The sequence below is a fragment of the Nyctereutes procyonoides genome, unplaced genomic scaffold, assembly GCF_905146905.1.
Source record: "Nyctereutes procyonoides isolate TBG_1078 unplaced genomic scaffold, NYPRO_anot_genome, whole genome shotgun sequence".
In the NCBI taxonomy this organism is placed as follows: domain Eukaryota; kingdom Metazoa; phylum Chordata; class Mammalia; order Carnivora; family Canidae; genus Nyctereutes; species Nyctereutes procyonoides.
The window spans coordinates 10,483,587-11,058,537 of record NW_026575031.1 but is presented as its reverse complement, the minus strand read 5'-3'; the positions used below and the strand labels follow the sequence as shown (position 1 = coordinate 11,058,537).

At 38.5% G+C, this 574,951-nt stretch overlaps 9 protein-coding genes, 1 long non-coding RNA gene and 4 pseudogenes across 22 annotated transcripts in view; 5 read left to right on the top strand and 9 right to left on the bottom strand.

The window, feature by feature from the left end:
- Positions 1–23,258: 23,258 nt before the first annotated feature.
- On the bottom strand, positions 23,259–45,016 carry TERB2 (telomere repeat binding bouquet formation protein 2). Its single transcript, XM_055316626.1, has 7 exons — positions 44,953–45,016; positions 44,770–44,851; positions 43,859–43,998; positions 40,849–40,910; positions 37,032–37,117; positions 29,605–29,693; positions 23,259–23,401 (listed from the first exon to the last, which is right to left on the bottom strand). Exons 1-7 carry the CDS (start codon positions 45,014–45,016, stop codon positions 23,259–23,261), a joined length of 666 nt encoding a protein of 221 aa, XP_055172601.1.
- A 6,320-nt stretch (positions 45,017–51,336) lies between these two features.
- On the bottom strand, positions 51,337–73,651 carry TRIM69 (tripartite motif containing 69). The gene is made up of 5 exons (XM_055316855.1): positions 73,590–73,651; positions 72,662–72,757; positions 68,846–68,868; positions 68,645–68,769; positions 51,337–51,878 (listed from the first exon to the last, which is right to left on the bottom strand). Exons 1-5 carry the CDS (start codon positions 73,590–73,592, stop codon positions 51,337–51,339), a joined length of 789 nt encoding a protein of 262 aa, XP_055172830.1. The 5' UTR covers positions 73,593–73,651.
- A 28,987-nt stretch (positions 73,652–102,638) lies between these two features.
- LOC129504196 (uncharacterized) lies at positions 102,639–107,078 on the bottom strand. Its single transcript, XR_008663315.1, has 3 exons — positions 106,960–107,078; positions 106,515–106,602; positions 102,639–103,890 (listed from the first exon to the last, which is right to left on the bottom strand). It is a non-coding gene; the product is annotated as an uncharacterized LOC129504196 (long non-coding RNA).
- A 9,355-nt stretch (positions 107,079–116,433) lies between these two features.
- B2M (beta-2-microglobulin) lies at positions 116,434–123,136 on the bottom strand. Its single transcript, XM_055316575.1, has 4 exons — positions 122,979–123,136; positions 118,711–118,986; positions 117,945–117,970; positions 116,434–116,942 (listed from the first exon to the last, which is right to left on the bottom strand). The coding sequence occupies exons 1-3, from the start codon at positions 123,064–123,066 to the stop codon at positions 117,957–117,959; spliced, it is 378 nt and encodes a 125-aa protein (XP_055172550.1). The 5' UTR covers positions 123,067–123,136; the 3' UTR covers positions 116,434–116,942; positions 117,945–117,956.
- Positions 123,137–140,060: 16,924 nt separating this feature from the next.
- PATL2 (PAT1 homolog 2) lies at positions 140,061–148,548 on the top strand. Its single transcript, XM_055316625.1, has 14 exons — positions 140,061–140,190; positions 140,698–140,915; positions 141,778–141,858; positions 142,555–142,697; positions 143,202–143,270; positions 143,502–143,643; positions 145,103–145,223; positions 145,326–145,423; positions 145,640–145,693; positions 145,792–145,925; positions 146,058–146,217; positions 146,717–146,857; positions 147,682–147,779; positions 148,395–148,548. Exons 1-14 carry the CDS (start codon positions 140,061–140,063, stop codon positions 148,546–148,548), a joined length of 1,743 nt encoding a protein of 580 aa, XP_055172600.1.
- Positions 148,549–150,947: 2,399 nt separating this feature from the next.
- On the top strand, positions 150,948–223,146 carry SPG11 (SPG11 vesicle trafficking associated, spatacsin). 5 transcript variants are annotated; one of them, XM_055316864.1, is made up of 40 exons: positions 150,951–151,296; positions 153,969–154,153; positions 155,590–155,814; positions 157,238–157,439; positions 161,859–161,996; positions 162,167–162,615; positions 163,658–163,803; positions 167,470–167,602; positions 172,945–173,100; positions 173,520–173,695; positions 175,902–176,078; positions 176,925–176,996; positions 177,477–177,604; positions 177,941–178,116; positions 178,852–179,065; positions 182,252–182,455; positions 183,809–183,915; positions 186,841–186,986; positions 187,977–188,138; positions 190,313–190,379; positions 194,432–194,597; positions 196,763–196,968; positions 197,226–197,334; positions 198,725–198,884; positions 199,283–199,555; positions 200,165–200,365; positions 201,237–201,344; positions 203,832–203,994; positions 206,361–206,575; positions 207,018–207,759; positions 214,843–214,982; positions 215,905–216,103; positions 216,513–216,650; positions 217,745–217,878; positions 218,592–218,699; positions 220,170–220,338; positions 220,784–220,872; positions 221,065–221,220; positions 221,939–222,090; positions 222,574–223,146. In XM_055316864.1, exons 1-40 carry the CDS (start codon positions 150,992–150,994, stop codon positions 222,752–222,754), a joined length of 7,377 nt encoding a protein of 2,458 aa, XP_055172839.1. In that variant the 5' UTR covers positions 150,951–150,991; the 3' UTR covers positions 222,755–223,146. The 5 variants fall into 5 exon arrangements, with proteins under 5 accessions (XP_055172841.1, XP_055172842.1, XP_055172839.1 ...); XM_055316863.1 differs by having other exon boundaries at positions 214,825–214,982; XM_055316865.1 differs by lacking the exons at positions 150,951–151,296; positions 153,969–154,153; positions 155,590–155,814; positions 157,238–157,439 and adding an exon at positions 159,647–159,684 and having other exon boundaries at positions 214,825–214,982.
- LOC129504096 (F-actin-capping protein subunit alpha-1-like) lies at positions 170,041–171,004 on the top strand (annotated as a pseudogene).
- Positions 223,147–223,758: 612 nt separating the features above from the next.
- EIF3J (eukaryotic translation initiation factor 3 subunit J) lies at positions 223,759–247,884 on the bottom strand. Its single transcript, XM_055316868.1, has 8 exons — positions 247,733–247,884; positions 247,542–247,645; positions 236,049–236,103; positions 235,486–235,577; positions 229,415–229,529; positions 226,926–227,087; positions 225,144–225,217; positions 223,759–224,844 (listed from the first exon to the last, which is right to left on the bottom strand). Exons 1-8 carry the CDS (start codon positions 247,782–247,784, stop codon positions 224,713–224,715), a joined length of 786 nt encoding a protein of 261 aa, XP_055172843.1. The 5' UTR covers positions 247,785–247,884; the 3' UTR covers positions 223,759–224,712.
- Positions 247,885–258,890: 11,006 nt separating this feature from the next.
- On the bottom strand, positions 258,891–345,123 carry CTDSPL2 (CTD small phosphatase like 2). 5 transcript variants are annotated; one of them, XM_055316808.1, is made up of 14 exons: positions 344,949–345,122; positions 332,187–332,243; positions 316,382–316,591; positions 295,049–295,187; positions 293,390–293,539; positions 286,987–287,202; positions 282,659–282,737; positions 281,908–282,019; positions 279,641–279,727; positions 268,253–268,315; positions 268,069–268,148; positions 264,957–265,083; positions 262,768–262,863; positions 258,891–262,128 (listed from the first exon to the last, which is right to left on the bottom strand). In XM_055316808.1, the coding sequence occupies exons 3-14, from the start codon at positions 316,565–316,567 to the stop codon at positions 262,063–262,065; spliced, it is 1,401 nt and encodes a 466-aa protein (XP_055172783.1). In that variant the 5' UTR covers positions 316,568–316,591; positions 332,187–332,243; positions 344,949–345,122; the 3' UTR covers positions 258,891–262,062. The 5 variants fall into 5 exon arrangements, with proteins under 5 accessions (XP_055172783.1, XP_055172784.1, XP_055172786.1 ...); XM_055316809.1 differs by having other exon boundaries at positions 344,954–345,122; XM_055316811.1 differs by lacking the exon at positions 332,187–332,243 and having other exon boundaries at positions 293,390–293,536; positions 344,949–345,123.
- LOC129504119 (protein JTB-like) lies at positions 319,329–320,037 on the top strand (annotated as a pseudogene).
- A 10,241-nt stretch (positions 345,124–355,364) lies between the features above and the next one.
- On the bottom strand, positions 355,365–455,424 carry GOLM2 (golgi membrane protein 2). 3 transcript variants are annotated; one of them, XM_055316785.1, is made up of 10 exons: positions 454,798–455,424; positions 421,845–421,899; positions 416,710–416,812; positions 415,048–415,138; positions 411,253–411,397; positions 410,632–410,712; positions 397,186–397,284; positions 392,534–392,704; positions 364,930–365,097; positions 355,365–357,429 (listed from the first exon to the last, which is right to left on the bottom strand). In XM_055316785.1, exons 1-10 carry the CDS (start codon positions 455,122–455,124, stop codon positions 357,359–357,361), a joined length of 1,311 nt encoding a protein of 436 aa, XP_055172760.1. In that variant the 5' UTR covers positions 455,125–455,424; the 3' UTR covers positions 355,365–357,358. The 3 variants fall into 3 exon arrangements, with proteins under 3 accessions (XP_055172760.1, XP_055172762.1, XP_055172761.1); XM_055316786.1 differs by lacking the exon at positions 355,365–357,429 and adding an exon at positions 364,415–364,555; XM_055316787.1 differs by lacking the exon at positions 364,930–365,097.
- A 77,267-nt stretch (positions 455,425–532,691) lies between these two features.
- Positions 532,692–574,951, top strand: part of FRMD5 (FERM domain containing 5) — a 312,961-nt gene continuing 270,701 nt past the window's right edge. For all 3 annotated transcript variants that reach the window (XM_055316881.1, XM_055316880.1, XM_055316879.1), the window contains exon 1: positions 532,692–532,811. In XM_055316881.1, coding sequence (XP_055172856.1) covers positions 532,710–532,811 — 102 coding nt within the window. In that variant the 5' untranslated portion in view covers positions 532,692–532,709. The remainder of the gene's footprint in view (positions 532,812–574,951) is intronic.
- On the bottom strand, positions 566,729–567,276 carry LOC129504262 (60S ribosomal protein L17-like; annotated as a pseudogene).
- Positions 572,334–572,759, bottom strand: LOC129504233 (proteasome maturation protein-like; annotated as a pseudogene).

The following is a 574,951-nucleotide window of genomic DNA, read 5'->3' as shown; positions in this document are numbered from 1 at the left end:
TATATCTAGTACTCAAATCTTGGTTTCCATTCTCCACTAAAAGGCACCAGGGCTTCTTAATGAAATGACTTAATCTAGGGCTGGAACAAGAAAAGTACAAGATGAACCTGGAACATCTTGTGCCAGAGAGTAAGGGAGTATTCCATGAATGATGGATGATGGGACACATCAAAGGACACAGAAGCCAGCTTGAAGAAGTTCTACTGGCCAAATCACAGGCAACATGAGTATAAAAATAAATTATAATAATAAAGATCATAACCCATTGAATAAAATAGAAATCATAAGTCCATAATGATAAAAGTCAATAAATTGAAAGTTTGACAAAGAATGTGTAGTTACATAACCCAAAGCACCTCCCCACAAAATACTTAGTAATTACCTACAGGAAAAGAGTAACCTTATAGTGGAAAGCCTGGTATATACCACCTTAATCAAGTGATCAGGGTTACTATCATCAGCAATAGGATATACTGAAATTATATACCACTTGATAGGATGCAGTGAGAAGAAAACAATTGGGATATTCATGCCAAAAAAATGCATAAGCTGAATGAGAAAACATTAGATAAGCTCTAATTGAGGGACATCCGGCAATAATTTTTCTGTAACCTTTAAATGTGTCAGTGCCTTGGGAGTTAAAGAAAGCCTGAAGAAATGTATCGGATTGAAGGAAATTTAAAAGACAAGGCAAATAAATGCAGCATGTGATTCTGAATTGGATCCACTTGTGTAAAGGACATTCCTGGGGCAATTGCTTAAACTTGAATAGGGTTGGAGGATTATCTGATAGTAATACTATATATCAATGTTAATTTCCTGGGTTTGCTGAGGCCTAATGTTGACAACTGGGTTAGGAAATAAAGTCCTTTGTATTTTACTTGTAACTTTTCTATAAATAAAATTTACAGGGCAGCCCAAGTGGCTCAGCAGTTTAGCGCCTGCCTTTGGCCCAGGGCGTGATCCTGGAGTCCTGGGATCAAGTCCCATGTCAGGCTCCCTGCATGGAGCCTGCTTCTCCCTCTGCCTGTGTCTCTGCCTCTCTCTCTCTCTCTCTCTCTCAAGAATAAATTTTAAAAATCTTTAAAAAAATAAGTTTACAAAATTAATATGCTTGAAAAAATTCAATAATGTATTTGCCTTTGTGAGAAAATAGCATAAAGTAGAGATGAAAAAGAGGAGCAAGAGTGAAAATTAGAAAGAAATGAAATGTGAGCGAGAAGACCTCAGGAAGGAAAGTGGGAAAAAAAACAAAATCATCCAAAAAAAATAAAAAGAAAGAGAAAGAAAGCAAAACTGGAAGTATCACAAAGGAATAAGCACTGCTAAAAACAGTGAAAGACATAGAGGACAGAATTGAGGAAAATGAACAAAATGAAATAGAAATGAACAAGTTAGATGATTAGAGAGAAAATGATAGATATGGAAGATAAGTAAAAGAGATCCAATATTTGCATAATGGATATCCTGATAAAGATACCCAAAATAATAGAATAGAAAACAATTTCAATATATAATTTGAGAGAATTTTCCAAAAACAAAAGAATATTTGAATCTACAAACTGAAAGTTCACACCACATCCAAGAAATGTTATTGTGGAAACTGAGAAAAGCTTGATTTTCGAGATAAATAAAGAATCCTTTGGGCAGCTAGGCAAATAATCTAGTCACTTATATGGGTGAAGAAAAATTAGACTTAGTTTAGACTTCTCCATGGCAACTTTCATTGCTAGAAGCAATACCTAAGAAGTCCTCAAGAAAGTGTTGCCCATACATTTTGTACCCAGCCAAATATACAAAAAAGGCATAGTGAAACATATTTGAACATAAAAGAACTAAATATTGTTTCCATGAGCCTCCTTTGAATAACTACTAGAAGATGAAGTTAAATCAATCATGTGATGAACAAGAAAACTATGACTAAAAGAGAAGGGCTATTGAGGGAAGGAGAAGGAGAAGAAAATAGATTTATTTCATTATTTGTATTAGGGGATTGATAAGTAATGCTTAAGCAAAGAGAATTAGGTGTATGAATTATACACTAAAACAAAAATATAAGCCAAGTTTTCAGAAAAAATAAAAAATAAATACATGTCATATTTTGAGACTTTTTAAAGAATCTGTAAAGAAATAAAAGATATCATATAAAATAATATGAGAACTAAGACCAGATATATATCAATTTGATAAATATAAGTGGGCCAAACTAATTTATTAATGTAAGAGAAATTCAGATTGAATCATAAAGCAAAATCCAACTCTGTTCTGTATACACAGGACCCAAAACAAAATAATTCAGAAATCTTCACAATTGCAAACAAGAAGAGGGTTGTGATTGAAATTAGGCAGAATTAATACCAGGACAAACCAGTGTTTAAGGTGACAAAGTAGTCATTTATAGTGATAAAGAATGCATTTCACAATTAATTTACAAAGTTAGGAGTATCTATGTACCAAACTACAGAGCATCAATATGAATATTAATTAATATTAATAAATAAAACCACAAGACACACAAAGAAAAATAGAAACATAGTAGTAGGAGCTTTAAAGACATAGAAGGCCTAAATTGCATTCTAAAAAGAGAATACGCATTCTTTTAAGTATCCATGGATAATTCACAGAAACTTACCATATTGTAGGCCAAAAAGAAAATCTTGGTAAAGTACAAATGGTACAAATATACAGATAACATTTTCACAATGTAAAACAATAAAGAAAACAGACAAGATTTCTAACTGGTTTTATGACACAGGCATAACCCTAATGCCAAAACCAGACAAGGACATTACAAGAAAGAAATACACACACACACCCCAAATCAATCTGTCTCATTATAGATGCAAAAATCCTAAACAACATATTGTCAAATCTAATTGCAGTAATATGTTAAAAGCATGTGTGGTTTTTAAGAATGATTAGATATGGGGGATCCCTGGGTGGCGCAGCGGTTTGGCACCTGCCTTTGGCTCAGGGCGCGATCCTGGAGACCCGGGATCGAGTCCCATATCGGGCTCCCGGTGCATGGAGCCTGCTTGTCCCTCTGCCTGTGTCTCTGCCTCTCTCTCTCTCTCTCTCTGTGACTATCATAAATAAATAAATTAAAAAAAAAATTAAAAAAAAAAAAAAAAAAGAATGATTAGATATGAAGTCAAATTTGAACCACTATTGTGCATAGTATAAGTTGTCATCAGCAGGGAATAGAATAATAAATTACAGGTTGAAATACCAGTTTGGAAGCTTGATCTTTCATAGTCACTTCAGTGTTATGGGAGATGAGGCTGAACTTTGAAATCAGACTGATCTGAGATGAAGTCATTAATCTACAATTTATCAAGGTGTGTGATTTCAGACATGTTTGGGCAATTCTTAAGGTCAGTTTTTTAAGCTTTAAAATGAAAATAATACTAGTTACTCTATAATGTTAATTTATGGAATTAATGAGACCATATTTATATGGACAATATGTTGGACTGACACCCCAAAGTATCTTCTAACTTAGAATAAAATCAGGAAGACCCAAAGGAAAGGAATGAGATCAGACTAGCAGAAATGATATAGTCAAAGGGATTATTTGTAAATGTGTAACAGATGAATCGCAGAGACACCCAGATCAGATTAAAGTGTTGTGAGTATATTGTCATCTCAGGAAAATGTGGACTGGATGGAACTAGATTAGGTTAGGTTTAAACCTAATCAATTACATAATAATGTGGGAAGAAAAAGTGTGCTTACAGAAGGGGTTTTTGGTCTTTAAAACCATCCTGAAGAGACAGTTCTCCGTCTGACCTAAGGATATGAAGAGCCAATCCTCACTGTGGAGATTTCCCAATAACAGCTATAGAGGCATCAGGCCACAGAAGCAGGGGGGTATTGGCCATTGCAAACATCCAGCACATCCCCTGCCCCATCCCCTGGTTTCATGCTTACTTTGCAATCTTCCTAGTGACTTTTTGATTTCCATGCAGATTTGCTTATAGGAAAGGGAACTGAACCGAACCAATAGCATATTCATTCAGTCCCCTTAGTGCTATTTGGGTAGAAATCTAAAATCTCTAAGATGTAGGCCACTGTTTAATTCTCCTGTGTAATGCCTTGGAGATGCTAGTAAGGATACTTTGTTATTTATTGTAGTTCCCATCTTTTCTCCCATCCCGGTCTATTCAGGTCATGTGTCAATAAGGAGGGTAAATGGAGGCTTTGGTGATTCAGGTTTTTGGGGTGGCTGCTACAGAATTCATCAAAGACAATGCTGTGATGATGATTTCTTAGCTGTACTAAATATTGGCTGGCGCTTACTCTTTCTGAAGAAAAACAGGTCTATTAGGAGGTGACTCAATTTTTATATGGCCACTTCTGGTTTTTTTCTGTCATGTTTTAGAGACAGGCTTAATCAAACTGCCTCCCCTTCCTCTTGCCTAATTCTAAACCCTTTTGTTTTCTTTCATCATGTTTCATTATCTCTCAGAAATACATACCTTCATCACAAGCTTTTTTTAAATAAAGATTTTATATATTTATTTGGGGGAAGTTCAGAGGGGGAGGAAGAGGGACAAGCAGACTTTGTGCTAAGCTTGGTACCTGAAGGTCAGAAGTGGGGGTGCTGGGACTTAGTCTTACGACCCTGAGAGTCAGGTGCTCAGCCATCCTGAGAGTCAGACACTCAATAGACTGAGCCACCCAGGTCCCCCACCTCCGTCACATACTTCTATCGCTCTTCCTTCACATTGTGCTTTTTTCCACCATCATCCAAATGCTTATCACTTTGACCTTGTAGATACCTCTTTCTTCATAGTTTATTTGCTGATTTGACTTTCTCCTGTTGAATGATGTCCATCTCCTACCCATCCCATAATATGCTGAATTTAACCACAGTCTCATCGTGCAAGGATGATTAGAACATTCTGCATTAACAAAACACTATTCTTTATGGAACAAAATGAGATGTTTTCCCAAAGAGTAGTTATAATCTTTACATATCCCAGACCAATAGGCTGGCTGACGTTCTCACTATGTCAGCCTCTAAGGGTTGGCAAAATACGGATGTGGATTTTGTTCTGTTTGATCAGTATTGTTTGCACTTAATTGACTTTATAGTCTCCAGCTTTGACAGTTAAATCAACAACATTGATTTCATTTCAGTATGTAGAGAACACCAAGCCACAAGGGAAAGTGCACAGCAGACTCCCTGTCCTGAAACACAGGCCAGTCAGTGGGGAGGGACCTCTCCTCCCCAAGAAAACATGCATCCATTCAAATGGCTGAAATAGAAAAGTAGGATGGCGCCCCAGCGTTACTGTAAGAGGAGAGTAATAGGTGTGCTCCCCAAAGCCACACTGGGATTGTGGCTAAGAGCAGCAGCTCTGGGTTGAGTCTTTTGAGTTAGAATTCCACCTGCCATCTGATTTTAGGCAACTACCAAAGCTTTCAAACCTCTTTTCTGTAAGGTAGGGATACAGTCTCTACCTCATAGGATTGTACTGAGGATTAAATGAGGTGATACATATGATGTACTTAGTATAGTCATAATAATAGCTAACATTTCTTAAGCATTTTCTTTATGCCAATGTGGCAGGCTGAATAATGGTCCCCAAAGATAACCAAGTGCTAATCCCTGGAACCTTATGTGGCAAAAGGGACTTTGCAGGTGTAATTAAATTAAGAGTTTTGAGATGGAGAAATTATTCTAGATGAAGTTGGTGGATTCTAAATGTAACCAAAAGTGTCCTTTTATAAGAGCGGGTCAAAGGAATACTTTACTATAGAAGAAGGCAATGTGATGCCTAAAGCAAGGGCCTACACTGCTGGCTTTCAAATAGAAGGCACCACCAAAGAACGCAACTCTACATCCTGGAAAAGACAAGGAAACAAGTTTTTCACTATACCATAGAAGGGTAGTGGCCTTGCAGATATCTTGATTTTAGCCTACTGAAACAGATTTCAGACTTCTGACCTCCAGAAGGATAATAAATTGGTGGTGTTTTTTCAAGCTTTGTGGAGATATAATTGACATATAACATTGTGTAGGTTTAAGGTGTACAATGTGATGATTTGATACACAATATATATTGGGAGATGTTTACTGCAGTAGAGTTAGTTACCTCCTTCAGCTCACATGACTACCATTTTGTCCTTGTTATGGAGAGAATATTAAAGCTCTATTCTCATAGCAACTTTCAATACAGTATTGTTAACTGTAGTCACCATGCTGTACGTTAGATCCCCTGAACTTACTCATTTTATAACTGAAAGTTTTACCCTTTGGCCTTCTATGCCCCCTTAACTCCCACTCTTTAGCCTCTGGCAACCACCATTCTCTGTTTCTGTTAGTCCAGTTTTTTAGATTCCACATATGAGTGATGTCAGACGGTTTTTGTCTTTCTGTGCCTCACTTATTTCACTCAGCATAATCTTCCTAAGGTTCATTTGTGTTATCACGAATGGCAGAATTTTATTCTTTCTCATGATTGAATAACATATATTCCTTCTATTTTCCAATTTGTCAAGTGTTTTTATCATGAAAAGATGTTGAATCTGGTCAAATTCTTTTTCTGCGTCTATTGAGACAGTCATATGATTATTGTCTTTCATTCTATTGAGGCGGTGTATCATATTTATTGATTTGCATGTGTTGAACCATTCTTGCATTCAGGCATAAATCTCACTTAATCATGGTATGTGATCCTTTTAATGTGCTATTGAATTTGGTTTGCTAGTATTTTGTTGAGAAATTTTGTGTCTATATTCATCAGGGATCTTGGCCTATAGTTTTCATTTCATGAAGTATTCTCTTTTTTTTTAGGATTTTTTTCTTAACCTTTTAAAAAAATTAATTCCAGTGTAGTTAACATACAGTGTTACCTTAGTCTCAGGTGTACAATACAATGATTCAGCAACTCCATATATTAGTGTGCATAAAGATACGTGTGTTCTCATTTCATGTTCTTATTTCTTACTTAGCTTTAGAATCAGGGTAATGCAGGCCTCATGAAATGGGTTTGGGAGTGTTTTCTCTCCAAATTTTTGGAAGAGTTTGAGAAAAATTGGCATCAATTCTTTAAATGTTGGGTAGAATTCACCAGTGAAACCATCCTGTCCAGAGGGCTTTCCTTTGTTGGGAGGTTTTTGATTACTGATTCAATCTTCTTACCTGCTATTGGTCTACTCAGATTTCTTTATGATTCAGGCTTGGTAGGTTGTATGTTTCTAAGAATTTGTCTATTTCTTCTATGTTGTCCAATTTGTTGGTGTGTAACTACTCATAGAAATCTTTTATGATCCTTTGGATTTCTGTGACATCAGTTGTAATGTCTCCATTTTCACTTACAATTTTATTTATTTGAGTCTTCTCTCTTTTTCTTGGTAAATCGAGCCAAAGATTTGTCAATTTTGTTTATCTTTTCAAAAAACCAACTCTTGCTGTTGTTGTTGATCTTTTCTACTGTTTTTCCATTCTCTATTTCATTTATTTCTGCTCTAATTTTTGTTATCTCCTTCCTTCTGATGACTTTGGGCTTAGTTTATTCTTATTCTAGTTCCTTGACATGTGAAGTTAGGCTATTTACTTGAGATCTTTTTTTATTTTTTCTTAATGTAGGCATGTATGGCTATAAACTTCCTCTTAGCTGCTTTTGCTGTATCTTGTAAGTTTGGTATGTTAGTAAGTATAGCTACCTCTGCTGTCTTTTCATTTCTACTTGTGTGAAATACCCCTTTCCACCCTTCACTTTGAGTCTATGTGTGTTCCTGAAGCTGAAGTGAATCTCTTGTTGGCAGCATACACTTGAGTCTTGTTTTTTATTTTTTTTTATTTTTTTTTTTGAGTCTTGTTTTTTAATCCACACAGCCACTCTGTGCCTTTTGATTGGAACATTTAATCCATTTGCATTTAAAGTAATTGTTGATAAATAAGGACTTACTATTGCCATCCTGTTCATTATTTTCTGGATGTTTTGTAGTTCCTTTGTTCCTTCTTTTCTCTCTTGCTGTTTTCCTTTGTGAACTGATAATTTTCCATAGTGGTCTACTTCTTTTGTTTCCTTCTTTTTGTCTTGTACGTATCTCCTATAGGTTTTTGTTTTGTGGTTACCGGAAGGCTCACTTGAAATGTCTTATAGATACTATAGTCTGTTTATTTCAAACTGATAACATTTCAACTGTATACCAAAAAATCTACCTTTTATTCTACCCCCTACTGCATTTTGTTTCATACTTTACATCTTTTTATATTGTGTATCCATTTGTAAGTTATTGTAATTATAGCTATTTTTAATACTTTTGTTCCTCAAGCTTTATATTAAAATTAAGTGGCACACATACCACTATATTACAGTATTAGAGTATTCTCAATTTGACTATATACTTGCCTTTACCAGTATGTTGTTTATTTTCACATGTTTTTACATTACTAGTTAGCACTTTTTTGTTTCGGCTTGAAGGACTCTTTCAGCATTTCTTATAAGGCAAGTCTAATGGTGGCACCAGGTCTAGGGGTCATGGTGATTTGTCAGCTCAGGCCATTGGGGTCTCCTCCATCAACAACTACATGGTCCTTATCAAGTGCCAATTGCTCACCCCCGCACTTCCTTTCCTTTTGAGGCAAACTCTTTCTAACTTGGGAGTTCCCTCCTGGTGCTAAGCAATGCTGGCTGTGGGGGGATGGGTTGATGCAGCAAAATGAAGCTATTCTTCCTTCCCTTTTTGTGTGATTGTTCTAAAGTTTTTAGTTTAGCTGCATTGGTAGAATTTATAAAGTGGACTCCAGGGCTGTTTTTATTTGTGAATAACTGTCTAATTGTTGATATTTATGGAGAACTGGAGGGGTCTCCTACCCCACCGTCTTGGTAATGTCCCTCCCAAATGTGTGTTGTTTTAAACTACCGAGTTTGAGTTAATTTATATAGTAAATGAATAAGCTAGTCGTTATTCCAAATGCTCCCCATATATTACTTCATCCAACTCTCACTTTTCTCATCTCTTCATTAATCATGGAGAGGTGTGTTAGTAAGTTGGCCGCACTACACACACCCTATGCCCTGACCTATTTTATGTTGGGACAGAGATGACCCTGAAGAGCTCAAGCCTAGTGGTTTCCCTCAAACCACTCCCACACTCCCACACTCAAACCTTGTTTAAAAAGGAACGGAGGGGCCAGCAGAGGGAGCTCTAACACTCTACTACTCCTTGTGAATTGCAGACCTTATGGGAAGAGACAGATCTTGCCGGTGGGTATTTCTTTACATCCCAGAAGGAGGGAGGAAGTTTTTCCTCCTTGCCTGGCAACATCCTAGCCAGTGAGACTGTCACAGCTTCTACCAACGAAAAGCCACTTTGAACTCCAGTGTACTCCAATGGACTTTTTGCTTATAATGGTCCTTCCGGGGATCCCTGAGGGCTCAGCGGTTTAGCGCCTGCCTTCGGCCCGGGGCGTGATCCTGGAGTCCTGGGATTGAGTCCCGCGTCGGGCTCCCTGCGTGGAGCCTGCTTCTCCCTCTGCCTATGTCTCTGCCTCTGTGTGTGTGTGTGTGTGTGTCTCATGAATAAATAAATAAAATCTTGAATATATATATGTGTATATGTATATATGTGTATATATATGTGTGTATATAATGGCCCTTCCAAATTCCTCCTTTCCTCTTTAAAAACATGCTCTTTGTTGTCTGGACTTGCCTATGGTTTTGCTATAGTTCGTTGGTCCTGAATTGCAATTTTCTGCTATTCCCGACTAAACCCGTTTTTTTGCTGATAAAATAACTGGAGTTTTAGTCTTTTTTTTTTTTTTTTAATGACAGTCAGAGAGAGAGAGAGAGAGAGAGGCAGAGACATAGGGAGAAGCAGGCTCTATGCACCGGGAGCCCGACGTGGGATTCGATCCTGGGTCTCCAGGATCATGCCCTGAGCCAAAGGCAGGCGCCAAACCGCTGCACCACCCAGGGATCCCCTGGAGTTTTAGTCTTAAGGCTAATGTAGTTCTTGAGTAGGGCTAAGTTACTGAGGAAACAGAAACTATGGTTATGCAAAAGCAGTGAGGTCAAGAACAACAATCTATATAGAATGGATGCTGAGAAAGACAGAAGTGGGAATTACCCCAATAAGCAAAGTCTCAGTAGCTGAGTCACATAAATGGCAAAGAAGACCTATTAGCTTCTGCCACTGAGATTCCTAGTGCCATCCTGGATCAGAAGAGTTCCAATCTTGGATTTCCTTGTTGCATATGCCATTTTAAAATGAATTCTTATTACTTGAGTTTGTCTATTGATTATTATTTCTTGCAAAAGAGTTTAATTAAAACAAAAGGAATCCAAGTGGTAGTTCTGTCTCATTTTTTAAATGGATCTTGAAACAGTGAGGCATAAGAGAGGCAGAAGAATATAACTGGCAAACACTGGGAATAACTGGGAATATCAGGAGTCAGGGCTTGGATGTGAGAGAACATTAAAGATATTGGTGACTGGGAAGAGTCTTAGAGCAAGGGACACCTGGGTGGCTCAGTCAATGAAACATCTGACTCTTGATTTTGGCTCAGGTCATGATCTCAGGGTCCTGGGATTGAGCCCCACATAGTGTTCAACAGGGAGTCTGCTTGAGGATTCTTTCTCTCCCCCTTTCCCTTTGCCCTGCCCCCCCTCACATGCTCACTCTCTCTCTCTGTCTCTCTCTTTCTCAAATAAATACATAAATACATAAAGATTTTATTTATTGATTCATGAGAGACACAGATAGAGGCAGAAACATAGGCAGAGGGAGAAGCAGGCTCCATGCGGGCCCAGTGTGGGACTCGATCCCTGGACTCCCAGATCATGCCCTGAGCCAAAGGCAGACGCTCAACTGCTGAGCCACACAGGCGTCCCTAAATCTTTTTTTTTTTTTTTTTTAAAGAATCTCAGAGCCATAGTCAGAGGGTTGTGATCTCTCACAAAGGGTAAAGGCAGTAGGGTAGAGTAGGGTAGTTGGGAACCTTGATGCCCAAGATGGACAGCTTTACTGTTATTAGAAGCTGGAGATTTTCCACTGAGGCTTTGTTATTCTCATAGCATCAGGGTTTTATTTTAGTAATACATATAATTTTTAACATCTTAAAGAGCAATCAACAATTTGTTCTAAATCCTCTCAGGCAAGAAGTAGACTAACTTGATTAATGATCAAAAACCTAGTTGTTATTATGGGAGACTACTGGATATGTCACTTATCTTTGTTATTCAAGAGCGTTTCTGTCTTCAAGAAAGCTACTTGTAAGAAACACAGAAAACAAACCAGCTCCCTGTCACATATGTCCCTGTGGCCTGAGTCATAAGGAAATGCAGACAGGATAGTACCAGGCTTCCTATCCATGGGGTAACTCTGCCCCAGCCCAGACTCAAGTGATGACTGAAGCCCCTGGGAGTTTGGATACAGGTCAGGACTGGTAAATTCCACTGGGCCTGGGTCCTTATTCAGTATCAGAATCTGTTTCTGTGAGGTGTTTTCCAAATTTTCTGGGCTCTCTGAACCTGAGGAATAGCCTAATGGTGGTATCCAATAGAAGTATAATGTAAGCCCTGTATCTTTTTATTTATTTATTTATCTATCTATCTATTTATTTATTTATTTTAAAAGATTTCATTCACTTATTCATGAGAAAGAGAGAGAGAGAGAAGCAGGCTGCATGCAAGGAGCCCGAAGACACCCTGGACCAAAGACAGGCGCCAAACCACTGAGCCACCCAGGGATCCCCACGCTATATCTAATTTAAACTTTGCAGTAGTCATGTGATAAAAGTAGAAATACATGGGTGAAGTTAATTTTATTTTATTTTTTAAAGATTTTATTTATTTATTCACGAGAGATACAGAGAGAGAGAAAGAGGCAGAGACACAGGCAGAGGGAGAAGCAGGCTCCATGCAGGGAGCCCGACATGGGATTCCATCCCATGGATCCCAGGATCCCAGGATCCCACCCTGGTCTGAAGGCGGCGCCAAACCGCTGAGCCACCTGGGCTGCCCCTGAAGTTAATTTTAATAATATATTTTATTTAATCCTGTATATCCAAAACATATTTTTAACATGTAAGCAATCTTTTGTGCTGTCCTCACAATCCAGTGCATTTTTTATACATAGGTACATCTCAATTCAGACTAGCCACATTTCTTTTTAAAGATGTTATTTATTTATTTATTTATTTACTTACTTACTTACTTACTTATTTATTTATTTATTTGAGAGAGAGAGAGAGAGAGAGAGAGCGCACATGAATGGGGTGGGAGGGATGGGCCGAGGGAGAGGAGAGAATCCCTAAGCAGACTCCCCTCTGAACACAAAGCCCAATGCAGCTCTTGATCCCACAACCCTGAGATCATGACCTGAGGTGAAATCAAGAGTCGGATGCTTAGGAATGCCTGGGTGGCTCAGCATTTGAGGGTCTGCTTTCAGCTCAGGGCATGATCCCAGAGTTCCAGGATTGAATCCCACATCAGGCTCTCTGCATGGCTTCTCCCTCTGCATGTGTCTCTGCCTTCTCTCTGTGTCTCTCGTGAATAAATAAATAAAATCTTTAAAAAAAAGAGTAGGATGCTTAACCAACTAAGCTACCCAGGTGCCCCCAGACTAGCCACATTTCAAGTGCTCAGTAGCACCATTTGGCTGGTGGCTGCATATTAGACAGCATAGGTCTAGAAGAACTTGCTTCCCCCTTCCCATCAGAGGCAGGGATTTGAGGGGTCGGTGGGCCAGAAGTTCAGGGGCTTTGTCATACCAATGCTATAAGTCCACTGGAAAAAACAAAGTCGTTCTTCTGAATCATCCTCATCTATTTCAATATGCCTCTTCTTTTCCCTCCTGAAATCAAGGGCTGGTGCTCTCAGATAATTTGATCTATGTTATAGCATTTTATTTCACTTTGCCTTACACTCAGTTGTTATGTTTTGGACTCCCTGACTGGATTACAAAGGCCTTGATGGTAATTGTCATACTCCTAGTCATCTCTTTTTGCAACATGTTTAAGCCTCTAGTCATCAGGGGATCCCTGGGTGGCGCAGCGGTTTGGCGCCTGCCTTTGGCCCAGGGCGCGATCCTGGAGAACCGGGATCGAATCCCACATCGGGCTTCCGGTGCATGGAGCCTGCTTCTCCCTCTGCCTGTGTCTCTGCCTCTCTCTCTCTCTGTGACTATCATAAATAAATAAAAATTAAAAAAAATTAAAAAAAAAGCCTCTAGTCATCAATAAAATGTTTGCTGAATAAATGAATGAATCCTTACAGAACTGATGAAGATGTATTATGGAACCCTTTGTTTTATCTGACACCACTAGGTCCATACAGCCCTTTTCCTCATTTCCTAAAGCCCATCAGGGCACTGTTGATCCCACCCTAGAAACTGGGGGAAATATTTACCTTTGTCCTCTGGGGTCTCCCGCTCTGGACTCAGTTCAACAGTTAGTTCCTGAACAACTCCCATGCCCCAGGCATCGTGCTGGGTGCTATGGGAACTACACAGATGAGTAAGAAATATCCTTGCCCTCAAGTCCCTAACTATCCAGTTGGGGGCCTTTAATAGGTATACACAAATAATTATAACTTTAGGTTGAGTAACCTCAGTGCTATAAGTGGAATAAAGAGTCCTGAAGGGAGGGGACTGGACTCACAAAAGAGGTTTCATTCAGACTTGTCCTTGAGACGATGCTTGAGGTTAGGGCAGGATTTGAACAAGTGGGAAGGGAAGGAGGGAAACAAACAGCTTTTAAAAATCTGACAAATGAGGAAGAAACACAATACAGAGGAGGTGTGGTAAAGAGACTAATTAGGACAAGGAAATGAAATCCAAAGATAAGAGCAGGGTGGAAGAAATCACAACAGGGTGGCAGAGGAGCAAATCCCATGAGAGGGGTGAGCACTCCACAGGCACCTTTGTTTAAGAAGGCAATGCTAGGGGATCCCTGGGTGGCGCAGCGGTTTAGCGCCTGCCTTTGGCCCAGGGCGCGATCCTGGAGACCCTGGATCGAATCCCACATCGGGCTCCCGGTGTATGGAGCCTGCTTCTCCCTCTGCCTATGTTTCTGCCTCTCTCTCTCTCTCTCTCTGTGTGACTATCATAAATTAAAAAAAAAAAAAAAAAGAAGGCAATGCCAGGAACAAGAGCTTGCCAAGTGAAGCTGGGAATTCCAAAAGGAAGTGAGATAGGTCTGGGTCACACACTCAGGGTGGCAGAGGCAGGGTCTGGAGGAATGAAGAACTCTCTGATCAAGGAAAGTAGAATCTCCTAAAGAATGTTATACAACCAGATTTGAGCAGAGCCCCAGAGTGACAGGGAAAGGATGAAATGAGATCAGAGAAGCTGGAAAGAAGAAGATGTGGAGACGAGAGCAATGCTCTATCTAGCCAGTACTGCATGCCCTGGAGATCACAGGAACAGTCAGATCAGGAAATCAAGACACCAGCCTGGGAAGTTAGCCCCCAGTGGGAGGATAGAAGGAAAATGGAAACAGCAATTGACTAGGTGTAGTATAAATTACAAGTCATGATAGCCTTTCCCAATCCCTGAAGTCGGGATTCATGCCTAGAGGAGTGTAGGTAGTTATGTACACTACAAAAGTTGCACCAACAGTAGTGGGAAGAATTCCAAGACTGGGATTGAAGCAGGTGTACAAAAGAAAAGCAAAGAGAATCTAATATAAGGAGAAGACTGGGGATGCCTGGGTGGCTCAGCAGTTGAGCACCTGCCTTTGGCTCAGGGCATGATCCCAGAGTCCCTGGATCGAGTCCCACATCTGGCTTCCTGCTTGGAACCTGCTTCTCCCTCTGCCTGGGTCTCTGCCTGTCCCTCTCTGTATCTCTCAAGAATAAATAAACAAAATCTTTAAAAAAAAAAAAGAAGACTGATTTACTTTCAGTTTTATTTTTAAATTTCAGATAACTCTATTGCCTCTAAGCACTTTTATTTCAGAGAAAAAGGCAGACCAGACCATGCTCTGCCTTTCAGGGTGCCTGAAAAACACACGTTTTTGTACTCAGTGACGCACACCCAAAGCTGTAATGGAGACTAATAATGGCTAGTGTACATTGAGCATGCAGCAACTGCTAGGCCATCTGCAAAGCACTTTTACAGGCATTATCTCATTAAATTTTCGATATTACCTATGACGGGCACCTGGGTGGTGCAGTCAGTTGGGCATCAGACTCTTGGTTTTAGCTCAGGTCGTCAGGTCGTGATCTAGGCAGGGAGGGGTGCAGGATCCTGAGATCAAGCCCTGTGTCGGGCTTAGCACAGAGTCCACCTGGAACTCTCTCCTCTCTTCTGCCCCTCCCCCACTCATTTCTCAAATAAATCTTTTTTTTAAAGTCAATATTACCTATAACATTATGTTACTATCTTAATTTCTCAGATAGAGAAACAGGTTACATGACTTGTTAAAATCACAATGCTAGTAACTTGTGGGAGGAAGCTTTTTATAAATTCATTGTTTTTTATAGTTATTGGGTTATCCAGATGTCCCTTTTTTGTATCAGTTTTAGTAAGATATATTTCCTAGGAAGTTAGTTCATTTAAACCTTCAAAATTAATGGCATGAATCTGGTCAAAACCTTAATTTTTAATAATTTAGGATCTTTGATGTATTCCTGTTTTCATTTCTGATATTCATTTTAAGCACTTGTTTCTCTTTTCCATGACCAGTCTTGTCAGAGATGTATCCATTATAATAGTCTTTTCAAAGAAACATTTCTTGATTTGTTGTTCCTATTATAAATTTGTTTCCTATTTCATGAATTTCTCCTCTTATCTACATTATTTCCACTATTGGGTTTTTTTTTTTTTTTGTCAATTTCCCCCCTAGTTTCTTGAAATGGATGCTTAGCTCATTGATCTTTAGTCTTTATTCTTATCTCAAGTGTCTACTTAAGACTTTTATCATTTCCTAAAGCATGGCTTTGGCAGCATCCCACAACTTTTGTATTTTATTATCATTCTGTTTAAAATATTTTATAGGGATCCCTGGGTGGCGCAGCGGTGCCTTTGGCCCAGGGCGCTATCCTGGAGACCTGGGATTGAATCCCACGTCGGGCTCCCTGTGCATGGAGCCTGCTTCTCCCTCTGCCTGTGTCTCTGCCTCTCTCTCCCTCTCTGTGTGACTATCATAAATAAATAAAAAATAATAATAATAAAATAAAATAAAATATTTTATAATTTCCATTGTGGTTTTTTTGATGCATGGGTTTTCTTAGAGTGTATTTCTTACTATTTAAATATGAAGACTTTCTAGTTATTATTTTTTATTGGTTTCTTGCTCTATTGCACTGTGGTTAGAGAACACACTTTGGATATTTCAGTTCTTTCAAATTTGTTGAGACTTGCTTTATGGCCCAGTATCTGGTCTGTAGCAGATTATAGTTTCCAAAGAGAGCCACAAAAATAATCTCCAATGCCACATGCTCTTTTGCTATGTGACTATGCAACCTTCCCATCAAGGGGGAAATCTAAGTTTCCATCCCCTGGAATCTAGGCAGGCTCTGTAACTAACCAAGAAAAAATATCCTTGCAGCTTTAGCTCCCAGCTTCATGGAAGATGGCTGCCATGGAAGAAGTGTGACTAGCTGATATAACCATGCTGTGAAAGATTCAAGCCATGTGAAAAGACCCTGGAGGATAAGAGATCTTGAGAAAGAAAAGCCAAGGAGCACCCAGGTGCCAGGACATGTGACTAAAGAAGTCATCTTGGATATCTAGTCAAGACTTCAGGTGACTTTAGTGTCAGCTGTTTCTGACTGCAGTCACATTGGAAACTCCAAGTGAAAACTACCCATCTGAGTCCAGTGAATCTATGGAACCTTGAGAGATAGTAATAAATTGCTATGTTTAAGCTCTACATTTATGGGTAATTTGTAATGCAGGAATAGTTCTCCAGAACATGGTCAATTTATTTAAATATTCTGTGCATATTTTTAAGATTTACAATTCTAATTGTGGGGTGTGGTGTTCTGTATGCATCAATTAAGTCAAGTTCATTAGTTTGTGTATCTAAATCTATATTCTTAATGATTTGGTTTGTCTTCTGTGAATTACTGAGAGAAGCATATTAAAAATCTTTCACTATAATTCTGTATTTGCCTTTCTCCTCTCATTTGAGGCTAAGTTTTAGGTCTTTGTGTCTTACAGGAGAGAATACAGAGCTCCCTAAATATACTTAATTCTTCTATATCCACTAACCCTAATTGAGTTTAGAAAGTACTAAATATGCTAGTAGTAATATTTGATATGCTAGTATAATACTAGAATATGCTAGTAATAATAGTAATGAAACTGAATAACTTTTTCATTGAGCACTTACTAAGTGCCAGGTGTTGTCCTAAGTACTTTACATGTAGTACCTCCTTAATCCTCACAATTTCCCTATAATTTTGGCATTATGATCCCCATTTACCACAGACAGGTTAAGTAACTGGTCTAAGATCACTCAACTAGATAAGCACTACATTGGAATTTAAAACAAGACAGTCTGACTCTGCTCTTAGCCACTTTTTTTTTTACTGCTATTGAGATGTGATGCTCTCTCTAGGGCAGAAGATGTGAGTCCAGGTGTAATTTATGAGCATGTTTGCTTTGACATACTGCAGTATGCAAAGTAAATAGAAAAAAAGATAAAGTACTCCAGGAAAGGGCTCTATATGTTTATAAATTATTAATAGCTTTAGGAGGGTTCTTCTGGTATATAGTAGTAATAGGATGATAGATATGTCAGTGGGCTACTAGGCCTTTTATTTGAGTACTTCATGGAATCACTCATACTAAATAGGAATTTGTGCAAAATAGCATTTCTGGGAATAATTTGTACCTAGTAAAATATTGTAGACTCATAGGTCTGGAAGGTCCCTTAGAGATCAGTTATTTCAGACCACTTATTTATAGTATTAACAATCATTATCTTTGAAGGTGGCATTTTAAGGGACTTTTACTTTTTGTATTATTTATTTGTATGTTAATTTTGTATAAGAACACATCACACATAATCAGAAAAATGAAATAGTTATTCCTCTAAAACAACTCAGTGGGGGAAAAGATTAGTCTTTTCAACAAATGATATTGTAAAACCAGATATCCACATGAAGAAGAATGAATTTTTACTCTTACTTCATACCATATACAAAAATTAACTCAAAATGAATTGCAGACCTAAATGTAAAAACTAAAACTATTAAAGTCTTAGAAAATATAGCCTAAATCTTCGTGATCTTGAGTTAGGCAAATACTTTTTAGATACAAAACCAAAAGAAAAATATAAAAACTGGACTTCATCAAAATTAAAAACTTGTCTGCTACAAACAATGCCATCAAGGTAGTGAAAGACAACCCATAGAGTAGGAGAAAATATTTATAAATCATATAGATATAAGGGACTTATATCCAGAATATGATAAAAAAACTATTTCAACTCAATAATAAAAGGGCAACCCAAACTAAAAATGGGCAAAGAACTTGAATAGATGTTGATTTGCAAATTCAGGAGCTTTGCAAGTGAAATCTGTAACTGGCCCTACACACAGAGGGCAAGGAAAGGCTGAAGAAAGAGGCAGATCGCTCCAGACTGATAGGTGACAGGTTATAAGCAAGAGAACTTACATACAAGGCTTGTCTTAGGCAGTTGCAGGATAAGTAGATATCTGCATCCACCCACCAGAATCTTAAAAATTTATATAGAGGCTTTAACTGAGTTCAGTACATATATCAACCAGATGGTCTAAATGCCATATTGCTCTCTCAAGTCTGCATCCTTGAAAATGGTTCTCACTGTGGGAAACAGTGAGCAGAACACACATTTTAGGGACAGGGAAAGGGATCAGGAGCCTCCAATTGCCTGGGTCCATGTTGCAGGTCAATCAGTAGTCACATCCTCTTGATGACTTCCTCTGACAATTAGACATTCCCCCAAAGAAGTTATAAAAATAGACAGTAAGCATGTGAAAAAATGTTCAACGTCATTAGCCATCAGAGAAATGCAAATCAAAAGCACAATGAGGTATGTCACACACACTAGGATGGCTATATTGAAAAAACAACAACAAACCAGATAATAAGTGTTGGTGAGGATGTGGACAATTTGAAACCCTCATACATTGCTGGTGGATAAATGATGCAGCCACTTTGGAAAGCAGTTTGGCAGTCTTCAAAATGTTAAACATAGTTACCATGTGATCGAGCAATTCCAGTTTTATATACCAAAGAGAAACGGAAACACATATTCACACAAAAACTTATACACAAAATGTTCATAACACCATTATTCATAATAGTCAAAAAGCAGAAACAATTTAAATGTCAATCAATTAATGAATAGATAAATAAAATGTAGTATTATCCAAACAATGGAATACTATTGGCAATAAAAAGAAATGAAATGCTGGTACATGATATAACACAGATGAACTCTAGAATATGTTATGCTAAGTCAAAGAAGCCTGTCACAAAAGAGAGTGTTATATGATTCCATGAATATAATGTGTCCAGAATGGCAAATCTATGGAGACAGAAAGTAGATGAGTAGTTGCCTAGGGCTGAGGCAGGGGTGAGAGGGCATAGGCAATGACTACTAGTGGGTAAGGAGTTTCTTTTTAGGGTGGTGAAATGTTCTAAATCAGATTTTGGTGGTAGTTGCACAACTCTGTCATGATACTAAAAACCATTGAATTATACCATTTAAATTGGTGAATTGTGTGGTATGAGATTATAAATAAAGCTGTTAAAAGGAAAAAATGGCTATTCCATTAAATTGATGCAATGTGACTTAAGATGAATGCCTTGGCGGCTCAGCTGGTTAAGCATCTGCTTTCAGTTCAGATCATGATCTTGGGGTCCTGGGATTAAGCCCTGTATCAGGCTCCCTGCTCCTGGGGAAGAGGGCTGCTTCTCAACCTCTTCCTCTGTCCCCCTTTGCCCCACTCGTGCTCTCTCGTGTGCTCTCTCTCTCCTTCTTATGAATAAATAAAATCTTTTATAAATAATTAAATAAAATGATCTAAAGTGTCCTTCTGTTCACTCATTATTAAACAATGAAGTTATTTTTAGGTTTTCATATTGCTTAGTGTAACCAAACACTCCATTTGAAAGAACTATTTTTTACTAAAACTAGTATAAATCTAATAGATATGTGATGTCCCTAAGGTCATCTATATATTTTCAGCATCACAAATCTGTCAATATTTTTCAGGTGTAAAGAATTAGTACCTTCCATACGGTTCTCCCATATAGAATAAGGTCAGTGGCCTGTCCTCAAGCCTCACTTACGAGTAGTTTAGCAGTAAGAGACATGAAAATACAGTGCCATAAGAAAAGCAGAAGCTTATTTTTCAATCACATAAAAGTCTAGAGGTAGGCAACCCAGGGCTGAGATGGCAGATATCTCCACAATGACCTCAGGATCCCAGGCTCCTGCTATAGGCCCCAGGCTCAATCTACTGCTCTGTCAACTACAGGAGATAGGTCCTGCTATTATGGTTCAAATGATAGCTACCACATCCAAGCAACAAGATGAAAAAAACAGAAAGAGTATGGGTGGAAGGAAAAGGGACAAAGTGTATGTGCCAAAGGTCTTTAAGTTCCCAAATGCCCTTTCTGCTGTGCATCGATTGACCAAAACATTGTGACGTGAGACTGAAAATATGGCCTTTATTCCAGGTAGCATGTGTCCATATAGAAATCAGGGGTTCTATCATCATGAAAGAAAGGTAAACACACATTCAGAAATAACTAGCAGACTTTGCCAATAACTCACAATTTATCTAATGTCACAAAACCCTACCGAAAGCTAGAGAGAAAAATAATCTGGTCACAAAGGATGAAAGAAGTAAGATGAACTGAGAACTATACACTAAATTAAGCATTATGAGGAATGACTATGCCTAATAGTGAAAAGCATCAGAGGAGACATGTTTGCAAAAGGGTAGAGAAATAACCAAAAGTTCTAAAGTGGGGAGAACATTTTTATAAGATGGGAGCCAGAGGCAATATCCATCGGATATACTAGGCAAATAAAAATAAATGTTTAAATGGGCAATAAAATCATACTTCCTTTACTTCCCATTAAGACCATCAACTTTTAACAAAACAGTTTGTCTTTGCCTATTTGTTCATGTTTCCAATTCCTGAAAGCTTATGTTATCAACTGATTTTTTGCTTCTGGTAGTATTTCAAGGATATACATTGCTTCTGGCCTTTTCTATACTTCTAAAGATATAATTACTTTTGTTTGGAAACACTTTGGTTGTAGTTTTTCATTTACTATGTTAACACATGCATATGATATATATCAGAAAAACACTTGAACATTTCCAGAAAATCCCAATGTAAATTTACCTAATGTAAATTTACTTAATCCTTGTAATAATTTTTTTTAAAAGATTTTATTTATTCATGAGAAACACACACAGAGAGAGGCAGAGACATAGGCAGAGGGAAAAGCAGGCTCCATGCAGGGAGCCCAATGTGGGGCTCAATCCCAGGACTCCAGGATCACACCCTGGATGGAAAGCAGGTGCTAAACCACTGATCCACCCAGGGATCCTGATCCTTTTAATAATTACTTTAAGTCCAGAATAGGCTTAATTTCTATGTAAGAAACAATTTAATGTGACTGAGACAAAGTGTTCAAAGGAGATAATATTTAATATGTTCCAGGAAAAGGTCATTAACATTTAGTTGGGTTTTTTTAATTTACAAGTACAAATAAAGGAAAAGTCACCATATGGGGAAATAGAACCTTTAAATGATGATGCTGAGACTGTTCTAATGTTGCATTATGAAATCTGAGTCATGGAAGAAAAGCCAGGGATCATACATTTTTAAAAAGTATATTTTTAAAAATATTTTATTATTTGACACAGAAAGAGAGCACAAGCGGCAGGCAGTGAGGGATAAGCAGACTCCTACTAAGCAGGAAGCCCAATGTGGGACTTGATCCCAGGACTCTGAGATCATGACCTGAACCGAAGGCAGATGCTTAATGGACTGAGCTACCCAAGTTCCAAAAAAGTGCATTTTCTTTAGATAATTCTACAGCTGGTATTCTAAACTTCCTAGGAGAAAGTAGTTTTTAAAATATGATAGCCTTGGGACATCTGGGTGGCTCAGCGGTTAAGTGTTTGCCTTCCGCTGAAGGCAAGATCCTGGGGTCCATGGATCAGGGGATCGAGTCCCACATGGGGCTCCCTGCGAGGGCCTGCTTCTTGCTCTGCCTCTCTCTCAGTGTCTCTCATGAATGAATACATAAAATCTTAAAAAAAATATGATAGCCTCACAAAAATTATATAAAAGATATATCATGCACAAATTCTCCTCTCAAAGATTGTTGATAAGTATCTGCCAGTTTGTTTGGGATGATGAGGTAGTTTCTGCACTGGGTGAGTTACTAATTTATTCTTTGTGGATTGATTTTCTTATAGATCCTAAAAACCTTCATGCCACGTATAAATATTATTTCACTGTAGATTTTATATATTTCACTGGGGCTCATAAATCTGCCCTAAAGTTCTTTTTTCTTCAGTGTTCTGGTTCTCCTCTGTCTTTCCTATTTCCCATAGCCCTTCTGACCCCTAAATTAAACTATATTTGCAAACATCACTCATACATTTCATAATGTTATTTCCTGATTTGGCCTCCAATTAGTCACCCTAGGCAAAACACCCTCTCAAGGCCTTCATTTCCTCATTGTTCTCTAAGGTTATTTCGAGCACTGTGATTCTAAGGTGATTTGAGGGCTCATTTCAGTTGATAAAGTGCTTGTTACATTAAATCACTTCTGGTACATGCTTTCAGGAACTGTCCACACATGAAGACTGAATCATTAAAATGTTTTACTCCATATTTTTCAAGTCAGAATCAATAATTCAGAACTCAACGATAACATTCTAATTTTTTAAAATCAAAATAAGATGATCAGAATCATAAACTTAGCATTTACAACACTGAGCCTAGAAAAACATATATAATAGAATGTTAAAGCCAAAAGAGCATCTGACAGAGAGAGAGACTGAGACTTCTTATGAAGTGTTTCAATTACAGTTACTCCATAACAACTGTGTAATCAGAATCTGTGTACATAGCCTTATAAGGTGGGGAAAAAATCCAGCCGAAATGTCAAATCATGGAGCCAGAATGATTCTGAATTACCTAAAGATACATTTTGAGAAACGGAACTCTCCCTTATATCCCCCTCCCCCTGTATGAAAGGAGAGAATGTAAAATTATGCACATCTTTAGTAATATTTTATAAAAAATAAATGCCTAGATATAAAGACAATTTAACATTTTCTCTTCAATTTGTTTTTTATAGCAGACATGTTAATTTCATTTTGAACATGGTATGCCAAATATCCTGAGCTTCCAGGAATAAAGTCATGTAGCTCCCCAAGGAATTTCTTCATGGCATCAATTGATATATAACCTACAAAATAAAAATATATATTTATATTTGAAATCCTATCATACTATCATACTGTTTTTCAGTGTGTTTAAGATTTCTAAAGAATATTTTTAGAAATAAGTAAAAAGAAGAAATAATACCAGTGAGAAAATCTTCCATAAAAACTTTCCTTTCCAACTCCCCACTCCCTGCAACCTTCTACCTCCTTTTATTTATTTATTTTAAAGGGTTTATTTATTTATTTTAGAGAGAAAGAGTGTATGAAGCAGGGGAGAAGCAGAGAGATAAGGAGAGGGAGACAATCTCCAGCAGATTCCAAGCTGAGTGCAGAGACTGTTCTGAGATCATGACCTGAGCTGAAACCAAGAATTGGACCCTTAGCCAACTGAGCCATTCAGGAACCCCTTCTCCCTCCTTTTAAAACACAAATATTTGATTATCCACTTTGACTACTGAGGTCCTTGCTGTCTCTCTCTCTCTCTCTCTCAAACAAGTAAATAAAATCTAAAAAAAAAAAAAAAAAAAAAAGCTAGGGAAAATCAGTATTACTGCTTAATCAACAAAGATTATAGATATGAGTAATTTTGATGTTGTTAATAATCTGAAATTGATAAGAGTATCAAAAAGAACACCTGGAATGTAGAGAGCTTAAGGAATCAATGACTTTAAGCAATATTACCTTGATAGCAACTGCTTATGTGAATGATTATATTTTATGTGTAATGTTTGTAGTTTATATTAAAACTGAAACTAATTTAAAAGTAAATACTATGAGAAAAATTCTGATAAATCTCAAAGGTTATTGATTTTAGAACACTACCTCTGGGGATGCCTGAGTGGCTCAGCGGTTGAGCGTCTGCCTTCATGTTCAGGGCATGATCCTGGAGTCTCAGGATCAAGTCCTGCATCAGGACCACATGGAGCCTGCTTCTCCCTCTGCCTCTGTCTCTGCCTCTCTCTCTGTTTCTCTCATGAATAAATAAATAAAATCTTTAAAATAATTTTAAAAAACGAACATCTTTCCTCGGAACTATCTTTTCTTCCCTCCAATTCATCTGATTTTTTTTTTTTTAATGATAGTCACACAGAGAGAGAGAGAGAGGCAGAGACACAGGCAGAGGGAGAAGCAGGCTCCATGCACCCGGGAGCCTGACGTGGGATTCTATCCCAGGTCTCCAGGATCACGCCCTAGGCCAAAGGCAGGCGCTAAACCGCTGCGCCACCCAGGGATCCCCAATTCATCTGATTTATATAGAAATAGTCATTTTCTCCATGAACTTGCTCCTCGCCCCCAACAGTTGCTTTGGGAATGATTTGAGTTGGGCTAATCACAGCTCTTTCTCTAGATTTTTATACATATAATGCAGCCAGTCAAATCATTATCATTCAGGTGACCATAGCTCTAAGATCTAAAACTTGGGAGTCATGGGGGTCCATGTTTACTACCATGTAAAGAAAGCCAACTTGCTTCAAGAGAGAAAAATAAAATGAAAATAACATGCAGGGGGCAGCCAGGGTGGCTCAGCGTTTTAGCACCGCCTTCAGCCCAGGGCCTGATCCTGGAGCCTCTGGATCGAGTCCTGCATTGGGCTCCCTGCATGGAGCCTGCTTCTCCCTCTGCCTATGTCTCTCTCTCTCTCTGTGTGTGTGTCTCATGAATAAATAAATAAAATCTTATAAAAAAAAGAAATTAACATGCAGAGAAAAACTGGGTATCAGTGAGAGATAGCCATGAGTCCTAGTTACTTCTGAGGCCGAGCCATACGTCTGTCTTCCTCAGTTTGGTTGATGTGGCGATTTTTCAAATAGACTCCCTTTTGTTTAAGCTAGTTTAAATCAAGTGTCAGTTGACTGCAGCCTAAAGTCCTAACTACTTCAAAGCTGCTAGAATAATTCATTTCTGATGCATAAATGTACTATCTTTCTTATAATTACAGGAATATTTTTATTAATGTAATAATTATTTTTAAAATTCCTATCCTCACATATATCTTCAGAAACTTCACACAGTGTATATGTGCAATTAACTAAATGTTAATATTTTTCTGTACTAGTTTATTTTACACAGAAACCTTGTCATTAGGCAAAGATCATGAGCCATATGGAGTATAGTAAGGGATTTTCTGAAGTGAATGATAACGATTAAAATATCTTTAAAAACACTGATCAGTGTTATATTATTGGATTCATAGTTAATTTATTAGCTGTCACTTTATATTAGAGGCAATTAAGCAATATGCTTATGTACTATATGTTGATGGAGGTAGTGTTTTTTTTTTTTTTTTTAAGATTTTGTTTAAATCTTTAAACAAAAATCTGGGGAACCTGATGCAGGACTCAATCCCAGGACCCTGGGATCACGACCTGAACCAAAGGCAGACACTCAATCACTGAGCCACCCAGGTGCCTCAGGAAAATGTTCTTGGTGGAGGATTCCACATGTGTCTGTGGTAATTAGCCTCTCATATGGTCCCAAATGATTCTTATCTCTTGGTATTCACTAATTTGTGTAATCTCTGGAAGGAGACTGTACTTGGGTTGGCCTAGTTGACCAATGGCAAGTGGCAGAAGTGACTGTATCCCACTTCTAAGAATAGGATATAAAAAAGACCGTGGCTTCTGTTTTGGGTATGCTCTTTTTCCCTCTTGCATTTCTCACTCTAAGGAAAGCAAGCTGCCACGTGTGAACAGCCTTATGGAGAGGCCCACTTGGTGAGAAGTTTGGCCTTTGGCCAAAAATCAGCAAGGACCCAAGGCTTGCCAACAACCACATGAGTGAACTTTGAAATGGATATTCCAGTCCCAGTTGTGCCTTGGAGTAACTGCAGGCTTGCTGACAACTTGATTGCAACCTTATGAGAGACTTTGAGACAGAAGTATCTAACTAAGATGCTCCTGGATTCCTGGCCCTCAAAAACTATCAAGTAATAAATGTTCATTGTTTCAAGCTGCTAACTTTTAGAGCAGTTTGTTACACAGTAATAGATAACTAATACAGTATCCATGATAGGTTCCTAAGCTTTTAATTATTAGAACTTTTTGGTGTGAAAATTTTTGCCTGGGGATCCCTGGGTGGCGCAGCGGTTTGGTGCCTGCCTTTGGCCCAGGGCGCGGTTTTGGAGCCCTGTGATTGAATCCCATGTCGGGCTCCCGGTGCAAGGAGCCTGCTTCTCCCTCTGCCTATGTCTCTGCCTCTCTCTCTCTCTCTGTGTGTGACTATCATAAAAAAAAAAAAAAAGAAAGAAAATTTTTGCCTGCAAGATAATTTATAGTTATTAATTTTAAAAAATTAATCACATATGTAGCTATCAATCAGAACTTATTATCATGGGTGATAACTAGTGATATCAGACTAAAAGAATTTAATTCCAAGGATGCCTGAGTGGCTCAGTGATTGAGTGTCTACCTTCAGTGCAGGGCATGATTCCGAGGTCCTGGGAAGCCTGCTTCTCCCTCTACCTGTCTCTCCCTCTCTCTGTGTCTCTCATGAATAATAAATAGAATCTTAAAAAACAAAAAAAGAATTTAATTCTAGTCAAAAGCAAAACACACCCACACACACAAATCCTTTGATATTTTATGCGACATTTGGCACTATCTGAAGATATTTTTGGTTGTCACAACTTAGGGCCTCAGGTCCTAGGGCATAGTTCCAACTTGTATTTTCTGCACCTAAAATCTAATTAGTTTTAAGAGATTTAATATTCATTAAGCTGAACCCAACCATTTTGAGAGACAGTCAAGTTATAGTCACAGAAATTGCTACCACTGCCTAAATTAGAACTGTCAATCACTATATTCCAACAAGAAGTTATTCCTTCCTGTATAAGCAGATGGGCATGATAAAAAAAAAAAAAAAAAGGAAGTACTTGTCATTCCACGCAAAATTATAGCCAAAGATCATCTCTAAAGATTAAAACTTTCTTCTAAGAAAGTGTTATTTAAAATTTTAATGTAGGGGCACCTGGCTGGCTGAGTCAGAAGAGCATGTGACTCTTGATCTCAGGGTCATGAGTTTGAACCCAATGTTGGGTATGGAGATCACTTAAAATAAATAAATAAACTTTAAAAAAATAAAATAAAATTTTCATGTAGAAATATAAAGAAAGAAAATAATCAAGCAAATAAAAATACCAGAAAATTTTACTATGGTTCTATCAATAAAATTAACAAAAGATTATCAGAGGCTGAAATTTTACTTTTAAAATTCTAATGATTATTTTTATAGTTCTTTTTCAGTTTGTTCTTAATACAACATTGTCTTGTCTTTTGAATAGTCAGACAACAATGAAACACAGCAGCATTGTTACATGTCCAAATCCAAGCATTTGTCTTTTTACATGGCTGATTTTAATATTTATCATTGATTTTTTAAATAAGTTATCAAACATTTGGTAAGTCCAAATAAACATGAGACATTTAGAATCTGGTGATATAGTTCCCTGAAACAAAACCAATACCAGTAGTATGCCACAACCATGGTTTAAGGGATACCTACATTTTTTAAAAAGATTTTTTATTTATTCACGAAAGACACAGAGGAGAGAGAGAGGCAGAGACACACGCAGGGGAGAAGCAGGCTCCATGCAGGGAGCCCGATGTGGGACTTGATCCTGGGACTCCAGGATCATGCCCTGGGCCAAAGGCAAGCACCAAACCACTAAGCGACCCAGAGATTCCCAGATACCTCCATTTTATCTGAATGTTTAGGCCTAAGGGATAAGTCAGGGTACAAGTGCTCCTCCCAATATTAGAACTTAAGTACTTCTACTTAGTTCATTGCCCTTTACAGCCATGATTTTTCCTAAGAGCCCCAGAACTGACTTGGTTGTCAAAGCTGGGTAACAGTTTTCTTTGATGTCTCCAAGACTCATCCTCAAACGACATATTAAAAGTTTTTTTAAAGTGCTTTTCTAAAGACTATGAACAGAAAAAAAAGTAATATAACAAATGGCTAGGGTAGCCCCGGTGGCGCAGTGGTTTGGCGCCGCCTGCAGCCTGGGGTGTGATCCTGGAGAACCAGGAATCGAGTCCCACATCTGGCTCCCCGCATGGAGCCTGCTTCTCCCTCTCCCTCTGCCTGTGTCTCTGCCTCTCTCTGTGTGTCTATGAATAAATAAATAAAATCTTAAAAAAAAAAAACAAATGGCTAGACCAAATGGTAAGAGTGAATAGTACTATGAGAGAAATCATCTAGGAATTTGTGGACTAATTGTAAGAGTTTTCACACTGATAAAAAGAATGCACTCTAAAATGATTTTTAAAATGAAATTTCAAAAACCTATACTTTTCAAGTTGCTGTGTTTTAAACAGAATTTTTTTTAAAACTTATATTTTAGGATCCCTGGGTGGCTCAGCAGTTTGGCGCATGTCTTTGGCCCAGGGTGTGATCCTGGAGTCCCAGGATCGAGTCCCACATCGGGCTCCCTGCATGGAGCCTGCTTCTCCCTCTGTCTGTGTCTCTGCCTCTCTCTCTCTCTCTCTCCTCTCTCTCTCTCTCTCTCTCTTTCTCTCTGTGTGTGTGTCTCTCATGAATAAATAAAATATTTTTAAAATAAATAAATAAAACTTCTATTTTAAAAATGACCCTACTGAATATTACCCAGATCAAAATATCTAAATATCCACCTCACTCACCATTATCTAAATCCCAGTGGCCACTTTTCACCTGGTTCCCTTGGTTCCATCCTCTCATGTCAGCCTTAGTAAGCTGTCTTTTCTTTATGTCAGGCACTAGAAAAGCTAAATATGGAGTCCATGGACACCTGTGAATCTCTTTAATTATAGTAAAGTTGGTGTGTTATGTTTGTGTGTGTGTGTATACTAGGGAAAGGAGTCTAATTCATCAGATTCTCAAAGGAAACTATGATTAGAGTTGTCCATATAATTTGTCTCTCAAATTGGGACACCTGAGAGTAAAAAACTGAGTTTGAGCCCAATGTTGGGTATGGAGATTACTGATGCCAGGACAACAGACATAAACCGGAACTGTCTTGTGTAAACAGGAATGTGTATTCACACTACCAATAGACCAGCTTTTTAACAGAAAATATAGGACCTAACTCTGGGTCAATTCAGCAGATTTATTTAATGCAAATGATATCTCCTCTTTTAGCATCTCTGAGTGGTCTCTACTTGCTAGTCTAGGACAACTGCATTATTGTACAAGATATTCTTTTGTTTCTTCCCTACTTGGGTGTTCTCTAAATTTTATTTTAAATTACCTGTTACCATGTTGTTTACTGGATAATTCTGAAGAGGGAAGTACATCTGCTTTTCTGTAACTGGAGTCCTTATAAAATGTTTTTCTGTGCTATAAAATGAAGCATACAGAAAGTCATATTTATACTTGTTTTTTCCTGAGAAATTATTCCAGGCAATATATATAGTAAGCTGTTTGCACTTGAGCAGACTTGAGTCTTATTGGATGAAAACATTCAGTGTGAACTTCTTTTATGCTTCTAAGTAATACTAGTTCCCATACAGATATTTTCAGTTTTCTTGGCCACTTCACAAAACATATTTTTTGTGTATGTAGAAGCCTAGGTCTTCCTCAATATTCTTAAAAGCATAATAATTCAATAATACTTTATAATTAGGGATGCCTGGATGGCTCAGAGGTTGAGCATCTGCCTTTGGCTCAGGTCCTGATCCCACGATCCGGGATCAAGTCCCACATCGGGCTCCTTGTGGGGAGCCTGCTTCTCCTTCTGCCTATGTCTCTGCCTCTCTCTCTCTGTCTCTCATGAAGAAATAAAATCTTAAAAATTATAATAACACTTTATAATTAGATTAAAAATATACACATGTAATCTTAAATATGCCAAAAGAAGGCACAGTGGGCTCTATTTAAAATAATCACAGCATTTTTTGTTACTCAGTGTTTAATAATTGGAACTCTGTTAACTAGTACTTCAAAACTTCAAAATAAATAAAAAGTGAAATCTGAGAAAATCATGCAATACACTAAAATTCTGAAGTGACTTCTGAGTTAAAAAGAAAAACGGCTAAATTATTCTGAGTGTGGTTGTGTATAATTATTTATATTCTAACTTTTAAGAGCTAAGTAGTTTTCAACTAAAGTATTCTGTTTTCTAACTGTGCCAAATAACAATGTTTATTATATTTAGACTACATATAACCAATAGATAATACAATTGCATGAAAATAAAAGTCTCAATAATTAAAAGTTGGGGTCATCCTTAATTTATTTTCCTTAAAAAAATCTAAAATTACATTTAGTGATAGTAAAAGCTTTATTTTTAATTTATCTAAAAATTAGATTTCATCTGAACTTTTTCTTTTTTTAAGATTTTATTTATTTATTCATGAGAGACACACACAGAGAGAGAGAGGCAGAGACACAAGCAGAGGGCAAAGCAAGCTCCATGCAGGGAACCTGATGTGGGACTTGATCCCAGGTCTTTAGAATCAGGCCCTGGACTGAAGTCAGCGCTAAACCACTGAGCCACCTAGGCTGCCCTCATCTGAACTCTTATAAAAGAAACTGTAGCTCAGTTAGGGTAAGATCCTTCAAATAAGCAAAATAGTGTTCCCAGAAGAGTCAAGGACTAAAAAAAAGATAAACCATTATTATTATCTATTATGGCTCTGAAATTTCTGGCTAAGCAATGAGATGGGGGAGGGTAAAGAAAGAAATGAAAAAGAGATAACTAGTAAAAAGGAAGAAGCAATCTTTCATATTAACAAATGATATGATTGTACACTCTGAAAAGCCAAGAGAATCACTGAAATGTTTCTAGAATCTTAAAGATTCCAAGTGGGTAGTTATAAAACAAATATCCCCAAATCAATAAATTTCCTATATAACAGCAATAACTAATAAAAAATAAAATAAAAATGATCCAATCTGCAACAGCAACAAAATTCATAAAAATCTAGAAATAACTATAACAAGAAATTTGTGATTCTATATGTAGAAAAATAAGAAATTTTACTGAGATATAAAAAAGGAAAATTAAAACAAAAAATAAGAGATATTCTCCTGGATTGGAATATTGAAAATTATAAAGTCATCAATTCTTCTCAATTTTAACATAATTCCCAATAGGGATTTTAGAGGTTAAGAAAAAAATAATTCTAAAATTTACTTGAACAACATGTTAGAAGATCTAATAGGAGGCAGATCAAATTTATAATAGAATGAAAAAAAATATCTAGCAATAATCTTAAAAGACAAATGTAATTCATATGAAGAAAATATGAAAAATGTTCCTTAAGGGCCACAAAAGAAAATTTGAACAAGTGGGGGAAAAATACCATTTCTCAGATGGGAAGATTCAGTATCAGAGATAGTCTCCCTAAGTTAATCTATAAATTTCTTCTAATGTTACCAGAAATAACAGTAATTTTTAAAAAAACATATGAACAAGATGGCTCTAAAATTCAGACAGAAAAATAAACTAGAAAGAACAGCTAAGAAAATTTGAAAAAGACTAAAGAAGAAAACCTAGCACCAGATATTAAGTCCTATTATAAATAACTAAAACAGAATGGTGCTGTTGCATGACAAATGAATGGAATATAAAAATATAAAATGCAGAAATAGACCCAAATACTTACAGGGATCTAACCTATGATAAAGGTGGCATTTTAAGATGGTGGTGAGGGGATAAATTATTTAATCAATAGCCACAAGTAATTAGCTATCTGGAGGAAAAAAGAAAAAAAGTAGGTTCCCACCTTACACCAAAATATATTCCAAATGTGTCACAGATTTAAATTGAAAAAAAAAGAAATCATTAAGAAGAAACCATAGCAAAAAATGATAATAATCTTAAGAGTAGGAAGACTTCCCTAAGTACAACATAAAACCAGAGAACCATCAAAGAAAATGTTAATAAGCATGAATGCATACAGGAAAACATATTTGCATGACAAAACCCAACATTTTTTAAAGTCAAAAGACAACAGGCTAAAAATTAATTGTAATTTGTTTCAAATGAAGTAACTCTCCTAAAATGTAAAGAGTTCTTATCAAAAAATAAAAAAGCAAAACACAATAGAAAAATATGCAAAGGATATGAACAAATATTCACAGAAAAAGAGATATAAGTGGTTCTCAAACATCTGAAGACAACTCAACCTCATTCATAATAATAGTAATTCAAACAAAACTAGACTGAGATACCATTTTATACCTATCAGATTAGCAAGGACCAAAATATATGATAAGTACTCTGTGTTAGAGAAGGCATAGGGGAAACCAGATGACTAACCATTCCAGTTTACGGCAGATTGAGGGATTTCTCAGGACATGGGGCTTTTCAGGATTAAAACCAGGACATTTCTTTTTTTTTTCTTTCTTTTTTTTTTAATTTTTATTTATTTATGATAGTCACACACAGAGAGAGAGAGAAGCAGAGGGAGAAGCAGGCTCCATGCACCAGGAGCCCAACGTGGGATTCGATCCCAGGTCTCCAGGATCATGCCCTGGGCCAAAGGCAGGCGCCAAACCGCTGTGCCACCCAGGGATCCCAACCAGGACATTTCTAAGCAAACCTGAATGTTTGGTTACCATAGCTAGAAAAGGCACATTTATACATAACCAGTAGGAGTGTAAATTGATTTAAACTGTATGGAGAGCAATTTGATAAGACCTATTAAGGATACAAATCTACATGCCTTTCGATCTCCTAAGAATTACCCTACAGATACTCCCATACATACAAAATGACATAAGAGGGGATCCCTGGGTGGTGCAGAGGTTTGGCGCCTGCCTTTGGCCCAGGGCGCAATCCTGGAGACCTGGGATCGAATCCCATGTTGGGCCTGGAGACCCGGAATCGAGTCCCACGTCAGGCTCCTGGTGCATGGAGCCTGCTTCTCCTCTGCCTGTGTCTCTGCCTCTCTCTCTCTCTTTCTCTGTGTGTGACTATCATGAATAAATAAATAAAATCTTTAAAAAAAAACAAAATGACATAAGATAATCATTCACTGAAGCACTGCTTTTTTTTTTTTTTTAAGATCCATTTATTTATTTGAGAGAGAGCAAGCAAGAGAGAGAGAATGAGCCAGGGGAAGGGGCAAAGGGAGAAGCAGACTCCTTGCCCCGCTGAGGAGGGAGCCCAAAGAGGTGCTCTATCCCAGAACCCCAAGATCATGACCCCAGCAGAAGGCAGACACTTAACCGACTGAGCCACCCCAGGTTCCCCTGAAGCACTGTTTTTAATAGCAAATTAGAAATTACTTAAAAGTCCATTAAAATAAGCAACTAGTTAAGTAAGTTATGGTACATCCATATAGTAGAACACTATATAGATAAAAACATGAAAAACTGTTTATGTAATAATATGGAATGATCTCCAAGGTAAATTATTGAGTGAAAAAAGGCAAGGAAACTGATAATATTGGTTGCTTCTGGGAGGGAAATTGACTTACTAGGGACCAGTATTTTCATAGTATCCTTTTTTGTACATGTTGGGTTTTCATAATTAAAATTTGAAAATAGGAAAGTAACATGTAGGCATGAAGACCTAAGGAAAATATTTTTTAAAAGGAGAGTAATAAGACTGGGACTTCCCTTGTAGGTATTAAAATACATAAATGAAGTTATATAACTTAAAAGAATATTGTATTGATACAGAAATAGATCCACAGATTAATGGAATAAAACAAATAGCCTAAAAATAGATCTTCATATACACAAAAACAACGTACGACAAAGGAAAATTACACATCAGTTTGAAATAGATTATTCAAAAAACCAGTGGAAATCTCTTATTTGCAAAACAAAATCAATTTAGATCTTCACCTATTACCATACACCAAAATAAATATCTGCAGAGTTTAAAACTAATTTGATCTCTGAATGGGAAATAACTTCTCTGAACATAAAAGCGGTAGAAGAAATTATAAAGGAAAAGTGATTAATGATGGAAAATTTAAAACTTATACCTCTAAAAAAGTATATGCCAGACAACAAATTGTGAATACAATGTGGCAAATTGGCAAAAGGATAATATAGCTTCTATATAAAGATGCCAGACAAGTTGATAAGAAAAACAATAAGGCTTCCAATAAAATAGGGAGAAAGCAGGTCACCTGGGTGGCTCAGTCCATTAAACATCTGCTTTTGGCTCAGGTCATGATCCCTGATCCCCCAGGGTCCTGGGATTGGCTCCCACATCAGGCTCCCTGCTCTGTGGGGGCCTGCTTCTCCCTCTCCCTCTGCCTGCCACTCCCCCAACTTGTGTGCTCTCTCTCTGTCAAATAAATAAAATCTTTTTTAAGAAGTGGGTGGGTGGGGGGAATAAAGGATAAAAACCACAGAAAAGAAATATAAAACGCTAAAAAATTCAAAAAAGTTCAAAGCCATTAGTATTCAAAGAAAAATGCAAATTAAAGCAAGACTTATTTGTATAAAACTAGGAAGAAATGTCCTAATGTTGGTGGTGGTTATCTCTAAGTGGCAGGGTTGCTTATTATTTAAAATTTTCTTTATTTTATTTTCTATTTTGAAAAATTATATGCATTAGGTTTATAGTAGAGTAAGTTCATGCAATTTTTAGAGATTTGGGGAACATACTGAGAAGCAAAAATAGTATAGTGATTAAGAGTTTGGATTCTGGATCAGCTAAACTTAGCTTCAAATTCAGCTTAAGCAATTTTGGGTGACAATTAGCTCTCTGAACTCTTTTCCTCAATTGTGAAATGGGTCTAATAATATTTATCTATCTTATAAGGTTACAAGAATCAAATGAACTGATAAGCTTGCAAGTGTCTTATATTCAGCAAGTGTTTAATAACTAGTTCATCACTTACTGTTCAATATCACCAGTAGTACACCAACAAAAATGCTTCCTGAGTTAAGGACAAAGTATATTTTATCTATGTTCACACTGCACCCTCTGGTGGTTCCATAAAGAAAAGGCTCTAGATTAAATACCTACCTAAGGTATCCATTCATATCCTTTGTCTATTGTCATTGCTATTGTTATTGGACATATTTTCTTCAGATTTGTAAGTCCCCTTTGTATCTTAAACTAGTTTTTGTCAGATGTTTTTCCAAGTGTATATTTTTCTTTTGACCTAGTTCATGGTATTTTTATTGCCACATACAAGATTAAAATATTTTTTGGTAGTTATACTTCTCAATCTTTTTCCTTTATGGCTTCCATGTTTTACAGGCAACCATGAGTTAAAGAACTTATGTATCTAATATCTTTCCTAGTCAAGTGAATTACTGGGAGTTACTTTTTATTTTCTATTTCCCAGCCTTCTCTTACAAGATCACTTAGGATAATTATCCTTTCCTCTATTAATCCCTTCAGAATATCTTCACGGTCTTACCTCCTCTATTCTTATTTTTCTTCCTCTATTTATCTTATCTCAAAAAAGTGTAACAAGTAAGTTCAAAGGAGTACTAGAGATAGAGATCCCAAGACTTAAAATATGAATTCTCGGGACACCTGGGTAGTTCAGCAGTTGAGTGTCTGCCTTTGGCTCGGGACGTTGTCCTGGGATCGAGTCCCACATCCGGCTTCCTGCATGGAGCCTGCTTCTCCCTCTGCCTATGGCTCTGCCTCTCTCTGTGTGTGTCTCTCATGAATAAATAAATAAAATCTTTAAAAAATGAATTCTCAAACTTAAGTAGTAGAATATCTAGAAGTCACAGGACCATGAAACAATAGTTTACTAAACTTACTTAAATACACAACTTTGTGTAAATTAGGTAACAACTAACTTCAAATTATAACAAACCAAATAGTTGGTACAAACTATGGAAGAAAAACTTAAAATTGAAAAAACTATATAAAATAAATCCATTAATTTTAATATTGAAGAGAGATAGCTACTATTTGATCATTTTTATTTCAGCAGCAAAATACCAGACCTTCGAATAGCCAATATTCCCTACGAGCATTTGAAAACTATGGAACTGGAAAATATGGAATTAGGACTAGATTATGAATAAGGCTGAAACAAAGGTGGCCTCTCATAGATTGTTTCTAACATAATGGTAAGTCCAGGAGTGTGTCTTTTTAAATTTCATTTCTTAAACCAAAGGAACCACGTTACAAACAATTTGGAAAATAGAGGAGGAAATCACTTAGAACTTCCAATCCTAATAAAATTACTGCTAATATTTCATATATTTTCTTATTTAAAAAATAATGTAACATAAATAATAAACAAATTCTTGTTTCTTTTGTGCAAGGATAGTCTAGCATACTGGTTGGCTCTGGAATTAGACTGACCCAGTTAAATCCAACGTCTCCACACCTAATAATAAAAGTTTGGGGCACCTGGGTGGCTGAGTTGGTTAAGCACCTGCCTTTAGTTCAGGTCATGATCCCAGAATTCTGGGATAGAGCCCTCCATTGGACTCCCTGCTCAGTGAAGAGTCTGCTTTTTCCCTCTCCATCACCCTCTGTTCCTCCCCCTACTCATGCTCTCTCTCTTTCTCTCTGAAATAAATAAAATATTTTTAAAAAATAATAAAAGTTTGTATAACTTTGGGCAAATTAATGTACCTAATCCTAGATCTTTTTTGCTATAAAGTGGCAATGGTGATAATGATAATATTAATAGTGTAAGAAGACCATGAAAATTAAATGAGATAAACACAGTCGGTGCTCAAAGATGCCTACATTAAATTGAATATCAATGAAGTATATGAATTCAATACCTTTTGGATAATTCCTTTTTGCGATCTGTTTCTAGTTCACTGTTTTCCCTAAGGGCTTTTATTTCATTTGGTGTTACTTCATAATGCTGTGGATAGCAAAAAGAAAAAAAAAATCACATTTTTAAAAGTCAGCACATCAATGATCTAATCAAATGTTTTTTTAAAAAGCAAAAAAAGGGGATCCCTGGGTGGCGCAGCGGTTTGGCGCCTGCCTTTGGCCCAGGGCGTGATCCTGGAGACCCGGGATCGAATCCCACGTCGGGCTCCCGGTGCATGGAGCCTGCTTCTCCCTCTGCCTGTGTCTCTGCCTCTCTCCCTCTCTCTCTGGTGTGACTATCATAAAAAAAAAACAAAAAAACAAAAAAACAAAAAAAAAACAGCTTTGTTAAAAAAAATAAAATAAAATAAATAAAATTATATAAAAAAAAGCAAAAAAAGTAAATTGGCAATATATATCAAGAGTCATAAAAATATTTAGACACTTAGGTCTATTCAATCTAGTTTGGTGGCAAAAACTTGGAAAATTTTGCACACACACACACAATTATACTATTTGTTTTTAGGGCTATGTAATGAAGACTATGTATTTTTAAAATATCAACTGTGGTTGTATTAGATTGTAAAGTTTTGACTAATTTTTTTTTAATTTTTATTTATTTATGATAGTCACACAGTGAGAGAGAGAGAGGCAGAGACACAGGCAGAGGGAGAAGCAGGTTCCATGCACCGGGAGCCTGACGTGGGACTCAATCCCGGGTCTCCAGGATCGCGCCCTGGGCCAAAGGCAAGCGCCAAACCGCTGCGCCACCCAGGGACCCCAGTTTTGACTAATTTTATTCTCTTTTCAATTTTTCAAATTTTCCCTAATGTGGTCATAGTACTTTTTAGTTTTTAAAAGGAAACAAAAAATAAATAAATAAAATAAATAAAAGGAAACAAAAAAGTTATTAATTTAAACTTTCTTAAAATCTTCGACTTGAGAATTCCTAGGCTTCTGTTGAGTTACAAATCAAAAATATTAAGTAAGCTGAACAAATTATATTTCCACTTCAAAATTAAAATGGAATATATAGCTATAGAGTTATGAAAGAACTAAATGTGTATTAAGCTTTTCAAAAAGATTATGTGAAAGTGATTCAGATATTGGCACCTGTCACATAATTATAATTACTTAATACACCATTAGGAAATTTCTGTTTAAATCACAAATCCACTCCAAACAATATTAATGTTCCCCCAAATTACTTTCCAGATTTATCCTTGCTGTTGCCATTCAAAGAAGTACTTTCTAGTTATATATTCTATGGTTACATTATTATAATTGGCTAATATTAATCAATATTTTGAAAGAACTAACAAAATCATTTATCACAAAATCATATAATTTCTAGAGTTAGTCACCACTACAGACATGTTCTACTAATTTTTTCATAGAAAAAATACTGGATCTGGTTGGAGCTGAGAAAATTTGGTTCCATTTTGCTGATGTCTAGTATATAAACTAAAACAGGTTTTTACCTTTTCTTTACCTCAGTTCTCATTTCTAAAACTGAATAATTAATTTTTTTTTTATTTATGATAGGCACACAGTGAGAGAGAGAGAGGCAGAGACACAGGCAGAGGGAGAAGCAGGCTCCATACACCGGGAGCCCGATGTGGGATTCGATCCCGGGTCTCCAGGATCGCGCCCTGGGCCAAAGGCAGGCGCCAAACCGCTGCGCCACCCAGGGATCCCTGAATAATTAAATTAATGAGCTTTAAGGAGCTTTTTTAGCTTTGAAGTTCTAGCATACTCAATAATTATTGTCAAATAACAACTGTTCTACAACATAGTGAAAACACTATGACAAGCCAAGGATTAGATATTTTGGCCCTTACTATAACATAGCCAAAGATACTTAAATAACTATGATTTTCAGATGATGAAAACTTGGGAAGAAAAAACAAACTAATGAAATGAATACAAACTGTATAATTGCTTGGCTTTAGGCATATAAAGATTTTCTTCCTAAGTGTTTACTTCGAAAATTTTCAAACTCTGAATTGTCAGAGAATAATACAGTAAGTACTGTACACTTTTCACCTAGACTCATAACATGTTAACATTTTTTAATCACTCTGCATGCCTTCTCTCATTTTTTATTTTTGCTGGACCATTTGAAAAGATTTGCAGATATCATGACATCTTACTCCTTAATCTTTAGGTTGCATTTTCTTTATCTTTTTAATTTTTAAAAAAGATTTTTTTTTTTTTTTTTGACAGAGAGAGCACAAGCAGGGGGAGCAGCAGAGGGAGAGGGAGAAGCAGGCTCTCTGCTGAGCAGGGAGGCTGATGTAGGGCTCAATTCCAGGACCCTGGGATCTTGAGCTGAGCTGAAGGCAGATGTTTAATGGACTGAGTCACCTAGGCACCCCTGCATTTTCCTTAAAAAGCATTCTTTCATCTTTACAATACCGCCATTACAATTAAGAAAATTACCATTAATTCAATATCACCTAATAGTCCACATTTATATTTTCCCAATTGTTCTCAAAATGTCTTTTTTACTTTTTATTTAGAAAACATCCAGAATAAAAAAAAAAAAGAAAAGAAAAGAAAACATCCAGAATCCAATCAAGGTTTATACATCACATTTGCTTGTCATGTCTCTTGATCTAAAACAGTATTTCTGCCTTTTTGTTTTGTTTTTTATGACATTGTTTTAAAGAGACTAAGCTAGATAGCTGTTTTGTGATATGTCTCACATTCTGGAATTGTCTGTTTACTCATAATTAAATTAAGGTTAATTAGATTAAGCATTTTGAACAAGAACGCTATATAAATAACATTGTGTACCTTTAATATATCACATCAAGCTGAACATAATGAGAGGTTATTCCAATTTCGGTGATGCTAAATTTGACCAGTTGGTTATGTGGTGTCTGCCAGATATCTCTACTGGGAAGGCACATCCTTTATCTTTGTAACTAATAAGTAATCTAAGGGGTGATAATTTAAGATCATGGGTTTAACATCCACTAATGATCCTGCCTAAATCAATTACTTTATTAGGGGTGGTAAATTAGGGCTTTGCATTCTACCATCTTTTCTATATTTATTAGTTGCTATTTTATAAGGAAATTTTCCCTTAAATTTAAATTTAATTTTTTTTCTTAAATTTCATCTTTCCTTTCCTTCCTTCCAACCCTCCTTCCTGCCTTCCTTTCTTTCCTCTTCTTACCTCCTCTCCCTCCTTCTGTTCTTTTTTTTCTTTCTTTACGCTTTCAGAGTAGCACTACTGAATCATGGATTCTTTTAAATTTAATGTACTATAATTCATTACTGTCATTCTTTTTGACACTCAAATTATCCCAAATTGGCTACTGTGTAAAGATTTTGAAGTAAGTCAAAAGTACTAACAAGTTTGAGGCAGAATAGTAAAAGCTATAAAACAGTTTTCAATATTGTACACATTTATTGAGGGATGTTATTCAAAACATTTAACAAATAACACAACATAGGAATTAGTAAATCAGAATCTATGCTGGCAATAAAAAACTGGTAAATTCTGTGCACCTATTACTTCTCCAATTAATGATAGATTTTCAAGTTTTTTACATGAATAATTTTATTCATATAAAAATATCTCAGCATTATCAGTGTACTAGTGTGAAAATAGTATTAGACTAGATAATGTTCTCTAAAAGCATGTCCTTTAAATTCCATAACCTGGATCACTGATGTTAGCATGTCACAAGTAAACATTTTTAAGATTACATTGCTTTAAAATTTTTTTGCAACTGTATATTCTAACCAAGTACTTTAATTTACTCTTACCTTTTCTATCTGAAAATGTTGGTCTTGTTCCCAAATGAAATTGCCAAGTTTTCTTCTTATTTCTGTGGCAAGAAAAAGAAATTCAATACTATTTTTTAAGTAATTTTGTAGAGTTTTCTGAAGTTTACTTGAAGACTGAAATTTCTAGGTCGCAGTTATTCCACTTGCATCAAACTCACCTAAGATACTTATTTAAAATGCAGATTCTTATTGAATCAGATGATTGAGGAGGAGCTCAGGAATTGCATTTTTAACAGCCTCCCCAGATGATTCCATAGCATCATGAGAATCATTGTTGTAAATTTTTTCTGCTGGAGTATATGCCTTCATTAGATGTCTGTGTCTTTAGGCCAACCGTTAATATAAAGAAGACAATTGTCCAGTCAAAACAAAAGGTGTAAACTTCCTAAATTTGTACACTAGAGGTCCTAAAGAATTTAATGGTTGGTAAAAGAAGAGTGGAAGAGAAACATGTCTAGTGGGCATAATAGTATAGGAATTCTAACAATGCTCAGCATGTTAAAGGACTATGTCATTCTTTAATGATCTCAAAAGCTTCCACAGTAGCCCAATTGAAGACAAAAAGGTAACATTCCTCTAGACCTATGCAGTCCACTATAGTAGCCACTGGAGCAGCTACATATTGGCGTCATATTGAAATGTGGCTAGTCCAAAGTGAGATGTTTTGAGTATAAAATAAACACTGTATTTCAAAGATTTAGCATCAAAAAAGGAATGTAAATATCTTGATAATTTTTATGTTAGTTATATATTCAAAGGATAATATTTTAGTTATATCTGGTTAAATAAAATATATTCTTAAAATTAATTTACCTAGGGGCACCTGGGTGGCTCAATCAGTTAAGCATTTGATTTTTGATTTCGGCTCAGGTCATGATCTCAGGGTCATGAGACTGAGTGGAAAGTCTGCTTGAGATTCTCTCCCTCTCCCTCTGCCTCTGCCCCTCCTCTCACTTGCACTCTCTCTAAAAGTAAATAAATTAATCTATTTTTTGTTTATAAATAAAAATCTTATTTTTATTCATTGATTTCTTATTTATACTAGAAAATTTTAAATTAGCATTGGTTCACATTTGCATTTCACCCTTCTACTAGACAATACTGGTCTAGGTAGATAATAATGTATACTTTTTATTCTTAAAAAGGAGCATCATTTCATTTAAAACAGATTTTTAAAATTTTTTATTTATTTATTTTAGAGAGAGGGAACACATGCAGGGATTGGGGGAGGGACAGAGGGGGAGAGAAAGGGAGGGTCTTAAACAGACTCTGCACTGAGCATGGAGCCCCCCATGCTGGGCTCTATCTCACCACCCTGAGATCATGACCTGAACCAAAACCAAGAGTTGGATTCTTAACCAATTGTACCACCCAGGCTCCCCATTATTTATATGAGAGAGAGAGAGAATGCATACAAGTGGGAGCTTGGGGGGCAGAAGGAAAAGATCTCAGGCCGACTCTGTGCTGAGAATCGAGCCCCATGTGGGGCTTGATCTCATGACTCTGAGATCATGACCTGAGTATGACAATGAATAAAAAATCAAGAGTTGGATGCTTAACCAACAGAGTCACCCAGGAGCCTCAAAACAGATTTTTTTTAAAATTTAACTACATTTTAATATAAGATGCTAAATTCAAAGACAGAAATAATAACTTAATATTAGAGAAGATATTAATTCTATAATATAAGCTCTTTAAAAGTGGGTATTCACTGATTGGCACAGGTTTTTTTTAATAAAGCAGTTTTCCTATCCAATCCCCAATCCTTAATTTATTTGTATAATCATTTAGAACAATTTATTGTTATAACTAGCTCTTACCAGGACATCAATTGTGGAAGGAATCCAATCTTTGGAGTTTCTAAAGCTCTCCTATAGAAATCTTTTTCAAACTCTTTTTGTTTTTTTTGTTTTAAATAGCCTACTCACTGGGAATTTGTTCTAGCTTCAGTCTGTCTTTCTAAGGATAGACACACATATATCATTAATTGGTATAATGTAAGACCTAAAATGAGATATTTAAAAATAGGCCACAAAAGTCAGGGAAATCGTATTCTAAGGAGGGAAAACTAAAAGAACCAATCTCAGAAGCAGTTTATTCACTTGCCCTTTATCTTATAGGGTTGCTGAAATAATTAAACAAGTTATGGGAAAGTACTTTTTTTTTGAGAGAGAGAGAGAGAGGGAAGGGTGGGAGAGGGAGAGGAAATCTTTCCTTTTTTTTTTTAAATTTTATTTATTCATTCATGAGACACAGGCAGAGGGAGAAGCAGGCTCCATGCAGGGGGCCTGATGCAGGACTCGATCCCAGGTCTCCAGGATCACACCCTGGGCCAAAGGCAAGCACTAAATTACTGAGCCACCCAGGCTGCCCCTGGGAGAGGAAATCTTAAACTGACTCCAGGTTCAGGCCAGAACTTGACTCAGCTTGATCTCACAACCCTGAGATCATGACCTGTGCCAAAATCAAGAGTCGGCTACTTAACTTATTGAGCCACACACATGCCCCAATGTATAAAGAACAATACAAATAAGTATATGGGCTCATTATTACAATGAATCTTAAATTTTCATTATAATAATGAAGAGATTCAAAACTAGCAAACATTTATTAAATGCTCACATGTCAGACTACTTGATATATTATATTTTATCCTCAAAACAACTTGCTAAAGTTTACAAAACTGGTAAGTATTGGATCCTAGACAGCGAGCACTGTGAGGGCAAGATCTGCTTTTTGTCTTATTCACCACTGACTCACCACCACCTTGGTTGAAACCTGACACAGTAGTTTAGTGAATGTGTGAATGAGCAATAAACAAACAAAGCCAGACTATATACTCAAGGTAATCTGATCCCAAGCTCATGCTTTTCCACTTATATTAAATGATATGAAACACAAAAATCTCTTATTGAGAACAAAGATCAGTAAAGTTGGGAGAACTAGCTGGATTCCACTAACAGAGATTGGATAAATGATCTTTGCTAACCTTTTTGCAAGCACTCAGGGGGAAGAATGAAATGACCTAAAGTCACCGAGTTTTTTATTTCAGCATTAGCGACTGCAGAGAGATAGTGGGCGTGAAAAACTGTAGCATTGTCTTCTATGTAATCAAGGCTCTGATATATTCTAGGAGAAAGAAAGGAAATATTTTAGGTTATAAAATAAACAAGAATGTATTCAACCTTTCAAAAGAAAGAAAAAGTGAGAGGAAGCAGGGACAATTATCTATAGGTACTCAAGCCACTGGGGAATTAAGGGAGTGGGGAGGGGGCAGCCAGGGTGGTGATTACACCTCTGGCTTGTAATCATAAATGGGACAGCAGTGTGAAGGGGGATCGCAGGTGGGCAGATTGGAGGCAGAGTAACCTCTCAGAAAGCTACTGTTAGAGCCGGGCGAGCGATAATGAGGGTGTGTAGGAAGATAGCGAGTAGGAGGAACATTTACAGGCGTACACCGAACACGTACCCTGGTGTTTGGCCACCGACTGATTAACGGGGGTGGAGTTGTTTATTCACGAGAAACTAGTACGGTTGTAAGTTTGAGAACACAGGACCTGGTGCAGGTGTGAAGGAGCAACCAGGAGGTTTGGCTGAAACATACTGAATGTGATGGGCCTTCAGGGCACCATACAGAGTTGTGGGGCAGACAGCTAGAATCACAAGGCTGGAACTCGGGAAGCCTCGCAGACCAGGTGGGAGGCCATACGGTTGTGGCGAGAAGTTACTTACATACCCCCTCCCTGCCCCCGCCCACCCCCCCACCCCCCATCTAGGGCTGAAAACTTGCTCCTTTCCAGTCTATTCCTATCATCAATATTTCTCAGGGCACCGCGACTTCCATCTCCAACTCCTGGCTCATCAGGACCGAAGAGGCACTGCCCGGTGGCCTTCAGGTACCTCAGCGTGTCTGGGTGGGAGGCATCACAGCTGAACAAGAAGTCGGCAGCCCTTGGGTCACTGATGGAGCCCCCTTCGTCCACTGCGGAGGCAAGAGCACAAGGTGAGCCTAGCAAGTATCCTGGCACCAAAGCACCATAGAGAAGAGGGGTGCTCACCCGCCCCTTCCACCCACCTGCCTACCCCAGAACTGCCTCAGTTCCTCGCCGACGCTGCCGCAGAACCAGCCCCGCTGCCCTTGAAACATGGCGTCGGCCGGCACACGAGGGTGTGGGGGAGGGGGGAGCCTAGCGGGGATCGCTGATTGGTCTGAGGTGCGAAGCCAAGCTCGGTGATTGGTTCTCAGAGTAATGGGCGGGAAGAGACTGAGGGGAGAGGAACAGGAATCCCGTCACCACCAGAGAGCTGACCGGCTCGTGGGACTGTGGCCGAGGAGCCTCTCAGCTTTCCCCTGACATGGCGGAGAAGGGTCAGTCAAGCTTGTGAGTGTTAAACCCTCAGTATCAAAGTTATTGTGCTGCTGTTACAGGCGTGGTCGCAGGTTCTGTGGCATCAAGTATTATTTTGAAGCAAGACTCATTTTATCGTTTAATTTATAAATGTCTCCATTAGAATATCTAAAAGTTGAGGACTTGTAGAAAAATAAATCCACAATACCATTATCACCATTGAAAATAATAATTCTTTAATATACTCAAATTTCACTAGTGTTGACATTTCTTGCTTTTTCAGAATTATGCTTTTCTTTTACAATTTCCACCCCCACCCTCACCATAACCCACCACCACCCACCCCCTTACATCAGTTTTGATAAGCTATATTTTTCTGGTGTTGGAGCCCTCTAATCTAAAATTTCTAAAATATTGATATAAATTTCGTAAAACATTTTATTATCTTTTTTAATGTCTGCAGGCTTTATAGCAATACCATTTTCATTTTTGTTATTAGCAATTTGTGCTGTTTTATTTCTTAGTCTCACCAGGGGTTTGTCAATTTTATTAGTCTTTTCAAAGAACAAACATCTGACTTTGTTGATACTCTTTTTTGTATTTCTTTTCTGTATTACTAATTTCTGTTCGTATAATTTCCTTAGCTTTAACTTGCTTTCATTAATTTCTTGAAAGAGGAGTGATTTTCATTGTTTTCTAATATGTGCATATAAGGCTATAAATTTCCTTAAAACTGTGTTTACTTTAAAATTTCCAAACACATGAATATTTAGTTACTCTGCCATTAATGATTGCTGGCTTAAATGCATTGGAGTCAAAGGATATGGCCTGTATGATTATAATCCTTTAAAATTTGTTGAAATTTCCCTTATGATTGAGGTATATGGTCAGTGTTATGTATGTGTTTCCAAAGAATATTCTGTGAGTGTTGGATATTCCGAGTGTTGGGTACAGTATTCTGCATATACTGACCCATTCATTGGGACAAGTTTGCTAATCATGCTGTCAGATTTTTCAATTACTGAAAGAACCATAGTAAAATCCCTTTGTGGATATTTATTGATTTCTTGTTAATTTTTGCTTTATTGAAATTAAGTTGTTAGGTGCATGCTAATGTATGCTTGTTACTTTCAAGTTGACTGGATATTAAGCACTTAAATTTGAAAGGCAAAATTTTAAAACATATGAATAAGATGGGGGGGAATACCTCTCAGGCCTCTGAGTGGAGAATAATTTTTAACAGAGGCAAGTATTAACCAATAGGAGAAGATATTTGCAGGATGAATAACCAACAAAGAATTGGTATCTAGAACACCTAAGTAACCTTTTTTTTTTTTTTAAGATTTTATTTATTTATTTTTGAGAGACACAGAGAGAGGAGCAGAGACACAGGCTGAGGGAGAAGCAAGCTCCATGCAGGGAGCCCGACGTAGATTTTGGTCTGGGGACTCCAGGATCACACCCTAGGCTGAAGGTAGCACTAAACTGCTGAGCCACCCAGGCGTCCCACACACAAAAGTAACCTTATGAATCAATAAGAGAAAAAAAAACACAATAGAAAATATGGGCAAGCACCTAAATAGACATTTCATGGATGAAGAAATTTAAATGGCTGATAAACTTATAAAAAGATGCTCAACCACAGGGGTAATTAGGAAAATGCAAACTAAAACCATGAAATACCATTATGTACTCACTTTACTGGACATAATGGAGTTGCTAGAGACATAGATTAATGGGAACACCAATTAGTGGGGATGTAAATTGGCATAGACACTTTGACCAACAATTCAGCATAACTTAGTTGAAGATGTACCCTATGTGCCAGCATTTGTTAGATATATACCTAGAGAGACTCTTGCTCCAGTTTACCAGTACATCTTGTACAGTAATGTTTATGGCAACATTGTTGCTAAAGCAACAACCAAAAACAAAACTAGAATCAACCTCTTATTATCAACAGTAGTTTGGGTATTTAAACTGTTGTATTTTCAGAGAATGGAATACAATATAATTTTTAATTTCAAAAAAGCTAGGAAGACATAGAACAAGATTCCATTCATTTAAACTTCAAAAACCAAGTGGGGGTGGGGGTTGGCTGGTTCAGTTGGAGAGTGTGTGACTTAAACTTGAGGTCGTGAGTTTAAACCTCACATTGGGTGTAGAGATTATTTATATAAATTAATATTTTTTAAAAATTAAAACAGGCATAATGAAACTTTCTTTTTAGGGATATATATGTGTGTGTGTGTGTGTGTGTGTGTGTGTGTGTGTGTGTAGTAGAGAAAAAACTAAACAGTACAGTTGGAAAAATATACCTTTGAATTGTTTTCAGAAAGGAAAGAACTAGATACAAAATGTAGAATGATTACCTCAGGGCCTAGAAAGATGCACAGGGGACCTTTAAAGGTTTTAATACTAATCTATTTGCAAAACTAGATGGTCAATTAATGAGTGTTTTTTATATCACTCTAAACTGTGTATATATATATTACATACATTTTTGTGTGTGTATATTACAGTTTAATTCTTAAAAATAATCAACTAGGTCAATTGAAGAGGATTTTATTTAAAGTAGTTAAACAAATATTTGACCTTGAATAAATCACCTTTACTCATCTGAAAAATTAATTTATCCAAAGCATCTTTTTCCTTGGAAATACTTGGTAATCCAGAGTTACTTTTTTTTCTCCTGTATCTCAGCTATGTTATACAACTGTGCAATGATGTTGCCACTGCTAGTCTAAAAGCCAGTTTAGGCACAGAAAAGTGCAAGGCCTTCTCTTTTTAAGGTTCTCACCTCAGTGAAGGGTTACTGCCTTTAAAAAAAAAAAAAAGATTTTATTTATTTATTCATGAGAGACACAGAGGGAGAGACAGAGACACAGGCAGAGGGAGAAGCAGGGAGCCCGACGTGGGACTCGATCCCGGGTCTCCAGGATCAGGCCCTGGGCTGAAGGCAGATGTGCTTAGCCGCTGAGCCACCCAGGCATCCCTGGAAAATATACTTCTTAAAAATGAGTGTTGGGGGGGGGGTGGTTTGTGTGTGTGGTGATGGTTGCATACTTACATAAATATACTAGAAGTTAGTGAAGGGTATACTTATAATGGGCAGATTTTATTGGGTACAAATTATACCACAATAAAGTTGTTCTTTAAAAAAGGCAAAGAAAAAAAACTAAATTTTTTTTTCAATCACTAGGGGGAAAAGGACAGACCACAGGTGTATATGTATTTCCCACTATCTGTAGGTATCCAACTTAATACTTTCTCTAACATGCTACCTCAACTTTCCAGCACTTGTCTTAACATAGATGACACAAATTTATTTTTACATAGTTCTCCCAGATAACTGGTTACTCTATACCGAATAATTTGAACAATCCTTCTATGTAGAACTCAGATAATAATTAAAGGCAGGAATCCAGGCAGCCCAGGTGTCTCAGTGGTTTAGTGCCACTGAATTTTCCAAATTCAGACTAGAATGTTTATTTCTACTCATCTTTCACTATCTCCAACTTAAACCAATTTTTCTTTAGAATTTTCTCTTTCTATTCTGGTGAATATTGACCTCCTCTTTCTCTGAACTCTGTAGTAAACTTGTCTATCCCTGAGGACAAACTTTAGGTATCAGTTATCTAGAACTCTGTATATGATTTAATAGGTAGGAGCTAGGCCCTATTCTATTCCCCAAACTCTGTCATACTACATGAAATTATCTAGCACAGTGCCTAAAACCCTATCATTAGAAATATTTACTTTTTTTCATATGGACTATATGTTAGTAACTATTACCAGGTTGATGTTAATTTTTCTGAATTTGATAATTTAGTACTGTGATTATGTAAGAGAGTATCTTGGGGGTGCCTGCCTGGCTCAGTCAACAGAGCATGTGACTATTGATCTTGGGGTGGTTAGTTCAAGCCCTATGTTGGACATAAAGCTTACTTAAAAAAAAGAAGGAGCATCTTGGTTCTTAGGAGATACTCACTGAAGTACTTAGGAATAAGAATCATAATGCCTGTAACTTAATCTGAAGTGGTTCAGCAAAAATAACATTAGCCATAGCTATGCATTACACACAAAATCATATGGGGTGGATGTGGGGGAGAGAGAATAAGAAAATGTAGCAAAATGTTAATAATTGATAAATCTGTGTGGAGAGTACAGAAGAGCTTATCATACAAATACATAATTTTTCTGTAAGTTTGAATTTTCTCGCAAAACGTTAAAAAAACAGTTCCTTGAGTTCAGTGGATTTCTGCCCTACCTGCACATTAAAATCACCTGAGTGCTTTTAGAACTACAAATGCCCAGGCCCCACCGGCTAGAGATTTTTATGTAATTGGTCTTGGGTGAGGTCCAAGAAATTGAAGTTAAGTCTCCCCAGATGAGGGGCACCTGGGTGGCTCAGTGGTTGAGCATCTACCTTTAAAAAAAAAAAAAAAAAAAAGATTTATTTGTTTATGATAGACATAGAGGCAGAGACACAGGCAGAAAGGGAAAAGGAGGCTCCATGCAGGCAGCTTGACGTTGGACTCAATCCTGGGACTCCAGGATGGCATCCTGGGCCAAAGGCAGGTGCCAAACTGCTGAGCCACCCAGGGAGCATCTGCCTTTGACTCAGGTCGTGATCCTGGTTTCCTGGGATAGAGTTCCGCATCAGGCTCCCTGCAGGGAGGCTGCTTCTCTCTCTGCCTGTATCTCTGCCTCTCTGTGTGTGTCTCGAATGAATGAATGAATGAATGAATCTTTAATTTAAAAAAAAAATCTCTCCAAATGAGCCCTTTTTTCTTTTTATGCTTCTTCTATATCCTTCAAAATATCTAACAAGGTTTCAGGCATAAAACAAGTCTTATTACATTCCGATTGAAGTGAATTTATTTATTTATTTAAAGATACACAACTTATTTATTATTTTTTTTAAAGTAGCCTCCATGCCCAATGTGGGGCTCAAAATCACAACCTCGAGATCAAGAGTTACATGTTCTACCAGCTGAACCAGCCAGGCGCCCCAAATTTATTTTTTTTAAGTAATTCCTTAAAAGTAACTATAATCTGTCATCACTGTTACCCAAATCAGCAGCTATAATAAATATTTGTATATTCTATATGCCAACACTACAGGAATATTCCCCATCATATGTGTGCATCTTTCCCATTATGATAGATCAGCTAGTAGGCTTTTCACCTACCAATGAGCCATGCTGATTATAATTTTAAACGGCTAGTGCTGCAGGTCCTAAATAATTACCCTCTCCCTCCAAAAACCCTATTAGATATAAAGAATAAAGCTCAGTTAGATGGGACTTCGAAGGAAAAGAAGGGATGGTTCATCAAGGGTACTGCTGAGATAAATGATACTAAGAACTTTAGACTTAGAAGGAACATGCTGGAGGATAATTATACCAGAGAGGACAAGATGAAAAATACTGAGAGTTAAATTATAGGCAGGAAGAAAGAAAAGGACATAGTGAAAAGTAGACTGAAATACTTAAGTATATTTGAATACAGAAAAACAAGTACCTCCGTAGACAAATAAAGCAAGAGAAAGAGACTGAGAGAGTTAGATTTGCTGGACTAAAAAGTATCTTGAGAGAATTTAAGACAAAATTATAAACTAGCCCAGATGATTTCCTTTTTTTTTTTTCTGTAAATCTCTGAACAATTTTTTTAAATTACAGCAACACATTCTAGAAAAGAAATGTGGCGCAAAATTTTTGAAAGGTAAATAGGAAGAAGAGTACACATCTGAAAATTTATCTGTTACGAGTCTTGTGCTGAGAATAGTGACAGCATAATGAAATTTCTGGCTACATTTAAAAAGGGTTTTCAAGCATTACAAACTGAAGTTGCAGTTTGCTCCGGTAACAATAGCATAATGATCATTCTTGTGAAGAGTGGATCCTGTGTCATAGAAGACCCAGAGAATTGGAAGGACATCTTAAAAAGTTCCAGTGAAATCCACTTATGACATTGAAAGTGGAATTTAATTTGTGAATCCTGGAATTCATTATTCCAGAGTTCCCCATAAACTGGGAAGAGAAACCAGTGAGATTGGTAAACTATTTCAATACCTCTTTAATAATGCTCTGAATTTATACAACAGTATGACTAATTACTGTGGATGTAAGATATGCAAGGGTTCTTTATTCTCTCCACCATCATTAAGGCAAGGGCAGAAATAGGGATAAAGTTTCTCCATGAAAGTGCTACTAAAGGTGTAAATGTGGGTCATGGTTTTAGCATTATAGAAGGACACCTGCCCTCCTTCATAATCCAGGTATATGCCCACCTTGTTGAGATTGTTAGTCAATTTCAGACTGTAAGAAGGCAAATCCAGAGCCTTTAGGTCAGTTTGGTTCCTTAGTCTTAAAAGCCAGAATCCTTGCTCAGGAGTTAGAGGACAGCTGCCCTTTCGAATGATAGATTCTCTGACGACTCCAACTGTCCATTTTGTCTTCTTTGCTACTTCTACTTCCCAGTACCATTTTCCAGATGTGAAGCCCTTTGAGCCGAGCACAGCCACACTTGAGTCAAATCTCTCTGGATCATCAGGCATTACCTGCTTAATGTCACCATGCCACACACTGGTTCGATTTTTGGAGAGCATCAGATTTGGGTGAGCTGTTTTAGGGTCCAGAGTTAATGAAGATAAGCCTAGTAGGAAAAGAAAGCAGGGTATGGGAGAAAAGGGATGACTGCAAATTTCCATAGTAAAAGACAGCATTTACATAGACATCAGGACTTTATCTTCACATGCACACATGCTCTTAGACAAGTAATTGCTTACATAGTTTTTATTGTGTTATATCTATTTGGCTATATTCAAGACATTTTTAAATTTGTGATAAAAATCTGACTTTACTCTGAAGCAACTTATGCTCCAACAAAGAAAACAATGTAAATAATATTAATTTGTAACAATTTAAGAAAATACAAATGCGGAAGGCATAAAGATTCGGTAAATTTGTCCTTGGAAAACTTTCTAAGGACAATAACTGTGAGACCTATTCAGGATGCACTGGGTAAACAAAGGCAAAAAGGAATGAGTTAAAAAGCAGTAGCTTACACATAGATCAATGGAACAGAATAGAGAACCCAGAAATGAGCCCTCAACTCTATGGTCAACTAATATTCAACAAAGCAGGAAAGACTATCCACTGAAAAAAGGACAGTCTCTTCAATAAATGGTGCTGGGAAATTGGACAGCCACGTGCAGAAGAATGAAACTAGACCATTTTCTTACACCATACACAAAGATAAACTCAAAATGGATGTAAGATCTAAATGTGAGACAAGAATCCATCAACATCCTAGAGGAGAACACAGGCAACACACCCTTTTTGAACTTGGCCACAGCAACTTCTTGCAAGATACATCTGTGAAGGCAAGGGACACAAATGCAAAAATGAACTATTGGGAATTAATCAAGATAAAAAGCTTCTGCACAGCAAAAGAAACAGTCAACAAAACTAAAAGACAACCTACAGAATGGGAGAAGATATTTGCAAATGACCTATCAGATAAAGGGCTAGTATCCAAGATCTATAAAGAACCTATTAAACTCAACAGCAAAGAAACAAACAATCCAATCATGAAATGGGCAAAAGGCATGAACAGAAATTTCACCAAAGAAGACATAGACATGGCCAACAAGCACATGAGAAAATGCTCCGCATCCCTTGCCATCAGGGAAACACAAATCAAAACCACAATGCGATACCACCTCACACCAGTGAGAATGGTGAAAATTAACAAGACAGGAAACAACAAATGTTGGAGAGGATGTGGAGAAAGGGGAACCCTCTTGCACTGTTGGTGGGAATGTGAACTGGTATAGCCACTCTGGAAAACTGTGGAGGTTCCTCAAAGAGTTAAAATAGAACTGCCCTATGACCCAGCAACTGCACTGCTGGGGATTTACCCCAAAAATACAGATGCAGTGAAATGCCAAGACACCTGCACCCCAATGTTTATAGCAGCAATGTCACCAACAGCCAAACTGTGGAAGGAGCCTCGGTGTCCATCGGAAGACGAATGGATAAAGAAGATGTGATCTATGGATACAATGGAATATTACTCAGCCATTAGAAACGACGAATACCCACCATTTGCTTCAACGTGGTTGGAACTGGAGGGTATTATGCTGAGTGAAGTGAGTCAATCGGAGAAGGACAAACATATGTTCTCATTCATTTGGGGAATATAAAAAATAGTGAAAGGGAATAAAGGGGAAAGGAGAGAAAATGAGTGGGAAATATCAGTGAGTGTGACAGAACATGAGAGACTCCTAACTCTAGGAAACGAACAAGGGGTGGTGGAAAGGGAGGTGGGCAGGGGGTTGGGGTGACTGGTTGATGGGCACTGAGGGGGGCACTTGACAGGATGCGCACTGGGTGTTATGCTATATGTTGGCAAATTGAACTCCAATAAAAAATATACAAAAAAAAAAAAAAAAACAAACCCCAGTAGCTTATGTGGGAGGGAAGGGAAGGTAGATAGGCTAGAGACAGGTAAGTCTAAAAAAACTGGGAGGGTTTAGAGGACAATGGTGAGAAGTTTATATTTGGCTTAAGAGATAATGGGACTTTTGAGATGAGAGTGGTTTATGCCACTGCTAATCAGAAGGTGTGGTTACCAATCTGGGGCAAAATAGTACAGAAATTAAGAGTAAGCTCTTAGGAACTTTATTTTTTTTAAAGATTTATTTACTTATTTGAGAGAAATAATGGGAAGAGGAAGGGCAGAGGGAGAGGGAGAAAATCTCCATCAGACTCCCCGCTGAGCAAGGAGCCCAACATGGGACTGGATCCTATAACCCTGAGATCATGACCTGAGCTGAAATCAAGAGTCAGACACTTAACCAACTAAGCCACTCAGGTCCCTTGTTCTTAGAAATGTTTACAGCAATCTGACAGTAATTTTATGTCAGTAGATCTAATAATTAAACAACTGGGCTTGTACTTTGTAATGCTTTTTTAAATTCCACTCTTTTTTAAAATTTTTTTATTCATGAGAGACACAGAGAGAGAGAGGCAGAGAGAGACACAGGCAGAGGGAGAAGCAGGCTCCATGCAGGGAGCCTGATGTGGGACTCAATCCAGGGACTCCAGGATCACGCCCTGAGCCAAAGGCAGATGCTCAACCACTGAGCCACCCAGGTGTCCCTAATTCCACTTTTTTGGGTAACTATGTTGTCTTCCACAAATATATCAGGCCACGACAGGGTAAGACTTTAGAAACTGGTCCTTCATCATGGTTATTTGACAAGCACTGGTTTAGACAAGTAAGTGGGCAGCAGTGTAAAGAATTTCTAAATGAAGAGATGTTGGAAGCATATCAGCAAGGAGATGACACAAATTTTAGATGTAAGGTAATCAAGCCTCGGCACAAAATTAGATAAAGGAAACTAAAAAACTATGTGTTCACATAAGGGACACAGATACATCTTTGCATACATTTGTTGTTAATGGATTTAGCTATCCTTGGAAGTGAGATCAATCCAGTCCAAACTCTCTCTTCCCAGAGAAGCCAGTCTTTTTCTATCATCCCAAGGAATTCTCTTCCAACAAGAGATTTTGTAGACTCCTGACTTTTTCCATCCAGGCTGAATCTTGCCCCCCTCTGCACCCTCCCACGTATTCCCATTTGCCTTGGGTTTTTGCTCTTTCTGATGTGAGGATTGGAATTGCTTTGGAGGAAGTTTTAGAACCTTTTTAGAACCCCGCTCTGCTATTGTCACCAAGCCTCTCACACCAGCTAATCCAGCCTGCTCTAGCCAAAGATTCCCAGAGGTCAGCTTTGCCTCCCTCTTTTCTTCTCGTACCATATTCAGCCCAAAAGGAAATTCTGTCAGCTCCACCTTTAAAGTATATTCTGAGCCTACTCAGAATTCAGAGACAGACAACTTCCACAGATACCGCTGGCCTGAAACTATTGCAATAGCTTTTAGACTGTTCTGTTTCCAGTCTTGCCCATCTGCACCCTATTCTGTCATATGAGTGAGACCATCCATTTCTCCTATTCAGCACCCTCTTATGCTTTCCGTCACACCCAAGATAAAATCTGGAGTCCTTACAGAGCAAATTGTACCTACATCATTTACCTACCTCTGTGGCTTCATCTCCTCACGCACGCCTCCCTTATTTACTTTGATCCAATCACCTTTGCTTTTTGGCTGTTCCTTGAATACACCAAACTCATTCAGTCTTTAGGGCCTTTACACTATCTTTCTGCATCCTTGAACACTCTTTCCCCATATGGTTCACTACTTTACATTATTCCAGCCTTTTTGTTCATGCAAGTTCAGTGAGATGTTAATGATAGAACTTAGGTGGGTATAGCAGTGTTCAGTCTAAAATTCTTTAAACTTCTCTATGTTTGGAAATGTCCATAGTAGAACATAGGGAGGGGGAAGTTAACTCCTCAAAGACTTTTTTTTCTGGCTAATATCTAAACTAGCATGTTCATCTATCGCTGCTTGTACCCTTATCCTACTGTATTTTTTCTCATGAATAATTACTTGCTTGATTTGCTTGACCATGGTTATCATTATATGAGATTATTTACTGTTTCATTTCCTCCACAAGAAAGTAATCTCACGGGAGGGGGGGGCACTTTATCTGTTTTGTTTCCTCACGTGTCTTCAAAATTTAGAACTGTTCCTAGGTAGTCAGGTAACTATTTGTTAAATGAACTTCAGAGTTCCATTTGAATCTTTGACACCCAACTAATTCCACTGTGCCTCATATTCCTGTTATCCTTGGCCAAAACTCATAATGTAGATCCCTCTAATGATTTATCCTCTAATGTACTTTTATCCCCCATAATTCTGTTCCTTGCTTCCTCTACCTTCACCCATCTTCCCACTGTTCCCACCCATCCCTTTCCACTCTGTCCTTTAGAACTCTCTCCCTAAATAACTCTCCTGCATCCTCACTTTACAGAATTCTCTCATCACCTCATTACTTTAACAGAAACCTGACTGGTTCTTTGTCAAAAATATAACTTGAAAAGTTCATGAGACTATTTATTTTCTAAATTCAGAGCCAGAGATCCAAGAACCACCATTGCCACTTCTAGACCCCTAATCTAATCCTTATCCTCATGTAAAAATCACTTTTGAGGCTCTTGTCATTCTGTCTCATTACCCCTTATCTCTATATGATGTTACTATGTACAGACTTCCTGATTATACTCTCTGCACTTTGGGTTAACTTTACTCCACTACCCCAACTCCAGCCCATCATCCTAAGTGATTTCACCATTCTTTGGATATAACCATTTTTCCATTCTTGCAGGTTCTTGACTTTACTGCTACTGACTTTTGACTCTATTACATTTCAGCAGTCCATGTTAATGACCACATTCTAGACCTTGTAATCATTGGGAACTGTTCATTCTCTAAAATCTTAAACTCAGATATCCCATTCTCTTATATTTATTTTCTCAATCTCATCTCCCCTACAACCTTTACTTCACTGAACAACTCTAGTCCCTCATTTTTCCCTATTATCCTATTCTGTTTCCTGGCTTTGAATCTTTCCCTGAACCACTTGGCATTGGCAGCTTTACTGCCAATAACCTTATCACCTTTATCTTATATCTGCAGCATCTGCCATGCAACTCACTGACCCTGGTTCTACACAGCTATCAAAATTTACACGCCAATTCCTGACCATTGCAAGAGGACTATCACAAAATTGTACATGTAGATATTACTACAGATTCATTATTTCTACTCTGTGCTTGACCATCAACACTGCCTAGAATTCCTGTATTTCCCAGATCAAACCCTCTCTAGTTCCTCACAACAACAATTTCAGACCTCCAGCTCCCTCCTCAAACCCCTGTTCCATCACTTTCTTACTGCCAGGCAGATGACTTCATCCCCTGCTTCACAGAGAAACCACAGTACATCTTAAAGGAATTCCTCAATTCTTCTCACTCATACTTCAGGTTCCATTTGATAAAATTGTTTGCCTCTACCATTTTATTTCCTATTTTCAGAGAAAACTGAAGAACATCAATACTTCTCTCTGCTAGAACTCACTCTTCCCTATTTCTACTAGTTATCCCCTGTCTTATACCATTGGTTTCTGCCTTTCTATAGGCTGTTTTTCTTCAGTATGTTTTAAAAAGTCTTTTTTGGGGGTGGCTGGCTGACTCAGTTGGAAGAGCATTTGAATCTTGATCTAGAGGTCATGGGTTTGAGCCCCACATTGGGTGTAGAGATTACTTGAAATAAATTTTTAAAAAAAACTTCCAAAAGTTCTTTTTTGATTCTGCTGCCACATTCACATCTTCCCTTCTTAGTGAAGCTTCTCAAGTGAATGATCTGTTCACTTCACTACTGTCTCATTCCAAATCACTCCTGAATGCTTCACAATGTAACTTTTATCTATTCCACATTTTAAAAATTGCCCTTACTGGGAGATAACCACGCACACCAATACACTCACAGTCCTAGCAGCCAAACCTTAAAACTGGCAGTGCAGAGAGTGCTCTGCCAATCAATGCATCTGCAGCCCCAGAAGACATCTGGCCTGACTGCAGGCCCCACCCACCAACAAAAGCCTCTCAGGGGACAAGGCAGGGAAAGCACCCTAAAGTTTCATGCTACCACAGCCCTGGCAAAGAGGCTAAAGACAGGCATCTGGTTTGACTTCTGACACTGCTCAACTACAGAAATCATTCACCACAATCAAGTGATATTTATTCCAGGGATGCAAAAGTGTTTCAATATTTGTAAATAAATCAATGTGATATGTCATATTAATAAGAGAAAGATAAAACCATATGATCATCTCAATAGAAGCAGAAAAAGCAATTGACAAAGTACATCCAGTCATGATAAAAACTCAATTAAGTAGGGTCAGGGGGGAACATACCTCAACATAATAAAGGCTATATATGAAAAATCCACAACATCATACTCATTGATGAAAAACTGAGAGCTTTTCCTCTAAGATTAGGAGCAAGACAATGATGTCACTCTCACCACTTTTCTTCAACATAGTACTAGAAGTCCTAGTAAAAATTAATCAGACAAGGAAAAGAAATAAACACATCTAAATTGGTAAGGAAGAAATAAAATTTTCACTATTTGCAGTTGACATGATACTATATATTTAAAAACCTAAAGACTCCACCAAAAAACTACTAGAGCCAGTAAATGAGTTCATTTAAGCCTCAGGATATCAAATTAATATACAGAAATCTTTTGCATTTCTATGTACTACTAATAAAGTATCACAAAGAGAAATTAAGAAAACAATCCTATTTACAACTATACCAAAAAGGATGAAGTATTTAGGAATAAACTTAACGAAGGAGATAAAAGATCTGTACTTGAATCTTTAAAACATTGATGAAAGAGATGGAAGATGACACAAATGAATGAAAAGATATTCCATGCTCATGGAAGGACCAATATTGTTAAAATGTCCATACTACAAAAGCAATCTACAGATTTAGCGCAATCCTTATCAAAATACCAACAGCATTTTTCACATGTAGAACAAACAATCCTAAAATTTGAATGAACCACAAAAGACCTGGAATAGCCAAAGCAGTCTTGAAAAAGAACAAACCTGGAGGTATCACAGTCCTAGATTTCAAGATCTACTACAAAGCTGTAGTAATCAAAACAGTATGGTACTGGCACAAAACTAGACACATAGATGACTGGAACTGAATATAGAGTCCAGAAATAGACCCACGCATTTGTGGTCATTTAGTCTACAACAAAGGAAGCAAGAATCTACAATGGGAAAAATCTCTTCAATAAGTGATGTTGGGAAAACTGGACCACTTTCTCACACCATACACAAAAATAAAATCAAAATGTTTTAAGACCTTGAAACCATAAATGTCCTAGAAGAAAACAGTCAAGAGAAAAGAAAAAAATTTTTCTTTGAAATCAGCTATTTTTTTCTAGATATGTCTCCTCTAGTAAGGGAAATAAAAGCAAAAAGTAAACTATGGGACCACATCCAACTAAAAAGCTTTTGCATAGTGAAAGAAACCATCAACAAAACAAAAAAGCAACCTAGTGAATGGGAGAAGATATTTGCAAATGATATATCTTATAAGGGGTTAATGTCCAAAGTATATAAAGAACTTAGACAACAACAGAAAACCAAATAATCCAATTAAAAATGGGCAGAAGACCTGCATAAACATTTTTCCAAAGAAGACATATAGATGGCCAACAGACATGTGAAAAGTTACTCAACATCATTAAGCCTTAGGGAAATGCAAATTAAGACCACCTAATACCTGTCAGAATGGCTAGAATTAATAACATGAGAAATAACAAGTGTTGGAGGTTGTGGAGAAAAAGGAACCCTCATGTACTATTGGTGGGAATGCAAATTGGTGCAGCAATTGTAGAAAACAGTATGGAGTTTCCTCAAAAAATTGAAAATAGAATTACCATTTGATCTAGTAATTCCATGACTAGGTATTTATTTGTTTGTTTGTTTTTTATTTGAGAGAGAGAAAGTGAGAGAGCACGAGATGGGGGGGAGGAGAGAGAGAGAGAGGGAGAAGCAGACTAACTGCTTAGCAGGGAGCCTAACATGGGGCTCAATCCCAGGACCCCAAGACCGTGACCTGAGCTGAAGGCAGACGTTTCACTGAGCCACTCAGGTGCCCCTCTGCTACTATTTACCCAAATAATATGAAAAGGCTAATTTGAAAAGATACATACACTCCTATGTTTATTGCAGCATTATTTACAATAGCCAAGATGTGGAGCCAAGCAGTGTCTATTAATAGATAAATGGATAAAGAAGAGGTGGTATATATACAATGGAATATTACTCAACCATAAAAAGGAATTAAACCTTGACATTTGTGACAACATGGATGGATCTGGAGGATGTAATGCTAAGTGAAATAAGTCAGAGAAAAACACATACCATCTGATTTCACCCGTATGGGGAATTTAAAAAACAAAACAAAAGAGCAAAGAAAAAAAACAGAAAAAAGAGACCAAAAAAACCTTTTTTCTATTTTTTTTTTTATTTATGATAGTCACAGAGAGAGAGAGAGAGAGGCAGAGACACAGGCAGAGGGAGAAGCAGGCTCCATGCACCGGGAGCCCGATGTGGGATTCGATCCTGGGTCTCCAGGATCGCGCCTTGGGCCAAAGGCAGGCGCCAAACCGCTGCGCCACCCAGGGATCCCAAAAAAACCTTTTTTAAGAGACAAAACAAACCCCTCTTTAAAATTTTTTTTTTTTTATTTTTAAGTAATCTCTACACCCAGCATGGAGGGCTTGAACTCACAACCCTGAGATCAAGAGTTGCGTGCTCCAAAACTGAGCCAGCGAGATGTCTCAAAGTAGACTCCTAAATATAGAAACAGACTGGTGGTTGCCAGAGGGGAGAAGGGTGAGGAGGATGAATGAAATAGATAAAAGGGTTTAAGAGTACACTTCTCTTGATGAGCACTGGAGAAATGTGTGGATGGTTGGATCATTTTATTGTACATCTGAAACCAATACAACACACGTTGTTAATTATACTTGAATAAAAAAAATTGCCCTTACCACAGTCACCAATTCCTGTTAAAAAAATCTTTCTAATCATTTTCTTTTTTCTTTTCTTCTTTTTTTTTAAAGAGCAAGAGAGATGGTAGGTGGGCAGGTGAAAGGGCAAAGGGAAAGGGAAAGAGAGAATCTTAAGCACCTTCACAACCCTAAGATCGTGACCTGAGCCAAAATCAAGAGTCAGATGCTTAACCAACTGAAGCACCCCCCCCCAATCATTTTCAAGTTGATTTTTATGTTTGGCATGAGTGACCACTTCCTCCTTCTTGACACTCTTTTTTCCTCAGATTCTATGTCACTTCGTTTCTGGTTTTCCTCTTAATCTCTTTTGCCAAAATTTCTCAATCTTTTTGGGTGGCTTCATTGCCCTTTATTTATTTTTATATAAGGTGCTCCCACCTTACCTGTATGTTCTCACTTTTCTTGGGAAATCTCATTTACATCAATAGCTTCAGCCACCCCACTCTATAGTGATTATTCAGCCCTGGCCTCTCTTCTAAGTTCTAATTAGAATAGTTATCCATTTGAATATATTCACTTAGTTTTCCTATAGGTTCTTCAACATAACATGGCCAAAGTTGAACTCACCAACACCCTCCCCCCAAAATCTGTATCTCCTATAGTTCTATCCTTGATAATCACCTTTCTCTATTCCCTACCACCAATTACTGTCCAGTATATCTCAGCTCCTGGAATTCTGTCTCTAGAATCTACCTTTATTTTCCATCCCCATTCCCATGGCTTTGGCTTAGCTCTTAATAATTTTTTACCTAAGTGTGCTGGTACAGACTCCACCTTGGTCTTTTAGCCTATCCTTCCTGGGAACAGAAACTATGTTTTTTATTTCTGTATCTATAGAGTCTAACTTAGTACTCAGTACATAGTAGGCCCTCTATAAGAGTGTGTTGAATGAATGAATGAACTTTAGTAATGTTTTATTAATTTATACAAAACTAGAAGAAATACATTAAGATGTTTTAAATTGTATTATTCCCTACAGTGGAATTTATAAAACTACATCCAGCAGGCCAAATGTAGCCTGCTGCCTGTTTTGTAAATAAATGTGTATTGAAAACATTAATTGAAAATTGAACAAATTAACAGCCATTCATTTACGTATTGTATATGGTTGCCATTTCAGTGCAACGTAGTTAAGTTTTGTGGAAACATACAACCCACAAAACTAAAATATTTGCTATCTGACCATTTATAGAGAAAGTACCAGCCTCTGCCCTAAAATAATAGTTTCTATTATAAGGCAGGAATGGAGAAAATATGAACCTGAAGGATAAGCAAAGGCCTAGAAATAAAAAGTATGAAGTATATTTTACTATGATTTGACCACAGTTACATATTAGAAATAGCCATAGAGTAAATGAATTTCTTTTCTTTTCCTTTTTTTTTTAAGATTTTATTTACTTATTCATGAGAGACAGAGAGAGAGAGAGAGAGAGAGAGAGAGAGAGAGAGAGAGAGAGAGGCAGTGACACAGGCAGAGGGAGAAGCAGGGTCCATGCAGGAAGCCCGACATGGGACTCGATCCCAGGTCTCCAGGATCACACCCCAGGCCGAAGGCAGGGGCTAAACCCACTGAACCACCCAGGCATCCTGATTAAATTAATTTCATTTGATTTTCTTAGATGTAGACTTAGGCCAAAAATGAAAAATCAGTTTGTGCTTTAAATGATTGCTAGAAGTGAAGTTTGATTTTGCAGGGCAAAGGGTACAAGAAGAAAAACATAATGTGTTCTGAACACTGCTAGAATTTGCAGAGTAGAGTAACACAGAAGAAGGAGCTACACAGAGAATTTCAAATATCTACAAAGGGATTCCCTCGAAGCTATGTCTGAGTACTGATGTGCAAAGAAACTAATTAGGGCCAGTGAAAGAATCTCTAGAAAACAGTAGGCTGAACGATTTCCAGAGCCCACACAAGCCTGGTAGTAGTTTTCAATCCTGCCATCCATAATGAGAAAAATGTCATAATATGTAGAATGTCAGGCAGAGTACTCAAAAGGATATTACCTTAGAAAATGGGCTGTTAGCCCTAGATTAGAGGCTGCTCTTGAACTACTCTAGCAAAGCTTAGAAACTTCAACAAAGTTTAAAGTGTCAAAAGGAACAAAATTATGTCAAATAACTACATGCCAAAGTTAAATCCAGGAGAGCTTAAAGGATTATAACAAAATCCAGCAAACAACAATGTAAAATTGATCATGTTTGTCATTCAATAAAAAATTACCAGCCGGAAGAAACAAAACTTCCATGCAGAAGAATTCCAAATAAATTATGTAGATACTCCACACTCAAGGAAGGGAAGCATAACTCCCCTTAAGTGTGGGCTGTGCATAGTCATTTCCTTCCAAAGTGTAAAGGGGTGGGGAGTAACTTAATAGTGGGGAAACCTGATGAATACTACCTCAGCTAGGACTGGTGGTATGGTAAAAACAAATACCAAAATGCTACATTTAAACCCAGGCATATTGATAATAACATTGTCAGTGGTTACAATGCCTCCATTAAAAGAGATTGTCAGAATGGATAAAAAACACAAGGCTTTAGATGCTAGCTACATAAAACGCACTTAAAATATAAAAACACTAATAAGTTAAAAATAAGATGATAGAAAAAGATTGACTATGGATGTAGCCATAAAACATGATTACTTTTACAACATAATTAAATCTCAAAAAGCATTATGCTAAGTGAAAAAAGCCAGACACAAAAGATCACAAAACGTATGATTCCATTTATTTGAGAGTTTAGAAAAGACACAACTAAAGTGAAATAAAGAGAATGAAGGAACTGACTGCAAAGGGATATGCAGGAGTTTGGGGGGTGATAGAAACTTTTTATATCTTGATTTAGAGATGTTTACAGAAGTTTAAACATTTGTCAAAACTCATCACATTGGAAGAGTTAGCAACCAGGAGGGCAGGGCAGAGGGCTTGGGTTTAGCTGTGGGGAAGAAGTGGCCAGTTTAGGACCTCAGGGCACAGATGGGATAGATAGCAAAGTTAGATGAGACTCCAGGGGTTGAGGAACAAGGATAAGGAAGGTTAAAGAGGAAACTAGATCTTGGGGAAACTATGGTGAGGAGAGTTGTGTTGATAGTTCCTGCAGTGACCCAGGGGGAGACAGCCTTTCAGGCCAGGCTGTCATGCCTTCTGGAGAAGGGGAACTGGACCTCTAGGCGGGCACTGCTCCTGCATGGCCCAAGCAAGCACCAGTGCCCTGGTTTGTATGAGAGAAAGAAGGCAGTTAGAAGCCCTAAAAGATGGGATCTTGCCACCCTTGCTGGAGAGGAGGCGGAATTGAGATAGTTGATGCCTGGAGAATGATCAGGAAGGAAGGCAGTGGCATACAGGTCTGCAGGTGGATTGAGAGGGCAGACCTTGAACTTGTCAATGCCAGCAGCCCCCCTTTTTTTTCAGAGGGTTGCAAACCCATGTGGGGATGAGGCCTGGTCTTGTGGAAACTGAACTTAGCTTCACGGGTATATATAATTATGGTTCAGCCTGAGACAAGGTCCAGGGCATGCCCAGCCTGGACCAGGTCTGAGTGTGAGGCCAGGCCCCTTGTTGGAGGTGAGTGAGGGTGGTCTCAGGAGTGATTGAGGAGGTAAGGTGCCATGTAAGCGGTTATTGATATGGCTCCTGATGTCTGACAGGCTGGGGCTGCTGAGGCAGGATGTGTGTGTGTCTGTAGACAAAACCAAACCACACTTTATTTCCCAGGTGACAGTGCTCCCCCACTTTGGATTTTTCCTCTAGGTTCGGTGCTAACTTCTATGAGCTCATGCCCCTCCTCCTCCCTTTAACTTTCTTGAAGTTGTCCATTCACTTAAAACATTGCTTCTGGGGGGCAGCCCGGGTGACTCAGGGGTTTAGCGCCGCCTTCAGCCCAGGGTGTGATCCTGGAGACCCGGGAACCAGCCCCACATCAGGCTTGCAGCGGGGAGCCTGCTTCTCCCTCTGCCTGTGTCTCTGCCTCTTTCTCTCTCTCTGTGTCTCTCATAAATAAATAAAATCTTTTTTAAAAATTGCTTCTGGTAACTTGGGAAGCCTGGGAAAGTTGCTGAAGGCCCTGAGAAAATCGGTTGTATGGGTTATCATAGAGGAGGAAAGGCCTTCCCTGCTGATACTCTGGGTGATGTGGGGTGGTGGTGCTTGCCTGCAGAGTGGGCAGGGATTGAATGTATACCTTGGGTGGGCCTGCAGCAATGACCCCAGCTGACAGTTACAGAATGCTTCATGGACTATGGTTTGTTACTGTAGTTTTCATTGTGATCAGATGATACCAGGAAGAACGGAGCCCCTGACCAGTGTGAGTCATAGCAGTGCAGGAGAAGAGACACTCAAGGAGAGAGCCCACCTAAGTTTATGTCTGCAGACTGAATTTCCAGAGGCTTAGGATATGGAAGTTCTTCAGTGTCCTATTTCCAGGCCTTGCTCAGGAAGCACTGTATTCAGAAAGCCACTTATGGTTTTCAGATGAGCTTATGAGGGGGCAAGCATTAAAAGTCGAAAGCAGATGCATCAGGCCATCAGCAGATGTGTTGCTTTATTGTTTGATCCAGGAGCACCAACCTCCAGGCAGTGTGAATGGCAGCAGGCACCCTTCCTTTTCTGGGGTGGAGGTTTTCAGATGCTACATCTTCTAAATTGAGACTCCGGTAACTCCGGTAATAACTAGTTCTGGGCTATGAATCTTGCTACAAGAAGATTCTTAAGGTTTAGGACATTCTGACATGCTACAATGCAGAGTGATGCCTTCTAGATGAATCCTGCAGATGGAGCCCAGTCCATCTCACCTACCTGCCTGTCTGCCTGCTTGCACTTTGGTTGGAGGAAACAGTGTGATGGTCTAACCTGTATTTTGGGAAAGTGTTCACATTTGAAATGCCTTAGGCAATACTTAAATAAAGCATACTAGCAAATTGGAGGGAGGGGTCACTGTGTTTTGCTACAGTCTTGGGTACAAGTTGGTTGTGGCCAAATTCTGTCAGAAAGGGCATGTCTAGTTCGGGCATTCCGATTGCATTGCAGATAATTAAGTGAAAGGTTGGGGTACTGTTAGTGATCTTTGATTCTTCAATGTATTTTTTTAAAGATTTTATGTATTTATTCACGAGAAACACACAGAGAGAGGCAGAGACGAGGCAGAGGGAGAAGCAGGCTCCCTGCAGGCAGCCTAATGTGGGACTCGATCCCAGGACCGCAGGATCACACCCTGAGCCAAAGACAGATGCTCAACTGCTGAGCCACCCAGGCGTCCCACTTCTATGTATTTTTTTAAAAATATGAATTTTGCATGATTTAATTTCAAAGTAGCAATCTTCAAATGGGAGTACCCTGAGGTGTGAAGGTTGGGGGTGGAGCACACCTTGGCATTGGTACTGGGAGGGGTGGGGGTGAGGAAAGGGAGAAAGTTGAGTTGGTTAGGTACATGTTGCAGAGGTTGAGGGTGGTAGAGAATTGGGTTAAAGGGAATTCTGGCACAAAAGCAAGTACAGCTCTAGAGCATGTAATATATATACAACTGGGCAAAGAAAATACTAGTTAAATTGTCTCTTGGAAGCATAAAAATTGCTTAGGAACTTAAAAGTCCTTTAGAAATCTAAATGCAGGGAAAGAAGCAAAACAGTTTTGCTTTGGTGCAAGGTGGGGGAAGACTGAAAAGATGTAACTGAATAGGAATACCAGTCACACAGAAGTCTGGGGTTCAGAAGCAGGTGGGTGCAGAAATTTACATCAGTGGAATAAATAGCTTTCACTGCTTTGCTAGCTTCATAGTAGTTTATGTGAAGGTGTATAGTACTGGAGAGCTAGAAGTCTTAGGAAAGACTTTAAATGCTCAAATTGTGAGCTTTTAAAGTATTTAGATTTTAAGAAGTAAGTTTAAAATTTTGGTGTATACATGAGATTAGAGTTCTCTTATGGATTTGTAATGTTTCTACTTACTGAGATTTTGTGATTGAAAATTCTAAGTGAAAATGCAATGACTTTTAAAGGAATTTTATGTCTTAAAAACGTATCTCTCATCTTTGTGATCTCTGTTATCTTTGTTAAGAATTTTTGCTATTACCTTAGTTATTGTAACAAAAAATAACCTTTTGGGGGGGCACCTGGGTGGCTCAGGGGTTGAGTGGCTGCCTTTGGCTCAGGTTGTGATCCCAGGGTCCTGGGATTGAGTTCCACATCCAGCTCCCTGCAGGGGAGAAGGCTCCCTGATTCTCCTTCTGCCTATGTCTCTGCCTCTCTCTGTCTTTCAGAAAGAAAGAAGGAAAGAAAGAGAGGGAAGGAAGGAAGGAAGGAAGGAAGGAAGGAAGGAAGGAAGGAAGGAAGGAAGGAAAAGAGAAAAGAAAAAGAGAAAGCAAGCAAGTCTTTTTGTGGTCCCTGTAAAATTACTGTAATATTTGGTACCAAACAATCCATGTGCCCTTGTGAAGGTTAATCAGTTCTTTAATTTGAATGTGTGTGGTTTTTAAATTGATCCAGTACTTGAGGGGCAACTATCAGTCAAAATCAGTTTGGGGAATAAGCAAAATGAGGGGGCAGGTATCTATACTAGATGTGTTCTGTTTTTAAATATTCAGAGAAAGATATGAAGACTATTTATGATGATTCTTGTTTCTGAGATGCATCTATTGAATTGGTAAAGTTTTATCAGTGGCCTTTGATCCTGTGCCTCTTCCCCTTAAATTTCACTTAAAATCCCCAATGCTTGTTGCCTCTGGGATTTCTGTCTTCTGGGTTCTTTTTTAATGTTTAAAAATATGCTGGTATTGTTTGGTTTTTAATCAGTGACTTGAGTACGATAGAATTACTGCAATAGGAATTTAAAGAGTATTAGTCCTACATATGTTGGGAAATGTGTTGGAGTGTGCTGTTGTGAAACTGAAGCTGTGGTTAAAGTACTCTGTGTTGCTCTGTCATAAAAACTAGTCCTGTTGCATGATGTATGTGATTGCTAATCATTTTTCCCCCTCTTTACAGCACAAATAAGGGTTTGGGTTCTAAATTCGTTAAAAAAAAACTCATCAAATTGTACACTTAAAATTTGTGAATTTTATTCTGTGTTAATTAAACCTCAGGCTATGTAAATAGTAAAGCTGTGTTTTCAATGTCAATTGCTTGGAAAATTTGTTAACAGGAATAAATTTGTGATTTTCATTAAATCAGTAACTACAAACAATAATAATAATGAATCTATATGAATTAAAGAACATATTTTAAGAAACTTTATTTAGAATTTTATTTCTATAAATATTATTTAGAACTTTATGTTCTTGAATTGCCATGTGTGTTCTTTTTCCTGCTCAGTCCCTTGGTATCTGCAGGATGACAAAAACTTGTGTCCTTATTAGGCACATCTATAGAAATTATTGATTTTCTTTTGAAGTACTAAAGATCTCTAAACAGTTTCCTAAAATGTTATATTCTACGTTATGAACATCAAAAACAAGAAGATCTATAAGGACTCTATTACATGCAAAAGGTATATATAGTAACCTCCTCATTCAGGGCAGAGAAGCCCCAGGGATTTATAGAACTGATTTAGAAAAACAGGATAAAATAATTGGTTGTCACATTTGATAGAACAATGAAACAAAATCAAAGGCTGAGAAGTAATTCTCACATAAGACTCTATTTACCAGTGAAAAGTCATAAATCCTTGGGTCATAGTACCAGAAGAAATTCAGTCATACTGACTGAAGTCATACCACAGTCTTCTTTTGGTTAAACTCTACCCTTCCCCTATCCCAGACTCTAAAGTATTAATTAGGGCCACAGAAGAGGTCCCATAGAGGGAACATAGATTAGGAGCCCCAGGAACCAATAACTAAACTACTGCCCACTGATACCTGGAGAGAGAGAGGATTGCATTTCCCTCCACATCATGTATTGGATGGGACCTTTGTATAGGCCTGGGTTCAGCTTTCTGGAGATAAGCTCTCTGGGCATCAGTACCCTCGTTCCTTGCTCCAAGCTGCAGGGAACATAAATCATTCTAGACATCCTCCACAGACAAAGGAAAGGTATTAATACCATACAGAAACACTTACCTATCCAAGAGAGATGTGATATCCTAGAAGAGGAAAGGAGTAATAAAGAAGTTAGATGCCTATTTATCAACACCAGAAATTTCTTTGGTGATACTGGCCACCACCAGAATTTGATCATCAATACTGGGATCCTGTGCGGAAGTCCCCATTCCATCACCACCAACTCCTCCCACTGTCCATATGCCTTTCTGATCAGTATCCTTCATCTAACCTGAGATAAACTGGCTTTATCTTATTTTGGTTTTCTAGAGTTCCCTTTTACATGGAATAAGAGAAATTAATAGGTGGACTATTTCTAGCTATACTGCTACATGGTTTCAAGAAAAACACCATAGGTCTTTCAGCCCAAAGCCACTTTTCCTTAGTTTGGCTAAGTAAACTTCTGAGTGCTGAGCTGATAATTAATGACACTTTAGAGGTCAGGCTTCCAGTAGTAACAAACACCTTTCAAACAAGTCAATTTTTCAAAAGGTGGCAAACACCTTTCAAACAGGTCAATTAAGGGATTCCTGGGTGGCTCAGAGGTTGAACGGCTGCCTTAGGCTAAGGGCGTGATCCTGGAATCCCAAGATCCAGTCCCACATCAGGCTCCCTGCATGGAGCCTACTTCTCCCTCTGCCTGTGTCTCTGCCTCTCTCTGTGTGTCTCTCATGGATAAATAAATAAAATATTAAAAAAAAAAACAAACAAGTCAATTAAAAGCCAGTCTAAGGTACAACTCAGGTTGCAACATTCTTATTTTTGAGAAATAAACCCTCAAAATTCTTTTTGAAGAAAGATTAAAATATTAATAGATGCCATTATTAATGGCATTTATTATCCTTTTTATGAGAGTGAAAACAAAGCTTCCTATTGACTGTAAGGCAAAAGTAGCCTTCTGCTCTTCTCCCAGAGAGTCTTAAAAGCACTAAAGTAGGTTTCTTCCCCCTTCCCAATGGATAAAGCTGCTTCTACATCTTTCCAACCTTCTTCCCCTGCTAGTGTACCCATAATTATGTGATATGGAGTCTCACTTTGAGAAAGTCGAAGGGATTCTGCTGTTCCATTCGTGCCTGGATGCTCACCAACATCTCCTTGGCTAGGAGACACTGTTCTTGAAACTGGTTCAGATTCAGCTCCATCTCCTCATTCAAGGCTTTCCCCTCTTCTCGGAGATCATTTAAAATGTTCTTTTCTTTGCTGTGCAGGAACTGATGTAGCTTTAGAAACTCCAAGGAGATGTGTTGCTGCAGATGTAGCTTGTTTTCCTGGAAACCTCCATGATCATCACCATGGTAATTACTGAGACTAGCACTTGGGGATGGGGACCCACACCACTACTCATATACCATAACGGAAAATGCATTAAAATGGTTCAACCATACTAAGCAGAGTTCTTTGGGAGACTTATTTTGTTTTTCTCAGTTTAATAGTTCAGGAATGAAATAGTCAAAAGTGATCTCTAGGTACCTATTGCAGTACCAAGGTGGTAACCAATCCCATAATAAATAAGGTTGTGGGGTTAGTTAATTAATTAAACATCCTGGAATGAGTAATAGTATCCTCCTACCAGAGGTACAAACTAATGTCTGCCAAGTGATGCTGTTAGACTGGGGCCATCAGGAGGCTGAAGGAACTATTCTTACCTAGAAGACAGAGCTAGGGGTATGTCACTTCTGCTGCCAGGACACTATAGAAGAAGCAGGAGACGGGCAACGTCTGAAGCACTGAAATTAATAACTGTTCTATCCTTTCCTAAGGTAACCACAATGTCCTGAGGGATGAACCATCTGACACCTGAGCTTCTCAGAACTTTATCCTCCTGATTTCTAGTGATCTCCACCTTTATCTACTCATTCTCTCAATCACACAGGATTTTATCATTCCTAGCAATTTCACTATCTCCAAAATTAACTTCTTATGCTCACTTAGGTACCTCTACTGTAACAATTATTGGTCTCATTGAAACCTCTTATTCATTGACCCCCTCCATTTCTGTTTATCATCTTCTTCTGTCTCCATGTCCCCTCTTATCCAGCTTGGATTCTGTGGTCCATCATTATAATGGCACTTTTAAAATTCACTCTATCCTCTAGCTCACACTTTTCCAATTTTCCTTTTACTATTTCATCACTATTTCATGTATTGGTTGGTTCTGTCTTTTTTAACCAAGCTCTAAATATTGGAGTTATTTGATATTCTGTCCTAGGCTCTTTCCCCTTCTCATTCAATATTCTCTTTCTAGGTAATATCCTCTCCTCACACAGATTTAAATCAGTCTCTTTGCTGACTTCTTATTCCCAGTCTAGATCAACTTCTGAGCTCTAGATTCCTGTATCCAACTGTCTATGATGTCTCTACTCACCCTTCTCACATCTAATCAGTCACGACATCCAGGTCATTTTTTTTTAAATCTCCAAAGCTTATGCTGAAGCTGTTTATTTCTCTCTTTCTCTGTGCCTCCCTTGTCTAAGCTACCATCATCACTCTCTGGGATCACTGCAATAGCCTTCTAACCATTATCCTTATCATTGTCTCTCTTCTCATAGCCACTAGACTCATATTTTCAAAATGAGATGAAATCATGTCCTATTTAAACCTCTTTAATGGCTTCTTACCATAGGAAGAAGTTCAAAATTCCTAATGTTATCTACAAGGGCCTACGTAACTGGGCCCATATCTACCTCTTCAAGCTCATCTTGCCTCCCATGATCTAATTTTATTGGCCTTGTCTCTGTTTAACATAGCAACCAACTTCCTATCTCAGGATTTCTCCATATACTCTTTGCTCTTCACAGAACATTATTCTCTAGGCCACTCTCTTCATATTCCCTTCAGTCAGTTCACTTGGCTAAGTTACTTGTCCTTTAATTCTTAATTTTTAATGGGTGATTTTTTTCAGAGAATACCCCTCCCCTAGCCTAGATTAATTCTTCACATATATTTATTATAGTACCCTTTATTTTCATTTATAGTAATTATCACAGTTGTCATTTTATTGCTATTAATGGGATTACTTAATTCCATTAGTCTATCTCCCACCCTAGTGTAATACAGTATTTAGTGTAATGCCTTACTCACTCAATAAATATTTTTTGAATGAATGAATGTTGACTGTAGTAGCTAAACTAGGAACTCTTAGAAACAACATTCTCTGGAGACATTATTTCCATCTATCCTTCTTTCCTTCATTGTACATATTTCTTATTCCAGATGCCAAAAGCCAGAGAAGACTCTCCCATAGAGTAATTATGAAAAAACAGAACTACCAATTTAGCCCCAAAACCTAGGGACTGCTTTGCCAAGTTTCTAACTAGGAATGTTCTCCTAGAGCTCCTGTGAAGTTGACAGTATAGGCAATGGTTTATTTAGTTTGGAGGAAGCTAGAAAAGATCAAATTGGATGGTGAAAACCAGCAATCCGAGACACCTTAAATCAGAGGTAGCCTGGTTATAAACTCAAAGAAAAGAAAGGTATTTCTTTGGGCATAATAATCTTTAGCGGATTTTTCTGATAAATCCCTTATTTTGCCATATGTAAAGGGAAATATCAGACAGATCACAACCTCAAAACAATCACCTAGTGATTGACCCATCAGAAGGATCAGCATGTAACAGAAAAGGTCAGTCTGCTCTCTCTGTTGATCATCCATTGAGAACTTATTTCACTGCTATGTTTCTTTCCACCTTACAGTGTCCCCTTTCTAATTCTATAGCCCAGGTGTCATTTAGTGTATTGATAATATATGTACAAGCACCTTTCTACCCATGTAGCTGAAGTTACAAGGAAGGTATTCCAGTTCTATCTTATAACTAACCCCTCTACCCTGTTTCTCACCTTGTAAGCAGCAATAGCATCTTTCTGCATATCCTTCAGGGACTGAAGTTCCTTCAGGGTTGCCTCCAGTTGACCCTTATGGATGGTGAGCTCCTCCTGGGAATACCATATAGAATTATGGTCTACCATATAGAATTAACCACACTAACTTGGGAGATGAAGGGCCATAGGGACATCTCTCCTAAAGCCCCAGGGTATCAGGGAAAACAAAACAAAACAAAAAGCTCTTGCTGCAAACCTTTCCTTAACCCCTGAATTCCTGTCTCTTCCAAGAATTGTAAAGAAAATAACAAACAGCAGAAAAACTTAGTTTTATGCTATTAGCTTACTACAGAGGTTTGAAGAAGCTGACTCTACATTTTCTGCTGTAGTTGTACTGTTCTCACTATCTATACTTTTATTTATGTTGTTATCACTTAGAATATTCATTTCTCCCCTCTGCCCATTCAAATGCAAATGATTTCCCATCTCAAGCTTTCATTCACCATACATCCCTTATTTCAGTATTCTCTAATCTTCTCTGAAATACTAAATATTTACAAATTACAAATGTGACAACATTTAACTCTCAATAGTACACTATCTTGATTCTGTTGTTTTATTAATTTTAAATTTGACTAAATTTCAAGACTTTTGTTAACAAGAGTAATATCTTGTACATCCATATTCTACAGAGTGTCTAGCAGAGTCTTGTCGTGGCAGGGTATAGGTAAATACTTGATTGATTGAGGGAGTAGCCGGAGCTATTCCACTACTCCTTTCCTATAATCAGCAACTCGAGAGAAAGAACTTTGCAGGATACGTTGTATTTTCTGAGCTTACTAATAATCATCTGAATAAAGGGGTGGGGTTGAAAGAGAGAAGAAACCCTACAAAAGATTTCTCTCAGCTTTCCTAAGGCATTATTCAAGGCTCAGGCCTCACCTACCATGAAGAAACAGACAGCATCAGAGATCTGCAGGAAATCTTTAGACTGCTCCACAGACAGCCGAGCATCTTTGCATTGAAAGCAGATCAGTTTCCCATCTGGCTTACTGAATAGTTTCAGGTTCTCTCCATGCTCTGGGCACTGTGGATGGCCCTTGAGTAAGGGTAGCTTCTTAATCTTCTCTACCAGCTTCTCCAGTACAAGATTGAATGTACAGTTGCTATATTGACATAGCATCTTACACTCAGGACAGAATGTTTCCTTTGCTTGCTGCTTCCAAAAGTTTTGGATACAGGCCTGGCAGAAGTTGTGGCCACAGCTTAGCATCAATGGATCACGGAACCAGTCATTACACAGTGGGCAGTGTAGCTCCTTAGTAATGTCTTGTATCTGCACTTTAGAGGGTATTTGGGTGATCAGATCATGTACTTCACCATAGTTGCCTGGGTCGATGTTGGAGGAAGGTCTGGAAGATACCTTTGGAAAAGAACAACTAAAATGAGTTTCTCTTTCTTGCTGCCCATTTCCCCATTCCAAGATAGTGGGCTCCATTATTAAAGGAGCTGAGAATAGGTGCAGCCAGAATAAAAGCACCAGTCTCCTTTTTGAAAGTTACCTGATAAATTCATTGTTGTCTTTCTCTCTCTCTCTCTCTCTCTCTCTCTCTCTCTCTCTCTCTCTCTCTCTTTCTTTCAGATTTTATTTACTTATTCGTGAGAGACACAGAGAGAGGCAGAGACAGGAGAAGCAGGCTCCATGCAAGGAGCCTGATACAGGACTCAATCCCGGGACTCCAGGATCATGCCCTGAGCCAAAGGCAAATGCTCAACCACTGAGCCACCCAGGTGTCCCAAATTCATTGTTTTCTAACATTATCTCTACTCTCAACACTATTTAAACTTTAATAGAGGGGATCCCTGGGTGGCTCAGCGGTTTCGCGCCTGTCTTTGGCCCAGGGCGTGATCCTGGAGTCCCGGGATGGAGTCCCACATCAGGCTCCTGGCATGGAGCCTGCTTCTCCCTCTGCCTGTGTCTCTGCGCCTCTCTCTATGTCTATCATAAATAAATCTTTAAAAAAAATAAAATAAACTTTAATAGAGAACTAAGGCAGAAGAAAGAGTACTCAAGAATGTTTTTTGTTGTACATCCATACCTCCACCCACTTTCTTCATGTATCAGTTAAAAGTTTACTTTCAGCTTCTACTAGTTATTACCTTTTTATTTTGTTTTGTTTTCTAGATATCATGTACAAAGAATTGGAATCAGTGGCAATCAGATTCCTCAGTGGCATAATATCACCAATCATAATATCATCCAGGCTTTTCTCTCCCCCTTTTTAAGAACACATTACAGAAATAACACATATACAGAAAAATACAGATTCATGCATATAACTCAATGACTTTACACAAAATGAACACATCTGTGTAATCATCCCCTGATCAGAAAACAGAGAACTACCACCATTCGGGAAGTCCCCCGTATGCATGCTTCAAGTCACTATCCCTCATCAAAGTTGGACACTGTCTTGACTTCCAGCACTATATACTGGTTTTACCTGTTTTTGAGTTTTATATAAATGTAACCATGTACTGTGTATTTTTTGTTGCTGACTTCTTTTATCAGTCTTACATTTGTGAGATTTTTATATATTATTCTATGCAATTGTAGTGCATTTATCCTCATTCCTGTATATAATATTACATTGTGTGAATATACCATAGTTTTTTTCTCCATTCTACTGTTGAAAGACTTTTGGGTAGTTACCAGTTTGAGGCTATTATAGTGTTGCTGAGAACATTCATTATTTGGTGCAAGTCTAAGGATTGTTAAATCTGAGTTTTCCTGAGTCTCAATAACTGTAACCTACCTCCATGCTTTTCAATTCTTTATTCTTTTCTTTGACCTTGGAATTTCTCTTTACTTTCTTGTACACTCCAGTATGCATCTCAAAGGATATCTGTCACATTTTAACTGGCATTTCTGGGTCTTTTATAGTAGTGGGTTTTCCAGGATAAATGGTTCACAGCAATGGTACCTGGCTGGCTCAGTCTAAAGAGCATGCAACTCTTGATCTGAGGGTTGTGAGTTTGAGTCCCATGTTGGTGTAGAGATTACTTAAAAATAAAACCTTAAAAAAGGGTTGCTTGCTCCCTTCCCTTATGAATTGATGACTATTTTTTTTAGTGTTTTGCTTGGATTCATTTCACTTTATTTTTTTGTATATCCATATCCATTATAGGTTTTTGATTTGTGATTACCATGAGGTTCATATATAATACCCTATGTGCACAACACTCTATTTTAAGTTGGTGGTCACTTAAGTTTGAACACATTTTCTAAAATGACTACATTTTTACTCTGCCCCCTCCATGTTTTATATGTTTAATGTCATATTTGACATCTTTTTATTTTGGGTATCCCTTAACTAATTATTGTAGATATAGTTGATTTTATACTTTTGTCTTTTAATCTTCATACTAGCTTTGTCAGTGAATGATTTACTACCTTTATGTCTGCTTTTACCAGTGAAATTTTTTCTTTTTCTTTCATAATTTTCTTACCTCTAGTTATCGTCTATTCTTTTCTCTTTAAAGAAGTCCCTTTAACATTTTTTGTAAGGTGAGTTTAGTGGTGCCCTGAATTCCTTTAATATTTATTTGCCTAGGAAATGTCTTTTTTCTTCTTCAAATCTTAATAATAGCCTTGCTGAGATACTGTTTTTGGTTGTAGGGGTTTTTTCCTTTCAGCACTTTGAATATATCATGACACTACCTTCTGACCTGCAAAGTTTCTGTGAAAAATCAGTCAGTAGTCTTATGGGTATTTCTTTGCATGTACCTAACTGCTTTTCTCTTGCTTTCTAAGAGTCTCTCTTTATATTTAATTTTTGACATTTTAATTATTGTGTGTCTATGTGTGGACTTCTTTTGGTTCATCGTGTTTGGGACTCTGTGATTCCTAGATCTAGGTGTCTGTGTCCTTCCCTAGGTTAGGAAGTTTTCAGCAATTGTTTCTTTAAGTAAGTTATCTGCCCCTTACTCTCTCTCCTCCTTCTTCTGGGACTCCTATAATGTGACTCCTAGTATACTTGGTGTTGTTCCAGAGGTCCCTTAACCTATCCTCATTTTTTAAAAGATTTATTTATTTAAGAGAGAAAGAGCACATACACACAAGCAGAGGGAGGGGCAGAGGGAGAGGAAGAGAGAGACTCCTCAAGCAGACTCCCACTGAACATGGAGCCTGATGTGGGGCTCAATCCCAGGTCCCTGAGATCATGACCTGAGCCAAAATCAAGAGTCAGCCAGTTAACCAACTATGCCACCTAGCCAGCCATCCTCATCTTTTAAAATCTTTTTTTTTAAAAGATTTCAGTCTGGGCACTTTCCATTAATCACTTTGTTCTTTCTTTTTTTTTTAAATTTTATTTATTTATTCATGAAAGACACACAAAGAGAGAGAGCGTCAGAGACCCAGGCAGAGAGAGAAGCAAGCTCTATGCAGGGAGCCTGATGTGGGACTCAATCCCAGGACCACAGGATCACTCCCTGAGCCAAAGGCAGATGCCCGACCGCTGAGCCACGCAGGCATCCCAAAATTCCTAAGTTTTAATATCTAATAAGATATATTGATAGAGGGACACCTGGGTGGCTCAGCGGTTGAGCGCCTGCCTTTGGCCCAGGGTGTGATCCTGGAGTCCTGGGATCAAGTCCCACATCGGGCTCCCTGCATGGAGCCTGCCTCTCTCTTTCTCTGTGTCTCTCATGAATAAATAAAAAATATTTTTTAAAAAAGATATATTGATAGATACAACCCACACTGTTCTTTCTGATCACTGATTCATTTTGTATCCTCTGATTTGCTATTGCTTCTCTCTCATGTATTTTTTATTTCAGTTATTGTATTCTTTAGCTCTGATTGGTTCTTTTTATATTTTTTGTATCTTTGTTCAAGTTCTTACTGAGTTCATTCACTTTTCTTCCAAGTTCATTGAACATCTTTATGACCATTACTTTGAACTCTTAATCAGGTAGATCGCTTATCTCCATTTTGTTTAGTTCTCTTTCTGAGTTTTTTTTTTCTTGTTCTTTCATTGGAACGTATTTCATTGTCTTCTTATTTTGTCTGATTCTCTATGGTCAGCTACATTTCCTGTTCCTGAAGGTAGTGATCTTATCTGGCAGGCATCCTGTGGGGCTCAGAAGTGCAATCCCTCCTGGTCACCAGAACCAGGAACTCCAGGAGTGTCTCCTGTGTGAGCCACATGTGCCGTCCCATTGTGCCTGGGCTGCAACTGTTGTGAGCATACTGGTGAGTGAGGCTGGCCCCGGCTATAGCTGCAGGGTTTGGCTATGACCATTACAGGTGTGCCAGTGGGTGGGACTGGCCCCCTTGCCTCCTAGGACAGAATTCATCCTGGCTGAGGCTACTGTTTGGTGTGGTGGTTGAGGGGCAGCCACTTTGGCGGAACATTTAATGAGGCAGATTGGGTATGGTGGGCCTGCAGGGGAATGCTGGAGCAGGGTGGTCAATGCTAGCAATGTAGATGGAGAGTGTTAGAACTGGCACCTGCCAATATCAGGCCAACTTGGCTGAAGGAGGGCAAGAAAAATGGTGCCTAGTGCACTTCCTGGAGTAAATTCCTACAGATCCTTGCCCTGTGAGCACACCCTAAACTTAGTAAGTATCCTTCACATATATTCCAGATGCTTTTCATATGTGCTGGGCCTGGGAGCAAGAGAGATTATGTTTGGGCCCTTTAAGAGTAGAGTTTTAGCCTCTTTCTTTCTTTCTTTCTTTCTTTCTTTCTTTCTTTCTTTCTTTCTTTCTGATTTTATTTATTTATTTATTTATTTGACAGATTGAGAGCAAGAGTACAAACAAGAGGAGCAGCAGGCAAAGAGAGAGAGGGAGAAGCAGACTCCCCACTGTGCAAGAAACCTGATGTGGGACTAGATCTCAGGACCCTGGGATCATGACCTGAGCTGAAGGCAAATGCTTAACCAACTGAACCACCCAGGTGCACCCTGAGTTTTGGTTTCCTAAAGCCCTTCAGCTCTCCCAGAGTTAGGCTCCACTGATTTTCAAAGCAAGATTTTATAGAGACTTATCTCCTCAGGGCAGATCCCCAGGCAGAGCGTGCGTGATGTGAGGCTTGACCCTCTCACTTCTCAAGGAAGACCTTGGTATCTGTGATATCCTTCTTCCTTGTGGGTCACTGCACCAAGGTTTGGTTTCCAACCAGACTGCATCACTGCCACTTCTGCCTTTCTCAGTGTGGCTTTTTCCTTATGTCTTTGGCTGTGGAAGAACTGTTCTGCTAGTCTCCAGGTCATTCTCTGATAGTTGCTGTATATGTGCTTGCAGACTTGGTGTGTCCATGGAAAGAGGTGAGCTCAAGATCTTCCTACTCTATGATCTTACCCTCTAATCCCAAAGTAATACATTTTAAATCACAGAATTTCAGGCTTGAGTATATGAAATTTCTTTTAAGTGTTTCTTTCCTTTTTTTTTTTTTTAAGATTTTATGTATTTATCCATGATAGACACACAGAGAGAGAAAGAGAGAAAGAGAGGCAGAGACAAAGGCAGAGGAAGAAGCAGGCTCCATGCAGGGAGCCCGACTCAGGACTCAATCCCAGGTCTCCAGGATTATGCTCTGGGCCAAAGGCAGGAGCTAAACCGCTGAGCCACCCAGGGATCCCCATAAGTGTTGCTTTCCTGACTCTATTCTAATCATATCAATTACATGACCACCTTTGTCTATGTATAAGGCTACTTAAGAGGAAGTTGTAAAAAAACAAACAGGAAAAGAAGAGAAAAGGTTAGGCAAGATTCCTTTCCAGTGGGCCAGTTAGGACCCAGATTCTGACTGATTTCCACAATCCAGTCTTCTTACTGACAAGCAGATGTCTCAAGCTAGCAAATCTACTCTTATTTATTCTAGATAGACACAGGCTTCCAACTCCAAATTCAGTGAACCAAGCAGGTGGTATAATTACCTAGTATTTCCCACCCCTCATTTTGAGAAGAGTACTCAGGAGAAAAATTCTTTCTCTGTAGTTCTGAACATTTTGGGGATTTGGGTTTTGGAAGCCAACAGAAGCTCCAGATGGGACTTTAAGAACATCAATCAATGAAACAGCAGTAGTCAGGAAAAGGATTAAATTGAAAAAGGATCCCAGCCCTTCTTATTGATTGAAATGGTAACCATTGCATACAAAATTTTAATTTTAAGTACTAAATATAGAAGATTTAAAAAATTGAATCTAGGACTGACATCACTAAAAAAGGCAGAATAGGGAACTCCAGGGAGATCTCCACAAAAACATATTAAACTTGCAAAACCTGTCAGAATCAACTTTTATAGAACTTTGGGATTTAGGGACACCTGGGTGGCTCAGTGGTTGGGCATCTGCCTTTGGCTCACGGCCTGATCCAAGCCTGCTCCCTCTGCCTGTGTCTCTGCCTCTCTGTGTCTCTTATAAATAAATAAAAAATCTTAAAAAAAAAAAAAGAACTTTGGGATCTAGTCATAAACTTGTAACTACGGGAAAACTTAAGGAAGAAACTGCCATATGGCAGTAAGCATGTACTTACTACCATTTTAAATCATTTTAAATCATTCACCTACCATTCTTCACTCCCCAAATTGTTGACAGCCATGAGAATGGTAGCTGAATTCTTGATGCAGGTTGCTAGTGCCGAGAGGGAGTATGAACCTTATTCTCAACTGTGGTTGTGTGTTCTGTTCTGCCTGCTAGCTATCTTGAGGACCAGAACAAGGGTTCGCCTTTATTTTGCCTACCGCAGAGTTCCCAGGGCTGAGGCAGCTTCCTGGATTGCCTTTAATGAAGATATTTAAAGGCAAAAGAATTGGACACGGCAGTCTATGCGAAGAGAGGATAGTCAGTATAAGAAATAAACCAAAAAGCCTAGGAAGGAAGAAATTAGAAAGTAAGATACATGGGGAATAAGGGCTTTTAAAAGCTCCCATGTAGGGGTACCCGGGTGGCACAGTTGGTTAAACATCTGCCTTCAGCTCAGGTCATGATCTCGGGGTCCTGGGATTAAGTCCTGTATCAGGGTCTCTGCAGAGAGTGCCTGTCTCTCTCCCTCTGCCCCCTCCCCTCATTTGTATGCTTGTGCGCGCGCTCTCTCTCTCTCTCTTATATAAATAAATAAAATCTTTAAATAATAATAAAATAAAAGCTCCCATGTATGGTAGGGAATTGAGAAGCGCCTGTGCATACCCAGGTCTGGATACCTGCTTTAAAAAAGGCCTGAGAAGACTCTAAGTTTTAACCTCTTACTGTCCTTCAGGCTTCAAGTGAAGAGGAAGTAAAGACCAAGACAGAGTTGTAAATGGCCTGGCTCAGGGTTCAAGAAGTGCCCCAACACAGAACCAATTAGAAAAGACTAGAAGAATACTTTTACTTTTTAAAAAGTCTCTTCTTGGCTCCAGGCCTTTAAGGAAACTCTGTCAAACCACTAGCTGATCACTAATCTAATGGAACACAGGTTTCAGTGGCCACACAAGACAACATACATAAAAAAATAGTTCAGAAAAGTTACTAAGCAGAAAACAACCCCCAACAAGCAGCAACAACAAATAGCAGGAAGGGGGAAATGAACCTGTCAAGGAATAGAGTTTCTCTATACTATTCAAACTAAGTTGGTATCAAATCACACTTGATTGTTAGAAAGTTCAGATATTAAATATAACCCCCTGGGTAACCTTTAAGGGAGAATAATAAATAATGTATAGAAAAAGAAATGAGGGACACCTGGATGGCTCAGCGGTTGAGTGACTGCCTTCGGCTCAGGGCATGATCCTGGAGTCCTGGGATGGAGTCCTGGGATGGAGTCCTGGGATGGAGTCCCACATCAGGCTCCCTGCACGGAGCCTGCTTCTCCCTCTGCCTGTGTCTCTGCCTCTCTCTCTGTGTGTCACTCATGAATAAATAAATAAAACCTTAAAAAAAAAAGAAATGAAAAGGGAACCAAAATGGTGCACTAGGAAAAAATCAGTTTGAATGCAGTAATAGAGGAGTTTAGAAACAAAAAGATATCATGTGTGGAAATTAAATAGCAAAATGGTAAAATGAGTCTTTCCATATCAGTATTGACTTTATATGCAAATATCTTAAACTCTGATTAAGAGACAGAACTTGGGAGAATGAACAAAAGAAACATGATTGAACTATATGCTGTCTACAGGAGACTCACTTTATGTGCAAGGATACAAATAGGCTAAAAGTATAAAGGATAGGAAAGTATATTTCATACAAACATTTACCAAAAGATAGATGGGAATAGTATGGCAAATATTAAGACAAAAACTTATGGCATGTGGTAAAATGCAGTACTCACAGCTAAATTTATAGTGATAAACACGTACATTAAGAAAAAGACCACAAATCAATGACCTAATTTTCTACCTTAAAAAACTAAAAAGAAGAAGAAGGAAGAGGAGGAAGGGAGAAGGAGGAGGAGGAGGATTAATGATTTTAGAAAGGAGAAAGAAGACTGAAATAACTAAAATCAGAAATATAAGTGGGGGCATTACTATAGAACCTTAGAACTAAAAAAGAATTATAAGAGAATACTATAAACACTTGTATACCAACAAATTGGATAACCTAGATGAAATGAAAAAATTCCTAAAAACATATAAACTACCAAAACTGACTCAAGAAAAAATAGTAAACCTAAATAGACCTACAACAAAAGATTAAATTAATAATAAAGAACCTACTAATAGGGATCCCTGGGTGGCTCAGCGGTTTGGCGCCTGCCTTTGGCCCAGGGTGCGATCCTGGAGTCCTAGGATCGAGTCCCACGTCAAGCTCCCGGCATGGAGCCTGCTTCTCCCTCCTCCTGTGTCTCTGCCTCTCTTTCTCTCTCTAATGTCTATCATAAATAAATAAATAATTTTTTTAAAAAAAAGAACCTACTAATAAAGAAAAGCCTAGGACCAGATGACTTTACTGGTGAATTCTACAAAACATTAAAAGAATTATCATCAGTCCTCCGACTCTTTCAGAAAGTAATATAGGAGGGAACACTTCCTAACTCATTCTGTGAGGCCAGCATTATCCTGATACTGAAGCCAGATAAAGATATCACAAGAAAATAAGCTAATTTTAGTTTTCTTCGCAAAACAATGAAAAGACAACTCAAAGACTGAGGGAAAAAATTTGTAAAGCCTATACCTGATAAAGATCTAGTATCCAGGATATATAAAGAACTCTAACAAACTCAAGAGCAAAAAGACAAACAATTTAAAAATGAACAAAAAACTTGAATAGACATTTCTCCAAAGAAGATAGACAGATGGCCAACAAGCACATGAAAGATGCTCAGCATCATTAAGGAAATGCACATAAAAACCATAATGGTTAGTAAACACCAACTAGGATTGTTACAATTTTTTAAATAGAAAGTAACAAGTATTTGGTGGAGATGTGGAGAAATTGGAACCCTCATTCATTCCTATTGAGAGTATAAGATGGTACAGCCTCTGTAGAAAAGAGGTTGGCAGTTCCTCAAAAGGTTAAACAGAATTAACATATGGCCAACTATTCCACAAGTAGGCATATACCCAAAAGAATTATTTTAAAGATTTTATTTATTCATGAGAGAGACAGGGAGGGGCAGAGACATAGGCAGAGGGAGAAGCAGACTCCCTGCGGGGAGCCCAATGAGAAACTTGATCCCAGGACCCCAGGATTAGGACCTGAACCAAAGACAGACGCTCAACCACTGAGCCACCCAGGTGCCCCTACCCAAAAGAATTAAAAACAGGTATTCAAACAAAAACTTTTCACAAATATTAATAGCAGCACTATTCACATTAGTCTCAGGTGGAAACAACCCAAATGTTCATCAAATGAATGGATAAACAAATTGTGGCATATCCATGAAATAAAAGATTATTCCATTACAGAAAGGAATGAATTACTGATACATGCCACAACATGGACAAACCTCAAAAACAGTATGCTAAGTAAGGAAGCCAGGCACAAAGGTCACATATTATATTATTTCGTTTGTATGAATATCCAGAAAAGGTAAATACATAGAGACAAAAAGCAAATTAGTTGTTGCCAAAGGCTGGGAGGAAGGGACAAATGGGGAGTGACTGATCAACCAGTATGAGGTTTCTTTTGGGGATCATAAAAATATTTTGGAATTAAATAAAGGCAATAGTTACACAATATTGTGAATGTGCTAAATATCACTCATTGAATTATACACTTTAAATTGGTTAATTTGAGGAGTGCCTGGGTGGCTCAGATAGTTAAGCATCTGCCTTCAGCTCAGGTCATGATCCCAGAGTCCTGGGTCTAAGCCCTGTATCAACAAGCCCCACATCAGGCTCCTGGCTCAGCAGGGAACTTGCTTCTCCCTCTCCCTCTTTCTCTCCCCCTGCTCATATTCTCTCTCTTCCTCTCCCTCTGTATCTCTCTGTCTCAAATACATAAGTAAAAATCTTAATAAAATAAAATGGTTAATTTTATGTAAATTTTACCACAATTCAAAAAATTGAAGCTATATCTGACTCCAGAGCCAAAATTTTTATACTGAACATATCCTGCTTTGAATGCTGTATTATAGCTACTATTTGATGTGTAGCCACCAGAAGTGGCTACAATCAATATCTAAGAGTCTGATGAAGTAAGCATTCAATAATGCCAGCTCTGTTCTAATGTCCATACTTGCTGGGGCATTAAAATGAGTGAAATAATGAGAGGCTGTGCCCATAAACTGCTCACATCTGGGTCTCCACTAATATTTGTGAGTCAGTATAAAGTACAACTAGAAGCACCTCACCCATTCTTGTTTTCACCTCCGAGACTGCTTACCATGTCCCATACACCTCATAATCGTGTGTGGAAAACCGAGTCCAAACAACCAAGCTTCACACACACACACACACACACACAATCTAACACAGCTACCTTTTGGGCACACAGCTGGGAGCTATAGAGGCCCTAGCAGTGGGCTAAGAATCTTTTGGGCAGAGAATTTTAGAGTCCTGGATACATGGCATGTGATTCAAAGTAAGAGAGAGTAATAGGCTCTTTAGTCTCATGGACTCCTTGTCTTGTAAAGAAGAACATAACTAGAGGAGGAGTCTAGGAGCCTCAAAGCACAGGCCCAGGAAAGAACTCCTCCCCTACCACTCATTGCCCAAGTCTAGGGGTAGTATTACCTTTCTGTCCCATTCCACTTACCTTTATCTTATATCATCTGAGCACTAGCTATGGGTTGGGCCTGTCTGTGCCCTGGAATCAGCAAGGAGGGGCTATAGTTCCATCTCACAGGCCACACCCTTACCAGAATTGAATTTCTGGAGTCTCAGGGGCTTGTCTGTCTTAACCATGTGGAAGACCTGGTTATAACTATTGGCTGCTCAGATTTCAGGATTCTAGGCTCTGCTTTCTACAAAGTTTTCTACCACAGTTCCTAAAATGACCTTGCCCATCTCAAAGTTTCAAATGCAAGTACTCCTTGCTCCCAGTATATACCATAGGCAGCTCTGAGTATTCTTACCCTTTCTTAAATAAATGCTAAAGCTGAAAGGCTGTGATCTAGGAGCATAAAATGGGAACTGAGATGAGACCTCCTCAAAGTAGGAGGTAATTTGTGTGACAGATACAAGAATTTTTAGGGGAGCATAATTGACAGGTCCCTGACACTTGAGTAGGAGGTATGGCCACGAGAAACATCTAGGATCTCTAATATGGGACTTGACAGGTCATATCTTAGGCAGACAAAAAGTGAGGAAGATTATTATGGGGGAAAAAGAAATATTAAATGGACATATACTATTTCTCAACTTGTAGATTATGTTTTCCAAAGGATGAAAAACTTAAATATGAATAGAAGATATATTCTGAGGCAGAATCCCTGAGGATTGGTCCATGGATTACATCTCATGCCCTTGAAAGGGAAACTAGAACTCAAAACTTGTTCTAATACTCATGTGATAGAATCAAGAGAATCCAAAGAATTCTTTTTTTGTTTTGTTTTGTTTTTAGATTTTATTTATTTATTCATGAGAGACAGGCAGGGATATAGGCAGAGGGAGATACAGGCTCCTCACAGGGAGCCTGATGTGGGACTCAATCCCCGGAGCAGGATCATGCCCTGAGCCAAAGGCAGATGCCCAATCACTAAGCCACCTAGGCGTCCACCAGAGCTCTCTCCTGCTGTATATCCCCTTGAAAATTTGAGTACCCAGAACTGCTTTATTTCTAAAGCTGAAAATTTTTTAACTCATCATCAAATTCTTTTTTTTAAATTTTTTTAAAGATTTTATTTATTCATAGAGACGCAGAGAGAGAGAGAGGCAGAGACAGAAGCAGGCACCATGCAGAGAGCCTGACGTGGGACTCGATCCAGGGTCTCCAGGATCACACCCTGGGCTACAGGCGGTGCTAAACCACTGCGCCACCGGGGCTGCCCCATCATCAAATTCCATTCTCATTGATGACTATTTCTGTTGCTCCTTCCCATACCTAGATTTTCATGTCTTGGGCTTGTGTCCCTAGACCTTGACTGCCTAGTTTTGTATACCACCTGTGTTCACTATCCCTGACACCCGATTTCCCCAAACCTGAATCTTGCCTGCTTGGATCAAATATAGGCATTTTCTCTTTGAATATTACCTCTCCACCATTCTCTCCAGTCTCTTTTTCTGAAACTCCTATCAGAAAAACATAGGAGTTTCTTACTCAGCCTTCATTCTTCTTAATCTCCTTTTCTTATTTTCTTTTTTAAAGATTTATTTATTATTCATAGAGACACAGGGGCAGGGGGAGAGAGGCAGTGACACAGGCAGAGGGAGAAGCAGGCTCCATGCAGGGAGCCCAACGCGGGACTCGATCCCGGGTCTCCAGGATCACACCCTGGGCTGAAGGCAGGCGCCAAACCACTGAGCCACCCAGGGATCCCCTCCTTTTCTTATTTTTTTTTCTTTTCTTATTTTCTAACTACATTTGGTAGCTGTCTGTGCTTTGCTCTCCCATTTTTTTTTTAAGATTTTCTTTATTTATTCAAGGAACAGATAGAAAGGCAGAGACACAGGCAGAAGGAGAAGCAGGCAGAGGGAGAAGCAGGCTCCATGCAGGGAGCCTGACCTGGGACTTGATTCCAGGTCTCCAGGATCATGTCCTGGGCTGAAGGCGGGGCTAAACCACTGAGCCACCCAGGCTGCCTTTCTCCCATTCTTTTTTATAGATACTGTTTATTTTTTTGTTTCCTTAAACATCTTTGAATGAAGTGTTCTTCCTGAATAAGCTATTTATAAGAAATTGGCAAAAGGGTAGAGACAAGCCATATTTGAGACTATTTTCTTAATGAAACATTGTATCTATGAGCTCTTATAGCCCTTACTTTTCCTCATGGTTAGCATTGCAGAGTTGCTTACAATGCAGTCTGTTTCCTCCACTATTCTAGACCAACCGACTGCTTTCCACAAATATGGCTTATTTGTCCTTGTTCAACTTCACTTTCCCTATATCTCAAATCTTGGTGACAAACGGGTCTATGAAAGCTCCTGCTTTAGCCAGCTTGCCTGTTTTTATTGTTCTGTACAAGTGCTTACAGGTCTTGGGGCACTTTCTCTGGAGAGCTATATCATTCTTGCTTTGCATAAAATCTACATCCCTAAGCATCCATGATCTCATTCCTATTTGACTTTCACTGTATTGGGCAGTCCTTCTTCATAGGGTTGTAATCCAGGGTTACAGATGTCTCTAGTTATATTGAAAATAGAGTTTGTCTGATTTTCATTCTCCTTGTAGTTTTGGGTTAAAGAAGGGTAAGTTTCTGAGAAAATAAGAAATAAAACTACTATTTTTATTCTACCATTTGAAAACTAAAGCTTAAGTTGTTTTTGACACTTTATCCAATATTTCTATGTGTCTAGGGGAGCAATTTATAGAGATATTTCAGTATGTCCTTCATATACCATCTTGACCAGATTCGGTAATGTACTTTCAGCAGTAAACAGTGTGGATGCCTCTCCTCAAAGATTACAAGGTAAATTTCTCTCCAGCCCCTACAAATGGGTACTTAAAGTCAGTACTAAGCAGTGCTACAGAAAAGGCTATGTGTTGTTCTCTGAACACCTGGATTTTTTAAAACCAAGATTCATCCCCAGTACCTACTAGATGTGTTAATCAAAGTTGCTGTCATTTGCACAGTCTATGCTAAAGGTCAGGGCTACATTCATGGGGTGCTTGGGTAGCACAGTCAATTAAGCATCTGACTCTTGCTTTCAGTTCAGGTTGTGATCTCAGTATAGTGAGATTGAGCTCTCTGGTCAGCATGGAGGCTGCCTCAGATTCTCTCTCCTTCTCTCTCTGCTCTTCCTGCTTGTGCTCATGTTTGTGCTTTCTGTCTCTCTCAAAATAAATAAACAGACCTTTCTTTTAAAAAAAAAAAAAAAAAGGAAGACTGCATTCATCATGTGGCCTTCCCATTCTGTCTCAGGCCACAGGTGAATAAAATATAGGTGGGCTTCTGACTCATTCCATAGGCTGTTTAACAACCCAAGGTGTGACCTAATGCAAAAAAAAAATGATCTGGGCAAAGTAGAACCTCTTGCGAATTTAACTTTGGAAATAGAATCAGAAAACTGACAGATGAAGCAAATCAAATAGATAGCCATGAGGTAGACTTTGGAACATGAAAGGTCATGACATGAAGAATCATAAAGGAAACAGAATCTAGAAGTGAAATTTTAAACATAAGACAGAAGAAATGCAGAAATGTATGATGGAGTCAGTTAATTGGTAAAGACAAGAATTATATAGAGAAAAAAATGTGGAAAGTGGCTATGTTACATTAACCACAGCACTGTCCTATGACTCTTCCTGGATTCCTATGCCTAGCACAATTCCTAGCCATAGTAGGGGGTTCAACAAATAAGTTGGAGGAATGCATTTTTATCCTCATGGTAAGTGTGGTTACCTCTTACAATAACTTGTCTGAATCTCTGCTCTTGTAACAGACCTTCTACCTCAGCACACTTTAATAACTGTTTTCTGGAATCTTGTCATGGAGTTTGCTAAACACTCATTTAATGACTTACTCTCAATCTTCATCCTTCTTGACTTACTGAATTTCTCCTTTGGCTTTTGTGATATTATACTGTTCTAGTTCTCCTGTCTCTGACACTCCTCTGCTTTGGTTGGTTTCTTTTCCTCTTTTCACTTTCTTAAGTGTAAACAATCACCATTGTCTATCTTCAGCTCTCTTCTAGCTCCATACTCTTCTTCCCAAGTAAGCCATTCATTTCCAACTTTGTGTACAACCTCTATGAGGTGAGTCCCAAATCTGTATCTCTAAGCTCACATCTCTGAGCTCACAACTGGGTCCTTGAAACTCAACAAGCCTGAAACATAATTCATCTTTCTCCCTAAGTCAGTTCCTTCTCTTGACTTCCTATTTCTATTTATTATACCACCCATATCCCAGTTTTGAAATATGAGTTATCTTTGGGTGTTCTCTTTTTCCTTTCCCATCATCTAGTCAGTTACAAAGTGTAGTCAGTAATAGTAGAAATAATAATTGCTAACATTTCTCTGCCTCAGAAATCTTCTTTTGCTTTCCATAGCCTAACAAAATAAGTTAGGTGGGTTTGGTTTTGTTTTTTAATTAAAAAGGCCCTAGATTTCAGAATTCTCTACGTTTTGCAAACTCCTATTTCTAGTCTTATCTCCCATGGTTCTGTTGTACAGTGAAAATTTTTAATTTACCATCCTTTCATATATTAATGATTCATTTTAGTTTCATTAACCAATAGATAACAAAAAAAATTTCTTAAGATTCTTTAATTTTTTTGCATTAGGCTGAGTGGGCAATTCAAAGAGAAAAAAATCTAATTATTCTCCACCCTCTCAATGTGCTTAGAAGACCAAACTCAGAAAAATATGTCCCTCTGGAAATATGTAAGTACAAAAAACATCGCATTTTAAACCCATCAATCTGTCTGGAAAGCTTTAAAATTAGGTGCATTCTGAATAAGATAAAACTTGTGGGAGAACCTGGCCAATTGGTGATTTAAGAGAAAAGTTGCCTGCCAAAGCCAGTTGTTACTCCTAGCCATGGAAATGGATGATATTTAGGAATTTTATTCAATGTGTTTTTAAAATACATTTTTTTAAAGATTTTATTTATTTATTCATGAGGATGGGGGATGGGGGGCAGAGACAGGCAGAGGGAGAAGCAGGCTTCTTGCAGGGAGCCTGATGTGGGGACTCCATCCCCAGACCCCAGAATCACACCATGAGCCGAAGGCAGACACTCAACCGCTGAGCCACCCAGGTGTCCCTAAAATATATTTAAAGTAGACCAGTAGTTTCCAGGACTGAGGAAAGGGGGGAATGAGGAGCAATTGCTAATGGGTATGGAATTTTTTTTTTTGTGGTGATGAGAATGCTCTAGAATTAGATAGTAGTGATGATGGTATAACTTTGTAGTTGTGAAAAACCACTGACTCATACACTTTGTATATAAAAATATATATTTAATGTTATTGTTGATATTAAATGAGTTTTTGTTATTTGATTGTAAATTTATCTTGCCAGTTGAAGTTTTGCCAATTACCCTGACTTTCAAGAATATGGACTCTTCTACAAAACATTAATCATATTAACTAATATTGACCATTTACTGTGCAAAATGCTTTAAATGCATTATTTCATTTAATCCTCTTAAAAGCCTTATGACATAGATATTATTCCACCATTTTTAAGGAAATTGAAGCTTAGAGAGGTTAAATAACTTGCCAGGATCCCACAGTAATGAAGTGGTAGAGCCTGGATTGGAACTGGTTATCTAACCCAAAAGCCCATTTTCCTAATCATTGAGTCAGCAGAGATCCAATCAATGTTTTGTGCAGTTGAATTTATAAAATGGATCAAACTTGTGAGGCAAAATTGCTGGAACAATTTCCCAGTACGCTAGAGGGAAAAATAGGAGATTCTGAAAATTGGAAAACAAGGGAGATTCTGAAATTTTTCTATCTGGAAATCTTAGGAAATCATACCCACTGCCAACTCCAACTCCTTAGGGAATGTCTAACCTTAAGGCAGAAGGAGAGAAATTCAAGTCAAGGATAGGAATTCATCCTTAGAAAGTAACTGGCTGGCAGCATTCACTTCTTTTTTAAGATTTGATTTATTCATGAGAGACACACAGACAGAGAGGCAGAGACATAGGCAGAGGGAGAAGCAGGCTCCCTGCAAGGAGCCTGATGTGGGACTCAATCCCAGGACCCCATGATTATGTGAGCCGAAGGCAGATGCTCAACCACTGAGCCACCAAGACATCCCAGCAATCACTTTTTACAAAAGCACATCCGCTTCCTTCCACTTACCTTGCATATTCTCATAAAGCAGAAAAAAGGCAAGGATGGAGTAGAGCTATGAAGTCATTAGAAACATGCAGAAAAAAATGCTTGATTTTTTTTCCCAGGCTTTTTTTTTTCCTGAGAAGTTTTGGATTGTGAACTTTTGAAATCATGGCAGTAAAATGTTTAAAGGGATTTGTTGCTTTTTTAAAGCGCATTTATTACTTTTCAAAAAGCTTTTATTTCTTCAAAGTAATTTTTAAAAACTCTAATAGGCAAATTTCTGAAGAATTAACCATAAAAGCAGAGATACACAATTCATCTATAGAAGACAAGTTGTGTGGTACACCTGGTCCAAACACAAGAGTAAGATATAGTCATGCTTCATGTGCTCCATCACCTTCACTCTTATAAAAAAAGAAAGATTATGAACTTGTTAACTAAATCTGAGCTTCTCAGAGTTAAAAGAGATCATAAGTCATTTAATTCACTCCTTTCTAGCCACTGCCTGAACATTTCAAATAATGGAAAGCTCATTATTACACAAATAATTTTTTTCTACTATTATGGAAAAGTGTCTACTTTTACTAACTTCACCTTAGTAAGAGTGTGGTAGGAATAGACAATAGTAGTAAGAGTATAGTAGGAATAGACAATAGTGCCTATTTTCCCCTCTAGAAATTATAAACAAAATACATATAACTGTTTCATTAAGGACAGAGAAGAGTAAGAGCAAATCTAAAGTTTCCATAACTGGGGATCCCTGGGTGGCGCAGCGGTTTGGCGCCTGCCTTTGGCCCAGGGTGCGATCCTGGAGACCCGGGATCGAATCCCACGTCGGACTCTCGGTGCATGGAGCCTGCTTCTCCCTCTGCCTGTGTCTCTGCCTCTCTCTCTCTCTCTCACTGTGTGCCTATCATAAATAAATAAATAAAATTTTTTTTTAAAAAAAGAACCTAATATTTAAAAAAAATAAAGTTTCCATAACTGAAGAAATTAGAACCTTACCTTAATGATTAATATATGCTTAATTAATTTATAAGAAGTGGAAGCTGACAAGGGTGCCTGGGTGGCTCAGTTGGTTAAGCATCTACCTTCAGCTCAGATCATAATCCCAGTGTCCTGGGATCAAGCCTCACATTGGGCTCCCTGCTCAGAGGGGAGCCTGTTTCTCCCTCTCCTCCTTGGCTCATGGTCTGTTACTATCTCTGTCTCCCTCTCTCAAATAAATAAAGTCTTAAAAAACAAAGTGGTAACTGATGGAAATAATGATAAATCAGAACATAAGAACTTGTGTCAAAATTTATTGTTCATGAATTTTAGTTTTTTCAGCTTTCTTTTTTTAAATATACATTTTCTTTTGATGTCTATCAAGAAAACACTTATTTAGTTCAGACAAATATAACTTTCTTTGTTTTAGCTCTGAAGAGATCTTAAGGGAATTCTATTAAAAATGTTTAACTCCTCAACAAAACTAAAACACAACCTACTGAAGGGGAGAAGATATTTACAAATGACTTATCAGATAAAGAACTAGTATCCAAAATATAAAAAGAACATATATAACTCATATAATTGTATAACAAAAACAAATAATCCAGTTAAAAATGGGCAGAAGACATGAACAGACATTTCTCCAAAAAAGACATACAGATGGCTGACAGATATAGGAAAAGATGCTCAACATCACTCATCATCAGGGAAATGTAAATTAAAGCCACAATGAGGTACCACCTTACACCTGTCAAAATGACTAATATCAAAAATGCAAGAAACAACAAGTGTTGTTGAGGATGTGGAGAAAAAGGAGCCCTTGTGCACTATTGATAGGAATGCAAACTGGTGGAGCCACTGTGGAAAACTATGGAGGTTCCTCAAAAAATTAAACATAGAACTACCATATGATCCAATAATTTCATTACTGTGTATTTACCCAAAGAATACAAAAACACTAATTTGAAGGGATACATGCACCCCTATGTTTTTTTTTAAGATTTTATTTATTTATTTATTCATGAGAGACACAGAAAGAGAGAGAGGCAGACACAGGCAGAGGGAGAAGCAGGCTCCATGCAGGGAGCCTGACATGGGACTCAATCCCGGGTCTCCAGGATCACACCCTGGGCCAAAGGTGGCGCTAAACCGCTGAACCACCTGGGCTGCCCCACCCCTATGTTTTTTGCAGCATTATTTACAATAGCCAAATTATGGAAACAGCCCAAGTATCCATCGATAGATGATAAAGAAGAGGTGGTATATACACACAATAGAATATTACTCAGCCATAAAAAGGAATGAAATCAGGCAGCCCGAGGGTGTGGTCCTGAGATCGAGTCCCACGTTGGGCTCCCCACATGGAGCCTGCTTCTCCCTCTGCCTGTGTCTCTGCCTTTCTCTCTCTCTGTGTCTCTCCTGAATAAATAAATAAAATCTTAAAAAAAAAAAGAATGAAATCTTGCCATTTGCAACAACATGGATGGCTCTAGAGTATAATGCTAAGCAAAATAAGCCAGAGAAAGAAAAATACCATATGATTTCACTCATATGTGGAATTTAAGAAACAAAACAAATGAACAAAGGAAAAAAAGACAAAACAAACAACTATAGAGAATGAATTGGTGGTTACTGCAGGAGTGGTAGGTGGGTGGATGGGTGCAATAGGCAAAGGGGATTGATTGTACACTTATGGTGAGCACTAAATAATGTGTAGAATTATCATATCACTATATTGTATACCTGAAACTAATATAATAACACTGTATGTTAACTATACTGGAATTAAAATTTTTTAAAAAGTATATCTTAGTGGGATCCCTGGGTGGCTCAGCGGTTTAGCACCTGCCTTTGGCCCAGGGCGTGATCCTGGAGTCTCAGGATCTAGTCCCACATCGGGTTCCCTGCCTATGTTGCTGTCTCTCTCTGTGTGTCTCTCGCGAATAAATAAATAAAATCTTAAAAAAAAAAAGTATATCTTAGCTAATGCCAGTTCTAACTTTTTAGAATTTATAACTTTTTTAGAATTTATAATTTTTTATAACTTTTTAGAATTCTAACAGGTATAAATAACCCCAGACTTCACTGTAGTGAAAAAAAATGATTAGTTCTTCAGTTAATTTTGAAAGATGCAACTAAAGATAAAAATAAGTAGCTGGAAGACCAAAAAATGTTTAATTCCTGTGAGTATGAGCTCTATTATAAATATAAAATATCAAATGTTATGGTATAACTGGCAAACAGTTATACATAATAAATTTTTTCAACCTAAAATAAAGTGATTAAGATGGGTGAAATATGTGAAGAGGGGGCAACTGGGTGGCTCAATGGTTGAGCATCTGCCTTTGGCTCAGGTCATGATCCTGGGGTCCTGGGATTGAGTCCCACATCCAGCTCCCTGCAGGGAGCCTGCTTCTCCTGCTGCTGTCTCTGCCTCTCTCTGTGTGTCCCTCATGAATAAATAAATAAAATCTTAAAAAAAAAATAGGTGAAGGTGGATTAAGAGTTCACTTATCTTGATGAGCACTGAGTAATATATAGGATTGTTGAATCACCATATTATACACTTAAACTAATATAACACTGTATGTTAACTATACTAGAATTAAAATGTGAAAAGGATGAAACAGATCCATGCATACTGAAACAACAAAACAATCTTTAGAATAGAAAAAATAAAGTGATTAGTTAATAAAGAAAGTAAATTTTTATATAGCATTTAGTTTAATTGTTCTCAAAAGTTTACGGTGGGCATCACTACTACCTACCAAACTCTCTTATCTAAATTCTCAGTTATTCCAGGGACATCTAGGTGACTCAGTTAAGCAGCCAGCTCTTGATTTCCACTCAGGTCGTGATCTCAGCATTGTGGGATCTAGCCCCATGTCCAGCTCTGTGCCCAGCAGGGAGTCTGCTTGAAATTCTCACTCCCTCTGTCCCTCCTTGCCCCCCCCACTAAAATAAATAAATCTTTAAAATAAATAAATAAATCCTTAGTTATTCCAATACCCAAAGAAAGTATAGCAGCTGTAAGCTGCCACAAATATTTCCCTAAATTTCCTTTCTTACTCTGAAATCCATACCCCCTTCTGTGACCCAGTTTCCCACACTATGCCTAGAAAATCAGGTGAGTTAGAGAAGGGTCACTCACCTCCATTAAGCTCTATCATCAGGCCACCAGGGAGCAGATGCAGGCACTTGAATCCTAGCACAACAGGCTCAGGATAGCTGCAGACCAGGAGTCCGGGACCTGGTAGTTTGCTAAAAATGGGCTAAGATCATGACGGAAGGAAGAAAAGTTCAGGAGCTGGGGAGATAGGGCAAGGCCAGAGAGAGGTCTGGAGGATTCCGTGGCAGTTTGTCAGTTTTGATCATCATTAGCTTAAGAGTAAGAGAAACCCTGATTGGAATGGCCTACCCACCCACCCTTTTTTGTGGGGGAGGGGAAAGGCATCTCCTTTAGATTCAAGGTGGGTCTAATCCTGAGATTGATCTATCCCAAATTCTGAACTGAGATTCTCTAGGAAAGAGCAAATAAGCATCTGCCTGTAAGCCTAATGCATGAGAAATAATCACTTATCTCTGCTTGTGATGCCACCTCAATGGCTTTAATAGAGAGCTATTCCACCTCTCAGATCTCATGTTCCATTTGAATAGCCCTGACTCTATTTCTGAGAAAGAAACAAATGCCTGGAAAACCCTAGGCCCTAAGGAAGCAAGATGAGGAAAGCTTCATTTCTTTTTTGAGCAGTTTTAGTTCACAGAGATCTGTCCTTAGACTGTGCTGAGTGACCCACATATAAACAGCCATCATGGAACCAGATTTTCTTTTTTTTTATTATTTATTTATGATAGTCACAGAGAGAGAGAGAGGCAGAGACACAGGCAGAGGGAGAAGCAGGCTCCATGCACCGGGAGCCCGACGTGGGATTCGATCCCGGGTCTCCAGGATCGCGCCCTGGGCCAAAGGCAGGTGCCAAACCGCTGCGCCACCCAGGGATCCCGAACCAGATTTTCTTACAGTAATTCCTCTAATGCAAAAGATTTTATAGAATATCTAGCTCCTACTAAATGCCTCATTGTCCAGTCTTAATGCCCACAACTATTCCTCTGGTGTTTAGGATTGCCCAAATATGTCAGGGTCTGTAGCTTTGCACATGTTGTCCCCCTCCCCCAATCATTATTTCTTTAGTAAACTCTTCCATAACCAGCCCCACCAAGCTTTACTCCCCTCCCCCATCCTTTGTAGAAAATATTTTGCTGGTTCTATATCAGAGTTTCTCAACTTCAGTCCTGTTGACATTTTGAGCTAGCTAGTTTTTGTTGTGGGGACTGTCCTGTGAATTTTAGGATGTTTAGCCATGTCTCTGGCTTCTGCTCACTAGATGCTAGTAGCTCACCGCCCCCTCTTGTTATGATAGTCAAATATCTCCAGACATTGCCAAATATCTACTAGGTGTATGGGAGTAGGACTCATTCCCAGTTGAGAATCAGTGCTTTATACATTTCTGTAGCACCCTAGATTTTTCTGCATACCTGTACATAATTAGTTTGTTAGATTTCATGTCTAGCCCTTCACTAAATTGTGAACAGCTACTGAGTAGTGCTGTAACTTGCTCACCATAGCAAGTATGATATGTATGGTAAATTTCATCTTGACCTTCACAGCAAAAAAATTAAAATTAAAAAATTAAATATATAACTTCATATTTCCTTTCAGCAGCACTTCCTTCCATTAGTGCCACTCAGTTACAAATTGCTCTTTATTATAATACCAATGGTACCAAAAGAAAAAAAAGAAAAAAAAAGCAGAGCATGTCATTTGTTGGATAAAACTCCTTATCAAACAAATGGCTATGAAATTTTGATGATCAGCTAGGAACTATGTTCCTAAGTTTAAAAAAATAATAATTTTGTTTCATCTTGAAAATTTATGTTGTTGGCTGAAACTGTTAAAAATATTTTCTTTGGGCAGCCCCGATGGCGCAGCAGTTTAGCGCTGCCTACAGCCCGGGGTGTGATCCTGGAGTCCTGGGATCCAATCACACATCGGGCTACCTGCATGGAGCCTGCTTCTCCCTCTGCCTGTGTCTCTGCCTCTCTCTCTCTCTCTCTCTCTGTCTCAATAAATAAATAAAATCTAAATATATATATATATATATATATATATATATATATATATATATATATATATTTTCTTATTTATTTGAGAGAAACAGCACAAAAAGGGGAGAGGGGCAGAGGGAGAGGGAGTCGCAAGTTCCCTGACATGGGGCTTGATCCCAGGATCCCAAGATCATGAACTGAGCCACTCAGCTGCTGCTTGGCTGAAATGTTTAACAGCATTCAATAAAGATGATTGTACTAAATCCTAGAGTCTGTAGCCCTGGGGCAAAAATACTGGCCTTCTTAGAAGACAGAAGACTTCTCTCCCACTGAAGAACCCAGAACATTGAATATGTTGGCTAAAATATGTAACTCCTCTGAGAATCAGTTCCTCCTATAAAATGTGATTTCCTAAGACTCCCTTCCACCTCTAAAGTTTGTGATGCCAAAACCTATATAGCATGAGGTCCCAGATTTCATAAAGGGACACTTCCACTTTTTATTTCACTGTTTAAAAACAAAGTTGAGGGTAAGCAGTGGACGGTGATGTCTAAGAAACTACACTACTAGATTTTACCATGCTATTTGTAGGGGGGGAAAAAACCAAAAACAAAGTCATAAATTTACTTTTCTTTTTCCAAGCCTCAGTCTTAACATATACAAAATATAGATGACAATACTTACCTCATAGGATTGTGGTGAGGATTAAATGAGATGCTGTATGTAACGGACTTAGCAGCACCTGGCACATAATGAGCTGACACTGGTATAGCAGATTGTTTACGAATCTTCTCCTTCAGAGAAGAAGAAATATAACAAGAGATATACATAGGTATTAATCTTCAAGAACTCCAACAGAGCTGAATATAACCCAAAAGTTCAATTTTCCATCTTCTAGTCTCCAAGGAAGTTACAGTTATTTCCTCTTTTGTGCTTCAGCGAGGACCTGGCAGATATTTCTACTGTAGCTTTTATTACACTGCATTATTTCTTTCATTGTATTACATTGTATTACAACTATTTTTCACATTTCACATTTCTTCTCCACTAGCTGTGAACATCTTGGAGGAAAGGCCTGTCTTATACAACTTTTTGACTACATAGTCCTACCACACTATGAAATTTAATAAATACCAGGTAAATGAGCAGATGAATGAGTGAACTAATGAATGGCCCATGCCTAGCAATGCACTGCACCTTCTCTCTTCTGGTTGGAGACTAGAACAGCTGTTTTCTCTGTGGCTTGGGCTTGTTCAGAGGAAAGGCAGAAGCTCATTCTCTAAAGGCTCTTTTTTCAGCAGAGAAGCCAACTAGTGCGAGTAGCTACTTCCTCTATCCTGTCACACCAGGCAGCCCCTCTGCTGTACTTTTACAGGGTCGGTGATACTGGCAGAGCCACACCTGGGACCAAATGCCTTCTATGTGCCACTACAGAAGGTAAACAGAATATGCCCTATAGGATATTTTTGCCTGGTGACAGCTAAGGGGGTCAGGGAAGGTCCCATATCAAATGCTAACCTGATTAATGTCTCCCATATAGTGAGGGTTAGGATGTTAGAGCTGTCTGTAAATAGACCCCTGGATAGTGAAACAGAAAAAGATTGTCTCAAAATCAGAAGCCCACCTGCTTAATACTGTGAAATGCAGCTATGAAACTGGAAATGGAAGAAGAAAACTACATGTTTAACTTCTAAAATACTGTGTATTAACAAATGTCTAAAATGGTTTATAAATAAGTCTGGCAGAAAAGCCGGCTGTCCCTAACTGTGAATAGACCGTAGGGCTCAACTTTGCTTACTAGCCTAGGACCCGAACCCATTCAGGGAGTACTGGATAGGGCTAGATAGGATACCAGAACCTACAGACAAAAAAGGCCTGTGCTGCCTTGAGACTTTTGCCAGTTCTAGATATCCATGAGGCTGTCAGGAAAGCCAAAGGAAGCCAGTAGGTAAGAAACACTGGGAGTTCATGTGCATTTTTACAGGTGTTGGCTGCTGCTGTTCCCTGCTCTTGCTGCAGGGAAACTACTATTTTAGAGACAGACACTGAGCTGACGATGTCACTGAAACCTATTTTATTAAAACTCCCTGGGACAATCATCCCAGTACACAGATTTTAATATCAAATCAGTGGGACCTAATTGGTGTAGCTAAGGAAAGGACGGAAATTTTATCCTTTGTAACAATTTTAGGTTCTTGGAGAGTAATTTGTTTTCTCCTGGCAGGTGTAGTTAATATTTACAGTATGCATAAATTCATTCTGGACTAGACAATAGAAAAGACCAGTCCTTGCTGAAACTTGGGCCTGACTTCTCTACTCTTGTCTCTCTTAACCCCTTTCTTGAATAGTTCAATTTCAATCTGTGGTTGATGAAATCCAGATATATTACAGCTCAAGAAATTTGGCTTTCATTCTCTGCTGTAACCTCAGCGAACATCAGAAAATGATAAATGCACATTGCCAGATTAAATTGGTCTAAAGCTAGATCGGGCTTCAAGTAAATTCATTTGAATGTCTACATCTCCTAATCCCGTATCCACTCTGGTCAAATGAGCTTCTACTTTTCTAAAAAGGACTGGAAGCTAAATCCAACTTCCACAGCTGTCCCCCCTGGAGTCCTGCCATTGCTGCTTCAGAAGAAACACCATCTCCTAGGAGCTGCCACAGTTTAGAGGGCTTGCACAGCTCTGCTGGCATAAAAATGAAACTGTTAGACATCTGAAGGCAGGAGAGTACCAGTGGACTAACAAATTCCCAGACCAAGGTTACTTCATCCTATTTCTTATACACTTCATTAAATTCACTTCTATTTTGAGAGGAAAGTCAACAGCAGAATTTTCCCTTCTTAATTCCACCTCCATATTTTTTCCTCAACTTTCAAACAGCATCTTTGACCTTCACTGAGATCATGCTGAATCCTTAAGAATCTTTCTCTGGGGGCTCTCCTCCAGAGCCTTTAAGGGCTCTTTAGCACCTATAGAATACGCTCTATAACTCAGCACACAATGCTCCCTATTCATGATGTGGCCTTAATCTTCTTTTCTTTACTTCACTTCTTCCCACAGCCATGCACAATAGTCAGCCAAATTATTCATGTTAATATGCTTTGTGGCAACTCACTTCAACTTCTGCTCTGACATCCTGTTGGTTTCCTGTTCTTGCCTAGGTGTATACCTTGACTGGCTAGGAGTATGAAGTACCTAGTACTGTGCCTGGAATATAACTATTACTTAATAAATGGTAGTTATTATTATTGACACTTTCTTGCTTCAATTCTCTTTTTTTGCATTAAATTAATATTTATTAATAGTTATTGTACCCCTGTCCACACAAAAGGCTTTTAGGGGTTTTTTTCTGTTTCATTTTGTTTTAAAGTATCATTTTATTTTCTTCAAGTTATTTTTTTTTAAGATTGTATTTATTTATTCATGAGAGACACACAGAGAGAGAGGCAGAGACATAGGCAGAGGGAGAAGCAGGCTCCATGCAGGGAGCCTGATGCGGGACTTGATCCCAGGACCCCAGGATCACACCCTGAGCCGAAGGCAGATACTGAACCACTGAGCCACCCAGGCATCCCCAAGTTCTTTTTTTTAAAAAAAAAGATTTTATTTATTTATTTATGAAAGACACAGAGAGAGACGAAGACATAGGCAGAGGGAGAAGCAGGTTCCCTGTGGGGATCCCAGTGTGGGAGTTGATCCTAGGATCCCAGGATCACTATCTGAGCCAAAGGCAGATGCTCAACCACTGAGCCACCCAGGGATTACTTCAAAGTCTTATTTAAATTTAAGTTAATTAATATATCAATTTCAGGTGTAGAATTTAGTGATTCATCACTTATATACAACACCCAATGCTCATCACTACAAGTGCCCTCCTTAATCCATCACCCATTAAACCCATCCTCCCACCCACCTCCCCTCTGGTAACCCTCAGTTTGATCTCTATAGTAAGAGTCTGTTTCCTAGTTTGTCTCTCTCTTTTTTCTCCCATATGTTCATCGTTTTGTCTTTTAAATTCCACATATGAGTGAAATCATATGGTATTTGTCTTTTATTTTTTGCTTCAATTCTTAAAAGAGGTAGTATTAATTGTGCTGCCACTAAAACATTTGATCCCTGCCTAGTACTTATACTCCAAATCTAAATCTCTATCAAATTTTCCTTCCCAATGAGCTAGCTGGGCTAGACAATGAAGTAATAAAAGTTAGTGTTCCCAAGCATGTGTATGGTGACAGTAATCAGAATAGTGGTTGCTTGTGGGTGGTCGGGATTTACTAGAAGGGGGCATAAGGGAACTTTCTGGAATGATGGAACTGTTCTATGTTTTGATTGGGGTGTTGGTCATTATGACTATATATATTTGCCCAAATTCATCTAATTATACACTTGAAATCAGTGCATCTTGCTGTCTATAAAACTAATCTTGATTTTTTTGAAAAAGTCAGAATCACTTCTATTTTTTTTCCCCTAAAGCAGAGTCAAAAACTCAAATGTCTGTATGAGCTTTGCAGGTAAGGGAAATGTGTAGTGGGTTAAGTAGACTGCAATAGGGAGGGTTGAGGGCTGCTGACAAACTGGAGAGTCTGCTTTTTATCCTAATCACAGAGACAGTATGTGCAAAAGCAGAATCTGTATTTAAGAGGCACCTCAAAAAAAAAAAAGAGTCACCTCAGATGTTTCCATCATTAGTCAGTTTTCTGATACACTGTGCTGTGTCACAGAGCATTTAATAGTCTCCAAAGTGGGATGCATAAGATGATCTATTGAAATGTAGGAAGATAATATTTAGAAATTGTTCATTTTTTTTTCATTTTCGTGTTTTCTTCTCCTTTTCATCTTAGAATGTACAAAGGAACCCACAGAAGGGAGCATACCACATTTATCTTGCATATCCTGTGCCAAGTCAAGCAACCAAAGCCTGGAGTATGGAACATTTCAGAGGGTGCAGTGTGTGAACAGATACGACACAGGGCCTTGGAGAACAACACTGCTATGGCCTTAGAAATAAGGAACAAACTTTACTATTTAATTCTAAGAGAAAAGGAAAGGGCACTGAAGTTCTCTAGTTCTAAAGTGCAGGCTGAACTGTGAGTGCTATATGATCCTCTGCAAAAAAAGAAAGAGTATGTGTTTAGCTGAAGGTGTGGCATGAGTGGCAAGGAGGTCTTCTCAAGACCTGTGACCCTGGAGCAGCTGGAATGGTGATACGGCGATGTGTTTGTTCATAGAGAAGCATGCCAATTTGTTGATTAGCTGCCCAGTGTGGTAAAGGCAGGCACACCTGTAAAGCCAGGGTGATGGCATCTCTTCTCTGGCCTGGCAGAGCACAGAGGAGAGCACGGAACCACAATTCTAGATTTCAATGTGCCTACACTAGTCCTCATACTAGTCCCAGGGGACATGGTATCTGCCCACATACCAATCTGTACCCTGCTGGTTGGAGAGGTGGTCAGAAGGAACTGACTTCCTTCCATTCCACTGGAATCAGGAAATCCAAAGAAACCCAGAGACAGCACACTGCCTGGCCCCTTAATTAATATACGGTTTCCATTGTTCTAAAGAAGACCTCATATAGGGTTGCTTTAACAGAATAAAGTTTATTTATCTCTCAAGTAAAAGTCCAAATTTGTATGGTGGTGCTGACTCACAAAATTGTTAGTCTCCCAGGTTCCTTCCATCCACTTGCTCCACCATCTCTAGGATGTTGCCCTTGTTTACATGATCCAAAATGCCCATGTGTAGTCAGTTAAAAATTGGAATACTATGAAGAAAAAAAAAGGAAAAATTGCTTTGAGGTCAACCACCAGTCTGTGGCACACTGAGTACCAAAGCCCAGCCCTGAAGCGTGAAACCAAAGGGAATCAAAAAGAGTCTCATATTGTGTGAGAAATGAACGAGTTTTTCACATACTCCAGAGAGCAATTTTTTAAAGCAGACTTTTGAGTCCAGTGTATTGGATGGCAAGAATCCATATTTTCTGCACGAGGACATGTTTCCATCCCAAGGGTTCTGTCCTGAATAACACAACACACCTCATACAAAAATGCGGTGGTACTGATAGCAGTTGATTTTCCTCAAACAAACTGGGCAATTTTTATTATATTTAAGGGACATGCAGAGGCACCGACTACAGAAGATATGGCCACATTCTGTAGAGTAAATGTGTCGCCTACTTAGTTCAATCTCCGAGTACCCATCCATACAAATTCGGCACCGAATATAACCAGGTAGTGTGCAACTTACAGCTTCTTCTTCCAGGGCATTATGGCAGGTACTGTCGGTCACATATACATCCCTGTTTCTCATCAACTCCTCCTTATCACTGCTCACCACAGAGCTGCCAGTTTGGCCTTGGAATGACCTTGTGTTCCCCCCTCGTCGCCTCCTTTCTTCAGTAATCACAACAGAGTCGTGGCAAGTTAGGTCAATCACTGTAGGTTCTAGCGATTCGCAGGTGAGGTCAACTATTTCATCACTTTCCCTGAGATCTATCAGTTCTGCTTCTAAGACCGTCTCAGGACTTAGGCCTCCTTCCCCAGCTGTACCGAATTCTCGGGTTTGTCTGGAACTCACCATGCTACCATAGCACATTCTTGTATTCATCGTGATTGTTGGATCCAGTCTTCAGAGAATTAAGTGATCTGTGTCAAAGTTTATAGTCCCCAGTGAATGTTAAAGTCCCCAGTGTGTCACAGCTGTTGGTCAGGTATATTTGAACTCTAATTCTGGTTGCTCCTCTCTCCACCTCTACAACTGCTGTGTTCCTATGTAGGTGGGTTTATGAGGCTTCTGGATGTCACTTTTAAGACTACACAACCTGAATTTTTAACTGTAAAAAAAAGAGAAAAAGTAAGTTTTGGTAATATCTAAAGTAAAATTGATAGTAGTATAAAATGAATAGATATCTAGAGAAAAATGTGTACTCAAAATATTTGGATAATTATGCATTTAAACAAAGTTTAAGCTTTTGTCTTTCCACATTCCATGTCCTGATGACAGTGGGAAGGAGAAGTCCAAAGGGCACTGACATGAAGAAAAGCACAAAATCACTTCATGCTGGGGCATCTGGGTGGTGCAGTCGATTGAGCGTCTGGCTATTGGTTTTGGCTGGGTCATGGTCTCAAGCCCCATATGGGGCTCTGAGCTCTATGTGGAGTCTGCTTGGGACTCTCACCCTCTGCCCCACCCACGCTCACACTCTCTAAAACAGTGGATGAATACATCTTTAAAAGAGAGAGAAAAAAAGTACTGCATACCAAGAAAGTGTCACTACTTCATCTAAGATCCAGTGTGAGGATGTCAAGGAAACACTTTTTTTTTTTTTTTTTTTTTTTTTTTGAGAGAGAGAGAGAAGGAGAAGGAGCAGAGGAAGAGGTTGAGAGAGAATCTTAAGCAGACTCTATACCCAGTACAAAGCCCAACTGGGGGCTTGTTTTCACAACCCTGAGACCTAAGCTGAAATCAAGTCAGATCAATCAAATCAAGTCAGACACTTAACTGACTAAGCCACCCAGGTGCTCTGGAAACACTTATTTTTTACAAAGAAAAATTAAGAGACCAAAAAGTTATTTGCACATTTGGGTTTCTAATAGCAAATAAGAAATGAACCATTTAGTCCATGCAGAGATTCATCTTGTGCAGCGGTTCCCTTTCTAACAGAGATATCAAGAGAAATTTTCTTGAAGAGTTTTATCACAGATTCTCTTTTAGGAAAGAGGGGATGGAGTTCAAGCATTTGCCTTAGAGAGACTTGTTTTGAGTCTAGGCTCTGTGACTTTGGACATGTGATGTAGACAGTTAAAGTTCTCAAAACCTCAGCATGTAAATTCTTTCTAAAAATAATTTTGTAGAGACACTTGGGTGGCTCACTGGTTGAGCATCTGCCTTCAGCTCAGGGCATGATCCCGGGTCCTGGGATCGAGTCCACATCAGGCTCCCTGCAGGGAGCCTGCTTCTCCCTCTGCCTATGTCTCTGCCTCTCTCTCTCTCTCTTTCTGTGTGTGTGTGTGTGTGTGTGTGTGTGTGTCTCATGAATAAATAAAATATTTTAAAAATAATAATAAAGAAAAATTTTAATTTTGTAATTTAAAAAAATGCATCCTCAGTCATCATTAGAGAAATGCATATTATAGCCATTATGAGATACCACTTCACACTCACTATGATGACTATAATTTAAGAAATAGAAAATATCAAGTGTTGGCGAGGATGTAGAAAAATTGAGATTCTCATATAGTGCTGGTGGGAATGTAAAATGGTGCAGCAGCTTTGGAAAACAGTCTGGCAGTTCCTCAAAAGGTTAAACATAGAGTTACCATATGACCCCGCAACTCCACTCCTAGGTATATACCCAAGAGAATTGAAAACTTCTGTCCAATCTGAAAACTTGTACAAGAATGTTAATAACAGGGCAGCCCCAGTGGTGCAGCGGTTTAGCGCCGCCTGCAGCCCAGGGCGTGATCCTGGAGACCCGGGATCGAGTCCCATGTCAGGCTCTCTGTATGATGCCCGCTTCTCCCTCTGCCTGTGTCTCTACCTCTCTCTCTCTGTCTCTATGAATAAATAAATAAATAAATAAATAAATAAATAAATAAATAAATAAATAAATAAATAAAAAAAAATCTTAAAAAAAAAAGAATGTTGATAACAATATCATTCTTAATACCACAAAAAGTAGAAACAACCCGAGTACCTACTGAATAATGAATGGATAAACAAAATGTGATATATCAATACAATGGAGTATTATTCAGCAGTAAAAAAAAAAAATAAGGACAGCTACTTGCTATAATATGGATGACCTTTGAAAACATCATATAAAGTCATAGAAGCCAATCACCAAAGACCATAAATGGTTTGATTCCTTGAATATAAAATGTCAAGAACAGGCAACTCCTTAGAGACAGAAAGGTGAGTGGTTCCTTAGGCCTGAGGTGTTGAGGAGAAATAGGAAATGACTGCTAATGGGTACAGGGTTTCTTTTGGGATCAGGAAAATGTCCTAAAATTGAAGTGATGTCTGCACATCTCTGTGAATACACTCACTGAGTGGTGTTACGTTGGACACGAATAGTATGGTCTGTGAATTATATCTCAATAAAGCTTTTTTTATTATTTTAAAGATTTTCATTTATTTATTTATTAATGATAGAGAGGCAGAGACAGAGGCAAGGGAGAAGCCGACTCCAAGCAGGGAGCCCGATGTAGGACTTGATCCCGGGACCCTAGTGCGATGCCCTGAGCCAAAGGCAGATAGATGCCCAACCTCTGAGCCACCCAGACGTCCCTCAATAAAGCTTTTACAAAAACAAACACATAAGCTGCCATAGAAATGTCACACAAAACAGTGTGACACAATCTGGATTTAGACACAAGCCCTAGAACCCTAAAGGAAAATGGAGAGGAGGGCACCCAAGGAAGGCCCAGCGCTCCGCCGGACGCGCCCCCCACTCACCGAGGCAGGTCTTGTCCTAGGCCCCGTGGACAGCTGCTTTCGGCCGGTCGCCGCCCTTCAGTGACCGGCTCGCTCCTCCTCCTCCGCGCTGTTCGCAGGGAAAGAACCTTCAGGCGGAGGCTGGGAAGCCCGGAACAGAAGCGCCCGCCACCACCCACCCCACCCACGCACCCCATCGATGACTTAGCTATTCCGTCGGTCCAGCCCAGTCCCGCGCGGGGAGCTAGCCATCCAGCCAGGGCGCCCCGGAGGGTGCTGCCCGCCGCGCGCCGCGCTTCAGCCTCCGCGCCGCTCCCCGGCGGGTCTGCGCCGAGCGCGGGGGCGGCGAACCCAGGCGCCCCGCTACCCGCCGGGCCGGAGCGAGGACCGGGGAGCCGCAGGCCGCGGGAGCCGGCGGTCGGGACCGCGGAGGGGAGGCGCGGCCCGGGGGTGGGGGGGGACTCACCGCGAGCGCGCTCCGGCGCGGCGGCGCCCAGCCAGGAGCCCGGCCACGGTCACCGAGGGGTCTCGGCCCAGGCTAGCGACAGGACTGCGGAGAGCGTTGGGGGTTTCCCTCCTTTTAATCCGCTAGTTTCATTTCTCAGCTGCCCAATCAAAACCCGAGGCCATGGCGCCGCGTCATCAGTCTCTGGGCGGAACGCCGCGGACCGGGTTAGAAAAGGGTTAGCTTCGTCTTCCTCGGAAGAAAGAGGCGCCAGAATGTTGTTCTTTGGATCAAGCAACTCCCCACTCTCAAGAAAAAGTGGTTCTCATTCAACAGAGGCAGTATTGCCTCTCTAAAAGTTTTGAAAATTAACAGGGCTATTTTTGGTTGTTCCAGTGATGTGGTCACTGGGGGTACTAGGGGCTGAGGGCCAGGGCCCCAGTGTCCCCCGCCCCCCGCCCCCATTCTTTCTCTCCCTCCCTCTCTCTCTCTTTCTCATTCAGTGTATGAAAAACCTGCTCATAATCTGGTCTTTACAATCAGATGTAAAAATGTGTTTTATTTTTCAATTATTTTGTTATTCTTAAAAGATTTTATTTATTGATTCATGAGAGACACGGAGAGGCAGAGACACAGGCAGAGAAAGAAGCAGGCTTCCTGCAGGAAACCCGATGCGGGACTGGATCCCTGGACCCTTGGATCAGAACTTGAGCCAAAGGCAGAGGCTCAACCCCTGAGCCACTAGGTGGCCTTCGTTTCTTGATTATGTATTGACTATTTACTATGCCAGGACTGTTAGTTACCAAACCAAAGTGGGCCCGCTCCTTGATGAGTTATAGACAGGGACTACACCAAAGGGAGGTGCCTTACAAAGTCAACTTTATTTGTACAAACAAGGCGATCATGGGAAATCATTTCCAAAGGTGTGTCTCCCTGAACAAGGGGAATTTTGCAGGCTCTTTTTACTAAAAAGATATTGGGATATTCCGAGGGAGATTTTAACATTACAATGAGCTGAGGTAACTGCTGAGCACTTTCTGAATCCTCTGGGCAGGCAACTTTCTCAACCGTTCGAATAAATGAATGAACTTTATGATGTAGGAATAATTGTTCCATTTTATGGATATGGTAACAAAGAGTCAAACCAGTAATAATGATTTTTCTAATTTCTTTTGTGAATTAGGATCCAAGCTCAGGTCTGAGTTCGTGGGCATTCACACTTTAATTCTAGCCCCTAGAAATTTTGAACTTTTATTTTTTTTAATCTTTCTATTTTTTAAAGATTTTATTTATTTATTCATGAGACACACACACACACACACACACACACAGAGAGAGAGAGAGAGAGGGGCAGAGACAGAAGCAGGCTCCATGCAAGGAGCCCAATGTGAGACTCGATCCTAGGTCTCCAGGATCACTCCCTGAGCTGAAGGCAGGGCTAAACCGCTAAGCCACCAAGCTGCCCAATTTTGAATTTTTAATAGAAGTTTGGGACTTCAAGTGTTGTGAGCCCCACAGAGGAAGTTAACAGGAAACTCTCAGTAGCAAACTGAATCTCCACCCAGGTTCTATGAGCTCATACCCAGCTTTTTTTCACATTTTGCTGTTAACAACTAGCACCTACACATTACCACAGCCCTGCAGACTACCCTACCGCACTGTAGTGAGCTGGAAGTACCTTGGAATTTTATGTTTCATCCCACACAATGCATTCTGCAGCTTATAGCCAAAGATAGGCTGATGTGAGGTCCCAAAGCTCAGCTCCTTTGCTTCAAGGCAAAGCTAATGTTGAGGGGTGTTCCCTTGTTCTTCCCATTCTCTCTTCTTCATTTCCCCCACTCCCTTATTGGTTTCTCCTGGAAGCTCTGTCTTTATAAGCCACATATATCCAAATTCTGGATTCATGGACTGCTTCTGCAAGAGCTTAACCTAATGTGCTCCCTGACTCTTCAGATGATGAAAATGGCATGCACACTTCCAAACAGTAAGGATGACTAGAAAACCCCTTCAAACAGCGCTATGACATTTTGGGGCAGCAAGAGTACTCTCTGTTTTTTCTAAGAGAAAACAGTAAAGAGGAAGTGGCCCAGGGGGGTGGGGAAGCCTCACACTTCTGTGGTCTTCAGTTAGGCCTGTGTGCTAAAAAATAGAAGTAGCTTCTTTGTTTCATAGACTTTTTAATCATAGTAAGTGCTTGATACATAGCTAAACTTTTTTTTCTCAATTCTATTTACCAAAGTTTTTTTCCTAACCAAGTTTCCCTTCCTTTTTATTGTTCTCCAAAGTATCAGAATTTTTTTTAATGCATGAAGTTTCCAGTCAAACTACTCAGATATTTAGGACCCAAATTGGTTAGTCTTTGATTGTTTTCTAAAAGCCTAGAATCCAAGGAGACAATTTCCTGCCAAGCTGGGCTGTCTGTGTTTGTCTGCTAAGCTGCATCCTTGCTGTGTCCCAGAACATAGGCATCAATAAGAATGGGGACCTGCCGTGGCCCTCCCTCAGGAATGAATTCAAGTATTTCCAGAGAATGACCACATCCTCAGTTAGGAGGTAAACAGAATTTGATGATTATGGGAAGGAAGATATGGTTCTCTATTCTGGAGAAGACTCAACCTTTAAAGGAAGGAATTAATTTAATGCTCAGTAGAGATCTCAAGGAACCTCCACAAGAAGGTCATTTTCTTGCCAAAAGTCTGTATGATCCCTTAAAATTTATTGAGCAGGGGCACCTGGGTGGCTCAGTGGTTGAGCGTCTGTCTGTCTTTGGCTCAGGTCATGATCCCCAGGTCCTGGGATGAGTCCTGCATTGGGTCCGCATGGAGCCTGCTTCTCCCTCTGCCTTCTTGCTCTGTTGGTGAGAATGTGAACTGGTATGGCCACTCTGGAAAACTGTGTGGAGGTTCCTCAAAGAGTTAAAATAGAGCTACCCTATGACCCAGCAATTGCACTGCTGAGGATTTACCCCAAAGATACAGATGCAGTGAAAAACCGAGACCCTTGCACCCCAGTGTTTATAGCAGCAATGTCCACAATAGCCAAACTGTAGAAAGAGCCTTGGTGTCCATCGAAAAATGAATGGATAAAGAAGCTGTGGTCTATGTATACAATGGAATATTACTCAGCCACTAGAAACGACAAATACCCACCATTTGTTTCAACGTGAATAGAACTGGAGGGTATTATGCTGAGTGAAGTAAGTCAATCGGAGAAGGACAAACATTATATGGTCTCATTCATTCAGGGAATATAAAAATAGTTAAAGGGATTAAAGGGGAAAGGAGAGAAAATGAGTGGGAAATATCAGTAAGGATGACAGAACATGAGAGACTCCTAACTCTGGGAAATGAACAAGGGGTGGTGGAAGGGGAGGTGGGCAGGGGGATGCAGTGGCTGGGTGACAGGAACTGAGGGGGGCACTTGGTGGGATGAGCACTGGGTTATATGGTATATGTTGGCAAATTGAACTCCAATAAAAAAAATATACAAAAAAAAAAAAAGAAACAGCAATTGGAAAAATGCCTGGGGCATATGGGAGGGAGAATTATTTGTAAATCTTAGAGTTTGCTGAAGGACTTCTTCAGGAACAAATGAGCTGGCAAATGTCATTTCTCTCCCCAGTGCCCTAGCACAAACACAGGGCCACCTGCAGAAACCAGCACAGTATTGGCATTTGCTACCTAACTGCTTATACCACACCCTGCCCCTTCTAGCTTGGCCTGATCCCATCCAAGCACTGTAGGTCCCGTCCCCTAAAAGACTAGTGTAACCTTGTCAACATTGCGTATCTGGACTGCACATTTTGCAGGACCTCAGTCCTGTCAGTGAGCTGGCAGGTCACCTCCCATGAGGATGCACACATCTTATTGAAACTGCCTGCCCCATCTTAGCAGCTGTGTATCCTCTGTGGAAAAGAACCAGCTTGTACAACTTGTGGGCTACAAGGCCCCTGCCTGCATATGCTTTGTGAAGCAGCCCCCTCCAGCCCTAGTCTCTGTGGCAGCTGCTCATCCCCTATGGAAAAGGATTGGCACCACCTTGCTAAAAATGTGTACCCTGCCCACTACTTTTAAAAGCAAGAGACATAGTTGACTTTCCTACCAAACAGAAACAGACACAGAGAGTTAGACAAAATGAGACAGATGAATAAGTAACAAATGAAAGAACAGGACAAAATTACAGCAAAAGACCTAAGCAAAATGTAGATAAGTAATATGCCTGACAGAGAATTTAAAGTACTGATCATAAAAATACTCACTAGACTTGAGAAAAGAGTGGAAGACAACAGTGAGGCCTTTAACAAAAAGAAAAAAGAACCAATCAGAGATAAAGAACACAATAATTGAAATTAAAAAATACACTAGATGGAACAAATAACAGGTTAGAAGAAGCATAAGAACATATCAGCAATCAGGAAGACAGAGCAATGGAAACTAATTAAGCTGAGCAGGTGAGAGAAAAAAGTTTTGCAAAATTAGAATGGACTTGGGGAACTTAGTGACTCCATCAAGTGTAATAACATTTGAATTATAGAGATCCCAGAAGAGAGAGAAAAGGGATCAGAAAATTTATTGGAAGAAATAATACCTGAAAACTCCCAAATTAGGGAAAGGAAACAGAAATTCAGATCCAGGAGGCACAGAGATCTCCCAACAAAATCAACCCAAAGAGGTCTACACAAAACACATAGTAATTAAAATAGCAAAAAGCAGTGATAAAGAAGGAATTGTAAAAGCAGGAGGAGAAAAGAAAACACTTGATGTAAATACAAGGGAAACCTCAGAAGGCCAGATTGTTCAACAGAAACTATGCAGGCCAGAATAAAGTGGCAAAATATATTCCAAATGCTGAAAGGGAAAAAAAATCTGTGTCCATTGATAGATGAATGGATAAATAAGAGTGTCATAGACACACACACTGGAATATTATTTTGCCATAAAAAAGAAGAATGAAATATTGCCATTTGCAACAACATGGATAGTTCTAGAAGAGTATAATGCTAAGCAAAATAAGCCAGAGAAATACAAATACCATATGATTTCACTCATGTGAAATTTAAGAAACAAAACAAATGAACAAAGGAAAAAAAAGAGAGAGATAAACTAAGAAACAGACTCAAGTAGAGAACAAACTGATGGTTACCAGAAGGGAGGTGGATCGGGGTGGGTGGGTGAAATAGGTGATGGGGATTAAGGAATGCACTTGTCATGGTGAGCATTGACTAATATATAGAATTATTGAATCACTATATTGTATACCTGAAATGAATATAACACTGTATGTTAACTACACTGGACTTAAATTTTTTAAAAAATAAAAGTAAAATTAAAAGCCTATTTTTTTTAAAAATTTATTTATTTATGATAGTCACAGAGAGAGAGGCAGAGACATAGGCAGAGGGGGAAGCAGGCTCCATGTACCGGGAACCCGATATGGGATTCGATCCCGGGTCTCCAGGATCGTGCCCTGAGCCAAAGGCAGGCGCCAAACCGCTGTGCCACCCAGGGATCCCTAAAAGCCTATTTTTATCTTACTCCTGCCATTTTAGTCTCTGCCCTTAGGTAAACATAGTTTAAAAAATTATTGTATATATTTCTGGACCTTTTCCTCTGAGTGTATCTGCTTAAAGGGGTTGCAAAAAAAATGTAAGAGGCTAATATAGTTTGTTTAAAAATGTATAAAATCGAATCAGAAGTAGCACCTCAGCTTGGAATGCCTGAAAACAGGCAAATGCTGGTGTTCTCAATGAGGGGTGAACATAATTGCCACCACAGCTGCCAAGATGGATGAACAATACTTTTTCTTTATTTTCACTATTTGATGATGAAGAGGACAATTTTAGAACAATTCTAAAATCAAAAATTTAAAAATTTATATTTTTATTGGGGCACTTGAGTGATACAGTCATTTGGGTGCCTCTTGGTTTTGGTTCAGATCATGATCTCGGGGTCTTGAGATTAAGCCCTACTAAGGTCAGCACAGAGTCTGCTTGAGATTTTTCTCTCCCTCTCCCCCAGCCCTTCCCCTGCCCCCACCTCACACTTTCTCTCTCTCTCTCAAATAAATAAATCCTTTATTTAAAAAAGATCTGAAAAGGCTACATACATGATTACAACTTTATGATATTCTGGATAAGGCAAAACTACAAAGATAGTAAAAAAGATCAGTTGGTTGTCAGCAATTGGAGAGCAAAAGGAAGTTGGTGGGAGGAATGAATAGGCAGCACACGGGATTTTTAGAGCAGTGAAATACTCTGATAACGATGGATACATGTCATTATATATTTGTGCAAACCCACAGAACATACAACATCAAGAGGGAACTGTAAGGTAAAATATGGATTTTGGTGATAATACTATGTCAATGTAGATGGGTTGTTTTTTTTTTTTTTTTTTATGATAGTCACACACAGAGAGAGAGAGAGAGAGGCAGAGACACAGGCAGATGGAGAAGCAGGCTCCATGCACCGGGAGCCCGATGTGGGATTCGATCCCGGGCCTCCAGGATCGCGCCCCGGGCCAAAGGCAGGCGCTAAACCGCTGCGCCACCCAGGGATCCCAGATGGGGGTTTTGATAATAGAGGAGGCTTTGCATGTGTGGGGCTAGGGGATATATGGGAAATCTCTGTAACTTCCCTTCAATTTTGCTATGAATCCAAACTACTCTAAAAACATAAGGTTTTTCTTAATTGAAATATAGTTGATATACAATGTTGTATTAGTTTCAGGTGTAGAACATGATTCAATAATTCTATACATTATACAATCCTCACCACAGTAAGTGTAGTTACCATCACCATACAAAAGTATTATATTATTATTGACTATATTCTCTATGGTATATTTTTCATCCCCATGGCTTATTAATTTTATAGCTGGAAGTTTGTACCTCTTAATCACCTTCACCTATTTTGTCCAACCTTTCTCTTCCCCCTTCCCTCTGGCAACTGCCAGTTTATTCTGTTTTAGTCTGTTTCTGGTTTTTTTTTATTTCCAAATATAAATGAAATCATATGGTATTTGTCTTTCTCTGAATTATTTCACTTAGCATAATACCCTTTAAGTCCATTCATTTTGTTGCAAGTGGCAATCTTTTTTATGGCTGAGTAATATTCTAATATATATATATTATATATATCATACACACATACACACACAAAGAGACACCCCGTATCTTCTTTATCCATTCATCTAGGGACTATGGGTGGACACTTAGGTTGTTTCCATAGCTTGACTGTTATAAATAATACTGCAATAAACATAAGGGTTCATATAACTTTTCAAAGTACTGTTTTCCTATTCTTTGGGCAAATGCCCAGCAGTGCTATTACTGGATTGTATGGTATTTCTATTTTTAACTTTTTTTTTATGATAGTCACAGAGAGAGAGAGAGAGAGAGAGAGAGAGAGAGAGAGGCAGAAACACAGGCAAAGGGAGAAGCAGGCTCCATGCACCAGGAGCCTGACGTGGGATTTGATCCCGGGTCTCAAGGATCGCGCCCTGGGCCAAAGGCAGGCGCCAAACCGCTGCGCCACCCAGGGATCCCTATTTTTAACTTTTTGAAGAACCTCCATACTGTTTTCCAAAGTGCTGCACTAATTTTTATCCTACCAACAGTGCACAAGGGTTTCCTTTTCTCCACATCCTCACCAATGCTTGTTGTTTCTTGTCTTTTTGAGAATAGCCATTCTGACTGGAATGAGGTGACATCTCATTGTAGTTTTTATCTGCATTCCCCTGCTGGGTGATGTTGATCATTTTCTCATGTGTTTGTCATCTCTACGTTTTTTTTGGAAAAAAATGTCTATTTAGGTATTTTGGCCATTTTTTAATCAGGTTTTTTTTTTTTTTTTTAGTTGTATGAATGCTTTATTTATTTTGGATATTAACCCCTGACCAGATATATCATTTGCAAATATCTTCTGCCATCTAGAAGGTTGCCTTTTGTTTTGTTGATGGTTTCCTTCATTGTGCAAAATCCTTTTAAGTTGGATATAATCCCAATTGCTTATTTTTACTTTTGTTTTCCTTGCCTCAGGAAAGATATCCAGAAAAATATAGCCAAGGTCAATGTCCAAGAAATTATTGCCTATGTTTTCTTTTAGGAGTTTTATGGTTTCAGGTCTTACACTTAAGTCTTTAATCCATTTTGAGTTTACTCTTGTGTACAGTGTAAGAAAGTGATCCAGTTTTCCCAACACCATTTATTGAAGAGACTGTTTTCCCCATTGTATATCACTTCCTTGTCATAGATTAATTGACCATATAATCATGGGTTTATTTCTGGCCTCTCTCTTCTGTTCCATTGGTCTTTGTGCCTATTTTTGTGCCAGTACCATACTGTTTTGATTACTGTAGTTTTGTAGTATATCTTAAAATCTGGAATTGTGATATCTTCAGTTTTGTTCTTTCTTAAGGCTGCTTTGGCTATTTGGAGACTTTTGTAGTTCCATACATATTTGAGGATTTTTGTTCTAGTTCTATGAAAAATGCTATTGATATTTTGATAGGGATTCCTTTTGAATCTGTAAGTTGCTTTGTGTAATATGGGCACTTTAACAATGTCAATTCTTCTAATTCATGAGCATGCCGTATCTTCTATTTGTTTGTGTCATCTTCAATTTCTTTCATCAATGTCTCATAGTTTTCAGAATACAGGTCTTTTACTTCCTTGATGAAATTCATTCTTAGTAGCTTACTCTTTTTAATGCAATTATAAATGGGATTGTTTTAATTTTTCTTTCTCCTACTTCATTATTAATGTATAGAGCATAAGGTCTTAATTTTGCTTTATTTTTTTATTTTTTTAAATTTTGCTTTAAAGATTTTATTTATTTTAGAAATAGAGAGCACGCATGTGCACAAGTAGAGGCAGAGTGGTGGTGTGGCTAAATAAACAAATGCACAAAGCTGGTCATCATGTATAAACTATATTTTAAAACTGAAAAATCCAGTATTTTTCATTCAAAGTTTATCTATTGCTTGCTAAAATATGAGATCCTCCAGATACTTTTGTTGTGCACATTCCTTGTGTCTTGGCCAGGAACAGAAAGAACACTGGCTAAAAGACAGAGGCATGGGGGGATCCCTGGATGGCTCAGCGGTTTAGCGCCTACCTTCAACCTAAGGCGTGATCCTGGGATCCCGGGGTCGAGTCCCACGTCGGGCTCCCTGCATGAGCCTGCTTCTCCCTCTGCCTATGTCTCTGCCTCTGTGTCTCTCATGAATTAATAAATAAAATCTTTAAAAAAAGAAAAGAAAAGAAAAAGACAGAAGCATGGTCACACAGTGGACCACTGTTGTCACCCTAAGCCACTTAATTTCCCTGGGATCCTATTATTCATCTGTAAAATGCAGATCGCTAAGGCCCTTTTCACTGTGAGTCAAGCCCTGTATAACAGGGGTTTACACTCTTTTCCAAAGGATGTTTGAAGACTGTTTCCTGTTTGAAAACAAAGGGGTAAGAGAGGGACTGATATACAAGAAACTGAACATGTCAAGTTTTACCATGGTTTTAATTATTGAAACAAAATTAACATAAGTAGAATCATGTGCAACAGTGTCTCTAACATATGGAAGAGGTAAATATGAATTTTATACAATAAGGTATATTATCCACTGTAACAAATTTCCAATAATTTGGCATTTATCTTTCAAAAAATGTCTCCCAAATTCTAAGCAAAGTATGCAAATTGGAGATTAACTCTAAGCAGGCATAATTATCTTCTTATCCAGTTTTTCTGAAGAGACTGAAGAGTTCAGGTCTGACCAAGATATTGATGGTGAGTATGAGAATTCTCTCCTCCGTATCTCTAAGCTTCCAGCTCCACAACTATAGCTACTGGCCCAGATAGGTCAAGCATAGTGACACAGTGCCCAATGTAGAATTAACAACTAGATTGTATTTGTTTCAATATAACTTTATGATTAAAGCATAAAAACCTATCAGCATGAAGAAGAACCAAAGCATTTGGGATTAGTTCAATAAATGCATCATCTTCAAAGCTGAAAAAAAGAAAATAGATTTGTTAGCAATACATTTATTTAGATTATAGATTGCACCACCAAATTTGTCTAACTTCTGCTGTGTAAATCACTGTTTGTAAAAGAAATAGCTACAGACAATTTTCCAAACCCATTATAAAGAGCATATCCCATTAATTTATTCCCTTGGCTCTCTCACAACCTTAGAGGAAAAAATGCTGGTATTAGAGTTCAGACCCTGGCCCTCCCATTTAGTAACTGTGTGATTCCAGGGAGGTCACCCAAACTCTCTGATGCTCTGTCAAGTTAATTTCCCTATGCTAGAATGTAACAGGAAATTTGAATAGGTTTTTAGTACCATGGTACCCAGTAGAGATGAATTTCACTGAAAAGCTGGATTTTTTACCTCTGGACTCCAACCAACAATGCAGAGAAGTACAATTCCTCCCCCTTTCACACTGCTTGAAGTTTCTATAGATACATGTATTATAGTATCCTTACATTGCATTATAACAGTCCGTTTCCATTTCTCTACTTTGTTGGACTAGGAGCCTCTAGAAGGCAAACAGTGCCCACACACTGAAGCTAAACAAGAGATTGAAGGAATGGGGTATCTGTAAAAACCATGTCACTCCTGTCTTGGGGCTGAATAATAAAGCAACTGCTATGCAAAGGAAGAGAACAATTCATTTCTGAAGGCCCAGAGATGCCCACCATAGAAATGGATGAAGAAAGATCAAATCCTCACAACTAGTGTGGGTAACTGGCTGCCTCTACCACATTACAGTGCCCCAACAGCTCCTCTGACTATGTGGAGGGCTAGTGACACTGGCAGCATTAGACCGTTCTCATGCCACTCCCCAGGAAAAGAAAATGTATTCCCTGGAGGATTCTCGCTTATCTGCTGAAATGCCACCCTAATTAATGTCTTCCCTATAATGAGGGTTATCCTACAAGGTTGTCTATAAATAGTCCCCAGGACAGTCAAACAAGGAAAGTATTTTCTTAAGGTTAGAAACCTACCTGTGATGCTAGTTAGTTGTCTCGGTCTACAAAAAAGAAAACCAAGAAAGACAGTAAGTTTTACTTTTAAGATATTATGTATCAACAAATGTCTAAAACTTATAAATGAGGCTGTTAGAATAGCCTGCTGTCCCTAACTATGAATACCCAGTAAGTCCCAACCTTGCCTTCTGGTCTCAGATCCCAACCCAGCTGCGAGTACCAAACAAGATACAAGGATAGCAGATCATACAAAGGCCTGTGGCTCCCTGAGACTTTTGATGGTTGTAAGTATCCATGAGGCTGTCAGGAAAGCGCAAGGCAGCCAGTTAGGTAAGAAACACTGGGAGTTTGGGACATCTGGGTGGCTCAGTGGTTGAGCACCTGCCTTCAGCCCAGAGCATGATCCTGGAGTTCCGGGATCAAGTCCCACATCGGGCTCCCTGTATGGAGCTGTTTTCTCTCTGTGTGTCTCATGAATTAATAAATAAAATCTTTAAAAAAAAAAAAAGAAAGAAAGAAAGAAATATTGGGAGTTCATGTGCATTTGTGCAGGTGCTGGCTGCCTGCTGCTACTTCTCCCTGCTTTTGCTGCAGGAAAACTGTTTCAGGCATCATGCTGTGCTGAGGTCTCTCAGCAGGTCCCACTTAAGCAGAGCTTTATAGTTAGTGTTCCCTGCCAATCCCAGCATGCGTTTTTTTTTTAAAAAAACATCAAAGCATCTTTAAGCTGTGCCTGTGCTCAGATACAATTGTTAGTAGCTGAGGAAAGAACATAGAAACTTACCCCACTTAACGATCTGGGGCTCACTGAGAGTAACATGCTTCACACGGCAGCTAAACTCATCCTGCTCATTGGGAGTGAATTCAGTGTGGACCAGAAGATAGAAGGTCCAGTCCTTGCTGAAAGACAGGTCTGTCTGTTCTGCTTTCATCTCCTTTCCGTTCTTCAACAAATCAATTTCAATCTCTGGTGGATGGAACCCTGACACGTAGCAGTTCAGGAAATTTGGCTTTCCATTCTCTGCTGGGTGTCGTGAGTACACTTGAATCTTTGGGGAATCTGTGGGACATGAGGGAAAGACAAATGAAAATTGCAGAGTATTTCACCTGGGGCTACCTTGGTCTAAAGTTAGATCAGGCAAGGAATGTTTAAATTTGATCATTGGGATCCCTGGGTGGCGCAGCGGTTTGGCGCCTGCCTTTGGCCCAGGGCGCGATCCTTGAGACCCGGGATCAAATCCCACGTCAGGCTCCCGGTGCATGGAGCCTGCTGTGTCTCTGCCTCTCTCTCTCTCTCACTGTGTGCCTATCATAAATAAAAATTTTAAAAAAAATTATTTAAAAAAAAATAAAAATAAATTTGATCATTGAGGGATGTCTGGGTGGCTCAGGAGTTGAGCGCCTGCCTTCGGCCCAGGGTGTGATCCTGAAATCCTAGGATCGAGTCCCACGTCAGGCTCCCTGCATGCCGCCTGCTTCTCTCTCTGCCTGTGTCTCTGCCTCTCTCTCTGTGTGTCTCTCATGAATAAATAAATACAATCTTTAAAAAAAAATTTGATCATTGATTTGTCCTAATTCCATTTCCACTCTGGCCAAATGAGGTTCCACTTTTCCAAAAGGCTACCTCCATTTTGAGGGATAAACCATGCCTTAGTATCTTTTTCACATAATTGTTCTACTCATGGCTTTTTGTTTGTTTCTAGCAGGTTTCTAGTAGCATCATCTTCTATCTCTGGATTTTGTGCCAAAGAATTTTAAAGATTCATAAATCTTTAAGAACTTTTCTGTAGAGACTCTCAAGAACTTTTGATGGATTCTTAGCACCCATATAATTCCTCTACACATCTCACAAGAGTTCTCATGATTTGGCCCCAATCTCTTTTTTAAACTTCACTTCTGGGATCCCTGGGTGGCGCAGCAGTTTGGCGCCTGCCTTTGGCCCAGGGCGCGATCCTGGAGACCCGGGATCGAATCCCACATCGGGCTCCCGGTGCATGGAGTTTGCTTCTCCCTCTCCCTATGTCTCTGCCTCTCTCTCTCTCTCTCTCTCTGTGACTATCATAAATAAATAAAAAAAAACTTAAACTTCACTTCTCACTTCACACACTCTCCAAATATTTTTTTTCTTTTTAATGTTTACTCCTTTCCTTTTTAGTTCATGATCCTGCCTAGATCCCCGCCCATCTGACTTCTCAATATGTATTAAGTGTCTGGCACACAGCAATTGCTCTGTAAATGGCAGATTATTATTATTATTACTTCAAACAAAATGCCTACAGAAGCCAGAAATACCATAAATGAGTGAATTGGGCTGGGTAAGAACAATAGGGAAGGGTGATGACTGTGCAAATGAGAAAGAACATACTCTCTGTTGTGACCAAAGTAAAGTGTGCAAGACTGGGATCTGCACTTTTTTTTATATTATTTTATTTATTTATTCATGATAGTCACAGAGAGAGAGAGAGAGAGAGAGAGAGAGAGAGAGGCAGAGACACAGGCAGAGGGAGAAGCAGGCTCCATGCACCGGGAGCCCGACGTGGGACTCGATCCCGGGTCTCCAGGATCGCGCCCTGGGCCAAAGGCAGGCGCCAAACCGCTGTGCCACCCAGGGATCCCAGGATCTGGATTTTTAACTAGCACCCTTAAGTGATGGCTATAACTAGCCATATTGGGAATACATTGCTGTAGAACAATAGTTTCCAAAATGGAATGCATAACTAGACCATCCCTGGGGATAAGGAAAGAAGCTATCATAAACTCCATTTCTATATTTTTCATCCAGTGAAGAGAAGTGTTACTGTTACTAAATGAAGATTGACACTAAAGTGTCTAATTCACTTTTAAATACACATACATGCAGTGTATATGCAGTGTATATGGTTACTAAAGGGCAGCAACTCTGTGTCCAGCAGGTGGTGGGGAAGAGGAGTACTAGGCTACTCTGACCAGGTCTATCTGTCTAGAAACACCCTATCATAAAAGGAAAGGTCACCAGCCCCACTAGGAACTAGACTGGTGATCCCAAAGAAGCCCTGATTTTTTTTTCCCATAAAGTTAAAAGTGAAGACAAATCAGATCGCTCTTTGTATCAGAACTTCTAATAATTAGAACACAATAAATGCCACAAGAGTCAGAGTACAGGTTCATCAGGCGTAGAATTCTCTCTTTGAGGGAGGCAGGCAGGGTTCTGCAAAAATATCACAATAATCTCTTCTAAGAGGAGGACACCTATCAGACAAGACCTGGGTTTGAATTTGAATTCTGTTTCTGTTTCTGTGACTTTGGGACAGTTAGTTGAGCTTCTGAAGTTTAACTGAAAAGTCAATTTATGTCTACAGTGAAACAAAACTCACACATGGGACAGAGCAAAAAACAGACCCCCAGAGGCAATCATCACTACCCTTTTCTTGTGTATCTTCTAGAAGTGATTTATTCATGGCATGTATTACTTTGGAAATTTTCAAATTCAGATTTTTCTTTTAATATCAGCTTGTTATTTTTAAAAAGATTTCTATGATTTCTATGAAAAAAATAAATAAAATAAATTTTAAAAAATAAAAAGATTTCTATGGTCACCCGCAAATATCAATAATGGCATCTGTGCTTTATTTTGTAAATAGATTATAAATTAAATACCTTTTTTTTTCATGAGCAAAACACCCCCGCTTCACAGAGGCTTTTGTGAGGGGAAAATGTGAGGCTTCTGGTATATTGCAGGATATTTTAGAACGTGCTCAAGATCTACAGCGTCCCTGACGGGCGACCTGGGTAACCAAGTTGATGGCCATTATCACTGGCAAGGTTTTACAATCCTTGCCTGATAAACCTTTGCTTTTTTCAAAACAGAAAGTAGAAGCTTAGTTCATCCTGGAAAGAACCAGGCAAAGAGCCAAAGAGGAAGCCCTCTGCGAAGAAAAGGCAACAAGGGCTCCTGGCTCTCTAGCCTCCTGGCAAAAACCTAACACCCAAACGCGAGGAGGAGATACTGAAAAACCGCAAAGATCGCAGCCAAAGGGCGCCCACGCCCACAAAAAGCCCAGGTCCCGCTCGACTCTCTGCCGTTTCCCCCCGCCCCCCGTTTTCCCCCCGGTGTTGTGTGATGAAGTTGCTTAAACTTTTGGTGTCTCGGGATGCCCGGGGGGCTCAGCGGCTGAGCGCCTGCCTTCAGCTCAGGGCGTGATCCCGGGGTCCGGGGATCGAGTCCCGCATCAGGCTCCCTGCGTGGAGCCTGCTTCTCCCTCTGCTGTGCTGTGTCTCTGCCTCTCGCTCTCTCTCTCTGTCTCTCAAGAATAAAAAAATAAAAACAAACAAACAAACAAAAAAAAAAAACAAAAAAACCTCTTGGTGTCTCAGTTTCCTTATCCTGGAAATGCCGGTGATCGTAAGCATTGTATGGACATCGTAGTCTCGGAATCAAATGGCATAAAGCACAAAACGTCCCCAGCAGGCTCCCTATCAATAACGACGTGCTCTTAGGATTCTTAAAAGCGACAAGTAACAGGAACAAGTGAATTAATGATGTCAAGGCGCTTTGTAGCCCCTCAAGACGGTTTACGAAATCCACGGCGGTGCCGCCGCGCTTGTGTGGGGGTATTTGTGGGGCGGCGGGAGGCGGGCGCGGGGGGAAGCCCGAAGCGGCGGGTCCGAGCCGAGCGGCTGCAGCGCTGCCCCGGGGCCCGCGCCGCGCCGCCCGCGAAGCCCAGACTGACGTCCCGGCCCTTTGACCGCGCTGGACTCCGCGTCTGTAGGACCCGCCCTCCGAGGCAGCTGCCCCCGGGGAGCGAGCCCCCACCTCGGTCGCCCCGAAATCTGTCATCACCCGGAAACTTTGTTCCGACCCGCCCGGGGCCTCGCGCGCCCCCCTGTCCCCAAGAAGAAGAGAAGAGGCGCGCACGCCCTGCCGACCCCACTCCCCGGCCGCGGCGAGCCCCGGGTCGGAAGGAGACCAGCGAGGAGGCGGGGAGGGGTTACAGAGCTAGTGCCGCGAGCGCCAGAGAGGCCGGGGCCCAGGGGCCGGGCTGGGGCCGGGCTGGGGCCGGAGGGGACACTCACGCTGCACGGCATCCAGGCGGCACACATAGATGAGGATGAGGAGCAAGGCCAGGAAACCAGCCATCACCAGCCCGGGGCGAGGAGCCATCGCCGCAGAGCGCCGGCACCGCGGGACGGGAGACTGGCCCGCCCGCCCGCCCGCGCCGCCGCTATATAGTCGGGGCGCGCGCCGCCAATCAGAGCCCTGCTGGCGGGCGCTGTCACTCGTCTCCGGGCGCGCGAGGCCCAGCCAGGTTAGAAAGACGGACTCTCCCGTTTTCAGTTTCATTTCCCATAAAGTCTCGTGATTCTAAGAAGGCCTGGTTTGGACCGGGTGGGTGGTTTTGCTGCCTATCAACCCGCGCGCTCCTACTTGGCAGCACGGCAGAGCTTGGGGAGAGGGCCCCCTGCCCTAGAACTCTGGGCTGGACCGCCCGCGGCCCCGCATCCGGGCCTGGAGGACCCTCCAGCCTCAGAACGACTTCTTACCACGTCCCGGACGGGTCCCACCCGAGGACCTGTGCTTTCCGTTCGAGAAAACTCAAGCCCAGAAAGCTGAAGGGAGTGGACAAAGGATGAACGGTGCAGGGCAGAATAAGAACTTCAGTGAAGGGCAGCCCGGGTGGCTCAGCGGTTTAGCACCGCCTTCAGCCCGGGGCGGGATCGAGTCCCGTGTCCGGGCTCCCTGCGTGGAACCTGCTTCTCCCTCTGCCTGTGTCTCTCTGTCTCTCATGGATAAATAAATAAAATCTTAAAAAAAGAGAGAGGGAGAGAGAGAGGGAGGGAGAGAGAGAGAGAGATTGAGAGAGAGAACTTTGATTAATAACTACGGCCCAGGAATTTAATGTAGGGTTTCTGGATTCTTTGGGCGAGAAAAGTAGTCCAGGAACCCCGAAGCCTTCTGAGGACAGCTCAGAGACCGTCCAGAGTGGACAAGGACCTCCTTACTTACTGAATTCCTTCAGGCGAAAGATTCTGTTTGTAAATAAGGCCCCTTGCCAAGCAATTATTCTCTGTATCTTCCTGCCATTGTTAGGTAATTTTCTTTGTTTTGTTGATTTGTAGGGAAACCAACCACTGACGGCAAAAGCCATAACCGCCTAGAGTGTACAGACCCCTTTGGTACATCATCCCTGCCAGTTACCATACTAGAAGGCTTGGCACATAATTGGTATTTGGTAAATGAAATGAATGAATGAATGAATGAATGAGTAGTTGAATGAAAAAACAAACCAGTAAATATGGGAATAAACAGTAGGAAATTGGAATTACCCCCATTAATTTTTATGGATAAGGGAAAATAAAAACTGAAACTAGGACTCAAACTCTCCTGACATTGCATTCGTGCTTTAGACACTTGGAAGATAAGGGCTTTGACATTTTAGTGAGAATTGGGATTGCATCATCCATGGGCTCAGCCAAAGAAGTCAAACCTACTGACTGTAAGAACATAATAATGTTAGACCCCTTAAGAGAACCTAAACTTTAGAGATATCATGAAAAAGATGCTGACATCACATGGCAGCTGAGTTCTCCAGTCTGTGGATGGAACAGTGAGGAGAGGAAGTGAACCTTGGGAGTGAGAGGACAGAGATCTTGGAAATCACCATGGTTTTCAGTTAAAAGGAGTTGGGTTGTGATTCCCCAAGGAAACAACAAATAAGTTATATATTTCTTTTACATATTTTTAGACCTTGTAATAACCCCTATTGTGGAAGCTATGTCTGAACTAGAAAAAGTAGAATAATCTCCACAGACCTAATGAAATGAGATAATGCACAGAAAGCCTCACACAGTTCCTCACAGTGTTCTGTTTAACAAATGTACTATAATTATTGATGTTATTTACCTAGTTTTCCTTCCAGCTGTATCGATAATTCTCTTGAAATATAATTGTTATGCATAAAGTTATGAGTAAAGACATTCTTGCTTCTCCCATTTGTTTGTTTGTGTTTTTAAACTCATTTAAGGCTCCTAAGGCCTGAAATGTTCTTATTTAATTGTTTTTAGTGCCCTGGGAGTCTAGGAAGACACAGGGCTATTTTTCACCTCTAAATTCTCTGTTTACTATATCACAGAGAAATATGATACTTAACATTCATTACAGACAGATTCTGATCTATTCACTTAGAAAACCAACTTAAAAAGCAATTTTAAAATACATCAAAGGCAGTGAAAAGTATATTTTTCAGTTTTCTGTGTTTGGGGAACTCCTATATTTTTCTTAAATTTATTTATGACATGCTTTTGAATAGTGAGAATGAAGAATATTTTTTATTTTTTTTTTTTTTTTTTTTTTTTTTAAAATTTTTTTTTTATTTATTTATGATAATCAGAGAGAGAGAGAGAGAGGCAGAGACACAGGCAGAGGGAGAAGCAGGCTCCATGCACCGGGAGCCCAACATGGGACTCGATCCCGGGTCTCCAAGATCGCGCCCCGGGCCAAAGGCAGGCGTCAAACCACTGCGCCACCCAGGGATCCCTGAAGAATATTTTTTAATATAAAGCTTTAAAAAAATTATTTATTTATTTATTTATTTATTTATTTGAGAGAGAGAGAGAGCCCAGGGAGGGGGGTGCTAGCAGAAGGAGAGGGAGAGAGCATCCCAAGCAGACTCTGTGCTGAGTGTGGAGACTGATATGGGACTCCATCTCACAACCCTGAGACTGTGACCTGAGCCAAAACCAAGGGTCAGATGCTTAATTGACTGTACCACCCAGGTACCCCAAAACTTTTTTTTTAATTTTTTTTAATTTATTTATGATAGTCACACAGAGAGAGAGAGAGAGAGAGAGAGGGGCAGAGACACAGGCTGAGGGAGAAGCAGGCTCCATGCACCGGGAGCCCGATGTGGGATTCGATCCCGGGTCTCCAGGATCGTGCCCTGGGCCAAAGGCAGGCGCCAAACCGCTGCGCCACCCAGGGATCCCCCAAAACTTTTTTTTTAATTGAGAGCACTGTTTGTTTAGTAGGGTAAACTTGTGGAAATCTACAATTTAATGTTATCTCTCAGTTGTGGCAAAAACAGCTGGATTTTCTTTCTTTTTTTTTTTTTTCCTATATGACCATCCTAAATTTTTTTTTTACAATGAATGTTTATTCAAAATAGTAAATATTTCAGGGTGCCTGGGTGGCTCAGTCAGTTAAGTGCCTGACTCTTGGTTTCAGTTCAGGTCATGATCTCAGGGTCATGAGATCAAGTCTTGAGTTGGGCTCCATGCTCATTGAGGAGTCTGCTTGAAGATTCTCTCTCTCTCTTTCTCAAATAAATAAAATAATTCTTTAAAAAAATAGTAAATATTTTCAAGAATGTGGAAGAACTGGAATTCTCATAACCTCCTAGTGGGAATGTAAAATGATAAAATCACTTTGGAAAATAATTTGACAGTTTCTTAAAAAGTTAAACATATATTGGCCTTATGATCCAGCTATTCTAAGTATTTACCCAAGGGAAAATAAAAGCATATGTTCATACAAAAATCTGTACACAAAAATCCATAGCAGCTTTATTTGTAATAGCCAAAAGCTAGAAACAATCCAAACATCCATCAACAGATGACTGAATAAACAAATTGTGGTTATACCTATTGAGTGGAACGCTATCAGCAATAAGCAAGGAATGAAGTGCTGACATACACAACAACACAGATGAAATAATTATGCCAAATGAAAGAGGCCAGACAAAAAAAGAGTATATTCTGTATGATTCTGTTTGTATAAAACTCTAGAAAAGACAGACTCGTCTATGTAACAGAAAGCAGATGAGTGGTTTTGGGAAAGTACAGAGTAGGAGAGAGGAGCATAAAGAAACTTTAGGGTTGATGGACAGGAGTTTATCTTGAGTTTGATGATTTCATGGATGTATACATATTTTAGAACTTACTAAACTGTATATATATATTTTTAAAACTGTATATTTTAAGTGCAATTTATTGTATGTCAATTATACCCGAGTAAAGCTGCTGAAAAAAAAAAAAAAAGCACAGATACCTGTATTGTTGTTAGGCAAAAGAATAATGAACTGCTTGAACAAAAAGAAAAAGAATGGTACTAAAGTGGGAAGAAAATAGGAATAGGTTAAATATCAAATGAGCTTGCTTGCACCTGAGTGGATTTCGATCAGCAGTTTTCTGAGATGGGCCCATCCAAACAGCCAGAAAAGCTAGGTCCTCTCAAGAGGAGAGTGCCAAGCATAGGTAGGACATTTGTTCCAGGGCTTTTTCAAATGTTATGTCATTAATCCCTTTCAGTTCAAAGTGTGGTCTATACATCACTGGCATCAGCAAAATTTAGGATTTCTTAGAAATGCAGGCTCTTGGGCCTATCCCAGACCTATTAAAACAGTCTGCATTTTAACAACATTCTGATTGATCCATATACAAATTAAAGTTTGTGAAGCTGCTAACCCAAACCACACAACAATCTAGAAGGTAGGTGTTACTTTCATTTACAGATAAGGAGATAGAAAAGTAAGATTCTTGCCCACCTTCATACTAGGCTGGGATTCAAACACTAGTCCATCTGAATCCAACAGCCCCATAATTTCCACTAGAAAATCACTTTCAGAAAGTGGTTCATAGGAAGGATTTGTTGGTTGGCTTGAAGATCTGGGCAATGGTTAAAAGCATAGAAGGTATATGCACATGATAGAAAATTGGAACATACTAAAAACTATAAAGAAGAAAATTAGGGGTACCTGGGTGGCTCAGTTGGTTAAGCATCTGCCTTCTGCTCGGGTCATGATCCCAGCCTCTTGGGATCAAGCCCTGAGTCTAAGAGTCTGCTTCTCCCTCTGCCCCTCCTCCACTCATGCTCTTATGCTCACTCCCTCTCTCTCTCTCTCTCTCAAATAAAAAAATAAAATCTTTAAAAAAATTAAAACTGGTAATCCTACAACCCAGAGATGACTATTGTTAAATGGTTTAATTAAAGGAGTTTGAAGATTGTTGCCTGCTCAAAAGTGCATCCTAGTTACATCTGTCTGGGGACTGGAAGTCCTCAATCTTTTGTGTTAAATTCCATTAAACTGAGCAAATGTCAGTTAAGTGCAGGCTTTGTGGAAAGCACTGTAACAATAAAGCAGAAGGGTACAACAGACTGCCCACCAGGAGATTCCCATCTTGAGTTAAAATCAGCACAATAATTAATTTGTTAGCACCCACTGCTGATTGACTTCTCAGATTTGAGAGATGTTACTAATGGACAACAGGCCCAGAGGAAATGGAACACAGAGTGGGAGTCTTTTTTTTTTTTTTTTGATAGCTACTAAGTCAGACACCATACATAGAAAAAATACTTCACAAGATCCATGTAAAGTAAATTCTATTATCACTATTTGAGGGAGAGTACATGGGAAGACTCAGTAGAGCTGAGATATCTGATTCATGGAGAATCTGCCTCAGGCTTATGTGTCACCACCAAGCTCTCTCAATTGCCAATTTGTTTTTATTGGGAAAACCATAGACATTTGGTATTAAAAACATCCAGCAGTAGAGATCTATAAAATCCCAATTTCTCTCAAATCTTCTTCACAGTAGTAACCACAATATTTAAAGTACTTTTTATTTTTAATTATAAGCCCAACACATGAACATATGCCCATTGGCATTAGATTAGAGCAAAATTAAAAGTTCTCTGATCTCTTATCTCACTTTCCTCCCCTCAGAAACCATCATTAAGGTGTGGTGCTTACCCTGCTGTGGATATATATTGCATATAGTTTGGAAAGTGAGGAATTTTAAAATTATAACTACAAAGACTATTACAGTTTGGAACACAGCACCCACTATAAGAGGGATTAGAGGCAACATCAGCTGTCAGTTTAGATGAAAAAAGGGTTAAGTAAATGCAGAAGCCAAAAGCCCCTAACAGCGTGGGAGCAACCCCAGGAGTCAAGGATTGGGCACCATCCCTGGGGCTATTACACCCAGTGACTAAGTTATTGATACAGCCTCTTCTCAACAGGTCCTACCAACCGCATCTCAGTTTCTAGTTGAAAACTACAGAATGCTGGGGCACCTGGCTGACTCAGTCAGTTAAGTATCTGCCTCCAGCTCAGGTCATGATCTCAGGGTCCTAAGATGGCGTTCTGAGTCAGGGCTCCTTCTCAGCAGGAAGTCTTCTCCTTCTCCCTTTGCCTCTGCCTCTCCCTCACTCCCTAACTATCCCTCACCTCATGGGAGCTCTCTCTCAAATAAATACATAAAATATTTTTTTAAAAACCTGCAGAATTTTTTTTAAAAGATTTTATTTATTTATTCATGAGAGACACACAGAGAGAGGCAGAGACAGAGGCAGAGGGAGAAGCAGGTTCCCTGCAGGGAGCCTGATGTGGAACTCAACCCCAGGACTCCAGGATCATGCCTTGAGCCAAAGGCAGACGCTTAACCGCTGAGCCACCCAGGTGTCCCCAAAACCTGCAGAGTTCTAACTTGGAATTTCTATCCTGCTTTATATTCCATGCAGACTATTAAAAACTTAAGACTCTCCTTTAGATGCTCCTTTCCCCTTTTGGCAAATTTCTCTAAACCTAACTTTCCCCTTTCCAGCTTGCTTAGCTGATACTTGCCTCTGGCCAATTAGTATATGTGGTCCTTTGTGGTTGTCCCTTGCTATGTTGGACCTTCATTTGATTTCATGCTCTCTACTTTCCAATGTCTTGGACCTTTCTAAACTCTTCATCTTCTTTGTTTCATCATTAAGTGTCCCATAGCCAGACACCACTTTGTTCTTTGCTCAAAAGGCAGGGACTTGCTGAAAACTCTTCTCCTAAAAGAAGACTATAAAGAAAACAGGAAGAATTGTTTAGTTAAAAAAAAATCAGTAATTTAAAACAAAATAAACACAAAAAGGTGAGGGATGTATACTCCAGAGCCAGCCTACACGCAATAGGAACAGTCAAGATACAGAGGAAGAAGTCAGAAAATAAAGTTTGGTAAGTTTGTGATATTTTTTCCTTATTTAATTATTTATTTTCATCGTTACAACTGTAGATCAACTTGCCACAGGTCAGTTTGCTAAAAGGCAATTTATCATTTGTAAAATTAGCCAAAAATCTGTTTATCCAATGACCGATGACAGCAAAACCTGAGGTGGGACTGGCCCCTTTGGCCACTCAATGCCCTGAGGACATCAATGGGTGAGATGGGCTCCATCATCTAACCCAAGAAGCCAGGTCATGACAGGTGAAAGGTAGTTCAGTGAACTTTCACTCAGAGTTTAGTGAGGAGAAGGAAGGTTCCATAAAATTTGGGTCATTCTATACATACGAACTGAACTTGATTATTTTCATTTAACAATATAGCTATTTTCTATGTCATTATGTACAGAACTGGTTTCTTATTGCTAGCGATTTTAAATTTTTTTTAATTTTTATTTATTTATGATAGTCACACAGAGAGAGAGAGAGAGAGAGAGGCAGAGACATAGGCAGAGGGAGAAGCAGGCTCCATGCACCGGGAGCCCGACGTGGGACTCGTTCCCGGGTCTCCAGGATCGCGCCCTGGGCCACAGGCAGGCGCTAAACCGCTGCGCCACCCAGGGATCCCTTGCTAGTGATTTTAGACTTTTCTCCATATCATAACTTGTGGTAGGCAGAATAAAGCCCCACCCACCCAGAGGTTCATGTCTTAATCAATGTGAATGGTGTAAGGGACTTTGCATCTTCCCTGGAGAGGGGGAAATTATCAGGAAAGACAGATTCTCCTCTAGAGCCTCTAGAAAGGAAAGCAGCCCTGCCTTAATGTTAACCCCCTGGAACCTATGTTCAATTTCTGATTTATAGAACTGTAAGATGATGAATTGTGTTGTTTTAAGCCACCAAGTTTGTGGCAATTTGTTACAGCAACAAGAGAAAGCCAATTCATGCCCCTTTTTCAGAATCATGGATATTTGGGCCTTGGTTGCCAGGAGCTTAGTTCAGTAGTAAAATTTGCCTTTCAAAGTCAAGTTTACCTGTTGGTTAACCAGATTCTGGCCATATAGTACATTTTTGGTACACTCACATTTTGAGGGAAGGCTATTGTCAGTTCAATAGCTAGGGGGTGGGAGTTGGGCTGAAACCTGGGCTGATCAGGAGCTTTGGTCTTGTCCCTCTGGTTACTGCCCTCACCAACCTGGCTTAGTCTCGAGTACCTTTTCTGGATCATGTCACAGACATCACACACCAAATGAGTCAAACTACTTCTGCCAGTTTAGTACTGCTGTTGCCAGAGAATGAGAGAAACAGGAAGAGTCCTCTAGTCCCCAGGACAAAGGTCTCTCAAAGCTTTGGCTTCTTTCTTCTTAGCCTAGCCCCAATATATCCATCAGATCTCAGTGTGCACCACAATCATTCAATCATTCAACAAACCTTTACTGAGCACCTTGCTAGGCGCTGGATACCAGACTGGCACTAGGGGAATATCCTTCTTCAAAGAGCTCAGAGACTCTGGTTTATAGATATGAATAAATTACAATTCCAGGAAAGCAATTAACTCGACCCGGAGGGGTTAAAGAGCGTGCAGAGGACTTTGGTGCCAAGGAAAGAATGTGGATGATGCAAGCACAGAAAAGCTGGGTTTGCTTTTTTTTAAGTCGCTTGTCTTTGAGGTATTTTTTGTTTATAGTTTAAAATGCTTTTCCACATGGCTTCGTGTTTTTCCTAATTATAAAATTTATATTCATTATGAAAAATTCAGACAATATAGATAATAAAAATTTTTTTAATTGTCTATTAATCCACCACCCAAAGATAACTACTGCTTAATGAATTGATGTTTGTTCCCAGACTTTGTTTATTCATATACAGCTATAAATATAGATCTACATGGTTACAAAGATGTAATTATTCTCCACAGATTTCTTTGCAAATAGGTTTTTTATTTTTATTTTATTTTTATTATTTTCTCATAATACAGTTGCCCCTTGCATAGCATGGGGGTTATAGGCACCTGCCACCTATGCAGCTGAAAATCTGCATATAACTTTGACTCCTCAAAACGTTAACTAATAATAGCCTACTGTTGACCAGAAGCATTACCAAAAATATAGTCAATTAACACATATTTTGTATATGTATTATATACTGTATTCTTACAATAAAGGTAAGAGAAAAAATATTAAGAACATCATAAGGAAAACACATTTACAATACTATACTGTATTTATGGGAGAAAGATCCACATAAGGTGGACCCTCATGGTTCAAACCCACATTGTTCAAGAGTCAACTGTACTTCTCTTTTTTTTTAAATTTTTATTTATTTATGATAGTCACACACACAGAGAGAGAGAGAGAGGGGCAGAGACATAGGCAGAGGGAGAAGCAGGCTCCATGCACCGGGAGCCCGACGTGGGATTCGATTCCGGGTCTCCAGGATCACGCCTTGGGCCAAAGGCAGGCGCCAAACCGCTGCGCCACCCAGGGATCCCTCAACTGTACTTCTTTATTTGCATATACCATGCTTTTTTTTTTTTTTTTTTTTTTTACCCAATCCTGTATTGAGGACATTTCTAGTTTTTTCCTATTATACCACAGCCTCTACACTGAAATTGTCCTCCATAGGCTTTGTACCAGGTTACATTCCACTGCCCAACAGAAAGAGTGCTCATCTTCCCACGTCCTTCCCTAAGGTGGTCATTATCATTGAAAAATTGTGTCTCCTTGTTTTACTTCATTTTTTTTTAAGATTTTATTTATTTATTCATGAGAGCCACAGAGAGGCAGAGACATAGGTAGAGAGAGAAGCAGGCTCTCTGTGGGGAGCATGATGCGGGACTGGATGAGCCAAAGGCAAATGCTCAACCACTGAGCCACACAGACACCCTGACTTCGTATATTTTTTTTTTTAAATTTGTTTATTTTAGAAAGTATGTATTGCTGGGTTAAAAAAAAAAAAAAAAAGGTAGCCCCGGTGGCTCAGCGGTTTAGCGCCGCCTTCAGCCCAGGGTGTGATCCTGGAGACCCCAGATCAAGTCCCACGTGGGGCTCCCCGTGTGGAGCCTGCTTCTCCCTCTGCCTGTGTCTCTGCCTCTCTCTCTCTCTCTCTCTCTCTCTCTCTCTGTGTGTGTGTGTATCTCATGAATAAATAAATAAATAATCTAAAAAAAAATCATGCTCGTGTGGAGGGAGGGGCAGAGGAAGAGAATCATCAAGCCAACTCCCTATGAGGGCAGAGCCCAAGGCAGGACTCCATCTTACGACCTGTGAGATAATGATCTGAGGTTAAAGCAACTGGAGTCAGTTCCTTAATCTGCTGAGCCACCCAGGCACCCTTGACTTCAGATGTTTAAATGGCAGTTAGGTTGAATATTTTTTTTACATGTTTGCTTGTTATATATGTTTCCTGTTTGGTGAGTTTCCTATTCATGATTCTGTCAGCCAAAATCCCTAGTCACTGAATGCTGATTAATGTAGCAGAGGAGTGTGCTTAAAGAGTATTTGTGGGGGGATCCCTGGGTGGCGCAGCGGTTTGGCGCCTGCCTTTGGCCCGGGGCGCGATCCTGGAGACCCGGGATCGAATCCCACATCAGGCTCCCGGTGCATGGAGCCTGCTTCTCCCTCTGCCTGTGTCTCTGCCTCTCTCTCTCTCTCTCTCTCTCTCTCTGACTATCATAAAAGAAAAGAAAAGAAAAGAAAAGAAAGAGTATTTGTGGGGCACATGGGTGGCTCGGTGGTTGAGTGTCTGCCTTTGGCTCAGGTTGTGATCTGGGGACCCTGGGATCCAGTGCTACATCAGGCTCCCTGCAGGGAGCCTGGTTCTCCCTCTGCTCTTGTCTCTGTCTTTCTTTGTGTGTCTCTCATGAATAAATAAAAAGAAAAAAAGAATATTTGTTAGCTAAATGTTACCAACTGCTAGGTGAAAGACACACAGAGGTTAATTTTATTATCCTCTTGACTTTTTTCTTTTCTTTTTCTTTTTTTTTTTTTTCAAAAACTGTCAGGAAGAAAGCCCTGGGGGGGAAAAGGGGGAAAAGTGACTAAGGTCACTCTTAGATCCCTCCCTTTCTTGGACTGTGCTTCCAGCTCTGAGGACAACTGCCACTCTTGTCTGGATGTTCTCAGCCATCTTAAATGAGTCTACCTTTTCCAGTCCCACAGCAGGGGTGACAAGGCAGCTCCTGGTAGGTAGCCTCAGCCCTCCAGGACAGCGACTTCCATCAGGCCATGTCCCTGATGGCCTTGCTGGAAAGAAACTACAAAGTTTCAGATAAAGTAGAATGAGCTATTGATTTTTATCTTGCCTCTACAGGAAATAAAACCTCTGTTTTGGGATAGAAAAAAGCAGGTGACGTACACATGATGGAAACTGAAGTTGGTGACTGTATATTCAGCACCATTTCTGAAAGGTGACTTTCTTAGAATTAATCTTGGATATTATGGGAGAACAGGGGCAAGAATAAGAGGGAACATATTACAGACATGGATGTGTTGGATCTGAAACCAGAAGGTCTAGAACCTGGAGCATTCAGGGAACCATCATCATCATCAAATCAGGGTTAAGCAAATGCAGTCATATCCAAATTCTGCTTAGAGTACTTGAAGCTCTTGATAGAAATATACAAGGAAGCAACTTTGATAAAGTTGATTTCTGGTCCACAAACAATTCAGTGATCAATGGTGTCACCCATCCAAGTTTTATGCTAAACCATCTATTTGAAGATAAGTAGAAAAGTGGAACTTGAAGCTCAAACTATTTAACATTTTAAAAAGAGGCTGGAAATGCAGTAAGTTGTCAGAGTCAGATCAGTAACAGCCTCTTCCAGCTTGTTTTCAGGCAGTCTTATGTGTGAAACAAATGTAACTTAAATGTGAAAAGAAAGTCTTTACTTGTCTAATCATATTTATCCAATTGTACTTAATTGTGTAACAGAAATATTTTGCAGATTTATGTATAATTCAATGAAGCCCTATTAATAACTGCATTTTCCTAAGTTTGAAAAAAAAATTTCAAATGTCGCAGGTGATTTAAATAAGTGAACATTGAGCCTAAATGCACCACCAAACAATCTGTTTTAAAAAGTTTATCTTGGGGTGCTTAGGTGGCTCAGCCAGTTAAGTGTCTGACTCTTGATTCCAACTCAGGTCATGATCTCAGGGGTGTGAGACAGAGCTCCACATTGGGCTCCATGCTGCATAGGAGCCTACTTAAAGTTCTCTCTTCTCCTTTTGCTCCCCACTGCCCCTCTTTTTCTCTCAACAACAACAAAGTTTCTCTTACCCAGAAGTTTCTCTGTAAACGTGGCAATTGTAGATTAATCCCAGAAAGCTGACTTACCTGATTATGGATTGAATATAGACTTGGAAGACAAAGTCTTTTGTCTGAACGTACACTGTAAATAGAAGCATACTTTTGAGAAACAATAACATTTGAGACTTTTATAACCAAATATTATATTGCAATGTAAAATACAAGTAAAAACATAGCAGTTTTATATACTTAGCCTATATTCCCCAAAGGTCAGCTATGGACTGAATATTTGTGCCCCCCCTCCATTCATATGTTGAAACCCCATTCCCAAGGTGATGGTATTAGGAAGTGCTTAGGTCATGAAGGTGGAGTCCTTATGAATAGGATTTGTGAATTTATAAAAGAGACCCTGAGGAGACCCTTACCCCTCTCTTTTACCATGTGAGGACACAGTGAGAAGGTGCCATGTGTGAACCAGAAAGTGAGCTTTCACCAGACCCTGAATCTGCCAGCTTCTAGAACTGTGAGAAAGAATTGTCTGTTGGTTAAGTCCCCTACTCTGTGGTATCTTATTATAGCAGCTGAAATGGATTAAGACAAAGTCATACTTTTCTTATTTAAATTAGGACAATTTTTTTTTGAAGAAGGAGAAGAAGAAATGAATAGTATGTTCAAAGATTTCTCAGTCTCAATAAGGATGTAGATGTTCTGTGTTAACAGACATTCAGCACTTAGCCAAAGTATAGGATTTTAAAAGTAAATGTGAGAGAAATTAGTGAGCTTATTTTTATATTATCCGTCAACAGTGTTATGTTAATTTTGACAGGATTGCTGATTGGATAATATTGATTATCAGGTGTTGTGCAGGAAGTACTGCTAAAAGCATCTGGACTTAACACAGATACCTCCGTTTCTAAGCCCTCAAAATCTTCAGAAACGATAAAAAGAATCTTTACCTAAAAATTCTTTTAGTTTCCAAAGGTAAATTTAAGATTGTCAGATCAAAATAAGGTTATTTTTTTCTTTTCTTTTCTTCTTTTTTTTTTTTTTGTTTGTTTTGTTTGCCATTTGGAAGCCTTACATTTTTATGTAGGCAGATATATCAGTCACCTTTCATGGTTTATGGATTTGGGGACATGGTTAGAAAGACCTTCTCTACTTTACTTTTTTTTTTTAATTCACGCTTTCTTTTATTATTTTTGAGGCTTAATTTTTTTAAAATATTGAAATCTTTACTCTGTAAGAATTTGTGCTGGCATAAGTATGTCTTCAGTATAGACATTTTTACTTTCATAGTCAAATCGTTGTCTTTTATGATTTCTGGTGCAGGTATTATGATTTGTTTTCTTTTAATGACATTTCTTGGGAGCGATGTGAAGAGCAGGCTCTGGAGTAGGACAAACCCAGTTGGCAGGCTAGAAACTCCATTTGAAGTAGTTTCCAAGGGAAAGTACCATTTTTCTTTCTTTCTTTCTTTTCTTTATTTTTTTTTTTGAAAGTACCATTTTTCGTTTCAACTCAGCTCAGTTAACATTTACTGAGAATCTACTCTGTTACAGATACTGTGTTAAGTGCTGGAAGCACAAAGATGAAGAAGCCATATTTCTGTTCTCAAATGGGGGAGACAAATACAGAAACAGAATTACAGATCAGTGGTATGTATAATGAGAAAATAATGTAAGGACCAATGAGTACCCCTCAGATGGGCACTCATCTAGCCTGGAAGGGAGGAGGGTGTCTGAGAATGCTGAGGGAAGTGGAGCCGAGATAAGTTTTTGCCCCCATTTGGATATTTATAAAATTAGGATAAAACAATTTAATGAAGCATCTGAAATCACCCTCCAATTAATATAATTTCCTCTGCAAATTCATTCTGCCTGTGAGACACAAGGAAGAACATATTACTTGCAAAGATACATGTTTAATATAATTGAAAAGAAAGAAAAAATTGGGACAGAAGCTGCTTTGATCAACAATTGAATACAACTCCCAGACCAATGGAGAGAGGCCCCCAAGCCAGAGAGAGTCATCCTGGTGCACACTGATTATGAGAGAGGGCTCCACCAGAACTCCACTCTCCCCACATAGCCAAATGTAGCTCACAAATTCTGAAACCCAAACTAGAAGGCAGAGAACTTGAAGCCTGGAGCCTGAAGAGGCAAATTTTAGGGATCTTATGCCTATGTAACAGACAGGAGATAAAAACCACTAAGGTGCTTAACTGGAAAGTGTCAGAGCTGATGAAAAGACTTGGAAATCACCAACAGGTAGTGAGTAGGAAGATGGGAGTGGGTGAGATTGCCCAGGGTTACTAAGTTGCAGAGGACTTAATTTTTGGAGAGATTCTTGATCTCTTTGAAAACATGATGAAAGCTCTGGACCATCTCTCCAGAAAAGTGTACGTTAAAGATCACACAAACATACATAATTTCAGGGGACTGTCAAATTAAGAATATTCAATGTAGAGAGGAAAGAGAAAAGATGTGAAGAAGAAGAAGATATTTGGATGATGATGAGGATACCAGGAAAGAGGCCAAAGAAAGACCCAAGAAGTACAAGAAGAACCAGAAGAGTAAAGTATCGGGAAGTTGCAGGAGAATAGAGATGTGAGGAGGGTGTGAGCAACAGTGTCAAGTGCTTTAGAGACTTAACTAAGGTAAGGACTGAAACATATCTTTCACACTTATGGTTAAGAAATCATTGATAACTGTGAATAAGTTTCTGAGGGGTGATGGGTAATGGTAGTTCCAGATTTTTTTTTTTTTTTTTTTTTTTTATGATAGTCACAGAGAGAGAGAGAGAGGCAGAGACACAGGCAGAGGGAGAAGCAGGCTCCATGCACCGGGAGCCCGACGTGGGATTCGATCCCGGGTCTCCAGGTTCGCGCCCCGGGCCAAAGGCAGGCGCCAAACCGCTGCGCCACCCAGGGATCCCGATTTTTTTTTTTTTTTAATCCAAGAAGTGTTTAGGTGTGGCATTTGGGTAGAAGTGAGGGTAGGGGATTTGTCTTGATGGTGTATTTGCAGAGTACTAATATAGGGTTGAAAAACTGTCAACTGTCCATAGAAAGAGGTGAGGAGCTTGTGAAATCCTTCATCTGTCCCCTGGTGCCCTCATTATGATGAAGTCAAAAGCCAGAGAGCAATGGTTGAAGAAACAATATGAGTTGAGGAAACGGAGGAATTTGGTTCATTGGTAGGAGAGAGATAAAGGGCAGAGAAAATGAGAAACAAAAACAAGAAAAAGATTTTGTTTCTAAGAATGAACATGTCCTGTTTTTTTACGCTATGAATGCAGCAAGTGGCTCTTCCTAAGACCTAGTTGCTACAGCAATCTAATAAATCACTTCTGGAACACTGAAATTCACCATTTGGTCCTTTTATTAATAATACCAAAGGGGTTAAACGTCTGCCTTCCACTCAGGTCATGATCCCAGGTTCCTGGGATTGAGCCCTGCATCAGGCTCCATGCTCTGCAGGGAATCTGCTTTTCCCTTTTCCTTTGTCGCTCCCCCTGCTTGTGCTCTTGCACTCTCTCAGATAAATAAATAACATCTTAAAAAAACAACAACCAAATTGAGCTATAAGGAAATTCTTGAGAAAAACAGCTGAGTGATATTATCAAAAAGGATCTGAACCCAATTCAGATATTTGAAGCTTTTCAGTAACTTAAACTTTAAGCTATTTAATTCCCTCCCCTCACTCATATCATTCTAACATACAGCAAAACTTTTGAAACAAAATTTTTCTTTAGAAGCACCAAGAACACCTGTCCTACAACCATGACAATAGGGCCCCAACTAATATTTTTTGATGTACAGAAATTAGCTTCATTTTAATTTTTATTCAGAAATTCTACAAAGTCATGTAGGGTTCATTTAAACACAGGATGTGGGCACAAAAGCCAAGATCACTCAGGGGTTAGCGGAGGCTCAGGTGGGTCTTAGGTTTTTGCCTACCAGCTGTATCCATGTTCTTGCTTTTGTTGCCGTCTTGTTTTCTTTTCGCTCCTGAGCTTTTGAACCAGTTTTCCACTAGAGTAGCCAAGAAGATATAAGATGGTCTGTGTAACTCATGAAAAAGTGTTTCAGCCTCGAAGAGGCTGGCTTCTAAATTCACAGGGGTCCCTCATCAGTTAAAGCTGGGTGGTAGACCTAACTCATGCGACCCAGGGAAGGGCGAGCATCACCAGGTGCACTGCCCAAGTGCTGAGATCTTGGTTACTAGCAAATCTCAAGATCCACCCAGGGCTTTCTTACCCAATCGTGATGGAGCAAAACCTTCAGATTAGAAAAGGAACATAACTTCATAAGGCTCCTAGGAAGGGAGTGCAAAACAGGGGTCATTTAAAAAAATGCTCCCAAATATCAATCCCCCATAAACTGTACCCCCGACCTTGGAGGGTTAAAAATGCAGTTTATTTCTCTGGCCCTTTCAGGAGTCTTTTTTATCATTAGATTATATTCTCATATTTCCATCAAGATGCAGCAGTTGGGGGATGCTGCCTCTTTAAGGGGGCAGTAGGGTTGGGGCTCTTAAAGCCAGGGGCAGCAAACCAGCCCTGACTTAGGTTGCCATGGCTAAACTCGGCAGAAAGGACGGCAACAGTCAGGCGGTGGGTGTCCGCAAGAAGGCAGCTGTTGGTGAGGGGCCACGTGTATCTGTAGGAGTGCTTCTCCAACTCTGAGTTCTGTCCCTTTGCAGGACAGATCCCTGCAGCTGGGCTGGTGAGGGCAGAGGGTGGGACTTTAGGGCAGTCCTGCTCCTTGAGACCTTGGGCCAATATTCCTCTGACAACTTTGCTAAGGGGAACTGGTGGCTGTTTTAGGGTTCCATGCCATCCTTACTGAGAAGGAAGATGTCTCTGCATTTCTTCTCTGTCTCAGGCTTACCTTCCAGAGGCTGACGGTGTTTTCTTACCAGAGGAAACAGACATGGTGGAAGTCTGCCAGCCTGCAGAGATGGAAGGTCTTGAAGGTACTGCTAATAAGCTAATAAGGCTGTGGAATCTGGATGAAAAGCCTGAGGGTGCAGAGCCCTGCTGGTATGGTTCCCTGGACAGATGTGGGCCTGGGTGTCCAGAATTAGTGGGCATGATTTCCAAACTCTGACTTGCTAGCTGCATCACACTGAGGTCACTTTTCTGGGCCTTATTTTCCTCCCCTCATTGTGAAATGATCACTACCAACCTTGCCTGGCTACTCAGAGAGTCAAATGGTCATATACAGGTGAAGTATCTGGCGCACAGTAGGCTTAAATTGCAGTGAGTCCTGGCACCTGGCCCTTGAGTGGTTAAAGAGGCACTGAGAGGGCTGTTATGTGGGAGAGAGCCAGGTAGAGGCCTGGGGTGGTACCTGAGGCAATTAAAGAGATGTGGAAAGCAAAGGTGTTTGGCACCTGCCAGGTTCCATTTGCTCTACTGGGGGTGGGGGATGGGAGAGGGGGTTAGGGGAAAGAAGGGGGACACATTGTTTGAAGGCGGTGCTGGAGATGACTTATGGACATACATGTTACTGAGAAGTAGCCTTTCTAGACCAGACTCCTCTGAGTCCCCATCTACTCCCTCCTCAGGCCCCCACTTAAACCAAGACCCAAGCAAGTCTTGTAGTTCCTTGGCTCCTGAGGAGGATCTGGTGTCTGCCTCCCAACTGGAGGAAGAAGAAGAAGGGGATCAGGATCTGGATCCAGATCTAGCCCCAGACCCAGAGGGGGAGGAAGAAGAAGAGGTGGAGGAGGAAGAGCATGATCTCAGAGATCCAGCTGTCCTCAGTGCTATCCATAACACCCAGGTACCAGGGCAGGAGGGAGTGGGGGGACAGTTGTCCTGAACTTTCTGGAGCTCACAGACTGTTGCTAAATATTCTTCTCCTCTTCCCCACCCACTCCTTTCTAGTGCATCACCTTAACCATTTGGCCAGGACAACATGACTTCCACACCTAAGATCGGTTTGGGTTAACACCTTCTATTTCAGAGAGAGTAGAGAGACTCTCTTTTCTTTCCCTCTTTCTTCCTATCCCTCATTTAGTTTCTGATGCTCTCTTCACCTTAAAAACCAGGTCTTAGCAGGGTCGTACATAGCCTATAGGTGCTGGTCAAGCTCCTGGTACTGAGGGGAGTCCTCTTTGGCCTTGGACCCCTGTGTCTCAACAGTTTGTTCCTGATGGTTATTTCTTTAGGTTCCCACAACCAGTGGAAAGAGGCAAGGATTCCTATATAGAAATCACGGGGCACCTGGGTGGCTCATTTGGTTAAGCATCTGCCTTTGGTTCAGTTCTTGATCCCAGAGTACTGGGATCAAGCCCCATGCAGGGCTCCCTCCTCAGCAGGGAGCCTGCTTTTCCCTCTCCCTACTGCTCTCCTTGCTTATGCTTCCCCCCCCCACCATGTCTCTCTGTCTAATAAATAAACTTAAAAAAGAAATCATTCAGATTCTCCCCCAACCTACCCCTGTGATACCAGTCTTGCTTCTCCTCAAAGAAAGCAGAGAAGTCCTGACCCAGTTGATTTGGATTATGAGGGAAGGCCAGGCTACCACTGTCTTGAATATTGGAAGTGGTTGCCCTTCATGTTTTCCATATCCAATGGATGCTGATGCCTATAGAAGATACCTCAGGGGCTCACTGAGGCCTGTTTTCTCCCTCCTATTCCAGAGAGGCCTTCTCAGCTCCTCTGGAATCAAGACCTCTGGTGTGCTGGGGATGTCACTTGCTTCATTGCACTTCCTATGGCAGGTGAGTCACTTCAATCCCCATCCTGTGAGAAAGTCATGGTGTATAGAGAAAGAACATGTGGAGTGTCCCTTAGTCTGCTCTTGACCTTGTTCTGGCAATGAAGCTTCCCATGTGAGGTGTAGGTATGGGAGGTGGGAGATACCCATAATGTAGGGAAGTTTGGTAAATGACAGAGGTGGTCCTGGAACATCTGGCTGGCCATCCATATGGAAAGGAAAAGCTAGGGCCCTATTTCCACCTCCTTAAATTTCAGCAGATGAGCAGCATTGAGCTTATGGCTAGAAAGAGCACCTGCCCTTAAATTAACTGTATAATAAGAATACAACCTGGGCTAGAAGAATTGCAAGAAATCCTGCAGGGAGAATGAGGTGACAACTGCAGCTCTGACAGGGGCTTCAGATGAGTCCAAAAAGAGGCAGACAAGCATTCGCCCAGTGGCTGAAGGCACAAGAGCCCAAGAAAGACTATCACAGAGAAGGGAGAGATGGGTGCTAACTCAACAAACAGGAAAAGCACCTGCCCCCATACTGTCAGGCACTGAAGAGCTGTTTCCTAGGAGGTGACAAACTCTGTTGGGTGAGGTTCTTGTGGGAGAAAAGGCAGGTGAGAATATAAAGGTGGGAAAGCCACATGTGGCAACAAGAGCAGCATCCTGTTGGTGAGCCCTTTTCCCAGACCTCTGAATTCCATTCTCAGACGCTGGACTACCTCTCACCAGTTCCCTTCCGGACAACTTCTCCCACTGCCAGCTCTCCAGCACGGCACTTCGGACCTCAACTTCTCTCACCAGACCCAATTCTCTTCTGCAGCCTGCCAACCTCATGGCACCCTAGTTTCAGGTACTGGCTTAAGGAGCAGGCCCTCAAGTGTCTCCCCTAGATGAGCTCTTCTCTGGATGTTTCAGTACACAGTGGTTAAGGAGGGATGGGGGCCACCTACCAGCTGCCACAGAAACCTAGTTAGAGAAGTGTGAAGTAGAGCCCTTCTCCCTCACAGATGAGGAAGTGGAGGCCCGGGGGACTAAACAACTTACTTGTGGTTAGCTGGCATGGAAGAACTGAGATGAGGACTCAGAACTCCCAACGACCAGGCCAAATGGGTTTCTACTATGTCAAGATTTCCTGCAGCCAAATTGCAGGAATTTAAGCCCTGGAAAGAAATGTGAGCCCTTTGAGCTGGGGTTGTGGTATTTCATGTGGCTGATTTTGGTGGGGAGGCACGTGAACAGATAGGGTTGCCTTAGATGTCCAGTGAACTTACTAGAGGCTAATTGGATGGAATAATAGGGAGCTAAGTGCTTTCTCTCACCCAGCCCAAGTTTCTTTCTTTCTAAGTCTTCCTAGTCATCTGACCCAGCTCCACCCTCAGCACCAACGGATCTTGCAGCTGCAACAACGTAGTCGAACACCAAGGTAAAGCCTAGATGAGCAGCAGGGTTGAGGGCAGCTCATTTTCGTGCTGGGTATTCCCATGTGATTGGGTGTCTCCCCGGAGGCCCTGCACCATTAAGATTTTCCCCGTGTTGCCCACCTCTGTACTCTGTTCCATCCTTCCCAGATAGCTCCACTCCCTCCTCACCACTCCTTGGGAAGTTCACTGTGCGGGATTGGGTAGGTCTAAAGGAATGTTCCTCTGGCTTGAAGTTCCCCAGCCAAGAAGCCTTGGTCTCAGCAGCCAGATCCCTATGTTAACCTCATGACCCGAAAAGAGAAAGACTGGGTGATAAAAGTACAGATGGTTCAGCTGCAGAGTGAGAACCCCCACCTGGATGACTATTACTATCAGGTGAGTCCTAGGTGCTCTTCTCAGCCTCTGACCTTGGCATCAAATGGGCCTTCTTGGATTATCTTCCCAGCTCTTAGAGGCTATGTCCAGTCAGATGGAAGAGGCAATCACTACATGACAGGGGCCATATTTCTAAAGTTGGCATCCCAAGATCATTCCCCTTTATTTTCCTATACTTCAGACAAATGGGATTAGTTACAGTTCCCTAAACACTGAGGTTTTGTCTTCATCCTTTGCCAAGAATTTCCCCTACTCATCCTTGAAATACGGACTTTTCACTTTTTTTTTTTAAGATTTTATTTATTTATTCATGAGAGATACAGAGAGAGGGATAGAGACACAGGCAGAGGGAGAAGCAAGCTCCATGGAGGGAGCCCGATGTGGGACTCAATCCCAGGACTCTGAGATCACGACCTGAGCGACCCAGGCATCCCTGGACTTCTCACTTTTATATACTTCTGTGGGTCTTAGAAATGTCTTGTTATAAACATTAATCTACTTATTGCCTTTTGTTTTTAGATATAAAACATGAATTTTATAAATAGTGGGATTCAACTTGTTGAACTGGCTAAATGCTGGAAGACATTTTAACTCCTTACCCTCTGCTCCCTATCTCCCTTTTATTTATGAGGCAAGCTTTGCTTACAGGCTTTTGGATTGTTTAAGCTGTGTCCCACTTTCTTTTCAACTTCCGTGAGCCCTCAAAGGGGTTTCCACCTTTATCTCCTTCCAATTTAGACTAATTTCTTCCTTTCTTTCCACCATGCTGTAGAAACTTTTTGCCCGGATCACTGAAAGTGAAATATTTTTACACTCTTGCCTTTTTGGCATTTCTCCTAAATAAAGAAGCTTTATTCAAATGCTTGTTTGCCTCACAGTCAGTAACTTTATTTTAGCTTGGGATTTTACAGAATTCTTTAAGAAGACATTAGAGCTGCTGAACCATTCCTCAGAAGCATAAAACTGGCCTAGAGTGCTATTGGCTACTGGCCAACTGACAGTAGTGCTATCTCTATACTGCAAGCTGCTGATGGTCTTCATGCCATCAGAGAACTCTGATTTTGGAAGGCACAGGTAGGCTACAAAACTAAAAGGGGGAGGTGGGGAAGAAAGGTATGCAGTGTGTATCTTAGGAAAAAAGAAATGCAAGAAGGTTGCAGACGCTGGCCGGAGTTTGCTTCCTGACTCTCCACTTTGCTCTCAGCCGTTTCATCAGAGCTGGTGGTGGTCTTTAGCTCTTCAAGTCCTCAGGATGGAGACACCAAGACAGATGGCATGAGACCCACAGTACTCAAGATGATGCAGAATGGTTGGCAGGAGAGCCTAAGGGGTCAGGGTCACTTATGGAATAAATGCTATAGGAAAGGGTTTATTAAGAGGTAGCACTTGAGAACCTTAATTCCAAGTTCAGGAGATGAGAATACCTTTTTTTTTTTTTTTTAATCCCATGGACTCTCAGGAATATTATCAGAAACTAGAGAAGAAGCAGACAGATGAAGAGCTACTTGGGCGAAGGAGCAAGGTTGAATCGCTGAAGCTGGTAACGCCTTACATTCAGAAGGCAGAGGCTTATGAGTCAGGTAGGACCAGGACTGACCTGTTGGGTTGGGATGGACATCTGGATGAACCAGAGGGTGGAAAGGAGAGGGGAATATGTTTGTCTTGACTCCTTTTTTGTGCAGTGGTTCGAATCGAGGGCTCCCTGGGCCAAGTAGCTGTATCGACGTGTTTTAGTCCTCGCCGAGCTATTGATGCTGTACCCCACGGATCTCAAGAGCAGGTAGAAATGATAGCTTCCCACGAGCCTTTTTATCTCCCCTGTTTTGGAGAAAGGATGGGGGCACTCTCATGCTTGAGATCAGTAAGATTGTGACTTTAGAGTGAGAAAGAAGTGTGGTCAGGCTTTATGTTAGCCTTTCCAGCTCCATTGCTAGCTAGTCTAAGGCCTGGGCTGATGCTATGGAGGTGTGGCTGAGGGCCTTGGACTCTCTCCTAGGAGATAGGAGCTGCAAGCAGTCAGAGGCTTCAGGTGTTGTCCCGGATTGAGAAGGTGAGCTATCAACTTCTTAAGGATGAGTTCCTAATTTCCCCTTGGGAATGGAATATTGGTCAAACTGACCCCTTCTTTTCCCACCTTCAAATTCCCAGATGTTTCTTCAGTTACTAGAAATAGAGGAGGGCCAGAAGGATGGGCATCCACAGCCCTGCTACTCTGAACAACAGAGCCACCAGGTTGAGAAGCTCTTCCAGGCCTTAAAGACCCAGGAGCAGAAAAATCTGGAGTGAGTGTGGGAGGGTCACACCTCCAGCCAGGGAAGGGGAAGATGAGCAAACACACAGACTTTGCTTCTGCCCCTCTTTTCTGGCATGCAGTCAGAGCCCTCTATGCAAATGTTCTCCTTTCTCACATGTAGGGAGGCAGCAGATGGTTTCCTGCAGGTGCTCTCTGTGAGGAAGGGGAAAGCTCTCGTGGCAAGGCTGCTCCCTTTCCTGCCCCAGGATCAAGCTGTTAGCCTTCTTTTGGCTATCACCCACCATTTGCCCTTCCTAGTCCGGAGGGATGTAGCTGATCAGGTACTGTGGCACTAAGTAGAGAAGAGGATAGTTTTGTGGATGAGTTAGGGATCCTTCCTATCTTCTGTCCCTCAGCCCCAGAGATGCCAGATAAAGTGCTGGGCAGGGAGAGGTGCCAAACCTGTAACCCCTGAGTGAGGGAGTTACAGAACCAACTACTATTAGAACTGATCATCTTTAGGTACAATGAACAAAAAACATAGGCATGTGGTTGCACAGGTCTGAGTGTGCTGTGGAGGTTTGAGAAGATAAGGACTCCCTGAGAAGTGTTTGTTGAGCCCTGTATCTACCTTTCTTAGGGAAGACATTCTAGATAAGTAGGTATTGAAGGACCAGTATTAAGGTTGGAGAGACATGAGTGGTGATTGGCTTAGTAAGAAATCTGACCAGGAAAATGTCAAAAACAGGTCATCAAAGGAAAAAAAAAAGGGATAGAAAAGGGGATAGAAGGTAAAGTTGTAGTGGAGTCTGAAAGAGGCACTTACTGACATTCTTGCAGGCTCTACAAATGTTATTCAAACCTCTGGGCAAATGTATCAGTCACTTGACCTTCCACGAACTCCTCCAAGGACTTCAGGGGCTAATGCGGTTTCCACCCAGCTCCTCAGAGCGGCCAGTCACTCTGGTGCTTCAGAACCAGGTAACCTAGTAGTGGGGAGGCTTTTCTCTTTCCACAGATGGTCTTCAGCTGGTATCACTGGCAAGGAGTAAGCAAAGGAATTTTACCTCTCCATCTTCTCTGCATTGCTTCTCCATGTCTGGTGAGCACTAGGATCACCTGGAGAACTTACCAAGCACCAGTTCCTTGGTCTCATCCCCAGAGAGTCTCATTTAATAGACCTGGGTATGGCCTCTTGCATTTACCTTTATAACAAGTTCCCTGATGATGGTGCTGATGTGGACCTCTAGAGCAGAAGTCACCAAATTTTTTTGATTATGCATCCCTTTTAGTAAAAAGTTCTGAACCATTTTACCCATGTGCTTGTCTAGGAGTCCTATACATGTAACACTTAACTAAATACATAATAAGTACAAGATAGAAAATTTTAAATGAAGGGACTCTAGATGCAAAAGTTCTGATAACTTCTAAAACCCCAGTGAATTATTTTGTGAACTCCTCTCTGAAGATCTTTACCTAAAGCAATACTTCTTTCAGTGCAGCCCACAAACTACCTGCATCAGATTCCTGAGTCTATTCTTGATCTATATTCTCTGACTGCTGAGAGTAAAACCCACAAGTGTGTATTTAATCAACTCTCCACAAGGATCTTTTGGAAAATTCAGAGCAGTGATTTCCTTCGAAAGGTCTGACAGTTCTTTAGCCAGCCATTATAAAACCTGATACTTCTACAAGTGTTGAATTCCATTTTTACAAGTGAACCTGCCCCTTTAGTTGGGGAATTGGCTGGGCCAGGAAGCACTGAAGGCCTATGTTGAACTCATTTTACCTTGTATCACTTGCAGTTTGGAATATCTTTGCTCTATGCCCTACTGAGTCAAGGGGAGCAACTGGTATCCCTGGAGTCCTCCCTTGAGGAGACCAACAGTGATCATACAGCTTGGTAAGATCTTAAAGGCCTAGTAAATATGACTTAAGTGCCCCCTGAGATGTATAGGCAGGCCAGACAAGATATTACCTGAGTGTTATATTCAAGTATTGGGGAGGAAGTTGGACAGAGAAAGGCAAAATAGCAGAATTGTAGCTGTTTTGCCTTTTCATTTTTTCCCCACTTCCTTTTTCATAGCGCCCTAAAGTATTGGTTTCCAATGGAAGGCAATATAACAGTGATAAAGGGGACAAGCTTTAGAGTCAAACAGACCTAAGGTGGAATTCTGCCTTTGTCACTTAGCAGCATTACAAGTTTTGGACATGTTACTTCACTTCTCTAAGTCTCGTCTATAAACTAGGGATTTAGGGATAATGATACTAACTTCTTATTGTTGTTACTACTTTTGTTGTTGTTGTTGTTGTTGTTACCACTTAAGAGTTCTTAAGAAGGTGGATATGCAAAGCACTAGGCATTGCCTGGCACATACAAAATATGGGAACATTCTCTTAACTGCCACAAGCACAGAGGGTGATAGTGGTGGTGGAAAATAATTAGAAACCTGGGCCTTTAGTCTGTTTCCTGTAAATACAAAGACTCTGGTGTTTTTCCATCTTCTCTCCCCTCCAGGACAGACATGGTGGTTCTGATTGCCTGGGAAATAGCCCAAATGCCAACAGCATCTCTGGCGGAACCCCTAACCTTCCCCAGTAATCTTCTTCCTCTGTTCTGTCACCACGTGGACAAACAATTGGTACAGCAGCTAGAGGCTAAGATGGAGTAAGTGATGGCAGAAACAAGGTCATAGTCCTTGTTCAAGCCCAGTGTAGGTTCTGTCACTGAGTTCTCTTCTTTGAGGCCAAGAATATGAAGGATAACTCCTATTTAGAAGTAGTTCTAGATGCTCTAGCATTCATCAAGTAACCAATTTGCCCAGGTTAGGTTCCCAAAGCCTGTTTCTTCAGGCACACCTTTTAATTTATTCCCAGATGCTTTGCTCATTTATCATGCCAAGCTGCTTTAACAGCAAGAATTAATATGAGAAGCTGAGTTGTTAATTCAAGAAATATTTGAGGGACAATTATTCTAAGATAAAAGCATGAGTGACCTGAAGTTCACTTCTGTCTTGAGAATTTACCAGCTGCTGGAAAGAGCCAGATAGGAATCAAATCACACTAATTAGAAAATAGAATTGTTTAGTTAACATCTGCTCTCTTTGTAGGCTTGCTTGGATCTATTGATCCAGTTGTTCTGGAATATCTGTACACGGGGAAAAGCTTAATCATCAGATGCTAGCTATATGGATTATGTCCACAGGGATCCAGAGAATCTGAGGACATTTCTTATGCCTTGCTATATCAGGGGACCCCACCACAAACCTTTTATGTTCTCCTTAAATACTTGAATGATATGCCTATAAGGGCATGACATAACAAAGTATATTAAAGAAATAATGATGTGTTGAAATTTTGTCCTAAGTTAGAAGGTATATGAAAGCCATTTCCTTACATATGAATGCCCCCAAGAATGTCCTTAATAAAAGGGATAAGGCCTTGTTAGGTTCTAACAAAAGTAGAACCTTAGAAATTTCTTCATTGTTGCCATTTTTTTTTTTTAAATAAAGAGACAGTAGCTAAGCTAATAAGGTTGGCTATAAGTATCTCCCTTGGGCTATGAAATGTTAGGTTTAAGTTGAAAAACAAGGTCCTGTATTCATCAATAATCCGAGTCCCTTTTATGAATCAGGCACTGTTTTAGGTGGTAGGTTAACAGTAAGCAGTGAAAACTCCATTTTTCTGAAGCTTACATTCTGGTTAGACAGGGACTGATGCAAAACATCAAGTAGTACAAATACCTTGGTGAAAACAAAACTGGGTGGGGCGCGCCTAGAGTGTAATGATCCAGGAAGGTCTGTCAATAGCAGTTACAATTAAGCTGAAAGCATTCCATGTAGAAGCACCAGTGAACACAAAGCTGCCAAGTGAGAATGAACTTCATGTGTTTCAGGAATGGAAAGAAGGCAAGTATGACTGAGGTACACAGATATGGTGGAAGGGTGAGGTTGGAGAGAGGTAGATAAGGTATAGATCTATAAGCCATGATTTAAAAATCAGGATTCTAACTAATGGGAAGTCAGAATTTTAAACTGGGATGTAATGTGACTTCATTTTTAGAAGATCCCTCTACTGCTTGTGAGAGGAACAAGGGAGCAAAGCAGAGAAAAATATTCAGAGGTTTATTCCATCAGCTCAGGCAAGAATTGAAGAGTAGTGATGAGGAAAAGCAGAGAAGAAAATTTGGAATAGGTGTTGAAAGTACGAGTTGACATTGCTGATGGGTTGGATAAAGGTGGTGGCTAAGTTGGGGGGTGGGGGGGAGGAAACATGGGTTAGCAGACAGCGTTAAAAAGAATCAACTAAGAATTTTCTAAAGGGGAAGCAAAATGTGACAGAGGTAGCAGTTGGTGTAGGTTAAGGGAGGATTTCTTTTGAGAGTGACATCATAAATGTCACATGACAAAGCACCCCAATAAAAGGGGAGAAAAGAATGTGGGAGGAAAAAATTTTACAAAGTCCAAGAACAAGAAGAGAATGAATCAAAGCACAACTCGAGGGGGCTGGCCTTTGGTTGGAAAAGAATAGGTCAAGAAAGGTACTGATGTTTATTAGGAGAATCTATTCTTTCCTCACCCCCTCTGCTCCTCACCAGCTCCTGAAGACCTTGGACCAAACTTCCCTGAGAAGAGGCTAGGAATGAAACGGGGAGCTCGACCACCACCATCAACCACCTCCACCACCCGTTAACTACCCTGTTCCCCTTCCCTTTACAAGGGACCTTATTTTACTTCAACATTCAGATCCACTCTCTCAGAATGGATCGGTGCATACTACCAAAGACATGATAACACCCGGGGCTATAAAAGAAAACAGCACAATAGGAAAATCAAAGGAGAGAGGCAGGAACCGGGTTCCAAAAGCGGGGAAGCATTTAGATTAAGGAGGAAGAGACTAATGCCACAATGTGAATAAAGCTGCTACCGCCTGCCTGAGGCCGCTAAATTTGGCTTAACTCTTCCAGGGTAGTTAAGTAACAGGCTTGGAGCAAAGGTAGAAGTAGCTTTTGGCCGTGGTTGGCACCAGCCTGCAAAAGCCAGCGACGCAACCGGCCGAGGCCGCCCCGCGGTCCCCGAGGGTCACGAGTCCTCCGGAGGGTGGGCTGCCCCGCGCATGCCCGGGACGCAGCTGACTCAGGTGACCGGAAGTGGCGGCCGGATCAAGATGGCTGCGGGAGAGGCAGCTGGGAGAGCTGCTGGTTGCAGCAGCTGCGGCGCTGAAACTATGGGACGGGTTCTACCTATGCTGTTGGTGCCGGTCCCTGTGGAGGCAACCGGGCGGTTGGGCTCCCGGGCGCAGTTGCACAGAGAGCAGGAGGTTCTGGGGAGTCTAACAGCTGCAGGCAGCCTGCAGGTGCTTTCCTTGGCGCCGGGCGGCCGGAGCGGCGGTGCCTGCTGCCTCAATGGCCCCTTTCGGCAGTAAGTGCTGCGGGGGGGATGCTGGGCAGTGCCGGGGGAGTACGGAGCCTTAGATCGGCGGGCCCCAGTGCTCCCCTCCAGGCGTGGAGGTCGGGGGAGGAATGACAGCCGCAGGAGACGCCTCAGAGGGGAACCGGGTACACTGTCGGAACCTGTCCCTCGCTTTGCAGCCCCACCCTCGCTTCCCGGTCGTGGGGCGGGTGGGGGCGCGGAGAGGGCGCCCCAGCTCCCCCGCTGGCCTCTGCCAACCCGGAGTAGGTCCCGCTTAGGCGCTCGCGCTTAAATTAATTCAGCATAGGTTAAATAATCGTTACTGTTCCTTGTACCTTGCCCATTCTCTTAATTCAGTTAAATCCTTTAAAGATTGCAGCTGGGGATCCTCTTTAATTTGAATCATCCTGATAGTTCCGTCACACGTGGGCTTCGCCCCGCCGCCGCCTTTTTCTTTGATAGAGTCTACTTTGCCCACTTACGTATTCATTCAACAAATATCCTTACATGCTTACTGTTACATAGGAGCATTCCCTAAGAAGTTGAGTAAGATAGCTTCTATGTGACCCTTGCTTGATTTGGGAAGACAGAAAAACACAATTACAATCATGTATTTCCACTTTTGTGACTCTCTGGGAGTTAGTCATTAAGCTTGAGAGTGGCTTCAGAATCTTTGGGCTTTTTTTTTTTTTTTTTTAAGTTTTATTTATGTAAGTTAACTCTGCACCCAACATGGGGCTCAACAACCCCAAAGTCAAGAGTGTCTTGCTCTTCCAACTGAGCCCTCCAGCATCTCTGGGCTCTTACTTAATAGAAAACATTTAGAAACGGTCTCCTTTCTAAAACATTAGGCAGTCTCGAGGTGTGTTATCTTGGAATATCCAGGTTCTGTAGCAGTGCCTGATAGTAGAGATTTGTTTGATAAATAAGCGAGTGCTGTAATCGGTTCTCCGTTTGTATTCTTTACTCCTGATCTCTGGGTGCTAGGAAGAAGAATCTCTCCATAGGGGAAGTTGGTTTATTCAACTATGTTAAGTACCTGTGGACACAGTCCTGTAAAGGAAGAAATGAGGCAGAGAAAGGGAGAACTCTTTAGATGTTTGAGAACTTAATGGGAGATAAGACATACACACATGAGATAATGAGGGCGTTCATAAGCTACTGCATGAAATTAGTAGACTGCAGGAGGATCAAAAGGACTTATTTTTATTTGAATTGGATTTAATTTTAATTCAGGCACTTAATGTAAATGTAATAAATTTATAGTGTTCAGAGTTTACTTGGTCTTTCTTATATATGTCAAAATCACTGTACATTCTTCAGTTACTTTTGAAAATTTCCTGTTTTTTTCATGTGACAGTATAGTCCATATGCTAATAATGTTAAAGGATGTCACTGTAGTTTGCCTTTTGAGTATATCTTAATTTGTTCTTTTCCATATTTGACATTAAGATTTTTCCCCAGATGTTCATTGTAAACAGGAATTGAGTGTTCATGAAAAATCATCAGTCTAGACACAAAGATAGAAATATATAATATTTCAGTCTTTTTCTCCAATAAGGACATTAGAGCATCAAGTCTGATTTTTTTTAAATTACATCTAAAACTACTTCTGTAGAAGAAAGCTTTCTTTAAAAGATTAAACTATTGGCATGGTAGCCACCTCTTATTCCATTGTATTTTCAGAATTAGGCCTTTCATTTTATTTTTTTATTTTTAAAAAGATTTATTTTAGAGAGACAGGTGTGTGTGGATGCACATGGAAAGGAGGAGAGGGAAAGGGAGAGAAATCTCAAGCAGACCCCCCCGAGGGAGGAGCCCAGTCCCACCACCCTGAGATCATGACCTTGGCTGAAATCAAGATGTGATCGTTTAACTGTGCCACCCCGGGACACCCCCTCTTGTTTATTAAATGTAATTTGATTTATTTAATTTGAAGCTGTAGCATCATTTGTTAGTCTCTTTCCACCATTGTTAGCCAATGTTGATATGTTGACATTACACTGCGTTAAAAATTCTGTAACTGTGTTGTCCAGCATGGTAGCCATTAGCTACACGTGACTTAATGAATTTTGCATTTTGCTCAGTTGCACTATTCACATTTCAGGTGTTGGGTAGCTGTGTGTAGCTGTTGGGTACCATATTGGACAGTGCAGATATATAGAGCACTTCCATCATTATGGAACGTTCTATTGGACAGACCTATAGTATACTATCTTGGGGTCTTAGTAGTCTATAAATAAAAATAGTCACTTTTTAAAGTCATTGGAAGCATTTCAGTTAGCAAAACCTATTTTGTTAATAGTATCACCTTTTGTAAATAATATACATATTTAGTTGTTGAAACTTGTCCTTATGACCATTCTTTTAAACATTTCATCAGACAACATTTAAGATGAAGGAATAAAAGCAGCCATCATTTATTACCCCATACCATTTTTTTTTTTTTTTTTTTTTACCACCCACTCCTATATTGTTGGCCTGAAGATTCAGGGCTCGGGGAGGGGTGGGAAGGGGGATGCCCCAGAGCAGTTTACATTCCCTCAAGTTGGATGTAGAATTAATGCTGCTACTGGATGAACTAAAGAATTGTTCTTTACTCATTCTATCCTTCTACCCTCACCATTGTGGGTAAATATTATTGTGGATAGTAGAATATAATAATTATGCTTTTTCCATAGCTTTATATGGGAGGATTCTCATAACAGCAGCTCACCAACAGACAAGCCCAAACTTCTTGCTCTTAGTGAAAACTATGAACTGTTTATCTATGAATTTAATTTGAAAGATGGAAGATGTGATGCAACCATTTTGTATAGCTGTAGTGAGGAGACATTGCAGAAGCTCATTGAAGATCAAAATATCAGTAAGTATTTACAGGTGGTCTTTTAGCATGTTGAAATCTGTGTAATCTTATATATTCCAGGAAGAGTTCTTATAGAGATGAAATCAGAGAGGGAGATTTACCTTGTCCAGTAGTCACTAGCCACATGGGGCTATTAAAATTGAAATGAATTTTATTGAAATTGAAAGCAATTGAAATGTGACTGATGTGAATTAAGATGTCCTCTAAGTGTCAAATACATACCAGATTTTGAAGGCTTAGAGTAAGAAAGTAGGGGATGCCTGGGTGGCTCAGTGGTTGAGTGTCTGCCGTCGGCCCAGAGCGTGATCCTGGTTTCCCAGGATCGAGTCCCGCATCGGGCTCCCTGCATGGAGCCTGCTTCTTCTCCCTCTTCCTGTGTCTCTCACCTTTCCTTCTGTGTCTCTCACGAATCAATAAATAAAATCTTTTTTTTTCAATAAATAAAATCTTAAAAAAAAAGAATAAGAAAGTAAAATATCTCATAAATAGTTTTTTATATTTATTACATGTTGAAATTATATTTTGGATGTAAGGGGGTAAATAATATGTAAAAATTAGTTTCACCTGTTTTTTTTTTTTTTCAATGCAGCTACTAGAACAAGTGCAGTTCGCATTTGTGACTGATAATATTTCTACCCGATAGTGCTGATCTAAACTGATTACCCATCCTGAGGGCTGCAGGGAACAGAAATCAAAGCACTCAGGCTTCTATATTTAAGGCAGTAGCATACTCAATACCCTTGGTTTTAAGGATCCTTCTCTTCTTTTAGATTTTTTTCTTTTTAAGTAATCTCTACCACCAGTGTGGGGCTTGAATTCACAACCCTGACATCAGGAGTCACATGCTCTTCTGACTGAGCCAGCCAAGGGCCCCCTTTTTCATTTAAAAAAAAAAAAAAAAAAGAAGAAGCCTGTGATTGTTCTTGTGGGGTTCCTGAGATAAGTGGTTTTTTGTTGTCCCCCCCCCCCCCCGAAACTTCTGGTGTGCTACCAGATTCTGGCTGTAAACAGAAGGAACAGAGACATTGTAGGCTATCTTTTTTTTTTTTTTTTAATGATTTTATTTATTTATTCATGAGAGACCGAGAGAGAGAGGAAAGAGAGAGAGGCAGAGACACAGGCAGAGGGAGAAGCAGGCTCCATGCAGGGAGCCTGATATGGGACTCGATCCTGGGATCACTCACGGCCTGGGCCGATGGCAGGCGCCCAGCCGCTGAGTCACCCAGGTGTCCCTGTTGTAGGCTATTTTTATTCATCCTCTTACCTCCTACCTACCAGTAATCAATCACTTGTTTAGGTGGGTATGATCATAACTGCTTCAAATTGGACAAAGTGCTGTTTCTTTTTTGTTTTACCTGTTTGTGTTCACAAAATCAGAATTACCAACTGTAAAATTGTGACCAGTAAGTTTGAAATAATATCCTTTTGTTTCCTAGGTGTTTCCTTATTATCTTTGAGAATTCTGTCATTTCACAATAACACATCATTATTGTTCATCAATAAATGTATTGTCCTACACGTTATATTTCCTGAAAGAGATGCTGAGATCAGAGTACTCAACTGTTTCACGTTACCCTTGCCTGCACAGGCAGTGGACAGGATCATTGATGTGCAGCTCTGCAGAGGAATTCTTTTTGTTTTGAGTAGTTTAGGCTGGATCTGTATCCTTGGCAGTAAAGATGGGGATATGCGGTGGAGAGGGGATGTGCCTGGAAAGGTGAACCTTTTTTAGGCTTTTAGTTTTAGGGACTGGTATATAGGTAGAATGGTTAGTTTTTCCAGTACAATTTTCCAGGGAAAAAGATCTTCATGAACTTAAAATAATCATTATATTGCTTTATATTCCACTGAAGTATTTTCTAGTAAGTACATTTTTTTCCATAGGCGTAATCAATCCAACTTATTTGTGTTTTTAAATTACATATGCTCTGTATTACCTATTTTTTTGTATTACCTATTTATTCAAAACATGCTTGTTAAATATCTATGTGCTTGTTCTAGAAAGTATTTTGAGAACTACTTAGATGTGATACATACATTTTCATGTATGAATACAATCCACTTATCTAATGATTCCATCATATTAGTGAATCATAGGGTTTGCTTAACCACTTTTAATTTGGTTTTGGAAATATTAGGGTTTTTTTTTTTTTTTTTTTGTCTCTAGTAGATCCATAGATTATCAGCAAAATTGTTTTGAAGACTTGAGAAATTACCCTTTACATGATTGTGGAACTTTTATTTCTGAATTAAAGAGGTGGTTTTTCTACTTAGATATAAAATAGCCTTTATTAAAATTTCTTTTGTAAAAATGTCATAAAATGTTGCATTAACTTCATCTTTGTTGCCAGATAATAGATGGTGCTGTCCAGCAAGGTAGACACGAGGAGGCTTATATGTCTATTGAGCACTTGAAATTGGCTACTGTGATTGAGAAATGGAATTCTTAATTTTACTTAATTACTTTAAATTTAAAAGCTGATACTTTATTCAGTTATCGGAGAACTTTTAAGTATATTTAAGTTCTCAAATGTGAATTTAATGAAGTTTAAATACAGAACAGGTATTTTCAATGAAAGTTTAGTGTCTAAACAGATTTGCTGTAGGTGTAAAATACCAAATTTTGAACATTTTTATGAAAAGTTGTAAAGCGTCTTAATTTTTTTATATCAATTACATGTTGAGATGGTAATATTTTGGATATATTGGATTAAGTAAAATGTGTTATTAAAATTAGGTTCACTGGTTTCACTTTAATAAGGCTACTAAAAAATGTATAATGACAGATATGGCTCACAATACATATTTCTCTTAGCATTGTTATAGAAAACTAGTGGAAAATATTAGGGTATCAATCAAGGCCTGGCACAGTGGATTTTTAGCAAGTGTTGCTGAATGAACTCTGTGGGCCACCAACTTCATAAGTCCTCTGATTCTTGTGATGAAGGCTGCCTCGGTGTCCACTGTTCCCTTTGTTACTATATCTATAAGGTTGCAGCCATGAAGTCTGAACTCCATCCCATCTTCTGCTTTAAGTGGTGAGGCATACTTAAGACTGGTATTTTCTTTAACTCTGACTCAAAGACATTTTTGACATTGTGGATGGAAGACATGTAGCTCATGTGGATTTAGCACTTCACCAAGAAGATATGTGTAATGAACAGCAACAGGAACCAGCCAAGATTTCTTCCTTTACTTCACTGAAAGTGTCTCAAGACCTAGATGTTGTAGTGATTGTCAGCTCCTTCAACTCTGCAGTTGCTCTTAACCTAAACTTGTATTTCAGGTATGTAAGTTACTGCAATCTCTGCTTTGAGGTAAATAATTAAAGCCATAAGAGGTTGAAAATGTACTTGTTAGCTTTTTTTTAAACCAGTTTTAGAGCAGCCCGGGTGGCTCAGCGGTTTAGCGCCACCTTCAGCCCAGGGTGTGATCCTGGAGACCCAGGATCCAGTCCCAGGTCAGGCTCCCTGCATGGAGCCTGCTTCTCCCTCTGCCTTTGTCTGTGCCTCTCTCAATCTGTGTCTCATGAATAAATAAGTAAAATCTTAAAAAAAAAAAAAGTTTTATTTCTCTATTCAGTGAGATTGTGTTCTAGCTACTACATAGATTGTTATTGTAAAATTGTGCAAATGACCATTGGCTACCTTTTTATTTCTTAATATATATCAAAGTTGTGATTATGATTTGTATATGTTATTACATATTGGTTATATCATGTTATTAAATAATCAAGCACAACTTAAAAAATAATAAAGTACATAATGTACAACAGCATAGTTGGCTTTAATACATTATTTACCCACTTTTTGCCCTACATTAGAATAGAAGAAAAAGGTGTTTACCGTATTAAAATTCCTGCTTATGTGTCCGGGATCCTGGCAGCCTTAGGGATTACTTTACTCTTAAAGGACTTTGATAAGATATATTAAGCTAAATTTCTCCAACTGAGGATTTTCTCAGGCGTTTCCCTTGAAGGACCCACACTTGTGGCAATCTAAAATATATTAGTAAAAATTGAGTGCTTATTTATGTTGCTTTTTTATTTAGATATTCTAGTTACTTCTGATTTTGTAAGTTTGAGAGAGAGATGAAAGGTATAAGTACACACCCTAGCCTGTACGTTGCAAATTACTTATCTAAAAGTAGGCTTATCCACATTTGATTTTTATTATTTAGGGCCATTCAAAACCATTAGCATTCTTGGTCCTAACTCAGTATGAATGAGATAAACAAATGGTTGAGTAATTAGGAATGCACTTTGAATGGTTTTATTGCTTATTGTTGGATCACTAGAAGACAAATTCATCTTCACATACCTACCAGAACTTCTTACCACTGTGATTTTTTTTTTTTAAGTGGCTATTTAATGCTTTAAAAAAAAAATCTTTAAGCAGGGATGACTAGCACATTCTCAGGTCATGTGTTTATCATTAGGCTATTTTTTCTGACTAAAACATACCCTGTGTGTATAGAGTTATTTCCTAATTGTCTACCTTGGAAAATAATTTGGTGAGGAGGGAGGAAAGCCTGCTCAGCCACTTTGATCTTCCGGTGTGGGTTCCATTCCTGTAGATGTTTTGGTAACACCTCAAGAAAGCTCTGAAGAGGGCATCAGGAGCTCAGCTACTTTGCCATCAGTCAAAGAAGAGCTAGTGTTCAGTTTCCTATAAATTTAGGGATCTGTCCTGCCCAACTAAATGAGTAATCTCTATTAGTAGGATTTCTCTGGACTTGATAACATTTTATTTTCTAAGTGTGTTCTGAGGTTGAAAAGTGTTTCTCTTTCTTCACTCCTGGTTCTAGCTCTTTTCCCCCCGCCGGAATACAGAATGTCAGTCTCTCCTCATTTTATCTTTTAAGATTTACCTCTCTCATGAGGCCTTTTCTTACTAACACCCCTTCCACTCGTAATTTTATACTAATTTTATCATTTTTTTTCTCTTTGAACTTCTATAGCACTTTGGCTTTGAATTACCATTTGGTACTTAATTGTATAGTGTTGTATTATTTCTCTAATTTTTTTTCATGTTTCCCATAGACTTTGTAAACTCCTTGAGAACCCAAACTCATGGTTTGTTCTTTCAGTTCATTGTCAGTGACTTTTTCTTCCAATTTACTTTAGTTGTCCACTCCCATACTCTCTTCCTGATTTTGAGTTGTTTGAAACTATTCCTCCCCCAAATCACTACCTACATGTCTCATTTTCTAACTACAACCTTCCAAACTTTCTGTGTCACTTACTCAAGTACTCCCACTCTACTTGTCGTCTGACATCATTGGAATTTTCAGACAGTTGACCTTCCCACTCTCATCTTCACTTCCTTCCCTTTCCAGCATGGATTCTGGCCCCCATTTCAATCCCTTTTTAACATGTACCCTAAACTCTTGCTCCTGCTCTATGGTAGCACTTGGTTTGACAAAATCTTTTTTTTTTTTTTTTTTTTTTTTTACTCTGCCTTCTCTGTCCCTGTACCCAAGCAACCAGGCACTTGTGAGAAAACCTCAAACAAAGGAAAATTGATCGCACTGTAAGTTCACTTTCGCTACCTTCAAGTGGTCTCTGAATATTACCTGGAAACTTAATTTTTCATGAGCCCATTCTTTACAATAATGTTTTTAAACCTTCATTTTCCCCAGGTCTCTGCTCATCTCTTTACCCCCAAATCTTGGGTGACTTTGCCCTCTACTTATAAAGGAAGTAGAATCTAATGAGAGCTCCCTCAGTTTCTCACGTTAAGTTACAAACCTGCTTTCCTATACCCATCTCCTTGTCTTACCTCTTATTACAATGATTCCTCTCCTTCTATGAAGGCCCATCCCTCTGTGCTCTGGATCCTAATTCTTCCTTCTTAGAGACTGTTTCCCATTTCCATTTCCATATATATATATATATATATATATATATATATATGATAAAGATATCTTAAAGATATATAAGAAAATGTATATATAAATCTTGAACATCTTTTAAGTATTACATCCATATCTAATTAATCGCCAGGTCCTAGTCATTCCTCCTCCTTAAATGTTTCTTGAATACACTTTTCTTAACTCTTGTGTTATCACTCTCCTCCATGCCACTGTAATCATTTACCTGAAGTAAGGTAACAGCTCATAATTGGTCTCCTGATGTCTGCTTTTACCCCCTCAACTTCATGCTCTGTACGATAGGCAGAGTGATATTGTTAAAATGGATAGCTTCTCAGAGGAATAGCCAGATATTAACATGTGGGGACAAGGTATCCACCTTTTGTTTGGAAACTACCTTTTCCATGCATCGTTTTTCACACTGTCCTCCTGCCTTCTCCTAACTTATCACCTTGATACATGTTTAATAACATACTACCTTCAAATTGTTGAAAGGGTTAATAGTAATTTAAGTTGCTCAGGGTGTTTAAATGGCTCTCTTTCTCCCCCAGCTACTCTTCTGTATCTGATCAGATTGCTTTTCTGTTTAAAACCCTTATTTAGCTTCCACCCACCAAAATGAAACTAAAAATCGTTAATAGTCCATAAAGCACTGCACTGTATCCTACCAGCCTCATCTCGTACCACCTTGCTTTTCATCTACTTTTCTTACTAACACCCCTTCCACTTGTAATTTTATACTAATTTTATCATTTTTTCCTCTGTGCTACCTTAACCACCTTTGTGTTTCTCAAATGTGACAGCCCTTTTCCTGCATATACTCTTGCACGTACACCTGCACTTGTATTTTATCTTTCTAGTTCTAATACATTGCCCTGGTCTCAGCCTATTTTTTTTAAGATTTTTATTTATTTATTCATGAGAGACAGGCAGAGAAAGAAGCAGGCTCCATGCAGGGAGCCTGATGTGGGACTTGATCCCTGGACTCCAGGATCACACCCTGGGCTGAAGGCAGGCGCTTAACTGCTGAGCCACCCAGGGATTCCCTGGTCTCAGCCTAAATCTTACTTTGTGGTGACAGTATTGTGAGCACTTAGGAGCCTGGGCTTTTTTTTTTTTTTTTTTAAGATTTTTATTTATTCATGAGAGAAACAGAGAGGCAGAGACATAGGCAGAGAAAGAAGCAGGATCCATGCAGGGAGCTCAATGTGGGACTCGATCCCTGGACTCCAGGATCACTTCCTGGGCTGAAGGCAGATGCTCAAATATTGAGCCACCCAGGCGTCCCAGTAGCCTGGGTTTTATAGTCACATTGACCTGTTTCAAATCCAGCTCCACTGTTTCTCTGAGCCTTCATTTCTATATCTATAAAATGAGGGTGTATTTACCTCAGAAGGTTGTTGAAAGGCTAGTTTATATGAAGTTTTTATCACAACATCTGCAATATAGTATACAATAAGTGCTCTTATCTCTTCATAAAGCTAACTGCCCATACGTGCCAAACTATTGTTTTCTTAATTGAGATATAATTGACATACATTATATTAGTTTCAGATGTATAACATAATGATTCAGAATCTGTATGTATATATTGTGAAATGAACACCACAATAATTCATTACCACACATAGTTATAAATGGGTCAGATCCTTAAGGCTGACTTTAGCATTCTGCTATAAGCATTGGAGATTAAGAGCCCTGTTTGCAGAAACTTATTGTCTGTATTGTTTCTTCTGAGTGACACCTCCTCCCACCCATTTTTAATAGGAGTGGTACTAATACAGATTTGGATTTGATCATCATTGTTGACCATGGCTATCATTTTAAAATGTAGGCAACACCCAGGACACCTACTGTGTGAAAGAACTCTAGAAGACATTCCTATTGAAGGCCCTGAGGGGATCGATGAAGATGATCCTGTTAATTCTGACTACAACATGAAACTGACCAAGTTTTCCTTTCAAGTTGATAGGTACAGAAACTCCTTCTTTGGATTTACTTTATTATTTCCATATTGTCTCCTTTTTACTAAATGGTTTTACAAAAGTAGACACTTCTTTTTTTAATGCATCATCTTCCTGATTTAGTATTTTATTTAGTGCCTTTCACTGTAACAGGTGTGAGTTCTACCCTATATTCCAGGTCTTGGAAAGCCCAGCTATCATCACTGAATGAAATAATAAAGAGCTCCAAATGGGAGGTTTCCTGTTGTGCTCCATGGTTCCAGAATATTCTGCATTTGGAGTTGCCAGAATCTGGTTACCACAGTACTAGTACACCAGGCTGGGCCTTCATCCCACAGGATGTAATGCATAGCCACTACAAGCTTCCACAGAAAGATCTTGCCAACACCGGTGACCCAGGAAGATCATGGAAAATAATGAACTTTAGTGAACTAAAGGAACCTGTTGAGCTTACATGTATGTCTGTGACAGGATTCAGTGTACTGTTTACTTGGGCAGTGGAAAAGATGGGCTGCACCATTGTCCTTTGGGATTTGGAGACCCAGGGTATCCAGTGTTTTTCCCTTGGCAAAAGGTGTATTCCTATAGATATGAGTGGAGACCAGCAGCTGTGCCTTGTTTTGACAGGTGAGACTGTCTTGTATCAGGTTGAAATCCATTGCTGAGAGGTGTGCTTTCTTAACATATTTTATTTTTGCTCTGGTGATGTCAATGCCTACTCTTCTAAGTGGTAATCTTCACGAGGGAAATTTAGTGTTGCTTTTGGTACTCTTGTCTCATATGTTTGGTTTTTAATTAAGGTTATTTTTGCCCAGCTAAATGTTCAGATACCAAGTCAGAGAAAGTTTTAAGAGTAATAAAGGTTGGTTTTAATCCAGGGAGTCTTGACTTGACTCTGTGCAAGCAAACATTGCAAGCTGGCTGCTTGTGGGTCACCTATGAACTGCAGATTTATTTTGTTTGGCTTGCACTATCTAGGCTTTTAAAAAAAAGACTTTATTATAAACATGTAAAATTAAAGGATTTCTAGCTGTTACTGGAAAATTATAAGATCTGGCAACACTAGGCCTGCATTCCTGCACAGTAACTTATGTGTTGGAGCTGAATTTCAGTTCTCTTAGATGGGTTCTCATTAGGCTCTTCTTGCACTTGTCTCACCACCTGTTTGGCCCTGTAGACATTTGAGTTTGATATTTAAGATACATATTCATTCAGCATTTATACTATAACCTCCTATAAAGCTATTACATGATGTGATTGAACTATCTTTATCTCCTTTAATACCCAAATTTTGGTAATTATGTATTTCTTTGTCTCGAGAGCATGCTCTTTGTTTTATCTTAGTAAATCAGAAATGTAACATCTCTGTAAATAGTTTAAAATTCCAGGGATTGATTGTGTAGGATAATAGAAAAGTAGAAAAGTGAGATTTAGTACTATTTCATAGGGTCCATTGTTGTTGCTAGAATGTATCCTATGGTCCATGTTTAAAAAATAAAACTCTTCTTTAAAAACATTAAAATATCAAATGAACTATGGTCATAGTAGTATCATGTCCAATAAATATATTTATAATTATGGCACTGAAGTATTAATTAGAAATTTGTGTTAGAATCCTAAAACCTAAGTCCTCATAATTTATTTAAGGTAACTTTTATTTTCCTTGTAGAAAATGGACTCTCCCTGATTTTGTTTGGATTGACTCAGGAGGAGTTTTTAAATAGACTAATGATCCATGGAAGTGCCAGCACTGTGGACTCTCTTTGCCATCTCAATGGTTGGGGGAGGTGCTCAATCCCCATACATGCGCTGGAGGTAACAAAATTAAATGTCTGTATGACTTTGCTTGATTATTTTCTGTCATATACTCTTATTTGACTGAAGATTTGGGAGAATTCATTTAGCCTAGCAGCAAAAAGAATTATAGTCTTTACCCAACCATTTGCTTAGTTCTGATTATTACCTGATTCTGCTTAGCAGTTTACCCTTTTTGGCCTTAAAAGATATAAAATTATAACAAACACTAAGAAATAAAAAGTTGCAAGGAATGGAGGCAACATTAAATTGGTAAGACTAAATAAAGTGGAAGCAAGCTATAGAAAGGGTGAACAAGAGTAGTCTTTTGTTTCTGCCTTATGGTCCCCACTCTCTCTCCAGCTGTAGAAGCAACATAACCTGAATTTGTATAGCATTTTTATAGTGCACCCTCTTTTTTTTTTTTAAAGATTTTATTTATTCATGAGAGACAGAGAGAGAGGGAGACAAAGAGACAGAGACACAGGCAGAGGGAGAAGCAGACTCCATGCAGGGAGCCCGACGTGGGACTCAATCCCAGGTCTCCAGGATCACACCCTGGGCTGAAGGTGGTGCTAAACCGCTGAGCCACCGGGCTGCCCTATAGTGCACCGTCTTATATGCATTATCAAGTTTTGTCTTAAAATAACCACATGAGATGGGTTGGATAGTTTTTACTCATTTCATTTTACAGATGAAACACCTTAGGCTCAGAATGGTTGACTAAGTGGCCCATAGCAGTACTGATAAGAGCTGGATGTAGAATCAAAGTTAGGGTACTTTTCTCTATACCACACAGCCCCTGAAAGGTCAAAAACTGAAACTGAAAAAAAAAAAAACTGAAAGTTAATAATGTTATGCTTACATTTGTATTTTAAGGACAACTTTATTGAAATATAATTTCAGGATGCCTGGGTAGCTCAGTTAAGCATCTGCCTTCGGTTCAGGTCATGATCCTGGAGTCCTAGGAGTGAGCCCCGTGTCCGGCTCCTTGCTTAGTGGGGAGTCTGTTTCTCCCTCTCCCTCTGTATCTCCCCCTGCTTGTGTGCTCTTACTTGTTTTCTCAAATAAATAAATAAATATAATATGTTTTTAAAAATAAAATAATTCACATACTAAAATTCACCCATCTAAAGTATAAATCCAGTAGTTTTTAGTCAGGGTCTTATAGCTATCAACACTAATTCCACAACATTTTCATTACTCCAAAAAGAAACATCCTTTGAGCATCTGATTTCAATTATTACTATTTGGTCATTGTTTTAGCTTTTTGTGGTTGTTAAGATTTTTATTTATTTACTTGAGAGAGAGAATGAATGGTGGGGGTGGGGAGAGAAATAGGGAGAGAGAGAAGCAGACTCTGCTGAGCAGGAAGCCCCATACAAAGCTGGACCCCAGGAACTGGAGATTTTGACCTGAGCCAAAGGCATCTGCTGAACCACCCAGGCACCTTGTTCATTGTTTTTAAATATGTTATTTTGAGAATTTTCAAATGTACAGAAAAAATTGCAAAAAATACTGAAATGAACATCCACTTACCCTTCACCATTCATCAGCTGTTAACATTTTGTCTTGACTGTGTACTTCTTCTTTTTGCCAAACTATTAAAAAGTTACTAACTTTGTAACTCTTCAAGTACTTTGGCATAGATCATCTAAGAACAACAATATTCTCTTACTGGGATCCCTGGGTGGCTCAGCAGGTTAGTGCCTGCCTTCAGCCCGGGGCATGATCCTGGAGTCCTGGGATTGAGTTCCACATCTGGCTCCCTGCATGGAGCCTGCTTCTCCCTCTGCCTGTGTCTCTGCCTCTCTCTCTCTCTCTCTCTCTCTCTCTCTCTCTCTCTCTCTCTGTCTCTCATGAAAAGATAAATAAAATCTTAAAAAAAAATTCTCTTATTTACTCATATACAATTCAGTTTTTCCTCCCACCAATCAAAGCAAAGGCAGTTTTTGTTGTTGTTGTTGTTGTTTTTATGGTCTCCTTTTGGGAGCAGTTTTTCTCGTTTACGGTTTTTGGACAGTGTCGCTTTGTATGGACTCTAGGTTTATCCTCTCTTTTCCTCCATCCATATGGACCTTCCACCAGTACCTCCCACCTCAACCTGCCTGGTCTGTTAACATCAGAACAGAACTTCAAAGTGTGATCCTTAGACTAACAGCATCACCATCACCTGGAGATTTATTAGAAGTGTAGATTATGTCTTACCTCAGACCTACTAAAATAGAAACTCTGGTGGCAAGCAATTTACATTTAAATGAACTCTCCAAATAATTCTTAGGCACAGTGCTTTAGGGTAGGAATGGCAAACTTTTTCTGTAAAGAATCAGATGGTAAGCATTTAAGAGTTTGCAAGTAGGTTTCTATTGCAACTACTCAGATGTGCCATTGTAGCCATTGGGAATATGTAAATGATGGGTGAATGGGTGTGCTGTGTTCCCATAAAACTTCATTTATGTAAACAGGCAAGGGCTGAATTTGGTTGATGGGCCTTAGTCTTCCAACACCTGCTTTAGGCCATCAGAAAGATGCAGAATCCTTCAGACCACAGTTGGTTTTAGAGCTGGTACGTTTCTGGATTTGTCTTTGGACTAATTTTTATCCTGGGAGGATTTTTTAATTTGTTTCCTGCATTTAAAGTGTGTGTAGGGCAGCCCGGGTGGCTCAGGGGTTTAGCACCATCTTCCCTGCCCAGGGCCTGATCTTGCAGACTTGGGATCGAATCCCACGTCAGACACCCTGCATGGAGCCTGCTTCTCCCTCTGCCTGTGTCTCTGCCTCTCTCTCTCTCTGTGTGTGTGTGTCTCACGAATAAAAAAATAAAATCTTTAAAAAAAAAAATAAGTGTGTGTGTGGGACGCCTAGGTGGCTCAGTGGTTGAGCGTCTGCCTTTGGCTCAGGGTATGATCCCAGTCCAGGGATCCAGTCCTGCATTGGGATCCCTGAGAGAAGCTTGCTGCTTCTTCTGTGTCTCTGCCTTTCTGTGCATCTCTCATGAATAAATAAATCTTAAAAAAAAATGTGTGTGTGAGACTGATTTTTTAAAGATTTTATTTATTGGACATGGAGGGCACAAGCAGGAGGAGCTAGAGGGAGAGGGAGAAGCAGGCTCCCTGCTGAGTAGGGAGTTTGATGCTGGGTTTGATACAGGGCTCTCAATCCCAGGACCCCAGGGATCATGACCTGAGCCAAAGGCAGATGTTTACCTGACTGAACCACCCAGTCGCCCCAGAATCTGTGATTTTTAAGTGTGTTGTATGGAAAACTTATTCAAGATGCCTAGTTAGAAAGGTGAATCTATTTTAGCTTGCTTTTTCAGAGAACTTTGTATCACACTGTTTAACATTTTAATTCAAATGGACCCTAACTTACCTGTAATAATGGTCCCCAAGTACCTATCTTTGAGTAGTAATAGATTTACAGATGGTAGAGTTCAAAGTGTTTTCTAGTCTAACCTCTTGTTTCTACTGAAACAGAAATTGATATTCAGAAAAGTTAGAGACTTGGCCCAGGTTTCATAAATAGTCATTTTCCTAATCCTTACCAGAACCAGGGTATTGCAGCTAGATAGCCTTGTGTTTCTTGTAGTCTCAGTGCATTAAATTCTAACGTTAAAAAAAATTAAAAATCCATATCCCTGATTTTTTCATATTGTAATTTTTTTTTTCTGATTTTCTCCTGTTTCAGGCTGGGATAGAAAATCGTCAGCTGGACACCGTAGATTTCTTTTTGAAGAGCAAAGAAAATCTTTTGAATCCATCCTCAAAATCTTCCATACCGGATCAGTTTGATGACTTTCCATCTCATTTATATTTAAGAAGTAAGTAGAAGGGGCAGCCCAGGTGGCTCAGTGGTTTAGCGCCGCCCTTCAGCCCAGGGCCTGATCCTGGAAACCCGGGATCGAGTCCCACATTGGGCTCCCTGCATGGAGCCTGCTTCTCTCTCTGCCTGTGTCTCTGCCTCTCTCTCTGTCTCTCTTTCTCTCATGAATAAACAAAATCTTTGAAAAAAAAAAAAGTAGAAAAAGCTTCTACATTTGTATTTATCATTTATTTTTTTAGTCACTTTCAAATTATTGTTGAGCATTCTGATGACTGACTGAATTGCCAAAACTCAGTCATGACATTTTATGTGCTTTGTGGAATCTTGAGGGAGTTGGTGGAATCTATAAATGTTCTTATTCTAAGTGGGGTGTTTATTGTTCATATCTTGTACTGTGCTTTGTATTTTTAGTATGCAAGGAAGAGATGACCTTTTAAATTCAAGAGAATTTTATTCAAAAGAGAATAAAATTCATTTGCAAAATTACCCACCCCTGCAACTATCTGAGACATTTAGTGTGATGGTTGAGTTATGGATTGAGACTCGTTACAAAAATTTTCAGCCTAGGGGCTCCCTGGTGGCTCATTCCTTTAAAGGCTGCTTTCGGCTCGGATCATGATCCCAGGGTCCTGGGATTGAGCCCTGCATCAGGCTCCCTTCTCCCTCTCCCTGCCACTCCCCCTGCTTGTGTCCTCTCTCTCCCTCTTTCTTTCTCTCTCTCTCTCTCTCTCTCTCTCTCTCTCCCTCTCTCCCCCCTTCTCTCTGTCAAATAAATCTTTATAAAAATTTTTTTCAGCCTAACTCTTCAGTTTTTTTGCTACATTACCAACACTTCAAGATTTGACTCTCCTATTTAATAAACAGGAAACCTAGCTTTTATTCTTGGACCAGGTAGCCATGCACATCCTGACCTTAGAGGGATAAGGTAGTAAAGTATGTTTTTCCTGATACATACAGTTTTATAATCTTTTTTATTTTTTCATTTGGTGATATATTATAGACCTCTTTCTTGTACCCACCCATATTTCTATTAAGCATTTAGACTGATCCCAACTTTTACTGTAGTTAATGTGCCACAAATGCTGTGTGTGTATGTGTGTGTGTGTGTGTATAATTTCACATATATAAAATTGTTGGAATAAATCTGTAGATGTGAAATTTCCAGGTCAAAGAGACACATGATTTACATGTTTTTTAAAGATTTTATTTATGTCTCTGCTTCTTTCTCTGTGTCTCTCATGAATAAATAAATACAATCTTTTCAAAAAGAGAGGGATTTGGGCAGCCCGGGTGGCTCAGCGGTTTAGCGCCGCCTTCAACCCAGGGTGTGATCCTGGAGACCTGGGATCGAGTCCCACGTTAGGCTCCCTGCATGGAGCCTGCTTCTCCCTCTGCCTGTGTCTCTGCCTCTCTCTCTCTCTGTCCCTCTCATGAATAAATAAATAAATCTTTTTTTAAAAAAAGATTTTATTTATTTGAGAGCATGTGAGCTGGGGTGCAGGGAGGGGAAAATAATCTCAAGGAGACCTTGTGCTGAGCATGGAGCCTGTCTCTGGGCTTGATCTCTCCTGACCTGAGCTGAAACCAAGAGTCGGATATTCAATGGACTGAGTCACCCAGGCACCTCATGATTTACATTCTTAAATGTTTTGATAAATTGTCCTCCAGAAAAGTTCTATCAACTTATACTCACTCTGATTCCATGGAGAGAATGACAACCTTTTTTTTTTTCCCCCATCAGTGTAGTGTTTTCACACTGTAGATTAGCAGCTTCTTTTTTTAAGCATATTCTCTTTCATTTTGGTGCACAGTTTTGTCTCTTCCCTCTTGCATTGCTAACTTTTTTTTTTAACGATCCAGTTAGTATCTTTTTAACGTCTGTTGAATTTATAGAAAAAAGCCTGGTTTGTTATAAGTGAGGCCATTAGCAATTGTATGGTCAATATTCACTTCTGTTTGGTCAGTGATTTCTCCTCATTCTGTTCTCATTTGCACTACTCTGGCTTAAAGGGTGGGGATGAGCCTGGAAATCAGTGTGGAAATAGTTTACCAGCTCTCTTGGGGGTCAAACCCATGTTTCTTATAGTTCTCATGGAATTCTGGAGGTGGAGCTAATGCTGAGATTAACAGGAATCCCTTTATTAGGACTTGTAGCTAGCAAATGAAGGTTTCAGGAACCCATACTTCTTGCTTTCATCTGCATGTTTAATAGAATGGTTTTGGAATGAGACAGGCAGAAGTTCAAATTTTGACTCTTCCATTTACTTTCCAAATTAGCTTGGGCAAGTTATTTTAACACCGCTTAACCTCAGTTTCTTCATTTATGGAAAGGAGGCCACAACACCTACCTCTCAGCGTTGTTGAAAATCATAAACGAGGTAGCATTTATAAGACACCAAGTCCAGTAGTTAAGATACAGCATAGGTGGTCAGCAAAATGGTAGTTACTAGTAATATCAGTAAATGATGACTAACATCACTAGAATCACTAACATTTGCAGGTAAGACTTCATAAAAGTTTTGTGAGCTTTTTGAAAATAAGATATTGGTCCTTGTTTTACACTTAAAAACACCGCAGTGTGTCAGAGCAGCCCAAGATGGCTAACTTTGAGAATTCATCACTCATGCACCCCCAGGGGATTTTAATGAAGTGTTCAGTGATGTCTAGTTATTACTTAATAATGACAGTCCCCTCAGGGAAGGGGCAGCACATGCATTCGCCCAGTATAGCATTATCAGTTCACACCTATGAAGATCAGGTCTGAATTACTAAACATGGTGACCTGGGTAATAGCAGATTTTTAGATCCAAGAAACAAAATTTCCTTTAAGTTTGATCACTTACAGAAAGGAGCTAGTGACCCCCAGCCAGAAAATATAGATGGAGATCTGAAGTCTTAGAGAGAATCTTGTGACCGTGCTTTAAGAGCCTATGTGAAAGATCATTATTCCTATGGCTTCTGTAATGTTTATGGTAAAACTATAGATGGGTAACAGACCATCATTGCATGTATTGAAAACCACTAGTTTCAGTCTAAAAACTTCTGGAAAGATTGTTGGAGAACAGAATTGAAGCTCACTGTCACACCACCTACAGCCCAACTGGTTGGAGTACTTAAGTTTCAGGTTCACATTATGAAGATAACAATGTTCAGATGGTTAGTCATAAAGGTGTACAGGATTCAGTAACTGCTTCAAATGAAGTCCAAATTGCCAAGGAGTTCATTAAAACCATAGAGCATGCAGAAAATGAATATCAGACAGTGTTTAATGAAAACTATCAAATAATGTCAGACAATTACATTCAAGGCCATATGCTGGCAGCTTCCAGTTCTTTGCCCCCAAATCGACTGGAACAAGATACTGAGCTACAAGATTGGCAAAGAAATGCAGAACACTTAAAGACTGAATGTAGGATTCTTTGGTATGTGGAAAGAAAAGATTCAATATGTGGTCATATAGTAAATAAGTGATTTATCAACAAGGGTGATATTTTTATTACAAAAACATAGTTTAAGAGGTACCTGGATGGCTCAGTTGGTAGAGCATGTGACTCCTGATCTTGGGAGTTGTGAATTTGAGCCCCATGTTGGGTATAGAGATTACTTAAAAATAAAAAAATAAATAAAACTTTTTTTAAGATTAAAAAAAATTATTTGAGGGAGAGAGAGAGCGTTCGTGCATGAGAGCATGGTGGGGGATGAATAGGGGGAAATGGAGGAGCAGGCTCTCTGCTGAGCAAGGAGCCTGACCACGACCGTGTGGGGCTCAGTCCTAAGACTCCAAGATCATGACCTGAGCAGAAAGCAGATGCTTAACCTACCGAGCCACCCAGGTGTCCCGCCTCCAAAATTTTTTTTTAAAGTGTTTTTGCTAGGGCTTTCAAAATTATTAGGTTTTCTAGACTTATGGAATACTGTTGAACCTATAACTTCATCTTGATTCTTTCTTGTTCTCTGCCTTGTAATTTCCTGTTTTCACTGTATCTACTTGTAAATTTTTAAAAAAATTCTGCCACATTTAATGATGGTCAGAGAGATCTATCCTGGAATCATTTTACTATTTAGAAAATTTTCCTAAAAAAAAAAAAAAAAAAATTTCCTAGCCATGAAGTCCTATTACTAATATAGACAGGTAATATGCTCAGTATTTTCCTACCCATAATTTTCAAAGCACTTCTGGTACTTGAGTTGTTTTTATTGATCTGCCAACAGCTGAAGAGGCTATGCTACAAACTAGCTGAATGGAAGACACATAGATCTCTCTCCCTCTGACTGCTTTGATTATCATTTATAGCATCTCATATCTGTAGTATTCAAAAGTTTGGATTGGGCTTTTTAGGTCCTTTTGTGTGGGCAAAGAAAGTTTTCTGGAAATTCCATCATAGCCAGCTTCTGTGGGGAAGTTATTTTTAAATCCAAAGACTTGAACCACATTCCCTGCACATGAATGTGTTTGCATTTTTTCTCTTACCTCATTGTCTCCTTCCCATCTAGTACCATTATAGTTACAGGGATCTGCATTTTTAGAAGAGTTTTACCCATTATTATTTTTTATTATTCAAGAACTGTTGACGTATTAGGGATATAGTAGAGTATAAAACCGGAAAAATGCAGATGTTGAAGGAATAATAGGTATCTTGTGCTTTAATATTTTGTAGCAGATGAATCAAACAACTATGTAAATCACCAACAGAAACTAAAAATGAACCAAAGTGTGAAAAGAATACATTCCAGGTAGAATCTTTCTACTGTAATTTGTTATTTAAGGGAGTACTAGTGATTTGTTCTAAATAAGATGTAAAACTTGTTCCAAATTCCTCTTCCTCAGTCCTGCCTGCCAAGAACTCAAATGTAACAGTGATACAGAAACCTTTCCCACGTACTTTGGCAAGTATATTTGTGATCTCAGAATATAAAGGTGATGTAGGTATGATATGACAATTGGTAATGGTGGGCTTATTTACATTGTTTACACTTCTATGACCAGGCCTTAAGGGAAAGTTAGTTTTTAAAAAAAAGTATTGACTTCCTCCTTATCTCCAAATACATGTCAAAAAAGAAGGATGTTTGTGCTTCAGATTTGTTTTTGCTCAGTAATACAGTCAAGCAACTTTGTTTCCAGGTGACCCATTGAGCTGTGTAAACATTATTACTTCAAATAAAATATATTTGTACTATGTGTATTATCTATTCATATCATGCTATCCTTTTTACCAGGTAGTCCAATGGGAATATACCTGTTTTGTTCTAAAAAAAAAAAAGTATGGTATTTTTAGATATGTTAGTTTTATTAGGAATATACTGATGATGTTCATGTTCATTTCTTTGGTTCTTTCTCAGATGTGGAAGAGCTGACACCAGCATTGGATTTACTTTGCTCAGCAATTAGAGAAAGTGATTCTGAAACCCAAAGCAAACACTTTTCAGAACAGTTGCTTAACCTTACACTGTCTTTTCTTAACAAACAAATAAAGGAGCTTTTTGTTCACAATGAAGGTAAGAATAGCAGCAAAGAGGGGTGTAACTGCCCTATTCCTGTGTCAGGATGGAGATACAAGTGGTAGATCCTTTTGCATGAGAGAGCATGAGTCAATAGAGTGCTGTTTACTAAAGCTGAGAAACGTCAGTGTATGATTGATGAGTGACATCGATTCTAATCCTGGGAAAGTTGACAGAAAGGACCAATCATTGTGTAAAGGATTGTATTAAAATATAGAGCTACTTGTTAATAGGAAAAAGCTCAATTTTTTTTGTCTGAAATTTGAAAACACTGAGTTTAAATTTTGGCATTTTCTAGAATTCTTTATAATCATAACAGCTTATGGCTTCTTCTGTCTAGTTCTTTCTCTATGGATATATATACATACACATATATTTTTGTATATATTAAATTGGCAAATTGGTGTTTTCCATAGAATTAGATGAACATCTACAGAAAGGAGTGAACATTTTGACCAGCTACATTAATGAACTTCGAACCTTCATGATAAAATTTCCTTGGAAGATAGTAGACCCAGTAGATGAATATGATGTAAGTGAAAATGTCCTCAAAGTAAGAGAGAGTGATACATGGGAGAAACTCAGCATTGAGGTAAATATGAATAATTATCACTCATTTTATTTGCCAGATTCTGAAGATCTGAGAAAACAAACAGAATTTAGAATCTTACACTTGTGATTCAGAATCTTTGGCAAGGGTTTTACATTTTACAGATTTGGAGATCTTTGGACACAACTTCAAATTTATGTCTACAAACTTCATTTATTTAATTTAGAACACAGGTTCCCTCTTCATGCCTGATCTGCCCACTTGGATCCAGTGACAGGCACCCAACCCCAGACCCATGTGAAGTGGCACACTGTTAACAATACTTCCTCAATAGCTAGAACCTGGCACTTTAGACTTAAGTATCTGCCTGAACTTTGAATAAATCAAATTGCTGCTGATGGTTTGATCTTAGGAAACTTTTATTTTATGCCATTATGTCTTAGAAGTATACTCGATTTGAGTCCTATCTTAGATTCTAGTTAGGATATCTTGCCTTTTAAATTTTCTGTGCCTACCTGCTTGCTTTTCTTTTTATAATAGAAGTCAGTACAACCAAACTGTGTTGCCCTCCTTATGACTAGGGCTTGAAAGAATCCTTCCACCCACGTAGAGAGCATTGGCTCTGGAAAGACAAAGACCAAAATGTTTAACCCAGATGATCAAACTCAGTAGGGAGTGAAAGGGATAAGTTTGACACACTGGCAGGTTTGCAGGACTGCTGGTCTTGAGGTGGAGGAATAGGGAAGTACCTGATGTGACTGCATTTTCTGTATTTCTTATTCTCAAGCCAAAAATTACTTGATTTTCCCTCTACTTTTTTGGTTTCTCTTTTCCAGTCACCTTTGCAGGTTTCATTTTCTGTTTTTTACCCTTTAACTTGCTCCAAGGTTCCATCCATGGTTCTCTGGTCTTTTGACTCAAAATAATTGATTTTTAACTCTACTTTGATAGAGGCTGTGGACTCTGTCTTCAAAAAATGCTTGTGAATGTGTACATGTATACATACATACAGTTTTGCACATGGCTTAATGGGATTTACAGACCACTCTAAAGCCCCAGGTTAAGAATGCCCCTTTTCTCTTCAGTCTTGGGTGTAGGTCTTCAATGTAGGTCTTTATTTCTTCTAGGTAGGATTGTTATAGGAACCTTCTAATGCCTTACTATACTGAGCTTGAATCCCTTTCAATCCATTCCCCACATTGCTGCCTGAATATTCTTCCTAAAGTATATATCTGATTAGATCTCCTTTGGCTTTTAAGATTATGTAGTGTATCCACATAAGTTTTAGGATAAAATCCATCTCCCATGTATGGCACCGTGCATGGTGGAACCTCTGCTTTTCTTTCAAGTCTCACGGGCTACTCTGTCCAGCTTTTTCTCCAGTTAAATTAATTCCGAGGTTACTAAAGCCTGATACTATTTCTTGCCTTTATGCCTTTGTACATAGTCTCTCCTTTATTTTTTAAGATTTTATTTATTTGAGGGACTCCTGGGTGGCTCAGCAGTTGAGCACCTGCCTTCAGCTCAGGGCGTGATCCTGGAGTCCCAGGATTGAGTCCTGCGTTGGGCTCCCTGCATGGAGTCTGTTTCTCTCTCTGCTTATGTCTCTGCCTCTTGCTCTCGCTCTCTGTCTCTCACATGAATAAATAAATCTTTTTTTTTTTTTTTTTTAAAGAGAGAGCATGTGCACACACTCGTGTGAGCACAAATTTGGGGGAGGGGCAGAGGAAGAGAAGCAGATTCCCCAGTGAGCCAGGGAATCTAGGACTCTGAGATTATAACCTGAGCCAAAAAAAAGATGCCCAACTAACTGAACCACCCAGGCACTCCCACAGTCCCTCTTTTTGGAATACTTGTCCTTTTTCCTCAATGTATAACATATATATAACACTTGCCTTGTAAACTTTACCTCATTAGTCTTCTCTACTAGGATGTCTTTTCTTTTTTGTTACCCCTTTTATTTAAATGTTTCTTCTGGGTCCTCCTTTCTAGCACCCTGGGATACCTGTAGCATTGCCTCTATCATATAGGACTATACTCAGTTATTTGTGTATTTTCCACTAATCTAAAAACAGGGTCTGTGTTTTGGTCCACTTCATTTCCCCTATGCAAAGCCCCAAATCTCACAGCAGATTTTCAGCAAAAGTCCATTAGGTGCTCAATAAATATTTAAGTCCCATGTAGATCACCATAATAAGGAAATAAAAAGTAATTTAAACAGCAGATATTTTCCTTTTTTTTTTTTTAGGAAGTTATTGCCAGTGCTATTTTAAACAACAAAATACCAGAGGCACAGACTTTCTTCAGGATTAACAATCATTCTGCTCAAAGACTTGAGGAGCTGATTAGAATAGGCCTAAATTTGGTCTTTGACTGTTTGAAAAAGAACAATATAAAGGAAGCATCTGAACTTTTGAAGAATATGGTGAGTTGTATAATCTGTCTGATCTTAAAGTATTTAATGTAAGAAAAAATCTCTATTTAATACAATTTCTGGTTGATAGAGAAATTGATTTGTTCCTAGTTGTGTCACAAACTAAGAAATTTACATAGCTTGTACTGGGAAATAATAATAGAAATGTTCTTTAGTACTGATAACTTTTTTTGAGGAGGTTTTTTTTGGTGGGGGAGTTGCCATCATTTGCCCTCTGTTACACTTGGCACTTTGGTTAGGAAACAGTGCTTTTCTTAGAAGGTTTCACACATTTCAAAGCATGCACAGGACCTCATTTTTAAGGGGACATTCTGGGTTCTTTGTGTGAACCTTTATATCTCCATTTGAACTTTTTAGTGGCTTCTACCTTTGCTTTGTGCTTTGTGGTTTTATTTCATTTGAGAAGGGAAAAGTCCTAGAGATAGGCCTCCTGGACTAAGCTGAGACCTGGCCCTAATCTGTATGGTTGGCGTCTTGCCCATGCTAACTTTCTGGAGATGTAGAGGAGTAAAACTATGTAAGGGTTGTGATTTGCATGGACTTCTGTTTTCAAGTAAATCATTATAGAAGATACCTGGAGTTTTGCTCATATGGTAGCCCCATCATTATCTTAAATTGTTCTGTGTGCTGCCTTTGTCTGGCAAAATGGCTAAGGGCTTTAGGGATAGGAGATATATATAATAAATAGAATGAATGTTCACAAGAGCCGAAAAACTGTAGAATTTTAATAGGATACATGTCTATAATAGAGTACTTCTTTATACAACATATATTTATGTTTAAAACCTCCCTATTACAAAATATAAAGGTTTTGAAATTTTTCTCTGTTTACTATAGGGCTTTGATGTAAAAGACCAGTTGCTCAAGATATGTTTCTATACAACTGATAAAAATATACGGGACTTTTTGGTAGGTAAAGGTGAGGCTATATAATTTATATCTTCTAGTAAACCTTGGTGAAACTACAAATGAGTTATTTTAATATTCAGCTACTATCTAGTAAGTAAAAGTATGAGAACTCCTTTGTATTTTTTAAGGATTGTTTAGCATTTGTGATAAAAGAAAATTTGTGTTAATTTTTATATACCTCAAAAATTCAAAACAATTTTTTTTAAGATTCTATTTATTCATGAGAAACAGAGAGAGAGAGAGAGAGAGAGAGAGGCAGAGACACAGGCAGAGGGAGAAGCAGGCTCCATGCAGGGAGCCCAAGGTGGGTCTCGATCCCAGGTCTCCAGGATCACACCCTGGGCTGAAGGCAGTGCTAAACCGCTGAGCCACCCGGGCTGCCCCAAAATATAATTCTTAAATGGCTTTAAATCTCATGACATTTGTTTTGCAACTTTGCTTCATTTTTGTGAGGTCACTGGTTAATTATTCTTTATTCAGGTGGAAATTTTAAAAGAAAAAAATTATTTTTCTGAAAATGAAAAAAGAACTATAGACTTCGTGCATCAAGTTGAGAAGTTTTATTCAGGACATTTTCAAGAAAATATGCAGATCCAGTCCTTTACCAGGTAATCTCATTTTCCCACTTTTGATAATTTGGAAAAAATACTGTGGACAATGTTTAGTTTATAAGTATTAGTGAGAACAGGCTTTTTATGTGGAACTGAGCTTATGTTCTCTCTATGAAGATAAAACTTGTACCATCCAGAAAGGACTCAGGAATTTCCTATCATTTCCATATATGTATAATCACATATATATTTTTAAGACAATAAATACAAAAATGAAAGACAATAAATACAAAAATGAATTGTGTTCACTGAAAGAGTAGAAGTTCATGAACAGATAAAAAGGAATGATGCTTTTTCCCTCCAAAAGTAAAAACATTTATATCGCTGTTTTAGGTATTGGATAAAGGAACAGGATTTTTTCAAGCACAAATCTGTTTTGGACTCACTCCTGAAATATGATCCTAAAGATAAATTTAACAAACAGGACCATAGAATTGTGTTAAATTGGGCTCAGTGGTGGAATCAACTAACACAAGAATCCATCCTTCTCCCCAGGATAAGTCCAGAAGGCAAGTGTAAAGAACCTAAAATCTAACATGTTGAATAAGGATTAAATTAGGCATTGATATTTGAAATTTTCATGAGTCTTCATTTTAGAATTCCTTTTGGAGGAAAAACAACAGTTGCTTTAAAAGGCGAGTCTGCATTAAGACCTCTTTCATATCTCAAGATTTTTGTGAGGTATTTATAATGTGATAGTGGAAGAGAAAAGCCGTATGTTTTGGTGAATTGAGTTTTCAAAGCTAAGAATTCTCTTCCTGGCCTCAAAGTTACATCTTTGTTTTTCCAAATAGTCTGCGAGTTTTTTCTTTTGCATACCAAGGATCTGTATCACATCAGGGCTCTGGGGAACAAACAGTGATAATTCATGGAACGTTAAATTCATGTTTACTATTACAGCCAAAGTTTTTATTTATATTAAGGAAAAAGGAAGAAGAGACCTGAAAAGATATGTGAAATAACAGCTAACTTCCATGTTTCATTTAATCACTGTAGTAATGAGAAGCAACATTTAGCTCTTGATTATGAAATGAGCACTAAGGAGGAAAATAGTAAAAGGAGTAGCAGGCCTGCATAATTCATGTTATATAAATATTTGGGCAGATCATTATATCTATTCAGTTAACTAGTGTTGAGTTTCATGTCAATAACCATAATTCATTGCTATTTTAAAATGCCTTTTATTCTTTTTTTTAAATGTATTTTATTCTTCTTTTTTTTAATGTCTTTTATTCTTAATGCAGAATACAAATCATGTTCTCCTGAAGCCCTTTGGAGCTATCTCACAGCCCATCATGACTGGTCAAGCATTAGCTTGTGGATTGAAGAATTTCAGGCCCAGAACAGTTGTGTTTTACTGCAGCAGAACAAATGGCCCCTTCTGACTGTTGATGTTATAGACCAGAATACTTGCTGCAACAACTACATGAGGAATGAAATTTTAGATCAGCTGGCCAGGTTGTGTAACTGTGGGGAAAAATACAAGAAAGGTCAAGAAAAAATAATGGTGTAATTTTTGCTCTGAAATGCCATAAATCCAATGCAATCTTGTTTTATAGTATTCAAAATTATAAAGGTATTTATCTATTGAGATTTTAAAATCCCACACATTTAGCATCATGTAGTAGTGAATAGGCTCTCAAATTGTAGATAAAGGTTTTCTGCAAGCCATTATATGTGCTTTGGTATAGAAGTGGTCAGCTGTCAGGCTACAAGGATCAAATGGCAGGAGGTGGGATGAGGATACCTTAGTATCATGTAATGTCTGCCACTCTACTCCCAGCTGTCCCTGTATGCTGCATGTGGACTTGAACTAAAGAGGATTGCTCAATTAAGAAATTAATGAGGGGAAGTAGCTCTTGAAGTGATGAGTGGAGACTTTAAAATTTTAATTCATTGCTAAAAATAATTCTGTTAGATTGAACCATGCAAACTTGCCATTTGTGCAGGTCAAAGATGGTTGAATATCAACAATTTCATATGGTTCAGCCTAAGCTGTCTTTCTAAGCTATTAAAATAATATAAGGAGACAATAACATATGTGTTAATTTGTTAAGTTTCATAAAGTTATTCCTGTGTATTTATTTTGTGTTTATACTTATTGGGGAAGTATAGCTATATTGTCCAACCCAACTTGAAGACGTGGAGAGTGAGATCTGGAGAAGCTAGGAGCTTTGCCCATACCAGTTACTTGCAGACTTCAGTTCTTTTACCCGACTTGGCACTGGCTGGTCTTTCCATTGTACTAATTCCTCTTCTGGTTTACCGGATATAAAATTACTATAACTTGCATGCTTATCAAATATGTAGCTTAATATCTGATTGTTTAAAAAGCTAGTATATGTATGATTTAACATGAATTATGACATTAATGAGTTAATGAGATCTACAGTAACAGAAGGGAAAATATACCACCCTGATAAATACAGAAAAGCATTTGATAAAATTCAGCATCTATTTATAATAAAAGCTACATATTAGCAAACTAAGAATAGACAAATTACCTTAGCTTGAAAGGGGTATCTAAAAAAAAAATTTTTTTTTTCTAGCTAACATTATGCTTGATGGTGAAACATCACAAACATTCTCTTTAAATTTGGAGCAAGACAAGCCTGTCATCAGTTCTTCCCAAGTTGATCTTTAGATATAATGAAATCTCAGCAGTTTTCTTCTGGATTTCAACACGCTGATTATAAATATTTATATGAATGCAGAGGGTCAAGACTAGCCCTGAAAAAAGAACTTGCCCTACCAGATATAAAAGCTTATTTTACAGCTATAGCAATTAAGACAGTGGGAGTATTGGTTCAAGGATAGACAAATAGACAATAGAACAAAATAATGAGCATAGAAACAAATTTCCGCGTGTATGCTCACATTATATATGACCGAGTGGCACTGCAGTGTGCAAAGAACAATCTTCGATAAAAGGGGCTAGGATAACTGGATAGCTATGTGGGGGGGGGGGGATTAAATTGGACTTTCTGGCTTCTATCATGCATACAATCAATTTCAAGTAGATTTGAAAACCTAAATGGCAATGTAGACAGAAGCTCTATAAAACTTTTAGAAGATGTAGAATTTCTTCATGACCCTGGGAATAGGATGTGCTTTCTAAACAGCCTAGAGGGGTAAAGGAAGAGAAGGGTTACTGAGACCTAGAGAGCTACCTGGCAAGAGTTGTGTCCCCTAGTGGAAAGTGTCGGTCAGCCTGCAGTCACTCAGCACAAAGAGAGTCAAGGTATCCCCATCCTCTTTTTTCTGACTCTTATTACCATTTGATGTGGGTCTCCCATTGGGTGAACCAGAATGGAAGCCTGGGAACACTGGAGTCTTCTGTCCAAGTGATCATCTAGAGACAGAGGGCAAGAGAAGAGTAGAGCTTGGATCTGGAAGGGAAAGGTATCAGGGCACACAGGCATTTCACAAGAGAGGAGGCACAAATGGCCAATAAGCATATGAAAAGATGCTTTTCTTCACTTGTAGTCATGGAAATGTAAATTTAGTTTGCCAAAAATCTAGGAGCACTTGCAATGACCATCAAAGGTAGAGCATAATCATGTAGCATAATCATACAATGGAGTATTATATAACAACAAAAAGGAACAAATTTAAAAAAACAAAAAAAAAAAAACAAAAAGGAACAAATTGTAGTTATGGGTGTTGACATGGTTAAATCATACAATGTTGAATAGAAGTAAGACTAAGAACAGTATATCCAGAATGTACCATTTATATATAAAGTTTAGAATAGGCAAAACCAAACCAGATTATTTGGGGTTATATATATGACTGGTAAAACTAAGTAAAAGTAGGGAATGGTTATTACAAAGTCAGAATAGTGGTTACCTCTAGGGGTAGCAAAGGACATGCAGTGGGAGAGGAATATACCAAGGGCTTCTAATATAATACTCTATTATCTGGCTGATGGTAACATAGTATTTCTATAAATGCCACATTATATATGTTCTGTTTTCCTTTGTGTGGTATATATAGTTAACAATAAATTTGTAAAAAAGTAATATTAATGCAAATTTCTATTCTTGTTTAGTAGTTGATTTAGTTAAATTCTGCTTTAGTTTTTTTTTTTTTTAAGACTTATTTATTTATGATAGACATAGAGGCAGAGACACAGGAAGAGGGAGAAGCAGGCTCCATGCAGGAAGCCCCATGTGGGACTCGATCCCGGGACTCTAGGATCACGTCCCGAGCAGAAGGCAGACACCCAACCACTGAGCCACCCAGGTGCCCCTGCTTTAGTTTTTTAAATGATTTTGTTACAGTATTTTGGAAATTCTCAGAGGTTAAAGCCTCTAGCTTCAAGACCTAACGACTATTGCCACAGTGGATTGTACAGTTCCAGTCAAAACCACACACACCAAAAAAATGGAGATAGATTTGGTTTTTGAAATATTTAAGATCACTCTAGACTGTTATTACCTTAAATACTAAAATGGTGCACAAACCTTCATTAGAAACTAGCAAAATATGCATGCATCAGAACATAGTTATAGAGTGAGACTTGACAGTCTTAATTTATAAATCTTTATTTTTAAGTAGTTGAAACTTCAACAATGGAAGTGGTTTGGTCAGCTCTGACTCTAGCAACTTTGTAACTTGCCATCTCTAAAACCTGCCCAACAGGAATGGAATTTTTCTTCAATCTGAGCTAGAAGACTTTGAACTCTTCCTGCTAAGACTGAATCGCATTGGGGGTGTGATGCAAGATGCTCTCCCCATTCAAAACTACAGATCCAAAGAAGGTTGGGATTTCCATTCTCACTTCATTCTCTATTGTTTGGAACACGGTCTGCAGTATCCTCTCTATGTCTATCTTGACTTTCACAAGTGAGTACTGAAAACTGATTTGTCCTTGAGCAGGTCTTCTTGTTTTCTCTTTCCATACTACTTCTGAACATGACTTTTAGGAAAATATTAAATATTTACTTGAGGAATACTAATCTTTTTGTAGGAGTCCCCTGCCCCAACCCAAATCCAGCACTCGGTACCTTACTTAGTTCAATGCTGCATTCAACTAAATGCTTATCATGTGTTTTTTGGTGATGTTAATCTTATAATGTCTCTGTTAATCTTTTAAATTACTAGAGAGAATAAAATGAAAGAAATGCTTTAAAAGTTTAAAAGAGGAAGATTCTAAAAGTTAGCTTGGAGTTCTTTATTACCTTCCTTCCCAAACAAATGAATGCTAAACAACTTTGAATTCATAACCACTTCAAGTTATGTTAGGTATGCCCTAAAATTTATATTTAGATAGGCAAATATACATCAGCAATGTACCTGCCCAATATTAACCTGCAGAATCATATGTGGCCATTGTGAATTACTACTGGCTCAGTAATAAAAATTATTATAGTCTCTAAATATGAGTACTTACAATGTTCTTGGCACTAGGCTAAGTGCTTTACATGTATTATTTCATCTAATATTCACAGAAGTTCTAGGAGGTGGTTACTGCCAACTCCATTCCACAGGTGAGACAACTAGGTATCTTATTGATTGATTGATTGATTGATTTCTAAGTACCTTATTTAAACTACACAGTTCTAGCAAATGGCACAGCCAGACTTAATTCTACTTAGGTTTGATTCTAGAGTCCACCCACTTAGGTGCTAATGAGAACATTTTTATATTGTGTATTAAAGACTAGGAAGGAATTCAAACAAATGATGTTTTTCTGGTTCATATCACTGAGGCTTATTTAGACAATAAGCCTGGGGAAATCTTTTTCCCTCAAAGCTACTGGCAAGAGAAGATTTAAAAGTTATAAGTTCAGAGGACCTATTCTGAGATTTAATTTAATTCTTCAGTCCCAGCTTCTCTATAGTATGTAAAAGTTTTCAAAAACCTCTGGAGTTTGAAAATGCTGAAGAGTTTTTGTTGTTTAAAAAATACAATAAAGTAAAAAGTATCTTACAGGACAGGATATCTGTTAATCTAATAGAGTTGGTAAGATTTCATCATGGAAGTAAACACATTATAAATAAAATTATGTCTTTAAATTTTTCTCTATTTCCAGATCATAATGAATATGTAAAGCACAACACAAGAATGGCAGTATATAATGTTATATTTACTTTTAATTCCAAAGTTCCTTTTTTAATGCTAGTTATCATCTGAGCAAATATGGTTGTAACTGTCTTATCCTGTATGTTAACCAGAGTTCTTTTGTTTTATATACAGACTTAGTCCTTCAAATTGTCCCTTTTTGGAAAAAAAAGAATTACATGAAACTCACCCTTGGTTTGAATTTTTGGTTCAGTGTCGACAGGTTTCCAGTAATTTAACAGGTATGGGTATACTGTATTAAATACAAAAATCTCTTTGGTTAGGGGCACCTGGGTAGCACAGTGAGTTAAGCATCCAACTCTTGGTTTCTGCTTAGTTTGTGATCTCAGGGTCGTGAGAACAAGCCCTGCATCAGGCTCTGTGCTCAGTGTGGAGTCGTCTTGAAATATTCTCTTGCTCTCCCTCTGGCCCTCCCACTCATGCTCTCTTTCTCTTTCTCTGAAATAAGTAAGTCTTTTTTTTTTTTTTTTAAGATTTTATTCATTTATTCATGAGAGACAGAGAGAGAGAGAGAGAGAGGCAGAGACACAGGCAAAGGGAGAAGCAGTCTCCATGCAGGGAGCCGGACATGGGACTCGATCCTGGGTCTCCAGCATCAGGCCCTGGGTGGCAGGTGGCGCTAAACCGCTGAGCCACCCTGGCTGCCTTGAAATAAATAAGTCTTTAAAAAAAAAAAAGTCTTTGCTAAATAATCAGTCTCTTGAATGGCATTTAATTTGTGAGTTCTAAATAAATCATTTGGCTGTAGACAAATATCTGACTGTCACCTAGGCTCAAGTTTTATTTAAGAACACCAAAAATGACCCCCTCCTACCAGCCAGCAAAAAGCCAGACAGCATAGTATGTGTGCTTCTGTTGCCTTCCCCTGCGGGCTCATGCTCTGTTGTCTTTTTTATTTTATTTTATTTTATTTTATTTTATTTTATTTTATTTTTATTTTTATTTTTATTTTAATTTATGATAGTCACAGAGACAGAGAGGCAGAGACACAGGCAGAGGGAGAAGCAGGCTCCATGCATCGGGAGCCCGACGTGGGATTCGATCCCGGGTCTCCAGGATCGGGCCCTGGGCCAAAGGCAGGCGCCAAACCTCTGCGCCACCCAGGGATCCCCTCTGTTGTCTTTAAATAGCTCTCACCTTTACCAGTTAATCACAGGCTGAATTCCTGTTCTCTGGTAGATTGACATCCTTTTTCTATGAAGAATTGGTCAGTTTTCAGGTGTCCGCCCTGAATGCTTTAGAAAGTAAAAAGTAACTCCAGATAGAGTGAAAAAAAAAAATACATAGTATGTGTAGGATTGTTGCATCTTCTGTAGTGGAGCTACTGAAGGGGAGTTTTGATCTGGTTATAATCAGAAAATCCCTGTGACACCCGCTGCCACCCCCTCACCCCCTTATCCCCTCAGCTTAGCTGGTATTATTCCAGAGATTCACTCCGGAAAAGGGACAGGCAGAGCCACTGCACAGGCAAGAAATACCAACAACCGATCTTTCAGTTTTATGTAACTCCTGTTTTCTTTCCCAAATAAAGAATTTTTTCGTAATGTGGATTGGGTTTTTTTTGTTATGTTTTTTGATGCTGATTATAAAATAATACATGTTCATTATGAAGAAAAATTGGAAGCCACAGACTTATCAGGAAGATAAAACTCCACAGGTAGATAACATAGGTAGATAATCATCCACAAGCAACTCTTGATGTATTTTAATGTATTTTATTCCAGGTATTCTCTCTATATGTTTTTTTTAGCCCAGTCTACATTATATTTCATTCATCCAACAAATATTTATTAAGCTCTCACGTTGTGATAATATAAGTACTAGGGATACAGCTAGAAACATCTGTGTATTTATATATTGCTTTTTTCACATAGTAATTATAAGAATTTTCCTATATGCTTAGAGACAGTGACTATTTTATATCTACCTAATATTTCATCATATGGATGTACTCTTTTTTTTTTTTTTTTAAATTTTTTTTTTTTTTATTTATTTACGATAGTCATACAGAGAGAGAGAGAGGCAGAGACACAGGCAGAGGGAGAAGCAGGCTCCATGCACCAGGAGCCCGACGTGGGACTCGATCCCGGGTCTCCAGGACCGCGCCCTGGGCCAAAGGCAGGCGCCAAACCGCTGCGCCACCCAGGGATCCCTGGATGTACTCTTAATTAACATACTGTTCTCTCAATTTTTGACACTGAGGCTGTTTTCAGTTTTTTTCTATCATAAATAATAGTCTTGTGTATATTTGAACATAGAATTTTTGTCTGTGTTTTAGATTATTTCTTTAGTGCAAATAGATTCCTGGATATGAAATTACTAGATCAAAGGCTATATACATTTTGAAGGTTCTTGCTATAAGGCCAGATTGCTTTTTCAGGGGGATTTATAGCATTTTATCCACAAGTCCCAGCTTCTACATGCCCTGACCAGCTCTGTGCTTGAGGCAGATTATTATTATTTTTTAAAAGATGTTTATTTATTTATTTATGAGAGACACAGAGAGAGGCAGAGACACAGGCAGAGGGAGAAGCAGGCCCCATGCAGGGAACCTGACATGGGACTCAGTCCCGGGTCTCCAGAATCAGGCCCCAGGCTGAAGGAGGCACTAAACTGCTGAGCCACCTGGGCTGCCCGAGGCTGATTATTTAAAAAAAAAAAATCATTGCTGATAAGGAATATACAGCATGTAATTAATATTTTACATTGCATTTATTTATTGCTAACAAATTATATATTTTTATATGTCTAACATTTATATTTCCTCCTTTGTAAATGGTTATTTACTTTGTCTACTTATCTGTTGGAGTCCGTATTTTGGGCATTGATTTGTTATGAGCCCTTTGCTGAAGACATTAATCCTTAGATTGTCATTTGCTGTTAATTTGTTGTTAAAATTTCTCCCCTAGTTCTTTACTGCCTTTCAATTTTCTTCTGTTTGTCTCAGTTTCAACACTTGTTTATATCAATTGTTGGGATAGTTTTTATTTTATGTGGACAAATCTTTCATTTTTTCCCCTTTATGATGTTTTCTTATTGCTTTTCAACTTAGAAAGTCCTTCTTACTGTGGATAGAGTTAAAAATTTTCTTCCTCAGAATTAAGTAATTCTTTCTCTTGAGAAAAACGTACTCTTTTGTTTTTCAGATCCCAAACTGATCTTCCAGGCTAGCCTTGCAAACGCTCAGATACTGATTCCCAGCAACCAGGCCAGTGTAAGCAGTATGCTATTGGAGGGACATACTCTCCTGGCCCTTGCTACCACAATGTATGCCCCTGGCGGTGTCAGCCAGGTATGGACAGCACTTTTACCTAGTATGGCAAAATAGGACTGATTTTAAATTTAGCAGAAATATCTATGTGTCTTCTAGTCTCCTTTGATATTCAAATACAACCACTTATATAAGTATTTCATTTTATTAAAGAACATAAAACAAGGATGAAGTTTTAAATTTTATATTGCATCCTCTTAAGTTGGACTGGAATTGATATGTGGTCTAGAGATTTTTTTTACCTTTGTTTTCTAAACTTCAGGTTTGTTTTCAGGGTAGAATCAGGATCTGATTGCTCCTGGAAATAACTGCACGCTAGATGTATTGCTTGGGAATCATTCTCTACTGTTTGTACTCTTAGAGAGACCAAAGGAAATAATAATTTCTAGCTATCCATATAAACTCTTTAAGCAACCCAGTGGAAATTTCCCATCTTTATTTTTTTGAAAGTACACAGTATGCCTCATTAGAAGGAACTTAAGAATGCTGCTTACCGTGTAATCTTTAAAAGCTTCTTATTGATGCTAGTTTAATATAATACCACCTCCTCCAAATTATCACAATATATTTTAATTCATATGGTTATCTGTTCCTCTGTTTTTAATCACCTATCAGAAATTAGTCATAGAGTAACTTGAGAGCTGAGAGAGAAGGTCCTCTCAGAAGGTAGGTATCATCTAGTCTAGTAATTTTTTTCCCTTTAAAAATATTTACTATTTACTATTTAAATATTTTCATATGTAGTTTAAAAACCACTGATCTAGTTGAACTTCCCAGTTTTGTAGATGAGAAAACTGAGGCCTGCTGTTAAATATCTAGCCCAAGGTCACCAGCTAGTTTTTCTTAGAACCATAACTAAAACTATTAGCTTCTGACTCTTTCACTAGTGGTTTTTTCCACTACCATATAGTTTTTTAAGCTAGTCTTGTTTCACTCTTGTGAAAAAAAAAAAAAAAAGACATTTGGAAAAGAGAAAAACCTTATTGTGTACCATGTGATCTTTTTATCTAGGTTGTTCAGGATGATGAAAATGAGACCTGTTTGAAGAAAGTAGATCCCCAGTTACTGAAGATGGCATTAACTCCTTATCCCAAGCTAAAAACTGCTCTCTTCCCACAGTACACTACCTCTAATGTTCTGCCGCCTGATATTACGCTTTACCACCTTATTCAGGTACAGTATATAGGAGTCTCACTTAGGGTACAGCCAGGAAGACTGAAACCTACTCTGGGTCTTTCAAATGGAAGACATTTAACATACATAATTACTTCCATAGTCATAGCAGAATGGGGAATCCAAACATGTGATGGTGAGACAACTCAAAAACTGACAAAGGAGGAAGCATCAACATCTCTCCAGCTGCAAGAATGGTGCAAAAAATTGTGTTATCAGAAGCTGGACCCATCTCTCTCTGGGAGCTAAACTCACAACCAGGCTGCCTAATGGGAGCTTGGAACCTACAGGGTAGAGCTGGAACCATGGAGGAGATACCTTGAAAATGAAGGAGAGGAAAATATCCTGGTTTCTGCTCTCTCCGCACCTTTAATCTCCCATGTTGTCTCTCTCGGCTAAACCTATCTGGTAGTCAAAGGGTAAATGGGCTTGGGAGATGCAGTTCTCTGTAGAACAGGAGAAAGGTGGGAATGGATCTGAGAGTTGGCCAGCATGCTGCTGGCTGCCTGCATTAAAAACCACTTTGTTCTACTACTAATGACTTCTCTCCCTTCTCAGTGAATAGGGCTATCTGTTTATTTAAGTCAGTGCTTCTTAACCTTTTTCAGGATAAAGAACTCTTTTTTTATATATATTTTATTTATTTATTCATGAGAGACAGAGAGAGAGGTAGAGACATAGGCAGAAGGAGAAGCAGGCTCCATGCAGGGAGCCCGGTGTGGGACTCGATCCCGGGTCTCCAGGATCACGCCCCAGGGCTGAACGGAGGTGCCCAACCGCTGAGCCACCCAGGCATCCCAAGGATAAAGAACTCTTTAAGAATGTGAGAGAGCTATGAGTCCTCTACCTAGAAAAATTGCACATATGTGTATAATTTTGCTTCTATTTCAGAGGAATTCAGATTCCCTGAGACCTACTCAGATCCTCCATGATAAACACATTCTTTTGTTTGCTTCTCATTTCAAAGGGCTTTTGCCTTTTCTCTCTGGCTGCACATATTCCCTTGCGGTCCTTAATTCAGCATGAACTCTATAATCTATAAAGGTACAAAATCTCTCTAATGTGAACGGTCCTTAATTTATAGAGTAGTCCTACTCAAAACTGTCGTCCTCAGATGGCTGCCAGTTCACAGACTGCTTGTTGCTGTTATGTGTTGAGATTAGGATCTTGCACTGTGATATAAATCTGTGTCATTACAGTGTTCATTCAGCAGGCTGTGTGTGTGTCTGTGTGTGTGTGTGTGTGTGTGTGTGTGTGTGAATGTAGCAAGACTCTTGAGACAGGAAGTATTAAGCTGCATTTAAATTTATTTACAAGCTTCTCATGTCCTTGCAGACTGGTAGCACCAGTATAAACTATATATAAGTAGATTCTATAAAAACATAGTTTCACTACCTAAAGTGGATTCAATCAGCCTAAAACATAAGTGGTTTCAGGTTGTTCTTTGTTGTTTTTAAAGTTGACTGTTGCAGTTTTTTGGTCTTGTTATTCTACAAAGAGTGGTCCTTCCTTAATAGACCACAAATTCTCCCATAATTTTAAATCAAAGCTGCTCTTTGTTTAGCCACCCAAATCTTTAAAGGGTTTTTTATTTTCTTCTTTATTTTTCCTACCATCTGTTTATAGTGTTTGCTACATCTCTGGCCTAGACAAATTTCAAACAGCCATGGCTCCCTGCTTTCAAACCTTTTCTGACTGGCTTAACCTTATTCCACTCTTTTTTCTTTGTTGTTGGTGGTGATTTGTTCATCACATTCCTCTAACTTTGATCTACTTGTCTCCCTCTTTCCTTTCTAGATTGGGCCTTCACTCACCTTGTCCTGTTTACATGGTAACTTTGTCTAGACTATTAGTCCTCTTGGGTTTGGATTCCAAAAGCATATCAAAAGTCCATTTTACATTATAATTGATGCTGATTCAACCAAAAGAGGGTACCCTTTGCAGACATAGTTTGAAGTGAGAAGAGTCTTTAAAAGGAATGTAGCTGCTTCCATTTTTACTAACGAAGGAAAGTATCTCATGCATTCTTTTTTTTTTTAAGCTGTGTTCAGAGAATTTATGTGCAGAAAGTTAAGGTTGGAGAAGGGAGGTAGACTACTTGCGAAGTCTTTTCATATATTTTTACTTATTTTAGAATCATTTAGCGTTTAACTCTGACTTTTCTGCTTTTTTAGTCACTATTGCCCTTTGACTCTAGCAGATTGTTTGGCTGGCAGTCTGCCAACACACTGGCTATTGGAGGTAAGTGATTCCAGGTACCTAGGGCTCTAGAAGGAAGTTTTTCAGGAATGTTGACAGTAGAAGGTTTTTGTTTTTTTAAGATTTTATTTATTTATTTATGAGAGACACAGGCAGAGGGAGAAGCAGGCTCCCTGCAGGGAGCCTGATGCGGAACTTGATCCCAGGATTCCGGGATCATGACCGGAGCCAAAGGCAGGTGCTCAACCACGGAGCCACCCAGGTGTCCCGACAGTAGAATTTAATTTATGTAAAGACAATCCATTTGTTTTCATTGATTTCTATTTTAAAAATAAAGATGCATTCTAATGACAAACATTTTAGAGTTGAAAACATGTTGCGAGTTAAATGTAATTGTAGTAAGTCAGTAGCACTGTTCTGTTCTTGCTGGGAAATGTGAGATGTACCTACCTGCTTAAATCTCTCCCTTTCCCCAAATTCCTGTTTGTTTGCAATATTATAAAAGTTAAGAGCATAGGTGTAGGCATTAGACAAATCCTGGCTCGACTATGTGATAGCTGTCTGACCTTGGGTAAGTGGTTTAACCACTCTTCAATTCCCTATAAAATAAGGTTAATAATAGTGCCCACCTCACATATTATATGAAAATGAAAGGATATAACGCATTTAAAAAGCTTGTGTCGGGGATGCCTGGCTGGCTCAATTGGTTAAGCATCTGCTTTTGGCTCAGGTCATGATCTCAGGGTCCTGGGATCAAGCCCCACTTGATTCTCTGCTGAGCAAGGAGCCTGCTTCTCCCTCTCCTTCTGACCCTCCTCCTGCTTATGCTCACTCACTCACACAATCTCTTTTTCAAGTAAATAAATCTTTTAAAAATGTTTAAAAATTAAAAGCTCTTGAAGTTTTTGGTGCATAGTAATCACCAGATGCGTACACACTACTGTCCTCTTTAGGCTATAAGCATTTGTCTGATTGTCTTTTATGCCGATTCTTAAACTCTTTTTCTATTTCTTTTTTTACTTTTAAATTTATTTTTAAAAATATTTTATTTATTCATGAGAGACACAGAGAAAAAGGGAGAGATCTAGTCAGAGGGAGAAGCAGGTTCCCCACAGGGAGCCTGATGTGGGACTTGATCCTGGACTTCTGGGATCACGCCCTGAGCCGAAGGCAGATGCTCAACCATTGAGCCACCCAGGTGTCCCTTTACTTTTAAATTTAGAGTTATCCTTTAATATTGTGGCACCTGTGGTGCCTCTGCTGAAATCACTCTAAAGTAGGCTTTAAATGAGCACTTTGCACATAATGTATACCCTGTAACTATTTACTAAGATGCGTAAAATGTATTTTCTAATATGTCAGTTTTATAAGTTCAAATTTCAATATATTTAATTTACCCAGTGCCCAAGGTTCAGTGCAGTGCCAGGCCTTTAGTAGATGTTCAATAAATACTTGTTGAGGGCTAAATAAAGTAGTGTGTATTATATTTTCAAGTGAAAATACTCTTTCTAATTAATCTCTGTAAAGTTCTCCTAGAGTGTAGACCTCATCCCGGTCCTTCCTGTTCTAATGCTTCCAACTCCAACACTTAGCCAGAGTCCTGACCCTCTTGTGGAAAAGGAGCTCCATACTACAATACTAGAGCAGCAGAGAGGAAGTTGAAGACCTATTCCCTGCCTGGTTTTTAGAAGTTTAAAACATATTTGAGGAAATAAAGCACAAAGTAAATGAGACAGTTATGAAAACATAATGTGGATTTATAAAATTAGAGATTTGTATTTAATTGGAATATTTATTTCTTTTTTCATGTGGTCTTACCATGAAAAAGAGATGTAGGATAACTGTGAGGTGATTTGGCTTCTGTGACAAGCCAGAGAAAAATTTCCCTTTGGGTAGAATTATCTCTTGTACATGCCCCCCATGCTAATTAGCTCCCAACTGCTAAGAAATCAGGGTCTTATTTGAATTAAAAACTCAAGTTAGCTCATTTGGCACCAAGCAGTGCTATATCCTTTACATGTACTCAGCAAATATTTAATGAATGAATGAACAGTTTTGTATATAATTATAAGTTACCAAGGTCACTGTGATATCACAAAGAATATAGATAAAGCATGCAACAGTTTTTTAATCTCAAAGAGGGTGTACTTTTAAGTAATAGCTTTGTAAGTTGACAGACGCCTCTCAACTCTTCAAGTCTTTTTATCTTTTTTTTTTTTTTTTTTTAAAGAGCAAAGTCACAATATAAAAAGCCCTTAGAGGGATGCCTGGGTGGCTCAGCAGTTGAGCGTCTGCTTTCAGCCCAGGGCGTGATCATGGAGACTCAGGATTGAGACCCGCATCGGGCTCCCTGCATGGAGCCTGGTTCTTCCCTCTGCCTCTGCCTGTGTCTCTACCTCTCTCTGTGTGTCTCTCATGAATAAATAAATAAAGATCTTAAAAAAAAAAAAAGTCCTTGGAATGTCACAAGATAAAACTTTTTTTCAGAAATAAGCTTTGAGGGGCACCTGGGTGGCTCAGTGGGTTAAGCATCTGCCTTTAGCTCAGGTCATGGTCCCAGGGTGCTGAGATTGAGTCCCCTGCAGGAAGCCTGCTTCTCCCCCCTCCTTCCTACTCCTCCTCTCTCAAATAAAATGAATAAATAAAATCTTTTAAAAAAAAGAAGTAAGCTTTGAACTTTGAAAATAAGAGCGAATGTACTATTTTCCAGAACTTGTTCCTTAACAGTTCAAAATGTTATTTGTTTTTTTCTTTCTTTCTTTTTTTTTTTTTTTTACAAGTAGTGAGTGATTAGGAGGCAATTAAAGATTAGGGCTCGGGCAGCCCTGGTCGTGCAGCGGTTTAGCACCACCTGCAGCCCGGGGTGTGATCCTGGAGACCCAGGATCGAGTCCCATGTCGGGCTCCCTGCACGGAGCCTGCTTCTCTCTGCCCCCAATGCCCCCCCCCCAAAATAAATAAATAATCTTTAAAAAAAAAGAGAGATAAGGGCTTATACTAACTTATCACATCCAAATATCTCCTGACTTCAGATTTCTCTAAAGAGAGGAAAAAATGCTTTCTGCCTTTTTCACGAGCACAGAGGAACTTTAAGCTGAACTACCCTGCTGGCCTAAGCAAAGTGGTCGTCATATAGATAGATAATAAGGTGCTCTAAATACAACACAGAAAGTATAACCAACAAAAGGAAATTGAAGGAGGGTATTAACGTGGAGAAAAGGATGTTCTTACACTATGTATTGGAGAAAGGTACAGGGTGTTGCCCCTGATGTATAGAGAACTCATAAAAATGTTAAGGGAATTCATTGTGTAATGAGCTCCATGAATTAATTAAAAAGCTCCTTTTGCAGACCCTTAGCAGAGATTTTATAGCTAACGCATTATCGCCATAGTGACTTAAAGGATCATCAGATACAGAATTAAGGCATCTAAAATAACAAGTTGAATGAGGAAAAAGCATAATTTATAAGTTTTTATGGAGCTTCTTGGGTACATGTTTTTGTACCCAATATGGGAGGCTGGGGCACTGAGGTGGCTTAGGTAAGCATCCGACTCTTGATTTCAGCTCAGGCTATGATCTCAGGGTTGTGGGATTGAGCCTTGTGTTGGGCTCACCACTCAGCGGGGAGTCTGCTTAAGATTTTCTCCCTCTCCCTCTGACCTTCCCCCCACACATATGCACTCTCTCCAAAATAAATTTAAAAATAAAATTAGGGGCTACATCAACACATTAAAATGAACTATTATGTTTTGGTGGTTCAGAGTAATACACAGTGGTACAAAATGACTATAGCAACTGTTTTTTTTTCTTTTTTTAAGACTCATTTATTAGAGAACGCACGTGCAAGCAGGGGGAGGGGTAGAAAGAGATTGAATCTCAAGCAGACTGCCTGCTGAGCATGGAGCCCAACACAGGGCTCGATCCAATGACCTGGAGATCAAAGCCAAAATCAAGAGTCAGACACCCAACCACGCCAGCCAGGTGCTCTGCAACTTGTTTTCTTTCACCTTTGCAAAGTTAAGTTTTCCACGTACAGATTTGAAATTAATCATGGTGAGGTGCAGAGGATTAATATTGCTTCACTTTCCCCCCAGATGCAGTGAGTCATCTCCCACATTTTTCTAGCCCTGATCTGGTTAATAAATATGCTATCATGGAACGTCTGAATTTTGCATATTATTTACAACATGGACGGCCATCATTTGCATTTGGTACTTTTCTGGTCCAGGAATTAACCAAGAGCAAGACTCCCAAGCAACTGTGAGTATTTAAAACATAATTTGTATTCTTTTTTTTTTTTTTAAGATTGATTGATTGATTGATTCATTCATTCATTCATTCATTCATGAGAGGCACAGAGAGACAGAGGCAGAGACATAGGCAGAGGGAGAAGCAGGCTCCATGCAAGGAGCCTGATGTGGGATTCGATCCCAGAACTCCAGGATTACAACCTGAGCCAAAGCCAGACACTCAACCGCTGAGCCACCTAGGCATCCCTAATTTGTATTCTTAAAAGACATATCTGGGCAGCCCGGGTGGTTCAGCGGTTTAGCGCCGCCTTCAGCCCAGGGCCTGATCATGGAGACCCAGGATCAAGTCCCACATCGGGCTCCATGCATGGAGCCTGCTTCTCCCTCTGCCTGTGTCTCTGCTCCCCCCCCCTGCCCCGGCCGTCTCTCATGAATAAATAAATAAAATCTTTTTTTTTTTTAAGGCATATTTATGTCTTTTACACATGCATTTGAAAAAAAATATACTGGAAACCTATCACAGGGGCAGCCCCAGTGGCGCAGCGGTTTAGTGCCGCCTGCAGCCCGGGGCGTGATCCTGGAGACCCAGGAACGAGTCCCGCGTCGGGCTCCCTGCGTGGTGCCTGCTTCTCCCTCTGCCTGCGTCTCTGCCTCTCTCTCTGTCTCTCTCTCTCTCTCTCTCTCTCTCTCTCTCCCTCTCCCCCCCCCCCGTGTCTCTGTGTGTCTATGAATAAATAAAATCTTAAACAAAACAAAACTTATCACAGTTAAGTAGTTATACCTGGCTAGTAATTTGATCTTTTTTTTTTCCTCCCATTTTGTGCTTTTCTGTATATTCCAAGTTTGGGGGATGTAATGTGTTTTTTGTTAATGGGAAAAAAAGAGAATAAAGATGATATTAAAAGATACTATTAAAAAAAGATACTATTTATATCTTTTAAAATTCTGTTGTGTTTTTTTTTTGTTGTTGTTGTTTTAATGACCCAGGAGATTGGCAAATATTAGCAGTTACTCTAAAGAGAGAATTGTATAATAAGATGTGAATTCTGTATTTAAGATCTGCATTTTTTTATAATTCATTTTTACTAAGCACAGAATTGGGAGTATTTGATATAATCCGCTAAATATAGATCTCCCTTATTTGTTTTGTAGTTAAAGTAATGAATATTTTCACTATTTTTTTTCTTATTTTTCAATTTAAATTCAATTAATGAACATTTAGTGTATTATTGGTTTCAGAAGTGGAGGTCATTGATTCATCAGTCTTCTGTAACACCCAGTTCTCGTTATATTATGTGCCCTCCTTAATGTCCATCCCCCAGTTACCCCATTTCCCCACCCACCTCCCCTCTAATGACCCTAGTTTGTTTTCTGTGATTAAGAGTCTCTTATGGTGGGGCAGCCCCTGTGGCGCAGCGGTTTAGCGTGCCTACAGCCCAGGGCGTGATCCTGGAGACCCTGGATCGAGTCCCACCTCAGGCTCTCTGTATGATGCCTGCTTCTTCTCTGCCTGTGTCTCTGCCTCTCTCTCTCTCTCTCTCTCTCTCTCTCTCTCTCTCTGTCTCTATGAATAAATAAATAAAATATTTTAGAAAAGAGTCTCTTATGGTTTCTCTCTCTCTTTCTCTCTCTGATTTCGTCTTGTTTCAAACTAATGCATTTTAATGATAAAATATTCAAGTAATTAAGAAGGGTGAAAAATAAAAGATAAAAGGTCCCTGAATCTCCTGTCAGCATGAGTCTACAGATGGGTAATTTCTTGTGCAACTTTCCTTGAAATTTATCTATGATGTAAAACTACATATACTATATATATATCATATCAAAATTTAATTAGCATTAATTTTCTTGGTAGTTTATTTATACACACTCATAATTGATAAGATCACAAGTCGTCAGTCTTTCAGAAGTTCTGTTCTGTGTTCCCTGGATGAAGTTGGAAACAAGAATAATTTGGCCTGTGAGTTGATGCTTTAGGAGAAGGTTAAAGATTGGGGGACGATGGAGACAAAACTACCAAGAACCTCAATGAATGTGTGCAGGGCTCAAAAACTGAAGGGAGAGGAAGCTAAAAATCACAGGGGTCTGATACTCCATGCATCATTGCATAATTCCATCTGCTTTTCCTGGTGAGAAACTGTTTTCTGATGTGATTTTGATTCCTTTCTTTTTCAGGATCCAGCAAGTAGGCAATGAAGCTTATGTTTTAGGGCTCTCCTCCTTCTACATTCCAACAGTAGGAGCTGCCTGTGTTTGTTTCTTAGAACTGCTTGGCCTTGATAGCCTCAAGCTCAGAGTTGACATGAAAGTGGCCAATATAATTTTGAACTACAAATGTAGAAATGAAGATGTTGAGTACAGCTGTATCAGAGAGGCTCTAGGTACCAGTACCTTTTCCATCTGGGGTTTGTTTTGTTTAGAGGACAAGGGATAAATAGATTTAAAGTATTGAATCATTGGTGGTTGGGGAGGAAACAATTGTCTTCCTGTTTCATCCTTTTCCTACAGAATGTTTGTACTTTATCTCATTTTCTGGGCCTTTAATTAGGTTCTGAAATGGCCCTGGGCCACACTCTTCAAACAGAAGAGTTCCTGACCCTTTCTCTTGACCATATTTTATTGTTTGTATTTCTTACAGCTGAAAAACTATCTAAACTGGCTGTGGGTGAAAAGGCCACCGTAGAGGAATTGCTTATTCTCTTAGAAGAAGGTATATGGAACAACATTCAGCAGCAAGAAATAAAGAGGTTTGTTGAATTTCCACCTCATGCTCTTTTCCAGCAAGCTTTTTTCTTCCAGTCTGTGTTTGCCTAGTCTTTCTTCTGACACCTCAGATGTTTTTACTAGTCCCTTCAGGCCATCTTACTTGGACAATATATAGTAGTTACTCAGTAAATGGACAGTGAGTTTTGATTGCTTCTTGCCATCAGTAAAGGAGGATGTAGATAGGGATGCCTGGGTGGCTCAGTGGTTGAGCATCTGCCCTTGCTCAGGGCGTGATCCTGGGTCCTGGGATGGAGTCCCACATCAGGGTCCCTTTGAGGAGCTTGCTTCTCTCTGCCTATGTCTGTGCCTCTGTCTCTTTCTCATGAATAAATAAATAAATCTTAAAAAAAAAAAAAGGGAGGATGCAAATAATCATTCACTCTTTAGAGATAAGAGTTTCCAAGAGATGGAGAACTCTGTCTCCCCACTGTCCTGCTAGTGAGAGAAACCTCTTAAGTGTTACATGTTGAAATCATTTAAGAAGATATGGGATGGGAGCACCTGGGTGGCTCAGTTAGTTAAGCATTTGACTCTTGATTTCAGCTCAGGTCATGATCTCAGGGTCCTGAGATCTAGCCCCACATCGGCTCCCTGCTGGGCACAGAGACTGCTAAAGATTCTCTCCGCCCCTCCCTTGCTCTCTCTTTTTCTCTCTCTCTTGCTCTCAAAAAAAAAAAAAAAATATATATATATATATATATATATAAAGAAAAAAGTTGGGGGATGTATCTCACAAAATTTGACTCTAAGAGTTGTCCTTAATTTTTCTCTTGCTAATATGTTAGTTGATAATGAAAGTTGAGGTGACCATCTATCCACAGAAATACCTCTATTTATACATTTATGCCATCTTTCCTCTGTGCTATGCCACCTGGAGTGACCTAGCCACCTCAGACCCTGGGAATGCAGCACTCTCCTGTACCTGCTATCAGTGACTCTGTTCTCAAGTTTTCTGCTGTGAGCAGGAATAAGTACTGCCCCTTCATGAGGAAGCCCAAGCATCTGTCTGGGCTCTGATACTGTAAAGCAAATCATGCAAAACAATTAAGCACTCAGGAAATTTCTTGAATGCTGATTTATTTAATACTCCTAAAGGTGGTATATAGCTAGTATAATCTATCTATGGATAGATTCTTGGTTGATAAAAGGAATGAATTCTGCCAGTATGCTAAGAAGACTTTTATACATTCTGGGTGCAAGAGCCCTCTTCCCGCCCCCCCCCCCCCAAAGCAGCCTAATAAACATTTGGTATTTGTAGAAAGGCTTTTTAGAGAATATACTGCAGTTAAGTTTATTTAATTTTTACTAATTTTCCATGTAAAGCTATATTTTAACAATTTTTTTCTCTACTGCCCCAACTTCCAATTACAGGTTATCTAGTGAATCTAGCAGCCAGTGGGCATTAGCAGTACAGTTCTGCAGGCTTCACAATGTGAAGCTGAGCACGTCTTACCTTAGAGAATGTGCCAAAGCAAATGATTGGTTACAGTTCATTATTCACAGCCAACTCTATAACTATCACCCAGAGGAGGTAAGCCACCATTTGTTGCCAACTATTCAAGAAGAGGAAATGGAAAACTTCAGGGAGGATGAATAGTGTTCTTTCTGTTGTGTGTACCTAGGCTTTTGTTTTATATGATACTACTGTTTTTACTAAGATTTCAGTGGGTTGGCTTCAGACAAAGAATTAGTCATTAGTACTACAGAGCTGAAGGAAGAGTTTTTGTGACTCCAGATTAAATATAGAAATTCAATCCAATAAAAAAAAAGAAATTCAATCCAAAGCAATAAATAACTTTGTAAAATGATATGGTCACTTCCCCCCACACAGTTCAAGGTGAGAAAGAACAATTTTACCTCTGCTTTTCTCTAACATTTTTCAGCTCCAGATAGAACTGGTCTTTTTAAATCACCTAATATGTTTTCTAGGTGAAATCACTTCTTCAGTATTTCAGTCCTGTCCTTCAAGACCACTTAAGACTAGCTTTTGAAAACCTGACCTCAGTGTCTAACTCCAAAATGGATAGTGATCAAGTCTGCAGCAGGTCTCCCCAGGAACTCCAGAGAAACAAAGAAGAAATGGCTGATTTCTTTCAAGTTCTACTCCAGTGCTCAGAGGAACCAAACCCCTGGTGCTGGCTCCTAGCTGAAGCAATGAAACAACAGGCTCCTATCCTTAGTGTCCTGGCCTCATGTCTCCAGGTGAGGATAATAAGAAGCCTAAATTAAGGACCCAGCAAACAATGGAAAAAGTGGAAAGGGACAGAGAAGGCTGATAATCAGAAAGGAAGTGGGGTGATGATGACAATGAGGCTCCAGCATGTATTTGTAAGGTCACTGTAACTTTTACGCTTTTCTGGCTTAGGCTCCAAGCCATCTAGTATACTTCCTTGTACCTTAATATTCAGTAACTTAAGTGGTCAGAGCTTGGTTCCTGGTTGGCAGTCATAGAGAAAGGATTGTGCCTCTTGAGCAGACAAGTGAGATGCTCTAGAAAGTCCCCTGATCAGCATTTCTGTGGAAGCCAGTATTGTTCCTTATACTTAGTACTTCCACGGTTTCCATATATACCCATTCTGTCTCTTGGTCTTTTGATATATCACACTGCAGAACAGTTTATAATAGTTCCTTGTTGCTCATTAGAATTTATTTCAGTTTGAAAGCTTTTCAAGCTAGTTTAACCAATTTCTTGAGATGACTTGTTCTAAACAGGAAATATCTATCCATGTTTGTAGCATTGCTGGAAGCCTCCAACTCCCTCTATCAGGTAATCCAGACAACTGTTTTTGAAAAGTTTTTATCCTGTGACAGGATGCCAGTACTATTCCTTGTCTCTGTGTTTGGATCATCACATCTGTGGAGGACAGTGTTGCAGCTGAAGCAACAGAACACATTCAGGGCTCAGTGGAAGGCCACATATGGGACCTTCAAGACCTCTCAGTCATCTGGAGAACATTATTAACAAGGCAGAAGAGCAAAACTCTCATCAGAGGTTTCCAACTTTTCTTTAAGGTAGTAATAGTCACTTCATTTCTTTTCTGTGTTTTAAAGGGTTACTTCAGGATACCCCTATTGGCTTTTTTAGTTGTTTTTTTTTTTTTTTTTAGCTGACAACAAGTGATGATAACTACCATTTATTTAGCAAAGAGCTTTATTTTTTTTTTTAAGATTTTATTTATTCATTAGAGAGAGAGTGCACAGAGGAAGAGGGAGAAGCAGACTTCCCGCTGAGCAGGGAATCCAGTGCAGGGCTGGATCCCAGGACTCTGGGATCATGACCCGAGCCAAAGCCAGTCACTTAACCAACTGAGCCACCTAGGCACCCCAGCAAAGAGCTTTATATATATCTTTTGATATAAAAATTATCACAATAGTCCTTTAGAAAGATAATATATTAGGATGTTATGAAGTGATAGTATTCTCATTTTAAAGTAATAAACTCAGGCTCACAGAACTTAAGTAACATGCCCAGGGTCTCAAAGTATGTTAGTAAGCAGTGTATTTATAGTTCAGATCTATACTTTCTCATTCCAAAACCCCTGTCTTCTGACTGAAAAGCCCCCACCAAGTGATAGAAATGCTGCAGACAGCAGTAGGTTGGGCAGCTCAGTGGAGTATCTCCAGCTCATGTGCAGTGACCAAGTAAAGAATAGACAGAAAATGGCTGTTGAGTAGGTATACCTGGTCTGAATATCCTTTTTCTAAAAGGCAAAATAAATAGAAATATAACCTCCTTTCTCTTTAACATACATGATTCAATTCTTTGAAATTGTTATTAATAGTACTTGTTTTTACTATGCCTCTTACATTGGTATTATTCATTAAGAAAATAGTATTGATTAGCTTCGCAATGTTTAAATTTCATTCAAACTCTTCCTCAAAGGATTCCCCACTACTGTTGATGATGGAGATGTATGAACTGTGTATGTTCTTCAAGAATTATAAAGAAGCTGAAGCTAAACTTCTGGAGTTCCAAAAGAGCTTTGAAACTGTAAGTTGAAATCCTATTGCTCTTTATCACTGATCTGAAATTGGTTAGAGTGGCCTGTTATCTGCTAGTAGTCAGGATATGACAGCAGACAAGTAGCTGGGTATGTGGCATAATTCAAACTAACTCACTTGTACTGTTCCAGAGGTGGGGAGACAGATCTCGAGTTACAGTGGCTTTGCCAACAGCACCTCAGTTGCCAGGCATGACAGAGAAGTTTCACTTGGCTACCTTTAAGTAACTCATATAAGTGGAATTGTATGGTATTTGTCTTTTGTAAATGGTTTATTTCACTTAGCATGATGTTCTCAAGCCTCATCCATCTAGAATGCAGAATTTCTTTCCTTTTAAATGCTGAGTAAAATTCCATTCTATGTATATGCCACATTTGCTTATCCATTCCTTTATCTGTGAATATTTGAGTTGCTTCCACATTTTAATTGTGCTACTATGAACATGGTATACAAATAATCTCTTTAAGATCCTGCTTTCAATTCTTTTGGGTATTCTCTCAAAAGTGGAATTGCTGGATGATGTGATAACTGTATCTTTAATATTTTGAGGAATTGTCATACTGCTTTCTATAGCAGTTGCACCATTTTACATTGCCACAGCAGTATACAAGGTTCCAGTCTCTCCACATCCTTTTCAGCATTTGTTTTCTGTTTTTTTTTTTAAGATTTTTATTTTTTTTAATTTATTTATTCATGAGAGAGACACCAAGAGAAAGAGGCAGAGACACAGGCAGAGGGAGAAGCAGACTCCATGCAGGGAGCCCGACATGGGACTCAATCCTGGGTCTCCAGGATCACGCCCTGAGCTGAAGGTGGCGCTAAACTGCTGAGCCACCCAGTCTGCCCTCTGTTTTGTTTTTAAGTAAGCTCTGCCCAATGTGGAGACCCCAGGATCAAGAGTTACACACTCTACCTACTAAGCCAGTCAGGTGCCCCCAGCCTATTTTTTAATAGAGTTTTTTTTTTTTTAATCACTCAGTTTTGGAGTTCTTTGTATATTTTGGGTAACAGTCCATTATTAGATGTGTCTTTTGTAAATATTTTCTTGCAATCTGTGTCTAGTCTTCTAATTCTCTTGAGATTTTGTTTTGTAGAGCAGAAGTTTTTACTTTTGTGATATCTAGGTGGCTCAGTCAGTTAAGTGTCTGTCTTTGGCTCAAGTCATGATCTCAGGGTCCTGGGATCAAGTCCCACATCAGGTTCACTGCCCAGCAGGGAGTCTGCTTCTCCCTCTGCCTCTCCCTGCAGCTCCCCTTGCTTATGCTCTCTCGTTCTCTGTCAAATAAATAAAATCTTTAAAAAGAAAAAAAAGTTTACTTTTATTTTTTAAAAATATTTATTCATGAGAGACACAGAGAGGCAGAGACATAGGCAAAGGGAGAAGCAGACTTCCCACAGGGAGCCCGATGTGGGACTTGATCCCAGATCCCGGGATCATGCCCTGAGCCAAAGGCGGATGCTCAATTGCTGAGCCACCCAGGCACCCCAAGGTTTTTACTTTTAATGAAGTCCATCTGATCAATTATTTTTTTCATGGATTAGGTCTTTGGTGTTGTATTCTAAAAAGGACCATGTACAAGGTCATCTAGGTTTTCTTTTATATTATCTCTTAGGAGTTTTATAGTTTTTCATTTATATTTAGGTCCTCCCAGATATCTTTTTACTCTGACCTGACTGTTCCCGCTCCAGCTTATCCCTTTGGAGGGACAGTGCACCTGTTCCATCCTTGCTTCCACCCTTTACTTCCACATATATTTTTGTTTTGACTAATTCCATCACTTACCTGCTATAGACCCTCTTCTTAGAGCAGCAGGAGTACATAAACAAGTAAATAAAGACTAAGAACTATGCTCCAATTCAGGCTAATGCAGCCTGCTACTTGGGGTCGTCTTCCAATTAATATTGCTAGCATTTGATTGTAATGACATAAATCCAGGCTTCTTAACTGAGATGCTTCCTTAACAATAGTATAAACTACAAGCAAACTGGTAGAACAAGTTGCTAGAACAAGTTAATGTTAAGTCTTTCTAAGAGGTCTTGTTATATGAATCTTAGATCTTCTGGACTCGAGGGCAGGCCTCCATCCCTCTCCAAAGCTGTTAAGTAAATTGTCAGGTCAATTTCACAGCAACTCACAGGGTTATTAGTTTGGCTGTCGCTAACTTGAAGGTATTTGCTTCAGTGCACTCCATAGTTGGCATTCAGTCTGTAGGTCTCTTGTCCATCTTTGACTTTGACACACACACAGGTCCCTACAGTAGGACATCTCACAAAGAGAAGCAAAGGGCTTATTTTTGCCACTCCTCTGAGGCATACCTCTACTTCTTGTCATTTGGAAAGGACCTGAATAAGCGTTCCCCTTTGTGATAGGAAAAGACTTTTGAGGTACCTTGCCTTTCTTATATTTTCCCAGATTGGGAGGTTTTGATTTGCTGTTCCTGTGAAACTGGTTTTCCTGACCCCCTCTTTTTTCTAGGTTGAAACAGCAGCCACAAGGGTCCACACTACCATCCCTGCCCCATGGCTGAAGGAGCAGGTGTGTTTTCTTCTGAAGCTTATGCTGCAGCAGTGTGGGACCCAGTATGAACTGGGGAAGCTTTTACAGCTATTTGTTGGAATAGAAAATTTCTTCTCTGATGGTAAGACAGTCCTGACAGTTAAGTTGTTAAGAAATTAGATTCCTTAATCTTAAAAATATTTTAGAAGGGCATTCAGGAAATTAAAATGCATATGATATATAACATTACATTTACAGTCCATAATGAGGTTTGAAGAAGAGGTTGCAGGAAAAACTTCAATCACGGTTAAAGCATTCAAAACCTAGCACAACAGGGCATAACCTAAATAATACAATTGGCTGCTCCTTCTGAGGACTTATCAGCTGCATTTCCCCCTGGCTAGTCTCTACCCTGTCACTGTCAATTTTTTTTTTCTGACAAGTAGCCTTAAAGTGTTACCATTGCTCAGGGTCACAAACTGTTTCAGAAATGACTAATTCATTTTGAAGGTTTCAAAGACAAATTATGCTTAGTTTTTACATTTCTCTCCAGACACTGGCAGTCTCTAAGGTTGTTGCTGATTGAGTGAAACCAATTATTGTCTTACCTTCTTTTCTACTTGATAATTTCAAGTTTTTGTTGAATGATTATGTTGTTGTTTTATACTAGATTCTGACATTTTCACTCCTGGGGTTATTTGGAGAGCTCATATCTGCACAGAATGGTGACAGAATGCTAGGCTCAGTGCCTGCATTGTTGGCGGTCAGGGCTGAAGATTGGAAAGAAAGGGTGTTTCCAAAGTTAAGTGTCTGTAAGATGGGACTTGTCTGTTTCTCTATAGACCAAATAGTATGTCCTTTTCACATACAGGTGTTTTTAATTTTTAAAAAAAGATTTTATTTATTTATTCATGAGAGAGACAGAGAGAGAGAGAGAGGCAGAGACACAGGCAGAGGGAGAAGCAGGCTCCATGCAGGGAGCCTGATGTGGGACTCGATCCCGGGACTCCAGGATCATGCCCTGGGCTGAAGGCAGGAGCTAAACCACTGAGCTACCCAGGGATCCCACAGGTGTTTTTATTTATCTGTAGTAATTTTAATTTTTTTCAGAAATGAATTTCCTATTTTCTTTTTTTTTAATTCCCTATTTTCTTGCCAGAATTACTGTATCCTTGAAAAATTATAAGGATTGTCTATGTTGTTAACCATTTTACTGCTTTTATTTTATTTTTTTAAAGATATTTATTTATTCATTTATTAGAGACACGGGGTGGGGAGAGAGAGAGAGAGAGAGAGAGAGAGAGAGAGAGAGAGAGAGGCAGAGACACAGGCAGAGGGAGAAGCAGGCTCCATGCAGGGAGCCCAACGTGGGACTCGCTCCTGGGTCTCCAGGATCACACCCTGGGCTGAAGGCAGCGCTAAACCGCTGAGCCACCAGGGCTGCCCATACTGCTTTTATTCATATAATTTTTTTCCATTTTTATGGAATGTTTATATTCTCTGTGTATATAATATGTATGTGCCTAAAGAAAATATTTATAAGAAAAAAAAAAAACAACCTAGGTTTTATATGCTGTCAACAAAGAAACCTAGCATCCCCCTACTGGTGGGTATTGTGCAGGGTGTCTCACTGTCCCTAGAACTACCTAAATCAGATCACAGCCCAGCAGGTGCCATTGGGAATAGGCTCCTACAGAGTGTTTTTCATGTCCCTCCTTTATGGTAGGACACAAGTCAGCTCTACATAGACCGTTTGGGAGATGGAGCAAACCCAGCCAGGTTTGGGTTTGGCACAGTCAATTAGGGGTGGCATAGTCAGTTAGGTGTCCAACTCTTGGTTTTGGCTCAGGTTTTGATCTTAGGGGCATGGGATTGAGCCCCACGTTGGGCTCTGTTCTTAGCACAGAGTCTGCTTACGACTCTGCCCCTCCCCCCAGTTTGCCCTCCCCGTAAAATGAATGAATAAATCTTATAAAAAAAAGAAAGAGACACTGCACTGAGTGTCCCTGGTTTAAGTAGTTGTCCAAAGGAGCAAGTGAAGCTCCATTCTGAATACAATGTGCTGAATTAAGAGACTTGGCTATTGCCCAGTTTTAGGTGGCCTACTGGTTCTGTGTCTTAATCCACATGACATTTGTACTGAATGAGCAAGTGAACAGTCATAAAAAACAAATTTGTTTAAGGCTGGAGAAAAATCTAGAAAAAAATGGGATTGGCCTGAATGAATGGCCAGGTCTTCCCAAGGTTGACTGAGTTGCTACTACACAGCAGGCCACCAACCTCTGCCCTGTATATAAAGCCAGCTGTGTAGATTGAGTCCTTGTGCAAATCTTGAATAGTTCTTACTATATAGGAGATGGCTTATGGCTTCATCTGCTAGCCAACCAGAGTAGAAAAATAGGTTTTTATTTTTTTCCTTATTACATTACTGTGTTAAGCATATATATTCTCCCTCTGATGGTGGCATTTTACTGATTAAATGTTTATACCCTCTTCTCTTTGGCACAGGTCCAGATGTGAAGAAGCTCTGTGTCCTTAGTGAAATTTTGAAGGACACATCCATAGCCATTAATCATGTAATTATTAGCAGCCACAGCCTTGAGAATTTTCAGCATGAATGTAGATCTATTTTGGAAAAACTGGCGATGGAGGGACAGTTTGCTTTGGCCAGGAGAGTAGCAGAATTGGCTGAATTACCTGTGGACAACTTGGTTATTGAAGAGGTATCATTAGTCTTTTAAGTTATTTGAAATCTTAGCTTTTTGAACCAGCATTAAACAGAATCAAATGAGATATGTGATTTCTAGGAGAAGAGGCTTTTTTACTTTTGACACACACATCACTTTCAGAAATGGATGAGCATCAGATCCCTGTTAGTGTAGAATGTGTGTTTTAAACTAAGGTTGGCTTACAGGATACGCTACAGCTGTTGTGCTTTGAACAGAATTAAACATAGGGTGGCTTCGTCTTGAACCCCCTTCCCTAAGATAAATTCAGAATTAGCTTTTATACTTTAACTTTCCAGATAAAATATCCCGGATCATCTATAGCCAAGTCTCATGTTCCCTGACTTGATTTGGCTTTAACAAGTACAGCATACTTCGGGAGCATTAGCACATACTTCTTTATCCCAAAAAGGCTAAAGTGTTTTGTTCAATTTCACAGATGACACAGGAAATGCAAACCTTAAAACACATTGACCAGTGGTCCCTGAAACAAGCAAGAATTGACTTCTGGAAAAAATGTCATGAGAATTTTAAGAAAAATTCCATTTCAAGCAAAGCAGCTTCTTCCTTTTTCTCAGCCCAGGCACCTGAGTGCTCAACTGAAGAGGGTCGGAGCAGCAGTGAGGAGCGCCATCTGCTGCTCACATTGGCAGCACACTGGCTTGCTCAGGAGGATCTGGTGCCGGTGGCCGAACTGGAGGAGCTAGAGAAGCAGATCTGGCTCTGCCGCATTACCCAACACACCCTCAGAGAAAAACAGGAGCAAGTAGAGCTCGGGTTTTCTCAACAGATTTCAACTAGTGGGGAACTTTCCTTTGATGGCATAGCCAGTAAGTTTTCACTCTCCATGTTGGCTGTTCTGAACACATCAAAGTACTTAGAACTCAGTGGCTTTCCATCCAAAGAGACATGTGATAGCGGACTGGATTGGAAGGAGCAGGAGTCACTGAACTTTCTGATTGGGCACCTATTGGATGATGGCTTTGTGCATGAAGCAAGTAGAGTGTGTCGGTATTTTCATTTCTATAACCAAGATGTTGCCTTGGTGTTGCACTGCAGAGCACTGGCCTCAGGGGAAGCTAGTGTGGATGACCTGCACCCAGAGATCCATGCTCTCCTACAAAGTGCTGAGCCGCTTGAGGAGGAGGAAGCTGGCATTCCACTAAGAAAAGTCCAGAGCAGTAAGTAAAGGAGATCAAACTGCCCTGAGTCCTGAGCAGAGCTGTTGGCACTCTTTCCCAGAAGGAAAGGGTCCCTTTTGGCATACTAATTATACAAGTTAAGGGTAATCCATTAAACTAGGTAATTAACTGGTCAGTGACAGAAACGTGTCTTTTAACTAGCTGTATATCAAAGTTAGAGGGAATCTATTTGACTTATAGCTAGTTCACTGAATTGATTCTATAACTGATTATGTTTCCAATTGTACATTGATAGTATATAGAAATATGCTGATTTTTGTGTTGATCTTATATCCTGTGACCTTGCTAAATTTGCTTATCCTAAGGGTTTTCTTATAGATTCCTTGGGATTTTCTACAGATGATACTATCTGTGAATGGAGATGGTTTTATATCTTCCTTTGCAATCTGAATTGCCAATGATTTCTTTGTCTTGCTTTATTTACTGGCTGGGACTTTCAGTATGACATTGGATAGGAGTAGTAAAAGTGGAAATACTTGCGCCTTGTTGCTGATTTTAGAGATAAAGCATTCAGCCTTTTTTTTTTAATTCAAGTGTAATTAATATACAATGTTAGATTAGTTTCAGGTGTACAGTGTGATTCAACAATTCTATACATAGGGGCCCCTGAGTGGCTCAGTCAGTTAAGCACCTGCCTTTGGTTCAGGTCATGATCTCAGGGTCCCTGTTCAGCAGGGGAGCCTGCTTCTCTCTCTCTCTCTCTTTGCCTTTCCCCTTACTTCTCTCCTCTGCTCATGCACTCTCTCTCTCTTAAATAAATTTAAAAACAAATACTATACGTTACTCAGTGCTCATCAGGATAAGTGTACTCTTACTCCCCTTCACCAATTTCACCCATCCCCCCACCAACCTCCCCTCTGATAACTACCAGTTTGTTCTCTATAGTTAGGATACTTTATTTTTTTCTCTTTTTTTTTCTTTGTTCATTTGTTTCTTAAATTCCATATATGAGTGAAATTATATAGTATTTCTTTCTCTGACTTCTTAGCATTATACCCTCTAAATCCATCCACTTTTTTTTTTTTTTTTTTTTAGTTTTTATTTATTTATTCATGAGAGAGAGGAAGAGAGGCAGAGACACAGAGGCAGGGGGAGAAGCTGGCTTCATGCAGGGAGCCATGCTGGACTCCATCCCGGGTCTCCAGGATCAGCCCTGGGCTGAAGGCGGTGCTAAACCGCTGAACCACCCGGGCTGCCCTCCATCCACATTTTTGCAAATGGCAAGATTTCATCACTTTTTTGGCTCAGTAATATTCCATTTTATACACACACACACACACACACACACACACCCCACATCTTTATCTACAAATGGACACTTTGGTTGGTTCCATATCCTGATTATTGTAAATAATGCTGCAGTAAACATAGGGTGCATATATCTTTTCTAATTAATGTTTTTGTATTCTTTGGGTAAGTGCGTAGTAGTGGAATTACTGGATCAAGTGGTACTTCTATTTTTAACTTTTTGAGGAACTTCCATACTGCCTTCCACAGTGGCAGCACCAGCTTGCACTCCCACAAGGAGTGCACAAGGGTTCCTTTTCCTCACCAATACTTATAATTTCTTGTGCTTTTTTATTTTAGCCATTCTGACAGGTGTAAAGTGATAACTCATTGTGGTTTTGACTTGCATTTCCCTGATGATGAATGATGCTGAGCATCTTTTCATGTGTCTGTTGGCCATCTTTATTTCTTTGGAAAAATGTTTATTCATGTCTTACTTTTTTTTTAGTTGGATTATTTGTGGGGTTTTTTGGTGTTGAGTTATAGAAGTTCTTTATATACTTTGGATTAACCCCTTATCAGATATATCATTTGCAAATATCTTCTCCCATTTAGTAGGCTGTCTTTTGTTGATAGTTTCATTTGCTGCATAAAAGCTTTTTGTTTTGGTGTAATCTGAATAGTTAAATTTTGTTTTTTTCCCCTTGCTGGAGGAGATATGTGTAGAAAAATGTTTCTACGGCTGATGTCAGGGAAATTACTGCCTATGTTTTCTTCTAGGGTTTTTATGGTTTCAGGTCTCACATTTAGATCTTTAATCCATTTTGAATTTATTTTTGTGTGTAAGAAAGGGTCTAGTTTCATTCTTATGTGTGTAGCTGTCCAGTTTTCCCAGCGTCATTTGTTGAAGAGCCTGTCTTGTAAATCATTCAGTCTTCATAGTTAAGTATACTAGCTGTAGGTTTTTTTTGAACATAGGCTTTGTCATGTTTGAGGAAGTTCCCTTCTATTCCTAGTTTGCAAGTTTTTATCATGAATCAGTGTTGAATTTTGTCATTTTTTTCCTACATCCATGATATGATCATGTGGATTTTTTTTCTTTAGACTATTAATTGATTATATTAGGTAGATTACATTGTTTTTAAAATATTAAACCAGCTTTGCCTTCCCAAGATTAATCCCACTTGGTCATAGTGCATTATTCTTTTAGATACATTACTATAATCAGTTTTCTACTTTGAAAATTTTTACATTTCACTTTTTTTTATATACTTTGTCTAGTTTATGTATCCAGGTAATGCCATTTTCATGAATTAGAAAGTACTCCTACCTCTTTTGTGTGTGTGTGTGTGTGTATGTGTGTGTGTGTGTGTGTTTTAAGACATTGTTATGGAATTGGTGTCATTTCCTCTTTAGATGTTCAGTAGAATTTATGAGTAAAAACCATGCACCTGGAGATTTATGTTTTGGAAGACTTTAAAATATAAACTTCTTTCTTAGTTATACAACTAATCAGGTTATCTTTTTCATCTTTGAAGAGTTTTTGGTAGTTTTTAGATTTTGAGGAAACAATTTTTCCTGCTTTGAGTTATTTGAACATTTTTTTAGTCTTCCATTTTAATTTTCCTAATTTTGACTATATATCTCTGCATATTTTTTTAAATTGGTTGTTTTGGGACACCTGGGTGGCTCAGTGGTTAAGTGTTTGCCATTGGCTCAGGGCATGATCCTGGAGTCCCGAGTCCCACATTGGGCTCCCTGCATGGAGCCTGCTTCTCCTTCTGCCCATGTCTCTGCCTCTCTTTCTGTGTCTCTCATGAATAAATAAATAAAATCTTTAAAAATAAATAATAAATTGGTTGTTTTATGGATTACATTATATATTCATAACTTTTTATAGCCTACTTAAAAATCAATTTTTTACTACTTCAGCTAGAGTGTAGAAACCTTACCACCATATACGTCACTTCTCTTCCATTATGACCTACTTTTTTTTCTTTTTTAAGAGAGAGAGAGCGCTCACATGTGCACAAGCTGTGGGAAGTGGGGGCAAAGAGAGAGGCAGAGAATTTCAAGGATACTGCAAACCAAGTGTGGAGCCCAACATGGAGCTTGATTTCACAACCCTGAGATGGTGACTTGAGCTGAAACCAAGAGTAAGATGCTGAGCCGACTGAGATATCTAAGCGCCCTTACTTGTCTTATTATATTTACATCTATATAATGTTGAAATCCCTATCAAACAATGCTGGAATTTTTACTTTCAACCAGAAATCATATTTTTAAAAACTCAAGAGGAGGAAATTTTATTTACTCGTAAATTTAGTTTTTTTGCTCTCCTTTCATTCCTCATATTTCAAGTTTCCTTCTATCCCTGTCTGAACAGCTTCCATTAGTGACTCTGTTAAGAGTTGTCTACTAGCAACACATTCTCTTAGTTTTTCTTCATTATTTTTATTCATCTGAGAATATCTATTTCACCTTTATTCCTGAAGGATGACTTTTACTGGAAGGAGAAAATTCATTATTTTCTTTCAGTGCTTAAAAATGTTGCACAATATTTTTTAAAGCATTCCTTTTAATCTTTGTGGTATCTGGTGAATAATCTGCAGTCATTTGAATCATCATTACCCTATTGATAATTCATTTTTCTCTGGTTGCTTTCAAGATTTTTTTTTTTTCTATCTTTAGTCTTCAGTTTGATTATACATGACTGGGCTTGTATTTCTTTGGGTTTATCATGTTTGGGGTTCACTGAACAGTCTTGAATGTTTAGGTTTATGTGTTTCACCAAATTTAAGTACTTTTCAGACATTATGCTTTCAGATATTTTTTCAGCACCACACCCGTAGTCTTCTCCTTCTGGGACTCCAGTGACACAAATGATAGAACTTTTGTTACTGTTTCATAAGTCCTTTAGACTTTATTCTATTTTTTTTTTGTCTTTGTTGTTCAGATTGGGTAATTTCTGTTTATCTATCTTCAGTTTCACTGACTCTTTCCTGTGGTATCTGCACACTATTGAGTTTATTTCTATGATTTTAAAATTTCATTTTTCACCCCCAAAATTTCCATTTTATTATTCTTTATACCTTCTGGGTTTTTTTAGGCTGTTTTTCCAGTTTGCTTCAAGAACATTTATAATTGCTTGTCGGAACAATGTATATAATAGCTACTTTATCAGGTGATTTCAACCTTTATGTCATTTTTTAATTATTTTTTATTTTTTAAAGATTTTATTTATTTATTTATTTATTTATTTATTTATTTATTTATTTATTTATGAGAGACACACAGAGAGAGAGAGAGGCAGAGACATGGGCAGAGAGAGAAACAGGCTCCATGCAGGGAGCCCGATGTGGGACTCGATCCTGGGACTCCAAGATCACACGTTGAGCCACCCAGGTGTCCCCCTTCATGTCATTTTGGTACTAGGTGTCATCTGTTGTATTTTCTCCTATGAATTGAGATTTTCTTGCATTTTTATATGCTGAGTAATTTTGAGTTGGATCCTGGACATTTTGAATCATATATTATGAGACTCCGGATCATGTTTAAATCTCTTAAGGAAAATGTTGATTTTTTTTTTTTTTTGGATAGCAGGCAGTTGACCTGGTTAGTTTTGGGCTACAAGTTCTTTTTTGTTTGTTTGTTTTTTGGGGTTTTTTGGGGGGGGCTACAAGTTCTAACCCACTTTCTATAGGCTGTGGTTCTAATATCAGTTCATTTTTCAAATCCTTTGTGATGCTGTTCAGATCCATCCTGTGTATATGCAACATCTGTGGTCAGTCTGCAGCCTAGATAGTCCTCTGTTAATTCATTGCTCAGGGTCTTGATATGCCGACTAGAAGCAGGTCTATATATGCGAAGCCGGGGAGTGAGCCCTAGAGTTTATAAACAACTTTATTGTGTGGCTTTCTGAATCTCTCTCCCAAGGATTTTCTGGTTCCCTGAGGCTTCCCTTTTTTGATCTCCTGGCTAAAAGACGGACTTGTAGTTAGTTACCCCACTCTGGCATGCACTTCCCTGACCATGCCTGCGTCCTGGGCCAGCAGACAGGAGGGTAATGCAAAAGGAAACAAAGGTTCACTGCATTGTCTTGAGACCAGAACACCTCGAGTCTAAAAATAAAGTTCTTGAGATGGGGGGTCTTACCAGCTGCTGCCATGGCCCCTGCTACCATAGCCTCAGGGCTGCTGGGAGCTGAGAGGAGAGAGAAGGGGCATCAGGAGTCCCCCTTCCTGCTCCTTGAGCCCTCCTGGAGTGCGTGCTCACTCTCTTTGTGCTGAGTTACGGGTTTCAGGCAGCATTACATTCAGGCTAGAGGTTACTAGAGGGGAAGAGGCGGTGTCATTTAGTGCTGCGTGCTGTGTGCCAGCTTTTATATTGAGTTCAGTGGGGGAGACAGGGTAGGGTGAGCTGCTTCCCTAGAACCGGCATCCCAACGAGGGATTTTAGGCAGGGAATAACACAGTCTAAGTTGCTATTTACTTTTTTGTCCTTAAAGCATATTTTTTCATGTATAATAACTTAAATGCAAAAGTATTACATGTTTAGTGTAACATCACAGCACGGAAGTGCATCAAGTACAAAGTGAAAGTCCGTTGCCCATTCAGCACCACCCCTACCACGTTCCCTGGAGTAACATCTTCTGCTTGCTTGGTATGCATTATTTTCTCTCTGTGGGCTTACATATGTACATGCGCACATACACACCATTTATTTTTTTTTACAAAGGTAAAGTTATATCATTGTACGTTTTTTTCCTGTCGGTACACATATATTGACTTCCTTCTTTTTAAGGGCTGCAGAGTATTCTGTATGGATGTACTATTTAACAATGCTGTATTGATAAACTCTTAAAGTATAATTTTACTTAAAATTTTTAACAGTACTTTATTAATATGTACATTCTTCAGTTTTGTTTTTGTTATTAGTAACAGTGTGATCTGAATAGTTTTTTTTCCCCAGTAGAAACCCTTTCTCAAATTAAGACCATTTTCTTCTGTTTCTGGCTAAGAGCTTTTTTGTTTTTTTCTTTTATAAATTCAGGAATGGATTCTAGGGTTTTTTTTATATTTTTTATTTTTTTATTTTTTTAATTTTTTATTTATTTATGATAGTCACAGAGAGAGAGAGAGGCAGAAACACAGGCAGAGGGAGAAGCAGGCTCCATGCACCGGAAGCCCGATGTGGGATTCGATCCCGGGTCTCCAGGATCGCGCCCTGAAGGCAGGCGCCAAACCGCTGCGCCACCCAGGGATCCCGGATTCTAGTTTTTATCATGCCTTTCAGGCCTTGGTTCTTGTGATTGGCGTTTTGGACAGATTCTCCTGAGTCTGTGGAGGATTGACTGGCGGGGGGGGGGGGGGAAGGCTGGCATCAGGAGCCGGTGGCAGCCTCTTAAGATGCAAAGTTATGAACACTGTAATAAAGGCAATGACCAGGGAGATGTTTTGGAGACACAGTCAGCTAGACCTGGTGACTTATGTGATATGAAAGGAAAAGGGGGAGGGTGCATGGAAGAGAGTTTAGCAGACATTTTTGGTGATGATGTAGAGTGTTCATTAGGTGGCTTAAAGTCTTCTGTAGCCTGAGGCCTTTGAGGCATCCTGGGCTGAAATTTCCTGGAAGAGGGCAATGAAATAAGTTTGAGTGGGATGTGGGTCCAGTCAAAAGTGGTCCCAGACCCAGGGGGAGTCATGGGGGTATGGGGGTGCAATGGAGGAAGCTGTGGGAAGAGGGGTAGTATCATAAGGGACTGGGAAGAGGCCTTCACTTGACAGCTTAAAGCCGCCCCCCCCCCCCCCACCTCAGACCTGTGTCTGCTTCCAGGTTCAAGTTTGGATAGTCAGTCATTTGTGATGCTGCCCCCCAGTGATGAAGTGGTGACCAATCTGGAAACTCTGACAAGTAAATGCCTCCATGGGAAGAACTACTGTCGGCAGGTCCTGTGTCTGTATGAACTTGCCAAGGTACGTGCCCAAGGGTAGGGCCTCCAGGGGAAGCTGAAGTGGGGGAAGCAGGAAGTTGGAGGTAGATTTTGGATACTGCCAAGTCAGCCGTTCATGTGATAATCATGATGAGGGAGCAGATCACTCAACAGGATGTTGGCCCCTGTAAATCCACCCCTGGGAATACTGGGGAGGATGCCAGGCCAAGTGTCGGGCCTTTTTTTTTGTGTGTGTGTGTGTGTGTCGGGCCTTTTGAGTCCTGGCTTTGGGCCAGCCAACCAGAAGTGAGGGCATGACATTTCACACCTCTAGGCTCCTGGTTCTCCATCTATAAGTGACTTAACCATGAAGGTTCCTTCTAGCCCTCTGTCTTTGTCAGCTTCAGGATTGTTGGGGGATTTCCATAGGAGAAAAGCCCAAAATAAGTTGTAAAATAAAATAAAATGGAATGTGATGACTATAAAGACAGGAACCAGGGCAGCCAGGAATCATTTGTGACTTTGTGCTGATTGAGGGCAAAAATAATAGACTCTAAGAAGCAGAGGAGCACAAGAGAAATAATGCCAAGCACTAAAGCCCTTTGGAAGGGCTCCTCTGGAGATTGAGGGCTTTACTGCTGCTGTGGGAACAGTAGAGGAAGGGCTCTTGCTTTTATTCAACTTTCTTCCATTTCGTAACATTTAAAAAGCTCAGTGTTCAACCAGAGATGTCACCTGATGGCTTCTGAAGACAAGCCTTTTTCTTGCTTGGATTCAGCTCATTGAAGTGAAAGAAAGGACTAGAAGACAGTGCTTGCTGTTTCTAAGGTTCCTGCTCAGGGTGAGGGATCTTTAAGCTTAGCCAATAGTGGAGTCTGTCCACATGGGATTTCAGAAAGGCTACATTTTGCGAGCTTTTTCCTGGCTCCTAATGGGAACTTTGACTGTCTTTGCCTTCCTCTCAGGAGTTGGGCTGTTCCTACACAGACGTGGCCGCTCAGGACGGGGAGGCCATGCTCCGGGCAATCTTGGTTTCCCAGCAGCCCGACCGATGCAAGCGAGCCCAGGCTTTCATTAGCACCCAGGGCCTCGAGGCAGACACAGTGGCTGAACTTGTGGCTGAAGAGGTGACCCGGGAGCTGCTGACCCCACCGGAGGGAACAGGTGCCCCACCCTGCAGGCCTCTCATACCCCATTCTCAAGTTCCCAGCAGTAAGGACTTGGATGTTATGCTCCTGTGCTCCTGCACACTGCCCTCTGCCCTCACCAGCTTGCACCTATCAGGGGAGAACATGTGGCATCTATGTTGTGGTTGCTTTTTGTTTATTGTTTTATGATTACGCTTAGAGTAGATGTTCCTTTCTCTGAGCTGATGAACTCCTGCTGACCTATAAGATGACCACTAGGCCAAGGAACGTGAGCTCAGCAGAGTAGAGAGCAGCACGGGGAGCCCCTTCAGCACCCGCTCCAGGTGCCCGAGGCCAGGCGGAGTGGGCCTCCTAGCCAGGGACTATGGCCTCGCACCCAGCTCCCAAGGTTAAAGCAGCACCTTCCTCCCCATCCTTCTCTATAGGACATCAGCAGATGTTTGCCCCAGCAGAGGAAAGCCGGACATTTCTTCAGCTGACCACTCTGTGTCAAGACCGCACACTGGTAGGCATGAAGTTGTTGGACAAGATTTCGTCCGTTCCCCATGGAGAATTATCTTGCAGTAAGTTCATTGGCCATTTTCTTACATGTTTGGGGCCCAAGGAAGTCTCCAAGAAGTCTCCTGGGGTTAGTCTTTCCAAAACTCAGTTTGGATCCTTGTTCCTGCTCTGTATCCCTACCCCTCCACATGGTTTATAAGTTCTTGGTAGAAAGCCATCCGTTCGTTGAAGAAAATTTAGAAAATATAGATAGAAAAGCATCCCAAAATATAAAATCACACAAGCAGGTGACCTTCTAACATTTGGCAGTTAACTTACTCTTCCTCTTACATTACACTGCAAAGTGGCTACTGCAGTCCCCATTTTAGAAGCAGGGGAAGGAAACTGAAGCTCAGAGAAGTTGGATTAATTTGTAGCTGTTGGGCAGCCTGGGTGGCTCAGCGGTTTAGCGTCGCCTTCAGCTTAGGGCGTGATCCTGGAGACCCGGGATCAAGTCCCACATCGGGCTCCCTGCATGGAGCCTGCTTCTCCCTCTGCCTGTGTCTCTGCCTCTCTCTGTGTCTCTTTCATGAATAAATAAAATCTTTTAAAAATAATAATTTGTAGCTCTTAAGTGGCAGAGGTGTTACTGGAACTCAGACGATGTAACTCCAAAATCTCGCTTTCCACAATGTGTAGGCATTCAGTAGTCGTATGTGTCCCTCTGACCTTCTATAGAAGTCTACAGGCTTTTATTTTTCAAAAATGGCATTATCCTGTGTATATAGTTTATAATGTATGAACATCATTCCATGACAATATTCTATATAATTTTTACAGGTTACACAGTATTTCTCATAGAATGAAAAATTTTATACCCTAATTTGGGACCTTTACATGGCTTCCAGTTTTCTGCAGTTTCAAACACTGTGACAAACATCCTTATAGGCAAGTTTATATGCCTATGTGTGATTATTTCCCTAAGATAAATAACTGATTTAAGAGTATACCCATTTTTAAAGCTTTATATATATTACCACATTTTACTCCAAAGCTGATAAGGTCAAGGATCTCAGAGGACTGATGGGGAGCCCTCCCAGACAGGCTGTCTGTATTGGCCCCTTCACCTTCCTGCCAGGATTCACAATCCTGTCTTACCACTGCCTCACCTCCCCAGCCACAGAGCTGCTGATCCTGGCCCATCACTGCTTCACACTGACATGCCACATGGAGGGTATCATCCGAGTCCTGCAAGCTGCCCGGCTGCTCACGGACAAACACCTGGCCCCCAATGAAGAGTACGGGCTGATGGTATGTAACCCCCTGATCCCCTACCATTCATTCTGAGGAAAGTTTTGAACAGATAGGCTGGCAACCAGTTCAAAGCTGACAAGGTCTTAGGGAATTTGCCCACCTGGATACCACTACCTACTTGGGAGCTGGCTGGGCCACTCAATGCTCTGCTCCAGGTTATGAATTGCTGTCAAAATCAGAGATTGCTCTAAAGGAGCAGATGTCAGGAGGATCCCTGCCATGCTCCAGGGCTGGCCTACTCCCTTGCCAGGGCAGACCGTTTTTCTAGAGGGCTAAGGCAGCTAGCTGTTTCCCCCCAAAACAAGGCTCAGTGTTATCTCTGAATTGAAATGAGTGGACAGCTCATGCCCCCGGTGCCTCCCCAAATTCTCTAGGCTTGAAATAAACCCAAGTGACTGAGCAAGCCACTGGGCAGTAAAAGGAATGGTGGGGAGAGGAAGAGTGCCTGCCCACAATGTCACGTTGGCACTTAAGAGTCACGTTTACAAACACAGGAGGCAACAGTCAGTGGTGTCTGTGTGACAAGCCTTTCTGAACCTTCCACGGTAGATGCCTGCTAGGTACACGGGAAGGGAGAGGGGGAGCCTGGCATTAGCCCTTCTGCCTCCTGGAGCTTGGCATCTGGAAGCAACCAAACTGGTGAGGGTAGTGGTGTTCTGGCTCAGAGAACTCCGGCTGATGCTGATGCAAGTGGCCCTTGCCCTTTTCAGGTACGCCTCCTCACTGGCATCGGAAGGTACAACGAGATGACGTACATATTTGACTTGCTGCATAAAAAGCACTATTTTGAAGTGCTGATGAGGAAGAAGTTGGATCCGGTAGGTGTACAGTATTTTGAGCTCCAGGATGGCATAGACGGTTGACATTCAGGAGTCTCAGGCTTCTTAGGAATAATCCTAATCAGGGTGGACCCCCTGGGATATGGAGGGAGGGACTTAGAGGAGTCCCCTGGACACAGATGGTAGCTTAAGATTAGTTTCAGACAAGGCAGCAGGTATGCCAACACATTCAATAGTGAAGAAAACGAGTTTGTGCATTTGCACCTAAGCCTCTGTTCTGTGTGTGAATGCTGGCTCTGGCAGGGGCAAAATCTTTCCTGTGAACTATGTGGAAGTGGATTAACCAGGTCAGAAGCGGAGAGTTTTCAGGGGACCATGAGAAAGGGTTAGGATAGTGGATGCTGAAGCCTGGGCCTGGAAGGCTGTGGAGAGCGATTTATGATGACGACCAGGAAGGAGGCTTGGAAGCAGAGGCCTGACTTGGCAGGCCTTTAGGCTCTGGGCGCTTGTCTGTCTTCAGCGTGGTGATAGCAGGTGTGTCACTTACAGAGCTTCTGCTTCCAAGTCATTCATTCGGCGGATTCATTGCGTCAGCCTTTATTTCCTCTGAAGATTTGAAAACCAAGGCACATTTTTGTCTTCTGGGAACTTGGGCTCAGCCCAGCAGGACTGAGTCAAAGCACAAAAACCCTGCCCAGTGCTGGGCTAGTTTCAGGACAACCCAGTGCCACAGTCAGGAGGAGGAGTCCTGGACCTAGGTACACCCTCAGGACACCCTAGCGGGTTTTTAAGATTGCTTTTGAGGCATTTTTGTTTCTGCGTGTAAACATTCTTTTAATAACTTTTTTTCTGATTACAAAAGTAATGCATATTCAGTGTAAAGACACTTGGAAAACAGTCCACCAAAGAAAAAAGCCCTGTGTGTCTATCGACCATCTAGAGACCGCCACTGCTAACAATTTGGTATAGGCCCTTTCTCTGTACATGTACCCACAGAGATACATACATATATACATATTTTTAGCAAAACTTTTAACATGCTGTGTAGATATGAAATAGCCTGCTTTTCTCACTTAATAGGCAGATCACAAATATTTTCCAAACCAACATTGCTTTTAATGGCTACATGGTATTCTCTTAATCCAGATGTCTAAAACAAGGGCATTTCTAATTTTTTGCTATTAAATACCTTTGCTACATCCATCTAAGCACTTCTCTCTTATTTTGTAAGGGACAAATTCCTAGAAAGAACATTGCTGGAGTAATGCATATGTGCACATATTTTAGGGTTCTCCCCTCTGACCGGTTCTATGACACACATTCCCACCAGCACAGAGGATGTGCCTGTTTTCTTACACACAGGGTAGCATAACCTTTCGTACTCATTTTTGGTTATCTTTTCCTGTTTTCTTGAGAATTTTTAAGGAACTTTCAGAACCAAGGGACTCAGGCGTTCACGCCTACCTCGCAGTCACTGGTTGACCTCAGTACTCCTTTTTTCCTGGGCAGAGTGGCTCCCTGAAGACTGCCCTACTGGACTACATCAAACGCTGCCGCCCTGGGGACAGTGAGAAGCACAACATGATCGCTCTGTGCTTCAGCATGTGTCGGGAGATTGGGGAGAACCATGAGGCAGCTGCCCGCATCCAGCTGAAACTGATCGAGTCTCAGCCCTGGGGTGAGCAGAAGTCATGGCAGCACCCCCAGGCCAGTGCGGCCAGCCATCAAGGGCCCTTAGGGCTCAGAAGGGCAAGAACCCTTGAGACTGACTAATACCCACTTCGGCTGCTAACATCCACTCGGTTGGGGCCCCATCTGAGCAGCGAGATGGAAGGGGATTTGGAAGGCACCTGCCCAGCTTGTCCCATGTGCACCTAGGGTGTCATCCATCAGGAAGTGGTGTGTGTGCTGAGGCCTTGCAAGCCTGCCTTGATGTCTGAGAACTAGAGGCCTCCTCCAGAGCATGTGCACTTCTGGCCCAGTAGCTTTTACCCAAGTGACATATCTGCCTCCCTGTGAGCATGAGCTGGAATATTTTAGTCCAGCCCACCATCACTGAGCAGGATGGGAGCAGCCAGCCTTGGGAGTCACACATCCACCAGGTTTCCTTCTCTCTCCTACAGAGGACAGCCTCAAGGATGGGCACCACCTGAAGCAGCTGCTGCTGAAAGCCCTGACTCTGATGCTGGATGCAGCCGAGAGCTATGCCAAGGTAACCATAGAGTCATTTCAGCCCGGCCTCAGGGTCTGCAGGATGATTTGATTTTGTCCCTGGGCTCTTCCAAGTGAAGGGAGACGCAGCCTTGGGCCAACTGAGGGCAGAAGGGGTGAGTTCAGTTGCTGGCAGATTCATAGCGGGGATGACGACAGTCTATCTGTGCCTCCCTCTACCCCCGTCCCTCAGGACTCCTGTGTGCGACAGGCCCAGCACTGTCACCGGCTCACCAAGTTGATAACACTGCAGATTCATTTTCTGAACACTGGCCAGAACACAATGCTCATCAACCTGGGCCGCCACCGGCTGATGGACTGTATCCTCGCTCTACCTCGGTTCTACCAGGTAAGCAAGGAAGGAAAATCCAGCCAGCACTGGTGCCAGCATCCTCTCTCCTGCCATCCCTCTCAGCGAACCCATAGGTTGAGTGACTTGCCTAAGGTGTCAAGTCTAGTGACAGAACCAGGACATTTCTAAACTTTTAACTTTAGCTGTCTGATAAACCAAACAGCCTTTCCATGGCAGTATTTATTAGCATATTGTTTGGACAGAGGTTGGAGAATGATGAGGTGATCTGGTCTCCCTTCCTTGTGCTGCCAGGCCAGCAGGAAGGGAGACCACCTTGCCCCTTAGATGAGGTCTGGAAGAGCAGACCTGCTGGTGGGCCAAGCATCGCTTAGCCCCAGTGTTTCTAGGATGGTGCATCTAGCTTAGCAGACGGAGTCAGGGCTTCTGGCCTTGAATGAGAAATAGTTACCAGGGAATCAGCCCTTCCCTGTTCCTTACAGTTGAGTTAGTGGGGGAAAATATTGTTTCTCAGCAGTTTTTATTAATGCATTGATGCATTGTGAAGACTGAAAACACTCAAGATGTCTGGGATTTAAGGGCAGAGAAATGCCAAACATCAAACTTTTCCCCAACCCTAATACATAAAGCCTTTCAACATACTTGGTGATTCTCACATCACTGTGAATGTGCAGTATTAAGTTACTTTCTAGAACAGCATGCCTTCAGTTTTACATCCAATAGGGCCTAATGGTATCTTCTTCTCTATCCTTTTAAGGCTTCTATTGTGGCCGAAGCCTATGACTTTGTTCCTGATTGGGCAGAAATCCTCTACCAACAAGTGATTCTTAAAGGAGACTTTAATTACCTGGAAGAATTTAAGCAGCAAAGGTTATTAAGATCCAGTATATTTGAAGAGATTTCAAAAAAGTAAGTATTAAAATGCCTCTGCTTTGAGGTAAGACGTGGGCAAGAATTTTATAGCTAAATAGGACATGCCAAAAAAAAAATAATAAAATAAAATAAATAGGACATGCTTGTAGCTAGCTACCTCTCTGCTTGAGATGGCAAACAGATATCAAGAATCCCCATTAAAAGATCCTTTAATAAAATGATGCACAGTGCTCCATAATTAAAATCGGAGGACAACTACTCAGCTTGTCTGAGGTGCCCCAAAACTCTCAACCTCAGAAGCCCCTTGGGAGTATTGCATTGCACTTACCCCAAATAAGGTGAGCATTAAGCTAACATTTTTAATGAAATCATTTCAGCGTTTAGCTCGCAACCCCTAACGCTAGTCTTAAATAATTCCTCAAATTCCAGGGTCCTCTCCTTTGTAAGTAGCTGTGTCAGAGCAGATAATCCTTGCTCAAGATAGCGTCTTAACTTGTACCTTATGCCCCTTTGTCTTAGATATAAACAACATCAGCCGACAGACACGGCTGTGAAAAACCTGAAAAAGTTACTCACATACTGTGAAGATGTCTACTTGTACTACAAGCTCGCATATGAACACAAATTTTATGACATTGTGAATGTGCTTCTGAAGGACCCTCAGACTGGCTGCTGTCTAAAGGACATGCTAGCAGGTTAGGTGGATTCAGACGCTAGGAGGGTGGCTACTGCCAAGGTGTCCTGGGTGCTTGTGTTCTTGTACTGAGATGAGGTGCTGACAGGTATTTGCAATCGGAGAAGAATAGACTGACCTGGTAACCAGTCCTCTGTGAATAGGGGGTAAAGAATGAATTTTCACAAGGTAATAAGTATTTAAAATTGATTGTTCATCTATACCACTTTATATAGATACTGGTATTAAGATCAAAAGCTCCATCTTCCTATTTAGATATACAGTATTGATTAAAGAATATCTGTGCCTGCAGATTCCAGTTTCAAAGGAATTTAATATTATTTACACAGTTAAGGAACAGATGATACATTTCCATTTGTTAGAAACTGATCTCTATAATAAAATAGATTTTAAATTCACTGTATGTCATTATTACTGCCAAGGAAATCTTAGCCCTTGTCTACCTTAAAACAATCTTTATTTGCTGTAATTATTGCTGCATAGTCACTGCATCCTGTTAATTCCTCCAAATCATTTAGATGGTCCTGTCTTATACTCAGTACTCTACCGAACTTTGACTGAGGTTCCTAGTTCCTATTTAAGAGAAATTTAAAACATTTTTTGTTCTGTCCCTACTTTTGATTCTCTGATGGTTTCAAAAAAGACTCCAACCACAAATTTGGTTAAATTGCTTAAAAAGAAAATATACAATAAAGATCACCCAATCTATGCTTACAGCCATAACCTGAGTAACAAGCTCAATTATTCCAAATAAATAAGCTCTTCTAGGTAATAGGCCTTGGTATCTAAACAACCAAATAATTTGCCCAAATAAATAAGAGGAGGAAGGCAGCCCCATACCTTTGTTGCTCTAGGGTGACACTATTCAAAGCCTGGCATGTCATTTTTTTCTTAAAGCTGTAGCTTCTTGTCAGGCATTATTTATTAAGCTTTATAAGTATACAGAGAACTCTAGTCCCAAGAGCCGTGTTCTATATTCTCCAAAAATACCTCTTGGGAGTTAACACAAATTTTAAGTCCTCACAATAGTGATTTTATTAAATTAGTTGCTTTATAAAACATTGCAGATGTCATAATTGTTAACATAACAATTTACCAAACTGTAGTCAACTGGTGCAGTTTGCTGAGCATGTTTTATAAAGGAAAGCAAATGCCAAAACCCTGTTAAAGTTGTTCAACTGCAGCTGAGGAGAACAAAGGAGAATTGTTTCTCAGACACTTAAATCAGGGAAAGAAAACAGGTAAAGAGCTTCCCTCCCCCATGTGAAGCACTCTGTCAGCAGAACGGTCTGATAAATAGAAAGTAGACAGTCTATGCACTTGAGAGATTCCACAAGTTGTAATGCAACACAACGGAGAGGTTTACCTTCTTCAGCTTCAAAGTTGGAGGGTTTTGGTCATTTTAATTTTTAAATATCAAGCTAGTGCTTTTCAGCCGTTTTATCTTCACTCTGAGATAAGCAGTCTTCTTCACAATGTAATTTAATATCCTCACGCTCAATTTTAAGACACAGCAATTTTAATACTAGGTGCACACCTCATGCCCTTGCTGCAAACTGCTTTTCTTGACAAGTTATGAAGTAGTTCAAGGAGGTATGGTTAAGGCTGTATTACTGAATGGTGCTGGTAAATACTACACAATTTTTGTCATGTTGCAACCTTTGTTTCCAAGTCAGTGACTGCTGCTATGGAATCAGATAGCAACAATGACAACATTATTAGGTTTGTTTTTTTAAACTATGATTTAGTAGCAACTGAGGTTCCCAATTTTAACCCCTTGGCAGCAAGATCCAAGTTCCCTCATTCGCACATTAGCACCTAAGTGTCAAGGGGTTAAATAACCAGCACAAAAGATACTGCACTTCTGATTGTAGCATTTGGCAGAACTGAAAGGAAAGGAAGTTGTGCTACATGTTGAAGGGATTGTGGGCAACAGAAAGAAGACACCAGGAGAAGAGAAAATGTCACATGAAGTCTTCATAGTCTTGTACATATCCTCCGTCATAGCCGCCATAATCTGCCAGATCGTCTTTCATGGTGGCCTTTAATCCCCCTCCAGGGACCACACCTTTCTTCTTCTTTTTGGCTTTGCTTTGCTGAAGATAAAAAAAGTTTTAATTCATGAGACTACCTACTATGGGCACCTTTTCTGGTACAGAAACTCTCAGACCCCAAAGCCTCTGGTACCAAAAAAGCTTCAGTTCTCAAAGGGAGATCTCAGACCTAACCCAGGGAAATCGCTACTAATTCCAAAAAGAAAACAAAAGGATGGTAATGGCACTCACACTCCTGGCGCTCTGTTCCAGTTTAGCTTTAGTTCAGGCTCCTACGACACTCGAAACTATTATGCCAACGCCCCATTCTCAAATAATTTCCCTCACATGCTTGCTCTTACCTTTTCTTGCTTTTGTTTTTCACTGCAAAGCACGGTCAATGAATTGGTAATCTTTTTCAAGTCATCAATTTCCACTAAAAAAAAAAACAAAAAACAAAAAAAAATCTAATTTGGCCATCATTAACTCCAGTAACTGAAAAGGCTATGAATTTGTCCTGTTAAACATAAGACGGTGGGCAGCCTGGTGGCTCAGCGGTTTGGCGCTGCCTTTAGCCCAGGGCCTGATCCTAGAGACCCAGGATCAAGTCCCACGTCGGGCTCCCTGCATGGAGCCTGCTTCTCCTTCTCTCTGCCTCTCTCTGTGTGTCTCTCATGAATAAATAAATAAAATCTTAAAAAAAAAAAAAACAAAAACATAAGATGGTAAAGAATCATTCTGGGGATGCCTGGGTGGCTCAGTGGTTGGGCGTCTGCGTTCAGCTCAGAGTGTGATCCTGGAGTCCCGGGATCAAGTCCCACATCGGGCTCCCTGAAGGGATCCTGCTTCTCCCTCTTCCTCTATTTCTGTACCCCCCCACCATGAATAAATAAAATCTTTTAAAAACATAAAGAAAAATGGCAAACTTAGGAACAAAAATTTCTTTGTAGTGACCTGTGATAACCAAGACACCACTGTTAACGGAAGAGAAACTACAAGTGTCTTTAGAGCTCTCACAATGCTCCCTACCATACTTCCTTACTCAATTTACACAAGCAAAAGAAGACACATGGAGGATTAACCAGGCCTTTCCACAACACATCCTCAATGCACAGTGAGAAGTGGCTGAATGAACGTGGTACAATTCTTTTTTTTTTTTTTTTTTACGTGGTACAATTCTTAAATTACAAATGACAACTCTTGGGCAGCCCGGGTGGCTCAGCGGTTTAGCACCACCTGGGATCGACTCCCACTTCAGGCTCCCTGCATGGAGCCTGCTTCTCCCTCTACCTGTGTCTCTGCCTCTCTCTCTCTCATGAATAAATAAATAAATAAAATCTAAAAAAAAAAAAAAAAAAAGACAACTCTTCACCCCTTCTCCATTTTCTACCACAGAACCAGAATGAAGAGTCAGTGTCTCAGAAATGTAAGTGTCCTACTAGAAAAGAAGCCTGTTTATGGGAGAACACACCCTTTCATCCTTACAAAAATATCAAGCTGGAAACAGACAACAGTTTTTAGCTATCAAAAAAGTGTTTCAGTTTTGGTTAGAGAGCACCTTCACAAATGAAACTGTAAGTTCATTGTATAGAATTCCTTTTTCTCAATCTTAAAAACAGTCCCTTCCATAATTAGTGCCACACCACCCCTGGTTTTTAACTCCCACACACCCTGCCTCTGAAATGCATGACTCTTCTTAGGGCACGCACCACACCCACAGACCCAGAGAACAGGTAGCAGCAATATTGAGCAACTTAAACCTAGTCACAGGCTTCCTTGTTTGTAAAATGAACAGATACTAGTTGTGGTCTCGCTCTGCATTAAAATCCCATATGCTCAGGGATCATTTTCCCAAAAAGACACTTCCTAGTCTTTTAAAGATATAATTAGGTAAAAGAATAAGCTAGTGTTTTATTAGCTGCTGGGTCAGCAAAGCTCAGTTGTCCCTTTTGGGAAGCCATTATAAAAACATTAAAAAGGCAGCCTCAAAAAAACAAAACCACTCACACTCACTATTTGCAGAACATTCCCAAGGTAACTTCTAAAAAGCAAATCCTAAGTTTATTATAGAATGCAAAAAAAAAAAAAAAAGTCAACTTCCATCCTCCTGAGTACGAATCCAACGACAGATTAGAAATACTTACATGAAATACACACATCTCGAACTAAGGCTTCCAAAAAACTGGCATAATATAGTGACTTTTCATATTGTGTAATTTTATCTTTTAGTAACTTCCCAAACTCTGTGAAGTCATCTCTTGAAGATGGGTTCATAGCATCTATTCCATAAACTGTATTATTAACACCTACAAGAGAAGAGGGAACACTAAAAATTCTAGATTTTTTTTCAAGTTTATAAACCAGTTAGTTAGCTGAACAACCCTGTTACTTCACGCTATAGCACAGGTTCTTAACCTAGATCCACTGAAGCGCTTGGACAGCATTCAGGAAGTCTGTGAATTTAGATCAGAAAAGCAGTTGAGCCTCTGCCCCTGGCCCAGGGCGTGATCCTGGAGTCCCGGGATCGAGTCCCACGTCGGGATCCCTGCAGGAAGTCTGCTTCTCCCTCTGCCTGTGTCTCTGCCTCTCTCTCTCTTTGTCTCTCATGAATAAATAAATAAAATCTTTAAAGAAAAAAAAAATTTACAGGGATGCCTGGGTGGCTCAACGGTTGAGCATCTGCCTATGGCTCAGGGTCTGATCCTGGAGTCCTGGGATGGGTCCCACATTGGGCTCCCTGGATGGAGCCTGCTTCTCTCTCTCCCTATGTCTCTGCCTTTCTCTCTCTCTCATGAATAAATAAAATCTTAAAAAAAAAATTTACAGCTTTATTTTCACTAACCTCTAATTTATCATTTCCTTCCATTTTCATTACAGGCAACAAATCACAGTGATATTAGCAAAACCTGTTATCAGTAAAGATTTTCATATCACATTACAGTTGTAATTACCATGAAATACTGTTTTTAAATTATATTACTTATTAACCTGCCACTAGATCTTATTTAATGCATTAATAAAGGAGCACATTACTGAATCAAGTTATTTTAATATTTTGATATCCATTTCAATATAAAAGTAAAATCCTGTGTGTTTTATTCATTTAAAAACATTAAATTGGAAGAGACCCACAGTCTTCAGCAGACCACTGAAGGAGCCCCTGGTATAAAAGGGATTTTATTTAAAGTGACTTAGAAGTTATTTAAAGTATAGCTCTAAGAATAGCCCACAGTAAAGTGCGAAGAGAAGGAAAAAGCAAAAAAAAAAAAAAAGAAAGAAAAGAAAAGAAATAGTTCCTGAGAAAGTATCCAGCTAACTGACTCCAGAGGCTAATAAGCAGGGGTAAACCATGTGTCAAATCCCAATAGAAAAATTAATCTAGCCTAAAAGGATTCTAGGCTAAGAGACAGTACATTCTGTATCCTCTTCAACACTAAATTAGTTAACAATACCACTGATGCAGTATTTTAGTATGAGAAACACAACATTAAAATCCTATTAACCAAATGATGCCTGTATGAATGCATGTTTTTGCCTTGTAATCTGTAATTGTGGTCCCATATTAGAATTTATAGGTACCATGTAAACTCTTCTCTTTAATAAACACATGGGTGGCTTTTACCATCCTATGAAGACACTGGATAATGGCTGTATGCTCTGTAATGAGATGAGTGCAGTTAAGACATGCCAAGCACACACCAGTGCACAGGAGAATCACAGCAACTCTAGATTACTAGCAACTCGTACAGAGAGAAAAATCACACCTTCCACAGAAGGGAGAATGATCATTATGGCCCACTTGATCCATTTTAGAAAAGAAGGATAGCCTCGACGGGATGGGCACTGGGTGTTATACTGTATGTTGGCAAATTGAATTTTAGAAAATTTTAAATTAAAAAAAAAAAAAGGAAGGATGGGGGAAAAAGTCAAGATAACCTAGATCCTTCTTAGCTCTAGGTTTCAATTTCAAAGTTATTTAATTGTTTCAACATGATCTTCTACTCTGATAAGTACTCAATAGGTAATGACAACAATGAGCTTAAACAAAGTGAGAGCTTTAAACTATTCCTCTGGTCATGTTTCTTACTTTATTTACCCTTTACCCCTGGAACACTCTGAACTTACCTATCTATAGGACCCTGAACATGTCTTTTATATCATGTACCAACCACAGCTGCAGGGATGGCACATAGAAATAGAAGCCCTCCAATGACAGGGGATGGAGAAGGCCAAAAAGAGTCACAAAGAAATAACCCTGAGCAAAGGCACAGCCTTATAAGTCAGTCCAATATTTAAACCTCAAAGCTACAGGTCTCACATTTCATCCAATTCATCCAGCTGATAAATGTATTTAAAGCAGCAGTATACTTATTTTGGGTCCAATCACTTATCTTAATAATTTTTTACTTGATACTCATAATTATTCAAAACCCTAAGCACGTTTTTCACTCTAAGCAATGAAATCTCAAATATAAATATTAAAAACTCCTTTCTAGTATCTAAGTTAGCCAGTATTGTATTATTTCAAAAAAGGAAGTGTCTTCTAAACTTTCATAACTAGGAACATTTTCACAATATTCACCTGGAACTTCAATATTTCACTGCAATCACCTTCTCAACCCCGCCCACTTACCAAAAGTTTCTTTTGCTAATTCAAGGTCTGACTCTTCCTGTAATTTCTTTAGCCTCAGTTTATCTGCTAATAGTTCTTCTGGTGTTAGCACTTTAGGTTCTTCAGGCTCTTCTAACTAAAATGAGACAAAAAGGAAGTTTTAAAACATCTGGCATTGTGATGGACCAGTACATTTTTGTATTGCTAATATTTTTATTAAACATATATAAATAGGGACGCCTGGATGGCTCAGTGGTTGAGTGTCTGCCTTTGGATCAGGGCGTGATCCCAGGGTTCTGGGATCGAGTCCCATATCGGGCTCCCCGCAAGGAGCCTGCTTCTCCCTCTGCCTGTGTCTCTGCCTCTCTCTCTGTGTCTCTCATGAATAAATAAATTTTAAAAAATAAAAGATGGAACTGATATTATAGAAAAGGGAAAACCTGTACATTCATATCTGCTACTAAAGACTGTATTTTGAAATAACCTTTCTAGGGCAACTTAGTAAGATGTATGAGTCTTAAAATACTTTTATTTGGAATCAAAGAATTCCACTTCTAGTTATTTACCATTAGAAACCAAAGATGCATACAAACATTTAGCCACAAGGGTGTCCAATGGAGTATTACTTATAATTTCAAATACATTTAGAGACAACCCAAATTTCAACAGAATGTTTAAATATGACAAAACAGATGATCCTCAAATAACATAAGTTTGAACTACATGGGTCTACTTATTCACAGATTTTTTTTTCAATAAAATTTGAAAGAAATAATAAGCAGGAGGGAGAAAGGGAGATAGATCTGAAGTACACTCCGCACTCAGCATGGAGCCCAACACGGGGCTGGATCTCATGATCCTGAGATCATACCTGAGCTGAAACCAAGAGTCCAGTCCAACATTTAACCAGCTGTACCACCTAGGCTCCCCATCTTTATGATTTTATAACATTTCCCCCCTCTATTTTACTTTATTGGAAGAATACAGTATATAATACAACTACAAAATTATGTGTTGACTATTTATATGTTAGCAGTAAGGCTTCTGATCAAGAATACACTATCATGGGATCCCTGGGTGGCGCAGTGGTTTAGCGCCTGCCTTTGGCCCAGGGCGTGATCCTGGAGACCCGGGATCGAATCCCACGTTGGGCTCCCGGTGCATGGAGCCAGCTTCTCCCTCTGCCTATATCTCTGCCTCTCTCCCTCTCTCTCTCTCTCTCTCTGTGACTATCATAAATAAATAAAAATTAAAAAAAAAAAAAAATACACTATCATGCGCACCCCAGGTGGCTCAGTGGTTTAGCGCCGCTTCAGTCCAGGGCCTGATCCTGGAGACCAGGGATCGAGTCCCCCATCAGGCTCCCTGCATAGAGCCTGTCCCTCCCTGTGTCTCTGCCTCTCTCTCTCTCTTTCTCATTGAATAAATAAATAAAATTTAAAAAAAGAATACGCTATCAGTACTTAAGTTTCGGGGGAGTCAAATTTGTATGTGGATTTTTTTGACTGTGCAAGGAGTCAGCACCTTAACCCTCATATTGTTCAAAAGTCAGCTATACTATGTAGACATAAAAAAAATGTCTTTTTCCAAAGAATCATAAAAAGAACTTATCTTTTTATATTTGTTACCATTACAAAAGTAACACATTGTCATTTGTTAACAAATTTAAACACATACCATGGAAGTTGTCACTTATTTCCCAGTCCTACTCCTCTCAGATGACTGTTAACATCTTTATACTGTGATATTTCCTATAACAAATGCATTATTTTACTATAAAGGAAAGTCTGTGACAGTATTTACTGAAGTGGGGAAAAAAGTAAAGGAAGCTTGTGCCATTTGTGATCATCCATGTCTATGCAGTTTGCAAATTCTGATTCAGAAGTCTAGTTCTGTAATACATAGCATTCTGTTTCTCATGGAGAAGATGAAATGAGAAACGTCATTATGCCAAGTTAAAGAAATCTCAGAATACTTTCTTGAAAAAGGGAAATATCTTGACTTAACCATCTTAGTAGATCTGGACATCATGAAGGATCTCCTGCATCAAAAGTGAATATACTGAATACACTATCAAACTAAGGTTTCTTTACACTGAAGACTAATACCAAGACACAACAAAAGCAGTATAAATTTCAACTTCAATGACCAAGAAAAATCTAATCAAGATGGCTTCTTAGACTGAGTTATAAGATCCTATTGCTTGTCCTGATCATAGAAACACACATGTAGCTATTTTTAGATACACAAATATAAATTATTGAAAAGTATCTAAAATGTTCCCGACTGGAGGAAACAGGCACTTTCATACATTGTTGGCAAATGCAAACTGGTACAACCCCATACAGAGGCCATTTTGTGAACATTTATCAAGACCACAAATATGATTTGCCTTTTGATCCAGCAATATCTCGCCTGGGAATTTATCCTGCATATATGACTACACCCATTAGAAATGACCCACATGGGATGCCTGGGTGGCTCAGTGGTTGAGCATCTACCTTCGGCTCAGGGAATGATCCTGGAGTCCTGGGACCAAGTCCCGCATCGGGCTCCCCACAGGGAGCCTGCTTCTCCCTCTGCCTGTGTGTGTGTGTCTCTCTCTCTGTGTCTCTCATGTATAAATAAATAAAACCTTACAAAAAAATGACACACACATATGGTTATTCATAGAAGCACTGTTCATCAAGTAAAGGACTGGAAGAAAAAAATCTAGCTGTCCACCACTAGAAGACTGGTGAAATAAAATATGGTGCATCTAGGCAATGGAATACCATACAGCTACCAAAAAAAAAAAAATGAATAAACCAAAAACTAATGAAAATGGTTTATTATAGAGGGTGACAGGGAACAAGATGGAGAGGCTAGAACAGGAATGGATGTGTAAGACTTTTCTGAGTGTACCATTTTGGTGTAGTTTTGACTTCTGAACACATTTCATGTTTAAAAAAATAAAAAAAAAAACTTTAAAATGAAAACAAATGACTCTAAAATGTATATTAAAATACACAGGGGGGGCAGCCCTGGTGGCACAACACCTTGGCGCCATCTGCAGCCCGGAGTGTGATCCTGGAGACCCAGGATCGAGTCCCACATCGGGCTCCCTGCATGGAGCCTGCTTCTCCCTCTGCCTGTGTCGTTGCCTCTCTCTCTGTGTCTCTATGAACAAATAAATAAATAAAATCTTTAAAAAAATAAATAAATAAAATAGAATACACAGGGGAAATAATACAAATGACTTTAGAACCCAGGATGTAATTCTACATCCTTAGTAGGATATATTCTAAGCCCAAAAAGAACTGCAAGGAAATCCTAAACTTTATTCAGTAGCTTTATGTTACTGGTATCATAGAAAAGCAAATAAACAATTGCATTATTATACCAGTATTTTCATAATAAAAGAAAACGTCAATATGAACTAATGCTTACACAACACAATGCTTATACAACACATACACACAACACAACACATTTCTAGCTTCACCCATTAAAAAAAGGTCTAGAAGGCAAGGCCACCTCAGTAACACTGAGTAACTACTAGCAACTAAATTTGGCCCCTATCATTTCCAACTAAAAAGAACCATAAAGAAGTAACTGATTCAAGGCCTAAAGAGAATTTACCAGGTGAGCCCAACACTTCTTATTCTGCCAGAAAGCAAGGAAGTTTTCAAAGACTAATGGGACTCTGTGTAAAAAAAAAAAAAGAAGAAGAAGAAGATTGGGACATCTTAAAGGGTTTCCTACTGGCCAAAGCTGGGACAATTTGAGCATCCAAAAAATAATTACTGTATCAAAGTAAAACACAATAAATTTATAAAAATCTGTAAATCCATAAATTCACTCAGAAAAAAAAAACCTACAAAAATTCCTCATTTTTCACCATTGAAGTTATGATTACACTCTCTCCTTACTCTGAAAAACTGGCAATTAAACGAAAACAATTGGGACGCCTGGTTGGCTCGGTGGTTAAGCGTCTGCCTTCAGCTCAGGGCGTGATCCCGGAATCCCAAGATCCAGTCCCACATCAGGCTCCCTGCATGGAGCCTGCTTCTCCCTCTGCCTGTGTCTCTGCCTCTCTCTCTCTCTCTGTCTTTCATGAATAAATAAATAAAATCTTATAAACAAAACAATTAAGTTTTTACTCTTTCAGCACAAAGCATATCCAGAGTAACCAAAAGCAAAGAAAGAAGAAAAAAAAAAAGCCAGCCAATAACAAATGGAAGAGAAGTCATAGGATGAAAAAAATCACCATTCTGCAATCCCTAATTAGACAACAATCATCATTAACACTAAACAAACTGGTGAGAGGTTGACATGAAACAAGGATTAGGCTGTTACCACCTTAACCCACTGATCAACTTTAGCATCACTAATAATAGGACACACATGATGTGACTCCTGGTGTGATGTGATACAATATACAGCACACAGCATGACCTCTGAAGTATTCCAATTAGAAATGTTTAATCTGAATTTGGAAGTCAAATCTGAGAAGTCAAACTTTTAGACTTATCTGCCAAGTTACAGAAAATTCCAAATATAAGTAATCAGACAAATCAAGAAGGTGGGATGTTTTATAAAACAAAGGGGCTCCTCTCTTCAATAAGTCAATGTTATCTTAAAGAGAGAGAAAGACACCCCAGGGAACTTAGGATATCTTAACCACCTAATGCAATGCAAAGTCCTTGTCTGAACAAACCATACATAAAAGACATTTGGAGACAATAAGGAAAATGCATATAAACTAAATACTAGGGCAGCCCGGGTGGCTCAGGCGATTAGCGCTGCCTTTGGCCGGGGCGTGATCCTGGGGAGCCGGGACAGAGTCCCACATCAGGCCCCCTGCATGGAGCCTGCTTCACCCTCTGCCTGTGTCTGTGTCTCTGTCTCTCTCTCTCTGTGTCTCTCATGAATAAATAAATAAAATCTTTAAAAAAATTAAAATTAAATAAACTGAGTACTAGAGGATATTAAAAAATTATTATTCACTCTAATAGGTACGTAATCATGTAAGAAATAGCCTTGCTTTTTCAGAGATGCATACTTAAGTATTTAAAGGTAAAATGCATAATGTCTGTTGTGGACTTGATTATATTTTAACAACAAAAGAGATGAAGCAAATATGGCAAATATTAGCAACTGTTAAATTTAGGAGACACAGATGATTATTCATTTTCTCTATTTTTACGTTTGAAATTTTTTTTTTTAATTTTTTTTAAATTTTTTTTATTTTTACGATAGTCATACAGAGAGAGAGAGAGGCAGAGACACAGGCAGAGGGAGAAGCAGGCTCCATGCACAGGGAGCCTGACGTGGGATTCGATCCCGGGTCTCCAGGATCGCGCCCTGGGCCAAAGGCAGGCGCCAAACCGCTGCGCCACCCAGGGATCCCACGTTTGAAATTTTTAATGAAAAGCAGAAAAAAAAACTAAAAAGCTCTCTATGATGATATGAAAAGATCTCCATGATATACTAAAGCAAGGTGAAAACTATAAAAGTAAAAAAACTTAAGAAAAGCAAGGAATAAGAATATATAGTTATATCCAAAGACACCTCCGCGATGCAAGAAACCAATATTCACTTAGGAGACAGAGGGAGAAAAAAACAGGATGTTGGGAGTTCTTAATACTGTTTTGACTTTTGAATCATGTAAATGTACTTTCTATTTAAAAAATTAATATAGAAAAAAAATTAATATAGTATTCCTGATCTTCCTCCAAGTAATCAGGAACACCTACATAGTACATGGCGGAGAAATGGTTACTTTTTTGTATTTTCCTCAATATGTACAACTGCAATTAATCACAACTACAAAGAACTGCAGGGACTGGCAAAAATCACTGATGGCAGTACTACACAATCATGACTGTTCCTGAACATTTTTGGAAATTTAAAAGGCATTCTAATACATAAAGCTTCCAGGTTAGCTTTCTGCAAAACCACAAATTCAGTTTGGGGATTCACTTGGTGGATAGTATCCATGGAGTCTTTACAAAGCCCTTCAGATTGCGATGTAATATTTGCTGTCTATTAAGACACTGTACCACTACTGATGTGAGAATTCTTTATTGCAGGAAACGAATGGTACTTACCCTCTTTTTAATTTCTTCTTGCCTTTTCTTCTGTTGCCGTTCTTTCTCTTTTATTTTCTCTGCTATTTTTTTCTTTTCTGAAATTTTTACTTCTGAAAGAAATGTTTTAATCACAGTTATCCTATTTTCCAGTTTATGGATAAGACAGATATATAATACTTGTATACTTCAAGAGACCAAACTTCTCCCAGCTCCAGTTTCATATGGTGACTTACTGGCAAATAAGAATGGGAAAGTTCTGGGACTCTTCCTTTCTCCTCTCTGATCTGATTCCTAGGACCCAAACACCTCCCTTCCTATTTCCCTAGCACTTGCAGCAGGATTTAGTGAGGTCACACAACCTACTCTCTCCTGTCAGCAGCGCTCCAAACAGAAAGCAGTAGGTAGTATCCAATATGATTATGATTTGAGGGGAAAGAAGGGAATAAAGAACAGGAGAATGTTTGGCTTCTAAACACCAAAATTCTCAATTTTGTGAGCTAGATTCTATCATATGTCTTAACATAAGCACTACATGCTCACCAAGACAGAAAACCAAAAATAAAGGAACCCCAGTGGCTCACCTGGTTTTACTTCTGCTTCCTCTTTTTTTTCATCATCATCATCATCCCAGTTATCCTAAAGAAAAGGATCTCTATTAATAATTCTTGCATAGGATGCCTGGGTGGCTCAGCAGTTGAGTGTCTGCCTTTGGTTCAGGGCACGATCCCGGAGGCCTGGGATCAAGTCCCGCATCGAGCTCTCTGCATGGAGCCTGCTTCTCCCTCTGCCTACCCCTCAGCCTCTCCCTCTGTATATCTCATGAATAAATTATTTTAAATAATAATAATTCTTGCATATTTACTTTTCCATGTACACCTTATTATCAGCTTGTCTAACTCCATAGAAACAAGTTTATTAGTATTTTTTTGATATTGCATTAAAAATTATTAATGTTGGGAGAACACACATCTTCATGTTGTTGAGCCACCCTAGCCAAGGAAAAGGTCTGTCCTTCCATTTGTTCAACTCTACTTCTGTGTCTTTCAAGTAAAGTTTTAAAGTTTCTCTCTTAGAGGCGCCTGAATGGCTCAGTTCATTGAGTGTCTACCTTCAGCTTGGGCCATGATCCCAGGGTCCTAGGATGGAGCCCCATGAGGCCACATCTGGCTAACTGCTCAAGGCAGAGCCTGTTTCTCTCTCTTCTCTGCCCCCTCCACCCCTGTGCATGCTCGCTCTCTCTCTCTCATGCTTTCTCTCAAAATAAATAAAATCTTTTTAAAAAGTTTCTCTTTTTACTTTTTAATACCAATTATTTCTTAAAGACTTATTTAGAGGGCAGCCCGGGTGGCTCAGCGGTTTAGTGCCACCTTCAGCCCAGGGCATGATCCTGGAGACCCTGGATCGAGTCCCACGTCAGGCTCCCTGCATGGAGCCTGCTTCTCCCTCTGCCTATGTCTCTGCCTCTCTCTTTCTCTCTCTGTGTCTCTCATGAATAAATAAATAAAATCTTAAACAACAACAAAAAAAGACTTATCTAGAGAGAGAGCAGGAGGAGGGGGAGAGGAAGAATCTCAAGCAGATTCCCGGCTGAGTGCAAGGCCTGAAGCCTCTGATCCTCTGACCTGGAGATTATGATCTGAACTGGAACCAAGAGTCTGACACTCAACCTATCGAGCCATTGTACCCCGCTTCATTACCAATTCTTATGCCACCACAACAGATTTATCAAATTGCACTGGCTAAACCTCTAGTACATTGTGAATGGTAGCAGTGATAATGATCATTGCCTAGTTCTTCTCTTAATGGAAATGCCTCTAGTGTTTCCTCATATAGTGTATGCACCCCAGCACATTTATGCAGTAAAATTTATCAGTATTTTCTTGCCCGCGAATTTCAGGTCAGTTTCTTCCAGAACATACATGCTTTCATTATTTTTTCATTTAGATCTTGGTCCATGTGGAGTTTTCTCTTGTGTGGGATGAAGTAGGAATCTAATCCTCTTTCCAAATGGTTACCCAGCTGTCAGTTACTAAAAAGACCACCTGAGTCCTGTGGCTTACTGTACCCTAAATTTTCACAGGTACTTGGTATATGTCTGCTTTCTATTCCATCCCGCTGTCTATTGTCTCTTCATACATCAATACCATACTGCTTTCATTACTTTATAGTATATTTTTATATAGGCTACGCTTAGTCCCTTCCTTATAGGTTTTCAGTTTTTTAAGTATTTTCCTGGCCATTCTTGCATTTGTTTTTCCATATTAACTTTTATATCAACTTGTCTCATTCTATAAAAAAGCTTCTCAAAAGAAAAAACAAAAAGCTTCTCCGTTAACAAAACACAAGACAACCAAGCCAATACTTACCTTCTCTTAAAGTAATTTGCAGCTGTTTTAAATAAAAAACTGAAAGGCCTTCATATCTTTCCCAAATGTGAAAGTATCCAACATTCTAGTCAATAACTCAATTATTTCAAGTAATATTCCACTCAACATGACCCTGGTTAATGAATTAAATCTATATAATATTTAAACGCAGTATTTAAGAGCAGTCAAGAGCTGATCAATAGCTTCTTGAATCCACTCCCTAACTTGGGCAGGGCACTTTAAGGTGGATCTATACTCTTGTCTTTTCTTTTTTAAAAAATTTATTTAAATTCAATCTGCCAACATATAGCATAACACCCAGTGCTCATCTCATTGTGTGTCCTCCTTAATGCCATCACCCAGTTACCCCATTCCCCCACCCACCTCCCCTTCTGCAACCCTTTGTTTGTTTCCCAGAGTTAGGAGTCTCTCATGGTTTGTCTTCCTAATTTTTCACCCCTCAGTTTCCCCCCTTCCCTTATGGTCCCTTTCACTATTTCTTATATTCCAAATATGAGCAAAACCATATAATTGTCTTTCTTCAACTAACTTATTTCACTCAGCATAATACCCTCCAGTTCCATCTACATCGATGTAAATGGTAAGTGTTCATCCTTTCTGATGGCTGAGTAATATTCCAAATTCTTTATCCATCTATCTGTCGAAGGACATCATAGCTCCTTCCACAGTTTGGCTATTGTGGACACTGCTGCTAGGAACATTGGGGTGCAGGTGTCCCATGGTTTCACTACATCTTGGGGGCAAATACCCAGAAGTGCAATTGCTGGGTCTTAGGGTAGCTTTATTTTTAACTTCTTGAGGAACCTCCAAGCTGTTTCCCAGAGTGGCATCCCCACCAACAGTGCAAAACGGTATCCTTTCTCTATATACTCACCAACATTTGTTGTTTCCTCTCTTGTTAATTTTAGCCATTCTCACTGGTGTAAAGTGGTATCTCATTGTGATTTTGATTTGTATTTCCCTGATGGCAAGTGATGTGGAGCGTTTTTTCATGTGCTTGTTGGCATGTGTAGGTATTCTTTGGAGAAATGTCTGTTCATGTCTTTTGCCCATTTCTTGACTGGGTTGTTTGTTTCTTGGGTGTTGAGTTTTGCAAGTTCTTTACAGATCTTGGATACTAGCCCTTTACCTGATATGTCATTTGCAAATATCTTCTCCCATTATGCAGGTTGTCTTTTAGTTTTACTGACTGGTCCCTTCGTTGTGCAGAAGCTTTTTATCCTGATGAAGTCCCAATGGTTCATTACTGCTTTTGTTTCCCTTGCTTTTATAGATAGGTCTTGTAAGAAGGTGCTGTGGCCAAGTTCAAAAAGGTTGTTGCCTACGTTCTCTAGGATTTTGATGGATTCTTGTCTCACATTTAGATCTTTCAACCATTTTATCTTTGTGTATGATGTAAGAGAATGGTCCAACTCTTGTCTTTTCTATACCTAAGAGAGGCTCTAAATATAAACTGATTATCAAATAATTTTCCAAAGGCTCCACAGACTTAGGATGTTTAATAGGGACAGACACAGCCTTGTATTTTGATAGGGCTTTAATCTATAGGTAGCCTGGCCATTGTCTCAGCAACTACCAGGCACCCTATGACATGCCATTTGAAGCTGAACCACAGATTACAGATGCAAAGCAGGGGGCCCTGATGCCACTGCAAGATGTAGAGGATGACTAATGTGCCTAAGTATGACACCAAGCTTCTGTTTTATAACAAGACAGGTCATAATCTGAATCAATCTAGACATTTAAACTAACCAAGCCTTGACTTTAATAAAAATGTCTAAGTCCACCAAAGGACTAAAAATCCTGATTAAGGCTGCCATACAGTCTGCAAGCAGAATAGAAAATAGTTTGTATGAAAGTAAAATATTTTTATAATCACCTTACCTTGGCAATTTAGCTCAGAGTTCAAGGTTAACAGACTGAAAGCAAACCTGCTAGTCATTGTTTGGACATCTAAGACACAAGAGTTAGAAATTAGAAAGCAGATGTTTGTATAATCTCACTGGTTTGCTTAAGTGCTTGTTATCAATATAGCACAGTACAAAAGGAATCCTAGAGCTAAAAATCAAAAGTAAACACCAGGAGTTTTTGTTGTTGTTTTAATCTTCACAGAACATAGAAAGCTGGGTCTGTGAATAATATTCCACTTAGGCAGTGCTTCAGACAGGAAGACCACTTGTTTACTTGAAAGGGGTACATATTCACCACTTTCTACTAATAATAGTGATGATGACAACAATGATGATGATAAAGCATTTGCCAAATACTTACTTTGTACCAGGCACTGTGCAAAGGGCCTTACATCTAGTAACAGAGTTAACCCTCACAAAAGTTCTGTAAGTAAGGTAGTGTTATCCTCAATTTATAGATAAGAACATTAAGGCCCTGAGATAGCTATCCCAAAATCTCAGTGAAATATAATGAAAGAACTAAACAACAACAACAAATGAAGGGACCAGTTCTAAATGGACCAAAGTTCCTTTATAGTGTCACAGTAAACATAACTTTACACCTGAGTCCTGAATTACATAATAACTCTCTGAGAATTAGGTCTCTCCCACACCAAAATTTGTTCTTTCCATCAGTTCTGGAACGAGTTCCCCTGGAATTGCAGGAAAGCTGATCAAAGAGAAGTGTATGGCACATAGTATCATGTCCAGCTGCAAATCTATCTAACTCAAATTGCCTGTGATGGTTTTCTACTAATTTTAAGAAACTAGTCTAGCAGCCTCTAGTAAGTACTAAGTGGCCAAGACTGGAGAAGTATGGCTAAAACTGAAGAGCTCCATCCTGATACCTCCAACATGAAGACACAAACATCAGAGGAGCATTTCTCAGTTCCCGTTCTCAGTAAAACTTCACCCCCACCCATATCACACCTCCCTCAGTATCTCATTTTTATCAATTCTACCTACCACCTCTATCCCTGTTCCTGGTTTCCCCATCAAAGCATAAACCTTACTCCAGACACTCAAGTTAAACTGTCTCATCAATGCAGACATAATAAGGCTACTTAGAATTCTACCACAGAATGGACTGTAGAAGCAAAAGCAGTGGTTCCTATTAACAAGTCCTGGGAACAGCTATGGCATCTGTTCCTATGTTCATAAAAGAACCATTAAAGGCAAGCCTTGCCTGTCACCCTCACCTCATAGTGCTCAAAACAAGTCTGCCCTGAAGTTTCCGCCATTCTGGGGACAAGTCCCTAAAGAAGGGAGCATAGTGATGTTAACAAAGAGACTGGTCACCCTTCCAAATAGATGTAATCCCAAAAGCAGGTCAGGTAGTTTTCCCCCAAGAACTTAAACTTTTTGTTTCCTTAGTTATAAAATTTGCAAGTGCCTAAAAAATACACATAAGGTAGAATGTTGAAATCTGCCCAATTTTCTGTAAATACTAGGACTTTGTAAATGCTGACAATAAATTCAAATAAAATTCAAAAAAGGTTCTTAGAGGAACAACTAAAATTAACACATTTAAACAGCAAGTAAATCTATAATTTAATAATCTCTAAACGGTTATTTGGTTCCAGAGAATACCTATCAATAACCAAGTAAATTCCTTACCCAATTATTTTTGGTAAGTAATAAATCTTCCAGGTATAATATTCAATTTATCTTCAAAAGAATTACCCTGGTTGCTCTCGTAAAATAGCTAGCTTCCATAAAACAAAAGCAGTATATAAACTACTTACTTATCTATACTCTTCTACAGATACACACCCAACACCATTGGAATAATTTTTCTGAAAGAGATGGCTGCTTTTCAAGTTTAAAACCTGCTTCCCAATTGAACATGACTGAGAACTGAAAACAAAAATTTTAAATCCTGCTTTTTAAAAATTTCTAATAATATAGCCAGTAGTTGGCTAATCTATCATCTTCAAAATGTACAACTACAGAATGTCACATGCAGTGAGAGAACACATTTAGGGCTGAAAATGCTTTCCAACTTAAGCAAGATATATTTATAGATCGTCAAATAGAAGTAGCTTCAAAGGAGAGTAAAATTCTGCCTCATAGAAAGAGTCCATTAATTAACATATACCCATTTACTTTTAAGTAGTTTGGTTTAGATAAAGAATAACCTTTTGCAGGAAAAGAGCCTTCTGCCGAATTTCTGTGAGCTGTACCGACCTGCTCTGAGAGGCCTCAGAACTCTGTAACAGTCTTCTTGCATGGCTAGACTTCCCAGCAAAGTTCAGTTTTTAAAAGAAGCCCAAATGTTCTTCCATCATCTCAGAACTATGCTGGCTTCTGGAAGCCAAGGTACCTGCCTCAATAAATCTACTTCATTTAATTCAATTCATTAAGTTTTTAACATCCTACCATGTATTATGGCTCAGCACTCAGTTGAATTCCATCTCAATGCCTACCTGTCTCATATTTGGAACTGTCATTAATCAATTCTACTTTAAATGCTTAGCTAAAGCAAGATCAAGATACTGAACACTAAACAAATGGCTTATTTAATTCCAGTCACCCATCAAGACAAACATATTAAGTATTTTTCAATAACAAACATGCTTCCTAACTAAAAACTTACTAGTTTATTAAAACTTTCAGGAGGGATCCCTGGGTGGTGCAGCGGTTTGGCGCCTGCCTTTGGCCCAGGGCGCGATCCTGGAGACCCGGGATCGAATCCCACATCGGGCTCCTGGTGCATGGAGCCTGCTTCTCCCTCTGCCTATGTCTCTGCCTCTCTCTCTTTCTCTCTCTGTGACTATCATAAATAAATAAAAATTTTAAAAAAATAATAAAAAATAAAACTTTCAGGAAACTGAAATGATATAATTGAGATTTTCCTCAAAATAATCTGGTTAGGGGAGGAGAAAAGCAAGTGAAGATATAGAAGAAATAAGATCGCTCATAGGTTTATTAAACTTCTCTTTACCTCTGTTTATGTTTGGAATTTTTCATAAGAAGTTACACACACACTTCAAGATACCCATTTCCTGGCAAAATGCCCACCTTCTGAGTATTTCCCAATAATCTCCCATTTCTCTGAAGTAGAGATTCCCTTCTTCAGAAGTGCTATTTCCAATGCTGGAAAAATGTCCTCACTGGGCACCTGAGTGGCTCAGTCAGTTAAGCATCTGCCTTCCGCTCAGGTTGCAATCCCAGGGTCCTGGGATTGAGTTCTGCATAGGGCTGCTTGCTCACCAGGGAGTCCGCTTCTCACTCTGCCCCTCCACGCACATGTTCTCTCCCTCTCTCAATAAATAAATAAAATCTTTTAAAAAGAAAAGAGGGACACCTGGGTGGCTCAAGGGTTGAGTGTCTGCCTTTGGTTCAGGGCGTGATCCTGGAGTCACACGATTGAGTCTCACATCAAGCTCCCTGCATGGAGCCTGCTTCTCCCTCTGCCGGTGTCTCTGCCTCTCTCATAAATGAATAAATAAAATCTTAAAAAAATAAAAAAATAAAAATAAATAAATAAATAAATAAAAAAGAAAAATGTGCTTACTCTGGTAGATTTACTTATTTATTTTAAGATTTTCTATTTATTTATTCATGAGAAACACAGAGAGGGAGACAGCGAGAGGCAGAGCCTCTGGGCTCTGGGCCAAAGGCGGCGCTAAACCGCTGAGCCACCCGGGCTGCCCAATACTCTGGTAGATTTAAACTATTAAGCTGGATAGGATCCTAACAGATGGTTGAATGGGTAGAATGAGACAGGTAGTTTTCAACTAAGTTCATTCTCAGATCTTTTAAAAAAAAAACTCTGTAACAGCATTACAGGAAAAAATGCCAGAGATGTTTGAACACAGCCAGAAGTTTCTTCAATACAATTCTACACACCTTGAATAAATCCAGCTTTTAATCTATTCTATATTGAAATGCTAGGAGACTAGTAAAATGGAATAAAAGTTATATTGCCTCTGTTTGCAGCGGATAGCTAGCTACTCACCTCCTTCTTTGTCACCACAGCCTGTACATCACTCCAGCAATGGGGAAGGAATCCAGTGATATATGCTAAGTGAACAATTCCTCCCACTACCTCTGCATAAGATCAGGATAGTAAGAAAGGTAAAATAAAGCAAGTACAACAGGAGAGTATGCTTCCCAGTTCTCATCTTTTTTTTTTTTTTTTTTTTTAAGGATTTTCTTTTTTAAGTAATCTCTACACTCAACATGGGGCTTGAACTTACAACCCTGAGATAAAGAGTCGCATGTTCTACCAAATGAGCCGCCAGGGATCCCTGGTTCTCATCTTTTTAACTGGGAAGAAGCACAGGCTTCTCTCCTCATGAATATTAACAATTCTACGCTTTCACCTAAATCCATTTCTGTCACTACCAGACAGCTATCTGAAAAGTCTTCAGGGAGGAAGAATGTTATAATGTCTACTGAAAGACAGTAAACTACTGAAGCAAATTACTGTAACAAAGACCTCAGTTTTCTCTTCATATCTCAGGACATTACACATGACACTAAATCTATATTCTTAAAGGTTAAACACTAGATGATGACATAAATCGAAGAACTTACTGTTTCTGAGTATCTTACCTTTGAAGACTTTAAAAAATTCATACATTGTACTATTTAAAGGTTGCGATTATTTGATCTCATGAAAACTAAGCCTTGTTTTCGTATCCTTACAAAAGGATTAAGTACTAAATTATCAGAATTCAGAAATTTGGTATTGACAAAATTCAACTTCTAGATTGGTAAACTCAGCAAAAACTTGCTTGACAACCAAGGTCATTCCATTCAAAACACAAAATTCACAGAAAAATAGCCACTGTGGGGAGAACTTATTCTGGAGCTCAGGAAATCACAAAATGTGGTACAAAATAAACCCCAGATACTAGAGGTAACCGGTATATTTTCCTTTAGCCAGAAAAATTAAGACTACATCTCGATGTAAGAGTATTAACCCTGGAAAAAAAAAAAAAAGAGTATTAACCCTGGGATGCCTGGGTGGCTCAATGGTTAAGGTCTGCCTTCAGCTCAGGGCATGATCCCGGAGTCCCGGGATCAAGTCCCACACTGGGCTCCCTGCATGGAACCTGCTTCTCCCTCTGCCTATGTCTCCGCCTCTCTCTGTGTGTGTCTTTCTCATGAATAATAAAATCTTTAAAAAAAAAAAAAAAAGAGAGAGAGTATTAACATTAACTGCCTCAGAAGTGCTAAGCAACTCTGCTTAATGCTAGACATTAAATCATTTAAGGTGCAAAATAGGGGTGCCTGGGTGGCTCAGTTGGTGTTGGACTCGATTTCGGCTCAGATCATAATCTCAGAGTTGTGAGATCAAGCCCTGTGCCTCAGACTCCGCAATGGGCGTGGAACCTGCTTAAGATTCTCTCTCTCCGGGATCCCTGGGTGGCGCAGCGGTTTGGCGCCTGCCTTTGGCCCAGGGCGCGATCCTGGAGACCCGGGATCGAATCCCACATCGGGCTCCCAGTGCATGGAGCCTGCTTCTCCCTCTGCCTATGTCTCTGCCTCTCTCTCTCTCTCTTTGTGTGACTATCATAAATAAAGTAAAAAAAATTAAAAAAAAAAAAAAAAGATTCTCTCTCTCCGGGACGCCTGGGTGGCTCAGTGGTTGAGTGCCTGCCTTCAGCTCAGGGCGTGATCCTGGAGTACCCGGATCGAGTCCCACATTGGGCTCCCTGCATGGAGCCTGCTTTCTCTCTGCCTGTGTCTCTGCCTCTCTCTGTCTCTGTGTCTCTCATGAATAAATAAATAAATAAAATATTTAAAAAAAAAAGATTCTCCCTCTCCCTCTCCGTACCCTAAGTAAATAAAATGTAAAACAACCCCCCGAAGTTATCTCCTATAATGAAAACTTAGACTGGGAAACTAAAAGGAAAGATTAAAAAACTTGTTTGTGAGAACAAATAGAGAAAATGTCAAGGCAATATAATGTATACCCATGTCTGTCTGATTCCAAAGCCTAAGAATCAAACTACTCCATGAATACCATAACCTGGAAATCTTGAAGAAATTCAAAAGAAACCAACATTTCAACTCAGAAAAAAAATGGACAAGTTGAGTTTTTCTCCAGGATCAACTTCAATGTTTATGTAAAAGAAATAAGATATTTGAATAAAAGAAAAGAATCTGCACTGAAAGAGTGACTGGACAAGATGACCTTTATGGTCTCTTAGCATCTGTAAATCTCAAACTTAGTTACTTCATTTTCTGGTACTTCTTTCCTGATTTATCCCATTTTTTCTTCTCATTTGCTAAATCATTCCCAATTTTCAGAACAGATGTCCTAACTGCTGCATCCAGTAGGCATACAAAAAGTCAAAGGACAAATCTGAACTGAAGGCTCAAAACAGAAAGTCCAAGACAATGCAGGGAAGTAACTAATGTCTTGCAATAAGACTGATACACAATCCATACCCATATATATACAACATGTAAATAGAGCATTTAAGTATCTTCACAAGAGTACTACTCATTTATTAATCTCAATGTATGCAAAGCTCACATTCTCCCTGAACCTCAAGCTTTTCCATAAACTGGACATCTATCTCATTAGACTTTAAGGAGAAAAAGGTAAAATCCAAACAAAAGTAGTATTAAGTTCATAGTGATTGTCTAGCTTAAATTTTTTCAACCCGAGCAGGACTTAACAGGGTTCCCAACATGTACTGAAGGGTAGAAATTAGGAAAGTAAAAAAACATACACTAATTGAATCAAAACCAAAAGGAACTTTTTTCTCAATTCATACAAAACTCTATCTGCAGCAATATATAAAGATTTTGAGAGTTCTGTTAATAAGAATCTTAACATTCTGGGGTTGAGAGGTGTTAGCTACTTAAAAACAAATACACTAGTCATACTGTCATCTGAAGCCATTTGATAAGTCCCCAGGAGTTTTCAAAAACAAAACGTACATCTGGTTTAGATCAACAAAGCACAGGGGAAAAACACCGGCCCCTCCTCTATTCCAACCAGTATTTCCTTAGGAATCATTTGTATGTAGATAAATAACTCACTCTATCAACTGTCCATTTCCAGGTCGCTGTGTGGACTACCTAGGTTTCTGGCCAGTAACTCCTGGCTATCTCAGTACTCGGTTCATCTCTTTACCACAGGGCGGGGGAGGGAAGCCTAAAGTTATTTCACTTTACTGCTTCTGTTGGTCTTGTGTTTTTTTTTTTAAAAAAAAAAAAAAGACTGAAATTAATCCACAGTATTTCATTCATCTAACTGCTCAAACACACTCTACAAATGGGCCTCTGGAAACATAAATGAGTTACTGCCCCGGGGAGATCTGAGCTCAAAAAGGCAGGTGGGTTGCAAGACTTTCCATATGGGATAAACCGTGGGGCTCAACCCCCGACTTCCCGGATCCTTCCGGCGAGCGGCTCCAGACCGCGAAGTTTGCACGTGGGCCGGGCCCTGCTGCTGCTGTCACCTCCCGTCGCCAGTTGGCGGATGGGATCCGGGCCGGGGCGCAGACCCTTGAGAGAGGCTGGGGCCGGGGCCGCCACCGCCCTCTGCGAGGAAGTCCAAAGGGCCACGCTGCTAGACTTCGGCCCATATGGCTGGCGAGCCGGGGAGAGAAGGTCAGCGGGAAGCCCTACGCTTGCGTCTGGACCCGTAGCCCCGCAGGCCCGGGCGGCGCCCCTGGGCCCAGAGTCCACCCGCCCGCCTGTCGACGGGCATCCCCGCCCGCGACAGCGCCAGTCCGCTCCCGCGCCGCCGGGAGCCCCGGCCCGCACCCACCTTGACGTCCTCGTCCTCGTCCTCGCCTTCCCAGCGGTCCCCGCCGGCGGTGCCGCCGCCCCCCACCTTCCGCACCGGGTCTTCCACGGAGAACGTGTCCGCGTCTACGGAAGAGAGCGAGCCGCGTTAGCGCCTGCTTCGGCTTGAGACCAGCGCCGGCCCACGGCCCTGCCCCCGCAACCTCTCCTCACCCCAGGAATCAGAGTCCCCCGCCGCCGCCGCCGCCGCCGCCGCCGCCGCCATCTCGAACCGGGCGTGAGCGTGTGTGAGGGGAGAGCGAGCGAGGAGTTAGCGCGGCGGAGGTGAGTCACTGGCTTTGCTCTCGTTGGCCGGCGCGGGGCAGGCTGGGACCGTGGCTGACTGCGCGCCGGGGCCCAGGCCCCGCCCTCTCCCGAGGAGGTGGCGGGGCGACGCGCGCGCGGGCGGGAGAGGGGCGTGGAAGGCGGCCGCGGCGCCGGAGGCGGCGGGAGGGTGAGAGCGAGGGTTTAGCGCGGCGCGGTGTGGAGAGCGTGGTCTCGGAGGCAGTGGGGCGGGAGGAGAGGAAGCGGCCCGGGGACGGCTGCCCCCGGCTGGGCCCCGGGGAGGAAACAGTGCGAGGAATTAGAAGGGCGGCCCCTTGCCTGGCGCTTGGCCCCCGCCGGCCCCCGCCGGCCCCCGCCGGCCCTCGCCGGCCCTCCCCTGCCAACTCCAGCCCCTCCGCGTGTTCATTTCGGTCGCGGGCTGTGAACGCCACGCCCGCCCGTGGGGGCGGTGGACGGGCGGCCGCGACCCGACCCTCGCAGCCGGGGCCGCGCGCCGGCGGAGAGCACATCTCTGGAAGCCAGCGCGGGCCCGGCGCCGGGGGGGAGCGAGTGCACGGGGCCGCGCTCTGGGCCGCCTTCCCGGCCTGGGTGCTCGAAGTCAGCTCCTGGCACGTTTGCTTCTAGGTAGTCACGAAGGGACCGAAGAGGGCCCCAGAACTCGAGGATTGTCCCTGCTTGGGAGCCGCTTGGGAGCCCCTTGAAGCCAGCACACGATTCTTTCGCAGAGTAATTTCGGAACCTGGTCTGCGCTAGGCCTAACCTCTCGCCTTGTCCTCAACGAGCGCACGATCGAGTAGCCAAGACAGACATGTAAACAAAATTTCGACACAGTGTGATGACTGCAACAACGACAAAAAAAGCATTATGAGGTTAAATGTAAAAAGGTAACTTGAACGGCTGCCCGGCACGGGTAGCGGGAGGATGCTTGAAAGGCTTCCCGGGGCAACTACCACGGAATCCGGAATTTGAAAGACCGAGTGAAATGTGTTTCAGTACGTATCCGGTGGAAGGAATGCTCGGGTCCTCGACCTGACTGGCACAGTCGGGAGATAAGCTGAATAGGGAAACTAATCAAAATAAAGGCTTTCAGCTGGGCTGCACTCTGCCCTTTGGGCCCCTGGGCTCCACTGCAGGGTATTAAGAGGGGAACAGTTCCAGATATTTTGGCTTTCCTTTTGTTAAATTAATGTATGTCTGAATGTGTAATATACCTACATGGTATAAAATTCAAGTTATAAAAGAGCATATACAATAACCAGCCTTTCAATTCTTTCTAGGAACAGCCGTTCCTTGTTTCTTACGTATCCTTTCAGGAAGTCTACAAATACACAATTTTTAAAAGTTTATTTATTTATTTAAGCAATCTCGACACCTGATGTGGGGCTCAACACTCAGGACCTCAAAACTAGGAGTTGCAGGCTCTTCCCACTGAACCAGCCCGGTACCCCTACAAAAACACCTTTTATAAACATGGTCTTTTAAGAGATTTTCTACAGTCCAGTTACTCATAGTTTATTCTTGATCTATAGCAGTACTTGGGAAACATTCAAAATGCGGAATCTCAGGCCCCATCCCAGACCTACTGAATCAGAATCTGCCCTTATACAAGATCTCCAGATGACTCTGCAGGTTAAAGTGTGAGAGGCAAGGATATACAGTCCTCGATTTATAAAGATAGATTAAAAGTAGGCAAGCAGAAGGCAGAGAAAGACTGGAATGCAAGATCCCTAGGGCACAATCTATCTTTTATTCACATTTGTATCTCCAGCATTTGGCACAGTATCTGATACTATAAAGCAACTATTTTATGAATTAATTAAAAGAGAACACAAGTCTAAAATAAGGCAATGGTAACAGAGGAAAGACCTAATCAGCAATATTTAAGGCTCAAAACAATTTTATTGATTGTGATGGTTAATTTTGTGTGTCAGCTTGGCTCAGCCATCATAACCAGTTTTTGGTCAAACACTAGTTGCTGGGCAGCCCTGGTGGCTCAGCGGTTTAGCGCCGCCTGCAGCCCAGGGTGTGATCCTGGAGACCGGGGATCGAGTCCCACGTCAGGATCCCTGCGTGGAGCCTGCTTCTCCCTCTACCTGTGTCTCTGCCTCTTTCTCTCTCTCTCTCTGTTTCTCATGAATAAATAAATAAAATCTTTAAAAAAAAAAAAAAACAACACTAGTTCCTGTGAATACTTGTGTATGATTAACATTTAAATCAGTAAAGTTGGGATCCCTGGGTGGTGCAGCGGTTTGGCACCTGCCTTTGTGGCCCAGGGCGTGATCCTGGAGATTCGGGATCGAATCCCACGTCGGGCTCCAGGCATGGAGCCTGCTTCTCCCTCTGCCTGTGTCTCTGCCTCTCTCTGTGTGTGTGTGTGACTATCATAAATAAATAAAAAAAAAAATTAAAAAAAATAAATCAGTAAAGTTCCAGTAAAGCAGATTTTCCAAAATATGGATGGGTCTTAATCAGGTGAAGGCCTTTAAAAAACACACTGAGAAAAAAGGAATTCTGCCTCCAGACTGCCTTTGGACTCTGCAGTAGCAGCTCTTGCCTGGGTCTCCAGCCTGCTGGCCTGCTCTGCAGATTTCAGAATTGCCAGTTTCTACAATCTGTGAATCAGTTCCTTAAAATCTCTCTCCCCCACCTCCCTCTCTCCACACACACACTATTGGTTCTGTTTCTCTGGGCAATCAATCCCAGAGAAATCCCAGACTCAATCCCAGGTCTCCAGGATCACGCCCTGAGCCGAAGGCAGATGCTCAATTGCTGAGCCACCCAGGCATCCCTCTCCAGGCCCTTCTATGATGACCTCCCAATTGTTTTTGCTTTCCCCCCCACTTTCCCCTCTACAATCCATTCACTACACACCAGGCAGTTTGCTGATTTAAAAATATAAATTGGGGGATCCCTAGGTAGCTCAGCAGTTTAGTGCCTGCCTTCGGCCCAGGGCATGATCCTGGGGTCCCAGAATCAAGTCCCGCATCGGGCTCCCTGCAGGGACCCTGCTTCTCCCTCTGCCTGTGTCTCTGCCTCTCTCTGTGTGTCTCTCATGAATAAATAAAATGTTTTTTAAAAATAAAAATGTAAATCAGAGACGCCTGGGTGGCTCAGTGGTTGACTGCCTTTGGCTCAGGGTGTGATCCTGGAATTCCAGGATTGAGTCCCACACTGGGTTCCCTGCAAGGAGCCTGCTTCTCCCTCTGCCTAGGTTTCTGCTTCTCTCTGTGTCTCTCATGAATAAATAAAATCTAAAAAAAATAAAATAAGATAGAAATGTAAATCAGATTGTGACACCCCTTTCTTCCAGTTCCATTTAGTGGCTTGTTCTTTTTATTATTTATTTATTTAAAAAGATTTTTATGTATTTATTCATGAGAGACAGAAAGAGAGAGAGGCAGAGACAAGCAGGAGAAACAGGCTCATGCAGGGAGCCTGACATGGGACTCGATCCCAGGTCTCCAGGATCAGGCCCTGGGCCGAAGGCAGCGCTAAACCGCTGAGCCACCCAGGCTGCCCTGCTTGTTATTTTTAAATTCCAACTCCTGGGACTCCTGGGTGGTTCTGCAGGTTAGCTCCTGCCTTCAACCCAGGGTGTGATCCTAGAGTCCAGGGATCAAGTCCTGCATTGGGCTCCCTGCATGGAGTCTGCTTCTTTCTCTCTGCCTAGGTCTCTGCCTCCCACTCTCTCTCTCTCTCTCTCATGAATAAATAAATAAAATATGAAAAAAAAAAAAAAGAATCCCAACTCTTTGCTGTGGCATACAAGGTCCTGCATGGTCTGACCCTACCTCCCATTAATCCCCTATGTCATTTTTCCTCAGTAACTTCATTGCTACTAGCCCTCTAAGGACACTAAGCCTTTTCCTATTTTTGGACTTAGTACTTACTGTTCTGCCTAAGTGTTCTTTCCACACCTCTTGGCTTGGTTGGTTTTTCTTCTTTCAAATCAAATGTTACCTTTGCAGAAAGTTCTACCCTGATCTCCCTCCTGCTAGAGGCCTCCCCCACTTACTCTATCTCATCGCTCTTGTTTTTTTTTTTTTTTCATCGCTCTTGTTTTTATCACAGCATTTATCAGAATATCTAATGACCTTGTTTACATATTTAATGTTTGTTTGGAGTACAGGGACTTTGTCCATGTTATTACTGTATTCCCGGTCCCTGGCACATAGTAAATGGTCAACAAATGCTTTTGAAAATGACTGAATGGTGCCTCTCATCATAATAAGGAATAAGGATAAATTAACTTTTGGCCACACAGACCTTGACATTCTTGTGGGACATATGAATAGAAATGTCTAGTACATATTTGGAACCAGAGAGGTCTGGACTATAGATAGAGGATTAGGAGTCATCTGATGGTGGTAGATGGAATCATGTGAAACTAGAGGCTATCTGATGATAGGATAGAATGAGAAGACTCTTTGAAGGACATCAACTTTTAAGGAGCAGTCAGAGAAAAGAGGTGTAGAAAGGATAGTAGGTTAGAAAAAAAATATATCCTTCCAGTTCTACCAGTTTTTTTGTTGTTTTGTTTGTAAAATATTTAATTTTAAAATATTGTGGAATATATTTGAAAATTCATTTTTGGAAGTCAAGAGACCTAGGAAGTCATTCAAATAATCGAATTATATTGAACTAAGCACTGGACACTTCTGGTGAAGAGTGGAGAAAGCTCACAATAATTCCTCCTTTAATGGAAATTGTTGTATTATGCAAGAGCAGGTGGGCTCCCAAAAGCTGTGTTTGCTTTCTTACCATAGTTGATTTGGGAAGGTCAAAAGCAAATTAACTGTGAAGCTAATGAAGCTTTAGCTCCAGGGCCCTTCATTGCATGGACCCCTTCCACTCTTTAAGATAGCCCTCCAAATTGTGTATGCTTCAAACTATGTAAAATTAAGAACTGCCCCTGGGTGGGATGCAAGTAACCTAATGGACCTGTCAGTTCTCTTTGTGGGTAGTCTCCAGAGATGGCCCTTAAATGAAGAATATTCAAGCTGTTATGCAGGCTCCCTTTGAGTCTAGGCTAGCCCTATGATTCATTTTTAACCAGAATAGGGCAGACGTGATGGGGAAATGCTAGCCCATAACAATCCTTGTAGCTTCCACCTGTGCCTTTTGGAATGTTCATTCTGGTGGAAGCCAACAGCCACGTAAGGAGTCTTACTACTCTAAGACCACCATATGGAGCTAAGCTAACCATATGAAGAGGCTGCCTAGGGAAGGAGCCAGACATGAGAGTGAAGAAGCCATCTTGGACATCCAGCTTAGTTGAACCTTCAGATGATTCTAAATATTTGAATGCAAGTGCAGAAGACTGAAAGTAAGACTTGCCTAACTGAGCCCCATCAACTCCTAGATGTGTGTCTTGGTTTCAGTCTTCTGTAAGTTATCTTAGGCCTCTTAATTTTTGAGGTGAATTGTAAATAGTGATAACAGAAAGATTCTCTTTCCCAGGGCTTTAGAAGTTGGTGTCTGATGATAGCACCCTGAAGGGAAGACCACAAACTCCTGGTGAAGTGGTGATTTTCCAGGCCACTTTACTTTCTTCTACCTACCCTTGAGGTCCAGTTGTCCAGCTCGTCTTTAAATGTCATGAGGTACTCCAGCATCTTTCCAGTGTATTTCATTCTTGGCCTTAGCAAAAAATTTAACAAATACATCCTAGTAGATAATAAATCTTTAGAGGCTAAGCTCTGCTCTATTTAAGTCTGTGTTTGGCACATAGGAGGCACTTAGTAACTGTTGAATGACTGCATGAATAAATTTCTATACAGAACTGGGTTTTCTTTACCAAGAAAAACCTACCCATCAGGTCATTCTTTTTCCTCATGAAGGGTGCTCTAAAAATTAATTTGGGTCCTAAAGACACTTTATTACTAGTAAACCCATAGCAATATAGTAGTAACCTGAACTAGGAAATAGTAAATAAGTGGTTAAGAAGGGGCCATATGCAATCAACAACCTCAAGATGGACTCTCAGGAAAGCAAGACTATATATTTCTGCAATAATGGTTACAATTTGTCATCTATCATTAGTAATGTAGTCATCTATATTAACTTGCCTGAAGATGTTCTAAGACAATGTATCTTAAAATGAACAAAAAAAGGGTTAACAGAAAGAAGGTGAAGCATAGGGAAGGTAAGACCAAAGAATAAGATTTTGAGTCTAAAAAGGGTAAACTAACCTACAGCCTTTTGGCAGATACCTAGTAGAGAAGTGAAGTGTCCTGTTGAATTAATATTAGCCATTATGATTTATTTTCAGTAGCCTCTCTCTCTTGCTCCACCCTTACCAAGCAGACATCTGATTTTAATTTAGTTTCATAGGGAGAAATCTTGCTGCCAATAAGTGAAGGAAATTGAAATCTGACTTAAAAACTAGTGTGTTGTGAGTTTAGTTGGTATGAACCCAATTCCCCTGAATCTCATCAACTCTGGGTTGAATTGAATCAATCAGTTTTCTGTACATATAAAAAGTTTGGACTTTGAAGTGGGAGCTCATTCAGTTATTCAGCAAATAATTATTGAGTGCCTACCCAGTACCAAGTACTGTCCCAGGTTCTGAGGATATTAACTTCAAGGTATTAATCTACATGCAACTGAAAATGGGTTTTGGGGTTTGGGGATGCTATGGAAAAATACATGGGCTATATGTATGCAGCACTGATAAACTTTTGAAGCAAAAATTGGGAATTTACTCACAGTGTTATGCATATGCTTTCTGAAATGTGGAAGCAGGGAAACAATTGTCTAGAATTATGTGCTAGAAAATTCAGTCCTTAAAATGAATCTATGGTTCGCTTTAGTCTCTAGGGGAACCCTATAATCACATAATAGTATTCTTATTTTATAGATGATCAGAATAATTGATCAATGTTGGTTGAACAAAGCAGTTGAGCATCTGCTTTTGGATCAGGGCCTGATCGTGGGGTCTTGGAATCTAGTCCCACATCGGGCTCCCTGTGAGGAGCCTGCCTCTCTGTCTCTCATAAATAAATAAAAAAGGGGGAAAAAAGAAAATAGAAATTAAAAAAAAAGAAAGAAAAAAATTTCATTTATTAATTTGAGAGAAAGCACACGCAGGGGGGAGGGGAAAAGCAGACTCTCCACTGAGCAGGGAGCCTGATAAGGTGCTTAATCCTAGGACCCTGGGCTCATGACCTGAGTTGAAGGCAGACGCGTAACCAACTGAGGCACCCAGGTGACCCTCTATGTAACTCTTAACTGGCCTCCCACCAACCCATTCTACTCTGTCACCCAAAGTGATCTTTTCAAGACAAATCTGATCATATACTCTCTTGCTTGATTTTACTTCCTCCCCCCACAGCCATGCCTGGCTTTACATTCTTTCAATGAATGTTCTACAGATCGCAATGCTTTTTCAGCCAACCTAAGCCTTGCCTCCAGACTTGTGTAACTGGCATTCTCAAAGCCATTCTTCTCCGTGACTCTTTTCCCAAAATTATCAGTCTGCCTTACTGGACTATAAACTTAGGGCAGTGTCAGGCTTGCTTTCTCCTGCCACTCGTAGAGCCTGAAATAGTGTCTAAGACATACTAAGGCAGTGTTTTGTTTTGTTTTTTAAGGTTTTATTTATTTATTCATGAGAGACACACATAGAGAGAGGCAGAGACACAGGCAGAGGGAGAAGCAGGCTCCATGCAGGGAGCCCAATGTGGGACTCCCAGGACCCTGGGACCATGCCCTGAGCCGAAGGCAGATGCCCAACCTCTAAGTCACCCAGGCATCCCAAAGCAGTGTTTTAAAATGGCTTTTGCTGGGGATCCCTGGTTGGCTCAGTGGTTTAGCGTCTGCCTTTGGCCCAGGGCACGATCCTGGAGTCCCGGGATCCAGTCCCAGTCAGTCCCACATTAGGTTCCCGGCATGGGCCTGCTTCTCCCTCCTCCTGTGTCTCTACCTATGTCTATCATAAATAATCTTTAAAATAAAAAAAAAAAGACTTTTGCCTTCACTAGGAAGGCTACTTATAGTTACTTTCAACAAATATTGCCATATATTGAATCTAACTTTAAGGCTCATTATGTCTAGGTACTAAAAGCTGTCTAGTTCATTTGGTTCATCCAAGATGGCAAATCATTTATTTCAGCCTGCTATCCCAACTACTTACCAGATCTGCCAAGCCATTCAGTAATGTTTCCTCATCACCCACTTTTTCCTTAACACTCAGCGTTTTTTCATATAACATGTTAACATAGGTGACCTATTATTACTTCCGTCATTTGAATGTACCCTACTGCCCATGTTTTCCCTTAAAAAAACAAGGACATGTAGTATTACAATATCTTGATTTTCCACTGCCCCTTCCAGCTTCCGACATCTCCCCACCATGCATATGTACATCCTGCATATCCTCAAGAGAACTAGCTGCTTTAACATTTCCATTGTGGTAGTTATTTGTATATTCCCTTACGGTTTATAACGTCTTGATGTTTCATCTTTGTAATTCTGAAAGATAGACGTTGGTGCACCCTTTCTTTGCAGAGAACAAATCGAGGCTCAGAAAACTGTCTATCAAGTTAACGGATGACCCTTTTATTAACCAAACTCCCAAGTCAACTATTCACCTGAAGTCCTGTCATTTCATATTTAAAGGCAGCAGAGGTACTCCAGTGACTCTGAAATGTGTATGTATGTGTTAAATTCTATTGGAGCTTAGGGAAAATAGTTACCAAATATCCCATCACAGCCAGGGGCTGGGGAAAATGAAGAGATGCTGGTAAAGGAGAGACATCCAGTTGGATGAGGATCTAATGTTCTGGGGACCTAATGTACAGTATAGTGACTAACAGTACAGTAAATGTATTCTTGAAAGTTACTATCAGAGTAGACCTTAAATGTTCTCATCTCACCCTAACAAGAGTGGTGAAGGATGTGTTAACTTTATTGTGGTGAACATTTCACAATATATGTATAAAGTCATCATACTGTACACCTTAAACTTACACAATGTCAATTTTACTCAATAAAGATGGAGAAAAAGTCTCACCACAGAGATTGTGGCGGAACCAGAATGCTGTTCTGTAGTTATGTTGGTTCATGTTATTTTGCCCATTATATCAAGTATAAATTCCTCATGTTTGGCTCACCATAATCTGGTTCTTTGCTATCACATCTCCTTTTCAGAACTTGCCTCTTTATTCAGATTTTATTCCACTTCCTCACATGCTAGTTCCAGAGATTGTGATTTCTCGTCTGTAACCTACTCTGTGTTCCTTACATGTATGTCCTGAAGATATCAAAGGGGAGAGTAATGTGAAAAAAATCATGTAACTGTTAACAAAAAAAGCATTATACAAATATAAGCTGTTAGATACTGTTTGTAATGGCTGATAAAATATCATCAAAGAAAAGTGCTTCCATAAAAGTTTTATTTATCCCCACAACAACCCTGTGAGGTAGGGTGATCAGGGCATTTGAAGATGAGAAAACTAAGTCTACATTACTTGTTCACGGCTATACTGCATAGTAAATATGTAGAAATTAAACTGAGATTTTTAAATATCCATGACTTTTATATTGATTCACATGGAAAAAGGCAGAGAGAATATTAACTCCCCCCTACCTTAATGCCAAAAGGACACTGCCTTGAAAAATCCCATTTCAAAAGATGAAAGTAGTATTTCATTGCTTATTTCTACAAAGATTTATAAAATAAAAAAATAGTGAAATATTTTACAGTTAATATATATAATGGTCTCATTCAGGGATGTCCTTCAGCTGTATATATGATCAACTATTCCAAGTGCTAGAAATGCAAACTCTTAAAAAGTATGAGACGAGAATGATAATGAGCAGTAGCCTCAATCTTCTTTATTATTCCTCCATGTATCTTGAATAAGTTCTGTGAAATCTGGTCCCAGTTAAAAAACAAAAAACCAAAAACCAAAACCCCACAAACCTACCACAGAGAGATGCCTGGTATTAGTTGCCTACTCTCAAACCACTGTCACATTATTTAAAACAGTGATTTCCCAAAGCTGGCTATTAGAATCACTTGGAGAGCTTTTAAAAAAACACAGAACTCTGAGGCCCCACTCTAGGTCCATTGAGATAATTCTGCAGGGGCTAGGCCTCAGGAATCTATTTTTTAAGCTCTTCAGAGTAACTCTAACAGTCAGGTTTGGGAAGCTCTGATGTATTTAAAAATACTAACTAATATAAAAACCAAAAAGTAAGTATAAACTTGCTGCTCTCTTATCCCCTTTAAAAAATTTCTCAAAACACATTATATCTCTGAACTCTTGCCTCTGGGCAAGTAATTTCAATTCAAGATACAGCGAAACATTTTATAAAAATGTATCCTAGTGAGTGAGAGTTGGATTCCAATAATAATTTAAGTGGCATTTAAATATAAGATACTGAGTTTTGTGGTTCTTAATCTGAAATTTTTAAATGTGTTTTTATACAGGTTCCTAGCAGGCTTTTCACCTTGGGAAGATATGAAAAGTAATGACATAATCAAGCATATCAGCACTGAAAAAATACTATACTCAAATATAGCTCATGAGAGGAATAAGAAAGTGAATGAATGACAACCTAAGGCCTTTTGGCCCATACATTTTTGTTCCCAGTCCACTCTTCCCCTATAAGGGGAAATAAAATAAACATTCTTTCCTAGTTGCTTGGCATAGTTATTCAGTGGGTAACTATAACTAAGTTAATTTAGATACACAAGATTAAAAGAGATAACAAATAAATACCTAGGAAGACAAAGAGAAGTCAGTTCAGAAAACCTTAACTAGCTAATGATGTGGTATATAACACCATTATGTTAGTACAATTAAATGAAGGCTTCAGTGTCCTTTACATTTCAGCTTTATGTGATTGACACAAGAAGTGGAAGAGATCTGGTCCTTATGAAGAATTCTGTGCTCGTTGTAAAGATTTGTAGGAATAATGAAATGCTTTCTTCTTTGATGAGATGAAGTCTCTGTTTTCAGGCAAGTTGACTGAACAAAACAAACTTCTTTAGAAGGTTGAATGAAAGTAATATCTAGCTGAAGAAGTCATTGGCCAAAGGTAACTTTTTAAAAACCATTCTATGTTTAACACTAAAAACAAAAACAAAAACAAAACAAACAACAACAACCAAACAAACCAGAAAAACCAGAGAAATATAAAAAAACAATGTACACATCCATTTTCACTGACAGGTACAAGAAAATAGCCATTTATAGAAGTTACAATGCTTTCAACAACCCCCCCTCCCAATTTTGGGAAACAAGATAAAGCCATTGGGTAAATAAATATACATACTAGCTAATATAAAACAATTATGGTTTCAAATTGTTATCAACTCTTTTAAGACTCAAAGAGAAATATGATGATATAAATCTGATTAGGGCTACATATATTACACAGAATTTAAAAACACAACTGATTTAAACATCCTAACAACAATACAAATATTTAAAAGAATGTCTTAAAAGCCAGACATTTATCACTGGAAATACCACAATTATAATATGTACTTCAGATATGTAATATGTATATAGGTCACTTTTGCTGTGTCTTATCATGTATCCATCTCTCCTGCATCTCCTACAGTCAGTTTTTAAAGAGTTCATGTTTCCTGTGTGAATTGAAGGGGTTGGGCACATCTCAATTCACAAAATATACACCTCCACTTAACTAAATGGAAGTGTTTAAGATAACATTTACCAAGAGTTAAAGAAAAGGGATAATGAGAAGGTAAAACATACTAAAGTGGAAGGAAACTGGATAATTCTCTTAGCAAATTTAAAATGACCCAAATCAAGTAATGAAGAAAACCAAATTGTTCTCAAGAAATTTTCTCAGTCCATATGAAATTTCTCTTTATTTCTTGTTATGCTAGATTCCTTGGTGGCTGACTTAAAGAACTCTCCTAGCATAGGACTGAAAACAGCTTTACCATTAATAAAAGATGATTAAAAGTTGGTGTTTATTTAAAGTGCCCAAGGCACAACACTACAGGTGCTTACATTTCCCTTTGAGTTATGGGAAAGCCCTTTGAGACTGTGTTTACTTAATCAGAAAAGCTTTCAGCAATTATAATGCACGCTGAAAGCTTAGATCTTGTATAGGTTTTGGGTTTTACGGTTTGAGCAAAAAAGGGAGCAAGGAGAAATGTAACTAGGTTCACAATTTTGAGCAAGAGCGTATGTAAAGGTAACGTATGTACATTTTATTTCAAGAAAGACAGGAGACAAACAGCATAAAGATGCCCAGATGCCCTAAAGATAAATACATTTCAAAGATTCTCATTAAAATGAATCTGGAGAATTTTTTCCTGCAAGCAAAATACCTTTCTTTAAATTAAAACAAAAACAACCAAAACAAATAATAATAATTAAAAAAAAAACAGTATTCTGAATTGCAAATGCTTTTGCTTTTTTTTTTTTTTGCAGAAAATCTGCCATGATTATTTTTTTTAATGAATAAGGATTTTCCACAAAACAGGCTTGCTCTACATGCTAGATTTTTTTAAACAGTTCAGTGACACAATATGCTAACTACATACACAACAGATAATATAGTAAGAAAACACTCAACCTGATGAAAAGTTAAAATCTTCATTAATACACTGAAAATTGACATAACTCATGCCTTTAAAATCAAAAATACAAAAATTAAATGTTTTCCTAAAAAGATTTCCTTATTTTAAGGATTCATTTGAAAATGAAGCTGCATGTAATTTGTACAATAAGTTGTACAAGTAAACAGGTAATATACATAAAAAATTAAGTGACATACTCCTCAATTATCAGTTGTCCACCTTTAATTTCCAATACTGTACTTTCTTAACAAGCATACAAAATATCAAACTTCTCTTTAGAAAAAGTGCCGTTCTTTGACATCCTTTACACAAAAACAGTCTGAGCCTGTGGCATGTTAATGCAGTCGAGAGGCAAAGCATACTAACTTTTACAAATTCTACCTTCCATAAAAAGCCTCCCGAAAAGGAGATTACACGCCACTATAAAAATATCAACCTCTTGTGGTAGCTGCATTAGAGAACCAAGGCTTGAAGACTATTTTCATATAGCATAGAAAACCACTATGAGAGCATATTAACTGCATTGGTGGCTTGGGAGTTTACTGTGCCACAGGATTATGCATAGCTACTGTAAGGTACCAAGACTGTTACACAGAGTTTTAAATTGATTGTAACCAAGAGCATAACAGAGGTACTACCAGCCCATGCAAAATAACTAAAAATACTGAGTCACTGTGCTGAATACTTCATTCCTGGAGAAAACCAAAGGCAGCAGTAACCAAATCAAGCCCAACAGGTGACCAAACTCATTCTCCTCAAAGATTGGTGAGCACAGTGAAGTCTGAGGTATACCTTTATCCATTAAATCTGTGTGCCATTGCAAGATATTACCATTTGGGAACACATGCCATCACAATGGTTTAAATCTTTTGAATATTAGTCATTCATATATTCTTATCTACCCAGTCCTTTGATTTTTTTTTAAAGATTTCACCTACAGTAGAATATTACAGAAACAAAATATAAATGCATGTCTTTCTAAATGAAACTTACATGGACTAAAAGTAGAGAATATTTTTAAACAAATATACAATATGCAGGCAGACAAAGCAGGAAAACGGCCATTCAAATGTATAATAAAAAACTAAAAATCAACTATTTCCAGAAAACTATGAAGCGCCTCAACTAAAAGGAATGCATAATGAAAATCTAATCTAATACAGGTCAAAAATGTAAAAAGGTTATAAACCTTAACAGGAAAAAATAAAACAACTTTTACTGGCCATTCCTGTTGAAATGAGAATCTTAAAGTAACAGAAAAGTGGCTACAAACCCACTTAGAGCACCAAACAGAGAGAAAATAAAAGTCCATTTTCATCTCTGTTATTATCATAAAATCCTGTGTGACTACAGGTCAAACTGCTGGTGGCAGAAACAGAATTCTTTATAAACTGCAGATGTCCTGTACATAAAAAAATTTCACTGGAGTTGCACTAGTTCTAAAGACTCTTCTGTTTTAGCCTACCTACTGTATGTATTCAATCTGAGATAAAGTCTCTTTCTGTAACCCTTGATTATTATTGGGCACCAAAGATAAGAAAAGCAAGACGGGGTACAAAAATGCAAAATTTCAACAGTAATGGCAATGTTTTTGTCTTAGTCCAAAAGGGTCCTGCATTCTCTCCCCCTTCAGTGATTTGACAAGTCTTTGTACTTAATCTGGGGGCAGCAAATCATGCAAGCGAAATCTGTCTCTGATGTGAGGTCGAACATCTTCATTCTGTGTGGAGAAAAAGACATTTTTAAAAACCATGTAATTTCAAAAATATGATCCTCGTAGCATTGTGAACATTCCTTTGCAGAGAAAATATACCACTATTTATTTTTACAACATACGTTAATATTGTTTGCCAAATATAAAGATACTATATGGAAGGTGATAACTTAGAATTCAATTTAAAGAAACCTGTCATTCAAATTTTAAATCTGTAAAAAACAATTATGCAACTAAGAGGTAAAACCAAAAGACAGGTAAAAGTGTTAAGCCACTGAACTCTACTTCGTATATTAGGAAAAAAATCACCCCAGAATAAAGTTTCAGTAGCATAAGCATAAATTCTAGATCTGAACTATGAAAGGAAAGTGAAATCAGTTTAATACTACTAGTTATTGATGTGTAAGAAGCCCAGTCAAATAAAAACATTCAATCTATGGTATTTTTAAATACCGATAAGCATGATTTTGATGTAATTTACAAGGTTAGAAAAATACTTATAATCCTTTTCAACTTTTGCCCTAATTTCACAGCATGTTCACTTAAAATGTCAGTGCACACAAAATAAAGCAATTAGAAAGGTTTATTTCAATAGAGTTGAGGCAATAAAAGCAAAACAGAAAAAGAAAATTAAGATATACTTACCAGTTCTACAAGCTTCTCCAGAAATGGAATCAATTTTAGGAGTTCATTGTCATTTTTATCCATAAACCAGCTTTCTATAGGGATTCCATTAGATAGCTAAAACAATAAATAAGTAATTAAATCCAATTTACATTTTGCCTACTTTGTAAAAGCTTAAAAGAGAAATAACAGATACTTAAGAGACACTGATCTATGTAAGTTCCTCTGAAAAGGAATGCCATCAAAGTTTATGCTTGTCATATTCCAACAACTCAACGGGGCAAGAGACAGATGTTAAGGAATACATCAAAGCCTAACTGGTTTTTTAGCATAATGTGTCTTCTTAGTATATATGAAACTAAACAAGAAAGATTCACTGAAACAAGTTTTGCATTAATGTAACTACAAATATTACTTGATTGATTCAAGAAATAGCTACTGGGATCCCTGGGTGGCGCAGCGGTTTGGCGCCTGCCTTTGGCCCAGGGCGCGATCCTGGAGACTCGGGATCGAATCCCACGTCGGGCTCCCAGCACATGGAGCCTGCTTCTCCCTCTGCCTGTGTCTCTGCCTCTCTCTCTCTCTCTGTGACTATCATAAATAAATAAAAATTTAAAAAAGATATTTAAAAAAATAAAAATAAATAAGAAATAGCTACTATCAGTAAGTGAAAGGTGCTGTGAATTAAGGCGTACTGCCAATCTAAACAGAACACTACTAGAAAGCCTGTCCTTTTATACAGGGACGGTATCACATTCATTGTTTTATTCCCAACAAATAGTAGGATAACCTGAAACAGCAGGAATGTAACAAACAGATGCAATGGTATTTCACTGAAGGAGGAGTCTAGAAACAAGAATGCAAAACATACTTGTTTTATAGTAAATAACCTCTAGGTTGTCTTTAACATTTATGCAGAATACTAAGTTTAAGATGGAAGATAACTGAAATGATTTTATCCAGAAACCAATATGAAATTCTTAAAAACATATTTCAAAATGTGAGCAATGACCTAAATTGAACATAGGTCAATACCATATGCAGTTTTCCCCTTTTACATCTTTTAACTTGTTTTATATACACACTCAATCCAATTTCCACCATCCCTAATCTGCACTGACTTATTGTGAAGGAAATCTCAGACCTATCACATGAACATTATTCATAATGTAAAACATATCTTGCAAGGATGGCTCATTTCTAGTCCAAGTTATATTTCAAAGAAACACTGACACGGTATAAACATACTGACAAAACAGTCTAAGAAATTATTTCAGAATGTCAAAGCAAACAGACTAAAACATGGGTAAGCTATTTATAATTCTCAAACATGTTTACAAATAATTATTTAACAACTGCTAGGAATGCTATGAATTATGTGTGTGTGTATGTGTATATATATATATATTAAAGATTTTATTTATTTATTCATGAGAGACAAAGCAAACAGACTAAAACATGGGTAAGCTATTTATAATTCTCAAACATGTTTACAAATAATTATTTAACAACTGCTAGGAATGCTATGAATTGATTGTGTGTATGTGTGTGTGTATATATATATATAAAAGATTATATATATATATATATAAAATATTTTATTTATTTATTCATGAAAGACACAGATAGAAGCAGAGACACAGGCAGAGAGAGAAGCAGGCTCCATGCAGGGAGCCCGATGTGGGACTTGATCCCAGGACTCCAGGATCACTACCTGGGCTGAAGGCAGGCGCTCAACTGCTGAGCCACGTGGGCATCCCAAATATGTATATTTTATACTCTTCTCTCTCTCTTTTTTAAGATTTTATTTATTTATTCATGAGAGACACAGAGAGAGAGAGGGAGACAAAGGCAGAGGGAGAAGCAGGCTCCATGCAGGGAGCCTGACGTGGGACTCAATCCCGGGTCTCCAGGATCATGCCCTGGGCTAAAGGTGGCACTAAACCACTGAGCCAGCCGAGCTGCCCTTATAGTCCCTTCTTATTCAGACTTATTACTCAGATTTTTTTATCTGTGTTGTACTTCATTTAAAAGAAAACTTTCCACAAGAAATACAGAGATTTGGCCTTTCTAATTTTAAAGATAACACTTAACAGGGAAATTTCACCAATGAAAATTCTGTTCACCCATCATATACTGTTTGGCAGCATTTGTTCTCATTATATGTAATTTCCCAATCTGAAATTTGTTTAGCAACCCTTTCATCCTACCTGATATGCAAAGGCTTGTGGTGAGTTGTCAATTATTATAGTCTTTGAAAGATCTCTTCCAAGGATATTTAAGTCCTTTATATAGTTTCCTTGTACACAAACACAATGTTCACGAAAAAGCCGATGCCTAAACATAAAAATAAAAACAAATTAACTTAAAAAAAAAAAACTCTAAAAAGTACAACATATATTGAAACATACAGACATACCATAGGCTTTAGAGTTTAAGCCTTATTATTTTCTCTCACAAAGGAAATTCAAATACCAATGTGAGCCTAAGCTTTGGGCTACAGTTTTACTTTAAAAAATGTTAGCAATTATTGAAACCTTACAACCAAATATTACCATGCCTTTAAGAACTTTGGCTTATCCCAAAATGTTATATTAAATTATAAAGAGGGATTAAAAACTCTGTAAATTGTTTTTGTAATTTATTTACCCAGGAAAGCTCAGTTCAGATGCAGCATCTGGTTGTCAGCGAGGTCCTGCTTTTTAACCAATTTTCCAGATGGTTGACTGAGGCACAAGGAGGTCAAGTGACTTGCCCAAGGTCACACAGTAAGTCAGTGGTTAGCCCCGCATTGGAACCCAGGATCCTCCTGGCTCCCAGTCCTTTGCTCTAACCAGAAGACCACACAGCCTCCCTATCCCTGTACATGCCAGAATAGAAAATATAAGAAGGAATGTTTCTGTGTTGGCATTTTTAAAAAATGTTTTTAGTTTCCCTTATAGTTTTGAGAAAAGATGTGGAGGCCAAAACATTCCATCATTTCAACTTTTCCCAAACCCATCTTTTAATTTAGTGAGTGTGTATATGATCATTTGAAATGAAATGATGAATTCAGATTTATTACAAATGTAAACTGATGTTTTACACCAATGATACTTAACTGAAAAATGTTATATCATTTTTAAAAAGCTATTAAAGGCTTTATAATAATAATACTTATATACTGTCATATTATATCATCTCATTTAGCACTCAAAATGTTAGTTTGTGAATATTACTAATCATTAATATAGATCACCTTGAAATATTCCCTTTGCATACATTAATAATTTGGTAGTCTGGCTTCCTTGTGTCTTAATCCCACTAAACAGTTTTTCAGCAGCTAGGGCCTACTTATACCTGTAGTTTTAATTATGAAATTTCAAGAAAAGGGCATTTTCTACCAACAAAATGTGCCATAGCTCTAAAACAACAAAACAACAAAACTCAACCTTAAAAATATCAGTGCCAGTGGTGATGACAGTTTTCCAACCAGACAAAATGTAGTAAAAATAGTTCTCTTCCTCCCTTTTATAAAGAAGACTTTTAATTAAGTGATCATCTACTTCTGTATGGTTTAAAGACCACCCTACTTTGAAAAGATAAGACCAGACAAAAGAATTTAAGACCTGGTTGGGCCTATAAAAGATTCCATTTTTTTATTTGTATAAACATTTATGTATGCGGAAACTGGAGAGGCAAATGCAGTGTGTACATGCAAGTTACTACTAATGTTTCTTCCCCAATAGCAGCAAACTCACCCAAGACAGGAAACAAATGAATATGTATGTGGATACTAAGGATTACTTCAATTAAATTACACTAAAACTCCTCCCACTTATTCAGGAGAGTGAGGATCTGTAGTAGGTATTTCAGTTTTAGAAAGAAACTACTTTTGCCAGTCATCAGATTTGCATTTGGACTCATGAGATTCAGAGATTATAGAATTTCTGAGTCTACCTTGTCTTCAACATAATTCCCTTTAGCACTAATGAATTCAATATATCATTCAAAAAGTTTCTCCTGTTTTAAATTATTCAAATGCAACTACATAAAACAAATTTAAACTTCCAAATGTGTAGATTTTATAAAACTAGTTTAAAAGAGGGGTGTTAATTTGTAACATCATAATTCCATAACTATGACTTGCTCCCTGGTAAAATGAAAGCTCTAAAAGAGAAAGGCATGTATTGATCACCACTGTTCATGGAACACTGGAGGTGCTAAATAGAAATCTTCAGAATGAATGAAGTCATCAAAACAAAATCATTTGTGTACTTTTTTAAAGTTAGGTAAAATTAGCATGTATTATACTTTCATGAATAGAATACCATTTTCATTTTTGTGTCTGATGCTTATTTATATGGAAGATTAAAATGGAAAGTGACAAGGACAAATTTTGATCCTTTAGGTTAAAAAAAATCAAAGTTCTATTTACAAGAAAGAAAATCTGCTAAGCAAGACATCAGAAAAAGTCTCAGCATAACTGCAAATACTCAATAACAAAGGTACTATTGTAACAGTAGAAACTAGGATTTTCCACTAAAAAATATGGAAGAAAGTATTCAAGAAAATGAATTCCCAGCTATTAAAGTTTTTTTTATGAGCCTTTTCTGGCATCTCTCATAGCTCTTGGTCAAAAAAATCCAAGATTAACTCTGGCATCTTAAAGGATGCATCAAGACTGCTGGCAGTCTTAATATCTCACTTCAGTTGACAGAAATAATGGAACTTATTTTCAAACTGTTTTAAAATTACCCAAGGCACTCCCACCTAACCAGGAACACACTGCATCTGCTGGCTCAGGACACACACAAGGAACTGAGTCCAGATCAGGATAACTTGAGTGACTAAACCAACTGCAATTTCCAATTAGATTCATGTAATGTTTTCTTTCCATGGAGGACAAATTTGCTCTTGAAAAAAGCAAAAGAGTTTAATTTATCCTTTCTGTTAAAATTAACCTTTATTTCTCTATGCCATTAAAAAAAGTGACATAACATGCATTATTTCAGAGACAGGAAGTGAAAATATCATGCACACAGTGAAAAATTCCACATACCCCCAATCTCCCCCAAGTCCCAAAAGAAGTGAGGATACAAATATAATTGTGAGTGAATAAATACATTTGATCCTTGTATCCTTTAAAGAACGTCTGTCTGAAGTTAAATCATTAGGAACTCTTAAAGAGTTTGGGGGCTTACAAAAATTCATTTCACCATTCAACACAACCAATCTCTATATATGCAGCCAACTGAAAATGGCCATCAAAATTAAATAGAATCATAGTAATTTCATAGATCAGTGTGACAGACATTTCCACTATTTCTTAATTAAATTTACCTGACCAGTTGCTTTTTAGGGTCTAGTATGTTCAGTAACTTGTCTGCATACACCTTCTTAGAAGCAGTAAAAAGAATGATCTACAAATTCAGGGGAAAAGAAGTAATCATTATACATGATCTAAATATGGGTACTATATTGAATAAAATAAAAATACTTATGTAATTAGCTTAAGCATGTTTACCTCATACATCTGAGACATTCGTTCCAGGAATTCCCTGAAGAATGGTCTTAATCTCACATAAACCTAAAGAAATAACAAAGATAGGCTTCACTAAATAAACACATAAAGTAGAAACAACGTATTTATAAGACATGTTGTGTTCTAACTTTGGATATATTATAATTAAGAAGTTCATATTTTAAAGTAATAGAAAAGTATACTAAGTACCACTCAACCAAATAGATTTCATATACAAAAAATCACTTAAAACAATCTTTTGGTAGGGTAATAATCATCATTGGTGATGTCACTTTTATATTTAAATGGCAGCATACAGTATAATTTTAATAAACATTTCAACTAAAAATGGAAGGTTTCCCTTTGAGATTTTGATCCACCAATCAGCTCCATCTTCCAGCCAGGTAGCATCCATCCAATAATTAGGCAGGCTGTGTGTCCACCTCTAGCTGACCTGTCTCAATGACCTTCCTCTAATACTCAGAATTTCTTCTCAACAATCACCTGCTAAGAATACTTTATTTTATTTATTTTATTTTTTGAATACTTTTATTTTAAATCTCTATTATTAAGATAAATAATGTTCAAGAAAGAGATGTCTGGATTGGTGGGTTTAAATAACTGGAATTTTTCAGAATTCAATCTTCTTCAACATTTACTGACTCAGACATGGCATCTAAATTAGCACTACTGGTCTACTTGATATTAAAAATACAATAGTCAAACACACCAGTTATCAAAACCTACTGACAACATCAGAAAAAACTATAGTACCCAAAGAACTGCCTTATAAATATTATTTTCTTATTTCTGTGTTCTTTTTGCCTATATTTAATGTAGCTCTTATAATACACTCCAGAATTCAAAAAGCACAGAATTCTAAGCCACAACAGTTAAAAGATTTATAAAAGATTTTATTTTTATTTTTTTATTTTATTTTTTTAAAGATTTTATTTATTTATTTATTCATAGACACAGAGAGAGAGAGGCAGAGACACAGGGAGAGGGAGAAGCAGGCTCCATGCAGGGGAGCCTGATGTGGGACTTGATCCTGAGTCTCCAAGATCACACCCAAGGCTGCAGGCGGCACCAAACCGCTGCGCCACCAGGGCTGCCCTATAAAAGATTTTAAATACTATTCTTTTTGTGACAAAATTAAAAAAAAAAAAGAAAAATTTATACTTTACACTCAAAAGTGATTAACTTCAAACACCATGAACAACAAATATTTACAGAAGACCTATGTGCCACATTCACTGGATTCAGATTTTAAAAAAAAACCCACTAGTGACAACAAATTCAAAACCTACGCTTCATGAAAAAAAAATTTTTTTAAATATTTTATTTATTTATTCATGAGAAACACAGAGAGAGGCAGAGACAGAGGCAGAGGGAGAAGCAGGCTCCTTGTAGGGAGACCAATGAGGGACTTGATCCTGGGACTGCAGATCATGCCCTGAGCCAAAGGCAGATGCTCAACTGTTGAGTCACCCAGGCTGTCATCAACATAACATCCACACAAAAATGCCCTCATGATAAAAATCTTGCTCTGGGAATGTTTTAGGGAAAAATAGGGAAATCATGCAAAGGATTCTAGGAAGTAGCAACCATGTACTACCAATCTTTATAGTTTCCAAAGTCCGCAGGCATAAGAAAATGCCAAATATACAGCAAATACTTGATTAAAAAAAAACAACACAGTTGAGTAAATCAAATAGAACTATCCAAAATTAAGCAGTATAGACCAAACAGAGAGAGGCAAACCAGTGTGACTATACAAGGTCAATTACTGAGTTTCCTTAAACACTAACCACTTGTTTCCTTAAATACTAACCACTTGTAGAAGACAAATTTTGAACAATTGTTACAGGTTAATAATATCAATTCTACCCCTACCTCTAGGCTAAAATAATAAAATATACTTGTTTTTAATCCTATTAGGCACTTTATTTTAATCCTGACTAATCAAAAACAAACTAATGCCATATGCTCCTACCTCTAGAGCAAATAAAAATTACCAAATCCTTGGTATTCAATCACTATCATTTAGGATGAGGCACAAGAAATTTAACTAGAGCTGCTCTTCTAATTAATTTTAACATTTTTCATCCATCCTTGTGGCCAACTCAAGTAACACAGATTTTTTTAAAGATTTTTTTTTTTTTATTCATAGAGATGCAAAGAGAGAGAGAGTAGCAGAGACACAGGCAGAGGGAGAAGCAGGCTCCATGCAGAGAGCCTGACATGGGACTCGATCCAGGGTCTCCAGGATCACGACCTGGGCTGCAGGCAGCGCTAAACCACTGCGCCACCGGGGCTGCCCAGAAATAACATTTTTTATTAACTACGGGTCTTTTCAAAAATAGATTGGTGATGATTAAAAAAAAAAAAACACACACACATCCATCAATTTAGTCAACACTTTTTTCCAATGACCTCATCTCAAGGATGATAAACTACGAACCATCAGAGCCTTTTGTTTGTTTCTAAGAAAGTTTATCATTTACATGCATTTAATAACCAAAATACTTTATTTTTGTGTTTGTGTAAATTATTTCATTTGTTCTCAATATCCCTGTTATCACTTGTTCCATATTATAATTAGGCTAAGTAAGGTCTCTAATTGGGATTTGTTTCCTCTGAACCCTAACATACTTCCATTTTAGAGAAATACTTCTACATAAACAGTATTATCCAAGCATAGCAAGTGGAACACTATACAAAGATGACATTTCCAACCTCTTTTACATGACTTCCAAATTAAGTCAGAAGTATAACTTCACTATACATTCTACTACTTTGACTATTCTTAATATAAAAATACATCTTAAAATTTGACATTACTTTCAAAATGTACTTGTTTACAGGGGATGAAAGGTGGCAGTGAAGATGGGGGAGTATATTGCTAGACTGTTTCCTTACCATAAAAACAGAATAATTGTTAGCTATAAAAGTTCTAGCCTCAAAACAGATTCAGCATTTGAACAGGATTAAAATATATACACAGAAACTAAAGTTGTTAGTGAAAAAAAAAAAAAAAGAACATAGAAAGGTACAAGGTAACAATGGGCAAGGGTAGAAGTTCTGCTATGTGCTGCAAAGGCAAAATCTCAGAAAGAAAAATTAAGAGACACAAGGCCAGGAGGGTCTAAATCATTTGGATGGATATATTAAAGCAGAAATATATAAAAGTCAAACACTAAGTACTATCTAGTTGGAAACAGAAAATTGTGAGTAAGATATATATAATACAAAGAGACAACAATCACTTATTGTGTGAGGTCAAAGAAATACAGATATGTACAAATGCAGAAGCATGCCATTCCAAAATGCTTCCAAATCTATTCCACAGATGCTCTTAACTACATTTATCTTCTAACTTTCTCATCACAAAGATTCCTGTCCTGGGCTGCCTATTTCCTATTTTCCACATTCTTTCTCTACTTATTTCACTAACCATCCTTCTCCTAACAACTCTTTACAAAGTTTTAATCTTCTACCACTAAAACAATACACATTCTGAAAAAAAGCCAAAAGTTTAAAAATAATGCAGAATGCTATAAAGAAACAATTATATAAATATACCATACCCAAAGATATGTCTTAAAAAGGACTACTACCAAAAGATAGTGATTTTTTTAAAAGATTTATTTATTCATGAAAGAGAGAGAGAGAGAGAGAGAGAGAGAGGCAGAGACATAGGCGGAGGGAGAAGCAGGCTCCATGCAGGGAGCGCGATGTGGGACTTGATCCCAGCACTTGGGATCACGCCCTGAACCGAAGGTAGATGTTCAACCGCTGAGCCACCCAGGCATCCCCAAAGATAGGGATTTATGAATGTTAAAAATACAAAACTTTTAAAAACAAAACCTACTAGAATAATACCTGCAAAATTGTGATAATGGAACTAATCTTGTGAACTGATTTTACTAAAATTTAAATTTTATATAGAAATATAATGAATATGGGATCCCTGGGTGGCGCAGCGGTTTGGCGCCTGCCTTTGGCCCAGGGCGCGATCCTGGAGACCCAGGATCGAATCCCACATCGGGCTCCTGGTGCATGGAGCCTGCTTCTCCCTCTGCCTATGTCTCTGCCTCTCTCTCTCTCTCTCTGTGTGTGTAACTATCATAAATAAATAAAAATTAAAAAAAAAGAAATATAATGAATATATATATATATAATGGAAAACATTACATTAACAGTACATCAACATTCCTTCATATGAACAATACCTGATAGCATGTACTTTCTTTGCTATTAAGACAATAAGGACATCATATAACTGGTGTATACACATAGTCCAACCAGGCCATAAATGGTTAACAAAACTAGATTTAAAGACGTAAAGTCACCAAATAAAAAGCTAGTTAAAAATTGATTATAAATATTTTGTGATAGTCTGTCTAAATTCAAATTCATGACTAAGTATGTAATGTCAAGCTATATAAACTGAATAATTTCTATTAGTTTACCAAGTCTTTTTTTTTAAAGATTTTATTTATTTATTCATAGGGATGCAGAGAGAGAGAGAGAGAGAGAGAGAGAGAGAGAGAGAGAGGCGCAGAGACACAGGCAGAGGGAGAAGCAGGCTCCATGCAGGGAGCCTGACATGGGACTCGATCCCAGGATTCCAGGATCATGCTCTGGGCTGCAGGCGGCGCTAAACTCCTGCGCCACCGGGGCTGCCATAGTTTACCAAGTCTTATCTAATTTCACAGATAACTTTAACAGCATGACCACAAAAAAGAAAAAAACAGAAGAAGAGGAGGAAGATGAGGAGAAAAGGAAGAAGCATTACTTTGTGGGGAAGTAAGAAAAAAAATTTATTACATGTAAATCTTTTAAGGAAAAATGTCTTTAAAAAATATTATTTATTTTATTTGAGAGAGTGAGAGTGCAAGGGCGGGGAAGGGCGGGGGTAGAGAGAGAGAGAGAGGGAGAGAGAGAGAGAAAATCTCAAGCTGACTCTGCTGAGTGCAGAGTTTGACATCAGACTTGATCCCACGACCCTGGGATCATGACCTGAACCAAAACCAAGAGTCAGACACCTAACCAGATGCTTAATCTACTAAGCCACCTAAGGTACCCCTAAGGAAAAACATTTCTAAATGGTTTTAAGCACAGATAATATAACCTTAACATATTCAAAAAGAAATATCTGTTAATAGTTTTTCTATTATAACCTTTGAATTTATTGCTATATTGATAAAGGTTTTTAAATTTTTTAAAGGTTTTAATTTTTAATTAAAAAAAAAATAATCTCTACGCCGAACATGGAACTCAAACTCATGACCCCAAGATCAAGAGTGGCATGCTCCACCAACTGAGCCAGCCAGGTGCCCCATACTGATTGATATGGGTTTAAAAAAAAAAAAAAGTCAATTCAATGGGACTTCCCTACTTAAAGAATATGGCATCTTTAAATAAGATGATGACTGGTAAATGCCATTTACTGAATTAGCAGTAAGACTTTAAAGCAGTAGGAAAAAACCAACAAAACTGGGGAATGTGAAGAATGAGATGCTACAAATAACTGAAAAATCTTACCATTAGTAGATACCATAGGTGTACAAGTGACTCTGCCAATTTGTTAACCCTTCTGTATACCTCAGTCTCCTCATTTATAAAATGAGTAAAATAATAGTACCTACCTCATGGGGTTGTTGTGAGGATTAAATAAGTTAATATATATAAAGCATCTAGAATAGTGCCCACCTCACTGAGATTGTCAACACCTATTATTACCATCCACCTTATTATTTACAAGTAATTAGTCATAAGGAGAATAGTTGGAATGAGTACGATTCTATGGGGCAGAACTGGCTACCTCAACTCAAAGAGAAAACTATATAGCTGCAGTCTATACTTTTAAATCATGAATTGCATCAGTTGATAGCTTAACTATTTAACTTAGTTATCATTTTCTTAGCATCAATACTAGAGCACAGAGATAGAACCTAAATCCTCTTCAGAGAAAGAGAGACGCTCAGGTAGGACCTGCGGACCTCAACTTCATAACCCACTGGCTGAAATTATAGTCATCTTTTGCTTTAACACAGTTCTAACAAGAAGTAGATGGCTGCTGGGGATAGTATTTGTAGGCAGATCAATCTGGAAATGAGTAGGTAAATACTAAAATATCAAAAGAAAAAAAAAGTAAAACCAAAAATCACCAAACTAAAAGATTCCGCAAAGCATTAAACTATATAGAAATAAATTTGAAAAGGAATTTTCCTTTAGAGTCTACATGGGATAAAGTGAAGCTTATGGTATTCATATAGATAAGTTGGCAATGAAGCATAATTTTCAAGTAAAAATGGGCCATTATATATATATATGGTTTATATATATATTATTTAAACATGTGCATATGTATTTTGTATATACGTAAAATATATTTAAATAAAATTCAGCCATTTTATTTTTTTTAATTCAGTCATTTTAAAAGCAAAAAAAGTCACTTTAGTAAAACAAAAATATGCTGCTTTAAAAAATTCTAAACTGACTAAACAATTTAATATGCTTAGTAATCATCTGTCACCTCTCCTAAATTTGCAGAACGTTTTTAGCTGAACAAGAATTTTCCATGCATTTAAAAAATGAACTGCCTCTAATTTTAAGATCCATTTACAAAAAATACAAAGAATTCCTCATGAAATACATTTTATCACCTTTGAGAAGTAGGTAACTATAGGTCTCAGCTCTTTTTTTAATCTTAAGAATAATGAATAATTACAATGAAAAAAATAGTATCAATGTCTAACTAAACTTACTAATAAGGCTAGGAAAGTTCCTTTAAAATTACTTTTATATTAACCTACAATTATCAAAATATTGTTCCCTACCAGCTAAAATATTAATCATCAAATACTAAGTGTCCATGACTCCAAATGTTATATTTAAGGCACAATTATACACATTACTTTATACTTTTATACAACAAAAATTATGCTTTATGAAGGTCAAAACAAAATGCCTCTTGGTTAATATCTAAGTCAGAGACTGAAAGAAGAGAAACTTAGATATTTATTATAAAACTCTTCAATTACATGATTGCTTTTTTCTTCATGAAGCAAAAATAATCCTCACTTTTCCAAGAAAGACTAGAGAGGAGAAAGAAACCACTGACCCTCTATGCCTCTTGTTCTATAGTACAAAATATCTGAGATGCTTGTGAAAATTATCCTAGGCTGTAAGGTTCCCAGAAAACAAACAAACTATAGTAATGGGGAAGAGGTGGAGCTTTGCTAAACATGGGGTTTCCCACCCACCTCTCCCCCAATTTTCCCCATAAAAGCAACCTCTACTAATAAAACAAAGCATCCTTTAGCAAGTAGCTCCCTAAAGATCCTATCTCTCCTTGAGTGCTTACCACAATCTGATTTCTGGACAGCTGACCCAAAGTTTGATGATTTTACTGATCTTCAGAAAGCCACTGACTGGCTAAAGTCTTATTGGTGAACAGAGTCAAAAATCAGATGCCCCTGTCATACTTTACAGAATGAGGAGTTGGACAGCACAGTTACGTTTGGCTGCACTGTGGTGAAACATATGAGGCATCTTCTTTTTGTCTTCAATTAGCCACGTTTGGGCTGAGTAGCTCTATTACATCTTCAAAAAACTGAGCTCCAGTTCTTGATGGAGATAGAGGAAGGTCATTGAGGAGGTGGTTCAGCTCAAGAGCTAAGTGAAAAATCTGTCTTTTGATTCAGTCCTGCTTGTGGATAGAAGTCATCTTCTGGATGGAAGAGGGAGTGAGATGACCTAGAGTCTTGAATTGGTGGATCTGCAGGAACAGAAACTAAATACAGTGGAGACCTCTTAACTGAGTAACACCACGAGATGGATTTCCTGACAATGTGTCAAATAAGCTAAATATAAAGATTAAGTATGTGCATTGGTACTGATCATGCACTTGTTTTTCCAGATATCAAATGCATTTGCATCATTCTATGAATAAATATGTTTTCCCAATAACTAGCTGTAAAATAATTTATGGAAAAACAACCAATTTAAAGGGAAAAAAAGACCCATTCAAACAAAAATCCATATACTTTTGCCTTTGTGAGTCCCACACCCTCACTTTAAAAACTCAGTTCTTTTGAATGACTTTTTCTCTCCATCTTCACAAACTACAATCTATCCATATGTGTCAGTAGTAACATGTATCAAATTTTAATTTGAGTTGGATCTTTTAGGATTTTTTATCCCCCAGAGAAATGGAATTCAAATACACTCAATGTACTAAATTGAGGCTTGAATAATTGACCTGCTCAATAATTCTGAGACCTGCATTAAGTAAGCTGAGTCCTACTTATCAATCAAAAGGAGAGTATATACCACGAAGTCAGGCAATCTTTAAAGTGGTCCCCTTAAATTTCCCTTCAACTTTCATCTAAAATAACTAAGAAAGCCCACAATCAGATTATAGTGGATCTAGTTTTAAATCTCTATATATTAATAAAAATTTTGATATTTGATTACTTACTTCCACTTAGAATTTGAATATGTAAATTTACTGTATATACTCTCATAACTATTAGACCAAGGGTCAGCAAACTATGGCTTATGGGCCAAATATAAACCGTCACGTAGTTTTGTATGTAAAGTTTTACTGGGACACAGCCATGCTTATTTGATTATGTACATATTGTCTATGACTACTTTCACGCTACAATGTCAGAAAAAGTATTGGGAACATAGACTGCAGAACCTAAAATACTAAAAACTGGCCCTTTTCAGGAAAAAGTTTGCCAACCCCTGATATAGAGAATTTCTGAAACATATGTAAAACAATTTACACTTTAAACTGTTTTGAAAGAAAGAAAAATAACAAGTAGAATTAAAATTAGATATAGTTCAACCATAACAAACTTACCACAAAAAGAAACCAAAAGTAAAATAAGTCCCAAGAGGACACTTTATTTGGTTTTGATTCAGATGAAGAATTTGATCCTACCTTAATATTATCAGTTTATTTTTAAGAGTATATACATAAATGCTATGCAACTGACATATTCAAGAGTATATAGATAAGTGCTATGGAACTGTTCACTTAAAAATGGTTTATGTTGTGAATTTTACCTAAATAATTTTTTAAGAGTATATACAGTATTTTACAGGTTTCTACCTTTAAGTGGGCCACATTATATTGCAGTGGTTAAATATGTAAGTTACATCTTACCTAATAATGTGGTTTCTCCAAAATCTCTTAGATCATCTCAGACCCTTGTGTATATTTCTTCTTTGCCAGTAGATGGAGACAACACCACTGAAAGTTTAAAAGACATCATTCCCTGTTTAAAGGGAGCTTGCTGGTCTGAAAACTAGGGGATCCCTAACCCAAGATTTCTTCAAAGTTATTTTTAAAAAAGCAGACAGAATGGCTATGCCAAAACCAGAAATCCAAGGGAATATACCCAATATTAACTATGGACATCCTCAAAAATTTACTGAAGGGAGACTAAACTCTGTACATGATGGAGTAAACTAATAAATCGCAATATTAAAATGCAATCATCTCTTAACTTATAAGATTCAAACTTCCTGCTCACACTGCTCCTAATTTAGGCTAGATCATTTATTTTTTAGTTTCAGAAAATATAACTCAGAATATATAAGAAAAAGAGTTCTTTGAATTCCACAGTAGACGCAGTACATATATGGTTTTTATAAGTATTAGTCGTATGCACCGCCAGAAGACTTTTATTCAAAATAAGACAACTATCCAGATCCACATAAAAATAATAAGAACTTTATTTAAAAAAAGAAGAGAATTAAGGCAGAAATGGTGGAAGCAGTAAGAAAAAAATTCAATTTTATGGTCACAATAAAAAGAAATGCTCACGAAAGGGAACAATCAAACTCATCTACTTTCCAAGTTTCTTATTTCACTATCAAAAATGACATAAACAAACCAAAACTATTTCCAAGAAATAAATTTCAAATCTGAAAACTTAAGAAGTCATCCAAAAATAATTTAGTATTTTTCAAGTAACAACTTTCCTTTCTAAATTCAAAGCCTGAATGCAATTTTTCAACAAAAAACAAGGTTATCAAGCTAAAGAGAACTAAGACATTGCTATATTATTTATATTTGCCACAAGACTCCTGTCCTTGATGTGAACTAAATAAGAACAACCTATTTGGCAAAAAAAAGTCTTCTTAAGAAAAAATGATTACCTTAAATCAAATAATATCCAGTTAAAAAAGAAATGTAAAAATCTTAAAATCCTTTATTTTTATGTGTATTTTGCTCATTCTCTAATCAAAAACCAGAACTAAAATCAGCTTTCATAGAAGGGAAATGAATATAGTACTCACATAATAGCGTGCCTATAATGCCTATCTATGTTAAACCAGAACTGACAATAATTGCTAAAGTAAATCCTCTTATGACTCATTAGAAAGTAAAGTAGGTAAAGCAGATCCTGAACCACAAACTTCTATTTAACTCTGAAATTTTATGATTCTGAAAAGATAGTAACTATCATGTGCCAAGAAAACTATACCCACATTCTAACTGCCTATTAAGCACACAAACAACCATGAACACCTGTTCACCATTCACAAAGTAATTGTTCTGTGGCTTTATTTAATCCTTAGGTTTGCTTCCTCTTGACAAAGAACAAACTTTTTGACCCTTTCTCAATCCTTCAGCAACTGGTATGTATGAAGGTAAAGCTGATTAAGTAACAACCACCATCACAGAAAGGCACTTTGCAATTTTCAAAGCGTATTCATATGAATTAATTCAAATTTTATGACAGGAAAATATCAGATGTGAAGAAACACTACAGCCAACACAAATAATTCACAGTGAAATGTAAATGATATTTGCATTTCGCATGGTTACCTGTCCATCAACACAGATGAGGGAGAAATGCTTTTACCCAGATTTTTAAAGCAGTAACTGGAAGAGTATCCTGGAATTCTATGATTCATATAAAGTAGATGCATAAACTGCCATCTACAGACCATATTACTACAAAAGGATATAAAAATGACCAACAAGGAATGAGTTTTCTTTATACTAATTGGATTTTGGGAGGAAAAAAAAAAACACAAAAAAACAAAACACCAGGTGTTAACCTGGCAAGTTCTTCTTGGGGATCTATGATGTCAGTGCTCCTGCCTCCACCTGCTGGCAAACAGATTATGAAACTAGCAGAGATCACTGGGTTAAAAAACTTGAGATTTTTGGGAACATTAATGTTTTATGTAATTATTTTGCATGATGCTACTTTGTGTTAATAAATCATTGATATATTGATGAAATCAATTAGGAAAAAACACATTAAACTTTACACACACAAAATTATGAAAGATTTCTTGGTTCAGAACATTATCTAACAGGCCAAAAATCAAGTTAAAAATTTTTTTAATTACCTGATAAATGACATCTTGGAAAAGGACTGGAAAAGTAAGTGCTGCATCTTCTAGCTCATTTAGACTACAGTGTACTAGTGTTTCATCCTTAAAATAAAAAGCACATACTGAATGAACCAAAATGTTAAAAGAAATTTCATATGATAATTTTATGTATCCATGACCACCAAAAACATTTATGGAAGCACTCATTCATATGTGGAATTTTATATTTATCATACATTCCTGTGTGTGGCATAGCAATCTGGGATAGAACTTTCAAAGCCACTGGTTCTCAGGTATGGTCCCCTGGACCAGCAAGTAGTATCAGCATCACCTGGGTTAGAAATGCAGATAAATAACTAGTTAGAAATACAAAGTTCTAGCTAGTTAGAAATGCAAATTCTCCAGCTCCACTTGTGGTAATTCAGAAACTCAGAAGACGATGAATAAGAGAGGAGTTCAGCAATCCATATTTTAATAAGCCTTTTAGGTGATTCCAATGCAAGCTCAAGTTTGAGAACCAGTGTTCTGAGTTCTGCAGTTGCCAACTTTCTGTTAAGTGAAATAGATATATACTCCTTTTAAGAATTAGCAAATGGAAGTTTAGAATCTAATTATTTTTAAAAATACATATATTCTATTCACATAGATCCTTATCCTTTAAACTTTAACAAAGATTTTTATTTTATAAAATGAATGCCTTAGTATCTGTGGAATATGTTTCAGACATAAATATTATTTAGCTAATAAATTAGCAGTCAATGAAGACTTGACATTTTTGATTATCAAACCCTGTTTTCTCATTAAAAGGATAAAAAGGTGAGGATCACTCAATCTAAGATATGTGTAAATATATTTCTTAAATAAATGATCAAAAAACAGTTCTATTTGTGTTAAGTGACAAAACGCTTTTTTAAAAAGCTTCTAATGACTACCCCCAAAATTTTTCAATGCATTTAAAATGAATTAAAATGAAACACAAATGTTCATACCTTGTGATTCCACATCTTATTAGCTGGAGTGTTTCTTTTAACCTAAAGTTAACTCTGGGGAGGCAAAGAGCAAAAAATACTCTAGATATGCCTCATTTTCTTTTAATAGCATATCAGTCTACACATTTCAAGGTATTGTCTTAGCATCTTAAAAAAAGGTAGTCTTTTTCCTTCAACTGAAACACAACTAATTCTACTACTTCTTCATCAACAGACTATCTAAATTTTGATCATTCTTCATTTACTTCTATAAAATGACTCATTTATGCTCACCCAAATCCTAGCTTTCCTTTTCTATTTACCTTCACATTGAATTAAAAATTACGTGGTCAAGCCTGCTATCATGACCACATTAACTCCTAACACAAAAATCTAGCAAAATATCTTTCCAGTTTCTCCACTAACTTGCACATCAAATCTAAATTACTCATAATCAGTTTCAAAATTTTTCTCTACTTATTCTCTCTAATCAATACCTAATACTTAGGAACTCTGTTGATTTCTCTTACATCTCTTTGGCTAGACAAAGGCTAAAAGTGCTGAACTCTCCAAAAGAACTATACATGCTAGTTAAGATTTAAAATAAGCTTTTCCTCAAGAAAAAATTTTTAGGAGAAATAAAGCACATTCCCAATTATAGAATACCAGTAACAAAGGCTAAATAATAAAATGCTTTCAAATATTGTGTGCTAAGTAGGTGTTCAGTTCTCAAAACTCTTCTGGTACCCTAAAATATATATTTTTTAACACACTGAGAGCACATTAAAGGTTTTATTAGCATTAAGAGATCATATTTTTGGGAGTCTATTAGTAAGTTATTAGTATTAGATACTACACAAAAATAAAAATAGGAAAAGGATTATAATCTTATATAAGGTTAATTCATTGGGACCCAGATGATATTTGGTCCTTCAGGGGACACATAATCCTGACTGCCCTCCCCCTCTCTAAAAAGGTGAAATCTAAGAATGAAATGAAATAGAACTTATCGGGAAATTTATTAGGAATTTTTTTTTAAAAGTCACAAGGGTTTCAGAAATATGGGGAAAAGAGCTAATTTAAATACAACAATGATGACCTAATTTATTTTCAAAAGAGTACCTGATACCAACCAAACTGAGGATCTTGGCATTAGACTATGCTTCCAATAAAAACATTTCAGAACATCTAAGATATGTTTAGTAAATGTGTAAAGACTATTCACATTCACTTTTATCCTTTTAGGCATTTTGGGCTAGTGTTTTAAAAAAGAAATTTAACTATTTTCTCTACCTGTACACATAATATACTTACCAGGTCTAAAACTAGGGAGAATTCTGGTGTGCTTCTTGTTTTTAATGGAAGAGCAGGTTTCCTATTTAGTTGTTCTTCTGTCAGCGGTGGAACATGTTTGATGAAATAATACCTATAAATCAAATTTTAAGAAAATCTCTACATTTCTACATTTTATAAATATAAAACGTGTTATCAAATTCAGCTCATGTTTAAATCTTTAATAATATACTTTTTACCTAGTAAACCAAGCCTATGAAATGTAATAAAACTGAAAATATATTAGTATTTCAGTAACCCAGTTAAAGTATTAATACCTACGTTATATGTTCTTTGCAATATACCATTCAGCCACCCCTCCACACACGTTTCTTTTTAAGATATTTATAGCTTGTGCTGCTTTATTTTTAGAACATTATTAGGGAATTTAAAAGGCATATTGAATGACATATAATAATAATAATGGACTGCAGAGACTTTCTTAATCTCTAACATTGATACAACTGACAACCTCAAAGGATATAATTCTTGCCATCAAGACCAGAAAATTTGTGGGTGCATGATGTAAGAGAAAGATGGAGATTATGCTACAAAACTCATCAAATATTGAAAAACAGGCTTTAAAATACACCATCCAGGAGTAACAACCATAAAAGCAAATATAGTCAACAATCTGATCTTTCCCTTGGTTAACTGACATCCAAATATATTTGGTGGCCACACATGTCTTTCATTCTGCTCCAAGAGGGAAAGGAAAACAAAACAAACTCACGGGTCAAATACTTCCCAGTCTTCTTCATAGGTGGCCTCTGCATGAGCTGATGAATAACCACTATCTGGAGTTACTGGTGCTATTTAATAGAATGAAAACAAAATGTTACTTTTACTCACTATGAAGCATATATTTTTACTGTTTTTATGTTAAGATTTTCTCTGGGTATTTTAGATTCAAAATATGACAGAAATAACTTATAAACAGTATTGCAAAGCAAATTTATTAACATATAGTTCTAACTCCAGATCCAAAGGAAGAAATTGCCATTACTGATAAAATGGCAGGCTAGATCACAGCTAGCAGAATTAAAATCCCTCACAGCAAAGAGAAAATTTACTACTTATTACCAGAAAAATACACTCCACAAAATTTTAATTTTTTTTAAAGATTTATTTATTCATGAGAGACACAGAGAGCAAGGCAGAGACACAGGCAGAGGGAGAAGCAGGCTCCCCATGGGGAGCCCGATGCGGGACTCAATCCTGGGACTCTGGGATCACTCTCTGAGCCGAAGGCAGATGCTCAACCACTGAGCCACCCAGGCATCCCACAAAATTTCAATTTCTAATTAGAAAGTGCTACATATAAAACCATAAAAATTTCATGGGCTCTAATAGGCAGTAACACTTTGCAAACTACCTTGTACATACACAAGAGGTCAATATATATTTGTGCTGACCTTAGACCCAAAGGTAGCTTTTAACCTGAGATTTATAAACATTCTTTAAGAGGTTCATGAAACCCCCTTGAAGACTTATGAAAAAATGCTGAATGTACATTTTCCCAGGAATCCTAAGGTTGTTTAAAATCTTTTAAAAATTTAAAAAAATGCTGCTCTGTATAGAAACCATTGCCTTAGAAGAGGCTTTATTTTACTTCTAATTAACAAGCAGCCTAAAAATAATCATGAAGCAATTCTATATTCCATGACACATGGTTCATTCTACATTTAAGGTAAAATTCTGTCAACTGATAGAGCATTAGAAATTATGCCGGAGGCAAGCCTGGCTGGCTCAGTAGAAAGAGCATGCAACTCTGGATCTCAGAGTCATGAGTTCAAACCCCACAATGGGTGCAGAGATTACTTAAATGAAAAACTTAAAAAAAAATTATACTGAGAATTTTCTAAGATAATAATTGTAACTTAAATTCAAGTAGAGGACAAAAGATTGTAAGTTAGAGGTAATGTTGGAGAGATAATAATTTAAGATCGATGCTAGAAACTGAATGTTTGTGTCCCCACAAAATGGTAATTGGAGGTGGAGACTTTTAGAAGGTTGGAGCCCTCATGAATGGGATTAGTACCCTGAGACTCCAGAACTCATATAGGTTCTACCATGTAAGGATGCATGAGAAGACAGTTGTTATGAATCAGAAAGCAGGCCCTCACCAAGTACTGGATCTGCTTGTGCTTTGATCTTGGATTTCCCAGCCTCCTAAACTGTGACAAATACATAACTGTGGTGTATATGCCACCCTAGTCTATGGTAATTTGTTATTGCAGCCCAAAAGGACTAAGACAGTAGAACTCAATAAAAAGTGTTATAAGTGTTATAATCTATCTACAGGGGACGCCTGGGTGGTTCAGTGGTTGAGCGTCTGCCTTTGGCTCAGGGCGTGATCCTGGAGAGAGAGAGAGAGAGAGAGAGAGAGAGAGAGAGAGAGAGAGAGAGAGGCAGAGACACAGGCAGAGGGAGAAGCAAGCTCCATGCAGGGAGCCCGACATGGGACTTGATCCCGGGTCCCCAGATCAGGCCCTGGGCTGAAGATGGCACTAAACTGCTGAGCCACCCAGGCTGCCCTAAATAAAATCTTAAAAAAAATCTATCTCCAGGAATGGCGTATTGGGTAAGTCAGGACAAAAACAAGTTTTGTTATTATTAATAAAAATTTGTTATTAATTTTTAAATGATTTTATTTATTTGAGAGGGAGAGAGAGAGAGACTAAGTGCACACACAGGTCAAGAGAAGGGCAGACAGGGAGGGAGAGGAAAAAGGGAGAGAATCTCAAGTAGACTCTACACTAAGCGAGGAGCCTGACATGGGGCTCTATTTCATGACTCTGAGATCATGACCTGAGCCAAAACCAAGAGCTGGACACTTAACCGACTAAGCCACCCAGGTGCCCCCATCATGTATTAATTCTTTGTGTATATATTACCTTATAACACAGTGTGTATGTTCAGTGAATGACAACAGATGTAAAGCATAATTTTTGTCCATCTGTAACAACTTTATGCCAGTAACAGTTCATTAGCACAAGAAGTAATGGAAAAATATATCTTCTAACCACTTCTGTTTCAAATTCCTATTAACCTCAGAGAAAGGGGGAAAGGAAGCAATATTTGAGTGCCTTCATGCTAAACTTTTTTTCTTTCAAAACCATGAATTATTTCTTTTAAAGCTCGGAAAACTACTTCAGAGAGCTTAAGTTGTCTAAAGCCACAACGCTAAGAGAATGGCAGAGCCAGCTTCCTTCCTTCTTATTCTCTTTGGCTAGTTTCTTAAAGTTAAGGATAAGTAAAAACCTTTGTCACTCATACTCATCTTCTAAGATCAGCAAAAATTTTACTTCTATCCTGTCATGATCCAGAGTAAGTGTGCCACCTGAACATTTTGCACGTTTATTTGTAATAGCACTTACCACACTGTACAGTAATTTTTTTGTACACTCGGCTTGTCAATTAGATTACATACTCTTTAGGGTCAAGGAGCATTTATCTTATTCATCTTTATAAATAACACCCATATCAGAAAATAGGTGTTCAACAAATGTTAGGGGAATAAATGAATGAGACAACTGGAGTAAGTATTACTTTTTCCCTCTAGAAACCACTAAGGTTATAGAAATCCCAAAGGATCTTCAGTTATCAGAAAAAAAATTACATGGGATCATATAGCAGCACAAAAGCAGCACACTTTGTGAGAACCAATTGAAAGGAGCCTGAACTGCTGGAACCCATTACCTATTAATTCATGGCATGATAAATGTAAAGAAAATAAAAGACCTCAAGATTGTTAAAAAAACAAAAACAGAACAAATATCAAACAGGAAGCCCAAAGCTCTGGACTTAGTTTATACTTAGTCTATACTGGCAAAGTAATGAGCATAAAATGACAGATGAAGAGTAAGTTCTTTTGCAAGTCTTATCCACCCAATAATGAACTGTGAATATAATCCATGTTGATTTGCTAGATTTAGTATTATTCTTTTTTTTTTGATTTAGTATTATTCTTAAAAAATATAACATTATAATTTAACATAGATATTAACATTATATTTTGTTTAACATTATAGAAAAATCTTTTATGTGACCAATTTAAAATAAATCTTTCCTGTTATGTGCTTTTCTCTTCATATTAGTGTTACTGGGTTACACTATATAGAAGTTTCATAATTGTATGCATTTTTTCCTCAAATGATTTCTGCCATTTTAATTATATTTTTTCATGTTTCCCCTTTAAATTCAAAGGAAGAACATCATTCTACTTCCTTACACAAAACTACATTTCTGAACCAATACATATGTGCTACGGTCTCTCAAGTATCTGGCATTTTAAGAAATAAAAAACCAAAAAACAAATCTAAGATTAAAGCAAAGATCTTGTCCCTCTGGGAAAAGATGACCATTCTCAATTTTATTTCTGCTTTTAAGCATCATGGCAGTTTTATCTTTTAGCTTTATATGTCTATATACCACAACCCTCAGAGGTAATAAATTCTGATCTCATATATTCTACATTTCCATGACAACTGGCTCAGGGACCCAACAATTATGTTAGGCATTTATAAGGATCCAGAATTAGGCTGCAAAGTTTGGATGTAGGGAAAGATCTAGGAAAAGCAGCTTCTTTTGGGGAGATGTCATTTATATATCCAATAAATTTGAAGGCTGCCTTTAGGTGGGGACTTCAGACCGAAAGGTCTGAGACTGATGCATCTATAATTGTGTCAAAAAAAAACATGAGCATGTTTTGCTATTTGTATTAAATTTCTCTAAGTATGGGCTCAACAGTTTAGGGCCTGCCTTCGGCCCAGGACATGGTCCTGAAGTCCCAGGATCGAGTCCCATATCAGAAGTAGGGAGCCTACTTCTCCCTTTGTTTCTGCCTCTCTCCCTCTCTCTCTCCTTCTCTCGTCTCTCATGAATAAATAAAATCCTTAAAAATAAATAAATAAATAAATAAATAAATAAATAAATGCACTTATTTATTTCTCTAAGTGATTAGTACAAATAATTTGATTGATTAAAGAAAAAAATAAGAAAGATTGAATTTTTATAAATTATTCATGAATATGCATTAAGAAAAGGAATTTTATTCACCTGTAAGAGGTGGGATATCACGATTAACTGTTTCTTCTGCTTCTTCTAAACCATTATTTATCGATGGCCTCACTTGAACTGCTTGATTTGAGTAAGCTGCTCCATTAGTTGACGTAGTAGTACTGGTAGTGATCTCATCCACCTGTTCCATATCAAGTTGTTTTACTATTTCTTCAGCTTCCACAGCCTGTCCTGGGGAATCGGATCCTGATGTTCCTATAATCAAGATTCAGGGTATTGACAACCATCATATAAAAACTCAAAAGGGGGTAGGGAATAGGATAGATATTTTTAAGGGTACAGACTTATAGCAAACAAACATAAGCCCTACAGACCTAATACACTGTAGAGTGAATATAAACAATATTGTATTATAATCCACAAACCTGCTAAGAGACTAGAGCTTAATTGTTCTAACCACTAAAAAGGATGATTATGTAATGTGATAGAGGTGCTATTGTTACACGGCAATCATAATATACAAATGTACCAAATTAATTGTTAACCTTATATATATATTTTAAGATTTTATTTACTTATTCATGAGGGACACAGAGAGAGACAGAGACACAGGCAGAGGGAGAAGCAGGAGCCATGCAGGGAGCCCAATGTGGGACTCAATCCCAGGTGTCCAGGATCATGCCCTGGGCTGATGGTAGCGCTAAACCGCTGAGCCACCGGGGCTGCCCAACTTGTTTACCTTAAATTTACATAAATGTATGTCAGATATATTTTATTAAAAGTGAAATACTGAAAAATAAACTCAAAAAACAGAAAAAAAAAAAAAAGGGACACCTGGGTGGCTCAGAGGTTGAGCATCTGCCTTCGGCTCAGGGCATGATCCTGGAGTCCGGAGATCAAGTCCCACATCGGGGTCCCTGCATGGAGCCTGCTTCTCCCTCTGCCTGTGTCTCTGCCTTTCTGTGTCTCTCATGAATAAATAAATAAAATATTTTTTAAAAATGAAAACTAAACTAAAAAATTTGGAAAAACCAAATGCAACAGAAATAGAGCTGAGGATACTACTGTTTAGTGTTTTTTTTCTATACATCTCAATCAGGAATAAAGACTATTATAAGGTAAAGTGATATTGATGAACAAAAATTTTTTTTTTAATTTTTTTTTTTAATTTTTTTTTTTTAACTTTATTTATGATAGTCACACACAGAGAGAGAGAGAGGCAGAGACACAGGCAGAGGGAGAAGCAGGCTCCATGCACCGGGAGCCCGACGTGGGATTCGATCCCGGGTCTCCAGGATCGCGCCCTGGGCCAAAGGCAGGCGCCAAACCGCTGCGCCACCCAGGGATCCCGATGAACAAAATTTTAAGAGTGTTTGAATAGTTTAGGAACACCTATTTAGAGCTTTTATAACTTAGAACTTTTAAAAAATTTTTTTAAAAGATTTTATTTATTTATTCATGATAGACATGGGGGGGGAGAGAGAGAGAGAGAGAGAGAGAGAGAGAGAGAGAGAGAGAGAGGCAGAGACAAAGGCAGAAGGAGAAGCAGGCCCCATGCCAGGAGTTGACACAGGACTTGATCCTGGGACTCCAGGATTGCGCCCTGGGCCAAAGGCAGGTGCCAAACCGCTGAGCCACCCAGGGATCCCCAGAACTTTAAAAATTTTTTTATTGAGGGATGGCTCAGTGGTTGAGCGTCTGCCTTGAACTCAGGTCATGATCCCAGGGTCCTGGGATTGAAACCCACATCAGGGTCCCCACAGGGAGCCTGCTTCTCCTCTGCCTATGTCTCTGCTTCTCTCTCATTAATAAATTTTAAAAGTTAAAAAAAAATTATGGAGACATAACAGACATATAACTTTAAGTTTCACGCTTATTCACGTGTTGATTTAATACATTTATATATATACTGCATTATGACTACTAACCTAGCATTAGCTAACACCTCTCTATCCTGCTACATCATTATCATATTTTTGTGGTGAGAAAATCTAAGATCTAGTCTCTTTGCAACTTTGAAGTATACAATACAGTATTGTTGACCATAGAACTTCTTTTCAATATAGCAAATATCATTTATTAAGTGCCTACTATGAGCTAGGCATTTTATATGTATTTTTTTCCATTATCATTTCCATTAAACAGATCCTTATCCTTCCGTACTAAGCATCCTAGCCACTGTAGGCAGTTGTAATTTTAAAATCAGAGGTAGTTATGCAAGAATGAGCTAAATGTTCCCCTAACCATCAGAATATTTTTATTCAGAGACACAATTTCCCAACAATATTCCATCTTAGTAACAAAGATTGAAGTTAGTTTCCTAATCATACTCAGCTACCACCTAGATGAACCTGTTGCCCTATTCTTCCACTACTAGATAAACCCAACTCTTTTCTTTCTTTATGGAATTCTCCAAATGTCTTTTTTTTTTTTAATTTGATTTATTTATTCATGAGAGACACAGCGAGAGGAAGAGATGCACGCAGAGGGAGAAGCAGGCTCCATGCAGGGAGCTTGACGCGAGACTCCAGGATCATGCCCTGGGCTGAAGGTGGCACTAAACTGCTGAGCCACCTGGGCTGCCCCCAAATGTCATTTTCAACAACAAAATCAACCTTCTACTCTCAACTTTCTCACAGAATGTTCTTTCTCCATCATAGCTTTAAATGTAACTCCCTTCCAAAAAACCTCTTTTCCTGACATCTTTCCTGCAAAGCTCTTTATTCTTCCATACTCAACATACTAACTGAATCAGAATTCATTTATCTCCATTTCTGCTACCAGATGATTGGTTTTTCCACTGAATATGCAAAAAAATACCTGTTCCTGAGACTGATGTCATCTAGCTATATAATTCTTCACTTATCCCACTGCTGCCATTTACTAACTGCTGCCAACATCCTCAATTAGAAGAATTGAACACCTCACCAGCAGTCTATTAAACACCTCCTAGTTATTATAATAATGTCAATGACTCATCCTAAGACTAATCCTCAAAAGTCTTACCTTCTCTAGCTCTATCTTCATTCATAACTGCTCTCTTAAGTAACTACAATGACCATAACCTGGATATTCACACTAAGAAAAGTTTCATCTCTGAAGACAAAAGTTCAAATATATCAATCCCCTCCATAACTTCCTAATCTTTTAATTATCGATCTCATATTCCTATTAAATGTGATTTCATGTTTGATAAAACCCAATCTCTTTCATTCTAAACAATCCTTCAACAGCTCCTTCCCCAACCTTCTCAACTAGTTAGACTTCATGGTATTTCACAAATCACTCTCAAACCGGTAGTTTCAGGGTCCTTGCTCCCTTGTCTTTCCACTGTCAACCATCACAGAAATCTCTCTTGAATCAATGTAACTTACAGGCTTACTGGGATTTCTTTTAATTATACCCAAAAGCAAACATTTCACTGTTCTCTTCAATCCCTGCCACCAGGAATCTCAGCACATGGCACCATCTCCTCCTTCAAAGAAAAAGTTGTAACTATCAAACATCAACTACTTCTGCCCAAATATCTATTCCCCCAAGATCTTAGTTTGCTGACCATATAGACCATTTACTCTACTGGTTTCAATACCTATAAGCTGATAATACAGTTAATAGTCTACTGCTTAAACCCAGATTTCTTTTGAGCCAAAGGCAGATGCTTAACCACTGAGCCACCCAGGTGCCCCTCTCTCCCTACTGTAAAAAAGCAAGCTCCTTGAGGGCAAGGACCATGTGTTAATCATCCTTGACTCTCCAGAGACTAGTACAATGGTTGGGATATGGCAAATATTGATTTGAATAAACTGAAATCTTCAAATTGCCTCTGCCCCATACTCAAGTATAATTATCCTCTCTCACAGGTTAAGATGCTCAATTTAAAGAACTGGACCAAGATAACATGTTTAAAGAGTGGCAGAGCTGGAATTTTAAAACAAGTTTCTCTAATTCCAATGCTTATTCTTTTTCCACTATACCACCTATTCTGAAAGATGTCTAAAAGGCCCTAGTTTAGACAGAACATAGAGACTCCTAACTCTGGGTAACGAACTAGGGGTGGTGGAAGGGGAGGAGGGCGGGGGGTAGGGGTGAATGGGTGACGGGCACTGAGGGGGGCACTTGAGGGGATGAGCACTGGGTGTTATTCTGTATGTTGGCAAAGTGAACACCAATAAAAAATAAATTTATTATAAAATAAAAAAATAAAAATAAAAGGCCCTAGTTTTACAATATATTAACAGATATTCCACAGAAAAGGATTCTTGGAGGCAAATATGTCTAGGAAATACAAAGTTAAAGTTAAATATAGTTTTTGTTTTATTTCTACTATAGGACTTCACAAGTCCTTTCATGTGCCAATATGCATTATTTTAAGCCCCCAGAGCATCTAAATTTTATAGTGCACCATTCTGCCTTTTAAAAATTGTATTATCCAGAACCATAATTCATATGAGAATTTAAATAATCAGCCGATAAGTATTTAATGACTATTTTCCGGGATCCCTGGGTGGCGCAGCGGTTTAGCGCCTGCCTTTGGCCCAGGGCGTGATCCTGGAGACCCGGGATCAAATCCCACGTCGGGCTCCCGGTACATGGAGCCTGCTTCTCCCTCTGCCTGTGTCTCTGCCTCTCTCTCTCTCTCTCTGTGACTATCATAAATAAATAAAAATTAAAAAAAAAAAAACTTTAAAAATGACTATTTTCCATGTGCCCCATACTATATCAAATAACTAGGTAGATGTAAAAATAAAGGAATGATCTCTTGCTCTCACATAATCTAGAGACTACATTATCGTTTATGACCTTAAGAATTAATCATCAAAAAAGATAGGACAATAGTTAAATCTTTAAAAAAAAATCTGGGTAGCTCAGTTGGTTGGGTGTCCAACTCTTGGTTTCGGCCCTGGTCATGATCTCAGGGTTGTAGGATCAAGCCCCAAGTTGGGCTCCACACTCAGCACAGAGTCTACTTGGGATGGTCTCCCTTTCTATCCTTCTTCTAGCATGCATGCTCTATCTTAAATAAATAAAATCTTAAACAAATTATGTTGGGAGGGGCACCTGAGTGGCTCAGTGGTTGAGCATCTGCCTTCAGCTCAGGGCGTAATCCTGGAGTCCTGGGATCAAGTGCTGCATCAGGCTCTTCGCAGGGAGCCTGCATCTCCCTCTGCCTCTGTCTCTCTCATGAATAAATAAAGTCTTAAAAAAAAAAATCCCTAAGGGGGAAAAAAAATCAAGCAAATAATATAAGATGTATTAAAAAAAAAAAATGACCTAGGGGATCTCTGGGTGGCTCAGCAGTTTAGTGCCTGCCTTTGGCCCAGGGCATGATCCTGGAGACCAGGGATCGAGTCCCACATCAGGCTCCCTGCATGGAGCCTGTTTCTCCCTCTGCCTGCCTGCCTGTCTGCCTGTCTGTCTCTCTGTCTCTCAGGAATAAATAAAATCTTAAAAAAAAAATGACTTCGTTTCAGCTCACTTAAAATTCTACTTTATTGATCTAGAATATTAAAGTGTTTCTGGATTCTCTCCTGTACACACTAAAGATTACAGAAGTTATTCCAACATAAAAGACATTACTTTCCCTCTGGCCCAGTTTATCATATAGCTTTTCAGATAGTGAAAGTGGAGTTCATGCACTTCAAGAGAATTAAATAGGACCTAAATTTATTTGTCACTTAAAAAAAAAAAAAAGGTCTTGGGCAGCCCGGGTGGCTCAGCAGTTTAGCGCTGCCTTCAGCCCAGGGCCTGATCCTGGAGACCCGGGATCGAGTCCCAAGTCAGGCTCCCTGTGTGGAGCCTGCTTCTCCCTCTGCCTTTGTCTCTGCCTCTCTGTCTCTCATGAATAAATACATGAGAGACATGTATTTTTTTAAATCTTAAAAAAAAAAAAAAAGTCTTTTAGGAACTGTGTATTTTTTTTTCTTCAGGAGCTGTGTTTTTTGTTTGTTTGTTTTTTTAAAGATTTATTTATGAGAGACACAGATTGAGAGGAGAGGCAGAGACATAGGCAGAGGGAGAAGCAGGCTCTTCGCAGGGAGCCTGACGTGGGACTCGATCCTGGATCCGGGGATCACGACCTGAGCCAAAGGCAGGCGCCCAACCGCTGAGCCACCCAGGCGTCCCAGGAGTTGTGTGTTTTTTAATGAGGCTGAAAACAAACATAAGCTGCTGACAAAACAGCCAGTAAAATCAAACAGATCTGGGATCCCTGGGTGGCGCAGCGCCTGCCTTTGGCCCAGGGCGCGATCCTGGAGACCCGGGATCAAATCCCACATCGGGCTCCCGATGCATGGAGCCTGCTTCTCCCTCTGCCTATGTCTCTACCTCTTTCTCTCTCTCTCTCTCTGTGACTATCATAAAAAAAAAATCAAACAGATCTTTTAAAAAATTAGGAGAACTATTAATTTTTAAACCCAAATTATAGATGATAGTTTATACTTACCATTTTTATTTGCTGGTGAAAAAAAGTTGAAGACAGGAGAAAATATGGTCCCCAACAATGTAGTCCTTGGAGGACTGCCAGAGGAAGGATTATCTTCTAATTTTCCATTTTGTTTTACATGTTGATTTGTCATTTCATAACTACCAGCTTCTAAGAAACAAGAAAAAAAGTTGGAATCTAGAAAACATGACTTAAAGAAATGTTTTAAAAAATTTCTTTTTTGCCTCAAAATACTTTATAAAAACTGATTAACATTTAATGTTAAAGCTTATTACTTTAAAAATATCCCGAGGTAAATAAATTGTAAATCAAATGATCTTTATAACAAGTTTATTTATAATGCTTTATAACTGCTACAAAGCTCATTTGAAGCTAGAAGTATATAGACTGAAAGGCTTCAAAATCCACAGTATAAGTGAAAACGAAACTCTTTGTAAGTAAAGCAAGTTACATCAAAAAGATAAATGCAAAATCCTGTCCTTTTTTACATTCTGGGAGGCTGTCTACATTCACAAAACCTACCTATTAGTAATGAATAACAGCTAAATAAATAGACAACATAGATCTATTAAAGCAGAAGACTATGTATAGCAGTATCAAAACTTACTTATGTATACCCAGACATCATTTCAGAATGGTTAAGAAAAACAAACAGGTTTTTTGTCTTTTGTTTTTTTTTTTTTTTTTAGTTTCTTATTAATAAAAAAATTTCATGATCTTTTGGAAAATATACAGTAAAAACAAATTCAAACAAATGTGTTTTGATTAATCATCCTTGACCTTCCATAACTTTACTTAGTATCTACCAGATTTTTTCCTTCTTTGTAATAGGTCTTTTGTTTCCTTTTCCCTATTAGTCCATTCTAACAATAGCGATACAACACTGAATTGAGAGGAAAGAAGCAAGGAATTATTCTTGCAGTTGTTTAAAAGAGCAATGGTTAAAACGCACCATTCCATGCTCTGAAGTGTTGTTTTTTATAGCTTTTCTCTACTTGTCCTTCTTGTTTTCCTCCTTTTTGACTTTGAGGAGCTTCCTAGCAATATTATACTGACCTAGAACAAGATTTATCAACAGCAGTACTATTGACTTTTGGGCTGGATGTTTCTTTACTGTGGGAGGATGTCCTGTGCACTGTAGGATGTTTAGCAGCATCCCTAACTTCTACCTGCTAGAAGTGATGTAGCAACCCTTCAATAGGTTCTGACAACCATAAAGGTCTCCAGACATTAACAAATGTTCCCTGGGGACAAAACCACCCCTAGTTAAGAACCACTGTCCTGAGTGATCCAGGCCCTTTCTGAGCTCTGAAATTCCATGATCCAGGAACAGATTCTTTGTACATATTTCAATAAATTAGGTCACAGTTATTACTGCTTTAAGAACTGAGCTTATTAGAGGTTGAAAATGCTGTTCCATATATATTTTCATGATAAATAGTATAAAGCTAGTTGCTCTGCCTTTACTTATCATTTTAATTCATCAAAGTAGATTTATATTAGATAAATTTTTATTTCATTTCATGCTATTAATACTTAATACAAAGGGTTACAAAAATAGGGAAAAATTTCAGAGTCCATTTTTAAAAACAGAAAAGAAACATAACAGGTGAGATCTATGCTTACACCTAATAAAACAATATCTAAATATTAACAAACCTCCATTTACTTGACTTTTCCGTCTTACTCGAGATATCTGTTTGTTAGGCTTTTCTCCTGCTCTTGGTGTTGATGTGATCAAATTATTATCTATATCACGTTCAATCCTACTTCGTTTCGAAGGATTTTCTCTCTCTTCCTTAAGATATGAGGAAAAAAACATGCATTGAGCACAGGCATTCCACCTTATAGAATATACTTATAAAAATATATGTACCCTCTATATCCACTGCAGCATTATTTACAATAGTCAACAGAAACAACTTAAGTGTCCATCTGTTGATGAATGGATAAAGAATACATGGGGTACACACACACACACACACACACACACACACACAAATGGAGTATTACTCAGCCATTAAAAAAGAAAGAAATTTTGCCACTTATGAAAACATGAATGTACTAAGTAAAGACAGTGAAAATACCGTATGACCTTACTTCTATGTGGTCAACAAATGAGAAAAACAAAAAACAAAAAACCTGCTCAAAGATACAGAGAATGGATTGGTGGTTGCCAGAGGTGGGGGGTGAGGGCTGGCAAAATGAATGGAGTCAAAAGATACAAATTCTAGTTATAAAATAAGTCATAGAAATGTAATTATAGCTAATACAGTACTGCATATATGAAAGTGGCTAAGAGTAAATCTTAAAAGTTCTCATCTTAAAAAGAAGTTCTAACTATGGTGATGGGGATGTTAGCTAGGCCTGTTGTGATGATCATTTTACAACACACACACACATATAAAAATATCAAATCACTGTTGTATGCTAAAATTAATATAATGTATATATCAATTATACCTTAATTTAAAAAAAAGATATAGTATGTGTAATATATTTTCCCATTTTTCACATCCAGGAGAAACAAAATACAATTATATAATATCCAACAGTGCTAAAAAAATATGACAATGTTTTAAGAGTGTTTATTATTAATGCACTTATAATACACAAATATAACTACAGCACCCCCAAAATTCAGATTCTTATCCCAGGGTCCACTAAACTGTGCGATTTAAATACTCAATTGTACAATATGCTCTGAATTTTCAGCAATTTTCCCCTATTCCTAGACTTGTCTGAAAGAACAGTGGTTGTTTCCCTGAGCACTGAGGGTAAGAGAAAGAACTCCATTGGAATTTGCTGGCATATCACATATTACCAAAAATAACAGGGTCTGCCATTGCCACACCCCAATGCCATCCTCAATTCTTTAAATGCCCAAATTAACACCAAGGAGTCTATTCCCCGATAAAGCTTTCTATTCATTTCCTCTTATATGAGGCAAATCCACACCACCAGTTTACACTGTTTTTACAGTACTAAAAGAGTATACTCCAAGTGTACTCTTAGAGAACACTGATTTTTTTTCATTTGTACATCTATTTTTCTCATTTGTAAAATTTTTCTATCACCACGTATGTGATTTTCTTACATTACTGTAATACTGACCTCTAATTCCTTGGTGGATTCTTTTGTTTATCTTTTAGTAATCTCTACACCCAGCGTGGGACCTGAACTCACAACCTCAAGATCAAGAGTCGCATGCTCTACCAACTGAGCAAGCCAGGTGCCCCAATTCCTTGCTGTTTTTTTTTTCCTTGCTGTTTTAATAAGACTACCTGCTATTTTTTGGTAAGGATTAGATTTTTAAGTCTATATTAAACATAATCTGTATGTATAATCACTATTCTTATTCAATGGGGAATAATTCTTTTATTTCTACTGAACATTTGTATTTAATGCTTTTATATCGTAGCAAATAAGATGGTACTGTACATTCTCTAAGGTTGAATATTATTTTATTATTTCTAAAACAAACCCTAGTATTGTAAATTGCCACAATTATAATTAGCTATTTGGATCAATTCTACTCCTGAAACCAATACTATACTATATGTTAACTAACTTGAATTTAAATAAAATCTTAGAAGAAAGAAAAAGATATTAAAGATTATTAAAAAGCTAAGCTTTCTTTTAAAAAAAATTCCCTACTTGGATCAAAACAGAACAAAAACAATATAAAAATACATCATTACATATCACACCATACAGAATTTTACTTTTGCTTAGTAGTTTCTCTAATTTAGATACCTCCATTAAAACAATGTCATTATTTAAAAAAAAAAAGTGGGATCCCTGGGTGGCGCAGCGGTTTGGCGCCTGCCTTTGGCCCAGGGCACGATCCTGGAGACCCGGGATCGAATCCCACATCGGGCTCCCGGTGCATGGAGCCTGCTTCTCCCTCTGCCTATGTCTCTGCCTCTCTCTCTTTCTCTCTCTGTGACTATCATAAATAAATAAAAATTAAAAAAATTTAAAAAAAAAAATAAAAATAAAAAATAAAAATAAAAAAAAAAAGTCATTATAGCACAAGATAACACCTCAGGGATCCATGACAAAATTCTTCAAATGGTTACTATTTATCATTCCTCTGCATTTTAAAATGAATTGTAAGCCTCATATCCCAAACCCTGGATTCCCAATGCCAGAAAACAGGATTCTCTTTATAAAGTCCTTCAAGAAAAAAATAAATAAATAAAATAAAGTCCTTCAAGAACAGAAATGCCTCAAAGCTAAACACTAAGCTCCAGCATCTTCTTGAAGAAATCTCTTAGTACATCTGCTATAACATAAATACTTACATTCTTGAAAACCCTGCATTCTGCAACACTAAAAATAACAAGGCTTAAAGAAAAAATAATTGGTCCAGGAGGGTAGAGAGGGTTATATAGAGCAGATCAATCAATGCCCTGTTAATTCTTTTAACCACAGCACTCACAAAAACAATGATTGGGACACTTCAGAGATAACTTGGACACCCCAGCAAGGCAGCGAACAGAAGGCGAAATGCTACCTTAGGGCTTAAAAAAAAGTAGTAAAAACAGAGAAGGAGAAAAAAGGGCTCATGGGAACGGAGAAGTGGAGCTTTAACACAGTTGGTCTAAGATGGACACAAAAGGAAATGCAGGGCAGCCCCAGTGGCACAGCGATTTAGCGCCGCCTGCAGCCCAAGGTGTGATCCTGGAGACCAGGGATCGAGTCCCACGTCACGCTCCCTGCATGGAGCCTGTTTCTCTCTCTGCCTGTGTCTCCGCCTCTCTCTCTCTATGAATAAATAAATAAAATCTTAAAAAAAAAAAAAAAGGAAATGCAGACTGCCACATGAGAAAAGTCCCTGCTAGACCAGAGTGTACTTCTCTAGGAAGGAACTCTCCTCCCTGATGCTCCTAATTATCACTTCTAATTAAAAACTCTGCGTGTATGTTTGTTTGGGAGGGAGTTGTTTCTGTAACAGCTGAATTGAAAGTTTTTTACTTTCCTGATGAAATATAAAATTCAACTCCCTGGGGCACCTGGGTAGCACAGCCAATTAAGTGTCTGACTGTTGGCTTCAGCTCAGATCATGATCTCAGGGTTGTGAGACTGAACTGAGCCTGCTCAGCACAGAGTCTGCTTAAAAGATTCTCTCTCTACCCCTCCAAACACTCTGCACTTGTGCTGTTTCTGCTCTTTCACTCTCAAATAAATAAATAAATCTTTAAAAACTTCAACTCCCATTAATTCAGGATCCCTTTGTCCAGTTTAGGAAGAAGTCATGTATAAAGCAATGCACCACCCATGTTATGCTGACACTATTCTCCCGTTTACCAAGAGTCTATAGGCTAAATGATGTTGCACAAGTACCACATATTTACTGTAGCAGAATAGACTGTACCATGGTCAATTAAAAATACATATAATATTTGGGGTGCCTGGGTGGCTCAGTCATTTAAGTCTCTGACTCTTGATTTTGGATCAGGTCATGATCTCAGTGTCCTAGGATCAAGCCCTGAGCCCCATGATGCCAGGCTCCGCACTTAGAGGGGAGTCTGTTTGAGGAATCACTCTGTCCCTTTTCCTCTGACTCTCCCCCTGCTTGTGCTAAAATAAATAACTCTTTTCTTAAAAAAATAAATAAATAAAGTATATAAATACACAAAGTAAAAATATTTTAGCTTACATCTCTAAGTAGGAAGAGGAAGCTATTAAAATCAAGGTAAAAGTTCTGCAGTCATTGATAAGACAATTCATCACCTAGTCCTAGCCCTTCTTGAACGTTCAACTACATAATTTGGGGAATTTCTGAATGTGGCATGATTTTTAAAAGAACTAGGAAAACCAAGATTCCTACATTACTGTACAGGTTGCTTTAATAAATTCATTAACCCTGTAATGTCTTCTCTGGAATTTATATTTTTCACAATTGTCCCTAAAATAGGCTTTTAGAGGAAAATCTTGGGAAGGTAGTATGTTCTTATGTCTGAATCCCAAGGGAAACACAAAGAATTAAAGAGGCAAAAAAACCCAATGGTGAATTGGGACACAAGATTCTGTCTCTCCTAATTCCAAGCAGATAAGGACAAACCAATAGCCACCATACCCTGAATGCCCACATGCACTAGTATAGAAGAAAGCAAAGGTATCAGCAAGGTGTGTGATACACCTGAGAATAAGAAAAGCCCAAAATAGCTAAAAAGGTAGGTATTCAATGGAAAGCATGACAGGACAATCTTAAGACAGGAGAGAAAGCTGCTTTCTAATCTAACAGTAAAGGGGTCCGTGGTGAGAATGAAACATCTACTATAAACTCTTGAAAATGACCAACTATGGCTCTCTTCTTGAATAAGACTACACACTAAGGGGAAATTACTGGGAATGGAATCAAAACTGAGTTAACAAAGGCACAACAGAGAAGAAGGAAAGACGGTGCCTAAGTGGCTCAGTCGGTTAAGCATCTGACTCTTAATCTCAGCTCAGGTCTCGATCTCAGGGTGGAAAATTCAAACCCCGCACAGGACTCCACACTGAGCATGGAGCCTACTTAAAAAGAAAAAAAGAGAAAGGGGGGAAAAATAAAAGGAAAGTGAAGTTTCAGATAAACATCGAGTAGTAATAAAGAGACAGGAAAACTCAAAAAGCAATCACTGTATTTTTTAACATTACACAAAAACAGAAAAGATACCCTAAACCACACTACCTTCTAAAAATTCAGAAAAACTAATACACAAAAATGAACAAGTATAGATGTTAAATCCACACAAAAATTATTGTAATAAAATGTACAAAGAATAAAATAACATCTTTACAGATGCATGTTAGAAATGCATATTAGAAAAATATGCATACAGAATAGATCAAAATTATAACCTATTTCAAAACACAAGACTTATTAAGAAAATGAGACATAAGTTATAAAAATTCAAACCGCAGAAAAAATAATTAGAAATAAAAAAATCATATCAGAAATAGTCTGAACAAGAATAGACATAAAAGTGAGTAAACACAGATTATGACTTTTAAAAGAAATAGAAGATAAAATGGGAATTTTTTTTGGGGGAAATTTTTTTTAAATGGGAAATTTTTAAAAGACATCAAATATTACAAATAATGAAGATATACAAAGATCCAACAGGCAGAAAATAGTAGTCCCTGGGGGCAACCCAGGTGGCTCAGCGGTTTAGCACCGCCTTCAGCCCAGGGCCTGATCCTGGAGACCCGGGATCGAGTTCCACGTCAGGCTCCCAGCATGGAGCCTGGTTCTCCCTCTGCCTGTGTCTCTTTCTCTCTCTGTCTCTCATGAATAAATAAATAAATAAATCTTAAAAAAAAAAAAAAAAGAAGAAGAAAATAGTAGTCCCTGAAGAAGGAAACCAAAAGCATGGCAAAAAAAAAAAAAGAATATTAGAAAATTTTCCTCAAAGAAAAGAATTTAGGGGCAACCAGTTGGCTCAATCAGTTGAGTTTCTGACTCTTGGTTTTGGCTCAGGTCAGGATCTCATAGTTTTGAGACTGGCCGTGCTTTGGGCTCTGTGCTCAGCACAGAGTGTGCTTCAGATTCTCTCTCCCTCTTCCTATACTCACAGTCTCGGTCTCTCTCTCAAATCAACCAATCTTTTTTAAAAAATGATTTTGTGTTATATATTGAAAGATATGTCTAATTAAAACTATCAATCCATAAAACAATCCATAAAACAAACAAGATATAGCCTAAACTTCATATAATTTAAAGAAAAAAAAAATCCTTTGGAGACCAAAGAAGATCATTTAGTATATGTGCTGCTGAAGCAAGCACTCAAGGAAAATCATTTATAAACTAAAAAATTAGATCATCATCAAACTTCAACAGTAATGCCTTTTTGTCAGAAGAAAATGAAGTAACATTTAAAATAAGAAAAGTCTAGTCAAGTATTTTATATGCAGCAAAACTGGATTTTCGGCCTTAAAGAGTACTGTTATCAACGTACAAGAATATTGTTCCCATGAGTACTTTCTGGGGCATCTAATAGAAAATGAGCTTCAGACAACAAAAATGACTGCAGACAATAACATGAGGACTAAGGATAAGCATTAACCATACTGAACATATGCTGACCCTGTAAGACTAAGACAAAGATTAACAGATAGTAGGTAATGACTATAGGCTCAGTATATACAGATATAAAGCTGTAAGAAAGCTGGTAAGAGATATAGCAAGTTTTTAAAAAACTGTTCATTTTAGTCATTCTGAGACAGAAAACAACAGAATTCATTTCCAGCTGATCCATACAAGAAATACTAAATGAAGATCTTCAGGCATAGAATAAATAATACCAGATGGGATCCTAAACCTGCAGTAAGGAATGAACGCTACTAAGGCAAATATGAGGAAATATAAAAGATCTTGGTGTTCAATACTACTGTACTCTTTACCAGCTATCTTCAACAGTCATACTTGCTATCATACAATCTATGTGGCATCATTATAATCCAGTAAATTACTATTTTGAAATCTTAACTTTTTAATATATGTATTTGTGGAAATATAGTAAGAGTACTCTTAATATTTTGCTTTGCAATAATAACAGATTCAATTTTTAAAATTCTGGGCAGCCTGGGTGGCTCAGCGGTTTAGTGCCGCCTTCAGCCCAGGGCCTGATCCTGGAGACCCAGGACCGATCCCACATCAGGATCCCTGCATGGAGCCTACTTCTCCCTCTGTGTCTCTGCCTCTTTCTCTCTCTCTCTCTTCCCCTCTCTGTGTCTCTCATGAATAAATAAAATCTTAAAAGATAATAACATTATTGTATCTAAAATAGCTATTTTGAAATTTAGTAATATTTTAAAGTAAAATTCATAAATTTATAATTATGAATGGATTACTGGATTAAAAAAGGAAGATTGGATGATTTGTGGTTTCAATTTATTATCACACTGAGGCAGAAACTGATTGATCCGAATTCTCTGACTCACAAAAGGAGGAAAATCCCCAAAGAATCTGGATCATACTGTAAGTTACAAATGAGAATATGATGAAGCTATTTCCTCTTTGGCTGCATAAATACCATTAAGCTGTCTTATCATGCCTTATGTAATAGAACATATTCAAATAAAGTGATGGTGCTGATTCAGTTGCACTATCATTTGAGAACAGTCATTCAGCATTTAAAAAGAAGAATAGTTTAAATGTACACATGATGAGTTCCTTAAAAGCCAAAAATTACAGCTTTTCAAACTAAAAATAAAAACAATGAAATATTTTAAAGAGTAAGTTATCATACAGCATTGGTTGAAAAAGTGTACATAATATCTGAAAGACTTATAAACTCTTGCACAGTATACTGCTGGAAGCCTCCTGGATAAAGTCTATAAAAGAAACAACCCCTTCTACTTCCCAAAGTCACTCACTGAATTGAAAACTTATCTGCAAATACAGGAAATGAGTTAATATCTATCTGGTCTATAGAATTACACTTTTGCCTTACGGATATGGCCAACTTTCTGTTTTGACTCTATTTATCTGATACTAACATCAACTAATCACTAAATATCTTTTTTTACTGTGAATGCATAGTAGCAAACACAAGTGGTGAATAATTTTGCATCTCAATTTACCCTTGTAATAGTAATAGCTTGTAATGAATATTTGTACTAAGCAAAAACAATGATAGATATAACTACTGTCACTTAGCACATTAAAACAATGATACTTAATAGTCACTGTATTATTTACTGCCATGCACAAGCGGGGGAAAAAGACAGTTCGGCTTAATAATGTCCCCACTGAAGTTGTAAAATTAATTAAATCTCAATCCTTAAATAATATGTGCTAACATTCTGTATGATGGGATAGTTAGTATAATAAAACACTACTGCTGTAAACTTCTGCTTCTACAGTCATCTTGAGAAAAAGCATCTGAGAGCATCTGCATGGCTCAGGTCATGATCTCAGAATTGTGAGTCCCTGCCTTGGGCTCATGCTAGGCACAGAGCCTGCTTAAGATTCGCTCTCTGCCTCTTGCTCCGATTCCCTCTCTTGAAGAAAAAGAAAAAGAAAAAGCATCTGAATTAATTATAAGCTGGGTCAGATAACTTTTCCAAAGGAAAACTATTTTTACTTGAAGTAGGTATTTTCTGAAAAGTGAACAAAGCAAGTCTGTCACTTCCAGAAAAACTTTTTGCTGCCAACAATAAAATTTGCGAGCTTTGGGACGCCTGGGTGGCTCAGTGGTTGAGCATCTGCCGTCGGCTCAGGGTGTGATCCCAGAGTTCCGGGATCGAGTCCCAATTGGGCTCCCTTCGAGAAGCCTGCTTCTCCCTCTGCTTGTGTCTCTGCTTTCTGTGTTTCTCATGAATAAATAAGTAAAATATTTAAAAAAATTGAGAGCTTTGAAGCAAAAATCATAAGTTTAGAAAAGTTGGACCCAGCACCATAAAGTTCACAGCTTTCCAGTACTTAAAAACTATCCTGTTATGGAGCACCTGAGTGACTCAGTTGGTTGAGCACCAGACTCTTGGTTTCAGACTTTTGGTTTTGGCTCAGGTCATGATCTCAGGTTGTGAGAGAGAGCTCCTATGTCAGGCTCTGCACTCAGTAATAAGATTTTTTTTTTTTAAGATTTTATTTATTTACTCATGAGAGACACAGAGAGAGAGGCACAGACAAAGGCAGAGGGAGAAGCAGGCTCCATGCAAGGGAGCCTAACGTGGGACTCAATCCTTGGTATCCAGGATCATACCCTGGGCCGAAGAGAGCACTAAACCACTGGGCCACCAGGGCTGCCCAGCAATGAGATTCTTTCCCCTACTTCCCCCTCCCCTTGCTCCTCCCCCTGCTTGGCAAGCAAGGCTGCACTCTCCTTCTCTCTCTCAAATAAATAAATAAATAAATAAATAAAATCTTAAACAACAACAACAAACAACTATGCTGTTGAGATCAATGAGGATATTCACAAATGTGATTTTTAAATACTGAATAATGAAATATATCAACATGTCAAAGATCTACATAATTCAGTGAACCATTATCTTCTAAATAACCAGTGCACAGTGTTAGAAAATCATACATAGAGCATCTCACTCCAGGTGCAAGACAAAAATGATATATTCTACAACACAAATGCACACTGAAAACAAGATCATTGCAGCACTTTCAAATTCCATCTTGGAACAAGAACCTAAGAAACTACATTTGTCTAGTATCAGTATGTATCAAAAGACTATCACAATTATTTAAAAAGCATATTAAAATACTCCTCCCTTTAACAGATACATGTGAATATGGTTTTCTTTAAACACTTCAATAAAAACTACTTTGTATGAAGCCACCATTAAAGACATCTGCAAAATTATAAACAATGTCACGCTACCCACTAATTTCCTTTTTGTTTTTAGGAAATAAACTGTTATTTGTATTAACATTCAATGAGGTTATAATTGCAATTATGAATATTTTCAAAATTCCTCAGTTTTATTTTTTTTTAATTTTATTTATTTATTCATGAGAGACACAGAGAGAGGCAGAGAAGTAGGCAGAGGGAGGAGCAGGCTCCATGCAAGGGGCCTGATATGGGGCTCAATCCCAGGAACGCGGGATCACACCCTGAGCCAAAGGCAGATGACTAACTGCTGACCCACCCAGGTGTTCCAAAATTCCTCAGTTTTATTATCTAATTAGATATATTTATAGATACAACCCACATAAACAACAATTTGTAAGGAGGTAAAGGAGCCTGAGATCAAAAAGTTTAAGAACCACTTGCTCAAGAGATTACTAATGAAATCACAAGAAAAAAGTTAAGAAGTCATTCCCCACGAATGGGAAAATCTGAACTGTCAGTTCACAAAAGAAAATCCATATATGGAGGAGATGAGCCCTGGGTGTTATACTTTATGTTGGCAAACTGAATTTAAATAAAATTTTAAAAGCCAAAAAAAAATGAAAGATAAAAAAAACCAAACAAAGAAGGAAATCCATATACAGCCAATAAGCACATGCAAGGATATTCAACCTCATTAATCAGGGAAATGCAAAATAAAAATGCAATGAGATAACTACTCCACTCCTATAGAAAGGCTAAAATTAAAAAGACTGACAATACCAAATATTGCTGAGGATGTGGGCAACTGGAACTGTCAGACATTGCTGGATAGAATGTAAAATGGTACAAATATTCTGGAAAACAACTAGGCAGTTTCTTAAAAGTTAAACAGTCTTTCAACAAATGGTGGTAGGACCAATAAATATTATTAGTATGCAAAAGAATACAGTGGGACCCTTACCTCACGTCACCTACAAAAATTAATTCAAAATGGATGAAAGAGCTGAACATAAGAACTAATACTATAAAATGTATATGAAACAAACTTAGCAGCTTATAAGAAAAAACTTACAGAGAAAACTTAAGGCTAAAATTTTATCAAGCGCCTGGCTAGCTCAGTCGGTGGAGCATGAGACTCTTAAAATTATCAAACCTTGATTTTGGCAATAGCTTCTTGATATGACACCAAGAATATAAGCAACAACAACCAAAAGTAAACAAATTGAACTTGATCAAAATTTAAAACTTTTGTGCTTCAAAGGGGTCTGAAAGAATGGGAGGAAATACCTGCAAATCATATATCAAATAAAGGACTTGTACCTAAATGAGAACTCTTTCAATTCAATTATAAAAATCCAAAATCCTATTTATTTATTTAAGATTTTATTTATTTATTCATGAAAGACACAGAGAGAGGCAGAGACATAGGCAGAGGGAGAAGCAGGCTCTCTCTGGGGACCCTCATGTGGGTTTTGATCCCAGGACCCTGGGATCATGACCTGAGTCAAAGGCAGACGCTCAACCACTGAGCCACCCATGTATCCTCCAAAACCCAATTTAAAATGGGTTTTAAAATCCTTTTAAAAAGGATTTAAAAGACATTTCTTTGAAGAAATTACAGTGACCAACAAGCTCATGAAAAGTCTCTCAATGTGGGCAGCCCCGGTGGCGCAGCTGTTTGGCGCCACCTGCAGCCCAGGGCGTGATCCTGGAGACCCTGGATCGAGTCCCATGTCGGGCTCTCTGTATGATGCCTGCTTCTCCCTCTGCCTGTGTCTCTGCCTCTCTCTCTATGAATAAATAAATAAAATCTTAAAAAAAAAGAAAAGAAAAGTCTCTCAATGTGACTTGTCATTAAGGAAATGTATATCATGGGATGCCTGGGTGGCTCAATGGTTGAGCATCTGCCTTTGGCGCAGGTCTGATCCCGGGATCCTGGGATCCAGTCTCATATCAGGTTCCCTGTGGGGAGCCAGCTTTTCTCTCTACTGTGTCTCTGCCTCTCTGTGTTTCACATGAATGAATGAATAAATAGATAGATAGATAGATAGATAGATAGATAGATAGATAGACAGAAAATGTATTATCAGAACCACAATAAGAAACCATTTCACATTCACCAAGATGGCTAAAACTAGTAAGACAATAAACAAGTGTTGTTGAGGATGTGGAGAAACTGGAACCCTCAACTTTGTTGGTGGGACTGTAATATAGTACAGACATTTTGGAAAACAACCTACAATTCCTTAAAAGTTAAACACAGAATTATCATATTATCCTGTAATAGGTTTCCACAGGGTGCCTGGGTGGCTCAGTTGGTTCAATGTCTGTCTTTGGCTCAGGTCATGATCCCAGAGTCTCCCGGGATCAAGTCTGACACTGGGCTCCCTGCTCAGCGAGGAGTCTGCTTCTCCCTCAAGCCCTTCCCCCGTTGCTTGTGATCTTGCTCTCAAATAAAATCTTTTAAAAAGAAAAAAGGATTCCCACAAAAAACCTTGTATGTGAATGTTCATGGCAGTCATTTTCATAAAGCCAAAATGTGGAAACAACCCAAATGTCCATCAACTGATAAAATGGAGTATATCCATACAATGGAATATTACTTCACAATAAGAAAGAATGGTGAAATGATATATTCTGTAACACAAATGCACACTGAAAATATGCTAAGTGAAAGAAGCCAGACATAGAACACTATATATTATAGAATTCCATTTATAAATGAAATGTCTAGACTAGGCAAATCTATATGGACAGAAAGTCAACTACTGGTTGCTCAGGGCTAGGGAAGAAAGGAGACTTGATGGGTGACAGCCACTGAAGATGACATAAATGGTATAAAATTAATTATGGTAACAGTTGTAGAACTCTGTGCATATACTAAAAGCTCCTGAATTTATACCTTACATGGGTGAGTTTTATGGCATGCTAATTATATGTCTCAATAAAGCTACCACAAAAAAATAAGCATGCATTTATTATAGGACCCAGCAGTACCAATCTTCTTTATTTACCCAATTTTAACTTAAATATAGGTCCACACATGGACTCAACACAAATATTCATAGCAACTTTATTCATGATATTCATAAAAAACCAAAACCAAAACCAAAAACTGTGTAAATGGATAAACAAATTATGTTATGCAGTACACTCATACAATAGAATTCTAGGTGGAGGGGTGAATAAAAGTAATGAATCCATGCAGTAATACAAGTAAGCCCAAAAGTTTTATTTATTTTTTTTTTAATTTATTTATTTATTTATTTATTTATTTATTTATTTATTTATTTATTTATTTATGAGAGTCACAGAGAGAGAGAGAGGCAGAGACACAGGCAGAGGGAGAAGCAGGCTCCATGCACCGGGAGCCCGACGTGGGATTCGATTCCGGGTCTCCAGGATCGCGCCCTGGGCCAAAGGCAGGCGCCAAACCGCTGCGCCACCCAGGGATCCCGCCCAAAACTTTTATGCTGAGTGAAAGATACAAGAGATGCTGAATGATTACAGTCATATGAATATGAAACTCTAGAAAAGTTCTATGTGATCTATAACAAAAGTAGATTGATGGCTGCCTAGGGTGATGCTGTGAAATTGTCTGCAAAGACTGTAAAGGTACTTTTTGGTCATTAGTGTATAAATATGTTAAGAATTTGTGACTATATATCTTAAATAGGTATTTTGTGTATAACTGTAACTCCAAAAAGTTTTTTTTTTTTTTTAAAAGATCTTATCCATTTATTCATGAGACACACAGGGAGAAGGCAGAGACATAGGCAGAAGGAGAAACAGGGAGCCTGATGTGGGACTCAATCCCAGAACTTTGGGCTCATGCCCCGAACTGAAGGCAGATGCTTAACCACTGAGGCACCCATGCGTCCCTCCATAAAGTTAATTTTTCAAGTCAATATAAGAAATAGAAGAAATTCTAACAGATAACTAGTCTGTGAAAAACAAAGGCAGGATAAGAAAAACAGAAAAATAAAGAATAAATGTGATAGATACAGAATAAGATTAATAAACTCAACCATATTAATATTCACTTTAAACCTAACTGAACATGTCAATTTAAATATAAATACACAGACTATATTTATTCATGGGAGGGAAAGAACTATATCATGCAAATGCTGGGAAAATTCTGTAGCTATATTAATATTAGGCAAAGTAAATCTTTTTAAGATTTTTAAAATTTATTCATGAGAGACAGAGAGAGAGAGAGGCAAAGACATAAGCAGAGGGAGAAGTAGGCTCCTCTCAAGGAGCCCGATGTGGGACTCGATCTCTGAACTTCAGGATCATGCCCCAAGCTGAAAGCCGAGCCTAACCGCCGAGCCATCCAGGCGTCCCTAGGCAAAGAAAATCTTAAAGCAAATATTACTAGAGATGAGAGACATTTCACAGTGGTAACAAGAACAATTTATACTCATCAAAAACGTGTATATACCTAACAAGAGAACTTCAAACACATGAAGAAAGAAACTGGTAGAAATCAAAGGCAAAGTAGACAAATTCATAGTAACAGGTGGAGATTCTAACATCCCTCTCGTAGTAACTAATAAAACAAGTTTAAGATACAGAAGACTGAAATATTATCAACCAACTAGATCTAATTGCTACAGAATACTGCACTAAATAATTCTGGAATACACACATTTTTTTTCAAATACACATGGGACAGTCACCAACATAGACTACATGCTAAAAAGTATTAAAAAAATCAAAGAAATGAAATCATACACAGTATATTCATAAATCACAATGATATTAAATTAGAAATCAACAATTAAAAGACATCTAAAAATTGCCCAAATATCTGGAAGTTAAACAACACATTTCTAAATAGTCCATGGGTCAGAGAATAAATCATACACACAAAAAAGGTAATAAAAATATAATCAGATGAGTACCAGGTAATGTATGTATGGAATTGCTGAGTCACTGTACTGTACACTTAAAACTAATATAACACTGTATATTAACTGAAATTAAAATAAAAACTTAAAAATATATACAATCAGAATGTGTGGGAAAATAATACTTTGAAATTCACAGCTTTAAAAATTATATTGGAGGGGAATGTAATATTGACGATCTAAGTAAACAAGGGGCTGGAAAACTACAATCCAGAAGTCAAGTCCAACAAGCTGTTTTTGATGGCCAGCAAGCTAGGAATGGTTTTTTTGTTTTTGTTTTCAAAACAAAACTTTTTTTAAGTAAGCTCTACACCCAAGGGCTCGAACTCATGACCCAAGACCAAGAATCACACACTCTACTGACTGAGCCAGCCAGGTACTCCAGGAATGTTTTTTTTTTTTTTTATATTTGTAAATGGGGATGTAGGAAGGGTTGGGGAGGATCAAAAGAATAACGTTATTTGATGACATAGAAAATTATATGAGGAACGCCTCAGTGGTTGAGCGCCTGCCTTTGGCCCAGGGCATGATTCTGGAGTCCCAGGATCAAGTCCCACATCGGGCTCCCTGCATGGAGCCTGCTTCCCTCTCTGCCTGTGTCTCCGCCTCTCTCTGTGTGTCTCTCATGAATAAATGAATAAAATATTTAAAAATAAAAAAAGAAAATTATATGAAATTCAGATCAGTGTCCAAAGTCATGGTCGGTCATTTATGTATTATCTGAAGAGGTGAGTAGTAGCTGTAATACAATATATTCCACAAAGTCTAAAATATTGTTTATCTGAAATAGTTACAGAAAATGTTTAATGATTCCTTATCTAAGCTCCCACTTCTAGAAACTAAAAAAGTAAAATTAAATCAGACAGAAAGTATAATATTAAAAACAAGTAGAAATCAATTAAATAGAAAATGGAAAGAGAAAATTAACAAACACAGACATTGATTCTTTGAAAGAGTAATGAAGCTAAAAAAGCTCTAGTAATACATCAAAACAAAGATAAATCATAAACTATCCATATCAGGAATGAAAAGAGGTACATCATTATAGATACAGCAGACATTGATATTTATGTAAATATCACAAAACTTTATACCAAGTAATTCAACAACTTGGATGAATGAACTAATTTTTTGAAAAACACGTATGACCAAAACTGAAATAAGAAATAGAAAAGTGCCCTTTCATGAAGATGGCTCCGAAGGCGAAGGAAGCCCCTGCCTCTCCCAAAGCCGAAGCCAAAGCAAAGGCTTTGAAAGCTAAGAGGTGCCGAAAGGCATGCACAGTCACAAAAAAAGATCCATATGTCACCTACATTCCGACAACCCAAGACCCTGCATCTCTGAAGGCAGCTCAAATATCCTCGAAAGAGCACTACCAGGAAAAACAAGCTTGGTCAGTATGCCATCATCAAGTTCCCCCTGACTCAGACAGCCATGAAGAAAATAGAAGACAACAACACACTTGTGTTCATTGTGGATGTCAAGGCCAATAAGCACCAAATCAAACAGGTTGTGAAGAAGCTCTATGACATTGATGTGGCCAAGGTCAACACCTTGATCAGGAGAAGAAAGCATATGTTCGACTGGTTCCTGACTATGATGCTTTGGATGTTGCCAGCAAAATTGGGATCATCTAAACTGAGTCCAGCTGGCTATAAATCTAAATTTTGTCACAATAAAAAAAAATAGAAAAGCTAAACAGCCTCATATATATTACAAAAATAAAATTTACAATAAAAGCTCTCACAAAGAATTCTACTACTTATGTAAAGATAAAATAATCCTAAGTCAATATAAGTTCTTTCCAGAAATAAGAAGCAGAGGGAACAATTCTTCACTTGCTTTATGGCCCAAACATAATCTTGTTCCCAAAATCTGGAAATATTAAAATCAAGGCAACTACGGACCAAAACTCTCATGAACACAGATGTGTAAAAATCCCTTTAAAAAAAACCCCATACACACAATAAATCAAATCCAGCAATACAAGTTTGGTTTTCCATTAAAAATATTTCTGCACTACTCCACATTAAAAGAATAAAAGAAAATCTGAAGACCATCTCAATAGGTGGAGAAAAAGTCTTCGACAAAACTCAACATAAGAATTTTAGTGAACTAGGAATAATCACTTCCTCAAATGAGTAAAGGATAACTAAGAATAACAGTTAACATCATATCTAATGGTAAACAAACTATTTTCCTCTAAAATCAGCAACAAGAAAAGGTATTTCCTCTCACTACTTCTCAGAACCTTGTACTAGAGGCCCTAACCAAAGCAATAAGTAAAGAAATAGAGGTAAAAGTCCTACAGATCAGGAAAAAAATAAGTAAAATTTTAGTTATCTGGTATATGCTACGATTATGTATATATAACCATCCAATCTGAACTTTTAATTTTTTTCATTCCATAATAAATGGTAGAGTACTTTTTAATCTAGTCATTAAAGAAGACATCTAGAGAGACTGGCTTATGTTAACTTTTATAAGAAGGAAGAACATTCCAAATAAAACCATGAAGCTTGGTAGTAGTACAAAGTTTAGAAAACAAAGTTTTCATCTAAACATGTTTTTAAAACAAGGGGTACAACCCACCAGTGGATCAAGAAATTAAAGTATTAAAATAACCTTTAAAAGGAGAATAAAAGGGCAGCCCGGGTGGCTCAGCGGTTTAGCGCTGCCTTCAGCCCAGGGCGTGATCCTGGAGACCATGGATCGAGTACCACATCAGGCTCCCTGCATGAAGCCTGCTTCTCCCTCTGCCTGTGTCTCTGCATCTCTATCCTCTCTGCGTTTCTCATGAATAAATAAATAAAATCTTTAAATAAATAAAATCTTTTAAATAAACAAACAAACAAACAAATAAATAAATAAATAAATAAATAAATGAAAAGAAACAGCAAAGAAAAATCAGAGCACATCAAATATATTAAGGGTGAGTTCTGTTGCCCATGTATGAATGTAGTAAAAGATAAGATTTCTTTCTGAGGGTTATACTTAAAAGATCTTAAAACACTGATTTAATGTAGCAGGTAAGGATTTGGATTATTTCATTAGAATTATAACCATATACAAACTGGTGACCCTTAACAAGAGCATAACAGTATTTAGATAAGAAGAGAGGAAAGATCATCTTATTATAGGAAAACTTCAGTAACCATCTATTTGGAAAGGAGTAGAGAGATTTCTGATATAAAATAAATATATTTTAGCTGTGAGGTCTTCACTTCAAATATATATCAGAAATCTCATTATGCTGGGGCCCCTGAGTGGTGTAGTCAGTTAAGTGTCTGACTCTTGGCCTCGGCTTAGGTCATGACCTTGGGGTTATGAGATCAAGCCCTTCATTGAGGTCTGCTGGATTTTCTCTCTTCCTCTCCCTCTGTCCCCCCACCCCAGTTGATCTCTCTCGCTAATAAATAAATAAATAAATAAATAAATAAATAAATAAATAAATAAATAATCTTTAAAAAAAATCTCATTTTGCTAAATGCAGAAAGAATGCATGTCAATAATTCCTAAGTGCTCTTACTGACAATTTCATAATTCCGAAATCAGAGAAGTGGTAAATGTTTGAATCAGAAAACCTGGATTTGAAAGAGACCAGAGATTTCATTTACCCTGTTATGGGCTGAATTTGTGTCCCCTTCCCTATCCCTAAATTCGTATGTTGAAGCCCTAAACCATGGAATATAACCATATTTACAAAGTCAGCTTTTAAGTAATAATTAAGTTAAAATGGGTTCATTAAGGTAGGCCCTAATCCAATTATGAGTGGTGTCCTTACAAGAAGAGATTATAACACAGATAACACAAAGGACTGATGGGCAACTATGGGAGGACACAGCAAGAAAGAAGCCATCAAATCAAGAAAGGCCTCAGAAGAAACCTACTTGCTGTCACTCTAAATTTGGAATTCTAGCTTCTGGACTGTAAGAACATTTATTGTTTAAGCATTCAATCTCTGGTATTTTCTTATGGCAGTCCTAGCAAACTAATATACACACTTATATTCATAAATTAACCACCTATGTTTGGTTTACCTAAATATTCTCATGGCTAATTTATACAAAATTAAGACCAGAATACAGACTAGAACTTGTTAACAATATAAAAATATAAAAATGGGTCAGTGATGGTAAAATGGCAAGTACCAACAGACACTAATCCTAGAAATCATAATATTAACAGTAGAGCAAAAAAGGAGGGTGATATGAAACCATTTCAAAAAGACTCCTGAAACAGGCATGAAAGCAATGTCAGATACCTTAGAAAGGACTCTTTTCTCAAAAGAGAAAGCAAGAAGGCTTGTCTAAAAAGTTCAATTCTAGCCACATAACTTGAAAAGTCCAAAAGTAGACACAAAGAGGGAAAGGTACCAAAGAAACAAAAAAGGCAGCACAGGGAGTTGTCTATCAGACTTGGTTTTAAAAAGGACACTTGTGGAGATAAGAAATGTAGTTTATCATCCAGTCAGATTAAAGACAGAAGATGGACGATAGATGCAAAAAAATACTAGGGGGGAAACTTCCTATAAAAAAAATAAACTGTAGGAAGCTTTAAAATGATGATAGAATATAAATATAAATGACAAAGTATAAAAGATTGTACTCTTATTTGCTTTCATCAAGAAAAATTTTCAATGCTTACACAAGATAAGTGATGCTATTAAGACATTATCTAGCTCCTTGAGACAGAATGGTATAGGAAAAAGAGCACAGGTATTAGAGTCAAATGTACCTGGGTTTAACTCTCAGCATTGTCACTTATTGTAGAGGCAGTACTGCATAGTGGGTTAAAAGTGCAGGCTCTGAAACTTTTGGGTTTCAATTTCAGTGTTGCCACTTAAAGCTAAGTAACCCTAGACAAGTTCTTTAACCTTCCTGTGCCTTAGTTTCCTTATCTGTAATATAGAGATTGTAATATAGAGATGATAGCACCTACTTTATATGGTTCATACAGCTTACAGAAGTTATTACACTTAAAATACCGAGAACAGTGTATGACACATACTGTTTAATAAGTGATAGTAATTACTGTTCTATTTGTTCTTTATTGTTCATTTTTATCCTGGACATTTATTATAATTATTGTTGTTACGGACATTGTACAAGTTACCTATACGCATTATGCCTAAATGTTTCTCTTCTATAAAATATCAAAAGATAGGAGTTAAGGAACTACTAAATATAAAGCACCTAACAAATATACTCAATAAACATTACTTGCCAACTCCTATCCAAATTTTGAAATAAACAACCTATACTTAAGATACTGAACATAAGAAAGCATTGTACAGATTCTCAATAAAACTTTAGAATATATTATCAAAGAGATGATTTAATGACAATGGGATAAAAAAACAACAATTACAAGACAGTATAAGCTCAAGAGAAATAATACATGACAAGCTAATCATTTAACTTCTAACAGGGTTAGTAGCCTGGGAGGAGAAAAACAACAAATAGTATACCTTGATCTTAGCAAGACATTCCAATACTAATTTTCATAATAACCTTATAGAATACAGTAAAAAAAATCTAGATGATTAACAGTACAATTAAATGAATTTGTAGCTGGAGGAAAATTCTTGCCCCTCAAAATTCGTGAATAAAAGGTCAGCTTGCAAACAGGTTTTTACTGGCCCTATCTTATTTAAACCTTTAAGTAGACATTAATGAAAATTGCAAGATTTTGAAATTTATACAAAGAAACTTAAAAATTTCTGTAGGAAAACCCTGAATGTGTAGTTGACATGGGCAAAAATTTGCTAACCAACAAAGATAGATCTTACTACTAAGGGATAAAAGAGCATGATATGCTATGCTATGGTGCCAAATTAAGAGAAGAATGCCCAGATCAAAAGAATATAAACAGAAGTCAGAAGACAGAGGAAAAACTTATCAAGTTTCTTTCTTTTTTTAACCAAAATCTTGTATTTTTCATTAATGTCTACATTATATAACAACACTATTGTGTATATTAAAATTTCTCAAACTCCTTTTTCTGTTTGCCATCTAATGTAAAAACTATGAACAAAAAAGTAGTTAGAACTAGTCCCATCTTACTATTGTTTTCTTGAGATTCAGAGGGGTATATGAGTTTCCTTAGATCAAGTTGGTCCAAAGTATGAATGTGGAGCATGTGATCATTTTGTCTTTAGTAACTTTTCCTCTTTAATAAAGTAATACTATTGTCATTATACACGTGTTAGAATTCAGAGAATTTATTTTTTATTTTTTATTTTTTTAATTTTTATTTATTTATGATAGTCACACACACAGAGAGAGAGAGAGAGAGAGGCAGAGACACAGGCAGAGGGAGAAGCAGTCTCCATGCACCGGGAGCCCGACGTGGGACTCGATCCCGGGTCTCCAGGATCGCACCCTGGGCCGAAGGCAGGCACCAAACCGCTGCGCCACCCAGGGATCCCAGAATTCAGAGAATTTATTTTCCCTAATTAGACACTGTATTAAAAATATTAACAAGAAAATTTAAATTTTCTTTGATATGAAAAAAATGGAAGTAAAAGAAACTCACATAAAATAAATAAAAATTTTATTTTTCCTAATATTATGCTAAAAGAAAAAAAAAAAGGCTAAATGGATCAGTTAAATAGAATAAATAATGCTTTCCTGAATGGCCATAAAATGTTTTTCATGTTATTACTCTTAAAGTAACAAAATGTAGACATTTCTTTAATCTACTGGCAACATTACATTTCTCATCTCTGCATGCTTAAATAAAACAATCTATACTTTAATTTTAATGATGTAAGTACAAGGTAAAACCATTACCTTGGGTGTGCTTCCTTTAATGAATTTTTTAATTGAAGACAACAAGCCGGTTTCATTTTTCGGTGTTTTTTCTCCTCCTGAAGGCAGGCTATCATCAACCTCTGAATATTTCCTCTTTGCTCTAGCAGTGCGTTGTGTTTGAATTTGATTTGATTGCTGAGAAGCCTTCCGTGTTCTCAGCCTCATCTTTTATGAGTGCCACATATAAAACTGTAAGAGAAAAATAACAAAGGTTATTACAATTAAACCTAACATACCCAAACATGCCAGCTTATGTAAGAAAAATCTCTTGCTCCAAGTCTCTAGGGATTAAAGTAAGAAACCAACATTTTTAAGTGGAAAATTGCTTTGAACTTTTACCTTCCCAACAACTTCTAAAATATTATACCCTTTCCAACAACTTCTAAAATATTATACCCTATGATCTAATAAAAATGGGAGTAACATCAGGGTGCCTGGGTGGCTCAGTATCAAAGGTTAAGCATTCAACTCTTTTCTCTTTTTTATAAAGATTTTATTAGAGAGAGAGAGAGAGAGAATGAGCAGTGGGTGAGACAGAGGGAGAGACAAAGAAGCAGACTCCCTAGGAGCAGGAAGCATGACTCCGAGTTCAATCCCAGGACCTAGAGATCATGACCTGAGCCAAAGGCAGATGCTTTACAGGCACCCAGGCACCTCAGCATCCATCTCTTGGTTCTGACTCAGGTCATGATATCAGGGTTGTGAAATCAAGTCCTGTGTTGGGCTCTGTGCCAGGCATGGAACCTGCTTAAGATTTTCTCTCTCATTCATACATACATAAATGTGCATACTCTTTCCACAGCACTATGCTGCCACCACTCATGCTGACATTATCATTCATTTAATCATTCAACAAATAATTATTAAGCACTTAACATAATCAAGACACTGGGCTAGGTTAAGTACCTAGCAAAGAATAAACAACATATGGAAGGTTTTTGACTTCTGGAGCTCACAATGTAGTGCAAAAATCCTCAATGAATGAATGAATTACATGAGCATGATTCTAATGATCAACAATCATACAAGTGTAAGAAGAGCAGTTCGATCATTCAATATTTTTAAAAATATTTTACTTAATTTGAAAGAGAGTATGAGCAAGGAGGAGCAGAGGGAAAAGCAGATTCTCCGCTGAGTGGGGAGCCCGATGTGGAACTCGATCCCAGGACCCTGGGGGTTATGACCTGTGTTGAAGGCAAACACTTAACCAACTGAGCCAATCAGGCACCCCTGGATCATTCAATTTATAGGATCATTTGATCCTACCACACATAATGATACTTTACTTTTTTTAAAAAAAAAAAAAAGATTGTATTTACTTATTTCTTTGAGAAAGTGAGAGAGAGAGAGAGCAAGAGAGAGCACCAGCAGGTGGGGAGAAGCAGACTCCTGCTGAGCAGGAAGCCCAAAGTGGGGCTTGATCTCAAGACCCCACTCATGACCTAAGCTGAAGGCAGATGCTTAACCAACTGAGTACCCAGGCGCCCCCATAATGATACTTTAAATTTTGAATTCACACTAGAAAGAAAATATGAGACAATCCACTTGGAACTCTTACTTTCTCGAGAAAATTAATGGCTGACAAAACTGTATCAAGACACAAATATTAAAGTACATACCCTAAATTAGAATCTGAAACAGAATATAAAAACTACCAAACTAAGAATTAAGAAATGTGAATTCTAATCTATTTCAATCATAGCTAAACTATAGTCACTAGTTTTCTCACCTGTATAAAGAATACATTCAATTACCATCCTGAGCCTCAAATGAAAAAGGAATTAGAAAAGTCTAAAGTGCAAAGAATAATGCTACTAACAACAGTGAAGGCATTCAAAGAAAAGTATAACCCCATTTAAGCATTCTAAACTCCTAAAGATGCAGAAATTCCTGGCAAAGGTTAGAGTCTTTACCGACCAATTAAGAAGCTTAAGACATTGTATCTTTACCAATTCAATATAACAGTCACAGAAAAAAAAGTTAGAAACTTTTAGAAAGTTATGTATACAAAATCTACTCTAACAAAAACCCCAAACTCAAAGGATTCACCAGAGGAGTCCCTAAATTATCTTCACAAACAACTATTTTTTTCCTGTCAACAAATAGTGTTCAGTTTTAAGTTGCTATCCCAAAATAAAAAAATACTGTCTTTTCTCCTACACAGTCCATGTTAACTTCAAAGGTGTTTTTATCATTCAAGGTATGTATTATTTACTTTAAAACCCTATTTAGAGTGCATAAATGTTGACTTAATGCCTTAGTTACCGAGCACAGCACTCCTTAGAAAAGGAAAATGCTCATATAGAAAATGCAAGAGGGAATTTCTCAAAACTGTTTTTAACCAATTGCTATAATACCTTTAAAAATTTTTTAAAAATACCCAAGAACGAATCTATCTTAAACCCAAAATCATTAAATGGAAATGATAAAATCTTATGAAATAATACATTGACATAAAGTAGGTCTTAAAAAACTAAAAGTATATATATATATATATATATATATATATATATATATATATATAGAGAGAGAGAGAGAGAGAGAGAGAGAGAGAGGGAGAGAGGGGTGTAAATCCAGTCTCAGCAAGTTTGGTTCTTTAAAACTTAAATACTTATTGGTCACCTGCTACTAGAACATTAAGGATAAAAATTATAGCCTATGCCCACGAGAATCAAAAAGTCTGTCAGATAAGTATACATATCATAATGTACATATAAAATACTAGATCATTCCCCATAAAAACAATGAAGATAGTCCTGGGAAAGCTTAGGAGAAAGGTCCTTTGAGTTAAAAATAACCAGCAGGCATTTACTGGGAAAAAGACAAGAGCATTTAAAGAAGGACCTGAAAAGTAGGTTTTTGTCCATCCCAACAGTGAACTGTAAAAGGTGTACTTGATATGCCTAAAAGGGCTCCACGGGGCAAGATGGCTGGACAAGGAGGGCCCCCAGAGGTGATGCAGTGCCAGACCATATGCCGTTCTGGAGGGCCATGCAGGTGTGAGCAAGTAAACTCACAGCCCCACCCAACAAATGTGTGTTGGCTTTTCTCCCCATGGCCATGAGGGCATGCCAATAAAGCCTGTGCCCTGATAGGCAATTCTAGCATTTTGCAGCCCTGACCTGGAACCTGCCAGAGGGCTGTTGGAGGCATGAGGCCAATCAAGTAGGTCCCTCTGTCCAGAAAGGTACAACACTAAGCACTCCCTGCCTATGGGCACAGGGAAGCATGGCCTCCCCCAGGGCAGCCACCTCTGCTGGTTGCTCTGTGCTTTCATCTTAAAGCTCTCCCAAGCAGAGGCTCTTGTGTGGGCAGAGAAGCTGTTGGTGAGCACCTCAAATTTGCTGTGCTGGCTGCTGCGGAAGAATATGCTCCATGTTCTAATTTTCAGGCTAAACCCACCAAAGTGTGTTTCCACAGGGTATGGGGAGAAAGTCATATGCAGCTCATCTAAGAGGAATGAATTCAAAAGCTGCCGCTCAGCTCTGATAGAACACTTATTGGGGAAATCTGAAGGGGCCATCGTGGGTATGGCCTTGGTCTTCCTTTGCCTTGTTCATCAATGACAGGAGGATAGAAAAGCTCTGGAGGGGCTCCTGGGTAGCTCAGTCCATTGGGCGCCTACCTTCAGCTAGGGCTATATTCCCAGGGTCCTGGGGTGTGGCCCAGCAGAGGCTCCCTGCTCAGCAGGGAGTCTGCTTCTCCCTCTGCCCCTCCCCACTGCTCATGTTCTCTCTCTCTCTCAAATAGGTAAATAAAATCTTAAAAAGGCAAGGCAAAGCAAGAGAAGAGCAGAGCAGAGCAAAACAAAGCTAAGCTAAGCTTTGGAAACAGTCTGGGAGCAAATTGAGTCCATATAACTACCTTCTACTCTTTCATAGTAGTCTTAGGGACTGTACCTCAGATAGAGACAGTAGAATAAATGGACTTGTGCCTCTCATTCTTGGGAACTTGCAAGGGTACTTCCCCCTCCATGTCTTACCTAGACTTTAACAAGCAAAATAAAGAATAGCTCCCTTCCCTATTATAATTTGGTCTATAACAGGAAGTCATGGTGGCAGAAGTAAGACAGCAACTTTAGGTCCCAGTTTACCAACTACCTATCTTCTCCATCTTCTACTACTTATTTAAAATTTTCAGTATGTAATTTCAGCAAAGAAGTTTATTTCTCAGCCAAAACCTCTGTTTCCCCTCAACTCTAACACCAAAGAAAAAATAAAATTGCAAGTGTGTTAAAAAAAAAAAAAAAGGCAGCTAAAAAGGCTGGAGCAGTTAAGCCCTCATGAACTTTAAAAACAAACTACTCACACAAGAGATGAAGAAAACATATACTTTTCAATTTTTCATGAAATACTTACCAAGACACACCACATGCAGAAATGTAAAACAAGTCTAAATAAATATAAAGAAAATTTTAAAGAATATATTCTGACCACAATTATAAAATCAAAAACAAAGAATCTTAAAAAGTACCAAATATCTGAAAAATGTAAAATATATTTATTAATAAAATCGTTAGTAAAAGAAGAAAAGAAAGAAAAGAAAAAGAAAACCACAAGGGAAATACAAAATATTTTGGACAAAAAAAAAAAAAAAACAGCAGCATATCAAAATTTGTGGGATGTAATAAGCAGCATTTAGAGGGAAATTATAAACATATATGCACCTCACACCAGAGTCTCAAAATATAAGAAGTAAAAACTGCCAAACAAAAGTGAAAAATGGACAATTCCACAATAGGTAGATATTTCAATACCTCACTTTCAATAATGAATAGAACTAGACAAAAGATCAATAAAGATCAAAGACATGAACAATTCTCTAGACCTAAGAGACACACATGGAACATTCCATTCAACAACAACAGAATACAGAACATTGTCCAGGATAGACTATATTTTAGGACATAAAACAAGTCTCAATAAACTGAAAAGGACTGAAATCATACAAGTATCCAGTTTCCAACCACAATGGAATGAAATTAGAAATCACAAGGAAAGAAACTTGAGAAATTAACAATCATGCAGCAATTAAACAACAAACTCCTAAATACGTAAGCACCGTGTCAAAAAAGAAATCACGAGAATTAGAAAATATTTCAGGATGAAACAAAACAAAATCAAAACACACCAAGACTTATAAGATGCTCGCAAAACAGTGCTTAGAGGGCAATTTACGTAAATGCTTATATTAGAAAAAGACCTCAACTCAATAACAAAACTTTTCATAAGAAACTATAAAGAGAAAAGCAAACTAAATCTAAAGCAAGCAGAAGGAAGGAAATAAAAAATAAAACAGAAATTAGTCAAATGGATGATTTAAAAAGACAGAAAAAAAACCTTAATGAGGCCAAAAGTTTTTTCTTTGAAAAGATCAACATAATTGACACACCTTAAATTAGACTAGCCAAGAAAAAAACTCAACCTACTAAAGTCAGAAGTGAAAGATGGGTCATCAATACCAAAATACAGAAATAAAAATAATTTTAATAGAATACTACGAACAACTGTACACCAACAAATCCAGTAACTTAGATGAGATGGATCAATTTCTATAAAGACATAAGTAAAATGGGCTCAAGAAAAATAATTCAAAACTCTCATAAGTAAAGTTGAATAAGTAGTCATAATTTCTTTAAAAACTTCTCAGGGGAGGGCAGCCTGGGTGGCTCAGCGGTTTAGCGCTGCCTTTGGCCCAGGGCATGATCCTGGAGACCTGGGATCGAGTCCCACGTCAGGCTCCCGGCGGGGAGCCTGCTTCTCCCTCTGCCTGTGCCTTTCTCTCTGTCTCTCATGAATAAATAAATAAAATCTTAAAAAAAAAAAAAAATTCTCAGGAGAGCCTGGCTGGCATGCAATTCTTGATCTCTAGGTTGAGAGATTGAGGCCCACTTTGGGTGTAGAGAAAACTTAATAAAACCCTAAAGGGGGGGCAGCCCCAGTGGCACAGCAGTTTGGCGCCGCCCGCAGCCTGGGGTGTGATCCTGGTGTGACCAGGCTTCCTGCATGGAGCCTGCTTCTCCCTTTGCCTGTGTCTCTGCCTCTCTTTCTGTGTCTATAAATAAACAAAAATAAATAAATAAATAAACAAACAAACAAACAAATAAATAAATAAATAAATAAATAAAGCAAACCCTAAAGGAAAGAAAGAAAAGAAGAAAAGAAAGAAAGAAAGAAAGAAAAGAAAAGAAAAGAAAAGAAAAGAAAAGAAAAGAAAAGAAAAGAACAACAACAAAAAAACCTCAAAAGCAAAGTCCAGGACCAGAGGGTTTCTTCACTGGTGAATTTTACCAAATTTTTTTTTTAAAGATTTATTTATTTATTCATGAGAGAGAGAGAGAGGCAGAGACACAGGCAGAGAGAGAAGCAGGCTCCATGCAGGGAGCCCAACATGGGACTTCATCCCCAGACCGGAATCATGCCCTGAGCCAAAGGCAGATGCCCAACTGCTGAGCCACCCAGGTGTCCCCCAAATGTTTAAAGAATTATCACCAGGAAAAAAAAAAAAAAAGAATTATCACCAGGACACCTGGGTGGCTCAGCGGTTTAGCACCTGCCTTCCACTCAGGGCTTGATCCTGGGGTTTCGGGATCAGGTCCCACATCAGGCTCCCTGGAGGGAGCCTGCCTCTACCTTTGCCTATGTCTCTGCCTCTCTCTGTGTTTCCCATAAATAAATAAATCTTAAAAAAAAAAAAAAGAATTATCACCAATCCTTCTCAAATCCTTTCAAAAAATTGTGGAACACCTCCCAACTCAATCTATGAGGTCAGCATTACTCTGATACTAAGTCAAAGACACTACAAGAAAAGTAAAACTACCAGTCAGTATCTCTTAGGCACATAGATGCAAATATCCTCAATAAAATACTAACAAACCAAATCCAGCAGTTTTATAAAAGGATTACATATCATGACCAAAATGAGATTTATTCCAGGGATGCAAGACTGGTTTAACACATGAAAATCAATCAGTAATAATACACTCTATCAAAAAAATAAAGGAAAAATCCCATATGATTATCTCAAATGATGCAGAAAAAAAAAGAAAGCATCTGACCAAACTCAACACCCTTTCACAATAAAAATACTAAAAAAAAACGGCAATAGAACAGAACTTAAATCTGAGAAAAGGCATCTACAAAAACCCCACAGCTAACATCATACTGCATAATAAAAAACTAAATGCAAGGCGCCAAAGCGTCTGTTTTTGGTTCAGGTCATGATCCTGGAGTCCCGGGATGGAGTCCTACACTGGCCTCCCCACTCAGCAGGGAGTCTGTTTCTCCCTCTATCCCTCCCCCTGCATGTGCAAGTACACATATGCTCTCTCATTCTCTCAAAGAAATAAATAAAATTGTTAAAAAAAAAAAAAGAAAGAAAGAAAAGCTAAATGCTTTCCTAACTAAGGTCAAGAATAAGACAAGGCTGTCTACACTCACCATTTCTATTCAACATTTTATTAGAGGTTCATGTCATGGAATTAAAAAGACAAGTAAAAAGAAAAGAAATTCACATTAGAAAGGAAAAAGTAAAACTATCTCTATCCAGAGGATATATATATAAAGAATAACCACAAAAGTAGAAACCATAAAAGCAAAAACTAGGTTACTAGACTTCATAAAAATTAAAAAAGACCTGAGAAGACACTTCATAAAAGCTAGATGTTTGGCCACAAACATATGAAATGATGCTCAATATAATTCCCCATCAGAAGTGTAAATTAAAATCAAAACAGCATACTAATCCATATCTACTTGAAAGGCAAAAATTAAAAAGACTGACAATAATACATGGGAGTAAGGATGTGGAACAATGAGCACTCTCATATTCTACTAATGGGATGTTAGGTTTTTGGTAAATTTCTATTAAACAACATCTTGCCCCTTGATACAGTAATTTTTTCACTTCTATGTTTTTATCTTCTGTAAACGTGTCCACAGCATACTTTACAAAAATGTTCCTGGTAGGCTTTATTTATAGTAGTCCCAACCTGGAAACAACAAAAATGCGCAGGGACAGAAACATGAATACTGTGGTCTTTTCACACAGTGGACTAAAAATCAAACAATTATTATCATCAACATGAAAGAATCTCTGACATTATGCTGAGCAATGGCAGACACAAAAGAATACATACACATTTGATGATACCATTAAAGAGAAATTCTATTAGAGGCAAAAATAATCCAAGGAGAAACAAATCAGAATAGAAGCTGTTTGGGGGAAAAGAAATTACATATGTGATGGAATATGACTCTATTTGTCAAAACTTATAGCTAAAATCTATGTATTTCAAAGTATGTAAATTTTACCAAAATAAATACCTACAAAAAGTTCCTATGAATAATACCAACCAGGTAGCAGGAAGGTGGAAGTAGGTGGGGACACAGATCCAGAAGATGGACAAAATATTAATAAGTACTCAAACTGAGTAATGGTCATATGGGCTTCATAATACCACTCTGTTTACTTTTGTGCATATGCTTGATATTTTCCATTACAAAGTAGCAGAAACAACAAAAACCCTCACTACCAGAGCTACCAACAGGGTTCAACACTAAGAAACTATATTAAGTAAAAAACAGTGTAGGACAGGATCAAATGAGAAAAGCAAAGAGAACATCTAGAAAAAAGGGGGCAGAGGAACATAAACTTAAGCAATCTCAAGAAAGCAATCCTCCATATTTTCAAACATAGTAAGAAAATAACAGAAAGCTCCATTTAAGTCAAAAACTGTCTTGCACTAAATCTCCTCTTAAAAGTTCAAGAAAAATTTCACATTAAAAAGTAACAGAAATTAGATCAGAGCCCATACAGTCATCGTAAGAAAAAAAAAAAGGAAGCACAGAACAAAACCTCTACCTTTTGGGGGCTCGTTGGTAGAGTATGTGACTTTTTTTAAAAAGACATTATTATTATTATGTTTAATTTATTCATGAGAGACACACAGAGAGAGGCAGAGACACAGGCAAAAGGAGAAGGAGGCTCCCTGCGAGGAGCCTGATGTGGACTCTATCCCAGGACCCTGGATCATGACCTGAGCCAAAGGTAGATGTTCAACCACTTAGCCACCCAGGCGCCCCGAGTATGTGACTCTTGATCCTGAGGTAATGAATTTGAGCCCCACGTTGGGTATGGAGCTTACTTTAAAAAAAGAAATAGAATATTATTTTTTGAATTGATTAACTAATTAATTAATCCCTAACTTTCTACAGACAAGAAGACTGCAAAAGATAAGTCCACAAAAACAGATCACAACTACACACTATTTCCAAGCAAGCTTAAAGACATTAATACTAAATTTTTATTTAAAGATTTTATTTATTTTTGAGAGACACAGAGAGATAGAGAGGCAGAGACACAGGCAAAGGGAGAAGCAGGCTCCATGTAGGGAGCCCTATATGGGACTTGATCCCAGGACTCCAGGATCAGCCCTAAGCCGAAAGCAGACACTTAACCCCTGAGCCACATAGACATCCCAATTTTATTAACAATTTTAACCAAGATTTGAGGAGAGAGAAATGAAGTGAAAGAACACAGAAAAAAATTTTTAAATTCATTTTAGAAACAGACCAAAAAAGAAGGAACAAAGAATTAAATAAACATAACAAAGAAGGAATATTTTCACACATTAAAAAAGATTCAAGAGGTACCTAGCTGGCTGAGTTGGTGGAGCATGCAACTGATCTTGGGGTTGTGAGTTCAAGCCCCATGTTGGGTATAGAGATTACTAAAAAATAAAAATCTTAAAAAAAAAGATTGAAGAGAAACTGGTAAATATTGGAAATGGATCAGATACTCAAAAACAAGAGAACTCATCAGAAAAAGTGTGAAACTATATATTGAAAGAAACAGACCTGAGAATAGCAAATGTGAAGAAATAGTCTGATAGAAATTACTAGAACTTTTCTGAACTTTAAAGGGGAAAAAATCCTTTGGGTATCTAAGCCAGATGTAGGCAAACTTTTTCTTATAAAAGTATTCAGTAGGGACACTTGGGTGGCTCAGCGGTTCAGCTTCTGCCTTCATCTCAGGGCGTGAATCTGGAGTCCCGGGATAGAGTCCCACATCGGGCTCCCTGCATAGAGCCTGCTTCTTCCTCTGCCTGTGTCTCTCGTGAATAAATAAATAAAATCTTAAAAAATAAATAAATAAATAAATAAATAAATAAATAAATAAATAAATAAATAAATAAATAAAACAGTAAATATTTTAGGCTTGCGGACCACAGGGTTAAAGTTAAATGAAATTCAAATATCAATGTCTAGGTCATGCTCATTGGTTTCAGTATTATCTATGGCACTGTGCAACAAAAGCATCCAAAACAATAAGTCAGTGAATGGGCATGGCTGCGTGCAATAAAATTGTGTTTACAAACACAGGCAGTCAGCCCATGGGCAGCAGTTTGCAGACCTCTGATATAGGCATGCACTAAGGGACTTTATAATGGGAAAAAAAAAACTTCTAAATTTTCCAATAGCAACACTGATATATTAAAATAATCAAGAAAAGAACATGAAACCAAGAATTTTATATTCAACCAAGATAACAAGAATAATGGCCACAAACTATTATCAATGAGCAAGAACTCTAGCTATACTGTGTTCATGGAGCCCTTCTTAAAAAATCAAACAGCCCTTAAGCAAACAAAATTGGGGGAACCTTGAGTGGCTCAGCAGTTTGGCGCCTGCCTTCAGCCCAGGGCGTGATCCTGGAGTCCCGGGATCAAGACCCGCGTCAGGCTTCTTGCATGGAGCCTGCTTCTCCTCTATGTGTGTCTCTGCCTCTCTCTATCTGTGTCTCTCATGAATAAAAAAATAAAATCTTAAAAAAAAAAAAGAAAAAGAAAAGATTGACTACAGATATTGCTTAAGAACTGATAGTGTCGGGGATCCCTGGGTGGCACAGCGGTTTGGCGCCTGCCTTTGGCCCAGGGCGCGATCCTGGAGACCCAGGATCGAGTCCCACGTCAGGCTCCCGGTGCATGGAGCCTGCTTCTCCCTCTGCCTGTGTCTCTGCCTCTCTTTCTCTCTGTGTGACTATCATAAATAAATAAAAAAATTAAAAAAAAAAAAGAACTGATAGTGTCAAACATACATGTAGTTAGTTACTCATTCAGCAAAAATAAAATGAAGGTTGAAAGGGAGAGTATAGTATGTATATTCTCTGACAATGTAAATAAATATACTTAACTATTTAAAAGTGAGGGAGGAGGGCAGCCCCGGTGGCGCAGCGGTTTAGTGCCCCCTGAAGTCCGGGGTTTGATCCTGGGGACCCTGGATCAAGTCCCATATCAGGCTCCCTGCATGGAGCCTGCTTCTCCCTCTGCCTGTGCCTCTGCCTCTTTCTCTCTGTGTGTTTCTATGAATAAATAAATAAAATCTTTAAAAAAAAAAAAAGTGAGGGATGAATAGAAAGAACACAGCAAAAAGAGTATACATATGGCTTCAATAATCATATATATGATAACAGCACCGGCACTGCTATTGTAAGACTATTGTGAAATAAACCTAATTAATATCCACATTTCTAATTCCAGGTCTGTCATCTACTGGATCCTGAGGAACCTAGACACAGTAGGGAACAAGACGACAGAGATACTGAGTAAGTTAAGATAAAATCCCTGGAATTCTAACTCTGGCCAGGTTAAGAGGTCAAAGATCTCCCCCAAAAAGCAGCCATTCAGTTGGACAAAATAATAAAAGCCACCATTTCAGTACTCTAGAAATCAACCAAAGGCATGTAACAATCTGAGAATGTTTATAAAACTGCTCATATTTGGGTAAGAATATTAAGAGTCTGTCTGTGTCATTCTTATCTGGGGCTGCTCTACTACGGTATCCCCTACCTACCTGCAAGCTCAGATGGTTTGTCAGGCTTACAGGACTGCCAATTTTGAGGTCATCATAAAAAGAGACTCACATGATTTAAAGCAGTTGAGCAATGACCACACTGAGTGGTGTCCTCAGTTTAAGTGACAATTTCGGTATAAGTAATCATTTCTGTGGCAGGCAAACTATTAGGACCAACAGCTCTAAGAGTCTAAAGTTGCAGGGGTGCTGGGACAATCATATTCCTGGCTGAGGTAGCACACATGTACAGAGACTTAAAGAGGGCCCCACCTGTCCATATACCGAATCTTGCACATCAAAATTTCTTTTTGGGGATCCCTGGGTGGCTTGGTGCCTGCCTTTGCCCTCTGCCTGTGTCTCTGCCCCCCCCCCTCTGTCTATCATGAATGGATGAAATAAAATCTTAAAAAAAAATTCTTTTTAATTTTTAAAATGTTTGCTAACTGAAAGAAAAAATGACTTTAAATTGTAGTAATGACTGGTTAAATTAAATGTTTTAATTATATTTATAGGCTACCTCTAGTTCTCATTTCATTAAATGACTATGTATGCCCTTTCCTCATTTTTTTCTAAGGATCAAAACACTAGGGATCCCTGGGTGGCTCAGCGGATTAGCGCCACCTTTGGCCCAGGGCATGATCCTGGGGTCCCAGGATCGAGTCCCATGTCAGGCTCCCTGCGTGGAGCCTGCTTCTCCGAACTCTGCCTCTGTCTCTGCCTCTCTGTCTCTGTCTCTCTCTCTCATGAACAAATAAAATAAAAATCTTAAAAAAAAAAAAACAAACACTAAAGTTGAAAAAGACTTTAGTTCAACTTCCCCAAAGCAGAAATCTTTCAGGTAGTTTTCCTGTCTAACGGTACCTAGAATGTGCTCGAATGCTTAAGGAGACTTGAAGTTCACTACTTCCCAATGCAAATATTTATAAATGTTAAATGTTCTAACCAAAAAAATTTTAAAGTCAACTGAATAAAATCTATATTACACCATTAATTCCCTTATCTAATAAAGAAGAATTTCTAGGGGTACCTGAGTGGCTTAGTGAGTTGAGCATCTGACTTTTGATCTCAGCTCAGGTCCTGATCTCAGGGGTCATGAGTTCAACCCCTGCACTGTGTTGGGCTCCACACTGGGTATAGAGCCTACTTAAAAAGCAAATAAATAAAATAAAGAAGAATTTCTAAGAAGAATTTAATTCTAGCAACTTAGTTAAGCATAATTTTTCTTGTTTTAAACTCAAAGCTTGTAAAGTTTTTTCATTTTATTTTTTTTAATTTTTAAAAAGATTTTATTTATTTATTCATGAGAGACAGAGACAGAGACAGAGAGAGAGAGAGAGAGAGAGAGAGAGAGAGGGGGGCAGAGACACAGGCAGAGGGAGAAGCAGGCTCCCTGCAAGGAGCCCAACATGGGACTCAATCCCGGGTCTCCAGGATCACACCCCAGGCCGGAGGTGGCACTAAACTGTTAAGCCACCAGGGCTGCCCAAGTTTTTTCATTTTAATACTTAAAAACAAATATAACTTTTTTAGTTTGCCAATTATGGCTTAATTTAGAGGAAGATATTTGCATTATTTGCCCCAACTCCCCAAAAGAATGGAACTATGCCTAACACTTCAAAAATACTTTGTATTTCCAAGGATCTCAATAAATATTTGCTAATTTAATCCCCTGGTATTTCTTACAGATTACTAAAATCCTAAAATAAAGGTCCAAATGTCCATGCTTAACTGAATACTGAAACATAATCCAAACAAGCACCCTACTATTATAGCACATTACAAGCATAATCCAAAAAGCATGGTGTAAAAAGTATCATATTGGTTTTCTAGTAAGTTTGCTGTCCACTCCAGAAAACCAACCCTTAACCTATCCTTTTCAAAAATAAAGTACCTGTCTTAACTACATGGATCTGAATATGGAAAATGTTAAAGTGATAGAATAACCAACAGCCATCCTTTATTAACTGCTAGGTACAAGGGACCATCCTAAGTGCTTTGTAAACACATTATTTCACTTAATCTTTCAACAACATAAAGTAGTGTCCATTATTTCCATCTTACAATGGAGGAAAATGAGGTGGAGAAAATGGCAGAAGTGTTTTAAGTAACAATTTCCAGGTAATTTCAATAAAAAATAACCGACAATATAAAAATGGTATATTTATCACCAACAAAAAGCTAATTAAAAAGGTACCAAAAATTCTAATTTCCATTAGCCTCTAAAGTTTGTTCTTACTTCTGCTCTTTTCTAAATACATAGTCATTCACAAGTGATTTTCCTGCTGAGCCCCTATCTATACAAAGCCTTAAAATAGGGTTAACTTACAAACAGCTGTGTTTACAAATTGGCAGTTAGAAGCTCAAAATAAAACTTCTCATTGAAATAGTGTTACAAATGGAGGTTACAGTTCCAGGGTAGCTCCTATAGTATATTTTTACCCATAATGTAACTGAATAGAAAAACCTAGGGGCACCTGGGTAGCTCAGAGCCCTGGTGGCTCAGCTGTTTAAGTATCTGATTCTTGGTTTTGGCTCAAGTCATAATCTCAGGGTCCCAGAACCCAGCCCCAAATCAGGTTCCATGCTCAGCGGGGAGTCTCTTTCTCCCCCACCCCATTTGACCCTTCCCCAGCTCTAAAATAAATGAATCTTTAAGAAAGAAAAGAAAAATCTAAAATCTAAATCATTACACCAACCTTGTGGAAAACTATACTCCATATTTCTACACCAAGCCTATCGATAGCAAAACTATCTCTAGTGCTGGGAAAACTGAATATTCAAATGCAAAAAATGAAACTGATCCTTACCTTACAGTGTACAAAAAAACTAACTCAAAATGGATCAAAGACCCTAAGAGTTAAAGTCTCAGAAGAAAAAGGGGATGAGGGACGCCCGGGTGGCTCAGCGGTTTAGCGCCTGCCTTCGGCCCAGGGTGTGATCCTGGAGTCCTGGGATCGAGTCCCACGTCCGGCTCCCTTCATAGATTCTGCTTCTCCCTCTGCCTGTGTCTCTGCCTCTCTCTGTGTCTCTCATGAATAAATAAACAAAATCTTAAAAAAAAAAAAAAAGAAAGAAAGAAAGAAAACAGAGGATGAGTTCATGACACTGGATTTGGCAATGATTTCTTGGATAGGACACCAAAGCAACAAGCAACAAAAGAAAAAAATGATATACTGGACTACATCAAAGTTAAAAACTTTTGTGCATCAAAAGACACTATGAACAGTGAAAAGGTAACCTATGAAAGAAAAGAAAATATGTGCAAATCATCTCTCTCATAAAGGTTTAAATATCCAGAATATATTTTAAAAACTCCTACAATAACAACAAATCAAGCAACCTGGTTCAAAACTGGGTAGAAGATTTGAACAGATATTTCTCCAAAGAAGATACACAAATAAGCACATCAAAAAATGCTGAATATCACTAATCATTAGAGAAATGCAAACCAAAACCACAATGAGATACCTCTTCATATTCATTAGGATGGCTATTATCAAAAAACAGAAAATAAGAGGTATCAACAAGGATGTGGAGAAACTGGAATCCTTGTGCACTGCTGATAAAAATGCAAATTGACTCAGCCACTGTGGAAAGTACTATGGCAGTTCCTCAAAAAATTAAACATAGAATTACCATATGATCTAGCGTTTCTACTTCTAGGTATATACTCTATAAAGAACTGAAAGCAAACAGATAATTGCATAGCCATTGTCACAGCAGCATTATTCACAATAGCCAAAAGGTGAAAGCAAAAGTGTCTATCAACAGACGGATGAGCAAAATGTGATATACATATACAATGGAATATTATTCAGCCCTAAAAAGGAAGAAATTCTGCAATATGCTACAACATGGATCAAACTTGGTAACATTATGCTAAGGAAAATAAATCAGTCACAAAAGGACAAATATTGTATGATTTCACTTACATGAGGTTCCTACTCAAATTCAGTAGAGACATAAAGTAGAATAGTGGTTGCCAGGGCCTGAGGGAAGGAGGGGAAAGAGGATTATTATTTAATAGATATGGACTTTCACATCAGGAAGAAAAAGTTCTAGAGATGGATAGTGGTAATGGCTGCACAAGATGAATGTACTTAATACCACCGAATTGTACATTTAAAAACAGTTAAAATGGAAAAAAAAAAACACAGTTAAAATGGTAAATTTTATCTTATATTTAACCACAATTAAAAAGGAAAAAAAACTACAGATCTCCACCTAATCCTTTTTTCTAAGCCACTAATGATAGTGTAAGGTAAAGGTTTCCAAGAGAGTAAGAGAGGGAGACTCTGGAATGGGAAAAAAAAATCTCTTTCTAAAAAAATTTTTAACAAACTTCCGTATAAAGGGGAAGAACTACAGTACAGAAAAGGGGACTAAGTAAAATTTGCCCTCCTATTCTGCTGTTTATATATTTACTACTTATAAAAACTGACAAAATAACCTGTAGACTAAAAAATGGTGGACTGTCAGATATACAAAGTACAGAAATATTTCATCTAAATTTGAGATAAAAAATGTTAGTATTTCCTGGTTTTTCTGGACCTTTCAGGAAATGGAATGGAAAGATAAGCAGGGTTGGGAAAAAGAGGGGTTTGGGGAAAAGATAACAAAAACTGTAAAGGATGGGAGGGCCTGGGTGGCTCAGTCAGTTAAGTATCTGCCTTTGACTCAGATTATGATGTCCGAGACCTGGGATCAGGTCCTGGGATCAAGCGGCACGTCATGATCCCTGCTCGTCTGGGAGTCTGCCTCTGCCCCTCCCCCTGCTCATTTTTTTTTCTCTCTCAAATAAATAATCAAATCTTTAAAATAAATAAATAAACAAACAAGACCTGAAAAGATGCAGGGCCTGATTTAGCACCGAGGGGCAATTACTGAAAGAGATCCATTCTGATGTCCAGATACACAGAGCCTACTCTTGACTTAGACTGGACTTGGGACAACAGAGATATTCCTGAGTTCATCACCAGGCTAACAAGCACACATCAATAACTGTAATCTACCATGGGAAGAGAATAAGGAGCATTTACAGTCTGCATAGAGGTACAAGTACACAAGGACAGCCAAAAATTGAGAGTCAATCAGGAAAACTGAAAAACCCTTTCTCTCCTGCCTTCATTTCTAGCTTAAGCACAAAGTAACACTAGAGAAGTTTGAAATCAATCAATGATGCATTTAAAATACTCTTTGCAAAGAAAAATTCTTTGCAATAACAAAACCAAAACTCAGCTTATTCAGACTGCTACACTAAAAAAAATCCAGGTATGCAGTTTTCCAGGTATATATATTCTATCTACTCAGTCTTTACTGTCCTATTTATGATATCTAGTGTTCGATAAAATATTGCAAGACACACAAAAAAAGAAAGAATATACAACCCACTGTCTCTTGACAAAGCATTCAGCAGAACCAAAAATCAATGAGGTCAAAAACAGAAAACTCAATGAAATCAAAAGCTGATTTTTAGAAAAGATCAATAAATTGATAAACCTCTAGCAAGACTAAGGAAAAAAAGACACAAATTACAAATATCAAGAATGGGAAGGTGAAAATCACTACACACCCCACAGATGTAAGAACAATATTGGAATGTTATAAACTTTATGTCCATATATTCAACAATTTAGATGAAAGTCAAATTCTTAAAAAAACATGAACACAAGAGATCACACAAGAATAGGTAACCTGATCAGCCCTATATCTATCTATAAAAATTCAAATTATAGGAAAAGTGTTCAGCACAGGGGTGCAGATGAGTTCACTGTAGAATCCTACCAAACATTTAAAACAAAAATACCAAATCTACAAACTCTTTTAGAAAACAGAAAGGAACACTTCCCAACTCATTTTCATGAGGTCAGCGTTACCCTGATAACAAAATTAAATGGTACATATTAACTGGGCCAAATACCAGTCAGATACTGCCTACTCAACACTTGCAATAACCTAATATTATTATTTAAACTTAAAATATAAAAGGAAGAATTTTGAATATGCACATACTGCCTCATCTTGATAATTCTATTTATGTTAGAATTTAACATATCCTTTAAGTTCTCTGGAGCTTCACTACTAGATAAGTTCTTTCCTATTATCAGTAATATAGAATAAAACAAGATTGGGAAAGAGTACACTATGGAAATAAATACTACTAACGAATGAAAATGGTACAATTTAGGTAGATTACATCATAAAACATAGCAATGGGGCAATGACACATTAAGGGTGCAAACTCCTGATGTTGCAGAAGGGGGTGAGTATATAATGTAAAATGTTTCCACTTCTTCAACATTTAAACCAGATCTCATTTCAGGAATAGAAAAAGCTGACTGCTCATCAATCTAAAACTGGGCAATGAACTTCACTATTTACCTGCAGTCCAGTTAAAAGGATTGGGAAAGTTGTGAGGGTGTGAAAAGGAAAGCCTCTTCCAGGGATGCCTGGGTGGCTCAGTGGTTTAGCATCTGCCTTCCACTGAGCGTGATCCTGGAGTCCCGGGATGATGGAGTCCCACATTTGGCTCCCTGCATGGAGCCTGCTTCTCCCTCTGCCTGTGTCTCTCATGAATAAATAAATAAAATCTTAAAAAAAAAAAAAAAAAGCCTCTTCCAAATGCTCACTACCAATTACAAAGTTAATTCTGCTAGTTTCTCTATCACCTCTAAATTTCAGATTCACATCCAACAGCCTTCTCAACACTTCTCAACACACTCAACATGTGGCACCGCAAATTCAACTTACCCAAAACTGAACTCACTTTTCCACCCTTATTCACAGACTTGCTCTTCCTACTATATATTTCCTACTATATTCCTATTTTAAAAGCTTATTTATTTAAGCAATTTCTACACCCAATGTGGGGCTCAAACTCACAAAGCCAAGATCAAAAGCCATATGCATGCTCTAACGACTGAGCCTGCCAGGACCCCCTCCTACATTCTTGATCACAAGTAATGCTAATGCCATCTATCTAATCAACCAAACCAGAAATCATCCTAAACATCCTGCTCATTCCTCCTCTCCCTTGTCCCAGAGAGTCAATCGTCACATCCTGATGATTTTACCTCTAAATCATTTCTCAGTCTGTCCCCTTTAAATCCATCCTCCACACTCCACAAATCTGCCTGTTCCTTCTCATTAACTGCCTTCAAAATAAAGACTGAACTCTGGCATATATATATATATATATATATAAAACCCTACACGATCTACCTCTCCAAGCCTTTTTTCATTGCTATTTGCTGTGCCACTCTTTGCAGTCCAATAGTAATAGTTTCCTGCCACGTTGTGCTGTATGTATCCTGCTTCTGCTTTTCTCTTTACCGCAAACATTCTTTCAACTAATTCTTATCTTCATCACTGAAAGCTTGGCTCAAGTATCATGCACTCCAGGTAAGTTAAGTAACCACCTCCACATCCCTAAGCCTATGTAAACCTGTGATTATCGCTACCTAAGCTCTTAACAAATCCTATTGAAATAATTTATATATCTTTAATTATACTAGACTGTAAGAGTCTTGAAGGCAAAAGTCTTATCTGTTGAACTACACCATAATTTTTCTCATTTTCCTCAGAGACCAGAGAAAAAACTATGTCACTAAACATAAACAATCCTCACTGCAGCAATCAATTCTTACTCACAAAAAAGAACTATAAATAAAACTAAAAATGTTCCTTCCTCATAAGATTTCCTTCCTCTTCACAAAATCCCTGATTCCAAGCAATATCTGAAGCAAACAATTACAGTTACAAATTATCTTGTGTTAACAAGATTATAATAATGCTACAAGCATAAATTCAGTTAATAATTTGCTACTGAGGTCTTTAGTGCACAAATTTCTATCAAAACAACAAACAGCACACTACATATAAAAGATTCTTAACAAATTATCTAGGACTAGCCTGATGTACATCCTTTAAACAAGTATTTGCTGAATGAAGCAGAGAAGAGGGAAATAAAAGTGGGTAATAAGTATAAAGAAAACTATAAAAAGATTAGATATCAAGCTTTAAAGGAAAAGTCTGGGTTTTCCCATTAAATCTAGATATACGTAATTTTATAAGTTGGCTATATAAAGAATATATGCATGCAAGGTTATGGAGTAGCCTCCTAAGGGAGTTACTGAAGGGATAATAGGGAAGTATCAGTTCTGAATCTTACCGTTAGTAAACTGTGACACTGATCAACCAATGATTAAGTCATCATGCAATCATTCTAGCATTTGATTTCAACAGAAGTTTTGGGTTTTTTTTTAAGGTTTTATTTATTTATTCATGAGAGACAGAGAAGAGAGGCAGAGACACAGGCAGAGGTAGAGGCAGGCTCCATGCAGGGAACCCGATGTAGGGCTTGATCCCAGGACTCCAGGATCACACACTGGGCCAAAGGCAGACATTTAACCGCTGAGCCACCCAGGCATCCCTGATTTCCTCAAAAGAAGTTGTTACTGGACTTCAGTTCTATGCATTTCACTACATGTAAATTTTACCTTAAAAAAAAAAAAAAGCTGCCAAAATGGGAAATGAGTCATTAATTAATCTGAGCTGTTTTCATCCTTCCATTACATACAACTCATCCCACAGCACCCTAATTAAGACAAACATTTACTACATGTTAAAAAGTCTTCAGAATGGCTCATCATTAATAAAACAAAGACTTTACTGGACTAGATGACCCCTTTGGTCTCTTCTAGCTCTAGATTTCAAGGGTTTGTTAATTTATAGTGTTATAAATGGTATCACTACTAAAATTATACTCATGAGAGAAAAAGCTAAAAATCACTGCCTTCATTGATACCAAATAACATTTTCAAAAGTGTCAGCATCTATTTTCATGATCTATATTTCTAGCCTGACTAATCTGAAATCAACAGCTTCAGATATTACAACTGTCCACTTTAATCTCCACTTCACCCCTAAGCCTTCATTAAATGACTTCAGAGAGGAAGAGATTTCTCTGTCCCTCCTACTTAACACCTAATAAAAGTCAAAAATCAATTAGAGCAGAAAGAATAAGTAGAGGAGTATTACACAAGCATCAACTCTACTACAAAAAGAGTTTTCAGGGCAGCCCAAAAACTCAGCTCAGCTGTTTAGCCCAGGGCCCGATCCTGGAGACCGGGGATCGAGTCCCACGTCAGGCTCCCTGCATGGAGCCTGCTTCTCCCTCTGCCTGTGTCTCTGCCTCTCTCTCTCTCTCTCTCTCTCTCTCTCTCTGTATCTTTCATGGATAAATAAATAAAATCTTTAAAAAAAAAAAGTTTTCATCAAATACTTCCCCCAAAAAAGCATGTGATAAAGACAGGTGGTCTTTTGGAGTTCTTACTATTTTTGATGTATGACTTTCTCTTTTTTATTAACATTGTAGAATTCTTCAAAAACTACTAAATATAATAAACTTATAACCAAAAGCACTTATCGAAATATAGAGAATATATAAAAAATAGAAGAGCTGCTGAGTTAGGTTGATAAAATTATGAGGATTTTTTTCCTCTCAAAATTTTCTTTGATGAACAAAAACAATGCTTTTTCTAAATCCATGATCAATTATTTTTCTCTAGAGAAATAAAATATGTGGACTGTTAAATTAGTGATGACTGAAACACTCTGAGAATAGAGGGCATTATTCAGTTTGTTAATCACTGAAAAAACTTACTAAGGCACAGTCATTCAGATATATGTTTTAAAATACTACTAGTGGTACCCCTCTTAAAACCTTGTATGTCCTCAGTAGAAATATACTTAGGGCAAAATCAATATATATTATATGTCAATATATGTCCTGCTGAGGACATTTTTATATTTCTTTTTTTTTTAATTTTATTTATTTATTCATGAGAGACACACACACACACACAGAGAGAGAGAGAGAGAGAGAGAGAGAGGCACAGACACAGGTAGAGGGAGAAGCAGGCTCCATTCCATGCAGGGAGCCTGACCTGGGACTCGATCCTGGGTCTCCAGGACCACACCCGGGAAATGAAGGTGGCGCTAAGCCACTGAGCCACCCAGGCTGCCCTGTATTTCTTTCACCTGATCTTTAACAACAGTAATTTGGAGATTGTTTTAACTACCATCAATAAATATGATTTAAACATCTTGTAAAAAGAGCATTCGGGCAGCCCGAGTGGCTCAGCAGTTTGGTGCCGCCTTCAGCCCAGGGTGTGGTCCTGGAGACCGGGGATCGAGTCGCGCATGGGGCTCCCTGCATGAAGCCTGCTTCTCCCTCTGCCTGTGTCTCTGACTCTCTCTCTGTGTCTCTCATGAATAAATAAATAAAATCTTAAAAAAAGAACATTCAACTACATGGTATGAAAAAAATTCCTATCAGTAACACTTGATGGAGTGGTTCTCCACTCAGCAGGAGGTCTGCTTCCCCCTCTCCCTCTGTGCACTCTATCACTCTCTCAAATAAATAAATAAAAATTCTTTTAAAAAATACATTTACAGTACCTGAAATAATCCCTACTATTATTATACCACATTCCAAGGAAAAGTTAGTCATTTTTTTTTATTTATGATAGTCAGAGAGAGAGAGAGAGAGAGAGAGAGAGAGGCAGAGACACAGGCAGAGGGAGAAGCAGGCTCCACGCACCGGGAGCCCGACGTGGGACTCGATCCCGGGTCTCCAAGATCGCGCCCTGAGCCAAAGGCAGGCGCCAAACCGCTGCACCGCCCAGGGATCCCGTCATTTTGATTGAGATAAACTAAAGACAAGATCTTTGAAGAGTGAACTTTTAAGTAAACTCCACCCCCAACATGGGACGTGAACTCACACCCCAGGTGCCCCAGGATCAAAAGTCACATGCCCTATGGGCTAAGCTAGCCAGGTGCCCTGACTAGTGATTTCAATAGAAATTCACTCTGGGCACCTGGCTGGCAGTCGGTAAGCTCACAACTCTTGATTTTGGGGTCGTGGTTCAAGCCCCAGGTTGGAGGCAAAGACTACATAAAAACTAAAATCCAAATAAACAATTAACTTGTCAAAGACAAGGTATAATCATAATTCTCTAAGAGAACTACATTTTGTTTGCTATAACTAAAAAAATAACAAGGTAGACTATCAATAAGGAAAAGTGCTTGATTGTTTGAAATGTGATTGTGAATATTTTTCAAATAATTTTTATTAGTACATCAGAAAATTAAAGGATTATATAATTACCTTATTTAACAAAATATACTAAAACAGGTACTTGTAAGGTCAGTGAAAGGGGGATGCCTGGGTAGCTCAGCGGGTGAGCGTCTGCCTTTGGTTGAGGGCGTAATCCCAGAGTCCCAGGATCGAGTCCCACATCAGGCTCCCTGCAATGGAGCCTGCTTCTCCCTCTCCCTCTGCCTATGTCTCTGCCTCTCTCTGTCTCTCATGAATAAATAAAATCTTAAAAAACAAAAAAAAAAGGTCAGTGAAAGGTTAATAATTTTCAATGAAACAGGATAATCATACATATTTGGGGAATAACAGGAAGAAAGCAATTATTACTAAAACAAATAATCACAGTTTTTTTTTCTCAACTAAAAAGATACTTATGTGTTCTGGATATTTTTCTTTTAAAGAGTAATATACTTTTGGGAGCACATGGGTGGCTCAGTCAGTTGAGCATCTGCTTTTGACTCAGGTCATGATCTCTTGGTTCTGAGATGGAGCCCCCCATCTGCTTCTCCCTCACCCTTTGTCTTCCCCCACCCCACAATTGTGCAGTATCTCTCTCTCTCACAAATTAATAAAATCTTTTTTAAAAAGTAACATACATTTTTCAATAAGGCATACTTCTAAATTCCTAATTAAAGATTAAACTGGTCAACCTGAGAAACTTAAACTATCGTTATGCTGCTAATAGGGTCTTAATCTTCCCCCTCTTATTTACTTTTAGCAATATCTCTGCTTTTTTACTTCCCAAAGAAATTTTTTTAAGATTTTATTTATTTACTTGAGAGAGAGAGAGAACATGAGCAGAGGGAGGGGCAGAGGGAGAAGCTGAGCAGGAATCAGATGCGGGACTCGATCCCAGGACTCCAGGATCATGGCCTGAGCTGAAGGCAGATGATCAACTGACTAAGGCACTCAGGTGCCCCTCAAAGAATTACTTGATATGGAAGAATTTAGTCCAAAAAAAGAAAACATTCTTCCTGAAAGATATAAACAACTATTACTAAATATTAATCTCTATTATCTATGCAGTATTCAAGTGCCTTTATTTTTAAAAAGATTTTATTTATTAGAGAGCATAGCATGCGCAAGGGGGGGGGCAGGCAGAGGGAGAGGGAGAAGCGGGCTCCCTACTGAGCAGGGAGCCTGATGTGGGGCTCCATCCCAGAACCTTGGGATCATAACCCAAGCCTAAGGCAGATGCTTATTAACAACTGAGCCACTCAGGTGGCCCTTAAGTCCCTTCTAATACTACAGCTTTAAGTTTCTTTAAAGTAGTAAACACATTTCCTTATACTAAAATTATTATAGCTCTTATGAAAACATGATTGCTAAAACCTCAAGTTAAAGTACTACTGATGATTCATGTTTAATCTAGACATACTTCCTTTCCTACAATCTCTCTAAATAAATACAGGAGAATTTATGAATGCCACAAAACATAGGATTCAAAATATACTCAAATGGTCTATTGTGACCTTATAATAAAGTTAAAAGACTTATTACGTAAAAATTTTACAACACTACTTTTTTAAAATGGCATATTAGTGTTTCCCTACACTCTTTTTTTTTTTTTTTAAGATTTTGTTTATTTATTCATGAGACACAGAGAGAGAGGCAGAGACACAGGCAGAGGGAGAAGCAGGCTCCATGCAGGGAGCCTGATGTGGGACTCGATCCTGGGTCTCCAGGATCACGCCCTGGGCTGAAGGTGGCGCTAAACCGCTAAGCCACCCAGGCTGCCCTCCCTTCATTCTTCTAAACCGTATTAACTGGGGGACCTAGAGATGAGGGAAGCAAACAAAAGGGCTAGCCAAACCAATAAGCCATGTTTGTCCTTAAGATTCTACCATTCTTCTTTAGCCCACACTTAGTCTTACCCCTCATTACTGTCAGATTCACAAGATTCGTAAAGGACCCCAAGAAACCCAAGCTTCTCACTACAACTCAACCCTTATCATGCCTTTTTCCGCTAAACAGTGTTCCTAGGGATCCCTGGGTGGCGAAGCGGTTTGGCGCCTGCCTTTGGCCCAGGGCGCGATCCTGGAGACCCCAGATCGAACCCCACGTCAAGCTCCCGGTGCATGGAGCCTGCTTCTCCCTCTGCCTGTGTCTGCCTCTCTCTCTGTGTGACTATCATAAATAAATAAAAATTAAAAAAAAAAAACCAAAAACAAAAAAACAGTGTTCCTATATGCCACACCTCTCCTGATCAGTGAGTGCATAAAATCTTACTTCTACATTCCACTGCCTCTGAACCCTCACCTGTTTGTGGTATCAGCAAGTTTATTTGATAAACTAATATGGGATAATATTACCAATAAAAGACAACAGTTTAAATTTTCTCCAGAGAATTTGTGATTTTAAACAGATTATTTTATTTATTTATTTGAATTTATCATTATATGGTTTCACTCATACAGGGAATATAAGAAATATCAATAGGTCATTTTTAAAATTAATTCCATAACACACAAGACAGACACAAAGTTTGGCACTGGCAATTCTCAAATTATGCTACACAATCAACCATCTAATCTACCTATCTGTAATGTAGATCCAATTACAATTTAATACAGTTTAAACTAAAAATTAATGTAGTCATATACAACCAGTAGGGAATATATGTCTGGCTTAGATATATGCCTCGTGGCAAATGTCAAGTAAGTGATAACTAAAATTATGACTGTATGGTTTTATCATAAGTCTTATATCTGTTAAATCTTCTCACTTTCAAAGTAGAGCAAATGACTCTCTGTAGCTAATCCAGTTCAAACAGGTAACTTTCTTCTTTTAATTTCTTAAAATTTTTATGTAATCTCTATGTATCTCTAATGTGGGGCTTGAACTCATGACCCCAAGACCAAGAGTTGCGTGTTCTACCAACTGGGTCAAGCAGGCCCCTAAAATGGTCAGGTAACCTTTTAACCCACCCAGAATAATTACCTTAGCACACCATATATGAGGACTTTTTCAGAACATTTGATACTTATGACTTTACAGTGTCTTTTCTACGTTATGATTTTTCACAACTTGGTCAATTACAAATATAATTACACACTGTTTACTTCAAATTCTAACAAACCACTTTATTCTTTATTGCATTAATCCAAAGTACAGTCTCTTATGACTGAGATAATTAAATACCATTTCATTCCATCTGCAATTAATCCTATAGTTAGTTACAAGTCTAGAGCCTCAGGTGTCTTTCTGAACAACAGATCCAAGTTCTTTTTAAAACCGGAATAGGAGCAGCCCCGGTGGCTCAGCGGTTTAGTGCTGCCTTCGGCCCGGGGTATAATCCAGGAGACCCGGGATCGAGTCCCATGTTGGGCTCCCTGCATGGGGCCTGCTTCTCCCTCTGCCTCTCTCTCTCTCTCTGTGTGGTGTGTGTGTGTGTCTGTCATGAATAAATAAATAAAATCTTTAAAAAAGAAAAAAAAACAGAAGAGTATGGATTTTGTATTATAATAATCTTGTGAAGAAACCTCTAGACAGAATCTCAAACATAAGAATAGCTAGATAAATTTGGGGGAGAGCAAACTTCTCCAATTCTTATTTTCTTAACAGTGGAAAAAGAATAACATTACTAGCTCAAATGAAATGCCTGAGACATTGAATATTATAAAACATACCGATCCTATTCAGTTTTTCCATACAATCCTATTTGGAATTTCTATACACCTACAAATCCACAGAGATTATTAAGGTCTATACCACTTAGAGCTTTTACTTTCTTTCAACTCCTACTGAGAAGAATATGAAAAGAGCACAGGTACTGTATGAACGCAGAATTAAAACAATTTGGGAGAGTTTTTTAAGACAAAATCTACACACAATCCTTACTCAGCTATCTGTAAACCAAATTTTATTAAAAACATTAGTGTTTTATAAACTACCCAAAAAGGTCATTAAAGTAGAGATTAAAACCTACACAAATCAAATAATTTATTCTACATTCTTTTAAGTCACATATTCGGCCCTATTCTTTAAACAAATAGGGTCAGCAAGTATCCAATATGCCCTCATCTCCACTTCCCACCCACTCTTCTTTTGCTCCTGGAAGACAAGTATGAGGTTCAATTCAATCCTAAAAGACTGCTTCACCTAAGAGCTACTTTTGCCTTGACTTTCTTTATGACCTTGGGGGGAATCTACCAAAAGACAATTATAATGATGTTGTTTATCACTGAAATTTAATCCTAATATGCTAACATTAGTAAAGTCATCTAAACTAAACCTAGAAAAGTGAAAAAAAAACCATTGAGTTATAAACATTGACTGATATGTAACATAAGCCACATTTTAAAAATGTAGCTAGTTAAGGGGGAAAAATAAGAAGGCCTCAAATTCAACAATGTTGAAAAACAAATTCTGAAAAACACCAACTGACTCTCTACTTTTCTCTATGGACAAATGGTTTGCAATATAAGAAAAAAGGTGGGGGGGGGGCGGAATGAAACTAGCCTTAACTACTTGTCCCTTGCTTTTATAAGGATTACAGGTGGACAACAAACGAAAAATTTAAAACTTGGCAAAGAATGGGGAAACTGTATGTAAAGAAATCTACAATCTGAAAATTACTAAGATGAATCTTTTAAGTACTAATTTGTATATCCATATTGGGCAGTAATCATGGTACCGCTTTATTAGCACTAGAAAGATAAATCCTTGCCTAGGAGGAACATTTACTAAGTACATTTCATTTCAAGATCTTAGGGCAGTTTACGAGCAGTATCTCTTTAGGCTTCCCTAAGGTACTCTAAAGTGCTTAACATCATTCACACATCCAGCCACCGCTAGGGTGAGAAGTAAATAAACACGATTTACTTATGCAATTATTTACCACAGAATTCTAGTCAAGAATGAAAAAGTAAACATCCACATAGTCATTTAATACCCAAGGAAAGCGGCGACTACTACGGCCGATAAGATTCACCCTTAACTGACCACTACAGAAACCACAGGCCTTCCACATGGGCTGTCCTTTACTACCACTCCTGATTCGAAAAAGTAACAATGTCAAGTCAACATTTTAACAGTACAGAAGATAAACAGAACTTGATGAAATATCTAATTCCAGATCCTCGGAAGATGTTTATAAAAACTGAGACAGAGCAACGCCCCCCTAAAAGCACCCTCCTAGAAAGAATGAAATATCGAAAACATCAGGTGGGCCAAGGTTAGAAAAGCTGATCTAACCCAACTACCCCAGAGGGACCACAGGGTTTGGGACTAGGAACGTGAGATCGGGGTGGGGGTGGGTAGCAAAGTGAAATCTAACCCCAGAAATCACAACACAGGCCGCAGCCTGGGAGCTGAAGCTGGCGGGAAGTGAGCTCCCTTTCTGTTCCCAGGGGAAAGTCCAGAGAAGAGCGGCTCCACACCGCGCACTTACAGGGCGCCAATGGTGCATGCCTACCAAGGCGCCGAGCCGCTGGAGAACCCGGTTTGGAAGGGGAGGAGACCCCGGCAGACGGCCCTGGAAGAGGAGGACTAAGGTTGGAAGCAGCGGCAGTGTCTGGACGAGGGGGATTACCTAACTGTGACGACAGAGAAGTGTCCTCAGGCTCCGGCGATGGTCCCGACTGCGCAATGTGTGGTGTCTTTCCCGCTTAGCCCGCAGCAGCAACAGAACCAGCTCCTTCAGCCAGTCGCCATTTCCCGCCTACCGACCTGCTGCACCGCACGGACAGAGACCCGGATGGAAAGCGGCCTCTCCGCGCAGGCGCCTCGGCTTCCTCCTCCCCCTCCCGCCACAATTCCGCGAGGTGGGAGGGAAGGAATGCGGGAGGCTTCAGCGGCAAAAAAAAAAAAAAAAAAAAAAAAAACACAAAAAACCAAACCAAACCAAACTAAAACAAAAAGCCCCGACAAAAACAAAAACAAACAAACAAACAAAAAAACAACTTTTAGTCCCGTAAAGGGCCTTGGAGTTCCTGCCGCCAGAAGAAACTCACAAACCCGATTCTTGACAAAAATTGAACGCAGACCCTCAGGACCGAATGGAGGAACAAGGACAAAACCTATCAGGCTACACCAGGGCCCGGGGGATATTTGTACTTTAGGGGCCTCCGTAGCTGGCTGTGTAGTGATTGCAGGAGGAGTAGGGAGTAAAGCGTTGGGAGTGAAGAGGCGGGGATCCGAAGGACGGTTTTTCCTCCCGCTGCTAACGGAACTGCTTAGGCAGGGCTGGGAGGGGGAGCGCGCCCTCGCCCGGGAGGCGGGGCTTAGGAACGCGGCGCTCACCCTGGCGGCGAGGCTTTAGCAACCCGGGCGCGCCAGGTGGGTGGGGCCAAGCGGGACAGGGTGGGACTAACGCCTTGGCGCGCCGGAGGAGGTAGTTAGTGTGTAGCGAGCGCTGCCGGAGGCCGTGGCGAGACGAATCCTTCCTTCTTTCCAGGGATCCGGGTGGCCGGCCGTTGAAGGTCCTCTTTCCAGCTCTCTGCCTAGAGAGCATAGCAGTTGCTTGTGGATCTGCCATGCAAACCCACGCCATTCGACTCCACGCGATGTCGGCGCTGGTCCTTCCGAGAAGTCAGATCGTTCAGACAACTGGGGTCCTACCTGCATTACTGAGTCTAAGGACCGACCGTCAGCCTCACGGGGTGGAAATGTATCAGTCCAAGCGTCCAGCCCTAGTGGAGTATCAGAAAACCGAGTGTAGTGGTTGGAAGAGCATCATCTCTTTACTAAAACTCTTGGGCAATTCACATTATTCAATCAAGAAATATTTACTGAAAAAAAAAAAAAAAACACAGGGTGTGAGGACCATACTAGATGCGAGGGATACGAGGCAGACGTGGACCCTGCCTTCCCAGAGTTCATGGTCTATTGAAGACAAACAAGTAGACAATTTAAATACAGCTAAAATGACCACAAGGAGTTCTTGACAGGCGTACAACTTGAGTGAGGGTTTGAGATGGCTTTCATGAGATGATGGCAGGAAGAATCGATCGATGTTAGAAGGCAAGTGTCTAGGTAAAGGAAACGACAGATCGAAAAATCCAAAAATGAAATTGCATTGAGCAGTTAGGGAAATGGTTCTGTGCACCAGGGATACAGGAGTTGAGGGGAAGATAGTGGAGAGAGATGGCACGGAGGTAAGCAGAGAATCTGGTGAATTCTTGTGAATCTGGTGGTTTCAAAGTGTGGAGGAGGTGGGTTGTCTCCTGATAGCCTTATATACTACAGATCCTGTCAGAGCTCAGAGTTCATTTGTACCAGGTCTCTTCCTAATACAAGAATGCTCTAAATGAGACATTGACAGGACGTGGTGTAACTGTGTGCAGAACTGGTATTAGTCCACAAAATAATAGATTCCTAAAAAACGAATTGAAAATCAACAAACAGTTACTGATTATCCAGGGTGTATCACGGAAAGCAATAGAATATAGACTAAACAATTACCCCAATTGATTACCAAAATAATTTTTAAATCAGGTAAAAATTGGAAGTATTTCTGAAAAAAAGTTGTTCCCAGTAGTAGTAACTTCCAGTGTTCACTCTTCTAAAACAAGTATGCCATTTACAAAGTAGTTTTATATGCATTTTGATTTCCCCAACAACCCTAGGAAAAAATAAAATAGGTGATATTAGTCCCCAAACTCTTCAGCTGAAGACGCTAAAATTTTTTTAAGGTGAGGAGAGGGGAGAAAAAAGAAAAAACAGATGTATTATCCAAAGACAATCTGCCAGGAAGAAATATACTCAGGACTCAAGCCCCCCTTCTCCTCATTACAGCACCTCCTACTGTCTCCTGTGGCAATGTTAATTGTTAGATGTTAAGTTTAGAAAGGCTGCTGGTAGCAAGTCTAAGTGCTTTTGCAATTTATTTAATATTTCAATACCATTTGTTCACAGATGACTATTATTTCTGATTTTCACCTTCTTTTACATCTAATAGTCTACTAGATTCTCTTCTGCAATATCTAAGTGGATTGTTTTGAAATCAAATGAGATATTATTTACGGAAAAACATTCAATAAGCTGTTTTCCTTGCTCCTTAAATAATAGTTGTTAATGTCATTAAGCTTCAGTAAAAATTCTGTCCAAGATTTTAGAATGAAATAAAGGTTTAAAAATATGAACTTTTTAAAGGTTTTATTTATTTATTCATGACAGACATTGGGGGTGGGGTGGGGCGGAGACACAGGCAGAGGGAGAAGCAGGCCCCATGCAGGGAGCCTGACTTGGGACTGGATCCCGGGTCTCCAGGATCCCACCCTGGGCTGAAGGCGGCCCTAAACTGCTGAGCCTCCGGGACTGCCCAAAAATATGAACTTTAAAAAAAACCCTGAAGTATATTAAGATGCAAAGCAGTAGCCATAGGGAAAAAATTAATGCAAAAACCTAGTGACATGCATGCTTTCTAACCTATACAGAACTATTGCTATGTGAAAACATTAATGAAATAGGATGTTCACTAAGTAATGTGATAGAAGTGTCTTGGATATTCTATAGAATCCTTCACGGGATCCCTGGGTGGCGCAGCGGTTTGGCGCCTGCCTTTGGCCCAGGGCACGATCCTGGAGACCCGGGATCGAATCCCACGTCGGGCTCCCGGTGCATGGAGCCTGCTTCTCCCTCTGCCTGTGTCTCTGCCTCTCTCTCTCTCTCTCTGTATGACTATCGTAAATAAAAAAAAAAAAATCAATAGAATCCTTCAAAAAGTTCCTTATTTCACAGTATATGGAATATATTTACCTTTGATATGTAAGGCATATGCACTTCACAAACAATTCTTAAAATTCTCTATGAGATATATTTTTATCACTCTTACTACAACTCATTAAGGAAGTAATACTTAAATCCTGAAATATCAGAACTGCATTTTGCTCTAATATTGCAATCACTTGATGGCAATGATCATCTGAAACATGGTCAAAACAAAACTTCATTTTCTCTCAAATCTGCTTCTCTCAGTATTCTGTACCTTATAGAATATAGTTTGTTTCTCATATTTCATCCAATCCATTGTAAGTGCAATAAGATAGACCATGAAAATATCTTGAATCCAAACACTTACCACTCCAGCTATGTCCCTAGTTCAAGGACCATAATCTCTGACCTAGAATACTATAAGTGTTCCTGTTCTGTTCTTGAGCCTCCTTCAACCTTTCTAACACACAGCCAAAGTGATCATTTTAAACCTCATTATAAAATTTCCATCACCCTTAAAATCTAAAATCTTTACTGTGACATGCAAGTGAGCTATTAGCTCGCTCTTGGATACCTTACTAACTAAATTCCCTACCTCTTGTTATTTGTATTTCCATCATACTGTCCAACTAACTATTCTTTGAAAAAGTGTATTCCTTTATCAAGGGCTTTATATTTATTGTTTCTCTGCTTCTAATTCTTTTTCCCCCTAGACCTGTGCTATTCAACAGCCACTAGCTACAAGCCATGTGTGGCTACTGAACACTTGAAATGTGGCATTGAGGTTGAGGAAATCAATTTTTAATTTTATTTAATTTTAATTAGCTTAAACTTTAAAACTAAGACCCGAGTGCTTAATAGAGCTTCCATTTGGGGTAATGAAACAGTCCTAGAACTAGTTAATGGCAATAATTGCACAACATTGTTAGTGTATACTTAATGCCACTGAATTATATATTTTACATGTAAATGTAACAATGGTAAATTTTATATTATGTGTATTTTACTACAATAAAAAAAATTGTTCCTTGGTATTTCCCCAAAGAAGCTGAACTTGTGCCCACACAAAAATCTACACATGAATATCAATAGCAACTTTATTCGTAACTGCCAAAACTTAGAGCACCCAAAATGTCCTTCAATAGGTGAAAGGTTAAACTGTGATATACCCATACAACGGAATATTAATCAGCTAAAAAGGCCAATCTGAAAAGGCTGTATACTATATGATTACAATTATATAATATCTTGGAAAAGTGGCTGACAGGGGCTTAGAGGAAAGGAAGGAGGAATAAGTCGACTATGTGTGATTTTTAGGGCAGTGAAACTATTCTGCATACTATAATGGTAGATACATGTCATTATACATTTGTCCTAATCCATAGAATTTACAATACAAAATGTGAATTTTAATGTAAACTGACTTTGGTTGATAATGATGTGTACAGTGTTAGTTTATCAATTGTAATAAAAAAATTTAGCTTGTGTGTGTGTGTGAATGGAGTATGTGGGAATTCTCTACTTTCTACTTAATTAGCTGTGAACCTGAAAGTGCCCGAAAAAGTAAAGTGTATTGAAAAACATTAATACTTCGTTCAGGGGAGGGGATGGATCCCTGAGTGGCGCAGCGGTTTGGCGCCTGCCTTTGGCCCAGGGCGCGATCCTGGAGACCCGGGATCGAATCCCACGTCAGGCTCCCGGTGCATGGAGCCTGCTTCTCCCTCTGCCTGTGTCTCTGCCTCTCTCTCTGTGTGTGAGTATCATAAATAAATAAAATAAAAAAAATTAATACTTCGTTCAGGGGGATTCCTGGGTGGCGCAGCGGTTTGGCGCCTGCCTTTGGCCCAGGGCACGATCCTGGAGACCCGGGATTGAATCCCACGTCAGGCTCCCGGTGCATGGAGCCTGCTTCTCCCTCTGCCTATGTCTCTGTCTCTCTCTCTCTCTGTGTGTGACTATCATAAATAAATAAAAATTTAAAAAAATACTTCGTTCAGTTATTGGAAAACTTTAAGGTATGCTTGGAACATGGGTATGTGAACATACTTGCTCAAATATAAATTTTATTAATGCTAAATACTAATCAAATATTTCCAATGACAATTTACTGTCCAAATTGAGATGCATTGTAAATGTAAAATATATACTAGATTTAAGATTTAGTACAAAAGAAAATATAAAATATCTCATGAGTAGCATTTTATGTTGATTACATATTAAAATAATAATATTTTGGATATATTGGTTAAATATCAAAATTTCATCAGTATTTTTAAAAGTTATTACTAGGGGTGCCTGAGTGGCTCAGTTGGTTCAGTGTCTGCCTTCAGCTCAGGTCATCATCCCAGGATCCTGGGATGAAGCCCTGCATTGGGCTCCCTGCTCAGCGGGGAGCTTGCTTCTCTCTCTCCTCCTTGCTTGTGCTATCTCGGTTACTATTTCTTATTCTCTCTCTCTCTCTCTCTCATATAATTAAATAAATAAAATATTTAAAATAAAATGTGGTTACTAGAAAATTTAAAATTACATAGGTAGTTTGTATTAATTATATTTTTATTGGATAGTATTGCATAGAATATTCACATGGCTTGTTCTCATACCCCTTTTTCAGAAAGGCCCTCCCTGATCATCCTATCTAAAATATTACTCCTCTAGGAGAACCTGAGTGGCTCAGTCAGTTAAGTGTGTCTCTCATGAATAAATCCGACTCTTGATTTCAGCTCAGGTCATGATCTAAGGGTTGTGGGATTGAGGCCTGCATCAGGCTCTGCACTCAGCAGGGAGTCTGCTGGAGATTATCTTCCTCTACCTTCCCCTGCTTCCAAGCACGCTCTCTCTCTCTCTCTCTAAAATAGACAAAATCTTTTGAAATAGCACTCCTACATCATTATTCCTTTTTTTTCTAACTTATTTTTCTTATAGCATTTATCAATATGAGTATAGAAAATAATATCTCCCTCTGACATATAAATTCCACGAAGGCAGAGACTTTATCACTGTTGTATCCCTTGTATCTCCAGACGTATTAGGTACTCAATAAGTAATTGAAAGAATGATTTTTTTTAAGATTTTATTTATTTATTCATGAGAGACACACAGAGGGAGAGAGGCAGAGACAGAGGCAGGCTGATATGGGACTTGATCCCAGGACTCCAGGATCCCGCCCCTGGGCCAAAGGCAGGCACTAAACCCAGGGATCCTGATCATTGTTCTTTTATGATGAAATCTTTAGACTTTGTGTTAGGGGGTGGGGTGAACATCTTGAGCACACAATAAATATTGAATGAACCCCAAATCCACATTTCTGGGTCTCTCAACATTTCAACTATTTTCAAATACTTATAGTACAACTACATTTATATATCCTCAAATTCATTCTACTATCATTGCAATTTGCAATGAAACCCACCCAATGTGGGTAGCCCGGGTGGCTCAGCGGTTTAGCAACGCCTTTGGTCCAGGGCGTGATCCTGGAGACCCGGGATCAAGTCCCACATTGGCTCCCTGCATGGAGCCTGCCTCTCCCTTTGCCTGTGTCTCTGCCTCTCTCTCTCTCTTTGTGTCTCTCATGAATAAATAAATAAATTTTTTAAAAAAACAATAACAAAAAACCCCCCACCCAATGTATTTTTCATTTCAATTATTATACTTTGCAGTCCTAGAATTTCCTTTTGATTTTCTGTAATTTTCATTTCTGTGCTGAGACTCTGTTTACTCATTTAAAACATTTTCATTTGATCTTTAAATAAACTTTTAATACCTGCATTAACAAACAACTAATAGGGCAGCCCAGGTGGCTTAGCGTGCCTTCAGACTAGGGTGTGTTCCTGGAGACCGAGTATCGAGTCCCACGTCGGGCTCTCTGCCTCTCTCTCTCTGTCTCTCATGAATAAATAAATAAAATCTTTAAAAAAAAACCCACAAACAACTAATATGACAACAATAGCTATCTAATTCTTTTTTTTAAAGATTTTGTTTTATTTATTCTTGAAGAGCGAGAGGAGACAGAGGCAGAGACACAGGCAGAGGGAGAAGCGGGCTCCATTCAGGTAGCCCGACATGGGACTCAATCCCGGGTCTTCAGGATCAGCCCTGGGCCAAAGGCAGGCGCCAAACCGCTGCGCCACCCAAGGATCCCCTCTAATTTTTTTTTTAACTATGGATTACATTTCAAGTCTTTGTCTAGTAATTTATTGAATACTGGACATCATTGTGTAGATGCCGTAGAAATTATATCTTCTGAAAGGTGATGTTTCTTGTTTTAGCAGATTCTTCAGTTCCTGAGTGGTCACCTTAAACTACTATAGACTTGGTTTTATACTTTGTTAGCTCATATCTGTGAGATGCCCAAGGAATTTCGTGTTTTAACTTGGCAGTATACGATCTCCATACTCTATCTCCCCTTGCCATCTTGTCAGAGCTTGTTAGGGCAGGCCTGGGGAGGTCTTACTCTAGGGCATTGTCTTTACCCACAAGATGCAACCTTTCTAATGTTTCAGCTGGATGCCACAACTGTTAGAGATTGCTACCTTGGCAGGCCCAGAAACTTAGTGCCCCTTAGCACTGCTTTTAGGCCAACATTTCTTGACCACTAGTATCTACATTCCATTCTCAGCTCTGTAACAACTGCTATCTGGTAAGCATCAGGTGGTCTTGCTCTGATTATGTACAGCCCAGACCTCACCCATGGAGTTGCGGGCATCCCCAAGGATTTTGCGAGCTACCACTCTGTATAGCTCCATCTTCTCTGGCGCCACAGCACTGATTCCAACTGCTTCAGCTGTTCTCCACTCTTATCTCTGTATTCTCAGCTCAGCCTCTTTACACAACAGGAAGCTGGGTGATAGTGGGGTTCAAGTGCTAAAGTTTTTATTTCAGAAGTTTCAGTTTTGTGCAACCCAAAACAGTCGATTAATATGTATTGTTCACTTTCATAGCTGCTACTAATTCTGGAGGACTAGTCAAATTAATCATAGCCAGAAACAAAAGTCTCCGTTCCCTCAGATTTTTTGCAGTGGAATTAAGGAAAGAGGAGCAGCTGCTTTTGGGTGGCCAACTAAGAAAATACGACCTGCTGGAAGTCATGGGTAGAGGTTTGAGGAGAAAGCTGGTCTAAGTGAAAGAAAGTAGCAAGTAGAGCGAGGCAGAAATGGGAGTTGGTGAAACAAAGTTGATGGAATTGAATTGCTCCACAAGTCCGGGAGACTCCTGTCCTTTATGCAGTTTGCTTACATGGACCATTAAATTTTCCCCTTTTTCTGAGATAGTTGTTTGAATTTTCATTTGGAACCCTTAGTGAGGAGAGTCTTAAAAAGAATTGGGTACAGGGATCCCTGGGTGGCTCAGCAGTTTCAGCGCCTGCCTTTGGCCGAGGGCATTATCCTGGAGTCCCGGAATCAAATCCCACATTGGGCTCCTTGCATGGAGCCTGCTTCCTCTGCTTATGTCTCTGCTTCTCTCCCTCTCTCTGTGTCTCTCATGAATAAATACATAAAATCTTAAAAAAAAAAAAAAGCCGGGGGACGGGGCGTTGGGGGCAGCTCGGGTGGCTTAGTGGTTTAGCGCCGCCTTCAGCCCAGGGTGTGGTCCTGGAAACCCCGGATGGAGGCCCACATCAGGCTCCCTGCATGGAATGGATCCTGCTTCTCCCTCTGCCTGTGTCTGTGCCTCTCTCTCTGTATCTCTCATAAATAAATAAATAAATAAATAAATAAATAAATAAATAAATAAATAAAATCTTAAAAAACAAAAGAATTGGGTACAGCCCAATTAGAAGTGAATGTTGATGTGAAGACTCAATAACCTGGATTTTGGAAATGTATTAATGCCACATGATTTGATTATCTTTTTTTTTAAAATAATTTGTTTTGTTTTTAAAGATTTTATTTATTCATGAGACACAAAGAGGTAGAGGCAGAGACACAGGCAGAAGGAGAAGCAGGCTCCCAGCAAGGAGCCTGATGCGGGACTTAATCCCAGGACACCGAGATCATGACTTGAGCCAAAGGCAATGCTCAACCACTGAGCCATCCAGGTGCCCCTGGTTTGATTATCTTATTGAAACCATCAGATATGTATGTAGAGATTAGAAGTTTCCAAGGCTAGCCATTATGGGAAGTGACTATCCCCCTCATATCTATGCAGGTTCTGTTTGGTTTTGTTTTCTTGCAGATTCTCTGTCCTCATATTCTAGCAAATTTTGTTACAGGCATATAAATGTCAAATTAAAAAGGTACACAATCTTAACATTTTTATTTTTTTTTTAAATTTTTATTTATTTATGATAGTCACACAGAGAGAGAGAGAGAGAGGCAGAGACACAGGCAGAGGGAGAAGCAGGCTCCATGCACCAGGAGCCTGATGTGGGATTCGATCCCGGGTCTCCAGGATCAGGCCCTGGGCCAAAGGCAGGCGCCAAACCGCTGCGCCACCCAGGGATCCCCGAATCTTAACATTTTTAAAAAATAAAGATACATATTTTAGAAATGATTTTGAAGTCGCATTCACATTTTCTCTGGAATCATCCCTCGATGTATATTTTAGTTTTCATTTTCTCTTTATGAATCAGTAGCAAGTGACTTGAACTCACAAGGTTCTCCCTACCCTACCCTTTCCATACCTCTTCAGCCTCATTTCTCTCCCCCTTGCTCTTGATACTCTAGCCTCACAATTATGTTTCAGTTAAGTGAAAACTAGTTATATGGAAACTTAGAGATCTTGAAACCTTTGAACTTTGTTTTATTTTAATTTTTATTAAAGATTTTATTTACTTATTCATGAGAGACACACAGAAAGAGAGAGAGAGAGAGAGGCAGAGACACAGGCAGAGGGAGAAGCAGGCTCCATGCAGGGAGCCCGACGTGGGACTAGATCCCGGGTCTCCAGGATCAGGGCCTGGGCTGAAGGCGCGCTGAACTGCTGAGCTACCCGGGCTGCCAAAACTTTGTTTTATTTTTAATAATTCTTATCATTATTTAAAATTAGCTGGTTCATGTGTTTACTTATATATTGTCTGGCAGCTCCAACTTGGAAGCTCCATGAGAACAGAAACCTGGTCTGTCTTATCCACTACAGTATTGTTACATAAGACAATGCTGGGCACATAGGAAGCACTCAATATTTGTTAAATAAACTAGCACTACAATAAACTACCTTAATATAAATCTTTCTGCCCTTCTAGTTTAGCTTAGCCTAAAAGATATTCTAAATTTGCTCAAATTTTAGTGTTAAAATGTAGCCATTTGCATCACAAGTGTGATGTGTGTGTATGTATCAGAATCAGCAAAATAGTAAAACAAGTTTAATTTTAATTTATTAGAACCCAGTAAGTGATGATTTTAAAAGCAGAGTTTCCATCAAATTAACACTTAATTCTGGCCAAAAATACATGTAAAAAACCTAAATCTTAAGGCAGAAGTAAAATATTATAAAAACCAGCATGTCTAATACAGACTATAGAAGGTCAGAATTTTAGAGATTCACATAGTATTTTATAGCACTAAAATGTTAATACAGTCAGAAACATCAATTGGTCCAAGATTTCTCAGTTTATAAAATTGAAGAAATTTTGCTGTATAAGTAATAGCTACCATATAATTAAGTGATTGTTTTTATGACAAACATAGGCAGGAAATTTCATGGTTTTCATTTGTAAAGATTTTACAGTATTAAATATAAAGTATTACTAGAAGTATGCTTTAGATTCATCTTCCCACTCTAATGCCCAAAAGGTGTACATCAATTTTCTTTAACTCCATTTTTATAAATTCTGTGAATTATCATACCTATTCATTGTAGGCCTGACTATACTCAGCAAAAGCATGAATTGCTTACTTATTTGGTAGAAATAACAATTTTAGTAAATCACTATATCTTTTCCTGGTCACTAAATAATTTCAAACTGAAGTCTAAGAATTTTTGCACCTCCGATAAGTGAACAGCTTTTTTACTTCTGTAAGTTTGAATTTTTTATTAGAACCTGAGCACAAAGGGGGGAAAAAAGCATTTCATGTTTATGTGCAATTAACAGTAGTCCTTCTGAAAAACAGAGTTAACAACTTTAAATTTCTTCTTATGACCAAAATCTTTTGTTTTGGAGAGGGGGATAAAATTTAAAAGATATAAATCCAAAAACTGGGGTTAATTATAACTAGCTTATGCATTCTATGGAATAGTGTCAAAAATGACAAATGTATTTAAAATAATTTCACAAGTCTAGCAAATATGAGGTTTATGGGTTCTTAACAACATATTAATTACAAAGATTCTTCATCTTTATTATAAACTTTTAAGCTATTTTGATAAAACGCCTGTAGACCTCACTGTACTTCTACTTATTTGTGCATTAATAAAAATCTGTTAAAACTCCTTATTTAGTACTTCCGAAAAATTCTAGTCAAATAAGATCACTATAACTACCAGAGAAGCTTTGAAATACTGATTGCAGATTCATTTCAAAGTTGATTTAGCTTCTTTCAGAATCTGGCATTTAAGTCATGAATGTTTTCACCAACTTGGACTCTGAAAATATAAAAATTTTAGCCAATGATGGTTATAAAGTTAAGCAGTACCAGTATTATATGAAAAAATAAAAATTGAAACTATATTGTCAATCATGCATTTCACAATTTCATGAACTAAGGAAGGTATAACTTATATTGTTATGTCTTTGCAGGTTACCTCAACTTCCATCAGGCAGCTAATCTGCCAAAACACATCAGCATTCATGTAAAATAAAAGAAGGAGGGAAATGATTTTGCACACATGCTGTCCAGTGTTTGGCTTCCAAGTTCCCTCCCCTCCTTTATGTAACTATTGTAGGTGTAACTCCATGAAGAGCATGAGATGAGGAGTAGATAGAACAGAACACCTGTTGGGCTAGCAAGAATATATTAATCTATAAAAAGTTTTTCAGCTGAGTGTTTTCACTGGAGTTATGCTATGTGCAACATATAAACTGTACAACCAATTTTTCCTATTTGTCCATTTGTGGAATTAGGCTCAATAAAATGTAAAATATACATTAGTTCATTTTAAATGCAAAGATTACAGTTTTGCTTACTTTGTTTTTGGCTCAACTGTAATAACATCAAAAAAAATCTCTGCTTTAATAATACAATATGAAAAAGTTCACCTATGTACATGGGTACATTTCTTCATTAAAATTTTTCTTAAATCTATCTCAATGTATCTTTACAACTGATCTTTACAACAAAAGTCAAAAACAACAAAGTAGAAATGATTCCATTTTACAGCACTTTAGGTTTTCTGAAGTTTTCCTTTTAGGGCTTAAAGGACATCGTTGAAACGTTGCTTTCCATAGTCTGCAGGATCGATCTGAAGTTCTCGTTCTTCATCATCTGTAAGGGAAATAATTATGTATCAAGAATATTATTTTTAAAATCACATGCAGAAAAACCAATTAAATAATGCCTCAGTTTTTTTCTCAGGCTTAAGGCAGCTTTCTGCTTGTTATTTTACGCCTCCTAAAATAGGGTTCTACTTCTTAGTTGCTTGGTTAACCAGCAAAAAGTCTACCTTCCAAAGTATTCCAATATATTGGAAGATTACTTAATTTTTTTTAGATTACTTAATTTTAACAAATCTTTTGATGATAGGTAGATAGAAAGAAGTAGAACTAGATATAGTTAGCAAAACTTTAGGAACTTTAGGAATCCACAAACATAATATATATTATTTCTATTAGATTAAGTAGTCCTTTATTTTTTTTTATTTATTCATGAGAAACACAGAGAGTGAGGCAGAGACACAGGCAGAGGGAGAAGCAGGCTCCCTGGGGGGAGCCTGATGTGAGACTTGATCTCGGGACCCCGGGATCACGACCTGAGCTGAAGGCAGGCGCTCAACCACTGAGCCACCCAGGCGTCCCAAAGTAGTCCTTTAAATTGGAAGTTTTGGGTAGAAATCATTGTGTAGACATTTTCATGCCTTTAAAAATTAGCTTTTTTTCTAATTACAAAACAAATCCATATTCATCACATAAAAAATAGAAAATAAAAGACAGGAAAATAAAAATTACTCAGAATCCCAATATTTAACATTATAGTGAACTTCTTTGTTCCTCTGCAAAGAGCTTATCAGCACCTTCTTAAATGAAATGTACTAACCAAACTTAACTTTTTCTTTACCAAAAAGAAAAAAAGTATTATATAGTATGCTAGTAAGATCCTCAAAGTCAGGATACCTCGGTGGCTCAGTGGTTGAGCATCTGCCTTTGGCTCAAGTCATCATCCCAGGATCCTGAAATCAAGTCCCACATCAGACTCCCCACAGGGAGCCTACTTTTCCCTCTATGTCTCTGCCTCTTTCTCTGTGTCTCTCATGAATAAATAAACAAAATCTTAAAAAAACAAAAACAAAAACAAAAAAAGATCCTCAAAGTCAGCTATATTAAACAGCTCCATATAATATTTTGGAGTTTGACTTATTTAGCCATTGACAGGTATTTCTGGATCCTTCTTGGGTATCATCTATCACTTCACGTTTTTGTTAGCTTATCTGGCAGTAGCAATCCTTTTCTAATTTCATTACAAACTACAGAATTTGAAATAAGACTGCTCAGAATTTGAAATAAGACTGCTCAGAATTTGAAATAAGACTGCTTAAAATTATGTTAGAACAAGAATGAAAAGTAATTTAATCAAAGCAAAGAAGCTTCCTTTTTAGTATATGGCTTTTAATGACATCTTTTGGCTCCTCCACAGCCTTAAAAAAGTGACTTTTCATACTTTTTGGTTCAAACTAACCCAAAAGCTTAGTTTTTGATAAACTGAGCTGTTACTATTGTAATTGACCAGAAATATAATGTTATATAGTTTAAAGAGTTATATGTTAGAATTCAAATTCATGTGTATACTATAACTTTCTGAAAACTGTTCTTTTAGATTTGATAGGTTTTCCAGGTAAAATTTTGCTCAAGAAAGATGCCATATGGTGTATGCAGTTATGTATTAACTTTACATAATGATGTATTCTTATTTCTTCTTCACGTTTATTCATAAAAAATGCCAAATAAACCAATTTTCTTTTTCCTTTCAATAACTTTCCTGTTAAACTTATAGAAATTCTCATTTAGAATCGCAGGCAACCATTCTGCATCATAATCTAACAAAATGATCTCCTATCTTCAATAGAGTAATCCACTAGGTATGATAGTGTCAAATCTGTTACAGGTAAAGGCTGAAATTATATCAATAATCACACTGTAATCTGAAAATATGCTAATCAATCTCTTATGGTACTCTTTGTACTTTAAAAACTATCTTTGGTTTTAAAAGGAAAATAATCACTGGCACCTCTCCAGAAAACTCTCCTTAGGATCCAGTTATAGGACATCACCTAATGACTATAAACATCTTTCAGGACTTAAGTAATTAAACGAAGATTTAATCACCATGGAACAGTGGGAAAAGCGGCTACACAAAAGAAAATTCCTAAAAATTTAACAGGAAAATTATTAAAGGGAAAAAGCAGATATGTCGGAAGGTTTTTAACTAAATAATTGTAAAGACAAAATAAAAGCAAGGCTCTAGAAATAGAAAAACTGAATTCTAGTCCTGACCCAGGCACTTAACAAACCTACCTGATCCAGTTTCTAAACCCTTTAGACCTTTAATTATCTCCTCAGTAAAGTACAGATAGCAACTGTTTTTTGTATCTCAAAATAAAATACTGCATATGAAAGCAGTCTTTACTTCCAAAGTCTTCTATAAATATAAGGAAGAGTTTGTTGGTTCTATTGATTTATGCTTTTAATCAATTTTTAATATGGTACCTTCACATTATTTTTCAGAATTCCAGAGGACATTTGGACTATGGAATATTTCTTACATTGAACTACCATTTACATTAACTAGAGTATATTTTCAGTGTAGCTATTCTAACCAGAATTCAAATTTCTACTGACAATCTTTTTGCATGTCTTTATAAAGTATGATGAAATTACCTAACCAAATCTGATATAGAACAGAGAACCACTAAATAAAATTATATTTTATTTCATTTTACAAAGCAGCAAAATCTATAAATACCTCATTAATATACAATGACTAGTAAAGGAAATGAGCATTCATAATTTATTAAATAACTCCTAAATTCCTTCTGAAGTCAAGAAAGGACCACCTTCATAAAGCAAGCTCTACCAAGCAAGAACATTTTGGGGTAACAAGGCAGTGAATGTCTCCACTAAAATGTACACATTAATCCACAGGCTAACATGCAATTATCCTCTAAAGCAGGCAGTCCTTGGGGGATCCCTGGGTGGCTCATGGTTTAGCACCTGCCTTCAGCCCAGGGCGTGATCCTGGAGTCCTGGGATCAAGTCCTGCATGGAGCCTGCTTCTCCCTCTGCCTGTGTCTCTGCCTCTCTCTCTGTGTGTCTCTCATGAATAAATAAATAAAATCTTTAAAAAATATATTATTCAATAAACACTTTAGTGCTTGCAGTGTGGAAGACATATTCAAAGTGCTGAACAAATATCTGAATCATATAATCCACATAACAACAGGTAAATACATTTCTATTTTACAGATAAGGATATTGAGGTATAGAGGGTAGGTAATTCACAAGGTCATAGAACTGCTAAGTGGTGGAGCTATGATTCAAATCCAGGCCATCTGGCTCCAGAATCCAGGCACTTAAGCTTCCTTCCATAAATAAACCCAGTTATATGCAGATCATATTCTGTTAAACAAACTTGAAGCTTCTATGGGACTAAAGATAAGAAAAAGAGAATTTGTAAACCTCCATCTCCTTAATACAATAAAGAATGAATTAAAAGACATATTCATCAGATGTGTAGTGTTTCCAGAGTTAATCTATTCATTGGGTCACTTAAAAGAAGGCAGGAAAAAGAATTTTTTATACCAATATAAATAAAATAATTCTTTTAGGGTGCTTCAGGAAACCAGGAATTAAAAAATCAGAATTAGGGGATCCCTGGGTGGTGCAGTGGTTTGGCGCCTGCCTTTGGCTCAGGGCGTGATCCTGGAGACCCGGGATCGAATCCCATATCGGGCTCCCGGTGCATGGAGCCTGCTTCTCCCTCTGCCTATGTCTCTGCCTCTCTCTCTCTCTCATGTGACTATCATAAATAAATAAAAATTAAAAAAAATCAGAATTAACCAGGATTGTAAACACAGGAAAAATTGGCTTCACTTAATTCTTTACGAAAACATTCTACAGGTAGTGCTGTCCCAAATGATCAATACTATGAACAAGCATCAGAGATAAAGCTGGAATCCTCTAGCTCTCTAATGGCAGAGATGATGCCAAAATCTCCATTTCATAATCAAGAATTTTGGGGACCAAAGCCAGAGTATCCTTAGCTGAATCCAGAACTTCAGTATTGCAACTGGAATCTCTAATCCTAGGGACCCAACAGATTGAGAAAAAGAACACTACTAATATTAGAGCAAAAGAGCCCCTACTGCTAGAACCTTGAGTATTTCTAAAGTGCACGTTTCAGGTTTTTTTGTTTGTTTGTTTTGTTTCAGTTTTTTTATTTGAAGTATAGTTGATACAACATTATATTAGTTTCAGGTGTATAACATAGTGATTCCCTAAGTTTATACATTAGTTCTCCAAAAAGTATAGCAATCATCTATTACCAGCATGTTTCAGTTTTTGATATCTCTGGCTGCAGAGTCTCAATGGTGGTAGTAAAGTTTCCACTTTCTTTCCTGAGCTTGGAAGAAGATATGTTTGAGGCACGCTCAAATAAGAAACACATTTTCTCATAATACCTGTGTTATACATAGGGCTTCCACTGTGAATGTGACCACAGAATTTTAGAACTGAGTAGGACCATCTACTGTAGTTCAAGATTCACATTACAGATGAAGGATTGTGGCCCAGAGAGTTTAGGTGTCTTGAAACATAATACACAGCTGGTCTCCTAACTCAGACTAATGTTTTTTTCCTCACTCTATTCTACTGCCTGCTTTGGCTACAAGTGCACAAACAGGCCTGGAAACCCAACCATTATTTGTACATTGAAACTATGAAGAAATGCTTTTAAATTCTAAATATTCTAGCTTAATACTAAACATTTAGAATCCAAATTGTTGATAAACAAGGGAACACCTATAATTGCTCCTTCCCACTTTTTGGACTGTTAATACTACACCTAAAGAATCCCTGAAAATAGGGCAGTTCAGCAGTTTAGCGGCGCCTTTGGCCCAGGGCGTGATCCTGGAGACCCTGGATTGAGTCCCACATCAGGCTCCCTGAATGGAGCCTGTTCTCCTTCTGCCTGCGTTTCTGCCTCTCTCTCTGTGTGTCTCTCATGAATAAATAAATAAAATCTTTAAAAAAAAAAAAAGAATCCCTGAAAATATGTTTAAAATTATTTGGGTCTTACAATATTCTTTTTTAGTCTGTTCACTCAAACTTATGCTTCTTCATCTGCTGCAGCTGATGCTCTTGAAACTTTGTTCCCTATGATAAAGGGTCCTCTTGGTAGCTATCCTATCTTTCTGCTGCTGTCATCTAGGGAACCCCAAAATGGGATAAAAAAAGTTAAGTGGCAACCTCCAGCTCAACTAAGATTCACCTGCAAATGAGGAAATTCCTAAATTTAACAATCCCCTCCCTACTTCATTGAGGGTATCATTTAGGTTACTTCCTCATATTCCTTAGAACTGATGCATTTATTCCCTTGTGGAAGGAAAGGCAGAGCAACATGAAGGTACTGGAGATCTAAAGTGTAAAGTGGCAATGAGAACTGGGGGTGAGGGAGGGAGAAGGGTACAGAGGAGGGAGAGAGAGAGAGAGAGAGAGAGAGAGAGAGAGAGAGAGAGAAGGAGGGAGAGAGAGAGGGAGAGAACTAAAGATAAATGTACCTATTATGGATAAAAGCCAAACAAAATACCTGAAATTTTGTGATAAAAGTCATTAATGTTAAGATAGCCTAAAACATAAGAAATTATTTGCTCTAATAAAAACCTCAAAATTATCCAATGAAATGATAAAAGATCTTATAAAAGAAAACCTAACAATGTTTAAAGTTTAAACTAAGTTTATAAGACCAGAAGTTAAGGGGTTATTATTCTAGTCACAGTTGAAGATAAAAACTCAATGAGAAAGCATAAAATTATTAGTTAACAACATTTACCCAGGGTCCTATATATTATAAATACTATGAGGAAGTGGGGGGATGGGTGAATATAAAGGCAGAAAAGGATACAAACAAAATATAAGGCAAAATAAATGAAAATTCCTGCCCTCCAAGAGCTTACAATCTAATTTGTGATATGATATATATGCACAAAAAAGCCTGAAAACAATGTTATAAATAATTGCAAAAAAAATCCAAACAAATCACAAAAGCAATAAGAAAAAATGGTAACATTTATGAAAAATGGATGAGATTATAGAAAAGGTGGGTATAATTTATTCAATGGCTCCAAACAGTGTTTGAGAAGGTCTCATTAATATATCCTTGTATAACTCTTAGAATTATCTTTTTCTTTTCTTTCTTTTTTTTTTTAAAAAGGATTATCTTTTTCTATTCCCAAAAACCATTCTTCCAAAACTATGTAGTAACGAAATGTACTAACGAAATGATGCCTGTGAAACAATGCCTGCGTGGGAGTCAGTCTCTAGTTTCCCTTTTTCTATTAACTATGTAGCATTTTAGGAGAACTACATTTTCTTTTGAGTTTTATAAAAACAAACCCTGTCGGGTGCCTTGGTGGCTCAGTTGATTAAGTGGCTGCCTTCAGCTAGGGTCAAGATCTCTGGGTCCTGGGATCCAGCCCCACATCCATCCCCTGCTCAGCAGAGAATCTGCTTCTCCCTCTCCCTCTGCTCCTCCTTTTGTGCCCCCCCCCCCGCCCACCCCTTGCTGGTGTGAGTGCACGTGCTCTTTCTCCAATAAATGGATAAAATCTTAAAAAAAAAAAAAAACAGAAACAAAAAATCACCCTTATCATGAACCTAAATAAAATTTGATTACTTTAAAAAGAGTTAAAGGGCAAAAAAAGAGCTAAGGAAGAAATTAAGGCAGTTTACATTAGAAAATATTTCATGCATCACTTTATAAAATCTAATACATCACACATTACGTTCATAATCAACTTTTACAGAAAAGAGAAAAACTTCCACAAATATTACTAAATGGTATTAGCAGGCAAAAAAGAGGCCTAATAACTTGCAATAACGCAACATACTCTGATATGCATGCATGGGTAGGCTGCATGCACACAGGTAGATTCTGAACTTTTAATAACTTAAAAGCTCAGAAGTTACACAGTTAACAAGGAAAATATGTTGAATCTGTGTATTAAACATGAAACAGACAAAACTTTACAAATCATAAAATATAAATTTTCAGCTCAGAAAAAATTTCAAAAACAGCCTTCCTATACTGAATTAGTAGTGAGATAATCTTATATTCATTGTAGAGGAGACTTCCTTTTGGTGCTTCCCTTATAACAAAAAGGCTGTCTGGTCAATATTTGTACCTAAAATAATGAAATTTTTTCAGATGTGAAACTGGAAAAGAATTATTTTCTGAGAATATTTGCTTTACATAAACTCTAGAGCTATTTCAAGCAATTTAAATCTAAAATTTCTGAATATTGTTGAGTTTCAAATTATAACGATATCAGTAATACATTTAAGATAATTAAAATGAAAATACTTAAATAAAATAATTAAAATCTACAAATATGACTATGATAAAATTGTTTTCAAAATAAAATTGAAAACTACACAGGATCTCTTTGTATTAAGAATGTAATTCTACTAATAAGTGGGGAAAATTCTACACAAATTCAACCAAAAAATTTAGAGGTGGGTTTCACGGTCACAGCATGGAGGCCAGGCCCACGCTCACCTTGGACGTCTTCCTCTCCACCATCACCATCTTCTTCCTCATTGTAAGCCAGCTCAGCCTGCTTGTCTGCCTCGTACTCACCTACGTTACCATCATCCCCATTATAATCCGCCAGTTTAGAGCCATGCTGCGGATCAACAGGGGATTCATTCTCATCAAAGAATCGGCCTGTGAAGTAGGTAGAGGATTAATTCAAGAGTAAAGAGAGAAGAAAAGAAGGGACCTACACTGGAGGCAGACCAGAAAGTAGACAAGTGAAACCTGGCAACTTTCAGGGTACTGGTTATAAAAAAGATACATTTTGGGAAGGCTATCCAAGACAAAAAAGAAATAAGAATGAAGATTGAAAATAATTTTTTAAAAGAATTTCTCTTTTGTGTTAATTTCAGTACTTGCTACTTAAGGTTTGAATATTTTCTGAAAGAAAAGGTTACCATTTTCAGGACTGTATTCCTAATAACCAATGACTTCTCCAATACAAGTATTTATCTAATTTACCACTTTAGGAGAACAATAAATAATCTTATTACTAGATATAATACATATTTGAAATCTGTAGTCATTTGCTGCTTTATTAAACATCACTTTCTATTAATAATTTTGGTACTTTTCTTTGTAAAAATAAACAAGTACTAGGCAGACTAGTTTCTTTTTGGACGCTAAGACAAACTAACACAACTGATGGCTCTATCAAGTTCCTTCAGTGATAGTGACTTATGATAGTCTTGTATTTCCAAGGAGGGATGGCAGAAAGAATAAACCATCAGAATTCCTAGTGGTATCTGTTTTGAAAAAACATCCCAAGTAATTCTGACTTATTCTTTCCCATTTCCTAAATAGGATTTTTAAAAGTCAGTGATACAGGAAGCTTAAGAAAGTTGACCTACATGAGACTGTTCCATTGCACACATTCATAAAAATAAGAAATCAAAAAAAGCAAAAGACATAGCACCTACTGTAGAAAGCTATTCAACAATTAAGTATTGAAAATAAAAATGTTAGGCACACTAAGATCTGACTCACAAAAACAAGTTAAACTCTACTTTGACATTAAACTTAAGTAGCATAAAAGTAAATTTTATTTCCAATTCCTAAAATATAAATAACAGTAACCTACTGGCAATGGAAAAATTTAAGAGTTTTAAAAAATTGTAAAAACTTTCTATAATAAGTCTTAATTTTTTTAATTAAAAAAAAGTACAAATGGAAAGAATTATGGAGGTATTGGTCAGTTCTACAAATAGCTCACCACATTATCAGGCCAATATATTTCTAGTTTTTGGATAAAGAGTCAATCAGGAAAATAGTTAAAAAACAAATCACACTTACATAGGCTTTCAATGATAAGGGGTTTTTACACCAGGAGACTAATGGGGGCTAATAAAAAGAGCATAAAATCATCTTATATTTATTCCAGAATAAGATGACTTTATTATTACATTATATGTTCAATTAACAAAAGGGAAAAGTTGATAAAATAGAGTTAGAGAAAAGAAATGGATATAAAAGAGTTAAAAAGGAAAAAACAGAAATAAGAATATATAAGCTATTTGTGAGATAGACACCTTGTCACCTAATGATAGCTATACAAAACAAAACATTTTGGTGGCTTTTGTTATTATTTCTTTCTCTAACAATAAAACAGATGATACCAATGTTATAGAGATCTACATTTTCTTTTTAAAAAAGCATTATTTACTATGGACTAAACATCTGGAGCAGTTAAAACATCCTTATGCGATAAGAAACTGCTGGGTTTTTTTATATATAAATTTTAATTTTAATATGGCAGTGAATTTCACAAGGTATATCATTTCCTCTAAGAAATTCTTTTACATTTTTTATCAATTATGAAATACAGAAGACTAAAAAGTTAGTCTGAAAAAGTTATTGTAAAAAATAGTTAATATTATCAGACATGGTACATTAGCCAAAAAAATCATCAACCTATACTTATTATAATTTTCCAACAGAACAATTTATAGTTTCTTTCTTTTATAGGTGTTTGATGATCTGACTAGCCTGAATTCAGTCCTAAAATTATAATACTACAATTAGTGACACTAGCTACTAGACAGAGATAACCAGAAATCAGCAACAAGAATGATTGAGAAATCAACCACAGGGGTATCTGGCTGGCTCAGTTGGTGGAGTGTGAGGTTCTTGATCTCAAGAGTTGTAAGTCTGGGCATTGAGATTACTTTTTAAAAATCTTATATATATAAAAAAAGAGAATGAATGAGCACACCACTGTCCTTTGCTAAATAAGTAATTTGTGCTATCATATGTACAGAATTTTCATTTTTGGAGAAACAGCTAACCCTTTGTATAGGGTTTCCAACATTATGATAGACAATAAGTAAGAAAAAAAGAACCAGTTACACAACATTGCCAGTCAAGTTGCGACATCAAACTTCACATTAAATAGTGAATGACTATGACAGTATAAATGAAAATGCATAAGTATAACAGGCTGCTAAATTATATAATGGTAAGGCAACACATTTGCAAAAAAGAGTTCTATAAGGGAGAAATTTGTGTGGGTTAGAGCTAGAAGGGAAGGTTTCAAAAAAGAGGCAAATATAATGAACCATGACAGAGAGAAGGAAAGAAACATTGGAAGAATGGGTTAAGAAAGGAGATGGAGTATTCAGGAGACAGTAGGTAGATTAATTTGACTGGATTTATATGAGAAGGTAGAAAGAGGAAGTTTAGACAAGAAAATTAGGAATAATTATGGCAAACTTTTACAGATAAAGATCTTAAGGGGTCTCCTACATCCCCTTCACAAGGTCATTGTTAGAATGAATGACAAAGTATATGAAAGTACCTACAATGCTTTTTCATACAACAAAGACTTGCTAATGTATGTGCAAGGTATTTGCTGTGCACTGAGACGCAAAAATAAACTTTCCATCTCCACTTCTGATAACTCATTGTAGTAAGGGAGACAAACATGTAAACAAATATTTAGAAAGTGATGCTATGTGTGTTATACCAAGTGACCTAGAAAGTGACATCTGAACATGGAGACTATTGCTATCATTAGTTTCTATTTGATAGAGAAGTCTGGACTTCAGGCAGGTAAGGAGCTATGAGGACTTAGACTAGGAAGATTTGACAGGAAATTAGTTACGAACAGGTGAATCAAATACATTTAAAAATAAAAACTGAATACATGGTACAATGAAATGGAAAGACTCAAAGAATAATTTTATAATCCTAGCCTGGAAACTAAAAATAAAGATATTCATACCTAAAATGGAACAATTGGAAGGGTATGGGAAAGCAAATGCTTTAGGTATACTGAATTTAGGGTTACAGTAAGATATGCAAATAAAAAATTTTATAGATGCATGGAAAGATGAAATTAGACTCTACAAAGTGAGGGCTAGATGTACATACTTAAGATTCATAAATGTAAAGATGATTGGTTAAATTATGAGAAGATAATTTCCATTAGGAAATATTTACAGAAAACAGCTACAAGTCAAAGGAATGATCTTAGGTAATGACTGTATTTAAGAAGGGAAAAAGAAAGTAATGAGGGTAAAGTTATCACATGAGGGTATAAAACTGATATGTTTCAACAATAATTAAATATTGTATTTGATCTCTGAAGCATTTTACCTATTTATTTTTTATTTTTTTTAAGATTTTTTTTTAAATTTATTTGTTCATGGCAGAGAGAGAGAGAGAGAGAGAGAGAGAGAGGCAGAGACACAGGCAGAGGGAGAAGCAGGCTCCACGCAGGGAGCCCGATGTGGGACTTGATCTGGGATCTCCAGAATCACACCCCAGGCTGAAGGCGGCACTAAACTGCTGAGCCACCGGGGCTGCCCGCATTTTACCTATTTAAAGATTAATTCACTTCTCTCTTTCAGTAACCACAATGTTAAAACTGTGCCCACCTAGATGAGTAATATGGTAATTATATTTCGTTTGGATCCCCAAATTTCCTTACATTTTTGCAAAATTCAATTGTTTACTTGACTATTATTTTCATCCTGGTAGCTGCTTAAAAGTGATTAACTTATCAGTGACAAGATACTAGCTCCAACCCAACAATTTAAACACAAGAACAAGAAGAAAGAAGCAACATACGCTCTAGCTACTGAAAAGTCTTCGGGTGGTATCAAGTTGTAAAAAAAAAATCATAAGAGATTGGTTGATACACTTTTCAATTCACTTTAAACAACATAACTTCATACAGAATGATAGGTATTCTGTAAAACACCTTAAACATCAGACTACAAACTTCCAAACCAGTAGAAAACGAAAGGATGATGACAAATAACTGCAACACTTCTCAATCACAAAATCTAGTTCAATCAAGAGAACTAGACTGTATGTTTTAATCTCATACTGGCAATCAAACCAAGATAAGTCACTTCTTCGCTTCATTAGCTCAAGTTCAATCACAGGTTTCAACTTCTCAACTATTATATGAAAAAAAGGCTTATGTTTTTCTAGTCATTCTTTTAATATATTATCACTATTATAAACAACATGAATCAATCTGAGTTGGTCATAATAACTCAAGAGAGAAAGAAAAGGAAAGTTTATTTTAAAACTTTCCTTTAGAATAAAAGGAAAGTTTATTCTGAAACTTTTCCTCTAGAAAAAGAGGCAACTTCTTTTTCTAGCCTTCATCTACTCCTGGTATCCACTTGTACCATTCATTTGGAAATCAACATACTCGAATAACTCTTACATTATTCAATTTAACACCTACAGTTTTGACTTCTTCAAGTATCCCTAAGGATCCAAAGCATGTGATAACTTATCATCTGTTGAGACATGAGTTAGAGTTGTAAATGCTGGAATGGTGAGGTGTGCAAATTATGACAGAAATGTTACTGTAGGCTTTCCCCACAAAGCAATGTAGAGGGAAAACTGACTGGCTTTAGAATGGCTTACTTTGGTTTCATTAAGAGGCTCATTACGGGACAAAAAGACCATACTTATTTTACATCTAAAATAGGACCTGCATGTAGTAGGTACAGGAAGTAAATCTATGGACTTACAGAAGGTAAAGAGAAACCAGGAAATGAAAGCAACAAGGTAGCTGGAAATTACATCTAACGGCATCTGAACAATCTGACAATCATCACCCCGACCCCCATTTCCAATGCAGAGGTTCAACTGCTCTTTCCTCTTCTTTACTTTATCCACAGGCTATATTTTTGTTATTTTTAAAGACTAATTCTATGAGGGGGAGAAGAAGAAAAGGGAAACACAATTTGATTTGCATCAAGGTCAAATACTGTTTACCTTTTGCTTTTATCCTCCACCAATCCTACTGGACTAGTCTTAGAAACATTATAAAATAAAGGGGTCTGAGGTGGGAAGTATTTTGCTAATTTTTGAGTAAGTAATATCAGGCACACGTCACGTATTTATGACAAGTACATTAATCTTCTTATGCACATTAAATAACTGGATGCTCCATTTCAACTTCAGTATTCATTTTTTCAACTTCAGTATTCAAATATTCTTTAAGTCAGAATAAACAAGGCTGTAATGTAATTAACAAATTCTTACATGCCAAATATGATTGCCTTTCTGAATTCACGTCATGAAAAAAATGTCATCTCAAAATAATATTGTAGCATATTGAAGAAGGGAGCAAACAATTTCTTCAAATATTTGAGAAAAAATTTTAACTTTTTAAAAGTAAGCTTGCCACCCAACATGGGGCTTCAACTCACAACTCTAAGATTAACAATCCCATGCTTTTTTTTTTTTTTTTTTAAGATTTTATTTGAGATAGCAAGCAAGCATGCACGAGCTGGGTGGAGGGCAGGGAGAGAGGTAGAAGCAGGCTCTCCACTGAGCAGGGAACCCAATGTGGGGCTTGATCCCAGGACCGTGGGCTCAAGACCTGAGCCAAAGGCAGATGTTCAACCCATTGAGCCGTCCAGGTGCCCCAGATGTCCCATGTTCTACCGACTAAACGGGCCACATTTATAAAAATTTGTTTTGTTTTGTTTTGTTTTACACATTTTTCTTTATAAAGTAGCACTATGATCCATACTTTACAAAAGTTTGACAGATTTTTCTATTTATTAAATATTTTCAGATATACAGAGAAGTGTGGAGAACATCCATGTTTCTCCATCATCCAGAACTTTGTCTAATTAAAAATTTGTTTTGCCATATTTGTTTTAGAACTTTTAAGATTTTACTTATTTATTTGAGAGAGGGAGGGAGAGCGCACACAAGCAGGAGGGAAAAAGGGAGAAGTCGATTCCCTGCTGAACAGGAAGCCCAACATGGGGCTTGATCCCAGGACCATGACCTGAACCCAAAGCAGACGTTTAACCAACTGAGCCACCGAGGCGCCCTGTTTTAGAACTTTTCATAAAGAAAACATTACAGATATAAAGTTTCCTAGTACCTCTCCCTAGCATTCTCCTCCTATCCCCAAATAGGCCAAACATCCCCATGAAACTTTATGTATTCATTAATAAATAATATTGATGGGATGCCTGGGTGGCTCAGTGGTTTAGCGCATTGCCTTCAGCCCAGGGCGTGATCCTGGAGTCCTGGGATCAAGTCCTGCATCGGGACCACATGGAGCCTGCTTCTCCCTCTGCCTATGTCTCTGCCTCTCTCTCTGTGTCTCTCATGAATAAATAAATCTTTTAAAAAAATAATATGGATTCATAAGCCTCTAAACTTTAAATATATCACAAATGGGCAGGAAAGAGTTAACTTGGCATGCCTGGTTTGCTCAAACCCTGTACATTCCAAAGAAAGGTTTGTCTTCAGGACTGGTGGTTGGCTGGAAGCTGGCCGCAACTTCTGAGCCTATGGAATGTTCTGCCTGATAAGTATTTTTGTATGCCTGAGGCCTTGGGCCATGCTATACTAGGATGATTAGATAAGTTTATTCTAACAAAGCAATCATTGTTTATATTTGGTTTTGCTAGGTGGAGGGTGGGAAGGCTAGAGTCTGAGTAACTGAGTAGCTCAGTCACGAGGCCATTGCATGACATGTGGGCACTACATGACTGACCCCCAAGAAAAACTCAAGGATCAAGTGAGTTTTCTAGGTTGACAACATTTCACACATCTTGTCACATGTTTGCTTGGAGGATTAAGCAAATCTCCATGCAGCTCCAATGGGAGGGGATACCTGGAAGCTTGCCATGTGCTTTCTCCTGGATCTTGGCCCATGAGCCCTTTCCATTTGCTGATTCCAATCTCTGTCCTTTCACTGTACTAAACCACAACTGTGAGTATAACTCTTCTGTGTCCTGTGAGCCCTTCTAGTGAATTATCACATGTAAGGGTGATCTTGGGACTTCCAGCACATTATGCTTTTGAGATTTATCCAACTGATAAATGTGGCTTTGTTCACTCATATGAACTCCTATATATATAATTCCATTGTATGTATATGGTACATATGCCATGATTTATCCATTCTTTTTTTTAAGATTTTATTTATTTATAGAGATAGATAGATAGATAGATAGATAGATAGATAGATAGATAGATAGAGAGGCAGAGACACAGGCAGAGGGAGAAGCAGGCATCATACAGAGAGCCTGATGTGGGACTCGATCCAGGGTCTCCAGGATCACGCCCTGGGCTGCAGGCGGAGCTAAACCGCTGTGCCACCGGGGCTGCCCCAGATTTATCCATTCTTATATTGATGAACATTTGTTTCCAATTTTCAATGTAATATACAATGAATATTCTTGTACGGGTCTCCTAATACATATGAAAATGTTTTTAAGTACATATAAGGTGCTAGGTTGTAGGGCATGTGCATCTTCTCATTCTTATGATTGATCTTCTGATTAACAAAAGTTCTTAATTTTAATAAAGTCCAATTTATCATTTTTAAAATTCATGGTTAGCTTCTTGGGGGAGGGGAGATTAACCTGGTTTAAGAAATCTTTGCTTATTCCAGGTCATTTAGATATATTTTGTTTCTTCTAGAGGTTTTATTGGCTTTATTTTTTTTTAATTTTTTATTTATTTATGATAGTCACACACAGAGAGAGAGAGAGAGAGAGGGGCATAGACATAGGCAGAGGGAGAAGCAGGCTCCATGCACCAGGAGCCCGACGTGGGATTCGATCCCGGGTCTCCAGGATCGCGCCCTGGGCCAAAGGCCGGTGCTAAACCACTGCGCCACCCAGGAATCCCGGTTTTATTGGCTTTAAATTTTAAATCTGCAATCTATCTTGAATTTAATTGAGTGTACTGTGGACATAGGAGAGCCAAGGTTAATATTTTTCCATCTGGCTACTCAATGGACCCAGTACTACTTATTGAAAAGTCTATTCTTTTTTCCATTGCATTATATTATCAACTTTGTCATAAATCAAGTGACCATATATATGTGGTTAATTTCTGTATTCTCCAATCTGTTGGAGAATTCTGTCTATTCTTGTCCCAATACCATATTGTCTTGATTACCTCATCAATAAGATTTTTTTTTAAATTTTAGTTACTTAATCATGAGAGACACAGAGAGAGAGGCAGAGACAGGTAAAGGGAGAAACATGATCTCTGTAAGGAGCCCCAAGTGGGACAGGATCCCGGACCCTGGGATCACAGCCTGAGCTAAAGGCAGACACTCAACTAAGCCACCCAGACATCCCTCACTAATAAAGTTTTTTTTTTTTAACTAATAAAGTTTTATAAAAATCTTGATGTCTGGGGATCCCTGGGTGGTGCAGCAGTTTAGCGCCTGCCTGTGGCCCAGGGCACGATCCTGGAGACCCGGGATCGAGTCCCACGTCGGGCTCCCGGTGCATGGAGCCTGCCTCTCTGTGTGTGACTATCATCAAAATCTTGATGTCTGATAGAAGTCACTAAGTTTCATTCTTCTTTTTTTTAATTTTATTTATGATAGTCACACACACACACACACAGAGAGAGAGAGAGAGAGAGAGAGAGAGAGAGAGAGGGGGCAGAGACACAGGCAGAGGGAGAAGCAGGCTCCATGCACCGGGAGCCCGACGTGGGATTCGATCCCAGGTCTCCAGGATCACGCCCTGGGCCAAAGGCAGGCGCCAAACCGCTGCGCCACCCAGGGATCCCAGTTTCATTCTTCTTATAGATTATCTTGGCTATTCTTAGTCTTTTGCATTAACCTATATATTTCAGAATCATGTTATTTCCGCCAAATTCCATCCAGTTACCACCAAAAAGAAAAAAATTCTGCTGGGATAACGAACGGAATAGTATTGAAATTCTAGATCAATCAGAGAAGAACGGACATTTTTAAAAACACTGAGCCTTCCAATCTATCAACATGGATTTATTTATTATTTTTTTAATAAGAATGTATTTTATTTTTTATGATTTTTTTAAAGATTTATTTATTTATTCAGAGAGAGACACAGACACAGGCAGAGGGAGAAGCAGGCTCTATGCAGGGAGCCTGACATGGGACTCGATCCCGGGGCTCCAGGATCACACCCTGGACTGTAGGTGGCACTAAATCGCTGTGCCACTGGGGCTGCCCTCAACATGGATTTAGTTATATATCATCTGTCAATAATATTTTGTAGCTTATATAAGTTCTTATGATGATTATTTTGTTAGATTACTTTTCAAGAATCTGATGTATTTCATGCTATTAAAGATAGTTTTTTGGGGTGCCTGGCTGGCTCAGCCAGTGGAACATGCAACTCTTGATCTTGGAGTTGTGAATTTGGGCCCCATGTTGTATGTAGAGATTATTTAAAAGAAAAATCTTAAAAAAATAAAATAAAATAAAAATCTTAAAAAAAGTAGTTTCTTTTTAAAGTTTCACTTGATATGTTTTTGCTGATATATACAATTAATTTTTTTCTATTAGCCTTCTAATAACTTTGCTAAATATTTAACATTTACTTTAATAGTTTGTAGATTGTTTGGAGTTTTCCACATATAAAATTATACCTGCAAATAATATCAATTAATCAGTTTTATTTCTTCCTTTGTAATCCCCATACTGTTTATTTCCTTTTTTGTACTTTGTATCATTGATTACACCTACAGTGAAAAGTTGAAAAGAAGTGATGATAGTGGTTATCTTAGTCTTCATGATTTCAAAGGGAAAATTTTTGATAGTTTCCCATTAAGTGATGTTTGTTATAAGATTTTTGTATATACTCTATCAAATTAGGGAAACTACTGGCTAGCTCTAGTTTGTTTCTAGCTCTTTGTGATAAACAGTTGTTGTTTATCACAAATATACGTTGAATTTTTTTTGTTTTTAATATTTTATTTACTTATTCATGAGAGACACACAGAGAGAGAGGCAGAGACACAGGCAGAGGGAGAAGCAGGCTCCATAAAGAGAGCCCCATGTGGGACTCGATTCTAGGACTCTGGGATCATGCCCTGAACCAAAGGCAGACACTCAACCACTGAGCCACCCAGGTGTCCCGTGTTCAATTTCTTCAAATTCTTTCTTTGCACCTATGAGAAGCAACTACTCAATTTGTCTCATATGTTTTGTTAATATGGTGAATTATATAGACTGCTTTTTAAATATTACATAACCTTGCATTCTGAGAATAAACCCTACATGGTCATCATGCATATCATTTTTATCTATTGTTGGATCTTATATGGTACTATTTTATTCAGTATTTTTAGATGTACTATGCTGGGAGGGATTGCCCTGTAATTTTCCTTTTTCATAAAATATTAGTTTTGCCATCCAACTTACACTGAATTCACAAAATAAGTTGGGAAGTGTTTCCTCATTTTCAGTTGTCTGAAAAAGTTCACTTTAGTTACAGCCAAATACAGCCAAGGTTAGATTGGCTGTATTTCTTGAAATATTTGGAAGAATTCATAAGCAAAACCATTTGGGCATTAAAATTTCATTAAGGGAAGATTTTAAGTTACAGATTCAGTATCTATTTTTTTAAAAAAGGATTTTATTTTCAGGGGCACATAGGTGGCTCAGTCGGTGAAGCGTCAATATTTGTCTCAGGTCATGATCCCAGAGTCCCAGGATCAAGCCCCACATCCGTCTCCCTGCTCAGCTTTACCCCTCCCCACTGTTCATGCTCTTTCCCTCTCTCAAAATAAATAAATAAATCTTTATTTAAAAATGTAAGGATCTGGGATCCCTGGGTGGCTTAGTGGTTTAGCACCTGCCTTTGGCCCAGGGCGTGATCTTGGAGACCCGGGATCGAGTCCCACATCGGGCTCCCTGCGTGGAGCCTGCTTCTCCCTCTGCCTGTGTCTCTGCCTCTCTCTCTCTCTCATGAATAAATAAAAATCTTAAAAAAAAAAAAGTAAGGATCTGTATACACTTACTTGAATAAACTTGATAATTTTTGCTTCAAAATTTCTAGTTTTGATGAATTTTAAGTTTTGATAGAAGTATATTAAAATCTTTCACATTAGTTTTTTTCTTTTAAGATTTTATTTATTCACTCATGAGAGACACAGAGAGAGAGGCAGAGACATAGGCAGAGGGAGAAGCAGCCTCCCTGCGGGGAGCCCGATGTGGGACTCGATCCCAGGACCCTGGGATCATCACCTGAGCCAAAAATAGACAAACCACTGAGCCACCCAGGTGCCCCTCTTTAAATTTTCTTCTTTTTTTCAAAATTACCTTCTTTTCTTCTTCTATCCATTTTTTTTAAACTTTATTTTATTTTAATTTATTTATGATAGTCACACACAGAGAGAGAGAGAGAGAGAGAGGGGCAGAGGGAGAGGGAGAAGCAGGCTCCATGCACCGGGAGCCCGAGGTGGGATTCAATCCCGGGTCTGCAGGATCGCGCCCTGGGCCAAAGGCAGGCGCTAAACCGCTGCGCCACCCAGGGATCCCTCTTCTACCCATTGTTTGATGGAAGTGGTACCTTGTATCACTTTTTTTAAAATATCACTATTTTAATATTTTATTTTTAATAATATTTTATTTTAATTTTAATCACTATTTTTTTAGTGATTACCCTTTTTTTAAGTTTTTATTTTTTATTTATTTTTTAGGTAGGCTCCCTGCCTGACATGAGACTTGAACTCATGACCCCTGAGATCAAGAGTTACATGCTTTACGAACCAAGCCAGCCAGGTACTCCACCCCCTAATTTTTAAACATACATAATTTAAACATTTTTAAAAACAAAATTACAAAGTATTCGGTATTACTATTTTCTTTCTGAGAGGGACATGAACTTTGTCACTTTACTCTTGAATACCTTCTTTTATTATTATTTGCTGTTTTTGCTGTCTTAACACAAAAATAATTTTAAGTCAATAATGAAATTCATCAATAAGTTTGATTAATTTGAGTTCCCATTTTTGTAGCTATTACTAGCCCTCTTCAATTTTTTTTACTAAAGATTAACCTTTATCCTTCTTTCATCAAGTGTGTCTTTGAGAGGTAAACTCAGTCTTATGTAACTGAATGTGTCCTGATTTTATCCTCATTAGGTGGTATAACATTCTAACATTCTACGTTGGTAGTTATTTTTCACTCATTACACTGAGGATATTATTCCATTATCTTCTGTCATTTGACTTGTTTATGAAAAAGTCTACTATCAATATAATTGTCATTCTTTGGAAATAATCTATGCCTTCTGGTATCATTTAAGTTTTTTTCCTTTGTTTTTGGATACTCTGAAGCTTTTCTACAATGCCTAAAAGCAAAGCAGGCACATTTATCTGAAAATAGTGTCTTTAAAAATATATATATTTTTAAATATATAAATATATATATATATTTTTAAAGATTTTATTTATTTATTCATGAGAGACACACACAGAGAGAGGGAGAGGCAGAGGGAGAAGCAGGCTCCATGCAGGGAGACCGACGTGGAACTTGATCTGGGTCTTCAGGATCACGCCCTGGGCCGAAGGTGGCACTAAACCGCTGGGCCATCGGGGCTGCCCTAAATATATACTTCTTAAGATTTTATTTATTTATTCATGAGAGACGCAGAGAGAGAGAGAGAGGCAGAGACAGAGGCAGGGGGAGAAGCAGGCCCCCCACAGGAGCCCGATGTGGGACTCAATCCCGGGGCTCCAGGACCCTGCTCTGGGCTGAAAGCAGACACCCAATGACTGTTCAACTACAGAAAATTCTGAGCTCTTCAACTTCTTCAAAATTATTTTCAAGTATTAATTATCTACCAGTTCCTCCATTCTCTACCCGAAACTGTTATTAGACATATATATATTCTGCCTTAATATCTCTGTAATATATACATATGATATATTTGTCTCCATATCCATCTCATTGCCATTCCGTGCTATATCCTTGGTAAATATCTCAGTACAAGCTTCCAAATAACTTATTTTAGTCAATTATTTTCATGGTCTAGCATCTCATAGACTGATTTTTATTTCAGTGACTGTATTTTTCATTTCTAAAATGTATAACTGGTTTTTATATTTACCTGTTTTTGCTTTCTCTCTGTTTCTTCTTAATCTCTTCTTTTTTTGAGTAAGTTATCTCTTCATTTACCACTTTGAGCATCCTTAAACTTAGTTTTTAGCAGACTGTTAGATAAAATTCTTTTCACATTCCAATTGTTGATATGGTGGCTATGTCCCTTAGCACTAATATTTTTCACATTTTAGAGTTTTGGTTTACTCACCCATTTTCCATGTATTTGAGGTATTTATGCTTTCTCTCTTTTTTCCTCTCTGTGTCAACCCATATTATTAAGTTTAAAGACATTTTCACCCAGTTTCCTAGTTGAGAATGAGATTTATAATCACATTTCAGAGTTTCTAGTCCATGATGCTACTGGAGATAGCAAAGATTTGGTATAAAACCAATAGTGGTGTGGTATGATCATGCACCATGGTCACAAGGTGCATCTGCAAGTTTCTATCTCTGTAAGTCTTCAGATTGCTAAATACTACAGTCCTTGAGAGCAGCCAGCAATAGCTTTATTTTCTGTTTCCTTTGCCAGGTGAGATGGGGCAATAACTAAGTCCTGGCTTTAAACAATAAGCATGGCTCCTATTTTATTCTTGAGCCAAATTCCTGGAAACTTACATTTCCAGACCTGAGAATCATAGGTTCAATCATTCAGTTCCTTTCATTATCTAGTATTTTTGTTTCTCTCTCTCTTTTTTTTTTTTTTTAGTATTTTTGTTTCTTGAAAGACCACAAAAATGTTAGCATTGTTTTGAGATTATCAGTACCTTTTTAGTTCTCTTTTTTATATATTTTGTCTATCACATGTATATATATATGTATATACTCTCAGATACTCTAGCTTGTCTCTCCAGTATTGTTCAGGAGAATCATTAACCTTGGTTAAGTAAACAAACACCTGCTGCTACTGAAGCATACCATACAGAAAAAACTCATATGAAAGGCAGCTTCATCATTGCCTATTGTTTCAAATAGGTGTCTTTGCAACTTTCAGTATGAAGCTAATATTTGAAAAGAACTGTTTTCTCTACTCAAGGCATCTAAATATACAGAGTTATGTTGCTCCTACTGGCAAAGAGGTAGGATTTACATGAATTTTCAGTTTCAACTACTTTGGAGGATGTCTCACTCCCTCCTTGAAATATGCCTCCAGGATACTTTGAAATATCACCTAAACTCTATTTTGTGTTATAATATAGCCTACATTCTACATTTTAAATTAAACCAACCCAAATAGATCTTCCAGATATAATGAAACATGCCAACAAATTAGCCATTTCCACATGATGTAGCAATACAAAATTTAATTTATAAAAATATACCAATAAAAATATGATATGCTAACATAAAAAATACTAAATTTAAAGCTGCCCAAAAATTGTGGTGATTGTTGTATAAAATCTAAGATTGTTCCTCCCATATCCAGACAGGAAAAATTATAGCTATAAATGCATAACGTTCCACCTCACAGGTATTCAATAAAAGTTTATTTAAATGAATATATTAGTAAGAAAAAGAAATGTGAAGATTTAAGTATCTAAAACTTAAAAATTAAAAAGTTTAATACCTAAAAACTTAGAAATTAAAGTGATAAACCAAAAAAAAAAAAATAAAGTGATAAACCACCAGTAGCAAAGAATAAAATAAGACCGATTAGAAATTAAACAGTGGCAGGGGCACCTGGGTGCTTCAGTTGGTTGAGTGTCTGACTCTTGATTTTGGCTCAGGTCATATCAGGGTCATGAAATTGGGCCCTGCTATGAGCCTAGGCTCTGCACTCAGTGGGGAGTCTGCTTGAGATTCTCTATTTCTTCCTCTGCTCCTTGTCCTTTACTCTCATGTTATTTCCCTCTAAAATAAATAAATAAATCTTAAAAAAAAATTAAACAGTGACAAAATCAATAGCTGGGTTTTTGAAAACTAGAAAAAAAAAAAACTGATAAATGGGCAGCCCCGGTGGCCCAGTGGTTTAGTGCCGCCTTCAGCCTGGGGTGTGATCCTGGAGACCCAGGATCGAATCCCATGTCGGGCTCCCTGCATGGAGCCTGCTTCTCCCTCTGCCTGTGTCTCTGCCTCTCTCTCTCTGTGTCTGCCATGAATAAATAAATAAGTAAAATCTTAAAAAATAAATAAATAAAACATTAAAAAAAACTGATAAACTACAATTTAAAAAAGAATGACTATATAAGTTTTAGGTCTAAGAATTTTAGAATAAATTAAAAGTAGGGAAGTTCTCATAAGCATATATTAATATAATTTATGACCAAGTTATTTTATGTGACTATCTACAGAAATAAAAAATTCTAATTTGATACAGTAAGTTTAACAAATATTTAACAAATGCCTACTATGTAGATGAAACCTCTTGCCCCCAAGAAGTTACCACTTTAATACAGAAGGCAAGTAAATGAACAGTTACAGAATTCAGGACATACTATCCAACATTGCTGGTTCTTTAATGTTTTGTTTTTCAGATTTAAGGAAACCCTTTTCTCTTCTCTCTTAAGGGATCTATAACTTAAAGCAACTTGATAAAATATGCCTTTGTGAATAAATATCAAACAATTTCTTTTTCTCTCTACCTGATCCCTCTAGAATTAAGTAATCTTATATTCATGTAATATAGTTATTTGGGTAAGTTCAGTAAGAAATCTGTTCTCTTGGTATTAGGACACTTGGAAACTTTGGGTATATTACCAAGAATCTGACTAAATGTCATACTTGTGAATGATGCATAAAATCCAATATGACCAGACAGCTTTACAAATCTAAGGTTGACTATAAGGAGTCATTATTTATAAAGCACCCCCTTAGAAAGACCAGCTTGTATCAGGGGTACAGGGTTCCCAGCCTTGTAAGTGAATCACAAAGGTCAGTTCCTGGTAGGCTCAGGAAGCTCAGGATCTTGGGAACCTGGAGAAGAGAGGAATTCAAATAGGTCTACAGGTATTGCAGGCAAAGTCTGATGGCCAGTCCTTGGACTTGGCTTCCTAACCTCCAGAGGCTTTTAAAATTAGAATCTGAGATTCCTTATGAAAAGTTCCAGCAAACAAACTCAGAAGACCTCTGTGGGCAATCACTACTCCTGCTGCACTCATTATGTAAATAATCGGATATATATATATATATATATAATCACATAGTATATAATTATATATAACATAATATATAATTATAATATATAATTATAACATATTAATATATTAATTTATTTTTATATAAAATAATTATATAATTATACATAATATGATATATATATATATTTATTCATGAGAGACACAGAAAGAGAGGCAGAAAGATAAGCAGAGGGAGAAGTAGGCTCCCTACAGGGAACCTGATGTAGGACTCGATCCCAGAACCCCGGGATCATCCCCTGAGCCAAAAGCATCTAGATGCTCAACAACTGAGCCACCCAGGTGTCCCAATCAGACCAATTTTAATGAGACTAGCCTTATTTTGCAAACAAATTAATCTTACTTCGATTATCTTTGATAGAAATGGTGGTGACTATAGAGAAAAAAATGATGCTTCAACAAAAAACTATAGCAAACCCTTGTAGGTATTAAATTCTAGTCCTATTCATTGTCTTTAAGATTTTGTTACCTACTAGGGTGCCTGGGTGGCTGAGTCGTTTAAGTGTCTGACTTCAGCTCAGGTCATGATCCCAGGGTCCTGGGATCAAGCCCTGCATTGGGCTTCCTGCTTGGTTGGGAATCTTCTTGTTCCTATCGCTCTACCCTTCCCCCTGCTCGGGCTCTCTCTCTCTCAAATAAATAAAATCTTAAAAAAAAAAAAAAAAAGATTTTGTTAACTACTTGCTAACCAGACTGCATCCTGAATCCTTCTTGTTTCCCCCAGTATCTAGCTATAACTCTTTAAAGTGTCTAATTTTTCTCCCACCTTCTGATTTTGAATTACTAAAAATTAAAACTGTCCTTTTCCCAAGTCCTGCAAACTGAAGCTGGACAATTTGATGTAAACTTCAGAGAAATCACCAAAATGGCTATGTATGGACAAATTTTGTGCCTTCCTATGTGAGCCACTTAGAAAATTCACCAAATCACCTGATGACATTGCCAGACACATTCAAAGTATAAACTATGAAAATCTGTCATATTTCCAGTGCCTTGTCCATATTCCATCTGAAGATGCTTAAGTCCAACATCTAGAAAAATCTTAACTGACTGACTCCTGGGCTAAAAAACTGGTTCCAACCACTAACCGTTGTTTCTCTTTTGTTTCCCTAGACACTCAGGATTGTCTACCAACTCAGTTTCTGGAATGTTATATTTCTTGAGGTTTCAAATGGGGGAATGACAGAGTTCAGAACATACTGCCCCCAAATACAATGCCTTGGCATATTAAATATTTTAAGCTGGGCAGCCCGGGGAGCTCAGTCAGCGGTTTAGCGCGGTTTAGTGCAGCCTTCAGCCCAGGGCCTGATCCTGGAGACCTAGGATCGAGTCCCACATCGGATTCCCAGCATGGAGCCTGCTTCTCCCTCTGCCTGGGTCTCTCTGCCTCTCTCTATGTGTCTCTCATGAATAAATAAATAAAACCTTTAAAAAAATGAATATTTTAAGATGAAGGAATTTGAGAAATGGTATGTGAAGAAAGGACTTTCTGATCTTCCCCTGAGGCAGGTCATAAAACTCTCACGTGAATGGTACCCTCCCTATACCTAGAGGAAGCATATATCTTTATATCCAAGACAGAGTAACACCAAGAAGAACCCAAACAAAGAGGTTTCGCTACGTTTCCCCCAGCTTACTACACTTACTTTTTATCTTTTGTCTTATCATATCTTTCCACAACTTTCCACTTTGTACCTGACCTAGCATAAAAAACACTCAGTTTTAACCAATTCTCAGGTCTTCATTTTCTTACAAAGTGTCCTGTGTCATTAAAATTTACACCAAATAAATCTGTATGCTTTCCTCCTATTAGTCAGTCTTTGTCAGTTTAATTTTCAGACCTGGTCAGAGACTCTAAGAAAAGTGAAGGAAAACTTTTCCTCCCCAACAAAAGTTTATTACAGAATATGTAACATACACTAGTGAAAGTATGTTCATCGGATTGAAGAAGTATGAGAAAGGAATGACTGGTACGGTCAAGATAAGTAAGGATATGAAGGACTTTACCAAATAGGTGACAGCAGAACATGGCTTTAAAGAATGATTAGGAATTTGTTAGAAAAAGATGGGATGCCTGGGTGGCTTAGCAATTTAGCATCTGCCTTTGGCTCAGGAATGATCCCAGAGTCCTAGGATCAAGTCCCACATCTGGCTCCCTGCATGGAGCCTGTTTCTCCCTCTGCCTATGTCTCTGCCTCTCTCTCAGTCTCTCATGAATAAATAAATAAAATCTTAAAAAAAAAAAAAAGAAATAGAAAAAGAAAAGGAAATATTAAAGAATATTTCCAAAATTTCAAAAGTAGAGAAGGTAGTGTGATACAGTAGAAAAGCAAGGAACCTGAAGGGATATAGATAATATTCCTCGTTGTTCCACTGTTTACCTCAAGCAAATGAAACTTTTTGGATCTAATTTTTTTTTTCCTCCTGTGAAATGGAATCACATTAGAGAAAAGTGTCAAACTTTAATGTAAATATAAATAGGGTCTAGTGTATGGGCTAAAATTCTAACAATCACAGATGATATAGATGCTGCTGGTCCACTGACCTATACTTTGTGCAGTAGGGCACTAGATCATTTCTACAGGGGTTCAGGGTTCAGGACACACCCTGTCAGTTACGTGTCTCCTTTGACTCAGGTCTTGACCTCGGGGTCCTGGAAGGAGCACTATGTTGGGCTCCCTGCTTATTAGCAGGAAGTCTGCTTCTCCCCCTTTCTCTCCTCCTCCCCATCGCTCATACTCATGCTCTGTCTCTCTCTCTCAAAAAAAAAAAAAAAGAAAAGAAAAGATCATCTCTATAGGTCCCTTGTATCTTAAAAATTTATTTCAAATAATTCTTCTATTATTTTGAAACTTTATAGATAAATGTGATTTTGAGAAGGATAAAATCAAAGAAGAGTGTTAGAAGTTTAAAAAAAAAAGAAAATTATAAGGCAAAACTACAGTTAAAAAATAATTTCCCTTTATGACTAAATAGTGTTTACTCTGAAAAAGAAATATTTAATAAAATAACTTTCTTTCTTTTTTTAATTTATTTTTTATTTTATTTATTTATTCATGAGCAGCAGAGAGAGAGAGAGAGAGAGAGAGAGAGAGAGAGAGAGAGGCAGAGACACAGGCAGAGGGAGAAGCAGGCTCCATGCAGGGAGCACAAAGTGGGACTTGATCCCGGGTCTCCAGGATCACGCCCTGGGCGGAAGGTAGTGCTAAACCACTGCACCACCCGGGCTGCCCAATAAAATAACTTTCACAGTTAACATGATAATATATATTTCAAAATCCTTATAATAAGAATTCATCAAACATACGAATAAGCAATTTAAAGGTGCAAGAAATGAGAAATATCAAAAAGTAAATTATAATCTACATAATAGTGATGTACAAGTTGAAAATACAATGAAAAACAGTCTCATTTTTAAATAATGAGAAAAAAGCAATTAAATATTTGGACATCAATTTAACTCAGGAAGTCAGATATTTATTCAAAGAAAAGCATAAGACTACAATGAAGCATGAATAAATGGAGTCCTAGATGTAAAGACTAAAGATAGTAAATAATATAACACTACTCAATTTAATCTTTATATTTAATTCAATATACAGGAAAATTTCTTTCCTTCCTTCCTTCCTTCCTTCCTTCCTTCCTTCCTTCTTTTTCTTTTCTTTTCTCTTCTTTCTTTCTTTTTCTTTTCTTTTCTTTTCTTTTCTTTTCTTTCTTTTCTTTCTTTCTTTCTTTCTTTCTTTCTTTCTTTCTTTCTTTCTTTCTTTCTTTTTCTTTCTTTCTTTCAGAGGAGAGGGGTGGGAGAGGCAGTGGGAGAGGAGGAGAGAGAATCCCAAGCAGACTCCATGCCCAGCATGGAGCCAATCCACAGGGCTAGATTTCACAACCCCAAGATCATGACTTGAGTCATAATCAAGAGTCAGATGCTCAACTGACTGAGCCCTGGGCACTCCTACAGTAGGGTTACTGAGGACTACTTATATACAATTTGATAATAGTGAAATTATTCTGGAAGGACAGAGAAAAAAATTAATTTTTTTAAATTTCTAGGTTTAAATTATTATAAAGCAGTTTTCAAACTCATATGTGATATTGTGATTTATGGTAAGAAATATATATTTGGCCTTCATCCCTTTCTGGCAAAGAGCTCCCAAAACATTAGGAATTTCCTTTGTGTCTTTTGTTATGCTGATAAGGTTAGTGTTGGAAGGAAGCTAAGGTTGGAAACCAGCTGCCAAGATAACCATGTGATTAGAGGGTGGGAACTTTTAGTCTCACACTCTCAACCTCTTAGGAGAGGGGAGGAGGGCTGGAAGTTGATTCAATCACAAATTGCAAGGACTTCACCAATCACACCTACGTGATGAAGCCTTCCATAAAAACCCAAAAGGACAGGGATCAGAATGCTTCTGGGCTGGTGAGCTTTGGGGAGAGTGATGCACTTGGAAAGGGCTTGGAAACTCCACACTGTCTCCCTATACCTTCCAATACATCTCTTCTATCTGGACGTTCCAGAGTTCTATCCTTTTAGAACAAGGCTGTTATCTAGTAATTAAAATAGAGTTCTGTGAGCCACTCTAGCAAATTAAGCAAATTCAAGGAAGGGATAGTGGAACCTCAGATCTACCATCCATCCCTTGGTCAGAAGCACAGACAACATCTGGACTTTCGAATGGTATATGAAGTGGAGGAGAGGAGAGCAATCTTGTATGACTGAGACCGTAATCTCTGAGATCTGAGGCTATCCTGCAGTAGATACTGTCAGAATTGAGTTGAATTGTAGGACACCTAGGGTGGTGTCTGAGAATTGGTTGGTCATGTGGGAAAAACCCATACACATCAGAACTGGTATCAAAATTGTTACATTATGGTAGGGAGAAGGACAAGAATTGGAAAAAATAGAAATTCTAAAGATAGGTTAAAAATAGTGCAATAATTTAATGTGCATATGTGAAAAAACAAAAGAAAGACAAACAGAAGAAAAACAAAGGATTAAAATTCTGGGACAGATGGTTATCAGGATAGAGAGAAACTGGGACGCCTGGGTGGCTTAGTGGTTAAGCATCTGCCTTTGACTCAGGGCCTGATCCCAGGGTTGGGGATCAAGTCCCACATCAGGCTCCTGCAGAGAGCCTGCTTCTTCCTCTGCCTGTGTCTCTGCCTCTCTCTCTGTCTCTCATGAATAAATAAATAAAATCTTTTTTTTAAAAAAAAAGGATAGAGAAAAATTAATTTGGATCACTGTAAATTCCAAAGAAGTCAAATAATCTGTTAGGGGGAAAAATAAATGAAAACTGAGTAGCAGCCCATTTATGCTCAGATAAAGAACAGATGATTTTAAAAAATGAAGGTTCTCATTAGAATGAAGATGGATATGCCTGAATATATACAAATAAAAATTCAATGCATCAAGATCAGCTAAGTTGCAGGATACAAGATCAACAAACAAAAATCAGCATAACTGGAGAAATGTGGAGAAAGAAACTTTGTGCACTGTTGGTAGAAATTTAAGTTGTATACAGCCACCATGGAAAAGTTCCTCAAAAAATTAAAACTAGAACTGTCATATTATCCAACAATCCCACTTACAGTATTTGTCTAAAGAAAATGAAAACATTAACTCCGAAAGATATATGCACTCCAATGTTCACTACAGCATTATTTACATTACTCAAGAGATGGAGGGGCACCTGGGTGGCTCAGTGGGTTAAGCTTCCAACTCTTGATTTCAGCTCAGGTCATGATCTCAGGGTCATGAGACTGAGCCCCATGTTGGGCTCTGTGCTTAGTGCGGAGTCTGCTTGTCCTTCTACCACCTTCTGCTCCTCCCCCTGATCACATGCTCTCTAAAATAAATAAATAAAATCTTTAAAAAAAAAAGAGAGAGAAAGATGGAAACAACCTAAGTGTCCATCAATGGATAAGTAAAGAAGTTGTGTGGCATATATATCCAATGGAATATTATTCAACCATAAAAAGAAGGATATCTTGCCATTTGTGATAATATAGGTGGAACTTGAGGACATTATATTAAGTGAAATAAGTCAGAGAAAGATAAATACCATATGATTTCTTTTACACATTTTTTTTAAAAGAAAAAAAACTCCCACAAACTTATAGATACAGTGGGCAGATTGACAGTTCCTAGAGGTGGAGGTAGGGATGGGAGAAATGGATAAAGGAGGTAAAAATGTTTAAACAAAACAAAACAAAAATGCAGCTGATGTAAAACAGGCACAGAAATTCTGAATCATATTCAAAGTATTGACTTTGTGTGTATATACATATATACACGTTTATATATGCTGATGTAAAATATACATATAATATATACAAAACACTGATGCACAGCTATTATTTCTACAAAAATGAAAATATCATTCTAAATTTTTAAGATGAAACCAAATATTACATATTTTTTAGAAATTTGTATAAAAATTAGAACTTCAAAAGCCAAGGAAAAAATCAGTCATATTTCTGTGCATTAGCAACAAACAATCTGAAAAGGAAATTAAGAAAAGAGTTTATAATAACATCAAAAAGAATAAAATGCTTAAAAATAAATTTAATAACCAAGGAGGCACAAGACTTGTACACTATAAAATACTGCTGAAAGAAATTAAAGATATTCTGAATAAATGGAAAGACACCCATTTTCATGGACTGGGAACTTACTATTGTTCAGATGACAATATTCCTCAAAGTAATCTACAGATTCAATGTAATTAAAATCCCAATTGCCTTGGAGTACCTGGTTAGCTCAGTTAGTAGAGTATGTGATTCCTGATCTCAGGGTAATGAGTTCATGTACCACATTATGTGTAGAGCTTGCTTAATTAAAAAAAAAAAAAAAAGCCAACTGTCTTTTTAGTAGTAATGACAAGCAGATCCTAAGAGTCATATGGAATTGTAAGATATCACAAATAATCAAAATAATTTTATAAAGAAAAACAAAGTTGGAGAACTCACACTTCCTAATTTTAAAACTTACTACAAAGTTATAATAATCAAAACAGTGTGGTAGTGGCATCTGGAAAAGAATTGAGAGTCCAGAGTAAACCCATCTAATTAATTTTCAACAAGGATTCCAAAACTGTTTGATGGAGAACAAAGAGTCTCTTCAGCAAAGAGTATGGGACAACTAATACTTGCATACAGAAAAATGAAGTGGATTTTGACCTCAATATATATAAAAATTATATTAAAAAAATAATATAAGAAATAGATCAAAACCTGCATATAAGAGGCAAAACTATAAAACTTTTATAAGAAAACACAGGGGGAATCTTTATAAGCTTTGATTATGCAAAGGTTTCTCAGATATGACAATAAAAGCATGAACAACAAAACAAGAGATAAACTGGACTTCATCAAAATTAAAAAACTTTGTGCATCAAAGGACACCATCAAAGAGTAAAAAGATAACTCACTGAATGGGCAAAAATAATTGCAAATCATGTATCTGATGAGAGTCTAGTACCCAAAATATATAAAAGAATGCTTGAAATTCAACAACAAACAACCCAATTTAAAAATGGGCAAAAACTTGAAGACATTTCTCCAATGAGGATTATACAAATGGCCAATGAATACATAAAAAGATGCTCAATGTCATTAGTAATAGGGATATGCAAATGAAAATCACAGTGAGGAGCACTTGTCTGGCTCAGACAGTGGAGCATGTAACTCTTGATCTCACGGTTGTAAGTTAGAGCCCCATGATGGGGGTAGAGATTACTTAAAAATAAAACCTAAGAAAAAAAAAGGACATCACAATGAGATACCACTTCACACCCAATAGGATGGCAACAGTGAAAAATAAAACAAAAAAACCCAGAAAGTATTAATTGTTGGCAAGGATATAAAAAAAAATAACTGTCATGCACTTCTGGTAAGACTGTAAAATGGCACAGTCACTGTGGAAGATAATTTGGCAGTTCCTTTATAAAGCTAAGCACAGAATTACCACACAGCCCAGCAATTCCATATCTAGGTATATACTTGAAAGAATCGAAAACAAGAGTTCAACAAAAACTTGTAAATGAATGTTCATACAGCACTATTCATGACAGACAAAAAGTGGAAACAATTCAAATTCAAATAAATGGATAACAAAATGTACTCATACAACTGAATATTATTTAGCCATAAAAAACGCTGCACAGACTGAACCTTGACAACATCATGCTAAGTAAAAGCAGCCACACACAAAAAGTCATATATTGTGATTTCACTTATATGAAAGATTCAGAATAGGTGACTCCATCAAGTCAGAAAGCAGATTAGTCCTTGCCAGGGACTGTGGGTAGAAGAGAACTGGAATGGCTGCTTAATGGATACAGGGTTTTCTTTTGCAGTGATGAAAATGTTCTAGAACTAGACAGTTGTGATTATCACCCAACATTACAAATGTAGTAAACGCCACAAAATATACTCTTTTTGGTGAATTTTATGTGCATTTTGCCACAATTTAAAAATTATTTTTAATTTAAAAAATTCTTGCATGATAAACTATAATTCTCATGACAGGAAAGGCAATGGAGTAAAACTGTGGTAAAAGTAACTTATAAAAGGTTAATATCTAAATTATCTATAAAGATTTGACACAAAGATATATGCTCAATCTCCAAAGTTATCAGGAGAAGTGGTCAAAAGTGACACACAGGGCAGCCTGGTGGCTCAACCTGGAGACCCAGGATGGAGTCCCATGTCAGGCTCCCTGCATGGAGCCTACTTCTCCCTCTGTCTGTGTCTCTGTTTCTCTCTCTCTCTCTCTCTCTCTCTCTGTGTCTCTCATGAATAAATAAATAAAATCTTTAAAAAAAAAAGTGACACAGATTATATAACAAGAAATAATTACTATAAAATTCTTCACATAAAAATGGAGAGGCCACCAGAAAGTAAAGGCTTATTAAAACATCTTTAAGGAATCATTGTAACCTAAATGCATTATAAAAGAGTTAAAAAGCAAATGTGGCCAGGCCATAGGGAAATAAGTTTAAAATCTCCAGTGACATTGTGAAACTGTTCTAGAGAATAATCTGACAATGCATAATGAGGTATAAAGCTTGTCAAATACTTTGACCTAGTAATTTCAGTTGGGGGACTACTTTTAAAGGAACACACTCAAAGTAGGAGAAGCAGGAAATAATTTGAAAATAAGATATTCATAGCCATGACAACTAATATGAGAACATATGAAATAATCAACAAAAGAAGAGAGCTAAATGAACTTTTATTATTGCTTAAACACAGGAATATTTGCATGTGTCTATATATGTGTGTATAAGTCTATTTAATATAACAACTGTGTAACTATTTGGTAGGTTAAAATGTATGTGAAGATAATTCCAATGTAAATCACAAAACAGTGCTCCCATTGATTTTAGCTCTATATATACAGTGAAAAGAATTTGGAGTAAGAGTTTAAAACTCAATAGGCTCTTTTAAATGAGTCGTAGAAAATAATAATTCCCTGGCAATTATTTTCCAATCACATTCTTTATCCAAAGATCAGTTAAAAAAACAACAACAGGTATGGCAACAATAAAAAGTTTTATAGGATAAACTATTAAGTTTAGAAGAAAGTCTTAAATGAATTAAGATACTGAATTAAGGTATTTTGTTTTGCCCTTACTACAAACCTCTTTTTGTTAAGATAAAAGTTTTCAGGCCAATTCCTCAACAAAATTTTGAGAAAAAAATTTTTTCACTGTATTTTTTTTAAGATTTATTTATTTCAGAGGGAGGGAGAAAGAAGCAGACATCCACCAGGCTGCCTGACATGAGGCTTAATCTCATGACCCTGAGATCATGACCTGAGCAGAAATCAATAGTCAGACGCTTAACCAACTGAACCACCAAGGTGCCATTCACTGTATTTAAACATTAGGGGCACTTGGCTGGCTCAGTTGAAAAGCATCCATTTCTTGATTTCAGGATTGTTAGTGCAAGCCCTACATTGGGTGTAGAGAATACATAAAAAATAAAAATAAAATAATAAATAAAAAATAAATAAAAATAAAAATAAAAAATAAAAAACATTAGCCACATTTGTTTAATAAAAATGTTTTTCATATGACACTTCATTCAGTCAACATAGATGATACGCTTTAAAATATTAAAGAAGGAAAAGTCAGTTAAATGTATGCAAAGTATATATTCATATAGATGAAGAAATATGAACTGTCAAAAGACCAATAAAAATACCCTGAATAGATTTAAAAATGCAATATAGTGCAGTCCTCACCGTACAAGGAACCTGTGCACAAATAACTGCCTCAAGACTGCTCTGAACAATTGTTGCCATAGAAGTCATTATAAAAAGCAAACAAAGGCAAACTGTGGCTTTTAGATATTCTATCTGTTCAGAAGTTGAAGGGAAAAACCTTGAAAAGTAGAAGCAGTGAAAAGTATAGTTTAAGGAAACTGACCTAGGAGACACTGTCCTGTCCAAATTCTCTCTACTACCAGAATTTTTTCCTATACTTCCTAAGAATCTGCCAATTAGAGAGTTACACAGATTAGCAGCTATTGTCCACTTAACCAAAATTGGTACCTCTGAAACAATTAAGCAGTGATACTTTATTACACAGTACTACTAATTTGTTCAATTTCTTTTACTTCTCTCCCAATTCCTAAATGAAACAAATTGTAACTGTAGGGAATAGTAAAGGAAGCTGCATTGAACCTTCTACTATGGCAGTCTCCTCAGGTCTATATATCTCCCAGAATCCATTTTTCAAAACTATCTATCTTCTCCTCCTAATCAAAGTTTTCATTCATTAGTCTAACAAAATATATCTTTTCTAATTTCTCTAAAAATTTTTACAATCATAAGAATAGCATTTTTAAAAAAAATCAACTCACCTGAAGTTTATTATTTAATAGTGGAGAACATGAGAAGCTTTCTAAAGTCTTCTTTAAAATATTTCTACCCATTTAGAACCTGCTTTCCTTTTAATTTTACCACCATCATACTTGTTCTTTATATGCATATAACTTTACATTCATTAGACATTATAATAATGAAGACCTTAATTGAGCCTTGTAAACATATTATATTTAAAGCTTTTCAGCATAACATTCGTCAACTGATTCTTACTTTGCTTCAATTTATGGAAATCACCGACTCTATCCTTGGTAGCCTGCTTTAGTATATCTGCTTGAATTCTGGGTACACTCTCCAAGTTTGGGCCTGGAATTAAACGCTGAAGAGGATTGGAAGGGTTCTGCTTTGAAGTCCCAGGGTTTCCATTGTGGTGTCCATGAGAATCTATAGCATAAGAACATCAAATTAAGGTTACATTTTGCCGAAGAATTTCGCAAGACCTGCATTAGGAAAAAGGTTAAGAAACCCTGTTGTTTGATATTGAGTAGTCAGGTAGCTTTTGGGGGGTGGGGGGCCTTACTCTAATTTCTTTAATCAAATCTTATAGCCAATGTGATTTTAGCTGTGTGAAGTTTACTAATTATTTCTAGGTAAGTATCCCTACTAATTATAAAACCATCCACCAAAGAGATATACAGTAGAAACCTAAAGATTTAAGTGGCATTGAGACTTGTATCTTTTGTTCCCTTCAAACTCTGTATTGCTGTCAGAAATCTCTAGTCTCCAAGTCATTATCATCTACACAGTGACTCACAACTGTTAATTTTTTTTGTGTGTATATTTACTTATTTTTTTTTATAAATTAATTTTTATTGGTGTTCAATTTACCAACATACAGAATAACACCCAGTGCTCATCCTGTCAAGTGTACCCCTCAGTGCCCGTCACCCATTCACCCCCACCCCCCGCCCCCCTCCCCCTCTACCACCCCTAGTTCATTTCCCAGAGTTAGAAGTCTTTATGTTCTGTCTCCCTTTCTGATATTTCTCACACATTTCTTCTCCCTTCCCTTATATTCCCTTTCGCTATTATTCATATTCCCCAAATGAATGAGAACATACACTGTTTGTCCTTCTCCGGTTACTGTGGCCAAGTTCAAAAAGGGTGTTGCCTGAGTTCTTCTCTGGGATTTTGATGGAATCTTGTCTCACATTTAGATCTTTCATCCATTTTGAGTTTATCTTTGTGTATGGTGCATGAGAGTGGTCCAGTTTCATTCTTCTGCATGTGGATGTCCAATTTTCCCAGCACCATTTATTGAAGAGACTGTCTTTCTTCTAGTGGATCGTCTTTCCTCCTTTATCGTATATTAGTTGAGCATAAAGTTCAGGGTCCACTTCTGGGTTCTCTGTTCTGTTCCATTGATCTATATGTCTGTTTTTGTGCCAGTACCACACTGTCTTGATGAACACAGCTTTGTAGTACAACCTGAAATCTGGCATTGTGATGCCCCCAGATATGGTTTTCTTTTTTTAAAATTCCCCTGGCTGTTTGGGGTCTTTTCTGATTCCACACAAATCTTAAAATAATTTGTTCTAAGTCTCTGAAGAAAGTCCATGGTATTTTGATAGGGATTGCATTATACGTGTAAATTGCCCTGGGTAACATTGACATTTTCACAATATTAATTCTGCCAATCCATGAGCATGGAATATTTTTCCATCTCTTTGTGTCTTCCTCAATTTCTTTCAGAAGTGTTCTGTAGTTTTTAGGGTATATTTTGAGAACCATTTGAATGGTAAATGGTTCTCCAACCTTTTATTTTCAGGTTGTAGGTGTCCTTCTGTCTAAAATGAGTCTCTTGTAGACAGCAAATAGATGGGTCCTGTTTTTTTATCCAGTCTGAAACTCTGCGCCTTTTGATGGGGTCATTAAGCCCATTCACGTTCAGAGTTACTTGAACTTCTTCTTAAAGGGGAGTTTTAAGAGTCCCCCTTAAAATTTCTTGCAGAGCTGGTTTGGAGGTCACATATTCTTTCAGTTCCTGCCTGTCTTGGAAGCTCTTTATCTCTCCTTCCATTTTGAATGAGAGCCTTGCTGGATAAAGTATTCTTGGTTGCATGTTCTTCTCATTTAGGACCCTGAATATATCCTGCCAGCCCTTTCTGGCTTGCCACGTCTCTGTGGAGAGGTCTGCTGTTACCCTAATATTCCTCCCCATGAAAGTCAGGGACTTCTTGTCTCTTGCTGCTTTAAGGATCTTCTCTTTATCTTTGGAATTTGCAAGCTTCACTATTAGATGTCGAGGTGTTGAACGGTTTTTATTGATTTTAGGGGGGGATCTCTCTATTTCCTGGATCTGAATGCCTGTTTCCCTTCCCAGATTGGGAAAGTTTTCAGCTAGGATTTGTTCAAATACATATTCTGGCCCTCTGTCCCTTTCGGCGCCCTCGGGAACCCCAATTAAACGTAGGTTTTTCTTCCTCAGACTGTCATTTATTTGCCTTAATCTGTCTTCATGGTCCCTTAATTGTCTGTCTCTTTTTTCCTCAGTTTCCCTCTTTGCCATCAACTTGTCTTCTATGTCACTCACTCGTTCTTCCACCACGTTAACCCTCGTCGTTAGGACTTCTAGTTTGGATTGCATCTCATTCAATTGATTTTTAATTTCTGCCTGATTGGATCTAAATTCTGCAGTCATGAAGTCTCGTGAGGCCTTAATGCTTTTTTCTAGAGCCACCAGTAGCTGTATAATGGTGCTTCTGAATTGGCTTTCTGACATTGAAGTGTAATCCAGATTTTGTAACTCTGTGGGAAAGAGGGCTGTTTCTGATTCTTTCTTTTGAAGTGAGGTTTTCCTTCTAGTCATTTTGCTCAGTGCAGAGTGGCCAAAAACAAGTTGTATTGGAACACGGGGGAGTATCACTGGTCCGTCTAGCTGGTCTTCTGGGGGAGGGGCCTGCTGTGCTGATTTTCAGGTGTCAGCACTTGGGGGAGCTGCTCTGCCCCTGCCTGCTGCAGGGCTCAGCGGGGGTTGTTTACCCCGTGGGACCCAGGGAGGAACAGCAGCAGTTGCTATGGCAACTCTGGAAGCCTGGATTCAGCCTCCGCAGGAACTACGGGGCTCGGGGCTCTCGGCTCTCCGTCCGCAGGGCCTGGAGGCTCCGGGGCGGGTCCGCTGATCTGCTCAGCTCGGGGCAGGAGCGTCCTCGCTGTCCTGGGCCCTCCCGGCCTCTGCCTGTCCCGGGGGAGGCCGGATCCTGGGCTGTGTCCCGGCGCCCTGTGCTCCGGGGCCTGCGCTGTTGGATTCGCGCTCCCGCCCCGCAGCCCCCTCCGCGGAGCCGCCCCCGAGCCCCTCCGAGCTGCTCCGGTCGGTCCCTCGTGCGAGCTGCAGCCCTTAGGGAGCTCGGAGCACTCTCCTGCGCTCGCAGGTGTCTGTTTGTGTCCCAGGGAGCCCGAGGGCATCCCCGCCCTCCTGGGTCCTGCTCCAACTCCCTGCGAGCCCCTTTCCGCCCGCCCGGGAAGGTTGGTGCAGCTCCTGCTCCTCCGGGACGGGGCTCTCCTGTCCTGGGGACACTCGCCCCGGCCTCAGCCCGGCTCCTCACGGGGCCCCTCCCCCTCGGAGGCCTTTTGTTCCTTTATTTCTTTTTCCCCGTCTTCCTACCTGGATAGAAGCGCGGACTCTTCTCACTGTAGCATTCCAGCTGGTCTCTCTTTACATCTCAGGCTGAATTCCATATTTACTTATTTTTAAGTAATCTCTATACCCAATGAGGGGCTCAAACTCATGACCCTGAGATCAGGAGTCACATGCTCTATTGACTAAGCAAGCCAGGCACCTCATATTAAATCTTGATTATTTCTCTCTCTCTTTTTTAAAGATTTTAAGTAATCGTTATACCCAACGTGGGATTCAAACTCATGACCTCGAGATCAAAAACTGTAGGCTCTACTGACTGAGCCAGCCAGGCACCCCATGTTAACTCTTGAGTCTTTCTTATTGGTCACCCCTGGATATAACTTTCCTTTTCCCCCACTCCCCTTTCTTCCTCATCAAAACCTTGATTTAGATCTTTATTATAATTAATTTAATTTTTAAAAAATTTTTATTTATTCATGAGAAACAGAGAAGTAGAGACACAGACAGAGGGAGAAGCAGGCTCAATGCAGGGAGCCCAACATGGGACTCGACCCGGGGTCTCCAGGATCAAGCCCTGGGCTGAAGGCAGCGTTAAACCACTGAGCCACCCAGGCTGCCCATATAATTAATTTTAATCATATAAATTTCTCATTTTAGGGGAACATTTCTATAAAATCAAATACGTATTCAGTAGAAAATAAACAGATGCATTTATAGGTATGGAGTAGGGAGTGAATACAGATAAATGTAGTAGTTAATAGAAGGCCTCTGTGAGATAAATTTCAACACATTTTGAAAAGGGTAAATACGTATAGACTGTCAAAGATTAAAGGGAATACAGTCCAGAGTGGCAGAACAAATAATTCTTCTGCTCTAGACAAAGTGCATTTTTATTTTATTTTTAAAAAGATTTTATTTATTTATTCATGAGCAACAGAGAGAGAGAGAGAGAGAGAGAGAGAGAGAGAGGCAGAGACACAGGCAGAGGGAGAAGCAGGCTCCACTCAGGGAGCCTGATGTAGGACTCGATCCCGCGTCTCCAGGATCACACCCTGGGCTGTAGGCGGCACTAAACTGCTGCGTCACCAGGGCTGCCCAACAAAGTGCATTTTTAAATGACAATTTCTCCCTGAACTTTGATCAATCATCAGGAAATATATAACATTAACTAGAAAAATGAATGCTACTTCACTATGCTACTCAATGACATGTTTTATTCACTATATAACAATACATGACCAGTAAATTGGTTTTCAAATGGAATTTTAAGAACAAGACTTCATACCTGGAACCATATTTGCGGAGAGAGGTTGTCCAGTTGGAATATGGGAGATTGCCTGATGACTTTCATACTGAGATACAGAAATAGAGGGTTTCTTTAAAGCTAAAAGAAAAAAGAGATCCATATTATTCCCATCAATATTATGATTTCTGAAAACCAACCATCATGAATTCTTTTTGCACCACACTAATCCTATAATGCTTATTTTAATTTTGTTGTCTTTATAGTTGGTATATTAACTAATTAATTTATGGTTACTAAGTGATACATTGCACTATCCATCACAGATTTTGGTGACCAGTAAATCTGACCAGGATATAAAATAGTTGAAACTCTGTTTTATACACCACTATATCCCTAACACCTAGAATAAGTGACACATAACAAAAGCTCAACTAAGATTTGATGAATGAATAAATGAATCTCTTCAGATACAAGATCTTTTTCTATTGAAAGTGTAGGTAAAAATTGACATTTACAGATTAGGTGAAGCAATGAGAACATGCTACTCTAAGTTGCTCACATTTTAAATAAAAAACTAAATATGACTGATGAAACAAATTGTATTTTATTTTTGAAGAGGGAAATTTTCTCTTTTGTAAAAGAGCTTTACTTACAAAGATGTACATACTTCCAGTGGGGGCTTTATTCTCCTTAAGAAGTGAAGTAAATGGAGAAGTATCATTTTCTACTCACTACCACTAACTCTGTTTCCTTGGGCAGCTTAGCAAGATAGGCAGAGAGCAAAGAAGGAAATTAGAGAGAAAGAAAACAGATAAGGATAAAAAAAAAAATAGCCCATCTGTAAGATTGGATTAGTGGCACATTTTATTCTTCTAAAACTTTTGTGGTAGAGATAAAGTGTTCCTACTTCATCAAATTCTTCCTGGGCACAGAGGAATATCAGCCTTCCTTACAGTTAGGGACCCTAAGACTAGGTTCTGACTCTGAGGATATAAGTGAAACTGAATTTACCACTTCCAGGTATGGCGATAAAATCTACACAAATCACCTACAATCTCTCTTCCCTCTCCTGCCACAACTTAGGATGCTACATACAAAGATGATGATAATCAAGTAACGAAAGAGACACTGCTTGGAGGAGAGCTACAAGAGAATCATCTAACCTGCATCAGACTGTAAAATGAACAATAAATAAATCTTTCTTGTTTTAAGTCACTGAAATTGGGGGTTTGTTAATATAATGTAGCCCCTCATCAATTTCTCTTTCTTCCTTTCTCTTTCTCTCTTTTTCTCTCTCAGAGGGGCAGAGGGAAAGGGAGAGAGAGACTCTTAAGCAGGCTCTATGGACTTTTAAGTCAAGCTCAGCATGGAGCCTGATGCAGAGCTCAATTTCATGACCTTGAGATCATGACCTGAACCAAAATCAAGAGTTGGATGCCTAATAAACTGAGCCACCCATGCACCCCACAGCCTAATGAATTTTAACTAGTATATTTGGGTTATTTTATAATCTTGAAAGTTTATTTCTTTTTTTTTTGAAAGTTTATTTCAATGATTGTGTTTCATTTATTTTTACATAGATTTCTTTTTTTTTTACATAGATTTCTAAACTTAAGGACCCAAGGAGTTTAAAATTCACTCTAAGAAAGCAACCTACTCAAATTTACAGAAAGTTGAGGTTTTCTATCTCACTATATTCTCATTACCCTGTTCCTATTTCTAGCTTCAATGTCCAACACCCACTTCTGCACATAAGACAGCTAAATAAAAATCAGCTAACATCTTAAAAGAGCAATACTTGCTGGGTTTAATTAATACAATTTTGATTTGCTAACAGACTCTGAGGACACTAAGCATCTGATAGATAAATTTGGAAAGAGAAGTCAGTCACAATCTACAAATCTGTTAATCACTATTGGACCACAGCTAGCTCTGGCACACTCGAATCAGAAGACAAGAAACAGAATCTCCACAACTAAGCAAGAAGTAATTATAAATGTCCTTAGCTTTGTAGAATAATGCCTCCTGCTCAAGAACAAGGTGACTATTTAAAGGCAAAGCTATGACTTAAGTGAAAAAAAATGCTGGATCAAAAAGAGCCCCTGTAAAACATCCAGAGGAATTTAGAACTGATAGAGTATAAAGAGAGTAGTAGTAATATGGAGACCATACAAGTTTGATATGAATAATATATGTTCCTGGAGAAAACTCAGAAAAAGCAAAAAGCACAAAGAAGTTTAAAACTAACTATAATTCGGGACACCTGGGTGGCTCAGCAGTTGAACATCTGCCTTCCACTCAGGGTGTGATCCCAGGGTCCAGGGATCAAGTCCTGAATCGGGTTCCCTGTGAGGAGTCTGCTTCTCCTTCTGCCTATGTTTCTGTCTCTCATGAATAAATAAATAAAATCTTAAAAAAAATAACTACAATTCCATCACGTACAGGTAACCAGCCTTCTTGAATTTTTTATTTTTATTTTTTTAAATTTATTTATGATAGTCACAGAGAGAGAGAGAGAGAGGCAGAGACACAGGCAGAGGGAGAAGCAGGCTCCATGCACCGGGAGCCTGACGTGGGATTCGGGTCTCCAGGATCGTGCCCTGGGCCAAAGGCAGGCGCCAAACTGCTGCACCACCCAGGGATCCCTTTTTTTTTTTTAGATTTTATTTATTTATTCATGATAGACACAGAGAGAAAAAGAGAGGAAGAGACACAGGCAGAGGGAGAAGCAGGCTCCATGCCAGGAGCCTGATGCGGGACTCGATCCCGGGGCTCCAGGATCATGCCCTGGGCCAAAGGCAGGCGCTAAACTGCTAAGCCACCCAGGGATCCCCCTATGTTGCTTCTTTAAAACATAATCTTTTCTTTTTTACTTCTCTCAAATATCACTATAATTACCTCTCTTTAATTAAAACAAATTATTTATTTTTAATAGGTAATTTATGGAATTATCTTATGAAATTTTGAAACCAAAATCCAAAAAGTTCAAAAGATTGTATGATGAAAACTAAGTGAACTTTTTATCTTCGTCCTCAGTCTTCTTTCCCAGGGGTAATCACTATTGCCATTTAGAGCAGCACTGTTCAACAGAACTTTCTGCAATGATGAGAATGTTCTATACTTGCAGTGTTCAGCACAGAACCCACTAGCCACAGGCAACCATTTAGCACTTGAAGGGTCTAGTTTGAGTAAGGAATTGATTTTTTAGTTCTATTTAAGTTTAATGAATTTTAATAAATACATGTGACCAGTGGCTATTGTATTAGACAGTGTAGGTCAAGAAAAATCCTCCAAGAGAAGTGGTTTTCAACCTTAGTTATTACATAATACAATCACCTAAGGAACACTTACCATACGGTGCCCAAGCTGCATTTCAGACCAAACATATCAAAATCTCTGGAGTGGGACCAACCTAGACATAATTTTATTTTTAACTCCCCAGTGATTCCAATACACAGCCAAGGTCAAAAGCCTCAAATTCAGAAAACTATCTTATAAATAGAATAGCTCGGGCAGCCCTGGTGGCTCAGCGGTTTAGCACGGACTTCAGCCCAGGGTGTGATCCTGTAGTCCCAGGATCAAGTCCCATGTCGGGCTCCCTGCATAGAGCCTGCTTCTCCCTTTGTCCTTGTCTCTGCCTCTCTCTCTCTCTCTCTCTCTCTCATGAATAAATAAATAAATAAAATCTTTAAAAAAAATAAATAGAGTAGCTCTATTTAATATGCATTTAAAAACCAAAAGGTCTTTTTCTAAGTTATTAATTAGAAAAGAATTTCCAATTGTTCAGGTACATAAAAATCTTCGTATCAGGATTTTCCCCAAAGTAAATCATGGGAGGCAATTTTTACTAGGAGATTAACTGGATCTTAAAATTAGAAAAGAGTTTCCAAGCAAGAAATAAGATTTTTCTCTTTGTTGATATGCATGACACGGAGAGATACTTGCATTACATACTTCTGAAGAACTCCTAAAGATCAGTAAGGAAAATACCAACAATACAATAGAAAGATGGACAAAAGTGATTGCCATGTAATTCACAGAAGAAGGCAACCAAAATGATTAATCTATGAAGGGATGCTTTTTTTTTTTTTTTTTGAAGGGATGCTTAATGCTACTAGTACCACGGCACATTTAAATTGAAATAAGACAGCATTTCCTAACTGTCAGATTGGCAAAAAATTAAAGTATATACCAAACTCAAATGTTAGTGAGGATTTGAATAAACAGAAACTGTCATATATTATCAGTAGAAGTGTAAATTGATATTAATCAAGGTGAAGATATTGTACAATGCAAGAGCTCTACTTTTAAGTTCATATCCTTGTACATAGTTTTGTAACCATTGTGCTGAGAATTGTTTACGGGTTACCACTGTGCTGAGCCCCTCAACTCTCAGTGACTGAGGAGGGCCTGGGACAGGTAGAGAGAGCCCTAGTCATGTTTTCTAGCCAGTAGCAGGCTCCCCTTTGTAGTTCAACATACTATTCAAATATTAGTATCTAGAGACTGTCAAATGCATAAGAAAACATGAAGAAGAATATCCACTGTGGTATTGTTTGAAATAACAAAAACCTAAAATCAGCCTTAATGTTGTTTATATGTGAATAATAAATCATAGTATATTTATATAATTAAATAATTATAACTGCTAAAAAGCCACAAGTATGACACAGGTAAGTCACAAAAGTATTGAGGGGAAAAAAGACAAATTACAGAATGATATATATAATAAGATATTATGTATTTAAAGTTCAAGGCAGCAAACAAAACAATATAGTTTCATAGATGATTACAAATGCAGTAAAAGTCTAAAAACACGTATGGAAATTGATACACACCAATCTCAGCATAATAGTTACCTCTGGGGAAGAAGAGACAGGAATAGGATCTGGAGGGTACACAGGGAGGCTTCAACTTATCAGTAATGTTTTATTTCTTTAATAATAACATCAATAACAGAAATATCTGAAACAAATGTGGCAAAATGTTATGTTATTTTTGTGGCTTTCTTTGGAGGCGGGACAGTAGGTACTTGGCTATTCTCTGCTTTTCTGTATGTTTGGAATGTTTTAATCTAAAAAAGTTTAAAATAGGAATAGAAATAGGTAACTGTCTAACATAACAGGTGCCTAAGACAGCGTAAAAGTGAATATCCAGGTAAAGAAGGTAATGAGTTAAATTCTAAGACTCTTGTAAAATCTTGGTGACTAACTCAAATCAACATTAAAAACAAACAGAACACAATGAGGTTTAGTGGTATGATTTAGGGAACTCAGAAGCTGAAACGTCAATGCTAATCATAAGCACAGGCTATATACTCCTTGACTGTTTCAGAGCTACATTTTAAGATAGTTCAGCACTGCACTGTTATAGTTTCTATTATAGCCTTGGCTATCATAAATAAAATAGTCATTAACACATAAAAATCTGTTTTAAAATGACAAGGATGTGTTCTTTACTTCTCAGTGGGGTTACAGCCTCTATAGCTATTAAGGACTCCACATATACACCAGAATTTGCACAGGCATTAAGAATTTTGGCATAGGGGGATCCCTGGGTGGCTTAGTGGTTTAGCACCTGCCTTCGGGCCAGGGCATTATCCTGGAGTCCTGGGATCAAGTCCCGCATTGGGCTCCCAGCATGAGGACTGCTTCTCCCTCTGCCTGTGTCTCTGTCACTCTGTCTCTCATGAATAAATAATAAAATAAAATCTTAAAAAAAAAAAAAGAATTTTGGCATAGACTACTTCAGAGAGAAAAAGACAACACTCAGTAAAAGGAATGACAAGAAGAAAAAAAACATGTTTCTAATGATATGCAATAAACATAACAACAATAGTAACTAAGATTTATGTAGCAGTGGCTATGTGTCAGGCACTGTTCTACATGTTTTACATTTAAATCTCACATTCTCGTTATGAGGTTGGGAATGTTGTTATCCTATTTCGTAGGTAAGAATAAAAGCAAATAAATAGTTGTCACACACCTATTAAAAGATGAGAACCAAGGGTTTGAATCCTAGCAGTTTTGCCCCATCACTAAGGATATTCTAGTAATTCAATCATACACATTTACTGGGACCCTGTTATGTGTGAGGCATCATGCTAGCAGCTCAAAGTAAATAGATATGATACTACTTTCCTTTCTGTTTGAATATCACTGACTACACAGATCAAAGCTTCTTTTCACCAGTTACCATATCAAAATAATCTTTATATTCAAAATACATATCTAAATAATTAAGATAACTGTTACAAACAATGATTTTCAAAGCAAAGCACCAACAGTTTACGGAGGCTCAAAAATTAATCCAGAGGACTTCTGGTTTCTGGTTCCACATGTAAGGAGCTTAGAAATTGCCATGCTACCTAAAAACAAGTAAAAAGCTAAACAGCTGAAAAATCAACAACTCTTCTTGAATAAGAGAGAAGATGACACAGGGCAGACCACTGTTCCTAAGAATAGAGAGACAGAAAGGTGCATACAGAGAAAGTCACAGCTTACAAGAGAGATTTATGAGCAGAAACTGCCACAGGAACCAGTACCAGGGTAGGAAAATCTGAACTGTAATTGATGTTCAGTGTGGACAACTCATTGGAGGCTCAGTGTGGATAACTCAGAGAGTTAAAAATTCTAGGGGGACCCCGTCATAAGGAGGCTCTCCACAATATTGTGAGATTTCCCTTCAGGAGCCCAACTATATTCCAATAGTAAATACTGGAAGAAAAAATCCCCTCAGGCAAGGAGGAAGGGAAAAGGAACCATTTTGAAATACACCAAAGCACTTTGTTCTTAAGAAGGCCTGCCCTCAGGAGAAACTAGGTAAACAGAGTCTAACCTACTGGGGTATTGCCAGAACTTTAATGACCAAAATTAGAAAAATCCCCAACTTCAGCCTGCCTTTCTGCCCCACCTAAGGGGAAGAAAAAAAAAAACCTGAGAAAAACTTGTGCAGTTCACAGTTCAGAGGCACAGACTCTGTAAAAGAATAGTAATCACAGGACTAAAGAACACTTCACACTCTTCACTACTCACACGTCACTACCACATTACTAAAGGCCTACTTATATGGCAGTAGCTATTACCTGGTACATCACACCTGACTATCAGGAAAAAATTACAAGTCATACCAAAAGCCAAAAAAGTATAATTTGAAGAGACACAGAAGGAATTACACCAGACCAGGACTTTAAAACAACTATGATTAATGTGCTAAAGACTCAAATGGAGAAAGTACACAGCATGCAAGAACAAATAGGCAATGTAAGTAGAGAGTTGGAAAGCCCAGAAAGAACCAAAAAGAAATGCTAAAGAAAACACTATAATGGGGATGCCTGGGTGGTTCAGCGGTTGAGCGTCTGCCTTTGGCTCGCGGCATCTGCCTTTGGCTCCCAGTCCTGGGATCGAGTCCCGCATCGGGCTTCCTGTGAGGAGGCTGCTTCTCCCTCTGTTCATGTCTCTGCCTCTCTGTCTCTCATGAATAAATAAATAAAATCTTAAAAATAAAAAAAGAAAAAGAAAACACTGTAACGGCAATGAAGATTGCCTTTGATGGGCTCATTAGTAGACTGGACACAGATGAGGAAAGAAGCTCTGAGCTCAAGGATCTATCAATAGAATTCTCAAAAACTGAAAAGCAAAGAGAATAATGGGAAAAAAATAAAAGAATATCTAAGACAGCTACAAAAAGTGTTAACATATGCGTAATGGGAATACTAGAAGGAGGAGAACAGAGAAAAGAACAAAAGAAATACGTGAAACAGTAAATTTCCCCAGATTAATGTCAGACACTAAACCACAGTCCAGGAAGCTCAGAGAACACCAAGTGTAATAAATGCCCCCAAAAACTACATCAGAGCATATCGTTTTCAAACTATAGAAAATCAATTATAAATAAAAATTAATCCAGAAGGCAGCCTCTAATAGGCCATGATGACATAGACAATTTCTACATATACAAATATTTTTTACATTAATGCTAAATTTGCACAAAACATGGACTTTTTTGTGTTCTTCCCAGTTCTAAGCTATAATGCTGCAACCATCAAATGAGTCAATATGGCAAATTCATACTACAAAAATCAGACATGAATTTGTTGGAATCTCATCAAAAGTAGCATTATTCACCCTATTCATTCTAATGAAATGGTTGTGTGCTTTTTCTAATCAAGCAGAAGCAGCAAGACAGGATTTTTGCCCTAGTAAAGTGGTTCATGTATGAAAGACATCTGAAAACCACTGTCTGATAAGCACCTAAATATACCTTAAAATGGTCAAGATAAGATCTCTAAGACCTCTTGCATTCCCATTTCATTTTACTCTAACTCTGGAATTTGTTGGTGGCCAGGTAATAAATTACGATAGTGGACCAATGAGAAAATAAATTGCTACTCTACATTTACAGTAGCAATGATGAAATTTTAACTTGAAAATTATGCACAAAAGAGGTTAAAAATTATAAATTTCAGTGTATATGACATAAAAAAAAATCCATGCAAGCAGGTAAACAATCCTTGTTCATACATCTAAATAGAGTGCTTCTATATACTAGAAACCTGCAGTTTGGTAAAACTTCAGGTGAAACTTAAAAAACAAACAAGAGCAATGTAAAAGAGATTAATCAAGCTAGAGCTCAGTGACTCTAGGATTGGAGTAAGTGCTGCAAAATTCAGAATACTACATAGCTAGAGAAAAAACAGCAAATAGATCCTACACCCAGCAGAAGAAGAGAGTTAATAAAAATTCGAGCAGAACTCAACGAAATCGAAACCAGAAGAACTGTGGAACAGATCAACAAAACAAGGAGTTGGTTCTTTGAGAGAATTAATAAGATAGATAAACCATTAGCCAGCCTTATTAAAAAGAAGAGAGAGAAGACTCAAATTAATAAAATCATGAATGAGAAAGGAGAGATAACTACCAACATCAAGGAAATACAAACGATTTTAAAAACATATTATGAACAGCTGTACGCCAATAAATTAGGCAATCTAGAAGAAATGGACACATTCCTGGAAAGCCAAACTACCAAAACTGGAACAGGAAGAAATAGAAAACCTGAACAGGCCAATAACCAGGGAGGAAATTGAAGCAGTCATCAAAAACCTCCCAAGACACAAAAGTCCAGGGCCAGATGGCTTCCCTGGGGAATTCTATCAAACATTTAAAGAAGAAACCATACCTATTCTACTAAAGCTGTTTGGAAAGATAGAAAGAGATGGAGTACTTCCAAACTCATTCTGAGGCCAGCATCACCTTAATTCCAAAACCAGACAAAGACCCCACCAGAAAGGAGAATTATAGACCAATATCCCCGATGAACATGGATACAAAAATTCTCAACAAGATACTAGCCAATAGTACTTGTACAATGTACAACAGTACATTAAGAAGATTATTCACCATAATCAAGTAGGATTTATCCCCGGGACACAAGGCTGGTTCAACACTCGTAAAACAATCAATGTGATTCATCATATCAGCAAGAGAAAAACCAAGAACCATATGATCCTCTCATTAGATGCAGAGAAAGCATTTGACAAAATACAGCATCCATTCCTGATCAAAACTCTTCAGAGTGTAGGGATAGAGGGAACATTCCTCAACATCTTAAAAGCCATCTACGAAAAGCCCAAAGCAAATATCATTCTCAATGGGGAAGCACTGGGAGCCTTTCCCCTAAGATCAGGAACAAGAAAGGGATGTCCACTCTCACCACTGCTATTCAACATAGTACTAGAAGTCCTAGCCTCAGCAATCAGGGAACAAAAAGAAATAAAAGGCATTCAAACTGGCAAAGAAGTCAAACTCTCCCTCTTTGCCGATGACATGATACTCTAGATAGAAAACCCAAAAGCCTCCACCCCAAGATTGCTAGAACTCATACAGCAATTTGGTAGCGTGGCAGGATACAAAATCAATGCCCAGAAATCAGTGGCATTTCTATACACTAACAATGAGACTAAAGAAAGAGAAATTAAGGAGTCAATCCCATTTACAATTGCACCCAAAAGCATAAGATACCTAGGAATAAACCTAACCAAAGAGGTAAAGGATCTATACCCTAAAAACTATAGAACACTTCTGAAAGAAATTGAGGAAGACACAAAGAGATGGAAAAATATTCCATGCTCATGGATTGGCAGAATTAATATAGTGAAAATGTCAATGTTACCCAGGGCAATTTACATGTTTAATGCAATCCCTATCAAAATACCTTGGACTTTCTTCAGAGAGTTGGAATAAATTATTTTAAGATTTGTGTGGAATCAGAAAAGACCCCGAATAGCCAGGGGAATTTTATTTATTTATTTTTTAAGCCAGGGGAATTTTAAAAAAGAAAACCATAGCTGGGGGCATTACAATGCCAGATTTCAGGTTGTACTACAAAGCTGTGGTCATCAAGACAGTGTGGTACTGGCACAAAAACAGACACATAGATCAGTGGAACAGAAGAGAGAACCCAGAAGTGGACCCTCAACTTTATGGTCAACTAATATTCAACAAAGCAGGAAAGACTATCCACTGGAAAAAAGACAGTCTCTTCAATAAATGGTGCTGGGAAAATTGGACATCCACATGCAGATGAATGAAACTAGACCACTCTCTTGCACCATACAAAGATAAACTCAAAATGGATGAAAGATCTAAATGTGAGACAAGATTCCATCAAAATCCTAGAGGAGAACACAGGCAACACCCTTTTTGAACTCAGCCACAGTAACTTCTTGCAAGATACATCCATGAAGGCAAAAGAAACAAAAGCAAAAATGAACTATTGGGACTTCATCAAGATAAGAAGCTTTTGCACAGCAAAGGATACAGCCCACAAAACTAAAAGACAACCCTACAGAATGGGAGAAGATATTTGCAAATGACGTATCAGATAAAGGGCTAGTTTCCAAGATCTATAAAGAGCTTATTAAACTCAACAGCAAAGAAACAAACAATACAATCATGAAATGGGCAAAAGACATGAACAGAAATCTCACAGAGGAAGACATAGACATGGCCAACAAGCACATGAGGAAATGCTCTGCATCACCTGCCATCAGGGAAATACAAATCAAAACCACAATGAGATACCACCTCACACCAGTAAGAATGGGGAAAATTAACAAGGCAGGAAACCACAAATGTTGGAGAGGATGCGGAGAAAGGGGAACCCTCTTGCACTGTTGGTGGGAATGTGAACTGGTGCAGCCACTCTGGAAAACTGTGTGGAGGTTCCTCAAAGAGTTAAAAATAGATCTGCCCTATGACCCAGCAATTGCACTGTTAGGGATTTACCCCAAAGATATAGATACAGTGAAACGCCGGGACACCTGCACCTCGATGTTTCTAGCAGCATGTCCACAATAGCCAAACTGTGGAAGGAGCCTCGGTGTCCATCGAAAGATGAATGGATAAAGAAGCTGTGGTCTATGTATACAATGGAAATTTACTCAGCCATTAGAAACGACAAATACCCACCATTTGCTTCGAGGTGGATGGACCTGGAGGGTATTATGCTGAGTGAAGTACGTCAATCGGAGAAGGACAAACATTATATGTTCTCATTCATTTGGGGAATATAAATAATAGTGAAAGGGAATATAAGGGAAGGGAGAAGAAATGTGTGGGAAATATCAGAAAAGGAGACAGAACATAAAGACTCCTAACTCTGGGAAACGAACTAGGGGTGGTGGAAGGGGAGGAGGGTGGGGGGTGGGGGTGAATGGGTGACAGGCACTGAGGGGGGCACTTGACGGGATGAGCACTGGGTGTTATCCTGTATGTTGGCAAACTGAACACCAATAAAAAATAAATTTATTAAAAAAAATACATGGTCCGTGCTCTCAACATTAAAGTTGAGTTAGTGGTTCTAAAACTTTAGCACAGATCAGATTCACCTGAAAAGCTTGTTAAAGCACAGATTACTGGGTTCCATCCCATGAATTTCTATTCAGTAAATCTGAAATGGGACCTAAGAATTTGTATATCTAACAAGTTCTTAGGTTATGCTGATACTGCCGGTCCAAGGACCACACTTGAAGAATTACTGGATAAGGGGCACCTGGGTGGCTCAGTGGTTGAGTGTCTGCCTTTGGCTCAGGTTGTGATCCCAGAGTCCTGCATCAGGCTCCTTGCAGGGTAGAATCACTGGATAACTTCATTACTTCCCAAATTATGCTCATTCTAACTCTGTTTTATTTATTTATTTATTAAAGATTTTATTCATTCATGAGAGACACACAGAGAGAAGCAGAGATATAGGCAGAGGGAGAAGCAAGCTTCCTGTGGGAAGCCCATGCAGGACTTCATCCCAGGACTGAGATCACTCCCTGAGCCAAAGCAGATGCTCAACCACTGAGCCACTCAAGCATCCTGAACTCCATATTTTTAAATTCCTGTTATTGCTCTTGTCCTTACTTTTATTTTAGGGGTATATACTGTGAATTGGAAACCCAAAAGAATACAGACACAAAAGAATTTGAGAAGAAAAGTATACATATGAAAGGACTAATATTCATTCATTGGGACCTCAGACACAGCAATTTCAGCCACATACAATGAGCTATAACCACAGAAGTGATCCCTAAGATTGAAAAGGAATAAAAATAGCCAAGAAGAATGAAAGATATGCTGTTACTTCCAATTTTTCACCACAATAAATTGGAGTCAGCAGGGAGGGTACCTATAACAATCAAGAAACACAGAAATGGCAAGAAAAACAAAGAGACATGAAAAAAAAAAAAGAAAACTGAAGAGGACTATGATACCAGCAGTGATACAGATTTCAAGTGGAAATGGTAAGAAGCAGACACATTAATGAAGAAAGAAACAGACACTGAATAGAGTGGCTCATAAAAGCAGAAAAAGAAAAATAGGGAATAGGGATGCCTGGGTGGCTCAGCTGTTGAGTGTCTGCCTTTGGCTCAGGCATGATTCTGGTCCCAGGATCGAGTCCCACATTGGGCTCCCTGCGAGGAGCCTGTTTCTCCCTCTGTGTATGTCTCTGCCTTTCTCTATTTCTCATGAGTAAATAAATAAAATCTTTTTAAAAAAATAGGGAATAAACTATTGAAAGTGTGGGGTAATTAACTAAAAGGACAGGCCAAGTCCTAAAAACCTATAGAAGGGTATTACCATGCCATATGAAAGCACACCAAAAGCACAGCAATCTGGGAACATTTTGTCTCAAAGAAATGAGCCATATATACTTTTAATAAACACAAATGACTAATATAGTATAACTGTTATGAGCAGTAACTCTGAGTCAAGAAAACATTCAAATATGGTTGATCCTTACAAGGCAAAAACAAGTACTTAGGCAAAATTTTAGCAAAGTTTTTCAAAACAACTGTATCCTAAACAAGAACTGGCAATTAGTGGGTAGTTAATTAACAGAAAATATCAATCTTCCATAAATCTATGAATTTTCTCAAGTGACTATGACTTTTACTCAAAAAGAGAATAGGATAATACTCTGATAACTTTTACTTACCAGTGGGAAGATCTTCAACTTTTGCAAGGTCATTCTCTTCTATTCCAGGCATTCCTGCATCACCAACTCGTTTGATTTGTTCTGCCCAAGTAACAAAAGATACAATTCTTTTAAAAAAAAAAAAAAAGATTTATTTATTTGAGAGAGAAAGAGAGAATGCATGTAAGGGAGAGAGAATCTCAGGCAGAATCCATGCTGAGGGCAGAGAGCCAGTACAGGGCTTGATTCCATGACCCTGACATCATGACCTGAGCCAAAATCAAGCTGGCCACTTAACCAACTGAGCCACCCAGGCACCCAAATAATTATTTTTTTTCTATTACATAAATTGAAAGTGTTTTGAGGAAATGTAATAATCAGTTTCTAAAGCAATAGGCTACATTGACTGCATATCTTTATATATCTTGCTTTGGAGATAGCTGTAACTCTAAAATAATTTATTCTTTTTTCTTCTCTATCAAAAGATTCAAATTAAAAAAAAAAGATTCAAATTTGAAACAACACTGACACCTAATCATAAATGAACTAAAATCAAGCAATATTCTCTGACTGAAAATGTTCACTTCAAAATGAGTAGAAAAGTCAATATCCTATTCACACAAAACAAAATTATAGTAATACCTTTCCCATGTGGAATATGATTGCTCGAGGGTTCTTCGTTCTTATCTGCAGCATTCTCAGCTACTTTGGGGTTGTCTTTAGGTACTGCATGATTGTTTATACCCAATTCATTTCCATCTTTTGATTCAAACTTGTGTGACTCTTGCTGTTAAATAAAGATTTGGTAACAGTAAATATTTTTCAGTTCAAAAGATTAAACAATTGACACAACTACCAATTAAATGTTCTGAAACAGTTCATTTTTTGAAACATACACTATGGGCCCAAATTTCAAACACTTGGAGATGTGGGATATAATACTATTTTCTATTCAGTTTTTGTACCTAATATCAAATCAAAGAGTAACACTTTTTAAAGTCTCTAATTATAGTAAATGGTCTAAAATGTTAGGCAGAGGTAATTCTCTTTGGCTATGCTGAGGCTGTGATTCTGCAAGAAGATAGTCTTCCTGAGCACTGTAGGTTACTATGGAGGCTTACCATTGGGCATATCCTAGGTGCTATGGACAGGTGGATTCTCTACAAGCCTAGGTTGTAATCCAGCAGGATGGTGGACTACAGGAGGTTGGCACATAGGTACCCCCTCAAATGTGATAGATGGCTACTGACATTGCCAGGCTTTTCCAGATGCAGAAACAGCAAGAGTGGAAAACAGGCAAACTTCTTTCCAGGTGCACTGGCCACCCAAGAATAGAAGTAATGGCAGAACGATACACAGGTCAGTATTCCTTCCAACATGCTTTTAACCCTATTATCTCCTTGGAAACCTGAATCTAACCAGGACCTGGTTAGACCTGACCCAATTCTATCAGTGGGCCAGTTCTGTTTTTTATATTGGTTGAGTGGCCTCAGTGGAAAATTGAGAGAGTCAAGGAGTTAAATACACATGCTTGCATTGCCACAGTGGTTCTTCTACTTAATAGTTAATATTTAGTGCATATACAAATATTTTGTCAACATTAAAGCACTATGCAATGTAATCATTAGTAATGTTATAAAGAATAATAGTACTAAAAAATCTAAAGGAAAACTAGAAAAATAAAGCCAAGTTTTAAGAATTTGTCACAATAAAGAAGAAAAGGTAAATGTGATGATCAGGCATAGGTTTTCCAGCATACCTGACTAATAAAATTAATAATAAATATTGCTTCATAGTTTACAAACAGCTTTCAAACCTATCCTCTAGTAAAGTGAACGGTTTTAGGAATAACAAAACCTAACTGAGGCTAAAGAAGTTTAGTAGCCTATCCAAGGTTACCAAAATAGAGAATTGTGGAGAAAGGAATCAAACCACAGTCTTCCTGACTCCCACACTTCCTGGGTGCAAATTCTGAGCTTAATATTCAATGAGTGAAATGATAACACTGAAATTTTGGAACAGATCAATAGGAAGGCCAAGGATAAGAAAATCCATGAGGTAAGACCTGAACAGCCATCCTGCATCTCTGTGCATTTCACTATAATGCTGTATCATAAGGCTATTTTTATAGTACTCCACTGCTTTGTAGATGTGTATAAAACAAATAATATTAAACAAAACTTAAAGTCAACAAAATACTGTTCAAAAATACTTTCCCATTTAAAATATCTAACAAAGTATTGTCCCTTTGAAGCATTATTAATGACAGTACCTTTATGTGAATGGACAAGAGCAAATAATAAAATTAGATGGCTTTCTAAATGCAACGTTAGTGATTTGGTAAGGGGCCACCTAATTGTTTTTTAAATAAAACTTTGTATTCTGAAGTAATTTTAGACTTACAGAAAAGTAATTACCCCTCATCCTATTTCCCTTAATGTTAACATCTTATATTAGCATAGTATCTTTGCAAAATATAAAGTCAGCATTAGTACGTTATTAACTGAACTTCTAGACTTTATTTAGATTTCACTACTTTTTTCATTATGCCTGTTTTCTGTTCTAGGATCCAATCCAGGATACTGTATTCATTCAGTTCCTCAGGTCTCCTTAGTCTTCTCTGGTCTGTAACAATTTCTCTTCCTTTGTAGCATGAAAGCAGTAAACAAATGAGTATGGCTGTGTTCCAACAGAACAGTATTTATAGACACTAAAATATGAATTTCTTATTTTCCGATGTCATAAAATATTCACTGGATTTTCAACCATTTTTAAATGTAATAACCATATTTTGCTTATGGGTAGTATGGAAGCAGACAGCAGGTTGGGTTCAATTTGCTGGCTTCTTCATCAGAGTAATTTCTAAGACAGGAATGTGCTTGGTTTATTTATTTATTTTTAAAAGATTTTATTTATTTATTCATGAGAGACACACACAGAGAGAGAGAGAGGGAGAGAGAGAGAGAGAGGCAGAGACACAGGCAGAAAGAGAAGCAGGCTCCATATAGAAAGCCCAATTTGGGACTCGATCCAGGGATCACACCCTGAGCCAAAGGCAGACGCTCAGCTGCTGAGCCACCCAGGCGTCTCTACATACTTCGTTTAAAAAAAACAAAAATCCCTGAATATAACTTATACTTGTTTCATATAGCTCCCATTGGATTTGTTCCAATGAAAAAAACAACTCAAATTTCACAGAATCAACTTATGAAGGTAGTAGAAGAATAGGGAATGAAGGATAGGGGTTGGATTAGGCAGCTGGCCTGAAGGGTAAGGGCTGGTGTGCTATCCTAGAGAGGAGTTATTGAAGCCTCTCCCTTCCTCCCCCATTTTGTTCCATTTAGGGCAAAATAATGGTAAAGAAGAATTGGAGAGGACATCAGTTAATTAATATAAAAGTGCCTAGTATACACTTGTCTGGAAAAGGGGAAAAGCTCTCATTTGTGCTTCCTGGGAGAACAGAAGAGAATAAATTTATCCCTTTATTTATATATTGGGCTTATAATAACGCAATTATAACAGACCTCTCTTTTCCTTTTGTGTTCTACTATGCTCCTCTAGACCTATGGTCTCAATAATACCTCTGGCTGCCTTCAAGACCCTATGCGTCAATGGTAGCTCACTCAGGTTGTCATCTTCTAGCAATCTATGCTCACATCTCTTCAAGGTAGACTGTAGATGGGAGCAGTATTTTATTTTGTAGATTCAAAAAATGAAAAAGAGAAAAAACAATGTCCTCGATATCATGCTATAAAATAGTGAATTAGCTAAGAACAAAAATCTGGTTTCCTTAACTTCTAGTCCTATAGGTAACCTGTTACCACTTTTCACAATTCCATTTCACTTTACATTATAAGACTTTTTACAAATCATAGTCAGACGAGTTTACAAGGTGCAAAAAAAAAAAAAAAAAAGAATGTCCTAAATGCCAAGAAATTTTCAAATTCCCTCCATTTCTAGCATCGTCTTCATAATATTTATCAAACGAAAATGGATAAATTAATAAAAGAATTTGTCATCCCCGTGGCTAGTGTTTCATTTCTGTTTTAATAGAGGAATTGAGGATAAAAGAGATTGATAGTTAAGGAAAAGGTTTCCCAAGTTTTTTCTAGTTCTCAAAAGCATAAAATAAGAAGTAACTGATTTGTCAGTACAGTTGTATCCACTTTACAACCTGAGAAATATATTAATAGCAAAGATTATTTTTAAAAATCAGATAAAAAATACTTAGCGCAAAATTAGTTTTAAGTGTTGAAGTTATATTTTTGCAAATGTCTAATTTACTCAGTAATAAAAACACTGCAAGTCATTTTTAGAAATTGGCAGGCTAGAATACTTAAAAATACAATGTTTTATGACAAAAGCACACGTTTTAATTTCTTAATTACAAGATTTATAACAAGAAGATATTTTGATTTAAGTATTTTTTAAATTTACCTTTTGTTCCTGCAAAAATTGGTCTGCTAACTTTTTAATATTTTCTTCATGCTGTGCTCTTAACTCCTTGATCTGTTGTCCACACTGAAAACTAAATTACAAAGTCATTCTTTTAGGCTATATTATCTTGGATTGTCTTCTCAAGTTGTCTAGAACTTGAAAACATCCATTTATAAAGATAAAGCATACAGTTAGCAAGACAGTAAGCACGGAAGGACAAAGAGCAGACATAAAAATAGCTCACAGTCAAAATTCTTAGAATATTCGACTCTTTAATAGAGGATAAAGAATACTATAAAGTTTATAAAATAATAGAAATTAGAAAGATGAAAAATTATTTTTATAGATTGCTTTTATAAAGAAACAATCATCAAAGCCAACTTCAATCACAGAAGAGAAAAACATTAGGAAACCATGAGACCATTATATAGTAATAGATGAAAAACTTAGAATTATGAGAGTTGATAAAGAGTGCAGCAGATGATTCATCCAATAATTAGCATTTTCAACACAAGAGTAAGAGTCTAAACCTGAAGAAGAACAAAAATGGAAGGAACCAATTAATAAGACAGAATGGAGCCATCAAGAAAAAAATGTGAAGAAGCAAAACAGATAAAGATTGGGAATTTCCACTGGACAAATGGTCACAGAACACAAATACATCATTCATGCAAAAAGAAATAAATAGTTAAAAAATATACAGAAAAAAATACAGAAAAATGTTAACTTTTACCATTAAAAACACAATTAAACTTCTTAGATGTATATATGGTAAAACGGTAGTACTTTATTCCTATACCAGCAAAATTAAGTCCAAATTATAAAAACCAATGTTGGTAGGGGTATGGGAAAAAATTTATATCATATATTAGTATAACTATTTCAGAAAGTAATCTTTCATATATGTGATAAAGGCCAATATAATATTCTGTCTCAGGAATACTCTATTTGAAAATATACACCAGTGAACTAACATAAGAGGGAGAAATCATTTTTGCATAAAGATTTTTATAGCTGGCATTCATACTAGTAAGATAAGGAAAATTCCTACAATGGTCCAGCAATTCGGAAAGATTATACAAACTAGTACATTAACATGCTGGAATAATGTATCATCTGTGAATATGCTAACTCTCTAATCCTATAGATATTTTGAAAATTATTGAATACTATATTAGGTCAAAATACATAGTGACTGGTAGAAAGAGGTTCCCTGACCTCCTCACCAACTGAACGTAGAGATGTACATTCAAGAGGACTGAAATGCAGAGTAGAAGAAACAGTTGGCACTCAGGCCCTCAGCTATTCTGGGGACACCTCCCAGTGTCAGTTTAACTTCTGGATGCCCCTCAAAAAGAACCGTGGATTCTTCTTTCAGTCTTTGTACGTCTAATGCAATGAAACTCAGCCCTTGCTAGATTTTCTGGCTCACAACGAACTCTTCTATATGGACTAATATCTTGTAAAAGATATTTTCATGGTGTTAACCTATCAAAATAAAAGAGTGTGGAAATCAAAGAGGCATAGAAAGACCACAGAAAAGTAATTTAAAAGACCTAAGGAAATTAAAGAAAAACAGAAACCAGAAAGGGAGAAATAAATTGTTCAAAAGTTGGACAAATATTCCAGATTCATAATTATTTGTTGCATATAGCATCTCACCTCTCATACTCCAACCTCTTCACAAGGTAAGTAGTGTTCTTCCTATAGTCCTGAAGCTGGTCTTCTTGTCGAAGAAACTCCTGACGAAGTTCAGCAAGTTGCTCTATCCACACAAGGTAAAAATTAAAGGAATACAGTTTACTCACTCTAATGTTTCTTATCAAGAAGTTAAGGGATTTTAAAAATTTATACACTATTTAATTCTTTACTCAAACTCTGAGGCAGTAAAATTGTATAATTAGTACATTTAATTGCCTTTTATTATAACACAGCATGGGCAATAAAAATTTTTTAAAAGATTGACTGATTTGAAGTGAGGGAGAGAGAGGGAGCAGGGGGAGGGGCAGAGGGAGAGGGTGAGGGAAAGAATCTCAAGCAGACCCTGCATCCTGAGTGTGAGCCCAACAGGAGGCTCCATCTCATGACCCTGAGTTCATGACCTGAGCCAGAAACCAAGAGTCAGATGCTTAACCAACTGAGCCACCCAAGTGTCCCAGCAATAAAATTTATTTTAAAAACAAGATAGCCTTGGGGCACCTCGGTGGCTTAGGGGTTGAGCATCTGCCTTTGGCTCAGGTAGTGATCCCGGGGTCCTGGGATCGAGTTCCACATCAGGCTCCCTCTACCCATGTCTCTGCCTCTCTGTGTCTCAAATAAATAAATAAATACATACATACATACATACATACATACATACATAAAATCTTTAAAACAAACAAATAAGATGGCCTCAGTGGCTTTCACATCAATCAGAAATATTAAAAAATTAGACGTTTCATATTATATAGATATATACTAATTGTGGAAACTGTGCCAAAAAAAAACCAAAAAACAAAAAACCCTACCCAGCTCTTTAAACTTATCTGCTTTATAAAAGGGAGGCAGGGAATCTTATTTTTTAGATATGTTGGCTATGGATACAGAATTCAAGGTTTATTTTTCATTCTAAATCACATATGACTCCAAAGTTAAGTGCCAACCACTTTAGGTCTCATTTCTAGTTCTGCTACTAATGCTAGGCCAATATACACCATTAATTATATTTTCAAAGTTCATAGTTTCTGGACAAGAGCTCAAAGTTTTAGTTGTAATAAATAACATGAAATTCCAAGCTGGAGAGTAGATTAGGGCTTCACACTTTTTCTTTTCTTTTTTCTTAAGGGTTTATTTATTTATCCATGAGAGACACAGAGAGAAAGTCAGAGACACAGGCAGAGGGAGAAGTAGGCTCCTTGCAGGGAGCCCAATGCAGGACTCCATCCCTGGATGGGGATCACACCCCTGAACCGAAGGCAGACGCTCAATCGCTCAGTCTCTGAGCCACTCAGGTGTCCCTGGAGAGTAGATTAAAAAATGGGGCTGATGCTCTTCCCTGTCCCCCTGCCAGAGAGGGGTAGGGTGAGGAGGAGTATAAGGAGAGGAAAAAGGAGACTGAATCATAAGTAGGCTCCACACCTAACGTGGAGCAGAAGCCTGTGTGGGGCTTGATCTCACAACCCTGAGATCATGACCAGAGCCAAAATCAAGAGTCAGAAGCTTAACCAACTGAGCCACAAAGGCTCCCCAGATGCTCTTTTGTGAACATTTAATCCACAATCACTGGCCCCACATTTTCTAGAGTTGCTCCGTCTTCAAGTTACCTAGAAATAAAAGAACTTCAGCCAGAGAAGAGATGTCAGTTTCTTAAAGAGATGATTAAAAAAATTAGCTAACAGCCTTAAGCAGTAAGCAAAAGTAGTAGTTAAGAAAAGTCTTAATTTGTATAAATGGCAACAAGGGTCTTTTCTGTATAAGTAATATCTCTTTTTTTTAAATTTTTATTTATTTATGATACACAGAGAGAGAGAAAGAGGCAGAGACACAGGCAGAGGGAAAAGCAGGCTCCATGCCCCGGGAGCCCGACGTGGGATTTGATCCCGGATCTCCAGGATCGCACCCTGGGCCAAAGGCAGGCGCTAAACCACTGTGCCACTCAGGGATCCCATAAGTAACATCTCTTAAGACTAAATATATCTAACCATAATGTACCAATATTACAATACCTTCTTTTCATGGAAGGCTTCTAAAATTAGTATTATTTTAAAGGCATTCCAAAAGTGCTTTGGATATAAATTTTCAAAAAGCAGATGTAAAAATATATTTATAATGTAATTATATATATATAAAGAACTGGACTAGAATAAAAATATACCAAAGTGCTACCAGTGATTATGTTTAGTGGTGGGATTCTGAGAATATTTTTTCTCTACTTTCCAAATTTTATTATGGAATTATAACTGTGACAATGACAACAAAAACTTAAGGTCAGATGAACATCTGCAGAAGTATATAATTAAAAGTTTAAAATATACATATTAGTAGTTATTGTATAATATAATAATCAGGTGAGAAAAGTTAATGATTTACATAAAATGCTTGTAGTTGATAATTTACGTATTCAAGCCACATTTTTTTACTTAAAAATTTTTTTCAAGATATAACATTGTGTAAGTTTCAGATGTACAACTTGTTGATTTAATTCACTTATACTGTGAATGCTTACCACGAGAATTAGCTAACACCTCCATCATCTCACATAATCATCATTTCTTTTTGTGGTGAGAGCATTTAAGAAAAACTCTCTTAGCAATTTTCAAGTACATAATACAGTACATTAACTATAATCATCCTGTTGTTTATTAGAGCCCTAAAACTTATTCATCTTATAACTGAGAGTTTGTACACTTTGACCAACATTTCCTCATTTCCCCACCTACCCCCAAACCTGGTAATCACCATTCCATTCTGTTTCTGTAAGTTTATTCAAGCCAGATTTTAAATTTCTCTTTACTCTATTAATTCTCCAATACCTAACATGGTTGATCTCCATAGTTTTTCATCTATTACATCCACCTCAGAAAAAAGTAGCAAATCTGACACCAGGTATCCCTGAATAACACATTCTGCTTGTTACTTGATCCCTGGCCTCATCTCCTAAGAAACAGAGGACTAGAGGTAGCACAAACTCTGGCCTCAGCTATTGATGTTTATCCTACAGAGACAATGAGATCCCGGCAAGAGGCAGCAACAAAAAGCCTTGTAGCTTACAGATAGTTAGTCAGTGAACCTGTGTTCTAGCAGGAAAGGATATATTACAGAAAGGCATGGCCATGCTCCTTCAATTTAACTCCAGAAGATTAGTGATGTAGTTAAGAACTGGGTTGCCTAGGACCAGCATTTAAAGAAAAAAAAAACTTACTTCTAGAAAATTTTAATTTCAAAATTTCTTTCCATAACAGGCATAAAAATAAGGTGAACTATTCAAGATAAATCAGTGTATACTAGAATGTCAGTCTGCGTATTGGTGTATACTAGAATGTCAGTCTGTTATCTCAGGGATTAAAAACCAATTCTCATTCCTTTCATTTCCAAAAAATATTAACTAGCATAAAGCTTTTTAAAGAATCTTATTGTGTATTAATTCCATTATATCTAGTATTAATTTCAATGAAAATACTCCAATCTGGATTTTATAGTTGGAGTTTGCTTCAGTAGAAATAGTTCCAAAAGTGCAAAAGTCCATTTAAAAGGATATTCAATCTTAAGAGTCCAAGCTTCAGTAACTGCACTAAAATCAAAAGTTGCAGTTACTGGGAGGCCTAGGTGGCTCAGTGGTTGAGTATCTGCCTTCCACTTGGGTTGTTGTCCCAGGGTCCTGGGATCGAGTCCTGCATAGGGCTCCCTGTGGAGAGCCTGCTTCTCCCTCTACCTGTGTCTCTGCCTTTCTGTGTCCCCATGAATAAATAAATAAAATCTTTAAAAAAAAGTTGTACAGTTATGAGTTCAAATCAAAGCCCTTTTTGTTGCATAAGAGTATCATAAAAAATTTCAAAACATCTCAGGATCTAATTCAATGCACACAATACAATAAAGATGTTTACTCAGTAATATAGGCTGTCCTTTTCCACAGCAAAGACTAGCAGAAGCCACTGGACTTCTTACTCAACTGATCTGTTATTATTTAATAGAAATATACTTCACTGACAAGCAGAATCATTTGTAAAAAATAGCAAGCAGGAGGAAGCAGTGCTGACAGAATGGCAGCTTCTGTGTCATCCTAATATACTCCTGTGAGTCAATAGAGTAGAACATAGACACAAATGTAACAAAAACAAATGTGGCCACCCAGGAAGTAAATTTCTAAGAAAAAGTCAAAGCTGTTCTAAATCATAGATAGTAAAAAATTAATAATTTCTATTTTCAGGTTACAACACACCTTTTGCCAGGTGAAGAGCAAAGACCTCAATAAATTAGAAAGCTAGCTAAGGTTGACTTCTTCAAGATAATGATAAAAATGTACCACCTAAGTCTATCTAAAGAGAGTCAAAGTGGTTATAGAATAAAGATATATATACTAAATTAGGAAGCATTTATTACTCACATATAAAAACTTAGAGTCATTGTTGCAGGGTTTTAAAATCATATAGTGTTGTAACTAAAGGATGTGATGGCGAAGAGGAGTGCTCTCCAGACCCCACATTTCAAAGGCCAGTGATGGTGAATTAATGCAAGGCAAGCATAGAGTTTATTCTCCTCAACTATTATTGTTTATAAAAGTTTTAGTCATCTATTACTTCATCTAAGAGGGGAAAAATATATATATATATGCACACATACTGCATATATATCCAGGTTTCTTCCTGGGTTCTTTTTAGGTTTTCTTTCTATCCTAGGTTTCTTTCTGTTCCCAGTGTTATCTAAAACAGTAAGCATAAGTAAGTGGGACCTATCCAAAGCATCCCTAGATCTGAATGGATTATTTTGGAAGTTGGACACAGTAAAGAGGGATTATCCCTTACCTTTCCCCTAGAAACTTGATAGCTTCTGAAGTTACAGCTCAATTTTCTTTCAGGCTTCTTTTAACAACATTTCATTGCATGAAATCAGTCTACCACACAAGATTTAGATGCAAATTTTAATTTACACTTATTATATATAAAGCAACATTAAAATTTTTTTATCCTATCTTAAGATGAAAGGATAAATGTCTTGCCACCAGAGGATCTTTGTTCAAAAATTTTTATTTCATTTAGCTATTTAACTGAGGATTTTATATTTAGTGACCTTTATCTTTAATCTGTAATTAAGTTTCTTACCCTTTAAATGATGAATATCTGCCATCTGATATGATATGTTGCTCTGTAGTTTAACCTGAAAAAAAATTAAGTTTTCATTTTACTACAGAATATGCAGTTTTATATTTCCTTTTTCCCCTTATTCACTATGAGCTTGATCATAAATGCAACAGAAAAATCCTTAATTTATACAAACCCACCCCTTTTCAAAAAAAGAATTAGAGATAAACTCTGATTTTGTAATACTCATTTTAAGTTTTCAAAGGAATACTCATTTTACTTAATATATAATACTTAATATATAGTCTAATAACTTTCAAACAGTTAAAAGCTTGAGTTGAATATTGCTTAATGAGATCTTTTTCCAAAATCTTACCAGAAGAGACCTCTTATTAACTCTATATTAAGTATATAGTCTAATAACTTTCAAACATTTAAAAGTTTGAGTTGAATATTGCTTAACGAGATCTTTTTCCAAAATCTTACCAGAAGAGACCTCTTACTAACTCTACATTAAGAAAGGAATTAATTGTTTGAATCAGTTAATGGCAAATCAAAAGTAACTGATGCCTATTAAGCTCCCATAGTATGACAGATAACACACAGGACCTGTTGTGGTCACTGTTCTTCAAGAGCCAGTATAAAAGAATAATAGGAATTTGGAAGGGTACCAAAATATGGCTCAAATTAAGGCTTAGCACTTACTTTAAAATCTTTTGTTTAAAGTAATCTCTACATCTAACGTGGGGCTCAAACTCACAACCTTAAGATCAAGAGTTGCAAGCTCTACCAACTGAGTTAGCCAGGCACTCTGAAGCTTAGTACTTAATTTAAAAATTAAAACAAGGCCTTGGAGAGCTAGGATGTCATCCACATAGAACTACTGTCCCAGTTCTTGCTTAAAGAGGTTTCACCCAATTGTTACATGCGACTAAAATATCACTACAAACAGGTTCTCTTGTCAACCTCAAGAGTAACTTTATTTGAAAGCCTAGACAGATTCATACTGATCAGAAGCAGCACCATGAATGCCAAAATGATTGTGATAAATACGTTCTCAAACTCTAAAGAGAAAGTTTTAATCTTCTTAGTTTGAAATAATTATAGATTTGTAAGAAATTACAAAGATAGCAGAGAAGTCCCATGTACCTGTCACACAATTTCCGCAGTGGGTATATCCTACATAACTATGGAATAACATCTAAGCCAGAAATCTGACATTGGTACAACATGAAAGTATAATTCTATGTCATTCTGTCATATGTGTAGATTCATGTAACCACCACCAAAACCAAGATACAGAATTACTCTATCACCACAAAGATGTCCCTCATAATATCCTTTATGGTCAAATCTTTCCTCCTTCCTCACACTATTTCTAATCCCTGGTAACTACTAATTTGTCCTCCATCTCTGCAATTTTGTCATTTCATGAATGTTATGTAAATGGAATCATATAATATGTGATCTTTTATGACTTTTTTCTGAGAGGAGCACTTGACAGGATGAGCACTGGGTATTATACTATATGTTGACAAATTGAAACGCCAATTAAAAAATATACAAAAGAAAAAGACTTTTTTACTCAGAATAACATTGTTGTTGCATAAATCAATAGGTCATTCTTTTTTATTGCTGAGTAGTATTCCATGATATGAATGTACTACTCTTTGTTTAAAGCATTCAACTATTGTATAACATTTTGGTGGTTTCTACTTTTTGGCTATCACAAATGCAGCTGCTATGAGAAAACTGTGTACAGATTTTTACATGAACATTAGTTTTCATTTCTCTGAGATAAATGCCCAGGAGTGAGGTTGTTCCTTTTCCAAAGGGGCCATGGCACGGCACTTTCATTTACATTTTGAAAAATTACTATACCAAGGTACTGGATGGCAGAGTATAAAACAATTGGAAAACACAAGAGCAGTCTCAAGGGATTAGTAGGTAAGGTAGCATCTAAAGCAGTATAATTATTGTAGGAATTCAGAGATGAACCTCAGCTGATATGATGAAGGAAAAATTCACGGAAGGGATTTTATCTGGAAAAAGGCATTGAAGACTAGGTAAAATTGTAAATTGGTAGAAAAGGGCTTTTTTAAAAAATATTTTATTTATTTATTCATGTGAGACACAGGGAGAGAGGCAGAGACATAGGCAGAGGGAGAAGCAGGCTCCCTATAGGGATCCTGATGTGGGATTCAATCCCAGGACCCTGGGATCATGACCTGTGCCAAAGGCAGATGCTCAACCACTGAGCCACCCAGGCGTCCCAGAAAAGGACATTTTATATAGAGGAGATGATGTAAGAAAAGTTGCAGAGGCAAGAAAGCATAAGGCATATATGAAGACCTAATCTAAATACTGCTTGTTTATAGTACACCATACAGGGGGAAGAAACAGTGGGAATGAAGGTTTGAGAAAAAGTCCATGGAGGGCTCTTCAGCCCTAAAAGTCTACTTGTCAAACAGAGAGTCAGTGACTTTCAAATTTCAAATGAAAATTTATCAATAACAAATAACTAATGAAAGCATGCCTACTCTAGTTGAAGCAGAAGTGGAAATCTAGGGGTCCCTTTTTCTTTTCCCTTAGGGTACTGGTGGCTTTGAAGAATAAAGCTTAAAATATGATGTTGATATTCAGTTATAAACAAGAATGAAGTATTGGTATATGTTACAATATGGATGAGCCTTGACAACACTATACATGCTAAGTGAAAGAAGCCATTCACAAAAGGACATGAGGTTTCTTTGTGTGGTGATGAAAATGTTCTGGAATTAGAGGTGTTGGCTGCATACTATCATGACTATACTAAAAACCAAGCTGAACTGCACACTTTAAAAGGTTAAGCTTTATGATATATGAATTATATCTTAAATTTTTAATGCAAAGAAATAGAAATGAAAATGCCAAGGGTATTATAGAGTGCCAGACATGAAACTGAGGATAAAATAATGGACAAACTCCAGGCACTCAGGAGTTTATTATTTACAAGAGGTAGTCAAGTAACTAGTCAATTATAATATCATAAAATAAATGCTATTATTACATCCTACAGACATGCCAAGAGAACTTAGTAGAAATACTTAAATCCTTAGGAAATGAAAAGCCTTAGGGGAGTGAGAAGAAGCTTCCGGAGATTATAGCTAAAATATGTCCAATAGGAGGAGCAGCGGTTTCCCAGGTGGAAGTAGGCAGAGGGTAAGGAGGAAAAATATTAAAGGCATGTATGTGTCAGGGCAGTCTCCGTGGCTCAGCGGTTTAGCGCCGCCTTCAGGCCAGGGCGTGATCCTGGAGACCCGGGATGGAGTCCCATGTCAGGCTCCCAGCATGGAGCCTGCTTCTCCCTCTGCCTGTGTCTCTGCCTCTCTCTCTGTGTGTCTCTCATGAATAAATAAATAAAATTTTTTTTTAAAAAATAAAGGCATGGGTCAAAACTTAGAAGTGAAAAATACTATACATTACAGAAACTTCACAGAGTTCTAAGCAGCTGGTACAGAGACTTAGAAGGAAGTGGCAAGAAATAGTCAGAAAGGTAAGCAGGGTTCATATTATGAAGGGTCTTGGCCAAAAAATGTGGATATGTTACAATGGCTATGGGCAATTTTTAAATGACTTCAAGCAAGGTAAAGAGATCAATTTGCAATCTCACTTCAGTGTGATGAGTGGAACAGAGGGGCAGGACTAGAGAGAGGGAGACAGGGTAGGAGAGCAGGAGACGACTTTGTATATCAGGTGAGAAAATGATGGTGTTAAGTCAGGGGTGGGTACCTTATGGCTTGAGAGCCAAATCTGGCCTGCTTCCTATTTTGGTAGGGATGACAAGCTAAGGATGGTTTTTACATTTTTATTTTTATTTTTTTTAATTTTTTTTCCTTTTTTATGATAGTCACAGAGAGAGAGAGAGAGAGGGAGAGACACAGGCAGAGGGAGAAGCAGGCTCCATGCACCGGGAGCCGACATGGGATTCGACCCTGGGTCTCCAGGATCGCGCCCTGGGCCAAAGGCAGGCGCCAAACCACTGCGCCACCCAGGGGTTCCGGTTTTTACATTTTTAAATGGGTGGGGAATCAAGGAAGAATAATAAATTATATGAAATATAAATTTAAATGTCTATAAATAAAGTTTTATGGGAAACAGCCACACCCATTCATTTACATATATATTATTTCTGGCTACAGTGATTGTGACAAAGATTATATGGCCTGCAAAGCCTAATGTATTTACAATTTGGCCCTTTATAGAAAAAGTCTGCCAACCTCTGGTCTAAACTAACAAAATGAGAGCAGAGAAATATATATATATGGGAAATGTAAAAGGGAAAGAAGGAATGAATAATCTTGATGATTGATTACATACAGGAGTAAAAGAAGAAACATCAGTGATGTTTAGATTTCTAAAGTAGGAAACTAGATGAGTAAGGTTGCAGTAGTCCACAATAGGGAAGCAGGAAAAATAGACTTATGGTGGGAGGGAGAAGTGGGGGGATGATTTTTTCAGATTTGGACCTGCTAAATACGAGGCACTTGTGACATACCCAAGAAGAGCTTTGGAAGAGGTCTGGAGCTTGGGCACCTATGATTTGAGTCATTAGCATATGAATGGCAATTAAAGCCAAAGGAATGAGATCACTGGTGGAAAGCTACAGAGGCAGCAGGAAAAACTGACATCAATTTCTATGTGATCAGCTGATCACAAAGAACTGCTCTCCAATCATTTGTAATTAGCCATGTTTATCTTCTTCCCCCCTCCTTTATTTTCATGATCCAATCTTCTTTTTGCCTTTTCTTGCCCCTCCAAAGAACATAACCATCTTTTAGTCTTGTTTTCAACAAGTTAGCATCACTTTGTTTTTTATCCATTTTTATGATGTTATTCCAACTTCTCTACATTCTATTTTAAACTTGCCTTTTAAATTGCTAGAGAGGGACACCTGGGTGGCTCAGCGGTTGAGCATCTGCCGTTGATTCAGGGCATGATCCCGGATCCAGGGATCCAGTCCCACATCAGGCTCCTTGAGTGGAAACCTGCTTCTCTCTCTGCCTACGTCTCTGCCTCTCTCTCTTTCTCCCTCTGTCATAAATAAATAAATAAATAAACAAACAAACAAATAAATAAATAAATAAATCTTTTTAAAAAATTAAAATGAAATAAAAAATAATAAATTGCTAGAGAGATGCTGTTCTTGAATGCTAGGCTATGAGTAGCCTCAGCTTCCCTGAACTCTTTTGTATTCTTATATATGCAAAAAAAAATTTTAATGGAGGAAGGGAAATTCAATCTACAGACCACAAAAATAGTGCAGGATTATATGAGCAGTATTGCTTTGTTCTTACCACTTTAATTTTCTCCCCAATCATCTTTATTGAGAATGGAGATGCTGATCCCAATGGCTCATATATAAAGTCCTCACATTTCAAAAGCTGCTCTGGAACAATATATTTTACATAGCATTAAAGAGAAAATCATAGCTTGTCTACATAAAAGCTTTTTCTTAATCCAAGAATAATGAATTTATTTCCCATCCTATTCCTTTGCCATGTAAGAATTTTTCAGTCAAGCTTCTCAGAACCCCCTTATGGCATATTGTTCCCCTGGCATCTCATGTTCTCTATTATTCCTGTCAATCTTTCCAGCAGGAGTCTCATAATAATCTTATATTTAGTATTTAGTATTATCAGCAAGTACTCACTTCCTATTAACACTAGTTTCATTGTGCAAGTTATCTCACCTTCCAAATGCCTTTGAACAGAGATGCCAAGGATTTGCTCAAAGATCTCAGGAAGCCCAGCTGGTAGATCATTAAAAACTCAAAAGTAATCATCCCTCTACAGCAATTTCACTATATTGCTCACTTTCAGAATCTAGATGTCTGCTAAACTATTTGCTCATCTTTTTGACATTGCAATATTGCAGGCATCTGATCCCTCTTCTCTCCATATATACACCTCATACACCTCACTCAGCCAATTCTTACCTAGCTCTTAAAATGGTTTCATAAAGAATCTAACATTCAATGTTATCTTGTTAAGGAAATCTGAATGTTTTTTGTTTTTTTTTTTTTTAGTATATGTGCTGCCGAAGCGAGCACCTAAATGTGTTTTTAAGCTAGCATGACACTCCTTTGTATTCTTGCAAAATCTAAGAATATAAAACAATAACTTAATTTTAGCTCTAATCTTATGTTTTCTACCATCTTGAGTCTGTTTATAAAGACTTCCCATTTGGTTTCTGACTTTTTTATTTGCCCTAATTTCTTCAACTTTGTTTTCCTTTCCTTTTAAGCTTTTCATTAATCATTTCTGCAAAGAAATAAGTCTCTTTGGTTCTTTAACTCCTTTGACTTTAATCTTTCTTCTGAAAGCCTTTACTTCTTTTAATACTTCTACCATCTCATCACCTTCAAAAGGAAGCTTGGCTTCCCTTCTGATTATTCCTCCTTGTAGTTTTAATTTTCTTGTGTTCTAACATGAATTTGCTTACCTTCTAAATGACTCCACCAAAACATCCCGGTTGTTTAGAAACTAATTTGAGTTCTCAATATTGCAAGATTAGAAAAAAGATATTTTACCACAAAAACTCTGTTGGAACTGGCAATGCTATAGGAATACTTTCTTTTTTTTTTTTTTCCTAAGTATATTCCAGACAGGTAATAGTACATCAATTCTAAGAAGTATTATTTAATCCTTTTTTTTATGAAAGAATTCTCATTGTCTGGCTTCACAGATCCCTTCAGGTCACTTTCAGACTTTTGCCAAAATACTCTTATACAATATGCAAGAAAGATATCAAATAATTTCTCTTTCAAATTTCTTTGGGGATGAGAGAAGTGTGGTAAATAGACACATGTGTACACAAACACAGCCCCAGACCCTACCTAATTTATACCTATGGTCAGATAGATTCCAACATACTCTTCAAAAGCCTACAATGCTCAAAATGCCTTGCCTGATTCTGGGAAGAGCTTCATATTTCACTCCTGGCACAAACAAAACATTTTATCACACACAGTCCTATTTCCAGTAAGAACATCAGCTTGTTTCTCTTCTACTCCCAAGGTTTATCAAAAATGAGAATTCCATGAGAACAGGAAATGGGTCTCTCACTCATCCCTGTGTATCCATCTCAGTAAATGTTTGCTAAATGATTCCCTAGGTTTTCATGCTCCATACTCCTTGTACTACATATTTTTCTTCATTTTATTCATGTTTGTATATGTATTTTATTCTTACTTATATAATTCTAATTATCTTTCAAGACTTCTTCTAAACTCCCTTATATATTTCCCCTTGTTATCAATTTCATTGCCGTAGGCTTTACTTTCTCTCCTTCTGCAATGCTTGTTTCTCTGGGATTTGGAGTCCATCTGTGATTGCCTGATTATCCATGCTGTCTTTGGCCTTTTCCATGTTAATCTCTTAAAATGTGTTAATTATCATTCTTGAGATCTTTTTTTCCTCTCTTCCAAGACATGTCCTTTAATGTTTTCTTTAGTAAGAATTAACCTTTTCCTGATATTTTCCTATAGCACTTTTCACTCACCCCAGATATTTCATCTATTTTCCTCTAATCTTTCTTCCTCCAATACTTAAAACTTTATATTTTTACCACCTCTTTCTGAAGCTCTTTTAAATCCTTTCCCCAACCCACATGGCTACTTTGAATTAATTTTGGCAGCTGTTACCAGCTCAGTTGGTCTGCTTCTTTTCATTCTGGGACCTTGAAAATGGCTCAGCTGTGCATGCTTTTTCATTATGACCTGTTCTTGGGTAATCAGCACAACTTTGACCATTAATCCCAAAGGTTTCATACAGTTGGCTTTCTACAGATGTCATTTCTGGCTCCTTTTTTTCCACACTAGAAACATTTTCCTTATTATATCTCACACTCAGATGATTTCTAGAGATAATTCTATCTCCTGTAATATAACTGCTAAACCTGGATCATGCTCAGGATCATCTAGGGAGCTGTAAGAAATACATATTCTTGCCTCCTCCACCCCACTCTAGTGTGATTTAGTAGTCTGGGGATGGGCCCAGAAATCTTTATTTTTAAAGCTCAAGTGATTCTGATAAGCAGCCAGGTTTAGTGATTACTCATCTATAGTATGTCTTTGGCTGGCACCTATATCAGCTGGGTCAAAATGAGATATTAATACTAACTCATGGGTATTAAATGTTTTGGTTTTTTTAATGTTTACTTTGTGTGTTAGGTCTTCTGCTAAGTGTTTTACAAGTATCACTGCATTTAATTCTCACAACCATCCCATGAAGTGGGCTTTACATTTTACAGATGAAGAAACTGTACTCTATTTCATATGCCTACAGCAGATTCTGGATATTCTCCCAAGCAACCCACACAAGAGTCTGTGCTCATGACCACTATGTGTATAATATTACATCAGGTAGGTGATTAAACTTCTTTTCTCATGTAATCTTATATTGCACACTTATTATTCAGTCAACATTCCAAACATACTTGCAAATTTTACTTGATCTGTTAAAGAATTAGTCTCTCTTGCAGCAAGTTTTATTTTAAGCTATAGCCAGGAACACTGTTAAAGAGAATAATCAAGATATTTGGTCTTAGTTGGCTATAATGAATCATCACAAAGATTTTTCATTCACTCCTTCATTTTTATTCAATTAGACATTTATAAAGCATTAACTAAGTTTCTGCTATGTGCTAAACATAGGGATATGAAATATTTGGTCTTGGTCTATTAAGATGAATTAACAAAGAATCACCACTAAGTTTGTTTAGTCATTCATTCTGTCAGTCAATCATAAGGAAAACATTTATGAGACATCTAACCTACTAAGATACTGAAAAAGGCCTAGAAATACAGCAATACACTAGAAGAGGAGACAGATCTGGGTAAAGTATACACATTTGGAGTCAACAGCATAAGTGAAGTTTCTGAATGAGTATGAGAAGAGGATCTCATAGACAGAAAACTATGAACTAGTGGCACCTGGCTAGCTTGGTGGGTGAAGCATGCAACTCTTAATCTTGGGGTTGTGAATTTGATCCTCACATTGGGTACAGAGATTAGTTAAAAAATAAAATCTTAAAAAAAAAATCTTTAAAAAAGGGGGGCAGTGCCTGGGTGTCTCAGTCAGTTAAGCATCTGGCTTCAGTTCAGGTCATGATCTCAGGGTCCTGGGATACAGACCTGTGTCAGGGAGTCTGCTTCTCCTTCTCCCTCTCCCCTTCCCCCAGCTAATGCCCAGCCCCCCGTAATAGATAAATAAAATCTTTAAAAAAAAAAAAAGGAAACTATAAACTATACACTTAATAATGAATAGAGGTGAAGCTAGCAAAGAAGACTAAGAACTGAGAAAAGAAAAACAAGAGAGTCTGGTGTCATGGAAGCCAAGAGCACAGAGAGCTGGGCGAAAAGATGCTGAGATATCGGAAGTAGGAAGAGAAAAATCCAGATGTGAACAAAGTCAATTCTCTTTTCAAGAAATGTGACTGGGTAAAGAAGGAAATATGCACACATTTTTTAAGTGCTGAGGAGCACGTAGAGACAGAAAGGTTGAATACAAGAAGGAAACTGGAGTAATAATAGTACACGGTTTGAAAAGTTGGAGGAAATTAGATCCAGAAAACAGGTGCAGAGGCTGGTCCTAGAGAAAGTAAGAACTTTTTTTATTCCAACAAGGAGGGAAGATATATGTATAGAGAAGTAGGTGTGCCTGCAGATTTGGTAATAAAAAGTTGTATCAGTTTCTATCCAATTCTTGGTCAAAAAGGAGACAAGATTACCTGTTGGGTTAGAAAAGGAGAAAGAAGGATTTAAATGGGGGAAAGGAGGTGGGTTGGCTATAATGAATCATCACAAAGGCTTGACAGGGTAGAAGTCTGAAAACTGTTGGAATGGATATGTTGTCTATGTTGTCTAGAGAACACTGTAATTTTTAAGGGCTGTTGAAAACCCAGGTGGAACAGGTGATCATAAATTTCTACAAGTACCAGTCTGGTTATATCATTTTCTCCAGCAATGCTTGATATAGACACGTGAAAGAGAGAAAAATGGCAAGAAACTAAACTGAAATAACAGACCATGGAATCTTACCTGGAAAGGGAATAACTAATAAACAGGGCTGCTGGAAAGGAAGGAGGAAAGGTCCAGGTGAAGTTGAAAAACAAGTATAATCCATTCTGCAATTTTTTTTAAAGATTTTATTTATTAAAGAGAGATACAGCACAAATGGCAAGAGCGGGAGAGGGAGAAACAGGCTCTTCACTGAGCACGGAACCTGATGTGGGGCTTAATCCTGGGACATGGCCTGAGCTAAAGGCAGATGCTTAACCAAGTGAGACACCCAGGTCCTCCCCATTCAGCAGTTCTAATGTCTTTTTTGTTGTTGTTGTTTAAATTTTATTTATTCATCCATCTGAGAGAGAGCGAGAAAGAGAACACAGGCAAGTAAGAGGGAGGGGCAGAAAAGGAGGGAGAAGAAGAGGGAAAGAATCCCAAGCAGACTCAGTGCTGAGTGCAGAGCTGAACAAGGGGCTCAATCTCACAATTAGGAGATCGTGACCTGAGCCAAAACCAAGAGTCAGATGCTCAACTGACTGAGCCACCCAGACACCTCCTGATCTCTTTTTGGTATATTTTTCCAAGAATATGCAAGTTTGAAGTTCACCAACCTTTAATTTTTTTTTTTAATTAAGTAAACTCTACATGCAATGTGGGGCTCAAACTCACAACCCTGAGATCAAGGGTCAGGTGCCTTACTGACTGAGCAGCCTGGTGCCCCTGAAGTTCACAAACTTTAAATTTCAAGGATGTGAAATCCTAGGTCAGATTTATGTTAGAATGAATTAATAATCAAGGCCTTTAGTTATCATTAGTTGTTGGCAAATATTTCTTAATTTTCATCCTAGGCACTTTGTAGAACTGTCGCTCCTGATGTCTTTGAAGTTGGGTTGAGGGAGGGGCAATGAAATTTGAGCAAAATGACATGAATCACTTCCAGATATAAGAAATTACAAGGAGCACACAATTTACCATTCTCTCATTCTGCCATAGCAACCTGTGTTTCAGATGGGGGCTGCTCAGTCTGCCTAATTCCTAAAATGAGGAAGATACAGAGCAGTGCTTTCAGTCAACCCACAAAGGGCATGTTGAGTGAGGGATAATTTTTTTAAATATTTATTTATTTATTGTGAGAGAGAGCACACCCCATTAGGGGGAGGGGTAGAGGGAGAGACTCTTTCAAGCATGTTCCCCGCTGACAGAGGAGCTCCAAGCAGGGCTCAATCCCACAACCCATGAGATCACAACCTGAGGTGAAACCAAGAATCAGACGCTTAACTGACTCATTTTTTTAAGTAGGTTCCATGCCTTGGGACGACTGGGTGGCTCAGTGGTTGAGCGCTGGTGTGATCCTGGGGTACTGGGATCAAGTTCCACATCGAGCTCCCCACAGGGAACCTGCTTCTCCTTCTGCCTATGTCTCTGCCTCTGTGTGTGTCTCTCATGAATAAATGAAATCTTAAAATAAAAAAAAACAAAAGTAGGATCCACGCCCAATGTGGGGCTAGAATCCACAACCCTGAGATTGAGCTCCAAGCTCTACCAGTTGAGCCAGCCAGGGCCCAAGTCAGTGATAAATTTTAAGCCACATAAGAGGGTGCAGACTGAGGGCTATGAAAGGGAAGGAGAGAATAAGAGGAAAAGAAAGGCAGACTTTCAAAGTATGAGAGCAAGGGTCTCCTCCCCATCTGCCATTTCCGGTTCATAAAGCAATTCTACTTACACATCTCACTAATCTTCAAAACTTGAAATGTATAAAATCAAAACAGTTGCTTTGCAAATTAGCAGCCCTTCTCAGCTTCCCCACTACATTCAGTGACATTTTCATTCTTTTGGTTCTCCTGCCTCTTCTCTCCATCTTATTAACCAGCCCATTAATATCTAGTAGAACTGCATGCATTCACACTCCACACAAGTTTTCACCAAGTCTAGCCAATTCTTCTTTTGCAATGTCTCTCAGATCTGACCCTTAACTCTTTCTATGTTCATGGCAACCACCTTGATCTACAAGGACTATTTTTTTTTAAGATTTTATTTATTTATTCATGAAAGACAGAGAGAGAGAGAGGCAGAGACATAGGCAGAGGGAGAAGCAGGCTCCATGCAGGAAGGCCGATGTGGGACTCCATCCTGGACTCTAGGATCACACCCTGAGCCAAAGGCAGATGCTCAACTGCTGAGCCACCCAGGCGTCCCTACAAGGACTATTTTTATCTAGCTGCACTAGAATATAAGTTCTATAAGAGAAGAGATTTCATTCGTTTGGTCACCCCTTATTCCCTGGCAAATGGCAGGCACTCAACATTATTAATGAATAAATAAATGAAGAAATCTAATCTATCACTAGGCTTTTCCCACTTTTATCTATTTCCAAATGGTAGTGACAAACATCTTGGCAAAACTTGTTTTCCATAAAAATCTTTCTTCTAGTCAAAATCCAATAACAGAATACTATTACCCATAGTGTGGAATCTAAAACCCATCTACCAAACATTTAATGCCTTCTGTAAGGTGGGCACCACTTTATCCAGTTATCAGAAATCATTTCCTTGACATAATCAAGCCAGTTTTAATCATCTCTAATTTAAACTACTTTTTCCTATGCCCATGGATCATCAGCAAACAGAATGTCCTTTCCTTTCCTTTTTACTACTATAAATTACATTCTTTCCTTTAAAATAAAAGCCAAGGCTTAAACTGATTCTACAATATCATGATGTTAATTTCTATAGATAGAAATTTCATTATAAAAAAAAAGAAATTTCATTATATTCACTATCCTTTATCCTTCCACATGTTCCCAATTTTTTATGCCATTAGGACCTAATCACACCTTCCACTTCCAGGCTCCCTCTAATTTAGTCATATTCCAGCCACCTCCTACCAAAACTACCCACCACCGTCGTCAAATCCTGTTTTAGGTCTTCAGCATGCATTTAATTTCTTCCTATGTTAATTTATTCAGCATATATTTATTGAGTAGAAATTTCATGCAAGTCACTGTTCTAAGCACTGGGGACAAAGCATATCACAAAAACAAACAAAAATCCCTGTTCTTGTTGCATGATTATAATATTTAATATGTAATATTTATCACAATAAACAAAAGAAGTCATAGGATAGAATTGAAAGTGCTAAGTGCTATGGAGGAGATACATTAGAGATGGAAAAGAGGGGAAGGCCTTAACAAAAAGGTGTAAAAACTTTTAAGAGTGGAGTTACCATGCAGCTATCTAGAAGAAGTGTGTCCTAGCCAGAGGGTAGAGCGAATGTAAAAGCCCTACCGCAGGACAATGACTGATACGATACTCCAAGGAACTGATCAAAACGGCATGTGTAGTATGAATGAAGTAAGCAACAAGAAGGGTAGTAAGAGATGGGTCAGAGAACTGTGAGGTAAACAGATGGTCTAGGGCTGTGGACCACTAAAAAGACTTGGACTTATTCTGCAATTGGTATGGAAGCAGCAAGAACATCTTAGGCAAATAAGGAATATAATCTAATTGATATTTTAACATAGTGCTGTGTTGAAAACAGATTGAAGCAGGAGTAAGGACAAAAAGGAATCTAGTTATGCTATCACCAATAATTTAGGCAAGAGATGATGACAATTTATTTTATTTCATTTTTTTAAAGATTTTATTTATTTATTCATGAGACACAGAGAGAGAGAGAGGCAGAGACAAAGGCAGAGGGAGAGGCAGGCTCCATGCAGGGAGCCCGATGCGGGACTCGATCCCAGGACCCTGGGATCAAGACCAGAATCAAAGGGAGATGCTCAACCACTAAGGCACCCAGGTACCCCGATGATGATAATTTAGACCAGAATGGCAGTAAAGGAGGTAGAAGTGTCTAGATCCTGGATTTGTTCTGAAGCTAAGCTAACAAGATTTGCTGATAAACTGATTGTGGAGCTGAAAAGGAAAGTTTCTAGAATGACTCCAAAACTTCTGGCCTAAGAAACTGACAGGCAGGAGTTGCCATTAACTGAGCTTAGAAAGACTGTGAATAAAAGTTTTGGGGTAGGGAAAAGATGAGGGATTTGGCTCTGGAGTGGTTAAATCCAAAACTATCCAAGAGGACATGATGAGTAGAGCTGGATATCAAGGCTGGAATTTAAGAGAATAGTCTGGGTAAGAGATATAAATTTGGAAATCAATGTATAGATGGTATTTAAAGATGTGGCAGGGTGAGCTCTCTCCAAGGGACTGCAGGTAGATAAAGAGGTTCAAGGACTAAGCCTTAGAGCATTCTATTTAAAGAGGAACCAGAAAAAAAGAATGAGAAGGAATGACCACGGAGGTGGAAAGAAAGCAGTATTTCCTGAAAGCCAAAATGAAGAACATGTTTCAAGGAAGAAGAGGAAGTAATCAACTATATCAAATGCAGTTCATAGGTGAAGTAATAAGATGATAACTAAGAACTGACAACTGGATTTTAGCCAACACTCAAATACTGAATCACAGATGGTATGATGAGGGCAAAAGCCTGATTAGAATGAATTTAAGGGAATATGCTTAAGATGTTTTCAGAATAACCTACCAGACTTACTTTCAACAGTAATCCTTCTACCGACCAAAACTGGGTTTCAGCTCACTTTCTGTGAAAGTTATCTTAACTGATCATACTCATTACTTTCAAATAAAAAAATGATAGAGTCAGCCCTTAGTTCTTTGATACTAATTCCCCAGAAGTAATTATACTAAGCTCACTTTAGTTCTCAGCACCTTGAGTGAGTATATGTCCTAGATTTTCTAAAGGTTCCAATTTAATATTCTTCTGTTAACAAAAAGGATCCTTACACATGCAATTAAACATTTAATTTCATGCCACTGTAATAGTTTTTATATTACATTTTTTTCTCAAGTCCAGAAAATTCTCTTTCAGCCAGGGGCTGGGGAGAAGGGCAAAGGAGAGCTTTGTTCAATGGGTATAGAGTTTCAATTTTGCAAGATGAAAAGGTTCTAGAGCTCTGTTGCACAACAATATGCACATAACTATACACTTAACAATAGTTAGGATGGTCAATTTTACGTTATGTGGTTTTTCACCATAGGTTTTTTTTTTTTTTAATTCTTTTTCAGATATGATGTCCTGATTTTCAATTTGGAAAATATGGACAATATGCTGTTAATTCAAATCTCTAAATGAAAGCATTCCAGGCACCATAACACCATCTGAGGAGTAAATGTTTTTTTGTTTTGGGAAGAAGTACAACTTAAAGAAGTAAAACTTGTTAAGAAACTTTCCCCACTAAGCTTTAAAATAGTTTCCTCCTTTCTTCCAGTTAAGGTGAAAGATAACATATGGTATTAGGAGACCAGCATAAGCTACCAGAATGGGTCACTACTAAGTAGAAGGTGTATAAGCATAAAACCACCTTGCAAAATTTGGTATGGGAAAGTTTACATCCGTATTTTTAGTCATATACTTTTTCAGGTCTTCTAAGATGGTTCTCTAGTAACCACCCTTCCATTCTTTGATTTCAGTTGTTCTTTCTATCTTTATTAAACCTCCCTCATGCAATCAATGTTAACAAAGTATTACACATAAGGAAAGATTGTGACTAGGAAGAACCCAATAACATAGTGCTTAAACGAATAGCTCTTAAGCTTCCTAGGTCTAAATTTTAAATTCGTAACTTATTATTACCTTGGACATACTGCTTGTTAACTTCTCTGTGCTTCTGTTTCCTCATTTGTAAAATGAGAATATTATTTGCCTCACAGGGCTGAGATAAAGAAACTGTTTACAACAGTGCCTGGCACATAGTAAGTGCTTAATAAATGTTAGCTAGTAGATTATCTTCTTTACTGTTCCCAGTACCTAGCATGGTGGTCCCTCAAATTTATTAGCCTTTTTGGCTAAAACAATACATTGGGAATTTCAGAGAATTTCCTAGCATATTACTTTAGTCTCGATTCCTTTTTTGCTGGCTTGAAGCTACTTACCCCCTATAAATATGCATACTTTGGATTATTTTCTCCTAAGTGCTTCCACTGAAGCTTCAGCTTTTTTCCCAACTCACAGTTAGTGATCTTTCTGTTAATGATCCCTTTAAGGGTGCCACCTGTACACTGTGAACTTTTTCTAAGTTGTTCATTAAAAATGTTAAGTATGACCAGTCCCAAAATTAATCCTGTGTTTCCCACTGTTTATCATAATTCTCCATCTGAGAAAGTAACCAATGAACAGTAAAAACAACTACTGTATTAGGAATCAGAAGACCTAAGATTTTAGATCCAACATCAGGTACTAGAGACCAGAGGCAAATAACTTTAAAAAGCTTTAGTTTTCTCATCTATAAAATGGAATTGCAAGTCCTATCTACCTTGGGGTTTAGCTATGAATAACAAATGTACCAGTCTTTCAATTCTACTATTCTCTATTCTTGGGGGCCATTGTTTTATTTTTTATTTTTTTTTTAATTTTTTTTATTTATTTATGATAGTCACATAGAATGAGAGAGAGAGATGCAGAGACACAGGCAGAGGGAGAAGCAGGCTCCATGCACCGGGAGCCCGACGTGGGATTCAATCCCGGGTCTCCAGGATCGCGCCCTGGGCCAAAGGCAGGCGCCAAACCGCTGCGCCACCCAGGGATCCCAGGGGGGCCATTGTTTTAAATATAGATCCACAGTTCTTGACTAAACTTCTGCAACAATGTATTTCCTAACTGATATTGATTTCATTTTCTTTTCTCTATAATGATCCTCTATACTGCACCCATACTATCTTTGCAAAATACAAACTTGATTATATTGTTCCCCATCACCTAGAAGGTGAAATCAAAACTCCTTAGTTTAAGATTTTTAAGAGTCTGGCTCCAGAGAGATAAAATCCCACATATATGGTTAATTGATTTTTCAGTAAGGATGCTAAGACCATTCAATGGAAAGAAAAAGAATTTCTTCAACAAATGGTGCTGGGACAACTGGATAACCAAATGCAAAAGAATGAAGTTAGACTCTTACCTTGTACCATACAGGAAAATTAACTCAATGTATCAAAAACCTAAATAGGGGGGGGGGGGGGCAAGAAAACAGGCAAACCTAAATTTAAGAGCTAAATCTATAAAACTCTTAGAAGAAAATATAGGGGAAAATCTTCACGACCTTTGATTTGGGAATGATTTCTTCATACCAAAAGTATAGGCAACAAAAGAAAAAATAGATAAAATTGGATTTCATAAAAATTAAAAGTTTTTGTGCACCAAAGGGTACTATCAACAGAGTGAAGAAACAACACACAGAAGAGAGAAAATATCTGCAAATCATAAACCTGAAAGGGGTGTAATGTCTAGAATACATAAAGAACTCCTACAACTCAACAAAAACCAAATAATCCAATTAAAAATGGGCAAAGGATTTGAATAGATCTTTCTCCAAAGATAAAAATGACCAAGAAGCATATGAAAAAATATTCAACATCATTAATCATTAGAGAAATGCAAATCAAAACCACAGTGGATGGGATCCCTGGGTGGCGCAGCGGTTTGGCGCCTGCCTTTGGCCCAGGGCGCGATCCTGGAGACCCAGGATCGAATCCCACATCGGGCTTCCGGTGCATGGAGCCTGCTTCTCCCTCTGCCTGTGTCTCTGCCTCTCTCTCTCTCTGTGACTATCATAAATAAATAAAAATTAAAAAAAAAAAAAAAAAACTCAGTTTAAAAAAAAAAACCACAGTGGAGTACCACTTCAGACCCAGTACAATGGTTATTAAAAACAAAACAAAACAACAAACAAACATGCTGATGACAATAAAAGGAAACTGGAACCCTTGTGCATTGCAGGTAAGAATGCAGAATTGTGCAGGCACTGTGAAAAATAGTTTGGTGCTTTCTCGGAAAATTAAACACAGAATTACCATATGACCTAGCAATTCCACTCCTCTGTAAATACCCAAAGAACTGAAAACAGATTCAAACAGATACTTCTACATCAATGTTCAAAGTAGTAGTATTATTTACAATAGCCAAAGGGTGAAAACAATTCAAGTGTCCAACAACAGATAAATGTATAAACAGAATGATACACATTCTATCTCAGAATGATAGAGAGAGAGAGAGAGAGAGAGAGAGAGAGAGAGAGAGAGAGAGAAATATTATTCAGCCATAAAGAGGAAAGAAGTTCTGATACATACTACAACATGGATAAACCCTGAAAACATTATGCTCAGTGAAATAAGCCAAACAGGAAAGGACAAATATGGTATGATTCCAGTTATATGAAGAACTGGAAAAGACAAATTCATAGAGACAAAAAGTAGAATACAGGTTACCAAAGGCTGGTATATTGCCTGCCTAATGGGTACAGAGTTTTTGTTTGGATGGTAGAAAACATTCTAGAAATAGATAGTGATAATGGTTATATATCATTGTGAATGTACTTAATGCCATTAAATTGTAAATTTAAAAATGGCTAAAATAGTATTTTTTTTTAAAGAGGGAGGAGGAGAGGGGCAGAGGGAGGGGAAGAGAGAGAATCTTAAGCAGGCTCCATGCTGGGCTTGATGTAAGGCTCGATCTAACAATCCTGAGTTCATGACCTGAGCCAAAATCAAGAGTTGGACACTTAACCAAGTACCCCCAAAATAATACATTTTATGTTAGGTATATTTTACATGCCACTCCCCTACTGAACTACCTGACCTGTGAAGGTACAACAGACTTTCAATCTTTCCTGGTTTCATTTATGTTTCTTCTCTCCTTATCTCTAAGTTTGGTAAACTACTCTTCACGCATTAAGATTCATCTTTAGTGAATTCTTCCTTTCTTGACTTCCTGAAGCAGTTAATCAGTTATTCCTTTGTACTCTCAACTCTTTGTAAATAGTTCTACTATAGCATGTAATCATGCAATATGGATTATTTCTCAATGTGTATTTCCATTACATTGAGTTCCTTAAGGACAAGCATTGAATCTTATCTTTCCATGCCCAGCACCTAGCACATGGTAATACTCAACTTTCCCAAATAAATAGCTTATGCATATAACATGCTTTGAAAAAATCAGAAAGCACTATGTCAGTAAAAGGACTTATTTCATTTTACCTTTTGTGAATTTATTTATTTAGATCCCTCAAACTCAACTCTCCTAAATTTGTACTTTTTTTCAAACTAACTTCTAATCTTCTAACTTTCTAACTATCTTAGGTCATAGCACCCCCATTAGCTAGGCTACATAAACCAATATCAAGGGATTCATCTTTGAATCCCCATCACACATCAAATGTATTATAAAATCTTAATTCTATTTCTATTTCTTTTTTTTTAAGATTTTATTTATTTATTCATGAGAGACAGACAGATAGAGAGAGAGAGACAGAGAGAGAGAGAGAGGCAGAGACACTGGCAGAGGGAGAAGCAGGCTCCAAGCAGGGAGCCCAATGCGGAACTCGATCCTGGAACCCCAGGATCACGCCCTGGCCAAAGGTGGCGCTAAATCATTGAGTCACCTGGGCTGCCCTCTATTTCTATTTCTATGCTTTAATGATCCAGTGTTTCTCCATCAAGTTGCTATTGGCATTTGAAGCAGGACAATTGCTCATTGTTGGGACTCTCCTGCAATACAGAACATCTACCATTCCTACCTCCATGTCTAAATGCCATTAATGTTTCCCTGTCATTACTGTTAACAAAAATGCTCCCTGAGGCTAGTATTGACTAGGTTAAGAATTGCACTATGCTTAGTTGAAGACTGTTATCTCTTACTTAGACTACTAAAAAATTTTTAAATAAAAACCTTATCATTATTTTCCCTACATCTATTTTTCTTCCATCAATTCTCTATTCTGCCACCAGAATAAATGTTTTAAGCTAAGTTTGATCAAGTAATTCCTCTACTCAAGACCCTCAGTGTTTCTGGTCTTAGGAGAAAACATTTAGTCTTTTGCCATTAAGTATGTTAGCTGTGGGGCTTTAATATTCCTTATAAATTTGAGGAAGTTTCCTTCTATTCCTATTTTGCTTAGAATTTCTATCATAAATAGGTATTAAATTTTGTTAAATGCATTTTCTCCAAGGATATACAATCTTACCAATTGTATCTAACATTGTACTGGTGATCCTAACCAGTGCAGGAAGGCAAGGAAAAATAAAATAAAAATCATCCAATTGGGGAATCCCTGGGTGGCTCAGCGGTTTAGCACCTGCCTTTGGCCCAGGGCGTGATCCTGGAGTCCCGGGATCGAGTCCCACATCGGGCTCCCTGAATGGAGCCTACTTCTCCCTCTGCCTGTATCTCTGCCTCTCTCTCTGTGTCTTTCATGAATAAATAAATAAATCTTTAAAAAAAAAATCATCCAATTGGAAAGGGCAGAGGGGCCCCCTGGGTGGCTCAGTTGGTTAAGCATCTCCTGATTTTTGGTTCAGGTCATGATCTTAGGGTTTTGAGATCAAGCCCCGTATCAGGTTCCACATCTAGTGTGGAGCCTGCTTGAGATTCTCACCCTCTCTCTCTCTCTCTCTCTCAACCCCCCTTTGTCTCTCCCCCTGTGCCCGAAAGAAAGAAAAGAAAAGAAAAGAAAAGAAAAGAAAAGAAAAGAAAAGAAAAGAAAGAAAGAAAGAAAAGCTGTCTTTATTTGTAGATGACATGACCATGCACATAAAGAATTCTAAGGAGTCTACAAAAAAAGCTACTACAAATGAGTATTATGGCTTTTTTTGGATTAGGGTTAGGTAGGCTTTAGTCCAATATGACCAGTTTCTCTATAACAGAAAACAGAATTAGGGAAGAAAACACCATATGAAGTGACAAAGAAACAGAAATATTGGGAAGACAGCCACAGAAGATGGAAACAGAGACCAGAGTTCTGCTGCCATTACCCAAGGAACACCTGATGTTATCAGAAGCTAGAATATTACCCCTAGAGGTTCCAGTGGGAACATGACCCTGACAACACCTTAATTTTGGCCTTCTGTTCTCCAAAACTGTAAGACAGCATGTTTTGTTTTTTCTCTTTTTTTTCAACTTTCTGTTGTCTTACTTATTTTTTTAAGGATTTATTTATTTACTTTACAGAGACACTGAGAAAGAGAGAGTGGAGTAGTGGCAGAGGGAGAGAATCTTCAAGCAGATTCCCCACTGAACAGAGTCCAATATGGGACTTGATCCCATGACCCATTCAATCATTACCTGAGCCCAAACTAAGGGTAGTAGGCTTAACTGACTAAAGCACCCAAGTTCCCAAGTTTCTGTTGTTTTAAGCCATTCTGTTTGTGGTACTTTGTTATAGCCCTAGGCAACTAATACACATTAGTGAATACTCAAAAGTTATTTAATTTGTTGGTGAGATAACTGCTCTTACATAATATTATATAACTTATTTTATATATACAGTTTTAGATATTTTTTCTTTTCAAAAAAGATTATCTATCTATCTATTGATAGATTGATTTACTGGGGGGGGGGGGTGGCAGGGGCACACACAAAAGAAAGAGGGCAGAGGGAGAGAATCTACAAACAGACTCCCCGCTGAGCGCAGAGCCTAATGTGGAGCTTGATCTCACAACCTGTGAGATCATGACTTGAGTCAAAACCAAGAGTCAGTGACTTAACTGAGCCACCTAGATGCCCCTAATTTTATATATTTTTAAATATAGGCATAAAATACTGTGTAGCAATACAGTTTACTGGGAAAAGCAAGGGTTATTGTAATCAAACAGACTTGAGTTTTGTTTTTTGTTTTAAAAGATTATTTATTCATGAGAGACACAGAGACATAGGCAGAGGGAGAAGCAGGCCCCTGCGGGAAGCCCAATATGAGGACTCGATCCCGGGACCCTGGGATCATGACCCAAGCCAAAGGCAGGTGCTCAACCGCTGGGCCACCCAGGTGCCCAGACCTGAGTTTAGAACTCTGCCTTACCTTTCTTAAGCCTCTTTCTTTACTCATAAAATGAGGAAGATAAATGAAATAAAATATGTAAATGCCTGTCCAGTACAGAATATGACATTCAGTAATGTTGGTTCCTTTCTTTCCTGGGTACATTGGTTTAGTTAGTCTTGTTAGTATTGTTCTCTTTAAACTTGCAATATTAAACTGACAAAAATATATTGAGCACTTACTCTATACTAAAAAGATCTTTGAAACCTGTCCCCGCTTTTCTTTTTTGTCCAAGGTTCCCTGTAGGCACAGACTAGGTTTGCAATAATTTCAGTTTCCACCATGGCTTCAAGGTTCTCTGATTCCTAAATAACTTGATCTAGCTTTCTTGCCCTATTTTTTTCCTGGCCAGATAGCTCCTCCTTTGAACAATGTTACCTCAGTTAACTTCCATGTCTGATTCTTTGTGGCAAACTAGGTCCTTCCCCTAAGGATGAATTCAAAATTTAATCTACAGGAAGCCTTCTGTATTTAATATAAAATGATATTTGCCCCTTATCATTTCAATCCTGTATGTCTAATTTAAATTCACCTTCGGGCAAAATTTCTTCTCATTTGATGATTAACAAAGGCCTCATCAACTAACATTTTTCACTCTTACACTTGACTCTTTTGAGCATTTTGTGCTGATCTGTCCTGTCCTTCCTTGAACTTTTTATCCCTTGGCTTCAATAACACCTATCCCTCTCTCATCCTATCCCTCTCCTATTCAATGTTTATATATCCTGTGCTTCCATTTTTAACCCTAATTTAATTTCTTTATTCATCAAATATGTTTGAGTTTCTATTTTGGGGCAGTACCTATGCTACGTACTGTGGATGCAGCAGTGAACAAGAGAATGGAAACAGATACAGTGGACATGATTCTACAGCTTATAATTGAGCAGGGAATATGAGGGGAAAATCTAACCCAATTTAAGGGTTTTGGGGAAGACATTCTTGAGACAGAAAGTTTTAGCTGCGTCCTAAAAAAAGATGAGGCTTTCGTGGGGTAAAGAAAGAGAGAGAGGTTTGGAGGAATAAGAAGCTTGGAAAAGATGAGAAGACTTCTGAATGGAAGACGCTGCATGTTTCAAAGCACAGAATAGGAAAAACCATGGAGTGTTTGAGGATGTAAAAGTTCGGTATGTGCAGTGGAGGGAACCAAAGGGAGAATAATCATATTTGATGCTGGACTGCAAGGCTGGAGTCAGACTGTGAAAAGATTTGTAGGATATGTTAAGGGCAATAGGAAGGCACTGACTAGCTTCTTCACCTCCTTTTGTGACATTCTTAATTTTTATTTTTAGACATCACTGATGTATAATTTACATATACTTAAAGCATACACTTTGATGACTTTTGATAGCTTTATACAGCCCTGTAACCTCCACTACAATCAAGATAGAGAATATTTTTACCACCCCCTCAAAGTTTCCTTTCATCCCTTTGTCATCCCTTCCTTTACCTCTGGCCTCAGGCAACAATGGTTCTATTCTCTATCACTATAGATTAGTTTCCTTTTCCTAGAAAACTATATATATACTTTTTTTTCCTTAGAAAACTATATAAATGGAATCCTAAGTATGTACTGTTTTATGCTGGGCTTCTTTCACTCAGCACAATGGTTTTAGGATTTATCTATGCTGTTGGGTATATCAGTAATTCATTCTTTTTTATTGTTCAGTAATATTCTACTCTATAGAAATTTATCACATTTTGTTTATCCATTAGCCTGCTGATGCACATTTGGGTTTTCCAGTTTGAGACCTTTATGAATATAACTACTATGGATGTTTGTGTATAAACTTTTTGTTGTGATCATGTTTTTATTTCTCTTGGGTAAATACCTAGGAGTGGATTGGCTGGGCCATATGGTAAGTATATATTTAACTTAATAGAAACTGCTAAGCAGTTTTCCAAAGTGGTTATACCATTTTATTCTCCCACCAGCAGGAGATGAGAATTGTAGCTGCTCTACATCCACACTAACACTTAGTATTGTCTTTTTAATGATAGTCATTTTATGTACAACATGATGGGACAACTCTACATTATGCTATGCTCATCACAGGTATAGCTCCCATCTGACAAACAATGCTATTGCACTACCATTGACCGTATTCCCTATGCTGCACTTTTATCCCTGTGACTTAATTCATTCCATAACTGGAATTCTGTACCTCCTAATCCTTTTCTACCCATTTTCCCTACATGTTATCTTCTTATTATTGAGTTTTAGGAAGTTTTTATATATTGATACAATTTTTCTGTCAGTTAAATGTATTGTGAATAATTCTTCCAATCTGTGTCTTGCTTTTTCTTTTAAAAAAGTGCTTTTGGGGGCATCAGGGTGGCTCAGGTCATGATCCCAGGGTCCTGGGATGGAGCCCCACATCAAAGAAGTAGGCTCCTTCTTCCCCCTCCCTCTGCCTGCCTTTCCCCTGCTTGTGCTCTCCCTCTGTCAAATAAAAAAATTTAAAAAATCTTTAAAAAAATAATTAAAAACCAAAATAGTGTTTTCTGAGTTTTTAATTTTGATAGTCCAATTTATCAATATTTTTCTTTATGGTTCATGCTTTTTGTGTCCTCAAAAATCCATTTCATGAGGGAATAGAAGGCTAGCTGAGGACAAAGCACAAGCTGACACCCTACAAATGATCTGTCCCTCTCCTCCACAGATGGGATGCGTGTAACATTCCTTAGGCTAGCAATCCTTGTCATTCCCTGGCTTGTAGATGCATCACTCCGGCCAAGGCCTCCATCGTCTCATGGCCTTCTTTCCTTTGTGTCTTTGTGTAATCATGTCCAAATGTCCTCTTATAAGGATACAAGACATTGGATTAGGGTCCACATTAATCACTTGGTACCATCACTATGGACTATGAAGAACCCATAGGAAAAGATTTAAAATATGGTCCTTCCTCAAGGAACTTAAAATTTTGTTGAAAAGACAACATTAACATATAAGAAGTTACCAGTGAAATACAGAAAACCAAATCAGTGTGGTTCAAATGGTAAATGTAGTTAGTGTATAGGAAGGAAAAGTAGGCTCTGGGGCAGAAGTCCCCGACATAGATCAAAAGCTGGATAAAAGATTGATAGAATATATACACAGAAAAGAGGTAAGGTACTGAGAGTCAAGCAACAGGAACAAAAGTACAAAAACAGGAATTAACATGACACAGAAAGGCAGGTGGGGAGACAAAAGTAAACAAAACATGTCTGGATAACAGTTTGAGTTAGGAGAGGGTGGGAGCAAAAGGTAGTTGAAGCCACTCCATGGAAGACCTTAAAGGTTAGACATCAGAATTAATACAGTGACATAGCCACTGTGAAAGGAAGGTTTGAGGAAAATCAGATGTGCTTAAAGGGAGGAATTGACTGAAAGAAATAGAAACTGGGGGAACAAGAATGCTGCTGTTTTGATTTTTTTTTTTTAAGATTTTGTTTGTTTATTCATAGAGACACACAGAGAGAGGGGCAGAGACAGAGACAGAGGGAGAAGCAGGCTCCATGCAGGAAGCCTGACATGGGACTCAATCCCAGGTCTCCAGGATCACACCCCAGGCTGCAGGCGGCGCTAAACCACTATGCCACCGGGGCTGCCCTGCTGTTTTGATTTCAATCAAATTCTCTATTCTGCAACCAGAATGTTTTTTAACTCAATTTTATCAAGGAACTCCTCTGTATGTCGAATCAGAGCATGAGATGCTAGGAATCAAAGATTACACCAAAATTTCTAATCTCAGTCTTAATAATGGTTGCATGGCCAAGAAGATATGACATATAATATGGAGAGGAAGTATGAATTTTATATGGTTTATGAATAATTTGAGGTCGCAATTAAGTGGCAGCTAGAACTTGGCCAGATTATGACTAGTGAAGCAGGGGCAAAGGCAGGAATTATCATGTGCATATTAGAAGAACTGTAGGAGGCTGATCCTCAGATCACATTGGGAATGGCAGGCTCTGGGAGTCAGCTAAGAAAAATATAGGAGGTGTCAACTAAGCCTAACTAAAAATGGACCAGGAAACAGGGGAGGAAAAAAAAAAATCAAACAATAAGGGGCAAAGGGTGAAGCAGTTATGCTGGAGGTGGGACCGGATCAAGGCAGGAACTCTCTTCATCCTGGAAAAGCAGGATGTAGCTATGGAATAAAATAGCTAATACAATACTTATTGAACCTACCTTTCTTTTCTTTTCTTTTCTTTTCTTTTTTTTCTTTTCTTTTATTTCTTTTCTTTTCTCTTCCTTCCTTTCTTTCTTTTTTCTTTTCTTTTTTAACATATGGTAGGCATTATCCTGAGCATGTTAATAAATTTATTCATGTAAACTTTATAAGAATGAGAGGTAATTATTATTGTCCTCATTTTACAAATGAGGAGAGTGAGGCACAGAGAAGTTAAGTCATTTGCCCAAGGTTACACACATCCTAAATGGCAGCACCAGGATTTGAGTCCACAGTAATAAATGTTAACTATGTGCCAAGGTTTTATACACACACCACTACATACTCTCTCTGACGATATTTTTTGGGGAAAGACAAAAAATGTAGTATGCTTCCCATCCTTATTCCCATCCTCCTTTCTGGCACATAACCTTTTTCTTATTTAACCAAAGGTATATACTGCCTCAGGGAAGATTGTAGTTGTTAAAGGCAAAAGAGATTTTTTTTTAAACTTTTTTTTTTTTTTTTTAATTTATGAAAGTCACACAGAGAGAGATGAGTGAGAGGCAGAGACACAGGAGGAGGAAGAAGCAGGCTCCATGCACCGGGAGCCCGACGTGGGATTTGATCCCAGGTCTCCAGGATCGCGCCCTGGGCCAAAGGCAGGCGCTAAACTGCTGCGCCACCCAGGGATCCCCAAAAGAGATTTTTTATTATTCAGCTCCAAACCTCAAAAAAATGCTTGCTTGATTGCTGCTTGCTTTCTTTTTTTTCTTTTTTTTTTCATTTGTAATAACACAACAATTTGGAGGAGGACTTCCTCTACATTCTAACAGCTCCTTTTAATTATCAAGAACTTGACTTGGCTCATGTGGACCACACAGCTGTAATATAAGATACATGCACGAAGAATTCAAGGTCAGATAAATGTCTTACACACAGGAAACAGAAAGGTCCTTTCTGACAGAAAGAGGAAAGAAAGGCATTCTGTATGTCATAGATTCCTCCTTCTTATGGGCTGAACTGTGTTCCCCCCCAAATCCATATATTGAAGTCTCACCCCCAGTACCTCAGAATGTAACCTATTTGGAATTAAGATCTTTAAAGAAGTGATTAAATAAATTGAAGCCAGTAGGGTGGGGCCCTAATCCACTATGACTGGTGTCCTTATAAGAAGAGGAAAAAACACTAGGGATTCCTGTGCAAAGGCAGGGGGCGGGGGACGGTAGACTCTGCGATAACAAAGGAGCAAGAGGGCTGCCGGCTACAAGCCAAGGAAAGAGGCTCCAGAAGAAACCAATCTGCTGCACTTTAACCTTGGATTCCCAGACTCCAGAACTATGAGAACTATTTCTGATATTTTCAGCCAACCAGCCTGTAGTATTTTGTATGGGTGTCCTAGCAAACTAATACAACCCTCTGGGGGAACTCCTTTAGGGGGATGGTAAATAAGATAAATATGAGGAATGTCACAGAAATGGGACTTGCTTCTTACTTCCCCAGACAACTTAAGCTCCCTTAAGTTATTTCTGTGTTCTAACAACTCAGGTAACAGAGGTAACAGACTGAAAATGGCAGGACAGTATAATAAATTGGAAGAAGTCCAATATCACCTTTCTGGTTCCTAGACTTCCAAAGCTCATCTGACAGTAGTAGTGAGCACACCTAGCATCTAGATCTTCGTCTCTAATACCATTTTCCTATAAAACGAACCAAGTCTTCTTGGAGAAATTGCTAATTCTAGGACTGGGGCACAAAATATACAAGATGAGCCTGAAGCATCTTGTATGGCCAGAAAGGAAGGAAGGGACATGTCACAGCAATGAGTATTACATCAAAGGGATGTAAGAGGCACCTCAGAGAGCTCCCAATGGTCAAAGTTGGAACAATTTGAGCAAAAAAAATAAGTGGCAATGGATTACAACCTGAAGTATAAAACAAGTATCCATGAGTCCACACTAATATAAATGATCAAGTAAATTAATAAATGAAGGAAAAGAGACAAAGGTCCACACATAAGAATTTTAAATAATTTATACAAATACTCTGATCTTAAAGAGATAGAGTATAGCTCCCACTAATTAAGTGTGGGCTGCACATAGTAACTTCCTTCCAAAGAGTACAGTAAGAAAAAAGAGGAAAAAAAGAGTAATTTTATGGTAGAGAAACATGACAAATACTACCTCAAGCCAGGTGATCAAGGTTAACGTCAACAATGATAAGTTATTTTGAGAGATGTATCACTAATATGATATGATAAGAATGACACTTTGCCTCTGTGATCTTCTTCCTCAATACCATAAAAACCATAATCCCAATTGAATCCTGAGAAGAGCATCAGACAAATCCCAGTTGAGGGATATCTGACCAGTAATCCTCAAAACTGTCAAGGTCATCAAACACAAAGCCTGAAAAACTATCACAACCAAAAGGAGCTTCCAGAGACATGATAACTAAATGTAATGTGGTACTCTGGATGAGATCTTGAAACAGAAAAAGGACATTAGGAAAAATTGAGGAAACTGGAACAAAGTATGGACTTTAGTTAATAATAATGTATCAATAGGGATTCATTAACTATGACAAATATACCATACTAATGTAAGATGTTAATAATAGGAGAAACTAGGTGTGGAGTATATGGAAACTCTCTGTACTACCTTTGCAGTAATTCTATATATCTAAAATTGTTGTAAAATAACAGTTTTACTCGCCAGAGTGAGTGTGGCGAACAGGGGGGAGGGTTAGAGGGAAAGGGGAAGCAGACACCCATTAAGCTGGAGCTGGAGGAGGGGCTTGATCCTAATCCTGAGAGACCCAGAGATCGTGACCCCAGCCAAAAACCAAGAGTTGGCTGTTCAAATGACTGAACCACCCAGCCATCCCTAAAAGTTTATTTAAAAAAAAAGAAAAGAAAAATATGGCCTGAGCAAAGACTGCCTTGACAACACCTGCTACACATATCCTAACTAAAGCAGCTCAGTAAGGCAAAGGGATTTTTAGTGCAAAACATCTATCGGAAAGACAGTTGTAAATGGGGGGTGATGCCTCCATAGGATCACGGTCTTCGAAAGGCTATAAAAAAAGTACCTAGGGGCACCTGGGTGGCTCAATGGTTGAACGTCTGCTTTCAGCTCAAGTCGTGATCCTAGGGTCATGGGATCAAGTCCCCGCATCAGGATCCCTGCAGGGAGTCTCTCTCTCTCTCTCTCTCTCTCTCTCTCTCTCTCTCTCAATAAATAAATAAATAAATAAATAAATAAATAAATAAATAAATAAATAAATAAAATCTTAAAGAAAAAAAAAAAAGAAGTACCTAGTCAGGCATCCAAACACCACCATTGATACATAAGATAAAAACCCTTGAGAACCACCAAAACCACATGCAGATCTGAGGTCACTGCCCACATTGCCTTGGGAACATATAAAATTTAACCTACACCTCAGACACTACCGACCGCGACAATGAGAATGTTAATAGGACACCTTAGGATGCAGCTGAGGAAATCTAACTTGACTGACTTAAACAATTAGGTAATTTTTTTTTTATCTCACATAACAAGTGCCAATATCCTATTACAATATTCTACTCTATAATCTTCAGTGCCTCAGCCATTCCTTAGCTAACTCTCCTGGCACTTTTGTAGACTCCATTTCAGGTATCACATGCAGGAGGAACAATATCTGACAGAAGAAGATCATCTCTTCAGGTGAGACTCTTTGGAAGAGCACCTGTCAAGTATTTTGCAGAATGTCATTCAGTTGGAGTTTGATGCTTTCTCATGATTAGACTGGAGATTTTTAGATTTGGGATAAGAATACTAAAGAGAAGCAAGTGCCATTCTTTTAAGGAGAAAGGAAACTCCCCCTCACAACTCATCAGTCACATCATAGTCCCCTTCCTAAATTAATCACTAGGAAGAATAATGAAATTACCATAATCAGTTTAGACCAATCAGGACTTAGCCCTGAATCACAAAGGGAATGATATATACTAGACAAAATTGGGCTGGTCTGCAAAAATAAAGCATATGTGAATGGACACTGAGCAGGCCACCACCAGTGTCTGTAGGTAAAAACCCTAAAAGGCAGAGCCTCTACTCAAGAGACTGCATTAAATGAACAAGCCTGTTTTAAAATGAAAGAAACATTTTTCATTGTCCAATTTACTTCTCCTTCCTCTAACACTATCACCACCCAGAGGGATTTTCAGATCAGTTATTGAAAATAAGAAAGTTTCAGGCTTTGTTTTTTCTACAATCTGATTTGCAATGTGTCAAGTTCGATACTTAAATGATCTGTACAATATCCAGGTAGGTACTGTGATCCCCATTTTACAGATGAGAAAATGACCTCAAAGTAGTTAAATAAGTTGCCCAACATCACATAGCCACAAACTGAGTTAGAATTCTAAGCTATATCTCCAGTCTTCAAAGCTTGAAATGTTTTTTAAGCTACCATATACTCTCCCAGATATCAATGGAGTAGCAGCAATAAAGGAAACATCTCTGAAAGATAACTTTCATCTATAGCTCCTCTAGACCAAGGCTACCCTCTCTATAAACAGCTCAAAGCCCCCTCCTTAGCCTCCAAAAGAAACCTGCACAAGTACTCCAACAAAGATGTTATAGCTAGCTCAAAATATGGAACTAACATACAAGTAAGATTAGATTTGTGAGCCAGTTGCATAAATTATCCAAACAAAAGTAGTTAAGATACCTAGGGCAACATTTCCCAAACTAGTGTGCTTTGCTGGATTCTTCTCTAGCATGATAACAAGTAGGACATGAAAATAGTACTCTGTGATCAAATTAACTGAGAGACTAGGCTAAACAAAATTAAACAGGCTTATCAACCACAAGAGCCTTTATACACTACCAGGCATTATGAATTCCAAGAAAAGCATATTCTACTTATAATGTTTAGCATTTATCTCCAGAAAAGAAGGTTTTCCTTTTTAATCCTGACCACCTATAAACAATTCCTAGGAGAGTATTCTGTTTAACACCATTTTGAGAAATACTACCCTAAGGGGAAAGCAAAGGCCCAAGAATAGAGTTCATTATTAAGGGGCTGGAGGCAAACAAACAAACAAATCCAATAAAGAATATAGTGGAAAAGGCAGGAAGCAAATCTGGAGAGTTCAATATTATAGAAGCAAGAAAGGAGATGGCTTCTAAAAAGAGACAATCAACAGAACCAAACTATCGAGAGATTAAACAGATTGAGAGTAAAAAATTGTTCAGATTGGACTAGGAAAACTGTCACTTGTGACCTCTGAGAGAATAGCTTCAGAAAAGGGAAGGAAAGAAGGATGTGCAGGCAGAATTTTAAAAGAGTAAGATGGAAATGATAAAAGAAGTAGATGAAGCATTTCTAGACGACCAATAATTGTGGTTTACCAGTGAAAGTAAGAAAAGTAATTGGTTGGTTGGGAGAAGGCGGTATATAGAGAAATGAAAAAAATTTAGAATGGGTGCACTGCACCTGGTTAAAGGTAAAAGTGAAAATATACCGAAAGAAACTGATAGTTACAGATCATTAGATGGAAGAAATGAAACCTAGAGTATAAATGACTAGAAAAAAACATATCTCTCAGATTGGAGAGAATTTGAATAGACCTTATTTTAATACTCCCAAATTTCATAGATTTCTGCCTACTCCACCCAGGAGAATTTTTCAGTCTTTAGTGTTCAGTGTGTAGCATGTGTATAAATTTGCTGATTTGTTGCTCCTCCCAAAGGACGTCTATGTTGTGGGCAAAAGGAGAAGGTTATAGAGCAGCAATTACCTGAGGGTCCCAACCTGTACGAAAATAAGAAGTCAGGTGGAGGCAGATAACAGTAAGGAAGTTGGAGCTGATGGAGATTTTAACTTATAATGACTTAGTATGAATGATTTTGATACAAAACTAAAACTTACAGTAGGAACATACAAAAAAGTAATGTGAAGATGACCAAAGAAGGGTCCAGAAAAAAGGAATCTACTTAACCCACTCAGACCTTTTTCACAACTCTGCTACACCAACAGAAGTTGCATAAGTCATAAACTAATAATGTAACTCTAATATGCTGGAGAGAAAAAAGACTATTTAGTAGCAGGTCTAGTTACAGTCCAGCTTTAAACTTTTTAAATCAAAACTTTGTATGTTTTCCATCTACATAAAATGCCAACCCCAAGAGCTACTTAGGCATGAAAATTTTCACTTTTATTTAAGAACAATAAGGACACTGACATGAGATTCTGTTGCTTAGGACATGATCATAAATTCTATGTTTTAGGCTAATTTCATTAATTCAAATTGAGTACATAATTTTGGATTAACTATATCTAAGTCACAAGTGTGGCCCATATATGGCTCCAGAGTCCATTTATCATAACATTTTGAACACAAAAAAGGCAGTAACATCGGATTCCTCAACTGTTTAATATACCAACCTACAGAATTCAAGAAAAGTCATACTGCTTAAAAAATATATATAAGTACCGGAGTTAGAGGAGGCCCCAATCTTTAAATAAAGAAATTAATATTGATCAGTGTGCACGGAATCCTTATTCCAGATCTGTGTATCTGTAAACCCAAGGCAGCCACATAGGCCAGATGACTACTACTGCCAGCTCAGCAGCTGAGCTTGGTGAAAAGGCGGCATCCACACACACAGGCCACTCTTGAGAACCAGAACTTATGGCCAGTTTCATCTGGTAGATCCTGGAGAACGTGGCAGTGATAAACCGGGAAAAGTCTGACAGAAACAGGGTTGTTGGCGGTAAGGGGGGCCTCTAGGGCTGCAATTCTGGAAGGCATAAGGCAGCCGCGGCGGGCTAACCCCCCCAACCCGGGGCTGAAAGAAACTATGGGGGTTGAGAGGGGAGGGGAGGGCTCGTCCTTACCTTGTCATCCTCGCATCTTTTCCCCAGGCCCTCCCTGGCCTGCAGCCGGCTGCTGAGGCGGCCGTAGTCGGCCTCCTTCTGGTCGATCTGTTTCTTGTGCGAGTCCACCAGGAGCAGGAGGTCTGAATTGCGTTTCTCTAGGCGCCCGCGGGCCACCTCGGTGCGCTGGACCTGGCCCTGCAGCTCGGCCACCTCCTCCTGAAGCAGGACGTGGCGGGAGGAGATACTCCAGTAGTTGAAGGCGAGGACCGCGATGACCACCAGCAGCACCACCAACACGAAGGAGGGCAGGCGGCCTGCCCGCCGGTTAGCTCCGAAACCCACCATGGGGTCGAACTAGGCTGTGCCCTCGGGCCTCGCCGCCTACACCTGCGGGCAGAAGCTCAGGCCTTAGCAGCTGAGTTGCCGGGGGGACGCGGCCCTAGGGCCGGCCGAAGGAGGAGGCGGGCCAATCTGCCTGCCGGCTAGCCGGAGAAGGGGGCGGGGCCGCAAGCCGCAGGCCCCTCCCCGCCCCCCTCCTCAAATCCGGTCAAAGCGCGTTCCCAAAGCTTCGAAAACGACCCTGCACCAGCCGGGTGGAACCTGGAGAACCCAGCAGCCCGCACCGGGGGCCCAACACCTCAGGGGCGGGGGGCGGGGAAAGGTGCCGGAAGGGGGCGGGTTTAGCTCTGGCCCCGCCCATTGGCTGGGTCCGGGTCGCTTAGGCGAACATTGCCTAGTTTCCGCCGACGCCCCCTCTTCTCGCGAGAAAGTGAGTTTCTCTCGCCCTTTATATTCTTATCTCGCGAGCGTTATCGCTATTGGGAAGTGTTGTGTTGATTTTGGTGCTATGTATTAGCTCTTGCACTTGAATTCGAATCCCTTCAGTTGTTACCCCCTCGGTTCCCTTGACCCACGATTTAGGGAGTGCCAGCCCTACCTTGAGAGTTTTTTTGTCTTTGAGGACATCTGCGCTGCGACCGTTTTGTAGGGAAAACAGTAGGTGAGCTGAGGACAGAGAGGGCGACTAGTAAAGTTTCGTACTTGATGCAGTAAAAAGAGATTTTCTCGTTTGTGCTAATGATGTGGAGAGTAAACAAAAAAGACCATTAAAATAGCGGTGCCCCAAACACTACAAGAAGAATCAAGAGAAACTGAGCTTTACGACTGAAGGGGGTGGTGCCATCCTGGTTTCCAAGGTTACTGCTTTCAGGAAACAAGAACTTCAGAATGCGTGAGTTCTGTTCTTAAACTCACCGCTGCTTTTGCTTTGAGCTAGGCTTCCGAATAGAAAACCGAGAGGCTGCCCTCGATGAATGGTAACTAACGCTGTTAACAGCTAGCACGCTCTGGGTTAGAGAAATAGTAGCTCTTTTACAAATTATTTTTGCATGCCTGGTCTCCTGTTATCCTCTCAAACAGCACAGTTTTACACATGAGGAATCCAAGACACAAAGATGTTCTAGAAGCTTTCTCAAAGTCTCGTTTGAGACAGTTAAGCTTGGATCTAGAACACTGTTCTCTAATTTCATTGCTCTTTGCATTATACCAGGCTAACCATTGCTATATGTTCAGATTTATTCATAATGACACAGGAAAAAGCTGCCACCCTTTCTGTTTTTTTCTGCAGATTTCCTTTGTCCTGGCATGAAAATTTTTGAACGTTATTGGCTCTGTCCTGTTTAAGGAAACAGAATTGCTTTCTTTTTCAAACTTCCATGGCCATAAAACCCCAAGAATAAAAAAGCGTTGGTGTTTTCATTCAAATCAGAGTGTGTGCCTTTGAGGCAAGAAGATTTGTCTTTATATATATATATATATATATAATTTTTTGTTTTGTATTTTTAAAGATTTTATTCATTTATTCATGAGATACACACACACACACACACACACACACACACAGGCAGAGGGAGAAGCAGGCTCCATGAAAGGAGCCCGATGTGGGATTCGATCTGGGGACTCCAGGATCACAGCCTGGTGGAGCGCCAAACCGCTGAGCCACCCAGGGATCCCCTTGAATAATTATTCTATGCTTCCTGTCCATTTCAAAAGTGAAATTGCTGTCTAATGGTCCCATTAATAGCCTGGAAAAATTACTGTACCTCCAAGAGGTGATGATTTCAAAAGAAAGAAAGAAATAGAAGTGAGGATTTCTCTCTCATAGATACAGAAAAACAAGTAAGGCCAAAATTATTAAATCTTTCATCCACATCAAACTTAAGCTTTTTGCTCTGGCTTCATAAGGTCAAAGAAATCCCCTCCAGTCTCAAAGGAGAAGCAGACTTTGGCAAGAGGGAGCAAGGCAAATATGAGAAATCACTGGCTATAATAAGCCTTTCCTTGTATCTTTTTTTTTTTAAGGTTTTATTTATTTATTCATGAGAGACACAGAGAGGTAGAGACAGCAGAAGGAGAAACGGGCTCCCCATGAGGAGCCCGATGTGGAACTCAATCACGCCCTGAGCCGAAGGCAGCCGCTCAACCGCTGGGCCATCCAGGCGACCTGTCCATGTATCTTTACTCAATTTCATAAGGGCCTTGCTTTGTGTAGCCAGCGGTTGAAAATTAACTATAGAATAGTGTTAACTGCCTAAGATGTCACTTCTTCAAAAATGTTTTCAATTTTATATGGGACTCTGACATGTAAGAATTTAATATCATATAAAACACATTCACATACATTTTTTCAGCAGATGCTTAAAAGAACTATTTGGTACTTACTATTTTATTATCCCATTTTACAGATGCAGAAGTAACTTGCCCAAAGTAACGTGTCTAGCAGATGGCAGGACTGGATCTTGAAAGCCAATCCTCTTTCCACTCTTCCCCCAGTGAAAATATCTTTATTCTACTTTAGTGGTTACCTCTTCAAACTATTCTCCCTACTGGGAGAACCCAATCCACATATCATCAAGACAGTGTATAAGTGATCTCCTAAAGATGGTTCTGGGTTAGGCATTAAACAAATAGAAGTAAAAGTCAATCCTTAAGCCAGATCATCAACTTTAACAAGAACACTGATAAGTCATGTTATTAATATGTATCCTTGATATGGTGTGATGAGAGTAGCACTTTTGGTCTTCCATCCCAAACCTCATAACTCTAGTCTAATCATGAGAAAATATATCACACAAATTCCAGTTGAGGCACATTCTACAAAATGCCTACAAAATAAAATCTTTTAAAAAAAGGAAATCTGAATAAAATATGGATGTTAATAACAATATGTTAATTGATTGTCACAAATGTACCATGATCATATAGGGTGTTTATAATAGGGGAGATTGGATGGGGGGGATATGTGGGAATTCTATTATTTTCACTGCTTTTCTGTATTTCTAAAACTATCTAAAAAGTATTTTTAGGATTTTATTTATTTATTCATGAGAGACACACACAGAGAGAGGGGAAGAAACATAGGCAGAGGGAGAAGCAGTCTCCGTGCAGGAAGCCTGATGTGGGACTCAATCCTGGGACTCCAGGATCACGCCCTGAGCTAAAGGCAGATGCTCAACCACTGAGCCACCCAGGCGTCCCTCTAAAAATTATTTTTAAAGCATCAGTTTCTATCTTTTGGGATATCTTTTATGTTATCATGTATACACTAAGATACTCACATAGCTGGAAAGGCAGAATAATCACAGAGAAAGAGTGTTTTCAGATTTATTTGAGGGGTAGGGACACCTGGGTGGCTCAGTCAGTTGAATATCTGACTCTTGGTTTCAGTTCAGGTCATGGTGTCAGGGTCATTGGATGGAGCCCCACCTCAGGCTCCACACTCAGCATGGAGTCTGAGAGCTTCTCTCCTTCCCTCTCCCTTCCCCCCTGCTCCTTCTCCTGTTTATGCATGCTCTCTCTCAAATAAATAAAATATTTAAAAAAACAAAAAAGATTTCTTTGAGGGGTAAACATCTTCTATAAAGGGGCAAGGGAGATTGAATAACCGGAATTTTGCACTTAAATGGAGTTTTCTTTGGGCAGCCCAGGTGGCACAGCGGTTTAGCGCCCCCTGCAGCCCGAGATCCTGGAGACCCGGAATAGAGTCCCAGCGTCAGGCTCCCTGCATGGAGCCTGCTTCTCCCTCTGCCTGTGTCTCTGCCTCTTCTCTCTCTCTCTCTCTCTGTCTCTCATGAATAAGTAAATAAAATTTAAAAATAAGTAAATAAATCTTTTTTAAAAAGAAAAAACTGGGCAGCCCAGGTGGCTCAGAGGTTTAGCGCCGCCTTCAGCCCAGGGTGTGATCCTGGAGACCAGGGATCGAGTCAGGGCTCCCTGCATGGAGTCTGCTTCTCCCTCTGCCTGTGTCTCTGTCTCTCTCCTGTGTATTTAAATAAATAATTAAAAAAATCTTAAAAACAAAAAAAGAAAAAACTTCATATGCTGCAATTGAGCAGACGAGTGAATTATTTTATAGATTATTCCTCAATGTTTATTTATCTTTTTAAAAAAAGATTTCATTTATTTATTTGACACAGAGAGAGAGGGAGCACAAGCAGAGGGAGTGGGACAGGCAGACAGAGAGACAGAAGTAGACTCCCTGAAGAGCAGGAAGCCCGACTTGGGCTTGATCCCAGGACCCTGGGATCATGACCTGAGCTGAAGGCAAACGCTCAGTCAATTGAGCCACACAGGCACTCAAATATTTTTTTTAAGATTTCATTTATTTATTTATTTATTTATTTATTTATTTATTTATTTATTTATTTATTTATGAGAGAAAGAGAAAGAACAATGGAGGGCAAGGAAGAGGGGGTGGGGAGGTGGAGGGGGAAAGAATTTAAAATAGATCCTGTGCTGAGCACAGAGCCTAACTCAGGGCTCGACTCCATGACCCTGAGATCACAACTCAAGGCAAAAACCAAGAGTCAGACACTGAATCAACTGAGCCACCCAGGTGCTCCACTATTTATTTAAAATATTATTTTTCAGCAATCTCTACACCCAACGTGGGGCTTGACCTCACAACCCTAAGATCAAGAGTTGCACACTTTACCAACTGAGCCAGGCAGGTGCCCCATTATTTCTCAATGTTTATGACATCAATAGGACTATGTTAGGGAAAGTGGCAGCTCATAGAAATACAAAATACATAAATCTGGTAGGCAAGTTCTTTCCATTGCAAATGAAAAAAATGCCAAAACCTTTTTAAGCAAAAAATTATGTATGTATAATTATATATATCTTGGAAGCATACTAGGACAGTTGATGGTAATATTGGAAAAGCAACACAAACTAGGGTACCTATAGGGGACTCAGTGCTTCCAGGACTCAGTCTTTCTGTTTTTCCCCTCTGCTTGGCTTTATTCCTTCTTTTTTCAGATGGTGCTTTTCTTTGCAGACAAGAAGTATGACCCCATAATTCCCAGGGTCACATCCTGCTAGTTCCATGATCTGAGTAGCAAGGGAGGTTGGGCTTCTAGCTTCCAGTACAAAAATTATCAGGGAAGGATTCTAGTTGTCCAAGCCAGATCATTACACACCATTTATATCCATCACTGAGGCCAGGGAGGTAAGGTATTGCCTGGCCCAGCATAAAGCACTTCTTTATGGTCAATCTAATACCAAGAAACAGAAAGAATATTGGGAAGACCAAAACAAATAATGCTAGCTACAACTGAATTTTCTTTTTCTTGAGATGTATTATCTTCCTTCCAATTAAGAACAGTTAATAAGTGAACAAAGACATTGTGTTAAAAGTTGGGTTCCCCAAGAAATAGGCTCTGAGGTGGAGATTCATAGTAGGAAACATAATGGAAAACAATATTGGTAGAGATAGAATTGGAATGCTATGCAGTCTCAGCGAAAGCCTCAGCCAGTTTCCTGTAACGTCTGAAGCTCAGGTGGCCCTTCAGAGTTTCATGAATTGGAGGGGTCCCAGCCTTTATACCCCACATTGACCAGATTTTGAACAGCTAGCAAGGAAGGGCTAATAGGCTGTGTGCTAACTCTAGTCAATTAGTAAAATGCCTGAATTACTGTATTTTTAAAAATTGAGAAAGTGTATCTTGGCTAAGTGAGGAAAAATGCTAAGATCAATCAGTAATTTGTCCACAGACATAGGAAGAGGTATGTTGTCATGCATGGGAGGTGGATGCTATGATGTACAACCCAGATCTCCTTTCAGGCATGAAGGACTCCTTCCCCCAACTGCTGGAGTGCTGCCAACAGAGAGCCTTCAGCTGTCAGCCCTCTTCAGAATTGCCTCAGTTGAAGAGGACTACCTTGTGAATGCAAGACCCCATTCCCATGGCAACCAACAACTAATACTAGTGAAGAGAACACACTTTTGTTATTTCCCTATATTACCCATTTCCTATGGAAATTACCGTAGGGGTAACGTGGGCCCTAGAGTAAGAATATGTGAGTTAAAATCTCTGCCTCTTATTAATTTTGTAAAATGAGGCAAGATATTTAAGTACCCCAGGTTTCCTGTTTCCACAATGGCATATCAATTAGGATTAAGTTTGGCTCCTAAAGGGGGAAAAATAACTTGAACAAAATAGGATTTTTTTTCTCTCTCACATAAAATATATACAGACACAATCCAGGACTGATATGGCAGGCTTCTTAGAACTCACTGTCATCATCCCTATGGTACAGATCTCATCTTTGCTTCCAGACATGACTTTCTTGATCTGGGAAACAGAAAGCAAGAAGGGCACCACCCTACCTACCTTCAACTTTTAAGAAGACTTCAGAGGCAAGGAAATAGAGTCTTAGAGCAACAATGTCTTCAGTCGAAAATTACAGTTTTTTAACCAGGAAGGGAAGGAAAAGTATAGGGAAGCAAGAACAAATTCTGTCACAAATGGGGATAATAATAATAATGCCTATCTTATAAGGCTATTGTGTGAATTAAGTGAATTAATATTTGTACCATAGTGAGGAGGAGCTAAGATGATGGAGTAGAAGGAGGACCTTTAGCTTGCCTGGTCCCTGAACCTACCTAGATAAGTATCAAATCATTCTGAATACCCAAGAAATTGATCTGAGCACTGGCAGAACAACCTGCACAACTAGAGGGAGAGAAGAGGTCACATCACGGAAGATAGAAGATGAGGAGATGTGACTTGAGGTAGAAGCTGATCAGAGGTGCCGTGGAGGGGAGGGAGCCCTGGTCTCAGAGACAGGAGAGAGAGAGAGAGAGAGAGAGAGAGAGAGAGAGAGAGAGAGAGAGGAGAGCGTGGAGGATTGCACACACATAAACACAAAAAAAACACTTCCCCAAAGCCATTGACTGGGAAAATGAGTGACTGATTTTTGTGAATTTTTACAACCACAGGGCTCAAAGTCTGGAGTTTTAGAGGTCTGTGGTTTGGCAGGTGAAAAGCCAGTGGGCACTGCAGTGCACTGCACACAACCTGGGGGTAGAAGTTGCAATCTGATGATGCCCTGGGACACACTGAGAGAGACAGTTCCCCTTTCTTGGAGCACATCTGAGAGAGGTAGCATTGCCTCTCCAGGGACAAAGGAGCCCTTGGCCACCACTATTTTCCCCAGCCCTTCAGCATAAACTAACCTCATTAAGCAGCACAGCACCAACACTGGCAGTACAAACCACTTACACCAAGACCCGCCCCTCTGCACTCTGCAAGTGCTGCTTTACTCTAGCAAGTTTGCCTAAGAACCAACACACTGGGCCCCTCCCCCCAAAATACCAGCACAACCCCCCCCCCAACACACCCTACATCTACTGACCACAGAGTTCTAAGCTTCAACTCTAGTGGAAATAGTATCAGGTCTTAAGCGCACCTAATTAAAACTCACCACATTCTGGACAAGGTCAGAACACTCCCTACTCTAAGCAAGGAGAAACTACAGAAGACTGACCTGAGGGAAAGGGCAGCCAAGACACAGCAGCAGAGTGCACACAGATTACACCAGAGACACTTCCTGAAGTGCCAGGCCCTGGACAGTATATGACCTCTTCTTTATAAAGCCATTACTCTCAGGAGCAGGAAACATAACAGGCTTTCCTAACACAGAGAAGAAGACAGAGACGTAGACAAAAAAAAACAAGACTGAGGAATTCATTCCAAAAGAGGAACGAAAAAAGTCATAGCCAGAGATCTAACTGCAACAAATATAAGTGATATGCCTGAATCAGAATTTAAAGCAACAACCATAACGATACTAGCTGCACTGATAAAAGCATAGAAGATGCCCGGGAGTCCCTTACCACAGTGACAGAAGATCTAAAAACTAGTCAGAGCAAAATTAAAAATACTATAACTGAGATGTGAAACCAACTGGATATAATGACCACAAGAGTGGAAGAAGCAGAGGAACAAATAAGTGATATAAACGATAAAATTATGGAAAATAATGAAGTTGAAAAGAAGATGGAAAGAAAAATATTGCATAATAAATGTAGACTGAGGGAACTCAGTGACTCCATAAAGCCTAATAACATTCATATTACAGGAGTCCCAGAAGAAGAAGGGGGGTAGGGGAAAGGGCAGGTTTGTTTGGGCAAATTATAGCTGAAAATTTCCCTAATCTGGGGAAGGAAACAGACATCCAAATCCAGGAGGCACAGAGAACTCCTGTGAAAATCAACAAAAGCAGGCCAACATCAACATGTATCATAGTTAAATTTGCAGAATAGAGAGATAAAGAAAAAAAAATCCTGAAAACAGCAAGATAAAAGAAATTCCTAACTTACAAAGGAAGACAAATAAGGTTGGCAGTAGGTCTTACCACAGAAACTTGGTAGGCCAGAAGAAAGTGGCATGATATATTCAACATGCTGAATGGGAGAAATATGCAGCCAAAAATATTCTATCCAGCAAGGCTGTCATTCAGGATGGAAGGAGAGATAAAGAGTTTCCCAGAAAAACAAAAATTAAGGAGTTTGTGACCGCTAAACCAGCCCTGCAAGAACTATTAAAAGGGACTCTTTGAATGGGAAAGACCAAAAGTGATAACGACTAGAAAGGAACAGAGAAAATCTTCAAAAACAATGACTTAGCAATAATATGGTGGCACTAAACTCTAACATCTATCAATAATCACTCTGAATGTAAATGGACTAAGTGCTTCAATCAAAAGAGATAGGCATCAGAATAGATAAAAAAAAAAAAAATAAGACCTGTCTATATGCTGCCTACAAAAGACTCATTTTAGACCTAAAGAAACCTACAGATTGAAAGTGAGGAGATGGAGAATCATTTATTTTGCTAATGGACATCAAAAGAAAGCCAGAGTAGCTACTTATATCAGACTAGATTTTGTTCTCTCTCTCTCTTTTTTTTTTTTAAGATTTTATTTATCAGAGTACCTGGGTGGCTCAGAGGGTTAAGCATCTGCCTTTACCTTAGATCACAATCCTGGAATCAAGCCCCTCATTAGGCTCCCTGCTCAGCTAGAAGTCTGCTTTTCCTCTGCCCCTCACCTTGGTCATGCTCTGGCTCTCTCTTTCTCTCAAATAAATAATTAAAAAATAAAAAAATAAAGATTTTATTTATTTATTTTAGAGAGAGTGAGCATAGTGGGGAGGGGAAGGGGGAGAGAGAAAATCCTTTTTTTTAAAGATTTTATTTATTTATTCATGAGACACAGAGAGAGAGAGAGAGAAAGAGAGAGAGGGAGAGGGAGGCAGAGACACAGGCAGAAGGAGAAGCAGGCTCCATGAAGGGAGCCCGACATGGGACTCGATTCCGGGTCTCCAGGATCACATCCTGGGCTGAAAGTGGTGCTAAACTGCTGAGCCACCTTGGCTGCCCGAGAGAAAAATCTTAAGGAGATTCCCTGCTGAGTGCTGGGGCTCAATCTCACAACCTAAGCCAAAATCAAGAGTCAGACATTCAACTTACTAAGCCACCCAAGCACCCCCAGACAAATTAGATTTTAAACCAAAGACTGTAACGAGATGGAGAAGAACATTATATCATAATAAAGAGATCTATCCAAAAAGAAGATCTAATGATTGTGAATACTTGTGCTCACAACTTGGGAGCACTCAAATATATAAAACAATAAAAACCACAAAGGAGGGATCCCTGGGTGGCGCAGCGGTTTGGCGCCTGCCTTTGGCCCAGGGCGCGATCCTAGAGATCCTGGATCGAATCCCACGTCGGGCTCCCGGTGCATGGAGCCTGCTTCTCCCTCTGCCTGTGTCTCTGCCTCTCTCTCTCTCTCTCTCTCTCTCTCTCTCTCTGTGACTATCATAAAAAGACACACACACACACACACACACACACAAAGGAACTCATTGATAATAATATAATAGTAGGGGACTTTAACACCCCACATACATCAATGAACAGTTGATTTAAGCAGAAAATCAACAAGGAAACAATGGCTTGAATGATGCACTGGACCAGATGGACTTAACAGATATATTCAGAACATTTCATTCTAAAGCAGCAGAATACCTATTCTTTTCAAGCACACATGTGACATTCTCCAAAATAGATCACATTCTGGGTCACAAATCAGGCCTCAACAAGTACAAAAAGATTGAGATCATAGCATGTATATTTTCTAATCACAACACTATGAAACTTGAAGTCAGTCACAAGAAAAATTTGGAAAGACCACAAATACATGAAAGTTAAAGAGCATCCTACTAAAGAATGAATGAATCAACCAGGAAATTAAAGAAGAATTTAAAAATACATGGAAACAAATGATAATGAAAATACAACAGTCTGAAACCTTGGAGATGCAGCAAAAGCAGTCATAAGAGGGAAGTATATAGCATAACTGGCCTACTTCAAGAAGCAAGAAAATCTCAAATACACAACCTAACCCTTATACCTAAAGAAGCTAGAAAAAGAACAAATGAAGCCTAAAGCCATCAGAAGAAAGGAAGTAATAAAGACTAGATCGGAAATAAAAGAAATAGAAACAAATAAACCAAAACAGTAGAACAGATCAATAAAACCAGGAGCTGCTCCTTTGAAAGAGCTAATGAAATTGACAACCCCTAGCCAGAGCTATCAAAAAGAAAAAAGAAAGGACGTAAGTAAATAAAATCACAATTGAGAGAAGAGAGATCACATCCAACATCACAGAGATACAAAAGAATTATAAGATAATGTTTTTTTTTTTAGATAATGTTATGAAAATTATATGCCAACAAATTGGGCAATTTGGAAGAAATGGATAAATTCTTAGAAACATATAAACTACCAAAACTGAAGGGAGAAATAGAAAAATTGAACAGATCGATAACCAGCAAAGAAATTGAGTCAGTAATCAAAAAGCTCCCTTTTAAAAAACTCTGAGATGCTATTGTGATGAACAAAATTAAAATTTATTTAGAATTACCAGTAATTTCATCATACACTTCATTATATATTTTCCTAATGGACACTAAAACTAAAATTACCATCACATAGTTATCTGTACAATTTCTGATATTAAAAAAGAAGTTCTAGAGTCAAAAGATTAGTAATGTTGGACTCAGAGCCCCATATTTTTGGTAGGACTGTAACTTAGCCTTTATCTGACTCTCCAGATTTTTTTTTCCCTTCTATCCCTTATGCTCCAGCTTCAAGGATATCCTGTTTCCCAGGCTATATTATCTATCTGACACCTTTTTTGGCTATTTCATATTGGAATGCTTCCCCAAGTTCCTTCTTTCTTTCACTACCATTTCTTCATGACTTTTATTTATCATTAGTAACAATGATACAAATTTCTCAGGTACTTATATAATCACCATTATGTTGTTAATATTTAAGAAAATAATTGAAAAGTATTATAAAGTGAGTAATGTTTTTACTTTAATTTTTTTTTAAGATTTTATTTATTTATTCCTGAGAAACACGAGAGAGAGGCAGAGACATAGGCAGAGGGAGAAGCAGGCTCCTCGCAGGGAACCTGATGCAGGACTCCATCCCCGGACCCCGGGATCACAACCTGAGCGGAAGGCAGACGCTTAACCGCTGAACCACCCAGGCGTCCCGAAAGTGAGTAATGCTTTTAAATGAAATTTTTAAAAACTATAATGGCATTGAATTATTGGAATCCTACTTTATGCAAGCCTTTATATCATGGATTGTGCATTAAGTAATTGACTAATTAATCAAATATTCATTGAGTGTCTGCTACGTTCAGATACAATTGTAGGTAGGAGTTGCAGGGCATTCAGAGAGACAGAGAGTTCCCCTGAAACTTCTAGTCTCTTCTTCCTCTTATTTGTATTACTTTCAAATTTTTCTCATAACAGTTTATTTTGCTGTGACACATCAGCCTCTTACTAGACTTTTAATAGATGTTTTTCTATTAAACTTAAGTACATTTAACAGTATGGAGGAGGCTGTGTTTTATTTTGATCCCATTACCATTAGGCTTTCCTCCCCTTTTCCAATGACTGCTCACTTCTTCCAGTTTCTTTGGATTTGTCTGAAACACTTTCTGAATGCTCTCTTAAGGATTTCACCCTTAGGCTTTTTTTTCTTATATTCTTGAATTATGGAATTTTAGACAGAAAGGGAATTTAGAGATTACCTATTTAAAATTTGATTTTATAGATGAAGATGAAAATCCAGAGAAGTAATGTGACTAGCTCAAAATTATTCTGTTCTACCAGTTAATGGCAGACCTGAGATCAGAATGCAAACTTTCTTCAAGATCCAGCATAAATCTGTCCTCCCTGAGACCTTCTTCCAAGTTACAGGTCAGCTCATATTTTGCCCTTCTAAATTATGAATGAGGTATCTACAAACTGCATCATTTTGGCAATGGTCATAGAGTACAATACTGCTTTACATAATTACTCTATTCCTTCACACTAGTTTATCCTAACTGGCCAGTTAGTCATAAACATCACTAAACACAGATTTTTTATTTTCTCTTTTTAGCACGTAGCACAGTAGCTAGTAGATAAGATAATGGGTATTAAGTGAATCCACATAGTAGGGATTTAAAAAATATTTTTACTTATTAACTACCTCTTTTCACATATCCTATTTTTTTAAAAATATTTTATTTATTTATTCATGAGAGAGGCAAAGACACAGGCAGAGGGAGAAGCAGAACTCGATCCAGGACTCTGGGATCATGACCTGAGCCAAAGACAGACACTCAACCACTGAGCCACCCAGGTGCCCTCTTTTCACATATCCTCTTAAAACATAATTATTTTGGGGGCATTTCAGTGTCACAGTTGGTTAAGCATCTGTCTCTTGGTCTTGGCTCAAGTCATGATCTCAGGGTTGTGAGATAGAACCCCCCGAGGGGCTCCACGCCTAGCATGAAGTTTGCTTAAGACTCCCTCTCCCTCTCCCTCTGCCCCTCCTCCTAGTAAAATAACAAATAAATCTTTTTTTTTAATATTTTTAATTTTTATTTATTTATGATAGTCACACAGAATGAGAGAGAGAGGCAGAGACACAGGCAGAGGGAGAAGCAGGCTCCATGCACCGGGAGCCCGACGTGGGATTCGATCCCGGGTCTCCAGGATCGTGCCCTGGGCCAAAGGCAGGCGCCAAACCGCTGCGCCACCCAGGGATCCCAATAACAAATAAATCTTTAAAAAAATATAAGTGTTCTTGTTCCTTAACATTTTGGTTGTAAGTCCTTTGTAATTTTTAAAAATCAGACTTAGATTCTTGGCAATCAATGAAATCAATGAATGCAGAAGCATAGTCTACTGCAATGTATTTTTTTTGAGACTTGGCAGAAAACCCAAGGTTTCTGTCCAATTTTTTGTTTTCTACACTGCACTTCATCTAATCTTATAGCTCTTGGTGGCTTTCTCTTCTAGACATCGTTCTGTAGAATGACCCAATTAAATGCGGCCCCGTTTAATGTAGTGGAATTTTATGTGAGGCAGGTTTCAAATGATCATCTTGTAATTTTCCAAACCTTTATTTTATTTGTTTATTTTAATTCCCTGGTACAGAGTACTTGCTGCTGATGCTAGTGTGGTATCACAGTAAATCCTCCCTCACTAATGTTCAGGCTGAAGACACAGCTATGAGCAGAGCTAGTCATGTGTCATGTATTGCCCTTTAAGCAGATCCTCGTTTATCCACTGTCTGAGCTTTAAGTAGAAGTTAAAGGCTTTTTTCAACCTACATAGTTTTTCACTAAATCTGTTAGTTTCAGCATGTTGTTTGTGTTGTTTTCAGCAGTGCAATCCCCTGATCTATATCAAGTAAACATGATGATGGATTGAACTCACTTCACTGCTCCCGCTCAGGTGCTCTGTTTTGATTTGTCAGTATCTTAGAGCAGCTCGTTGCATGCCAAAACAGAACAGAAGCCAGGGTTTACAAAAGACCACATTTTCTCCCACAAAAGACCACTTTTTAAAAGCAGGGTAGTGTAGTAAATTTGAAATACTGATGTTTTGAAATCTGCCTATGAACACTTCCTTATTACATTATACTGGTGTATGCAATATTATTTCTTTTGGCATCTAGACACTGCTGGGATTATTTACTTATTTTTATTTATTTATTCTTTAATTTAAATTGAATTTGCCAACATATAGTATAGCACCCAGTGCTCATCATGTCATGTGCCCTTCTTAATCCCTGTCACCCAGTTACCCCATCCTCCCACCCACCTCCCCTTCAGCAACCCTCTGTTTGTTTCCCAGAGTTAAGAGTCTCTTATGGTTTGTCTTCCTCTCTGATTTTTCCCCATTCCATTTCCCCTCTTTCCCTTATGGTCCCTTGCACTATTTCTTATATTCCACATATGAGTGAAACCATACGATAATTGTCTTTCTCCGACTGACTTATTTCATTTAACATAATGCTGGGATTATTTAAAATCCATATTAAAAATTATCAGGGGGCACTTGGGTGGCTCAGTTGGTTAAACGTTTAAACCAGGGTCCTGGGATCAAGTCCTGCATGGGGCTCCCCACTCAGCAGGGAGTCTATGTGTCCCACTCCCTCTGCCCCTCCCCCTGCTCATGCACTCACACTCTTTGTCTCTCAAATGAAAGGATAAAATCTTTTTAAAAAAATTACTGGGACTTTTGAGGTGCCTGGCTGGCTCAGTCTCTAGAGCATGCAACTGTTGATCCTGGGATGGTGAGTTTAAGCCCCATATATGGAGCAGAGTTTACTTAAAAAAATTGTTGAGACTTTAAAGAAAATCTGTTAATTTCTGTAGCCAAGTAACTTATTTCAGATGGTGACTAGGGGACTCTCTATACACACTGTACTATTTCATGCCCTGGTCCATTCTATTCCTCTTTTTTTTTTCTTTTCCTATTCTTCTTTCCTCAAAAGAACTCCCTTTTCATTCTCTAAGTCCTTTATGATCTTATTTGAATGTCTCTTCCTGAGCTGTTTCAATGTTGTGCCTGTACTACACCTAACTTACACTTACATGTCTTAAAACTTATTACACTTGTTTTACTTATATTATAGCTGTTAGTTTATGTATTTATCACCCTGTTAGACTGTGAAATCCTTAAGGATAAAGACTTTGTTTTATTTATATTCTCATCATCTAATGCTGTGGCTGGTATATATTATGTTTGATGAATGAATAAAAAGTATCTATTTCCCCTGGATGTAGTCAACTCATCCTTAGTTTCTCTACCACGTGTAAGAAAAATCCTAAAAAGGGTTGCCTGGTTGGCTCAGTGGTTGAGTGTCTGCCTTCAGCTCAGGGTGTGATCCCAGAGTCCCAGGATTGAGTCCCACATTGGGCTCCCTGCATGGAGCCTGCTTCTCCCTCTGCCTGTGTCTCTGCCTCTCTCTCTCTGTGTGTCTCTCATGAATAAATAAATAAAATCTTGAAAGAAGGAAGGAAAGAAAGAAAGAAAGAAAAGAAAGAAAGAAAGAAAGAGAAAGAAAGATCCTAAAAATCTGAATGTTTCATTTTTTTATTTTTTTAGAAATTGAAATAATTTAATGGTTTATTTTCAAGCTTATAAAAGTGATGTGTGCTCAGAACAATAGCAAAATAATCAGATAATCAAAAAGGAAAAAACAAAAGTGAAAACTGCTCATAATTCCATCCATCCAAGTATAACTACTGCTAACATTTTAGTACAGATTTTTCCAGACTTTTTTCTATCTACATACACATACAAAATACTAAAAAAATGAAATATCAAACACACATTTAGTGACCTGCTTTTTCACTTAACAACATCTTATAAGCAAGTTTCTGTGTTGATAAATTTTAGCACTATATATTCAGTTAGGGTAAATGCATAGGAAGATGCACCATACTTTATTTAAACAGTCTCCATAGGTACACACTAAGTATTTTAGGTAAATTCTTGTGGTTGCATGAAACAAAGACACTCCTCCCACACCCAGGACACTTAAAAAAACATAAATAAGGGGGCACCTGGGTGGCTCAGTGGTTGAGCATCTGTCTTTGGCTCAGGTCATGATCCCAGGATCTGGGATTGAGTCCCATATCGGCCTCCCTGCGAGGAGCCTGCTTCTCCCTCTGCCTGTCTCTCTCTCTCTCTCTCTCTTTCTCTCTTCCTCTCTGTCTGTCTCTCATGAATAAATAAATAAAATCTTTAAACAAACAAACAAGAAAAACATAAATAGGACCCACTCAGATTGTCTCAAAGAAAAGAAGGTTGTATTATAAGGATGTATATATAGGCTAGAACTGGAACTAGGGGACATCTGGATGGCTCAGCGGTTGAGCGTCTGCCTCCATCTCAGGGCATGATCCTCGAGTCCTGGGATCAGGTCCCACATTGGGCTCCCTGCATGAAACCTGCTTCTCCTCCCTCTGCCTATTTCTCTGCCTCTCTGTGTGTGTCTTTTGTGAATAAATAAATAAATAAAATCTTTTTAAAAAATTATAACTGGAACTAGAAATCTATCAGGAATCAAGCTCTGGTAACCAGTTACTCTTTCTGCTGCTACTGTTTCTCCTCTTTCTTCATGTCTCCCTAATACTCCCTTCCTAGAGCATTTGCTTACACTAACCCTCCACTCGCACATAGTTTTGACTTGGCTTACTTCAGATTCATAATTTATGACATTCTTTCAGTTAATATTCCTACTTCTCAGTCTATACAGGTTCAAATATTTTCATCCCACACCCAGAAGATGACCTTGTCCACTCTACTTGGTATCCTCTGGGTATAGAAACTAGAGAAGAAGTGGCAAGAGATGAGGATGAAGAGATAAATGAATGTTAGATCATGGAGAAGCCCCTACCAATTGGGTCTGGATTTCTAGCTAAGTGTGATTGTGCTTGTGCTTACAAGTCTATAGAAGGCAGGAAGACCAGTTAGGAGACTGCTGTAATAATTCAGGTAAGAATTATTAGTGGCAAGGAAACAGTTTTTAATTTGGACAACCAGATCTATACTGAGCCCATTCACTGAAATAGGAAACCCTGGAGAACTGATCAGAAGTTTCTTTGTAGAGCACCTGGGTGGCTCAGTTGGTAAGCATCTGCCTTTGATTCAGGTCATGATCCTGGGGTTCTGGGATTGAGCCCCATGTCATCTAGCTCCCTGCTCAGTGGGGAGTCTGCTTCTCCTTCTCTCTCTGCCCTCCCCCCTGCTCATGTGCACACACTCTCTCTCAATAAATAAAAAAATTTTAAAAAAATAAATAAATAATTTTTAAATCTTAAAAAAGAATTTCTTTGTAAATGAATTTAGTAATTTCTATAACTACAGTTTTTTGCAGTTATAGAGAAAAACTGCACATCACTTCATTCAGTCCTTGAAGATTTTCACCTGACAACCTCAGATCTTTCTACTCTCTCAAATATAAACAAGAACTGTGTGGGGATGTAGTTGTCTTGAGTCTTCAGCCATACAGCTAACATATTCCTCTGGCTTTATCCTCTATACAATGAAATCAATTTTCTTGACTGAATACCATGTCATGGCTTTCACTTCCTCCTGCCAATGTGTAAGAAATATGTAAGAAAAAATACTAAGATATCTTTTGATAACCTGTTTGTAAAGTGTCATCCATCTCTATGCCCCTTTTTCCCTTTTCTTTTTCCCCCTTTGGGAAGTTGTTTTGGAGGAAACATCTGTCTAAACTATTCTTCATTTCTAGAAAATATTAAGACGGCTGATTGATGCTTTAGAAAATTAATTCCTTGGGGAAAAAAAACAAGATTCTTGGCTTAGTCAGCTAGCTTTGTGATAAGACACAACCATTCCCTTGGTTAACAGTAGAATAGTAGGTAAGGCCTGGAAAGTTTTATCATACCTGGTGCTCTTTGTACACTGACCTGCTTTTTATTTCCCAAGAAGGAACCTATCCAAGCAAGACAGATGTGCAATTTCACGGAGCATGCTTGGAGCAGACCTCTCTCCAATACCTTTCTTCCTTTTCCACTAGGGGATAATTTTTGAGTGGGAGAAAATTAAGAATTTACTAAATTGAAACATTGCTTGTTAGGATACATGTTTTATTTTATTTTATTTTTTAGGATACATGTTTTAGCTATAGTATTACTTATCTATACCTTTGGCTAAAGTAGCAGGACCTGACCCATCTCACTTAAATCCATTGAACTATTTCCCCCAGACACTATCCAAGGATTAGCAAAGATTTATCTGTTGCTTGGAATTAAAGATTGTTTATTTAAAAAAAAAAGATTGTTTATATACCCTAGATGAGAGTTCTTCTAAATGGCTACATAGAAATGCCATTTCTGTGGGGTGCTCATAAGAAAGAAGGGGAGGTGGTCCATGGAGAAAATCATTTTGGGAAGCACTTCATTCTCCACTTTCCACTTAAAGATTCACAAATTACACTAAGATATTAAAAGCTACATGAGAAGTTCTGTAATAAAGAAACATTTTGACTTTTTTGACAGTTTTATTGAAATATAATTTACATTACATAAAGTTTATAATTTATTTTTTAAGTTTATAATTTAAAGTGTATAATTCAATGATTTTGTGTGTATTTACAGAGTTTTACAACCATCAGCACTTTCTTTGTTTTTTTTTTTTAAAGATATTATATATTTATTCATGAGAGACACACAGAGAAAGGCAGAGGGAGAAGCAGGCTCCCCATGGGGAGCCTGATGCAGGACTTGATCCTAGAACCCCATGATCATGACCTGAGCCAAAGGCAGATGCTCAACCACTGAGCCACCAAGGTGCCCCCCATCAGCACTTTCTAATTCCATATTATCTTCATTATCCCAAAAAGAAGCCCATAAGCAGTCACTCCCCATTCTACCTCACCTCTCCTTTTTTTTCCTATAGATTTGCCTATTTTGGATATTTTATATAAATCGACTCATACAATATTTAGTCTTTTGTGATTGTCTTCTTTCACTCAGTATAATGTGTTTGAGGTTCATTCACGTTTGTGGCATATATATCGGTGTTTCACTACTTTTTAATTGCCAAATAATATTCCAATGTATAGATATGCCACATTATGTTTACGTTTATTATGAATTTTTAGTTTGTTTCCATTTTTTGGCTATTATGACTAATGCTGCTCTGAGCATTCATGTGCAAGAAAACATGTAAACCTTGCAGGTGTTGAGTAGCAGGCTGAGGCTGCTATATGGACACATATAGCACACATAAACTTATGGACACAGACCTATATGTATGTGGACATCATAAACTATCCCTTAGAGAGCCAAGTTTCACTGGGAAAATATTGTATTAGCTTATGCTTAGGTTGTTTCTTTTGCTCAAAATAACGCATATAAATGATATCAAAAGAAAGAGAACACATCAGATATACTACAATGTTACAAAAATGTTTGCATGCTTACTACTTTGTAAAATTTCTAGTAGAGAAGAAAGGAAATTTACCTTTTAGTGTACCAAATAAGAAGGGTAAAGTAGGGCAGCCCCAGTGGCTTAGTGGTTTAGCGCTGCCTTCAGCCCAGGGTGTGATCCTGGAGACACTGGATCGTGTCCCATGTGGGGCTCCCAGCATGGAGCCTGCTTTTCCCTCTGTCTCTTTCTCTCTCTGTGTCTCTAATAAATAAATTAAAAATCTTAAAAAAAAAGAAGGGAAAAGTAGTTACTGCATGTCTTCCACTGACAATCTTGATTAAAAGAGAAGAAGGCTAGTTACCTGGGAGGCAGGGAGCTGTTACCAGGCCATGTCTTAAGGGCAGAGTGAAGTCAATCTCCAGTTTGGCTTAAAACTTGAACAAAATTCCAGGAGCAAGATCACCAGGAGTAGGAGACTGATCAACCAGTGCAGATAATATCTGGTACTTACTTAATGTTATCTTGAGTTAAAAATAAGGGGAGTATGTTGAAAAACCATTTTAAAGATATGGTTTAAAGCTCTCTTAAACAGCTGACATTTTAACTCATTAAACCTATTAATTACTTTGGGCCTCAGTTTTAAACACTTCCTCCCTTTTGCAATAACTTAACTTGCTAATTTCCTTGGAGTTAGTCCCAGGGAGCAAACCTTAGGAAATGCTGTTCTAGTTATTTCAGTTCTTAACTTCATTCCATGAGCAAATTATTTTCTCTTTACGTCAGAGGTTGTGATCTCCTAGCAGCAATCACTTGAGACTTCATAAAACATCAAATACAGAACCTGACTACCTGACCTTTTCCTCATATTTGTGTCTTAGGGACAGTTCAACTAATTTCGAATACAGACCTGGGTCGAAATGATTTGTGCTCTTTAAATGAATAGTCAAGGGATCCCTGGGTGGCGCAGCGGTTTGGCGCCTGCCTTTGGCCCAGGGCGCGATCCTGGAGACCCGGGATCGAATCCCACGTCGGGCTCCCGGTGCATGGAGTCTGCTTCTCCCTCTGCCTGTGTCTCTGCCTCTCTCTCTCTCTCTCTCTCTCTCTCTCTCTCTCTCTCTCTCTCGCTGTGACTATCATAAATAAAAATAAATAAATAAATAAATAGTCAAAGTCCTGAAATTTATTGTTTTTTTATTTAAAAAAATTTTCCCCAAGTTTTTTTAAATTCTAGCTAGTTGGGACACCTGGGTGGCTCAGTGTTTGAGCATCTGCCTTTGGCTCAAGGTGTGATCCCTGGGTCCTGGGATCCGGTCCTGCATCAGGCTCCACACAGGGAGCATGCTTCTCCCTCTGCCTATGTCTCTGCCTCTCTCTCCGTATCTCTCATGAATAAAAAAATAATTTAAAAAAAACTCAAAAAACATCTAGCTAGTTAATATATACGTTAAAGCCCTGAAATTTAAAAACTGATCTAACATAGGGAGAGGCAACCCAAGAAACAAACTCTTAACTATGGAGAAGAAACTGATGGTTATTAGAGTGCAGGTTGGTGGGGGGATGGGTTAAATAGGTGATAGATATAAAGGAGGACACTTGTGATGAGCATGGGGTATTGTATATAAGTGTTGAATCACTAAATTGTACACCTGAAACTATTATTATACTATATATTAACTAACTGGAATTTAAATAAAAACTTTAAAATTTTTAAAAAAGATTTATTTACTTATTTGAGAGAGCGAGAGTGGAGCAGGGGTAGGCAGAGAGACAGTCTCAAGAAGACTCCATACTAAGTGTGGGACCTGACTTGTGGTGCTTGATCTCACAATCCTGAACTGAGGCAAAACCAAGAGTCGGTTGCTTAACCTGCTGGACCACCCAGGCACTCCAAAATTTTTTTTTTAATTTTTTAATTTAAAAATAAAAACTGACCTAACAGATAGATCTTTCATGGAAATGTAGACAAACTGAACTGACAGCTTACATTGAGGCTGAAGTAAAGCTCCAAACTCGAAGGTTAGATTGCTTTTATTTATTTATTTATTTATTTATTTATTTATTTATTTATTTATTTATTTATTTATAAGATTTTATTTATTCATGAAAGACAGAGAGAGAGAGAGAGAAAGGCAGAGACACAGGCAGAGGGAAGAAGCAGGCTCCATTGGAAACCCAATGTGGGACTCGATCCCGGAACTCGATCCCGAGACTCCAGGACCACACCCTGGGCTGAAGGCAGGTGCTAAACCACCGAACCACCCAGGGATCCCCGATTAGATTGCTTCTAAAGGTCGGATTCTAGGCAGCCCGGGTGGCTCAGTGGTTTAGCGCCACCTTCAGCCCAGGAGACCCAGGATGGAGACCCACATTAGGCTCCCTGCATGGAGCCTGCTTCTCCCTCTGCCTCTCTCTCTGTGTGTGTCTGTCATGAATAAGTAAGTACAATCTTTAAAAAAAAAAAAAAAAAAGAATTACTTTAGAAAAATAAAGGTTGACTTCTTCTTTTCTCATAAAGGAGAACTATGATATGAAATATAAAAATAGATCATTTAGGGACGCTCAGTGGTTGGGCGTCTGTCTTTGGCTCAGGGCGTGATTCTGGTGTCCCTGGATCGAGCCCCACATAGGGCCCCCTGCATGGAGCCTGCTTCTCTCTCTGGTTTTCTCTCTGTGTCTCTCATGAATAAATAAATAAAATCTTAAAATAAAAAAAAATCATTTAAAACTAATGAAAGTTGATTACAATGCAAGATATTGCTAAATTTTATTTTTTAAAAACGATTTTACTTATTTATTTGAGAGAGTGAGTGAGAGAGAGCACAAGCAAGGGGAAGGGTAGGAGAAGGGGGAAGCAGGCTCCCCACTGAGCGTAGAGCTGGTGAAGAGCTCAATCCTAGGACTCCAGGATCATGATCTGAGCTAAAGACAGTTAACTGACTGAGCCACCCAGGTGCCCCAGATATTGCTAAAGTTTCTAATAATCCAATAGTTCTTAGCCTTTTTGCCTTACAACACATGAAAACTCATGATCACCAATGTGCTATTCTTCTAGGGTTATCTAGAATTCTCAGCACAAGCTGTGATTCTACTTCTTTATTTCCTACTCATAAAAACATATTAGAATGCAAATAAGTGAGAATGAGGTTATAAAAGGAATTACTGCTTACTTTTTATGGTAGGTAGCTCAGCTGGATAAGTCCAAGCTTTATTTCTCCTGGAAAAAGATCTCAAACAAGCACGATCAGTATTCAATATATTACTAGTAAATTGGGGGTGAGATGGGAGTAATGAAGGTGCAAGAGAAGCCAAATTTCAAGGAGAGATTGCCTCTTAGAAACTCACCCCAAAGGAAGAAGTAATTAAACACTGCCTTTCTCAGTTTAAGACTCTTGCCTTTGGGAGAGACTTTTTAATATTCTAACTTGTATTGCCAATAAACCTTGCACTGGAAGAAGGGCTGTAAAATGACCACTACCACAGAATTAGAGAGCAGAACAGTGAGGGATCACCAGGAGGAAAGGGAATGTTTCCCATTTCATCCTTATTTCATTTCTACTCTTTATCTGCCCAAGCCTTGCTGTGTTTGACTAGTTTTTAGAACTTTCCTGATCTTGCAGCTACCATGCCTCCCCAGTGCTGAGATGAGAAACATTGAGCCCCATATTGATTCTGAAAGAGCTTTTTCCTTTTAGAATGAGATATAATTGACATATAACATTACATTAGTTTCAGGTATACCACATAATGATTTGTTATTTACATATTTGGCAAAATGATCATCACAAGAAGGGTAGTTATTATCCATTACCACATAGTTAAAATTTATTTTTCTTGTGATGAAAACTTTTAAGGTCTGCTCTCTTAGCAACTTTCAACAATATTGTTTTTTTTTTTTTAAAGATTTATTTATTCATGAGAAACACACACAGAGAGAGAGGCAGAGACACAGGCAGAAGCAGGCTCCATACAAGGAGCCCGATGCGGGACTTGATCCCAGGTCTCCAGGATCACACCCCGGGCTGCAGGCGGCGCCAAACCGCTGCGCCACCGGGGCTGCCCTCAACAATATTGTTAACAAAGTCATTATGCTGCACATTATATCCTCTTGATCTATTTATTTTATACCTGGAAGTTTGTACCTTTTGACCACCTTTGCATGTTTCACTCCCCCTCCCCACCCTTACCTCTGGCAACCACCAGAGGGATCTTACATGGAAGGGGGGAGGAGTTTGGGGGAGAGTTGGGAGGGAGGTTTCATAAGTCGAATCATATGGTATTTGTCTTTCTCTGTCTGACTTATTTTGCTTAGCATAATGCTCTCAAAGTCCAACAATATTGTTGCAAATGGCAAGATTTCTTTTTTTTTAATTTTTATTTATTTATGATAGTCAGAGAGAGAGAGAGAGAGAGAGAGAGAGAGAGAGAGAGAGAGAGGCAGAGACACAGGCAGAGGGAGAAGCAGGCTCCATGCACCGGGAGCCCGACGTGGGATTCGATCCCGGGTCTCCAGGATCGCGCCCTGGGCCAAAGGCAGGCGCCAAACCGCTGTGCCACCCAGGGATCCCAAAATGGCAAGATTTCATTCATTCTTTGTTATGGCTAAATAAGAAGGCAGACGCTCAATCATTGAGCCACCCAGGTGTCCCTAAATAAGAATTCTTAAAAGCAACACTAATGGCATTTGGGGCCAGTTAATTTTTTGTTGGAGGGCTGTCCTGTGCATTATCAGATGTTTAGTACCTACTTGATATCAAAACTTCCCATTTCTCAGTTGTGACAACCAAAAATGTCTCCAGACATTGCCAAATGCCCTTCAAGGGGGAAAAGGGCCCCTAAATTGAGAAAAAGCCCTTTTTCTTTTCTTTCAAGATTTTATTTATTTATTCATGAGAGACACACAGAGAGAGGCACAGACACAGGCAGAGGGAGAAGCAGGCCCTATGCAGGGAGCCCAACGTGGGACTCGATCCCAGGTCTCCAGGATCAGGCCATGGGCTGAAGGCAGCACTATACTGCTGAGCCACCCAGGCTGCCCCTTTTTTCTTTTAAGTCAGTTGACAAGAGAAAATGTATTTAAAATAATATTTTCAGGGTACCTGGGTGGCTCAGTGATTGAGCATCTGCCTTCGCCTCAGGGTGTGATCCTGGGGTCCTGGGATCGAGTACCCCATCAGGCTCCTTGCAGGGAGGAGTTTTAATGACAGATTAGCATTACTAGTATAGTTTATCATGTACCTAGATTGAGGTTCTTCTTCTTTTTTTTTTAAAGATTATTTCTTCATTTGAGAGAGAGCAAGAGCAGGGGAGAAGATCAGAGGGAGAGGGAGAAGCAGACTCCCTAATGAGCAAGGAGCAAAGCAGGGCTCCATCCCAGGACCCTGAGATCATGACGTGAGCCAAAGGCAGATGCTTGACCGAATGAATCACCCAGGCACTCCGAGGTTCTTTCTACTGCTTTAGCATTGTCTAGGGAACTCTACCCAAAAGCCCCTTTCTTAGAAAGTGAATATTTTTTTAATTTTTATTTATTTATGATAGAGAGAGAGAGAGAGAGAGAGAGAGAGAGAGAGAGGCAGAGACACAGGCAGAGGGAGAAGCAGGCTCCATGCACCGGGAGCTTGACGTGGGATTCGATCCCGGTACTCCAGGATCACGCCCTGGGCCAAAGGCAGGCGCCAAACCGCTGCGCCACCCAGGGATCCCGAAAGTGAATATTTTAATTTCTGTTTTGTGTAGGCATCTAAGGCAAATCTCATAGGCAGACAGGACATTAGGTTGCTGAATTGCCCACAGTTCTCTATTTGAAAAGGCCATTATAGTAGAAGGGATCTTGGATACCATACAGATAAAAAAGTTTTGAGGTCAAAACAGGTTGAGTGACTTAGATGCATGGTGTTCTTTGAAGACTGTGCCAGGACCAGGACCCAGATATCCTGCTTAAAGTTTAGCGTTCATGCTGCTCAACCACACAAAAGCCTATCCACAGAGATATATTTTTATCTGAGAGTGCCAGCACCTTTTGTGAATTACAGCAATTCTTATAAAGGGGGAAAATGTCTAATGGGAAGAAAATGAATGCAGATTAACAAGAGTGAAATCGTCTAAATAAATATGTCTTTGAGAAATGACTGAGGAGCCATAGCATCTATTCTCAGGAAATTAGATACACTAGTTCTACTCGATGAGAGGGATATACATTTAAATTATTTTAAAAGGTTTTGAAAACTGCCTTTCAAAAATACCTGTTTCAACCATGACAGTTTAATTTCTGTTCTCTGGACTTTCATAGAAATGTTTCCTGCCTTTGTTCACACTGCATCATAACCCAGAGGTGCCTCCCCCTCTTTTACTCCCGCAGACACTCCTCTTCACTCAAAATTCAGATCGAATGTGAAACCTTCCCTGAACTTCAATTTCCCTGGCACCTCCAAGAAGGAATTAAACATTTCTTTTTCTATGTTTCCATAGCAACTTACATGTATAGACATTTTACCTACAGTGGTTTTTATATTGCAAACTGGATATAATTAAATGCATAGAGAATGCGAATTGCAGTGCCTAGACTGGCTACAGATTCTGTGACACAGCCATGATATAGAATTGCTGCTTCTTGTTATATAGGAACATAAGGCTGAATGAGTGGCTGGCAGCTTCTTTGGCCTCTTGTTTATGAACTGGGCTGGAATTTGCTTTGCATCATATTTCACTCTTGTGTCATATCTGTCATAACAATGAGTAATAAACATGATAATAACGTGTGTAAGAAGTGCTGGGTTAATGATAATATTGTGTAGAGCCAGGCAAATAAAGGCTATGACTTCTGCAAAAGTCAAGGGTAATGAATTTTTTGAAAAGGCATGCAGTATCATTAGAGCTGCTGGATTTTGTGTCATTAAAGTAAATGTTAGTAAGATTTTAAAAATTATCTTTCTGAAACATAAATGCTTAGAAAACCTGAGGCCAAAGATGATAACAGAAATGGAGAAGCTTCAGAGGGTGACATTAAAGGGCCATGAGAAAGGATCATTCTTGTTTTTTGTCTGTTTTGGTTAACCAATCTGCTATTTTTAGGTCACGATAACAATATTTTTTTAAGGTTTTAAAATTTATTATATTTTGGGGAGAGAGAGAAAGATAGTGTGTGCGGGAACAGGGGCAGAACAAGAGGGAGAATGCAGCGCCTGCTGCTGAGATCATGCCTGAGCTGAAACCAAGAGTCAGATACCCAACCGCCCAACTGACTGACCGAGTCCCCCAAGCGCTCCTAACAAAAATAGTTTTATTGCTGGAATTACTGAAAAGATATCTCAATCCTTTCATTGAGACAATTACTTCTAAAGCGCAATTTTTAGATAATGTAACATTTTTTGGAACCCAATTCATGCAAACAACAGAACAGTATCTTTGCTGATAATTAAATTCTATCTTGTAATACTTTATATATCTCTCATCCCCATAAGACTGTAAGCTTCTTGAAGCCAAGAATCATGGCATTTATCTTTGTTCTCAGTCTACCCTTCACTTCAGAAAGGAGCAGCAAACCTAGTGCAGAAGTGTTCAATACTATTTTCCCCCATGGAACTGAATGAAGATAAAAAGATTCTGGTCTTTTCATTTGTTTTATTTCGAAATATAACTCAATCAGAAATATATATAACAGAAATATAATACAATATAAAAATGTAGGGACATCTGGGTGGCTCAGCAATTGAGCATCTGCCTTTGGCTCAGGGCCTGATCCTGGAGTCCCAGGATCGAGTCCCATGTCGGACTCCCTGCATGGAGCCTGTTTCTCCCTCTGCCTATGTCTCTGCCTGTCTGTGTGTCTCTCATGAATAAATAAATAAAATCTTAAAATATATATATAAATGTATAGCTCAGAGAATTACCACTAAGCAAACACCTGTGTAACCACTACTCAGCTCAAGGAAAATAATAATACTAGTACTTCTCACAATCACTATCTCCTCTATTCTCCCAAAGCTAGCCATTTTCCTGATTTTTGTAAGCATGTACTCTTAACCACTATAGTTTAGTTTTGCCTGTTTCTTTCAAACTTTCTACAAATGGAAATATACATTATGTATTTTTTGTGTCTAGCTTCTTTTGCTCGACATTATGTTTGTGAGATTCATCCATAACGTTGTATGTAGATATAGTCTGTTCATTTTCATTGCTATATATCATTTTATTGTATGAATGTATCACATTACATATTTATCCATTCTGTTGTCAATGCCATACTTGGGTTGTTTCCAGTTTAGAGAGATTACAAATAATACTTCCACAAACGTTTATGTACATGTCTCTTTGGTTAATTATGTGCATGCATGGGACACCTGGGCAGCTCAGCAGTTGAGCATCTGCCTTTGGCTGGGGGCATGATCCCAAGGTCCCAGGATCCCGTCCCACATCAGGCTCCCTACATGGAGCCTGCTCCTCCCTCTGCCTGTGTCTCTGCCTCTCTCTGTCTCTGTCTCTTTCTCTCTCTCTCTCTCTCTCTCTGTCTCTTCTGAATAAATAAAATCTTTAAAAAAAAAACTATGTGCATGCATTTCTATTGGATACTGAGTGTTAAATTGCTGGGTGCTGGGGTGTGTGCTTCTTTAACTTTGGTAGAGAAAGTCAAACTGGGGGGCACCTGGGTGGCTCCGTTGGTTAAATGTCTGCCTTTGGCTCAGGTTATGATCTCAGGGTCCTGGGATTGAGCCCCTTGTTGGCTTCACCTTCTCTCTCTGCCCCTCCCCTGCTCCTGATTGTTTGTTCTCTCTCTTTCTCACTCTCAAATACATAAATAAAATCCTTGAAAGAAAGAAAGAAAGAAAGAAAGAAAGAAAGAAAGAAAGAAAAAGTCAAACTGGTGGTATCACTTCTACCAGCAGAGTATGAGAGTTTCCACTCTTTCTCATCCTTACCAACAATTGTTACGGTCAGTCTATTTAATTTTAGCTATTCTAGTGGATATGCAATATTATCCAATTGCAGTTTTAAATTTGCATCTCTCTGACTACTAATGAGGTTGGGCAATTTTTATATGTTTATTGGTTTTTGATAGCCTCCTTTGAGAAATGTCTATTCAAATATCTTGCCTATTTTTCAATTGGATTGTTTATCTTTTTCTTTCTAGGAATTCTTTATATAATTTGGATACAAGCCCTTTGTCAGTTATTTATGTTGTAAATTTATTTCCTTTTTTTAAAAAAAAAGATTTATTCATGAGAGACACAGACTGAGAGAGAGAGGCAGAGACATAGACAGTGGGAGAAGCAGGCTCCTCACAGGGAGCCCGCTGTGGGACTCGATCCTGGATCCTGGGATCATGACCCCAGCCGAAGGCGGGTGCCCAACCGCTGAGCCACCCTAGGCATCCCTATTTTTCTTTTTTTAAATTGTAGTTGGTACACAATGTTACAGTAGTTTCAGGTGTATGGTGTGGTGATTCATCAACTCTATACATTTTCTTTTCTTTTTGTGGCTTTTTTTTCTTTTCTTTTTTCTTTTTTTTTTAAAGGTTTTATTTATTTATTCATCAGAGAGAGAGAGAGGAAGAGACACAGGCAGAGGGAGAAGCAGGCTCCATGCAGGGAGCCTGACGTGGGACTCGAACCCGGGTCTCCAGGATCACACCCCGGACTGAAGGCAGTGCTAAACCGCTGAGCCACCGAGGCTGCCCTCTTTTCTTTTTTTAAAAAAATTTATTTAGGGATCCCTGGGTGGCGCAGCGGTTTAGCGCCCAGGGCGTGATCCTGGAGACCCGGGATCGAATCCTACGTCGGGCTCCCGGTGGGATGGAGCCTGCTTCTCCCTCTGCCTATGTCTCTACCTCTCTCTCTCATTCTGTGTGACTATCATAAATAAATAAAAATTTAAAAAAATTATTTATTTATTCATGAGAGATATGCAGAGACACAGGCAGAGGGAGAAGCAAGCTCCTTGCAGGGAGCCCAACGTGGGACTCGATCCCGGGACCAGGATCACGCCCTGAGCCAAAGGCAGACTTTCAACCGCTGAGCCACCCAGGCATCCCATTGTTTTTTTTATTTTCTAGATAATGTTTTTTGATGAATGGAAGTTAATTTTAGCAATCAAATTTATCGGCTATTTAACTTATATATTCTGTTTTAGAATACTTTCCTTATACCAAAATCAAGAAAATGTCTATTCTTCTGTAGGAGCTGTAATTTTCTGCCTTTCAAATTTAGATCTACAACCCACCTTGAATTGATTTTTGTGTAAAGTATGAGTGAAGGTTTGTTTCTTTTTTTTTCTCCCCAAGAGTCTTATTCAAATATCCCATCATTTATTGAAAAGATTGTTCTTTCTCCCCTGCTCTGTAGTACGTTTTTGTTAAGAACCAAATATCCATCAATTGTGGACTACGTCATTTTTTTGTCCTTCTTTGCACCAGCACCTCTGTCTTAATTCCTATAGCTTTCTACTGTGTGCTTATATTCAGGAGAACAAGTTTTCTTTTCCAGTTCTTTAAAAGAGTCTTAGGTATTTTTGCTACTTTGCACTTTCATATAACTTTTAGAATGAGTCTGTCAAGTGGCACTTTCATTTTCTCTCCTAAGGCTGACTTTCAGCTAACTTTCTCGAGGATGATGCTTAAGTTAGAACTTTAATGGCACTGGCACTTTGAAAAGATGTGATATAATGGAAAAAACAGGGCCACGGAATCAGACTCAAGTTGGAGTACACCCCTGCCTCAATCTATTAGTTGGACCATTAGAAGAATTCAGGTTTGGAGGATTTTTGTTTTAGAGAGGGAGAGAGAGAGTAAGAAAGAGAAAGGGAGAGGAAAGAGGAGAGAGAGAGAGAAAGAGAATCTCAAGCAGATTCCCTGCTGAGTGCAGAACCTGTAGGAGGGGCTTGATCTTACAACCCCAGGATCATGATCTGAGTGGAAATCAAGAGTCAGATGCTAAACCAACTGAGCCACCCAGGTGCCCCTTAGGCTTGTTTTTGTCTGCCTTGATCAATCATCTATTTTTCTTTTTTTTAGTTCAAAATAACAAAAACGTCTTTATTACTAAAATTACTGTTAAAACTCAGTACTGCACAGATATGTTGACATCATGATAAATATTTCTCAGTCTAACTTAAGGCTGAGTGAAAACTATCACAACAATGCTGCAGACATTGCATCTGGCAGCTGTAAGCATCATTACATGTATATCATAACTATAGCTTATGTCTCGCCTTTTTAACTTTAAACATTTGTAGTTGCCTATAAATAATGAAAAGGTTTTTTATTATTATCTTTTTATCATACTCCCAGAGCATGTGTTTTAACTCATACACACGAAAAGCATATACGTAAATTGCAAAGTTGTAATAAATACCCATGAATCTTGCATTTGAAATCCAAACCATGTACTCCTCTTCTATTCATTCTAACTACCTTCCTATTTAAGCATGTTGGAGAATTTGGCCTCTCTAATTTACATAATTAGCTTAATATTCACTTAAAATAGTTTCAAACTCAATATAGACAGCTGCATCCAGCTTCAATATGTGGTTATTTTGCAGCTCATTAATGCTATGAAATCTGTGAACATATTTATTTAGAAAAATTGGCAGACGGACAATTTTGTCTCCAATTCCATCTACACCTTTTAGAGTGTGTAACTGTGACTGCATATGGCCTCTTACACACATTCGGAAATGAATTCTGGTCCCCCCTTCATTCTCTGAATCTCTCTCTCTCTCTTACACACACACACACACACACACACACACACACACATTCAGACACATAAAGAAAAGGATCTAGAAAAAGAAAAGATAAAAACAGCTCCCATCTGATCCATCCACCATCTGTCCTTTTCCAACTATCACTGCAAAATGGAGCAAAATGCTCACTCTTATATTCATTTCTCTCTTTCCATCCTTATTCTCTTACTCATGAAGACAAAGTGGGTGTCCAATAGGCAGTCCATTATTTCTCTTTTCATTGACTCTAGGGAAGCTGTCAGCTCATAGGATCATCAAGAGATGCTCTTTTGTGGTTACATGGGGGAACTCTGAACACTTTGTGGGAGGTGTCTCACAGGAGAAAAGTAGAGTCTGTCAACCACTATTATCACTGCTATCCTGTCACCAGGTGGCAAAGGCAAATGTGTTCTGCAAAATACCCTAAAAGCTTATCAGCAAGGAAAGACTGATGTATTTGCTTGTACAACATGCTCATTTAATTAAGGGGATGTGGGGATCCTCGGGTGGCTCAGCGGTTTAGGGCCTGCCTTCAGCTCAGGGTATGATCCCAGAGTCCCGGGATCGAGTCCCACATCAGGCTCCCTGCATGGAGTCTGCTTCTCCCTCTGCCTGTGTCTCTGCCTCTCTTTCTCTCTGTGTCTCCCATGAATAAATAAAATCTTTAAAAAAAATTTCATGGGATGTTTTATTTTTGTTTTTGGCTCCTTAATTCTAGGAACACATGTCTTTATGTGTTCTTTATGTCTAGGAACACATGTCTTTATGTCTTTATGGTTATTATCTTTTGCTTCTCCTTCACCTCTTTATGTGCATGTGTGTATGTGAATATGTGTATATATATTACACATCTATTTAGCATAGGACAGTTCAGTAGGCATATATGAAGGCATCCAGGCATCCAGAACACAGAGATGAATAAGATATGGTTCTTGCTGTCAAGGAGTTTATGGTCTAATGGTATTTGTCTTTCTGAAGAGAAGATTTTATACATAGGAATCATGTTTGTTGTGTTATACCAGTTGACTATATAATATGATGTTGGAATAAACTGATCAACAAAATAAATAATCATTATATTATACTGTAACTCAAATAATATAATAAATATCTATGATCCACACTGATATAAATAATTAATTGAATAAATAAATGAGGGAGAAAGGACACATATTACATAGAGTATTAAAACCTAATAAGGGCACTGGGTGGCTCAGTCAGTTGAGTGCCCAACTCATGATTTTGGCTCAGGTCATGATCTCAGTTTTGTGAGATTAAGCCCTACATTGAGCTCTGTGCTCAGTGGGCAGTCTGCTTGAGGTTCTGTCTTTACCTCTGCCCCTCCCCTGCTCATGCTCTCTCCTCCCTCTCAAATAAATTAATAAATGAATCTTAAAAAAAAACCAAACCAATAGGACTTTCTAGAAGGAACAGTTCAGCCATAGGAGGCAAAAGAGAACTAATTTGTGTATCATTTAAATGTAATTTCTGTATTTTTAATTAAAAATTTCTAAATGTTGAAATAATTTTATACTTGTGGAAGAGCTGCAAAGATAGTACAAATCTATATTCCAATATAGAGTTTCTATGTACCCTTCACCTAAGTTTCCCTAATATTAATATCTAGCCATGGTATATTTGTCAAAACTAGGAAATTAGGGCAGCCCCTGTGGCGCAGTGGCTTAGCGCCGGCTGCAGCCTGGGGTGTGATCCTGGAGACCCAGGACCAAGTCCCATGTCGGGCTCCCTGCATGGAGCCTGCTTCTCCTTCTGCCTGTGTCTCTGCCTCTCTCTAAATAAATAAATAAATAAATAATCTTAAAAAAAACTAGGAAATTAACTTTGGTACAATACTATTGACTAAAACACAGACTTTATTTGGCAATCACCAATCACTAATACCCTTCTTCTGTTCCAGGGTCCTATATTGCATTTACTTGCCACCATCACCTATGTCTCTTCCAGTCATTGACAGTTCCTCAGTCTTTCCTTGTCTTTTGTGATTTTGACACTTTTGAATCGTACTGATCAGGAATTTTGTAGAATGTCCTCCATTTTGGGTTTGTCTGATGTTTTCTCATTCTTAGATTGAGGTTATATAGATTTTTGAGAACTATCACCCAGGGGCCATGTTCTTCATAGCATGTCCATCAGGGTTATGGGATATTGACATGTGTAATTACTGGTGATATTAACCTTGATCATTTTGTTAATGTAATATCTGCCAGGTTTCTCCACTGTAAGGTTACTATTTTTTCTCTTTTTAATTAAAAGTATTTTGTGGAAAATATTTTAGGGCTATGTCAACATCCTCTTTCCTTAAACCATCACCCACTAATTTTGTATATCTCAAATAAACTTTATTTTTTTAATTAAAATAGTTTTTAGAATAGTTTTAGAGGGGCACCTGGGTGGCTCAGTCTGTTAATCATCTACCTTTGGCTCAGGTGGTGATCTCAAGATCCTGTGATGGATACCCACATTGGGCTCCCTGCTCAGTGGGGAGTCTGCTTCTCCTTCTCTCTCTCTGCCACCTCTCCCCCTCCCCCTTTGTGCTTTCTTTCATGCTCTCTCAAATAAATAAATAAAATCTTTTAAATTTGTTTTAGAGTGACAGAAAGGTTGCAAAGATGTTAAGTATATAGGTTTTCCATTTCCTCCTCACTTATTTTCCCCTATTGTTAACATCTCATATATACATTTACCACAACTACTGAACAAATTTTGCTACATTACTGTTAATGAAACTCCATAATTTATTTAGATTTCACTACTTAACCCAATGATTTTAATGTTCAATTGACCTTACCTTTAGCAGTTATTACTGTGGGGTTTTATTGGTGATTTTTGTTTCCATTTCCCTCATTTCTTCTACATCACTAATTGTGAATTCTTCCATAAGAACAGTTGTCTCTTCTCCATTTATTTACTTATTCAATCCTCTATTTATGTCAGTGTACACTCATAGATATTTATTATATTTTTTATTTATAATATAATATTATTATTTTGTTGATCAAATTATTCCAGCTCTAGCCATTGGGAGCTCTTTCAAGTTAGCTTCTGTGTCTTTTTTGACATGCTCCTATCTCTTCTTTTCCTATTTTGGAGAACTGGTTGGGGGACATTTCCTTACTTTCTGGCTACCTGTAATTGTACCTGTAATTTTTATGTAAACTTAACAGACACTCTTATCCAGGAGACAATCTTTTAATTAAATGCTTATTATTTTCTTCCTCAGTTGACATTTTAACTTTTTTTCTCTCCGTATTCTTATCGGGTGATAAGACAACATTATGATTATCCCAAATTACACTGAAAGGTCAAGTGTAAGAAGGGAAAGAGGGTTTTCTTTCCCACTCCTTTTATTTACGGTCTTTGGCAAGTTACCCAACCCCTGTAAGTCTCAGGTAACTCATCTGCAAAATGGTGATAATACTAATAACATTTACCTTGTGGAGCTATAAAGATGAGATAAGTATCATAAGATGAGAAAATACCTTCTAAATAAAGTTTATATAAAGATTATAGAGTTATCTCTATATCATAGCACAAGGGCACTGTTTCCAATCCTTTTAATTATTTAGTGATGGTTGTTAAGAAAATGTTTTTATGATTACACAAAAAGGCCCATTCAAGGGAGAACAATGAACAACTGAAATTGTACTAGCCAAAAAACTGAGCCTGGAACTGGATTAATGTATTTACTCAGATGCAATCTCATTTCTATAACTCTATTCATTCAGAAAACCCGAGGATTATCCTGGTAATAAGCATGACCCCTCTGTCTTTCAGACATAAAATGAAGTCTTTGTCCCTGTTAAAATATAAATATGTCAGGATCAAATTATTTTTCCTCCAAAGCCGTGTAGTGTGTTTCCTAAACCCACATAAACTGTCATGTGGAAGCATTTCAAGTTGTAGAGTCTGATTGTTTGCCCAGAGTGGTCACCCACCTTGTTCATCAGTCAGTGAGATTAATGGAGCACTCATTACATACAAAGAATGTGTGCTGTGGGCAAGTCGCAGGCTTAGCACTTGTCCTTGCACAGAATGAAACCTACCCTATCGTACCAGGACCTGAAGCTAAAGAAGAAATCATTTGGGCTGACTTTCTGAAATCAAACTGGAATCTAGAGCTTAAGTAAACACAATGAGACCATGGAAAAGGTAGGTAGGAGCCAGGAAAGGACACAGTGAACTGAAAACCAAGATCAACAGACAAGTGCTCTGCATTCTCTTTTTTAGTGATTTCTTCCTTCTTCCTTCCTTCCTTCCTTCCTTCCTTCCTTCCTTCCTTCCTTCCTTCCTCTCTCTCTCTCTCTCTCTCTCTCTCTCTCTCTCTCTCTTTCTTTCTTTCTTTCTTTCTTTCTTTCTTTCTTTCTTTCTTTCTTTCTTTCTTTCTTTCTTTCTGATTTTATTTGGGGCAGCCCAGGTGGCTCAGCAGTTTAGTGCCGCCTTTGGCCCAGGGCCTGATCCTGGAGACCCAGAATCGAGTCCCACATTGGGCTCCCTGTATGGAGCTTGCTTCTCCCTCTGCCTGTGTCTCTGCCTCTCTCTGTGTGTGTCTATCTCTCATGAATAAATAAATAAAATATTTTTATTATTTATTTATTTTATAAATTTTATAAATAAAATCTTTTTATTTATTTATTCATGAAAGACAGACACACACAGAAGAGGCAGAGACACAGGCAGAGGGAGAAGCGGGCTCCCTGTGAGGACCCCAATGCATGACTCATCCCAGGACCCTGGGATCATGACCTGAGCCAAAGGCAGATGCTCAACCACTGAGCTACCCAGGTGCCTCTTTAATGGTCTGTTTCATTGTTTCCCTCTCTCTTTTTGTTTGTCCAGTGTCTCATTGTCTTCTTCAAACTTTAATGTTTGACTTGAATTAATTCTTTATGGATACAGACCATATGCTTCTATGTTTGAAAGAGATTCAACATAATACATCATTCGTCCTTTAAAAAATGTTTATTAGAAGCACACAGCACCCCTTCTATTACTTAACAAATCTAAAATAACCCAGTCATTTTCTATGAAAAATTTTGCATTTAGTAAACTCAAAATTTGGGGGTCATACAGTGATACCATTGAAAATGTCCTGTTTCTGATTCTAGCTTGACATTAGGCCCTTTTCTCCTCCTCCATGAAGTTTTAGCAATGGCATTCAGACAACTGATTTTAAAAGGATCTGCAACATTATCAAGAAAGCATAAAATACAAATCAGGAACCCAGTTTACTATATAGTAGCCAGAGACTCTCCTCTTTCTCTTGACTCCAATGCTGGCCTCATATTTCCTGCCTCCGGATTTTATTATTTTCAGCAACAACACTGAAGGATTTGAACTTCAAGTTCTCAGATTGAATATGGTAGCCATACAACTGTCTTAAACAGAAAGACAGCCTTTATTCATTCCTTCCTTGATTTTTATGACTGTGGAACTATAACCAGGCTGCATCATGGCATTTCAGCACTAAGTGGAGCCAGTCACCCAAATGCCTTTAAACTTACAAATCAGCAAAGAGCACAGCCCACTTACTTGAAAACCTGATTCGCCTATGGGTTTACAAATGGACGGAGCTGGAATTTAATAGTGAATCATCTATTTAGTATATTTGAATGATCGAGCTTCCAGGCAGGCACCAGGTGAACAATTCTTTTGGCTCATCTTATATGGATTAAAGAAAATGGATCAAAAAATTCAAACAAACTAAATTGTTGTTCATTGTGATTGTCAATCCCATATCCTTTGTTGCAAAGTTCGACAAATTAGGGACCTAGACACTGGCGATTCAACTTCTGATCTGCAGAATGAGAATGGGCCCATTTGGGGACTAGCCCTGGCTAACAGGATAATTTGTAATAATGTTTGAGTGATGCTTTTGCAAGTGACTATATATTTGTATATGCTGAGGGTAGAGTATCGGGTCATGGGAGCCAGTTATGGGGTATAGGAGACGAGTGGAAGGGTAATGAAAAGAGTCAAAACTAGTCTTGTCTAGAAACTCCTCACAGATAGAGCAAACAATCCAATTCTTGAAAGAACCTGAGATCCTAAGTATAAGAGGATCTTATTTATTTCATTGCTTTCTGCCTTAGTTTCCTTATCAGTGAAAAGAAATAAGAATGCCTACTTTCATTTCATTTTCAGAGACAGGATGAAAGGGGGTGACGAGGTTTTAAAAAAGTTTCTATTTTCAGTTTCTGGAGACTAAGAAGAATTTATCTTATGAGCAAGGGACTTGGCATGATATGCTACTTCAAAAGTCAAGTGCCTTTGAATCAGCTTGCCTTATGGGATCCCCAATGGACTGAATGGATAAATATGGTACTATGTGATGCTTTCTCATTTTCTTTCCTTTATTCACTCCTTTGCTCAATAAACATTTACAGGTGCCAGGCACAGTGTTTGGCATGGGGAAGCCAGCAATGAAAACTTTACTCTCTTCCTACAAGAGTGCATTGTCTATGTGAGGAGACCAAAGAAAATGCCAACAGTAACAGTGGAGTGCAGTAGGTGCTCTACAGGGTGGAGACCGGGTTCTGTGGGGACATAGAACAGAGGCTCTCACTCAAACTGGGGCCAGAGAAAGCTTCAAAAAGACTTTGGCATTTGGGCTGAACTTTGGAGATAGCCAAGTGGAAAAGCTAAGAGCACAGCTTACTTGTGGCAATATCTAATAATAAGCTACAACTGGAAACAATATATAAAAAAGGACTAGATTGAATAGTAAAGAACAGACTTGCCCTGAAAGGGATGACAGGAACTCAGAGTGATGTCATGCATCATTTCCATTTGTCTTATTATTAAGGGAGGGACTTCTCTGGGTCTTCTTTTCCAACTTAATGGTTGTAAAGAGTAGAGTATCTTTCTGTGACCAAGTCTCGAAGGGCAGGTAAGAGAACCGACCTTGCTGGTACTGTGAGCTCATGTCCTTTCTTTCCTTTCTTTCCCTGTCAACCTCCCCACATACGTGGTCCATATTCACAGCCCCTGCTTCCATCTCTCCCATTCTCTTACTAACTCCTTGAGCATTGAGTTCCATCCCTGAATGCTTTCTGTAGGATAAACCAGCATTCTTTTTTCCAGTCAGTTTTATTTAGTTCATATTCTCTTCTCAGCAACATTTATTCTGCTGACCATATTCTCTGATGGATGCCTTTCTTTAGTATCTTTTGATGGCTCATCATTCCTTTGCTGTGTCAGCATTTCTTCCCCCTTCCCCCTCCCCCCTTTTTTTGTCTCCAATTGTGTGTGTCCTTGGTTGGCCTGGCTGGTATATTCATTTTCTTCCTCACTTTTTGTGCCCTTGCATTCCTTTATACCTACTCCATCCAAATGCTAAGACTTAACTTTTAACCTGTGCTTAATTGAAAAGACATGATAGTATGCAGGTTAAAATTATGGATTCTGGTGTCAGAGGGTCTGAGTTCAAATCCTGACTTTGCCATTTTCCTTATCCTTAAAATGGAAATAATAAAACTTACTTCATTGGATTATTGAATTAATATACATAGAATATGGAACTACTTATAGAAAAACACCTGCTACATAGTAACTACTATGTAAGTATTAACTCATTATTATTATGCTCAGATCAACTTTTAAAATCTGCTCTTAGTACATCTCTATTTGCCTAGCTTTTGAATTCATTCCTTACTTTCAGTTCTTTACAGCTTTCCACCCCTTGTAAAGAAGTGATTAAGAAAAAAAAAATGATCAAGAGTATGGCCTTTTTTTTAAAAATTTATTTATGATAGTCACACACACAGAGAGAGAGAGAGAGAGAGAGAGAGAGAGAGAGGAAGAGACATAGGCAGAGGGAGAAGCAGGCTCCATGCACCGGGAGCCCGACGTGGGATTCAATCCTGGGTCTCCAGGATCGCGCCCTGGGCCAAAGGCAGGCACTAAACTGCTGCGCCACCCAGGGATCCCGAGTATGGCCTTTTGAGGCTCCTGAGTGGCTCAGATGATAAAGCAGCCAACTCTTGATTTCGGCTCAGGTCTTGATTTCAGGGTTGTGGGATCTAGCCCTGCATTGAGCTCCTAGCAGAGTCTCCTTGTCCCTCTTCCTGCCTTATTCCTGCTCTCTCAAATAAACTTTAAAAATTTGGATTTTTGAGTTAAACCTGGGTTAGTATTTCAGTTATACTTTTAACTAATCACATGACCTTGTGTAACATTCATCTCTCCAAGCCCTCATCTCCTCCACTGTATCTATATCATAGAATTGGTGTGAGGGTTAAATTAGGTAATACATGTGAATGAGAGGATACAAGTATAGGGTAAACAGTTAACAAATCATTATTCCATTGTTGTTACTGCCTGATTTCCTATATTCAGCACAAATACTACATCTTCCACAAAGCCTCCTCAGACTGCTCCAACCACAATGCTATCTCCTTCTGGACTTCTGTTGCATTTGTTATCCGTACCACTTAGTTGACAGTTAGCATATATCACTGTGTATTGGCATTTACCATTTTGCTGATATTTCTTCTCTCTCTGGTTTAAGCCTAAGCTTTTTGAAGGTAAGGATCTTGTCTTAAATCTCCTTGTAGCTTTAGCATCTAACCTGGTACTTGGAAAATAAATGGTGATAGAGAACCCCATTCTCCTTATATTTCAAAAGTCCAAATTGGAGTAATTATCTTTTCCCACAAAATCTGCTCCTGTTCTCAATTCCTTAAGACATCCCCTTTATTTCTAATATAGTACAGAAATCTTTGACATTTCTCAAGGATTTCTTATAATCTCACTGAGTTATATCAGTTCTGCATATTCATGGCTCAGTGCCTATCACATAGCACTTGCTCATTAAATGTTGAATGACTCAAAATGTAAATTTATATATAAATACATATATAAAACTATATTTTTATTTTAAAATGTTTCAGATTTGCCTCTTTTCTTTATCCCTAATGGCACCACCCTAGTACATACAGCTCCTCAAGGAGTCAAGTCTAGAATATTGAATTAGCTTTTTGCCTGGATCCCTAATTTTCTTCTTTCTGTTATTTGTTTAGAGGATTTTAATTATTTATTTTGAGAAAGAAAGAGAGAGAGAGAAAGAGAGAGAGGATATGAGCAGGGGGAGGGGCAAAGGGGGAGGGAGAGGGAGAAGCAGACTCCCCACTGAGCAGGGAGCCCAATGTGGGGCTCAGGTCCAGGACCCTGAGATCATGACCTGAGCCAAAGGTAAATGCTTAACCAACTGAGCCACCCAAGAACCCCATCTTCTTTCATTTTAATACATCTTGTGTATGACTGCTAGACAAATATTATTAAAACACCATTTCTAATCACAAATATTACCCCATTTGATCCTTACAACAAGCCTTTGAGGATGGTTTCTCTACAGCTTATGGAATCAACAAATCCTCTGAGGCTAATTTTCTAGTTTTTTCATAGTTTGGTGTCACTCTACTTATCTTGCATTTTCACCTGACAGTATCCCTCATAAACTCCATGTTCCTCCCAAGCTGATACCACTAGTCTTACACATTTTCCTTCATAAGTACTCCTGATGTCATGTCAAATCCTGCTTTAATCATGGTATCAATCATGAAAAACCCTTATCTTTCTTTTTTCGCTTCAAAATTTACCCATTTTTAAAAAAGAATATAGAATTCCCTTCATGACACTTTCTTAGGTTGTTGTAATCTTCAGTTATTTAATTCTTCTTCATATAACTCTTTTGTAAACTTGCTAGCCTCCCATTTAAAATCTTTATTATTCTACCTGCCATGTAAATACTTGCTCCAACTTTTTGCTGTCTAATTATGCTATGTGGGTTAGTACGTATGTCTCCCTAATTGTATCATAGATCTATTAAAAGAGTTTTAATTCTTTGCATGTTCTTCAACATCTAAGTGAGCTGACTACAAAGTAGAAGCTCACAAATACTTAACTGACTAATACTGTGGAAGTTAATCTGTGAAGTTAGTGTTTTGATTCATGATAAGATCTATGATGTTTTCAAATTACTTGATTCAATGTCAGATTATGTTGTCTGTTTTATATTGACTAATAGGTAAAATGTTATCATATCACTTATTTTAATAAAAACAAAATTTGCTATTGATGAAAGGACTCTCCAGATTTATCTTTTTAAATTTGAATGGAATGCCTAAAAATGTTCCATAAAAGGGAATTTAAAAATTACAGAAATCAAACCCTGATTTGAAGTTTCTATTTCTGGATGCCAGTTCAACAAGTAAATTCAAGGATGTTCATTTCAATCCTTCCAACACTAATACCATGGAGAGCTCATGGCTGCTCTCCCTCACAATGAGTCCAGGTTCTGGACATGCCAAGACTTTAGAATTCAGTGGAAGCTGTTGTTGAGTCCAACTGCAGTGCTGGTTGGTAGTTGTTGTTGGATGCTAAGAAGGGGATTGTGCCATAGAAAAAGACAGATACTCTAAAGTGTTTTCCTTTTAGATCTTGTTAGAAATGTGAAATTCTGTGATTTGACATGGTGTGCTACAGGGTTTTATTCAGTGCTGCCTTAAGGAAATGGGTGCATGTTTGTATGGGGAGCAGAGGGAACTCTAGATGCCATCCTCTTACTGCCCTCCATGAGTATGTGGAAAGTTATCTGGCAAAGTTTCCTACACTTCAGTAATCCTCATTCCGCCTTTATGGTTTTTGCCAAATATTTTTGCTTTAAATGGATTATTTTTATTTACATACATTTACCTAAAAAGAAAAATGTCTTTATATCACTACCCAAAATAAAAAACCAGTTTCTGTTGTCATGAGTAGAATGTACCATGAAAATACATACAACAAAACCAAAACCTTTTATCAAATTCTAGCCAGATATTTTGGATTTTGAGTCAGAAGATTGGACTCACTCTCTCTTATAAAGGAAGATTAGTGGATATTAGAGAAGTTAGTTAAGACGTATTAAGATGAGACTTTCTTCTCATCAAAATCAGTATTATTAAAAGCCAATTAATTGTATTAATTACTCCCCTCAAGTTTCTTTTTATTTTTCCCACTGATAGATGTTCCCCTAAGAGATAGGTTTAATTTTCCCTGATTTTGATTTATAGTGAATATATCCTTCTATCAACTGCTTCTTTCACTTACCATTTTGTTCTTGAGATTTATCAATGTTAAATTTGTTTTATCTGTGGTTCATTTATTTTTTACTGCCTTACAATATTTAGGTGTATAATATATCATGATTAATCTATTATTTTGGTGTAGTTTTTGTTTCTCAATTTTTGCTATGATAAACAATGCTGTTTTGAACATTCTTGTACATATTCCCTGGCTTATATGTGCCAGAATGTTGAATTGCTTACAAGTGGAATTGCTGAGTCATAGAGGGTGCAGAACTTATTCCCTATGCCTCTTTTCTCCCCATGTCTATTTTTTAAAAGATTTTATTTATTTATTTGACAGCTAGAGGGAGAGAGCACAAGCAGGGGGAGTGGCAGAGGGAATAGAAGAAGCAGACTCCTCATTGAGCAGGCAACCTACTGTGGGGCTTGATCCCAGAATCCCAGGATCATGACCTGAGCCAAAGGCAGACACCCAACTGACTGAGCCACCCAGGTGTCCCCTCATGCCTATTTTTAAGTGCAAATTACATTACCATCACACATGGATGAATGTCCCATGGCTGCACATCATTACTCACCCCATATGATGTCAGTGTTTTAAAATACTTACCAAATATTGGATAGGAAAAAACTGTTTATTGTTGCTTCCCTTTGCTTTTACATGACTACCGGTAAAATTCAACAGTTTTCTCATTGAGAGAGAAAGAATTGAAAGAAAACAATTTTCTCATTATGTTAAGTTAATTAATGTTATCCTTGCATATCACCTAAAATTACTTGTGTATCCCATCTTGGAACTAGGAGAAAATTTAAATTGAATCACTTTCTTTTTCTCTTTTCTTTTTCTTTGGAGCTTGAACTCAAGACTCTGAAGGCATGAATCACATGCTCTACTGACTGAGCCAGCCAGGTGCCTCTAAATTGAGTCATTAAAACAACAACAACAACAACAACAAAAACAAACAAACAAACAAACAAAACTGAAGGAGAATCCCAAACAGGAAGTATCCCTATGCCATCAAAGACTGTTGTACACTTGGGTTTTCAAATCTGTAATTCTGTTAATTTTCATTTTCATTCTAGGAACTCTCATTACAAAGGCCCAGGGCAGATAAAATGAGATCTTTCAATGCACCTACAACACCTCCTCTGAAGACTCCAATATAATTCATGGAGATCATCTTCTTTTTTTAGTGGTTAACAACTACAGTAATGTTAGGCTATATACCCAAAACCTTGGCTTGGAAGTCCACAACAAGCTGAAGGGAAGCAAGTCAGCAGATACAGGGAAAAACATTTTAGGGTTTCAGAACAATTGGAGTAACCTAGGAAGGAGATAAGTATATTAAGAGGGCAGCCCGAGGGATCCCTGGGTGGCGCAGCAGTTTGGTGCCTGCTTTTGGCCCAGTGCGCGATCCTGGAGAGCCGGGATCGAATCGCACATCAGGCTCCCAGTGCATGGAGCCTGCTTCTCCCTCTGCCTGTGTCTCTGCCTTCTCTGCCTCTCTCTCTCTCTCTCTCTCTCTCTCTCATAAATAAATAAAAATTATTTTAAAAAAAGGGGCAGCCCGGGTGACTCAGCGGTTTAGCCGCCTTCGGCCCAGGGCCTGGAGACCTGGGATTGAGTCCTACGTCAGGCTCCCTGCATGGAGTCTGCTTCGCCCTCTGGCTCTGTCTCTGCCTCTCTCTCTCTCTCAATCTGTGTCTCTCATGAATAAATAAATAAAATCTTAAAAAAAAAAAAAAGAAGTGTATTAAGAGGGATGCCTGGGTGGCTTAGCAGTTGAACATCTGCCTTCAGCTCAGGGAATGACCCCCCTCCCCGTCCTGGGATCAAAAAAAATTTTTTTAAGATTTTATTTATTTATTCATGAGAGACACAGAGAGAGAGGCAGACACGCAGGTAGAGGAAGAAGCAGGCTCCATGCAGGGAGCCTGACATGGGACTCGATCCCGGGTTTCCAGGATCACACCCTGGGCCAAGGGTGGCGCTAAACCACTGAGCCCCCAGGGATGCCCTAAATAAATAAAATCTTAAAAAAAAAATTAATCATAGTATATTATGATTCAGAACTGAAATAAAAGTTATTCTGTCTGCAGAAAAGCACAGAGACATTGAAATATACATTTGATACAAATGCAGCAAATATTCATCCTTGGAAGAATTACCAGGTATTTCATAGTTTCTTGTAAACACTTTATACAGGACCTAGGAAAGGAAGACACAAGTATAGGAAACTGTTACATTTTGTTACTGAGATATATGTAAAAGAAATGCCTATCATACATCAAACAATGCATGTGAAGGTAAGGGGAAAAAAAAAAGCCAAATCCCTTAGAATAGATGCAGGAAATTTCAAAGTAATGAGAACTTGTATTGTGGATTCATGCATGAGACAAGATTGTGATTAGGCATCATGCTGTAGAAAATGGAAACACCATCAACTGTCTTTTGCTTATGTAAAACTAATTGCCAAACTGATTTTTTAGGTAGACTGTGGTTATACCAACTGTGTATGACAATTTGTTTTCCTGAAATAGAGGAAGAGTTTTTAATAATTTGACCATCTAGTATTATTTTTGTTCTCAAAAGTCAGATCAGCTTCTTTTCTTTACAGAATTGAGATGTTTTGCTTCAATAATAGTACTATTATTGGTGACAGTGTTATTTAGCCCTGAGAAAAATCTGTTTCAAATACCGCATGATATCACTTAGATGTAGAATCTAAAAAAGTCAAACTTATAAAAACAGAGAGTAAAAAAGTGGTTGCTGGGGGCTGAGGTACAGGGTGGGGGAAATAGGAAGAGATTGATAAAAGAGTACAAACTTTCAGTAATAAGATGAATAAAGTCAGGATACCTGGATGGTTCAGTGGTTGAGCATCTGCCTTCTGCTCAAGGTATGACCCTGGGGTCCTGGGATCGAGCCCCACATCGGGCTCACTGCATGGAGCCTGCTTCCCCCTCTGCCTGTGTCTCTGCCTCTATCTCTGTGTGTGTCTCTCATGAATAAATAAACAAAATCTTAGAAAATAATGATAAGATGAATAAAGTCTGAGGATCTAAAGTATAATATGGTAACTATAGTTGATAACATTGCATTGTATAATTGAAATGTGCTGAGAGAACTTAGATGTTCTCACTAAAAAAACAAACAAAGATAAATATATGAGGGGATGGTTGTATTGATTAGCTAGATGGTGGAATTCTTTGACAACATATATGCATATTAAATCATCATTATTTAAAAAAATATCATCATGATTTACACTTTGTTTTTTTAAAAGATTTCATTTATTTATTTGAGAGAGATAGAGAAGGAGCATGAGGAGGGGCAGAGGAAGAGGGAGAAGCAGACTCCCCACTGAGGAGGGAGCCCCATGTTGGGCTCCATACCAGGACTCCCAGGATCATGACCTGAGCCGAAAGTAGACTCTTAACTGACTGAATCACCCAGGTGCCCCTTGATGAAATATGTTACAATTTTATTTGGCAATTATACCTCCATAAACCTGAAAAGAAAACTTAAAAAAAAAAATTCAAACTTTGGAACTTAAACCTCCTGGCATAAATTTAGCTGGATGGATGCTTTTTTCCCCCTGGAATCAGCATCTGTAGTATCTATAGGATAACTTGTACACCTCTGGAAATGCTTGTGTGTAGCAGGATGGAAGTTTCTTTAAGGCTCATGTGTTTTAGGGCAGCCCTGGTGGCTAAGCGGTTTAGCGCCGCCTTCAGCCCAGGGTGTGATCCTGGAGACCTGGGATCAAGTCCCACATCCAGCTCCCCGCATGGAGCCTGCTTCTCCCTCTGCCTGTGTGTCTGCCTCTCTGTGTCTCTCGTGAATAAATAAATAAAATATTTTTTTAAAAAGGCTTATATATTTTAAAAATTTATAACATGTTTAGAGTGTGGAGAGACTGCTACCTGTAAATAGATCTGCTCCTTTGAACAGTTCCTAAAGGATCTCTCTTCCTCTTCTCTCCTTTTATTTAATTCTACACAATGAAAAACTTCCCTTTTTAAAGCCAGATCTGATCTTATTGCCTGTAGAATAACATACAAACTGCCCAGTCTGGTATTCAGTTTGACAATGCCAGTTTACCTTTCCAGCTTTAGCTTCCATCAGTACCCTTCTGAACATCCTATACCTCAATTACATTCGGCTGCTTGCCTTTGCCCAAACCTACTTATAGTCTCTTTTCCCCACACCTTTGCTTATGCTATTCCCTCCTTGTGGAATCCTTTTCTAGCATTCGTTCTGTTGGAATTCTTCTCATCCTTCACAGCCCAGGCAAGTAGTGCTATTTCATATCTCATTATTGTGGGTTAATGTCTTCCTCCCTTATTTTCCTATCACTTTCATTGCTGTGAAAGCATGTCATGTTACTCCTGCACTTGCTTTATCTTGTATTACAATTAAGAGTGATTTACGTGTACATCTGCTCTCTTACACTGTGGGCTCCTGTGGGGAGTATCAAATTTTTTATTACTTTTATTCATTCAGTAATGAATAGGGCTAGCCACTGCCTTAAGTGCTCTTATGAAGCTTCTAGGCAATCAGGAAAGCCAGACATTAACAAATAATTATAAATGTGTTAAATATTATAATGGAGCAATGCTGGTTTAATGGGACTATACCATACTGGGACATAGTTTAGTCTGGGGAATTAGGGAATGCTTTCTGGAAATGACATTTAAATTGAATTCTGGGGATCCCTGGGTGGCTCAGCCGTTTAGCGCCTGCCTTTGGCCCAGGGCATGATCCTGGAGTCCCAGGATCAATTCCCACATCAGGCTCCCTGCCTTGAGCCTGCTTCTCCTCCCTCTGCCTGTGTCTCTGCCTTTCCCTGTGTCTCTCATGAATGAATAAATAAAATCCTTAAAAATAATAATAAAATTAAAAAATAATAAAAAATATTTAAAAAAATAAATTGAATTCTGACAGATAGGAGGAAGTAGCTGGATGTGTTGTGCCCAAAATTGCGAATCCAGGAAACCACAAAGGACCCGACACCGATGCAAACACACGAGGGTTTATTTACAAGCTGGAGCTTGGGTCCAAGTGTACCCGACACAGCGGAGCAGCGACTTGGACCCTGAAGTGGGTTACAGCTGGGTTTTTTATAGGCTGGTCTAGGGGATTTTCAGAAGGGATGGAAGAATTTCTCAAGTTCTGTTTACATTTTGATATGGGGCTTTCAAGGGCATTCAGCTCTGTTCTCATTCTAATATGGGACTTTCTACCACAGGTGTGGGCTCTGTTGTCTTTCTGATACAGGATTCTCTGCCTAGGGCAATTCTGAGGTCTGTTGTCTTTCTGATATGGGATTACCTGCGGAGGACATTGAGGACATTCTGCAGTTTTTCCTATAAAGTTCAGTTCTTATTCACAGGGGCCTAAGATGGCTGTACTTGTGCTAATGCTAAACTTGAGGTGGAATGGCCTTGATTTTTCTCAGCCTCCACAGGTGAAAGTGGGAAGGGAGTTGAAAAAGAAGATGGGAAGAGTATCTAAGAAATCTAAGACTTTAGAAATGATGATGTGTTCTAAGTACTGAAAAAAGTCAGGGTTGTGGGGATTAAAGGAAGGAGGGAGAGTGTAGCACGATGAGAGTCTGGAGAAGCAGGCAGAGGCTAGGTGATGCAGTCTTAAGAATTTATGATTTTATCCTGAGGGCAGTAGGAAGTCACTGGAGGTTTTAATAAGGGGGATGTGAACATTTGGGGTTCAGGAGCCAATGGTTAAGAAAGAATTCTTGAGACGTCTTTGGTGCAAAAAGGAGGTTTATTATTATTATTTTTAAAATATTTTATTTATTTATTCATGAGAGACACAGAGAGAGGCAGAAACACAGGCAGAGGAAGAAGCAGGCTCCATGCGGGGAGCTGGATGTGGGACTTGATCCCAGGACTCCAGGATCATGCCCTGAGCAAAGGCAGACGCTCAACCACTGAGCCACCCAGGTGTCCCAAAAGGTGATTTTATTAAAGCACGGGGACAGGACCCGTGGGCAGATATAGCTGCGCTGGAGTCATGAGGAGTGTCCCATTATATATCTTTAAGTTGGGAGGGGGTTAGGGCATGTAAGCCTCTAAGGAATTTTGGAAGCAAGGTTTCTAGGACCTCGAGGGGCTAGCTGTTGTTAGGAAAAGGTCATTTACTACTGTCTAGTGAAATCTTAGTCTTGAGACCCTCCAGATGTATATGGGCAGGCCATATTCTTGGAGGATGATTGCTAACATATATCTTGGTGGGGGGTGGGTAGAGATAAAAGAAGTTTCCAGAGGAATTTTTATATGTTAAAGTAGACTTACAGGATCCTGGAGGCTGGGCTACTGTGAAACTACGGCTGCCTTTTGCCCTTAGCAAATTATTAACATCAATGCAGTTGAGTTTCTAGAGGAAGGTCCCTTTGCCTATCTCAAGGACTTGTCAACGGGCTTGACTTGTAAAGAAACTTAATTTTTTTCTTTTGCCTTTGTTCTCCACATCAACAAGGAGGTCAGAGTTGTGTTTTTTATTTTTTTATTTTTATTTTTTAATTTTTTTTTTTGAGTTGTGTTTTTTAAAGTGCACTTTAGCTGCAATATGGAGAATAGATTGGAAACACAAGAGTAGATGAAGGAAGGCCCCTTTCTCCACCCTCCCCCCAGTGGGGCTTGGTTTTGTTTGTTTGTTTATGATAATCCAGGCAAGAGACAATGGTGATTTAGGTCCTTAGATCTTTGCATCCCCTATGAGGTGGAGTACAAGTGTTTCCAGTGTAGTTAATAAATATTCTTTGAACTGAAGTTCATTGATTCATCTCGTGTAAACTACAAGACACTATAAGGAAGTGTCAGGAAAACATTTTAAACAATTGGGCATTCTTCTCCAGGTGACCTCCTCCGGTTTGTGAGCCCAGGTATCACTTATTCCAGGGCAAACCCTTCCTCCCCAGGAGACTCCTAAAGATTGTGTATCAGGAAGGGAGTGCTATTGCTAAAACTACTGCCAGCTTCATTTTATAGGAAACTTCCTATAAAGGTCACTTGTTAAGTATTGGTGGAAATGACATTCTTTTCCACTTGAACAAAAGGAAGCTCATACTTTCTCATTAGCTGGCTCCTGCTTTGGTTGCTAATGTTTCAAAATATGCAAATAACATCTCTCCCTTAGTTTACTGCATAAAAAAAAAAAAAACAGCCTATGCATTTTAATCTTTTGTGAGGTTAGAAAATCAGTCCAGGTGTGATATTTAGTATCCTTGTGCCAGGCCATTGTTTATGCTTAGTAATTTTTTTTTTTTTTTAATTTCAAGATAGGGGCAGCCCGGATGGCTCAACGGTTTAGCACTGCCTTCAGCCCAGGGCCTGATCCTGGGGACCTGGGATGGAGTCCCACGTCGGGCTTCCTGCATGGAGCCTGCTTCTCCCTCTGCCTGTGTCTCTGCCTGTCTCTCTCTCTCTCTCTTTCATGAATAAATTAATAAAATCTTTTAAAAAAAATTTCAAGATAACCATTTATCATCAAAAAAGGGAAAGTGTGGGTATGCATATGTGTGATTCAAGAAGATGAGTCAAGGATGATTTATTTGTCACATTTTCACCTCGAAATGAACATAATTATACTAGAAAATATTTTAAATATTTTTAAATTTTTTAAAAATATTTTATTTCGGGATCCCTGGGTGGCGCAGCGGTTTGGCGCCTGCCTTTGGCCCAGGGCGCGATCCTGGAGACCCGGGATCGAATCCCACGTCGGGCTCCCGGTGCATGGAGCCTGCTTCTCCCTCTGCCTGTGTCTCTGCCTCTCTCTCTCTCTCTCTCTCTCTCTCTGTGACTATCGTAAATAAATAAATAAAAAACCTTTTAAAAAAAATATTTTATTTATTTTAAGAGAGAAACAGAGAGAGAGAGAGAGAGAACATGAGCAGTGGGAAGGGCAGAGGGAGAGGGAGAAGCAGACTCCCCATTGAATAGGAAGCCCTAGGTGGGGCTTGATCTCAGGAGATTGAGACCAAGACTCCAGCTGAAGGCAGACGCCCCACCCACCAACCTACCTAGGCGCCCCTAAAATATTTTTTAAAAAGAAAAGAACAGGGCAGCCCAGATCGCTCAGTAGTTTGGCGCTGCCTTCAGCCCAGGGCGTGATCCTGGAGACCTGGGATTGAGTCCCACGTCCGGCTCCCTGCAGGGAGCCTGCTTCTCCCTCTGCCTCTCTCTTGCTTTCTCTCTGTGTCTTTCATGAATAAATAAATAAAATCTTAAAAAAAAATAAAAAGAAAAAAACAGAAGAATAGATATCAGAAGGTAATAGCCAGTTACATAAGGCATAACTGTTTGGGGCATCTGAGAGATATCTATATCTACCTATCTATATAGATATAGATGTAGATATGGATAAGGATACCAAGTAGATACATTAAAATATAACCACTTTTTAACTAATTGTCTTTTAATTATGACAAAGCCAAAGAAATTGATCATCCTTCTTTCAAACCTGGGGGAGGCAGGCAGAGGGAGAAGGAGGCAGAGGAGAGGGAGAAGGAAGCTCCCTGGCCAGCAGGGAGCCCAATGCGAGGCTGGATCCCAAGATCCCAGGGTTCTTCCCAGGGTCCCAGGATCCCGATTGATGACCTGAACCAAAGCCAGATGCTTAATGACTGAGCCACCCAGACGCCCCAAACCCAGTGTTTTTATCTGTAAAGTAGAGATAATAATATCTACTTCGTGAAGTTGTGAGGATTGTTATGGGTTGCCTGGGTGGCTTAGACAGTTAAGCATCTGTCTTCAGCTCAGGGTCCTGGGATCTCCCTCTGCTGCTCCCCCTGCTTGTGCTCTCTCTCAAATACATAAATAAAATCTTTACAAAAATTATGTGTCATATAAAAAGACAAATAAGTACATAAATATCAAGTAATAAAGTAATATATGAAGATCATGCGAAGGCAGCCCGGGTGGCTCAGCGGTTTAGCGCCGCCTTCAGCCCAGGGCGTGATCCTGGAGACTCAGGATTGAGTCCCACGTTGGGCTCCCTGCATGGAGCCTGCTTCTCCCTCTGCCTGTGTCTCTGCCTCTCTGTGTCTCTCATGAATAAATAAATAAATAGATAGATAGATAAATAAATAAATAAATAAATAAATTTTAAAAAAGTAAAGGTCATGCTAAGATGTTCTGATATCTAGTCTTTTCAACCTGAAAGATTTGATATTATTAAGAATGATTATAGGGCAGCCCCGGTGGCGCAGCGGTTTAGCGCTGCCTGCAGCCCAGGGTGTGATCTGGAGACCCTGGATCGAGTCCCACGTCAGGCTCTCTGCATGGAGCCTGCTTCTGTCTCTGCCTCTCTCTCTCTCTCTCTGCATCTTTATGAATAAATAAAATCTTTAAAAAAGTAAAAAAAAAAGAATGATTACATTATGGATTGGATTAAGGGAAATTTTTTAGACAATTTTTTTCTAGCTTTATTGTTATATGATTGACATATAAGATCATTTAAATTTTAGGTGTACAGCATATTGATTTGATATACTTATATATTGGGGTTCCTGGCTGGTTTAGTCAGTGGAGTATGTGACCCTTGATCTTGGGGTTCTGAGTTCAAGCCCTATGTTGGGTGTAGACATTGCTTAAAAATAATCTTAGAAAACAAACCACAAGGATGCCTGGATGGTGCAGTTGGTTAACTGATTCTCAGTTTTGGCTCAGGTCATGATCTCAGGGTCATGAGAATGAGTCCCATGTTGGGCTCTAAACTCATCAAGGAGTCTGCTAAAGTTTTTTTCTCTCTCTCTTTCTCCTTCTGCCCCTCCCTGCTCACTCTCTCTCTCTTGAATAAATAAATAAATCTTAAAACACACACACATACACACACACAAATGATATACTTAAATATTGCAAATTGATTATCCCACAGCCTTAGCCAACAGTTCCATCAAGTCACATAATTACCATTTTGTTTTTGTGTTGAGAACTTTTAGGATCCACTCTTTTAGAATTTAAAAGTATATAATACAGAGTTGTTAATTACAATCACCATGCTCTACACTGGATCCCCAAGATTTCTTCATCTTACAACTGGAAGTTTGTACACTTTGATCTAGAGAAACTTTTAGATAGTTGCAATTTGTCTTTGGTTCAACCCTCTGCTCTTTTCCATTCTTCTGCCAATCCCTGCTTCTTTCTCTTCAATATTCATATTCATGGTGTCCTCATGATGATTTCTGATTGCTCATTGCTTCCCTTTCTACAGCCTATTCAGACATAACCTCTCCCAAAGTATTTCATGATATATACCAAAATGTTATCCTTCCCCGAACCCTGTTTACATTCTATGAAATCTCTTCATGAACCTGATGTTAGCTGATGCTAGGAAGAAAGTACTCTTACTAAACTAATCTGAATCAAAGCATTTAGTTGATTTAACCCTTTATGGGTATATTTACCTTTGAAAAGAGAACAGTCATTAATTCAAGTTATGTTGTAGTAGTATTTTAAGCTCTGTAGAGGAGATGTTTCTTAGCTCAGGCAACAATTTACCTTGTAGTAGTTCTCAATCTTAGCTGCCTCTTGGAATTGTTTGAGAAGCTTTTATAAGATGTCTACCGAGACACACCCTCAGATATTTTAATATGATTGGTCTGGGGTGGAGGCCAGGTATTGGAATTTTTAATGTATTCTAGATGGATTCTAATGTGTAGCTAGGTTTGAGAGCCACTGGGTTAGAATGACTATCTTGATTTAGTTTTCTTTCTTTCTTTTTTTTAAAATTTATTTATGATAGTCACACAGAGATAGAGAGAGAGAGGCAGAGACACAGGCAGAGGGAGAAGCAGGCTCCATGTACCGGAAGCCCCATGTGGGATTCGATCCCGGGTCTCCAGGATCCCGCCCTGGGCCAAAGGCAGGCGCCAAACCGCTGCGCCACCCAGGGATCCCTTGATTTAGTTTTCAATACTAAAAATTTCTGTTTTTCTGTTATGTAAGTTGAATACACATTAGTTGCTGTATCTGGTAAAAGAAGGTTGGGAAAATTTTAATGGAAAGATAATAGAAAAATGATTATAATTTAAATGTCATCAATCCAGCTCCCACATTTTACTAATGAGGAAACGGTTTCAACTGCAAACAACTAGTTAGAGTGGGAGCCGGGACAACAATAGGATCTTTTAAAATACTCTAAATATATTTTGTTTTTACTTTAAAAATTTAGTTGATGTATTAGTGAATTAAACTTATTTTAAAATAAGATTAATTTATGCAAATGACAAAATTTAAACAATGCACAAAAATACAAAATGAAAAGCAGATCTCCAACACCACTCCAATTTGTTTTTTTTTTTTAAAGTAGGCTCCATCTCATTGTGAAGTCCAACGCAGTGCTTAAACTCATGACCCTGGGACACCTGGGTAGCTCAGCAGTTTAGTATCTGCCTTGGGCCCAGGGCGTGATCCTGGAGACCCGGGATGGAGTCCCACATCAGGCTCCCTGCATGGAGCCTGCTTCTCCCTCTGCCTGTGTCTCTGCCTCTCTCTCTCTCTGTGTCATGAATAAATAAATAAAATCTTAAAACAAACAAACAAACAAACAAACAAACTCATGACCCTGAGATCAAGACTCAAGCTGGGATCAAGAGTCAGACACTAAAAAAAAAAAAAAAAAAAAAAAAAAAGAGTCAGAAATTTGGGTGATCACTGAGTCACCCAGGTGCCCCCCAATAAGCACTTTGAAAGATTACTTTTTAAAAATTTCTGCCACAAAGAGTAAAATCATTGTCTTCCACAAGGCGGCAGTATTGCTTACTATTCAACAATATCCCCACAGCCCGACACTTCATCATCCAGGATGGATTATGAAGATTTAGTCTGCCCAGAGACAGTATCTGTCCCTGATACTGAAAAGCCAGGTCAAAGCCAGATTATTAATTCATGAGGAAACCCAGAAATGAGCAAGAACTGCACCAGACAGAACTGTTAGAGTGTGGAGAAGGAGTGGGAATAAATTAGGCACTGAGACAGCCAATTGAAGCACAGAGCAAGATGCTGCTTTGGAAAATGTGTCAATGGCCTACCTCTCTGGAGGTACTAGAAGGGCCGGGGGTGCAGTTTTGTGAAAATGTGCATCTAACTCTGTCATGCACAAAATGTTCTCTTTGTTACAAATTGGTCTGAGGTTGTATGACCCAGTCAGGGGCTTCTCTAGTATCTCTAATGGCTCCAGGAATCTCTGGGCTGCTAGACAAAGGCCTGGATCATTTGATAGTAACCTTCTGCAAAAAGGTTTGAGGAGATCATGTTTGTATTCCCCAAACCTTGTAGAATTCCAGCCAGGAACAGAGAGGATAAAGAGCACAGATATTCTGGTTTTCATTGTTAAATTCTAGAGATGTATTTGAGAATTTTTAGACCTTCTGTGTGATTATGTATCTCTTAGAGTAAGAAGTTTGTCCCTGGTGATACCTTTGAGATCTTGAGAGAACAACCTTGCTCTGTGACATTTAGGAATATGCTCCTCTGTTACCAAGGAGAAGACAGAACTGAAGAAAGTCATAACATGGTCACATTTTAGGGAAAAAAAAAAAAAAAACACCCTTTAATCTTCCCCAAGCATTGAGATTGTTGCAGCAGGGATGGGGCAAAGGCAAGGAAGGGTCTAGGGGAGAAAAAAGTTATGGGAGTGTCATATCACCAAGGGAGAAGCTCTGTCCCCAAGATGATTCCAGGCAAGCCAAAGAGAAAGAGGGATGTGGGAAGCACATTATGGAATTGGCAAGATAAAGCTCTAATAACTGTGGATCTATAGTGATCTGTTGGGATTCCTTCATTAAAAGGTTTATTATACAACATAGAACATAGAGCAAGGACCAAGAACCCAATTTTTATTTTATTTTTTTTATATTTTTTTAAATTTTTATTTATTTATGATAGTCACACACACAGAGAGAGAGAGAGAGAGAGAGAGAGAGAGGCAGAGACATAGGCAGAGGGAGAAGCAGGCTCCATGCACCGGGAGCCCGACGTGGGACTCGATTCCGGGTCTCCAGGATCGCGCCCTGGGCCAAAGGCAGGCGCTAAACCACTGCGCCACCCAGGGATCCCCAATTTTTATTTTATTTTATTTTTTAAAAAAGATTTTATTTATTTATTCATGAGGGACACAGAGAGGCAGAGACATAGGCAGAGGGAGAAGCAGACTCCTCATGGGGAGCCTGACGCTGGACTTGATCCCAGGACCCTAGGATCACAACCTGAGCCAAAGGCAGACACTCAACCACTGAGACACCCAGATACCCCCCAATTTTTATTTTTTCTAATCAAAGAGCTTTCTAAAATCTTCCAAGCTCTTAGGCCAAGTTGTATTTCAAAGTCTTTTGATAACCCATGCCTTTGAAAGGTAACCAAGGAGTTGGTGTGACTTTTGTTAACCGCTGAGAGTCACTATGCCTAATTGCAACAAGAAACAAGGGAGGCATCATATTAAATACTTTGAGTCATAATGTCAATTCAAGTTAAAATTCTTGCTTTCCATAAGCATTATTTCTCTTAGGGCCCCCTAGCTGTTTCTAAATGATGTGCCTGGCTTCAAATAAGAAGTTACACTTTTTTTTTTTTTGGTACTCTGTATACAAACTTCATTCTAGATTAGAGCACTTGGCAATGTGTTCAATTATCATGGTTTGTAATGGGAAATCATGACCCATCTTTTCACCAGGCTTGGAAATCTTACATCAGTAGATCCTTTATTGATAAATTAAAAAACCAGGATGTTGACCTGCATTTTCTGTGTTTGAAACTAAAATAAGTTTATACAGGGTTTATAATATAGCTAGAGAATACTCCCAAACCTCAAACTGGAAATGTGAAATCTGATCAAAAGCTGATGAAGGGGCACCTGGGTAGCTCCGTGGTTGAGCTTCTGCTTTTGACTCAGGTCATGATCCCAGGGTCCTAGATTCGAGTCCCACATCAGGCTGCCCACAGGGAGCCTGCTTCTCTCTTTGCCTATGTCTCTGCCTCTCTCTCTGTGTCTCTCAGGAATAAATAAATAAAATCTTTTTTTAAAAAAAGCCAATGAGGAAAACCTAATGTGTTCCAAGAGACTGTTAGGAGAACCCAATAAAGGGATTTTTGTTAATAATGCAAGTAGAATACCATGTTCCTTTGTACAGGGTTAGTAGAACGATGAAAAAAATGGCAAAGAATGCCCACTGATTTATCTTAATTTCACCTTAATGCAAGTAAAAGATATGCATAAAAATCAATAATTAAATAGCATTGCCAGTACCATGTCATGTTTCCCTTTGCCCTGAAGCCAGGTATACAGTAGCCAGGAAAGATGCTCTTAGGGATCAAAAGGAGCATGTATGTCATTTTTGTCTCTCTCTTTTATTTCTCTCTCTCTCTCTCTCTCTTCCTTCCTTCTCTTCCTTCCTCCTTCCCTCCCTAATCTTTCATTTCTTTCTTTCTTTCTTTCTTTCTTTCTTTCTCTCTCTGTTTTTAAAAAAATATTTTATTTATTTGAGAGGGAGACAGAGAGAAGGAGCAGAGGGAGGGGCAGGGGAGAAGCAGACTCCCAGCTGAGTAGGGAGCTAGACACAGGGCTTTGTCAGGACCCTGGGATCAAGACCTGAGCCTAAGGCAGAAGCTCAACTGCTGAGCCAGCCAGGCATCCCTCTGTCTCTGTCTCTGTCTCTGTCTCTGTCTCTCTCTCTTTTAAGATTTTATTTATTTATTCATGAGAGACACACAGAAAGAGAGAGGCAGAGACACAGGCAGAGGGAGAAGCAGGCTGCATTCAGGGAGCCTGACGTGGGACTGGATCCCAGGTCTCCAGGACCAGGTCCTGGGCTGAAGGTGGCGCTAAACCGCTGAGCCACTAGGGCTGCCCTCTTTGCTGATTTCTAATGCATGTGTTGTACAAGTAAGATGTGAAATTCTGTTGTTTGAAGCCACTGAAATTTTGGGTTGTTTGTCATTGCAACACAACCTAGCCCACATGGATCATTGGTTTGTTCAGGCTGCAGCATACATTCTCAATAGGAACAATATCACCCCAAGGGGGCAAAAATTGGTTCTTGGAGGGCAAAAGAGCCTTACTTTTTAATGTATAAGGCACAGATATACATACAGTACACAACAAGTGTACAGTGTATCTGTGGTATTAAGTTTTAATGGGGGTGCAACTAAGGAAAAATTTTAAAAGGTTCAGTGGGAGGCAGTAATGAATTAAGGCTGAGGAACATTGGCCTATAAGGTAAAAAGTAATGGTTAGATTATCTTCATAAAGTCTAATCCTGGGGTTCTCAACTCTGGTGGCACATCTAGATCTCCTGGAGAACTTTCTAAAAACACTGATATCCAAGTCTCAGAGATTCCAATTTACTTGGTAGAATCCATACATTGGTATTTTTTTAAAAAGCTCCTGGGTAATTCTAATTTGCAAACAGGATTAAGAAAAAACTGGATCAAATATTCTTTTTTTTTTTTTTTTTTTTTTTTTTTTTTTTTTTTTTTTTTAAATTTTTTTGAATTTTTATTTATTTATGATAGTCACAGAGAGAGAGAGAGAGGCAGAGACACAGGCAGAGGGAGAAGCAGGCTCCATGCACCGGGAGCCCGACGCGGGACTCGATCCCGGGTCTCCAGGATCGCGCCCTGGGCCAAAGGCAGGCGCCAAACCGCTGCGCCACCCAGGGATCCCTGGATCAAATATTCTTAAAGACAAAGCAGCTTTGCTTCCCCCAGGGAGAGGTCCCACACAAATGACAGAGAAATAGCACGCCACACTGGAAGTGGCTGGGGTGGAATACAACTCACTCCTATTTTATTTTATTTATTTATTTTTAAACTCACTCCTATTTTAGATAGGCTATTCTGGCCTCACACCGGTAGCAAAAAGCTAGATTCATCAAGAATAGACAGCAACGTCCAATTTCTATGCTTTATCTTTCCCATTTCATGACACACTATTTGAATGCAGAGGGTCCTTTATGACTCATTTGGAAAACATAAGAAGGGGGGGGATGGCTGTAGTTATTCCTAGACTAGTATCCAAAGTCAGCATTTTCTGCACAGATGCAATTTGGAAATTGTCTCTATCTTCAGCTCCTAAAATTCTAAGTTCTTATGGAGTAGGTTAAAAAAGCTATTTAACATGAAATCTTCTTTACCCTCTATATTTAGGGAAACCTGAAATGCCGGAGGGAGACTTTCACATAGATTGTGAAAATTAAAAATTAAGTTAAATTTTTAAAAATTAAGAAGATAGGGATCCCTGGGTGGCGCAGCGGTTTGGCGCCTGCTTTTGGCCCAGGGCGCGATCCTGGAGACCCGGGATCGAGTCCCACGTCGGGCTCCAGGTGCATGGAGCCTGCTTCTCCTTCTGCCTGTGTCTCTGCCTCTCTCTCTCTCACTGTGTGCCTATCATAAATTAAAAAAAAAAAAATTAAGAAGATAAAGCATTTTCTGCTTCTTAGCATGGAAAGGAGCCTTGATCTGGGCTAAATGACAGCAGCACAGGATTATCATGGCTGAATTTGGTCATTAGATGGATCATCAATTCTTTCCTGAAATGTCACTTGGAATTGACAATGATATGGTCCTATTTTAATGAAGTGACTCATTTTCAGCCAGGAACTCAAAATTATAATGTGTTAATTAGCAAGGATATCACTTTATATTTTCTTTTTGTACATCTTCACAGTGGATGGCATTTACTTTGGTCTCATTTATTTCAAGATTTTTTTTTAAGATTTTATTTTTATTTATTCATGAGAGACACAGAGAGAGGCAGAGACATAGGCAGAGGGAGAAGCAGGCTCCATGCAGGGAGCCTGATGCAGGACTCAGAGGACCCCCAGATCATCATCTGAGCCAAAGGCAGACACTCAACCACTGAGCTACCCAGGTGCCCCTCTTTGGAGGTTTTAATGAAAAGGTATATATTGGCTTTTCTGATGTTATTTTTTAAAATGATTTTACTGGAGATCCCTGGGTGGCTCAGTGGCTTAGCGCCTGTCTTGGGCCCAGGGGGCGATCCTGGAGTCCCAGGATCGAGTCCCATGTCAGGCTCCTGGCATGGAGCCTGCTTCTCCCTCCTCCTATGTCTCTGCCTCTCTCTCTCTCTCTCTCTCTCTCGCTCTCTCTCTATGTCTATCATAAATAAATAAATCTTTAAAAAAATAAAATTATTTTACTTATTTATTTGAGAGAGAGAGAGAGAGAGAGGGTGAGAGAGAAGGGTGGGGGGAAGAGCAGAGGGAGAGGGACAAGCAGACTCCTTGCTGGGGGGAAGAGCAGAGGGAGAGGGACAAACAGACTCCCTGCTGAGCCAGGAGTCCAACATGATGCTCATACCCACCACCCTGAGATCACAGCCTGAGCTGATATCAAGAGTCTGCTGCTGCTTAACCGACTAAGCCATCCATGTGCCTCTCCTGATGTTATTTTTGATAACTGAGCACCTCGCTTGAGGGCAAGGGTGGAGATATTTGCAGGCATTACTTGTGAAATTTCTTGAAGCATGAAGATAAAATTTCCAGGAAATTCTCCATAAGAGGAGAGAGTTACCATCAATTGTACAACTTGACAAATGCTCACAACTAGCTTGTCAACACTTTGTTCATGATTTTGGCAGATGCAGAAATGAGAAAATCAAGTGTCTAAAGTTATTAGTAGAGACTAGGGTGGATTTGAGATGTAGAGGTGGATAAAATGTGGATCCAAGAAGGTTTAAATGCTAACTCATCTCTAGTTCATCACAATCTAATCCTAAAGAATGACAACAATGTGTTGTAATAAATCCTTTTCAAAATTCCTAAGGCCTCACTTACTAAAGGGGACAGAGCAACTCAGTGTCCCTGTAATGCTGTTCCCTAGTCACAGCTGATTGGACAAGAAGTAGACAGGTGATCTAAACTGAGCTAATTACATTCTGTCGCCTGGATATTTGAAATTAGAATACAGAGTCTCCAGCTAGTTTTTTCTGAGCACTGGACCTAGTAGGTCATGGACAGCTCGGCTTCATTGCCATTTTCTATCAAGTGGATGCTGAACCAGAGAAAGCTAATCTTCAGAAATAAATAAATAAATAAATAAATAAATAAATAAATAAATAAATTTTTGAGCCTAGAGGAGATGAAGAGAATACTTTTAGGCCCTCACTTTCAAGTTTCAAGTCCCTTGGCACCTGGAGTCCCATGTCAAGATCTAGCTGTCCTGTCCTGTATCTTTTTAACAAGCATCACCCTCTTGTGCTTGAGTTAGTTTAAGTGGATTTAAGTTCTTTGCAAGCAAATATCCTTGATTAAGACAGTGTTCTTCACAAAAAATAGCTAAAAATCTATGAAGGACATAGGCCATATTTACTGCAGATGTGTGGCTTCTTAAAATTTTGCTTGAATTATCCAGATTAGCCTTCCGGTGGTTGAACTGGCTGTTTAGTACAACAGATGCAGCAGGCTTTGTGAGCAAATGGGTCACAAAGAAATGCTGAATGGCATGAATCTTTGCAGCAACGGGCACATGTTTTGCCATACAAGTTCTAGACAAAAAGGCATAGATATAAACATGCAAAACCTTATGGTTGCATTTTCTTTCTTTAACCTAATTATGCTCTAATAATTTAGCTAGATGTAAAGGATATATGCATAGCAATTTAATGTCTCCATTATACAAGGGCTTAAAAAGATGCTAAAATGGATAGAATAATCAGCTCTATCAGTTCCATCAATTTCTAGCCCCCTGTGCTTCTGCTTTAAACCCCTGACACCAATTATGTAAATTTGCTCACACAGAGCCTGGTTGCTTTGGCATTGTAATTTAAATGTAGGTGTCTTATGAAGACAAAAGGAAATGCATTGTCCTTTTCAAAATTTAGAATTTGAACTGATTCACTGATTTTGTTCCTGTCGAATAACCAGGCAGCTGGAGGAACAGCTGGACCAGTTTCTGAACACCAACAAAAAACCTCAAGTCTGAATTACAATAGGGGTTTTCATCAGAATTTTATACTACTGTTTAATAAATACAAAACACGCTTTACTAGTAATTGGCTGCTTTCCTGTTTATATTAGCAAATGTATTATGAAGATAGAGCCAAATGTACTAGGGTTTCTTGATTTACTGAGAGTAATCAACCTGGACTTTCCCTATATTAAGAACGATAATGTCCATTTTGAAGGAGGAGCTAAACACACACACACACACACACACACACCCATTATGTGTTTTAGATTTGCAAAGGCAATATAACATAATGGTCTTCTGGGACTGTTTGGGTTTAACACCTAGTTTTAGTAGCTGTGTGACCTTTGGTAAGTGTTTCAACCTCTCTATGCTTTAATTTTCTCATTTGTGAAGTAGGGATAATAACAGTATGATCCAGTAATTCCACTGCTGGGTATTTACTCAAAGAAAACAGAAACACTAATTTGGAAAGATATATGCACACCTATGTTTATTGCAGCACTTATTTACAATAGCCAAATTATGGAAGCAGCCCAATGTAAGTATACATCCATAGATAATGGGTAAAGAAGATGGGACATATCAGCCATTAGAAACGACAAATGCCCACCATTTGCTTCAGTGTGGATGGAACTGGAGGGTATTATGCTTAGTGAAGGAAGTCAATCGGAGAAGGACAAACATTATATGGTCTCATTCATTCGGGGAATATAAAAAATAGTGAAAGGGAATAAAGGGGAAAGGGGAGAAAATGAGTGGGAAGTATCAGTGAGGGTGACAGACCATGAGAGACACCTAACTCTGGGAAACGAACAAGAGGTAGTGGAAAGGGAGGTGGGCGGGAGGTTGGGGTGACTGGGTGATGGGCACTGAGGGGGGCACTTGACAGGATGAGCACTGGGTGTTATGCTATAAGTTGGCAAATCGAACTCCAATTAAAAAAATATACAAAAAAAAAGAAGATGGGACATATATACAATGGAATATTACTCAGCCATAAAAAAGAATGAAATCTTGTCATTTACAACAACATGGATGGATCTAGAGGGTATAAAATTTTTTTTATTTTTTTTATTTTTTTATGATAGTCACAGAGAGAGAGAGAGAGAGAGGCAGAGACACAGGCAGAGGGAGAAGCAGGCTCCATGCACTGGGAGCCCGATGTGGGATTTGATCCCGGGTCTCCAGGATCGCGCCCTGGGCCAAAGGCAGGCACCAAACCGCTGCGCCACCCAGGGATCCCGGATCTAGAGGGTATAATGCTAAGTGAAATAAGGTAGTCAGAGAAAGACAAATATCATATGATTTCACTCATATGTGGAATTTAAGAACAAACAAAAGAAGAGAAAAGGAGACAAATAACAACAAAAAACCCCCCAGACTCTTTATAAATATAGAGAACAAACTGGTGGTTGCCAGAAGGGAATGGGCAGGGAGAGGGGTAAAATGGGTAAAGGAGATTAAGAGTAGACTTATACTGATGAGCACTGAGTAATGTATAAAATTGTTGAATCACTATATTTTACACCTAAAATTAATATAACACTGTATATTAGTTATACTGGAATTAAAAATAAAAAAAATATCAGTACCTACTTCATTGGATAATTGTGAGGATTAAATGGGTTAGTTTGTAGAAAGCACTTAATATAGTGCCTAGCATATAGTGTCATTAGCCATTATTATGCCCCCAAAAGCAAAGTCATATTTTTTTTTGAAAGTTCAGCCAGTGGAACTAATTATTCCAACTAGTGCCATAGTCTTTCAAACCCAGTTAGTGACTCAAAGTAGGAAAATAGACATATGTCTGTTTTTAACATGTAAAAGTATGGGTATAGAGAGCTATAGAGTCATGCATGTACAAATTGCCTTGATCTCAAAGTTCATTTAGACTTCTTACTTCCTTATGAGAATCACATTCTTCCCAATAGGTTGGTTGGATGACTGTCTTGTCTTAAGACAGGGCCAGCATGTTCTAGTTAACTACAAGTGGACAAGGTACATTGGCTCAGGAGAGGTACAAGGTGGACCCAGTGGCAGGGAGGAAATCCTGCCTCACTGATATATACCAGAAGGACATAGACATAGGAAAGGGAGGGTAGCCTGGGGAAGCAGTTGACAAGAAGGAGGTATAACTTGGAGTCAGTTTTTCTAAGGTAGACAGCACAGTGCTAGGAAATCTGGGAAAGGGAATATTTAGAGATCTAAACAGCCTGCTGTTTGCATAAAGCAGCATCTGGAATGAAGGATTAGTAAGAGCATATTAGACCCTTTCTCAGGGGGACTGTGATTTTGCAGTGTATGAAGACAAGGGAGCCAACTAAAGGAACCAGAAAGGAACACAGATACCAGAAACTGGGCAGAACACTGTGTCAGAGCTACAGCATGAGACTAGAATCACAGTAGCAATGGCAAATTACACTGGATGCCAGGATGGTTATAGGGATGGGTTGGGTGGAATCTTGAGCTCCCAAGGGCCCACCTATGTGGATAAGAAGGATAAAAAAGGCTGGGAGAGAGAGGGAGAAGAAAACACCAGGATGTCTATGAGTAAGGCAGTTTCTAAGGCAGTTTCTTTTGTCTTCTATACCTTGAGTCACAAGAAGTACCATTTAACTTCTGGACATTCTCTCAGTGGAGGAATGGTGGTCCTTAAGGATGCCTTATGTTAGCCCTAGCTGCATCTCTGCGTGAAGGGTAGAAGAAAAAAATAAAATGACTATATTCTGTATAGAACTCCTAGATTTCTCCTGGCAATAAACTCTAAGTGATTGGAACTTCCCCACCCACCATGTCCTTAAAAAACCTGTGTCCTAGTATGCAAGGAAGCATGAGGTTTATTTAGCATCACATAAAAATCTAATTTGAAAAACCATGTTTCATGATTACCAGATTAAGTAAGTAGAATGGCTTTTGGGATTCAGAATTATACTCCTAGGAGAGGAAAACGATCTGGGAGCGTTGGGCGCTGGTCAAATATCCTTGTGGTTGCTCCTGGACTAATAAGCCTCCTTACCTATTATCGATCATAACAACTTCTTGCTGCAGGAAAAAAAAATTCTTTTCCATATCTACAATCCTAACCTGTTGTCTAAATTATGTAGGTAGATAAGCTGAGTATGCGGGAAACAGAGACTAAAAGAAGTGCATTTAGCATTCAACTAACATTTGCTGAATCAATGAGATGCTCAGTGTGCATTAAAAGATGATGATAATAATAATAGTTAGGAATGAAGGAGGGAAAGGAACAAGAAAGGAACTGAGGAAGGCAAGAAACAGCTGTAGCTCTGAGGCAATTGGCTTGCCAGTTACTGCTGCTGGAAGCAACCACAATGCAGTTTTCAATTACTCAGAGGCTGGTTCTCCAGTTTGGGTATCATCTCAAATGTTTGCTTTCAATTTTCCCTTCTAATGATTGCCTTCTAGTCATCCATTTCATGCCCATCAGTCCACAGAAAAGATGAGAGAACAGAAGTGGTTGATGTTAGCTAAAACTTTCCCAATGTTTTCTTCATGGGAGGGTTAATCTCATTTCATTCTCACAACAAGGCTAGGAGAGAGGGACTATTATTATCCTTCTTTTACAAATGAGGAATCTGAGGCTTAGTGATATTCCTAAGGTCACATAGCTAATATGTAGTAGAGTTAGAATTTGAGCCATGCGCTGTCTGAACCTAGACTTATGCTTTTACCCATTATGTTCTCCTGCTTCCATGCTACACAGTCTTCTAACTTGTTCACATTGACTATAAATGTTCCAAGTGCTTTACAGTTTACAAAGTTCTTTCAAACTCCCTCTTCTTTTTCTTCTTCCATCCTCCCTCTCTTCCTTCCTTCCCTCCCTACATTTGGTGTGTAAATGTGTGTTGTACTGGTTTATTATACTAATTTTCTTTTTGTATCCTTTTTTGAGTTTGTAAGCCTTAAGCTGCCACTGTGCTACAATGTTTAAGTTTAGTTTCCACTTTTAAAAAAATAAAACGCCATGTCCAATGTGGGGCTCAAACTCACCACCCTAAGATCAAGAGTCACATGCTCTACTGACTGAGCCAGCCAGGCACCCCTAGTTTTCATTTTTATCAATGTTAAACACGCACATAATCTAGGAGTCAAATAGTTCTATAAAGTCTATTACAGAAAAAAGAGTGATTCTCTAGTCCCCAATTTTCTCATCTCCCTTCTGAAGAGGCAACAATGTTCAGCTATTTTGGCTGTTTCTTTCTGGTATTTGTCTCAATATCTCTAAATAATATGCCTATATTGCTACTTCTTAATTAAAAAAAATTAGGTGTTATCTATGAAAGATACATCTTTCAACTACCTCAACCCCCATTGTACTCCAATTATATATGTATGCAATTTTCTGTCTGGCTAAATAAAATCTTAAAAACAAAGAGAGAGAGAGAGAGAGAGATAGAGAGCAAAGATATTCACCATTTTCTCTTACATTTTATTGTTCAAAGCAAACCAATGGACAGATTGATGTTAGTGGGATGGGAATTAAAATTCTAGTCCTGACAGAGAGGGGCAGGGAATATTTTGAACACATAACACAATCTACCATGTGTTCCTATTTCTTGGTTTCCTCCCACATTTTTGGAGAGCCCATCTTCTAATAGTTTCCTAAGGAAGGGTGTGTAAGAGTTACATTTATTGAGATCTTGCATGTCTAAAATATCTTTTTACCCAATTGATAGTTTATTTGAATATAGAATTTGAGGTGGGAAATCATTTTCCTCAGAGTCTGTGGGTATTGCCCTACTATCTTCTTGATTCCAGTGTGCTATTGAAAAGTCCAGTGTAATCCTAATGCTTGTTTGTAGCTTTTTTCCTTTCTGGAAGCTTATTTTTGTTCTTAGTGTTCTGAAATTTCACAATGGTGTGTCATGGTGTGGCTTTGTTTCTATCTATTGTGCTGGGCACTGAGCAGGCCCTCTAAATTTGGAAATTCATGTCATGCAGTATAGAAAATTTTCTTGAATTATGCCTTTGATAATTTCCTGCCCTCTTTTTCCCTATTCTTACTATTTTTTTGTAAAGATTTTATATATTTATTCATGAAAGACACACACACACACAGAGGCAGAGACATAGGCAAAGGGAGAAGCAGGCTCCATGCAGGAAGCCCCATGTGGGACCCAACCTGGGACTCCAGGATCATGCCCTGAGCTTGAGGGCAGAGGCTCAACCACTAAGCCACCCAGGCATCTCTATTCCTAGTAATTTTTAATTTTCATTTCTCCTGCTCTATTTTACCCTTATAAAGGTATTCTTTTTTGTTATTATTCTCTGAATGTCTTTTTCCGCCTAAATGACATCCTGTACTTATTTAAGAAATGTCATATCTCCGATTTCTTTTTTTAAAAAATATTTTTATTTACTCATTTGACACAGGGAGATAGAGAGAGAACAAGAAAGCAGAGCAAAAGGCAGAGGGAAAGGGAGAAGCAGACTCCGCTGAGCAGGGAGCCAGATGCAGGGCTCTATCCCAGGACCCCGGGAATATGACCTGAGCTGAAGGCGGATACTTAACCAACTGAGCCACCTAGTTGCCCCTTATCTCCTATTGCTATTAGAATCTTTTTTTTTTAATAAATATTTTATTTATTTATTCATGAGAGACACACACAGAGAAAGAGAGGCAGAAGCACAGGCAGAGGGAGAGGCAGGCTCTGTGCAGGGAGCCCGATGTGGGACTTGATCCCAAGTCTCCAGGATCAGGCCCTGGGCTGAAGGAGGTGCTAAACCGCTGAGCCACTCGGACTTTCCCAGGGAAGACATTATTATCTCCAGTTTACAAATGAGAAATGGAGTTCAAATGACTTGCCCAGATTATAGAGTATATAATATTGGATCTAGGGCTCGTATTCAGTTCTTTGGATTCCACTCTTTTCACTAACTTCCTAAAAAAAGAAGACTGTGTAATGTACTTTTTTTTTTTAAGATTTTCATTTATTTCTTCATGAGAGACACACACACACACACACACAGAGGCAGCGAGGCAGAGACAGGCGGAGGGAGAAGCAGGCTCCATGCAGGGAGCCTGATGTGGGACTCAATGTGGGACTCGATCCTGGGACTCCAGGATCACGCCCTGAGTTAAAGATAGGCACTTAACCGCTGAGCCACCCAGCGTCCCTGTAATGTACTTTTTAAATGCATAGTCTTTGGCATCAGAGACTGAGATATGAATCCAGGTTTTGCCTTCTGATAGCTGAATGCTTATGACAGATTGTTTAGTTTCACCACACTGGAAGTTCCTCATCTATAAAATGGGGATGGTGGCAATAGCCCGACTTCACCATAGGGTTGTGAGGATTTAATTAGACAATGCATATAAAGTACTCAGCTGAGTCTCTGGCATATAGTGAGTGCTCTCTCATTACTATAATGGAAAAACTGAAATGATAAGATGTAATAATGATTTGCAGTTTTAATTAACTGAATGATGTCCAGGGAAACTTTTAAATTAATTCTGTAGACATTTACTGAATGATTAGCATGTGCACTGAGGACTGTTTATTCTTCCTTTCTCTTCTATTTGAACATATTTATGAAAATATCTTTGATTAGCAGCTACTTCAAACCTAGTTGACCTTAGGTAACAAACTTCTGAGTAAGGAGAGAAGAATTAGGCAGGGTCATTAGCATGTGCACTGAGGACTGTTTATTCTTCCTTTCTCTTCTATTTGAACATATTTATGAAAATATCTTTGATTAGCAGCTACTTCAAACCTAGTTGACCTTAGGTAACAAACTTCTGAGTAAGGAGAGAAGAATTAGGCAGGGTCACAGTTTTTCCTTTCTCTCCACCAATACCTAATGAAAAAGAAGAACAAAATTTCATTGACAAAGTCCAAAGTTCACAAGCAGGTACAACAAGACAGAGGATAATACACATAAATTAAGATAATAAAAAAATACACATAAATTAAATGCTAAAAAATGTTTTTAAAAAGTATCCAGCAAAAGAAACAGAATAGTCTGGTGCAGTAAGGTATGGCTCCTCACCCTGCGCCGTTATTTGTCAAGGTAGATTAGAGGAAATAGGGGTGTGGTGGGGAGTTGACAGCTTTCTGAGTATTCTCACTAATACCTTCATTAATTTGTGAAGAATTCTGAAGGTGTAGATAAATAATTCTTGGGAGTATGGAGAAATGGGGGAATCCAAGAAAATTATTTTAGATAGAAGCCTCCACTATACCACATGGGACCTCAGTGGAGACAATGTTTCCCCAGAACTTTCCATTTCCCAGGGCACCAGGCTGAGCAAAAGAATGGATATAAATTCTGCAGGTTCTACCCCCACCTCTGACTGGTTAGACTGGGCTGGGATAGGCTGTTTAACTGAATCTCAAAAGAGAGTAGAGCTAATGAGGGCATCACTCAGCCCTAACTTCCCTCTTTTCTTCCCATTACCCTGCATCCTTATGTTAGAGAAAATTAGTTAGAAAACGAGTCCAAACTCTTAACCTAAGGGAAGAAAAGCTGGCATACATCAGGGCAAAGTGAAAGTCTGAAAGGTCTGTCCATGCTAAGCATGAACTGGATGAGCTATAGTGACAGGACCACCATTCAAGCATGGTACAAAGAACCATGATTTTGAAAGATGAAGGATCTAGTTCAGATGAAAACAACTGCTAAGGAAAAACCAGAGCTGGACAGTGGCTAGAGTAATTAAAAACAGATTTTTATTCAGAAAAACTTTTCACGGGAAAGGAGACCTCAGTGTAAAACTAGGCTCAATTCTGAACACAACAAGGAAAGGTGAGAATTTATAATCAAGGAGCAGTGTGGGGTTGGGGTGGGTGGTCAATGGATGAAAAATGATCAAGGATAAGGGGAGATTCTGGTTAAACCAGCCTAATAAGATTCTTGCTGAAGGTGGGCCAAAGTGATCAAACATCATCTGGAGAATAGTAGGAGATGAGGGATTTGGGAAGATATGGAAGATGATCAGATATTGAGTTTGGGGGTTTGCAGGTAATCTGATTTGGCAGATTTTTGCTAAAACAGATGGACAAAATCCCAAAAGACGGAAAAAAGTACAAAAGTCAAGGCAATTGGGAAGGGGATTCAGAGGATCCTGACTAAAGTTTGGCCAAGGAGAGACTGTCACAACCCAGAGAAGGGAAGTGTATCTTTTAAAATTCATTTATTTCAGTAATCTCTACCCCCAACATGAGGCTCAAAGTTACCATCCAGAGATCAGGAGTTGCATGCTTTTTTGATTGAGCCAGCCAAGTGCCCCAAGAAGCATTTTCTTTTCTATTCTTTCTTTTTTTTTAAATTATTTTTATTATTTTTTAAAGTGTTTTTAAAATTTTTATTTATTTATGTATGATAGTCACAGAGAAAGAGAGAGGCAGAGACACACAGGCAGACGGAGAAACAAGCTCCATGCACCGGGAGCCCAATGTGGGTTTCGATCCCGGGTCTCCAGGATCTCGCCCTGGGCCAAAGGCAGGCGCTAAACCGCTGCGCCACCCAAGGATCCCTCTTTTTTTTTTTTTTTTTAAGAAGCATTTTCTTTATGAGTATTTTCTGCTATAGACTCAGTAAGAAGTAATATTCAAGAAAATAAGAAATCCAAAAAAAAAAAAAAAAACAAAGAAAATAAGAAATCTGAGATGAGACATTAAAACAACAGAATAATTGAGGGGAGCTTGGCGGGCTCACTCAGTGGAGCATGCCACTCTTGATCTTGGGGTTGTGGATTCAACAGCAAGGAAAATGATAGACTTAGCTGAAGATCAGGTTAATGGCATGGAGGGAAGACTTGGGACAGGCACAATGAATGAAGAGGGAAAGGCCATAGAGATTTAAGAATTTTTAAAAAAGAGAAATATATATAGTCAAATATGATCCAATATTGGGCTAACTGGTGTCCCAGAGGAATAGAAACCAACAAATTCAAAGATAATAAGAGCCATTGTCCAGAAAACCACCCATCTTACATCAGGGAAAATTGAAAAATTGACATAGAAATGTATTCTGATTCAGTTCTTGAATTTCAGGGTTAAATATATAAATCCTTCAGGTATCTCGAAAGAAAAGAAAATCACATATAGGGAAAATTTTGATTCATTTGAGACTTTCCTATAGCAAGTATTAGGAAAAAAGACAAAACAGTGATAGCTATAAAATTCTGAGAGAAAGAAAGTGAAGAAAATGTGAGCCTAAAGTAGTATTTTTATGCAAATATTAACAGGTAGATAGAACGAACTCAGGTAACGCCCAAAAAACAAATAGTCCAATTAAAAAATAGGCAGAGAAAAAAAAATGGGCAGAAGACATCAACAGACATTTCTCCAGAGAAGACATACAGATGTCCAACAGACACATAAAAAGATACTCAACATCACTGATCATCAGGGAAATGCAAATCAAAACTACAATGAGATATCACTTCAGACCTGTCGGAATGGTTAAACTCAACAACACAAGAAACAACAGGTGTTGGCGAAGATATGGAGAAAAAGGAATGCTCATGAACTGTTGGTGGAAATGCAAACTGGTGCAGCCACTGTGGAAAACAGTATGGAAGTTTCTCAAAAAGTTAAAAATAGAATTACCATATGATCCAATAATCACACTACTGAGTATTTACCCAAAGAATACAAAACACTAATAGGAAGGGATACATGCACCCCATGTTTATTGCAGCATTACTTACAATAGCCAAAATGGAAGCACCCAAGTGTCCATTGATAGATATATGGAGAAAGACACAGTGTGTGTGCGTGTGTGTGTGTGTGTGTGTGTGTAATGGAATACTACTCAGCCATAAGAAAGAATGAAATCTTGACATTCGCAACAACATAGATGGAGCTAGAAAGTATAATGCTAAGCAAAATAAATCAGAGAAGGACAAATACCATATGATTTCACTCATATGTGGAATTTAAGAAACAAGACAAACAAGCAAAGAGAAAAAGAGACAGAGAGAGATCAAGAAACAGACCCTTAATTATAGAGAACAAACTAATGGTTACCAGAGGGGAGGTAGGTGGAGGGATGGGTGAAGTAAGTGATGGAGATTAAGGAGTGCCTTTGTGATGAGCACAGGGTGATGTATGGAATTGTTGAATCACTGTATCCTACACCTAAAGTAATAAAACACTGTATGTTAAAAAAAGAAAGAAAGGAAAAAAGAAAAGAAAAAGAAGAAAGGCAGGCAGTGTGGCCATTGGCCATTCTTAAACAAATTACTTAGCAAAGAAATCCCACTTACCAGGACATGAACAAAAATAAAGCCTCCAGGGGGTGCCTTGGTGGCATAGTGAGTTAAGCATTGGACCCTTGGTTTCAGCTTGGGCCCTAATCTCGGGGTCATAAAATTGAGCTCAACACAGAGTTTACTTGAGATTCTCTCTCCCTCTCCTTCTCCTGTGCTCTCTCTTATTCACCAATAAATACATAAATCTTTAAAAATAAAAAATAAGGGATGCCTGGGTGGCTCAGCAGTTGAGCGTTTGGCCCAGGCTGTGATCCTGGGGTCCTGGGATTGAGTCCTACATCAGGTTCCCTGCATGGAGCCTGCTTCTCCCTCTGCCTGTGTCTCTGCCTCGCTCTTTCTCTCTCTATGTCTCTCATGCATAAATAAATAAAATCTTTAAAAAAATAAATAAATCCATTTGAATATAGAAGATTAAACAACTAGAGGAAATATGGTTGCCAAAAGCCATAAATATTATAAACCCTGACAAAACAGAAATAATATAAACCACAAAAATTGGAAATTGGAGTCAGAGTTTGGGAGGAAGTATACAGTAATGTTAATTATTTCATTTTGCAGGGCAAGTAGTCAATTGACACTATTAATCAAGAAATATGGGCTGTTCTGGTTTCTTCATATTTATATGCTTTCTTTGCCCATGTTCTTTAGGCTGTTTCTCCTATCTTTGCTGCCTTTCTCTTATATAAAATCAAGGAGCCTGATGTGGGACTTGATCCCAGATCCCAAGATCACACCCTGAGCCAAAGGCAGATGCTCAACCACTGAGCTACCCAGGTGTCCCTTTATATATATATTTTTAAACCAGTGTGCATTGAATATTAATCTACATAAGCTGAATACTTAATAAATGTTGTTGAACTAATTTTGCAGATTGTATGGAACTGCAAATTCTATGAAGATTGGGAATATGTTTTACTCATCTTTGATTTCTCTCAGCACCTGGCATGGGACTTACACATAGTAGTAGACCATCAATACAATACATTTAAAAAAGAATAAATGAATTAACTTGCTTTGTTTCATATACATTTCATTGCTAGAACAATGGCTGAAAACTGGCTGGAAATATAAAGAAAATGAACAATAGTTAGAAAATATAATAAAGCCTGTCACCCACATCTGAGAGACCTATTATAAATGCTTCTGATGCCTTGTTAAGGACATTCTATTGTTTTCAGGATGCATTTTCCCCCAGTAGATAATCTCCTCTTTCTAGAATTTAATCATTGACACTGCTATCAAAATGATCAGTTCCAGGCAGCCTGGGTGGCTCAGCGGTTTAACACGCAGCCTTCAGCCCTGCGTGTGATCCTGGAGACCCGGGTCGAGTCCCACGTTGGGCTCCCTGCATGGAGCCTGCTTCTCCCTCTGCCTGTGTCTCTGCCTCTCTCTCTCTCTCTCTCTCTGTCTGTCTCTCATGAATAAATAAATAAAATCTTAAAAAAAATCAGTTCCAAAAACAGATCTGGTCATGTCATTTCTCTGCTTAAAAACCTGCAGTGCCTCCCTATAGTCTATACGGCAAAGTCCAAATTCCTAACATGACATGGAAGGTCCTGTATGTTCTGGCCTCAGTCCATTTTTTCCTAGCCAATGCATCCCGCATGCTATCAATCCAGGGGTACTAGGAATTTCTGAAACATGCTACATGTTTCTGAAACATACATATTTGTGCTTCAATGTCTTTGCTCATGCTGTTTCCTCTACTTAATATGTGACTCCTCATCCCATATCTTGCTCTTCTGCTATCTGCACCCATGACCATACTACTCTGTTCCTATGGACCCAACTCAAATGCTTTACTGTAAGACGTTGCTATCTCCCATGCTTAAATAATTGTACACTTTGTTGTTCTCTTGCAGTACTCATACTGCATGTATTATATAATAGCTAATTGTTTATATACCTAATACCCTCTCCTAGGTTGTGAACTCCTCGTTTTGTACATTTCATTTTCCCTTATTCTTTGGATTATGTCTTATGTTTTCAAGAAAGCTGTCACAGAGTATGTATCTAACATAGAGTAAATGTTCAATAAGTGTAGTTTGGAATAAAAAAAATATGCACTTATATTTCCAAATAAAAAATACATATCAAAAATTCTTCTAAGTGTAATGGGAGTTAAACTGAAAGTCCTAAGAGTTGGTAGAAAATGGAAAGTATGTCTATTGAAACCATAGGTAAATTCTGTCCTGATAAAACAAAGACTTGAGCATTTTTTCAAGAGGTAGACTGGAAAAACTACATGAATTGTCTTAACTACTCATATTAAAGCAAGTATACATTTATTATTCTTGGAAAACTATAATGAGTATAAATGCTTTAGTCTATGAAGCAATGTGCTGCATTTGGATATGCAAATCTTTGTGTGTGGAGCAGGAGCCTGGCTTCTGCAGACATTGCTTCAGAAGAGAAGAGAAAAACTGTTTCTTTTCTCTCTAGATGTAGACTACATATGTGTCAATATATTGTTTCTGTGGGGATGTGAATGTCCTTGTTTGAGCCTTTGCTCAAAAGCTGAGATCTCAAGCTATAGGCAAACAAAGATAGGTATGATCTATTACTACTTACTGGAGAAATAATTATGCAAAGAGACTGGACTGGCTTCGGTGAGGCTCTACATAGATCTACCTGTAAAGACTGAATAATTCAGTCTTAGTGAGAAATGTGCCGATATTGGAAGGGTTATATTCTTAAGGCAATTAGTGGCCTAACTGGGTCAAAGGTCAAGGTCACACACCTGGGGATGGGAGGCGGGGTCTCCTCTAAAAGAGTAGCTATTCTCATGGTCAGTCATCCTAGTGAGAGGCAGCAACTGGGACAGAAAATGGGACTTTGAAAATGGATTTTAAACTGGGTGAGACGAGTTGTTTTCTTCTCTGAGCTTCTCTCTGTGGTTGAGCCTGAATGCTCCAGACATGGTCAGGGGACCTCTTGATGGACCCTGGCTGCAAGCTCACCAACATAGCTCAAAAGGGTTTTGAAAGTAGACATGTCATAACTGCAGATTACTCTGGATTATTCTCCCTTTCTAACATTGATATACAACCCTGGTCTTGGCTGTGCTGTAAGGAGACTTTGATGGGAAGAGCCTGCGTTTGTGATGTCCTGGTGAAGGGAGGGCAATGCCTCTTCCTGCCAGGTCCCAAGGCAATGGTGAAAATTGCATTGACTGGAGAGAGATCAGAGTCCCAGAATATCAGAGTATGGGACATCTGAAGTAGAGGGAGAAATAATTCAGTTATTTCAGGCATATGTTGGTGATAGCAACTCCCTTCTCAACAGGAGAGAAGGGAGAGAAACTTTAAAGGGGGCTGACGTCCTAATACTTTGGAAGGTAGGGGCCCAGTCACTATAATTTGGAGTTTTAAATATGGCTTCTTTTACACTCAAAAAATTCATGAAAGCTATGATGCTGATTAACAAGGGCTCAGGAGTCCTTGAGTCCTTTTATTGAACAAAGCCTTATTATCCTGGACATCTTGTTCAAAAGACTTAAGGAAAACAAAAATAAACAAAATATTCCTCAGGTTTTTTAAAAAGATTTTATTTATTCATGAGAGACACAGACAGAAAGAGGCAGAGACACAGGCAGAGGGATAAGCAGGCTCCTTGCAAGGAGCCTGATGTGTAACTTGATTCTGGACCCCAGGATCATGACCTGAGCCTAAGGCAGATGCTTAACTGCTGAGCCACTCAGGTGTCCCTCAGTTTGGGGTTTTATATAAGTCTTTTCTTTTTAGTTTTCCTTAGGCTTCTGCTCTTGATCCCTGTACAGGTATACATTTAACCAGAATCTGATAGTTGCTTTTCTTCCATTATGCATCCATCCCCTGTTTTCCTCACAAAGTGTTCTGAGTAAGGGAGAGTTTGAAGTTCTTTCTAGATATTATGTATAAGCATGGATGAATACCTAACTGGTTTTTTTTTAAAGATTTTATTTATTTATTCATGAGAGACATGGGCAGAGTGCCATGCTGGGAACCTGATGTGGGACTTGATCCCAGGTCTCCAGGATCATGCCCTGGACTGAAAGGGGCACTAAACCCCTGAGCCACCCAGGCTGCCCTCTAACTGGTCTTTCATTGAGGTGAGCATCTAAGTTGACATGATTTTCTTAGGCTGAACAGGAATGTTACTTAACACATTGGCACAGCAGCCACAATCTTATCCCTGTTGATTGCGTCTATGGTCATACTCTGAAAAAAGACTACATTCAGTTCCTTAGAGCTTTTCTGGATTTGTGGTGCTTTGCTTTTTATTCTAACAGCTGCTTATTTGCATAACCTGGTAAAGACATTTCCCTACCATCAAACTACTGGGCTTCCTTTAGCTTCTTGGACATTTTTTCTTGCTCTTGTAGATTCTGTAAACAAAGAGCAACTCTTGCCTTCAACAGAGGTTCTGCCTGCCTGAAATCTTTCATTACTTTCTCCCAACTACATAACAACGTAGAGCTTTGTAGACTATCACTTTGGCATATTAATAATTTCATATCTTCAAGACCTTCCTGAAATTCTTGGTTTCTGCATAGATCTTTCCCTGGGACTTAGACACTATGAAATATCTATCTCATTTACTTCATGCGACACTCATCGAATACCTAATGTGTTGCACACCCTGGCTACATACTGGGGCCACAAAGTAGGGGAACTCACATTCGGTTTGATGGTGGGAATATCTGTCTCATTGTTCTAGTTTCTTAACTCCTCCAGTAGTACATTGAAAAGTGGAACCTCCTATGACTATTGAATGCCACAAAGGAGAATGCAACTAATAAGGATAGCAATCCAGGTTATTGAGGTGATAACTGAAGTAGGGGAGGGTCCCATGCAAAAAAATGGGGAGAAATATTGGAATCCAAGGACACTAGGGAAGAAGCACACTTTAAGTAGGTTCTAAGCCCAGAGTGGGGTTTGAGTTCAGAACCCTCTCTGCCCTTCCCCCCTCCCCTTCAAGGGTCACATTTAAATATGACTGAGGGTGGGGGAGAAGGGGGGAAAACGTACTTTAAAGGTCAGATGTTTTCTAAGTTAATGTAGGGTTTCATTTTTGTTATGTGTTTGTTTTCCCTATAAACAAGAACAGTATAAATGAAAATAATAGGAAATTATGCATATGTTGTTATTTTTCAATTAATATGTTTATTACTGCATTAATGTTATGTTGATATGATTCTTTTATATAACATTTCCTTCCATCAACAAATTTTGAGTCACTCAATATTGAATATTATGTTTCTTGGTGAAGTTTTCGTAAAGAACATAAAATCTTTAGATGTGGGGTCACAAAGGGCAGCAATTTTTTTTTTCTTTGAGACATATACCTCCTGACATACTCTGGTGTTTGGTTGATGAAGTCTGAAAATATGGTAATTCTAGTTCTGAAGGTGCAAGGAAAGGACCCATCAATTCCTCTGCACCCTACTGGCTGAAGGAACACACCTCAGTCTCTTCCTTTTGTCTTCTGAAAATAGAAGGGAGGCATAGGGTGTTAGAGTGAAGGGTTTCCTAGGGGTTAAACCTGGGTACTTAAAAACCCGTGCGAACCCTACCGCTTTTACTTAAGTAGCTCCTGTAAAACAGATGTTCTCCAAAATAAGAGGGCTGGAGCAGACAGGCACGTCGGGCCGATTTAGGAAATAGCTCAGGTGGGGGCAGCAGCCTGGTCCTGAGCGGAAGGTGCCTGCATTCTGCAGGTGCGGTGATTGTTATCTCGCACCGCCCCTGCTCCCAGAGGGCGGGACTCGCGGCGTTGCAGAGTGTAGGACTTGGCCCCTGAAGCCCAGCCTAAACGTATTCCACGCAGCAGACATTTATCCGGCCGGGTGCCCACACCTGGCCCGGGGGAGGGGAAACAGCTTCTACAGGAACCGCAGAGCAGAGAAGAGCCCCTAGTTTGGGACGCCAGAGGGCTGGTCCCGCTAGGCTCTGTCCGACTGCTTTCCCGTGATTGCTTCCGTCACCTGTCCATCATCCCAGTACAGTATTTCGATTGGCTCTGCCGTCTGCCACTCGGTTCCGCCGCGCTGACCCCCATTGGCCCCTCTCCGGCCGAGGCCCCGCCCCAAGAGCTGGGCATGGGGAGTGGGGCGCGGAGGAGAGAGAGCGGGGCGCTTTCTCTGGGCTAGAGGGAGGCGGTGGCGGAGAAGGAGGAGGAGAAGAAGGAGGAGCTGGGCCGGCAGGAGGCAGCGGCCGCGACCCGGCTGGGGTGATGGTGCAGGTGCCCGGGGCCCGCGCGGAGCTGCCCGGCTGAGGGGCGCCTGGTCCGGGGTCCGCAGCGCCGCCGCGTCTCTCCCGGGGGCGGGCGGGCGGGCGGGAAGATGCTGAGCAGGTTGATGAGCGGCAGCAGCAGGAGCCTGGAGCGCGAGTACAGCTGCACGGTGCGGCTGCTGGACGACAGCGAGTACACCTGCACCATCCAGGTCAGTGCCGCGCCGCCCTGTCCGCGGGACCCCTGCGGCCCCCGAGCCTCGCTAACTTGGCCCGCGGCCGCCGCCCGGGGTCGCCGCAGACCCCAGTGCTTTGTCCGTCTCTGGCTGCGGTTGACGGCCCCAGTGCAGAGCGCCTCCGCCCGAGACCCGGTCCGGGGCGGGGTGCCGAGCGCTCGGCGCTGCTGCGGTGAGAGTCCCTCGGTCCCGGACCCTCAGCTCCCTTCTTGCCCTCTCCCAGGGTGAGGGCGCCCCATCCTGGCTCCTCGAGCCTGCCCGGGTGGGGAGCATCTTCCGCGGGCGTCCGGGGGCAGCCAGGCAGGGCGAAAGGCTCCTACCCCGGCCGCCCCGTCGGAGGGCGCAGGCTTTGGCTCTCTGGCCAGGCAAGGACCGCTGGCCAGCTTTTCTTATCTATCTTTGGTTGGAAGGATAATGCTGTATGTCATAATCACCCCCCCCCCCCCAGCATCTGTGAGTCAGAGCTCTCAGAAGGTAGAAGTGAACGCGCAGCCCATGCAGAGTGGCCTATGGAAGGGAGACCAGTCCTCTGGGCTCCCGAGATTAGGCCCCCCTCCCGCCTTTCGCTCCCACATCTCGTGCTGGGCAATTTTTTGGGGGGGTGGGGTGGGGTGAGGTGAAGATTTAGCAACAAGTACCAGAGGTTTGAGGGTTGGCCGTGGCGAGAAAGAATCGGTGACTTACAAAAAACGCCAACAATACGTTAATGCTTCGCAGCATTTCTTCAGAACCTGGTATTTTGGAAGAGATTTTTTTTTTTTTTTTACAACCTCTTATGTGTTTTCACTACTGCCGTGTGGCACGTTTGGAGTAGTAGTCTTTCCCAGGAATGCAGTCACAGCCCTCTCTCTGTAAAGTCAGAGATAGGAAACACTGACAATGCTCTGGTGTTTAGTTTAGCAGCCGAAGGATCCTGCGCTCGCTGCCGGAAACTGCTCTTTCTCGAGAAGCAAATTGAGTTGGACCCGGAGGGGTCTCACCTGATCCCTTGCCTTTGCAGCAAGAAACCAGAGGGGGCTTCTCGCCTCAGATGTAGCAGACAAAAACTGTCGGCCTCTGGTTCTACCCTCTTTGTCTCCCGCCCTCCCCATTTATTTTTTTGCTGACAATGCTCAATAGCGGAAAATAGCGGTGTGTGAGAAAGACGCTGGGTAGTGGATGAGAGCAGCTGCTCTCTGCTGACTCCGTGCTCAGTTCAGCCTTCTCTCCACTTTCCCTTTTCTCCCACTCCCCAAACAAGCTCTGGGCATAAGTGCTGACTGCTGCCAAAGATCCAGGACAGAGAAAGGGAACAAAATCTCTTTTTTAAGGCCACTTGAATGCAAATTAAACAGTCATGATGATGCTAGCCATCAAGTGAAAGGATTTTTGTAGTTGAATATGATAGATGTTCTGTATTATTTCCTTAATGAATGGCATGCTACTTTTTGTTTCTATTATATCTTCATGTGTACAGTTCTTTTTTTGTTTTTGGGTGGGGGAGGAGAAGATACTGACTTGCCATGGTCACCGTTTGAATACACTGTCTAGAGCTTTTAAGGTCTTTATCCTTTTGTTTTAAAATTTAAAGCTTTTACATGATAACATATCAAGGGCAGTGTGAGATTCAGACTTTGTGAGTCCTAAAAATACTTTGGGGTATATGGTGAGATAAAATTTCTGGGGCAGGTCATTAACTTTTACCAAGGTATAGAGTACAAATGAAACAGTTCACCCACTCAACTAGTGACAATCTTGTGGTTTTAAGGTATCAAAATAAAACAACTAGTTATTTTTCCCAGTTAATGGAACCTCTGAGGTTGGTTGATTGGTATAGTTGTGGGTAATTTTTATTATCACTGAGAAAAATATTTTTAAGTCCTGCAGGACTTATTGGGTTTATGCTTGCTCTGTCTTACTATGGTTGTGTTTATTCTCTTGCTGGTCTTATTTTACATTATTATAATTTAATATGTTATAAGAATATAGGCCACATAAGAAAATTAAGCTTGGTGTAACATGACACTATACTGTAGTGAGTGTCCACTGTCTAGACATGTTGATGAATATGCGTTGTGATTCTTTAGTGAAAATTAGAAAACAGGAATTCTGAAGTTTATGTAATATTGTCAATCTTTGGCACAAGTATTGTGAATTACTTTTGTTTTTACCCAATGTGAGGAAATGTAAAAAAAAAAAAAGGATCTTATGTTAAATTACTATTTTGTGCATATAGCTTTTTTTAGCTTTTAGAGATTGAGGTTTTCTTAGCAACTTTCTCATATTTCTGCTGTGTGTGCATGCGCGTGTTTGTGCATGTGCTTATTTGTCAAACATTAGACGTAGAGTCTTTTAAATCTGTATGGGGAAAAACTGAACTGTTTGCTAGGTTAAAGCAATAGTCCTAACATTTTAGGAATTACGGTATAGTATATTTTAAAAAATTTTTGGTGATAATTCGGAATCCTTTCCCTTAAAGTACTATATGTCATATTTTTCTTTAAGGTATATATTTTAGAAAGATTTCAGTACTCCTTGAGATAATCAGAGAACAGTTAGGGGATTAGAGAATCAGAAATGTAACCCTGGGTTAGAGCCATAATAGCTATATTTAGTAAATTTCAGTTGTAGGTAATTCTGTCAAAGTATTGGTCTTGCCTTTCTTATTGCACCAGTTATACTGATCTGGCATTTAGAATGTGATTATCAAGGTAAGGAAAATGCTTATATCCTCTCAATGAAGGTTGTCACAGTTACCAGACTATTATTTTATTCTTTCTGATATGCAAATATATTTGTAGATCATGGGAAATGAAATTATACATGGGAGGGTTGTAATATAATTGCTCCCCTGTGAAGAACATTGTTAATAGCTCCTTGCCAGTTTTGAAGGTCATTGCCTCATAAATGCAGATCTGGTCCATATTTTTCACACATCTGTTTCATTTATGAGTATCTACATTTACTTACCACATTTACTACCCGACTTTGTTATTTTACTTGGAACAAATAGGAAAAATGAAAAGGTTACCTAATATCTTTGAACTCAGTATATCAAATGGAGTCATGTAAATGCTTAGACCTATAATATCCTAATAGATTCTTAGCTATCTTTTGAGTTGTAATAGTTTATAAAATATTAATAATATGCATTACAGAATTGCCAGTAGAAATATGTATCAAAAATACATATTTTCAAGTCAGAAATATTAATCACCTTTTTCTGATTACTGAAAAATAAGGCTACCCTAGAAATGAATTTGATTTTACTGGGAACACATTAAAATAACAACTGATCAAGCGACTAGGTTAAATATATTTTTGCAGTTAAATGAGGTACTACCATAAATGCATGTGTACAGAAGCAGTTCTATAATGCAACCAGGATATGGATTTGACTGTGGCTCAACCATTCAGTAACTGTGGGATCTATGATAAGGGAGGGAATATTGGGGGAGAGAACAAATGTATTGAGTCCCGTACTTGCCAGGCGCCCCACTTGTGCTATTTTCTCACTTACGTCACAATAGCATATGGATTCATTATACACCCATTATACTAGCTGAAGAAAATAGGTTTGTGGATTGGTGGGAGAGCTGATGTTTCTTGAATGGCTAACTGTACTATTCTTTCTGCGAGGTGTTTTGTTTATGCCTTATATCAACTATTTGAGAGGTAGGTGGTATTCTCATTTTACAGATGAAAGACTTGGATGAAGGAACTTACTTAAAGCTAGTAGGTGGTTGTGCTATATTTAAACTCTGGTCATTTTGCCTTTAAATCCCATCTTTGTTTCCTCTTTTCCTTCTGACTCTAAGTTATTTCACCTGTCTGTACTTTAATTTCCTTATCTGTAAAATGGAAATAAAAATACTTATTTCACAGTAAAGAAAAAGTTATTTGGTAATTTCATTAAAAATAACATAATAATAAATAATAACAGACTAATATGCGTTGTGCCTTAGTCTAGCAAGTCAAAAATAGGATTGAGAAGTTGGTTTTGTTTTGTTTTTTGTTTTTTTTTTGAAAATAAGCCTTGATTCTCCTTAAGATTACTTTTTTTTTTTAAGATTTTATTAGTTTATTCATGAGATATACAGAGAGACAGAGGCAGAGGGAGAAGCAGGCTCCATGGAGGGAGCCCGATGTGGGACTCGATCCAGGGACTCCAGCATCATACCCTGGGCTGAAGGCAGATGCTCAACCACTGAGCCACCCAGGCGTCCCTTAAGATGACTTTTTAAAAAGATTTTATTTATTTGAGTGAGAGAGTGTGTGATGGGGGCAGGGCGAAGGGAGAGGGAGAGAATCTTAAGCAGAGATCGTGACCTGAGCTGAAACCGAGATTTGAGTGCTTAACCAGCTGAGCCACTCAGGTGCCTCTCCTTAAAATGATTTCTGATTGGCTCAGGTCATGATCTCCGGTCCTGGGATCAATTACCCCCCTCCCCCCCTTGCACTCACTGCTCAGAGGGAAGTCGGCTTCCACTTCTGCTTGTGTGCTCTCTTTTGCTCTCTCTCAAATAGATAAATAAAATCTAACAAAATGATTTCTGATTAATCTCAGTGAAATCATGAAATTCAAGTCTGGAATAACTGCATTCTGTAGTAGAACTCTTCTCTAAAACTCAATAATTCAGGTTTGCTTTTCCTCAATCCTACCAAGTCTTTGGCTTTAGAGGGGCATTTATTTTCTGTACCTACCATGATTTGTCTCTTCCAAGAACTTCTTCATATTTGGTAAGCAAAATCCTTAGTTTCATTAATGCCAAAGGGATGTTGTTAGAGAACTAAGATTAATTGTATTCACAGAAAAACACAAAGCTGTTGTATTTTCATGAATATTGTTTTTTTTTTAAACTTTGCTTTAAAAAATAATTATGGTGTCTCAGGATTTGTTATAATAGCAAGTCAGACTCTAATTCTTGAAACTAAGTTCCAAAATTAGCCTTCTAGAATCTTGAAAGCATTTGTATTCTATTTCTTAATTTGTATTATTAAATGTTCATTGTATAAAATTAATGCAGACCAACTTTTTAGCACAAAAGGTAAATTCTAGATGTATATTTATGCTCCCATTCTTTTCTTGAAAAAGTTTGGTTTAAGGAAGTGTCAGTGGCATCCGAGAGAAACCTAGAAACTATCACCACTGCATATTTTACTCAAGGGTATTTGTATGAATTTGCATTCTGTTAAATGTTTGGAATGAATATGCTAGATGAGGCAATTCTACATAGCGTATAATAAAAAAGCATGTGGGTTTTGAGTTCTCTGTTGCATTGCCCAGAGACTCATTGATCATGTCTGTGCTAGCATTAATATCACATTAAAAAAAGTTTGCCAAGATAAAATCAGACCACCTGAAGACCAAAAAATAGTCATTTTTATGTTTGTAGTGGTTTATGTATAGATATTGAAATGTGTAACCCAAAATAAGCAAGACATTAAGTGATATAATCACTATAGTAAAATATTTTGCATTATTTTCATATCTATTTTCTGGTAGATTTTACTTTAGAATTTTTATTTTTTTAAAGATTTTATTTATTTGTTCATGAGAGACACACAGAAAGGCAGAAACACAGGCAGAGGGAGAAGCAGGCTCCAGGCAGGGAGCCCGATGTGGGATTCGATCCCGAGTGTCTGGGATCACGCCCTGGGCTGAAGGTGGCGCTAAACCACTGAGCCACCCAGGCTGCCCTACTTTAGAATTTTTAAGAAGTCAGAGGAAGCTATAAATTTTAAATGCTAGGAATTATACGACAGTGCCTTACATGGTTGTAGTTCAATAACTATTCTGATTTGTTTGTGCTACATGATGGCTGGGTTAACTCCAACACTTTAGTATTTTTGTGTCTGAAAAACAATAAAAATTTTCTAACTGTATAACGCTTTTTATAGTTTCAACCCATCCCATTCTAAGCCACTTTGCTCTACAGCCCCTCTCCCTGGTGAGGTGTATGGTATGTAAATGTGGTATTTTATGGAGCCTTTGAGGTCTCTGATAACTTTCTACAGTTATCCTTTGTTGAATTAGTAGAGGAGCTGCAGTCTAGAACTCCTTGATTTTTTGGTTTGTCTCTTAGGATTTCAAGCATTTCAGGTCTCCCCTTCCCCCATCAATGCAGGTTTAGAGGGCTTAGATCAAATGAATACTGTGGGGCAGCCCGGTGGCACAGCAGTTAAGCGCCGCCTTCTGCCCGGGGTGTGATCCTGGAAACCTGGGATCCAGTCGCGCATCTGGCTCCCTGCATGGAGCCTGCTTCTCCCTCTGCCTGTGTCTCTGCCCCTCTCTCTCCCCCTGTGTCTCTCATGAATAAATAAATCTTAAAAAAAAAAAAAAAGAATACTGTGTAGTGCAGTGCTTCATGGGGTGTTGGAAAGCTGGCAGAATTAGGATATTGAGCATAGGGATCACCACAGCCACAGAAACTTATTTCATTCCTTTTCCCTAAGTGCCACATAAAACCTCCTCACAGCCTCATTTTCTAACCTCTTGCTCAAACAAGAGGAAGCAAGCATGGGTTCATGGACGAGAACCATGCTTCCCAACCTGTTTCCAATTAGATCTATTTTAAGCTGAATTCTTCTTCTGATAGTCTCGTGTATAACATTCCGACTCTGCAGACCCTGTTTCTTGGAGCAGCCTCCTGTGGGCCGCTCTTCCTTAGCTGTGCCTAGCCAGAGCTTGTACAACAGACGTGAATATCATGGAGGATTGGCAGCAACCTCATGGCTTCTGTATTTTGCCTATGTGGAGCTCAGGGAGGAGAACGCTGTTCTTCTGGAGCACAGGTGGCAGTTGTTGCCGCTGTTTTCTGGGGTTGATACTTGGGGCTTAGGTCAGCCACCTGAATGTTTCTCTCACACAGCTGAGAACTCTGAAGAGTACTAAAGCATCTCCATTCCTATGTTGCCGGAGAGAATGGTGTTTCCCTAAGAGAGCAAAAACATCTTGTTATATGTTCATTCTAGTCATTGAAGTGTACTTTCCATTCCTTTAAGACTTGGATCTGGGTGGCCAATACAACTTTTTAAACTTGTACAAAGGGGATCCCTGGGTGGCGCAGTGGTTTAGCGCCGGTCTTTGGCCCAGGGCGCGATCCTGGAGACCCGGCATCGAATCCCACGTCAGGCTCCCGGTGCATGGAGCCTGATTCTCCCTCTGCCTGTGTCTCTGCCTCTCTCTCTCTCTCTCTCTGTGACTGTCATAAATAAATAAAAAAAAATTTTTTTAAAACTTGTACAAATATTTTATTATTTATTTATTTATTTATTTATTATTTATTTATTTATTTATTTATTTATTTATGATAGGCACACACACACACAGAGAGAGAGAGAGAGAGAGAGAGAGAGAGAGAGAGAGGCAGAGACACAGGCGGAGGGAGAAGCAGGCTCCATGCACCAGGGGCCCGATGTGGAACTCGATCCCGGGTCTCCAGGATCACGCCCTGGGCCAAAGGCAGGCGCCAAACCACTGCGCCACCCAGGGATCCCTGTACAAATATTTTAAATATCAGTAGAGCCAAAGATAGAGTAGGGAGAGCAGTTTATCTTAGAGGCTCCCTAGATTTAAATTGTGGACCTCTTGTTGCCCAAGGCCACCTTGCGATCCTCATTGTTAATATTTTTTAAAAATATTTTATTTATTTATTCATGAAAGAGAGAAAGAGGCAGAGACACAGGCAGAGGGAGAAGCAGGTTCCATGCAGGGAGCCTGATGTGGGACTCGATCCCAGGACTCCAGGATCACGCCCTGAGCTGAAGGCAGGCGCATAACCACTGAGCCACCCAGGCGTCCCTCATTGTTAATATTTTGAGGAAGATTCTCTTATTGGTCTTTCACCAACTGTAAATGCTGTACAATTTTTTTTAAAATTTTTATTTATTTATGATAGTCACACACACACACAGAGAGAGAGAGAGAGAGAGGCAGAGACATAGGCAGAGGGAGAAGCAGGCTCCATGCACCGGGAGCCCACCGTGGGATTCGATCCCGGTTTCCAGGATGGTGCCCTGGGCCAAAGGCAGGCGCTAAACCGCTGTGCCACCCAGGGATCCCCTACAATTTTTTTTTTAAAGATTTTATTTATAGAGAGAGGGAGAGGCAGAGGCAGACACACAGGCAGAGGGAGAAGCAGGCTCCATGCAGGGAACCTGACGTGGGACTCAAGCCCAGGTCTCCAGGATCACATCCTGGGCTGCAGGCGGCGCTAAACCGATGCGCCATCTGGGCTGCTCTGCTGTACTATGGTGTTTGACTTTCGTATCTTTTCAACCCAATTGTATCCTATCCTAGGTTTGGAAAGCAGGAACTTGTAAAGTTCAGATTCTTCAGGCTTTTGCTTCTACTGTCATACTAAACACCAACTTGTGTGAATTCAATCCTCTAAGGAGATCCTTCCGTGCCATGCTCATAGAGGCAAAATAATTGGGCCACATGCTTGGCAACCACTGAGTTTGTGTACAATAGCTCCATTCACTTGTCTACAGAAAACACCCCTTTGACAGTGATTATAGCTTTCATTCCCCCTCCTCTTCTTCTGACTCTTTGCATTACTATGACCTCATCTGCTGGTCTGTATTTAGAGATGCCTTGGACCATTCTAGAAATGCTTTAGGACTCATTCCTGTATGTTAAAGATAATTTCAAAGCCTTAAACAACCCCTGCCTACCAAAGGAAACCCATTCTAGATCAGGACCAAACCTAGCTATTTTTATGCCTTGTTTGAGCCATCTTACTGTGTCACAACTCAGGGGGCTTTTTTCCTTTTGTAGAAATTGTGAACCTTGTTAAGAAGCAAGGAGAATGGAGTAGGGGATGAGTTAAAGCAGTGGTTCTCAAAGTGTGGTTCCTCGATGAGCACCATCAGTTTCACATGGGCACTTGTTACAAAAGCAGATTTTTGGCACTACTGCAGCCCCAGTGAATCAGAAATATGGGGGATGGAGCTCAGCAGTCTGTTTTAACAAGTTTTCCAGGTAAGTCTTATGCTTTTTGAGGTTTGAGAATCACTAGTACTGGGTCACACAGATATTTAGTAGGTAAAAGTGAAGAGTATTGTTGATTGGTTGAGTATAAAAAGTGCAGGAGAGGAAGAGGCCAACAGTGAATCTTATATTTCTAACTTTTGATTCATTTCTCAATGGCCTTAACTGATTCTCTACCCTCATAAGATAAAAGGTTATTTGCAGATATGCATACCATTTTTAAGTGGGCAGGATTCTAAAGATTCTACAACAGGTCATCATTCTGATTTGTTGCCCTTATATTTATTGGTTTTTATTTCTGTCTTCTCTGACCTAGAAAGAATGATTATTTTATATTTCTATACTGTTTTTCAAAGAAATCGTCTTCACAACTTAAAGCACTGAGAATGAAGAAAAAAAAAAGGCACTGAGAATGTAGGAAGGCCCCTATTTGCAAACATGTAAATAGCAAACAAAAAATGTCATGCAATTCAGTGCTAAGACAAGGCTGTATGCTGTGGCAATGCAAATATGGGGGACTCGAAATTACTAAATATTTCTCAAAGGAGGTGAGATTTGAACTAGGTCATGAAAGATTGCCAACAGCAGAAAATGGGCTGTGGGGATGGGTAAAGGGCATTCCAGGCTGAGGTAACAGCAGGCTACTTCAAGGTAAGAAAGCTAAAAATGTAAAGCCAAATATATTTAGTCTTTACTATGTTTATCTGGATTACTCTGGTACAGTTGAGTCAAATAATAGAATATACTTGCCTCGGAAAGATTGCTGTCAGCAAATTTCAATCATTCTTGACATGCTTGAAAGAATTAGTCTAAACTAAAACAGAAAACTGGTGTTGAATTAAATCTAACTCCAAAAGCGTACAACACAAATTACGATTCTTCACAAAGCAATGGCATCATATAAAGAAAGGGTAGATTCATGTATCAATCTTAATTCTGTGGCTGCAGTAACTATGTATATGAATTTTGTTTCCAAGGGACCTCATCTCTGGCATCAGTTTATCTACACAAAAGAAAGTATCAAATCCCAACATTCAGCTGATGTTTGAAAATCTTTTGGCTGATATAGTGCAGCCTAAATGGTGTATTTACAGTTAAGAAATGTGACTAGTGGAGCCCTAAAAGGCACAATTTCTGCATCTCTATTCCCAAACCTAAGTGGCCATCAAAATCACTTTTCTAGAGGTTGGGGCAATGCTTCCCTGGATTCCCCAGTGAAGCCCTGCCTGCCAGCCCTGAAGTTCCCAGCCCGACCCAGGGTGCACTTTGAACATTCCACACTATGCCAGACTAGAGCTTTGGGGATGGGAACCCGCAGGAAAGCATGGTTTGGCATTTAGGCAATCAATGTTCGGCAGAATGCCAATGCTAATAGGTTATTTTGCTCTGGAAAAAGAGAAAAAGAAGGGGTAGTTTAAAGACTGATGAATAGGGGAATGACTGACAATACAGGCACTCCACTTTGTGGGAGAGATTAAGGAGGCTTGCTGTGAAGTGGTATTATGGGAGCCAGAGAAATTAGCAAAGGCCCATAGGCCTAAAACCTGAAAGAAATAGTGGTACATCAAAACAGCATGCCCCAGGGCACACTCAAATGTCTGGCCACTTTCATTGAACTTGTAGTAGGAAAAAGCCAAATCATTTGAACTTTCATAGTCTGGTAGTCCATTCAGGCCCTCCATAGTCAGGCAAATTATCCTTGACCTCCAGGCAGGTGCAAAACCTTATTTCCGTATTGCCTGATTTAAGTCTGAGGCCTCTAGTCTGGGCCTTACCCTATTTTTGAAGACACTCAAGTGAAGAGTTGGCTTCACAAGTACCAGAGGATTCCATATACTCTAGGCTGGAGATGCCACTAAGATGATTGTTTTGTCAGACATGAGCCAAGTAGTAAGAACATTGATTATAAAGAAGCAGAATTAATTCATCTAAGGATCTCAAGTACTTCTAGGGGATAATTTAAGTTGAAGAAAACATCCAGCCTGCCCTCTCTCAGATTTTTGCCTCTAGAAAAAAATCCAGAATCCTCCAGAGTTATTATGGAATTGGAAGTTTGTAAGTCAGAAGGATACTATGGACTGGCAGTGATGCCTGGGATGTTATAAGGCATGTGGAACCTGCAATTTCACAGTACACTGTCATCCCTGCACAACAAAATAACCCATCAGCTCTTTGCGAGGCCACTCAGAAGAAGTTTGGGTGTTGAGAGATAAAAATCTGATAAAAAAAATAAGGTAGTCCTAGTATTACAGCAAGTTAATCTATACTTAGCTTCAGATTCTAACATTATATGAAACAGGTCTTTTAAAAAGTGGAAGTTGGCTTGATCTAGCTTCAGGACATAGGTTACTGAACCAACTATTGCAGTGTCAGATTTTATAAGCAGTTGATCTGAAAGATCAATACTTTGCTTATTTTTAAATACACTTTAGATAATTTAGATAAGCTTATTTAAATGAGTACCCACAGTACTGAAAGCATGTCTAAGAATTGTTTTCTAATAATTTGTATGGCAAAAGAGAACACACTTCTCATATTCCAGTTTTTTTTTTTTAAGATTTTATTTATTCATGAGAGACACAGAGAAAGAGACACAGGTAGAGGGAGAAGCGGACTCCATGCAGGGAGCCCGACATGGGACTTGATCCCGGGTCTCCAGGATCAGGCCCTGGGCTGAAGGCAGTGCTAAACCGCCGAGCCACACGGGTTGCCCCATATTCCAGTTTTGGATATTGGGTACAGTAGACTGATTATTTTAAAGACACAAATATAATGATACTGTTGCAAGTTAGACCTTTTACTGTGTCATTATAAGACATTATGGACTATTGCTATTAAGAACATATCTTACATAAAATATCTTTAGTTTCTGGTTGAGAGAAAATAATAAGGTGACCTGGGTGGCTCAGTGGTTGAGTGCCTTTGGCTCAGGCCGTGTGTGATCCTGGGGTCCTGAGATTGAATGGCTCCCTGCAGGGAGTCTGCTTCTCCCTCTGCCTATGTCTCTGCCTCTCTCTCCCTCATGAATAAATAAATAAAATCGTAAAGAAAAGAAAATAATAAGGAAAACTTTCTCTTCACTTCCTGAATTCTATAGTTTTGTTTCTTATCATCTCATACCATAGCTCTTCTGTGCATCTCTTATGATCTCCTTTGCTTTATGCTAATTTATGCTTAGAGCCACTTAATCTTTTCACCATTCTTTTTTAAAAATATTTATTTGAGAGGGAGAGAGTGTGTGGGGGCTAGTGGGAGGAGCAAAGGGAGAGGGACACTAAGCACAGAGCCCACGACACTGAGATTATGACCTGAGCTGAAATCAGGAGTTGGAGGCTCAACCAACTGAGCCACCCAAGTACCCTTCCCCTCCCCCCCCTTTTTAAAGCAACTCATGACCCCAGCATTAAGAGTTGCAGGCTCCAGTGACTGAGCTGGCCGGATGTCCCCTCTTATCACCGTTTTTAATTGCCATCACTATTATACCTTTGCTTATGGTAAAATTCTTTGTGTAGTGGCCACACTTTCTGTTGGTAGTGGTGGGAGGTGTTTATAAAAGGTACAGTTATATGTAACATAACTGAAATATAATGTGATCCATATCCTTTAATTTTATCATTTAAGGCAATAGTGTGTATTTTAGTTAACTGGAATTTGAGATAATATAAACAAATAAAAATCTGTATTATATAGAGTGATCTCTTGGGGCTGGACTGAGTATTATATGTTTAGAGTTTTCTATTAACTTTTTTGCAGTTATTTCTTAATGGATAAATAGACTCAACGAGACTCTTCCTGTACTGTAACTTCAGGTCAGTATTTAGGGACTGGGTCTACACAGCGGGGGCACTTCTTATGGCCAGGAGAGTCTTTATTGTGGACAGTTGAAGTTGGTGAAATTTTAGGGAGAGTGGAAATAATTGATAAAGGGAGAAAAGATGAAAACCAGAGAAAGCGTTGGGATGGAGCAAGATGAGCTCTAAGCAGAAATACTTAAAATCTAGAGGGAGAATCTGGAGAAGCCTGTTGGGAAATGAAAGAATATTTGAAATCTTTTTTTGTTGTTGCAGCTGTGTGATAGGAGAGGTTTAATGGTTTAAAGGAGCTTTCTGCGGATGGCTCCCATGTGGGGGTAATATTTAAAATACTCAATGATTGGGGCACCTGGCTAGCTCAGTCAGTGGAGCATGTGACTCTTGAGATGGGGGGGAGGGTCATAAGTTGGAGGTTACTTAATAATAATAATAATAAAAAGCTCAGTAATCAATGAGTCACAGTGGATACCTCCCTAACCGAGATTCTCCCAGAACACAGTAGAATGGAGTCTGGGGCCCTGTGCTGGGCCAGACACTATTATGTTGAATCATGGGAAGTGGGGTTCAGGGTGTTCCCAGGGAAGAGGGAGAGGCCTCTTAGGGTGGTGGCTATTTGCCAACTGGTAGAGAAATATTTTAATGACCAGCAGGATCTTATTGGAGCAGGCCAACCTCAATCCACTCCTCATTCTTTCAGCGGGATGAAATTGGAACTTCCAAGAAGCCATAAGAGCTCAGATGTTTTTGAGCTATGATAGGGATCTTGCTGAATTCAGTCTTCCTCTTCTGATTTTAGCCTCAGTGATGGGAGGAATCAGAGTCCCCTAAATCTGTCTTCTCTGGTTCTCCATTTGTTGCTTGCCAGATATAGGATCCCAGTGATCTAGGTTTTACTTTCCTGTGGAGCGGTAGTCTCATTCCTATCTTTTACATGCTTCCAAAATGCATGCATTTTCTCTTTTTAAAATCCTTCAAGAGTCCCCCATTACCTGCTGCATAATAGCCTTTAAGCACGTCATAGATGCCCTTCTATTACCTTTGCTGCCTTGCTTCTGAGACTTGTCTCCTGTCTCCTCCATAAGCATTTGATCCCACTTCGTGGATCATCAGCTTCTCATCACCTTATTCCCAAGGTAGACTTCTTTTCTTTTTTTTAAAGATTTTATTTATTTATTCATGATAGTCACACACAGAGAGAGAGGCAGGCAGAGACACAGACAGAGGGAGAAGCAGGCTCCATATAGGGAGCCTGACGTGGGATTCGATCCTGGGTCTCCAGGATCGCGCCCTGGGCCAAAGGCAGGCACTAAACTGCTGCGCCACCCAGGGATCCCTCCAAGGTAGACTTCCTCCCCAGTGTTGGGCTATGCTTTGGGGGGCCTTATTATAGCATTTACCACATTCACTTGTGAATATTTACTCACATATCTGCCTCTCAATAGACAACTGTTTGAGGGGCAGAGATTGCATCTTTGTACAGTTAGTATCTAAGGTCTCACCTAGGGGCTCAATAAATGTTGATTGTAGATGTGTATGAATGAAAATGTTAGCTCTGATAAAGAGGATTGGGTTTTTTGTTTTTGTTTTTAAAGATTGATTTATTCATGAGAGAGTGAGGCAGAGACACAGGCTGAGAGAGAAGCAGGATCCTCTCAGGGAGCCTGATGTGGGACTCTATCCCAGATCCTGATATCAGGCCCTGAGCTGAAGGCAGGCGCTCAACCGCTGAACCATCCAGGCTTCCCAAGAGTATTGTTAATAATACAAATATAAAGTTACCTCTGACTTGAGCTAAATAGATTTAAAAAATGAACATCAGATTTTCTGGTCTTTAGAGTGATATTATGGTACTTTAGAAGGTGGTTAATTAGTGGTGGTAGTTGCACGGTTCTAGGATTATACTAAAATCCACAGCATTGTACACTTTAAAACAGTAATCCAGGGGTGCCTGGCTGGCTCAGTTGGTAGAGCATGACTCTCGATCTCAGGGTTGTGAGTTTGAGCCTCACGTTTGTTATAGAGATTACTTAATAAAATCATTTTTTGAGAAAAAGTAATCTTATGATAGAAATTATCTTATTTTTTTTAAAGATTTTATTTATTTATTCATAGACACAGAGAGAGAGAGGCAGAAACACAGGCAGAGGGAGAAGCAGGCTCCATGCAGGGAGCCTGACGTGGGACTCGATCCCGGGTCTCCAGGATCACACCCCGGGCTGCAGGCGGCGCCAAACCGCTGTGCCACCGGGGCTGCCCTGATAGAAATTATCTTAATTCATATGTCAATTTCCTGGTTTTGATAATATACCATAGTTGTATAAGAAGTTACCCTTGGGGGAAGCTGGGTGAAGGATATATGGGACATCTTTCATAGTGGTTTTTTTTTTTTTTTTTAAAGATTTTATTTATTCATGAAAGACAGACAGACACAGGCTCCATGCAGGGAGCCCGACATGGGACTCGATCCCGGGCCAAAGGCAGGTGCTAAACCGCTGAGCCACCCAGGGATCCCCATCTTTCATAGTGTTTTCACAACCTCTTGTGAGTCTGTAATTATAAAAATCTTAAAATGGTGATTAAATTAGTTTTCCTGAGCAAATACATTTATTATTTAGGATTTATGGTTCAGAATGACTATAGAAAGTTTTCTCACTGATTAGGCTCCAGTTAACTTTCAAAATTTTGTAGAATTATTTATAAGTAGATAAATAGAAGAAAGATAAATAGAAGATACTCAAAGTCAATTCTATTCTAAGAGGTAAGATAAGAGTTTAAAAATATCTTGGAAAAAATATCTTGGTAGGTTTTTTATTTTTATTTTTTGCATGTTTATTTTTTTCTGTGATTCTCTGCTCCTAAGGTTTCTCTGATGTAATTAATTACAATTAAAATGAATGTACTGACAAATTATGCATATCATAACATGCCATTGTTGTGTTTTAGAGAGTTATTTGGTGTAATGTCCATATTACATATTTAATTTAATATGTTAATTGAGCCATTTAAAAACTTAGTGCTTACTGTGTTCTGGGCTCTGTGATAAGCACTTTATGTGTGTCCTTCATTTAATCCTACTGTTTAATGGAAAATATTATTGTCCCTAATTCTAGATGAATACAATAAGGCTTAGAGATGTTAAATAATTTGTCTAATGTCACACAGCTAAGTGGGGGTGGGGGGAGAGCTAGGATTCAAACTGTGACCTTGTTGTTGTTCCTACTCATTGCTCTCTGATGAAGCTGACAGTGTAGTCCAAAGGGGAAAACATTGACTTGGGGGAGTCAGGAGACTTGTATGAAATGCCTGACTCTCTTGGCTGATTAACTTTGAGGCCTTGAGCAGGTAATTTAACCTTTCATCTACAAAGTGAGGAGACTCAAAAAGAGACCCTTCCAGTCTCTTTTAGCACAAACATTCTCCAGTTCCCAAGAAATTTGTCCAGGGCTCAATAGTGTTTTTCTGTGTGTTGCTTCTGTGAAGGATATTCTCTACAAATGTAAATATTCCTTTTAAAGAAAGATGTCAAGGCAAATCTTTGTGACTACTAAAGTCTGTGTTCTCTTAGTTTTGTAGAATACAAAATATAGCTTTACTGGTTCCACACAGATCAAATTATGGGGGATTGACTCATGCTAATAAAAAATCATAAGAGCTTTCCTTCTTTTTTTCTTTTGTAATTTAGAATCTGTGTTAATGATAGTAGGGTAGTGAATACTAGTTTCTGCTATTGTAGGCACTTCTTCGGGATCAGAGACTTACGAAACACAAATTTGAAAGCCATTTTTAAAAAATATTTGAGAGAGAGAAAGTGAGAGAAAACACTAACAAGGGGGGCATAGGGAGAGGGAAAAACTGACTCATCCCTGAGCAGGGAGCCCAACATTGGGCTCGATCCTGGGACTCCAGGATCATGACCTGAGTTGAAGGCAGACACTTAACCGACTGAGCCACCCAGGTGCCCCTTAAAAGCCGTTTTGGACGGCAAATGTTTTTGAGGAGTATTCTTCTAGGTTGTGTAAAAGCCATATAAACCATGTTTTTTTTTTTCATAGTACAGGCCTAGTGATTATGTATCTAGAAAAATGGATTCTTGTATCTTCTTTGATTAGTAATTTCTAAATGCTGATGAAGTCTTTCCTTTAGCCCTTCCCCCACTTCATGTAGATTATTGTATATATGTTAATAGTACAATTTTAATATTTCTTTTAAAATATGACCCAGTCTAGAGGATACATTCTGCTTACTTTAACTGCACTTGAGTGTTTTTCAGACTATTTTTTTTCAAAGATTTTATTTAGTTATTTGAATTGAATGAGAGAGAGAGAGAGAGAAAACATGGTGGGAGGAGGGACAGAGGGAGCAGGAGAAGCAAAAGCAGGCTCTACACTGAGCAGGGAGCCTGACATAGGGCTTGATCCTAGGACTCTGAGATCATGACCTGAGCTGAAGGCGGATACTTAACTGACTGAGCCACCTAGGCACCCTTCAAACTACTTTAAATGCCAGAGTTAATTTTATAGTTCGGATAGTTATTCAGTGTCAGTTTGAGATAATTGTCTCTTGTCTTGAGTAAATGATAGTGGATTTGGCCAGATAACTTTCATTAATTCATGTTGACTTTTATTACATTGTCTTTTGGAGGGAGACCTCCCTTCTTTTTTTAAATTTTGATCTCAAATTCTGCATAGTTCTCATATATGTTACCACTGCATTACCATTTTGTCATAGGCAGTGTTATGTAATATTGATGCCATCTGTAGGAGGCATACACCACATATGTTATAGAACTCCAGAGTGAATTCTAATACATTGTAGACATTTTCACTATTCTTTTTCTCTCAAGTTTCCAAATACTGTTTTCTGCATCTCCTACAATATAAACTTGGCTTTTTTTTTTTTTTAAGATTTTATTTTTTTGTGAGAGACAGAGACACAGGCAGAGGGAGAAGCAGGCTCCATGCAGGAAGCCCAATGTGGGACTTGATCCCAGGATCACGCCCTGAGTCAAAGGCAAAATGCTCAACCTCTGAGCCACCCAGGCATCCCTAAACTTGGCTTTTTAAAAGTCAAGTTTATTGGGGTATAATATATGGAGTAAAATTCACTCTTTTTAAGGTAAACTCTACACCCAATATGGGGCTTGAACTCCTGACCCCGAGGTCAAGACTTGTGTGCTCCAGTGACTGAGCCACCCAGGTGCTCCTAAAATTCACTCTTTTATAGCTGTATAGCTCTTTGAATTTTGACAAATACATACAATTTGTATAATCATCATATATATAATATTTCCAACATTCCATAAAGTTCCCTGGTACCTCTCTATAGTCAGTTTCCTCTCAATTTCTGAGTGTCTATCAGCTAACCTGATTTCTCTCCTTATAGTTTTGCTTTTTCCACAATGTCCTATAAATAGAATCATAGAATATGTAATCTTTTGAATCTGGCTTCTTTCATTTAGCATAATGCATTTTTGAGCTACAAATTACATATCATAAAGTTCATCTGTTTAGGGTGTACAATTCAACAGTTTTTAGCATATTTATGGAGTTGGGCCATCATCAACATAATCTAATTTTAGAACATTTATATCACCCCAAAAAAGAGACTTTGTACCCGTTAGCAATCACTCCTATTTCCTGTCTCCCCTCCTCCCCAATTCTCTGCCCTAGGCAAACACTAATCTACTTTCCATCTCTATAGATTTGCCTATTATTAACATTTCAAATAAATGGTATCATATAATACATGGCCTTTTGTAACTGACTTCTTTCACTTAGCATAATATTTTTGGGCATCATCCAAGTAGTAACTTATATTAGTACTTCATTCTTTTTTATTGCTAAATAATTTATTGTAGTATGGATTCATCACATTTTGTTTATCTATTCATCAGTGGAGATATATGTTCCACTTTTTGTCTATTATAGATAAAGCTCTTATCATTTATGTACAAATTTTTGTGTGGATGTATATTTTCATTTCTTTTGGATATGCTGTGACAGTCCTATACACTTTTCTTTTTAACTGAAGTATAGTTGCCATACAGTATTATATTTCAGGTGTATAACACATGTATATGAGTTTTTGTATGGAAATATGTTTTTATTTCTCTTGGATAGATACCTAGGAGTGGAATTGCTGGGTCATATGGTAACCTGATGTTTAATGTTCGAGGAATTGCCAGTTTTCTGAAGTGGCTGCATGAGGGCTCCAATTTTCCACATCTTTGCCAATCCTCACTATTGTCTTTTTGATTATAGCCATTTTGTGGGTGTGAAGTAGTATATCATTGTGGGTTTTTTTTCCTATTTTAATTTTATTTTAACTTGTGTGGTTAACATACAGTTTTATAGTAATTTCAGGTGTATAATATAGTGATTCAACAATTCTGTATATTACTCATTGCTCATCATGATTAGTGTACTCTTAATCCCTTTCGCCTCTTTTACTCATTCCTCCACCTACCTCCCTTCTGGTACCCATTTGTTCTCTGTAGTTAAGAGTCTATTTTGTGTGTGTGTGTGTGTGTTTTGCCTCTGTTCACTTGTTTAGTTTTTTAAATTCAACATAGAGTGCAATCATATGGTATGTCTTTCTTTGACTGGCTTACTTTGCTTAGCATTATGCTCTCTGGGTCCGTCCATGTTGCTCCAAATGGCAGAATTTCTTTATGGTTGAATAATATTCCATTGTATACAGGTACCACATCTTTGTTCATCAATTGTTGGACACTTGGGCTGCTTCCATAATTTGGCTATTGTAAATAATGCTGCAATAAATATGGGGTGCATGTATCCCTTCATATTAGTGTTTTTGTTTTCTTTGGGTAAATATTCAGTAGTGCAATTACTGGATTGTAGGTTAGTTCTATTTTTAATTTTTTGAGGAACCTCCAGACTGTCTTCCACAGCAGCTACACCAGTTTGTGTTCCCACCAAAAGTGCCTGAGGGTTCCTTTTTCTCCACATCTTCATCAACACTTTCTTGTATAGTTGATTTTAACCATTCTGACACATGTGAAGTGATATATCTTTGTGATTTTGATTTATATTTCACTGATGATAAATGATAAGCATTTTTTTATGTGTCACATGTTTTCTTTGGAGAAATGTCTATTCATGTCTTTTGTTTATTTTTAAATTAGATTATTTTTTGAGTGTTGAATTGTGGAAGTTCTTTATATATTTTGGATACTAACCCTTTATTGGATATGTCATTTGAAATTTCTTCTCCCATTCAGTAGGTTGTCTTTTAATTTTGTCGGTTGTTTCCTTTGCTATGCAGAAGCCTTTTATTTTGCTGTAGTCTCAAGAGTTTATTTTTGCTTTTATTTCCCTTGCCTCAGGAGACCTATCTAGAAAGATGTTGTTGGCTCATTTTGGTTTTGATTTGCATTTTCCTAATGACTAAAGATGTTGAACATCTTTTCATGTGCTTATTAGCTACTTGGATGTCTTTTTCTGAGAAATATCTATTCAAATTATTTGCCTATTTTTAAAATGGGTTGTCTTTTTGTTATTGAGTTGTAAGAGCTCATTATATATTCTACATTATATTATATAACCAGGTAGATGGTTTACATATATTTTCTCCTGATCTGTAGGTTGTCTTTTCATCTTTTTGATGCTGTCTTTTGAAGTACAATAGATTTTAAAATAATGCAGTCCGACTTAGCAATCTTCTTTTTTATTGCTTGTACTTTTGTGTCTTATCTAGGAAATCACTGACTAAGGTTAAGAAGATTTACTTCTGTATTTTCTTCTAAAAGTTTTGTAGTGTTAGCTCTTAAATTTAGGTCTCTGGTCCACTTTGAGGTATTTTTTGTGTATGACGTAGGGTAGTCGTCATATATATATATGCATATGTATATATATGTATTGTTTTTGTCTCTTTTTTCTTTATCTTTTTATTTCTTAAATACCATATATGAATCTTCTCTTGCTCTGTGTTCTCATGATTTTCTGGGTTTCTTTAGTGATATATTTGGATTCTTTTTATTTTTTGACTATCATCAGTTTTTGATTTATGGTCACCATTAGGTTTATATAGAGCATGCATATAGCAGTCTGTATTAAGTTAATGGTCACTTAAGTTCGAACTCATCCTAAAAGCATTACATGTTTACTCTTCTCCCCTCCTTGTTTTAAGTATATGGTGTCATACTTCACCTTTTATTTTGTGAATCCCTTTACTGATTACTTGAATTAAGTTAGAGCAGGTGTTTGCCAGAGCTGTGGTCATTCCAAACTGCAGGGTACTCTCCCTGTGTTGTCTCCTAAAAAGCTTTCACTGGTGAGTGGGGCCTGTAGTCAGGCCAGATGTCTGCCCTCAGACCACTGCTGGTGCCATAATTGGATTGGTGTGTGTGGTTATCTTCTCCTCTCTCCAGGGCAGGAATCACGCGGGAGTGGCGCTGGCCCCTGTCAGGGCTGCTTGCACACTGCTAGGCATGTGGCACCGCTTTGGATGTTCTCCTGACAAGGGCATGTTGAATGGGGTGGATTTGCAGGAGAATGCAGAGGCAGTTTGCTTGGTGTCAGGAAAATCCAAGCTGGTCCACTGTGGGAGGCTACCTGCAGCCACCAGGGAAAACTCCTGCCGAAGCCAAGATGCAGGGAGTGGGGCATACTTTTAGCAAACTAGGTGGGGAATATTCCAGCTGCACTGGTTCCTGCAGGTGTCTACATATCTAGGCTGGGGGCAGGGGATGGAAATGATACCTTAGTACCATTGAATCCATGTAATGTATTACTAGAAAAAAAGATGCCTCTGTTAAGCAAATGTTTGAAAGCTACTGAACTCACTCTTCTTTTTAGTGGACAAACCTGAAACCCAGAGAGGTAAATTGACTTACTTAAGGTCATATAGTTAGTCTGGAGTAGGCTGATACTCCAGTGCTTTTTTTTTCTATGTAGTATTCTCTTGTCATAATGTTAAAATGGTAATACTTATTGGCTCATGGAACAATTAGATCACAAGATATGATAAACTCCTAAATTTTTAAAAAAGTTTCTTTTATACTGAAAAATAGCACTAGAAACTAAATACTCTTGTGAGTTATCTGCACTAAGAAAGTGGGGGTTATTTTTTTAAAGAAACCAGTTTCTAGCACAAAGCCTTTTAAAATTACTGTGCTTGGGTTTGTAAGTAGTGTAAAAAAAATGTGGCACAACTGTCAGAGGTTATAAATGACAATACATTATGGAAATAGGCAAGGAAACAAGTAAGGATTTGCCATGGGGAAACAGACATTATATTTTGTTATCAGTTTTGACAAACACCAGCAGTGGCTTATCAATGTTGAAAGGGTAAAATTGAATTCATTAGGCACAATTTTAATGGTTAGAATAAGTTATATTTTGTAAGAAGTATTTGGTTCTGAAATCCTTCCTTTATTGAAGTTTTTCTAGAAATTACTAGAGTGTGAAAGCGGTACTATATTGGTAATTCTGAGATTGGCTGCAGGACCAATGACTAGGCAGTGCATGGTTAGATCGAGCAGAATCTTATTAGAATGCTTTCGGTGGATTTGAATAGTCTTATTTAATAATGGTATAGTGGAAGAAATGTCCTCTTTGGACTCAGGAGAACTACGTCAATCTTGACTCTGCTTCACACTACCTATGTAACCTTGAATGAGTCACTTTACTTCTATGACTTTATCATTTTTTAAAAAACAATCAATTGGAAAAAGATAGTGATATCTGCTCAGTCTACCTCTCAGAATCATATGAAGAGAGGAAATGAGAAAATAAAGTCCTTTGTAAACTTTATTTTTAATTTTTTTTAAAGTAATCTCTACACCCAGTGTGAAGCTCAAATGTACAACCCTGAGATCAAGAGTCACATGCTCTACTGACTGAGCCAGCCAGGCACCCTTCACTTTGTATCTTTTAAAGTGTTATTCAGCTATAGTCTTTATTATTAATAACCTTTGGAATTATGATATACAGGGTTTTAAAAAGTTTTTTCTTCTATTTGGCCGCAATTTACTGGCCTCTATTCCATGTCTCTAGTTTTAGGAGGAAGTTTTGCCCCATCCTTAGTCTTCTTTTTCTTTCAAATAGATGACATTTTTTCCACTTCCATCCATTAGAAGAGAGTACTCTGTTAGTTTCCTCTTAGGAAAAGAGGAGTTGGTTTTTATTTTGTACAGATATTTAGCTTGACAAGCCTGGAGGAAGCATTAAACTTATAAGTTGCATGTAGGTTTTCTTATTTGACGTTGCATTTCTCTTCCTTGTAGGTGAGTTTCTTGCCTCCTGCCTTTTATTGTCCTCTGCTTCCTTTAGATGGGTTTGATACCTATTATGCCTTTACCTTGGTCAACCCCATTTGTTGGTCAGTAGGAGTTCATGATACCCTATCAAGATATGCTTTGTGGACACAAATGGTACAGTCATTATACTTCAACTCCCCCAGTACTGACAGACAAAAGGAGATTTCATTTGCTGATCTGGCTCCTGTGCCCGAGATGGAGTTAAGGATCTTTGTCAGTTTTTAGAAACTGTAGATATGGAAAACAAGTATTTCTTCTCTGTTGGTAAAATGGAAGAATCTTCTTTTTCTGATACCTAAAGCTGATGAGATTGTCAATTTTAGTGTTATTTCTTTTTCATCTTGGTTAAGAGAGAACATTTTTTATCTAAAGGTTTTCAAAGACATTTCCAGTGGTCACCATCTGTCTTATCAACCTCTTTTAATTCAGGTTAATTGAAAAAAAATAAGCTTATGTATTTTAAATATGACTGAGTTGAAGGGGTATTTTGGAGAAGTCATATGTAGCATAAAGTACTGTTTATTCTTAGGAGATCGATTTATGCTTTTTTGTTAGACTGTATCATCTGGAGTTATGTTTTAAAAATAACATCTCATTTTAAAAAATTAGAGGCTAGTTTTTTTTTTGTTTTTTGTTTTTTTTTTTTTTTTTAAAGTAAGCTCTAGGGATGACTGGGTGGCTTAGAGGCTGAGCATCTGCCTCTGGCTCAGAGCGTGATCCCAGGGTCCAGGACCAAGTCCCGCACTGGGCTGCCCGCGAGGAGCCTGCTTCTCCCTCTGCCTATGTCTCTGCCTCTCTATGTGTCTCATGAATAAATAAATTAAATCTTAAAAAAAAGGAAACTCTACACCCAATGTGGGATTTGAACTCACCACCCCAAGATCTAGAGTCAGATGCTCTACTGGTAGAGCCAGCCAAGTGCCTCTAGAGGCTAGTTTTTAAAAAGTCACTGAATTTAATTCTGATTTAAAACAAAGGAAATACCAGTGTGTCTGTCGTTTATTTAGAATTTATTTAGAATGACTGCAAATTATGTTATACTTTTAATTTTAGAATCATGTTGTTTGTGTAGTTAAATAGAAATGACTTATAGGGGTACTATGTTAAAAGCTAGCATATGGTTATTTAAGGATACATTCTAGTAGGGTCATTTTCTTCACAGCAATTTTTTATTAGATAGGTGGGAAGACAGAGCCTGGAATGCAGTGGATAAAGGTGCCTGTGCCAGTTGAGTTACTCATTGGGAATTCAAAGGTCGGCATGTACTTTAATAATTTTCTAAGAGAAAATCATATCTTGGCCTAGAAAAATAGATTTCTAAAAATACTATAGGGTTAGCATTCTCACTATGCATTATTTTGTACTCCATAGTATTGATGTATTATAAACAAAAACAGGGGCACCTGGGTGGCTCAATCAGTTAAACATCTGCCTTTGGCTCAAGTCATGATTTGAGGGTCCTGGGATAGAGCCTGGCGTCAGGCTCCCAGCAGCTTGGGGAGTCTGCTTCTCCTGCCCCTCCCACCCCCGCTTGTGCTCTCTCTTTCTGTCTCAAATAAATAAATACAATCTTTAAAAGCAAAACCAAAGCAAAAATGTTGGTTTCCTACAAATAGCCTTGCAATTATAACTGAAACTTAGTACTGAATACTAAATAGATGAGAGATCTTCATAACGAGTAAAACTGGGCAGTTTGAACAGCTTGATCAGTGATTTGGCTGGAAATAGAATGACTTCTCTAAAATATCAATTATTAGACTTAATTATAGTGGGCATTATAGGATGGCTTTCATATTTTTCAGTAACCTAATCTTAAATCATATTCTATAATTTGTACCATTTTGTGATAACAGTGTATTTTGTATTCAGATATTTTACACAAAAATGCACTTTTTACACCTTTTTTTGTGTGCACTAACATACTTTCAGACGAATAGGTTCTTTTGCTTAGTACTCTAGGGCATCATTGTGGGCTCTTAAAAAAATGCTTGCTTGTAGGCATATACTTGTCACCAAGCCAGAGGACTGTAGACACACAAACATCGTGTGTGTTTAAACATATCAAGCATAAAAAAAAAAAAAAAATAAATAAACATATCAAGCATAGGCATTAGCAGTTAGAGAAACATTATAGGTATATCTTAAGTCACAGAGTAGATGGTTTTCAAAAAAATTGATTATAAATAGTATTTTAAATGAGCAATTTACAGAAATCTATAGCAAATCCTATTAAGTGAATACAGTGTATATAAGTTAAAGTAATACATAATTCAACCTAGAGTTTTCAAGTTATTGATGTTGTAGTATAAGCAGCTAGGCAAGGTAACCCTTTCTGGAGTAGCAGACAAAAGCCAGAGGTTTATCCAAGGGCAAAAACCCCATCAGAGAAGACACAGCCTGCTTTGTTTGGAAGAGGCCCTGGCCCCGGAAATGCTAATGGAACCAAAAACACTAATGGTGTAAGCATATGGATTCCCAACTATAGAAAGGGCAAAATCTTGGGAAAATGGAGATTTCTTTCCATGTTCAAAGAGATATCTGAAAATATTTAAAAAATACTTTTATATGAATACTCAGTTGTTTAAAAATGGGAAGTTTTGAGAAATTATATTTGAGAAGAAAAGCCTGAAAAGTAATATTTAAAAATCAGGAGGAATAGTTAACATGCTATACTATCTTCTTTCCAAGAATAAAGGGAGTATGGGCAGTCTGGGTGGCTCAGCGGTTTAGCACCTGCCTTCGGCCCAGGGCCTGATCCTGGAGACCCAGGATTGAGTCCTGGGTTGGGCTCCCTGCAAGGGGCCTGCTTCTCCCTCTGCCTATGTCTGTCTGTCTCTCTCTCTCTCTCTCTCTCTCTCTCTCTCTCTGTCTCATGAATAAATAAATAAAATCTTAAAAAAAAAGAATAAAGGGAGTATGTAGCTGTTATATCCAAGGCAATATGCAAAGGCTAAATATTATATTCTACCTCTGCATGTGTTTCAGTAATAAAGTGTTTTTTTTTTTCTATAACAGGAAAAGGGGTTTTAGTAGTTCTGTATCTAAATAGGGAAATACCTAGGGTACCACGTTTAAAATATTCAGAAATTGTATAAACATAGCCATCATATTTGCTTTAAAAATTCGCCATTTTGTCATTGTGTCATATTGGTGCTCATCTATTTTGATGAGTGCCATTCAAGCCTGGGATCCCAGAAGTATGCTGCTACCAAGTAAGCACCTGTCAAACCCAACCCACAGGTCCTGGTGTAGATTCCCGTTCTACTTGCATTTCCAGGAAGAGAGACGTGTTTGAATATTTTCAGGATAACTGTTCTCAACAGCTCTCTGGGAGCCTTTCTCTCTCCTGTCGACTGTTTTCTTAGGAACTTCTCTCAACTTTTCCCTTCTACCTGGTGATTTTAGGTCACAGAGTTTAAAAAAAGGGGTTTTTCCCTTCTCAAAATATTTTTTGGGGGATTCCAATTCCAAAGGAATTGTTTGGTTAAAGATAATCTTCGTGTTAAATTCTGGAAGAATGGAGGAGAATCCAGGGGACTGTTTCATATTTTCCTATGGAAAACAGTGGATGTAGACTATCCTGAAGGATTACATGCAAGGTGAGAATAAAAGATAATTTAAGCCTTCCAGGAAGCCAGGAGTAAATGGAGACGAAGAGAGTAAATCCAAGTGTAATACAGGAGCCAGAAATAAGCATTTCATTAAGAGCTGCTTAAGTTTTATACTTTTGGTTTCTATTGAATAAAATTAAAGTTGTCTTATTCAGGGCTCATGCATTTTCCATGTGAGCTCTCTGAGGCCAGTGATTGCACACAAGCACAGGAAAGATCAAATAGAGCAATTTGAAGTAGTAAGCAATGGGGAGGAGTAGCCTAGGTGATTCTGCAATGATATCGATCAGGGAACAACAGGGAGGGAAGAACCCTTTGAAGTGAAGGAAGCTTGTAGCAGCAGGTGAGGGATACAGATAGAATAACACTTATTTAGTCCGCTTGGTGGAAGAGGAACTAGGGCATTAAGATCTGCACCTAGGAGACAATCAGAAGAGAAAGGATGGGGAGAGGTGGAGTTAAAGTAAAATCTGAACTATCAAAAATGAAGTATCTGAGGAAAAGCAGTGAACTCCAATTCTCTTTGCATTGCCCCAGCCTGCAAGCAAAATTGCGTCTACAATTTTACATCTTACCTCCAAAATACATTTAAATTGATTCTCGGATTCTGATTGGGCAGTGAAGATACAATTTATGTTTACTTTCAGATAGTGGAGCTGTAAAAATTTTTGTATACCAAATAACTGTTCTTGTCATTTCTATTATAGTTTCAGTGTGTTTGCCACCAAAAATAAAATCAGCTCTAACACACAGGAATCAGAGACAAGAATTATAAAATTAATTTTAATTTGGCAAGTTGGTAAGCAGGTCTATATGCATGATTCTCCCACTAATGCTTGTGGGAACTTAATCAAATGGGTGATCTTATGTATGTGAAAGAATTTTAAATTCAGAAGGATCCTCATACATAGTCTAGTCTGACTTTAAAATTTTAGAGATTAAGAAAAAGTTGGTATTGACTACATGACAAAATTACTTTTCTTTTAATTGAGAAATCACTTGGAAAGCATGAAACTTAGTTGAAGCTGCTGTATAAACTTTGTCATGGCCTATTCTGTTCTGTTTTCGTTATCTTGATATGAGACGTGTGCCTCCTAAATGCAGACAGTTTGATCTACTCTAACAGTTGTCCTAACAGTTAAATAAATTATCCTCCTTTTTCAGTGAAGGGTTGCTTATCTATTTATTGGCTGGTAAGAAAGTTTCTAGATGCTTTCCTTGATTAGAAGATTATACTGTTAATTGATTTATTATCCTCAGTGTGTCTTAGGGGATACATAGAATCAGTGTTCTGCTTTGTTGAACAGACTTTCCCTTGGTGGCTCTACAACAAATTTGAAGTTAAATTCTATTAATGAAATGCCTCATTAAAGTGCTTAGAATGCTTCAGAGAGAGGGGCCTTGGAATGGACTTCATTCAGTCATCCCAAAAATATTTATTGAGTATCTTTTATGTGACAGGCATTAGGCCAAGTACAGAATAAAGTCAAGGCCACCAGGATCCAAGTGCTAGGGAAGAGAGACCATTGCTGCTGTACTCCCTATCCTGGACTATGATCAGTGATGTAGGTACTCTTCTTCTCTCTGCTGAACGTTTTTCTTAACCTGGGGCTCTAGGCCAATACTGGTTGCTTGGTGGTGGAACCTATTGGCCCTTTTGTGTACTATTATTACCATATTGAAAAGTCCAGTTGATAAAGACAGGTTTCTTAGAAAAAAATTACTAATGAATTATTTGCATTGAAAGATGCTGGGAGATATTAAATGTATCACCATTTGGTTTAGTTGGAATGACTTACTGACTTCCAGAAATATTGACCGAATTTAAATAAAAAACAAACTTAGACGATTTCTCACTTTGGATAAACCTTAATTTCTAACTAAGCAGTAAGAAGAGTCACTAGAAGAAAGTAGAAGTATTTATTTAATCTTTGCATACGGAGAACTTTTTAAGCATAAAGATGATGGAAGAAATCAAAAAGGAAAAGATCAAAAGATGTATCTATCACATGAAAATTAAAAATTTCGTGTCAATACATCAAAAACAAAAGCTGGAAGGCAAGCGAAAATTTAGAAGAAAAAATTGCAGCTAATATGGCAAAAGATTAATATCCTTAGGAATAATAATAAAAACTCCTTATATAAACATTAAAAAAGGATCCAATTGCTCAATGAGAATAGTGCCCCCAAATGGACAATACAATTAGAAGTGACAATTTTACTTCACCTTCCTTGGTAAGCAAGAAAATATAAGTTAAAATGAGATGCCGGGTTTTATGATTTTAGGCTAGCGAAAACCAAAAAAAATTCTCAGTTTTATTTATTCATGATTGACCTAGAGAGAGAGGCAGAGACATAGGCAGAGGGAGAAGCAGGCTTCTTGCAGGGAGCCTGATGCGGAACTTGATCCCAGGACCCCGAGATTATGACCTGAGCCAAAGGCAGATGCTCAATCACTAAGCCACCCAGGTGCCCCTGGTATTGTCTTTCTGAGAAGATCGGCAAGTTCAGTCCCAGAACCTTCTCTTAAGGTAATGATGAAAAATACAAGAAAATAATTTTTATATCAATATGTTTTTTATTTTTATTTTATTTTTAAAAAGATTTTATTCATTTATTTATGAGAGAGAGAGAGTGTGACAGAGACACAGGCAGAAGGAGAAGCAGGCTCCATGCAAGGAGCCCGATGTGGGATTTGATCCTGGGTCTCCAGTATCATACCCTGGGGTGAAGGCAGCGCTAGACAACTGAGCCATCTGGGCTGCCCTCAAGATGTTTTTTAGAACATTATTTATAATAATGAAAAAAATGAACATATATAAAATAGAAGATTGATTACATAAATGATATGTATGGAATGTTTGTGCTCCCGCCAGAGGCTCTAGGGTAGAATCTATTCCCTGCCTCTTCCAGCTTCTCATGGCTGCGGGCACTCTTTGGCTTATGGCTGCATCACTGTAATCTTATCACATTGCCTTCTCCTCTTCTGTGTGTAACCTTCCGTTGCCTCTCTTTTTTTAAGATTTATTTTGAGATTATGTGTATGTGAGCATGGTGGAGGAGGGTCAGTGAGAAGGAGAGAGTCTTTTTTTTTAATATTTTTTTTTAAATTTTTTATTTATTTATGATAGTCACAGAGAGAGAGAGAGAGAGAGAGAGAGAGGCAGAGACACAGGCAGAGGGAGAAGCAGGCTCCATGCACCGGGAGCCCGATGTGGGATTCGATCCCGGGTCTCCAGGATCGCGCCCTGGGCCAAAGGCAGGCGCCAGACTGCTACGCCACCCAGGGATCCCGAGAAGGAGAGAGTCTTAAGCAGACTTCACACTGACCGTGGAGCCCCACTCTAGCAATGTCACGATGCTGAGATCATGACCTGAGCATAAATCAGGAGTCCATCTCTCAACCCATTGTGCCACCCAGATGCCCCACCACCTCGTCTCTTTTGTAAGGATACCTCTGATTACATTTAGGACCCACTGGATAATTCAAAATAATCTCCTGAATATAATTTATCTTTTTTTTTAAAGATTTTATTTATTTGGGTGAGAGAGCAGGAGCAGGGGCAGAGGGAGAGGGAGAATCAGACTCCCTGCTGAGCGGGGAGTCTGATGCAGGGCTCTATCCCAGGACTCTATCCCAGGACTCTGGGATCACGACCAGAGTGGAAGGCAGACGCTTAACTGACTGAGCCACCCAGGTGCCCCTGAACTTAATTTATCTTAATCACATATGTAAAGAGCCTTATCTATAGAAGGTGTCATTTAGAGGTCCCAGGAATTAGACCCCATGTCTTTGCGGGAGCACTTATTCAGTCTGTTACGGAAGGTAATACATCAAAATCTTCATGGTGATTTTCTTTGGGTATTATGGTTATGCACAATTTTAATTTTACTTCTCAAATCCTTCTGTCTTCCAGGAAGACTCAGGGAAATATTATTAACTCTGTGAGCTGCTCTTAAACTGCATTAGATATGATTTAAACCTTTATGAATTTCTTGATTATCAGGTCCTCTGCTTAGATGTTTAGAAGGGATTTAAAAATGTTAAAAATATGGGTTTTTCTCTCCTCCAGTTTTATGACAATTATTAGACTTAGAGGCTGTACCTGACAGTTAAATAGAACTCCTTTATTATTTTTCCTCCCATGGATTGCTTTTAAAAGATTTTTAAAAAAGATTTTGAGAGAGAGAGTGCACACATCAGTAGGGAGAGGGACAAAAGGAGAAGGAGAAGCAGACTCCCCATTGAGCAAGGAACCTGATAGAACTTGGGTTCTATCCCAGGAATCTGAGATCATGACCTGAGTGGAAGGCAGATGCTTAACAGACTGAGCCTCCCAGTCACACTCCTAAAAGATTTTTAACCAATATACTATATTTAGTTCTAATTAGCTTTCCCATTTTAATTAATGAAGGACATATATAAATTTCAATGAGAAATTCTGATCATATTATGAAATAATTGAATACAAAGTAACATTAAGACTCAGTGTAGAATTTCCATTGGGCTCTTTGAAATATTGAAAATACCTCATAGATTATCACCATTATTCTCTTTGCAGATAGTCATTTTAACGGATGTTTTTAATTTCTAAATGTCCTGAGAGCCCTAGTTTGAGAATACCCTTAGAATTTACTTCTTGAAATATTTTTAAAATGATGCCTTGGGCAGCCCCTGTGGCGCAGCGGTTTGGCCCCTGCCTGCAGCCTGGGGTGTGATCCTGGAGACCCAGGATGGAGTTCCACGTCGGGCTCCCTGCATGGAGCCTGCTTCTCCCTCTGCCTGTCTCTCTCTCTCTGTGTGTCTCTATGAATAAATAAATAAAAATCTTAAAAAAAATAAAATAAAATGATGCCTTATATCAAGTTATTCTTCTCTTTTATTAAGATGACTGTTTTTTTTTTTATAAAATTAATCATTGGGGGATCCCTGGGTGGCGCAGCGGTTTGGCGCCTGCCTCTGGCCCAGGGCACGATCCTGGAGACCCGGGATCGAATCCCACGTCGGGCTTCCGGTGCATGGAGCCTGCTTCTCCCTCTGCCTGTGTCTCTGCCTCTCTCTCTCTCTGTGACTATCATAAATAAATAAAAAAAAAATAAAAAAAAATTTTTTTAAATTAATCATTGAATCCAAACTTAAACTTGTAAATTTGTCATCTTTAATAAAATCATTTCTGCCTTTGTCAGGGCCCTTTAACTTTTGGATGCATTCAGAATATGTTTTTGTATTAGTAACTGCCTCAATTTACCTTTCATCTTCAGCTTACCTACCTTGCTTAAACTGGCTTTTAACTTTAGGAAGAAGTAAATGTCCCATTTCATTTTGATGGACAGATAGCAATGTGGTAAAATATTAAGATTTAAAGACAAGAAGTTCAGCTGTATGTACAAAACAGGATCTCATCCTGTTCTCAGATATGCTAATTCTTGGAGATGTCTTTATTCATTCCCAGCATCATTCTGGATTTTGGGTCCTTCAGGTTGTTGGAAGGTTGAAATTTTGTTCTTATAAAACTGAAGATTTCTGTCTCTAATATTGCTACTGTTGGCTACTACTATGAGTCCCTACTTTTCTTTGCTCCTTTGAATTCCCCATGTCCTTAAAGAAGCAAAGCAAACAAGGGGTTTGAATATTAGGTTTGGGACTACATAAAAAATGCTAGCTTGTGGGATAGGGAGGTGAATTTCAATTCTTTAGGTTATTTTGTTTGTTAAAGGTCTGGGTAGCTTTCATAAATCACAATGACTCCTTCCCATATACATATTTTGTTTTACAGTAGAACTATAACATAATAGGAAAAATTTTTTGCCTCAAAGAATAAATGTTGATGTGACCAAGTTTATGGTTTCATTTTTGAGGTTTATTGTATGCTGTAGTATCTAAGTTTCTTCTGTCTTATACATATTGGATAATATTTCCATAATTTATCCTGAATAGTATTTCAGTGATACTAGCTATTTATAAGTGAACTGAATGGACTTTCCTCAGTATAGGTATAAATATGTACCCTTATTGCCTGGGAATTTTAATATTTTTAACTTTTAATTACAGTTAATTATCACTGTCTTTGACTGGAATCCATGTACTTGGAAAATATGCTTGTAAAGCGACCACAAAATAATAGAGTTAAGCAAATCTATAATTTTGAAAAATCTCAGAAGCCTTACAATAGATACTAGAATCTAAGTAGTGGCAAGGATGCCTTTTTCCCCCCCAGTGTGACCAGAGGAGATACCATGAAGATACAGAGGTCAGCTTTTAGGCCCAAACACCATCAGTGGAATTGGGGCTAGAATTCTGTTTTACATAGAATTGTTGGGATTTTTTTCTGCACCAATATTTCTTCAACATTTTGAAATATGTATGTTAAGTATGCCTCTTTTAATACTCAGAGGCCAAACGAACTGACTGTAACATCCTCTGGCCATATTGTTTATAAAGCTTGAGAGTCATGAAAATAGGTTTAGAGAATGATTTTCTCCCGAGAATGAATTACCACAAGTTGAAAACCGGAAACAGCTTTGGAATTGCTATTGAGTTAGGAACTTAGTTGATATAACAGAAGAGGTGGCACTGAAGTAACATTCTGCTTCTTATTGCATTACACTACATGATATTGCTATGCAAAGGAGAAACAAAAATGTATGTATATATTTCTTGAATTTTTTTCCCTGAAGATTTTCTCATGATTTTCTTGTGTTGTTGGGAGGGATCAATAATATTGTCTTTATTTTTACCAATGTACCTAAAGGGGATACTGAAAAGAAAATATATGTATCTCAGTATATATCAGTTTTTAAAATAGAATACAATGTTTTAGGATAGGGAAAATACACTATTTCCTCTATTGCCCTAAGATTTCTACCATTTTAGCTCCCAGAATGTAGAATGTAACTATTTTTTTTTTATTTTTTAATTTATTTTTTATTTTTTAGAATGTAACTATTTTGATAAATTCTGTGTTTCAAAACTGTATTGTAAGAGACAACCCAAATATCCATCAATTGATGAAAAGATAAATTATCATACATCAATAAAATGGAACAGTACTCAGCAATAAAAAGGAGCAAACCATTGACATATGCAACAACATGGGTTAATCTAAAATGTATTATGCTAAGTGAAAGAAGCCAGATACAAAAGGGTTACATGCAGTATAATTCTTTTTAATTTTTAATTTAATTTAATTTTTATTTGCATTTATTCTATACAGAATTTACTCCCGGGCCATAAATTTGTTTCTTCAGTTTCTTCTGGGATATCTTTTTCTTCTATGCAACCTCCTCTTCTGGTTTAGGAACAATCTGCTCTTTTTTAGTAAGAATCATCTCAATGTGGCAGGGAGAGCTCATGTATGGGTTAATCCAGCCATGAGCCCTGTAAGTTCTGTGTCGCATCTTAGGCTTTGTTCACCTGGATGTGCTCACTGACCAGAGAATCTACATCTAAATCCTTAAGTTCAGCATTACTTTCTGCATTTTTAAACATGTGCAGTAAAAATTCACTCTTCTTGGGCCCCTGACCCTGTGTCCAGCCCCACTGTTTGGCCTGTGCACACCTACCAACTCCACCATTGTAGTGATGGAATGGCACACACTGCTTCTGCAAAGTGACATCTTTCAGATACTTGGTGGCTTTTTGGATATGCATACCCTTGATGGCCTGGGCAGTTTCACGTGTGTTCTTAAAGTGAACATGAAGATTTGAACCTCTCGATTTGCGTGATTTTGTAGGGTTTTCTGGGTCCAGCGAGTAGCGAACCATCTCTGGAGGTCACCGCAGGCCACTCGGGAGAAGAGCAGTATAATTCTTTTATATGACGTTCAGGAAAGGCAAAAATATATGGACAGAAATCCCATCAGTGGTTACCAGGAACTATAGATGTGGAGAAGGAATTAACTACAAAAAGACACAAGACAACTTTTTTAGGTGATAGAAACATTCTTTATCTTTTTTTTTTTTAAAGATTGTTATTTATTTGTTTTTCTTTTCTTTTTTTAATTCATGAGAGATGCATACAGAGAGAAGCAGAGACACAGGTAGAGGGAGAAGCAGGCTCCATGCAGGGAGCCTGATGTGGGACTCGTTTCTGGGACTCTGGGATCACACCCCGAGTCAAAGGCAGATACTCAACTGCTGAGCCACCCAGGTGTGCGTATTTATTTATTTGAGAGAGAGAGAGTGAGTACAAACAAGAGTGGTAAAGGGAGAGGAAGACGACGACTCCCCACTGAGCAAGGAGCCTGATGCAGGGCTCTATCCCAGGACCCTGGGATCATGACCTGAGCTGAAGGCAGATGCTTGACCAACTGAGCTACTCTGGCTCCCTGAAAGCATTCTGTATCTTGATTATGGTAGTGGTTATATGACTGTAGCATTTATCAAAACATTTCACTTAAAAAGGGTGAGTTTACATTTTGTAAATTGTACTACATTAAATCTGACCAAAAGTTATGTTCTACTGAGTGGGTTTTCATCAAATATTAATTTACTGTAATTCAATTAATACTTGCTACCTGCTAACTACTAGCTTATTGTATCAGAATTTTTATTTATTTATTTTAAAAAATAATTTATTCATGAGAGACAGAGGCAGAGGGAGAAGCAGGCTCCATGCACAGAGCCTGACATGGGACTCGATCCTGCGTCTCCAGGATCACGCCCTGGGCCAAAGTCAGCGCTAAATCAATGAGCCACCCGGGCTGCCCTGTATCAGAGTTTTAGCTGCAAGCAACAGAAACTGACTTTGGCTGACTTAAACAGAAATTTATAGAAAAGACATGATTGACTTAGAAAATTTATAGGAAGAATGCAGAGCAGGGTTGGAAAATGGACAATACCAACAGAGGCTAGGGAGCACCCAGAATCCAGAATAACACTGTAAAGCCTATTGGGAAAGGGTACTGCTACCTCTTCCTATGAACTCTGGATGCCATAGCTTGTCCCACTGTCACCAAGGGTCCTGGGAATGAGGCATCAGTGTCACATTGCTGCCAATTCTGCCCCTCTGCACTTGATATTAGTGCTGCAACTGTCTTAACTGTTTGCATCTGGCACTAGAATGTATTCTTAGTCCCTGCTTCTTTACTCTAACAGCTTTAGAGTCAAGGTCTAGGATAGGAATGTCTAATATGCCAAGCTCAAGTCCTATGCTAGCTGCAAGGGAGACTGGAAAAATGTCTGATATTTTCAGTTTCTGCCAGTATCTCCCACCAAGACTCCTAGATAAGGCAGTACATACACTGGGCAGAAAAGTCCATGATATGTGTGTATATATATATATATATCTCCATCAAAATAAGAGATTTATTTATTATTTATTTATTATTTATTTATTTATAAAAATATTTTATTTATTCAGGAGAGACCCAGAGAGAGAGAGAGAGAGAGAGAGAGAGAGAGAGAGAGAGAGAGAGGCAGAGACATAGGCAGAGGGAGAAGCAGGCTTCATGCAGGGAGCCTGATGTGGGACTTGATCCCAGACTCCAGGATCACACCCCCGGCCGAGGGCAGGCGCTCAACCACTGAGCCACTCAGGCATCCCAGAAGAGTTTTAAAACTTACTTTATATAGCCCTTATTCTGTTTGTGAATAGGCCAGCATTCTGTTAATTTTTATTGTAATGATGCTATTTATGAGTGTGTCACAGTCCAGCTTCATATATGATCTTTGATCTTTAGGCTGATTTTTAATATATTTTTTTTTGAATTTTTATTTATTTACGATAGGCACACAGTGAGAGAGAGAGAGGCAGAGACACAGGCAGAGGGAGAAGCAGGCTCCACGCACCAGGAGCCCGACGTGGGATTCGATCCCGGGTCTCCAGGATCGCGCCCTGGGCCAAAGGCAGGCGCCAAACCGCTGCGCCACCCAGGGATCCCTTTAGGCTGATTTTTAAAAGACGTTGTAATTATCTTTTCCTTAGAGCAGTTTTAGGTTCACAGCAAAATTGAGAGGAAGGCAGAAAGATTTCCCATACTCATGCATAGCTGCCTCCATTATTTAGGCTGATTTTAGTTTGAAGAATGGTTCTGAATCTGCAGAGAATGACCAGTAATATGTACTTTGTGCATGGCAAGTCAGTAGATGTTGTTAATTCCTCAAAGTTAGGAAAAGTATTTTTTAAGACAAAAATGTGCTTAAGATACAAAAACAGTACGCTAAAAGAATGTACCATGATAAAGTGGGGGAATCTGATGCTAGGTTTTTCCCTGAGAAATGTAAAGTAGACTATAATATCAGAAAGTCAAATGAGAAAATCCTGGGCTTGACTTCTCAGAATCTTCTGAGATGATGATATGCACTAGTAAGTAAGGATGTTCAGGGAAACCAAAGAAATAGCATTACATGGAAGGAAGTGAGGATAGTGACAAGCAGGAAAGAGAGAAACCTCTTGTCTTTAGTTTGTCTTTGTTCCATTTGTCTTGCTTTGCCAAGAGGTGGTGCAGAGGTTAAGGAGCAGCATAAAATGGAGCACAGATTTGGAAGACTTCCTCTTGCTAGTAGAAAGGCAGAAATAATATAGGGTTAAAAATGGACGATGATGTCTATCAACATTTAATTTGGCTCATATGGAATGAAGGAGATGCACTTGACTAGGCAACATTCAGGACCTCTGATTGGCTGTGCAACAAGGAAAGTGGACTTGTTAAAAATCTTAGCACAGCATACAAAGGAGAGGGAGACCACTAGCAGCCTTTTACCTTTGCCTGAGATCTAGCAGAAGTGACTCACTAGACATTCACTTCTCTTTCAGATCGGTAAAGAATGGACACTTGGGCATTCTGCTTCGATCTGATTATCAAATGATAGAATATCCATATGTACCGAAGTCAGGTTCTTAGCAGCTCCATTTTGGATAGTCCAAAATGAGATTGATAAATAAGTAATAGGACTCTAGAGCAGTTACCAAATGGACGTAAGAGGTAGGGAAATTTGCTATGAGGTGATTAAAAGAAACAATGTATTGAATCTGTTAAAGCCAAAGAAGTACATCATTGTCAAAATCAACACTTACCTACTTATTCAGAAAGTATTTATTGAGTGTCCACCTACTCTGTTCCAGGCACTAGTCATGTACAGAGGGTACAGCAAGGAAGGCAAACTATTGTCTGCCCTGAGGAGTTGACGGTCTACTAAGAAGTAGACACACTGAGTACAATCAAGAAATGCTATGTGCTTTCCCTAACATCCTGAGAGACTCCAGTATAATTTAAGCTCAAGATGGGGAGCCTTGGGGAACATAGGAGTCTTGAGACAAGAACATGAGATTTTCAGCCTGGAGGCAGGGAAAAAACTATGGCTTTAGAGAAAATGACAAAAATCTAAAATTGGCAAACTGTAATAAAAGAAAGCAGAGAGGAGAAATTCAGTGTTAGGCAATGAAATGTAAATACAATGTATTTATTCAGTGTAATACAATGAAATGTAAAGACAATGAAAAAGAGACAAATATAAAAAAAGAAGTTAAAATACTGCCTATGTGTTGGATAAAGAAATGAAATCTTATTAAGGTTAAGTCGCTTTCTCAGGATCACAGAACCAGTGATGCCGAGGATTAGATTCTAGGTCAGTTGATTTTCAGAGCCTAAATTCTTAACCATTACACATTACTGCCCCTTAAAATCAACAAGAAGTATGGTTCTGTATAGTCGTTTAAAAAAATTCTTGTCAATCTTATTTCTTTTCTAAGTGATGTATTTGTTGTTAGTTTCATTATGTTGATTGTGCTTTGTACCTTATGCTTTTTTTTTTTTCATATATGGATAGGTCAGTTATGTAGTTTCTGAAACCTTACCTTAATCCTGATTTTCTAAATGTTTCTGAAATGTCCCAGGTACAATGGCAGTACTATGTTTACCAGCATTTGTCTTTATTTTTTTTTAACAACTATAGTGAAGGTTTATTTTTAAATAATTATGGAATTTATTCAGGGATACGTAGTGTGTGTACATGAATATTCTAATTTTTTTCAATTTAATCATGTGATATATAAATCTATGATTACAACAGTGTAATCAACATATGCTGGTTGATTTTTCATTTTAAGGACAAGACCAAAATCAAAACCTTTGAACTTATTATACTTTGCAAACTGAAAGAATCAAATAGCTACAATTCTAAAATAGCATCAATAAATCCAGTATTGGGCAGCCCCAATGGTGCAGCGATTTAGCGCCGCCTGCAGCCCAGGGTGTGATCCTGGAGACCGGGATGGAGTCCCACATCAGGCTGCTTGCATGGAGCCTGCTTCTCCCTCTGCCTGTGTCTCTGCCTGCTCTCTCTCTCTCTCTCTCTGTGTGTGTTTCTCATGAATAAATAAATCTTTAAAAAATAAATCCAGTATTTTTCTTGTATCAACAGGCTATACTGAAACAAGGTAAAATATAAATACCCTATGCTGTACTTAATTTGAAGTGTTAACCACTGAAATCAATTACAGATGTTTATTGTGAGATGCTACTATGAAGGTTGTAGACTCAAATGCTGATAATGGTAATCAAAATTAAATTTATGGGATACCCAGAAAACAGGCTGAATTGAAACCCATACAATTTTAAAATACTCATGAACAACAATTTTTGAAAGACATATAGAAGGCTATTGTTTTCATATAAATTGGGAGTTTTAAAATCATCTCCACTTAGTGCTTCAATTGTCACATAGTCATAAACCAAAGACTAAATCATTTAAATGATCACAAATACTATTTAGGCAAAAATTCTCATTTGTCAGTACTTTTAATGTTGTATACATCAAATTATAGTAAAAAGATGACTATAAACAACATGCAGCCCCTCTATTTTCATGAACACGACAGATTACGGTAAACCGAGTTTATATTCCATCCAGTGTGGTTCTCCCATTTAGTTCACTTTGTGATGTGTCATTAAGAATACCTTCGAATCCAATAGTCTCATCATTACCCCTTAAAATATCCAATGAAAGGTTTGAGCTTGGAAGAGATGGAAGATGCTGAACCTGCTGCACCCCACCCTTGAATTCCATTTGTAATTTTAGTGGAGCAAACAGACCCTGGATGTTTCTTAGTGTAGAAAAATTCATTTTATCTTGGTTGAGCTGGGATTTTTTTTCTGATAATTCAAGAGGATGACTGGGCAAATTTCATTTTTCACACAAGGGAGACCTTTTCAAAGAAGATCATGCTGTTCAAAAGGTCCACTTGCTGAAAGTTCAGTAACTGGAATACTGTCCTTAAGCTGAGATCCAAGTCCTCCGACATTCATCTTCACTTGCTCTGTGAACAGCTGCTCAGCCCTATTATCATCAGCCAGCCCCGCTGCTCACTTCGTTTCCACCAGCATTTGTCTTTTAAAAATAACAGTTTTATTGAGATAATTTACTGACTTCTTACTAAATTGAGATAATTTACTAACTTGTCTTTTATTGAGCTTGTTTACTAATGTACAGTTCACCCTTTTAAGGAGTACAGTGAACTCATTTTTATATATTCACAAAGTTCTTCAACTATTACCACTCTCTATTTTTAGAGCATTTTCATTACTCCCAAAAGAAATTCTCTACCTGTTAGTGGGCACTATTCACTTCCTCCTATCACTAGCCCATGACAACTACAAATCTAATTTCTGTGCCTATAAGTTGGTCTATTTTGGACATTTCACGTAGATGGAACCATATTGTATGTAGCCTTTTGTGAATGACTTCTTTCAGTAGCATTGTGTTTCCGAAGTTCACTCATGTTGTACCACGTGTCACTCCTTCATTCCCTTTTTAAAATATTGTGGTAAAACACATAAAATTTACCATCTTAATTTTTAAGTGCACAGTTTTGTGATATTAGATACATTCACATTGGTGTGCTTCATTCCTTTTTATTGCTGAGTAGTAATCCACAGGATGGATATACCACATTTTGTTTATCCACTCATCATTTGATACATTGTGGATTATTTCTACTTGTTGGCTGTATTTTTTTTTTTTTAGAGATTTTATTTATTTATTAGAGAGTGCAAGCAACCACAAGCAGGGGGAGTGGCAAGCTCCCTCTGCAGCAGGGAGCCTGATATGGAACTCGATCCCAGGACTCTGGGATCATGACCGGAGCTGAAGGCAGGCAGTTAACGGACTGAGCCACCCGACACCCATATGTTTTAGCTGTTAATGAACATTTGCCTGCTAGCATTTACTTTTAATCTGAAATGCCTTAATCATTATAAGGAAGAAAGGATTTTGAATTTGTATTTTCAGTGAACTCTTAGACCAGTGAAATATTGCTGCTGTGCTTCTGGGAAATCTACTTCTTTTGGCCTCTGAGAAGGTGGCCTTATCCCCATTTGTAAGACGAGAAGACTATATATAGCTCAAAGTATTGTGAAAAGGAGTATGTCACATTTAAGACTAGGAAAGGTTAAATGATTTCCACATGGCAGGCATCGGGGATAGAAGTTGGTTTTCAAAGAAGAAGGAAAGAAAAGAAGGATGCTTGGGCAGTTGCAGATGGAAAGTTGAAGTTTATCTTTGGGCTTCACCTAGTTTCCTTCCTCTTCCTTTTGGCATCCCTTGTTCCCTCATTGCCAGAGCTTTCTTGCTACCCCATTGTAGCAGTTCCAGTTAGTCCTTCCTTCTTCACTTTCCCTCAAAACTATCTGTTTGGTATGATTAAGTATCAGCTTACTTTGTACCACCCATGTGACCAATAAACCTGTGTTGCTTAGTTTGCTTTTTTTTTTTTTTTTTTTGGTGATGGGAGAAGTATGTGTTTACTTGTTAACCCAAATCAACTTGTAGATGATGGAATGCCTGGTAATCTAAGAGAGTTTGAAGCAGGGCATTCATACCATTCAACCTACTGCACCTATTTAAAAAAAGATATTTGGTATACAGAAAGAAAGAGGGGGAGTGTGAGGTTCTTACAGGCTTTCAAGGAATTGTCTCTACCTTAAAATCCCAGGAAGGAATGCTGGAATATGAGAGTCATGATGGTAATAGCTCTCTACAAAGGCAGAGAAAAAAACCTCTCAGCTGAATGCCATTTCCTAAGGAAATAGTCATTGTAGAAAAAGGTATGGAGTAGGGGACAGTTTTGGAGCTTAGGACATTTAGGTAGAAGCAGAGTCAGATGAAGTTAGTACCATCTCTGATGGAGGGAGAAATTGGTCACTGAATGCCATCCCACTGCATTCCTGGTGATTACTAATGGTAGTAATTTATACAATCACTTATGGTTTGTTTAATTACCATGCATCACAACAATGATTATGCATTGTCAAATTACTGTGTTTTATTAGAAAACTGTACTTTCATAGTTAGGTACATTGCTCAATTACTCTCAATAGAAAACATTACTGGTGGATAAGTATAGTGTTAGGTGAGATTTTGTGGCACTTTTTAAATCACAGCATTCTTTTTAGTAGTCATTTAAAGGAGCAATGTGGTGGCCCTGGAGGTGTTAGAGTAG

Excerpts from the sequence above, each read along its gene's own strand:
- TERB2 (XM_055316626.1), bottom strand. The coding sequence starts at position 45,016 with ATGTTTCAAGGGCAGCGGGGCTGGTTCTGCGGCAGCGTCGGCGAGGAA. Across the intron at positions 43,999-44,769 it reads TCCCACCCAGACACGCTGAG|AATATATCAGAGCCTTGATT; the intron begins GTACCTGAAGGC and ends TCTTTCTCCTAG. Across the intron at positions 29,694-37,031 it reads AAAAAGGAATTATCCAAAAG|CACAGAAAAACATTTTATAA; the intron begins GTATTGAATTCA and ends TTCATTTTATAG.
- TRIM69 (XM_055316855.1), bottom strand. Across the intron at positions 68,770-68,845 it reads ATCACATCTCTCTTGGATAG|CTTGGAGCAAGGAACGAGGG; the intron begins GTAAGTGTTTCT and ends TGTTCCCTGCAG. Across the intron at positions 51,879-68,644 it reads GCAATCCTCTCTCTCTCCAG|GCTTATCTTCATTAACTCTG; the intron begins GTATCAGTGGGC and ends TTTTCCTACTAG.
- B2M (XM_055316575.1), bottom strand. The coding sequence starts at position 123,066 with ATGGCTCCTCGCCCCGGGCTGGTGATGGCTGGTTTCCTGGCCTTGCTC. Across the intron at positions 118,987-122,978 it reads CCGCCTGGATGCCGTGCAGC|ATTCCCCAAAGATTCAAGTG; the intron begins GTGAGTGTCCCC and ends CATGTCCCACAG.
- PATL2 (XM_055316625.1), top strand. The coding sequence starts at position 140,061 with ATGGTGGAAGTCTGCCAGCCTGCAGAGATGGAAGGTCTTGAAGGTACT. Across the intron at positions 140,191-140,697 it reads GTATGGTTCCCTGGACAGAT|GCCCCCACTTAAACCAAGAC; the intron begins GTGGGCCTGGGT and ends CTCCCTCCTCAG. Across the intron at positions 143,271-143,501 it reads CAACGTAGTCGAACACCAAG|TTCCCCAGCCAAGAAGCCTT; the intron begins GTAAAGCCTAGA and ends TCTGGCTTGAAG.
- SPG11 (XM_055316863.1), top strand. The coding sequence starts at position 150,992 with ATGCCCGGGACGCAGCTGACTCAGGTGACCGGAAGTGGCGGCCGGATC. Across the intron at positions 167,603-172,944 it reads ATCTCATTTATATTTAAGAA|ATGTGGAAGAGCTGACACCA; the intron begins GTAAGTAGAAGG and ends GTTCTTTCTCAG. Across the intron at positions 177,605-177,940 it reads CAGATCCAGTCCTTTACCAG|GTATTGGATAAAGGAACAGG; the intron begins GTAATCTCATTT and ends TCGCTGTTTTAG.
- EIF3J (XM_055316868.1), bottom strand. The coding sequence starts at position 247,784 with ATGGCGGCGGCGGCGGCGGCGGCGGCGGCGGCGGGGGACTCTGATTCC. Across the intron at positions 236,104-247,541 it reads ACGAGGACGAGGACGTCAAG|GATAACTGGGATGATGATGA; the intron begins GTGGGTGCGGGC and ends CCTTTTCTTTAG. Across the intron at positions 229,530-235,485 it reads AAGAAGAAATTAAAAAGAGG|TTAGAAGAGCCTGAAGAACC; the intron begins GTAAGTACCATT and ends GTCTCATTTTAG.
- CTDSPL2 (XM_055316808.1), bottom strand. The coding sequence starts at position 316,567 with ATGAGGCTGAGAACACGGAAGGCTTCTCAGCAATCAAATCAAATTCAA. Across the intron at positions 293,540-295,048 it reads GAAAAGTCAAGTAAATGGAG|AAGCTGGTAGTTATGAAATG; the intron begins GTTTGTTAATAT and ends CTTGTTTCTTAG. Across the intron at positions 268,149-268,252 it reads GAATGTCTCAGATGTATGAG|ATCATTCTTTTTACTGCTTC; the intron begins GTAAACATGCTT and ends CTGAATTTGTAG.
- GOLM2 (XM_055316785.1), bottom strand. The coding sequence starts at position 455,124 with ATGGTGGGTTTCGGAGCTAACCGGCGGGCAGGCCGCCTGCCCTCCTTC. Across the intron at positions 416,813-421,844 it reads AGATATTCATCATTTAAAGG|AGCAACTTGCTGAACTTCGT; the intron begins GTAAGAAACTTA and ends TTGTGTGGATAG. Across the intron at positions 365,098-392,533 it reads TTTCCATAAATTGAAGCAAA|GCCGATTCTTTGATGAGAAT; the intron begins GTAAGAATCAGT and ends CCTACTTCACAG.